This window comes from Periplaneta americana, chromosome 12 (genome assembly GCF_040183065.1).
Source record: "Periplaneta americana isolate PAMFEO1 chromosome 12, P.americana_PAMFEO1_priV1, whole genome shotgun sequence".
In the NCBI taxonomy this organism is placed as follows: Eukaryota; Metazoa; Arthropoda; class Insecta; order Blattodea; family Blattidae; genus Periplaneta; species Periplaneta americana.
In genome coordinates this window covers 12558328-13135043 of record NC_091128.1, presented here as the reverse complement: position 1 = coordinate 13135043, position 576716 = coordinate 12558328, and the positions used below count along the sequence as shown (strand labels likewise).

The window sequence follows — 576716 nt, the reverse complement described above, 5'->3', positions numbered from 1 at the left end:
AATGGGAACCTATTTCATCACGTGCCTTACTTCAAATGTTTTTTAATTTGTATGTATGTATGTATGTATGTATGTATGTATGTATGTATGTATGTATGTATGTATGTATGTTGTATGTATGTATGTATGTATGTATGTATGTATGTATGTATGTATGTATGTATGTATGTATGTATGTATATGCTTATTTATTTATTCTGGCGTAGTTAAGGCCTTCTCTTCCACATCACCACAAATACAAATAAAATAATAAAAAAATCAAACTATAAATAAAGTAAAACCAAACACACATATTACATATAACTTAGTCTACAATCACACAAACTTTAAATGAGTTAGTATTGTCTCAAAGTTCAGCAAAACAAAAACACACCCCTCGGCCTCAATAGGCCCACTTAGCATTGTATCACTGTTCTACAGATCTTACATTTTATGTCTGCCGGTCAGTGACTGTTAAATTATCTTACATTTTATCTGTGCCGGTCTGTGACTGTTAAATTTCAACTGGCTTATCTTAGTCATGGGAGTCAATGTATTAAAAAGCATTACAACCTTTCTGCCATTTCCTTTCCTCCCCCGCAAATGTGATATTGCACAGAAGCAGAGATAAAATAATTATAAGATCTGTACATTGATCTGAAGCTGTGCATTTCACGTAATTTCATATCTGTGTGTGCTTTCACTTGAATTTCAGAGACAGCTGACGATAAACAGGGAATTTCCTTGTTCCCGGTCTGAACCCATTGGGGTGTCATCGAGAGCCAAAATTTATCTCTCTATCGGTCATACCAAAGAATCAATATATACGTAGGCCTATATAATTTAATTTATATTGGAAGATTTTTTTACCCCTTGATCGCTGTACTCCTATTTTTTATGACTTGAGAAACTATAATTATCTCACAAATTCAGAACATATTATATTAATTCTTATTTTATACACATAATACAGATACAATATAAACTCGCAATAAGTCATTTTTTAACATAAAGACTAATATTCTGAGAGACGTATACCGGTCTTTTTTTTTTTTTTTTTTTGAAATTAAGAGATTATTTCCACAATCCATAACATACTACATTGACAATGTGATTATACAGTTAGAATTTCGCAGTAACACATTTTCGGAGATGCATAACAATATTTTGAGAGACTTTTTTTTTAGAAATAATGCAGTGTTATCTTCAGTCGCCTTACGTATATTCACATACTATACATTAGCAATATGACAAAAGTATCATTAAATTGCTTTTCAATGTGTGTAAAACCTTTTTTTCCTACTTCTTTGTATAAAAATATAATTGAGAATGTGAAGAACACGGGGTTTTTAAGTTAATGTCTGCAACTTTGTGTGATTGTCCTTGAGCTTAATTTTAATATGGCCATTAGAAATGCTATTCGCACTGAAATTGCTGTTACTTAAAATCAAAAGACATATTAGGGAGTATCATTGAATAATTTTGGTGGGTCAATATTAATTCGCAGTATTACTGTCAGTACGGTAATTCAATATTAAGTATTAAATTATAATATGGTAGCAATCCTTGTGGTTTGAAAGAATTGAAGAATTCAGTTGGATAAAACACAGCCTGCTTACTATTTACAACTGTATCGGGAAATTCATAATATGGTCCTGGACTACATGAATTATCCAGTTTTAGCCTTCATGATGTGTATCAACAATGTTATTTAATTTCGTGTTATAATTTCCATGGCCTTGTGAAAGTCGATATTGAATACAACAGACAATAAAAAAAAAAAAAAAAAGAATTGACTATAGAAGATTGCATTTTAATGTTATACATGAATGTTCGATCGTATTTATTTCTATGTTTTATGTTTTAATTAATTTAACGTCCATTTGCACAATTTTAATGTAGCCTATGTTTTTCTCCTGGTTATGAAGGTTAAATGTGCAAACTTTGGCACATATCAGTCAAAGTGTATAGATTTGTATAGAGAACATACATACACATACATACATACATACATACATACATACATACATACATACATACATACATACATACATACATACATACATACATACATACATACATACATACATCAGGGGCGAAGCTGAAGGGTAATCTGTGAGCCTTAGATTACCCGTTGGATTTTGAAGAAATAAGCGCATTTATATTTTCCTGTTTTCATTGGTACAGGTAAATGAAATCTCTGGTTTTCGGTCTAGTTACGGAAGGATTGACGCCAGCACGTAACTACATTGTGGCTACTCGCTGATACTGCTTCAAACCAGGCTCACGGCAGCAGCTAGAGATAGCATATGCGCATGTGCCAAGCGGAGTGCTTGCATACGTCACTAATGCTAGACAGCTCTGTGAAGAGCCTAGACTCAACAGCACCAATCTCAGAGTCTGCTTCTGCTACAAACGTCCCGAAATTCAGCTACAAATACCAAAATGAAGCCACACACATTCAGAGAGTAATAAACAGAATCCACGACCTGTGCTATAGTTACAATATATTATTATAATGTACCGAAGTACATATGATAATTCCATGCAGATATTCTGCGTTATCATACGATGAAAGAGTAATGGAACGGAGAAAAATTCATCGTATGATAACGCAGAATATCTGCATGGAATTATCATATGTACTTCGGTACATTATAATAATATATATATGATATGCGTAAATCACTTCGTGATTTAAGACGGCGCTTATTCCGTCGGATCCCGGCCAACTAGTCACTCATTACGAGTGCACCTCAGCACATATGTGGACTTCGGTCCTAGGTTCATAGATATCTATGACGTAGTGCAGAGGGCGGCCACTAGAGGGAACCCAAGGAGTTGGAACTTAAAACTGAGACGATTCTTCCGACGCCGGGGTGGAATCCGGTGTGGCTTAGTGGATAAAGCGTCAGCACGTAGAGCTGAAAACCCGGGTTCAAATCCCGGCGCCGGAGAGAATTTTTCTCCGTTCCATTACTCTTTCATCGTATAGTTACAATGTTGGAAGGCGGGTGTGTTGGAAATGTCATTCATTAATTTAGGGCCAGTTCATTTTTGTTGCATAGGCGACTCCCAATAAGGACACTGTCAGGTGTCGGCGAATTCATGAATTCAAGAATTGATGGTTAAACAATGGGCGCTATTCACATAACAGGAAAAGAAAACTGAAAATACCAAAGCTTTCCTTGCCATAAATAATGGTCGCTGTGTCCGGAATTCAGTCCTACTTTAAATTTTCTGTTATGTTTTCGTAATTTTTTTGCGGAAGCGAGAAACTTCTTATGGCTATTAGAGAGTGGGAAAATAAAATTTGATAGAAGAACGTGTTTACACATAAAATTGAGTATTCACAAATAGTCATTCGATCGAATCTCATTGGGCTACATTTTGCCATTGGACTACGTAGCTAAAAGATACGTTTACTGAATTCGGCCACGGTTGGCAACGCTGCAGTCTGTCAGTGTGTGAGAAATAATAGGGCAGTACTCATTTTTCGTCGGTCTGTTTTCGTAAAGTGCAGATGTGTTCATTATTATCATGTATCATCCATTATCCACTTACGTTTTTTATTCAAATAGTCACATGTGGGTTCGGTATTTCGGAACTACGAATATACTTATAGTATAGAATTCGAATTAGATTAACTACTAAAACGAATGTGAAATTGAAAATATATTTAACGGTTGGTAAAGAATACTACGTGAAAACGAACTTTTTCTAATGACACATTTCGACGCAGGAGCATGACTATTGGTTAGCAGCAGCGTCTTTAAATAACGACGCGGTGAAGCGAAGTGAGAGCGGTATTCCAATGCATGTTTGTGAGTTTAAAAATATGGATCACAAACGTTTATTCTGACCAAACAAAGCATTTGCCTGCAGATTTGTTGCTGAAATATTTTTTGAACAATGTCCTAGAAAAAATCTCTCAAGAAACAGTGTTGCTCATAAGACTGATTCTCACTTTCTCTGTATCTACTGCGTCGAGTGAACGAAGTATAAGTGCACTGAAGAGAGTTAAGACATTTTTAAGGAAACTCCATGTAAGATTCTATACTGAGCAATTTGAGTACTGGCTATTGAGAAGTGTTTGTTAAACAGTCTCTTCAGGGATGACATCTTCAAAGAACACATCATCGACACCCCGACTGGAGTTTATCTACAAAAAAAATATATATATGTATAAGGAATGAACTTTAGAATACCCAGTTGCATGAATGTAGCTTCGCCACTGACATACATACATACATACATACATACATACATACATACATACATACATACATACATACATACATACATACATACACACACATGCATACATACATACATACATACATACATACATACATACATACATACATACATACATACATACATACATACATACATACATACATACATACATACATACATACATACATACATACATACATACATACATACATACATACATACATACATACCCACATTCACTTTTATATTTTAAGATAAAGTCGCTCAAATTACGGTTTGAATAATAGATTCAAAATTCTGTAATGAAATAGAGTTTGAATATCAAATTCAAATAAATAGCAATGCAAAGAGATTATACTTTAATCGCTTACAATTTTTAAGAAAATTCCATTATCTAATAAAAACAAAATCGTAAATCGAGCTAACTCCAACAGTACAGAACGCAGTAACTTTGATTCCCCAAAGCTTATTGCATTAATTCACACACATTTATGTGATCTCCAAATAATATAGTTTATCTTTTGGATACTTTAAATTAAAATTTTTTCAGATTTTCTAAATAGGTCTACTGGTATGTTTCCTGCTCCATTACCACTGGATACTTTTACAATCTCACGATATGCTGGTGAGCATAGTAAGTTAATATCCATTGTTGGATGAGATGAGAGACATTAAAATATAAAGTTACAAATACTGTAATGATTACACTAGGGAACAAATGGAAACTTTTGTTTCTGCGGTATAAATATAAATATGGAACTTTTACTAATTTTGATGTGCTGAATTCAAAAAATTATTTTGTTTTGCCGTATCACATCAGGTTTTTTTTGGCAATTTAGCAAAACGGTATTTTGCCACAAAATAACATAAGTTACGGCATGTTCATTGAAATCATATAATTATTTTGTGTATCTGATTCGTTAACACATCCATCTATTTTTTTCTAAGTTGTATAACAATAAAAGAAACAGTTAAGAATTCACAGAAACATTAGGCCTATATACAAGAAAAACATCTTACTAAACGAAATTATAAGAGCAGAAAGCTTATCTTCGGAATGTATGTTAGACATCCTCGGTTTCTCTTTCGTACTGTGTGTGAAGTCCTCGAGTATTCTCTGGAAGAATCATTACGTGCAATACTCTAACAGTAATCAGCCATCATATTTACATCCCAGTGTCTCTGGTAGCATCGCTCTACCTCTTTTAGATCCTGTGGAACCACCTTGCTCTTCACTGAGGGCTCCTAATTCGCAGGAAAGTAATCTATATGAGCCATTAGCAAGTGAAGCTTTAGGTTCATGTTATAACCGAGCACTTTGAAATATCCAACATGTTTCCTACAATTTCTTTGTACCATGGATCCATCACGTTACAAAGAAATTTCTTCACAACTTCTTTGAATACGTTCCATGCACTTTCTTCTGTTTCGTTCATTGTACTGGTGAAATTGTGGTCCATCGTCAGCTTTCGAATTTGTGGCCCAGCAAATATTCCCTCCCTCATTTTAGCGCGTGATAAAAAAAAGTAAACTTCATACATAAGTACTGGAAGCAAGGAAGATTTTTGTCTCATGCCTTGACAAACTGCTTCATAACTCCCAGTTTTGTATGTATCAGAGGGAGTATAATTTTCTTACGAGCAACAAGACTTAACATTGTTAATATTTTTGTCTCCTGGCATTAGTTGCTTTCCTTCAGGCCAGTATACAATATTCCAATGTTTGTCCCTGGCCCTGCTGTCCCACTCGCACAGAAAGCATGGAAATTTTGTGCATCGTACCTGTTGTCCCAATAGTAAACCAACAAACTTCAGGTCACTGCATATTTGACACTCAAGTTCATGATATTTATTTTTTTCAAGAACCAACCTTAATGTTTCATATGATTCCGATAGGACTGTACAATGTGCAAGTGGTATGGATGCTAATTTATTACTGTTATGAAGCAATACTGCTTTAAGGTTTCTTTTCGAAGAATCAATAAAAGCCTCCTCCAACTTTTGGGCTCATATACCTCCTCTCCCAACTGTTTCAGTAGATCTTTCACATCTGTACAATATACGGTACCTTTAAATTATACTCGGGAGGAAATTAAACACAGAATAAATATGGGAAATGCCTGTTATTCGGTTGAGAAGCTTTTATCATCCAGTCTGTTGTCAAAAAATCTGAAAGTTAGAATCTATAAAACAGTTATATTACAGGTTGTTCTATATGGTTGTGAAACTTGGACTCTCACTCTGAGAGAGGGACACATAGGTTAAGGGTGTTTGAGAATAAGGTGCTTAGCAAAATATTTGGGGCTAAGAGGGATGAAGTTACAGGAGAATGGAGGAAGTTACATAACACAGAACTGCACGCATTGTATTCTTCACCTGACATAATTAGGAACATTAAATCCAGACGTTTGAGATGGGCAGGGCATGTAGCACGTATGGGCGAATCCAGAAATGCATATAGAGTTTTAGTTAGGAGGCCGGAGGGAAAAAGACCTTTGGGGAGGCCGAGACGTAGATGGGAAGATAATATTAAAATGGATTTGAGGGAAGTGGGATATGATGATAGAGACTGGATTAATCTTGCTTAGGACAGGGACCAATGGCGGGCTTATGTGAAGGCGGCAATGAACCTCCGGGTTCCTTAAGTAAGTACAATATAGCAGTCTATCTTCCTCTGTATAGTATTTCCGGAAAAGTTTTTCATGATTCCTGTACCACGAAAATGTAAGCCCAGGTACCAACATGTTCTTCTAATGCAGTCTAGAGCCTAGTAATTCACTTTTCTTTTTGGTGAGTCCTAATTCCCTTATCAAATCATTCAGCTTGGGTTGGTTAATTTTTTTCGGTGAATTGTCAAATTCATCTGGATCAGAAGACATTTCAGTATCTGCATTCGGAAAACTGCTTTCATATTCACTGTCACCCAAGTTTGTTGGTGGTGTAGGTACAGGTAAGTCGGGTCCATGAGGAACAGACCTCAAAGCTGATTGAAGATTTGGATACTTAATTGATTTCTTGTTTTCCTTGTTGTAACTAGTAACATTACACATACAAAAATAACAGTCATTATAGTGATTCCTCTGCTCACGCCATACCATTGGTGTAGCAAATGGTATTGCCTTCCGTTTTCCTGCATACCAGTAACGCAATCCTTCTACACAACTGTTACACGCACTATGAGGTGCAAATGATTTAACCATGTCAACAACTTTTACTTTGAAGTACGCAAAATATAACTTCTTTACAAACGAATCTATTTTACGTACTTTTCCAACATAGGCTATAACATCCACAAATATAGCAAAACTTCTGAGGATTTTGTACACACTGTCTCCTATGCAATCCTGATGTACTAGGCATATTCAGTTTTTAAAATCACGCTTTTGCACTACGATTCTAGGGACACCACTGTAACAAAATTCACACGTGTTCACAGAAGTAAGCCAACTGCTCAACTGACAAGATTTAAGAACTGTATAATTGTTAGGGTTTTCTGTAAACAACTTTCCGACAAGAATTAAGAACTGTATAATTGTTAGGGTTTTCTGTAAACAACTTTCCGGGAAAATGAGAAAGGGGATGGGATGATAGAGCATGGATGATGAAACATCATTATGAGATAAATATTGGAATAAAAATATTTAGTTGTGGATATTTAGTGCCATCAGCGAGGGGCGTATAATGAATACTGCGTGGTGATACATATCGAAAAAATGAAATTGCGACAAAACTAGACGTGATACATAAAAAACGAAATTATTTTCGAACTCAGGGCATCAGTTTCCATACCAATAACCAAGTTTCTTTTTTTAAGGCAGAACAGTTGTTCCCTAGTGTTATTTATTTTTTTATTTTATTGGGTTATTTTACGACGCTTTATCAACATCTAGGTTCCTAGTGTCATCAAAGCACTCATCGTACCTGATAGATTTTCACTATATAGTTAGGGGTTACATCTCCACCAGGACCTAGCAGTTTTATATACATATTGTAAATCAGGAAATTAACTACCAATCAATATGTTGAGATACAGGTTTCTTCCTCTTGCTGTAAAGCAATCACATTACCCGTAATATTTTGTAACTTACAAAATTACAGTTGTTATTTAGTCAACTGTCCGAAAACAGGTTTGAACCTCATAAGTAACACCAATAAGGCCATCACTCATGAAGCAGCTAAGCCAGTTCCTTTCTCCCCTAAATTACAGTATATGTGTAATTACTCATATTAGAGCCTAGATTTTTGGAAAAATGCCTTTAATTACTGGGTCGACATATAATGTTAAACATAGCTTTAAACGTGATTCGTGGCATTTACGAGTGATAGGGCTGATTATTGTTATTTTGCCTAATTTGCCTGTTTTTGCTCTTACTTATTTCTTGTAAGGAGCCCGGAGGTTCATTGCCGCTGGAGCTTGGCAAACAGCCTCTTACTCCCGCTCGTTCCCCTAGGCGAAACTAGCTGGCCGATAACGCCAGTTCTGAGAATCGTATTCTCGAGATTACCAGTCTCGGGAACGAGTAATACCGGGACTCAGCCTGTTTTCGCACGGCCGACTTATCGTTATGAAATGCGTACACTGACTGCCGGCTTAATTGCTGCTCATCACTGCAATTCGTGACTCTTTCTGGAATATTAATGTTCATAAAGTAATTTAAGAAGGCACAGCAGTGTGGTATGCAATAATACAGCACATTATGATTGTCGACATTCGTACAGAAGTCACACTATTTTAATGAACTATTTATTGCCTTTCCGGAGAAGCAAAATAATGCAGCACTTTCAGTCGTTACCTAATCCTAAGCTAGTCTAAAAAAATAACAAGTTATGGTTGGACCTATGATATTCTTTCTCGCTATCACCATTTCGTTGACATTCCATATTTAATCATTCGATAGTGTTTTGGATACGCTATAGTAATGGCTATCACACGACTGTATTATTATATAGCGCGTTCACATCTGGATGTTTCGTTGTTATGCAACGGCATCTTCATCAGCATGGGTAATTATTGCGCTGTGTAAGGACGAAATAAAATAATTAATACTTATTTATATTATTATAAAGGACCAAAGACTCTGACAAAAGATATTTTTGTTTCCCAACTGATAAAATACTGAATGCGAAATGGGAACACTTTTGCAAGAGTAAGGACAGAATTACGAAATAGAGTAGATCCTTTCACAAATTGATCATAATTACTTACAAATGCGTTTTAAGGAACCCGGAGGTTCATTGCCGCTCTCACATAAGCCCGCCATTGGTTCCTATCCTGAGCAAGATTAATCCAATCTCTACCATCATATCCATTTTTATATTATCTTCCCATCTATGTCTCTGCCTCTCCAAACATCTTTTCCCTCCGGCCATCCAACTAACACTCTATATGCATTTCTGGATTCGCCCATACGTGCTAGATGCTCTGCCCATCTCAAACCTCTGAATTTAATATTCCTAATTAGCCTATGTCAGGTGAGGAGTACAATGTGTGCAGTTCTACGTTGTACAACTTCCTCCATTCTCCATTCATCTTAGCCACAAATATCTTCCTAAGAACCTTATTCTCGAACACCCTTAACCTCTGTTCCTCTCTCAAAGTGAGAGTCCAAGTTTCACAACCATACAGAACAACCGGTAATATAACTGTTTTATAAATTCTAACTTTCAGGTTTTTTGAGAGCAGGCTGGATGACAAAAGCTTCTCAACCGAATAATAAAACGCATTTCCCATATTTAATCTGCATTTCCTCCCGAGTGTCATTTATATTTGCTTTATCATAATAACAGAGAATAAAAGATGGTTATTGTTATTATTATTGTTATTATTGTTATTATTATTATTATTATTATTATTTAATTAGTTACCTTACGACGCTTTATCAACTGCTGTAGTTATCTAGCGTCTGAATGAGATGATGATAATGCCAGCGAAATGAGTCCACAGTCCAGCACCGAAATTTATGCAGTATTTGCTCTCAATGAGTTGAGGCGAGAAACCTCAGCCAGGTAAAGGTTGGTTCACAATAAACCGGGAACGGAAACGACAACGAGAAATAATGTTAAAATAAATGCATTTAAATGTGAGCATTCACAATTAACGAGAAGATTGCCGGAGCGTGCGAACAGGAACATGAAAGTTAATTGTGAATGCTCACATTTAAATGCATTTATTTTAACAATATTTCCGTTAACGTTGTCGTGTTTCCGTTCCCAGTTTATTGTGGACCAGTCTTAACTTGTCCCAACCAAGATTCCAACTGGGACCCAATCGTTTCACAGTCAGGTGTACTAACTGTTACTCTACAGCGAAGGATTATTATTATTATTATTATTATTATTATTATTATTATTATTATTATTATTATAGTATTATGATCATTATATCATTATTATTATTATTATGAGTATCATTGTTATCATTATCATTATCGTAAACATTAGGATGATCAAGGTTATGACTATCAGGATTATTATTATAGTTATTATTTATTATTATTGTCTTGTAAGTATCATTAGGTACAACGTATTAGAAATCTTATTAATTCTTAATTTGTTATTCTCGTTCCTATAACATATAGGATAATTATTTTATTTTTTTTTATTCAATGCAGTGGCACTTGACTAGAGTCATTAGCCGTACAATGGCGATAAAAACTAAAAGGAAAGAAAACGAAATAAAGTGAACAATGTCCAAGGAAACTATGAAGGAGTGGATGTCAGCACTGCTGCATTCTGTCTCTGGCCTCCCAGTACCTTCCACAAAGCTGACAGATGAAAGAGCTGGACAAGTCTTAATGTGGTTTGAGTCCATGGTGTCGGAACATCCACAGAGCATGCAGTGGGGGCTGGATAATGCACCCAGGCGGTGGAGGTGATTAGCCAGACAGTCATGACCTACTGCGGTGTGGGACGTCGCAACAGCTTCTCTTGTGGGCCATTCGGGGAGAGTGGAGTTCAGTGCACCCTTCCAGTGTTTATCTTTAAGTTGTTCCTCCAAACTCTTATGGAAAGATTGTCTCACTCGACTTCTTATATTTGTAGATGCTCTATGGAATGGCAGCATTTTAGAATATGAAAGGGGGATAGTTGTTCCTTTCTTTGCTAGAAAGTTTGCCGCTTCATTCCCGGCAATACCACAGTGAGAAGGTATACATTGTGGATGTATAATTTTATTTAGTTTCTTGATGTCTTCTCTGCATTGTTGAATGTCATCATTAGCTGGTTGTAGTAAGTAGTTTCCAATTGCAGATATTGCTGCTTTTGAGTCACTGAGGAGGACAATGTTTGGAAATGGGAAGGACCTGAACAACAGTTGTTTCACAGCAGTACATATGGCTCTTACTTCTCCATCAAAAGGTGCATGGTTGTTGCCTAGAGTGAGATAGGTAGAGAACAGTTGGCAATGAATTCCGGCTCCAGTGGGCCCGTGGTTTTCTATTTGGGAGCCGTCAGTGTATACATGCAGCCATTTGTCTTGTGGGTAGCGGATATGTAATGTTTCTAAGGCAGAAAGACGGAGTACTTCACGACATTCTTCCTGTTTATTTTCTATTGCAATAAGATCTAGAGCATAGTTAATATGATATAACGCAAGTGGGTTGGTTGGTAGTATCAATTGCTCGGGTTTCCAGGATAGATCCAGATTATGCCTTTCAGTGATTACTTTTTGCAGGAAACCCTCTTGGGTTTTTAATCTGCGGTTGGTGTGTGAGGAGCAAGGGGAGTATTCAATATCAGAGAAACCAGTGAGTTTTTCATGAAGTTTTAACGCTGATTGTCTTATTTCTGATTTGATGTCCATGTTATTGGTATGGAGCAATAGTGAGTTTATTGGTGTTGATTTTACAGCACCAGTAATCAGTCTCATGGCTTGATTTTGGACACAGTCTAGCTTACTGATTGATCAGATGCAGTTATAAGGGCACCACAACAATATAGCATGATTGGTTTCACATATGTCTTATAAGTACAGTTATAGGATAATTACTGTATATATAGGCCTATATCATTTTATATTGTAACATGGCTGCAATACAATAAGGATTGTTCTATAACAATAATTTATAAATTGCACACCAATAGAAAGTGTAGTTTTCTATAGTATAGGCTGGTTCACAATAAACCGGGAACGGAAACGAGAACGAGAATGTAAATAATGTTAAATAAATGTACAGTATTTAAATGTGAGCATTCAGAATAGTTAATAAAAGATAGCCTAATTACTGTAAAGTGTAAACCATCTTGGACTATACAGTATAGTCTCATTTTCAACTACCTATATTAAAATACAATAATGGGTTTTCATGCGTTGAAGGGTTCCGTACAAATTTTACGGAACAAACGTTTGAGTCAAGAGTCCTTCGCCAACAGCTCCTTTGGTTAACTCGCCGTTATTCGAAAACCAGTAAAGATTTTGAGTGGCCATCACTCTTAAAAGTAATTTCCATTTTTTCTCAACATTTCTCTCGCTTTGACCCCCCATCTAACGTGAAAAACAAAAAAGTTTGCCACTTACCAGAGGTGAAGGTGTAAATGTCTAATCTGAACAGATCAATCTCCATCGAAGTTAATATTTTTTTCTCACTTTCCAAAAAAGATTTTCAGTTCAATTTTTTTTTTCTATGCTTTCCTTAGACATTGAGCTATCAATCCAAAAAATTACAGCGCGATTAAGTATTATAGGAGCTACGACATGATATATATTTAAAGGACTGGGAAATGTATAAGCCAATGCTTCCTATAGAACTGTATGGCTCGAGCGGTATTGCTTCCGTATCATTACTACAATCCCATCTAGACTTCGAATACTGTCGAGAGTGAGTAGTATCGGTAATATCGGAACTAAGAAAATCTCGTGTTCACTATCAATGAGGCATTTGGCTACGTTAGGTATGAGTGCACTGAGCGAGACTGTGGAGATTACACAAGTGAGAATGGGCAATAATAAGAGGCAGTCTGCCCGACTCTATTTGCCACTCTCACATAAGCCCGCAATCGGTCCCTATTTTAACAACAAACATTTTAATTTTCTTCATCGTAAATCCTTAGTTACTATTTTGATATATTTATTCTTCTCATGTGTGAGTTTAATGTTGACTATCCAACAGTTGTTACAACCTTTTATAGAACTTATTTCATTATGTAATTACCAGACATCGGATTCTAGGGCAAATGCCTATTTTGTTTCTTTAGGAGAAAAGTAAAAATAATTATTAATATTTGTGTTTCATGGAAATTGAAAGGTATTCAAAGAGTTTTATAGTGCCCTAAAATGCCCTAAAACGGTTATTAGAGCCTAATTTGTTAGTATTCGCCTAAAAATGCCTAACTCACTGTAAAGTTTCGCATTTTACTCTTACTTTTTATAATTTATACATGCATTCACTGCGAAATTTAAGGCATTTAAAAAGTGGAAATTTTGCTTCACACCGGCCATGAAACCATTGATAAAGGAAACAAAATGTTTTGAATCTCACGACACTCGCAATAGATTTCACCGAATTTAACATGTTTGGAGGCATAAATGCCGACAAAGAACCAACCTTAGTTTTGAAGCAGGCAACAATCACAACATGTGCTGCTACCGATTCAGAGATATACTATACTATAAAAATGACTGTTTTCGGTCTGAAACCGATTAGCTGTACTGCCCTTCAGAGTGTCATAAAATCACAATTTTTGGAGAAAGAGTGTTTTTGAAATATTTATGAAAAGTCGTAAAACTGCGAATTAGTAGGGTAAACCGTTACAAAATATTTAAAAGAATGGCCCTCCTAGTGTTAACACTACCAGGAAATGCAACAATAAGTGGAACTTTGTATTTTTGTCCAATTGAATCTCAATAACAACGGTTCATTTGAATGCTCGTTAACAGTTGCTCTTTCCCTCACCTTATTTGTGTTGAGAAGTTTTGAGCGGTAGGACGTTTTCCTGTGAAGTTTAACGCGATAATGCCGAAAAATATAAGTGCAAAATCTACATTGATCCGGCAATGGCTAACAGAATATTCAGAATTCACTTATGATGGAAAAATAATATTCTGCAAGATTTGTAGCAAACAGGTATGTAACAATAGTTGAAATATATAAATTCTATTAATTTTAATGAGTAGGCCTATAATATTTATACATTGACTGAGCTATTCTGAGGTATAATTCTTTTTAAGACCACTACACTTTAACCTTTTAAATTCCGATAGTTAAAGTATTTGCAGGTCATTAAAATTTTGATTGTTCGAACCTACTAACTTTGTGATAGAAATACGGCAATACAACAATTAGGATTTTATTTTAATTCAGTTTACTTTACATTTTTAAATTTCGCAAGAAAAGAAGTGCCACCTAAAGCAGCATGTGCAAGGAGCGGCTCATAAGGCTAAAGCTCAGCAGAAGAATCAACTGCAACAAACTTTACTAACACAGCCTACTTCATCCAATCTCAGCAGCAATTTCTATGCTGATTTAACCAGAGCGTTTGTTGCTGCTAACATTCCCTGGAATGCAATTGAAAATCCGGTTTTAAGACAGTTTTTACAAAAATACTGCAAACAAAATATCCCATCTGAGTCGACCCTAAGAAAAAATTACTTAGACAGAATATACAATGAAACTTTAGCTTCCATTCGGGAGGATATAGGTGATTCTTACATATGGGTCTCTGTGGATGAAACCTCAGAGCCTATGAATAGGTATATAGCAAATATGGTAGTAGGAAAACTTAGTCCTGATGGACCTTCGATTCCACACCTCGTATGTGTTAAGGAACTTTCGAAAGTGAATAGCCAAGCCATTGCTTATTTTGTAAATAAAGGCCTACAGTCTTTATACTCAGGTAATATAGACGATTCTAAAGTTCTGTTGTTTTGTACTGATGCTGCCTCATACATGGTTGCTGCAGCTCCACTTCTTAAAACATTTTATCCTAACCTCACGCATGTAACCTGTCTAGCACATGGCCTTCACAGGGTTTCTGAAACAATCCGGAATGAATTTCCTCTTGTCAATTCGTTTATTTCTAACACAAAAAAAATGTTTTTGTAAAGCCCCATCCAGGATTTCAATATTCAGAGAGAACTTTCCAGATATCCCACTCCCACCTTAGCCGGTTGTTACACGATGGGGAACCTGGATTCAGTCAGTGGTGTATTATTCTAAGTATTTTAAAGAAGTGGTCACAGTTATTGATAAATTACCTGAAACTGATAGTGCAGCGTGTATGAAAGCAGTGAAAGATTGTCTGAATGACTCACGAGTGAAAAACGATATTGCCTACATAACATCAAACTTTTCTTTCATACCTGCAAGCATTGAACAATTAGAACGTGAAAAACAATCTCTTTGTAGCCAAATAGCAATAGTAAAGGAAGCTCAAGTGAACATACATTCTGCTTTGGGCGAAACTGGGAAAAAAGTTAAAAATAAGTGGGACAACGTATTAAATAAGAATGTAGGATTTTCATTGTTGGAAAAAGTATGAAGAGTGATATCGGGGGAAAGTGTAAATGTAAGTAAGTATTGATGTTTCTATTGTACCTAATTTAAAATTTGCGCCTCTCACATCAGTTTCGGTTGAAAGAAGTTTTTCTGCTTTCAAAATGATTCTCAGTGACAAAAGGCAAATGTTAACTGTGGAGAATTTAGAAAAAATTCTGGTGGTGTACTGTGCAGATAATTATAATAAAGTCTGAGCATGGAACTGAATTTCAATAACTTAAAATGAGTAATCTTGATATCAATAATCATTATTTCATTAGTTTCAATATATTAAATTTGTGCAGCTCTGTTTATAAATATAATATAGTATTCTTTTTTAATGTTTAAACATACTTTTTTGTGCGTATTTTAGTGTATAACTAAAAATTTCAGTGAAAGAAATAAGTATGATACCTTGATGTGCCTAAAATGCCTATTTCCATTAAAATAGAGCCTAATTTTACAAATTTTGAGCTTATTTTAGGCGCCTAAAGCTGCAATTTTTAGTGCCTAAAATCCGATGTCTAGTAATTACTTAGTGGTTGGCATACATCCTGAAAAAGCGAGATTGTCCTGAATTTTAGCTTTAAGAAAGATGTCCCGCCTGAATTTTTTATTTCTTTCAAATGTTCTGAAATTTTTAACATTGCTCAAAATTCATACAGGTTTTACAAATTTAAAACTTCATTCCTTCTTTGATATCATTTTAAGATGGAACTTTTGCTGACTAGTTTTGCTACAGTCTCTTTAATAACGCAATCCTTAGATTTGACCTACACCTAGCTAGCTACACCTAGGAAGTCCTGTTCATTCATCTTTGAACAATATTATTATAATTATAAAATGTAACATCTTAATTTATGAGGTAATCATAAAATACAACACATCTCATGTCTTTAAAATAATGTTGTAACATTAAAATTGATTTTACAGAGGTGACATTAAACTAAACCTATCATCAGTCTATTGGCTATTCATTAACCCTTCAGAACTCGAGCCATAATTTGTACTTGCGCAGATTACATTTGTAATCCATATCTTTTAATAATAATAATAATAATAATAATAATAATAATAATAATAATAATAGAACGGCCCCAAGGTTCACTCAGCCTTCTATAAAATTGAGTACCGGGTCTTTCCCGGGGGTAAAAGGCGGTCAGAGCGTGGTGCCGACCACACCACCTCATTCTAGTGCCGAGGTCATGGAAAGCATGGGGCTCTACCTCCATGCCCCCCAAGTGCCTTCATGGCATGTTACGGGGATACCTTTACCTTTTTTAATAATATAATGTAGGGCCTAAGTAGTATTATTATTACTTTACTGATTCTATTATACTGTTCGTGATAACAGTGTATCTCTAGTTCAAATTTAATATTTAAATCAGTGATGTCAATATAATATGAGTGGTATTATGATCCAAAGAATTTAATTAAAAACTCTATTATTATTATTATTATTATTATTATTATTATTATTATTATTATTATCATTATTATAATATAGATTTAATTATTAGTTATTATAAACTACACTCTAGAATTATTATCTCCTACTCCTAAAATTTAAGTCACTATTGGGTTCAAGTACATGTCTGTTTCATATGATAAGAAGGCATCGTTCTGTATTATCAAATATCTTTACATGATAATTTATATAGCAAGATAAAATAACCACTGCAACAATAGAAAATACGTCTAAAAATATCTTATGAATGGTTTATAGGAATAAATCAAATTACAAATAAGGAAATCGAAAATATGCTCTTGTATTCTCTCCTGTTAAAAACACTAGCATTAGCACTCTCATGGATTACATTTGTAATTCACTCTAAAAGCATATATATTGCTACACAGAAGAAAATCATAATTACATCCAAACACTCCAGACATCAGAGCTAAACTGTAACAGGAAGGTACTGAAAATTTCACGCTATCAGAACTGAAAGTGGAGATACGATAACACAATAAACAACAGCAGAGTACAAATGTATGCTGCCGAGTACTGAGGGTTAAGGAAAAAATCCTTTCTACACTGATTTATGTCCAGGTAAACAAAAACAAAACTGAGTCAGTTTCAGTAATAAGTGTGACTGGTACACGAAACATTAATGTAAACAACGTGTAACTAGATAATTAATCCTTTTAATGTTATTTTGTTGTGCTATTAATACGACATTCCCAAATATTGTCATTAATTAGCCTATTAGTACGGTATATTCATTGGGAAATATGACAATGCAGACTTGTCGTGTGAAAATATTCTGAATTTTTGTGTCACTGACATGGAAACCTTACCAATAACCTTAAAATCTTCTCCCGTCCACCCGAATTCCATTACTCATTAGTAAAAAGAGCAAAGTTTATTGTCTCTAAATACTGGCTTACAGAAAATAACAAAAATCTTCGAAATAATAAAGTAATACTACAGTTGTGGTAGACGGAAGTCTGTCTGGACTAGCTTGCTTCAAACATGATTCAGTTACACAGTAGATGTAGAATGATGTTCTTCTGTCATAAAGACTGTTTTGTCTCATAGAAGGCATAGTTTAACATCAGAAAATATAAATGTGTACCTTATGGTAATATTCAGACAATGATAAGGTGTGTTACATGAATATCACTTATAAATTACTTTATGAAATAAATTGTGTTGTTTTTCTTTTCTAAATTTATAGTGCCTTTTCATGCTTTTAATTGCCTTTCTGTCTGCTCATTGTGCCATTTTTTTTAATTTACAGTGTCTCTTCAACTTACACATTTTAATTGCCTTTTTATCTGTCTGTTTTAAGTATTATAAATGCCTGAACATCCAGACTCTAGTAATGATATTTTTATAGTGTTTATTATGTTCTTATTATGTTCTTTTTGTGCAGAATCCCGCTCCAACTCTATGGGCGCAGTGTTTATGACTTGTGGTTTCTCAGCCATTAGCGAGCACGAAAGTAAAGATCTAGTCAGTCTGAAGACACCCCGTTCTAGAACACTTACGACTCCTATTACCACAAGAACTTCAAGCACTACCATCACTACTTCTACCAGTACTATTGCTTTAATAGCTGCAACTAACGTCACTGCTTCTACTTCGCGAATACGCAGATCTTCTGTACTTGGTGACTTAAACGAATCTGTAGGCCTACCAGTTGCTACCAACACATCCGCAAGCCCTACATCTGCCCCAACTCGTACTACGTCAATCTGTGACACCACAACAGAAGTGTCAATGCCACTTTCAAGTCAGAGGGGTAGTTTGGCTGAGAGTGAAGTGACTCAGGTACTCAGCAATGTTGCGGAAGGAATCGAAGAGGACGAGGTGACAGAAGCAAGCTTACCAGTAGGGCTACCGAGCACATCCCAGTCAGATGGAAATCTCTGCTCGAAAGCAAGGCGTGTTGTTTTAATGGAAAGTGAACAGCAGCAGCAGCAACAACAAGAGAAGAATTACCACCACCATCACCACCAACATCGCCATAATTATAGTTACCATGGTCAGCAGCAGTGTTGTGCGGGCTTTGGAGGAGGTGAGAGTGATGTTGGAGGAGGTAAACATCGTCTTCATAGCAACTCTTGTTCAATACTATGATCATATACATATTACATCGATTGTATTAGAACTGATTGAATTCATCTTCATCAATAGAAAGCAATGTCATTTATCTCTTTTTCTTTTTTTCCCCTCTTTTGTAATGCTGGACGTTCACAAAAGTTGTTGCAGATTTTAAGGATTTTTAAGAGAAACTTTACAATTACTGTAATATTAGTGACAGACTACAGTCACTACAATCACGATCATGGTTGTAGTGTGTACTGTACTCTACTCAATCGCGATCAGGAGCTTAATCCTATTCCCAGAAGTAAATAATTCTGCCAAAGAACAGCCCAGTGGACGAAAGTTACATTTTAATAATCTTTGGTTTCTGGACTGCATCTAATGTGCCATGACTGCGCTTTTAGAATTATGACATAATAAATAAATAAAATAATAGTAATTTATAGTAGGCTATAAGAGAGTAAAATTAGATTTTATGTGCGAGTGGAAAGTTTAGTGCTTGGAGCAAAGGCGAGGGTAATAATCTCCACAAGTGCATAAAATCTGTTTACTCTCGTGTGCTATACATTATTTTATCCATTAGTTTACCATTTTACTGGTATCTAAATTTCATAATTGGTAGGCCTATCTAAATTTAATTTTAAATTCTACGCCTTTTCTTTACAATGTGTTGTTTGTGAATAAGTTATAAATGAATGAATGTATGGAATTTATTGTTGCTAATGTGCTGGTGGTCATGAAGAGCGTGACTTAAAAAAATTTAATTCACTACTGTGGATAAGTTTGCTAAGGATGGTGAAAGAAAGGCCACTTTAGATAGCAGCTATGGATAAAATCAATAAATCTTTGGTTCGAACTACCTTAATATTTTTAAGTCAATTTAGGAATTCGTGATAGCTACGCTGTGGAATTTTGTTGCCTTTCCATTGTATTATATGGTTAAGAAACGAAAACGAAGTGAACGGCTATAAAGTGATATTTGGTTACCAGTACTATTAGAAGTAACTTGAAAAGAGTAAAAAGAAATCTATGAATAAATGGTGGACGAATTATTCATATATGGAGGGCAAGAGAAGACCACTGAAAGATTTTCCACTGCAATAAATCTTCGGGTTAAGTGATACAATTTGTAAAAGTTTAATTTTAATCTGTATTATGACGATATTTTTCAGGTAAGGTTCATTTTAAAAACATATTTTATTATACAATAGTCCTAATATAAAATAGTAATAGTATAAATTATATAGGTTATAAAATCTCTAACAAATTTTAAGAAATAAATTCCTTTATCAGGCTGCATGAAGTAACACCAAAAAAAGAAAAACAATTAAAAACATGGAAAGAAAATATGACCTTCAGCTGTTGTCCTGGAGGGAAACAAATTCGAAAGTATGAACCAATTCGGTAATTCAGCTGTTGCTGCGTGACCTGGAGTGTACATGCAGTTTCGGTAATCTCGATTAGCGACTGTAGTCTGTCACTAGTGTAACCACGCTGATAGTTTTCTTCTATTCTTCTTTATTCCATGACTACACGTGATATTACTGCATTCAAATCCTGTCGAGCAGGACGATGAATAAACTTTAGCATGACTTCGTAATATACATCAACGATACCGATACCGAAGATAAATTTATGAAAATATGGGAGAAAAAATATATAGGTATATATTAGAACTCTTTCCAATCAAGTAACATATTTCTTAAAATTCTATCTAGCGACAAAAATCAAACTGAAGGTAATGGAAATTACATCAGTGATTGCATTTACAATATTTCGTGTGAATGTTGTAGGGTGTAAATACGCCTAATAGAGAAAAATATACCATTCTTGGTAAGACTAAAAGATCATAAATGCAACATAAAGCAGTACCATATTACGTAAAACTAGTATGTCTCCATCCTTCAAATAAAATAATTTCAAAGAAAAGTTGTAGATTAGATTTTTTCCATTGCTGGCAATGGAAAAGAAAATCACACTGTTTGGAACATTGGCTTTACCTTCATCTTCATGTGAACAAAACATTGTGGTGAGAAGATATTCCTATCAGGTTGGGGTCGTTACAAACAGCTAAATCTGCTTAACTTTTCAATGATAGCAATGGGAAAAATTACTCTTCTGAACAATTCACACTTTCTTTCTCCCTCATTTAAACCTATAATCATTCCACCTCGTAGGAAATACAAATACGCTACATGCATGATCTGCTCAGATGGAACTATTAGCCAATTCTGTCTAAATGTAATGTTCTACTCATCATGATCTAGCCTAGTTACAACATTTCGAGAAAATCTCAGATTGAATAAATCCATCTCATTCTTTCTCGATCCGCTGTAGTCCAAGAGAGTAGGGTATTCAGTGAGAGTAAACACATATATCCGCAATGTGACAGCTCCAGAAAAATCCTTAGATAAAAGCAATTTCATCATAGTGTTATTTTTGTGTTCGGATGATTCTGAATGATTGTGAATGTTGTACAGCTTGTCCAAGTCAAGTCTGCGAGTGGGGATATCGGGATGGAATGTAGAGGCAAAACACAGTTGCCACATAGGTCACTTGATGCTCAGATTTCAATGTGTGCACATCGTTTAAAATACACTACGGAGCGCACGGATTTTTTGTCCTTGTCTTCAGATAAAGACAACAGTTACGCTGTCTCCCAGCCTCCCTCCCTCATGCAACTTTCTCTCCTACGCCCACGCTTGCCAATCAGAACGCCAAACCTCACTGTCAAGCAGAAGTACAAGTACAGTCAATATCAAAGCGTCTTAAATTGTTACCACTCTATGAATTGAAGCGCAGTAGGAAAACTTTGCTGTCATATGAGACTGTACTGGTCTCCTCTCGTTACCGCCGCCTTTCACTACAGAACTGCCTCCAACTTCCCCTCTCGGCTCGCAGACTTAACTTGGTCAAGCTGTAACACTCGGCATTCACAGAGTCATTTATTAAAGATGATGGCAGCCAATGCATGCCACATTCCAAGGATAATGTCGTCTCAGTTTTAATGTAGAAGTTTATTGTTACTGCAAGTCCCAGCTTGTCTGAGTTCTTCAAATCATCATGTCGTGGTCATTTTACAAAATTAATGAATATAATTGTTCTTTGCAAGGGGTATTTATATCGGGACAAAGCTGGAATGAATGCGAACATTATGATCAAAAGGCATAATACAGCCCATATTGTACCGAACACGAATCTTTATTTTGAGATCTAAATCATTAGCTACTTCTAACTGGTGACCAGTGACGTGTTCAGTCTTCTCTTTCACATATTCCATAACATTCGATTATTCAGATTTTACAGAAATCAGTACAGAATTGTTAAATTAATTTAAATTAATCGCGTTTAGCAATATGGACTATAAATTAGCCCTACCTATATTTAATCAGAACAATATTTTTATGTTTATTGTTCTTCTCTGAATGGAATTGATATAATGCTGCCATGTCTTAATATTCGTCTCAGCAATAGTGATCAGAGCGGCAAGTATACAAAACACAAACCACACTCTGAGCTCCGTTACCGCGATATGTCCCAAGAATATTTACAAAGGCAGGTCTGTCAAATGTCAGCTTTTATGGCTGACATCAGTGTTTTATTATGCTTGTCAGCGTATAAGCATATATGTCAGCACATATGTCAGCTTTTTTTAGAAATTAAAATAAGATACAATGTCAATCTTTTTTAGATTAATTCACTTATCTTCCTTCCCAAAGTTTTGACGCCAAGTCCTTGTTTTGAACAACAGAGGATACTACTGTCTCCAAATATTCAATTTGCATTGGTTGAAGTGGTGCACGTAATCATCGTTAGAGGGCAATAGAAAATGGAATTCGATATATATGTTGAATTTATGCAATTCAAATGTAAATAAAGACAACTTGCAGAGAATTTTGTTGATTATGAGGTAGTTTGAAACAATCTGTACAATGAACCTGATGTAAAAAAAAAATTTGAAAAAATGTGCAGGGTTGTACAAATTGTTTCAACTTTGCTCCATAGCAATGCAACAGAGGAAAGAGTACCTATTCAGTCTTATCCAACAAAATAAAACACAGTTTCGTTCCAGCATGAAAATGGACAGAATACTCTCTTCTCTTATATGTTGTAAAATGAATTGAGGACTGTTTTCACAAAACTCAACAAACGCCATTTTAAAATTTTTACAGGAAACATTCTTTTTAGTTTATTCTCAGACCTTTGATATAGTAATTCTGAAAAAAAAAAAAAAAAAAGAAAGAAAAAAAACGTTGTTTGTCTTTCAGAGATGCATTAATTAATATGAGGTGCAACTGTTCTTTTTTTTTTAATTTTTGCTGTTATTTATACTCGCTTTAATATCTTTGGTCATATCGCGAGTTAATCTTTTAGGTGAAATCCAAAGGCCTGTGTACTATTGTTGAGTACTGATTCTATTGTTGTGAACTAGATGGCGTCTGTAGATATTTACTGATTTGTAATGAATATGATTTTGGTGATGAATGAAGCTGGTGATATTCAGGGATGTTGTGGCCCAAATTTCCGGACATTTGCCTTACAGTTGAGGGAAAACCCTGAAAAACCTCAACCAGGAAATTCAATCTAACCGGGAATCGAACCCAGGCCCTCTGCGTAACAGACCAGGATGCTGACCCCTATACCACAGAGGTGGTCGCAAACTGCAACTGTTATTGTTATCTTATTTACTTGAAGGGGGGGGGGAACCATGATAAAAGTTAAGAATTTCACAAAACTCAACATATCCACTTTTTTAAATGCACATACCTTAAAATGTTTAATTATTTTTCATTCACAGCTGGTAAAATCCTCATCAAAATCATTAATGTGTATTTTAAAATAATGCTTAAATACTGCTGAATTAAAAAAAACAGTTAGTCTAATTGAACACTCTGAAACCTAATTTCAAGCCTTTATTTTTTCAAAATTTGTTATTGACTTACAGAATCTATTTTATTTGCATGAATTAAATATTTTTATTTATGCAATACATCACCCAAATCACTGAAAATCAAAATCGTGCAGAATAATCTCAGTGCAATGGTTCATCATAATCAATTCTATTGTCAGAATCTTTGGCACATTCCTTTTAAAGTTTTCCGAAATATCATTATGGAAGTAACTCATTAATTCCATTTTGAATCTTGCGTACACCACTTTTAATACTTGAATATAATTAATTGATGAACTCATTAACTTCCTCACATCATTATCTTTGTTTTTGCTGACGTGGTTTACCAGTGGAAGGTCAGGTGCTTTAGACTTTACAGAAGCACTTGTCTTTCTTGTGTAAACACTTGAACTTCTATTATTTTAAAATACGCATTAATGATTTTGATGAGGATTTTACCAGCTGCGAAGTTTTTTTGGTATGTAAGTCTCATCTCTGACCCTTTAAATGGTAATTTGGCTTTTACAATATTTTTTGTCATCGATTTTAAATCATAAGTATGCCAGTTTTTGTCCAAAACTTTTATGTCCCCAAACATTGTCACAATTTTATATTACTCTGATGGCAATGTGATGTATTCATGTGTTCTCAGCTCTTTCTCTATCAATCGAAATACGCGGTCTGGAAGCATATAGCTTTCCATGGATAGGAAAGAAATGTTTAATTTTTTTAAAAACTTCAGAGCTTTCCAGATAACCAACAAGCGTAACTGTCATTATGCAATTTTTATTCTGAGACTCACAAGCATCTGAAAATAATATATATATATATATATAATTTGTATAAACAAAAGCCACCCTAAATAAGGGTTCGATAGATCGGCCTACTAATCAATTCATAAACAATAATAAGTAAACAAAACAATTTTGTGACACTTGGAAAGAAAAAGAAAAAATTTTAAATTCTGGAACATTTTTTTTTAAATTACCTATGTAACCCTTCAATGTCGTAGTAACAATGTCTAACTGTAACAGCACATACTGGGAAATCTTCTTCATTTTCACCTATTATGAAATATGAAATGGACCCAGATCTTTCTAGTTTTTTGAAGTCCTTCTTTATTCTATGCCATTGAGATAGATCAACTTTCATATATCTTAGCAAAAAATTGTCCTGTTCAACTTTTGTACTATTTCTGTATAAATTGTCTCGAAAATTAATTAGATCATTTAAGCACAAAGAAGCATGTTTTCCCCACCCACTGTTCTCAATGATTACAGTTCAGTTTGGATGGATATCATTTTTAGGCGCAACTGTATATTTCTTACTCTTAGATTAACATACTCTGCCCCTACTCTTCGTGCCCCTTCAAGTAGCTTGAAGAAATTTGGAATACTCAGGGTTCTTATCCATTTTTATTACTACTCACAGAGTACATGCACTTACAACAACTTACAACAGCGGTCAGATTTATACTGAATTAATGCCGGAAACAAAAAAATATTATATAATATTTGAGCTTCCAAATGTGTCACTGTTGTCAAAATGCAAATGTATTACATTGCTGTAAAATATTGTAGCTTGTGAAACAGGATAAAAGTGTGAAATGTTGAGTTAGAGGATATGTTGAGCTTTGTGAAAATTTAAGAAATGGAGATCTTAAGTTTTGTGAAACCTCTGTACATTGAGGAACTCTTTTCAACGGAAAATGTTGAGTTTTGTGATATTATGAGTACTGCATCATTTTCCCCTCATTTCAATTGACCAGAATCCGTCAAAATCAGCAATTCGAAAAAAATGGCGTTTGTTGAGTTTTTGTTAAAACAGCCCTCAATTATCAGGGGAAATGTTATGATGAAGAATTTGATTAAATTCTTACAGAAAGCTAAGTATGTTACTGACAACTACAATAAAAGTAAATCTCACAAGTAAACTAACTTCTTTGAAATCATTACTTTAAATAGCAATTAAGTTCATGTTAGCCTTTTTTCATCCTTGTCAGCTTCTGTAGATACCGATATCAGCTTTTCCTAGATTTGAAACTTGACAGGCCTGTGAAGATGAGTCATTATAGTAGCTACAGTATCAAAGAATTGCCCTCGTTAATCTTCTGACTTGCAGTTGTCTGGACTCTGGACATGTCACATCATTCGCCATGGATATGAATCATGTATCAGTCAGAGATGACGATTTCTTGGAGCTGTGATTTTGGAACTAAACACAGTCAGAACCAGTGACAAACCTTTTATAGTGACAAAATCACAGATCTTCAAATCACACCCCATCACTATGCTATGGTGCCCGTTAACTATAACAAATTTATACGCAATTAAACTGGATAACAATAATAGCAATTATAATGCTGTGTATCTGTACATGGTAATGGAGAGAATAGAAATATTAACGTAGTGATCCTCTTCATTCTGATGACGACGATGAATCACCAACAGCATTACACTACAGGTACGATGCTGTCAGTCATGTCGTCCAGATCTCAGTAGCGGGTTCCTCAGCCTCTATAACAGGTACAGGAAACAGCCACTCTCAGAGAGTTTAGCTTCTCCCGCTACAGTTGCTGTTGTACGTAGGTACCGGTACTCATGCTGACAGTTCTGTTTACAAAACGAGTTCCCAGTCCCTGCTCTATAACATGCCGCACACAATTCTCACTTTGCCAATATGTAACACAATCAGTGTTTTCCCTTCCCTGTAGGATTTTTTAGGCCTGTAGTTAGTCCTTGGAGAAATACATCTTTACAGTTTTGTCTTGCCATATTTTAGATTTTGTGTGTGCTGCATTTGCCGAAGTTTCATCTAGGTAAATTTTTGTCCTTTACAAATCAGAAATAATTTCTTCACAACGAAACAATATTTCAGTGCTCTGGATTATAATAGATGGCTATTTCTAATCTGATTTTGAAATCTTAAATTGAGGTAAATAATAATCAGAGCTAGGAAGTTCGTACCAAAGCAGTAGATTTCAGTTGAGTACAGTGAGGAGTATAGATATCACCCACACTTCGTCCTGGTGCCGCTGGCTATAGATGATACACAGTATGTTTACAAACAATGCATAGTGGCATTCTGTGGATCTGTGTAGAGTCGTGAATAGTTTGAAGAATATTGTTAATTTATATTAATATTGTAGGTTCTGAACAAAGTGAGCTATTCTGTTATTATTGATTATTTACGTAATGTGAATATAATGCATGATTCCAATAAAGTAAACTCATCTGTTATTAAATAATTATGCAAACAGGAGTGTGTAACACGTTTTTTTCCCCCGATTATTCTTTGTTAAATGTTGACGTCTCGTGCTGCTATGCATTCAGTTGCGTTACAGTCCAAGTTCAAAATTGGAATTACGATACGAATTACCTAGCTACCATTACAATAGAAACAAAAAATTTTCTTGAAAACAATTATGGGTTTAATATTATGTGCCACATACGAGATACACTATTAGATTCACAAAGTAGTTGTTAACCTTATGCTTACGATATACTGTATCATATTTCAGATTTGCTCCAGTAATGTCTTGTGATGTAGAACGAATATTTTCAGAGTACAAATATTTTTTTTTTTCTGAACCTAATAGGAGTATTTCTTTTGATAAATTGAAAATGTTTATTGTTATTTGTTATAAAGAGGCTAGAATCATAATTGTATACTTTGTGTGTTATTTTTATATGCATAGGTAAATTAATTTAGATCGGGATTTACGAACTTTATTATTACAAATTATTGTTTTTTTTTATATTATTTTCTTGTTCTAAGGCTGTGGACGATTGGAGCACATGTTTGGTTACCACCCAGCTGCTTGTTAGTCATTCTGCTTCACTGACACCAAGAGACGCTCTATTACTTTTCACTGAGTAGAGATATAGTCCAAGCTTACACAACTTAAAGTTTTGGTACCAACTTCCTAGATCAATAGTTTGTAAAAATCGTTATTTTAGAAATAGGCAAATCAGGGTCGGTATTTACTGATTTCTCAATAATTGGAATTGAATTGTCGAAATAAAAATCTTTCGTTTGATAGCAGTTTTTTTTTTTTTTTATAAATTTGTCTATATGAGTCAAAATAATTGTATTCGGTCTTGGTTTCATTTTACTTGGTGATTTAAGCTCTCCTTTAATTTTATGCTCCTTAAGTATATCATTGACGAACGTTTTATAAACATTAAAAATCTTTTCTTTTTCATTCTTTCGGAATCATTCTCTCTTATCATGCTTAACAGGTGACATCTGGTACTTCCAACTTTAGAATGCTCTTCCAGTATAAAATGAACTATGCAAAAAAGTCTACGTGTCGCTAATGGAGGCGTTAAATTGGGCACAAGTTTAAGATTTTACCCTTCCAAATGCCCCCAGCGTTGCTCAGTCGGTTTGGCGCTTGCCTCCTGATTCGGAATTGCAATCGTTTGCAAGGAATAAGAACCATCGGATCCCGGCCACTTAGTTACTCATAACGAGTGCACCTCTGCACATGTGTGTGGACATGGTCCCACTGTCATACGTCTATGACGCAGTGCATGAGGGTAGGCCACTAGAGAGAACCCAAGAGGTGGAACATATAAACTGAGAGGATTCGATCCAGCATCAGGATGGGAATAAGGTGTGGCTTAATGATAGAGTCTAAGCACGTAGAGCTGAAAACCTGGGTTCAAATCCCAGTGCCGGAGAGAATTTTTCTCCATTCCACTCATCTTTCATCATATCATGACGGAGAATATCTGCACGGAAATATCATATGTACTTCGATACATCATAATAATATATTATTATTGTTAAATATTAAATATTACAATATTGCAGCCTGCATACATGGTCATTTAGGTACTACAGTCTACATGTTAATTCATCCATGTCTAAGATTTAAACGACAAACAATACATTAATATTATTAATATTTATTATTTATCTTGTCAAAATAGCTTCCAAATTTCCCTGCTCTCACTATCTTTGTTCTCTGATACATGTCGCCATTGTTGATCTTCAGCTAAGCTGTGGTGCACTAACCAGGACTTTATGTAAGGTAGAGCATTCCATGTAGAAAGTGGTGGTTCACTATGTTTGATGAACACTGCAGAAGAAACATTTTTTATTAAAAGTTTTGTACTTAACTTCGTAATTATAACGTTCATAGCACTAAATCCTCTTTCACATTCAGCCTTGCTGCATCGAATAGTGGTTACTGCATTCGACAAAGGGACTAATGAAACAGGAATCTTCTTTCCTCCTACGTCGAAATATTCTCGAAATTCATTTAAAATGGATCACACATCGTCAAAGCAGAATCTTGTGCACATTCTTCTTATATTTTCGTCGCCTTATTGTATATTTCCTTTTTTCATCTTCAGGCCATGTATCTGGATTTAAAATGTCAATATCTGTCAACATCTGCTTATAACTTTCAGTCTCATGATTGCCACCTTTACTTTTTTGACGTGAAGCAACAGTGGTAAAGCAACGCCTTTGAATATTATTAATAATACTCTAAAGGAACTGAAGTCTATCAATACTACTATTCTCCTATTATTCGTCAATGAAATTTCTAGATAATGCATGCTCCTTTGATACTTTCTCGACTTGTTTATTTTTCTCCTAGCTTTTGCTTCAGTGACTCTATGTACCGAATTGTTTCTTTAATTATTAATTTGTCCACACGACTTATTGTGCAAGTTGGCTCTTGAAGTTGTAGGGACAAGTTTTTCAGTTCTTTCGAAATATCATGCATTAATGCTATATTTAATATACATTAAATATGTACCAAACCTATATGCACATAGAATTATTCCAATTCAGAAACAACTAAGTAAACTAAAAAAACTCCAAACGGAAATAACATTTCGATGGATACCTAGTCATTGTGGTATACTGGTATACCTGGAAACGAGGAAGTTCGATAATATTGCAAAACAGGCAACATATTTGCAACCAAGACCTCTTCAAGTGACATCCCTATCCAATGCTTTTGCTTCAGTAAAGTCTCATTTTACAAATCTATGGATCACCAATTGGCTCTCTTCTGACAAAGGAAAAATTTTACAGTCTGTACAAAAGAAACCAAATGACCTGCAAATGTACAAAAACTTGCCCAGACATGTTCAAACTTTTTTAACAAGAGCCAGAACAGGTCACATTGTCACTCAATTTTACCTACACCGAATTCACATTTCTGATAATCCTACTTGTCTGTGGTGTAATAATCATCATGAAGATCTGGAACACATTCTTCTATACTGTCCATCCATAAACCACAAAAGAAGTAAATTAAAATCATCAGTACCAGTTGCAGAAGACACAGCCCTGCAGTATATATTGACTACACCCCAACTCTGGCTACTAGCAACAGGCATCTATAATGAACACCGATCAAAATACCTCTCATTTCTCGTGAAAAACAACTGAATAGACTACAGTGGACTATAGTGGACTTTATGTTGTCAGCAAACAGCTGGATACATTAAGAAGATTGATATTGGTGCATTAATGCTAGGTCCTTCAGGAACTCAATAGATTCCATGCGTTCGTATAGTCCTGTAAATTTTATTCTTTCATTAGTTGTTCATATAGGATTAAAAGCTAATTCTCTGAAATAGGTAATTAATGCTAAATATGCATTCCACAATGCAGACACAGATCTAAAACAGCTAGCAACCCAACGACAATCAAGGACTCTTCCAGTTTTAGTTAATTCAACACTCAGCCCTGAGGCTACCCTTTGCAACTCTGCTATATTTGTTGGCAATTGACTAAACAAGGCATAAATTATGTCAATGTAACTTTAAAAGTGATTAATGGCTTTCATATCTGATATAAAGTCATGAACAGCTACCTCCAAACGGTGATTAAGACAGTGCCAAATAATAATATTAGGTTGTTACAATTTATACTGAAGCAATTTCCCAATACCAGAGGATCTACCAACAAGGACACTTGCACCATCACATACAAAGCAAATCATATTTCTTTGAAGGTAACTTTCAGTGAAACCATATGAGAAAAGGCATTTAAGAAGTTCACTTGTAATTGTTTCAGCATTTTGATTTGGAAGACTAATTAATTCAAGAAATATAACTTCGTCTGTACCATGTATGAAAGTTTTAATATACACTATTAAAGCAGATTGCTTGCCCATGTTGTTGATTCTTCTATTAATACTGAAATTTTATGAGCAGCACATGTAAGTTCTGATATCAGTCTCTTTTTAAAATGTGATGCAATGTATTTGATTTTTTCAGTCGCACTGTAACAGGAATGAAGAGTTACTCCAACATCAAGTCCATTTTTCTTTTGGAATTGAATTAAATGTTCATGGTCGGAGAATGGTCGATCTTTTTAATTAAGTAATAAGCAGTGTTAATTTTTTGTCACACTAATATGATGCTCTTTTTGCTGCAATGTTAAGCTTTCTAACTGTGATTGCCTAGACTCAGTTAAAATTGACTCGCATTTGCTGTGTGCTGTAGATGCCTGATGGCCAAAAATTTTTGTTCTTAAAGATTTCAATTGCTATTTTTTTTTCTGTGCCATTGAATGTAATTGTGCAATTCACCCATTCATTACTAAGAGATAATCCTCGAGTTTTGTGAAGTCCTAGGTGTCCTACTGATGTACAAACACTACAACTTAAATAACCATTCTTTGCTATGAGCCACTTATGGTTGTTCATGCGTTCAAGCCACTGTTGATTTGACCATATAGTCGGATAATCTACACTGTTTGTAGAATCAATATTAATTGCTTTACATGGATCTGCATGTTCTTGTTGTTCTGCGGGAACTACAGATATACTCACAACATTGCATATATCATCTATCATTTCCAGTTTGTTTTAACATGACAAAGAAGGCACACACTCACACATTTTTCTTATTTGGTGGAAGAAATGTTGCACTACCTTCCGAAGTCATACTAGGATTTTGACACTTTTTAAATTTTGAGAAATAATTAGTTAATTTGTTTTCACTAATTCTCTTCATTTCGTATTGTTAATTAAATGCGATAAGTTACTTCACTTGACCTTTCCTATAAAAATGTTTTCACTGACACTGACACAATTTCACAGAGCACACGTGACACGTCTAACATCTTACTAATACTGTAACCGTTAGAAATACGAAATAATTCCTGTTCTGATCCTTCAAAACACTGGCCATCACTGCCTCGCCTATTGACATTGATGGCTTAATGGTACCACACCCACTCTTACTCGCTTTTCTTGGAAGTGCATGAACAATAGTGTTGTAAATTCCTTCAAGCTGCAAATGAGAAATCCTCACATAGACGCAGGTCATTGCCTTTTCCAGACGATAATTACAAGTGACAAGCTGCTATTTCTGGCTTTAAACTGGCCGTTATAATTCTCACAAATATACAGTTCTTTTTAACTTTCTGGTTTAAAAAAGTACCAAGGCGACGCTCTGGTACTCCCTGGCCCAACTGTATACAGAGTGGATCATAAGTAATGTCATTAATTTCTGGGGGTTAGATTTTCAGATATTTCAAACAAAAAACTGAAATACAATAATTTTGCTCGTCTTTGCTTCTTTTTCGAGAAAAAAATATTGTTTTATATGAAACACTTCATAGTGTGTTTTGGAAAAGCCATTGATCTAATTCCCAATATGCTCAGTCACTTTAAGAGAGCAGTGTATTACGATAATAAATTATTGAAATAATTTTAGTTTTTTGCTTTAAATCTGCAGAAATTTGATGCAAACAAATGTAAAATTTTAAAATTCTCTTTCATATCGAAAAGTTACATATTTTCTTCAGATCAAATTTCTGAGCATTTAAAGTACAAAATTTAAATTCTTTCAATCATTTATTACTATAATCTTAAATTGACTGAGCATATTGGGAGTTAAATTAATGGCTTTCCCAAAACACGCCCTGAATTGTTTCATATAAGACAATTTTTATCTCGAAAAGAAAGCAAAAATAAAGAAAACTGTATTCAAATATTTCGTTTGAAATATTTCAAAGAATAGCTCCCTGAAGTGAATGACATTATTATGGTTCATTCTGTATATGATTATATTTCAGACCTGTATAATTGAAGACCGAATATTCTAAATGTGCTAAGTGTCAATTTTTCAAATTTCATTTTATTCAATTTAAGGGAAGAACATCCATATGAGAATATCATACTAATTTGTCTTTGTCGTAGCTCAACTATAAGTGACTCATTTGTGTGCCAAAGATGGTGTTGTAGGTATTTCAACATACATTTCGCAGTGTGTTTATCATCAATAACTCAGAAAGTTGTTTTTGGCATATAGCACATTTAGAATACTAGATCCTCAATTATATTTTAAGCTTGTTTACTTCCAACACAACGCCAATTCTTGTCTAAATGTTTGTGTTGTTGTCCATGTCACTTTTAAACTCACTCATTCCATAGACCAGTAGATAAAAAAGTAGCCCAATCCTGACATAAAAATGGACTTAACGTGATTTGAAATCACACTCTTCAATTGTTAGCTTGGAATCCACTAAAGTTTTCGTTTCTTCATTGATAACTCTTCTCTCTTTCTTCTCAGTTGTCCGTGAATCATGTAATATTTTTGTAAAGACTCAATGAGTAGGTTATCTTTTTTCTCGCACATTGTTTTTCACATGAAGATGAAGAAACATGAAGGTTATGGTCGTACAATCATATAATTCTGAATGTACAGACGGGGTGCGAATTAACCGGGTTGGGGGGATTACCCCTCTCATAAATTCATATTAACATCCCTGCCAGGGATAACTTCTATCCCCCCTCACAAAATATACCGGTAATTGTTTTAATACTAATATACTTTATAAAGTATAAAGTAAGCGAAGAAAATAATATTGATGCATTATCATCACCGGCAAGCTGACAACAATCAATAACTTAGGAATTAAACATCTTATCTTAAGCCTGTTCATGGATATAATTATTATTATTATCAAGATGCAAGACAAGCAACTCAGTGCAATCAAGCGTTGAGCCATATCAAATGAGGATAATAATAATTTTATGTATGGTATTCTCTATCTAGGAATCTATCCTCCCCCATCAGAAATCTTAATTCGCACCCTGTGTACAGATACTGAATTAAAATTTGGAGCGAGTCTTGATGGGAGTCCATCTGTATGTAGGCAGCAATTTCGCACAACTGTCTACAAGTAGCATATATATACAGGGACTCTTGTTTATCTTGTTTACTGCACATGCACAATTTGTTGCAAGCGAAACTTAACAATAAGGGAGCTTCAGATTTTATTTCTGTAACTGTACTTACTGGTATATGTCAATAAATACTCCAGTACCAGTACCGATAATGGAAGAAGTACAATGTAAACTTCTTTCGAATAATCCACCATTAATATGTCCATTTCGAACGAGCGTGTACTTGAGTATTATTTGCATGCACATAATCAAATAACTGTTTTGCATGTTCGCTCCATGAAAGTCATGTTTTGAGCAACTGCACAAACTGTGAGTGAGTGGTTAGTGTTATTTTTCGAGTGTCCCTGTCCTCGACAAACTATACTGATACTCATTAAAGTTCCAAGTCGTTCTGGAAGTCGAATTGAAGAGAAAAATTTAAACCTAGGTTCTTTGTATGTATAAAGTTACTGGCACATTGCTTATAAAATAATTGACACTAGAAAAGTGTTCGAATTCTCTATTTAAAAAAAAAATCAGTGTTTACCAGCCATATATGAACTATTTATTGTATTCTAAATAATGCTGTTTCAATTGATAACCCATTAGTTCAGATCTCTCTTAATCATAACTTTTAATCTTTATAGCTATAAACTTTCCGAACTTTCTTCTCTAAGATCTTTCGATTAATATATCGATGGCTGAGAACCAACCAGACTGTTCTAAGTCCAACTTTTTATAAGAAAGAAATCTATGTTTTATTGTGTTCCAGTTCTTGTCTGTAGGGTAGATGCACCAACTGTGGCCACTTTTAGGATTATTTTTAAGTTTATTTTCTGAAATCAATAAATGGGATATAGTGTCCCATTTATTGATTTCAGAAAGTAAACTTAAAAATAATCCTAAATAATCTCCAACTTTCTTGAGGTATGTGTTAACTAATATGTTTACTATGAACTGTTTTATTAGCATAGCTCAAAAACAAATACATACACTTATACAAAAACTTTTATACATGTTTACAATTTTCACCATTTGTGGCCACATAAACCCCATTTTTGGCGACCCACTTGTACCATAAGTGGTCATTTTTGTTTTTGCCATAAAATTGTTACAATCTTCCATTTCTATAAATTTAACAAGATGCGGGATAAATTACTGTAATTTGAGTTTACAAATCAGCATATGTTTTGGAGCAGACAAATCTTAAATACAAATAGCATACTAAATTAAGCTTATTAAATAAACAGAAAAATCACTCCACATTCAAACCCTCAAAGCCTTCAGAGAAAATGAAGCATATTACACGCTCATCTTTTCCATGGAATTTGGGAAGAGATAAGACTCTTTCTATTTGTTCATTGTCAACTACTGATATGTCATCATTTACAGGCCATTTAAATTTATTTGCTCCAACTCGTCTAGCAAATTTCACAAGTCATCCATCAATATGCTTTTCTTGTATTAACCCTACAAATCTTCGGACACTTTTCTTGTGCCTAAATGCAACGAATACGCAATCATTTACTTCAGCCTCTTTGGCATCAACATTTTCATCACTGGATTCATCGCAAAGTTCAGATTCAGATGAAATAGCAATGTCACTTTCGGATGTGGTTATTTCATCTTCCACCTTCCTTTGATTTTTAGTTTTTGATCTTTTGGACACTTTCTGTTTATTTTCACCCATCTTATTGGTTTCATTCTCTTTCTGCTCGTTTTCAATTTGCTTGGCTTTAAAAATATCAACCCATTTGTCAGATGTAAGTGCTGATGGTACATATTCCCTTTTGCGTTTACTGGTGCTTGGAGTTGATTGGGACCCAGGCCACTCACTATGTCACGGACAGAGTTTGGAGATGTCACTTGTATTGCAGAAGAAGGAGATGTGTCTTTCATCTCTTGTGGCTGAGGACTTGGCATGACTGTAAAAGGAATTTCAGAGGTTTGAACTTCTCCAGGTGTGTCATTTTCAGTTTGAGTAGTCTCATCTTGTACATTCATCTCACATTCCTGAAGAGAGTTTTCATATGAAGATTTGCCTTGATCAAGTGATTCGGCATCATGCACACACAATCTCCATAAGTCAAAAAGTTTGGTAACAGCTAGATGTCCTTCCCAGTCTCTATGTCGAATTGCTGTTTCTTTAAATTGCTGCAACAATTCTGCTTCAATTTTACTCTCTAGATATTTCTAGTGACTTAGAGCATTTGTTTGAGAGGCTTGGTTACTGTTACATGGCTTTTTTACTTGTGCTGGGGATGGAACAATTCGCTTATAGTTCACATACTCAGATCCAAATGGATAAAGACCACAAGTTTTGAAACCAGACTAAACATTTTTTTGGAATTCCGGCTTGTCAAGAAGAGTTTTCAGAGCAGCTGGTAGAGTAAACTTTGTTATTTCCATTCCCTCATGTTCATTGCGCCATTTTCGTACCAAGTCTTTCCATGATGCTTAAGTGGAAAGAAAACAGCGACATCAAGTGGCTGCAACATGTGTGTTGTATTTGGTACTAATGCAATTAAAATGATTTGTTTATCTCTGCAAAAGTCACTAAGGTACTGTGTGAGATGTGATTATGTCCATCTAAGAATAGTACAATTGGTAATGTAATATTCTGGCTTATGAGAAAGGGAAAGAACACATTGGTGATGTATTCATAAAATGATTCACCTGTCATCCAACCCTTTGGCGTTTTCCCAATGGACCAGTTTGGTGGCGTATTCTTCACAACTGTCATATTCATTCTTTCATATTTATACAAAGCCAGAGGAGGTGCCAATACTCCAAATGCATTCACTGTGATAAGTGTTGTAATGTTCTCCTTATCACTAGTCTTTGACGTGTCATAGACATGTTTACCTTTGGGTACAAGAACTAAGCCTCCTGAGGGTGAAAGGTAGTACGAAGTTTCATCACAATTCCACACTCTCTGGGGATCATTTAATACTTCCCGTTCTTCAGGAGTAAGCAGATCAGTAATTTCCCTAAACCAATTCCGGATTTTTTCCTCTGTGATTAATGCCCGAGCCTTGTTGATATGGTCTGCTTGTTTTATACTTAGATCAGGATGTCTTCTCATAAATGCATCAAACCACTTACGTCCATGTCTGCAATTGATGAATGGTGTGTTTAGTTTACCATTTCGTACAATTTTTTCAACAAAATCCAGCAAGCTTTCTTTGTTTATTGGAAATCCAGACTTTGCACAACGTTTCAACCATTTTACCAGCAACTCTTCAGAAACATCTCCGAGAACTGCAGACTATCAAACTTTTCCAGATGATACAGGTGCACATTCTGATAGTTTGTTCCTTAATGTAGATCTGGGAACATTAAAGGTTGTGGCAGCTGTTGCAACTTTCATTCCATCTCTCACTGCATGCAGAGCACCTGATACTTTTGATAGCGAATATTGAAATAATTTTCTTTTGTATTTACGATTTTTCTTAGGACTCATGTCAAGTAAAAGTACTGTAAAAGAAAAATAAATTAAAGAAATTATATCTTGTCTCCATAGTGCACATAGTTTGTTTTAAAAACACAAAATATTAGGATTTTCCAACTGCAATAATAAATTACAAAAGTGGTCAGAAATGGTGCTTAAGTAATCCCTATTTGTGGTCATTATTGCGGTTATGTTTTCATAAAATACTGAATATTAGTAGATACCGTTATGCTTTGAGATGGATCACAACAACAATATCATGTAACTTTATAGAAACTAGTACAGATTTTATATTGTAATTCTTACCTGCAACTCTAAAGAAAATACATAAGCAAGAAGCACAACTTCAATATATTTATGAATTAGCATTTTGTAGAACAAAAACTGGAGCTGAATGGTAACCAATCACAATCAAGGTTGCACAGCAACACAATGGAACATATTATTATCGCCGCGCTCTCATGGTTAACATTCGGCAGGTCTTTGAGCAGCCTCGTGCATAACATTCGGCAGATCTCTGAAATTTAATTGCATTATTGTTTTCAATTTCTTATGTCGCCACTCCAATCACTCGCCTCAATTTCAATATTGCAACCAATAAGCTGTTTCCATTATTAAATGACACCTACTTGTTTAATCCACGTGGACTAAAACTGAGGTTGCAATGTCTTGTGCTAAGGATGAACATTAAGGTATGTGATTAAAAATTATTATTAAAGACTTATTATTAAGAGTTAAGTATGTCAACGTACTCGTATATGAAATAATAATAATAGCCATTTAACAATATAACAAACCAGTGGTTATTCTTATCGAGGAAGTAGACGTGACAATGTGACGCTTAGAGTGAAACCTACAGAGCAACAATCGGTCGGCAAAATTATGTTTTAAAAGCACACTGCACGTTATTGTATGATGCCGACATGTTAACCATGAGAGCACGGCGATAATAGCAAGATTCCCATTGGCAGAACTAAATTAGGCACTTAATATAACATTTTAAATTTGAAAATGGCCACTAATGGTGCACTGGCCACAAATGCTATGTCTACCCTATACACGAATCGACCAAAATTGTAAATATTCCTCTCCATAAGGTTGATATGAAGCTATTCCAAATTGTTTCATGAAGCTTTGAATGTCAGGAGCTTAAAATAGCCCTCCTGAAAAAATAAAAATAGTAAAATGGACTTGAAACAGTCTGGTTCTGGGCCATCGATATATGTTTCTTCCATTTCTCTTATTTAGGCCTATGCATACAGCCTCCTTCGGAAAATTTTAACATGTTTTATATGCAGTAGAGTTTTATTAGCCTATACCTAACCTCTGTACTGTGTATTGCCATTACTGTTTTTCTGTGCTTGATCCGTAAGGGGACACTATGGTGAAATAATGCTGAAAAATGAAGGAACTACCCTTTTTTTGTTCTAATTATATTCGAGATTGTTTTAAATGATCTAGCCATATACTAAAATATGGCCTAACATACGGTGTGTGGATGGGTTGAGAGATGTTTTTTTTAATCCTGTCTTCTCGGCTTTAAAATTTTAAGCAGTTTATTGAATAAAACATTCTTCTTGCACAACAGTTATTGTCAGATTGGTCTGAAACATCTCACAGAGGTCAATTAAATGTTGATCAGTCAAATTTAATTAGCATTTGTATGAAATATTAATATTAATTTCATTTGGGGCATATTCATATTGCATTTACATTAAAATATGTTGTAATGGTAAATTCATGAAATTAGAAAATTTGTAACACTCTGTTTAGACAGATCAAAAAGCTAATTAATTTTTATTCCCATAACTATTTTCAAGCTTTTGAGCAAATATAAACCACAAACATTGAAAACGTTGATGTAAGGAACTTTTTAGTGATATCAATATAAAATATACAGTGAAACTTCCCTTAATGGACACTTCCCAATAGTGGACTCCTCTCAATAGCGGACTTTTAAAATTCCCCTGCAAAATAACATTGGCCCTTATGATAAAATTCTCCCAAATAACGGATAATGTCAATAACGGATGCGGACACAGAAATGTATCTCCCAACAACAATTAAAACTTCCAAATAACGGACAGCGTGAAAAAAAAAAAAAAAAAAAAGACGGTTGTAAATCAAACTGAATTCTAACGGAATTCTTTGCAACAATAATTATCGTGGATTTGAACGTTCTTGTACTTTATTGAAGGTAAGCAGCACAGTTGTTAGTTGTGATACTGTACCTGAGCAGTCCGTACTTTCTTAGTTTGTCAAGTTGAGTGTTCGGAAGTACAGTCACATTAAAAATTCCACAAAAACGTAAACGTTTGTCACTAAAAGAGAAAGTGGATATTGTAAAGCATAGTGAGAAGGAGAAATTAAGTGTCCGTGAGCTGGCCACAAAGTTTAATGTGTGAAAAACTCAGGTTAGTGAAATTTTGAAAAACAAGGATGTTATTTTAAAATCATACACTGAGAATGCAAATGAGAACATAAAAAGAGTTTTTCCTAAAACTGAGGGGCTTGCCATTGACAATTTAACATATGAATGGTTCTGCCATGCTGGAGCAAATAAAATGCCTTTATCTGGGACCTTGATTAGAGAGAAAGCGTTAGAAATTGCAAAAGAGTTGGGTTATTCTAATTTTAAAGCTTCAGGTAGTTGGCTACACAAGTTTTGGTCACGACACATTATTTCCTACAAAAGTGTATGTGGTGAATCTGCTTCTGTTGATCCAGAAATTGCATCTGATTGGAAAAGTAAACTTACTAATATTTGTGAAGGGTTTGATGAGAAAGATATTTTCAACTGTGATGAAACAGGTCTTTTTTTTTTTTTTTTCGAGAATTGCCAGACAAAACAATGTGTTTGAAGAGTGAAAAATGCAGTGGTAGTAAAATTTCTAAAGAGAGATTAACAGTAATGCTATGTGTAAATATGATAGGTGAATTTGAAACACCATTAATTATCAGAAAGGCGCAGAGGCCAAGGTACTTGAAAGGAGTCGACGTAAACTGAATGGCTATATAGAGTGGCACTCAAATCACAGAGCTTGGATGGCTTGAAACCTGATGACTGAATGGGTTGGCAGATTAGACAGGAAGATGGGAAGACAGAAGAGAAATATCATTTTGTTTTTAGACAATGCTTCATCTCACCCTGATATTGCATTGGAAAACATAAAACTGGTCTTCTTTCCACCCAACACAACATCAGCCTGCCAACCACTTGATCAGGGCGTAATAAAGAATTTCAAGGTTCACTATCATCAGTGTGTTGTAAGACATCTGTTGGCTAATATGGAGACGGCAAAATCAGTGAGCCAGCTATCGGTCAGTATCAATGTCCTCGATGCTGTTCTATGGATATCATCCTCAATTAAGAAAATCATACCGGTACCTCAAACTGTTCGAAACTGCTTTCTTAAAGCTGATTTCCTTGCTATGAAACTTCCAACTCAAGCGACACTGACACCACAGAAAGTGACACCACTGAAAATGTAGCCCAACTGAATGAACTTTTGATGATTTATGGAGAAGAGGGATCAGATTACGTTACAATTGATGAAAATGCTTCAACAGAGGACCAGAGTACTAATGTTGCAGAACTCATAACTCCATGCAGCAATCAGCGACAGTGTACCCCAGTGACCATAGTGATGGAGAAGAAGGAGCAGAAGGGAAGAAGAGGAATGTTCATGGTTAATTTCAGTGAGGCTATGGAACATGCCCAACAGTTGAAGCAGTTTTTTCTTCAGAAGAATGATGCAGAGGGACACAGAATGACTTCTGAACTACTGATGCATATTGAAACTAAGATATCCAAAATTCACAATAAACAATCTAAGATATCCAAAATTCACAATAAACAATCAACAATTCTAGATTTCTTTGTGTAAGGTGAAGTGGTACAGTGACTAATGTTTATTTCATTTACAAAACATTTACTGGTACGATTTCTCTCTGGATGAATACTGTAAACAATCTCACTGTCTACTCTACTGGACTGTAAAATATAGTGTTGAATATGTATGAGAAATTTTAATGTACTGTATACAGTACATACTAACAATTTTCTACATAGCGGACACTTCTCAATAAAGGACATTTAATTTTTCCCCGGCGGTGTCTGCTATTGGGAAGTTTCACTGTATTTCAAAAATAAAATTTCAAAACCATTAGTTCTAATAGCACCAAAATTTGTACAGATGATAGCATTGTAGGCCTGTTTATACAGTTTAAATTCACAAATTTTGAATGAAAATTGTGGAAGTTTTAAAAATCATGTATACGTCCCTTAATCAATTATGTAATGATGCTGTATCAAGTACGAGGTTATCTATCGTCGGTGGAATTATTGTTAGCGAAATGTTCTTTGGCGAGATTAATTCGAGGATTTGCCATCTGAATACCTGACATTCACCTTATAGTTAGCCAAAAAGTCTAATCAAGTAATGGATTCAAGCGGGATTCAAATCCACATCATAGCAAAACCTCGATCTCGCATCCTACTTGTTAGTCTGTATTTGTTTACTGAATATATTAGCAGTTAACCCTCATATCAGATACCAGTCATGAAGACCGAGGAGTGGTAGAAGTAGGCCTATCAAGGAAATGAAAGAAAAGTAGTAATAAACTATGTTATTAAAAATACTGGATTTTACAAATGATTCACCGGGTTTTTAAAGAATGCTTTTCACAATCTATTACACATAAAATAATTAATGTTACATAAAAAAAATTATCCAAGTTTTAATTGTACACTACAAATTAATATAAGCTTAGGTCTACAATATCACTTTAGTCATCCAGCTGTATTGTTGTAACAGTAGCACTACAGATGATATGGTTTTTGTCATGATCATCATCACAAAATATTTCAAACAGTTGGTTGTGGAATGCTAAGTTCGCAGCTTGAATTTTTAGGCATTGAAAAGTAAAAAATCGAGAAAGAACACACTTCTTTTATACACCCACCTCTTTATCTATTAAGTTGATATATGTTTTTAATATCTTAATTATGTCAACTCGACCACCAGAGGAAGACCGTCTTTATTCCTTACATTGTCAATTCTCCATTAATTCAGTAGGCTACCTAAGAGACACAACTGCAATGTTTATGAGTGAATATGTCGCTGGTAAAATTTATGTTAAGGAAAATGTCACCAGTAACAATCAACATCTCTTCTTTCCAGATACCCTGAAAACCCAGCATATCTTCTCTGTGTTCGGACTCCCGGGAGTAGCCATTTTGTATGCATTGAGAGTAAACATGTCGGTTGCTATAGTAACCATCGTACTATATCGATTGCTATCCATCACTTATGTGCCGTTCTCATTTGCACTGCATATGTCTCGACATTATGAATTTTCTCACTTCATTCAAATTCACTCCCAAATTTGTTCATTTTAATTTGTAGACTGCTGATTTTTGCGTAATTGAGATTGTGGCCTGGTTCGTTATGAATCATTTGACACCACTGTGAATATTCTATCGCTTCACACTCTTGAGTTACACTGCCTTGGCTGCTGCACAACCCTCCAATTCATTCAACTTCCCTCCTAGGCCTATCACATATCGCGAGATGACGTCACCCATCACAACTCAAGATCACGTTGGATATATTGATCCAACATCTGTCAATTGGCATTTACTTCATGGGAACATATTGTGTAGTTTAGAAATTATAGGGGCTACAAAACTGGCCTGGAAATATGTCTGTCGACTTTCTGGGATGGTAGCCTAGTACTGGACCGAACCTACAGATGTATTCACACCAAAAAATGAACGTGAAGCTAATATAGTAACGAACGAACGATATTGCTGAATAGAAATGGAAATCCAGGCTATTCATTTATACTGGTATTGAATCGTCTCTCAGGGAACGAATTATTTTAGTGAATCATTATAACTCAATCGATTCTTTAAAATGAATCAGACGTCCCAGCTCTAGTTCACACCATCCCAGAATACTCTGATGGCCTGGCAGTTCTGTTTCGTAGTTGCATATTTCAAATACAAAATGCTTTCTGTTTCATAGTGCTGCCACCTTGTTTGTCACATGAAAGTTTGCACAAGAAATTTAATATACATCTTGATTACACAACTTTTAAAACGTATAATGTGTCTTTCACGTGTTAAATTTTATTACCTGTTAACATGTTTCGGTCTGCTATTAGCCATCTTCAGAACTGGCTGTTGCTGGTCTTGGCGCTTTTGGTTTTGTTTCCTGTGGGGTGTGTTTGTGTAGTGTAATGTGGAGTCAAAGAGTGTGTGTGTTCTGAAATTGAGTCGTGTGTTGAGAATTTCATTTGGATGTGTTTTTGTGTGTCTGTTTAAACACACTAGAACAATACGAAATATACAGACACAAAAACACATCCAAATGAAATTCTCAACACACGACTCAATTTCAGAACACACACACACTTTGACTCCACACTACACAAACACACCCCTACAGGAAACAAAACCAAAGGTGCCAAGACCAGCAACAGCCAGTTCTGAAGATGGCCAATAGTAGGCCGAAACATGTTAACAGGTAATAAAATGTAACACGTGAAAGACATATTATACATTTTCCAAAGAAGTTTAAAATTAGAAATGTTCTCTCTCGTTACGTGATTAGCACAAACGAGTGCAATGTATAGCTTGGAAATCATATGACTTTAAAACCTGATGAATCATTTGTATTTATGAGTCTATTGTCGTCAATGCAATTGGTGCAGTGGGTGATTTATATTAATTAAAAAAAAAATCTTAACATCACCTAAAAAAATAGATTGCAACTTGATTATGTTGATTGGAAATAATTAATAATTATACATCAATAATTGCTGTGACTCCTCCAAGTCGTGAATTTACATTTACTACATCAACGTTTTTGTTTCCACAGAACTTTTCGTTATGTTTTACAAAATAATAAGGATTGAATGTTGTTCTTTAAATTGATGAGAACCACGCAAAGATCTAGCTCCAGGTAATAACAGTAGTTACGTATATTTCTGTAGAGAATTTTATTTTATTAAATAATATGAAATAGAAAATAAACAAACTAAATTATATTTACCAAGGATTGTTTTCATACTCTTGTGAATAGCATAAAGAACCTACTTGTAATGGTTCAATATATTCATGATTATTTGACAATATTTATTGTGTAAAGATAAATCTAACTTAAATATAACTTCCTGTAAAATGGAAATAACCTATCATGTCTTCAGCATCACTGGTGTCCGAATTTCAAGACTTTAATAAATATAATAAATTGTAACCATTAAAACTATGAATCTTTTTGTTAACAATCTGTACAGTTTTCAACATGCAATAATTATGGTAATCACAAAATGTTGTGTCATTATTATAAGAACTTCAGTTATTTCTTAGATGTAAGAAAAATAGTGGTTACATGATATTATCTTTACACTTTACATCTTCTGTCAGATAAAATGCAGTTGTACAATTAATTTCTTAACAGAGCAATGGGACAGCAGTATTTCTGATAACTTGATATTATTAATATAAGAGTGTTATCAAAAGAATCGAAAATGTACGTAGGCCTACAGTACTTGATATTTTTAGCTTTTATTTGTTCATGTTAATGCCTGTGATTATCATTGTTATTACAGTAGTTGTACCAAATCTTCTAAACAAATGGTTGAATTATGTTGTTGTTGCTGTTGTTTGCTAATGATGTGAGCAGTTAACTGTATTTTATATTTTATCTTTGTAATGCATTGTAATTATTTCTTTATTATTCTGTTTACTGCTATCGAGGTTTTTACAAATCGAAATATATTTTTAATAGTTGTATATTATGCATTGCATATTTGACATTGACTGAATTAAAAGTACAGTACTAGTTTAGTACAAATATTCACTAATAAAATTTTCATGTTTTGATGAGGTTATATTTTATAATATTATCTAAATATAGCTTCAGCAAGGATTTGTGACTACTAACGTCAATTGATAGTTCTTTTCCCAGCAAGTTCACAGGTATAGGACAGTGATGTCAAATGCACAACAATTAAAAAATAATAAGACAGTTTTACTATTCCAGTTTCTATCGTGCAATGTTACATAATGATGACTATGAAAACATCGGTTCTCACAACTGATGAACCTTTTTATTTCTGATGGTTTGCTGTTTTGGTACTTATTCTCAGCTGATCATTTTAATATGCATATATCACTACAACTAGGCAAAGTCTTATGAAAAGTTACTACCAGTCAATCGGACATCAAAATGTTTATTATTTGCCAGTCGAGGTAAGTTTGCAGCCATTAGATTATTATGAGTTTGATAATTTAGAAGACTTTTAAGAAGTAAGTTTTTGCCCTCTAATAATATTACATCGGTACCCAAATGTATATACCGGTATTTCAATTTATACTTACCAGTATTACTTAGATTGCTGTTTCATCAAGAGTTCATGTGAAGAAAATGTGAAATTCATATTTAAAAAAAAACAATAAGTAGCCTACCAGTACTTAAGAACATGTTTACATTTACTATAAATGAAATTACAGGGTATACAATTGAACAGTTTCCAAAACCTTCTTAAAAGCAATTGAACAGTTCTCTCTCATGCTCATAGCTAATAGGGAAAAATATACTTATTTAAAAAGAAAATTTATTATAATTTTCTATATTCGTGAAATACCGATAGCCTATTAATAGTTTTTAATGAATGAGGATTCATATAACTCATCGTTAATGAATGAGGATTCATATGACTCATCACCTTGTTCAGGGTACCGGTATACCAAAGTATTTATATAGTTTGGATGCTTATAACTGAAATGTAAAGTAATGTCCTCACTTATACTGAGTAGTCTTTTATTTCTAGTTTCTCTGAAGATCTTGCTAAATTGTCTTCATCTTGAATTGAATTGAATTGAATTGAAAGAGAAGACGTGGGAGGAGAAATTTAAAAGATATGCAAAACAATTCCTTGCAAAGGGTTCGGGGCTGAAAGAAAGAAAGAAACAATATGTGACCTCCAAGTCTGTTGGCCACTTGTCTCACTCTGGATTACGCTGCTCCACTGAAGGAGTTCTAGAAAATTTTGAAGGGGAAAAGCCTAAAATGGACGTAACCTCTTAGGTACCACATATGCGAGGGGACGGAAATGTGATCAATGTGATCACAGGATAGGACGAGGAAGAAATGGCTGGTGTAAGTCTGCACATTAAAAGGAACTTTGTCATTTCGCAGTGCAGGTAGAGTCGAGACTCGTTTGTTTGCTGTTTTGTCTTCATCTTTTCTATTCGTGGTATTTAAACCATTATCCTTTGAGCATCCCATTACAGTGTGTGCCATAGCTCTGTTTACATTATTCATAGCAGTATATTAACTGAGGTGGCTGGAATTTGGTAGTCTGCATAAGGTGCAATTGTCAGAATCTAAAATTTTGAATCTATGCAAGTGCTTTGCTAGACAGTGTGTCCTGTCTTGAGTCAGAAAACTGCTACTGCTTCTTTTCGTGAGTTTTTTTTTTTTTTTTTTTTTTTTTTTTTTTTTTTTTTTTTTTTTTTTTTTTTCCCCCAGTCTATAATATTTTGTATATTTTTCCAAATTTTATCCCCTGTGCTATTGTTGCTGTTTGCTTTTTCGATTAGATATTGTTTTGATTGTTATTTTTAGTGAGGTTAAATATGGACTGCTGTTTTTCTTTGTTATATTGGTTCCCTTCTTTGCAAGATTATCAAGTTCATTTCCATCGTACATGTGAGGGAACCCACTGGAAATGTATTTTCTTATATTTATTAGCCTTAGGAAATACAGTGATTTCATGGCATCGTCAGAGTGAATACATAATAAATATGCGGTTACATACTCGTTAATACTCGCGTCCATAGCCAACCTCAAGTTGCAGGTGTCCACTGGGTGGTGCATGCATCCCAAAAAATACCCTTCCTAAATTGTACCACTACAAAATCTTTCTGCTTCACTGTAAGAGCTTCAAATGTTGATTTAGCCTGCTCAATCAATTACTTTGATTACCTGCTTGTATTATGGTTAAGGTGACCATATTTTTTAAATAAGAAAACGGAAGATTTTATATTTTTTTCTCAATGAAACAAGGGACAAAAGAGGTTGCTTAAAATTATTTCGTCATAAATACTAAGGTTTCGAAATAAATAAACAAATAAATAACTTGTAACTTATATCATATAGTAGCACTAAATTCACTCCAGTCAAACAATCCTGTAGAATTATTAGTGCAGGAGTCACTTCTCATTGATATTTTGCTGATGAATGGATCTTCTTCAGTAAATCACTTTACCACACATTTTATAAAAATTTACGTGTGATTAAAGTTCATCTTATAAAATCAACATAGCTTTCAAAGTCTGTACTGAAAGAACGTTCTTGTCATTTCCCTACAAACCATTCATACGAGAAAACACTCGTTCAGTAGGAGTGTTAGGTCCAGGTAAACAAAGAAGAAATTCCAATATGTTAAGAAAACTGGTACTATAGTTAATGACATTTTATGCTGATAAGTCATTGTCAGAAAAAAGGAACATTTTGGCGTAAAAAAATACGAGACAGAGACTAAGAAAATGGAATTGTCCTAGCTAATATGGGATGTCTAATCACCTTAATTATGGTACCGGTACTCATAGTCTTTTACTCATTATAATCAAGAGACCATAATCTGCTCTAGCAAAATGAAGGAAGTTCTGCAAGTTCAGCATGGTTTTGCTTATCTTTTATAGGCTAACAACTTTTTTTATTCGTGTGATGCTTAGGCCCTAGTATAACCTTTACACATTCTTACAGTCTTTTAGTATTGTACGAGGCGTGTTCTTAAAGTAAGTTCCGTTTTCAATTATAGTCATCGCATCTCTGCAATCGTTATTTTGTGCATGCGTTTTTCTTCTTCAGTCCCCAGGCAAGTTGTGCATGCAGTTTCAGAGCTTCAGTCCGTGTGTGTGGTTAGTTGTGATCAGTTGAAATGTTTAAAGTGATTGAGCACCCCGCGAATTGTGAGATGCGTTTCTTGAATGCGAGAAACATCAAACCAGCTGACATTCATCGTCAGCTTTGTGAGGTGTATGATGATGATGCCATTAGTGATGGAATGGTCAGGAGATGGGTTAGGAAGTTCAACGAGGGCCGCGTCTCTGTGCATGACGAGCAGCATACCGGTCGGACATCTTTGATCACTGGCGATTTGGTGTGTGCTGTCGATGAAAAAATTCATGAGGACAGGAGGTTCACAATTTCTTTGCTTTCCTTGAATTTTCCACAAATGTCGCCGAGTGTTCTCTACAAAATTGTGACAGATCGATTACGATATCGAAAATTGCGCTCATGATGGGTACCCAAAATGCTCACCGAGGAACACAAAACCAAACGAGCTTCCAGTGCATTGAGCTTTCTCACACGTTACAGTGAGCAAGGCGATGAGTTTCTTGACCATATCCTGACAGGTGACGAGACTTGGGTGTCTCACATGACACCAGAATCGAAGCTGCAGTCCATGGAATGGAGGCACACTGCATCGCCAAGGAGAAAGACATTCAAACAAACCATGTCAACACGCAAGATCATGTGCACTGTTTTTTGGGACCGAAAAGGAGTCCTGCTCACCAAATTCTTGCCTCGGGGTGAAACCATTAATAGAGAAACCTATTGTCAGACCTTGAAAAAGCTCCATTACGCAATTCAAAACAAGAGACCTGGGATGCTGACTGACGGAGTTGTGTTGCTTCATGACAACGCTCGGCCCACACAGCTTGTGACACCCAAAATCTCATCTCGAAATTTGGCTGGGAACAAATTGACCATCCCCCCTTCAGCCAGGATTTGGCTCCAAGTGACTTTCATCTCTTCCTGCACCTCAAGAAGTTCCTCGGTGATCAACGTTTTGATGGCGACGATGAAGTGAAAACAGCAGTGCGGGAATGGTTCGCATCACAGGCGGGCGAATTCTACAATGAGGGGATAGAAAGACTTGTGCCACGACTCGATAAATGCCTCAGTAATGGTGGAGATTATGTTGAGAAGTAATTGAAGTGTGGGGAATACAATGCAACAAAAATGGTTTGTAAATATCTTCCTGTTTACTTACTACAGCCTTTTGGAACTTACTTTAAGAACACACCTCGTACCTTCCACTTCTTACAGATAGCCAGATGTTACATTATACCGTACGACCTATAATACCCATAGATCCTTTTCCATGATGAAATGTGAAGCAATTGCTTTCTGCAGTTATTTAAAAAAACTCATAAAAGCAGATTCTATTGTATAAATCAGTTCTTAAACTGAGCAGCATACCCTCATTGAAGATCTTCACTTCTTTAAGGACTGGTTGTTTCCGTTTTAATATCGATATTAAACAGTACATTGCATGAAAGGTCACACTTCAAATTTCGTATAATCTAATTCATAACCTACACTTGGCAAAACTTAAGGTAATTGGTTCATAATCAAATCAGAATTCGTTAATGTAGTAATATTACTTTTTTAAACAACTAAAATATTGCAACAAACTACTCTATAATACATTCTTACCTAATGGGTTATTTTTAAAAACCTTTTCCATTCACTCCAATAGCACTCCTGAAACTGTGGTCGGAAAATAGAGATAGTGCCACTCGGTGACAAACCACTGAACTAGAGAAAGTAACGTCACTTTCTATTCTACCTGCTCTGGTTCAGCTGCAAATACAAACAACCGCTATTATGACTTATGAGAGTTTTGACAATGGTATAATATGATAATATGGTTCTCCATGGTAAGCATTTACATTATCCTGACCCTTTTGCATATGAACTTTCTCTTGGACTCTGGTCTAAAAACAGACAAAATATAATAACTCATGTCATCTATAGTATACAAAAATTAAAGATATTAATCATGCTGTTTGGTTTCCAACTTTCTCTTTTCATGTGACATCTTGAAATGCAGTATGCCTAGGCCTATTTCATCACTTAATAGCTTCCATAACATTTCAGTCCTTTTTTCGAGAACTAGCCTATGTGGTAAAGCCATTTGAACTTTATGGGCAGCTTTTGTTGAAAATTTAAGTACAATATATACATTTACTTTGTATGTCTGAATTAAATAAACAAATTTCCTCTGGAACTCTTTCTACTTTATTGTCTCTCTATTTCTTTTTGTGGTTAATCCATATATTTCATATATTACACTTCAGTTTCATTCCACATTCGGTACGTATTTTGAGAATTTTCTCCCTCTAACTCTTTCTGTCCTTTTCTTTTTCTACTTCCCTTTTAACATAACTTATTTAATACCAGTACAGCAATTCTCTAGATTATTTTTTTTAGACCTTTGAGGTATGATATTTCATAACTCAATGAGAGATTAACTCCTCTTACTTACTTATGACTTTTAAGGAACCCAGAGGTTCATTGCCGCCCTCACACAAGCCTGCCATCGGTCCCTATCCTGAGCAAGATTAATCCAGTCCCTACCATCATATCCCACCTCCCTCAAATCCATTTTAATATTATCCTCTCATCTACGTCTCAGCCTTCCAAAAGGTCTTATTCTCTCCGGCCTCCCAACTAACACTCTATATGCGTTTCTGGATTCGCTCATATGTGCCCTGCCCATCTTCAAAATCTGGATTTAATATTCCTAATTACCCTATGTCAAATGAAGAATAAAATGTATACAGTTCTGCATTGTGTAACTTTCTCCGTTCTCCTGTAACTTCATCCCTCTTAGCACCAAATATTTTCTTAAGCACCTTATTTTCAAACACCCTTAACCTCTGCTCCTCTCTCAAAGTGAGAGTTTCACAACCATACAGAACAACCGGTAATATATAATTGTGCATCTCCTTGCTTTAGTCTGCAGTGAATTGGAAAAGCATCTGACAGAAATTGGTCTACACAGACTCTGCTATACGTTTCACTGAGACACATTTTAATTAATCAAAATAGTTTCTTGGGAATACCAAATTCAATAAGATTATCATATAAAACTTCTCTCTTAACCGAGTCATATTCCTTTTTCAAATCTATGAATAACTGATGTACTGTGCTCTTATACTCCCGTTTTTCCTCCAATATCTGTCGAATACAAAAAATCTGATCAATAGTCGATCTATTACGCCTAAAACCACACTGATGATCTCCAGTAATTTCATATACATATGTCATATACATTAGTCTTCTCAAAAGAATATTGGACAAAATTTTGTGCGACATCAACAGAAGTGATATTTCTCGAAAGTTACTACAGTTAGTCTTGTCCCCCTTTTTAAAGATACGTACAATTATGGACTCCTTCCATTGTTCTGGTACAATTTCTTTTTCCCAAATAGTAAGTACAAGCTTATAAATTTCGCTAGATAATGTGCTTCCACCTTCTTGTATTAATTCTATTGGAATTTGATCGATCCCTAGAGACTTGTAATTTCCAGCTTTTCTATTGCCATTTCGACTTGAGAAAGTGTGGGTTCGGATAGAAATGGCGCAACAGTTTGTATTTGAATTTCGTCCTAATCATTTCTATTTGGCCTATGTACATTTATTATTTGCCCGTAATTGCTTTTCCATCTGTTCAGGATTGAATGAGAATCTGCAAGCAAGTCACCATTCTTATCCTTGACCACATTTATCCTTGCCTGATATCCATTCTGTAATTCCTTTATGCCCTTATATAAATCTCTAATGTTTTTATCACTATTTGTTTCTACCTCATTGAGTTTTTCCTTCAAGATTAACTCTTCTATGAAACAAAAATAGATCAACTTCTCTTTGCTTAACGTTTGCAAAATGTTATTAATTGCTGTAGAATATGGACTTTAGTTTATTTTAAAATCTACTTTGAATGTTTTTAATCGAATTTAATATTTCGTATCTGTGATTACTTTAAATATGTTCGTTAGCATTACTGTAATATAAATTATGTTCACTAATGTAAAACATATAGGAATATGTATGTTAGACCACATAACATAAATTTTAGTCTCATTTAAAATAAAAGTCTTGCTGGTTAGGTATGATATGAAATTTGAGAATATTCAGACCCTTTGCTTTTACCAAATAAAACAGATTCACTACTTTTTGTTATGATTAGATAAATCCTGAGTATTACCAATTGGTACTGGTATATATTTTAAAAATTACCGGTAATTTACTTGTTCATTCACTTACAAATTGTTGTTCAAAAGCTTTAACTTATAAGGTGCAATGCTGTCCAAAACTGAGAAAAAATTGAAAGGGAAAAACACTTAGGAAACACATGATGCCAGCCAGCTGAAGAGGAATGACTGTGAAGAGAATGTCATTAGAAGTTTAGAAGAAGATTTCCCCACCCCGCAGTTAACCACACTAATTTCCACGTTCGAAAATAACGAGAGAGATTAGAGATTGCATGCCAGAAAAAAATATAATATACCTGTCCGGTATATATAACACAATCTAAACTGGAAAAGCTCTGAAAACTGTCTTGGCTGACTTTTCATTATAATGGCTGTTTGTACCAATTTATAATTTAATTTCAAGTAACTGATGGTCTATCAGTTTTCAATATTTAGATACAATTAGTATAAAAATACAAGACTGTAAACATTGGCCACTTCGAAAGAAATTAGAAATTAGTACGTAATTACTCTCACTGGTAAAAGCAATTCCCAATTGACTGTATACAGTCAATTGTTGGTCACCTCTGACTCTTTCCTAGCCACTGTTGAAACAAGGAAAAAGAAAAAAATGCTTAAACAAATGCTTATTAACAATTATTCAGGCAACACTGCTTTTTTGTACTTTGGCCTTGAATGCTATATTTAAACGTTTTAGATTGTAAATCCTGCTAAGCTATCAGAAATTTTGTTATTTGGAAAAACAAGAGGGCAAGAAAACGTAAAGAATACTTAATCTGGTAATACCGTATTGTAACTTTTTTGATGTAAAAGACCAACTTTACTCCGCAATAATGCATCATTTTGGTATTTTAAGTTGAACATAAAGTATTACTGGAACTTCACTGCATTAAGATCATAATGGGACATCTGGTTCAATACTTACCAAGAAGAAGAAGAAGAAGAAGAAGAAGAAGAAGAGTTAAACATACGAAAGTCCCATATTGTGTGTTATCATTTATTTTGTTAATATAAGTCACTGCACGAGGAACTTCCACTAATTTTAATTTCGGTTTAGGCCTAAGTTTAGTACCAGTGTTTATTCAGTACCGGTACCTTACTGGTGGAATGAGAAAAAGTTACAGGTTTTTAAAATTAAATATTAAACTTCAAATTTTGGTATAACTTATCAATATGAAGTATGGCTACCGGTACCGTATCGAGAAATTCTAGTAATATTCCATCTCTTATATACCGGTAACAAACTAAAACAATGACATTGATCACTGTGTCTAATTTAAAATACCCTGTGATTACATAGTGTTTTCCATTTGCTCTACAATCCTGCAGAGTGAAATGGTTGCTGTGCAAACAGGCCCTTTCTCACTTCAAAACCTTCGCATTCAGTCATGCTGACATTTCACCAACAAGCTTCAGTTTTGTAATATCATTCCGCATAAGTTGTGCATAAGTTTACTAAAAAAATGGAGTTATAATAATAATAATAATAATAATAATAATAATAATAATAATAATAATAATAATAATTATTATTATTATTATTATTATTATTATTATTATTATTATTATTATTATAATGCCAGAGGAAAGTAGTATAAGTAGCTAAAAGTACATTTTGAGATACAAGCATTTAAAAGTTTAGGTAAATAAGCTATGTCAGATCGTGAGGTACCGGTAATGTGTTTTACTGAATTGAACTCATTTATAAATATTTTAAGCCTGCTGAATTCAACTAAATCAATAAGAATTCATTATTTAAATATTTACACTGATTTTAAGGACTTGTACTATTTTTAGCAGACAGATTTATCAACTTACACTATTTTGTCAAGTTAATTTTATTAATATTTTAAGCAAAATTACGTAATTATATGTAAATTATGAAAGTAAACACACACTTTTATGATTTTTATCACAATATTGATTTGAATACCAATAGCCATTTTATAGTGTGATTTTAATTTTTAAAGTCACTTCAGGATTAGTTTACATTAAAAAGAACATACTCGGAAATGAAGAAATGTTACGTCGTAATGTTGATTTGAATAACAATATTTACTTCGATATAATGTTAAATATTTCAGTCACTTCAGGATTAGTTGACATTAATAAGACCAGCTGCAAACATCGATAAATTAATAATTTAGTCACACCAGGATTAGTTTACATTAATAAGAAGAGACACAAAAATAACAATTTAATATTGATTTGAATAACAATTACCACTTTGCTGTGGCTATTTTTTTTCAATTCACTCCAGGATTAAATTGTACTATTAAAAACAGACAAAAGTCATAAAATAATCACCCAGTGATTATTTTTAACTTGAAAGTTAATTCTCATCTCCACTGTCAACAAGATCCGGATCTTCATCTGAAATATCATCAGACTGAAGAGCATGATAGAACTCACGAAACAAGAGAACAATGAGTGGTAGGAGATAGGAGATCTTTTTTCTCTTTTGAGATAGGAAGAAGTCTGTCATAGAGACGTGATGGTGATAGTTTGGGATTTAAATTTCCCTGATGAAAGAGATTCATGATCTTAAATTCTTATCTACATTCAATTTCATTCTGCTCAGTCCTTTTCTTTCTTTTTTTTTATAGGACTAATTCAGTAGATAAAAGTGTGCTTCAGCTCGACCACTTTGAATTTCTGAATTTCGTCTTCTTCCCCACTGTACTAATGAACTGATACCAATAATATGCAACTGAAATGTAAACCTTCATTTTCTTCTTGTGTTTTTCAATAATGATTATTCCACTGCTACATCACACTCCATAATATGGCTGTGTTCACGTACCATCAATTTATATAATCTATTTGATTCAAACTTTTCTTGCCTGTAATACATTGAGAAAAATGTCAGATACATGTGAATTTCGATTTTTTACCTCCACATGCACCAGAATAAAAAACATTTTTTCCTTATCTGAAAGAGATATTAACTCTTTGTGTAGACATGTGGCAATTTGATTACCTCCTCTTCCTCCTTTACCCTCATGCCACGTGTAGCATGTCACATCACTATTGCCACAGTTTTGCACTGTCAGGTTGTAAGTCCAGAAAGATCTCTTATAAAATGCCACGGGAAGAGTTTAGGTAAGGCATCAGAGACAATGTTGTAGAAATGTAACACATATAACTGAAATCAGTTGGCGTTCTTCATTGACACTGAAATGAAACGAGTTACTCTGAATGTCTTTTCTTTTCTTGTTAGGTACTTGAGTTCTGATTTGATGCATTTTAATTGGTTTAGAATTTACCATGGAAATAAAAAATGTAACTCCTTATTATATAATCTCCAAGAGACCAGTATTCATCAGATATATTTTGCCTTCCATCTTTATGAACTTTTCCCTACCCTTCATTCTGCAGGGTGTGAGTGTTTTAGGACCCCTTTGTCTCGTTACTTTATTATTTGCTGTAACATAAGATTGCCCTGTATTCTGATTCCTCTTCTTCTTCTGCTTGTAAGTTCTGAATTCATTTTTTGGTCTAACTAAGCTCCCATTATCTGACACTCTCTGTCTATACATACGTATCAAGTTTCTGTGTTATTCTCAGCTGAAGTATTACCAGTCTCGTATAAAAATATATATGAATATATATAAAACCCATCTGCGATTACCCTTTTTCTACCCTTTCCCTTTCAATGTTAATATTGCATACACAATAGTGAAATGCAGTACCATATTCAAAAACATAATTTTAAAAACTAAACGGACTTTCAAGTACAAGATACATACCAGTATCGTACACCAGTTTTCTATCCTTTCCCTTTCAATGTTAATATCGCATACACAATAGTGAAACAACCAGTGGCGTGTGGTGCTATTTCTCGATGGGGAACAGGTCAGAAACAACACTAATAATAATAATAATAATAATAATAATAATAATAATAATAATAATAATAATAATCTGTTAATGCATATAGAGTGTTAGTTGGGAGGCCAGAGGGAAAAAGGCCTTTGGGGAGGCCGAGACGTATAGGAAGGATAATATTAAAATGGATTTGAGGGAGGTGGGATATGATGATAGAGACTGGATTAATCTTGCACAGGATAGGGACCGATGATGGGCTTATGTGAGGGCGGCAATGAACCTGCGGGTTTCTTAAAAGCCATTTGTAAGTATAATAATAATAATAATAATAATAATAATAATAATAATAATTTAGCAACATTACCAATTCTTTTTTTTACTTCATTTAGGCCTACAACTTAATCAAAAAAAGAATATGTTAATGTGAAACAAATTAATGATATTATTATTATTATTATTATTATTATTATTATTATTATTATTGTTATTATTATTATTAGGCCTAAATATATAATACAGTTAACTAAAAATAAATAAACCTCAATTAAACCTACAATTTACTGCTTGACGAGCACCCAGTTAACCATTTCACAGAATTATAGTAACTAAGTTGAAAATGTCCTGTACAAGATTTTGTTTTAGTCTTAATAACCGCGCTTTTCTCAGCAACATTGATCGAACTAAAGGTACGATCACACGTCGCTACTTTTGCAGCGATGCAGTACAAAAACTGCGCAACTCTTGTACTGCGACGTGTGAACAACGGTGCAACCCGAAAAGTAGCGGCTGCCGAACCTGCTGCCCGCTACTTTTCCATGCTGCGCGCAACTTAAAAGTAGCGACGTGTGAACAGGGTTCTCAGGGTTGCAGCCGCAGCATTTTTTATATCGGTTTTGTTGAAACTTTTGCTGCGGTTGCAACCAGTGTTGCCACCCGAATGTGCCAATGATACTTTTATTGCTTGGATATATTTTAATGTGAAATGTGATGAAAATAAATTATTTATAACAGTTATTAAATACACAACACAGTCTGAGCATAATTGGTGACGATATAATTCATTTTTTAAATTTTCCGTAGCGTAGTTCCAAACAGGAGGGTTGCCAACATTGATTACGTGAATATACTGTTGGTTATCATAAGTATATAGGCGTTTTTAAAAGCTTTATAGTAAAAATAATGTCAATTTCTGAATACTAGTTAGGACAGAAAAGCAAATAATAGATAAGGAAGCTTTCGCATGAGTTACGTAATAATGCGAACATAACCACAAAATGTATATTGAGAAGTCAACACGGAGATGGAAACCTGCAGCATGACTGCGGCTGCAAAAGTAGCGCCTTGCGTGTGAACAGACTCGCAACCTCCAGTTGCAACTTTTGCAGCACTCGGATTGCGCAGCACGAAAAGTAGCGTGCAGCGCGCTACTTTTGGCTTACGTGTGAACACGACACGCAACTTTTGCAGCTGCAGTATAAAAGTAGCGCTGCAAAGTAACGACGTGTGACCGTACCTTAAACGCTCTCGACTTCAGACGATCGATAACACAACACTCACTGTCTTGGTTCGCGTCGCGCTCGGTCTCGTTGAAGTTGGAACAGGCAGCAGTCACCTGTTCCATTGTCATTATTTCGACAGATTTAACTCAGGCCGTGAATGCGTAAATCGTGCGGATTTTTTAAGAACTGTTGTATAATTTCACACACAATATTATGTCACACGAAAAACTCTGCGAACTTAATTGTTTTCCGAATTATCACTATATGAATAAACTAGCTTGATGAAACAGTATATTCCACACTCCTCAATACTCCGCGAGGGAAGAGGTAACTCCACAGCTTCCAGCGATACTCGGGTAAGTTCGTGTCCGCTCGAGCCTGCTTCGAAGAAAACATTGCTTGAGACTCCCACTCACATCATCACGCACAGCAGACGAGAAGGGCTCGAGTCGTTTTCACTTCACTGCAATAAACCTGCTAACGATTTCTGTTTTCGCTTTTTGAAAACTGCAAGTAGCCTATCCTTTGGAATGAAGTATATCTCACAATCTCAGTTAGTTAAGGGGGCAGGGAGGAAGGGAACAGCCTGTTCCCTCTGTTCCATGGAGGAACCTCCACTGGAAACTACGCAGTACCATCACAGTCTAGTATATACAGTCGCGAAGCTCAATACGTAGTAAATATGCAAACATTAGATAGTTGCTCACCACTAGGATCGCTCATATCGCCTAATTACAGGCAATGCAAAATAGTACCATCACAGTCTATTGTTTCTAGCACCCTCAAAATTCAAGCTTCGTGACTGTATATAGTGGACTGTGGTACCATATGCAAAAACATGATTTTAAAAACTAAACGGACTTTCAAATACAAACTATATACTAGTACCGTTTTCTTTTTATTATTATTATTATTATTATTATTATTATTATTATTATTATTATTGTTATTATTATTATTATTATTATTATTGTTAATTTTTTTAGTAGGGTTGGTAGCAGAACATCTAAGAAAAGTGAAAGTGAAAAATTAAAATTGTAAATGTTCAGCACATCACAGCCATTTCGCAGGTCCGCGGAAAATACTCGCGTTTTATAAAAACACTCGCAAAAATACGATAAATACAATATGGTGTTGCTACGATGTGGTGGTGATGTGCTGAACATTTAATGTTAAATTAACTTGACGTAACAGTAGAAGTGTACCGGTACCAAGTACATGTGCAGATGAATTGTCGGATGTTTAAAAAAATATGCCCGTGTGGTGTGATATTCAAAGCGAGTTTGTTGATGTTATGAATATTCTGTAACGGTACTCCCCTTCTTCATGACACAAGTCAGGATTTACGAGTTCTTAAATGAAATTCACATAATTCTTTAACAGGATGTTGCATTGCAATTTTCCTTTATTTATAGCCGTTTATTATTACTTTATTGAATATATCATTACCAGTATATTAAAATTATTAAATTTGCAGTTATTATTTAATATATCATTATAATAAAATTATTAAATTTGCAGCTATTAGTGGAGAGAACAGAATGCTCTTTTTTTTGTTATTTTATGATACTTTATCAAATGCTATGGTTATCTAGTGTCTGAATGATATGAAGATGATAATGCCAGCGAAATGAGTCCAGGGTCCATTACCGAAAGTTACCCAGCATTTGCTCTTAATGGGTTGAGGGAAAACTCTGGAAGAAACCTCAACCAGATAACTTATCCCAACCAGGATTTTAACCCAGGCCCGCTTGTTTCATGGTGAGGCGTGCTAACCATTACTCCACAGCGGTGGACGAACTGACTGTTAAAAAATTAGAATGACTCCATTGATTAGGACTTCCATTAAAGTAAGTAGTCTATAATTCCATAATCCAAAACCTTCAGGAAAGTAATATTAGGTCTATATTACATTTTATAGACAGACATTTTTGTACTGCTGTGACATCTGAGTGACTTGAGCTTTTTATAGTCCACATGTTTACAAATAAGAGTTAAAAGACAATACTACTCATTCCATGTCACATGACTGCTGAGCGCTGATGTCATAAACAAGACATGTAGGCGATTACAGAGTGCAGGGCACTGAGGGGATCAAAGAATTCCTGGAGAAGAATGACTCACTCTGGTAGTTCGTGGACTCAACCAGGGCCTGATTTAGACAGGAGCCCGTGGTGCCTCTGCTCAGGGCCTCATGATTCTAGGGGCTTCAAAATCCAGGAACAAGTTTTTTTTTAATAAATTATGCAAATGAAAAATAGGCAACAAAACTGTCAACCGAAAATCAGAATCGAGATAATAAGTAATTATTGTACCCAATGAATTATTATGTTAGAAAACGCATCAAAAATCACTTCATTGTTTTAAGTTTAGAGTCATAAGTTGATTGCAGAGTTTAATGTGTTCAACTTGTAAAAGTTGACTACCATATACAATTTATTCAAAGGCCCATTTAAATAATTAATAATTAATTTAGCAGCAAAAGTCAACAACATTGTCAGTTTCATTGTATTGAGTGTTAAACCAAGTGTCTAGTGCTTGTGCTCCTTGCAGTTTATCTCATTTTTGTTGACATAGGACCATTATCTGTATGTAATAGTAGTGTTAAAGTGTTTTTGTAGGAATGTCCATAATTAAAAATGAAATTCCCAAGCCAATGTGAGTTAGAAGCGAATAAAAGAAAACAGAAAGCTATTGAAATTCAACAGAAAAACTACGCTGATCATTGAGCAAGTATGTTCGTTCATATGTTACTAGGAGTAACTTCTTTACCCACAGACACCTTCAGTTTCAAAAAGTTAAAAATGTTTTAACACAGACTAATGAAGATTTTGGCATACAGAGAGAACAATCCACCACAGCTTCTAAATTGTGGAGAGCAAAGGTATCTTTTTTTCTTTTCTTTTTTTTTTTGTATAAGCCTAAGTTAGAAATTAGAAAAAATTAACATTTCTTTCAAACTCCTGAATTACTGCACTAGAGGAGACAAGGAATAGTACTGGTACTACAACCAATGCAATCAGATCTGACATATCTTGTGGCCACACACACTCACAGATACTTTATGGGACCACTTTATTTTTAATCCTTCTCCTCAAAATAGAGAATCAATAAAAACCTCTATGAAATAAACACGTGGTGAAAGTAGAAAGGGGTGACGGAATTTAAATAAAATAAGATAGGCCTAGTTATCATATTATATGAAAAGAGGGGGCCTCATAAAGAAAATTAAGCTCTGTGCCTCTGAAATTGTAAATCAGGCTCTGGACTCAACGCTGGTCAATTTACAAGGGACTGGTAGGACTTACTTACAGTAGTCAAGTCCTGTTTACACAACTATTTTATCTAAACCTCATGGCTTGTAACGTGTGTTGAAGCCAATATAAAATAAAATCCAAATCTATTTTTTAACCTGAATATACTATAAAATTAACTACCTCAAATTTTATTTTATTTTATTTTGTTGCGTTGTATGTAGCCTACTTACTTCGTTTCATTGTACAATTTGGGTGTTAAACGCGTTCATTCTTGTAGAATCTAATAATAATTATATTAATGCGACGTTTGAAATTTTCTTTATATATAAAAAATGCTGACATTTAAAGTCTTTTGTAAAATTTCATGAGTCATTTACATATAGTTCACATTTTCTTTTCCAAAATAATGCTTAACTTAAGAATTGCACATGGAACAATATTGACAGTAAATATTTAATTTACTTTTTATATTAAAATACACATTTGTTTCCACATAAAACATTACACAGGTACTGACTAGTTACAAAATACATTAATTTACAATAACATGTACAAACGAGGTGTAAACAATTCCAATACAATTTTAATTATACATAACTTTTTTCGTGTAAAAATAACAAGTATTACCACAGTCACTGTGCTTAAAGACAAGTATTGTGCGTTTCAAACGGTTTATGATTGTACAATAATCCACATAGCAATAGCTTCATGAAACAAACGTTACCAAAGCAACAGAAAGGAAACAATGGAATATATGTGAAGTATTGTGACATAAAATCATTTTATCCATGACCATAACGAAAAGCATGCCTTTACTAAATACTTTTGCGTTTTGTAAAGTAGGCTTTATTCAACATTACTTTATTCCACTAGTGAGATAAAGACTTTACCTCACAATTTGAACTTTGTCTCACAGTTCATTAGTATTTTCCTAGTACGTATAGTTTTCAAGAAGTTAATATATTAGGTACTAGATGTCACTACCTCTACTTCTTTATTACCATTTCTTAAATATACATACACTCAATCTCTTTTCTCTATCTACTACGTCGTAATTTGTGCGTTGTATCCATATCTAATATGTATTTTTTTTTTAATTTCATAATAATTTACTTTTTGGGATGCGAGGAGACTTGAACCTGCGAAGTTGGGTTTATAGGATTTTAAAACAACACGCGTTAGCCAACTGAGCTAACAGACACGACGGCAAATTATGTTTTAATATTCCTCTTAAGTTTACAGATGTAAAAGGAGAAATTATTTTAATCACACTATTCCCATGAACACTTCTAAATAATCCCTGAAACTTAAAAAAGACGAAAATACACGTTTAAAATGAAAAAATATCTATTAAAATTATATAATTAGTATTATAGCCTAATTTGTTTTTTATCCAATGCCTTAGATACCATTCTTCATCAATCATGGCCTCCTACATCATAACCTACCTAGTACACGTATCGATTCTAAGATCCATGCCATGATATGTGATTATATGAGGACTTATTTTCAACATATTTTCTTTTATAAAATATAATTTTTCGTTATGGTCATCAATAAAATTACATATGGTACTTGTGAGCATGATCTTTATTGCGCTCATGTAATTTAAGCACTTGGCTGATGCCTCGTGCTTAAATCTTTCCACTCGCGCAATAGAGATGCACTTACCTCACAAGTACCATAAATAACTATTATGAGTGAAAAGAGATTTTTATCTCATATGAACAGTATTAAAATAAAAGTTTCAGAGTTTTAAATAGTTTTTTTTTTTTTTTTTTTTTGGTTGAATACAGTAATACTATTAAGATTCACATCAATTCAGATATTATTACCTAAACTAGGAACTTAAACCCAAACTTCAAGAAATCATGTAAATATACGAGCAATTATAATACAGAAAAAAATATTTAGGCAACACATTAATTGTTCAGAATATCACGGAGCATTGATGATAGGAGCACTATTGTAGGGCCTAGGTAGTCTATGTAGAAAACCTGTTTTTTAACAGTGCCCATTATTTCCATAAGACTACTGTGTTGCGCTGTGTGGGATGTGTTGTTGTTTTGTTTTGTTGACTAGGTCTATATTGTTTTTTATTGTTGTCTGTTTTTCGAATTTTATATTGTTTCTAATGATTTTGTCCTTGTTTGCGGCTAGCATCTTTTGATATCACTAACTTATACACCAACATACCGATACAAAACACAATACATATACTAAAACAAATGCTTATAGACAACAACACACCACAAGAACACATCGAAGAAATCATCCAAATCACAGACATCATCACAAAGGAAAACTATTTCACTTACAACAACAAATATTCCACCCAAACAGAAGGATTGCCCATGGGATCACCCATTTCTAGCATACTAGCAGAGATATTTTTACACAATATAGGACAAACATACATACTCAACAATGACCACAACAAATATGCAGAAAACATAATATACTGGCACAGATACGTAGATGACATACTCATACTGTAGAAAGGAAACAAACGATAAATACACAAACTACACCAGTACATAAACAAAATACACCCAAAACTTCAATACACACTGGAACTTGAAAACAACAACGCCATCAATTTCCTAGACATCACCATAACAAAAGTTGACAACAAACATACTGTCAAAATATACAGAAAACCAACCACCATCACCACCACCACACACATACACAACACCTATAACCACCCCATACAACACAAACATGCTGCATTCAGGAGAATGGTACACAGATTACTCAAAATACCCATGAGCCAACAACACTACAATGAAGAAGTGAACACAATCAAATACATAGCACAAGAAAATGGTGATAATCCAAACATAATAGACAACATCATAAGAAAGACAAAACAAAAACGTAACAAACACAAAAACACAACACAAACACAAGGACACAAGAAATACATTTTATTACACTAACATACGAAAAAAAAGCACACATAAGATCGCATCTTCATTCAGAAAACAGAAATACAACATAGCTTACAGAACAGAAAATACTCTACAAAGACATCTCAACATACAAACAACACAAACAAATAAATACAACCACACAGGCGTATACAAACTCACATGTAATAGTTGCGACGAATTTTACATTGAACAGACAGGCAGATCATTCCAAACACGCTACAAAGAACACATTAAAGCAATAACCAGAGGACACAATACATCTACATATGCCGAACACATAACTAATGCTAACCATACATAAAATAACATAAATATAGACATGGAAATCCTACACATACAACCCAAAAACCAAAAACTCAACACATTAGAACAATATGAAATATACAGACACATTAAAACACACCGTAATGAAATTCTCAACACACAGATCAATTTCAGAACACACACACTATTTAACTCCACTTTTCAACACGCAAACGCACCCCTAAACAGGCAGCGATGTCGAGATAACGCCGAGATCTAGTAGGCTCTGATGATGGTGTACAGTATACACCGAAACAGTTGTAAGCCACATGTGCTTATATAATTAACACTAGTGAGTTTGCCATTTAATTAATCATTTATATTTAAGTGTTAAACGTAGTGTACTCAAGATTCAAGATGGATTAAAAAGTAAAAGAATAAGAAAGCCGAGAAAATAGGCCCCTGGTCAAAAGCACCGTGCGTATCCTCTTGCGTATCAAACAACCGTGTGATCTCTGCCAGGTGAAGTATGGTGCAAAAGTTAATAGTATTATTAATATTATTCACTCCTTTAACAGTGGTAGGATTTTGCTAGTTAATTTTATAATTTCGCACACTCATATGAACATAGTACCGGTAATATCAATGCTCCATGATATCTACAATATAATATTGGTAGTTGCCTTGCTTTCTGCTTCACTCTGTAAGAAATTGGTCGTGCAAATTGTACCCTTTATCTTACTGAATATATTAGAAGTTGTAAGACACGTCATTGAATTACAAGCTATTAAAAATATTACACACTTGGCATATCACATTGTATAATACAAAATACTATACTATAGCTTAAAGAATGTGGTAAGACAAAATATAATTTAAAGCATTTAGTATTAATACCTCTTAACACTATTAACTGCAGTTCATGATTTCAGATCGATTGATTGTTTGAAGTCTTTTGGCACAACATAAATTAAGCTTTCGATAGGAGACATCATTGCACATAGGCCAGTTTTACAAACATCTTTAGCATGACTTGTTAATTGTGGGCCGTCCCAAACCCCAACCTCAACCCCTAAGAGTGCCAGTGATAACTCAAAATTTTCTCGGGCTTCCAGCCAGGTCACAAGTTGGTGATCCACCGACGTTACGAGGATGTTCATCTTCCTCATCTTCAGGGTTAAATGATAACTAAGGGAATGAATGGATTGAAATTGAAATGAATTGAAAGAGGAGAATTGGGAGGACAAATTTAAAAGGCACGCAAATCGCGTCCTTGCAAGAGGTTCGGGGCTATAAGAAACTAAATATGTGAGCTCCAAGCCTGTTGGCCACTAGTCTCACTCCGGGTTACGCTGCTCCACGCAAGGAGTTCTAGAAAATTTTGAAGGGGAAAAACCGAAAATGGACATTACCTCTTAGGTACCATATACACGAGGGGACGAAAATGTGATCAAAGTGATCACAGGGCGGGACGAGGAAGAAATGGCTGGTGTAAATCTGAACATTGAAATGAACTCTGTCATATCGCAGTGCAGATAGAGTCGAGAAGACTCGCTGTTTGCCGTTAAGATGGCAGGTGTTATCTTGCACATTGAAATGGTCTTAGCCACTTTTCAGTGCAAGTGGATTCGTGAAGACTCTGTCATCTGTTGTTCGATGACAAGGCAGGTGAAGGCCGTCAGAAGAAGCGCCATGAAATCTAAATCTGCAATTTGAGAGGTTCCCTGTCCTTTCGCATTGCGACTAATTGAGTGACCTCGCACATTTAATAGGCAATTTATAGGTTCTGAACTAGGGCATTACGTCGTTTGCTAGAAAAGGTGGAATATATGGGGAAGGGCATATAGGTCCGTGGCCCATTTCTTTTAGGGCTCATCCCGACATTTGTCTTACGCCTTAGGAAAACCACGGAATATCTTAGGCAGGATGAGTTGTCTCATATAAGAGACTAGCAATTTGGCTATTAGGTAGGAGGTGATTGATTGTCATGAGCCTGGTTGAATCGTCTCAATTTAGAGACCAGCCATTTGGCTTTATGGTGACTCAATTACGAAGAGATGGCAGGGAGAGATGTAATTGTTAATTAATTTAGAGTAATTAAAGGGGTCATGGGGATGTGAGTGCAGGTCCGTGGCCCATTTCTTTCAGAGCTCATCCTGACATTTGTCTTAGCGTCTAAGGAAAACCACGGAAAAACCTTAGACAGGATGAGTTGTCTCAATTTCAGAGACAAGCCAGTTGGCTCTTAGGTAGAATGACTCTATGAATCGATGGGTATACTAGCCAATTGGCTCTATGATAGATCCATCGATCAACAAGTGGGGATAAAGTTAGGGAGTGATTTGTTTAGCCCAAGTTAAGACAAGGTCATGTCAGAGCGGTTGCACTATCCAAGGAGTCTCGTGGAGTTGAGACGTCGCTACGCCACAGTCCTCCTTTTCTCAACGCAGTATCAGGAGAAGTTCAATCAACTGCTGAACGATCCGACCTATAAAATTGTCAAGAAAGATCCCACTAGCTCAATAGAGAGACGCACTTACCAGCTAATTAAGAAATGCAGTCTCCGCGCCGAGAGTAAACGGTTAGTTTCACCGTCAGGCAGTATACCACCCAGGTTATATGGTCTACCTAAGATACATAAGCCGGAGGTTCCGCTAAGGCCTATAGTGGATGCTATTGGCAGTCCTACGTATCGCTTGGCCCGCTATCTCACCAACCTGCTGCAACCACTGGTGGGTGGGTGCGTACATCATGTGAAGAACTCTACACAATTTGTACAGATCCTCGACAACATCAAAGTGAAGTCGTCCGACCTTCTAGTCAGCTTCGATGTAGTGTCCGTCTTCACCAGGGTTCCGCTCTCTGAAACCATGCTACTGCTTTCCGATCAATTTCCACCGGACATCATTGAATTATTCCGCCACACTCTCACCTCCACATATTTTCTACAGAACAACACATACTATGAACAGATAGACGGAGTCGCCATGGGTTCTCCACTTTCACCAGCCATCGCCAACTACTATATGGAGCATGAAATACTAGCTACAGCGCCATTAAAGCCTACACATTTCTTTAGATACGTAGAGGATATGTTCGTCATCTGGCCTCATGGACAAGACACATTATCAGATTTTCTTAGGCATATAAACAGTCTATGACCCCAGACCCAGTTCACTATGGAGGTTGAAACGGATGGTAAAATCCCATTTCTGGACATCCTTATCTCCAGAAATAACAACGGATCTCTTGGCCATGCAGTATACCGTAAACCCACACACACCAACTCATATCTGAACGTGAATAGTTTCCATCACAAAGCGCAGCGGATGGGCATACTTAACACACTGGCCCATAGAGCAGTCTCTATATCGGACCCGGAGCAATTAGACACTGAATTTCAACACTTGAAACTCACCCTCCAGCAGAATGGATATTTAGCCTCTTTGAATAGAGCAAGACACAAGAAGAAGCCGCAGAACAGCAGTAGCCCATCACGGACTCACAAGAAGCGGAAAAATCAGCCACAGCCTGTCTACCATTCACAGGGAAAGATAAGCAGACTGCTCTACAAGCATGGAATAAAAACAATTCACAAACCTCCGCCGAAAATTAGGAATAAGGTCAGATCAGTAAAAGACGATCTAGGCCTCAGAGTACCAAGGATCTACTCTGAGGCCTTCACTCCTTGTGAATGTGAGGCTGCTTACATTGGACAGACGGGACACAGATCCTTTCAATGTGCAGATTTACGCCAGTCACTTCCTTCTCGTCCCATGATCACATTTCCGTCCCCTCGCGTATGTGGCACCTAAGAGGTTACGTCCATTTTCGGTTTTTCCTCTTCAAAATTTTCTTGAACTCCTTCAGTGGAGCAGCGTAACCCAGAGTGAGATTAGTGGCCAACAGGCTTGGAGCTCACATATTTAGTTTCTTACAGCCCTGAACCCTTTGCAAGGACGCGTTTTGCGTAACTTTTAAATTTGTCCTCCAAATTCTCCTCTTTCAATTCAATTCCCTTAGTTATCATTTAACCCTAAAGATGAGGAAGATGAACATCCTTGAAACGTCGGTGGATCACCAACTTATGGCCTCGCAGGAAGCCCGAGAAAATTTTGAGTTATGAATGTCAATTTTTGGAGACAATGAGATTTTGCGATGTGTGTTTAGAATTGCCAACTCTGGTGAATAAAATTTTCGGCGATTTTACACATGCACAGAATTTGCATGAATAGAAGTAAATTCGTATACCAAGAACAAGTTCGACTATGGGTACAATTCCTTTTTATTGAACTGTGTACGTACCAGTACTGGTGACATCTGATACAAGGTAACTTATGTTCCGGGCACTATGGGGAATTTAGAAAAAAACCTGAAAATGCCTTTGAATTATACGATGGGGTAGTAAAATATAGATATGGTCACTGGGAGAGCTGTAAGCCACCCAACCCGCCCAACACACGTACCTTACTTCTATACCGAAATCCTCCTGTAAATGAAGAAGACATTCTTATTTCGTCAAGTACTCGATGCCTGTGTTCGGCCGAAAGAAGGAGCATTTCCAGCGCTACTTTGCTGAACACATATTCAAAGCAAACTTCCCTAGGTCCTGCCAGTTGTGCGAGTTCTACAAAAGGGCGCCATTCCTCTATCCACCACCACTATAAATGGTAAGTATTACTATAAATCTAACCCAACCAAATTCTCATATAATACTAATAATACTACACACCTAATCTAACCTAACCTAACCTAACGTCATATATAATGCTACACACTTAACCTAACCCATATAATACTACACATCTAATCTAACTTAACCTAACGTTTCACGTAATGCTACACACCTAATCTAACCTAACCTAACCTTTCATATAATGCTATATACCTACTCTAACCTAACCTTTCATTTAATGCTACACACCTAAATCTAACCTAACATCACCTCATATATATATATATATATATATATATATATATATATATATATATATATATATAATATTATATAAGCCACCGGCGTGACTCATTCGGTTAAGGCGCTTGCTACTGGTCTGAAGTTGCGTTCGGGCGCCAGTTCGATCCCCGCTTGGGCTGATTACCTGGTTGGGTTTTTTCCAAGGTTTCCCCCAACCATAATGTGAATGCAAGGTAATCTATGGAGAATCCTCGGCTTCATCTCGCCAAATAAAATCTCGCTATCACCAATCTCATCGACGTTAAATAACCTAGTATTTGAGACAGCGTCGTTAAATAACCAACTAAAAAATATAATAGATATAATAATAATAACAACAATAATAATAATAATAATAATAATAATAATAATAATAATAATAATAATAATAATAATAATATATAAGAAATACAAGATATTTTGGGTGGGTTTACAGCAGCTTTCGCAGTAATGACATAGTGTCCCTGGAATGGTGTACTACAGTTTTGAGAGTATATTTATGTAATGAAATAAGTAAACTACAATCATTTTGTGCAGAGAACTTCCTTTTTGGTTCAAGGATAATTTGTTTAACATTCAACCATATTAAAATAATTTTATTAAAATACGGTCATTTCTGTTCAGGTAGCATAGGCTATATTTTAGTGCAAGGCTAATTCCTTTAATATGCATTATATATTGATATTGTATCCAATATATCAGTGGTCATCAGCACAGCACACCTCGTGCTAGCGTCTCTTACCCGCAGATAAGAGATGCACTAGCATGCATCCATGGCTGCTGGCGGGTATGCTTTCTCCCTCTTCCTTCTTCACAGCGGTGCATATTCCGATACACTTCTTACTCATTACCCGTTTCAGCGAGTACTGACGACCATTGCAATATATGATAATTTGTCCAGGGGAGCATTCTCTTTTGGTACAAGGATGATTTATGTAACACGTTTCTAAATTAGTCTTTTAAATACTGGTATATTCTTTAATAAATCATTGAAAAACAAATGTGAACATAGGATATGGATTGAGTACGAAATTATTATTATTTTTTATATTTTGCGCATCATTTTTACATAAATAACAACATATCGTGGGGTTTCTGCGAAAACCATATAACTCTATTTTTGTAAGTTTTGAGAAAAACTGAGTTGAAGTTTTATCAACAGTAATCTCACTAGAGGTTTTGATTTATCTAGAGAAAATCAAAACTCGAGTAGGATTTAATTGACTATTACACGATTAGAAGAAAGTATATAAAGATTATAAGTAACAAAGTACTCCAATACAATAAAATATTAATTGACTTACGAAAATAAACCTGTCTTCAAATGTATTATTGCACCATTACGCTATATGGCAGTTGTGCCAACTATGGAATCTTCATTGAACTCTGTAGACGGTTACTAGTCAAGAAGGCTTTGTTGATTCAGTTTCATTTTTATTAAGACAGTTGCATTCCACTTCAATTATCCGAATCCCAGTAATCAACGTCACTTGACAGATTATTTTCAATAAATCTTAATATTAAACAATCTCTGATACGTGACTATCCATAATATCATATAGCAGAAGCTATAACATAACCTAACTAATGTACTGTACACAAGTGTTAGAAAAGTTTTAATTAACGACGACGACATAAAAAATAAACATGAATAATTTTAAAAGGAATAATTATTGAATGTACAATTTTCAAATTTGAATGTGGTTGGTGGTTCAATTGATATTATATTGGATGTGTGCGTAATAGAAGTGGAACTCGTTGATTTAGGCCTACATGGTGTATTCAACTTATTCAGGATTTCAGAATGAATAATTTTAAAAGGAATAATTATTGAATGTACAATTTTCAAATTTGAATGTGGTTGGTAGTTCAATTGATGTTATATTGGACGTGTGCGTAATAGAAGTGGAACTCGTTGATTTAGGCCTACATGGTGTATTCAACCTATTCAGGATTTCCGAATGGTGCTCTTCATTTATTTGTAAATCGGATTTCAGAAGATGCATAGGTATGATCAATGATTTTTATTAATTCTTGTTCTTGAATGCCAATGCGAGTCATATTTGAAACTGCTGTGCATCGACTGGAGTGGTTTGTAATTTTGTATATATATTTTTTTTTTGACGTCCAGACCAGCGCAGTTTCAAATGTTGGCAAACAAAGAAACAAATGCTAGGGACGCGATAAAATTAAACAAATGCTAGGGACGCGATAAAATTGTGCGATAAGCAGCCATGATTGGTTGAAATACGTCCTTTCGTACCGTTTTATTGGTCAAAAGTAGTATGACGTAGTAAGAGTGTAATAGTCAATCTAAAAAAAATATATATATATATATATATGTACAGTACATGGCTATTATTTATTTGAAACAGACGTTTCTAACAACATTGTCTAATTGAAATATGGCATTCATGTAACATTTCTGAACACTCAACTACATTAGTTAGCAATTAATGAGAAGAATATGTAAACAATATGGACTTAGTGGATTTTCCCGGACAAATAATTGTGGGAGTTCTTACGGAAAAAAAACAATTAATACTCCTAGTCTGGATCATCACTACTACTATTTTGAGTTTCAGGTTCAGGTACCAGGTCCTTAATTGTTGCTCAGGTGGGTAGTTGTTCATACCAGCTGTGAATTTCTTCCGGTATAATAGTTCCACTTCTACAAAGTTTCAGCAAATTTCGTTCTTTTTTTTTTTGTACTTATACTTAGTTCTTTCAGGTCAACAATGAAATTTTAATTTTTTTACAACATAGAGAAATTGTTTATGTTCTTTCCGTGAATTTGCACAGGGTTGTTTCCGATCTCTGATAACGAATTTGAATGACATTATGTGCGTCACGAATCACACTGACAACTGAATTGCGGCGAGAGGTGACAGACCAGTAGTGAGTGATTTCATAATCAGAGTGCACTGTGTATCACAGTAGAAATATCCAAGAAAATCGAGCCTTTTTGGGAGGGGTCATAACAAACCTTTCCGACGCCAAGTATAGTTACATGAAAATCATAGAAGCCTGCAAAAAACGTGGTTTCATTATTTCCAAGAAAGGCGTCTTGTGTGTACCTAATAAGACTGGCAAAGCTCTGATGGGATTAATTCCATAGTGGAAAATGCAAACAAATCCACTCCCCGTCACAAGTCGCCACACCCCACGAGATGATACGAATAAATTCCATTCGAGCTTTACCAATCTTATTAAGTGCACAGAAGATACCTTTCTTGGAAATAACGAAACCTCATTGCAGGCTTCTTTTATTTTCATTTAACTATACTTGGCATTGGAAAGGGTCGTAATATACCCCTCCCAAAGAGGCTCGATTTTCTTGGGAATTTCTGCTGTGAGTCGCCGTGCACTCTGACTATGAGATCACTCACTTTTGGTCGGTCACCTCGCGCCACACTTCACCTGTCGTGTGACTCCTACGCGCATGATGCCATTCAAATTCGTTAACAGAAAATAACCCTGTATGCATGGAGTCAACCTCCATGAAATTATGCCCACTTTCCAAAATCTTGTGTTCTATGACTTCTAAGTGGGTAGCTTGAACTAGGTACAGTCTTAGAAAACGTTTTGTAGCACAGATACTTTATAACTGTCCCACAAAGGAAGCAATGAGCGTGATCAAATGTACAACGAAACAAAACTAATTTTATTAACTCAACTAGTCGTTCTCTTGTGAGTCAGGTCGCTCGTCTTCTGATCATGCACACTGCCTGCTTTCTGAGACTTACAAAGTGTCTGTGCGACAAAACTTATTAAAAGTGCTGCAATATGCTGGATTAGGTTTTGTCCTCCACAAGTATCAAAGAACATGGAAATCTGTTTGACTTTATGTGGAATAATATTGGTCTAAAAACGCTTGAGGCACCTTCCAATTTCTGTTAAAAAGCAAAACTTAATAATGCTAATTACCAATAGTGTTAATGGGCTTGCAGGATTCTCCCTGTATAAGAGGCTGTAAGTAACTGTGTAAAATTGCTGTGATTTTAAAGGTCTTTCCCTTTCAATAAAATGTCATTTTAGGACTTATTGAAAACTGATCAAGACTACAACTCCAAAACTATAGCTCACAGCAGTAAGTGGGTTTTCCCAGACGATGGAGCATAACATTTTACATATTCAGATAACAATAACTCCATTTTCAGCAAAATCGGAGTTACAGGGTTTTCGCAGAAACCCCACGATATAAAAACCAACATGCCACATAACATTATTTTAAGAAATACAGGAAACAAGCATGAATAATATTCACCATTCTTAATGATCATGAGATAGAAAAAAATGTATAGAATAGAAATTACATACAAATGTGCGTGTAATAAACAATAAGCAAAGCATATTCGATTAATCATTTGAAAACAACGCGAATATAGCGTGGATTGTGTAGGAAAAAAATGTCTTATGTTGCCCCCAATGCGCATCATTGTTAATTTATGAAAACAAATTAAAATTAACATGGCACATAAACACTATTTGAAGAAAGATAGGAGACATGAGTAATATTCATCGTTCTTAATGATCTTTGGATGGGCAATAACAATGAAATATTATGTATAAAATAGAAATTATATACAGGTGAGCCTATAAAAAACAGTAAGTAGAATCATATTTGATTAATGAACTTAAATTACTCCAGGTTTAGCGTAAGAGTGGCCTATATCTAACGACGTCTTCTAACAAATTACCTTCTAATATACTTATCAATACGGTTCGGATAAAGTAGCTGTATCAGGATAGGCATCCTTGGTCCGTGCGTTTTGTTTACAAACATTAACTAGGACTGTACTCTCCATTCGCTGATGTTTTAGCTAGGGGGTGGGGAGCGCTCTTCTAAGTAGGTAGTCAATGTTTGTAAACAAAATACATGGGCCAAGGATGCCTATCCTGATACAGCTACTTTATCTGAACTTATTTATCAATAACAAAACAAAGTAACATACATTTTATTAATTATTTCTCCATAATATACTTAGGTACTTTATTCTGATAGAATAAATTATTTCTACTAGGTATTTAATTTTATAGTAGATGTCTTTTCCACAAAATTGTGTTACTGTACCAATGCACGACTGTTAAATTTGAATTTATTTTTTTAATTTCTAAAATTATTTTAGTGAGTTTACAAATTACTGTAGCGTGTTAGAAGATAATTTTCACATTACAGATTCAATGTCAAATACCTGTATATATGTACAAGGTGGCCTAAAAGATCGGGAAATTTTGAAATGGAGATTTAAAGAAGAAAATAAATACTTTAAAGACATTTATTCATGTCTATTAATAGTACAGTGTATGCCATTGATGGATTTCATCCCGATAATTATGTCTTGAAGATGACATACAATAGGTGACGGCAGACATTTCTACAGTCTCTTATGCACATTTTGCACTACTCAACGTAACATTTCAACAGGAATTTCGGCTATTTCTTCTCGGATCTTCGGTTTCAGATCTTCGTCGTAGCAGGTCGACTACAGTACACTTTGCTCTTAAGGTGACCCCCAGAAGAGAAATCGCACACTGTTATGTCCAGGAATCTTGATGGCCATGAAGTGCCACCGTTTTTGGAAGTCACTTGGTTGACAATCAACTGTTGTACAGCTGCCATCGATATTCGTGCTGTGTATGATGCTGTATTGTCTTGCTGAAACCAGGTGATTTGTGGAAAATTCTGCAGTTTGTGAGCAACAGAGGTTTCCATCATGGCAACACAGCGAACAGAAATGACAGTGATTGCGCACCCATATCATCCTCAAAAAAGTAAGAGCCCATGACACCAGATGATGACACAGCGCACCACATGGTAACTTTGTTACTGTGTAGAGGACTCTAGTGTAGCTGACGAAGATTATCGGAGCCCAATAGCAAAAATTCTGTTTATTGACAAATCCATTAAGATGGAAGTGGGCTTTGTCCGACATTCACAGTTCATCAATGAAATTGTCATTCTCGTTGAGCTTTACCACAATATGTTCACAAAATTGTTGACACATTAGATAATCGTTGAGTTTGATTTGTTGGACTACCTGTAGCTTATATGGAAGGAACTTTGAATCCTGTGACAGTATTCTTTGAACACTCGATCTGTAGAGCAACTGCCTGACGTCGAACTGAACGCTCTGGGCTTCTGTTGATCACCACTCCAACATCCCATTATAACAATAACAAAACAACATTGCATTTGAAGGGTACAGAGAAAAAACGAACAGAGTCACAATTCTCATAAGGTTGACGACATCATTTAATTTAGTATATTATTGCAAAATTTATGTGTTTTTCTTATCAAAACTGGTGAAGGAGAATTATCACTATGTATACAATCATCCTTTCCTACTTTTTCATTAGAAACAGCAATAAATTTTGCAGTAATATACTGAATTAGATGATATCACCCTTAAGAAAATTGTGACTCCGTTTTTTCTCTGTACCCTTCATTTGCCATTCGTTGCTATTTATTAACCAGGGTTACCATTAAACATTTCAAAATTTCCCGATCTCTTGGGCCACCTTGTACTTTGTTGTGTAATATACTGTATATATTTCTACGTTATTAATTAATTGAAAACATATTCTTCGAATATAGGAGGGATTATGACTTCATTGTTATTTGAGATTTTATGAGCAGTGGACTACTTGATATATAAAATGTAATATTAAAGATATAGACTATTTCTAACTGCTTATGTAAACTTTGCATTTTAAAGACACACTGGTTAATCTTATCAAAACCACCATGATCTGTTAAAACTGAATTCTGTTGCCGCTAACGGCCAAAGAATTCGGTTTAAAATTATATTGGACAAATGAATGTTCAGGAATATTTTGTGCATGGTATAAGCACAATTTTATTTATAAAACCTATACAGTAACTCAGATTTTTATAGTGTTAAAAATTCACGAGCTGCCACTTTATCATTAGGTTCAGGCTATGTTATAACTAGAGACAGGATTTTTGTGTGTTACAAATCATAAAATATATCTGCATTCATGCAATATAAAATGACAGAATATGCACATTGAAGGAAAAAAAAACACCAAAAATATGTCCTATCAAAATTAAAGCTTATTTCAAATGGCACAATGTAGGGCAGGCTGGGCATCGGGAGCGGATCCAGACTCTAAACGGGGACGCTTAATATTCATCCGTCACTGAATCAATGCTACATGGTGTTCAGCGGGGAAGAAAGGGGATGAAGAGAAATTATATGGCTCCCCGTGAGAGAGTAGAATCCGCTCTTGCTGCCCAGCCCTATATGTAGGGCCTACTACTAACAGTCTTTCCAAATTTTCAGCAGTCAAGTAGTGCGTGTAGCTGTCAAAATCTTTTTTGTGCATAGAAAATGACCTTCCTACATCACAAGAATTGACAGGTACAAGTTTAAATGATGAAATTTGAGATGAAGTGAGGCCAAATTCTGTGTCTTCAACATTTTCACCACAAATTACTTGTTTTACCGAACACATAACTTCATAATCGGGACATTCATTAATGACTCTGTCCAGTTTGTCCTCAGCTTAAGTCTTCAATAATTCCAAGGGGGTCTACGAGTGGTTGGCACAAAGCCACCAACTTATTTATTCCGGTAGGCAAACTTTGTCCACTCTCCCATGAGATCATTTTATTTGGAGGTATTTCAACACTTTACTCTTCACAATTTACCACACAACACAAATACAGCAATTCACAAAGCAACTGTACCAGTAGATGTCCCACAGACCTATTATTTGTTCAAATTAAAGGCATGTAAAGGGAAGTATATTAGGGCTATTGTTGCCGGTACTAAGTATGGGAGGGATAATAATAATAATAATAATAATAATAATAATAATAATAATAATAATAATAATAATAATAATAATAATGGTACTGGTAATAATGATAATATTGATAATGACGATGATAGTGATGATAATGATGATAATAATAATAATAATAATAATAATAATAATAATAATAATAATAATAATAATAATAAAAATAATAATTTAGGCTCAGTGTAGGCTTGTATAGAACAAGAATTGAGGGTTTAGAATTCCAGTGTCATAGTACAATGAGGAGATCAGCTGATCAGGTCCAAGAGTTCTCAGGTAGGACATATTGGTAGCCATTTCACTTTTATTTTTCAGTAGACACACTTAAATATTGTACCCGTAAGCTCAGAAACTGGAAATTCTATGAGGCAATATTTATCAAATGAGTATTATGTAATTTAACATAAAATATGTATTAAAATTATAAAATTGGACGTAATATGCAAGATAAACAAACCTATAAATACACTTTATTAAACCTAAAATCTTAAAAACATATATTATACATGAATTTATCCCTATAAAGACAAGCTTATATAAAAACGTGCATTTGCATGCAAATCCTGTCTTTAGTTATAACTTGTAACTACGGCATAAATGTGGAATTAATTTAAATATTTTTATAAAAGAAAAACAAACATAACACAAATATTGTTATCTCTGCTTTAAAGTTTCGGATAAATGGAAGTACAGTGTTTCATTTTGCATAAAATAGGTATCGGTACCATTAACCAACTTAAGGTAGGTATCGTAATATACGGTATTGTATGTACAGGTCTTCGGGAATGAGTGGTAGGGTTTCTTGAAGTTTCTGGAAGTATATACTATGTGTATTATGTGTAAAGGATTGAAAGTGCTTTTATTCAATTCAGTAACTCAAAAAGATTGCGTTCATATGTTTTTATTTTCTGTTTTTATTATTGTGATTAAATTTTTTGCTGAAATAAGTGCATTAAAAATGAGTCAGGATATTAGCCAGTCATGGCGTCCATTTCGGTGAAGTGCGAACGTTAGCAGTGGATATAATCATTTTTCACTGATGAACTGTTGAGTTCTTTAAATTAATAAATAACCACTTCACTGTGTTAGAATTGTAAATAATTATGTTATTGTATTTGATTGATTAGCTTCGATGTTATTGTCATCCTATTCAGAATTCAGCGGATGATTAAAGTAACATCGAAACTAGTGAATCAGATAGAAATAACATCATTACAGGATAATTCAATAGCCTCGATTCACTTTCATGAAAGTGAGTGTAAAGTTTTTCTTTTACAGATAATATAAACCATGCTTATTAAAGAAGAGAGAATAACTATAATTTGTAGACCGTTGAAAGGGTTAGTCTATGCTCAGGTCCAGGCTGTGTTCTGTGGAAATTTCACAAACCTGAGCCATCAGGGCAAATATCAGGATCTTGATGAGCAGAACGTGATCCGTACTGGATGAAAGACGTTCAGGAAGACCAGCGACATCAGCAGAAACTGCACGCAACATACAGGATGCAATTGAACGAGTCTCAACACGAGATTCAGCAGAGAGCTTGGTGTATCCCAATGAACCGTTTGGAAAATCCTACGCTTTAAGCTTCACATCATATCTAGGTGCTGCATGCGCTTGAGGATGAAGACCATGCATCTCGCGAGGACATGTGTTACAGTCTCTATGAGGCTTAAAGCATACGGTTGATTGAGATACACCAAGCTCTCTGCTGAGTCTGCGTGTTGAGGCTGGAGAGCTATGTTGAATAGCGTCCTGTATTCTGTGCGCAGTTCCTCTGGTCTTTCTGAACGACTTTCATCCAGTACAGATCCCGTTCTGAGAAATTTGCTCATGGAGATCCTGATATTTGCTCCTGATGGACCAGGTTTGTGAAATTTTCGCAAAACACCGCCTGGACACTTTCAACTGTCCACAAATTATGGCTATTCTCTCTTCTTTAATAAGCATGGTTTATATTATCTGTAAAAGAAAAACGTTACAGTTTAGTTTCATGAAAATGAATCGGGACTTTTAATTACCCTGTATTCAAAATGTTAACACAATGAAGTGTTTATTTATTAATTTAAATAACTTAACAATTAATCAGCGATTATATAAGTGTTAAAAGAATTACTTGCTAGTAACTTCACATTAGTAACAGATATTTCTACATATACCAGTAACGTTATACTTACTGGTACATGATTATTCGTATTATTGACAGAAATACTTTCTATAGACCTATTGAAAGTGAGGTTAGTTTCCTAATCTGAATTAACATAGATGTTAAAATTTCAGATCATATTGGTTAAATAGGACGTCTCCACAGTCTACGTCTCTATATGAACGAAACAAAATCCAGGATAGTAGACGTGTTTTTGTGATTACAAGTTGTTCTGCGATGTTTACCATAAGAAAAAGCTGCATATGTCTTATGCTTAGCGAAATACTAATCCATGATTCCGGTACGACTTCCATGAGATCGGTAGCGTGGAAAAGAAAAACAGCAGGTAGATCTAGAACATTAGAAGAAAATGTGGAAAGAATCCAAGAAAAAGTATTGTGTTCGGAGTTGTGAGAAGTCCATTGCATGCTGTATCAACAATTAGGTCTTCCTAAATCAATTACGTATGACGTGCGGAAGAGATTCAAGTTATCATACATGTCTATAAAATCCAACTGGCAATCAAGTCACACGACAGGATGCGTAGGATTGAATTCGCTGTTAACATGCTAGAAAGAATTGACACGAACCAGGATTTTTAGATAAAATACTCTTCTCAGATGAGGTAACATTTCATATCAGCAGTTGTGTAAATTGGCATAATTGCTGTATTTGGGTCTCTGAATATCCACAAGTCAGACACGAACATATTCGAGAGTCTCCTAAGATCAACGTTTGGTGCGGCCTAATGCACAACCTAATTTTTGGGTTCTTTTTCTTTGCTGAAATCAACATGAACCACACTGCGTACCGGTATATGAACATGATAAAGAACTATCAATTTCCTCAAGTACAGCAAATGAAAGACGCCGAGTTTCAGATCATCTTTCAAAAAGAAGGAGCACCATCACACTTTGATGTCATTCTAATTTTTGTAAAAACCGGTACACTCTACTAATAACTACTGGTTTAATAATTATAATATAAAAATATTAAATGAGGTAATAATGAGGGACTACAAATAAATGAAAATTGCAATGTAACACGCTATTCAGAATTATGTTTAGACTAACTGACTTAAAAGCTCGTAAATGCTGACTTGCGTCACAAAGAAGGGGAGTACCATTACAGAAAATTCACAACACAGTCTATCTTTGAATATCTGAGTTAATCTGACCAATCTGACCACAACGACAAATTGTCTGAAACATCCGAAAATGGATCTGAAGGGTCTATGGAAAGAACATGCTAAGTCACTTTTCTTAAAATTTTCAGGAGAATATTTCTTAACTTTAATACACTCTTAAGGTATTAATGAATTACATCTCATTTAGTTTGTTATCATGTTATAATGTAGGCCTTTTGCCAATCTGATTTACTAGAAAAATAGCTCAATTTATAAGCTAGCAGATGGGATAAACAAATAGTGAACAAAAAGTGACTTAGCGTACGGTACCTATTCTTTCTGTGGATCCTTTATCTGCACATGCAATTACACCATCTAATGTTAGATAAGATTGATTTAACATATTTTAATATTCAGCACATTACAATTTCTCAGCACGTCATATTGTATTTTTGGTCCACAGAAAATACTCCTCTTTTACAAAAACAATCTTAAAAAATATGAGTGTTTTCGTAAAATACAAGTAATATTTTTCCTGGATCAAAAATACAATATGGTGTTGCTTCGAAGTGGCGATGGTGTATTGAACATTTACCAATTTAACTTTTCACTTTCTGAAACATCAACCATTGTGTATCATCTATTTTACTTTTGCTAGACGTACTGCTACCACCACTATTAAAAAAGATAGACTTCACACTTTAACGCTTCACAGCACTACCAGTACACTGACTGCTCTCTGCAAATCACATTCAAACGTAAGTACAACTTTAAATCATACCGGCCTAATGATTAATAATCCAATCAGTATTGTCAGGATTCTTAATGAAAAAAAATACCGGCTTAATAATTAATAATGCAATCAGTATTGTCAGGATTCTTAATGAAAAAATGATTTATTTAATTCAAATTGAATAAAAGATTGTAGAAGAAGCATTAAAAGAGGGAAACGAATAAGTATCTTAATGTGCTTAATATTGTTTTTGTAGTTGATAGTCCATTTATTTTTAGATAGGTTCTTTTTCTTAATAGTGCGTTTCATTGTTGTGTGGGCTGTGCGGTAATTCACATTGAAAAGAGAAAGGGTAGACAACTACCAGAGTAATCGTAGATGGGTTTCAAGTTCGTGAATGTCTCCACACTTGAATAGGAAACAATATAATAAAATAACAAATGTGATGGCTTCGAATTTTATTGTAGTTTATTTTTACATTATGTTTTCTGCAATATACAGTATGGTGAATTGGAACACCCACCATAAGAATTTTAATGCTAAAATTTATATTTTGTTACGTTAGCTCCTCTAATTATTATTGTAGAAGAAAATATCATTGAAGTTTTTTATGGAAAAAAAAGTTCTGCATCCAATCATATCATAAAAATAATTCTTGGCTGGGGATAAAAAAATCTAAAAAATAGTACAAAACACTCCCAACACAGAAACTGCAATAAATTTTTATGCGTGCTAGACTAGCTTGTTGGTAAAAACAACTGAATGCAAAGATATTGTTGTTTATGGTTCATTCCAGAGCCTTCTTCAGTTACAAGCCAGAGCATGGGTAGATTTGGCAACACTGTGTGGAGGCGGAGATTCTTAAATGATATTGATGTAATCACAGCCGACTACGGCCGACTTGATGCTCGCTTCGCTTCTCCTTTATCGGCCTTGACAATTAATTTAAACCCTGTGTTAAAGCTGTAATCGAGAATATATGAAATTCCCGCCAGATGGCACTGACTCCCAAGGTTCACTGAGAAATGTGTGTATGGTTTATTGTACGATTATACTTAGTAATACTGTGCTTCTTTCTACTGGTATGTGAATTTATTGTGATATGATTCAAAATGACGTATTGTTGTGTACCTTTGTGTACTTCGAATAGAAAAAAAGAGTGGAGGAACAATATCATTCCACGAATTTCCGAGTGACAGCAAAAAGTGATTATGTCTCGTGACCAGAATATTGTACGAAGTGGAAATATAAAAATTGGAGATTTATTCTTCGAAGACGTGGAAAAATTCAAATATTTAAATTTTATTTTAATAGGTTATTTTACGACGCTTTATCAACATCTTAGGTTATTTAGAGTTTGAATGAAATGAAGATGATAATTCCGATGACATGAATCCTGGGCCCAACATCGAAAGTTACCCAGCATTTGTTCATGTTGGGTTGAGGGAAATTCCCGGAAAAAACCTCAGCCAGGTAACTTGTCCCGACCGGGAATCGAACCCGGGCCACTGGTTTCGCGGCTAGACGCGCTAACCGTTACTCTATAGGTGTGGACAAAAATTCAAATACCTTGGAGCAACAATAACAAATATAAAGGACACTCGGGAGAAAATTAAATGCAGAATAAATATGGGAAATGCCTCTTATTATTCGGTTGAGAAGCTTTTGTCATCTAGTCTGCTCTCAAAAAATCGGAAAGTTAGAACTATAAAACAGTTATATTACCGGTTGTTCTTTATGGTTGTGAAACTTGCACTCTCACTTTGAGAGAGGAACAGAGGTTAAGATTCTTAGAAAAACATTTGGGGCTGAGAGGGATGAAATTAGAGGAGAATGGAGGAAATTACACAACGCAGAACTGCACGCATTGTATTCTTCACCTGACATAATTAGGAACATTAAATCCAGACGTTTGAGATGGACAGGGCATGTAGCAAGTATGGGCGAATTCAGAAATGTATATAGACTGTTAGTTGGGAGGCCAGGGGGAATAAGACCTTTGGGGGGCCGAGACGTAGATGGGAGGATAATATTAAAATGAATTTGAGGGAGGTGGGATATGATGATAGGGACTGGATTAATCTTGCACAGGATAGGGACAGATGGCGGGCTTATGTGAGGGCGGAAATAAACCTCCGGGTTCCTTAAAAGCCGTTAGTAAGTAAGTACCTGTAAGGGAAAGATGCGAAAATGGCTTTAAGTGATTTCACGCTAAGACTTTGTTCCAAAAGCAACTCCCCATCTTCAGTCATTTGTAGTTTATATTTCAGGGAAAGAAGATTATTCTAATAATGGGAAATTTAGACTATTAAAACCAATTGCTGTGTCAACAATATTCCCTCATTATTAGATCTAGGACTTTGATGACCTATAAATCATGAAAAAATGTCCTAAAAACAATGCATTTATGAACTAAAAATATTTCAAAAATGCCCTTAAAATGCTCTAAAAATTGATATTACAGAACAGATTTAGTAGGAATATTAATATTTTGACTAGTAATTAAATTAAATTCTAGTACCAACACTCAAGTTTATTTAATTTTACATAATTTTTCTAAGTAGTACACTTTAATTAATTATTTTACCTGATGTAGTTCCATTTAGTCCACCAGTCTTATCCAGATCTAGCAGGTGTAGAGGAGTCTTTATTGAAGGGGTGGTTGGACTGATTCATTGCGTGGGGGTGTACTACGTTAAAATGACAATATTTGTGTGGAAAAACGATGAAAATATTACACAAAATAATGGGTATTAATTGAAAAAATACGTAGAGACAATATCAAAGGAAATAAATAATATTTTACATTAATAATGGGGATTTATGGTCAAATGAAAATACCTAAGAAATGACCGAATAAAACAAAAAATGCTCTTATAAGTTGTAAGAGGTAAAAAATGCAAAAAAAATGTCCTAACAAGTATGTTTTAAAACATTCAGTTTATCACATAACATACAAATGCTAAAGCAGAAAAGTTTGTGGCTTACTAGAAAAAAGATGCAATTTCATCAAAATCCTAGCCCTACTCATTATCCTGGGTATAAAGTGACAGATATCAAAAGACCATGACGAACAGTTACTACACTTCGTGTCAGTCCAGCAAGTTACTGTGCATTTGGAATAGGGAACTATGTTGCTCATTTAAGAATAGCCCTTGGAAGAAATATTTAACCCTTCGTTGCTCGCGTTAAATTTCGTAACGCCAGTACTCACCTGGATTACAATGGTAATCCACATTTGTTTTTGTTTACAGACAAGGTTTAAACGTTGCAATTAGATTTAAATGTTAAGAAATATATTGTTTTCAGTTATTACAGTAATGAGAATGGATATGTTACGCATAACGGAACGTATTAATTATAAATATTAATAATGAAATATATTATAGTACACAAATTGCATTCAAGTGACATGTTTGCATAATATTTCCACACTGGACGTGTCTCTGAGTCATAATTTATTGTTGCACCATAGTTATGAGTTAGTTCACTATCATCATAATTATGTAGGATATCTAGCATTGTTGCTCACTCGATGTTTGAAGGTCACCTGAACTCTTGATGTAATCTCTCCCGCAGGAAACGCAAGTTCACTACTGCTGACCTTCTTACGTCATATTTGATAACTAAATACCTCACTCAGGGGTGTAGCAATGAAAAAATTCAGGGATGTAACAATCATTCTCATTTCACTTGTAATATTTTACAGAAGTTTTTGTGTGTTGTAAGAAGGATATTTTTATGTTTGCTGTTCACACTTTACACACGAGAGTCTAATCTACATCTGATTCAATTATCTGAGTAGACCTATGCATTTCTTCTACACAGTTCAAACAAATTACATTTGAATGAGTAGGAAAAATTCTCTTCAAGCACTGGAAACAAGATTGTCTTGTGCTCTTGTTTCTTGTTCTACCACACATGTAGCACCTACTGGCCGTGTTCCTTCTTCTTGACTTGTTTGTGGAATGCCTAAAAGTTGCTCTCCTCTTCTCTTTATTTCTCTTGAAATTGTCTGTTGGGTGATACGTTCGAAAATTAGTGGCTTCATTAGGTCCAGAGCAAGCGTTTTTAGGAAGTTTTTCCGTAGATTTTTTTTTTGTTTGTTTGCAGAATAAACAACAAGAGCATTGACACCTGCTATGGTTAGTAAGTCAAAGAAAATAGTCAGAGGCCAGCGGGGCGAATTTCTGCTTACATCATAGGCTGAGCATAACTGTTTCAGGACATCCACAGCACATTTAGTTCTATTATAGAATTATATTGTTTCAGGTTTCTGGCTTCCTCCCGTTTCCTCATCCATTTCCTTACCATAATGCATGGTTGATAATGCTAACACTGTTTTGTTTTTCTTTGGTACATACGAATTAATTGTGGAGCTTTCATTGAATCCAAACAATATATTGTTAACTTGCCTGTCTTGACTAGTTGTGAAATGGGGAGGGATTTCTCTTTTTTTTTTTCCAAGGTTCCTACAAGTGTAAGTTTATCATTTTCTAGAAGATCTAAACACAGAGGTATTCTCGTGAAACAGTTATCGGTGGTCACATTTCTTTTTGTTCCTTTGATGGAATGAACCAGCCTCACCACTCCATGTGCACTGTTACTTTGGTTAAATTGACAATCTGATTGAATACCAGCATAAATTTCCAAGTTATGAGTGTAATATGTTTTCACATCCACCATAGCAAAAATTTTGATCCCATATTTTGCTGGTTTAGTAGGTATATACACTTTCATGGGACATCGTCCTCTCAATGCAACCAACTGTTCGTCTACAGTATAGTTACATATTCGCTTGGAATGTAGCACCTTTGTGAGTTCTGAACAAATAACTCGAACACTTCACGTACAGCAGGCAGTTTATCAATTTCTTTCCTTTCCTGCCTGTTATGAATGTTATCAAAGCCTAGACATTGTAACAAAAATTGGAATCTATTGTAGGTCATAGTCAGGTAAGTTGACTCCATACCTGTGCCATTTTTATCCCATAGTTCTCTTACGTTCAGTCTTCCCGATTTCAAAGCGCCAGCAAGATACAAAATACCCAAGAGTGCTCGAATTTCAACGTCATTTGTCAATTTGCAATCTCTGTCACGTCCGTAATTATGCTTCACTTTTTCAATATAAATATTAGTACACCTTACTATTACATTGATTATTGCCTTATCAATAAAGCAGTCAAAACACTCTGTGTGTGTCCGCGCATTTTTTGCAGCTCTTTTAGGGCCCGGTAAATGAATCACTATATTTTGTGCTCTTCTTCTCCCTCGTTGAGCTACTGGCTCTTTCTGCCAAATTGTCGTGTTGTCTCTCCCCTTATAGCAGTTTCCATCATTTATAGACATTAGTCTTTCATCATCATCACCATTATCATCATCCTCTTCCTCATTGCCTTGTTCTGAGAATTAGAATCGTGAACTTCGTTCAAAAGATCTTCTCTGTTGCTTTCATCATACTTTCATTTTCAATGCCATTATCCAGATCTTCATCTAGCCACTTGAAATATTGCTTGTATTTTCCGTACCCATTGCAGCCAACTACAAAGACGATGGAACGATATCACACATTTTTTTTCATAAAGTTACTGCATTGTATCACTCAAAACAATATAAAAACAATTTCACTTATCTGATAACGCCAGTACTCGCGTATCACTTGATAAAACTCCGTATAACTTTGCAAAGCGTTGCGACAAATACGTACATCTAAACACCAGTAATGCCTCACTTAGACTGTGACGAGAAATTGCATTGACGCTCAAATACGCAGTGTTGCAGGTGGTGACGTAATAAAGGATTAAATATCAATGGATTACTATGCAACTCAGCAGGTATAGAATTGTAAGCTTTAAACCACCACCCCGTCTTGATTGACAATTACCGCATGGATAAATATATACTAATAGAATGCGAAACTGCGGTCAGCACCATCTGGCAGCAGGGGGCTCAAATATGATGATCAGCGCCCAACGTCGTAGGTGGTGAACATTAGAACTACATGTTGGGTACATTACCCAGAGTTCTCTATTTATCCATTCGAGATATTGCTCGAGGAGACAAGATGGCAGACAGAAACTTGCTAATAAGTGAACATAAAGTGATACTACGTGTGTGTATAAGCTGTGTATGTTAAACAGTGATGTTTATGGACGTTTTAAAAATAGTGTTGTTGAATGTATTGTAAAGTAATAGTAATATAATAAATTGAACTATCTAAGTAGTCCTTGCAGACTTTTCCATTGCGCTGTACAATAAATACCCAAAGAATACAATCCCAATTATCTAACCTTTTGTTTTATTTTTTGTCTCTTTCTGGTTATATTTTAATTGGGCAGTGTAAAATAGATCGTCTCTTTTATCTTCCTGTTAGCTCCGGTAAGAATTTTCAATAGAAGATGCTGTGAGGAATAAAAATGTAAATTGGGTTAGTTTTGAATATCAATGAGGGTGGGAGGGAATACTTTCTGCACAGTTTAACATTTTCGTCACCAGGTGTGCTGCTAAATGCATGGAGTAATTAGTTACTCTTTTCGCTACTTGGTGCGCTGCTAGATGTAATAACGCCCCTCTGCCGAACAGGTGGCAGCAAGATCAATTTCTACAACAGCGCCTCTAGTATGTGTTACGGGAAACTCGGTAAGTTTCGCATCCTGGTATATTATATTCATCCATGGTTACCACTTGTCGCTGGGCTCGTGCAAACGTATTATTATCCTGTTTGAAAGTGTCGATTGCCAATCTATCCGGTGTTGTAGTTTGTTTAAATAGTGCGTGTTTTTTGTATATACATAGTTTTTAGTTTAGTTTAGTTTAGTTTAGTTCATCTTCAAATAGCTGTGTAAGAATAAGTCAGTGTATTGCCTTCAATTAGTATGTTCTTTCTTGTCGTAATGAAACAATGGAGAAGTCGCCAGAATGCCTAAAAAAATTGCGAACCCGGGAAAGAATATTGAGTTCCAATGAAAGAACTAAGGTGTTAAACGTGTATTTGTACTATCAATGTAACTGAAGCTCCTAAACATACGGCGTTAATCACAAAAATTTTCTTACAAACTAGTGCTAACAATAAGAAAGGTGTTTAAATTGAAGGGGAAACTTTCAACACTCGTGAAAAAAGCCCAGGCATTCAAAAGACGAAAATGCAGAAATATGACTCAATGACTCAGGCTGCAATAAAGCGTCTTATGCATTCATTTTACAGGAAAAACACGCTGCCAAATAAAAAAAAATGTGAAAGCAGCCTTAGATAAAGACACAGACATGCCTAACGTATCAATTTCAACGTTACGAAGAATACTAAAGGATATGGGATTCGAGTTTACTAGAATGAAGAAGAATTCCATGCTATTTGATAGAGACAAAATAATCCGTCGCTTATCTGACGAAGTGACGTAAGCAACAAAACCAAAAATTTGGAGATACTTCGCCAGCACACTTCGTTGGACCATATCTATATTCTGACGAACTGGCGTACATCCATCTCTAATGGTTACTTGGCAGTGAACATCGTGTTATCGTCGTAAACGCCATTGCTCTTTCATTCTTTTTCAGACGAACTGGTGTATCGGACTCGCAAGTCGCTTACGTCTCTTCGTTAGGTATTACCATTTTTAAAATTGGTCGTTACGTCTATGTGTATTGCTAGGCTCCCTATAATCTATGGATTGCCACGTGATGCCAACAATAAACATTTATTTATAAATTCGAGCAAACAAATTATTTCAACATTATTAAGCTGTCTGGAGTATGAAATTGGCACAAAAAGAAACAGTCTCTGCAAAGCAATAGTGTATTATCAGTCTCATTAAAGCGGCATTGCATTATATCAAACATGGACGTAATAGTAAAATGGAGAGATGGACCTACTAATGTGGTATCATCTAATGAGATTAAAAGTATTGATTGTGACACATTGAAGGTAGGAGTTGAAATTAAAATGTACTGGTTACCGGAGAAAAAAATATTATTACAGGAAAGTGATTCAGGTGGATTATTCAAAAGAAAATTCTGCGAACGAAGAATCAGAATCGGAGTCTATGGATGCTCCTCTCAATATTTTGAAAAGCCACACACAAAACAATTTTGAAGCCGATGTAGAAGTTAAAACTGCTGATAGTACTATTACGAAGGAGCAGTGTTGTCATGAAGAAAATAAAAGACTCGTGCTGGACTTGCCAATTAGTGACTATGATGACAGTGACTGTGATCCACAATATTCTGAAAAGTGTCAGTTTCACAAATGCAAAAGTGAAGCTTCTGATATTTGCAAACTTTGTAAATGTTTACTATTTGTTAAGGGGAGAGGACGGTATTTTTTAAAACTTTTTTTCTATTTGGAGTAAAATATTAACATTTTGTATGTAGAGAAATCATACCTGTAGAAACTCAACCAAAAATAAATATTTAAAAAAAACTTATTAGGGGGCCCAGATTTGAAGAAAAAAATATACCCAATGCAGGATTTTACTAAAATCAATATATCTAAACCATTTTTAAAGGTAGATTCATCCCGTTTTTTGCAATGTACTTGCAAAAGTATGCTTTACAAACTGCCTCTAACAGAATTTTGATAATGGTCCCTACGTTTGTAAAATAAACAATTAAAATTTAATAACACTTTTCTGAATTCCTTTCTTGCAAACAAACGGACGTAGTTTTAAAATGAAATCAATTAACGAATTTCTGTTACAGAGAAAAGTTTCCTAATAGTCTAAAGAATGTGTGTTCTAAATTGCATGCATATATCTTTAATAGTTCAGAAATTATATCCATTTTTGTCTGGCAATGTAGCAAAAAAATGAAATTACCGTAAACCAATAAAAGGGAGCGAGTGATTTAAAAATCCATAGCGCAGGAATGGCGTCTCGACATCCGATAAGGGCACAAATACCCACCAAATGTTATGCAATGCATTCCACACATATATCAAAGAGTATTTTAAAGAAAAAAAAAGTGTTGAAAATTCAATTTACCGGAAACAACAATAAAAAGGTCGAGTGATTAATATTATGCTATGCATTCCACACATATCACAGAGAATTTTAAAGATTTTTTTTAATTTACTCATTTTTCACCAAAAAATACCATCCTCTCCCCTTAAGCATTCAAGTGACAATAATGAATGCACTTTCCATCGTCCAGAAGAATCTTCTGAAGAAGAACAACTTCAACAATCATCACGTAAAAAAGTGTTTAAGGTGAATAGGCCGAAATGAAAGACTTAAACTACAAGATAAGCTGCTTAGAGATTCTATTGTCGCTCATATAAATAAGTTTCCACGAATGGAATCCCATTATTGCCGCAAGTCCACGTCTCGTGAATACTTACACCCAGACCTGACACTATCTAAAATGCATGCTATGTATAATGAAGAAACCATCTCACAGCCCAAGGCTAGTTATCAGACTTATTACAGAGTTTTCGAATCAATGAACCTATTGTTCCACCATCCTAAGAAAGACCAGTGCAGTTTGTGTGCAACTTACCGTGATGCTGATGATGTAAAGAAAATTGAGTTGCAGGGTATGTACGATAAACATACAGAAGAAAAGAATGCTGTAAGAAATAAGAAAAACGATGCAAAAATGGCTGCCAAAGAAAATCCTATAGAATTTGCATCTGCGGTATTTGATCTTCAGCAAGTTATTCAACTGCAGTCTTGTATCGAAGGCGTTTGTCAGTGTATGTCAGGCTGTTTGCTGATGGTTGCAGTGGCCAGAATAAGAATACCACAGCAGTGACCATGCTTTTGTACATTGTAAGCAACTCTAAGAACTTACTGTCTATCAATTTGTGCTTCTTTGAACCTAACCATGGTCAAAACGAAGGTGATTCTGCACACAGCACTATCCCAACAGCTCTGGCTCAGGCAGAAGACATATTCATACCTTGCCAGCTGGTACCTATTGTGCGACTTGCTCGACGTGCTGCTCCGTATGAAGTACACTCTATGAGGGTAGAAGATTTCTTTGACTACAAAAGTATTTCAGAGAGCCTTCGGATCCGACCTCTGAGAGAATTTCAGTCTGGAAATAAGATTGATTGGACTACAGTCAGAGAAGTCAGAGTGACCAAAGACGACCCTAAGTGCGTTTTTGTAAAAAGCAGTCATTTGGACGAACATTATGAGCAGCTATCTCGGAAATAACGGAATATTTCTGAAATTTTGAAGCTTCCTCTGCCTCTTCTTAATGTCACCTCTCCAAAGATTTCGGTTGAGAAGTACAACGATTTGCAGCAGCTATGCAAAGGGTCAACACCAGTAAAAAGAGATGTTGTTTATAAAACGTTCTACAAGGAACTCCCACATTAATTCTAGGGTACAATTATTATTATTAACCCATGAACATTTTCAATACATATTTGTGTTTCTTAAAGTAGTTTGTAAACAAATAAATACATTATTCATTAATTTTATGTAATTTAAAAAATCTTGATTTTGCTTTATTAAAATAAGTTTATAATCCTCTTTATTTCCTAGGCTTTCAAATAATTATAATGTATAATAAAATAAAAAATAAATGAAATGAGTCAAAAAATAAATAAAGAATAATACAACTCAAAGCAATAGCATAAATTAGTATTATACGATCAGTCATGTGTATGGCGTAAGTGCCTTCCTATTATGAGTGAAATCTTTCGAACAGACGTATCTCCAATTAAGGCCTTCTTGGCCTATAAGGTATCAACATTTTAGAGTTTGCCATTAGTCCTTATTAAGAGAAACAATAAACGAACTGAATCAATGTATTATCTTTGACGTGTCAATTTATTACTTTGAGTTGTAGGTCCGCATATAAACACACTTTTCTTTCAACTGCTGTCCTGTAAAATTACACATTTTTCGCTTACGCCACTTCATCTTTTTAGCGACGAATTGTCTGGAGGCATAGGTACTTGAGAGCTATTAGAAGTCGCAACAAACACTAGGTACATTATTTACACAGGTGAGACCTGGATAAATGCAGGGTGTACGACTTCAAAGTCTTGGGTAGACACTACAATTGCCTCTGCTTCACAAGCCAGAAAAGAAGGTCTGACGACTGGTAATAAGATGCCCTCTGGCAGAGGTGGACGTATAATATTAGTCCATGCTGGTAATGAGAATAGTTTATTCCAGGAGCTCAATTAGCATATCACGGAAAGAAAGATGGCGACTACCATGATGAAATGACTAGTGTTATGTATGAGAAATATTTTGCGGACAAATTGCTTTCAAATCTTCCTGCGAATAGTGTTACTATGTTAGATAATGTGTCTGTACATTCGATAAAGGATAAAAAAAAATTCCCGTGAAGAGGAACAATAAAGCAGAAATTAGGTCGTGGCTCGTCTCTAAAGCAATTCCTGTTGATGAAGACATGCATTAGACATGACTACTGGAGATGGTGGAGTCTGTGCGGCCTCGATATGAACCCAAGTGCGTAACAGATGAAATGGCTCGAGCACATGGACATGAAGTATTGCGAATCCCACCATACCTCCAATTGAGTCAAGCCAAGTCAAATGAAGTGCGAAGCTGCTGGAATCAGGAATCAAGTAACGCAAGAGCAATGGACTAATTACGTGCGGCAAGTACAAGATGTAGAACAAGGCATGTGGGAAACGGATGGCCTCCTGGATTTAATCCACGACGATATAATCATCAACCTTGGCGAATCATCTGAAGAAAGTGACAGCGTGGATGAAGATTTAGAAGTCACTCCTCTTTCTGATTTGTGGTGAGTTTCACTAATTTTATGCTTTAATTCAATTAGTTAAATTGTGTGCGTGATGCAGAAGAAAACATAATTTTAGAATGGATAGTAGACATAAAGAGCCAGTACGCTCTGCCTTCCCCCACACCCCTGGACAATTACTATTACTGATTATTTGGCTGTAGCTGTGGTGTGAGGGTTCGTTGTCCCATAAAGCCTGCAGTAACTTGCTGGTCTGACACGGGGTATAAAACTGATCTCCCTCCAACCAAGAAACGCAAAACTTTTAGTAATATTGGTTTTTCACTATTTGAACAAGACGTTCCGAGTGGCTCAGCATCAGTTAATGACATTTCGTTCTTGCCAGTTGAAAATGACTATAAAGCGACGCAAACAGACGTTGTCAACTTTGAGGAGCTAAAAAGAAATATTAACAGATTGCATGTGAAAATGACACAACTTAATCAGATGTTACAAGAGAAGCAAGATGAGATAACAATAACAACCGACTAATTGAAAGAGATCCGTTACATAAAGAATTGGAAAATGTAAGGAAAGAGGCCGATGAAGGCGGTATTCATGCAAAAATTATTCTAGATGAGCTGCTTAATCATAGAAAGAGAATACCAAACAAGAATATATTAGAAAATTTGTGTTCAGAAATTGAGCCGTTACTATGTAGATGCCCTCTCTTGCAAATCCAATTCGTGATGAAGACTGCCAAAAACGGCTTGCTAATATCATTACTGTGAAATTTGTTAGGCCGCGTCTAGATAACATTGGAGCAGCTTTAACTGAAAAGCGGCTTATAATCGACTGAGTCGCAAAATCTTGAAACTATGATTCTTGGTTCTGCAATATCAAGTGGAATGTATCAGTGCAGTGAGTGAAATTATAAAACTTAGTAGAAGTTATTATAAATAATTACCCAAGTGATTACTTTGAAACATTGCAGTTTAGCCTAGAGGTGCTACCGAGTGAATGAACTACAAAATTACGCCTCTGTCATCATGTTACTTAAACTGAACAGGTTACTATGTGTTACCTTCCCTGCTTTTAAACTCTCGCTTTTAACATAACTAACAGAACTAAACATAATAATACTGTTCTTATTATTTTCTTATTTATATTGTAAGTGTTATTATTATTATTCTTTAATCATTTTAATTCAGACAGACAGCGCCTCGTGGTGGAATTGAGAAATTAACCAATTTCAGAATAAGATTACTGTTGTCAAGGCTGTATACAAAATAAAAAAAAAACGAAGGCAGCATCAAGTCGGCCGTGATGTAATTGTGCTTGCTCATTGCTTTCGTTGTTCGTAACGTTTTTTTTTTTCAATATAACTTTATGCACAAAGGTAAGATCAAGATTGAGAGTACTGAGAGTAGTGATGTAAATTATTTCGGATTCGAAAATAGTGTTTTATTGCAATCAATTAACTATACTTCAGAATACGGCGTAAGTAGGCTACTTACATACAAATACTGCCACTTAATTACAAAAAAAAATCATGTTTTTTTATTGATAGTACAAAGGTAAATAAATAAAAAAAATACTTAAAGAAATGTTACTTGTACGAAAAATAAATAAAATAACGACGTACTTTCGCAATAGCCTATTCCAATCAATTAACCATTATGTGGCTAGTAAATTGACAATGTTTTGCCGCTTTATGTTGTTTCATCGCTGACGTGAAAGGTCTAGGACATCATATACGTTTTAATTTCATGTGATTATCTGTCATGCTTTTCTATAAATATTTCAGATGCCCAGAAAGCCAGTTTCAGTTTGAACCTGGCCAGTCATCATAACAATACTGTTATCCTAAATTATTTGTTATAAACTTTTTAAAATATAATTTTAAATAAATATAACTACAGAAAACAAGCTAAGAATGTAAATTATGCAAATGAAATAAAAATGTTAGCAGAGGAAACTATTGACATATTATAATGAAGTATGAAGATGTAAATACAGTTAGGAGAAGTACCGTATAAAGATCTATGAAAAAAATTAAGAAACATACCTTCAACATAATACCACAGTCTAATACATACAGTCACGCAACTTCAACACTTTTTTTGCCAACATTCGCGACACTAGCGCCCAAGCGGCAGGCAAGGCACTGGTCATAAGGTTGATACAGTCTTGTTCAGCCAGCACGTGCTTTAAGAGAGGCGAGATGTTATAATAACGTTTTAATCATGTGTCGGAATAAAGGCGATGTGTGCAGTGCTCTAAACTGCAGTAACAACAAGTTTAAGTATCCGAATTTGTCGTTCTTCAGATTCCCTAAAGACCAAGAGATAATCATAACTCAGTCATAACCAATAATCCACGTTGTAGGTAGCCTACTTATTGTGTTATATAAAACATTTATTATTTATCAGTTACCTATTTGTATGTCAGGAGTTTAAATAAAAACAAAGTAAATACTTGTTACAATTTATTATTTTTTTGCAGAGATCATATGTGTAAATGTGTAATCATTCCGATTTTGGATAATCTATCTACAGTTTTTAATGCAAGTAATTCCATAATTTTTATTCGTGTTTTTTCTATATATTTATCAAAAGTTGAATGTTATATTGCATTCAAGTAGGGATCATGGTGTTAATTTTTTCAAGTTTTCATGGAGTATTGTAATCCTTTTGCAAAATATTCACTTCTTGAATAAATCCAGACTGTGTCGATAAGTTTCTGATGTGTTGGTGTAGATTCATGTGGAAGACGTATTAAGTTCTCAAGAAATAAAAAAGCCTTTTTAAATTTAATATAAAAAGCAATCTTTTCTGTAATAATTTCCATGACTGTTATTGGTGTTGATTTTACATTCCCAGTGATTATTTGAGCCGTTCAGTGCAGAAGTGGTGTAAGTCAAAATCAGGTTTTGAGGTTTAAAGTAAAAATTCTGTAAAATACAGCGCAAATGAGCAATTAATATATCCTTCGTGCTATTCACTGACTACTAATAGTTTAAATAAATTCAATATTAAGTGCTACTTTGCGCTGTATTTTACATAATGTTTACTTTAACCCTCATTACCCATTTTTGACTTACACCACTTCTGCTCTGAAAAAAAATTATTCCTACATTTTCTGAGTTAATTGAAGTTACAATTTTTTCAACAAAATTGTGTGTACATTTATTTGTTCTCACCTGGCCTACGTCATATTAACAGTAAGTGCATGTAAATTACGTATTATATAGGTAGGATAAGTTAAAATTAAGCTTATGTGTGAAGACTGGAAATGTAATGTAAAATGCTGTAAACTTGCCATAAAAATTTAAACCATAATATCAGCACTATTTGTGACTCAAAATAATAAAGAAAATACCGGTTCTTAAGAAATGAAAAATAATGAAGTTCATAAATCAATGTCTGTCATATTAAGATTTAAATCCTCCCCTTTTTTATTTTCAAGTTTACCTCAGCGGCCGAGTTTACCCCAATTTGTGATACATAGGAAATAGGGAGAGGAGTTCACCACTGTGATAATATGTAACAAAACACATAATTATCTATTAAGTACCTATGTGCCAATTAGCGTAAACTCAGTGAACTTTAAATCCTGTAAATACGAAGTGAAAAGAAACATGTTTATAACTAATTTATTACAAAAGAAATAATATTATCTAATAAACAAACCTTGAAAACCAATAAAGTGAGTACATGCTTCTAAAAATTATAGGTAATTCTGACGTATAGCAAGCATTTCGAATCTTCAATAAAATTGCAACACTTATGGGATCACAAAATAGCTGTTCAAAATGAACTTGAAAATCAACAGCGTAACTTTATTGATATAGCAGACGAGACCCAACAATTTGGCTAGAATTCTGATACATCACAAACCACAAGTAAGACTATAAAAATGTAGTTCATGCAATATTTAATATTCAGAAGAATTGCCAATCACTCTGTGATTATTAATAACCGTCGAATTTGTAAAAGACTACAGCCATATTTTCATTTACTGTGTTAATTTTATCGCCAACACGCACTTAGTTTATAATAGGCTACATCAACAATTAACATTTGGTATGACCACGAACATATTTCCATCGACAAACACTTATATTGTTACATTAATAAAGTGTAATAAATTAGAACGAAGAATAAGTGAAGGAATTGAAAGACATAGTTAAAAGCAGATATTAAGGTCACGGTTCATCTGTGTTTTAACCTGTAAATAGTTGTTGTTTTCTAATGCCAGGCATTTGACAATAAAGTCATTTGACTTCTTGCACTCCAATATTTTTCAAAGATATTGTCATGGTTAGCCACTGACGCACAGATTTTGAGATGATCTGAATCAATTTTTTGATTTGAGTTGCACAATGGACAGTTAGGAGACTGATATATTCCAATTCTATGCAGATGCTTGGCCAAACAGTCATGGCCTGTTGCCAATCTAAATGCAGCTACAGACGATTTGCGTGGTAAATCGGGAATCAACTGTGGATTATGAAGCAGAGAGTTCCATTTTTTCCCTTGAGATTGTGTTATCAAATTTTGTTTGTTGAAATAGTGTAAATAGTATAAGTAAGGGAATGCTGACCCAAATACAAAAATGTGAGGGGCCAACAGGACCGAATATAATGGCCCACAAGAAGACCAATTATTAAGTTATTCCATTACAATTATTCATTAGGGATAATGTCAAAAATAAGCTTTACAGTGAAATCATTTCGAATCTCGTCGTCCTCTAGGAAAGAATCAGACAATGATTGCAAGTGTTACCAGAGTGTGGACTGAAAATGAATATCGTTTTGACATGTATCGTGCGTCTGTTTTTGGTTCGCATAGCAAAACTTACTAATCTTGTTATGCATCTTTCTGACTTACTGAATTGAATAAAGGCACTTTAAATCCATTACACATAACACATACTTCACAGGAACCTCATGAAACTTTACCTTTCATTCTAGGAGATATTGTATCATTTGGGGCAAGCATAAAAACATTAACTTTATCGTTTAAATTTTGTTACAATATCCTGTCCTCTATTGCAGTTCCCTGGGTCATTAGTTAAACCTTAAATGGCAGTGAATTATGAATTATTTAAGAACATATTATGCAATCTGTGCCAGTGCTAGTCGCATTTTTAAAGACAAATTAAATTTTGTGTAGAGAGCATTCTCGTTTCAGTCACTTTATACATGTGGCAAGAGTGACCAACAAACACAGAAGGAAATTAATATGCTGCTACAAAGCAGTCTTTAAGCTTTATTTTCAAAATGATTTTCATTATGGTCAAAGTAGATAAAAGAAAAACGAGAGAAATTACCTTTCGAAGGAAATAGGGTACTGCAAGTACTGTTTAACAATAGAATGCAAGAAATAACAAGTTATATTTCGACTTATATGAATGCTTTCAATTTACAAATTTTAATAAAATATCAACTTGTGGAATCAAAGTAGTGTATATTTACCTTATGCTCAGTCCTATTGTTAGAAAAGAGTTAACCTATATATTCAGGAACCTCATTAAGCAACTAGCATTGTAAAATTAAAATGCCTGTAATTTACGTACCGTAATTTTGAATAAAGATATTCCAGTAAACTTTATAGAGTTTATTGAAAAAAATGTATGAAAACAAGCCGAAATAGCAATAAGATTGCATGAATATTTTCTTCTCAAAATCCTGGGGGGGGGGGGGGGGAAGAGTAAAGAAATTAAATTCTAGGTCATTCTTATCAAATTTCACTTCACAAGCTTTATCCTTCAAGAAAAGGCAACCACTTTAAATGGAACAGAGACTCAGCTATCTCGTTAGATCTTTTCTACCATGTTACATTGGCAATAACTTCATACTCTCCTGTACCAAAAATGTAAGCCAAGAGATGTGCGTACAATGAGTGGCAGGTCGCAGGTTTGAGTGATTTCAGAGATGTCCAGATTCTTTTGAGCTGAACAGGTGTGAGTTCGTGTGCCATGAGAAGATGATGGAACAGGCACGGGTGTTCGATATAATGAGGTTTGTCGTTACGAAATTGCTGTGTATTGATCATAGGAATCCCTAACTTCTCGTTACCAACCAAGCCTGTGACAAACACATCTTCTAAAGGAAGGAAAGGTGTAACTAAACAAGTTTTGTACACTTCTGACACAGCTCCTCGTGTTATTATATAACCAGTACCCGAGGCAAAAGTCGGGAATGTTGTACGTTCGTACAACCAGTATGGTAGGTACCATTTCGAGGATGTATCTCTGTAAGGCGGGGCTCCTTCCTGAATCCTCCCGATGATGAGTGGCTGTGAAGCCCTGAAACTGCTGTCCTCGAGGTGTTGCAGGAGTGCCTTCACGTTGATGAGCATGTCATCGTCAGTCTTGAGTATGAATGAAGCAGTATCACAGTGCTGCAGAGTCCACTTCAGCATGAATAAAGTCTTGAGCGTCAGATTATAATAATTGTCCACAAAGTCTTCCACGATGATGTCTCCGTATCTCTGAGCTTCTAACATCACTTCTGTCTGTAAAAGAAAGAGTTTTCTAATTTAATAATTCGAAAGCACAGGAAAAATGTATTTAAATTAAAAATTAAGGAAGCAACATCTGAAGACAATAAGCTGCATGCAGGATAATTTCTCATTGGGCTTTTAGCCTAATAGCTCATGTAGTTGAATATACAAGGCATCAGACTCATAGCTAAGAAGTAGCAACTGCTGCCATTCTCCACATTATCTTTGATAAATTGATTGATTGATTTTTTTACTTTCCATCGTGATTGATAATACTACTGGTTATGGGTCTTTTAATAATGTGCATATGGACCAAAAATACAAACTGTATTTATTTTTAAATGAAAAAAAAAGAAATAAGCACGAAAAATAAATCAGAAAAACTCTTTAAGCTTATGATGAGACAATAGTGCAATTTACATGGTATAAATCGTTTGATTTTAATCTATTTTTAATATAATTTTCATGGTTGCTGTTGCTTCTAAGTTAAAGTAATATTCGTAACCGTGCATTTGTGTAGGTTTGGCAGCAATATGAACATTTTGATATTTGGAGGAACTATATTATTTTGTAACTGACATGAAGGTTGGTACCACAATTTTTTAATGTTTTAAAAAATGGGATCAAAAATTATCATGTAAAATAATTATTTCTGGGAAATATAGTAAAAGGAAAAAATAATAGAGGATTTTTTCTATTCATATTAATTCATACTTTGTTAAGGATTCATCTCTTAAAAGATCTCTTATTGAACACCTTGCACTCTATGTAGAACCTATTATATGTCAAAGAATCCAATTTTCATAACTTCATAAAGTCATTCTAATTGTAAATATGGGTTATTGACATAATGTCCGGGTAACGAGCGTGAATCGTGAACTGAAATTACGCTCGAGAGTGGGTTCTAATCCAACTTCGGTTCATTACCAAATTAGGATTTTATCAAGTTTTCTCGAACTATAGGATGAATATCAGGCAATCCCATAGTGTCAACTACCATTTTTCGCTATCACAAATTCCACCGACGCTAGATAGTCGCGTATTTGATACTTCGTCTATAAATGATTTTGGTTATCAAACTGTCTCCATGAAACAAATGTTAGAAGCACAATGAAGCATATTTTTTAAAAATAAAGCATAAAAACATAATATTTAAAATAGAGCACAATTCTTGGAAAATGAACTGCCTGCTTCAATGCACTATTTATAACAATAACAATAATAATAATAATAATACTAATAATAATAATAATAATAATAATAATAATTTATATATATAATTTGAACTGGTAATGGAAATTACGGGAAAACGGCTGAACGGATTTTAATAAATGACCCCTCATTTTGAAGCTTGGAATTCAAAGTTTTTCGGAAAAATAGTAGTTTTCAGTGAAATGTCAATTTTTAAACATAATTTTCCTATTTTCCAAAATCCATCTGTCGTCAGTTTTGAGAACTAGCTAATAGCATTCACGGCCGACTTGATATTCCCTTCGCTTTTTTGTAAAGGAAAAGCGAATCGAGCATCAAGTCGGCCGTGTTGCATTTCAGAATAAAACAAATCAGATACTACAGTAAACAATATTACACGAAGGCCATGATCCGCGAGAATGCTCAAATTAAATTGGTTATTAAAAAATTAACTTACTAAAAATAATTTATAGGTTCGATTCTGTGGTGTGTAATTTTCTGGGTACAGCTGTGTATTGGATATTAAAAACTACAAAAACTTGAGGTGGATTGATGACATTATTACCATTAGAAATGAAATATTATTGTAGTTAATGCCATGATATGACTATTTTTCATTAATTATACACATTAATGCTATATTGATGATATGACAGTGAAACTTTTGGGGTTCTATAAGCAGATGTAGAGAATAACTTAAATTAGATTTTGATTTCTATATTTTACTGAGTGGCGGCTATATACCATATATAATATATGTTGCTGAAAGCTATAAAACTTACGTAAGATAATAATATTATTAAAAATCAAATATTTGTATAATTATTAATCAAGTGGGGTTGGGTCTTTTTCATATATGAAGGGTACACGGGAATAACGATCAAGGTACATTTTAGAAAGTTTCGAGAAAAACGAATTTTAAAGTTTAAGCACTTAATACTTTGTTACGTGTGTATTTAATAGAAATTGACGTAGTGGAATGTAAAGAACGATGATTTCTTATTACTAGCTAGACCACATAATAGTACTTCTTTTCCACTATAAGATAGCATTATTAACTCAATTTCGATTTTTGATGGAACTTGATCGTTTTTTCCGTGTACCCTTCATATTTAATGGCGGTGTGGTGTAGATATTTATATGCGTGATTCCCTTCCGTATTGACTCGAGAGAGAGTATCTTTCATTGTTATGGAAGCAAATAACTTTCCGAATGTCTGATATTCTTCATTGAAAATAAATCTGAAAAATGTTTATTTGAACGTCTAACGAACTTAGTTTGCAGCATTTGCTGCACAAGCCGCTAGTAATAATAATAATAATAATAATAATAATAATAATAATAATAATAATAATAATAATAATAATAATAATAATAATCCGTGGCGCTACAGCCCGTGAAGGGCCTAGACCGACCAGCAGGCTGCTGGCCTCAAGCCCACATGCCAAAGCAGAGGTGGACGATCATCCAACCAGAATGGAGGTATTTTGTGGTTAGCACGATGATCCCACCAGCCGTTAAACTCGTAGCTGGCTTTCGCAACCGGATTTCGCTACTTATCGTAGGTCTTCAAGTGCATCACGATGCTGGGTGGGCACCGGTTCCGTACACACTATTTATAACAATTGTAACCACAATTAATATTAAAATACATTAACAATGAGAAGTTAGTTTTTAACAATGGAAATTTCAAACTTAAGAATTTAAGTTATATTTTAAATTCTTAACTACAGTTATTTTTGTAGTTCTGTGAGGAAGAGGACAACAATTAAAATAACATTACAGAGTACAAGTTTAACGGTTTTATGGCCATTTCACACTCTGAATCAGAAGGGTTCACATCTATTTGATACCAGCATGCCGAAAACATCTGTAACTGTGATACAAAGGGTTCGCGAGTTTCCTACAGACAATTTTGTGACTGAAAAGGGGAAACTTTTGTGTTCAGAGTGTAGGCCTATTAATTTCGAAAAAATACATTGTGCAGAAACATGTGGAAAGTTTTAAGCATAGGCTACATCTCGGAAACAGAGTGATGGACAGGGTTCAACTTCAGGTGGTCCTAGCAGCAAACGTGCCAGTACGATACCTCAAGTATGGCAGCGTATGGAAAAATCCAAGGATAATATGAAATATCTTGTAGAAGCATTCACTTCTGCTGGTATTCCATTGCATGTCTTTCGTAACCAATGATTTCGTCAGTGGATAGCAACAGCTACATGTATGCAGCCAGCTCCCAGTGAAACCACTCTAAGGAGGTATCTTGCAAAGTGTGCTGAAGACGACTTTCAGAAACTAAGTCAAAATGTGAGGGAACTTCTTTCTATCTAGTACTTGATGAAACAACATATATAAAAATCGTAAGGTGGTGAACGTTCTTGTTGCTTCACTGGGTGTTGTGAATGAGAAACCCCGTCTTGTGAAAACAAAAATTGTTGATCACTGCAATGCCAATGTTATAGTAAATTTAATACTTGGTACACCAGATCTTATTGGTGTTCACAGAAGCAATTTTACTGTTTTAGAACGTTAACTGCATCACAAACAAGATGAAAGTGTTCCCTAAGACTACCCTTGCCACGCGCCAAACATGACGTTAAGTCAATATACTGTAGTCTATGAACAACTAACCTTATTTCCGTACGCCCTGGGCCAGAATACGGTCCCTACTAATTAGCAGTTCGGTGTGAGTGGTTTTCTATAAAAATATGTCAATAATATGGCGAGGTGTGTATATGGGGTTTTCTTAAATTACGTGCCCCTTACCTGAGATAAACATCATACCTCAAGGCTCTACCTCATCCTGTTCCTTATTGGCATTCTGAAAACCTGGTAACCCTGCTAAACTCTACCATGTTTTGTTTTGCTCCTCACTTACTGTGGAATGCGGTGGGTCCTTGCCGTCGTGGCCCAGAAAGAAGAGCAGCCTGGTGCGAAGCGGGGCTGCAACATAGCCCCAGGTGTCACGCACAGCCTGCCTCTGCGCCGCGTTGCCCGGAGCTGATGTGACTAGTAGCAGCAGACGCAGGCCGGGCTTGCAGTTTAGCGATGGGTGCAGCAGGCTGGTGCTCTCATCGGGCCGCAGGAATCGCCTCACGTCCCGGTTGTGTCGCAGCCATGAGAATCGGTCATCAGGTTGGTAGGCCACCCTCGTCACCGTGCCCCACACACTGAGGCACAGAAACGCTGCCACGACGAGAGCGCGTGCGACTGTTGAATGAGGAAATATGCCAGTTTATATTACCTAATAATTTTATATACAGAGTGATTCACGAAGATTGTGCCATACACTAGGATCTGATTTCTGACATTATTGTGATGAAAAATGTTCATATAAACATGTCATATTTTTTAAACTGAGTTACACCTTCTGAATGTTAAATATAAAGGTAGAAATTATGAAGGTTTAAGCATTTAAATGATTTACGACAATGCTAGTAAATGTGTTATAAATTCATTAAAGTGCACTCACATTATTATTCACCTGAAAAATCTATATTAAAGCCAGTTTTCAAAGACTCCCAGCTTATGCAGAAATACTTGAAGTCGCCCGAGTGTGAATTGCGCTCCGTTGTTCGGATGCTAGGTAAATATGTTGTACTGGTGTTGCATTATCTCTAACCCTGACTCTGATGCCACGAGACTTTGTGTCGCTGCTATCAGGTATACTGTATCACACACAGCTCCAGACGTCTAGAGGGAGAAGTTCACAATGATGCGTATTACGGAAGGAAGAACCGTGATTTTATCCAAAACTACAGTATTCAAAATCAGACACATGTATCTGTATATGAACTTTTTTCACACAATGATGTCAGAAGTTAGACCCTAGAGTATGGAACAATCTTTGTGAATCACCTTGTATATTACACTACATTTTCCAGTGGAAAGGGATTGGAGATATAAATCTACGAGGTACAATTGGTTATTATTTCTAAATTGTAATTAATTATTGAACATGTTTTAAACTCAAAAGAATAATTCTTTTCTAATCGTGCATTAAAAAAATAAGTAGTCAAATGCAGTTCTTCTATCCACATACTTTCAAGGTTTTTTACTTTTAAAATTTAAAATTCAGATCAGAGGAATTTCAAAAAGTATTAATTCTTTCAGATTCCAGATAGGCCAAAGAATCAATAATTAGTAAAACAGACAATGGGATAAGAGTATGCTGTCAATCAAGTGTTCTCAACCTGGTGCTCGCGAGCGCCATAGTGCTCTCGTCATGCGAGTAAAAATGTACTCTAGAGCACTAACGCTCCTGAGGTCCTTTTTGCAATTCAATCTTTGTTGTACGAGCTGGAACAAATAGTGCTTCTATTCATCCATTGTAGTCTAATATTTTGGTGACCTGATAGGTCTTCTCGTATTTCATGGTGTATAACCCTTTCAATTCAATGTGGACTTAATCAGAAAAATTAAGATTGTTCAAGAGAATTATACGACTGCTCGTGTGAAACTTGTATAGATCTCCAGTTCTCTTTGGTGCTGAAAATGAATACTGTATTTCTTTTAGAAAGAGAAATTCCTAGCCTCTGGGGCGCAGAAGATACATTAAATTCCAAGTACTGCGAAGTGTTTCAAATGTTTATGTTCAGGACGATCTGCAGTGCGAAAAACTTTCCCACTTATGAAGTAACTTATCTCAAAAACAAAGCAGTCCGTTTTTGTCGTGAGCTGACGTGTCCCAGTATTGCTCTGTCGACGGGAGGCAATACCGGAAATATAATGCAGCGAGCACGAGTTGAAGTTCAAGTTCATGTCATCGATGTAAAGCGAAAATAGTAAATGGATTGAAGTGCTGTTTATGTGGGAGTCTTTATTATATTGTATTGTATTGCATTTATTAACATTCCATGGTATTCATACATGCTTACAGCTAGAATATGGAACAAGTGAAAAAACTTATTACTAATATATTATAAAATCTTAATTTACAGTCACAGTCTAGATGAAATATATATAGACGAGATTTACAATATAGTCTACTAGTAAAACACAAAGTTTTAGTATCAATTTCATGAAATGTTATTGAATGTCATGAATTCACCTACAGAATAGAAGGCATGAGAAATTAGGTACTTCTTTAATTTGGCCCTAAATAATTTTATGTTTTGAGTTTCATTTTTTATATTGATAGGGAGGCTATTAAACATTTTTACTGCCATGTAACGCACTCATTTTTGATAGCACGATAGACTTCCGATGGAGAATGAAAGTCATTTTTTGACGTGTATTTATGCTATGAAGTGTTGAATTAGTTACAAAGTTTGTAATAGTTGTGCTAAACAGCAGAGTAATGTGATTTTTACTGACGATAGCAATATTAGGCCTAAGTGCTGTGCGATTGATAGTGAAGTGACAGATTTTAATACTGAAGGTGCGATCTATGTTGCCTTAAAGGAAATGGCGGATGATCAAAACAAAATTGATGTTCGTATAGAGTGTTAGTCGGGAGACCGGAGGGAAAAATACGCTTGGGGAGGCCGAGACGTAATAGTAAAATGGATTTGAGGGAGGTGGGATATGATGGTAGAGACTGAATTAATCTTGCAGAGGATAGGGACCGATGGGGAGCTTATGTGAGGGCGGCAATGAACCTGCGAGTTCCTTGAAAGCCATTTGTAAGTAAGTAATAGTTCAGTATCTTATTGAACAAGAGGACTGCGTAATTAAAGAAGTGCGTAAAAAAGTTAAAATTCTAACAGATCAGTTATAGTGGTGGAGGAAACAATTTAAATACCGATATATTGCAAACCTAATTTCGATAATCGATATATTCCAGAAAATATATCGATATGTCGAACGATTATCGATATATCGCTATTCAATAAGCAAATTTCATTTTCAAGTACACATTTACTGTAATTACAATAAATGTTACTTAAATTTTAATATTCCTTTTACCATTGAAATCAATATCATAATAGTAAAAAGCATGAATGTAATTGGATTGGTGCATAAGTTCGTAGCATAAATAAATACTTGGTTGCTATGGAAACATGGACGGCAGATGAATGAAAGTGCAGAAAAACGCTACGAACTTATGCACCAATCCAATAAAATTGTAACAATAAACAATACATTTTCAATACCATATTATGAAGTACGTCCTAACCTAAGTCAAAATTATGATTGAGATAAGGAGAGCTTAAATGATATAGCTAGTGGGAAAGAGTTAAGTGAACTCTATATGATTGAGTATTTGATATTGGAACACGATTCAATTATTCTAATTTTATATAGGGTTCAATCCAGGACACAGATATAATGCTCTTTTCTACCTAACAACGTAATCACTTTTGAACGTAAGTAAACAGAACTTGTAATTTTATTATTTTTAAATGTAAGTAAACCGTAGCCTAATTAGAATGTTACAAGTTTTAACAAACCTCACAGTTGATTTGAGACAATCCTTCTATAGCAGTTCCCATTGCAAGTTATTGTTACACTCCAACATTCCAAACAACGATGGTGATAATGATAGAGATAGAATTTTTATGCACTAAAATATGTAATAAGAAAACAGAATGTCAGTATTAGATTGTGCATATAAATCATAACGGTAAACAAATGTCACATCGCTATTAAATCCTTGTTTCTCTTTCCAGTTCAGAATGTAGGAATAAAAGTTTTGATATCTTTTTGAGGTCAGACGGTTCTCTTTCAGGATGGGAGTTGCTCCTGTCTTGGAAAACATTAATAACAATATTAAAACATACGTAAGTGTTCTGCCCATGGGTAGGTCTTTTACTGCAAACCTAGCATTCTCCAATCTTTACTATTTTCTGCCTTCCTCTTAGTCTCCAGTACGTAGATACACCTCCGTCTGTCTTACGGTCGCAAACGTTGCATTTTGAATTTGGTGCTGCATATTAAACAGTTTCAATTCGAAGTTCAGTGCAGCCAATTAGAGTAAGGTATTGATTGTACTGAATATTTCAAGATTGCACAATTATGCAACTGTCCACCTTCTCTCGGGAATTATCGGAGTTTTCTAGTGTGGATTTTGCTGGTGTTAATAATGGTACCGATCAATTTATGAGAAAACCGAAATATTATACGACATATTGAATCAAAATTTCGATATCGATATATCGAAACGAAAATATCGGTATTTCGTAAAAACCGATATATCGTTCCCATCTCTAATCAGCTAGCTTTGATAGCGTCCGTGATACAGTTTACTTGTACAAGGCCATTAATAAATGAGACTAAACAGCGTAGTCAGGAAATATATGATAACAGTGATAGTGATATTCTAACCTCCAAGTTAGGCTACGTGTGGACAACAAAAGTTCCAATTTTTCTAAGAAGCCGAAAAATGCCATTAGTACGGTAGTTAGTATTCCTCTTAGTTCGGACTCCATATTAATGCATGATATTGACATGGAACCTAGTAAAGATGACATAAAGGATAGTAAACCGAGTGGTAAACAAGAAAAATAGACAACTGTGGTAAAACGAGGTGCTAATCAAGTTGAACATCTGAAGCGAATTATCGTGAATGGAAAAAATATTAATAAAGACAGCAAATTATATACAGTACCCAAAAACCATTCCTTTTTGTGTCTAGGTTAGATCCTACCACGACGAGCAATATGCCTACTGATTTCGTAAAAGACATTTTTCCTGAAGTAATCTGTGAATCACTGAAAAGTAAATATCCTGAATATTACTCATCATTCAAAATGACTTTTAATATGGAGAACTTGGATAAGACGCTGAATCCTGACGTGTGGCCGGCAGGTGTTCTGGTTACTAGTCATTTTTTAAGAAGGCAGCTCTTAGAAAAGGACTCAATTTAGATGGTGTACTTAATAATGTACAGATTCATGAATCCACAGAACTACAAAATCAGGATACGTGTAATTCGACCAGCAAATAACAAACTAGACATTATTGATTATGTAAATACATATCAAGAAAGAAACGCCAGTAAGATGAATATTGGATATAATCATGTACCTTTGAAAATCTCTAACAATTCTGATAGTAGCCTAATAAAGTTAAAATTATCTCGAAATCTGGTTTGAATATTATTTTATATTGGAATGTTCAAAGTATTTCTAACAAAGTGGATTACATTTCACAATAAGCAGTTGATTTCAATGTACATGTACCGGTATTGTGTGTTGTTGAGCACTGATTATGTCCTTCGGAATTATCTTTACTTAATATTCCTGATTATTGTTCTGATTTTTTTTGTACACCCGGTAGGGTCAGCATGGGGCTGCCATGTATATTTGTAAAGAGTAATCTCCAAGCTTCTAAATTTGATATTTCTGCATTATCATCACAGTATGATTTTGAAGCTTGTTCAATTTTATAAATTTATTAAATATTTTATGCATTTGTTTTTATCGAAGGCCTGGCAATAGTTATTGTGGTTTTGAGAATTTTATAACTAAACTTTATGATCTTTTTAGTCTGATTTATAAATTTAATATGAACAAACAAATTGTTTTATTAGACGATTTCAATATAGATTTTCTTAAACATAGTAAAGAGCTGACTGAACTTTCAAATATTTTTTTATAGCTTTGGTGTTAGGTCCTTGATATATGAACCAACTCGTCCTGGAATTGATGGTCATAATGGATCTACTATTGGCAATATTGTTATTTATATAAGTAACAATAAATGTTTCGCTCATGTTGTTTCTACTATTCTATCTGATCATGATGCTATAAATTGTACAGTTGATGTAGATCAAAATATTTTAAGCCTAGTAATTTTATTTTAAATCTCAAACGTTATTTTAATGTATTTAGCATTACTTATTTTATTTATCTTTTAAGTGCAATTAATTGGTTGCCTTTCTATGTTTTAACAATCCTAATGATAACGTCAATTATTTCTTATAAATTATTTTAAGGTAATTATGGAGATTGACTACTGCGCGGATTTTTAAATAAGGACTCTTGATTATAGGGTAGTTTTATGAGAGGAAAACAGTGTTTTACTTTTTATTTGTCGGGAATGACGGGAACATTTTTTTTGTGTTTTTATTACTAATTTACTAGCCGTACCCGTGCGCTCTGCTGCACTTGTTAGAAATAAATATAAAGTAGTTACGTAATTAAAATAGGACATCTGGTCCAGGAAACATTCGTGTTTGATAGAAGGATAAATCGTGTAATATGTTACTTAATTTAAATTGTATTTAAATAATTCAAATGCCATCATTTTGGTCTAGAGACCACTCATTTGGTGCAATAACAACTCCTTTAATATGTTTCTTAATTGTTATTACATGCAAATAATTAAAATATGATCATTTGGTTTAGAGAACATCCGTTTTTGGTGCAAGGATAATTCGTTTAACATTTGTCTTAATTAGTCTTGAATGCATCCTTTAATAAATCACTCCAAATTAATAGAGTTGATTGTGTACAGAGATAATTTTTATGTTAACCTTACTGTGCATATTCTTTTTGTTAAGTTTATTTTATTCACACCTTAACATCTGTGGTCATGTCGCGTGTTTAGAATGTGTGGGTATATCAGTAGGCCGTTTTTACTCTTGTTGAGATCCTGTTTCTATTGTGTGTTGTAGATGGCTTGTGTTCAGGGAACTGATTATAGACTTTGATTAATGTTTTTGGTATTGGTAATTGAGACGGTAATGAATCATGGCATGTATCCTTCCAATCCGGCATTTGCTTTATGACTAAAGGAAATCATGAAAATCCCCAGTCAGATTGGTCGTCCACGGGGTTTGTACCCGGGACCTCCCGAATGCGTGTCTCAAAAGCTACCGTCTGAGCCAACTCGCTCGGTTGCATATCATTATTTACGCAAATAAAAATGAGGTACCCTACATAAATATTGTTTTAAGAAACACAGTAAACGAATATGGGTAAATTATGAGCGCAGGAAGGCTATTTCGTGACACCTTACAAAATAACTCAGCTCCAGTGAGCTCTGTGATAAAATGCTTATTTATTATGGGCTGTATGGTCCAGTAAAAATACTCATTTTTACGACAAAGCTCTTAACTATTATGTTCTGTGAACAAAAAGAAATTTAAGTGTATAAAATTAGAGTATTTTATGTGGACCAAATAAAGTTGTAATAATCAAGTTATATAATAATTCGACAGAATATCAAGTTTTCTGTGTGTAAAGATCTATTTTCATCTTACCTCAGTCATATGTAGCATTATATTCATCTAGAGAAACTACAAATTTCAAATAGTGAAGGAATTATCCAAATTAGCTCCTGAGATTACTTCATACAAACAGAAAACTATTCTCTGTATATTAATATTGATAAACGTCAAGGCTGCCTTAAAGAGACGGAGTCGTTTATTTTGATTTCATTATAGCCATCGACGTTGTTCCTGCAATAACTCCTATGTGACATCGATTTTCAGATTTTGGCTCTATTAAATGACTTAAATAGATATACAGCAAATAATACAATCTCCTATATGTAATTATATTTCTTTCTTTCGAAAATGTAAGAATTCACGATCTCCTATATACCACTGCCATAGAATGAATAAAGCTGTTTTTTCGTTCTACTGAAAATTTTTATATTTTGCACATAGGAGTTACGGAACAACGACGCTATAATCTGAAGCGACGGTGAAAATATATTGCATTGTTATTTTAAAACTCTTGTATATTCTTAAATATCAGTCCTATCAAAATTTTGCTTGGAATAAAACTTATCGGAAATCATTTTTAAAGAAACGTTTGTAATGTAACACTTTTCACAAAAATCAATAATAAACGAGATATTTCGATTTATTTAATTCAGACACCTTCATAACCATAACCCCCTTTTAGAATGTCATATAGCCTAAAATCTAAGTTAAGACGAACTTAATTTATATTCCAATTTTCATTGACATCCTTTCAGCCATTATCGCGTGAAAAGGTAACAAACTTCCAGACAGACATAAACAAAAATTTCAAAAAAGCTATTTTCGGTTTCATGATGATTAATTATACATGTTAACACCAATTATTTTTGGAAAATCTAAAATTACCAGAAAAATTTCGGTTACAGATTTATTATTAGTATAGATTATGATTTATATGGTTGAGTTGGGCGGGCTTTGTGGTGATTGGTGGCTCGGTTTGTGTGGGGATTGTTGTGACTGGCTGCTGGGTGGGGAGTTCGATTTGGCGATCGATTGCCGTTTTGAAGTACTTGTCGTTTGTCTCAACTTCGATCGAAGTGGGTCGTGTCTTGTGCGCGAAATGTAGAACGAGTGAGGTAGAGTTTATTAGATTGAGGAAAGAATTGCGCGAGTTCCTAATTAATCATGGTGTTATATGATAGTCGTACGTGTGGCATTTGTGGAGATATTTTGAAAAAAGATTGAAAGAGGAAGTATTTTAGGTGTCAAAGGAAGCTTAGTGGTTTGAATGGGGGGTTGTGATTGGTGGAGTTCGATTGATTGTTCGATTGCAGTATTCGAAGCTCTGTCTTTTTTTTTTTTTTTTTTTCGATGGCAGTGGATGGACGTCTGATGCAGTGGCAGCGTGGTTGTACATCTTATATATAAGTAGGGCTACGAAGGTTAGGTTTGGTTAAGTTAGTTTTTTGTTAACCTAGTCCTACCAAGAATAATCATGGTTTGTTATCTGATAGTTGTGCGTATGGGAATAGTGTGGATATTTTGAAAGCAGATTGGGAAACCCTGTATTCACCACTTCACGTCTAATTGGTAAGTTGCAGAGCTTACTATATTCGCTGGTAATTATGGATTTTGGACTATTTTTTCACACTTCCATTTTCGCCTTATTTTACCGCCGTAAAACGATAGAAATAGTTTCAGTTGTCGGAAATGACCTATTAATAACGTAAGATTGATAAATTGGCACTTACTAGTGCTAATTATTAAAGCACGTGTGGCTTACAGCTATTTCGGTGTATGCACCTTCGTTAGAGGCTACTGTATCATGGCATCATCTTGATATCGCTGCCTGTTGTAAGGGCGTGTTTGTGTGTGGTAATGTGGAGTCAAATAGTGAGTGTGTTCTGAAATTGATCTCTGTGTTGAGAATTTGATTAGAGTGTGTTGTAGTGTGTCTGTATATTTCACATTATTTTAGTGTGTTGAGTTCTTGGTTTTTGGGTTGGATGTGTTGTATTTCCATGTCTGTATTTCTGATATTGTATGTATGGTTAGCATTAGTTATGTGTTCGGCATATGTAGATGTATTGTGTCCTCTGGTTCTTGCTTTAATGTGTTCTTTGTAGCGTGTTTGGAATGATCTGACTGTCTGTCCAATGTAGAACTTGTCGCAACTATTACATGTGAGTTTGTATATGCCTGTGTGGTTATATTTATTTGCTTGTGTTATCTGTCTGTTGAGATGTCTTTGTAGTGTGTTTTCTGTTCTGTATGCTATGTTTCATTTCTGCTTTCTGAATGAAAATGCGATCGTATGTGTGATTTTGTTTGTGTCGTATTATGTGTGTGTTTGTTTGTTAAGTTTTTGTTTTGTCTTCCTTATGATGTTGTCTATTATGTTTGGATTGTAACCATTTTATTGTGCTGTGTATTTCATTGTGTTGACTTCTTCATTGTAGTGTTGTTGGCTCATGGGCATGTTGAGCAATCTGTGTACCATTGTCCTGAATGCAGCGTGTCTGTGTTGTATAGGGTGGTTATATGTGTTGTGTATGTGTGTGGTGGTGGTGGTTGGTTTTCTGTATATTTTGAAAGTGTGTTTGTTGTCAACTTTTGTTATGGTGAAGTCTAGGAAATTGATGGAGTTGTTGTTTTCAAGTTCCAGTGTGTATTGAAGTTTTGGGTGTATTTTGTTTATGTATTGGTGTAGTTTGTGTATTTATCATTTGTTTCCTTTCTATAGTATGAGTATGTCATCTACGTATCTGTGCCAGTATATTATGTTGTCCGCATATTTGTTGTAGTCATTGTTGAGTATGTATGTTTGTTCTATGTTGTGTAAAAATATCTCTGCTAGTATGCCAGAAATGGGTGATCCCATGGGCAATCCTTCGGTTTGGATGTAATATTTGTTGTTGTAAGTGAAACAGTTTTGCTTTGTGATGATGTCTGTAATTTGGATGATTTCTTCGTTGTGTTCTTGTGGTGTATATACTCATAGTATACAAAGGAAACAAACGACAAATACACAAACTATACCAAACGACAAATACACAAACTACACCAATACTTAAACAAAATTTACCCAGAACTTCAATACACACTGGAAATTGAAAGCAAAAACTCCATAAATAAATCAACAGAGAGGTGCAGACGGCTGTCACACACTGGTTCCGATCCAAAGTGGCAGACTTCTATGACACAGCGATACAAAAGTTGATCCCTCGATATGACAAATGTTAATGACCCATCAACGTAAAAACAACTTGTTGCGAAGAAACAAAAAAACACACTTAGGATCAAAAAGAGAGATTACTTGAAGAAAAAACTCAATAAGGAGAAAGAAATAGTAATAATAAAAACATTAGATATGCTATTTTCGTTAGTTGATTACCTGGTTGGATTTTCCGAGGTTTTCCCAAACAGTAAGGCGAATGTCAGGTAATCTATGGCAATTCCTCGGCCTCATTTTGCCATCATCTCGCTATCCAAATTCCATCGACGCTAAAAATCCTAGTAGTCGATACAGAGTATTAAATAACCAACTAAAAAAATCAACACTTCCAGTAAGAAAGCCGTATTTGAGTTAACTTAAGAGTTCTCACTCTAGAAGAACTACATTCGACTTTTGGCTTATGCTGTGGAATTTGTAGTTGAGAGATGGCCATAAGGCGGGTTTCCTACAACAAATTTATGTTTTTTTACACTGTGGCGTTTCCATAAAATTTACCCTTGCCACGAAAAAACTGTCCTGTTTACTTAAGGATAGATTAAATTTAAGGTCACTGTGCTTCCTTTCAGTGTGTAGATGTTTTATGCCATGTTAAGTCTCCGTCATGAATTGGCCCGGAGGTTTTATGTTGCAATCGACAAAATGGGATTAATCAAAATACACATTGTATTTCCTATGTGATACTCTCTGACCATTACCGATTTTTTTTGTGCTTGCTTAACCGATCATGGACCAACATACATTTTCTTTTTAATTATGAGTTGAAACTTTGTACTTTTGTTGTGGAATACACACAAATTAGTTGCATATTGCTGAAAAAAAGATTGGAGTCAATTACAGGACAGTCCTCGTTTGAGGACAGTGAATTCTAATGATACTTTTATGACAAATGCTGTCATGGTTTTGAATATACAGTTATTATAGTAGAACTAATGAGCAACATACTTATACAACAGCAATGCAATGTTTTAATTGTCTTTCGAGCAAGTTGACGTTACTGAATGTCCATTTTACTTATTTCGGAGATGAAATATAGAACAACACTGAACGCACGATGTAGCGTTACATTTCACACAATATGTGGTGCTTCGATTTACAGATTTCTCTCTGACAATTGGCATCTCTGTTAATCTCTCTTTCTTGTTTAGGAAGTGATGCATCGTATATCACATCCTTGATTGCAGACGCCACCTGAATTTTTTCTCTCACTTTTCGAGTTATTTCACATGATGAGATAGATGGTGCTTTCGACTTTATGAATGAAACTACAATGACTGTTCGAAAATTCAACAGGGAGAGTGAATTTAAAGGCATATCAAAAACGATAAGCTAGTACATTAAATAAGAATAAACAGAAAATGGCTCTATCGTGTCGAAAACGTTCAACTTAAATAAAATGTGACAAATAACTTATGTTAATTGTTCTAAAGACAAGCATAGACGGACCCTGTTTATGGGACAGTGAATGATTAGAATGAACCCTCTCCTAGAGGCACTATTTGTTCACTACAAGCATATCAAGGATTCTCGTGAGGATCGGCCAACACCACTTTCTACCTCGAATAGACTAGATAGTTCGATACAAACCCCCGTTTACGATATGGAAAACACTTCATTTCAGGAGAAATAGGGAGAGAGTATGCCATGCGATATACACTATAAAGTCTTCCTTAAAAAAAATCTTGCCACCCACGAATCAAAACTGAAATAACTTCCGTTCTTGTGTTAAGGCTATGTTTAAACCGTTGCTAGTTCCAAGGGAATCGACATATCCATCCAAAGATTTATATTTTCTACAGTTATACAAAACATAGTACAGTACAGAAATAGGGTTACCATGTGAACAAATTCTATAGGATGACATGGAATCTAAAATAAGGGAACATTGCTGAAAAAAGGAGGGTTTTTAAAAAAATTAAAGATAAAAACAATGACTCACCTTCAGTTTTTCACTAGTTGCTGGATCAGTATTACATCTGTACCCTACTTATCGGTGGTGCCCACTTTGTGCACAAGAGCTTGAAGAGACGAACTTATATTTTGTAACAAATAACTATGGAACTGTTCACAGGACATGTCCTTGAAATTATATTTCATGATGATGATGATACCTCTGACTGTATCCGTTAGCATGCGATTTCGCTCCTTTGTCCATTGAGCTGATATTAGGGAAAATACTCTCTCAACACTTTCATTGTGACTTAGGATAAATAAATAGAAATGACACATATTTTTAAGAGTTCTGAGAAAGTTTCAGTGCTCGCAGAACTATGAAATTAAAGAATTTGCATAATTGTTTATCTGAACTTAAATCTTTGTAAAAATTAACTTGATTGGCATAGCTTTGTACATTGCAGAATAAAATTGATAAAATAGCTTAGAATCATGAACAGTGACTTTTTAGAGTGTAAGAATTCAATGCATGTCAATAGGTCATCATATTTGATGTTTTTTATGTGCTCCAGCTTCAGTCATTGAAAGCAGTTAAATTATTTCATAGGTTTTCAACATTTATTCAGATGTTATATGCATAATATCGTACATTATTCAATATTCATATGAATTCCAGTTCAAATGCGAAATGCCGGACATTTGAATTTTTTTAATGCCTGCCGGACAGGATAAAATGATTAAAAAAGACCACATGTCCTCCTGTTGCCGGACGGATGATAACCCTATACAGAAAATAATTACAGGACTAATTAATGGCCAAGTGCTTTATATTATGTGACTGCAACATAGACCTTTACTCCTACGAATGTTTCTCCCTCTTTCAGCTAGCAGAATGCGATGTAGTGCTGGCACCAGGTGAGAATATTTTTAAACATAAAATACTAAATAATAGAAGTACAACTAGAGACCTATTCTACTATAAACACAACATCAAGCAAAATGTAACATATACCTTTATTAGGTTGTATGCTTCAGTTTACGAGTTGTAACAGTAGAGTCCGTGGCTCTACGCCAACGCGAATCGCCTGGGTTCGATCAAGTCTGATGGAATTTGTGGTGAACAAAACAGAGGTTGCAGATGATTTTTCTCGAGATACTTTCGTTGTCCTCTAGCATTCCCCTCATTTCATCTATCATCTGCAATGTTAACTATGGACTGGAGTGAATTCTTGGGACAGTTCGGGTTTCCGATGTTGATACAAGAAAGACTTGGGTTCCGTATCCAGGAGCTTATCAGTTTACTCGTCTGTGAATGGTATCGGGCTCTATCAAGGCTGAGGCAGGGTAGCATACCAGCTATCACGAATTCATGAATGCCACCCAGAACATCTGTCGAAATTCGACAATCATCGCATAGCCTATAGCACAATGAATGGGCTACAGTAACGTAAGATAAGCCAACACAAGTCACGCCAAGCCAACATTACCTACACAGTCACGTGCAGATGATTTATCAAAGGTAATAACTCCTGTTGCCACGGTACGGTATCACGTAATGTATAACGTATTATTGATTGTTAGTCACATGACGCTTGACAACTACTGATTCGACGCGAGTGAATGAGAGGAGGAACAAGTGAATGATTTCAAGCCAGACGTGACTATCTCACAATATAAAAAAATTAAGTTTCTAACGTTAATCACATCTTTTTATCTTAATCTACCTTACATTGTGGCAAAAGTGAATCACTATTTCCTTAATTACTGAAGGCTGCAGTTCTAAGATTGTTTGACAAGCTATGGATTTAATGTTCATAGCTGATCTCAAACCTCGAACATCTCCGAAAGTATTGCATATGGATTAATCATGTCTGGTATGAAACCATTCAATTAATGATACACGATCGCGTTATGTGAGTGTAATGGTTGTCAGTGTGCAAGACTGTGGTCAGATGCGAAGCACTCAGTAGAGGCTGTCTTCTCTTATGCTACATGTCTGTCAGTGAACACGTGTGTTGTGTTCTTTGTTTCTTTATTTCAAATTTAGTGGGTATCACTTTTTAAAATAACTCCTTTGTCTTCTCCCTCTTCTCATCCCTACTTTAATTTTTATGATATATCTCAGGACTTTACATTATCGTCACACACAATTGTAAAATGCATGAGAAGAGATTTATAACAGTGCCATAAAGTAATATTATTCTTCTGTCGATTTTACAAGCAACTGTTTGTCACTAACAAACGATATCACGTGGATGAAGGGTTGTAAACACATTAATTATTATAAAGGTGTAATTCTTTCGTGGTTTTGCAGACGGGTCATTGAAGGCTGCGACGCTTTACAACAGATTAGACATGTTTTTCAATTGTGAAAGACATAGATTTTTACATCATCTCAACATTGAGTAAAAAGGTCCGCCGTGTTAGCTCTGTAGTAGCGAGTCTGCCACCAGACTAGCCGCCCCGGGTTCGATTCCGATTCCCGGCGGGGTCAGAGATTTTCACATAAAATTTCTACCTCGGGAGTAGGATATATAGCGGTGCACAACTTCTAATCACTTAATTGTGCACCAATATGCCTGGGTTAAATCCCAAATCTCTCCGCAGTGCATATGAAGAGAAGGCATATGTCACTGTTGATAGTGATTCGTCCGTCGTATGAGGACCTTAAGCCTGGCTTGCAAACAGTTCTCAAATCATCACGAACTTGCTTTACGAACACATCTAATGAAGATTTGTTTGACATTATGGGTAGTATGTCTCAGAACTGAAGCTTTTCTATGTCTGTTTTCATAAAAAAAAAAGATTTGAGGTATAGGTATTTCAAAAGTCAGTTCAAACATTAAACCGCTATATATTATAATATTTGAGATAGGGAAAACAAAAACATCACAGTGTTGGCAAACAATAGGGTTTACAAAGCATTGGGAAGATTTCCGTCGTTCTCTTGTTCAACGTACAGTATTCTGTCTGCGACACCATGCACAACATTTTGCAGATAATATATTGGAATATTGGCAATTTATTGCGGGATGGTTTCTTTCAGTTGCAGTAGGGTTGCTGGATGTGTCAGGAAAACTCGTTTTTTAAGGTAACCCCACAACCAAAAGTCAGTCGGATTGAAATCTAGAGATCGCGGAGGCCACATTATTGGAAAGCGTCGTATAAATAGCTCAGACACTACATGAGCTATGAAATAGGGGGAAGAATGAGCTATGAAAAAGAGAGTTTGTTTCATGATGGTTAACATTATACACGAATCTACTAACACGAAAGTTCATCTATGTTTCCCCTCTATACCCATTGATGATATAGCCACGGGACATGATAAGGTCACAGGACAGGTCTTGTCTCCTCTACTACAGTATAGCTCACCTCAGAATTAGTTACGTGGCTCTCGGTAGAAATATCCTGAGTATTTCTGTGATCGGTCAGACCGCCGTACAGCATCTTAAGATCCCGCTTTGAGGACGACATTATCTACCGTGTCAAATAACAGTCACTTTCAAAAGGGGAAAAACATTATTATTTGAAATGGCAATTTTAGGAACATGATAAAAACAACAAGGACAAAGACGAGGACGACGACAAGAATCACAACATGAGCTGCGACAAGCACCGCAACGAAGATCACGATAAGAACCACAAAATGAACCACGATATGGATCACGATATTGAACAAGACCACAACGACCCTGACAAACAAAATAAGGATCACAATAAAGACAACAATCGTCGCGATAAGGACCATGACAAAGACAAGGATCACGTAAGGACCATGACAATGACAACAAGGATCAGCATAATGGCCCTGACAAAGACGACAAAGACCACGATAAGGAGTACGACAATAACCACGATAGGCCTAAGTATCACGACGTGAATCACTGTCCTTGTCGTGGTCCTTGTCATGATCCGTGTCTCGGTACTTGTGATCCTTATCGTGGTCCTTATCGTGATCGTTTCCGTAGATCTTATAATGATCCTTGTTGTCTTTGCCACGGACCTATCGTAGTCACTGTTGTCTTTGTCATGTTTCTTATCCTGGTCCTTGTTGTATTTGTTGTGGTTCTTATGATCCTTGTCACTGCAATGGCTCTTATCGTTCTTGTTGTCTTTATCATGATCCTTATCGTCGTATTAGTTGTCTTTGTTATGGTCGTGATAGTGGTCTTGGTCCTTATCGTGATTCATGTCGTGACTCTTATAGTGAACTTTTTCCTTATCGTGGTCCATTTCGTAATTATTATCGTGGCCCTTGTCTTTGTCCATGTTGCGTTTCTTATATTGGTCATTGTTTTCTTTGTCATGATCCTTACTGTTTTTGTCGTGGTCCTTGATGACATTGTGATAGTCCTTATCGTCTGCCTTGCTGCTTTTGTCATAGTCCTTATTAGGTATTTGTTGTCTTTATAATTTTCATTATCGTGATCTTGGTCCCTATCATGGTTATGGTCGTGATCCTTATCGTGACCTATGTCGTGGTCTTTATGGTGATCATTCTCGTGGTGCTTGTCGTGTTGCAATAAAGATTGTAGAACCATAGACGGAATCAAAGCGAATATCCTGAGAATCCTTTATAACATGAATTACTATACCAGCACATATAAATAATAATGCTTTAAACAATGCATGAGTTAACAAGTGAAAAAAAGCCAAAACAGAAAAACCTATAGATAAAATACTCATTTGAAAAACCAGAAACCATTGAAGCCGAATAACATTTCACTACTAATTAATTATTATTAATAATTATAAAACAATAACTAAAATAAGTAATTAGATCCTTCAAAATCGGGAAACAAAAAAATCTATAATACAATTTAATAAACCCTGATACACAAGGTACAATAAAAATCTACTTTTACAAATTAATAAAACAACCTATACATTAAAAATAAACTATAATTGAAAAAAATTAATTTCTTATCGCAATCCCGTTCCTTTTGATCTTTATAGTGGCCCTTTCATGATCATTCTCGTCGCGCTCGTCGTGACCCATATCATGAACCTTTTCGTGGTCCTTGTCTTTGTCCTGATCGTTGTTCTCGTCTTTGTTCTTGTTGTGGTCCTTGTCATTCTCATAGTTCTTATACCAATCGTGTTCCTTGTGATCTCTATCATAGTGCTCCTTGTAATCATCATTGTGATCCTTGTAGTGATCCCTATAAAAGTGCTTTTCCTGGCCCATATCGTCATCCTTATCGTGGTCCTTGTCTTTGCTTTGTCCTTGTCATGGAACTTGTTATCTTTGACGCAGTACTTATCGAAATCCTTTCGTGATTCTTTCGAGGTCCTTTCATGAGTCTTGTCATAGTCTTTTCGTAGTCCTTGACGTGATCTTTAGCGTGGTCCATGTTTAGGTCCTTATTGTGATTCTTATTTTGAAACTTTTCGTGTTTTGTGTCGTGATTCTTATCGTGATCTCTGTCGTAGTCCTTATCGTGCTTCTTGTCGTGGTCCATGTCGTGATCCTTATCGCTTTCCTTACCGTGGTTCATGTCGTGATCCTTATTGTGGCCCTTGTCGTTCATATCTTTGTCCTTTTCGTGGTCCTTATAAAGGTCGCTGATATCTTTATTGTGGTCCTTATCGTTGTCCTCGTCTCCCTAATAGTCCTTTTTGTCGTCCTGGTCCTGGTCTTAATCCTTATCGTGGTCCATGTCGTGGTATTTAGCGTAATCCTTGTCGTGATGTTTATCGTGTTACTTGTCGTATATTATCGTGCTACTCATCTTTGTCCTTATCGTGGTCCTTGTTATCTTTCTAATAGTCCTTTTCATGGTTCTGGTCCCTGTAATTCTTATGTAATCCATGTTGTGGTATTTATCGCAATCCTTGTCGTGATGTTTGTCATGTTTCTTATAATATGTTATCTTGGACCTGACTTTTGTCCTTTTTCGTGGTCCTTGCTATCTTTGTCGTAGTCCTTATAATGTTCCTTGCTGTCTTTGCTGTGGGTCTACATTTTTCATTTCAAAATTAATATTGTTCTCCCACTTTGGCAAATGACTTTCGTGTTATACGGTATATTTCAAACTTTAATAAAAGGTCAACGATCAAGTACGTAAAAAGAGACCTACACCAGAAATAGACAGATAAATGATAACATTTGGACTGGTGTGTACTTGGAATAGGATGAATATAGGCCTACGCATGCACGAGCAGATGTCTTCCTGGCTACTTCGATATCGCGTGAACCACGCTGTAGAACTTTAACTTTCGACGACCAAGAGTCATCTCATTCCTTTTTCGGAGAACTATACATCTTTTATCAGGCAGTACATCTCACTTTGACGGTATGTGTCAGAGGAAGAATAATTTGTATGCATCTGAAGTCTGACTAGTGTAATATGTAACTAGTCGGCGATGTATGCAATGGAGGGGGAAAGGAAATGACCATAAGTGGTGCCTTGTTGATATCACTTGTGAGGTACAGACCTGTCTACGGATAGTTGACTAAACAACAACAACAACAACAACAACAACAGCATGGTAGTTAGGCTTTATTTACTGTTCGTTAGAGGTTGAAAGTATTTTGGTTTGTATATTCTTTGACTCTCTTCAGTCTGCTTTGGAATCTACTAGAGCGGAAATAAATAGTAAATATTTTTGCTGTAAATTTTATGATTAATTAGGAATTACCGGTAACAAATAAACTGTTAATTCAATTTGGGAAAAATTAATTGGTATTAAACAACATGTCAAATACGTGTTTTAAATTATTATTATTATTATTATTATTATTATTATTATTATTATTATTATTTCTGAAAATTATGATTTATAAAACAGTTATGTTACCGGTTGTTCTGTATGGTTGTGAAACTTGGACTTTCACTTTGAGAGAGGAACGGAGATTAAGGGTATTTGAGAGTAAGGTTCTTAGGAAAATATCTGGGGCTAAGAGAGATGAAGTTCCAGGAGAATGGAGAAAGTTACACAACGCAGAACTGCACGCATTGTATTCTTCACCTCACTAGGAACAGTAAATCCAGACGTTTGAGATGGGCAGGGCATGTAGCGCGTGTGTGCGAATCCAGAAATGCATACAGAGTGTTAGTTGGGAAGCCGGAGGGAAAACGTCCTTTGGGGAGGCCGAGACGTAGATGGTAGGATAATATTAAAATGGATTTGAAGGAGGTGGGATATATCCTAATGATAGAGATTGGAGTAATCTTGCACAGGATAGGGACCGATGCAAGTATTACTTACTTATGGCTTTTAAGGAATCCGGAATTTCTTTGCTGCTGTCATATAAACTCGCCATCATATCCTACCTCCCTCAAATCCTTTTTAATATTATCCTCCCATCTACGTCTCGGCTTCGCCAAAGATCTTTTTTCTTCAGATCTTCCAATTAACACTCTATATCAGTGGTCCTAATCTTTTTTTTTTTTTCACTGAACACTATCGCATGTAGTGAGTTCCATCGGCACATTATCGCATACGAGTTGGCAAAAATGCGAGAGTGGACTAACATACGAGTTGGCAACAATGCAAGAGTCTCGGTCTAGCGCGCTCACAGCTATTTTCACCTGTCAGTTTTTTTGTAGACTTGCAGTCGTAAAGCCATTTTGTCCATATTCTGGCATATTTTGTGGTTGATTTTAGTTTCACGCGTGTTATTTACGTTATTGTGTCAATCTAACTTCAGTATGGATAAGTTTTTGATTAAAAGCAGAAAAGTTGAAGATGAGTTACTTTTAACAGTAACACAAGTGAGAATGAACCAATTCCAAGTGTAATTTTAGTGAAAGCAGCACAGGGGGCTAGATCCTACTGGAACAGTCCGTAACTACCAAGATAATACCGGTTTTTAGACTTTGGATTTACGTTCAGTGGACCTGAAAACCGTCCTGCACTAGAATGTGTGTGTGGAGAAAAACTAAGCAACGAATCCACGACCCTAGTAAATCGAGAAAACTTTTGAATACCAAACATAGTAACTTATCGGGAAAAGGAAAGAACTATTTTAGCCGATTGTTGCCATCGGAAGAAAAGCAAGAAAAAGCTACGGAACGAAGAGAAAATATTTCTGAAGAAGCGGAAGTAGGTAGTTATAAGGTTGTCGAAATAGTAGCGAAAAAATGCAGCCCCACACTAATTTTACCTGCCTGCAAAGAAATAGTGAAATCGATGTTAAGTGGCGGCGCCGAAGTATAATATCCTTGGTTCCAATATCAAACGATACTATTTCCCAGTGGATTGATGACAGATATCCAGTGCCACGCAGTATATGAAAAGTAAAGCGACCGTCGTGTATTTTCACTACAGCTCGATGAATCAATTGATGTAAGTATGAAATGTCAATTTACCGAATTATATCAGATTTGTTCATGATGATTCAATTATCGAACAATTCCCTTCATGTTCTGAATTACCCTCGTCATCCGGAGCAGATGAATACAGTGTAATTCGATATCCAGCATTTTGGAACAAAATGGGCTGGGCTTAAGACGCTAACAAACATAAAGAAACAAGAAGCGCGCGAGACTTCTCTCATTGTCAGTTGAACGAGAAATGCGTGTCTCTTTGAAATTATTTTATTCACATTCACCAACAATAAAGTCTCAGAAGTTTCGCGGCACACCTAGCTAATCTCGTGGCACAACCCGTTGAGAACTACTGCTGTATATGCATTTCTGGATTCACCCATACGTGCTAGATGCCCTGCCCATCTCAAAAGTCTGGATTTAATATTCCTAATTATGTCAGGTGAAGAATACAATGCGTGCAGTTCTACCTTGTGTAACTTTCTCTATTCTCCTGTAACTTCATCCCTCTTAGTCCCGAATATTTACCTGAGCACCTTATTCTCAAACACCCTTACCCTCTGTTCCTCTCTCAAAGTGAGAGTCCAAGTGTCACAACCGTGCATAACAACCGGTAATAAAACGTTCAGGTTTTTTGAGAGCAGACTGGATGACAAAAGCTTCTGAACCGAATAATAAAGGCATTTCCCATATTTATCCTGTGTTTAATTTCCTCCCGAGTGTCATTTATATTTATTTATATTTATTATTATTATTATTATTATTGTTATTAGCTTCAGAATTTATTTTTCACATAATAAAGCAATATTCTTATTACGTAGTCTATTGAGAGTAGGATGTTTTATAGTGCAGAACAGGCATGCCAGAAATCAGACTCTAAATATGCAGTTAGGTGCGTTTATCGCCGGTCTGTGCAGACTGCATCAATCAAGCGTTGCTATTACCAGTTCTTAGCTGGAGGGATGTACAACAATCTATTCTGCGCTTCTAGGGTCGGATTAAATACGTGGTACAGTCATTAAGTTCTGACACTGACGCCTGAAGGGTAGGCACCCACAAGAATCTGGATGTCTCAGAAGATGCCGCGTGATACGGCGTACACTTAAACAGATCGACATCCTGCCTCAATATAGTCGCCGTTGGCCGCTATGCACGTCTGCCAAAGTTGGTGTAGCTGCTGGAAGCACCGCTGAAAGATGTTGCAGGAAGATGCCGTACGGCTTCTCTTGTGGCAGTCATGACCTTTTCGGCCGCATAAAAATTACGCCCTCCTGGGATTGATTTCATGACGGGAAAGAGAAAAAAATCGCATGGTGCGAGATCAGGTGAGTACGGAGGGTGTGGCAAAACAGCGACCTGTTGCCTTGCAAGTTCCTCTTGGACAAGGATGGAGCGATGTGCAGGGGCGTTGTCGTGTAGCAACAGCCAATTCTTCCTATGCCAAAGCTCAGGACGCTTACGACGAATTGAATTGCTTAAACGGCCAAGAATCTCTTTGTAGAGGATCTTGTCTACAGTTGCACCTTGTGGGATGAATTCTATGTGAACAATTCCATTTGAATAAAAAAAAACTGTTAAAGCATCACCTTGCCTTTTGACCTGTCTTGTTGCGGATTTTTCTGTCGTGGAAATAATGGCGTTTTCCAGGTGGCGGATTGTCGCTTCAGTTGCGGATCGTAAAGGAAACACCATGTTTCGTCTCCAGTTATGATCGGTTATAGCAGTTTCACCTAATTTCTGACAGAACGTGACGTTTGCCCGTTGCTCAAACTGCAACATACTCGAGTTCCGACGCGCGCATTCAAATCACCGTCACAACAAAGACCGTTGTTATGCTTACATTGCATGCACTCAACTGTCTCTTGTTGGGTCGAGAGACTAACTGACAAGGTATCATACCATGGCGCCACCTGTGCGCTATAGTGCACCACAACACCACTATGCGCTCAGTATTAGAACTTAATGACTGTACCACGTAGACATTTGGACATTATAAACACACTTAGCAGAAAGAAGATAAAACACAGTTATTATCAGTGTCTGTACTTGACAATTGTAATACAAGAAACATTAGGTTTACTCAGTTATACTTCACAAAGTAGTGGTTTGTAAAGCATAATTTATTAATATGATTTTTATATAGTATTTGAAGAAACAAATATTGCAGTAATTTTGAAACAACAAAAAACGAACACGTATTTCACTTTACATAGTAGGAACTAATTATTTTAAAGTAATAGACCCTACGTTTTCATTGTTCGTCAAGCATGATTGTTTATTGGGGCCATTGGTACACAAATATTGACAAAAAAAAACCGGACACTTCTATATTTGCTTGTATTTTGTTGCCAATTATTTCAAAATGAAACAAAACTCATTTAAACAAAATAATGTTTCATTTAGCACCTTATACGACAACATTTAAAAAAAAAATCTCTGATGAGAAAATTTACAAAAATTACAAAGGGCGTATAACTATGGCATCGTTTGGTCTAACTGTTTTTTCATTTTATGGTGCCTTAAACATTAAAAACTCTTTTTAGTAACGAGTATTACCCCCTCTGGCTTGAATAACTGCATCCATACGTCTTGGCATGCTCTCAATTTGGTTAGCAATGTCTTCTTGAGGAATAAGTTCCCATTCTTCGCCAAGTGCTCGCCTCAACTTTGTAACGATTCAGGTCTCGGTCATCTATTCTTAACACGCCGCCCCAGCATGTCCCACACGTGTTCAATTGGGTTCATGTCTGGACTCCTTGCTGGCCATGGAAGAACATGGATTCCCACTTTTTGGAGATAATCTCCGACCGCATGCGCAATATGCGGCCGTGCATTATCATGCATTAAAACAAAATTATCGCCTACAAATTGGCCAAATGGCACAACATGATCAGCCAAACATTCATTTATATACCTATCAGCTGTTAGTCTTCCATTTTCAACAAAAACCAACTCTGTACGAGCATCCGTACACACTCCTGCCCAAACCATCACTCCACCACCTCCATATGGCACATTTTCGGAAATGCAACACTGTGAAAATCGTTCTCCCCTCCTTCTCCATACTCTTTCACGTCCATCAGGTGAGCACAGATTGAAACGGGACTCATCGGTGAACAGAACACAGCTCCACTGTCCATTTCTCCAATCCCTGTGATCATTTGCAAAACGCAATCGTTCAACTCGATGCATCCTGAGAAGTCTGGGACCAGTTGCAGGTCTACTTGATATCAGTCCACTTGCTTTCAACCTCCTTCTAACTGTTTTGGCCGAAATTGGGCGTCCATGCATGTTAACAAATTTCTGGACTACAATAGTACTGGCAGGTTGCTCTCCCTAAGAACTCTCAACACCATATACCTGTCTTCATTTGGATTTGTAGCTCTTGGACGACCCGAACCTGGTCTTCTGGTATATTCTAGGGTCTCTCTATACCGTTTTATGGCATCATGGGTTGTGCTTCTAGCCATATTCATAACATTTGCAATGTAACGTACACTACGTCCATCATCGTAAAGGGCTACAGCTCGAGCCACATCTTCAGGTCGCATCTTGTTTTAAGACAAATTTTACAACCCCACTTAAACTCAGAAAATGTAAAAATAAAGAAATAACGAATGATAACGATAATAAAGCACAAAATGTTTGAGACAAAATTGTTATAGCCGAGACTCCGAAAGCAAAATTGGAATATTTGGTTGTAATGGCTTGTTTATAAAACAAAAAAATAATCAACAATGTATACACGTCTCCATAACAACAGATGGCTACCATAATATTGTATGAGAAGATAATGTTTTGCAAAATACCAGCAAATATTAAAGTGTCCGGTTTTTATTTGTCCCTGAGTGTATTATACTCCCAATTAATTACATGCAGTAGGATATTGTGAAGTTTTTACACTGAAATCATTTCCTTGCTGTATGTCAATATAAATTAATATCAATATTAATAAATGATACAAATTAAGATTAGAATTTAAATTCACATATAGTTTATTTGGAAAACGTTGAGAGCAAGTATCGACAAGTTGGGAGCGTTACTGAAAGAAATTAAAAGTATAGTTCACAAGCTGTGAAGCGACGATATCCTCTTTATGTTAGGTTTAAAGATTTATTAATGTAAGTGTAATAATAATCCGTGGCGCTACAGCCCGTGAAGGGCCTAGACCGACCAGCAACCTGCTGGCCTCACGCCCACATGCCGAAGCAGAGGTGGACGATCATCCAACCAGAATGGAGGTATCGTGTGGTTAGCACGATGATCCCCCCAGCCCTTATAGCTGGCATTCGCAACCGCATTTCGCTACCTATCGTAGCTCTCCAAGTGCATCACGATGCTGGGTGGGCACCCGTCCCATACACTGGCCGAAATTTCATAAGAAAATTTCTTCTCCCATGAGGACTCGAACCAGCGCGCATTCCGTAACGCGAGTCCTAGGCAGATGCCTTAAACCACGACGCCACGGCGCGGGACTAATGTAAGTAGGCCTATGTTACATTAATATAGTGACGTGAGATGGAAAATTTGCCATTATACATACATACTGTACATATATATATATATATATATATATATATATATATATATATATATATAAATTTTACAGAGAATTTTTCCACCTTGCAAATAGTTGCTTTCTTTGCTACTTACAACCTACAGAGCCTCACATACCCGTATTTCCCTCATATTCTCATCACTTACCAGCTTATGAAATGGAAGTCGTAAGTCGTCTAACCATTGATGGCTGTGTTAGTACAGACTTCAAAACAACGCCATTGTCAAGTTCGTTTTGCCGTGAGAGTACCGTGGCAATGTAATATTTTGAGAACTTAACTAATCTGATCTAAACTGTCACAATACTATTACTCGACACGGGCTGATGAAAGCATTTCAGTTTAAAATAATTATTTTTGGCTGAGGAAAACATAACAATTTTATTATATGATTCGTAATTTCTCTTCTTGTTTATCTGTGAACTCCTCACTTTATTTATCATAACTCATTTACAGACACAGTCATATCAGCACCCGTACTGAAACTGTGTTACTTAAACAAAAGGTGATATGTTGGTGCAGGTACTGTATAGCCCTGTCGCGCTCCCCTCCATGACGATTCACTCCCTCCATGTAGGGGAATAGAAAGTGCACATCGTACAGAGCCAGATGGACAATGTGCAGGGTTTTGGCATGCCTGCTGTAGAATAATTGAGTCTTCTATAAATAATGAAACTGCTTTTAATCCAAATATATAATTTGTCAGAAAAAACGAAAAACTAGTGCAGTTAGACTCCAAACGGTGATTTTACTACTAAAGTTAAGGCAGATAAATTCCAGTTTGATTCCAACGAGCAGTTTATCACATTCGCTGCAAAATTCTGCACTGAAACAAAACTTAATGCCATATTTCATAATTTGGAGAAAGCGCAGTTTGATTCTAGGGGACTCAATTGTACAGCATATTTAAATAAATATGTGTTAATTTGAGAAAAATTCGTTTGAAACCGGGAATTGAATCCGAAACCTCTCAGTACGCACACCTGAGAGATCCTCGTGTTCTATTCCTGACAACCGGAACGAATTTTTCTCAAATGAATACATATTTACATAGATTATTCAATGAGGACGGCGAGACCTCATAATATTATATGAATATTTAGATAAAATAAATACAGTACATGTTACATCTACAGTGTGTTTCAAAAGTAACGCGTATTTTCTGTTACAGCTAAATTGAAATTTTTTTTTTTTTCGAAAAACGCTAGGTCACAACAAACAGTATATGTTAAAAGACACTTTCACAACAAAAAAAAAAAAAACATTCTTGCGAGTTGTGACGTTATCGGAAACATTTTTAAATGACACCCTGTAATGTTTTGTATACCATCTGAAAGATTTTACTATTTTCCATGGTTACACAAGCTATCAATTGTTTTATACAACAAATGTTGCTATGGTAACAAAATAAATAGTTAGATTCCCTGGTGTTATGGAAGCAGTTTACAGAAAATAGCGATGTCATTAAGCGAAAGTGAGAGAATTGAGATTTTAATGATTATTGAATACTGTGACACGAAATATACACAAGATAAAGTATGTGCACTTTACAATGAAACACATCCAGATCGACCTCCTATTTATCGATATAAGTACAGTGTGTTGAATACAAAATAAATTCAATGAAAATGGACATGTGAAAGATGTCCAAAGATCTGGTAGACCATCAATAATACTGAAGAATTGGAGCTAGACGTTTTGATAACGTGAAAGATAATGCACATTTTTCACTTACTGAATTACAATTTACATGTGATGTATTGAGAACAACCATTTGGAGACTGCTGCGTCGTAATAATTATCATCCTTATAAAGTGCAGCCTTTGCAGGAGCTAATGGAAGATGACGGAGACAGAAGATTGCAATTCTGTGAGGCAGTGACCAACCTCTGCGATAGAGACCCCAATTTTGTATCAAACTTGCTTTTCTCTGATGAATCTACATTTTGTCTGAATGGAGAAGTGAGAAGCTAATCCACGCTGGATGGTAGAAACTCACATGCAATTACCTTTTGGAGAGAAGGTAAATATATGGGCAGGAATTTTAGGACGCAGAGTTGTGGGCCCCTACCCTAGTTATTTGATAATACACTTAATGGAGGTCGGTATTTAGCATTTCTGCGTGAAGAGTTAATACCAGCCCTTGCCGTTCTTCACCCAAACCTCCAGGATTCAGACTTATCTAATGATTCCATCTGGTATCAGCAAGATGGGACTCCTCATATTGCTGCTCTTTTACGGCAATATCTGCTGAATTTTTAAGTTCCTACACGGTCAGTGTATAACCTTTCTTGGATATGTAAATCTCTATACATTGCTCGATTAACCTAAAGGTGATGTGTAAGTTCCTTCACGACAAAAAAAAAATCAGCAGTCAAAATTTTCCCTCCCACTTTATGCTGACTGGGGACTGCCAACAAAATACTCTGGTGTAGTTACAAATTTTGTCATAAGATGATTTCTTATATTTGCATTCGTCCACTTCTGTCAACGTCGCCTTTCAATGAGGAATTCTGTTCTTACATGAAACTGCTTTTTACATAATGAAATCGGGATATTCGGTCCTCTGAGTGGTCTTTATAAATTTTTTGGATGTATTTCAGTTTATTTTGTGTTTGTCTCTTCTGGACTGAATTCCAATTTGTGCACTACGTCTAATGCGTGCAATGTTCACCGTTGTAATTTAATTTTCATTTTCGTATTTGGTAACCTCTAAACGTAAGATTTTTTAAGGTCGTTCACATGAATTTCCACAGCTTTTCGTTTGCATGTATTACTTACAATTTGTCGATTGATTATGCTTTCTTCATTGTGGTTATGGTTGAACTCATACTTGATCAAATCACACATTTTTAATGTTTCACTTTCTGTATAAACTTTAGCTCGACATGTTTTATATAGGCCTACACAGCGTCAAGTATAAATATTAGACTTCGATATATGATGTCGAAATTGTTCACTAAATATAATGTTTATTTTCTTCACTTATAGATGATTATATCAATGGTGACTGCTGTGTTGCCTTGCTAGACTCTGATGATCAGATCACTGTTTGTTGTTTTGGAAAACTTTTGTCAGACTAACGGTCATTTAACCGAGTTACCAACTGTTTCTTGTTGTTCAATTGTTTGTTGTTGTTGAAATCTGTTCTCTCAGACCGACGGAGAACCATGTTAGCAACTTGTTCAACGAAAATTTACCGTGCAGGTTCTACTTTCTTTTGGCTGTGCAGGAACTTACACATTACCTTTTATAGAAACTTTGACTTGTGTAGGAACTTACACATCTATGTTGGTTTATCGCTTAAACGTGTAGGAACTTACATCCGCCCAATATCTGAATGAAGTATTTCCTATTAGATGAGCTGGAAGAAGAGGATTTGTAAAGTGACCTGCAAGATCGCCGGATCTTTCTCCTCTTAATTACTTTCAATGAAAAGTAAGATATTTGCTACGAAGCCTACTGATATTGATGAACTGAAAAGAAGAATACGAGTGGAGTGTAGAGAAATGTCACTAGCAGTCATTGAAAATGTTAAGCAGGAATTTGTTCTTCGTCTTTCACATTGCCAGATGCAAATGGGTAACATTTTTAGCATTTACTTCTGTAACACTAGTCCCGACGCTCTTACTTCCGGCAGCCAATCACGTTGTAAGTCGGCTACATTTAAACATGTGCGTCTTGTCATTAGCAGTTAATTTCGTTATGTACTTCCTAAGGCTCTATAGATACAGAGTATAATCGTCGGCCATTTTCGTTCTTTCCTTGTCGTTCGCAGGAAGCAGACGAGAATTTACAACAGTACAAATTTTAATTCCGCGCTCTTTTAGGTGTATTTGTTTAAAATTACCATAATACCTGAACCCTTATTCTCGGCATTTCATGCATCAAAAGTAGGCCTAATACCAAGTTATTGTAATATTAGTATATTTTCTATGTCTGTCTCAAAGTTTGCAAGTTCTATTTCAGGCATGGCTCCTCCGCTTTGTTTATGTGTTGGACTCGACGCGTTATTGCAAAATCTTTGTGCTTGCCGCTCACACAACAGTAAACTTCTCACTCTGTGTAAGGCCTGCTTAGTTCCACTGCAGACACATGCGAGGCAGAAGCTTACTGTATGTTTTTACCAGCCAATTAGTGCAAGTTCAATGTTATTGCTTAGTTTTCAGTTTGCAGTTAATATATCATTACTTTGTTATAGGTTTTAAAATGATTTTATGTATAATAAGGCATGTCGAAGAGAAGTAAAAAAACTATTGGCTCCCAAGGGAGAGAAATTTTTCTAAGTGTCAGGGAATATTTTGAAAAAGAATGTGACAATAAAGGACCCTTATTAAGGCCGGTTCACAATAAACCGAGAACGGAAATAATGTTAAAATACGTGTATTTAAATGTGAGTGTTCACAGCACTTAATTGTGAATGCTCATATTTGAATACATTTATTTTAACAATATTTCCGTTCTCGTTCTCGTTGCCGTTTTCATTCCCGGTTTATTATGAACCAACCTTTACCGGTAACACAGGTAGTTCAAAGAACGCCGATACCACTGGTGTGAATAAGTGTACAGTGTCGCAATTTACGAAAGAGAGATTTGGGCAATCTGGAAGTGAAAGCAATAAACTTCGAACTCCTGGAAAGCATCGCGAAAAGAAAAAACCCATCACGAACTTGGACAGTTTTAATGTTGATGCTATTCGTCGACATATTTATCAATACTATGCCCGGGGTGAAATTCCAACACGCGAAAGGTTAGCACATTCGCTGAACGAGGCAGGCCTATTCAGTGGAAAAGTGACGTCACTGTCAGTGGTTTTGAAAGCCCTAAATTTTAAATATAAGAAATTCAGTGGTCGTAAAGTTCTAATGGAACGACAAGATATTGTAATGTGGCGTTGTCGTTTCCTTCGTATTATGATTGGTGTAAATTTTGAAAATGTGATTTTCACGGACGAGACCTGGGTGAATGCTAACCATGGCGTGTCTCAGATATGGACAGACGATACTGTTGATTCCACCTTGCGACTTCCTGTAAGTAAGGGAGGGCGCATCATCGTGTGCCATGCGGGATCAGTCCATGGATTTGTAGAAGGTGCATTATGGGCTTTTCAGTCCCAGAAAACCAGTGACTATCACGAGGAGATGGATGCGGCCCACTATATCACCTGGTTTTCTGAAAAACTACTGCCCAATATTCCCCCCAGGCAAACGATTGTCATGGATAATGCCAGCTATCATTCCACCCAAAATGACAAGGCCCCAACGATGGCATCCAGAAAGGCGAATATAATTAATTCGCTACAACGTAAGCAAATTCCATGCATTGCAGCTCGTGAAACTTCACAAACCTGAGTTCCCCGCATACGAAATAGATACTCTCGCACAGCAAGCAGGACACACTGCAGTTCGCCTATCATTGCATGTATAACGCAATTGAAAATATATGGGGTTTACTTAAAGGCATAGTGGCGAAAAAAATACTCTTCCGCCTTTTATAACAGCTAAAGTTTTGCAGTTGACAGAAGAAGCTGTCAGAGAAGTGACACCGGAAAATTGGCGCGCAACTGTGGAACACAAAGAACGTTATGTTTGAGGCATGGGAGAAAGAAGGTGTAGCAGAACAGCACGTGGAGAACTTAACCATTACCCTCGGAGAGGAAGAGATAACCTCTGATAGCTCGGATGACGACGGTCCTGCACAAGCCGAGGTCGAAGATGATGACGATCTCGGAGTGCAGCCTCTGAAGTGGTGAGCGGTAAGAAATATAACTTCCTCCTTTTAATAAGCCTTGCTAATAATTTTAGCATTTCATTTTATCCATTAATGCGACACATGTTTCTATGAATTTCAGACTAGTCGGACGGTTGTTACAGCATTGTTAATTTTATTAATCTAATGTAGCATCTAGAAAACCTCCACACAGACACATATAGGACAGAACATTAACGAAGGGGAAGTAAGAGCGGCGCGGGTTTTTATAATAGAAATATTTAAAATAGATTTCAAAACTCACTATTAACTCGAAAACTTTAAACAATGGAAACATTTTTAAAACAAATTTCAAATCAGCGCGATGGTTTCCATCAGGGCCGTCCTGACGATTTGCGATGCCTGGGGCGGAAACGAAACGCGAGGCTTTCTAAATAAAGCAGAAATGTGAGTTCCAAGGGATAGAACAATAATAATAATAATAATAATAATAATAATAATAATAATAATAATAGAATCAAGGGTAACAATCGACTTAGGGTCGTGCAGCTGGATACTCCGGTAATTAAACCTTCAACAAACAATGCAACATTTGATCCACATACATTAACATTACAGTCAACAATTGATTTCGTTACGTATACAAAAGCTATCTCAACATTCACTTCGCTATTTATTTTTAAGTTTCTCACAGTAAAGATTATAACAAGAACGTAGTCAACAGATTGAATTTTTTTTCCCGGCAGCGGGGCCTGGGGAGACCGGCAGTGTTGCCAAGTCAGCGGTTTTGTAGCTAAATCTGATGTTTTCAGGACTATGGTCAGCTACAGAATTTTACAGTCAGCGGCTAGCTATTTATTTGGCGTTTTTTGATGATACTGGTAGAGGGAGACGATATTTTTAAGATTTTTTTCTGTAAAGATGTTATAATTGTTTTTATATGTACTTGGAGACAACAATATTAGTTAAATCATAAACCAGAGACTAATGTGGTATTATCACAATTTTTCATTGTGTGAGTATAAAATATCAATGTTTTATGTTAACTCGATTTCGTACAACCATGTCCATTTCCTGCCTCATCCATTGTTTTTGTACAAATAACGTATGCCACATTCGTTAAACTTTCAGTCTAATCATGCAGGTATTGTTTTTGTAAATGAATTGATATGTTTAATCATAAAGAGTAGATAATGAACTGAATTATTATTTGCATTTATGATAACTTACATTATGATTGATTGATTGATTCATTCATTCATGCATTCATAGTGTTCTGCCCATGAGCAGGTCTTTCACTACAAACCCAGCATTCTCCAGTCTTTCCTACTTTCTGCCTTCCTCTTTGTCTCCTCATATGACCCATGTCGTCTTATATTATATATTATTTAATTTATAACACCGCATTGTAGTTTAAGTAACACAGACATACTTAAAACTTAAAACCACTCTTTGTTGGGAGGCACGTCTCCAGCTCAGTGTGAAATCCGATTTCTAACCGATTGGTGTGATTGTGAATGTGATTGTTTCCGAAGTGTCCAGTATATTTTTCTTGATCTGCTTCATTCAGTTTTGAAGAAATATGCCGCGTAAAAGTCCACACGTACAAAAGTTTAGACATGTGTAAAAAAACATACTGTGTTGAAAGATTGAGTGGAAGAACCGGTGATAGTCGGAAAGCTCGATGTAATAAATGGTGTAAAGCCCGGTTCAGACGGTGCGTCTTTCTGTGATGGATTCCAAGGTGGCTGCGCGGATGGGTCGCCTGCAGGTCACTCACTGGAAGTAATGCGCTCTGGTGGCTCCGTGGATGGCTAGCTTGCTGGATTTCGAGGGTAGGTTCCTTGCTATTTTTCGCGATGGTTTGCAGGCTGGAAACCAAAGATGATCATATAACATCACCACTGAAACCATGTCGCCATGTTCGTTGTTTTCCAACTAAACCTGTTTTTTCTATATTCTTTAGTTTCTAAGAAACAACAATTAAATATCGGACTTTAGCTGTTTTGCACTTATGGCTTAATTACTTTATTACGACATTTGCTACTGTTGATGTAGGACTTTAGTTGTTTAGTTTCTTTTTGACCAAGAATGTTGGCAACAGATGAAACAGCAGATGATTTTTCCAATTTGAACTGTGAAAAGAGCCAGCTCCGTGTGAACAACTACCATCACCGTAGGCAACACGGGAGCCAGCCGGTCAGCACGCAGGCTACCCATCCGCGCACCCACCTTGGAATCCATCCAAGAAAGAAGCTCCGTCTGAATCAGGCTTAAGGTGATATTGAATGCAAAATATTCAGTTTCAATTGTCCATACGATTTTACATAGAACATAGAGCCTACGAAGTGATACACACTTTCCATAATTTAGTCTACGTTTTTATAAAATTCTCCTAACTGTATAGTTTGTATTTCAAATTTGGAAGTGATGCGTTAAGAAAAATCTAGAGTTTTTCAACTACAATTTAGCGATTTTTTAAGCTTGTGCAGCGGTAAATGGAATTCTGAGTTGGCAACACTGGTGACCGGCACACTTGCCCCGGCCAAGGGCCGCCTTTCTATGAGAATCCACAGTTCTAACCGATCTAGATTGTTGCTCTGGAAACTGAGGTCCGCCAGGCGAAACGCTCATAATGTTACTCCCAGTAACTGGGAAACTAGTACGGTACAGATTTCGAATAGCAATCACTTTTAAAAGTAATTCTTTATAAACATTTCTCTCGCTTTCACTCCCATCTATAGTTAAAAATAGAAAAACTTTTGAAGGTGTGTCAATGTCTATTTTCAACAGGTCATTTCTCAGTTAGTAATTTTTTCTCCATTCCCAAAAAAGATTTTGATTTCGAATTTTTTCTATGCTTTCCTTAGATATTTATCTATGAAACATAAAATTTAAAGTGCGATTGATTCACTATCGGTGCTACGATGTGATAATGTTTAACGGTGCGGAAAATAGCGTCGTCTGCTAACCGCAACTGGCACAGAATGAACTGAAATGGCGGACGATTATATGTACCTACTCTTTATAGAACCTACACTTCCTAGGACGTAAGCAAAGAGGCGGAGCCACGCCGGAAATAACAGCGACGTGACTATAATTATTTATTTTGTTACCATAACAACGTTTGTTGTATAATAAAATTTATAGCTTGTGTAACCATGGAGAATAATAAAATCTTTCAGATGTATACAGAAATATACAGGGTGTAATTTAGGAATGTATCCGATGGCCTCACAATTCGCAAAACAATAGTATCAAAAATGGTTTGTTGTGAAAAGGTGTCTTTTAAAATATACTGTTTGACGTGTCCGAAAGCGTTTTTCAAAAAACATTTCCTTTTAGCTGTACCAGAAAATATGCGTGACTTTTGAAATACACTGTATGTAAATTATAATCTACTGTCATATTACTATTTTGTTAAAGTGTCATGTAAATACATGTGCTGAAATTATAAAATATAATGTTGCAAATGAATGATTGTAACAAAATATACCAATTTTAAACAGAATGATTCTCCCCTCTGATTAAACTCAAGGACTGCATGTCTATCATTTCATCGGCTAGTACAATTAAAATGTTACGCTACTTGTTTAGTTATTTGCAAATGGCTTTTAGAGAACCCGGAAGTTCATTGCCGCTCTCACATAACCTGGCCGTCGCACAGTGGTTCATTTTCCCAATTTCTTGGCCAAAACCTCTAGAGATGTTTGAATTAATTTGAATGTGTCAAAGTCGAAACATATCGTAAAAGTAACTAGATTAAGAATTAAATATCGACTAAATTCACATAAATAGCTATAGTAACTGCTTTTTGGCGTGGATGATCATTTCATTGCTTCTTAGAATATTCAAAGTTATAGTCTATTTTATCTATATATGCATATATTATATCTTTAATATGTGTATAGTACAGTAATTCTTTCACTCACTAGCATCAAAGTGTGCGGAGATAAGGGAGTCATCTTCATCAGGGGCCTGAGTGGACACATCTAGATGTGTAGATGCATCTGGAGCTGACAGAAGTGACATTATATCTGCAGACAAATGCTTCAGTTTCTTTCTTGGGACTATCATTATTATTTATGAAGTATGGTCCAACAATGCCTGCAGATCAGTTTCAGCAGACTTTTCTGTTTTTTGAATGGCATTGGTATCGGGATAGCACGTCTTTTGTGCTTCTAGCACCGTTCTGTATTGCTGGAAAATGTAAGCGTTGGATTTTTAGCCTCGGACCTAATCTGGTTAGACTGGAATTTTGTTAATATTACTTCAACTAGTAAGGACAATGCTTTTACTCTAGATAAAGGTATACAACGCTCTGAACTTAATTTAAAAGCTTTGCTGAATTTTGACGTACTGGTTGGTGTTGAAAACTGTACATCTTTTATTGCAACAGCAGTATAAATCTCTCCTGCTTCACGAAGACTCATTTGTGTGGCATATGCGAGTTCTGAAGGACCTACGTTTTGTCTTAATCCCTGTGCTTTTCGTCTTTTATACCGTTCACCACTTTACTAAATTCTAGTAATGGACGCTCGACTCTCTGTTGCGTTTCAGTAATGCATATTGGAAAACTCATAGATTTTCAAGCCATTTCTTATTCTGTGGTAGGAATCTTCCAACTGTCCTACTTGACAGCTGCCATCTGGTTTTAAAATTATATATTAAATGTTTTAATACATTCTTTAGTTCATTGGATGATGTTGCAGGGGAATCGGTCATGATTCTAATGCGTTCTCTTAAATAATTATAATTTTCTTCAAAATTAAATGATGAATGTACTGTAGTATAGTAAAAAATTCACTCTAGTGAGGTTTATGTGATGACTTTCATACCGTGAAAGGAATTACAGAAATAATTAAAATTTTAATAAATAGATGAAAGATTAATATACTACACAAAAATTTTTGTGGCAACGTATTTCATAGGTAAACAAAATGAAATAATGCACAAGAAAGTTAAAGGTTTTACTTATTCTTCGACATTGGAACCAAGTCTCTCGATATATTTCTTCCATCGTGACACTTTTCAGTACACCTCGTTCATAAAACTCCGTTTTTTGGGCGCATAACCACCTGCGCACGGTTGATTTCACTTCTTCATCCGAAACGAAGCGTTGTCCTCCTAGGAATTTCTTCATTGTTCCGAAGAGGTGAAAGTCAGACGGTGCAAGGTCTGGACTGTAGGATGGGTGATTGCTGCCTTAATGATGCCTCTGACATCGGGTGGTGTTGCAGCGGTCACCGGTCGGGCGAACGCTCTTCGTCGGCGGACTTCTTCGAAGAATCTGCACCACCTGGAGATGTTGCTATGGTCCAGACAATCAAGCGCCACACACCTCCAATATTTCCCTGTGGATTTCACTCCAATGTTTTGTTTTTCGCAATAAAAATGACTGCACCTCGCTGCCCTTCACAAGTGAACGATCGTAGAAAACGCGTCATTTTTACTCAGTAGTTACAGCTCGTTTCGCCAGGGTGACATCCGATCGAATCATTGCTGTATGTAGTGCAAGATTTAAACTAACTATCTACCAAATTTGAACTTCCTAACCAAAATAGTATTCCGTTAGATAATTGTTGTGCGTTACCTTCCGATCTTCTCTTGTATTACAACGCAAAGACGTTATGCGCACTTCAAAACTAAATTCGAGCTAGTGGGCCCAGTGGCAGTTGGGGGCAGACTTATTGGTACATGAAAAGCACCCACATAGGTATGATTTGTAATGAGAAACTTGACAGGACCTCGGAGGACCGATAACTTTTAACTTCCGTGAATCCGCCGCTTTCACATTTTAACAACAATCAACATGATTATATTATTTAATATCTAAACGCCGTTAGTTAACTAAATAATTAATTAAAACTATGATAAAATATTCTACACACTTCCAGGAATCGAATCCATGCTTCAGTTTTTAGTTTCACACTTATACAACTTTTTTTATAATACTTCAAAAACGACCTTTCTTTCATCACGCAAACTTAGCAACTGCACTGTCCAAGAGAGACGCATTTTCAGCCACGTATTTACAAGCACAGGACTGGAGATGGGAGATAAGATATACGATGTCTACATGCCCTGTCCTTCCTCTTCAACTTAAGACAACAACCAACCCTCCCCTATATGTTTCAGTTTTGGGGTTTTGGCCAGGAATTCGGGAAAATGAACCACTGTGGCGTCGGTCCCTGTCCTGAGCAAGATTAATCCATCATATCCCACCTCTCTCAAATAAATATTAATATTATCCTTCCATCTACGTCTCGGCCTCCTCAAAGATCTTTTTTCTTCAGGTGTTCAACACTATATGCATTTCTGGATTCATCCGTACGTGTTACTGTACATGCCGTGCCCATCTCAAGCATCTGAATTTAATGTTTCTAATTAGGCCTACGAGTATGTTAGATGAAGAATACAATGCGTGCAGTTCCACATTGTGTAACTTTTTCCAGTTCCTTGTAACTTCGTCGTTCTTTACAAGGGAACCATCATGGGTCGTGGTGTTTGAATTTCATGAAAATGCATATTTAAGCTAATTCGGAAGTAATTTGGCTCATTTCACAAACTCCGTACTCACTTTACTTCAAAGAGTGGCTAAGATTCCGATCTCTAATTATTAGTATAGATTAAGTATTTCAGTGAGCTATAATAATGTAGAAACCTACTTGAACTTTATTTGGTCAACATAAAACAATTTTATACATTTCAATTACTTTTTGTCCGAAGGATATAATCGTATTTTTACGAGTTTTGTCGTCAAAGACAAGTATTTTCCCCGGACCAAAAATACAATACATAGCCTATGGAGAAAAGATTGGTATTTTATTGTTGAGCTCACTGGAGCCGTGCCATTTTGTAAAGTGTCACGAAATGACCTTCCTGTGTTCATCACTTACCCATATGTTTCCTGTGTTTCTTAAAATAATATTTATTTACCATGTTCATTTTCATTTGTTTTTATTTACGTAAAAATGATGCATAGTGAGCCAACACAAAAAAATTATCTTCGCACACAATCCACGCTATATTGAAATTAGTTTCGAGTGATTTATTAAAGGATCTATTCATGACTAATTTAGAAAAATGTTAAACGAATTATTCTTCCATCAAAAACGGATGTTCCCTGAACCAAATGATCCTATTTTAATTACAGTAGACTCTCGGTTATCCGGCCCAATGTGTCGGAAAGGCAGGCCGAATAGCAAAAAAGCCGGATAGGACGGAGTTCTATATATGCTCACTTCCTCTCCCGCCTATACCATTAAAACACACTTTTTATATCAAAACTCGCTCTTATTCATATTGTCTGACCTCTTAGTACAGGCCAGTAGGTGTACATACTGTACTTTATAAATGAAGGGTCCAGGGGAAGAACATGCTAAGTCACATTTTACTGTTTTTACAGGAGAGCAAGTTTAAAGTTTCAAGGTCCATTACATTCTATTGTCTCTGAGTTATCATTTTTCAAATATTTCTGTCTTAATCAAGTTTTTACTCTGTACAATTAAACCACTGAAATCTCTATTGCCTGAGGTATTACATGGCATCCAAAACAAAAAATTAATAAAATTGGACTTAGCACGTTTTTCCCCTGGACCCTTCAAATGTTTGTTATGTATTGTACTGCAGGTTTAAAAAAATATTACAGGAATAAGAAGCCCAAGCATAAAAATATTGTACACATTTTGAGATAAATGTTATAGTGTCTAAGATAGAAACATAAAATCATATACTTTACACTGTACAGTAAGAATACATACACTTCTAAAATAAATAAAACATTAACGTGAAATATAGGCTTAATTCTTATAAAAATTATTTCATCTTATTTTGATGTTCATTTAAATGATTACACAAAATGTGAAAAGGTAGCCGAGATGAAATAGTCAAAACTTACAGCTTTTATATATGTTGAATGAGTCTGACAAGCAACTGTGTATTTATTAAATGAGTAGTATCCGTCAATATGCTTATCAATGTTACAATATACAATAGTTAGAATATTTACAAGATTATTTCATAGTGATATAACATAAATCACATACAATTATGTCGCAACTTACACAGACATACTCTTTTGCGAATTCCTCTATCCACTTCTGCAGTTTCGTACTCTTGTTTTAGGGACCTTTATTATTTTGAACTTGTACATCATAAGATCATAAGCATTGCTAACCTGAAGTATACTGTAATTATTTAGGAATAAGGAACCTTTTAGAGTAACCACACGTGACGCCCCTTTTAAGCGCCCCTTTGAGGAATTTTAATTCACCACAAAATAAGGCTCCTTGTTATAACTAAAGTTGTGACATACAAAATGTCTCAGGAGGAATGTAAAATATTTTAGGATAATGTAGTTTGGGTTAACTTACGTCTATTTAACCTGATATACTTATGTCCGAAATGTAACGGTTAGAAAATTATTGATGGGCATAACTTACTTTTAAATGAAGAGAGGCATTAAAGACGTATTTCTAGGATTTAGGGCATTTTTATATGACACATTATTGAAAATGCTGCATCTTGTATGTTCCAATATGTGTATTTCATAACTGAGGATAAATTCAGTAAGAAAATAAAGTAATTATACAAGACAAATTACTAAGAGTGCCCTTCTTATGCATTCCATGAGTTGTAAATTCACAGCAGGCAATGCATTTCAATCTCAAAATCCATAAACAAAAAACATATCTGCATATTCACTATGCGAATAAACGAATTAGATATCAATTGAACGTATATTTAGTTTGTATTGCGCAGGCGTTGAGGTGCTCAGATGCTGTCGTGTAAAAGAGATCTGGCGTAACACGTCAAGTAGGCTACAGACATGGAACCACAAGACTTTTCAGTATTTCCCCCTTTAAATTTTTCCCAATCGTTAGACTTCGAACATAGGTATATCTGGTTAAATTGATGTAGGTTAACCCGAACTACATTATCCTAAAATATTTCACATTCCTCCCGAGACTCTGTAGGCATCAAAAAGTGAAAAATAAGCAGGCGAAAAGGCAGGAAAATGCTTGAAATAGGTATTTAGGCAGGAATTAAAATACAAAATGGGCTGTTATGGGCATTTATTACAATTCAATTATTATTGTCAAGTTACTGGGGCTTATACAGTAGGAATCGTGAAACAGCTGGATAGAGTAAATATTTTCAAACACACTCAGCGCGTTGCCAGGGAGGATGTAACATATGCAGCAAGTGCTTTTCAGTGCAGAATGTAAGTACAAGCGTGTCTCTACTTTAGATTCATTTTCTCGATAATTACATTTTTCGACACAAAGAACCTGATATATCAAGAACACTTTGATTTCATTCAAATTTTGTACACTTGTCCTTTGTAATATTGTCTAGAGGTTAGACCAAAATGGTTAAATGTTAATGAAAAATGAACAATTTACTAGTAAAAATACATTGAAAAATAAACAAAAATTTTTAATGCAAACTTTAAAAAATCTATAAATATAGTATGAAGTGAGCTGTGCTGCTCGTTGAGAACACATATTTAGATTATTATTTCATATTTAACGAAAAAATAGTAAATGGCTATTATTTTCTCAGTTTAGGTTAAATTATGTTTTCTGTAAGACACAATTTTTTTCTCTTGAAAAATTCAAAATTTCAAACATAGTCCATGATTACTAGATGTAGTATACAAGGTGGCCCACATAAAGTGTTACAAGCTATTATCTCTTAAGTGGATCAATATAATTAAATTCTGACTCTTCCTACAGCTTTCGGAGGAGAGGGCCTTCATGATAGTTTCATGGACAACATTTCAGCATGCCCCAACATGGGGTTCCGGGGGAGTATCTTCAGAATTTGAAATGGAAAGGTGATATAACTTTGAGATATTTTGATTGTCCGGAATAAATTAAGCAATTTTTGTTTAAAACATTTTTTCTATACTGAAATTATGAAATGGTATAGTATGCTTGAAACGAGACATAGCCGATACAGATAAATAATAATAAACCATGCTATAACTTTACATAATTTTAGTAATTGCTCAAAATAACCATAATTAACATCTAAACACATAGTAACCTTTTCTAAAATATTTTCAACTCCATTTATATAGGTATTATAACTTCAAAGGCACATCAACTCTCAAAATATGGGCTGGCTATGTTGATTGTTTAGTATGGCTCTTCTAGATTCATAAATATAACAGTTTATGATGTGGAAGTAAATAATATGTTAGTGCTAGGTGAGTGCAAAAGAAACTATAGAATTGCAGCGGTAGTGTTCAATGAAAGGTATGGGATGAAAATTTTTCATATGAAATTGAAACGACTGGAAACACGGCTGTGTAACAATGGAAGTGTAAAGAACAAGAATCACATGAAGCTGAGATCAAAAGTGAATGATGAAAATGCTATCAAGAGCCCATTCTTGCCGCTGTAGAAGTAAATCCACAAATAAGTCAACGTGAATTAGCCAAAGACAGTGGGATTAGCCGCACTTCAGTGCAGCGGATACTGAAGCATCACCATTACCACCCTTATAATTATGTGTAGCTATGCATCAACAGTCACACAAAGAGATTTTCACCTTCGAGCTGTTTTTGTGAGTGACAACGTAATGCTATTGGAGAGAAGGGTTCGTTCTTGACTAACATATTATTTTCAGATGAAGCAACATTCTCAAACAGTGGACATGTTAATAGGCATAATATGTATTGAATAATTTCAAGGAAAAATTGTTCCGGGGCTGGGTATCGATCCCGGGACCCTTCGCTTAGCGCGCGAACGCTCTTCCGACTGAGCTACCCCAAGAACTATACACGATACCGTCACAATTTTTCCCTTGTATCCACACGACTCAAATGAGCTGACAAGACGCCAGAACTCAACTATAGGTGCACACAAATACTTGTGTGACTTAAATTGTGGCTTTCTGTTAACGTGTGTTAAATTGTGACGGTGTCATGTATAGTTCTCGGGGTAGCTCAGTCGAAAGAGCGTTCGCGCGCTAAGCGAAGGATCCCGGGATCGATATCCGGCCCTGGAACAATTTTCCTTGAAATTATTCAAACCTGCTTTACAGGGAGGTACTACCTGAAAGCCAGATTTGTATAATACGTTCGTTACTGGAGGTACGTTAACAGGAAGCCACAATTTAAGTCACACAAGTATTTGTGTGCACTCATAGTTGAGTTCTGGCGTCTTGTCAGCTCATTTGAGTCGTGTGGATACAAGGGAAAAATTGTGACGGTGTCGTGTATAGTTCCTGGGGTAGCTCAGTCGGAAGAGCGTTCGCGCGCTAAGCGAAGGGTCCCGGGATCGATACCCGGCCCCGGGAGAATTGTGCATTTTCAGCATCGTTGGTCAGTGAATGTTTGGTGTGGAATCCTTGGTAACTTTGTCATCGGTCCTTACTTCTTTGAAGACACAGTTACTGCAGACTCATATTGCCATTTTCTTAACCTTGAATTACCTCCCCTCTTGGAAAACATTCCCTTCAATTTGAGAAGAGAAATGTGGTATCAGTAGGATGGCGCATCACCACATTTTGTAATATGTACACATGAACTATTAAATGAGAAATTTGGTGGCAGGTGGATTGGACGTGTTGGACCTGTCGCATGGCCACCTCGCTCACCCAATATAACACTATTGGACTGTTTTTTGGGGTATATAAAACAACAAGTCATGTTTACACAACCTACAACAAAAGAGGATATGACACGTCGAATAAGTGAAGCTTGTCGCACTATTAGCCCCTGTATGTTGTTAAAAGTTAGAGAAAAACTTTCCACAAGAATTACCAAGTGATTAGATGTTAACGGAGGCTACTTAGAGCACTTACTGATATAATGTAAAGTAAATACCTTGGTATAGGCCTACTTCTATGAAAACACTCTGTAACTGCTCAACAATTTATGAAAAAAAAAAAAAAAGTTTGAATAAAAGTTGCTTAGTTTGTTGAGAGGAACAAAAATATTTAAAAAATCCATGGTTCCATTTAAAAATTTGAAGATGCACCGCGGCCTCTCCCCTAAGGAGTTCCGGGAAAATATTGCCCATATCACAATTTGGAAGACCCCTTCCCCCAGTAAAACTTATCTATTCATTGAAGAGATATTAACTTTTAACATTTAATGTGGGCCACTCTGTATATCAAATTGAAGCTAAAATCATGTAGAATAAATGTGCAAAATTTGAAGTACATGACGTGGTAGTCAAGTTATTTAATATTTTGTAAAAGATGCAACCACTACTATATGAAACCCCTTAATCTTTGTAATGCCATTTGCAATGTACAATGCTGCTGTCGTCATGAAAACAATCTACAATATATTTTTCTAAATTCTCCATTGCAAAGAATGTTCTTTTATCACTAAGACTCTTCTGAAAAAAAAAAAATCTTTCAACCACACGAGACGTGAGTGGAGCATATTCGAAATAAGTACCCTGACATAGCTCCAGTTCCTGCACCTGTTTACCTAGTATAGCCACAATTTTCATTATTGTATCCCATCCAGGACTCTGTTTTAAGATCTTTTCAATATTTTCCATTAGCAGTAGCTCCAGTCTTTCGTTATATTTCCTTTGTGTGGACTGGATAGTGATTTGATATACGAGCACCTTCAGTGTTTTATATTTCATATTATTCGAAGGAATATTTTCTGAAATCATTGCAGCACACAATTCTGAACTGAATTTTTTCTGGATGCCATCGTCTGATGGAATATAAAAACGAAGGGTGTTTCGATTTTTGTTTTCTGTTGCTTTGGTGCTTTATTGTATTTTTTATGTAGTTGTTTTCACGTTTAACCTGAATAGAAAAATAATCCACGAATCTTGAATTCATATTCGAAGTATTGCTGATTAGATATCAAAATCTTATAACAAAATATGAAAACCTCACAAGTTACAATCTCTTTGTAACATTGGAAGAAGATAACTATGCAGTTTGTTGTCAAATTAGGATCATTTCCATCATCTGATAACCGTTTTTTTTTTTCAGCAATATGCTCCTAGACTATGCCCGCTTTGCCGTTGTATCGGCTTACGAGTAAATACTATTCTCGTAGTTCTGTGGTTTAATGTAGAACCTGTATCAGTCTCACATGTTTGGTTAAAATTACACAACACTCTCAATGACAACGAAAATATTGCAAAATGAAAGAGACTACAATGAACTGTTGTTTCAGTAACCTAATGTCTGCAAGAGAACAGTGATCCATATTCAAAAACTTAGCCACTGATTGTGACGCAATCAGTGTTAAAACAGCGCGATTTTCATTGCCACAGAAACGCTCTAAACATCCGCCACATTAGTTCACACAATGCTCCTTCATCAAATTAGGTAATTTTAGGCACTATAGAACTTCCATGTCTCAATCTTAAGGCCTTATAATGAATATTTAATTAAAGAGCCTTTAACTTTGAATAAAGGAACAAAATAGGCGAAAAGGGCAAAGAAACAGCTCTACTTTTAACGATGAACTATTTATTTCTGATTGAAGTTGCTGTTGCTATTAGATTAATAATAATAACAATAATAATAACAATAGCAACAACAATAATAATAACAACAACAACAACAACAACAACAATAATAATAATAATAATAATAATAATAATAATAATTGAACGTAGATCGGAATGCTTGACTGAAATAAAACAAATACAGTAATCAATAATACAGACACATAATTATTATGCTCATCTTTAATCTAATCTTGGATAATCTACGAGTACGTTATGCCATGCTTGTCCTTAGGCTTGACAAAGGTAGTTTAGATGGTACAGCATGGAAAAACTTATAACAGAATGAAAGCGTTTCACATGAAGGTTCGATTATCGCTGAAATAAAAGTCGAACTTTTCTCCGTATCATTATGATGTTCTGCGTCATTTGAAGTTGCGGCTCAACATACGAGTCTTACCGTGGCCTGCGAACTAACAAAAATATCGACCCACAAGAATAGGGCATATTACAAATGAACAAAAAGCATTGTATTCTTAGGGTAATGAATCTTATTGCGTAGTTCCACGGAGATATTAATGCTACATTGGCGCATGTGTTTGTCCTCAGAAACTGTCCGTCCGTCCGTCACATGTATAAAACGACCAGTATTTGTCACAGGGAGTCATTAGCTGAGTGGCTCTGTGGGGCGTGACTAGTGCTTGTATTGGTTTACCGTTTTTACAACATACTATACGCTATAGCGTATCTACCACATTAAACTTAATTTTGGAATCCTTTGTTAAAATCACAAATTACCGTCGTTTCTGGAAACTAATTTGTAATGTGATTCTACTGTCGGTGATTGGCGTTATGAAAGTTGAATGCCAATACTAAAGCAGACTGTTGTCAATTTTATCAACAATAAATATTTCATCGATTTAAAACTATTTCTGAATTTGAAATAAGGCGTTAATATAAGTAAGTTCATAGAATTGAAAAATTAATGAAATGAATAAACAATAATAGTACTTTAGAAGTTTCTAACAACAATTGATCTACTACACAAAACTTTTTGAACTACAGACCTTCAGAATGTCCTGTAAGCGTTGCTTATTTTAGGAGTATCAGTTCCTACTGAAATACTTAACCAGCGTGTGGGACAATCTACTAACGAATCCGACATCCCGACACCTTTGAGCGAATGACGATTAGGATATTTTTCTACATACAGACGATTAGCCCAAACTGTATACTGTATATTCCGCAGGTATATAGAGCCTAATAATTGATAGGTACTATGCTATCTCTCTATTTGAGATACCTACTTTCCGTGTACAAGATTAATTAGGTTCATTTAGAAACATCTCGACACGCTAAGGAAAAATGTTAATTTTCAGACAAATTCATGCAAATTTTATTCTACATTCTTTCCGTAATGTGTATGGACATGTTTTCCGTACATTTCTTTTATCTGGTGCCAATGTGATCATTTTGTATCGCTGTATTAAAAAAAAAATACAAATAGGTGTCGAAATGTCGACTTCTTCAATAATGGTGGAGATTTCAACATAGTATTACAAACTTAGTTAACAGTTTAAAACTCTACATCTAAACACACATTTTGCTCCTGAAATATTTCTAACTATTTAAAATACTGCTACTCGCGGTGGTCACATTTGAATTTTTCATTGACTCCATTTTCCACACTTTCTTTGTAAAACCATTTTTTGGCATTCTACAACATACTGAATACAACGTTCTCTAGCATTGTCATCGTAGTAATACCTACTATACGCAGCACAACAGGTTTTTTTTTTGTGGATTGTCCAGACTGATGAACTAGCTCCCTCCCACTACACGCCGAGCATTAGACGGCTTTCTTCAGTGAGAAGCCTAACTTCTCTTTGTTGTTTAGTTTCCTTCAGCTGTTTCTTATAGTTTTCAGACATTATTAATCTGATTCTTGCAGTATTCTCACTCTTTTGCCACCATATGAAGTGTTAGCAGCGGAACTGGTGACAGTTCTTCGAAGGAAGTCCCAGCAGGTGAGGAATTGGGCAAGCCTAAATGTCCTTGTGCAGATAATGTCTATGGTGTTTTTGGGGGAATGGTAATGTAGTCTTCAAAGCGAATTTCATATCAATTTTCGGCTAGAACCAGATCGTACTCAAAACATGTTAACGTGCTGTACGTATTCTCTTACATGTTAATTCATATATCCTTTAGAATTAAGGCGAAGAATATGCCGAACTAATTGATCTTCCATGTTTGTGTGCAGAGTTGTGCCTTTTCATATTTGTCCAATATCATTGAAAATTAAAATATAAAGTTTAATTAAGATTGGTTGAATGGAAAATGAGTATTTTCATACATGAAAACAGGAAAACAGACAGATGCACAAAGTGACACTAAAAACTCTCCTAAGACGAAAAACACAAACATTTTGATAGAGACAGCCCCCAGAAGAACCACAAGCAAAATCAGGGAGAACTCCGACACATGTCGAGATCTCCCCAAAACACAGTGCCGAAATCTTCCCGAGATACACTTTCATTCAAAAGATAACAGCACACTCGAAACAAAGATGATTGCTTGAGGGTAATCACTCTGGCGCCTTTACTAATCTGTAAAATGTAGCCTATATAAGGTAATTTGGGGGAAGACGCCAGTTGAGGGAACACACAAATTTGTTTGCAGTTATTCTATGTAACAGCAGTGGTCAGCGCGAACCTTCTAGTTTGAAGAGCGTTGACGGAGTAGAGACGTAGCGTGTGCATTTGTCTTACTTTTTCGCTTTTCATAACCATTATTTTGGATCTTGTAAGCATATAGCCCATTGAGTACATACTTTATAATATTCCGTTGCTTACAGTCAAGATTCATAGACTGATATTTTCTTTTAAATGGAATGTCTGCTACATACGTGAGTTGTGCATTCTGTTACGCACATGAGGCATGCAGCTACGGCAACAATATGCGGCAGTAGGCAAGAAAGTTGCAAGGGGAGGACGCAACATGGTTAAGAAATATTTAACCCGTAAATTATGTTGTGGAAAGGTTATTATTTGATAATATTTTATATTATATTATTTTATATATTCTCTGATACCTTACAAACGATATCAAAGGTTAAAAATGTAAATCACATTTCATTTCTATACAGACGATGACTCGAGACCACAAAAAAAATAAATAAATAAAAATAAAAATAAAAAAAAAACAGATCGGACATCTTAGTCACAATACAATTTAATTCCAGCTGCTGACGTTGTAGAGTATGGACGAAAAACCTTATGGGCTGCAGCGAGGATGTATGGCATTCCATACAGAACTCTGAAACGGCAGATGGAATATTAAAACCTTACTAAATGTCCACCAGGTCCTTCCACTAGCGGAGCATGTGGCAGTAGACCTGCATCAACAGTTCCTCTATCAGAACGGATAATGGAATTTCAACTCTCAAAACGATCAGCCCTATTCCTCAAGTAAGAAAACTTAAACCAGCTGGGCGTAAAAAACAAACAGCGGACGTCTTAAGTACAGCACGGAGAAGAGAAACTATGCGGGAAAAGGCCAGAAATACAAAGAAACCTTCCCAACCAAGGAAGAAAAAGAGATGTGGAAGTTCATCTTCTTCCTCTGGTGTTGATATTGGTCACGATGACAGTGAGAATAATTTTGGTGAGGATGATGATTTTTGAGTTGTTTGTAATGGACACTTTTACGTAAGAAAGATTCCAAATGTGACTGGATTCAGTGCATCACATGCAAGAAATGGTTGCACGAAGATTGTCGTGGTCATAATCTGCACTGTATGAAATGTGGTGCAGGCTCGTACTAACATTCAGAATTGTGTCCTAATTAATGAATTTTTGCAAAATAATAATGAAACAAATATGTAATTAATTTCATAAATATTTATCCATAGTTGTAATAAAATATGCATAATATTCCAATCTTTATTTTATGTATGCCATTTCCTGTGTTATTGTATCTTACCCCATACCAAGTGCCATCTTCCCCGTATATATAGGGAAGGAACGAATCATTATACAGAACCAATTGTAATTGAAAAATACGATAAATTTGTTTGTATTGCCTTATCACTTTAGGTTTGAGTTGTATAGTCAAGAAATGCCTTAGGTGTGGCGTTCTCCCCAGAATTACCTTAAAATAGTTTGTGAATTTATTAATATCACGCACATCCAGTCAAAGTACAACAAATTAAGATGGTATATTATATTTCATAACCTAAAAGGAAAGTGTAACTCGCATTCATTGTGTTTATTGCCTTCTGTGAACGTAAAACACAAGTTGAAGCCGCGAGATTCACTTACACAGAGATGACAAACATAGTCAACACAGATCTAATGTACCTCCAAGTTTTTACACTAGCAACAATACCGCAATGGCTACTTTAAAAGAGTCGAGATCTCCCAAATGTCGAGTTCTCCCAAAATGACCCCAATAGAAACTCCAGACACGATGCCCTTATTGAGAGCACAAGACAAATCAACACTCTGCTATAAGAGTGGCGCTAATCAGGTGGCCCGGATTCGATCCCTGGCCATGTCGGGATGTATTCATAGTGTACAAAGCCAACACGGCATTGCAGGTTTTCCTCTGAGTACTCCCATTTCCTTCTTTCATTCCACCAATACTCTATACTCCCTCATGGCAATTCATCAGCCGCCATAATCAGAAGCAAGAGTTTGGTGTAGTATGAGATTGTGATTCTGATGTACTGGAGGCTATAAGCAGGATTGCCAGATTGTTTTGAAAGAAATCAGCAATAATTTCTTCGAAATTCGCCTTTTAGAGGAAAAAAAAAATCAACAAACTTTTTAATTTCATTATCTTATATCTTATAGTAGAGACAGTATAACGCAAATGCAAAATTCTGTAAACGCTGCTTTCTCCTGCCCAGAGAAACGATTATCTGCTCTAGTCTTGCATTATTTCATCTAGCGGACAGCATGATAGAAAAATTTAAAAAGAATATGTTGTAGTATTATATTTTCCAAGAGGTCGTAGAAATTTAGAAAGACCTAAAAAAACGATGGATAGAGAACGTTAACTTAAATTAAATAGCGTTTAATTTCACGATCATCGCAACTGCCGAGGTTATATCATTGTCGCTCAGTGACCATAACAGACCACTAGGTCTAATACGTGGAATTTTGATGATGATGATGATGATGAGGCTGATGATGATGATATGCTGTAGTTTCATTTATCACAGCTAAAAGTAGCCATCGTGTCTTGTAAATATTTAAACACATAATAAAAATAATAAATACAGTAATTTACACAAGTGACGCAAGGGGATGGGGAAGACCCTTCGAATACACATGGAGGCGTGACACATTGGTTTAACACGACATTCAAGTGGATTTCAATTATCGCATAAGTTGTTACAAGGTTATCATTGATTTAGGAATTGAAAACCCATGCCATACCAAATATAAATTCAAAGGAAAAGGAATGAAAAGATATGATACTTAAAAATGACAAGGCCTTGACATTGTCCAAATTTCATTTGTCAAAAATTCGAAAATTATCTGGAGTAAAAATTATTTGCAAACAAGGCTCGGGAGCAGTCTAGCTCAATACGCGATCTTTCGCCCTATCTAGCTACTCTCGCTTGTGAGCAGTTGGGGCTCCGGGTTCTGGAATTTATCAAATACGCGTGCGTGGATGGCCCTGTGGCGGACTTGACTCCCATAATTTATGTCACGTAAGATGAGACCCGTTCAGTTCCTGGCAACATAAAGCAACGTTGCTAACCATACGGTAAATCATTGCATTATGTGACATTTTTAATCCTGACTCGATATGCGATAACACTTATAGAATAATGCGATAATTTTCATTAATAGTATCATTCATTATTCATTCTACTTCGCTTTTCCGTCAAGATTCTCAGGGAAGAGTCTGGATTCTTCCGCAGTCAGTAGTGAGCTTGCATCATAGTTTGATAATTTTATTATTAACTAGTCGTACCCGTGCGCTCCGCTGCACCCGTTAGAAATAAAAATATAAAGTAATTACATAATTAAAATAGGACAGCTGGTCCAGGGAACATTCGTGTTTGATAGAAGGATAAATCGTTAAATATGTCACTTAAATTGTATTTAAATAATTAAAATGCGATCATTTTGATCCAGAGATCACTCATTTAGTGCAATGATAATTCCTTTAACATGTTTCTTAATTGTTATTACATGCAAATAATTAAAATATGATCATTTGGTTCAGAGAACATCCGTTTTTTTTTGTGCAAGGATAATTCGTTTAACATTTTTCTAAATTAGTCTTGAATGCATCCTTTAATAAATCATTCCAAATTAATAGAGATGATTGTGTACGAAGATACTGTGCATATTATTTTGTTAAGTTTACTTTATTCACGCCTTAACATCTGTGGTCATGTCGCGTGTTTAGAATGTGTGGGTATATCAGTAGGCCGTTTTTACTCTTGTTGAGTTCCTGTTTCCATTGTGTGTTGTAGATGGCTTGTGTTCATTTAACTGACTATAGACTTTGATTAATGTTTTTGGTAATTGAGGCGGTGATGAATCATTGCATGTATTTTTCAATCCGGCATTTGCCTTGATGACTAAGGGAAACCATAAAAAATCCCAGTCAGATAGGTCGGCCACGTGGTTGGAACCCGGGACTTCCCGAATGCGTGTCTCAAACGCTACTGTCTGAGCCAACTCGCTCGGTTGTATATCATTGTTTATGCAAATAAAAATTAATGTACCATACATAAATATTATTTTAAGAAACACAGGAAACGAATATGGGTATATTATAAGCGCAGGAACGCCATTTCGTGACACCTTTTGAAATAACTCAGCTCCATTGAGCAGCTGTACTTTTGGTCAAGTAAAAATACTCATCTTTACGACAAAACTCTTAACTATTATGTTCTGTGAACAAAAAGAAATTTAAATGTATAAAATTAGAGTAGGCCTATTTTATGTGGACCAATTAAAGTTGCAATAATCAAGTTGTACAATATTACGACAGAATATCAAATTTTCTGTGCGTAAAGATCTATTTTCATCTTACCTCAGTTTTCATTATGTAACATTACATCCATCTAGAGAAACTACAAATTAATATATTAATAGTGATATACGTCAAGGCCGCCTCAAATAGACGGATGTGACATATCGATTTTCAGACTTTTGCTCTATTAAATAACGTAAATAGTTACTGTATTTAGCAAATAGGCTAATACAATCTACTATATGTAATTATATTTCTTTCTTTCGAAAATGTGAGAATTCACGATCTCCTATGTACCACTGCCATAGAATGAATGAATACATCTGTTTTTCTTCCTACTTAAAAATGTTATATTTTGTACATAGGAGTTACGGAACAACGACGCTATAATCTGAGGCGGCGGTGAAAATGTATTGTATTGTTATTTTAGAACTCTTATATATCCTTAAATATCAGTCTTATCAAAATTTTTCTTGGAATAAAACTTATCGGAAATCATTATTAAAGAAACTTTTTTATGTAATATTTTTCACAAAAATCAATAATAAGCGAAATATTTCGGTTTATTGAATTCAGGTACCCTTATAACCCCCCCCCCTTTCAATAAAGTATTTTGAATGCCATATAGCCTATAAACTAAGTTACAACGAACTTAATTTATATTCCAATTTTCATCGAAATCCGTTCAGCCATTATAGCGTGAAAAGGTAACAAACATCCAGACAGACAGACAGACAGACAGACAGACTGACATACAAACAAAAATTTCAAAAATGCGATTTCCGGTTTCAGAGTGGTTAATTATATATGTTAGGACCAATTATTTTTGGAAAATCGAAAATTACCAGAAAAATTTCGGCTACAGATTTATTATTAGTATAGATAACAATAGTCTGTTCGTAGTTGCCGTTGGTGCTTTTTCTATGCAAGAAGTGATTGAAAATTTATTTAGTAGGCCTAAACTTGTCATAGTCATTTCATTCAGTGTTCTGCCCAAGGGCAGGTCTTTCACTGCAAACCCAGCTTTCTGCAATCTTTCCTATTTTCTGCCTTCCTCTTTTTTTTTCTCATATGATCCATATAATATTAATGTCGTCTATCATCTGATATTATCTTCTAGCACGAACTCTTCTCCCGTTCACCATTCCTTCCAGTGTATCCTTCAGTAGGCAGTTTCTTCTCAGCCAGTGACCAAACCAATTCCTTTTCCTCTTCCTCATCAGTTTCAGCATAATTCCTTCTTCACCCATTCTTTCCAACACAGCTTCATTTGTTATTCTGTATGTCCATTTGACACGTTCCATTCTTCTTCATATACACATTTAAAATGCTTCTAGTCCCTGTTTCTGCCCCATACAATGTCACAATCCACACAAAGCACTTCACTAGTCTCGTCCTTAGTTCCTTTTCCAGAGGTCCGCAGAAGTTCTCATTTTTCTATTAAAAGCTTCCTTTGGCCATTGCTATATTTATTTTGACTAAATGACCCCTCAGTTTGAAGCTTGGAACACAAAGTTTTTCAGAAAAATAGTAGTTTACGTGAAATGTGAATTTTCCTAAGTCATTTTCCTATTTTTCAAAATCCATCCGTCGTCAGTTTTGAGAAATAATGACTTTTCAGGATAAACAAAACACAAACACACTACAATAAATAATATCACACGAAGGCTACGACCTGCAGGATTGCTGACATATTTAGAGTCCAGATGGCTCTGATTCTCTGACATCACAATGCCAATATGTCGATCTTCATTTGTGTAACTTTTTCAGAACGTTTCTGTAATATTGGTTATTAAAAACATCAAGACTTGCTAAAAAGAATTTACAGGTCAAATTCTCTGGTGTGTAATTATCTGGGTACAGCTGTCTGTCTATTGGATATTAAAAACTACAAAAATTAATGTTTTATAATGCCTAAGGAAAGACCAAAAGTATTAACTACTGATAAAATAAGAGGCCTGCAAAATGTTGTAGTGTCCGATCACTTTAGCAAGATCTCTTAGCAAGATAAAATGATTCTACCGTCTACAGTTCAAGGTAGTTCACGAAACATGCAGCAGCTATACCAAGACGCTATGTCTATTGTTGGAAAGCATGGAAAACCTGATATTTTCTTGCATGTAAAACCGATTGATCGTCCTGACATTGTTGCTTGCATTTTCGCATTGAAACTGATGAAGTGGAAATGTGTAGGTTCAATAAAAAGTATTTAGCACAAAGAAAGCCATTCAGAGGGATACGTTTCATTATTATGGAAGCAAATAACTTCCAAAATGTCTTATATTCTTAATTGGAATAAATTTGAAAAAAATTTAATTTGAACTTCTAATGATTTTAGTTTGCAGCATTTGCTGTACAAGCCACTAGTATATTTGAAATTAGAGATGAGAGTAGAGAAAAAAAAATAATGGAAAGATAGAAATATAGATGGCGGACTATATCCATATGGCATCTAGAATTACGACGAAAATGTTTTAATAAGTCTATATATTTTTTATAGTTCTATAAAGAAATTATTTAAGCAATGTCTGATTGCGATGTACTTATTGATGGTCGAGCCAGAGATGTTGCATGTAAGGCAGACGCTGAAAGACTGATGAGTTAGGTTTTAAATCATATTTTTACGAGCATGATGGTGAATTGGAGAAGGTCGCGTTCATTTGTCAGGCGAAAGTTGTCGATAAATGATTCTTACGTACCAATTTACAAGTTCACAAATAATAGATACACTTCTTTATTGTTCTCTAAATATCTTTCGCCTATTTTTCGCAGCAGTTCAATACTAGCATCTCTGGTACTTTTGTTTTCCTTCATGAAGCCATTTTAGAATACAATCGTCGACTCAACATTTGGAGGAGAATCTTTCGTCGAATGCAGTATCAGGCTGATATTCTTGAATTCATTACGTTTACTGGCATTATTTTTGTTCTGTATTTGTAGCAACATTGCGCTAAACATAGATGAAGTTTATTTTGATATTACTGTAAATTATTTTATATTATACACACACTGTGTCCATAAAATCATGGTGAGGTTTATATTTATTGTATTAAGTAATTCGAATTAAATATGATATAGATTTTTTTTGTTATTTCATGGCTTCCATTGTTACCTGTCGATCGTTTGTTATCCATTGTTATTGTTAGTAGTATTCAAATAACGAGGGAGAGGGCTGTAAAAATAAGGAAAGGATATAAAGAAGAGGAGAAGAAGATTAAAAAAGAATAAAGAAACGACAGCGAGAGGAAATAGAGGGCAAAGAGAGGAAGAAGAGAGAAAAGGAAGGGTGGAGAAAAGTGACACAGGGAGGAACGGGGAAAGGAAGGAAGGAGAGTGACAAAGGAGGGAGAGAGGAAAGAGGTTGGAGGGGAAAAAAGATGGGGAGAAAAGAGAGAGGGAGGAGAAAGGAAAGACACGAAAGATACAAAAATGAGAGACGAGAGATGAAAGAGATGGAGAAAGCAGAGAGAGAGGAGAGTGGAAAGACAGGAACGAGAGAGAAAAGGAAGGGAAGAGAGAGAAGAGGGGGAGGAGAAAGAACGGGGAAAAGAAAAGGACAAGGAAGCTTAGAAAGAAAACATTTCTATCTGTAGAAACTCGGTGAAGTCGGAAAGGGGATCCGAGGGAGGAGGGAGGGAAGCCCTGAAAGCCATTGAACATTATTTTTTTAGAGAGGATATACAAAGAATACAAAAATGAGGGAGGAAAGATGAAAGAGATGGGGAAAGCAGAGAGGGGGAGGAGAGTTGAAATACAGGAAGGAGGAAAGGAAACGCGGTGAGAGGAAAGAGATGGGGAGGACAGAGACGGAAAGGAGAGAGAAATGGGAGAGAATAGAAGAAAGAGAGAGGGAGGAAAGAGGCAAAGAGGGAGTGCAGATGAAGAAACGGGAGAAGTAGAGAGATAGAGATGTTGAAGAAATGGAAATAGGAAGGGGAAAGTAAAAGAGAAAGAAAGAGAGAGTTTGGGAGAGAAAATACAGGCTATAAGGAGGGAGAAAAGGGAGAGAAAAGAGGTAAAGGGTAGAGAAGAAAAAGGGTAGGATGGAGAGAGAGGGAGAGGAAAGAGAGGGAAGGAGACGAAGGGACGGGGAATAGTGCGTATGGTGTTGAAAAAGTAGAGGAGAGGAGAGGGAAGGTCGATGAAAAAAAGGGAGGAAACTGGAGAAAGAGGGGAGGAAAATGAAAGCGAGACAGTTGTGAGGATTGAGAGGGCGGGGAAGAAACGTTGAAATTCATGGAGTGCACAGTAAAAATTCGGAACTTATTTCATTTAGTGGTTGTTTAACATCTCTGTTGTTTTTCGTTAACAATTATAACGATTGAAAACATCGCCATAACTTCAGGGGTACACTATAATGTGTGTGCATATTATAGATAACACTTTTGAAGTGTGGGAGATCTGCAAACAAATAGATGCATTGTCAGTAGGCGTATCGGTGAGCAGGTTTCAGATCCAAATATAGACTACACTTTTCAACAGCCATCTTGCGCTAGAGATAAGAACCACCCACTTTTGCCAATTTGAATTTGCCGAGTTCTAAAATGACCATGGCCAGGATTGGTTACATATTTTTAAATAATTTCTTTTCCGTATCTTACATTTTCCCCATTTACGTTACACTTATTCAGTGAGCGAGAAATGCAAAGGTAATTTGAAAAATATTACTAACTTTCCCGGGTAATTGACTTATACCGTACTATCTACTGTGCTACAATAATTTTATAAGAAAATAATGTGTATGAGGTTTCATTCCAAATTGTAACCAACTTCAGGTTTGCTGGTATGGATGATTGAACTAATAAGACTCAAGTTGAGGGAGGTAATAAGAGGAAGCTCACAAAAGATTAAAGAACCGAGTAGCTTATTTATTTCCAGAACTCGTTTGCAAATATACCGTTTTATCTACACTACCTACGTGATCTATAGTTACATTTTTATTAACGTTGCATGTACGGGGTCTTCAAAAATATATTCCAGTTTCCATTAACTTTTATTTCCAAACAGCATAAGTTCGACTTTTATGCGTGTGTAAATGTGATCAATGAAAGAAAGTAGTGAAACTATAACGACTTGATAATAACTTCAGATCGTGGCATGTCACTTCTTTCTTTCGTTTCTCATTATAGACTTACTAAATTTATACAAGTTTTCAGCATCTTTTATAACATCAAAACAATAGTTTTGATGATGTCGTCAGTCTGTCTGCCTGTCTGTCGGTGTACAACGATCCACTTAAAGATTTAGCAGATGATTTTATTGTGATCTTTAATCTTACAATAAACACACAAATGAGAAATAACATTTTACTGAAGGAAACACGTAATAGAGGCTCTACACGTCTAGTTGTAAACTAACCGTTGCTTACGAGATTACACAAGCTGGCGCATAGCACGATCGAGAGTAGGTCTCTGTGAGTCATGACAATTTCTGCCGCTAGGTTCGCCTCGCTGCCCTAAGAAATGATGAATAGTACCATTACAAATCATTGTGTATCGTGTAAAGTGTTCGATTAATTGTGCATTACTGATTGAGTACGAATATTATAAATATGCCAAGCATATTACAGTGTTATTTGAAGTTTGTTCAGCTAAGTTATATTCGAAAATTATCTGTGTTTTGCTATGTGAAGAACTCAGTACCAACAGGTCGTATCTTTATAGCTTGCTTTTTAAATTACATATTGTCTGTCTTAGTTTTCCAATAAGCTGATTTTGTTTCCGAATTGTCCTAGTAATTTTTTTACGTTGTAATGTAATGGCTTTGGGAGTTTTTTTACTTTCCATTGAGCACTGTGTGGCTATAGTTTTTTATGTGCGTCATAGATTTCTTCAATTGAAACATTTGCTTCATTGAAAGCTGATGTACTCTGTTCAACATTGGGTTTATTTTTCTTAGCAGGATGGATGTTATTGACCACTTCTGTTATCCTTCTTTTGTTGTGTCTACTTATGTTTGAAACATTTTGTTTACGTTTTGGAAAAATCATCAAAGACGGATGGTACCACATTAGGAAGCAAACGTTTTAATGTTGTGCTAATGCTAAAATCAGCTTCTTTGAAATGTCTGCTGCAGACACGCGATTTCTTGTTTGGCGTCCAAAGAGTCCTTGGTTTGTCCCCTTCGCGAGAAATGGCTACACACCACTTCTTTCTTAGTCCTTCATCTTGTGGAAAATAATGAAACGAAAAATCACATTCTTTATTCTGGTTCGATTTGCACAATGGCACACAGCAGTAAACCATTTCAATCACACAAATTACAGGCTAACTTCCTAATTTAATAAATGATAATTCAAAATATATTTACACGCACTAAAATCAGTAGCGGCCGGTGATCCAAATCCTCGGTGAGGCCAGATGCAACTAGTTTAAGTGCCTCCGATAGAAAATGTTTATTTATGATATTATTAATTATTATTGTTGTTATATTATTGATATCATTATTACTGTGTTATTATTATTATTATTATTATTATTATTATTAGTAGTAGTAGTAGTAGTAACAGCAGCAGCAGCAGTAGTAGTAGTAGTAGTAGTAGTAGTAGTAGTAGTAGTAGTAGTAGTAGTAGTAGTAGTAGTAGTAGTAGTAGTAGTAGTAGTAGTAGTAGTAGTAGTAGTAGTCTATTATTATTATTACTAGTAATAAAAAATAATAATTTCACTCACCAAATAAGCTGTTATGCTGTGATTTTCAGTGACTGTTTCAGTATGATGAAGCAACCCATATTATGTGTTGAAATTTCCCTTTCTGTCTTTTCTTTTTATTTTTTTCTATGACAGCAACAAACAAGGCCAACAGAGAATTTTATTTTGCACCACATTACCACTTAACCATTTATGTTGCCCATACCAGGATGCAATAGAAACTCGCGTTTTAAGATTATCTGTCAGAAAAATTGTCGTAGGTATTTCGGTAGGCTCTCTCTTTATTTAAAACTTCCTTTCTTTCATTATTATTTCTTCTCGAAAAAGGACACTCTAACAATGAATTAACTACACCATCATTATTTCTGGCATTTGTTTCTGTTTATATTTCCCCGAAATACATAACAACATTGGCCCAGATTCACTACACGAAGTACAATAGTACAATACCCTCGCTTAAGTCATAAACTAAGATATAAGAGGAGAGAATAGTGTGGGTCTCTGCCTGCCAAAGAGCTGGAATGTTTGTTATTTATGGCCTATTTAGGAAGACAAGTCACCCTATTCCCACCTCACTCTACCCTTGAGGCCGGCCCATGGTTGAGAGGAGTGAAACCTGACCAGGCCAGACGAATTGTGCCTCAGCTACAACGTTTAAAGCGCAACGTCAAAAACCCGCGAAGACAAACGAAAATCCAGAAGCAGACCCGGCACGAGCGAACCTGGCCTCATGAACAAATTTTACTGCAAAACAGGTCTATATACATCACAAGCCAGACCCGCCACGTGTGATCCTGGTCTCATGAACAAATTTTACTGCAAAACAGGTATATATACATCACAAGCCAGACCCGGTAGGAGCGATCCTGGCCTCAGGAACAAATTTTACTGCAAAACAGGTCTGTCTACATCACAAAGTTTTCAAATGCTTCTACAGCGATATATGCTTCATTCAAATAACTAATACATTACGTAAAAACAAAATTTGATTTCAGTTAAGCCAAGTGACTGAGGCCCGGCCACTGACTAAAATACTACAGCGTTTACTATTACTATGCTCAATAGATTAATCAGTAGGCCTATAGAAATGTTTTCACCACTGCAAGAAAAAATCGCGCACTAATTATACTTCTCAGTTATTGTGACGTTCGTATTTTTTTTAAAAAGAGAGGGAAAAGCTAGGCCTTCTTGCAAATGCTTAATTATGAATTCAAGAAAATTAAAGATAATGCAGTACCTTAATTAGTTGCAATATCTTATTTAATAACAATATTAATAATATTAGGTGAAAAGGGTAGGCTATAGTGCGTATATGTAAGATGTCAAGTTAATTTATTTCCGGAAATATTTGGTGTATGAACTGAAGTACACAGCAGACAGTCCCTCAGTTTATATGTAATATGTTTTAATATCAAGAATGACAGCCTTTTATTGTAATATAATTGAGGAGTAGAAGTTTGGAAATTGCGTATATTGTCCATAAAATATTGTACGAAGCATTTAATAAGCAATGGTGAGTCCTTTAAATGTCCCAAATGTCAATGTCATTTAAGTGTTCTGCTATGAATATTTAGGGCAGAATAGCGCTCCGAGCGGCGGAATTGACATTACGAGGGAACCACTTCAGACTCGTTTTTCAAGCGCTATGCGCCAGCTTGTGTAATCTCGCAAGCAACGAAACTATGTTATTGTTAGACGTGTGTGAACCACTGAAACGAGGTGATAAAACTTTCAGAAATTCAGTTCATTATACACCATTAATCACTCATTAATATCAATTTTCGTAAATAGAAACTATTAACTATACCTTGTATATGTAATTATTTATGCAGTGTCCCCGGGCTAAAGGTATATACAAATAACAATATAATAATGCGAAAATTGTACATTACAATTTTGTAACGTAAAGCGTAATCAATAGAAAATCTCTCCGAAATTCGTTGTCACACTTGTAAGGTCATTGTTGCGTCACCTGCCGCAGAAACAAAGAAACGGAATGAGAACAAGTTATGCATCTGTCGTTTCCTTGTCACTCGAGTATCGAGATGAGAACGCCAAAGCGTAAAGTGCAGTGCGTCTTCTCGTATGCAGAGTTTGAACTGTTACACGTGGTCAGCGATGTTCACGAAGGGAATAGAATGTGGATCGCACACGAAAATCCATTTACCCATCGGGTAGAACTTTACGAGGGACTGCAAGCTTGATTTCAGAAACAAGAAAACATTCTAAAAAAGCATACATATGACCGAATAGACCGTAGATGAGGTGTGTCAGTCATTTGCTAAAAGCCCACGTAAGTCAATTAGACAGACTGGTAGGAAATTGAAAGTTTCTCGTTCAAACATTTCGTGACATTCTTCACAAGCATCTCCTTTTGCGTGTTTACAAACTGCAGCTACTATCTCACCTTAAACCGGACGACTGCGATAAGAGAGCTGATTTCGGTGCTGAGATGATTCGCCATATCGATGAAAACCACAATGCACTGCACTTTACGCTGTGCATCCACATTCTGACTGGCAAAAAAATACGACTGATTCATAAATCATAATCTGTTCTCATTCCGTGTCTGAATTTGCGCGGCAGGTGACGCAGCAATGACCTTGCAAGTGTGACAACAAATTCGGAGAGATTTTCTGTCGGTTGCGCTGTACGTTACAAAGAGAAAGAAATGCCAACTTGTTAGAATGCGTGTTAAATAATATAATTTAATTAATACTAGAAATAATAATAATAATAATAATAATAATAATAATAATAATAATAATAATAAATGTTCCATGGCACGACAACCAATGGAGGGCCACGAACGATAAATCGAATGCTGGTGTACGTTCACATGCCTCAACAATGGTAAAAATTGTCCAACCAGTATTGGGGTAATATGTGGTCAGCAAGATGATCCATCCATTATAGCTGGATTACGAAAATGGATTTTGTTACTCACTGTAGCTCCCAAAATTCTTTACTATGCTATGTGATTACCAGTCCCATAAACTTGTCGAAATTTTACGGTATAAAATTTCTTTTTCCGCAAGGACGCATTCCGTATCGCTTATCTGAAACATAAGGCCTTGTACCGCGCAGATACGGGGTACCCTTTTGAATGATATTTAAATAAAGTAACTAAAACTCTAGCATCATTCGCAACATGATAAAAGAAACAAAAAAGTATGTTCCATCTTGATGTACTTAGTTTTCAGTATTGTAACTTTTATACTCCAATGTGACTTTTATTTCTACCTTTAACCACATACCTGTCAACAATGTGTATTCCACTCAACACAGCAACACAGTAGTCGTTATTGCACACAGCGACAATGACAAATTCACGTATATTATTGAGAAGAACAAAAATGTACTCCTAATTTCAACTAATGTTCACAAAGCACTATGTGCAGAACAAAACTGTCACTTCACAGTTCGTTCGCCTTGGCTAGTTCTTCTAGCTTACTCACTTAAGTTTACTGTACGTCGAACCCAAGCCTTCCAGATACAGTTCATTACACATCGAACCCAAGCCTCCGGATACGTCGCACTCGCCTGGATACTGCCACAGTTCACTGCACATCGAACTCCGGTCTTCCCAGTCACAGTCTTCCTCACCTCGAAACCAGGTCTCGAAGGCTGGCTTCCTTGCTCGCTCAAAGACTCACGTGTAGACTGACTTCCGAAGACTGACTCACGGTGTTATTTATTTACTACGATCGTCTACAATGTTCTGCGTCGCCAAACTTCTGGACCTCCACAACAATCTATTTCCAGACGTTTCCTTAATTCCGCCCAGTCGCAGTCGCTTTTCTTCTCTCTCACTCCGCATCGCGGCTAGCGTCTCGTAGTTTTCCTTCCCCTTGCTCCGCGCCGCGCCCCAGCGCCCGCCGAAGCTCGAGTCTCGTCTCCCCGTGCCTTCCTTCCCGCGAGCCATTCCCCGACGCGGCCAGAATATTCCGGTCTGCCACCACAGTATGCAAATTAATGATTCTTAATTTTCTGCTCTAATTCAGACTTATAACATGTATGGGCTTTACATAATTCCAGTTTTTCTTCAGCGGTACAGCACACAAGACTTGCTGTTTAACTGTTACGGGGACGGATTATTTATAGGCAACGTGAATACTGAAAATCATAATAGAAAGATATTGTTGGTTTCATGAGGAAACTGATGAAGACTAGGGTTGCCATACCTCCCGTATTTGCTCCTAATTTTTAACAGACACCCGGCTCCCGTATTTTTCTTCACTTATTTTTGCATCATTTCATAATAATTGTAGATGTCACTAAAAACCTGTCTTTTTTCCGATGTCGCGTAGCTCCTAAACGAAGCTTCGGAGAATATGAGTTGTTTTATGAAAAATTATCCTCATTGCGAGATCTATCATTCCAGAGCTTGTCGCAGAGGCCTTGAAGCACCCTGTATTTTTATGGTATGCTTTCTTTAATGACAGCACATGGTGAAGTTTTTAGAATAAATAAACAGACTTGCTGTAAACATACGGAAATTATTTTCATTGATGAGTAGGTACAGACACCTTTGCTAAGAAATTAAGATTGTCATTGTTTTAGTAGCCCTATATGTCTCACAATTTATCTGAAGACTAGCAGCCTGGTAATTGGTTAATTTGTGTGAATGAAGATGATTACTTGCGGTTGACTTAAGAAAGCATGAAGAGGTCACGGACGAAGTCAATTGGTTGGTCTGTATGTCCACAGACGGAATTAAACTTGAATGCAGCTATTATTTCCAGTTTCTATGAAGAAGACTTTGAAAACAGTAGGTGTGTTACTGAGTTCTGAGATACAGACTTCATTATGTCATATTAAATTATTACTCACAAGTGTGAAATATAACCACAAGTCGCTTTTGCATGTAAAATGCATCTTGCATATAACTTTCGTGAACATGTACATTAGTGTCCATTGAAGATTTATCTTGATTTCGTCGACTTACTTCAAAACCCCGCAAGTTCAATTTTTCCCGAATGTCAAAATCTATATATATTTTTAAAATGCGATTGCTGATAACATCTCATAAGACTGCAAATGCTTCAATTTTATAAATAAAAAAATGCATAACGCTTGTTATAAATGATTTCACTTTAAGAAAAAAGCATTGAACATAATTGGAGAGCTGTTTTATGATCTATTTATAAGTATTTTCTTGAGAACTGGGAATTAATTATGTTCCTTTAATTCATTAAATGCAATTTTCTGCAGAACTAGATCGACTTCATGTGCTAAAATATTGTTACCCTCTAAAATTACCATATATTTAATTTGCGAATAACGAGATAACAGCTAATTTGATGAAATAGCCAACCGCTTTCTTGCTACAAACTCCTGTTGTGGAACTTAACAGACAAGTAGGGGTAGTACAGTTGGGGCCAAGATTTCACATTGTTAAAACAGGTAGAACATTGTCTGTGTTTATTATATAAAATGCACAAAATTTAACTATCAACAAAGCAATAAAGGCATTAGGTATGTAACTTCAGTTCTTGTTTGATTATAGACTGAAGTTAATAAAGGAAAACGTGTGCTGCCTATAATATTAAATCTATATTATAAACGCTTAACAGACAGTTAAAAACGGAAAACGTGTGCTGCACGTAACAGTAGAAGCACAGAGAGGCTAGCCACTCCGTCATGAGTGAGGTAGGCCTATTTTTAGTGCAGCAATTGAAGAGAAAGTTTAGGCTCAAAAACATTAGAATAGTTTAGTTGAAGGAATGAAGAAATTCCCGGAGAGTAACCGGTTTTGTTGAGCACTTGAGCGGACAGTAGGAATACAAAAGAGCAGTGTCGCGCTGAAGGATAATTTTGCGCTTATAAAGTGGTTATAACGAAAGCCAAAGCCTCGAAACAGAAAATTTAGACGTAGATAATCATTATATCATGCAAAGTCAATTATGAATGTGTTAATAGGAAATAAATTAGTTTTTAACTGTAATATTGAGATCTATTTATCAGCAGCCATAAAGAGAACTGAACCCAATGAATTCATTAATAATTCATAATTTAAGACATGATAATAAAGTTTCTAACCACAATTTTTCTACTGTCTTATCACTGGATAGCGTAATGCTTAATATTCACTAATTATTTGCATCGTTATAGTTATTGTAGTTTGAGTGAGTAAAAACATTTAGGGTAATTCCTGGGAAGATGGCCATGTGGGTATACGCTAATCGCTCTCATTTTTATCCTCTGTTTCTGTTTTTATCATAAGTTTGCCATCAGATGTTAATTAAACGAAGTGAGTGTTGCACCTGCGAAAAAGTAATGTTATTACTGTATTTCCGTGTTTTGTAGCCGTTCGTGATTTTGTGAGCAAGCAATAATTTTACACCGCCTGAAATAACAATAGAAAAATACTGGATTTCGTGAGAAAATTGTCTGGAACATTATTAAGGAGGTGAGGCATCTTTAAACATTCTATCTAAACTGTATTTGTTTTCTTCAATGCTGCCAGATTTTATTACGCTGTATAGCCATCTCCCTGGGCAGGGCATGTAGCACGTATGGGCGAATTCAGAAATGCATATAGTGTTAGTTGGGAGACCGGAGGGAATAAGACCTTTGGGGATGCCGAGACGTAGATGGGAGGATAATATTAAAATGGATTTGAGGGAGGTGGGATATGATGATAGAGATTGGATTAATCTTGTTCAGGATAGGGACCGATGGCGGGCTTATGTGAGCGCGGCAATGAACCTCCGGGTTCCTTAAAAGCCATCAGTATTATTGTAGTCGTCTCTCCCGTAACTAAGGGAGAGATGGCCAGCATTTTTCCGGGATAGATGGTATACAGTTGAGTAGTATTATTATGTTAAAATGTATCGTTTTTTCTAGATGCCGACAAAATATAAAGCAAAGGTCGGCAGCAACCGCGTCCTTGAAATGAAGTTGACTTTAACCACGCTTTTGAAGCCGTTAAATATGGCACTTCTATACGTCAAGCTTTCATTACATTTAATATTCTAAGAAAAGCCCTGGAAAGTAAAACGACATTTTACAAAGGGTGCAATGGGACCAAGTGACACATTGGAAATGACAATGAATTTAGGTTTGTTCGCCATATTAAAAATGCAGGAACATGGTTTTTCCTTTACAAGGACCGACGTCTATAGTCTCGCTTACAGTTTTCCTGAAGAGTTTGCCAATATTCTATGACTGACTGAGACAACACTTCCTAACCCGCAAACCAACTGGAAAAGATACTGTTACTTTGATCTTTTAGGATTTTGTTTCATTAGTATTTTCTTAAGGTCTTGCGCCGTGGCGTCGTGGTTTAAGGTATCTTGCCTAGGACTCGCGTTGTGGAATTCGCGCTGGTTCGAGTCCTCATGGGGAAAGATATTTTCTCATGAAATTTCTGCCAGTGTATGGGACCGATGCCCACTCAGCATTGTGATGCAGAAACTTTGAAAGCAAAAGTTCTACGGTTAGAAAATTGGCCAGTCAACAAAAGTAAACTGATCTCAGAATATACCACAAACTTCATTAAATTTGATAATAGTATAGATTTTAACAAGTTACAATGAAAAGAATAATTTGTATATCCATCATCTTGTATGAAAGTAACTGTAATATTTAGTTAACATAGCATGTATACCAAGTTAATATCAGTGCATGTAATATTACTCCATAGTAATGGAGCATGCAGGTTGAGTTAATAAAAAAATACCTGCATGCATACATACATACATACATACATACATACATACATACATACATACATACATACATACATACATTACAACCAACAAGTTATATTACTACAGAGTGGCTACAACGCCTTATGGTTGAGGACAATTGAACATTAGTCCGCCAAGTTTTGTTTGGTCAAAACAAAGGGGCGTGGCTCGAATGTTGTAGGAAATGACAGGGATGAAGTTGGTATTATTGTAAATTGAGTTACATATTAAGCCTATGTTAATAAGTAAAAAGTGAAAACACACAAAACTTCACGTTTTATAAAAATTTTATATTTTATTAGTTTCTCTAAATACACTCGAGATATTAAATGTGAAGTTATATTCATTGCAACCTAATCAAAGCATCTAAAGACAGATGAAGGTATTCGGCAAAAGAAAAATACTTAATTTTTGGCTTCGTCACAAATTTAATTACCTTACATCTAATCTAACCTAATATAAAACCATGTAATTCAGTGCTCAAAGTTATTTTAAGAGACGCAGCAGTATGTAACTAATAGGAATAAAGTGAAGGTGGTGACGAAATTTGTAAAAGATTCAGTAATTATTTAGAAAAATTAACTTCAAAATTGAATACAACACAGGAACTCATAGAAAACTGCAATTATTAAAACTACAAATAACCTCTTAGCACGTAAAATAATATTAAAGAATGAAACTAATACAAAGTTAGGCCCTACTCATAACTCACCACTTTTATTGAAACGACAACATACTTACGGTTAACATTGTTATCAGAAACAACAGTAGCCACAGCTTGCTACACTTTTTTTTCGCGTGATAGTCACATTTCGCGTGATAGACACATTTCAAAGAAAATGTATTGATTTTACACGTGTCTCGCAACTAGGCTGAGGCTTTTGGAGAATACATTTGACACAGTAATGACAAATTTTGTGTGATGTAAGTGCTGAATTTCCTCTTTGTTAATAGAAAGAGCCCTACGCATTAGGCTAATAAATAGAAAATTCAAGTACGCCCTATAAACACAAAATACTGAAGTTTTGACCGTACAATTGTTTAATGGCAGGCAGAGTAACTATCTCATGCCCCCATGTTCTAAATTGCTACCAGTGCACTCCATTAGAATCAGGTACCCAGCTTCGAAGCCTTTAGCCCTGTGAGCTTACAGTATAATTATTTCCCCTATTATTATACAGGGTTGTTATATAAGAAATTAGCAGGTTCTTTGTGATAGTAGAAGAGAAAGAGGGGGGAAGGGAAGTGGTCCGTGGCCCATTTCTTTAGGGCTCATCCCGACATTTGTCTTATTACTCAAGGGAAACCACGGAAAACCTTGAGCAGGATGAGGTGTCGTACTGACGACAAGCCAAATTTGGCCTCATTGGGATATTCATATATTCAGGAGGAAGGTTCAATTTTAATCATAATTAAAAATACACATACATAATCAACCAGATAAGTAGTTACAATAACATCTTCCTTGCATCCAATAACGTGATGTCCCTGAAACAGAGAATTATCATTATTAGTGCAGTGGTATACACATGGTTGTCTTCCGAGTCGTGTTGTTTAATGTTCAATTTGGTTTACGTCTTGTACGTTGTCGTTCCAAGCTAGAATGTGGAGTACACTTTTAGGGCGTTTATGTTTATCTAAAGCTGGGTTGTAGTTACCTAGTGAAGAAATTAATGGGTTTGTGCTGCTGTACGACTTGGTGTACGTGCAGAAGGCTTGACTAGAGATATATTCTTGAATTGTCCATATTTCTAGTTCTTTGTGAATTAATGCAACAGGTGTTACTCTAAGAAGTCCTGTAATGAATCTTAAAAGTTAGTTTTGGAAAATCTGTAATTTTTTAAGGACTGTAATAGGTGCATGTCCCCAAGCAGGACAAGCATATAATAATACCGACCTAATTAATGCTTTATACAGAATTAATGCTGTATGTATGTTTAAGTGTCTGCTTCTATTTAATACTGGGTAGAGCTCCACCATTCTAGCATTCGCAAGTCTGCGTTTTTGTAGTATATGTTCAGAAAAAGTGAGCCGTCTGTCTAGTGTTACTCCGAGATATTTAACTGAAGTTTTCCACTCGATTTGTGATCCATTTATAGCTAACTTCGTGTGATTTATACTCGGTCTATTGAATTTATTTCTTCTGCTAAATAAGATGGCTTGTGTTTTAGATATATTTAATTTGATTCTCCATCTGAGTAGCCATGGTTCAATGTCACGTAGGTGACCTTGTAGCCTGGTAATGGCGACAGTTGGCTTCCACGATGCCGTGAGAAATGCCGAATCGTCAGCGTATAGTGCTAAAATACTATTACTGAAATTTTGATTAAAAGACAGGTCATTAATATAGATTTGGAAAAGTAATCGGTGCCAGAATGCTGCGTACAACCTTATTATATATATATATATATATATATATATATATATATATATATATATATATATATATATATCACTTATGCTCTGTCCGTATTATTATGAAAATTCTCTGGAGCAATGATGCAACCTGTATTGAGAGGGTTTAATCAACCAGAAACGAATATTACGATTTACGGTACTTTTAATTTAAATCCAAGGGGGTGAGACGAATTTAGAATTTTTAAAGAATTAACCATTACTTCTTTATTTAGTTATAAATCAGCTTTTTACAAAACAATAGCGAAATGTTTAAATTAAATATTAATGCATCCGAAAAATATTATTATTATTGTTATTATTATATTATATTATTATAATAATATAATAAAATATAATAATAACAGTAATAATAATAATAACAATAATAATTTTACTTTATTTTACCTGGCAGAGTTAAGGTCTTCTGTTCCACTGACCCAAGTCTACAATTCATACAAATGCATAGCCTAAGAAATAATAATAATAATAATAATAATAATAATAATAATAATAATAATAATAATAATAATAATAATAATAATATTACTTTATTTTACCTGGGAGAGTTAAGGTTTTCTCTTCCACTGACTCAAGTCTACAATTAATACAAATGCATAATCTAAATAATAATAATAATAATAATAATAATAATAATAATAATAATAATAATAATAATAATAATAATAATAATAATAATAATAATAATGAAAGGGTTGTGAAATACTATTATTGAAACTATATCATACAAAAATATGGAATGAAGTATTCATTGAAATCTAGGGACATCTTATTATTAAAAGTTTTCCGTTGTTTCCGTTAGCAACATTATAACCAAATTACCACTCGACATAATTGTTTACATTACATTTACTCGCATCAAAAATGTCATTGTAGGGTAACATCACTAGTTCTGGATCTACCTAAGCATACAGGCCAATTGCGGAGATGGGAATGACAGAGAGTAACGAGTTTTACCTACAGTTTATTAATTGATATCTGTAAAATATTTCAAAGTCGTTTACATTTACAATAAATTCAATTCAGGGAATATTTTCCTCAAAAAAGTAAAAAGTAGTATTTGATCCACAACTAAACCCCCGGCACTAGTTGAGGATCAGTTAACGAAAAACATTTCCCTTTTATATTTTAATACAGAATAACACAAGGATCATATAAATGTAAGGCGTATGAAATTGTAACACTTCACAGATGAGGTAAGCAATGTATTCCGGAGCTAATTGAGGATAAAAATTCTGGATATTATTTCCATGATGACACACCTTCAAATTCTTAGTATGTAGGCTTTCACGGCCGGTTCTAGTTGAAACGGAGCTTCCGGGCTAAGATGCTGTGGTCTACTGGTGCACATGTTCCCAGACTACTACTGCGGCAGACATCTTCAGTGGTTAGGTATCCTAGGTCGAAGTCTTCTGCTAGGGGTACCTGTAGCAACTGATAACCTGACTGACTGAATGAGAGAGGGGAAATGGGAGGAGAGACTTTGAAGGTACGTAAAAACACGTCCTTGCAAGGGTGGAGTTAGGGGTTGTGAAAAACTGAATATGTGAGCTCCAAGCCTGTTGGCCATTTGTCTCACTTCGGGTTTCGCTGCCCCAGTGAAGGAGCGCCAGAATATTTCGAGGGGAAAGCCGAAAATGCACATAACTCATGAGCTACAACATCGGGGGGGTGGGGAGGGGGATAAGTTCAGCGACCTGATCCGGAGGAGATAGAAACGCGATGGTACCAACTAGGAGGATAGTGGCAGAAGTCTAGGCACGAAAATTTAATAGCCAATTTGGCTGTTTGAAGATTCGAACGCGTAGGAATTAATCATCTTAACGGTAATAGCCAATTGGCTCTTTGCTGATTTTTCTCAGATCAGGAGACCAGCCAATTGGCTCTTTGATAACTCCATTGATCTGTACAGGGGGACGATTGAATTCTGTTAGAGCCCGAGTTCGATGTGAATAATCATTAATTTTGAGCCGTCACCAATGTCTGGGGAAGTGAATGCAGGTCCGTGGCCCATTTCTTTTAGGGCTCATCCCGACGTTTGTCTTAGCGCCTTAGGAAACCCACGGAAAAACTTTAAGCTGGATGAGATGTGTTACTGAGAATGTCTGTTTCTCGGAACGGAAACGGCACGGTTTTCCAGCCGACCAAACAGGTCCGTAACATGTTGATATCGGTAAAGGACAAGAGAGGCAAGTTGGTTGCCGCAGGTGTATACAGCATTCCGTGCTCTTGCGGTGCCATATACATAGGCATTACACAACGTAGCGTCAAAAGTAGATTGGCGGAACACTAACGGAACAGCAGATTGGGACAATTGGATAAGTCTGTAGTGGCGGAACATGCGTTTCAGGATGGGAGGAATGACATACAGTTCCGGGAAACAAATATCGTCAGTAACACGTCCAATTACTTCCCCGTCTAATCCGGGAGGCGATTTAAATCCATAAACATACCAACAATTTCAACCATAGAGAAGAGGGTCTGAAACTCAACAACTGCTGGCATCCTGTCCTGAAACGGACTCGTACTAAACATGTGCGCAGCAACGGTACGACTGATGGAAACCGAAATCCAGCGAGTGCAGTCCGCCACAACAATGGAAAACACAACAACCAGTCCAAGGCCACCGCGATCCAGCGAGTACGGACCACCGCGACAACGGTACGCCACGGCCAGCACAAGGCCACCGAGATTCAGCATGTGCGGACCGCCGAGACAACGGTACGCCACGGCCAGCACAAGGCCACCGCGATCCAGCGAGTACGGACCGCCGAGACAACGGTACGCCACGGCCAGCACAAGGCCACCGAGATTCAGCATGTGCGGACCGCCGAGACTACGGTACGCCACGGCCAGCACAAGGCCACTGCGATCCAGCGAGTACGGACCGCCGAGACAACGGTACGCCACGGCCAACAAAAGGCCACCGCGATTCAGCGAGTACGGACCGCCGAGACAACTGTACGCCACGGCCAGTCCAAGGCCACCGAGATCCAACGGGTGCAACCGCCGCGACAACGGAACACTAAGGCCAATCTCCGGCTCTATAAATAAGGAAAGGCAACCAATCGGTTCAAGACCTCCTCGGCAGGGAGCCGGAAAATGGGATACGACCTACGAACACCCACGAGGTCGCCCATTTCATTCGTTGCCTTAGCCCTCATAAGGCTGCAGGAGCCGACGGTATCCAAGGAATTATATTGCAGCATCTCTCAAGGTCAGCTATGAAGCGCATAGCAGAGATAATTAATAACATCTTGGCTTCCGGTCACTATCCCATTCCCTGGAAAGAGGCACACGTAGTTCTCTTTCCAAAGCCCGGAAAGGATAAGACGAATCCAAGCAACTATAGGCCTATTAGTCTCCTCAGTTGTCTCAGCAAACTGGCGGAGCGGGTCATATATAGACGCCTCACTGAAGTAGTGTTACCGCAAATCAGGAACGAGCATTTCGGCTTCCACCCTGGTCGTTCCACTACACTCCAGGCACTCCGCATGACGGAGGACATTACCTAGGGCATGAGCACGAAGCGTGTCGTAGCTGCAGCTTACCTGGACATCTAGCGAGCATTCGACAAGGTTTGGCATGAAGGGCTCCTGGTTAAGCTACTGGGCATGGGAGTCCCAGATGGAATGGTACACCTCATTTCTAACTACCTCCGAGGCCGTACATTCAAGACCCGAGTAGGCACTAGTTTCTCCACCCCCCGTGAAATTCACGCAGGAGTCCCGCAGGGATCGATTATCGATCCCATACTTTTCAATATATTCATTAATGACCTCCCGTTTCGCTATATCCACGGCAGAAGTAGCCATCTGTATATCTATGCAGATGACACTGCCCTCTTGGAGATGGGCAAAACCTACAGATTAGCGTCCCGTAGATTGCAGTCGATCTTAGATCACCTCCAGCCGTGGTTCCACGATTGCAGAATCAAGGTCAATGTAGATAAATGTCAGTCTATACTATTTTCACTAAGAGCGAGGCTCGAAGACATACCACCTCCACCCACACTTTTCGGACAAGCAATGCAGTGGATGAACCAAATTAAATACTTCGGGATCATTATGGACTCTCATCTCACCTTCCGAGATCACATCCATTCCCTTCTTCGTAAGGTCAATGGATTGATAGTTAGACACTATCCCATTCTGGCGGCCTTCACTCTTGACAACCTGGGGGTAGGACTTACCATGTATAAGGCCCTCATTCGGTCTGTAATAACCTATGCCGCACCCGCATGGGTGTTCGCTGCAATGACCCATCTCCGGAAACTCCAAGTTATCCAGAACCAGGTGATTCGCATCATAACACATCTCCCGCGAGTCGCTTCGAGAGAGAAGTTCCACGATGAGCTAAACTTGCCAACCGTAGACGAGATCATTGCTCGATTGGCTAGAAACCTGTATGAGGCCGCTCGTGCCAGCCCAACCCGCTCATATCAGGCCTCGGCCGGTATGATCCTAGGTTACGGCGAAGACACCAGACAGGTCCACTAGCTATTCTCTTAAGACAGGAAAACAGGGAGGCAGGTGTCACTCCCAGATTTAGGTAGATTATTAATTCATGACAATCTAATAAGCAACCGCTGTGAAATGACCTGCTCTAACTCGGGCTATAAATACTTTCTATCCCTCTTACATGTCTACGGAGTGAAGAGTCAATGACTAGCTCCGGATCTGACAGAAACCATCAAAAATCCAATTGGCTAATACCGTTATGATGATTAAATAACTTGATCTAACATATCGTCCCCAATAATTCCGTTTTGCTGATCGATGGAGTTGTAACTGAGCCAATTGGCTAATCTAGATCCATCGAATCAAGTCATTTTACCTTAGAGCCAACTGGCTACTCTCTGAAATTGAGACATCTCATCCTGCCTAAGGTTTTTCCGTGGTTTTCCTAAGGCGTTAAGGCAAACGTCGGGATGAGCCCTAAAAGAAATGGGCCACGGACCTGCATTCACTTCCCCAGACATTGGTGACGGCTCAAAATTAATGATTATTCACATCGAACTCGGGCCCTAACAGAATTCAATCGTCCCCTTGTACAGATCAATGGAGTCATCAAATAGCCAATTGGCTGGTCTCCTGATCTGAGAAAAATCATCAAAGAGCGAATTGGCTATTGCAGTTAAGATTAATCCCTACGCGTTCGAATCTTCAAACAGCCAAACTGGCTATTACCGTTTCGTGCCTAGACTTCTCCTCGTAGTTAGTACCATCGCGTCTCTCCTCCGGATCATGTCGCTGTACTTATGCCCCCCCGTATGTTGTAGCTAATCAGTTACGTCCATTTTCGGCTTACCCTCTGGAAATTTCTAGCGCCCCTTCACTGGGGCGGCGAAACCCGAAGTGAGACAAATGGCCAAGAGGCTTGGAGCTCACATATTCAGTTTTTCACAGCCCCAACTCCCCCCTTGCAAGGACGTGTTTTCACGTACCTTTAAAGCTTCTACTCCCACTTCCACCCTAGTTCATTCATTCAGTCTAGAGACCACTTTTCAACCCGTGGAACAAAATTTAAACTTGCCCCATATCAGAGCTCTTGAGGAATGGGTTCGAGACCACCATACCAGGAATCCGGAAAATGGGATACGACCTACGAACACCCACGAGGTCGCCCATTTCATTCGTTGCCTCGGCCCTCATAAGGCTGCAGGAGCCGACGATATCCAAGGAATTATATTGCTGCATCTCCCAAGGTGAGCTATGAAGCGCATAGCAGAGATAATTAATAACATCTTGGCTTCCGGTCACTAACCCATTCCCTGGAAAGAGGCTCAAGTAGTTCTCTTTCCAAAGCCCGGAAAGGATAAGACGAATCCAAGCAACTACAGGCCTATTAGTCTCCTCAGTTGTCTCAGCAAACTGGCGGAGCGGGTCATACATAGACGCCTCACTGAAGTAGTGTTGCCCCAAATCAGGAACGAGCAATTCAGTTTCCACCCTGGTCGTTCCACTACACTACAGGCACTCCGCATGACGGAGGACATTACCTGGGCTATGAGCAGAAGCGTGTCGTAGCTGGAGCTTACCTGGACATCTAGCGAGCATTCGACAAGGTTTGGCATGAGGGACTCCTGGTTAAGGCAGATGGAATGGTATACCTCATTTGTAACTACCTCCGAGGCCGTACATTCAAGACCCGTGTAGGCACTAGTTTCTCCACCCCTCGTGAAATTCGAGTCCCGCAGGGATCCATTATCGGTCTTATACTTTTCAATATCTTCATTAATGACCTCCCGTTTCGCTATATCCACGGCAGAAGTAGCCATCTGTATATCTATGCAGATGACACTGCCCTCTTGGCGATGGGCAAAACCTATACGTCATCGTCCCGTAGATTGCAGTCGAACTTAGATCACCTCCAGCCGTGGTTCCACGATTGGAGAATCAAGGTCAATGTAGATAAATGTCAGGCCATACTCTTTTCACTAAGAGCGAGGCTCGAAGACTTACCATCACCACCACCAACACCACCCACACTTTTGCGACAAGCAATCCCGTAGATAAACCAAATTAAATGTTTAGGGATCATTATGGACTCTCATCTCACCTTCCAAGATCACATCCATTTCCTTCTTCGTAAGGTCAACGGGCTGATAGTTAAACACTATCTCATTCTGGCGGCCTTAACTCCTGACAACCTGGGGATAGGACTTACCATGTATAAGGCCCTCATAAGCTCTGTCATTACCTATGCCGCACCCGCACGGGTGTTTGCGGCAGTGTCCCATCTCAGTAAACTCCAAGTTATCCTGAACCAGGTGATTCGAATCATTACTCATCTCCCCCGAGTCGCCTCGAGAAGGAAGTTCCATGATGAACTAGATTGGCCTACCATAGAAGAGTTCATTGCTCAACTGGCTAGGAACCTGTATGCCGAAGCTCATGCTAACCCTAACCCGCTCATATCTGGCCTCATCCGTTATTATTTTAGGTTACGGGGTAGACACCAGACAGGTCCATTAGCTATACTCTTGAGATAGGAGGACAGGGAAGCTGGCGTAACTCCCAGGTTTTGGTAGTGACGTCTCAACTCCATGAGACTCCTTGGATAATGGAACCGCTTTCAAATGACGTTGTCTTAACTTGGGCTAAACAATATCACTCCCTAACAATATCCCCAATTGTTGATCGATGGAAATAACATAGAGCCAATTGGCTAGTATATGCCCGTCGATTTATAGTCATTCTACCTAAGAGCCAATGGGCTAGTCTCTGAAATTGAGAGAACTCATCCTGCCTAAGGTTTTTCCGTGGTTTTCCTAAGGCGCTAAGACAAATGTCGGGATGAGCCCTAAAAAAAATTGGCCACAGACATGCAATCATATTCCCATGACCCCGGCAATTGCTCTAAAATTTAATTAACATTTTACATCTATGCCCTCCCGCCTATCGTACCCTAATTGAGCCACCATAGAACCAAATGGCTGGTCTCTATTATGAGACGACTCAGCAAAACTCAAGGTATAAAGAAAATTGACCTCCTACCGAAAAGCCAATTGACTAGTCTCTTACAGTGAAACAACTCAGCCTACCTAAGGTATTTCCGTGGTTTTCCTTAGGCATTAGGACAAATGTCGGGATGAGCCCTAATAGAAATGGGCCACGGACCTATATGCTCTTCCCCATAAATCCCCCTTTCTAATGCCCTATTTCAGAATCTATAAATTACCTGTTATATGGGCGAGGTTACTCATCTAGTCGCATTGCGAAAAGACAGGGAACCTTTCAATTTGCAGATTTAGAACTCACGACATCTCTTCTGGCAGCCTTCACCTGCCTTGTCATCAAACAACAGACGACTGAGTCTCCTCGACTCCACTTCCACTGTGAAATGGCAAAGCCCCTTCCAATGTGCAAGATTACTCTGCCATCCTAAGGACAAAGAAAAGAATCTTCTCGGCTCCTTCTGCACTGCGAAATGACACAGATCCTTTCATTTTGCAGGTTTATACCAGTCATTTCCTCCTCGTCCCGTGATCACATATCCGTCCCGTCGCGTATGTTGTACCTAAGAGGTTACGTCCATTTTCGGCTTTTCCCCTTCAAAATTTTCTAGAGTTCCTTTAGTAGAGCAACGTAACCCTGAGTGAGACAAGTGGCCAACAGCCTTGGAGTTCACATATTTCGTTTCTTTCAGCCCCGAAACCACTTGCAAGGACGCGTTTTGCGTACCTTTTAATTTTCTTCTCTCACTTCACCTCTTTTAATTCAATTCAATTTAAGTCAGGTTATCAGTTGCTACTGGTACCCCTAGCAGAAGACTTCGACCTAGGATACCTAACCACTTAAGATGTCTGCCGCTGTAGTAGACGAAACGTCTTGGAACATGTGCACCAGTAGTCCACGGCATCTTAGCCCGGAAGCTCCGTTTCAACATCTTCAAATTATTAGGCCTAACGCAAACTGAAGGAAAATGCATTTTGCTTTATAGAGAGCAAAATTACATACATGTTTGAAATAGAATAATTTCGATGGAAAAATTGTTTCGGGGCCGGGCATCGAAACCGGGACCTTTGGTTTAACGTACCAACCCTCTACTAACTGAGCTACCCGGGAACTCTATCCGACACCGATCCAATTTTTCCCTCTATATCCACAGACCTCAAAGTGGGCTGACAACCGTCAAGCAACCAACATTGAGTGCACACTAAATCCGTGTGACTTAAATTGTGGTTATCTGTTAACGAACAGTGACGTGTGTTATGCAAATCAAGATTTCAGGTATAACTCCCTGTAAAGTTGATTTCAATACTTTCGAGGGAAAAATTGTTCCGGGGCCGGGCATCGAACGTACCAACGCTCTACCAACTGAGCTACCCGGGAACTCTACCCGACACCGATCCAATTTTTCTCTCTATATCCACAGACCTCAAAGTGGGCTGACAACCGTCAAGCAACCAACTTCGAGTGCTCTTAGTTAAAATAATACATATCTTCTGTTTTGTTGGTTCTATGTGTGCAGTTGTAAGCTGAACACACAGCTGGAATTGTTCCAGCATAAAAAATTTATTCTACACCAAACTGACAATGTTAACACGTGTTAAGCACAGCACATTCTGTTTTTCTATAACCAAACAAAAAATGGCGGTCCATAGTACCGCCAGCCTCCGCAGGGAGCTCAAAGATATACTGCCTCTCTTTAGTATTATAACTCGTTGATACAGACAGATATACAAATAAAACTTTCAAAACTCGACTTTATGGTGGTCTCAGGGTACTTAATTATACATATTAACACTAACAGCGAAAATTACCAGAAGAATTTAGGTTACAGTTTTATTATTAGTATAGATGTACAGTATATATGTTAAAATTAAATAATAATAATAACTACTACTATTATTATTATTATTATTATTATTATTATTATTATTATTATTATGTGGAAACACTTTTATCCGCCTCAAACAGGGCTGGGAACGACCTGGATAATTGAAAATCCGGATAATTCAGAAGTCATTAATGACATAAATAAGAGTTAACATACCTGCTATTTCACCTTACAATACATTATTTAGTGAAATGTAATGAAAGACAAATATAGATGCTACTATGAACGCTTGAGTGCATAATATACATGATAGGGTTACGTCCTTTTTTTTTTCATTGATTCGTCCGGATTTCGGATTGATTTTTGAGAAATCGGCAAATTTCCTACTTTTAGATGATCAGTATTATATTTCGTGTTCGTTTTTTCCTCGGTTTGCAAGATCACGGCCGACTTGATGTGCTCGCTTCGCTTCTCCTTTACCGGCCTTGACAATTCATTTTGATCCCTGTGTTAAAGCTGTAATCGAGAAAATATGAAATTCCCGCCAGATGGCACTGATTCCCAAGGTCCACTGAGGAATGTGTGTATGGTTTCTTTTACGATTATAATCAGTAATATTGCGCTTCTTTCTACTGATATTTGAGTTTATTGTGATATGATTCAAAATGACGTATTGTTGTGTACCATTATGTACTTCGAATAGAAAAAAGAGTGGAGGAGCAATATCATTCCACGAATTTCCGAGTGACAGAGAAAGATGATTATATTTCGTGACTATAATATTGTACGAAATGGAAATATAAAAAAAGGAGTTGTTTCCTTCGAAGAGGTGGAAAAATTCAAATATTTTATTTTATTTTAGTAGGTAATTTTACGACGCTTTATCAACATCTTAGGCTATTTAGCGTCTGAATGAGATGACGGTGATAATGCCGGTGAAGTGAGTCCAAGGTCCAACACCGAAAGTTACCCAGCATTTGCTCATATTGGGTTGAGGGGAAACCCCGGAAAATCCTCAATCAGGTAACTTGCCCGACCGGGAATCGAACCCGGGCCACCTGGTTTTGCGGATAGACGCGCTAACCGTTACTCCACAGGTGTGGACAAAAATTCAAATATCTTGGAGCAACAGTGACAAATATAAATGACATTCGGGAGAAAATTAAACGCAGAATAAATATGGGAATGCCTCTTATTATTCGGTTCAGAAGTTTTTGTCATCTAGTCTGCTGTCAAAAATGTGAAAGTTAGAATCTATAAAAACAGTTATATTACCGGTTGTTCTGTAGGATTGTGAAACTTGGACTCTCATTTTGAGAGAGGAACATACATTACGGGTGTTTCAGAATAAGATTCTTAGAAAAATATTTGGGGCTAAGAGCGGTGGAATTAGGGGAGAATGGAGGAAGTTACATAACGCAGAACTGCACGCGTTGTATTCTCACCTGACATAATTAGGAACATTAAATCCAGACGTTTGAGATGGACAGAGCATGTAGTATGTATGGGCGAATTCAGATATGCATATAGTGTGTTAGTTGGGAGGCCAGAGGAAATAAGACCTTTGGGGAGGCCGAGACGTAGATGGGAGGATAATATTAAAATTGATTTGAGGGCGGTGGGATATGATGATAGGGACTGGATTAATCTTGCTGAGCAAAGGGACCAATGGTGGGCTTATGTGAGGGCGGCAATAAACCTCCGTGTTCCTTAAAAGCCATAAGTAGGGTAAGTAAGGGAGAGATGCGAAAATGGCTTAAAGTGATTTCACGCCGAGACTTTGTTCCTAAAGCAACTCCCCATCTTCAGTCGTTTGTAGTTTACATTTCAGGGAAGAAGATTATTCTAATAATGGGAAATTTAGACTATTAAAACCAAATGCTGTGCCAACAATATTCCCTCATTATCCTGGGTATAAGTGACAGATATCAGAAGACCATGACGAACAGTTACTAAAACTGATCTCCCTCCACCCAAGAAACGCAAATCTTTTAGTAATATTGGTTTTTCACTATTTGAACAAGATGTTCCGAGTGGCTCAGCATCAGTTAATGACATTCCCTTCTTGCCAGTTGAAAAATGACCATAAAGCGACGCAAACAGACGTTGTCAACTTTGTGGAGCTAAAAAGAAATAATTAATAGATAGCATGTGAAAATTACACAACTTAACCAGGTGTTACAAGAGAAGCAAGATGAGATAACGAAAACAACCGAAAAGCTCCAACTAACTGAGAGATCCGTCACATATAGAACAAGAAAATGTATGGAAAGAGGCCGATGAAGGCAGTATTCATGCAAAATTGATTCTAGATCAGCTGCTTAATCATCGAAAGAGAATACCAAACAAGAATATATTAGAAAATTTGTGTTCAGAAATTGAGCCGTTACTGTGTAGATGCCCTCTCTTGCAATGCCAATTTGTGATGAAGACGGTCAAAACGGACTTGCTAATATTATTACTGTGAAATTTGTTAGGCCGCTTGTAGATAACATTGAAGCAGCTTTAACTGGAAAGCTTGTTCCTTCCAAGAATGCGGCTTATAATCCACTGAGTCGCAAAATCTTGATACTATGATTCTTGAATCTGCAATAACAAGTGGAATGTATCAGTGCAGTGAGTGAAATTATAAAACTCAGTACAATTTATGGTAAATAATTGCCCTAGTGATTACTTTGAAACATCGCAGTTTAGCCTAGGGGTGCTACTCAGCGAATGAACTACAAAATTACGCCTCTGTCAGCATGTTACTTAAAATGAACAGGTTACTATGTGGTACCTTCCCTGCTTTTAAACTCACGCTTTTACCATAATTAACAGAACTAAACATAATAATACTTATTATTTTCTTAGTTATTATTTATAAGTGTTATTACTACTCTTTAATCATTCATTTTAATTCATATTGAGTATTTATTCTGTGGACACCAGAGCTTGGCAGACAGCGCCTCGTGGTGGAATTGAGAAATTATCCAATTTCAAGAAAATATTACTATTGTCAAGGCCGTATACAAAAAAGCAAAGGAACATCAAGTCGGCCGTGGCAAGATTGAATAATTATCTAAAATGACACACAAGATGGCAGCACCAATGTTTCCTAGAGGATTTTAAGTAAATGAAGTATCGCATTGCCTTCGTCTTCGTCAGTCATGGTGGTTCATTTCATTTCATCGTGATTGAGAAAATGTGTTAAGTGAATTTTTCGGACTTCGTGATTACATTATAATGCAAATTTGTGCAAATTTACAGATAAAGTCGCTAAAAAATATCCTTCTTTTGAGAAAGGAAAGCATGATTTTGAGGCCGAATATAAAGTTTGTGATCCTGGAACTTTCGTCTGTATTGCTAATAAAGTTAAGTACAAGTGGTTGCACTTAGTTATGTTTATGTATATCTATATTAGTTTCGGATAGAGTAATTTAACTTCAGTTACCCGAAATAAAATATTTATTTTATTTTATCATTAGAAGGCTGGCAAGATTTGGAGCATTACATTAGCATGAAAAAACAGAAATAAATCTGCAAAATTGTAGTTCCAACTTACTTTCAATAAGACGTTTCTTCAGCAACAATCGACATCGGATCTTGCATATCGGGTGATAGTTGGAGAGGGAGCACTATTTCCATACAGTCAGGCATCATTTTAGTAACAGATCAATAAATTGTAAGCCGAAATTGAATCAAGAGATTTATTATGATTCTGATGTCGCCGAAAAAACTTTCGTCTGCGAGAACAAAATCTGAACGGTTTTTGAAAAATGTTATCGCTCCACATGGTGTTGAAGTGACTGCTGAGTCTTGGAGAGAAATTTATTGTTTTGCTGTGTCTACAGATGGAAGTAAACACGTGAGTGTAAAAATGCTTCCAATTCTTATACAGTATTTAAACTATAAAGCAGATAGCACAAGAACAAAAATCAACTCCTAATGAAACTCGAAAACCATAGCAAATTATATTTTGAGTGCACTGAAAAATTTAGAGTTCTATAGCAAGTGAATTGAATTTTAAGGAGACAATAAAAATACCAATTTTGGGAATGTAAATCTTAAAGCAGATGAAAAAAATATTTACGTCAGTTTGAAAAAAAAAACACCAAATTAAAATCTTGTCGGGGTTGGTTCTTCAGCTCACATTTTACACAGTACTATATAGCACAGAGCTGATAATTTGTCGATGTAGACTGTATTTTAATTGAATCACTAAATATGAAAAGGGAATAAGTCACAGTTTTGGCAAAATAGAGTTAAGACTGTAGTCATACTAATTTCGGTATGCTCTTTCATTCTGCATGAAAAGGAAACAGGTCCCGCATCTCCTTATTCTAGATTTCAACACTTTAATTTTCATGTTTACTTTGAAAAGGAGCTTAGTCCAAGACTTGTTCCCGTCTCATAAGGAATTCAAGTTTGTTGTTCCTGCCATCTAGAGGAAAATTATGTATCATGGCGTCAAACGATGAAAATAGTACTTCTTCAAGTCCTGCAAAACGAAGAAAGATGTTGCCTCACATTCCGATCCAAGAGATATATTACTTTAGACAACTCTGGTGTTTTGTGTTTGGTATAAAAATCTTAAAATAGGAAAATCCCAATTCTACTCATATCATGAGGGTCTTGGAAGGATAGGACCCAATGAGGTTTGCACTCTCTTGAATGACTACATTCAAAGCAATATTCCTATTAATGTGAAATGTCTGTATGTATTTACTGACAGTGCTCCAGAACAAAATCGCAATCACACAGTAGCTCGTTTTTTACTAACATTAGCTGCCACTGGAAGGTTCCGTAAAATAGTTCAGTATTATCCAGTACGTGGGCACTCTTTCTTACCCTGCGATAGGGATTTCGGTGTCATAAAGCGCAAGCTGCGAAGGGAAGACAGAGTGTACGTACCAATAGAGTACACTAAGCTCATAGCTGAATCTAGTGCTCTGGGAAATTTAGTCACTTACTTGGATTCGAACTTCACGACCAACTACAAAGTTTGGTGGCCACGATACTTTAAGAAGAATACATTTTAATAGAGTCCATTGGACGAAGCATCTCCACCCATAAAATGATAAATTTTAATATATTACATTATTTCATGTGTGTGTAATAAGAGCTCATATCCTGGCAGAATTGTGGTATATGAGAACATTAATGGTTTGATCTCTCACACATTTGAGCTCTTGTCAAGGAGAAATATTATTCCCAATCTGCCTGTAGAAAAGGCCTATGCAACACATTGTCCGATACATTTCGTTTAATATTTGTACAATATATTTCGTTAGATAAGAAAGGGTAACAAGTCCCCAAACAAACAATTTTTGGTTTATGTAATAAGCGAAAGCTTTCAATGTTTCTATGTGCTACATTCTACTATTGTTCATAAATCGGTATACAATAAAGCTTTTGATTTGAATAATGGAGATAACTATACATTTTGTTTAATATTTGTACAATATATTTCGTTAGATATGAAAGGGGAAAAAGTCCCCACACAATTTTTTTGTTTTTTTTGTTTATGTAATAACCGACAGCTTTCAATGTTTCTATGTGTTACACTCTACTGTTGTTCATAAATTGGTATTACAATAAAGCTTTTGATTTGAATAATGGAGATAATTTAATATTTTTTTACAATATATTTCGTTAGATATGAAAGGGGAACAAGTCCACACACAAAAATTGTTTCTATAGGACAGGTTAAATTGAGAAATATGCGATTTTTTACATAATATCTTGTGTGGTCATGATTGGTTCATAGAAATATTTTCGATGGAATTTGTTTATATTTCGTTGTGTGCAGAAGTTTTTTGTGTTTTTCTCAGAACTAACTGAAGGTGACTTATTCCCTTTTCGAATTTAGTGATTCAATTACATTTCTGTGTACAAACCTGGGACAGAGGAGTTGAAATCGTTCTTTGAATTTATTGATATTAATTATAAATAATTACTATGTTACTTAAAGACAAGGTGGTTCTCATTCAAGAAAAGATTTTGAAATATACCCTTAATTCAATTTCTTGAGAACAGATTAAGTGAAGTCTATCTTTGGTATTTACTTTCACTGATATCAGCGTTTCATTCCAGAATTAAAAAATAAGTTTAGAAAGAGAATGCAATTCCATATTTGGGATAATAGATATCAATTACGTTTATAGAAAATAGATTTGAAGGTTCCTTTGTTTGAGAGCGAAAGAAATTTAAGGCAGGCAAGAGGGGACGTATGAAAGCAGGAGGCTACAACAGAGGAAGCTATGTCACTGTACCAGTCATGTATGCAGTACTTGAGGAAATGAACTAAAAGTTCGATGAGTTTCAATGTTTAAGTGACTTAATATGAGATAGTTTGACTACAATGAAGTTGAAAAATGGTGCAGATATTTAGGCAGTAAAGGAATTGTTATTAACTATGTTAAATGTTTTGATCAATTCTGTAATTTAAAGCAGTTGGTGAATGAAAATTATGAACTTCATGACTTAAATTGCTATGGGAAGTGGTGTAAGTATTTCAAAGCAAGTAAATCTGTTGACTGTCGTTCAGAACTTCTCAAAATAGCTTAATATTTCTTTTGTGTACCATGGAATAACGCCTGTGTTGAGAGCATATTCTCTCTTATACCATGGACTGACGAAAGAAACAAATTAAAAATACAGACCATGAAAAAAAAAATAGTTTATTTAACGGTGCTCGCAACTGCCGAGGTTATATCAGCGTCGCCGGTGTGCCAGAATTTTGTCCCGCAGGAGTTCTTTATATGCCAGTAAATCTACTGACATGAACCTGTTACATTTAAGCTCACTTAAATGCCATCGACCTAGGCCGGGATCGAACCCGCAACCATGGGCACAGAAGGCCAGTAATATTCCGACTACGCTATCCAGACCGACTACAGGCTATAAAAGGTCACCTAATGTTACAGTATAATTAAGGAGTACTCTTTAATTTACTTTTGTAAGTACAAGGTGGAGCAATGTTCATTCGCCATTTTCATCAATCCATAACTTAAATGGTCATCAAAATTATTGCAATGTTTGGTTGCAAGGCAACATCCGCAAACAATGCCAATTAGTAAACAAAATGGAGCGCTGGTCAGCTGCACAACATGCTCCGCTGTAGAGACATGAAAAATGGTGATTCTACAGTATTGACGCAGCGAATATTTAGACATATTTCAACAATGGAAGGCATGGGCATGTTCCAACCGGCACACCATAAACAACTGGTACATAAGTTTCGAACTTCAGCATCTACAGAAGATAAAACGCATAGGGAAACCAAGGACTGTACGGACGCCGGAAAACCTCGATCGCGTAGGATTGATTTTCAACGAAGTTCTAAACGATAAGCACGCAGACATGCACAAACACTTCACTGGGTCGGATTTTGCACAAAGATCTGAATTTCCACCCATTCAAGCTTCAGATTATGCATAAATTTTCAGACCACGCTTGTGTCGTAAGGAGAATATTCAGTGAGCAATTTATTGAATTAATAACACAGCAGCCAGATCTCACTCGACGAATGATAATGTCTGATGAAGCACATTTTCTGTTATATGGCAACGTCAACAAACAGAACATGAGACACTGGAGTGATGTGAATCCTCTTCAGCTTCATCAGAAACCTCTCCACACTCAAAAAGTAACGGTTTGGTGTGGAGTCTCTGCATTCGGGATTATTGGTCTCTATTTTTTAAAGATAAAAATTGGAATACAGTTACTGTGCCTTCAGGCCATTATGTTGCAATGTTGAATGAGTACGTGTTTCCACAGATGCAAATTCTCAATTTTTACCTAGGATCTGTCTACTTTCAGCAAGACGGACCAACAGCGCAAACTGCACGCCACTCTATGACGTTGTTTCACGGCTGGGTGAGTGCATCGAAAAAAATGGGAGGCATTTGAAAGGGGTAATTTAAAAAAAAAACATTGTTTTATTGATATCATTATAAATAGCAATATGTGTCTCCTATGTAGCCTATCAATGTTTCGAATAAAATTCATGAACACCAGAAAAAAGCATTACAGGTCCCAAAATGGTAAATCAACATTGATCTACCTTGTATTTATTAAACAAGGCGTAATAAAATTATTAGAAAAAATTCGATCTGCACAAAAGCATTTGCAGCATAAAACGTGATGCTCTTCAAATGAATTTGTACTACTGAAGTTACGAGCTCAGATAACAATTAAATGTGTGGACCAAAGTTTAGCATTACTTCATAATTCTCTTCCAGTAAAAGTCCTCCTTTTTCTTTGTTCCTAATCATCTGGTCGCATGCCGAACGTGTCTATTTATCATAGACAAATATAATAAAATAGTTGATATAATTTGCAGAATCAGTCTGGATACACCCAAAATCCCGATTAACAAAATCCGTGTAAAAGGGCTTCCATCATATAGCCATCAAAGAAATAGTTAATATTTTTGTATGAAAACCTATGCAGTTTTTACTAACCGTCGTACGCTATTTACAGTCATTAAATTCGATTATCGTCTAAACTCTATTGATCCTCGTTTTATCCGTATTATATGTCGGTGTATTGCTGCTAAATAATTAATAATAATATACAGGGTGGCCCACTTAACTCGTTCACCTACGATAGCGTGTGAAATATTTCAGATATACACAAACCGACAATTGCAAGTTAAATTATATTGAAGGGGAAATCTGATACTCGTATATATATAATTTATTTCAAGAAATAGTCTGCCCAGGCATCCTGGGTTGCCAAAAACACAGAATAACACACATATAAGAATAGTAATGATGACAGTAAGATAGATGAGCCAAATTTAAATATGAACTAGGAGCTTAAGTTTAAGAAATAATAAATTTGTACATATATTTGTAACAATCACACACTAACGAATAGAAAAGGGGGGGTATTATGATATTCCGTATAAATGATTTTTCAGAATTGCCACAGACCCTTTAATGGTTGAAGTAATTATTTTTGGAATGATGTCATGGATTCCAAATGTTTTGATAGTGTTTACAGTTGATCGTGGGATGGTGCCCCTCGCTCCGATCATTAAACCATGTACTTCCCAGGTGCCTTCCATCTGATATTTTTCTCGAAAATACGGAATAGTAGGCTCATAAATTTGTTGTTTTTCTTTGTTGACCTCGGATGGTTGGGTCTGGCTCATCTCAAATCTAACAGTTGGGTCCAGTATAAAGCCTTTACTATTAGTCTTGTCTAGAGCCACGATGTCTGCTCTTCGAATTCCGCTGCCTTCAGACGCAACGCAGTGCACCTCTTCATGGACCTCGAAGGATTTGTTTCTAAGGGCTTGTGCTATTAGTTTTCGGATGTTATGATGGCGTGAATTTCTCAGGAGTTCTCCATGCTGACAGGATCCTAGGACGTGTGCTAAGGTTTCAATCTCGTTGCAGTATCTGCAACGGAAACCGTCCAAGGATCTCCTCTGAAGACTTCTCACTGGTGCTACGTTAGCATTCATCTTAATTGCGTCCCGCCATTCAGAGGAAGATAGACCCTCCTTAGAAAAAATCCATTTATTTCCGGGAGTATATTCTTGAAATAAAGTAACACCTTTTCCTTTATGTGGAAGCGCACACCATTTGTCGTACTCTTGTTTCCTAAGATTTTGTCGTAGTTTATGGACATTGATGTTACTTATATCCAGATCTTCAGGTGGAATTTTTAACTTCCTGGAACATACTTTCTTTTCTGCTGCTATGTTCCTTGTAGAAACGACAAGAGGATTCGAGGTTCTCAATAATGTGTTGCAAATATTGAGATGCTGTAAATATGCTTCCCATTGAGCTTTGAAAAGGCTGAGACCCTTATATTTACGTTCGGTGTACAACATCGCGTCGGGCGTGTCTCCTGGCAAACATAAAATTTCCTTCACCGAACTTTTAATTAACTTATCCACATCTTCGAGAAACCGGTCAGAAAGCTGGTGAAGGGGAGCATTTTGAAGAGGATAAACAAGTATAGGCCAAATATACATATTTAAAACATTGAGTTTTTGTTCTGGTTTCAGAAGATAAGTAGATGTTAAAGCTTGGATCTTATTATTTAAATTATTGATTACTTTGGCAATGTCAAACTTAATTTCATCAGAAAAATTAATCCCAAGGTATTTGATTCGTTCATCTCCATCAATACTATTAACAATTGATCCTCCAAGATTCAATGTCGTACTACTTAATTTTCCTTTCTCGATAACGATGGTTTGAGTTTTAGATTCATTTAGACTTAATCCGATCTGCTGTAATGACCGTTTTGTCATCGTAAATATTTCAGATGCAGCAATTGTACTTTTAGCAACAAGTGCAATATCATCCGCAAATCCTAATGTTACTACATTATTTAGATCCGATACAAGGTCATATCCAAATTCTTCAGCCACACTAGGCTCGGATAATTAATAAAAAATGTGGTCTATGCTGAGATTAAAAAGCATTGGGGAAAGAGGAGCGCCTTGCATAACCCCTTGTTTAAACGGTATGGGTTTTGTTTTATGGATTCCAACCTCTATCTGGGTTTCATTTCCACACTGTAAATTTATAATTAAATCCTGTAATTTTTGGGGAAGGGCAGAATTGTGAATGACAGATTCCAAATGCCGATGTCCAACAGTATCATAAGCTTTATGCACATCAAGAAACAAGATGGTGACATCTTCTTTTTCGATTTTGGCCTTACGAAGAACTGAATTTAATATAGAGGCATTAATCTGTGCACCAGCAGTAGATACAAATCCTCGTTGGTTTTCATTAAATTCTACGTATTGTTGCATTCTTGAACAAAGACACCTCTCCAAAACTCTTCGAATTACTGAACAAATGGTTATAGGTCGATAATTATTTGGGTCCTTTTTGTCTCCACCTTTATATATAAGAACAGTTCCAGCTTTCCGAAAAAAATTAGGCACCCAATTGTGTGATAACATTTTAGTTCCTATTAATGCTAAAATTACTGCAACTTTTTCACATTTAATAGTTCGCATCAATATTTTATCTGGTCCTGCAGAAGTGTCAATCGAAATACCTTGCATAGCTTTAAGAATTTCTTCCTTACTAACAGTATCCAGAAATTTGTTGTTAATATCATCTTTGTCAACTTCAGTAATATGGTTCGGATAATTATCCAAGTGATGGTGGTTTACATTATTAAATTTATTATTAAACGTAGTTTCAATCTCATTTACCGGAATACTTAAAGGACATTTCTTTGGTTCAAATATTCGACGAACTGCTTTCTTTCTTTGGTTATAATATAGGAATTGTGTCACCTGGTAATTGTATTTTTCTAGTCTGACTTGCTTTTCTCGTTTGGATTTCCTTTGCGGATTTGTGGTTTCAGTATAGTGTCTATTATTATTTTTGAAGTCACTACGTCTGCGTGCTAGATAATACCGCGTGGCGGGGTGTTTGGGGCCTGGGAGAAAATGATGAGCAGTACCAAGAAAATCTTTGAAATCTTCCGTATATTTTTGAAAGTTTTCCTCGTCCATATTACTCTGAAAAATTTGAATCCACTTATCCAAATTTTGTTGAAACCCATGAACATCATTTTTGTCTGAAACATTCTCACTCTCGAGATTAGGGAGTGGTATCTCCGTTATATCAAGGGAAACATTCTGATTATTAGAATTATAACTAGAACATAGATTAGTACGAAATTCTTCCGGATGAGCTTTAGCAATATGCTGCTTAACACCTTTGAAAAATTTATTACAATGAGGACAGATGTTAAGTGCAGTTGACCGTATACCATGAGCCACTTTCATGTGCTTATGAATACCCCTTTTATCATACAACTTTTTGCAATAAATACATCCAATTTTATTTTGTCGTAATGATGAATCATTATCATCAGGTTGATTAGTAGCACTAATATTAGAGTCAACTCTCTTTTTTTAAATGTGAACCAACTGTATTTTGTATTAAAAATGTTGCCTTAGCTCTGTCTAATAACAACTGGCTACTTTGCTGCCTGTTTGAATGTCACTGTTAACGGTAAACATAAGCAATGTCTGACCAAGGATCGAACAGAGGGAGGACAATTCTGGTTAGAGTTGTGCGTCAATTAAATCACAATCACAATGTGCTGTACATTTTAATAATATGGAAATATTGCAGATGATGAAATGAGACATAAAAGTAGTGTACAATAGAAAATAAACAATTATTATTCTCAAAAAATAAAACACAAAGTCTCCGGTATGCAATCAGATTTCTCACAGCAGACAGTTTACATTGATGTTCGCCATTTGCATCGCAACACTTCTGTGCACGCTCCATCACTGATCGAATGATTTCTGTCAGTGTTTCTAGTGTTATTTCAGCACATGCAGAGTAATACGGTCTTTCATGTTTTCAAATGTCTTTAGAAAAGAAATCTAACGAGATGAGGTCAGCCGAATGCGCTGCAAATCTTTGAACAGGACTACCTCGTACTATCCATCGCTTGGGTAAGATTCAAATAGTCAGTAAAGTAGCTAGTTGTTATTAGACAGAGCTCACGCAACATTTGCAATACAAAACATAGTTGGTTCCCATTTAAAAAAAGAGAGTTTGCTATAATATCTTCAAGATTATTTTATGTACAAAAAATACATTACGTGTATCAGATGTCCCCTTCGATGTAATTTAACTTGTAATAATTGTCGGTTTGTGTATATCTGAAATATTTCACACACTATCGGAGGTGAAACAGTTAAGAGGACCATTCTGTATATTTCGTCACAGCACTTCATTATATGTAATGGTGAACCTCACATTTGTTATATACGGCATCATCATTAATAACGATTACTATAACAATTCTTTGTAATACGCGCTTAACGATACTCTAATTATTTCTCTTACTTCTCCAGCTATCGTACTATTCAAAACTTATCCCACATTTCCTTTGCTATTCACTATTTATTCACTATAACTAATATTAGCCCTCTCAAAATGTCATCTCTTATACTGTATACTATATTTATATTCTTCTTTAATTACCAGTTCTGTCCTACATTTTCTATCGCTACTATTTACTGTAGAACCACACTTTAAGTTACTACTATGAAAATATAATACTTCAAATTGTAAAATTTTTCTCTTATTGCTCAATCTTTTCTCAATTTCACTTTATCCTTCTCGCTTTGCTTACTATTGTTCTTATCACTATTCACAAATTCATAGCTGTCTTTTATTTTCATTTTCCCGTTAACCCTGCAATTTACACACTTTACTATATTCTACTTTATCCATTTCAACTATTTGCTCAAGTACAGACCTTGGGCGTTACTGTCTCAATTGATGTACTGCATAGTACTACTTAACTCCCCACTCAACATTCCCCTGCAGAGACGGTTATGTATTGCACTGATGCGAGTAGACCCGAAGTCAAGCATTGCTGAGTGATGGATTGTACAAGGCATGCGTCATAGCGTCCGACTCTCGCTGGTCGCTTAAAATCCACCACTCATGCATAGTGCTTTACTAAGTGTTCGTTTTTAAAGCGGCGAAAAGAAAAGGACATGGGCGGGGGTATCTCTTTCCTTTTCTCTTCCCCTTTATGCCCTAGGATGCTCTAGTACTTCGCTTCAGTTGTCTAATATTTATCATTCACTACTTCCAAGTTATATATTTTCCCATTCTCACACGAATTTCTTTCCAGTTCCACTTAACCCCTCTTTCTATGCTTCATTTATACTTAACGCTATCAGTTGCTTTCATCGGTTTCTTTGTAGTTACAATAACACTAAAAATGTCTTATTCTTCACTTAGTTTACTAGACCTCGGATTTTAGGTAAAAACCTATTTTGTTCCTCATGATATATATAAAAGAAAAAATGTATATATACGAATTATGGAAATATATGTTCGAAAATGGTGGTCCTATACAACCTAAAAATACCTAATTTCACGTTAGAAACTATTTTTTACCTAATTTTACATTTTACAATTTCTACAGTTGGTAATATGGAAACGCTGTGTAATTCTGTACGCCAGTCGTGCCTTGACAACAATCGCAGCTAGTAATCTACACTGATGCAGCCCCGTACATGATTGCTACCGTTAAATTACTTAAAGTATTTTACCCTGCCTTGCTCCATATTACTTGTCTTGCCCATGCCATGAATCGCGTTGCTGAGACGATACGGCTTGAATATCCACAACTGAATAAGCTGGTTTCCACAATTAAAAAGGTTTTTATTAAAGCATCTGCGAGGATTCAGTTATTTCGAGAGCAACTTCCCAATGTGCCACTTCCACCAGAACCTATTCTTACCCCATGGGGAACCAGGTTACGGGCCGTGGAATATTACAGCAAGCATTTGGAGGACATTAAGAACTTTGTTTTTAAACTGGGGGAGGATATAGTGAGCATTACTTCAACTAAAAACTTCTGCAGGACCCAACAATTGCCCGGAATATTGCATTCATCAAATCACATTATGTATTTCTGGTCCCCATTATTAATGCTCTAGAGTCTTCAGGCAAACCGGTCTACACACAACTGGGATTGATAGAAGAGGTGACAGAAAAAATCAACTTGGTTCCTGGTTATGTTGGTGAAAAAGTTTCTGAAAAACTCAAATCAGTGCTTCAAAAAAACCCAGGACTGATAGTTCTCCGCACAGTTGCTGACATCTTGGCTGGCAAAACACCTGAACATGAATGTGCTATTCCCTTGCATCTAATACAACATTTAAATATGCTCTGATGTCATCAGTTGATGTGGAACGCTCATTTTCGGCATATAAGATGGTTTTATCTGAGAAGCGATGCAGTTTCTCAATGGAAAACTTAGAAAAGGTGTTAGTTGTTTACTCTGGCTCTAATTATAGACATGTACAATGAAATAATGTCAAATGTTTTGGCTAATTTGTAATGGGAAATGAAATAATGTCATTTTTGTTCACCTATTTTTGTAATTTTAGAACCTATTTTGATTTATGATAGAACCTATTTTAGGTACCTAATTTAAGATTTTTAGGATCTAAAAGTCCGAGGTCTACTGATCACACAGTTTCTTTTCCGCTGTTTACGCTTCCACATCTCTTTATCTGCTATTTTCTTCTATTTACACTCTCTCTCTTTACTCATAATATCAAATCATGAACGCACTTTTTCTTCAACTCTATCTTATTTTTCTACCACCCGTTATTCTGGACATCGCTCTCGTAGGCTGTTTAACAACCTCATTACATACTCTTTGAATTGCTCTATTAACTTTCGTATACCGAAAAGAGTAATCTATATTGGAACTGTTTGGAATGGTTCTCTTATCTGACTGTGAACCCTCCTCATTCTTCACTGACACAGATTCTTATATTTCTATTCTGTGCGTTTCTGCTAAGTTGGTGACTATTTCCTCACTTCTGACACTTCACTACCCTTTATACTATTTATCCTCTTGCCTTTACTCGCATAGACTTAAATAATTAATAATAGCATAACCTTGATCATCACTAGACAAGCATCCGAATGACTAACGCGACCCCATGGAACCACAGTTGTAAGAGTTGGAAATTTTATGATGAAAAGTATGGAAAGGCTTCCTGGATGTGCAGCTGATAATGCGGCTTTACAACTTAAAGATTGTAAGAGTACGTTACTTTAGCTGCTTAATGAGCCTACATACGAAGAGAACGAGGAGACTCTCCGTGATGTTGATAGCGTATTACAAATTTATAAATGAAGAATAAAAATGAGACATACATTGAATTACGAACGCAACAGCTAGCGAAACAAGAGCAATTATTGTTCTTTAAAAGCCCAGGAGGATGTGGTAAGATTTTATTCATGTGTTTTCAGTGATATTGGGGGGAGGGATGCGCGATCATACCGCACTGGCAGCTGCCTAGACTGGAATAATTGCGGTACTCCTGGATAGAGAAACTATACTCCATCGGTTATTTGGTCTTGTCAATGTCATTTTCGAACGGGAAATGAAAGGAGAAACATGAAAATGGCACGCGAAGATGAGTGGTTTTTTACTTGGTTATTGAACGACACTGTATCAACTGCAATGTTATTTAGAGCAGATAGTATTGATGATAGCGAGATGGTATTTGGCAAGATGGGCCCGAGAATTCGTCATAAATTATCTGCCATTCGCCTTACGGTTGGGGAAGATCTCGGGAAAAAACCTAATCAGGTAATCAGCCCAAACGGGAAACGAACCCACGCCCAGGCGCAACTCCGGGTCGGCAAGCAAGCGCCTCAGCCCACTGAGCTGCGCCGGTGGCTAAAACGCGTGGTGTCAAGGAAGTTTCGGGCTGAGGAAAACTGAATATGTGAGCTCCAAGCCTATCGATCCCTTGTCTCATTTCGAGTTTCGCCGTTCCACTGAAGAAAATTTAGAGAATTTTGAAGGGAAAACCGAAAATGGACGTAACCTAATGGCGAACATACGACGGGTGGGGGGAGAGCATGACAGAATAGCATCAGAACAAGATCGCCGAAAGATGAAAACTCTGCACATTAAGAGAGACTAACGCAGACCTCGTAAGGGCAGGCATCCGAGCCCCACACGGTGCGAATGACACTTGAGTAAACTCGCCCCAACCACCGAAGGCAATATGCGAAAACCAAAGCTGCTATTTCGAAGGCTTTAATTTGGAGAAATGCCAAAACTTTTTCCGGGAGGGAGATGTAAGTCCGTTGTCCATTTCTTTTAAATCTCAATCCCACATTTGCCTTAGGAAAACCACGGAAATATCACAAGCAGGATGAGTTGTTCCATACTGCCGTTCTTGTAGCACTTTCGTCAGTTTCTTGCATCAAGGCTAGTTCTAAAAGAGCTACAGTTTTACGTGATGCTTGTGTTGTTGTTGTTATTATTTTTATTATTATTATTATTATTATTATTATTATTATTATTATTATTATTATTATTATTGTTGTTGTTGTCGTTGTTGTTGAAGCCTCAACGGTCCCAGTTGCTGCAATAGATAATATGGACCGTTTCCTGCGAGATATTACGAAATGTAAAGGTCCACTCTCGGCTACTGTTCGTTGTGTGGAAAAGTAATACTTTTTGGTAGGGATTTCAGGCAGTTCTTACCAGTAGTGCCAATGGTGAGTAATGTTCAAATCCTGGAATCTTGCATTCATATCAGCAAAATTAGGAATTTCTCTTGAATTTACTTAAAACATGCGTGCCTATATGAATTAACGAACGTTTTCTGAGTGTTACTTCAATTGGAAAATGGAACACTTCAATATAATAACCATGGCGAAAATATAAATTTCGCAATAACTTTATATGCCAGGAAAATTGAATTGTCAACCAGATTTTCGGTATTCCTTTCAATCCTGATATTTTAGATTGATATTATGTGACGTCGTGCGTAAACCTCCTTCTGACTGTCATCGAATGGAAGAGAGTGGGCACGGGATGGCGGACAAGAGGGCCGACGCTTTATAGGAGTGATGTGAAGTTATAATAAAGAAAGGGAAAACTGTTTGAAATCAATGTTTAATACAAGCAAGAGAATGTTAGATATTTTCCCCTGGTTCTCGAGTTAAGGGAAACATCTGCCAGGGTAGAAATTTGTAATTCTTATACTTGTCCTCGAACTTCTATATGAATAAGGTTAAACTACGTATAGCTTTGGGACATAGTATTTACACGTTTCATGAACATTTAATCTTAAAAATTCTACTTATGATTGTTCAAACACTCTATTTCAAAGTTTTTTTTTACCTATTTTTGCATATTTCAAAGAACACAGAAAATTTTTATTTATTAATTTTTTTCCTGTGTGTGAAGTGCTATTTAAGAAAGTCCAAATTCCACGTTGTATGCACCAATTCAATGCCTACCCACTTCACCTGCGTGATTCGGGTTCCGCATATTGCGGGTAAATGGCAGGACTGTGACCTATTTTCAATTTGTATACCACTTCGACGCACCACGCTGTACATGATTTGCATCTGTGTAGAGTTATGTTGTATACCAAGGTGAGTTATGTGTAAGTGTACTGTATGTAATGGGTAGTTATGACGAAGATGAGGAAGGGAGAAGGAGAATCCGGTGCCGGCACATGGCGTACTTCTGTCGAATAGGAAGCCGTATCCGACGGATGATTCACTTTTAATAGTGACATATGTCAACAGTGGCATATGCCTTCTCTTCATAAGCACTGCGGAGAGATTTGGGATTTAATCCAAGCATAGAACAGAAGTTGTGCACCGCCACCTCTCCTAGTCCTGAGGTAGAAGTTTTACACGAAAATCTCTGACCCCGCCGGAAGTCCAGAGTAGTGGCAGTCGCGCTACCACAGACCTAATTCAGCAGACTCGTAAGAACTACAATACCGACTTTTCTCTTTTTCTATCTCTCTCTCTCTCTCTCTCTCTCTCTCTCTCTCTCTCTCTTAGTGGAGGAGAGCTTCTACAGAGACATTATTATGACGTGATGTCAGAAAACTGCCAGTGCCGAATCGGTGCGAACCGGCCGAATATCATCACTGGGCACCTCTGTAATGCTCTTTCCTGTCTAAAAGCGTGACTGTTGGTGAGGGTATTACACTATCTTTCTAACTAATGTTTCAATGAGTCTTCCGTGAGGTTGATGTTGCACATGCGCAGTAAGCAATAAAAATATCGTTAGTATAAGATAGCATTCACTGCAAGAGAGACAAGGACAACATTATGTTAGAAAGAGATAGTAATACGCTCAGGCGCTCAGCATTCGCGTCACGCTTTTAAAGCATTGAGTTGTGCCTCCAGTTTAGTATAGAGCTCATTGCTCATGGTCTACTGCTAGCGAGGTTTCTGGCGAGCGCGTAACCATTTATCCGGCACTTCTACAATACTAACAATAATTGTTCAATAATTTGAACTTACCATGCTCACAGTCGTTGCTGAAAATGGCCCCCAATCTTTCACCAATCTCCTCTAATTTTTCTTCTGTAAGAACAACGCGTTTTCTGTTTGATTTTCGATTGTTCACTGATCCTGTTTCTTTAAACCTTTTAAGAGTCTTCTAATTGTTTCCGCAGAAGGCATAGGCCTGTTTGGAAACTTTATTCGAAATTTACGTCTTGTTTTCGTACACGACCTTCTGTCTTTTATGTACATATTGTACATATACACATATTCACGCAATGAGAATTTGCTTTTACCTAAATACATAGTAATCTCTAAACTTTATACACTACCTTTCTACACTTGAAGAATCAAGACTTTTGTACCACGACTAGTGACTACAGCGAATGCCATATGAGACTGAAGATCTACTATGTCCGTGCATCGCAGACTACGCAGGAAAATGGCCGCCAGTAACCTGCTGTTTTCTCGCGTCACGTCATAATAATGTCTCTGTATTATTGATTGTTTGAATCTAACTAACTTTACTGATAACAATGGGCGCAACCAACATAAGGCAATGGGTTCAAGAATTTTCGAACTTTTCGACAGATGGAAAAATTATATTCTGCCAAGCATGTAACAAAGAGGTTAGTTATTTTGTTTTTTCACAGTAAGTTATTTCTTGACTTTATTTCAGAGTCACGGTTTTCTTTTCACCATTTAGAGGAATGCGTTAGGCCTAATATTAAAGTAAGCATATATCAAGCAGATGCTACTAAAGTTAAAACTTACTTCCAAATGGCTTTTAAGGAACCCGGCGGTTCATTGTCGCCCTCACATAAACCCGCTATCGGTTCCTTTCCTGAGCGAGATTAATAAAGTCCCAAGCAACATATGAAACATCCCTTAAATGCATTTTGTATTATCCTCCCATCTACGTCTCGGCCTCCCCAAAGATCTTTTTCCGTCCGGGCTCCCAACAAACACTCTACATGTATTTCTAGATTCGCCAATCGTGCTACATGTCCTGCCCATCTGGAACGTCTGGATTTAATATTCCTAATTAAAAATCAGATGAAGAATACAATGCATGCAGTTCTACGTTGTGTAACTTTCTCCATTCTCCCACAATTTCATCCCTCTTAGCCCCAAATATTTTCCTAAGCACCTTATTCTCGAACACCCTGAGCCTCTGTTCCTCTCTCAAAGTGAGAGTCCAAGTTTCACGACCATAAAGAACAATCGGTAATATATCCAACTTTCAGGTTTTTTTGAGAGCAGACTAGATGACAAAAGTTTCTCGGCTGAATAATAACAGGCATTTTACATATTTATTTTGCGTTTAATTTACTCCCGAGTGTCATTTATACTAATTTCAAAATACGTGATTTAATTATTATCAAATAGTTTGTTATCTGCACTCTATATAAGGTGATGATAATATGTGAATTAATGACTGCGGAATGAGCAATTCTGCTTCATTTGGTTGAGGGAAAATGTCGGAAAAAACCAACCAGGTAACTTGTCTCAAACAGGATTTGAACCCGGGACCGCTCGTTTCACGGTCAGGTATGCTAACCGTTACTCCACAGCGGTGGACCATTGTATCTTACAATAATAAATTAAACTTCAAAATAATTTAAATTACTTACAAATTGCCTGGTTAATAAAATTATGTTTCATAGAAGCAAAGTAGGGGAGAGTCGGGTAGTATCGGACATCGGGTAATATCGGACAGTGCGTTTCTTTCATCTACCACCATATGGTAGCACCTGAATGACATGGTGACGTTTCTCTATGCGACATCACAGAAACGTAACCATGTCAATCAGGTACTATCATCGTGTGGTAGATGAAAGAAACTCACTGTCCGATATTACCCGATGTCCGATACTACCCGACTTTCCCCTAAGTATTTTATTTTTAAGTTGTTTATATCATGTAGGGTTCAAGCCGTTCCTCTTTTTCTCTCTGTGCATTGCGACTCAATATGTAGGCCTAACATATGTGACAAATAGAAATCACAAATTTGTTACTTATATTGAAAAATGGAGCGTGAATCAAAAGTCTGGAGCCATATAAATATCTTCCATATGCTTGATTTTCGATTACTATAGGTGTTACCAGTATTTGCAAGACCAAATGCTCTACCAGTGACAAATCCGATTCTACCTCTCAGCTATCTCAAAAGCCGACATTTTGAATGCAACTTTGAAATTTTAAATGGAAATGGGCAGATGTATCTAATCGCTTTCAAGTTATTTAAAGATAACTGTCATAATGACACAAATATTAGTTACTGCATCTACAGATATTTTGTAACATGGTACAATACTAAAGAGGCTTTGGAAAAGCTATTTTTATACAATTCTGTAATTAACTTTTCCTGTTTTACTGTTTGGTTAACCTGTGACAGTTTCAATGCATTGTTGTGATTGTTTGAAGCTTTCCTATAACAAATTTATTGATTTTCGTGATAGCATTATCGAAAGAGAGAAGAATTGATATCTTTCATCATTCTGGTAGGTTAAGCCATAGAAATGTTGCAGCAGACTGGACGAACAGTTCCTTGGACATTGGATTGGTCGGCGTGGACCAGTAGAATGGCCAGCCAGGTCTCCAGATTTAACACCCTTGATTTTTATTTTGAGGTAACATGAGAAAATTGAGAATCTGGAGAGAAACTTTTGTAGCATTTCCGGGGTGACTATAGCACAGGCTTCAATGATACGGTTCTTTAAATGTTCTATATTCTCAATTTTCTCTTCATATATCAAGCTCTTTATGTAACATCAAAAGAAAAGGAAATCAAGGGTGTTAAATCTGGAGACCTGGCCAGTCACTTTACTGGTCCACGCCGACCAATCCAATGTCCAGGGAACTGTTAGTTCTGTCTGCTGCAACATCTCTGTGGCTTAACCCAGCAGAATGAATAATGATATCAATTCTTCTCTCTTTCGATAATCCCATCACGAAAATCAAGAAATTTGTTAGGCCTATAGGAAAGCTTGAAATAATCACAACAATGCATTGGAATTGTCACAGGTAAACCAAACAGTAAAGCAGGAAAAGTTAATTATCAGAATTGCATAAAGATACCTTTTCCAAAGCCTCCTTAGTACTGTGCCATGTTACAAAATATCTGTAGATGCAGTAACTAATATTTGTGTCATTATGACAGTTATCTTTAAATAACTTGAGAACGATTAGAGATATGTCGAAACGGATTGCACCATTGATCTTTTCAGAACACCTCACATGATTCTGAGTACCCACATAACCCCATTTCCATTTAAAATTTCAAAGTTGCATTCAAAATGGTGGCTTTTGAAATAGCTGAGGGCTAGAATCGAATGTGTCACTAGTAGAGAATTTGGTCTTACAAATACTGGTAACACATATAATAATCGAAAATCAAGCATTAGGAAGATATTTATATGGTTCCAGACTTTTGATTCATCCTGTATTTTATTACTACCATTATTACTATGTTAAACGTCTCTAAAACTAATATTTTAAAAGCCGAAAGCAGTAAAATGAATATGGCGCTTAAGCGGTAAGAAGAGGGAAATTGTTATGTGTGTTACGTTGGGAATACTGAATGTGGTATTTCACACTTACCGCGTATTGGTTTTGTGCGGAAAGTAAGTAAATACGCACGATCTCGCACAAAAACCTGGTCCTTGCATTTTTTATTGTGCCTTGTTATTTACTATACCATGCAGGCGTTGCTTAATCGTAAGTTTTAGTTGCCATGGTAATATTTTACACTGTATAATGTACAATCAGGACATAGTAAAAAATGCAAGGAAAAAGTTTTTGTTGTCACTTTAATTATAAATAAAAGGTCAGGGAATTTAATGTAAATCTTGTAAAGGGTAAGTCTGGAATATCGTTACCATATCCTTTCACGGACTAATGGGCATGAATTATGTTACAAGATTTAATTACCGCATTTCTACAATATTTAATTTATTAATCTTCTCACCATTCGTGAGCTGCGATAAGGGACAAAGAGTACTTAACTATATAAATGTTTACAAGTTCATTGAACCATTGATTTACTGATGAAATACACGGCGTACCTCTGAGGGACGTATATCTGTATAGTCTTTGTAAACCATAAATTCCATTTCAACTCACAAGAATGTAACACAGGAATTTCTAGCTCAGAAGGCCTACTGTTTCCATCATTTCGGCCTATAATATATCTGGTATTGATATAAAGTCTCCCATTATTCTTCCTTTGTATTCTGAATAATGATATTTGTTTCCGGCCGACATCAGCGTTCAACAGCTGAAACAAGTTCCCACATGACCTCCAGAGATTGTCGCTATAATTGAATAATTCGCACACTCAAGGCATGTCACAATGCAGCTTCGTCATATGGCCGCTTATCTGTGGGGCGTTATATATGGCCGCTTATCTGTGGGGCGTTATAGAATGCAATGTGAGATGAACAATTCGGAAGTGACGCAGCTCAGCAACTGATATACGATTCTGAGCAGAAACTTAGACTTTTTATCATACTACTTGCGATCACATACCAGATTCATACTACGGTAGTACCATTCACAGGAACTGCAAGGATAAATATATCATTAACATCAAGTAATTAAAATAACACAGAATTAGCTGAATAAAGGAATGAAGAAATGAAATAAATAAATAAATAAATAAATAAATAAATAAATAAATAAATAAATAAAATAAATAAATGAGCAGATAAAAAGTGTGTGAATAAATTTATAGGTAATATATCTATATGCGTATACGAGGAAATGTATATTATGCATGAAAAAATGATAAGTATCAATAAGTACTTCTGAACTAATGAAATATATAAACAAATTTTAATGAATAACGAAGGCATAACGAATAAAATGAATGAATGTATTATTTTAATTTTAATTCCCAAAGAAGCAACTCCTTCTGCCTCAATGACATGGGATACCAAACAATATAATGCAGAGCACACTTGAGCAATAACAATTGACAACAATGCATACATTCGTGTGTAAAAAAATGTGTATTAATATTATGAAATAAGTTAAACAGAAATGAAACATACAAGTACTTAATAAGTAAAGTGATGAAGTAATGGAAACAAGTATTGAAATAATCAAGAAACAATATAAAGAAGATAAATTAATAAACAAGAATTTTCGATTAGACAGAAATAGTTTTATACTAATTGCATATCAATATCTGTTTACTGTTAATTTCGCAGATGATCAGACGGTAATATTGTACATCATGTTAAAGAAATTGTAACAATATGCATAAGAATCATTGAGCCTTACAGTTAATTTATAAAAAATCAGAATTTGGCAATTAATAGCGTTGAAAAATAAAACTTTTTCTTGAATACAGAAGCAGAAACGAAGTACTGTATGTTGAATTTAAATATTCAGGTGCAATGATGAATAAAACCAAAGTTCTGGGAAAACAAGAAATAAAGTACAGAGTGGAACAAAGGAAAAACATATTTTATTTGAATTCAATGTGAAACAAACGATAAAGACCGAAACAAAAAATACTGGTTATACTGAAGAAGTAGTGCTTGTGGCAAGTAAAAGAAGCGTAGAGCGGTGCTACGGACCTGTATATATTGCGGCAGACAGCGACTGTTCCTCTACGTATATGAGCACAGGAGCACGTGAACACCTTAAAAACCAACAATAATCATACTTATTATTGTATTAATATTATTACATCTAATACTTTTCAATGTGCAATGAAGTTAGTACATTTTCCGGCTCGAGAAAATGTCCCGTTCGTGTGTCGTGTGTCTTTAAATCTCCAATGAACAGGTTGACAGAAGCTCGCACAATTTCTCTCTAGCAGGGAGGAATACCCTGAGGCGAGAATATTTTCTGGTTTGTTACAATAGTTATGCTCCCACAGGTCTAAAGTGCTAATGACAGAGAAAGAAAGATTCTCTATCTCTCTTGGGTCAGGCATCCTGTTCTTTTCTCCCTCTTTCCTCGTTTTCTCTCTTTACTCTTTCTTTTTAAAATACCGTTACGCGCGGGGGCTGATTTTGTTGTGTGTTTGTTCAGCAAAGTAAGGAAAATACAAGCTGTATTGGTGTATATTGAAACAGTAACACTTGACGTTTGGAGACGGACGTGTGAAATTGTGAGTGCCTTAAATTATTGTGGTTTCTTACAAAATTGTTTGTAGACCATAGTATAAGAGCGTTAAGCAGAATATAAATTTTAATTTAATTTTGTTAGAAGTTATATAATAGTGTATAATAGCCTGTGATTAATGATTTTTTAGTGATTACCAGGGAACGGATTTATATGGACTAAAAATATATGAAATATGTAAATATATATGTAGTTATTTTTACCAAAATATGGAATTAAATATGGATTTTTACCAAAATATGGAATTAAATATGGACTTAAAATTATAAAAAAATGACTATGTACGTTAAATATTGGTACATTTTAATCAAACTAAACAAAAAATATAATGGACGTACCTTATCTTCCAATGTAGTTTCAACAAAACACAATTTTTATTGTCTGTTACCATAACAATAGGTTACAAACATTTCTTTCAAGTGCTGAAAAGTGAATCTTCTTCTATTGTCTCTGAGGATAGATTTATACTGACTAAAAGAGCGTTCGACGTCACAAGAAGTAACTGGTACATAATTCAATTTCACAATGTCTGCTGGGGATAAGTCCAAGTTAATCTTCACTGTTGATTCACCACTCATCACAGCAACAACCTTTTGTAGTTCTTCATATCCAGGGTTTTTTGAAAGTACAGTGTCCGCCTTAGCTCTTACTGCATCTGCAACTTTACCTCTACCACGATTCAGTTGTTCCACAGTACTATTTATAATTTCAAAACTTTCAGATAGTGAAAGGTGCCTATTTTGGAGACTTTTGAGCGTTTTTATGATGCATGAAAATGTATGCTGAATGTGAGCTAAGTCATTCTTCACACTTATGTCACAGGTAACTGTTTTCGCAGTATCAATTGAGACTGCATCTTCAGAGTCCAATGCAAGGAGAACATTGTTAATAGAGTCTATATGTTGGGCATAATATTCAACTGCTTCTAGCCATGTACCCCATCTAGTTAAAATTGGCTTTGGTGGCAATGGAATTTCAGGGTACATTTCTTTCAACAGGTTAACTCTACTGGGAGCTTTGAGAAATACTTTTTTCACTGATGAAATCAACAAATCTACTTTAGGGAAATTGTCTCTGACCACTTCTGCCACACGATGAAATGCATGCGCCACACAAGTAAAATGAGTCAATTTAGGATATACAACAGATAATGCTTGTCCAGCTTTGACCATATAAGGGGCAGCATCGCTAATAAAGAATAACACATTATCGTACATAATACCCTTTGGCCACAGGATACCCATAGCTTCGTTGAACAGTTTAACTATAGTTTTGTTATTGCACTTTTCTAGAACATCACAATGTAAAAGAATTCGTTCAGAATATTGTTCACTTAACAAACCGATAACTACATTACCAACAAGTCTACCTTCTTTGTCGGTAGTCTCATCAATAGAAACCCAAATTGAACTATCTTTAATTTCATCTCTTATCTTCTGTATTGTCTCATCGTAGATGGATGGAGCATACGTCTTCCTAAGTGTTGACTCATCCGGGATTGTATGTTGAGTATATTTTTCAAGGAATTCCCTGAAGACCTTATTCTTTAGTTTGTAGAGAGGAATATCAGCAGAGATGAGAGAACGGCACAGGTCGATGTTAAACTCAGATCTTACATTCGATGTTGTTGGTTGTGTTAAAAACAATTGTCTCTGCTTGGAATTTAGTTGTTTGTTGGCCTGATGTTTACTAGTTGTAATGTGTTGTTGCACCAGGAACTTTTGTGTAGATGATACTGCACACTGACACAAATTACAAAATAATATTTTATTGTCAGTTGATAAACCATCTTCTTTAAATTCTGAAATGTAACTTGTTAGTTTTGATTTTAAATTGACTGAATGACGTACTTTTGGCATATTTACCGTCTTTATAGTATGATTTACAAAACTGAACCTATGTGTACTCTGACTGGCATTTAACTGTTGAGCTGCACAACTGAAGTCTGTTAAAAATTTTAAATTAAATTAATACAGTTTTGTAACTTACTTTCCCATTGTTGATAGGACTGCTAATTTTCAAATAACTCTGATGTTAAAGGGATTACTGAACATGTGTTTAAATCTCTATTGTTGAAATGTATTTTTAAAAGTTAATGGAATTTTGTTTTGTTTTATTGTTAAACCTAATATAATATGGACTGTTTTATATGAAATATGGAAAATATATGGAAATTAACGAAAATATGTACTAAACTCTAAAATATGGAAAAATATGGAAAATAAAAGTAGGATTTTTCAACCCTACACATTGTGAAACATAAAGATAATGCAAAATATAAATTATATTAGCTTTATAAGTAAATATGTATTTACATATAAATCCTTTCCCTGGTCATAATCAAGATTACTCTTTTAAAAATTATGTGCTCATGTAATTATTTTATTTTGTTATTTACCTCGCATATTGCCCCAAGGTGAGTGAAGTATATTTCATTAAATCGTATACCTATAGCCTAATACAATTTCATAACCTTTTATTATTTTCGGCTATTTTGTTTAGGAACGTCTTTGATGACCTTCAGCATCTAATGGCGTCTTTTTTTAACTATCTTCTAGTTAGTCCACAGTTCATTGTAAATAACTATTGATATCATTGATGTCTGTTACAATAACGTCTCATTTTGTTTTCCTAGCCAATTTGTAATTGTAAATAACTGTTAATTGATTTCATTGATGTCTATTCACAATAACTTCTCATTTTGTTTTATTAGTCCATTAACCGATTTGAATTTTTAATGGGTTATTTTACGACGCTGTATCAACATCTCAGTTTATTTAGCGTCTGAATGAAATGAAGGAGATAATGCCGGTGAAATGACTCTGGGGTCCAGCACCAATAGTTACCCAGTATTTGCTCATATTCAGTTGAGAAACAACCCCCGAAAAAAACTGAATCAGGTAAATTTCTCCGACCGGGCTTTGAACCTTGGTCACCTGGTTTCTCAGTTAGACGTGCTAACTTAAAACGCCGACTTGAAAAGCCTTTTCTTTTAATATATGAAAATAACCAGTTAACAGCTTAGTTTTGATCGGTTAACCTCCTTAAGGTTAAATTAATTGTAAAATAACCGTTTAACCGGTAACCGATTATTTTCGAATAACCTCCCATCCCTACTCTTAATTGTTTCGTGATAAAGAGTTATGCAAATTGTTCGCCGTGATATTAATTCGCTGCATATTCAAACATCATTTATTATCTGCGAATATACAGGCGTATCATACAAAACATGAGATCTTTTCGTGGCCCGTATCCGAGATTTCTGAGTATTAATGCATTTAGCTAGCTGAAAACATGCTTCATCTGGCCAATACCAATCAAACTCCCCATCATTAACTATCATTTCCATGAAGCGATGAAAATAATCCAGGCGAGCTTCGAAATCATATGATAAGGGCGTGGTCTTTGTACTCGTATGGATACATAGTCTACATATTTAATGGCAAACTCAATTCTTTATGAGCACTTTTAACAGATTGAGTCAACGGACGGATTTTTTGGACTCGTAACTACTGCTAGTCTGAGACATCTGTCATTCTTTCTTAAATCTATCATTTTTCTTCAGTCACCACTGAACGTCGAACACTTTTTGGTGCGTTGATGAGATTTTCAGTTGTTTTGAACTCGTCGCATAGACGTTTTATGCTCGACTTGTTCGAAATAAGTGTTTATGTGCCAAAAGTCTTCAGAGACCTTCAATGTGGCTGTTTACCTTCCACTCTTGATATCCAATTTCACAATGACTATTCTCTGCCACCAGCGGCGGCTCGTCCCTTTCTTGGATGGGTGTTCACAAAAAATATGAGTAATGAATACACTGATATATTCTCGCATAGCTAAATCACTCGTCAGAGATAAACGAGTCCTAATATGCATGGACCAGATCTACGCACATAAAAACAAAATTAAAACCAATAAAAAAGAGTAAAGTAAAATTAATTTATAGAACTCACCTTCACTGCTGTTATAGATGGTATTGAAGATCTGGATATATTTGTAGAGAAACTCCATCCGCCTAGTTTTGAGAGAAAATATAAATAATTTAATTATTGAAGTCTCTAATGTTGTTAACTAGTTTTTTTTTCCACTGCCAACATAGCCAATGCACTTAATTCTCTTCAGGGCCGAAAAACACCTCTCTGGTTCAGATGAGGTCATCGGTGTTGTGACAGTTATTTTCAGCAATTCACTCAGCAGATAGAGACTATCTTCATGTAAATTATTTTCTATTAAAATCTGTAGCATGGCTACTGCTCCATCAGCATTGTGAAAGTCACTTCTCCTACAAAGAACTTCCAGCTCAGTCCTAAGTTGAGACTTTACTAGAGAAGGGTACGTTCTGACGGCTTCTTCCAGTTCTTTATCAGGAAATGATTTTAAAAATGATGGAAAAAGTTGACATCCACTAACTTATATGAAACCAGTGGTTAGAGAAAGCAAAGTGGTCATTGGTTAGTGAAGGCAAAGTGGTCATTTATGTGAGAGGTGATGGCATCGCAAACCTCCTTTCCCTCGGAAGTTTGGTGCTCCTCTCTTCTTTTTCGCAGTGGAACGTGAAATGTTTCTTGAATTCTTTCTTCCATGGAATCAACACCAGCGTTTCTAACAGTTTCCACCATCAACTGAAATGATGTTAAACAGTGTTTGGCCTTAATGGCATCGATGATTCGTTGTTGCAACATCTTAAACAAAATATCCTCATGAGGCATGATGCGGTGAAAAAATTTTAGCCAGAATAAGAAATTTATATCTTCTAAATGTGCCAGAAGACCAGTCGAATCTCGCCGAGAAATGTGGTCACTATTTTGTATGTATGAAATTTTATCCGAACATTCTATTAGAGGCTCCTTGTTTTCGTATAGTGCACTTACTGTTCTTATATTGATTATCCAACGCGTTTAAGCAAGCCTGGGAAGTCGCTGTTGAACAATATCGTCAAGCACTTTCATTCTCAAAGAGTATCTAGAAAAAATGATTGAAACCCTGAAAGATTTGAAAAGAAAATCCTGACAGAACTGTTAATGGATGAAGCTTTCTGCAAGACTAGATTAAGGTGATGTGGGTAACAATGGATATAATATCCCTGGGGATACATAAGTCACCCTGGCTTTTTTTTTTATATTAGTTGAACGGCATGTCCCATTACAATAAAGGTAATACTACATGCCTTGCTACCTGTATGTTTGCAATATAACACATTATGTCTCGTTTCTGTCACTCTCTAGGCGTATGTAGATCTGTTATTCTGTTGTGAAAATTTGAGTCTTTCTTTATATGTAATGCCTAACCTTATCTATCCTAGGTTAAATTATCCTAAGTTTACTCGTCTAGATTTATAACATTGATATAATTTATGAATGTCTGCACATGTTCTTGCATTATTTTAAGCTTTGTGAAAGTCCACTTGCCAGTTTTCCTTAACATTTCCCGCTGGAACGCTAGTCTTTCTTTGTCCAATTTCGGGCACTCGAAAAGGAGGTGGTCGACGGTCTGTTCCTCTGCTCCACACGCACACGACGGGTTGTCCCTCAGCTTGAATCTATATAAGTTGTACGCCGTTAGCTGCACCACTCATCACTGCTGCACCATCACAACACTGCGCTATAAGCTTGTGTGGTTGGTTACCTATATGTTTTGTCAGTTCTCTGATGGCATTTTGGCCATCGGAATTTAAAAAAAAAAAAAACAGAATTGTTCTACTGGATGCCCACCAACTTCATAACGGTAAATTATTAGCATTTGCTGAAGTGTTGTGACGTCGGTCGTTTCGTCGGTCATTCCTGCCAAATAATTCGGTTTTTTATTTCCTCATAAATATAATCCTTACAGACATCTAACATGCAGTCTAGAATCTCATTTTGAACAGCTTTGAAAGTTCATTTAAACACTGTTGCACTATCAAGATGTTCCTTTATTCCTGCATCGATCGAACTAACAATATTGACAAGTCCCCTCAATGCCCCCGGATTATCTGAACTTTCACTTCCATCGTGACCTCTCAGATCTAGTTCAAACACTCCACAAAACTTAATATAATCAATTAATCTAGAAAGAATATGTCTGTTTTTCTCTACCTGTTCATTGTGCTTTCTAATGGATTGCCTGTAAGCACTATCTAATTGAGCTTGCATATTCGAACGTCCTAACAATTCAATGCATGAGTTTTTATGTACGTGTGTACTTTCATCCTTTTTTTGTCATTGAACTTATATAACTAATGTTCCTAAAACCTGTTTTTGTCCATGCGTTTGATTCCTTGCTGATTATCAGGCAGGGAAAACAAAACAGAACGTTTGTAGCAGAACATCCGCACAACCACTTATTTATATTTATTATACGTATATATATATATATATATATATATATATATATATATATATATATATTGAATTTTCTACGATATTCCAGTTTTTCACATTTTGTTACTTTCTCTATCGTTCATTCTGGCCGATTAGGACCTAATCTTTTAGCTGCTAATTTATCATCATAAGAGAGCGAGTCTTTGCTTAATAGAGACTGAACAGAGTTCATTGTTAAAGCAAACCTGTACATTCCTAATCAGTAATCACCAGGGAAAGGATTTATATGTAAATACATATTTACTTATAAAGCTAATATAATTTATATTTTGCATTATCTTTATGTTTCACAATGTGTAGGGTTGAAAAATCCTACTTTTATTTTCCATATTTTTCCATATTTTAGAGTTTAGTACATATTTTCGTTAATTTCCATATATTTTCCATATTTCATATAAAACAGTCCATATTATATTAGGTTTAACAATAAAACAAAACAAAATTCCATTAACTTTTAAAAATACATTTCAACAATAGAGATTTAAACACATGTTCAGTAATCCCTTTAACATCAGAGTTATTTGAAAATTAGCAGTCCTATCAACAATGGGAAAGTAAGTTACAAAACTGTATTAATTTAATTTAAAATTTTTAACAGACTTCAGTTGTGCAGCTCAACAGTTAAATGCCAGTCAGAGTACACATAGGTTCAGTTTTGTAAATCATACTATAAAGACGGTAAATATGCCAAAAGTACGTCATTCAGTCAATTTAAAATCAAAACTAACAAGTTACATTTCAGAATTTAAAGAAGATGGTTTATCAACTGACAATAAAATATTATTTTGTAATTTGTGTCAGTGTGCAGTATCATCTACACAAAAGTTCCTGGTGCAACAACACATTACAACTAGTAAACATCAGGCCAACAAACAACTAAATTCCAAGCAGAGACAATTGTTTTTAACACAACCAACAACATCGAATGTAAGATCTGAGTTTAACATCGACCTGTGCCGTTCTCTCATCTCTGCTGATATTCCTCTCTACAAACTAAAGAATAAGGTCTTCAGGGAATTCCTTGAAAAATATACTCAACATACAATCCCGGATGAGTCAACACTTAGGAAGACGTATGCTCCATCCATCTACGATGAGACAATACAGAAGATAAGAGATGAAATTAAAGATAGTTCAATTTGGGTTTCCATTGATGAGACTACCGACAAAGAAGGTAGACTTGTTGGTAATGTAGTTATCGGTTTGTTAAGTGAACAATATTCTGAACGAATTCTTTTACATTGTGATGTTCTAGAAAAGTGCAATAACAAAACTATAGTTAAACTGTTCAACGAAGCTATGGGTATCCTGTGGCCAAAGGGTATTATGTACGATAATGTGTTATTCTTTATTAGCGATGCTGCCCCTTATATGGTCAAAGCTGGACAAGCATTATCTGTTGTATATCCTAAATTGACTCATTTTACTTGTGTGGCGCATGCATTTCATCGTGTGGCAGAAGTGGTCAGAGACAATTTCCCTAAAGTAGATTTGTTGATTTCATCAGTGAAAAAAGTATTTCTCAAAGCTCCCAGTAGAGTTAACGTGTTGAAAGAAATGTACCCTGAAATTCCATTGCCACCAAAGCCAATTTTAACTAGATGGGGTACATGGCTAGAAGCAGTTGAATATTATGCCCAACATATAGACTCTATTAACAATGTTCTCCTTGCATTGGACTCTGAAGATGCAGTCTCAATTGATACTGCGAAAACAGTTACCTGTGACATAAGTGTGAAGAATGACTTAGCTCACATTCAGCATACATTTTCATGCATCATAAAAACGCTCAAAAGTCTCCAAAATAGGCACCTTTCACTATCTGAAAGTTTTGAAATTATAAATAGTACTGTGGAACAACTGAATCGTGGTAGAGGTAAAGTTGCAGATGCAGTAAGAGCTAAGGCGGACACTGTACTTTCAAAAAACCCTGGATATGAAGAACTACAAAAGGTTGTTGCTGTGATGAGTGGTGAATCAACAGTGAAGATTAACTTGGACTTATCCCCAGCAGACATTGTGAAATTGAATTATGTACCAGTTACTTCTTGTGACGTCGAACGCTCTTTTAGTCAGTATAAATCTATCCTCAGAGACAATAGAAGAAGATTCACTTTTCAGCACTTGAAAGAAATGTTTGTAACCTATTGTTATGGTAACAGACAATAAAAATTGTGTTTTGTTGAAACTACATTGGAAGATAAGGTACGTCCATTATATTTTTTGTTTAGTTTGATTAAAATGTACCAATATTTAACGTACATAGTCATTTTTTTATAATTTTAAGTCCATATTTAATTCCATATTTTGGTAAAAATCCATATTTAATTCCATATTTTGGTAAAAATAACTACATATATATTTACATATTTCATATATTTTTAGTCCATATAAATCCGTTCCCTGTTAATTAACTTATTATTCCCAGAACATGAACTTTACCAGCTTATTTTCTAATGGCTTTCGAAATGGGCTACGTCAGCAGTTGAAACTACAACAATTTCAATAGATACTCGCTGTCTTGTGAATGCAGGTGTGGCATGCGCAGTGGCTCATGTAGGGGACTTTGATTATTCCGTCGGTCCGGGTTTTTTGCCACTACTGTACATAAATATACCCTCATTAAAAAATTCGGAATTTCATCTCCCTATAATGATTGTGTAAAAACATTAGATTTAGCGGGAAACCGCGGATAATGAAACCGCGGATAATGTAAATTATGAGAATAATTTATAGGGTACTTAATCTACATCAACATTCTCTCAAATAGTTTTTTATCCGTCCCAAAAATAGCGTCACCTATTGAGAAATAGCGGAATTAATTCAATGTTTATCAATTTCTTATATCTTTGGTTCAGACTTATCCCATGGGTAGAAAGTTCGCTTACACTAGGCATGTCAATTGATTCCCACAGGAGCAAGCGCGCGCTTTAGAGCCCAGGAGAGCCTGAGCGCTTTACAGCGGAAAGGAAAGAGACAGACGAAAGATGTGGTATATGCCGCTTGGTCGAGCTATATTCAGGGATGGCCAGCACTGATTCAATAGATAAAGGGAAGAGGACTTATTAAAACTGTGTCCTCGTTAATTTTTAGATTTGCGTGAGAAGTATAAGTGCATTATAAGAATGTAAGTTTTAATTTTAATGCTCATTTTTCACAAGTTTGATTTTTTTATTGAAAAGAAATATTTTCTCAACTTTTCGTATAGAAAAGTGAAATTTTCAGGTATAGGCCTATTTATTTAGTAGCCTTACAGAATGTTTTTATAAATCTAATATACCGTATATACGTATTACTCAAAATAGTGTATTGAACATTTTGAAAATATTCGCATGGAAATTGTTTGTAAGGAAATGAATTAACAAAGCAACTACTGTTACATCATAAGCAAAAGATACGTGCCCATGTGTTGTAAAAATGTCAGCTCTATAGTTTCAGCAGATTTCGAGAAAATAATTTAATATTCTGATGATAGGAAGTTGCTCACAAATATCACCTTAAAACCATAGTGCAGTAAGAGTTTTGTTATGTAATATTAGTTACACTTAAAACAGATACAGTACCTAGGTAACTTTGTTTTGTACTGTAATATTGTATTGATTAGTTTATTGATTACTTTTGTAAGACTAAAGATACCATCAATACAAATTCCAACTTACCATGTCATACTCAATCTCTTCTTTGGAATATCACTTTCTTTATGAATGATGTGTTTCATCCACTTAATACAGTATAATATTATACTACTATGGAATTTAAGTGAATATTCCTTCTTAACTCTCTATTATGTTATTAAGATTTAAAACACAAGTGCAATATTAAGAAATCAGTGTTAGTACTTTTGTTTTACAGGCAATATAGATAATATCAAACAGAAAGAAGCCATATAAAAATAACGACATAAAATTTCACGTTCCGTTTGAAGTTTGTGCACCACTGTTTTCTTAATCCAACAGGTTGCTTATTCATATACACAACCCTTCCTCTTTCCATACTTAGCGCTTGCTGCCCGCGTACGACGTCACGGTCAGAAAAATGCGCTTGCTTTGACATCACTGGCTTACACGATCATAAAATCGTAGGTCAGATATCTTTGAACGTCAGTGTACTAGTTTCTCCAAGGAATCGGCTGTCATAAATATCTCTGGTGCATTGCTTTCCCTTTCCATAGTTAAATGCAAGGCCTATTCTACTTTCTTTACTACGAGATTGTTCTGGATATGCGAGCAAGTTAAAGGTGACGGCAGATGACGTGGCTGTTTCTGGTGGCAGTACCTTGTATTCTATTTTCCTTGACTTGCATTGCATGTGGTTTATGATTGTCTTAGAAAATTGTTCTGTTTAATTAATTTCCTAATAAAATTTATTTTTAATTCCTGATACATTTTGAATTTGCACGCATACAGTTATCGAGTGATTGTGTAATACAAGAGTATGTAATGTGTAAATGACAGCTATGCAGCAATTAGTTCATCCAGCGATCAGGATAAGAGGTGAGTTTTAATATCAGCACAATTATAAAACTTAGGAAAACCAATAAGCTAAGAAATTGCTTACACCGTATAATTTAAAAGATCGCAGGAAATTATATTAGTAAAATTATTGAACTTATCAAATAAATACGCTGAAAAATGACTTAAAAGGGGAAAAAAAAACACCATATTTAGGCGTAATTATAACATAATTTGAATAAACTTAATAAAGCCAGTAAGCTAAAAAATAAAAGCTTAATAAGGATAAATTTTTAGATAATTGATAATCACACCTACAGAATTTATTATAAAGCTTATCAAACCAATAAGTTAAAAAAACCATTAATGAGGTGAAATATTAGGAAACTTTATAGTTATATGCATAGCCTATAAAATTATTACAAAACAGAGGTAAAATAATAAGCTATCAAATATTGATGAAAAGGTAGCCCTAATCCTCTCCTATACCGCATTTGATTGTAATTCGGTAGGAAGAAAGAAGAAATAATGAGAAAGTAAATAACAACCGGAAACTAAGAGTAGGCAGTGCCTTAACGCATATTGTCCACGCTTGTTAGCAGCAGCGGGTTCTGTTGTAGAGGGGTTAGTCTGACACATCATCCCTGTGCGTGTGGCCACGCCGACAAAGGGGAGCGACGTGGAGGGAGTGCGCAATTCGAGAAAGGAAAATCCAGTGACTACAAGTTTAATGATGCATTAAGGCACTTCTTTGTTTCGTAATCGCCTCACACGCTATGAAACTTTAACTCGCTACAGACGCCATAAAGAGATATAGCAGCGCTTACACGATGTAATACAATCACAGTTTATTCCACGGTTGAACGACTAGGCCTATAGGTATAATGCTGTTCTACACGTAGCAGGTAACTCATCTGGCGAAGTACTGGCCTTCATTTCCAACGTGGAGGATAAATAGAACTGAAATGATAATATGCAAAGAGCAAAAAATTCCGAAAAAAAATCGTGATAAAAATATATTTCGCGTTTTATCGCTAATTACAGTAGTTGTAATTTCGTATAAATTGGAAAGGGAATTTTATGTGAAAAAATAACTCTATAATACGTATTAGGCATCAAAATAATGATAAAAGGTTTCATTGATATTCCGTCTTCTAGGGGCTACATTTTTTTCTTTAAGGTGCACATGCTCTTTATTTTTAAGCAATGTTTAGACCAGTCACCATTTAGGTAAGACGATTCTGGACGCGGTTCGTTGGCAGCAAGGGAGCGAGCAAAGGAGGGGAGGTTACGTGGTGGAGAAGTACTAGGAACAATACCACTAGAAGTACAGTTTTGGCTGATCTAAGAGCGAAGTGTAATCAGTATCTAATAAAATATGATAGTTTTATCTCACAATCAGTTAATATAACTACCACAAATTAATGAGTGCAGGATGTTCCAAACGTAGCTCATCGACACCTGCAGCTTTAATTCTGAGGGGAAAGAGGTTTATATTTACGTAAAATGCTTAATTTTTAACAAGAAAGTGTACCTCATTTTTACAGAAATTTCTCTTAAGCAAGATTTCCTGGGCTGGATAGACTTGTTAGTCTTATTCTAAGCAGTTTCCTCTTATGAAATGGAATAAGCCTCGCCTGAGAAATCATACTCGTATGTCAGATTTCAATCTTAAATGCGCAATGCGATTAGGCATTGAGAAACTATTGCATAACAAAATACCAAGAAAATCACAACTGCAAGGTAGTGGAAAATGAATATTTTAATAACTTTATGAGATAAATATTTTAATAACTTTATGAGTTTTCACAATGTGCGTATTTTCAAATATATATATATATATATATATATATATATATATATATAAAACTATAGCTAGATCCAATACCACGTATGTGATTTTTCATAACTTTTCAGAAGAGACATAAAACTGTTTATTACTTATACATTCTGTCTATTTGCATCACTGAAAAGCACAATAAACAGTAAAAATTATATATTTTATTTGTCTGAAGAGAATTTTTTAAACTATTAGATTCCGAGATATTTAAGTTTTTTTTAACATACGTGTTATTAGACCGTGAATAAGGAACTGATAGTGCTATTAATTGAAATGAAGCTGTTATTTTCTGACCATTTCATTAAGATTTCAGACATTAACTGGAGAATAAAAAGCTATTTTACAAACAAGAAGAAAATGATAATTACTTTAGTGAATAATGTGTCCTTTATTAGAGTGCCTTCTGCATGTCATGAATCTTCAGTAGCTCAAGGCCCTCTGTGTATTTGCACAAAATCTACAACTCAAGGGACTGGTTGTCTTAAGTCAAGAGAGTTATTTCTTATGTTTAAGAAAATTTCGAAAGAACGTAAGTTTTCTCTTGTTACTTACTCTTGGTGAAACAAACGAAACGAGCACGGACAGATGCTTAAACATTGTGGATATTATATTACGAGGAGACCATAATATTAGAGGCGAATTTCTAAGACTAATAAGCAGGGTTGGCAAAAAAAAAAGTTTTATTTTTTAAAATAAAAAAATACTTTTTATTTTTTCAAACTGTTTTTATACCAGTTTTAAACAATGCCATGAAATAGTGCATTTCTTAAATCTGTCGTCGTCGTTAACTAATGCTGAGTTCTTGGCAATAAAGCCATTTACTTTCTCACTCTCCAATATTTCTCACGCACAATTGGTTTAGAGCAGGCATGTTCACGGCGGCCATATTGCACTTTGGACACCAGGGCACATGGTGGGCGGGTGCTGGAAACCAGCTGTAAAAATGTAAACATTGTCGCGCATTCAAGCGTACCGTAACCAAGAAGTAACATCGCTGTCGGTTTGAAAAATGGATAGGTCTACTGACACGGTATTAATTGATTAATTAATTAATTCATTCATTTATTCATTCATGTACTTATTTATTGTAGTTACCTATTTAGTTGCCAGTATTTCTTTCTTTCTTATTTCATTTATTTCTTTCTTCCTGTCTTTTTATTTCTATATTTTTTCTTCCTTTCTTGTTACTTCTTTATTTCTTTCTATCTTTACTTCTTTGTTTCGTTCGCCCTTCCTGTCTTTATTTAGTCTACAATTTAATCTGGTAAAGATAAGGTCATCAGGCTTTCTCTTCCCTTCTATGAGGTGATTACACCTACAATATCAAGAATACAATTGAAATTAAATTAATATAAAATTTACAGTAAAGTTACAATAAAATCGAAATATTAAAATATTACCTGATAAATAAAGACTGCACAATTTGTTGTAAAATTTAAGGACAAAGAAATTATTCGGTGCTGAAGTACGAATTAAATGAAGAATAAATATCTACTTTAGATAAGAAATTATTACTGAAGATTGAAGTATTTTATCCTAGTGTAAGAGAACTATTTACAAAGGGAACAGAATCAGTACTGCGTAAATTTATTCGAGATTCACAATGAGAGGAACAGTTTCTCTCTGTTCAAACTGGCGAATGTGCGAAATACTGAATATTATGTGCACTGTATATTACAGTAAAAAGAATATAACGTTCAGTCACATCATAACACCAGGCATACTCAAGCTCAAACATAATTATAATAGTAGGCCTACTGTTAGAGATGAGCGTATGCAACTAATAGAAAATTTAAAGCAATCCGTCGTGAATGAGGTAAGTCGTTTTAGGAAAGTGAATTATTGTTTCCGACATTTCCCTGCTTATTAAGTAAAAACAGAAAACTAAACATATATGAGGAAATATAAAAAAGCAAAATCATGATAGGTTTCGTTGTGTAGATAATGTAAATATATTGTAAAAATAACTCTCTGGTTTGAAAAGACAAATTGAAATGAAGTAATTAAATATTATTGTCAAAGCATGAAAGAAAATGTATTAAGCAAAACATTTTGTTGTTTAGATAATGTAAATATATTATAAATACAACTCTCTAATTTTAGAAGACATAGTACTGAAATAAAGTGATAAAATAATCTTGTAAATCTCTGCCCGCCTGACCATCTATAACAGTGGTCGTCAGCACTCGCTGAAATGCGCAAAGGGTACGCGGTGCTGTCCCGTGTGCACTGTCGTGCAACAGGGAGAGATAGAGAGCATACCCAATAGCAGCTACGGAGTGCATCCTAGTGCACTGAGTTTTCCACGGGTAAGAGAGGCTAGCCCCAGCGTGCTCTGTGTTGACGACCCCTGATCTATAACTGTGGCTTAGAGCAAGGACGTACTCGATTTGACTGAAGATAGCCGAATGGTTTTCAGCAGCGCGAGGATGAGGAAAGCCTGCGAACGCACGATATTGAAAGATAGTTAGCTCTGCATCACTAAGCGTTTTTTTTTTTTTATTCAGGAATGAATTTATGGGACAGAAATGCGATGAGCGTTTTCCGTTAAAGGGAAAAATGCTTATTGGGATAATTAACATACTTCTTTGCGTCAAATAGATTTATTTACATATTACATTTTGGAGGAACAAACTGCCTTCGTAGAAAGCTGACAACGCATTCTCTTGACAAGAAGTTCATGAAAGTTTGCTTTAATTTTTTAGCCGTCATTAACCGAAGATAATTAGACAAGTGTCTATCCGACATTCAGCTACGAATATGATACTTTTTTAATTTCATTAATGCAAATACAGCTTCACAAACATAATGAAAACACATTTGCAACAAAAGCACTTAACGTAGGAAATCGTCGCGTTCTTGCAGTAGCTTTCCTAAATTCGTCAGTCGTTGAAGTCTTTTGCTTATATTCCAACGCAGTGTCGCAGTATTGTTCGATAAGTTTGGAAGCAAAATCTCCCGAACAATCCTGGGACAATGGATCTGCTGTTTAAGGGGAAGTGAATAGTAAGAAATTCTTTGTCATTCGACCAAAGTCAGGAAAACGTTGTTTAAATTTCTCAGACAGGCTGTGCAAATTACTAATAACATTTCCCTTTCTGACTGGATCCAAAGACGAATAAAATAATTGAAGTGTCGGGAAATTTTCTAAATTATTTGCATATAGCTACATACGGTACAAGGTGCTATGCATAGACATTTCGCTAGCCTGCGCTACGAGCGTGCTAAACTAGCACCGGCTAACGAGTGATTACTTGTACAGGATTCATATCACATCATATCGCTAACACTGGTTTACGAATACGAAAAACGTTAGTTCGCTGATCAACCACCGGAATCCCGCGCTAAGAATACGGCCCTTAAAGACTAAACTCTTCGACTCTTTAATGTAAATGTGGTACCAGGGAAACGGTTCTCTGCAGATTTACGTTAAGGTTATTTAATTTCATAGACATGTTGGACAGGAATCCAAGATCTTGCCACCAGACATCATCTTCCAATTCAGGTACATCGAATTTTTTCTCCTTTAAAAATATTTAAATTTCTTCTCTTAAGTCCGCAGATGTCGCCTATGTCTCGCATTTACATAGCTCGTGCTCTACTCGCTACAAGAACCGAAAACACCTCACTTTTCGGTACGCGGCACCCAGGAAAGCCTCAGTTCTGATTGTCACAGCCTCGAGCACCAAAAAGGTCTCAGTTCGGCACACCTGGCTTTGAGGATAGGCCTGGATATCGCTGAAGATAATTCTGATTCATTCCTTCCTGAAGCCTGACTGCACAATGGACAAAGTGATGAAGAAAAAATTCCAATTTTACTCATGTATTTCGACAAATAGTCATGCCCTGTGAGTAATCGGAAGGATGCAACTGCACTTCCTTTGGATACTCAGGAATTATATTTTGCTGTGTCACGTACTCGGTCTCCATTCCCATATAAGGTCCCTAAACCTTGGATTATGTTCGGAAAGCCTTGCTGGATGGTAGGAAATAGCTTACAATTATATTTGCCTTAACAGTAACAATTTATTAAACAAAGTAAAACAGATATCACTTAACTCATAAAACGAATGAATGACAAACCAATGATAAAAATATGGCAAAGTTCTGAACAATACATTCCTCACTGTAACATTTCCTCAAAACAGAATACAAATTACCATAGAAAAACGTACTCTACCAACTCTAGCATTCAGGATCAAGGGTAGTAGCAAAATTTACGTATTGCAAAAACCGACTGCTATAATATATATACCAAAGGGGAAAATACAGCCCACTCCCTACCGCCACCTTATAATCGAGTTTATCCACCAAAGCGTTCTCGTTAGCTTACGAGTGATCAGGCCACACTCAAATTTCTTGCAAGTGTACAAATAATCAACCTTATCCTTACTCGGGAACACTGAAACTTGTTGACTACCTAAAACAAACAGAGTACTGCACTTTACAAACCGTAACCATCCACCATAACTAGTACACTTAACAGCAAAAAGAATGGGCCGCTGACAATTCCTGAGTTCCAGATACATAACTTTGCGCATGCTTGTCTCTTCAAAGCCGTAGTTCACCAGGTAACACATAATTAAACCATTTAAATTTACTATATTTTGATTAAGAGTAAAATATGTTATAAAATCGAATGGAGGGTAGGTTCTAGATACAGCATGGCTTCTGAAGAGTAAAATAATAATAATAATAATAATAATAATAATAATAATAATAATAATAATAATAAAATTCACAAACAGAAAATCAACCGAAGTGAATACAAACAGGAAAGCCACGTATTATGCCGAAACAATATTAAGTCACAGTATCGTTGGTCTATTGAACGAGTTATTAGTAGTAGCTCAAGGTTCGAATCTCCCACAATCTTCTTTTTTTAATTACAAATTTGGCATCTTATATGTCTCGCAAAGCTATGTTTATGTCCTGACATCTCTTAGAAGAGTGGTCTTCAACACTCGCTGAAATGGGTGCATAAAGGGACTCTGCTCCGTTGTGCTCAAGGGATAAACAGGCAGCATAGCCGCCAGCAGCCACGATTGCACGCTAGGTGTGTGTCTTGTCCGCGGGTAAGGACGCTAGCATGAGCATGCACTATTTTGATGACCGCTGTCTTAGAATATGCTCAAAATCTGATAAATAATAAACATCTCTCTCTTTCTCTTCAAGCCATATACTTGTATGTTAATAAAACGCTCTGTCTCGACATTACGCTTGAAGATGAGAGACAGATAACAACTCCGTCAACAAGTTATTACCCTGGTTCGTGTAAGTTATCCTGCGTCGATGGCGGCCAGAGAGATTGGAGTCCCATTGTGAACTGCTAAGCTTTGGGCTAAATTTTTTATCGAGAATGGTGAAGTTGTGAATCGTCCTATTCCTGGTCAACCGCGCATCTTCACAAAGGAAGAGGACGCCATGTTATTGAGAGAAGTTGAGAACCACCCCTTTAGAACAGCTTTCCAACTCAAGATGGGGTCCAACTTCCCAGGTTCTCCACACACAGTGAGGAGACGTTTTAGAGAGCGTGGCATACGGTGTCGTCGAGCTGTGAGGAAAGAAAATTTGATGTTGGAGCATGCCGTGGACCGTCTAGCGTATGCTACTCTCCGACAGGACTTTGATTAGAGAAATGCCATTTTCTCCGATGAGGTAATTGTCTAAAGTAGCAACGATGGTCCTGTCCTAGTTTATCGTATAGATGGCTACCGATACGATGAACGCTTCGTGAGACGACTTAACAGGTCGGGTCGAGTGTTGGGGTGGATATCTACGATGGGGCAGGATTTCTGAAACGCATACACGGTCGGTTTACAGCAGAAGTCTACCAACACATTTTGGCAAATGTAATGATCCCTTCCGTCCTACAATTATATCCAGAAGGAACACTTTTTTTTCCAGCGGGATAATCACCCGGTACACACCGCCAACCAGATTCAATTATGGTTTATGAGAAGGCCTGGTCGACTGGCCCCAAAATCATCAGATATGAACCCGATTGAAAATTTTGTGGGCTACAGTCAAACGGATCCTACGCTCTAATTGGGCAGGACAACTACCGGTTTGGACAGCTGACGAATTGTGCGACAGGGTTCTAGATGCGTGGGAGAAGGTGGCCATGAATTTCGACCTGTTCCATAATCTTGTGGACTTCATGCCGCACAGAATGAGGGCAGTTGTTGACGCATGTAGTTTGTGGACGAGATACTAGTCCCCACTGCAGGCCTTTTTTGTATAGATTTTTTATTTAATTATTTATTTATGTTTCATATGCGTCCGGTTTTTGAGGATGTGAAACAAGTATTTTTGTTCACAGGCCAAGTCTCGCCTATTTATAGCCCACAGGTAATGAGTAATAATATTTTTACAATGCAGGCATTACGAAGTTTATGAACAATTGCCATTTCACATTTAAACTAATAAATTAATTAAAAACTGAAAAAAAAATAATAATTTTACCGTACGGGGAGGTGAACTCATAACTTCTAGTACGGATGTCAGACATCTACTACTGGGCCACACACAGCTCGTAAGATTGACTACACTGTAGACGAATGACTTTCAATGAAGAGATGACATAGTAATACCTTGAAGTGCAGTGCATTAACACGAGTGAACCGCGCGATAGAACTTAGCATTTCTGTCGACCAAGAGTCGGCCCATTCTCTTTGCCGTTAAGTGTACATCCAAATGCATGGACATGTAGAACTAGCAAATACACAAAATGGCGAAGTCACATCACAATACATTTAAATCAGCGACAGAGAGTGCTCCCCATATACGGACGAAAAGTAGAAATCAGCCCGACGAGCGTCGAACCTTGGTCGACTGTTACTATTATAACTCATGACGAATGGTGACTTCCACCAGGCTACACGGTCGAGGCTCGCCCGCCTCCCGGACCTGGTAGGCAAGCCAACTCCACTCACGATCGCCTAGCGATCTCCACTCTCGGCCGACAGCCGATGTTACCTCTAGACTAGTACAAATCGACTCTAAGGCAGGCCAGAAACATAGACCAAGGCCGACTTGATGCTCGCTTCGCTTCTCCTTTACCGGACTTGCCAAGTCATCTTGATCCCTCTGTTAAAGCTGTAATTGAGAATATATTAAATTCCCGCCAGATGGCACTAACTGCCAAGGATCGCTGAGGAATGTGTGATGTGATTCAAAATGACGTATTGTTTTGTATCATTGTGTACTTCGAATGGAAATAAAGTGGAGGAAGAATATCATTCCATGAATTTCCGAGTGACAGGGAAAGATGATTATGTCTCGTGACCAGAATATTGTACGAAATGGAAATATAAAAACTGGAGATTTATCCTTCGAAAAGATGGAAAAACTCAAATATCTTGGAGCAACAGTAACAAATATAAATGACACTCGGGAGAAAAGTAAACGCAGAGTAAATACGGTAAATGCCTCTTTATCATTCGGTTGAGAAGCTTTTGTCATCTAGTCTGCTGTCAAAGCATCTGAAAGTTAGAATTTATAAAACAGTTATATTACCGGTTGTTCTGTATGTGAAACTTGGACTCTCACTTTGAGAGAGGAACATAGGTTAAGGGTATTCGAGAATAAGATTCTTAGGGAAATATTTGGGGCTAAAAGGGATGAAGTTACAGGAGAATGGAGAAAGTTACACAAAGCAGAACTGCATGCATTGTATTCTTCACCTGACATAATTAGGATAATTAAATCCAAACTATGGAAATGGGCAGCGCATGTAGCACGTAGGGCGAATTTAGAAGTGCATATAGAGTGTTAGTTGGGACACAGGAGGGAAAATACCTTTGGGTAGTCCGAGACATAGATGGGAGGATAATATAAAAATGGATTTGAGGGATGTGGGATATGATGTAGAGACTGGATTAATCTTGCTGAGGCTATTGACCAATGGCGGGCTTATGTGAGGGTGGCAATGAATCTCAGGGTTCCTTAAAAGCAAGTAAGTAAGTAAGTAAGGAAAAGATTCGAAAAATGGGAAGGTGATTTCATGCCAAGACTTCCAAAAGCAAATTCCCAACTTCAGTCGTTTGTAGTTTACATTTCAGGGAAGAAGGTCATTCTAATAATGGGAAATTTAGACTATTAGGGTGCTATTCATAGACATTTCGTAGCACGCGCTACGAGCGTACTAAGCTAGCCCAGGCTATCCACTGGTTACTAGTACAGAATTCAAATTATATCCTATCGTTAACACTGGTTTATGAATACGAAAAACGCTGATCATCCACCGGAAGCTCGCGCTGAAAATGTCTATGAATACGGCCCTTAAAAGCAAACGCTGTGCCAACAATATTCCCTCATCATTCTAGGCATAAAGTGACAGATATCAAATGGCCATGACTTACAATTACTAAAACTGATATCCCTCAACCCAAGAAACGCAAATCTTTTACTAATATTGGTTTTTCACTATTTGAACAAGATGTTCCGAGTGGCTCAGCATCAGTTAATGACATTTCCTTCTTGCCAGTTGAAAATTACCATAAAGCGACGCAAACAGACTTTGTCAACTTTGACGATTTAAAATGAAATAAGTATTAACAGATTGCATGTGGAAATTACACAACTTAATCAGGTGTTACAAGAGAAGCAAGATGAGATAACAAAAACAACCGAAAAACTCCAACTAACTGAAGGAGATCCGTTACATAAAGAATTGGAAAACGTGAAGAAAGGGGTCGATAAACGCAGTATGCATGCAGAATTGATTCTAGATCAACTGCTTAATCATCGAAAGAGAATACCAAACATGAATATATTAGAAAATTTGTGTTCAGAAATTGAGCCGTTACTGTGTAGATGCCCTCTCTTGCAATGCCAATTTGTGATGAATACGGCCAAAAACGACTTGCTGATATCATTATTGTGAAATGTGTTATGCCACTTCTAGATAATATTGCAGCAGCTTTAACTGAAAAGCTTGTTCCTTCGAAGAATGCAGCTTATAATCTAATGAGTCGCAAAATCTTGAAACTATGATTCTTGAATCTGCAATATCAAGTGGAATATATCAGTGCAGTGAGTGAAATTATAAAACTCAGTACAAGTTATTGTGAATAATTACCCAAGTGATTACTTTGAAACATCGCAGTTTAGCCTAGATGTGCTACCCAGCGAATGAACTACGCAATTACGCCTCTGTCATCATGTTACTTAATACTGAACAGGTTACTATGTGTTATTTTCCCTGCTTTTAAAGCAGGGTGACTTGTTGCCTCTTTAGAAATGCAGGCCGACTGAGCCACGACGGTGACTTGTTGCCTCTTTAGAAATGCAGGCCGACTGAGCCACGACGGTGACTTGTTGCCTCTTTAGAAATGCAGGCCGACTGAGCCACGACGGTGACTTGTTGCCTCTTTAGAAATGCAAGCAACAAGTCACCGTCGTAGCTCAGTCGGCAGAGGCATACATACATACTTACATACATACATACATACATACATACATACATACATACACGCACATACGCACACATAGACACATACATTATGTTAATTGAAACTTAAATCTCACATTATTCCGTTTATGTGTACTGTTCACAGACGTGCGGTACACATTACAATGAAACCGTTGAAGGGTTGAAGAACGCGTAGTTTGGCGAGGACACTACTGCATCGTCCCCTCTGATTCACAAGCCACTGAACTTCAGAGAAATGCACGCAGCGACCGCATATGTGACCAACCAACCAGAGTGAAAACACTGGGGCAAGAAGAAATACTGTATAATGCAGCTATATACAGTACATCCCTTCATAAGCGATGGACCTCACCAAATGGGCCTTCGATATGCAGATACCACTCCTTACTCTTCCGATGATTCGAGTTCCATTAATGGAAGTAAACAAATTGCTCGCAGCTTTGAATCATGTGATAACTTATTCCAGCGGACCCGGTTTCGAATCCAGACGGAGAAGTAGAGATTTGTTACCCCACCCAGAAGGATCGAATGTGGTACACCACTACTGTAGAGTAGCGAGTAAAATTTTCCTTTTCCGCCCCGTAAAATCGGATTTAAACTCTGTGATTTCAAGTGGAATTTACGATGGGCAATTATTAGGCCTACGTTTCCCCTGCCATCGTCCTACTGTATCATCATCACTATCATCAACACATGAATGTGATGCAAATTTCATAAAGCAGAACTGAAAATGTTAAATGCAGCAAAGTGATTGCAATGCCAGGGGTCATGCCCATAGTAGGCGATTTGTTTTTGTTAATTAATAAAATGAACGTATCAACCGTTGGATCGGAAAAAAATCGATTTAATATGGTTCTACCCCATACTAACAAAAATACCAGAGAGTTACGCTACTTATGAAGGTCTCGTGTTGGATCGGAATCCTCAGAAGTGGACGAAAAGGCTCAATGCCGAAGACTATACAAGAAAAATATTTTTCTGAAAACAAAGAAATTAAGAGCGTTTCAATATAGTTTTATAATTAGTTTACAAATGGTATTAAACGACACATGCGTATGGAAAGGAAGACCTTGTAACGTCATATTACATAAATATCTGTTCATATTTTCAGAAAATGTATGCGCGTCAACATACTTCAATTTTATACACATTAACCCATTCCACCAAACTTCGTACACAATACACCTCGACTCCACAAGCCAGATTGTTTTAATCTGGAATCTTTCCATAAGAAAAGCTATGGAATTTCGCAGAGATACCGGTATCTATATAGCTGTTAGAGAGAGTTTGAGTCGGAAATTTCTATAAAGGTGAACTGACAACTTTATCGACAACATAGCAGACTAGGTGCACGACATATGAGACGTCTAGTAATAATGTTAAACTTGCGGTGGCTGAGTGGTCAGACCTACAGCCTGTCACGCAAGCGGCCCGGTATCGAGTCCCGGTCATGTCTGGGATTTTTCATTGAAAAATCCATAGTGACATTTGTGACAGACAAGGTCGCAGTTTAGTCATCTACATCATCCTGTCAACATTTCTCCATTTCGCTATCTTTGCATAACATTCTCCGATCGCAGGCTGGCGACGCACGGAGGGGGTTGCCTGTTCGAAACCTGGGCACGCAGCGAACCTTAGTGTAGTCAGCGGCTGTGGGTTTGGGAATGTACCTAGCTTAAGGGTTAGCGCAGTAGATCGTAATGGGTCGCAGTGCTGGGCCATAATGGCCCTTCCTGTAAGTTCGATTTCATTTCAGTCATTTGTTAGTAAAACATTATAAGTAATTTATCGGATAAATTTATTTTCATAATTCAGGACTGGACATAAAAAAACTGTAAGTACCAATATCTTCGAAAATTGGTTTTGTAAAAATAGTCCATTTTCCTGGCTCTATCCAGTGAGAGAAGAGATGACTTTCATTGTAATGTTATTTAGAACCTACCTTCTCCCACATGTCCGCAATATATGATATTACTTTAGGACAGACTCGGCTAATTTCATGATACTAAGGTTTTGATGCAAAAGCAAGGTTTAAATAAAAAAATAGTGTTTTAAATGTATGTAAATTATTAGGCTTGCCGAATTTCTCAAATACATTATTGTGAAAATACAACTTCACGAATGTGTACCATACAATGTTTTCTGTTCGATAGCCTCAAATTATTACTTCACCCACACTTTGCTTACTTCACACACTGGTGTTATTATTTCACGCGAACTATACTTACTTCACGCACTGATGTTGAAAAAGCTCACTTCACACATTGCTCTTCACGCACTATCGTAGAAAAATGTATACAATAATTACAATCGAGCAGTACAATTAAACAAAAAAATTAGCACTGTAGAATGATTGGCATAATTTCGTGATAATACAGGGGCATTTTCGTAATAGCCCTTATACTCAAAATATTTCATCATATTCAGTGAAATTTTTAATTCCTCAGTGAAATTCAAACCTACAACCCAAACAATTGAAGTTCTTTCTGTATTTTGAAATGTACTAACTTGTACAGATCCAGAAACAATTAGACTTATCATTCGACTTGTCTTTAATTGCAGATCTTCGTGTGGCTCCTGAAAATGAATCTGTTTTGTTGTCTACCGGAAATGTCATTCTCCCCTAGTGCTATTTTGGTCCCTTCTGGTCCTCGTAAAATTTACCAAGAAGAAGAAGAAGATGTTTATCTGCAGCAGTTTTTCTTTGTTTTAGATAAAAACAATTGCCTCTTTCATATCACTAATCTGTATTTCTATCCACATTTTACCCTACGATTATCTTCTGTCTGCAACCAGGAGGACAAGCACAATATATTATCAGAGATGCTCTGAATACACACATAAATATCTTACATTTCACGCATTTGATATTTTTCCAGCAGAGAATGTTTCTATACCATAAAAAAATTAAAGAAAGAAATGGCCTCGTGGAATGAAAAAAAAAACACTAAGAAAATAACTTCCCAAGATAAGGCTGTGTTACATAATGAGGCATTGATAAGTTCATGTTTTTTTACCAAGAAGTGTACAATGTCAGTACTTAGGCCCATCATTGAAAACAATTTGGAACACAAAACATAGAAAAAAACTATTTTTTTAACAAAGGAAATCGGATGGCGTATTTACTCAGAAATTCAAAACTACAGATCTCACAATTCTTCAAGTAGTTTCCAAAAAAATGCGCTCATGTCACTGAAAGAGCTCAGTGAACAAAATCTATTTTGTAATACATCTTCTGCCATTTATAGTACACAGTCATAATTAGGCTACATTTCTCACTGGTATAATTTCGTAATATATGTAAATAAAAATATCACGAAATTAGCCGTGTTACGAAATTTGCCAAGTTTGTCCTACTAGTTATACAACAAAGCCATGTTTTCTAAGGTTTTTCCCTTTGGCACTTAGAGCCGTTTTATGTCCAGTCTTCAGTTATTGTTTATTAATTTGAAACCTGACATTGATTGCGTTGAATTTAATATACTTAGAAAATTAATTTTGTAACATCAGTTATTTGAAGTGGAGAGTGTGAAATGGATAGGCAAAATTAGAAATGAAGTTGTGCTAGAAAGAGTGAGTGAACAAGGAATAATGCTGAAAATGATCAGGAAGAGGAAAACAAATTGGCTGCGTCAGTGTCTGAGAAGAAACTGCTTACTGGAAGGAATTGTTAACGAGAGAAAAATATGGAGCAGACTAAGATATAAGATGATAGACAACATTAAGATGTATGGATCGTATGCGGAAAGTAAGAGGAAGGCGGAACAAGGGGAAGATTGGAGAATGTTAGGTTTGTAGTGAATAACCTGCCATTGGGCAGAAAACTATGAAGTTGTTTCAAACAACATAATAAACTGTATACAGCCGCTTCTGTGGTTCAAGCGCTAGTGAGCTAGTCTTCCATACACTCGGCCCTTGTTCAATCTCTAGCCGGGTCGTGATGGAATTGTAGTGGACAAAGCAGTGCTGTGTGTTTTTAAGGTTACTTCGGTTTCCCTCTATCATTTCACCAACACTCTCCAACTTCCCCACATTTCATTCATTATCTGCAGTAGTTAAAAATAGGCTGGGATGAATCTTGGGGTGATACGGGTTTCCGATGCTGATATAGGGAGGATCACGAGCGCCGGGCCCTGGAGTTTATCTGGTACTACTCTGAGGATGTGACCTGACACTGTCAATGCTGAGACAGGATTGCCAATCTGTGTACATCGGATTCACGAATGCTATTGACGCGCCCCTTGTCACGTATATAGGGCGCATATTGGGCCAAAGCGTGCCCAAGTGTACGCAGCCCTCGTAATCAAGCTAAGCCACTTTGCTGTATATTTCGCTCAACATTTTCTTAGAATTTAGGCTGTTGTTCGAAAGGTCTTTCGCAGCTTCGTCTTTTATGTCACCCATACTAGTTCAATATTACTTAAACTTTTGTCTTATTAAAGTATAAAATGTATTTGATTTAATATTACAGCTTTCTTCTTCTTGTTGTGTGATCTTCATTTATACATTTTACATCTTGTATGTATACCTTTATCTATCTATTTTTTTTTATTTTTGTTTGTATTTTTAATTTGCCTTCATATGTATATTAAATATTCCTTTTATTCTTCATTTTATGGCATAAATAAGTGTACTCTTGTGCTCTCTATTGTAATCGGTGAAATCAATAGTATTATTTTTTCTAAGCTAATTCTTTTTATCTTTTCTCAGTGTCACAGAAGTTGATTTTTGCATATTTGGGCACAGAGGTAACTTGAATTGTTCATCAGTACAACGGAATTCTCCGGTAAATTAGCCAGATGCTGTTCGATCCACTTTGTAAAGTTTTCTAGGTTCAAATCGTCGTGGTAGCCACTAGTTTTCTGATTAGATCTATAAATCAATATGGCGCCTTTCACAAATTTTGCCTCAACCACCTCATGGACAATAATATTATAACCTACATCCTTTCGCAATCGGTAATGTAATGCCTGTCATACGAAGAGTGTTAACACGTACCTACAGTGTGTGCTGCATATGCAGGTGTCTTCAGTGTCCTGTACCCGAAGATTGCTCTTAGGTAGTTTACACCGTGTTGAGATTATTTTGATTATAGTAAAGCAGCGCATGTTATCGAGGAGCCTCGCGTGACTTTACCTTGATTAAAAGAGATGTATAACACATATATAAACACTCGTGAAAATTAATGCGTGAGGGTAAACATTCACTTGTGTCGTAATTACCAAGATTATACACTAGTTACATAAATTGCTATTATGTACTTCTTTTATTATTTAATATTGTTACATTTTGTTAGGTATACTTTGTCATTTTAGGCAGGCCACTCTGGTGCTAAGATTTGTAAATTATTATTATTATTATTATTATTATTATTATTATTATTATTATTTTACTGCTACTGCTGCTGCTGCCACCACTACCACTACCACTACTACTATTGGAAACAATGATATAATTTTACACAATACCAATGTGTACTACCCAACTTGTAATGTACCAGTAGCTATATACAAGACTAAAAATCAGATTATGTAAACCTATTAATTTCTTAGACTGACCTTTGAAACACAACCCTTGGCAGCATAGTGGTTGTTCGGAAGAACCACCATTTTCTTTCTTTCGAAATGTTACGGCACAGATATCCCACGAAGGAACCACCTCTTGAGTATACGTAGAGGTGCCATCTATGTTTTGAAATTGTGTGAAGAGTTAAAATGTTGAAAAAAAATTATCGAAGTTTTGTTATGATCCATGAAATGAAAAACATAAAAAATTAAATTGTGCTGAAAAGGGTTAAACACGTTGAACAGTACGAAAAGATTAATTTTTTGCTCCTACAGAATATATCAGTTACGGTAACAATTGTTATTAAAGGAGAAAATTTCGCTCCGGGGCCGGGGATCGAACAAGGGTCCTTTGTTCTAGTCACCAAGCGCTCTACCCACTGAGCTACGCCGAAGTTCAACCCAAACATTAGAGAAGAGGGATTCGATTCGGTGCTGTAGATTGAACTTCGGCGTAGTTCAGTGGTTTGAGCGCCAAGGACTCGGGTACGATCCCCGACATCGGAGCGAATTTTTCTCCTCTAGTAACAATTGTTGCATTGAACAGTAGTTTTCAAGGCCAAGATATTAACACAATAACAGGAAGAGATCAATCGACGGATTTATAAGAAAATTTGACTTCTGATCGACATCATCACTTGACAAAAAGAAATGCGATTCATTTCAGTATATTAAAGAGCACATGGAAAATTTAACGTGAAATGTGGTGCGAAAGATAATGAGTTTATTTTTGCTGACATGCAATCAAGTTATAAACAACAGCTTTTAGAGTATTTTTTGAAAAATCTCAAAACAATTAACGACAGCCACAGATGGATATTGACTTCGTTTTTAGAAAAATTAGAAAAAGAAAAAAATGTATTATAATTATGAAGAAAAGACTCATTGAAATATGTATAATGCTGAAGGAATGTTGAAACTATACTTTTTTCTTTCAGAGCGTAGATCAATTTTGGATCAAAAGAATGAAAGGATATCTTGAGCTTGCAAAATAAGTTATTAAATTTTTACGGGATTCGCAAGCTCGTATTTATGCAAAATAAGTTTCTAGTCCATGGTTGCTATAAAAACAAGAACGAGGAAACTTCTTGAAACTTAAAATCATATCAGTGTGTCTGTATTGAATGTACGGTTCATATTTGAGAAACTACGTCTAAAAAACAGGCTGATTTATGCCATTAATTATTTTTTACTTTATAGCTACTGAAATATTTTTTAAAGTTTTATGTTCACATTGTTTATGTTAATGTTTCTCGGGAGAACATAAATATATGGTCATAAGGTGTATTTTGTTTTATTTTGTAAATCATCTCGCGACCCCCCTCAGTCCTTTACACACTTTGGGAAGCACTGCTCTAATTCCTGTATAAACGTTACATGCTACCATAGGAATTTCCTCAAATCGTTCGTGATTTTTTCGTTGTAATTCTTTCGCGTTAACTTAACAGTAGCTGTCAACCATATAATTAGGACTCCTTCCTGATAGACGTTTATACGAGTAGTATTGCTTTGTAATCCTCATGAAGACAGAACAGCCTTTGTTTTAAAACCTAGGAAGAAGAATATGGTATTATTGGCTTTAGCATTACACTTATGAAATACGACTTCATCAGAATCCACAACCACGGCTGGAGGAGACCTTTGCTTCTGTTCTATGTCTGTACTCGGCATTCTTGTCCGGTTATTTCAAATGAGTTCAATAATTCAATCTCGCTGTAACAGGTTATAAAGAATGCATACGCTACAGCGTCTGGTGATTTATCGCACAAGAAAATCTATACGTTTATCGCCGGGCCACGTCAAAATAACTACTAAATAAATAAGAATACAATGTGGTATTGTCGATGTGTGCATGCATCATTTCAAGACCATTCATTCCATTTCTATTCATTTCAAATGGGACTTTCAAAATCTAATGTACAGTTTCTACCGAAAGTTTAAGGACACCCCATCAAACGTGATGTTTCACTCTTGTCCTTCTTATACACACGTGAAACCCTCTGATTCTTATAAAGGGATCAAATGCCTGTGAAAATCCTTATGTGAAACCCTCTGATGCTTATAAAGGGATCAAATGCCTGTGAAAATACTTATGTAAACCCTCCGATGCTTATAAAGGGATCAAATGCCTGTGAAAATCCTTATGTGAAACCCTCTGATGTTTATAAAGGGATCCAATGCCTGTGAAAATCCTTATGTGAAACCCTCTGATGTTTATAAAGGGGTCAAATGCCTGTGAAAAATGAAGTTATTTTTACTACAAACCCAATCACTCTATGTTCCAAACAATGAATTTTCTGTTATGAAAACGTACTGAAAAATTAAATTTTGTATAGGAAAAAAATTCATTACTCCAGAATAGGTTTACTTAGATCAGTTAATTTTGGAATAGTGATAGACATATATGAAAGGTTTCTTGTGCAATTACTGTATTACCGTTTTGTTTAAAAAATTTGTGACAGCTCGTGCATAGATTATAATCCACATATTTTTCCTTTTTCCTTTAGAAAAAATGTTAAATATCTAAATTCGCTTGTGTTTGAATTTCGCAGCAAATTGACCCGGGATCGCCACTGCCACTTACATCATAACATTTGGAGTTGGTAATACTGGTCAATCCGCTTATTTCCTCCATTTTTTGTAATCAGCTGTGGAGTTTGCTACAAGTGTGGGAAGGTTAGATTTCTTCCTTGAAAAATTGAAAACGAGTCGAAATTCAGAGAGTGTGGACGTGAAATGGCAGATTATTTGAATGTGGAAGAATGACTAGAGATAATATCTATCTCTATTCCAACTTCATGATTTTTCAGTAAGTTTTCATAACAAAAATATTGTTATGTAATCCACAGATTGAAACCTAAAGAGATTGGGCGTACAGCAAAAAAAAAAAAACTTCGTTTTTCACAGGCATTTGGTCCCTGTATAAACATCAAAGGGGTTTACATAAATATAAGGATAGGAGTGAAACATCTCTTTTGAATGGGTGTCCTTAAACTTTTGGTATAAGTTGTACTACATGCTCTTTTTCTTGAAGCTTCAATTTGTACAACATGATGGAGAACCATGACATTTTAAGGGGCATCAGAGTTCTTATCATGGTGTCTTTCGGAATAAAAGCTATAGACACACGGAAAGTAAAGAAACCTCGTTTCTGAAAGCGAGGACTCGAGATAAAATTCAACGGGATGGTTTAATGGGTTACTCAACGACTCTGTATCAACTGCGAGGTCATGTATTCTCTGTGGAGTTGATAATAGCGAGATTAGATCCAGGATTCACTTTGGAGTACCTGACACTTATCTTACAGTTGAAGATAACGCTCTATAAACCCAACCAGATAATCAGCCCAAGCAGGATCTGAAGAGATATTTGACAATGGTAGTGGGGAAATGTATTTGTGGTTTCTTGTCGGGTACCTTGCCCTATTTAACAAAACAATCTGGCTACTGGAAGTAATATTGTGATCGAACTTGAAAGTCTGAAACACAATCTTCAAGAAAAGCGCAACTGTCAATTTGTATCACAATAAGCAAGAGAAACTTGAATATGCAAATATTAGGCTAATTCTGTTTTTATAATGAAAGAATTTACAAAACTTTGTTACCGATATCTAGCCTATATTAGCTGTGGAAAAATAGTTTTAACGGAGTATAATCATTTAAAAACAATGAAGCGGTTGAAAACCAGCATTAATCATGGATGTACTGCTTGATGAAATGGTGCTTGCCAAAACACTTGGTATTCAAACTATGACAATTAGGAAAGCAAGAAACTGGATTCTGAAGGTAATTTCAAGGATCGAAATATTTCTGAACTTAACCTCAGTCGAGTTTTCGAGTACATGACGTTCTATCTACCTGGCTCTTCTTCTCATGTTGAAACGGTTAAACGCATCTGCACCAAATATGTTGCTTTAATTCAGAAATCCGGTTATCAAAAGGGAATAGAACATCTGTAAATCATTATTGTCTCGTGGATCATTTCTAAATGTGGTATGGATTACTACTATACTGAATTCATCTGTTGATAGATGGAAAAATGAGATTCAACTTCGATTCAACTGTCAAAAATGTATGCCTATCTTAATTTTTTACTTTCTCTGATTGGTTTATATAAACAAGCCAATATTGGAGCATTTCAAGGAGAAGAGATTTTGACTCCTGTATTTATTGTTATAGCAAAGTTGATTGCCATTTTGGAATGTGTCATAATCAGGGAACGGATTTATATGGACTAAAAATATATGAAATATGTAAATATATATGTAGTTATTTTTACCAAAATATGGAATTAAATATGGATTTTTACCAAAATATGGAATTAAATATGGACTTAAAATTATAAAAAAATGACTATGTACGTTAAATATTGGTACATTTTAATCAAACTAAACAAAAAATATAATGGACGTACCTTATCTTCCAATGTAGTTTCAACAAAACACAATTTTTATTGTCTGTTACCATAACAATAGGTTACAAACATTTCTTTCAAGTGCTGAAAAGTGAATCTTCTTCTATTGTCTCTGAGGATAGATTTATACTGACTAAAAGAGCGTTCGACGTCACAAGAAGTAACTGGTACATAATTCAATTTCACAATGTCTGCTGGGGATAAGTCCAAGTTAATCTTCACTGTTGATTCACCACTCATCACAGCAACAACCTTTTGTAGTTCTTCATATCCAGGGTTTTTTGAAAGTACAGTGTCCGCCTTAGCTCTTACTGCATCTGCAACTTTACCTCTACCACGATTCAGTTGTTCCACAGTACTATTTATAATTTCAAAACTTTCAGATAGTGAAAGGTGCCTATTTTGGAGACTTTTGAGCGTTTTTATGATGCATGAAAATGTATGCTGAATGTGAGCTAAGTCATTCTTCACACTTATGTCACAGGTAACTGTTTTCGCAGTATCAATTGAGACTGCATCTTCAGAGTCCAATGCAAGGAGAACATTGTTAATAGAGTCTATATGTTGGGCATAATATTCAACTGCTTCTAGCCATGTACCCCATCTAGTTAAAATTGGCTTTGGTGGCAATGGAATTTCAGGGTACATTTCTTTCAACACGTTAACTCTACTGGGAGCTTTGAGAAATACTTTTTTCACTGATGAAATCAACAAATCTACTTTAGGGAAATTGTCTCTGACCACTTCTGCCACACGATGAAATGCATGCGCCACACAAGTAAAATGAGTCAATTTAGGATATACAACAGATAATGCTTGTCCAGCTTTGACCATATAAGGGGCAGCATCGCTAATAAAGAATAACACATTATCGTACATAATACCCTTTGGCCACAGGATACCCATAGCTTCGTTGAACAGTTTAACTATAGTTTTGTTATTGCACTTTTCTAGAACATCACAATGTAAAAGAATTCGTTCAGAATATTGTTCACTTAACAAACCGATAACTACATTACCAACAAGTCTACCTTCTTTGTCGGGAGTCTCATCAATGGAAACCCAAATTGAACTATCTTTAATTTCATCTCTTATCTTCTGTATTGTCTCATCGTAGATGGATGGAGCATACGTCTTCCTAAGTGTTGACTCATCCGGGATTGTATGTTGAGTATATTTTTCAAGGAATTCCCTGAAGACCTTATTCTTTAGTTTGTAGAGAGGAATATCAGCAGAGATGAGAGAACGGCACAGGTCGATGTTAAACTCAGATCTTACATTCGATGTTGTTGGTTGTGTTAAAAACAATTGTCTCTGCTTGGAATTTAGTTGTTTGTTGGCCTGATGTTTACTAGTTGTAATGTGTTGTTGCACCAGGAACTTTTGTGTAGATGATACTGCACACTGACACAAATTACAAAATAATATTTTATTGTCAGTTGATAAACCATCTTCTTTAAATTCTGAAATGTAACTTGTTAGTTTTGATTTTAAATTGACTGAATGACGTACTTTTGGCATATTTACCGTCTTTATAGTATGATTTACAAAACTGAACCTATGTGTACTCTGACTGGCATTTAACTGTTGAGCTGCACAACTGAAGTCTGTTAAAAATTTTAAATTAAATTAATACAGTTTTGTAACTTACTTTCCCATTGTTGATAGGACTGCTAATTTTCAAATAACTCTGATGTTAAAGGGATTACTGAACATGTGTTTAAATCTCTATTGTTGAAATGTATTTTTAAAAGTTAATGGAATTTTGTTTTGTTTTATTGTTAAACCTAATATAATATGGACTGTTTTATATGAAATATGGAAAATATATGGAAATTAACGAAAATATGTACTAAACTCTAAAATATGGAAAAATATGGAAAATAAAAGTAGGATTTTTCAACCCTACACATTGTGAAACATAAAGATAATGCAAAATATAAATTATATTAGCTTTATAAGTAAATATGTATTTACATATAAATCCTTTCCCTGTTAATTAAGTAGTAAAATATCGCTGCAATCGAATAAATATTGGGAATAAATTTGAGTAAGGAACAAAAAACTTTCCGTCCCAGGCAAGATTCGAACCACGAAATTCTTCGTTACCAGTCTATCGCGTTGTCACTGTGCTACGGAATCACTTTAGAACCAACGTTCCTTGAGAGTCTGTCATACAACAAGTGATTTAAAAGGAGTCGCTTTAATTTAGAACTAATTTCACGTAACTTGAATTACTTGTGGAAACAAACGTTTCCGTTACAAATCTTAATTTAATTTAAGTATCAGTGGATTGAGAAACTCGCTACTAAATCACGTTATATGTTGCACCTTATCACAAATTTGTAGTCGATACAGAATGCTATGAACAGATTGTCCTCAAAATGGCCGCTGCTAGAGAAACACTTATCAGACTGACAGCTCTGCTAGATGACGGATATTCCATATCTCAGGCTGCAGATAGGCTAGAAATGGCAAAAACTACTGCGAAGAGGTGGGCTCGTCGATACTTCAAAACTGGTGGGGAGGGGGGGGGTTGAAATATGCCATGAATCTGGGTGTCCGAGAGTTTCAACGGGAAGAGAGGTCAGGGCATTGCTCCGAATTCGTGAGCGATATCCTTTTATGTCTGCAAGTCAATTACGAACTGCCTCTCGATTGAGGACTTAAGACGGTATGCAATCGCCATAATGCTGCGGGGATTAGGAACTATAGGGCTGCTCGTAAACAAATGTTACAGAGGAGCAAGCCATAGACCGCCTGGCATATGCTAACTGTCTAGATGGGGTCGCTTGGGGAAGAGTCATCTTCACCGACGAATCCCAGATCTCGACTAGTTATGCAGGACCTGTTCGTGTCTATCTCGAGGGTGGCCGACGTCACAGTCGTGCTTATGTGGCTCCAAACCCAAAGCAGGGGCGCATTAGCGTCAAGTTCTGGAGGTGGATGTCTGTAGACGGAGCAGGAATGCTACAGCGGATAGACGGGACTCCGCGCACGGACCAGTTTATTCATATTTTGCAGCACGTGTTTTACCCTTCCGCCCGTGAACGTTATCCAGATGGAACATTATTGTTCCTGCAGGATAATTACGCAGTACACAAATCGATGGGCGTTCAGATATGCTTGTCGGAGAGGCCAGAGATCGAAGAGATTGCTCTGCATCCCCTTTCACCTGATATGAACGTTGTCGAGAATGCGTGGGCCGACTAAAAGGAAGGACGCGCAAACTGATTGCAGACAGACCACCTCGGGAATAATAATTTTCTATAATTCATTTTCGTCTATTATATTTAAGCACACCCGGTATAGATTTCTGATAGTACCAGGACCACTATCACTATCTTCTGATTGTATTTTACGTCAGAACTAATTACAATGGCATCTGATTTCTTACTGTCCGTGCACTACCATAAATCACGATTGGCACAAGGAAGTACATTCTCACATGTCCGTGTTCTTTGTATGTATACTCAGTGCTGAACACTTTCCTTCTTTTCTTTCTGTTTCGCGGTAGGTACCCAAAACATTACAACCAACTTATTACATACGTAAGTAACAACAGTAATTAAGTTTAAACTATTGAAAGCATTGGAGAGACGGCCCCGAAGGAAACACTATCTCTATGAGATATTTGGAAATGAATGAATCCTTGTCCGCATCTTTTTTGAATAGCCACAAGTAGATTAAAAGTATTTATTTCAGTCACTGACATCACAACATATGTTTAAGGTGTTAAACCTTTACATTACATGTTTAAATGATGTATTTATTTTAGTTGGTTATTTAACGACGCTGTATCAACTACTAGGTTATTTAGCGTCGATGAGATTGGTGATAGCGAGATGATATTTGGCGAGATGAGGCCGAGGATTCGCCATAGACTACCTTGCATTCACATTACGGTTGGAGAAAACCTCGGAAAAAACCCAACCGGGTAATCAGCCCAAGCGGGGATCGAACCCGCGCCCGAACGCAACTTCAGACCGGCAGGCAAGCGCCTTAACCGACTGAGCCACGCCGGTGGCTTAAATGATGTATAAACGTTTTCGTTGGTGAGAGCCAACATCATCAGATACGAAGTACATTTCGGTAATATCAATAATCTCTACATAATTTCTACAAATACAATACATATTTAGTGACATGCAAACTGAACATTATTAAAATCAACATGGGTATGATACATTTTGACATTCTTATATAACCGCCCTTATTGTCAATTATTTAAAATACACGTGTAAGTTGCAAAGTATATATGTTTGCAAGTCTTCACTCATGCTGACATTACACTGTCCTCACACAACCATCACATAACCAACATCTAAAAGAGGCACGTCGGCATTAATTAATTCTGACACCTGACTTGAGCCTTATTATACAATTTATTACGATTATAGTATTGGATACTGATCCCACATCACCATATTGGAAGAACAGCATCATCGTCAAATTAAATGTATATTACTATTATATTACTATCAACATTAAACAACCCAATTTATAATATTAGCATTTATAAAACAATCATATTAATTTGAAATAACAATCAAGATAAAACATGAGACACACACCATGATACGTAAGTTTGAATGGTTAAAATATGTGCATTAATGGGTAACAGAAATATGAACACAATAAATGTATTCAAATACTGTAATTTGGAACTCTTCACATTCACAACATTTCTACCTTAGTTTTATACTTTATTATTTTTATTTTTTATTCTTTTACATCAAGTTACTTCATTATTCCATGTGTGAAGACTTGCAAACATATATTCTTTGCAACTTACACGTGTATTTTAAATAATTGACAATAAGGGCTGTTATATAAGAATGTCAAAATGTATCATAACCATGTTGATTTTGATAAGGTTCAGTTTGCATGTCACTAAATATGTATTGTATTTGTAGAAATTATGTAGAGATTATTGATATTACCGAAATGTACTTCGTATCTGATGATGTTAGCCCTGACCAACGAAAACGTTTATACATCTTTTAACATGTAATGTAAAGGTTTAACACCTTAAACGTATGTTGTGAAGTCAGTGACTGAAATAAATACTTTTAATATACAATACAGATTTCTCTGAGAAATAAAAAAATGAATTGCAAAAAAAAAAACACAAGTAGGCCTAATAGGCACTACGTGCTTTATTAACGTGTCGTAATAATGATTAGTCTATCAAAATTGAGCTGTCGCCTGGACCTGGAGACACAGGAGGACACTGTTTATAGAAATATGTATTGCGCTAATCAACTGTACAGCACTTGTATCACAGACGTTCTGCACGCAGAAATTACTTCGCATGCATAAGTGAAATATAATATTGGAGAAATATGTACGCCTAAGTTTATAAAAAATCAAATGAGTAAATTTTACCACATTTTTAAAATCCACTCTTTCTGACATTTTATTTTCCTCTTTGCCGACAGGATCGTAAATTTTACGTAGGCCTACAATCTTTAGGCTTGATCGCACGGTTGGAAACACTGGTACAGGTTAACTATACGAATTGCACAGTTCATCGTCGCAAACGTGGCTTCACTAGCGCAGGTCTGACGCCTGCATTATTACGCTACCAACTGCACAGTTTACGTAGTTCATACCAGAAGAAAAACACAATAATCGTGATCCACAAGAAAGGTCCTAGAGACGACATGAATAATTACCGACCTATTAGTTTGATGTCCACAATCTGCAAACATTTCTCAACAATAATCTTACGCAGAATAATCCTAACTCTGGAGAGAAGCCAACCAGTTGAGCAAGCAGGTTTTCGTTCTGGTTACTCTACAACGGATCATCGCAATTGATCGAAAAAGCAGAAGAATTTAACGTCAGCCTGTACCTAGCTTTCATCGGCTACTAAAAGGCATTTGACTCAATTGAACATACAGAATGTTTCCGGGCTAGTGTTACAAACTTTCAGGGATGATGGGGAAGGGCACATGTATCAATGTGAGATAAGGAACCCTGGTCCGGAAATGACCGAGTCGAAAGTGATACGCGAAAATAGTTGTGTGGAAATGAAATAATTTTATTCCTCTGTACATCTTATTTATGTGTATTTATCTGTACATCTTACACCTACTGTATTCCTCTGACGCTCTTTACTTTGCCTACTTAGAGGATCCCATTCAATGCGCTGTATTAGGGGTGGGGACAAGAAACTACACTAAAGCAATGCAGATAGCGTAATGTGTAACGGAATGGTCGGTCCTGATATGCACGTCTGTAGACAGCAGTGTATGTGTACAAGTTGCAGTGTCTATTCGATCATTCCTAGTGAAATGGACGAGTACACGAGAGTGGAATATGCAGACATGATTTTCGAATACGGTTGAGCCAATGGGAACAGTAGACAAGCTCACAGATTGTATTGGGAAAAGTACCCACGTAGGAGACATCCGGCCCATACCATCTTTCCACGACTGTTCCAAAGGTTAAGGGAAGGAAGGCACGTGGTACCTGAAATTACAATTCCATTTCCTCACAACTATTTTTGCTTATAACTTTCGATTCAGTCATTTCCCGACCAGGGTTCCTGATCTCAAATTGATACATGTGCCCTTCCCCATCATCCCTGAAAGTTTGTCACATAAGCCCGTAAATACCCTGTATATCCATCATGACAGCACTGAAACGACATGGTACAGAAACGAAATACATAAGAATCAGAGATATACGCCAACAGCTCACAAAAATTCAGACTAGACTAGGAAGGAAAAGAATTCAGACTTGAAAGAGGAGTCATACATTAAGACCCTATGTCCCCTAAAACGTTCAACAGCCTTCTCGAAGAAGTGTTCAAAAAGAGAAAACTCAAGACAGGATAATTGACGAAAAGAAACTCACAAATATACGGTTTGCAGAGGACATTGTATTTATTATATTACGAAAAGGATTTTTCCAAGGCTCACCTTTATTCCTATTAATTTTAATATGTCAATCAATTTATTCTAAAAGTACTTACGGAGAAAGAAGTCAGTGATAAATTTGGTTTTGAGGTTTCTGAAAATTTAGACAATCTAACTATGGCTGCCTTTGCTGATGATTTAGTAATAAGAGAAAAAGATATGGCAGCTGCCAGGATCTAGTATTAATGATGAAGGAGCTTTTAGAAGGTATTGGATTACACATTAATCCTAATAAATCAACTTCCATTAATATAGTAAAAGGAAAGTTACGTGAAGAGGAACTGATTCTTTATGAAGATTGTTCTGTAAGAGGGATCAAACAATATGAAACTATAAGATATTTGGTGTATCATTCAATGAGGAAATAAAATTTTGATCGGGAGGCATTTATGTTAAGTCTGAAAAATGATTTGTGAAATTTAGTATCCACCTCCATACTCCGCCCAGATCAAAAGCTCAACATTGTTAACCAGTATATATGGCCTAAATTGATCTACTCATTACAAATGGCTCCTCTCCATCAGTTACCAGGAACGTTCTTAGAAGATATTGACAAGTTAATACGTAGTTCTGTTAAACATATGCTTATGTTGCCATTTGATACACCTACTAGTACGTTATATGCAAGCAAAAAATACAGAGGTTTGGGACTAGTCAGAGCATCATGGGAAGCATTCTTGCAACACTGCAACATCTGCAACACTTTAATATTATATGAAAATCCTTATGTAAATAGTATGCGATCTTTGATATCTGAACTTAATTCTTCCTTTTTGGAATTAATTTTATGTGCATTTTCAGAAGAGTCCATATATATTGAAAGTTTATTGTTTCAGTCATTGACTTTACTGTTGTGTATGATTTAGGTGTTAACCTTTGCATTATAAGTTACAAGACGTATAAACGTTTTCGTTGATCAATGTCAACCTCTTCAGATACGAACAATCAATTTTGCAATATCATCACTCTCTACAAACTCTACACATACATTGCATGTTTAATGGCATACGGGGATAGAAACCTGTTAAAAATTAATATAATTATAATACACATTAATATTCTAATATTCTAATATGGGTGCCCCTAATGTCAATATTTAAAAGTGTACATATGATGTACAATAGATATGCGTTTGCAAGTCTTCACATGTGGGCTGGGATATTAATGAGATAATACTGTGAGGCTAAAAATAAAGTTAAAAATATAAAATTGAGCTGACTATATATTATATTATATTATATTATATTATATTATATTATATTATATTATATTATATTATATTATATTATATTATACTATATTATACATGTGAAGATTTGCAATTACAATGTCTTATTAAATGTTTTGTTCGTATCTCCGTATTTTAGTGGTGCACATCTTTCCAATATATATCATAGTGTATGCTTCACAGTCTGTCGTAAATGCTTATGCAGATTATTGTGATAATCTTTATGCCAATATATTGGGGTTTGGTTGTTTATTGTTGACTTGGTGGTGTGCGTTTGCTTTGTTGCTGTTCATTCACAAGATAAATAATCAAAATCCAATACTGTATATGTAGTGAATTATGTAGCAAGACGTGAGTCGGGTACCTAAAATCCTTGTTGTGGATGTGCTTTCTTTAGATGTTGATCGTGTACACTTTTAAATATCGACATTAGGGTCACCCATATTTGAATATTAGAATATTAATGTGTATTGTAATTATATTAATTTTTAACAGGTTTCTATCCCCGTATGCCATTAAACATGCAATGTATGTGTAGAGATTGTAGAGAGAAATGATATTGCAAAATTGATTGTTCGTATCTGAAGAGGTTGACACTGATCAACGAAAACGTTTATACGTCTTGTAACTTATAATGCAAAGGTTAACACCTAAAACAGACACAACAGTAAAGTCAATGACTGAAAAAATAAACTTTCAATAAGAGTACACGATCAACATCTAAAGAAAGCACATCCACAACAACGATTTTAGGTACCCGACTCACGTCTTGCTACATAATTCACTACATATACAGTATTGGATTTTGATTATTTATCTTGTGAAAGAACAGCAACAAAGCAAACGCACACCACCAAGTCAACAATAAACAACCAAACCCCAATATATTGGCATAAAGATTATCACAATAATCTGCATAAGCATTTACGACAGACTGTGAAGCATACACTATGATATATATTGGAAAGATGTGCACCACTAAAATACGGAGATATGAACAAAACATGTAATAAGACATTGTAATTGCAAATCTTCACATGTACAATATAATATAATATAACATAATATAATATAATATAATATAATACAATATAATACAATATAATATAATATAATACAATATAATATACAGTCAGCTCAATTTCATATTTTTAACTTTAATTTTTCCCTCACAATATTATCTCATTAATATCCCAGCCCACATTTGAAGACTTGCAAACGCATATCTATTGCACATCATATGTACACTTTTAAATATTGACATTAGGGGCACCCATATTAGAATATTAGAATAATAATGTGTATTATAATTATAATAATTTTTAACAGGTTTTTATCCCGTATACCATTAAACATGCAATGTATGTGTAGAGATTGTAGAGAGTAATGATATTGCAAAATTGATTGTTTGTATCTGAAGAGGTTGACACTGAATAATTTTCGAAGGATGTTGACACTGTTCAACGGAAACGTTTATACGTCTTGCAACTTATAATGTAAAGGTTAACACCTAAAACATACACAACAGTAAAGTCAATGACTGAAACAATAATCTTTCAATATTTAATTCTTCCTGTCAACATCTACTGTAAGTCTTCCTTGTCCAGTTGAACTTCGTAAATCTGTGGCTTGGAAATTAAGAGAGGAATTAAGAAATACAGAATGTGAATCTTGGAAAGTATTGCCTGGAAGAGGCAGAGGTGTAGAATTGTACAGCCAAGTACCTTAAGCCAATGCCTGGATTTTTAATAAGTCTGGACTATCTACATCTGCATGGGTAAACTGCCTTAAAATGAATGCCAATTTAGCAGCAGTTAGAGGAGTACCTGGTCGCTCTTTGGACTGATCCCGGTGCAGACATGGCTGCCCGGAGACTGAAACCCTTGCCCACGTCCAAGGTCAGTGTAAAAGAGGTTTACTCCTCCGAAATGCCAGACATCATTATGTTCGATCCTTAATAATTGCAACTGCTTTGAAAAAAAAGTCTTGGACAGTAAAAGAGGAAGTTCTTTGCCTTGCTACTAATGGTCCTCTAGACGTATTGAAATCATAGCGTATTCCCAGACTACCATGAAAGGTTATATAATTGATCCTACCATAAGGATTGAAACGGGGAGTAGCCAGCTGGAGGATGTCAATCAAGAAAATATCAACATTTATCTGCCAACAGTTGATTACTTCAAAGCAAACTACCAGCTTGAAAACATTGAGGTGATTGGTCTTCTTATTGGAGCTCGTGGTGTGATTCCCAAGTTCTTTGAAAGCTTCAGGAAGACTTTTGAATTAACACTGACACTTACTACTGACATCATAACTTCAGTTTTGAAACGCTCTTGCCAAATTGTGAGTCATCATTTTCACTCTGTTTAATTTCTATTTCTTCACTTTATAATTTATATATGTTTATTTTAATTTTCTATCAACAAATTTATGTAAACCTTTAATATTTTAAAATTCATGTAGGAGAGTATACTGAGTCCTTCTGGGCTACCTCCAATGGGAGGCAGTTAACTACACGTGCTTATACAGGGACATCATTTTATTTTTACTTCAATTTTTATTGTACCTAAGTTTTTTAATGTACTTCACTCCCACCCCTTCTACTAATGAGGTTCCAACTGTCCTCCAGACAGAATCAAGGCCGAATATAGTAAACAGCACTGAGTTAGTGAGTATAGTACGTTCCAGAAATATGTTCGCGTTTTCAAGTGTCGAAAAAGCTTTCAATTTTGAATAATATTTTCGCACAGGTACTGTCCGTTTGCCTACGTCGCATCCCGATTTCCCCCAACTGCTTCTGCACGCCCCTCTGTAAAAGCTGGGCAGTCTTTGCTCTTTTCTGAAAACATTAATTTCTGTTAGGAATTGGACGTTTACGTAACTGTCACGTGATTTCCCTCCTTTCTACGATCCTGCGGCATAACCACTTGGACAGACAGTAGATAGCATGTCTGAGTGATTTTATCTGTGCGGGTCGGGCAGAAGTGAAGATTGAATTTACAGTACGTGAGGTACTCTTTTATAGAGTAGGTACAGAATTATTTCAACATGAGTTACTAGTACGAAGGACGAAACTGGCAATTGGAATTAGATGCAATAGTCTATAGTGCGATAATATGCACAAAAGAACTGAAGCCTGTATCGAAATGAATGGCCACCATTTTCAAATATGTGTTTAAATATCCATATTATGGTTATTTTTCAATTTAACTTCATTCTCTAAATTGTATGCTAATGTGCTGTAGACAGTATATTATAAACTGCATAATGAATACGTTCGCATGGATAACTCAGTTCGTGAGTAAAAACACGTATTGTTAATACAGTACTGCATCTTGATTAAACAAAACCTAATGAAAATTATCGAACGCGATATTTCCTAGTTTACGTAAATGGCTGGAGTACTTTTCTTCCCTCTTATACCTAGTAAAGTGATTTGTTTGTGTTTTACGCCAGTATCATCGAACTCCAGTCGTGGAAGGGGCTAGCGAACGGTGTTTCCGGTTCTCTAAAAGTATAGCCAGGTTAATATTTAAAATGTTAGTAAAAATAAAATGATGTCCCTGTAGAAACAACATATGCTTATAGCAGCTCGACACTCTCAGCACAAGTTCGAACTATGTCCAATGTTAGCTGTGGTAAATGTAATAAAGAATGGAAACTTGTGTGACTTGTGTGATAGATGGTTTCATATTCGTTGTGGTAGTGGGTCAGTGAATGATAAAGATTCCCCGAATTGTGATTCTTGGTTATGTGTCGGTTGTAGTTAGTACGGAGCTCGGAAGAATGTCCTTGAGGAACCGTCACGTGAAGATGTAAGGGACGTGAATAGCCTAATGACAATTATAAGTGTGTTACAGCGGGACTTGGAATCTTTAAAATGTGAAAAAGAACATTTCAAGATCAGTCTTCAAAACATAATTAATCATCAGCCTCAAATCACAGATGGAAATAATAATAATAATAATAATAGTCATAATAATAATAATAATAGTCATAATAATAATAATAATAATAATAATAATAATAATAATAATAATAATAATAGTGGTGCGATTTCAAAAAATCAATGGTCAACAGTGGTTAGGAATGGAAATAACATCCGTAAAAGCAAGTTGGCAGCATCTTCAGACATGCGTTTATTTGAATCAAAAAACAGATTTAATGTACTGGTCAATTTGGAGGCTAATGAAAGTGATATTGAAAATAATAAAGGAACAGAACAATTTGAACATAAAGTAACTCCGCCTTCCCTTTCAAAAAAGAAACGGTTGAGAATACATCTGTTTAGTGACAGTAATGGGCAGCAAACATCAACTCATCTCTCAGCGATGTAGAAGTCTGTGGTATAGTAAAACCTGGAGCATAGATTGAATAAGTGTTAGAAGGATGTAGCCCAGAATCGGGACAGAGTGACTATGTGGTAATAATCGGGGGTGCCAATAATGTAGCCAACAATAATAGGAACAGAATAGAGACGGAACTTAAACGTAAACTTGCCTCAATGCATACCTCTAAAATTTTCATAACTAATATTCCACACAGGCATGATTTGGAACATTGGTCTTGTGTCAGCAATGAGGTTAACAGAGTGAACAATAGAATTGCCAGTATTTGTAAACATTTCAAAAATGTAAAAGTGATTGATGTCAACAGCTTTGATAGACAATTGTACACGAAGCACGGGGTTTCATTTAAATAACAGAGGAAAAATTAGATTAAACAACTTAATTTGGGAAGCTATTAGTAGAGAAGTCAACATCCAGACCAGTCAGATACCAACTGCACTTTCATGGCAGGGAAACTAAATGGCTTAACCGATTATATACAGAGGCATGAGTCGGGTCAATCTCAAAATTCCAGAGGTGAGAACAATGAAAATAATCACAATTATATTATAGAAAGATGTAAATCTACACTAACAATATATTATCAAAATGTTAGAAGACTAAACTCAAAATGTACAGAATTTTATTGCAATTCTATAAGTGAAAGCTATCATATCATATTGTTGACAGAAACTTGGCTCACGGACTCTGTTTATGCTTCGGAGCTATTTAGTGATAACCAGACATCGGATTCTAGGGCAAATGCCTATTTTGTTTCTTTAGGAGAAAAGTAAAAATAATTATTAATATTTGTGTTTCATGGAAATTTAAAGGTATTCAAAGAGTATTATAGTGCCCTAAAATGCCCTAAAACGGTTATTAGAGCCTAATTTGTTAATATTCGCCTAAAAATGCCTAACTCACTGTAAAGTTTCGTATTTTACTCTTACTTTTTATAATTTATACATGCATTCACTGCGAAATTTAAGGCATTTAAAAAGTGGAAATTTTGCTTCACACCGGCCATGAAACCATTGATAAAGGAAACAAAATATTTTGAATCTCACGACACTCGCAATAGATTTCACCGAATTTAACATGTTTGGAGGCATAAATGCCGACAAAGAACCAACCTTAATTTTGAAGCAGGCAAAAATCACAACATGTGCTGCTACCGATTCAGAGATATACTATACTATAAAAATGACTGTTTTCGGTCTGAAACCGATTAGCTGTACTGCCCTTCAGAATGTCATAAAATCACAATTTTTGGAGAAAGAGTGTTTTTGAAATATTTATGAAAAGTCGTAAAACTGCGAATTAGTAGGGTAAACCGTTACAAAATATTTAAAAGAATGGCCCTCCTAGTGTTAACACTACCAGGAAACGCAACATTAAGTGGAACTTTGTATTTTTGTCCAATTGAATCTCAATAACAACGGTTCATTTGAATGCTCATTAAGAGTTGCTCTTTCCCTCACCTTATTTGTGTTGAGAAGTTTTGAGCGGTAGGACGTTTTCCTGTGAAGTTTAACGCGATAATGCCGAAAAATATAAGTGCAAAATCTGCATTGATCCGGCAATGGCTAACAGAATATTCAGAATTCACTTATGATGGAAAAATAATATTCTGCAAGATTTGTAGCAAACAGGTATGTAACAATAGTTGAAACATATAAATTCTATTAATTTTAATGAGTAGGCCTATAATATTTATACATTGACTGAGCTATCCTGAGGTATAATTCTTTTTAAGACCACTACACTTTAACCTTTTAAATTCCGATAGTTAAAGTATTTGCAGGTCATTAAAATTTTGATTGTTCGAACCCACTAACTTTGTGATAGAAATACGGCAATACAACAATTAGGATTTTATTTTAATTCAGTTTACTTTACATTTTTAGATTTCGCAAGAAAAGAAGTGCCACCTAAAGCAGCATGTGCAAGGAGCGGCTCATAAGGCTAAAGCTCAGCAGAAAAATCAACTGCAACAAACTTTACTAACACAGCCTACTTCATCCAATCTCAGCAGCAATTTCTATGCTGATTTAACCAGAGCGTTTGTTGCTGCTAACATTCCCTGGAATTCAATTGAAAATCCGGTTTTAAGACAGTTTTTACAAAAATACTGCAAACAAAATATCCCATCTGAGTCGACCCTAAGAAAAAATTACTTAGACAGAATATACAATGAAACTTTAGCTTCCATTCGGGAGGATATAGGTGATTCTTACATATGGGTCTCTGTGGATGAAACCTCAGATCCTATGAATAGGTATATAGCAAATATGGTAGTAGGAAAACTTAGTCCTGATGGACCTTCGATTCCACACCTCGTATGTGTTAAGGAACTTTCGAAAGTGAATAGCCAAGCCATTGCTTATTTTGTAAATAAAGGCCTACAGTCTTTATACTCAGGTAATATAGACGATTCTAAAGTTCTGTTGTTTTGTACTGATGCTGCCTCATACATGGTTGCTGCAGCTCCACTTCTTAAAACATTTTATCCTAACCTCACGCATGTAACCTGTCTAGTACATGGCCTTCACAGGGTTTCTGAAACAATCCGGAATGAATTTCCTCTTGTCAATTCGTTTATTTCTAACACAAAGAAATGATTTTGTAAAGCCCCATCCAGGATTTCAATATTCAGAGAGAACTTTCCAGATATCCCACTCCCACCTCAGCCGGTTGTTACACGATGGGGAACCTGGATTCAGTCAGTGGTGTATTATTCTAAGTATTTTAAAGAAGTGGTCACAGTTATTGATAAATTACCTGAAACTGATAGTGCAGCGTGTGTGAAAGCAGTGAAAGATTGTCTGAATGACTCACGAGTGAAAAACGATATTGCCTACATAACATCAAACTTTTCTTTCATACCTGCAAGCATTGAACAATTAGAACGTGAAAAACAATCTCTTTGTAGCCAAATAGCAATAGTAAAGGAAGCTCAAGTGAACATACATTCTGCTTTGGGCGAAACTGGGAAAAAAGTTAAAAATAAGTGGGACAACGTATTAAATAAGAATGTAGGATTTTCATTGTTGGAAAAAGTATCAAGAGTGATATCGGGGGAAAGTGTAAATGTTCCAGTAAGTATTGATGTTTCTATTGTACCTAATTTAAAATTTGCGCCTCTCACATCAGTTTCGGTTGAAAGAAGTTTTTCTGCTTTCAGAATGATTCTCAGTGACAAAAGGCAAATGTTAACTGTGGAGAATTTAGAAAAAATTCTGGTGGTGTACTCTGCAGATAATTATAATAAAGTCTGAGCATGGAACTGAATTTCAATAACTTAAAATGAGTAATCTTGATATCAATAATCATTATTTCATTAGTTTCAATATATTAAATTTGTGCAGCTCTGTTTATAAATATAATATAGTATTCTTTTTTAATGTTTAAACATACTTTTTGTGCGTATTTTAGTGTATAACTAAAAATTTCAGTGAAAGAAATAAGTATGATACCTTGAAGTGCCTAAAATGCCTATTTTCATTAAAATAGAGCCTAATTTTACAAATTTTGAGCTTATTTTAGGCTCCTAAAACTGCAATTTTTAGTGCCTAAAAATCCGATGTCTAGTGATAACTATACAGTTTACAGAAATGATAGAATCGGAAAAAAGGAGGTGGTGTGATAATTGCAACAAGCAATGACATTAAGAGTGACGTGATTAAAATAATGTGATATTGAGAATGCCGTGATTCAGATTCTAGCTGTATCAATCATATATCAAAATAGGAAATACATTATGGTTAACATATATATGCCACCCAGTAGTAAACTAGAATCATATCTTTCTTTTTTCGAACGGATATCCAGTTTGAAAAATATTTATAATAGTAATATTTTGATACTTGGGGATTTTAATTTACCGAATGTTACTCCAGATTATGATCTTCTATCAGGAAGACCTTCCGAAGTAGCCTTGAGTAATATTTTAGCTTTGCTTAATTTATATTCAATCAATAACACATTAAATCACAATAATAGAACACTAGATTTAATTTTAACAAATAGGGGAGAGTCGGGTAGTATCGGACATCGGGTAATATCGGACAGTGAGTTTCTTTCATCTACCACAAGATGATAGTATCTGATTGACATGGTTACGTTTCTGTGATGTCGCATAGAGAAACGTAACCATGTCATTCAGGTACTACCATATGGTGGTAGATGAAAGAAACGCACTGTCCGATACTACCCGATGTCCGATACTACCCGACTTTCCCCTACACCTAACTCATGCACAACCTCCAGGGAGCACTATCCTCTTGTCAAAGAGGATAAACATCATCCAGCTTTAAACATTCATATTTCTATTGAGGCCAAATCTTTTCCTTGTAAAAAAAAAAAAAAAAAAAAAAAAAAAATCATCGTCCCTAATTTCAGAAAAGCTAATTTCGAAGTAATACACAGAAAACTTAATAATATAGATTGGGATATTTTGAGTAATAACTCAGACATTAACCATGCTTTGGAATGCTTTTACTCTCATGTGAACGAAGTCATAATGGATACGGTACTTAGTACAGTAATAAAAAATAATAAAAATTACCCGTCATGGCTCACGAATGAAATTATTAACAATTTAAAATTAAAATCATATTTTCGTAAAAGAAAATCTTTTTCGAATGAATATGAGATTACATTCAAGGAATTACGAAAACGTACCAAGAAATTGCTCACCAAAGCCTATAATACATATATTGCCAATTCAGAAGATGCCATCATCTTATGCGATTCCTGAAACTGTAAATTGTATTACTTCCTCCACACTATACTTTGATGAAATTTCAGAGGAGGAAATAACTGAAGCCATTAGACACCTGAAACCAAAAAAGAGCAGTGGTCCGGATGGGATACCTGCATATATAAGGAAAGGTTGTTATGAAGCACTAAAATACTCACTAAAAATATTATATAATCTTATCATTAAAACTGGTGAATTCCCTAAATTCTGGAAAGTAACCAAAATATGTCCTATTTTTAAACCTGGTGATATTAAAAAAACGAAAACTATAGGCCTGTAGCAGTAGTATTAGCTCCCGCTAAAATTTTCGAGCAAATAGTATACGTTAAAATCTGCAATCATGTTAAAAGTTATTTATCTAATCTCCAACATGAGTTTATACCGAATAGGTCGAATACAACAAATGTACTTAATTTTAGCAGTTGATTTCAAACTGCCTGGATAGCAGAACTCAAGTAGATGCAATCTATACAGACTTTTCAAAAGCTTTGGACAAACTAGATCATGACATATTACTGCATGAACTATAGAATTTGGCTTCTCTAACCATCTACTAAAACTTACCTGTTCATACCTATCAAACAGAGAACAATATGTTTCATTCCGACAGGTCAATTCAAAACAATTTAATGTAAACTCGGGTGTCCCACAGGGGTCTAATTTAGGTCCTCTCTTCTTCTTACTATTCATCAATGATCTACCAAAACATATACAACATTCCAATTGCTTATTATACGCAGATGATGTTAAATTATTTAAAGAAATTACAAATGAATCTGACTCAGCTGAGCTACAACAAGAAATTAATAGTATTTTTAGGTGGAGCATTGTTAACAAACTCAACTTTAATATTAAAAAATGCTCACACATTGCCTTCACTCATAATACTAACTCTCGGGATTACACGTATAGCATAAATAACACAAAATTAGAAAGGAACACTTCAGTAAATGATTTAGGAGTGGTAATCTCTCATGACCTATTCTTTTTAACACACATAAAAGCAAATGCGAATAAAGCCTTCAAACTGGTAGGTTTCATCTACAGGAACTCAAAAGATTTCAGGAATGTTGAAACTGTCCTAAAATATATATAATAGTTTAATACGAAGTAAATTAGAGTACGCATCTATAGTTTGGAACCCTCACTATCACACGCACTCGGTCATTCTAGAGAGAGTACAGAATAAAATACTAAAACTGCTAGGCCTATATATGAAAAAACATTCATGTTACAACATATTCCAATCTTATGAATCCTTGCTGGTTGAATTTGATGTACCATCTCTCAGTAGTCGCAGGATAAGAGCTTATTCAAAACCATATATGGGTTAATAGACAACCCTGATCTTCAACAGCTAATTAGTTTCAATATTGATAAATCAAATTTGAGAAAGCGATCTCTCTTTTATTTACAGACAACAAACACACTATCTCATAAAATGTCTCCACTTTTATTAATGCTTCGAACTTACATTCATCTATCAAATAAACAGGATTTAGATTTTTCGTTATCGTACAATATGTACAAGAAAAAGTTATGTAAAGCATTACTTGAAACAATTGTTCTGTATTGGTGAGTCTTTTGAATAAATTAATTGAGCCTGTTGGGCCTGCTGTGTAGTGCTGTATATTGAATTTATTAACATGGTGTTGTATTTGCTCTGCAATTTGCCAATTATAGCTACGCCTACATTTCGCATTTTTGGCTGTGATGTCTGTACTTGGCTCTTTTTGATTTTTTTTATTTGGTGTTTTTCATTAATATCTGTATCTGTCTTTTTATTTAGGTGATAGCCTATCTATTCGATTTCTTTTCTTCTCTTTTCCATTTTTAATTTTTAATTACACTTGTATCTATTTTACGTCTTTTTTTCGTGTTGTATGCAATATGTTTTTTTATCTGTACTGTCTATTGTAATTGGGGCTTTGCCCTGTTATGGACATAAATAGATAAATAAAAAATAAATAAACAAATATTTTTGGGCAGCTAGATTGGGGAAATTTCACTGAGCGACGCCTTAACACACTAATCGGAAAGTTTCATCCATCATTTTACCATGTTCTCGAGTCGCTGTAGGTTGCAACTGTAAAATTCATAAGTCATATGGAAAAATTGGAAGGTGGATAGTCGCCACCACGTAAAAGGATAGAAATATACATATCTCGATACAAGATTATCACGAATTGTAGAAATATATCAGGATTTTAAAGTCGATGAGAATGTCCCAGGTTACCTTCGAGCAATTGGGCATGGTGTCTCTGGACACTTTGGTTAAATTACTTATTTTGAATATATGCACTAACTTCGGGTAAAAATGTGTGTAAGAATTGATGAGCATTCAATAAATAATAGTGAAAGTAATATTATGTAGTATATTCAATATAGTGAAGAAACATAACCACTGTGCAAAGGTACGTATGACGAAATGCAATCTGTGACAAAACATGTCCATATGACGAAAGAGTCTATGACGGAATGGCCGTGACGAAACATACCGTTGGCGAAAGCACCAGTTGCGAATACGCCGGATCCCCCTAAATCAACACCTACCATGTCGATGGATTGGTCGTGCAACGGATGCAGACGTCACCTTCTGCATATGGCCACACCGTCCACCGGATTTTACAGTGTGTGATTTCTTTCTATGGGGATTCGTCAAGGACAAGTTTACATACAACCGCTTCCAGTGACGTTGGCCTAATTGAGAAGGCGCATTAACACAGCAATCTGGAACATCACACAAAACATGTTTGAGAGGTTTGGCAATAATGGGATCACCGCTTGAATTCTGCAGTATTACATGTGAGGCTTACATCGAGTGCATCTAAGGTCAGTATAAAACTTCAAATTCCCTCTTTCAAGTGGTGGTAAGATCATATATTTATGTTCAATATTGGCGAAAATATACCCTGCTGAAATCGTCCAATAATTTGTAACCGCGATGTCAATAAATCACTCTAGCGCCCCCAAAAAGAGTAAAATATCTATACAATGCAAAGAAACGCTCTCAGAGACGCACTGTACTCTTCACTTGAGCTATGTAGTGACTATCTTTAAATGCGCAACAACTGTAACAATATACATCTAAAAAGCACATTCTTCCTACAACCGCTTTTGTTAAAATTATGTAAGCTTACTATTCTTAGCGACATAAAAGAAGTCGCAGTTCTAACGAATTTTGAATTCGAAAACTAAGGTGTCACATAAAATGTATAGTTGCCATGGCTACCTGGCGCCAGAAATTTGTACCCCTAATTTTTGTAAGTAAAACGCATGTGGATACTGTACATCTAATTATAATTTGGAATTAATAAATGAAAAACATAAATGCCAGCACAAACTTAAAAAATAAAACGAAGTATGAGTGCGTGCTTTACGAGTCTATACACATTACAACCAATGACTGTAAGAATTTCAAGTGTTTCAAATGAAAAATGTGTTATAAAATACATGTTCATCTTTTCTAACAAAGGGCTTGCTTCCAAATTCTTCTATTGTAGCACTCATTCCCAATGACGTAGCTTTGTTTTGCTTTCGTATGTTCACTAACAGCAAACCTGATCTAAGTAGCCCGAGCTATACTCCACACATACCTATCTACACTGTTGCGGGTTGCTTGGAGGCTTTAGGTAACCAAACGCAAGACTCTATTTACATTTTTAATGCAGGTTATTTTACGACGCTGTATCAACATCTTAGGTTATTTAGCATTTGAATGAGATGAAAGTGATAATGCTGGTGAAATGAGTCCAGGGTCCACCCGACCAGAATTCGAACCCGGGCCACCTGGTTTCGCAGTCAGACGCGCTAACCGTTACTCCACAGGTGTGGATCTCTACTTACTAATAATACAGTAGTACTAATCTACCGTACCCAAACAGCGACACATTATTTTATGATACATTTGTTGTTAGCAGTCAGAATTTTGTGTTTACGCTCAACGAGATTTTAACTTTCATAAAAGTACTTCGGCTATTAACGTCCATGCTATAGAACAATAACATGCACTTATATGCTAATATAATGAAATGAAAGACAATAAATTACTTCAAAGTGACAATGCCAATTTTACTGTGACTAATAGCTTTGACAGGGCTACCTTATTGAATAATTCTGTCTGCACCTCGTGGCGTATTGGCTATGATGTGAGTTTTCGGTTTTAAATCTCCATGAGGATAAAAAAATGTTAATAATATAATTATAGTTTTTCTTTCGCTTACAAAGTTAAACAATTATTTAAAAAATTGAGTAATTAAAATTAGTTAATCCTTTTATGCACAATTTATTGTTATTTTCTTTATTTAATACTACACCGTTTACGTTTTCATAATATTAATATGTAGTAATTCCAGTTGTGAAAAATAAGACAAAGACTACTAGTTTCATTTAAAGGAATAGCAATGCTAACTAGCCTATGTAAATTATTAATGAATTTAAGTCTTTTTTATTTAAATCGAACCTTTTTTTTTAATTTTGTCCGTATTCTCATCCTGCTTTCATTATAGAGCAGAATACATAGCGATGCGTCAGTCATAATATGGATGACAATTATTATAAATCATTGTTGTGGTCTAAGGAACTGTTTCAATCTTATAATGTGCTTCCGATAGTTTTAAAAACTAGTGTACATCTCTTCCCACTCGACTACAAGTCGGTGACAGATGTTATTGGTGCGTATATTGAATGCACACCCAAAATAGCCTTTTCAGGAATACATCATTTTCCCAAAATGTATTCAAGAAACATACAATAATTTTATTCTGAGTGACACACATTCAAATTGCAAAAATGCAATAATAGACCCCGATTAAAAAAAGTCACTGTCAGGGACCCAACACTGAACACATTCCTAGCGGGCTACCATTCAGCTATGAAGGAGTTCGGATTGCATGCGTATAATGTTGAAGTTTACTGATATCTTATATTAATATTATGTCTAACGTCTTTATTTTTCGATCAACAAGCATTTACACACAGAATGTAGCTTCTCACATCCTAAATCTTGACTACTAGGTATATTATATTCTTGTTAAACCACAAAATCAGGGTCAGTTTTAATTATATTATTGTGATTTATATGCAAATTGAATTTATGCCAATAACTATACCCTTTCCTCTGATTGAGATTCTGGCTGATGTGTATCGTACATCAATTATCAGGCAATACATCTCATTTGATAATTGTCAGTAATCTGTATAGATCTGAAGTCTGACTAGTGAAATATATCAGCGATATATGCAACGGAGGAGGAAAGGAACTGGCCAACTTACCTCATTATTTCATGGCTTAGTTGCCTCATCAGTGATGCCTTATTGGTGTCACGTATGACGTTCCAAACCTGTCTCCGGACAGTTGACTGAAGAATAACTGTACCTTTTGACGATCAATCAAAAACACGGCCGGCCACTTTTTGTGCCGTGAGTGTACATTCCTAGCTTAGCACAAGTATTACGCAACTCTGTCCATGGAAACCGTTTCTATAACATAAGGATAACTCCCCTAGTATTACGCCATTTTTATTTCGAAACAAACATTTACTTCTGACATTTACTTTAAAATATTAATGAGCATATTCCAAGGTGACTCCACTGCACGCAACTTAGCTCAAACCTTAAGGAGCACAAAAACTTGGCAGCCTTATTCACCGTAAATAACGTGCAATATTGTAGACACTACAACTAGGGCAGGTCTGGTAACAGCTAGTCTTCGAACAAAATCAAATATGTTTTCATAAAATATATTATGAAAGAGCGAAAACTTACCCCTACAAACAAGGTCGACTATAATTTAAAACTGCACAAGGTAATACGTCGTTATTACCTTTATGCTAGCTGGGATGGACACGACATTTATTTATACGTTTTCAATTATTCATTCATTCCTTTTTGCCTGTCTCTCAATCAGTTCATGAATTCATTATTTTGTATTCATTCCCTTTCATTAATTCATGTTCGTTCTTTCCTTCAATTTTTTGGCTTATTTACTTATGTACTTATTTACCTATTTATCTATGAAGTTACTAACAACAATCTGTCACCTATGGATTAACATGCATTGGCGAAGCTTTGAGAGGTTTTTGAGGCTTAACCTACCCAAAAAATTTGAGTTATTATAACTACTAACAATATAAGTTCGTAATAACGATGTATCGTAATACTTGGTTTCACTCCGATCCCTGTTAGCAGTCATTCCACTGCGAGAGGCTTGTGGCACGAGCTTCGTAGCGACGCGCGACGGCCTCGCTCACAGGCAGCGGGACTCGCATGCTCAAGGGAAGGCCGGGGAGCAGGAGGTATCGATTCGCTACGACTCAGTAGTAAGGAAGCGGGGCTAGCCTCAACCGCGATATAATACGTCGCACTATGTTGATGATCTGTGAATGCGCTGCATTGTTGAGTGTGAGGTTAGTTAAAAGTGCATGCGTGTGTTACATACTAATTTTGTGTAAAATGGCTCATATTGAGAGAATATTGAGGTCATTATTTGCAGAATTAAAAGAGAAACCGTATCCAAGTTGGGCGTATGAAACAAAATGAGTTTACAAAGATAGGAGATCGACACTACATTTACATATTCAAAAAGCGGATGGAGGAAGAAAAAATAGAACATTTCAATTTTCATAGTATAAGAAATATCCTTGGGTAACAAGGTGCCCTGAGACAATAATTAGTTACGTTGTTATACCTGTATTCTGTTTGGGGGTGAAAGTAAGTGGTCATCATCATCATCATCATCATCTTGTGAAGTCTGTGTCACAAAAAATTTTGATAGAAATGCCGAGAAACATTTGCTGCATAAAAAGATATAAGGTAAGCGGATTTTTTGAGCCTACCCAGTATTTACATCTTAGCTTTGCCACTGTTAGCATGGTCATATAGGCCTATTACCTACACAAGCGATATTTAATATAGAATAGCCTATACTTATTATGGTTATAGGGTTGTTTCCAAACTCTGGAAACGAATTTTGAATGACGTCATACGAGTCAGGAGTCACACGACAGCTGAACTGTGGTCAGAGGTGACATAAGTAGTGAGTGATCTCATAGTCAGAGTGGACTGTGTCTCACAGCAGCAATGGCCAAGAAAATCGAGCCTTTTTCGGAGGGGTACATTGCGACCCTTTCCAATGCCAAGTAGAGTTTAGTGACAATAAAAGAAGCCTGCAAATACGTGGTTTCGTTAATTCCAAAAAAGGTAATTTCTGTGTACCTAATAAGACTGGCAAAGCTCGGATGGGAGTAATTCCAGAGAAAAAAAAGCAAGCAAATCCACTACCCGCCATAAGCCGGACCCCCTGAAATGATACAAATTAATGCAATCCAAGTTTTACTCGTACTAGTCTTATTAGGTACACAGAAGATGCTTTTCTTGGAAATAACGAAACCAAGTTTTTTGCAGTTTTTTACTCCTTCAGGGAAGAACTAAGATTGTATTTCTGTCAATGTTATTTTATTAACAATAAACAACAATAAACAACAATAAACTATTTATTTCACTAAACTGTATTTGGCATTGGAAAGGGTCGCAATGTACCCCTCTCAAAAAGGCTCGATTTTCTTGGGCATTGCTGCTGTGAGACACCGTGCACTCTAACTTTGAAATGACTCACTACTGGTCTGTCACCTCTCACCACAGTTCAGCAGTCGTGTGACTCGTAACGCGTATGACGTCATTCAAATTTTGTTTCCAGAAATCGGAAAGGATAGCTAAAAACTTGCGCCACAGCAATTTTATCTGTCATGAATTTCGCTGAATCCGTTGGAAGTCAAACTAGGCCCTTTCGGCGAGGATTCATCACCTGACGTAGCTAGGGTTAGGCCTTAGCTTAGGAGGAAATTAAAAAGATTTAGAAATGAGAACTTCTCGTTATGATTTGATGTAGCTATTACAACGTGTAGTCCTGCTTCCTTACATGTTTGAATTTGTCCGACCTATCACCAAAATCATGGAGCGTATTTTGTATTTATGAGTTCTTTAATTTGTAAAGTAACTGCGCACACAGAGTATCGGAAAATAGAAGTTATGAAGGTGGGAAACAAGACTTGGCTCATTTTGCTATCGATTATCACTTACATGGTCTTACAGATATTATAGTAGGCTATATAAATTTAATGTAAAGACAAGTTAGGTTAGGTATTTGTAAAGATAACTTTTGGCCTTCGCTCTGGCGATATACTGTAAGTCAAGGCAGTGTAGGCGGAAGCGGGGTTTAGATTCAACATCCCAGAAGTTTAAGGTTCGATTCTCGGATCCGCAAATCAACAGTGAGATTTCTATTATTTTACGTTTAAATTTCAAGTAAATGTCGAGCAGTTGGTTTTAATGCACTCAGGACTCCCTTTACAAACAAGAAAAACGCTATAAGCTGCCATTCTTTCTATGAGTAACAGTAACAGACCTAGGCTCTTGTATGTTTCTTGTAAGGGAATAGAGGCTTGTTTGCCAATTATAGTGCTTATACATTAATATACTGAGTACATTTCCATGCATACTGCCGCACTTCATCCATAGTTACTTACTTATGGCTTTCAAGGAACCCGGAGGTTCATTGCCGCCCTCACGTGAACATGCCATCGATCCCTATCCTCAGAAAGATTAATCCAGTCTCTACCATCACATCCCACTTCCCTCAAATCTATTTTAATATTATCCTCCCATCCATGTCTCGGCCTCCTCAAAGGTCTTTTTCCCTTCGGCTTTATGATCAATGGATTTCCTAAAATATGGTATGAAATGTTTTACATAAAACAATTTTTATCTCGAAAAGGAAAGAAAAACGAGCAAAATTGTATTACAATTTTTTCTTTGAAATATCTCAAAGAACAGCCCTCTGAAATTAATGACATTACGTATTGTTCACTATGTATACATACAGGTATAATAATTACAGAAATTGTGAGGTCCACATTACACGCATGAAATTTCTGTCATGAAATACATACATATAATTAAAGAAAGTGGTTGTTTCATATGATGAGAAGCTGATTCCATAGCTAGATTTATATTATTATGGACATTATTTTTTTTAATTATAGTTTATTTAACGATGCTCGCAACTGCAGAGGTCACATCAGCGTCGCCGGTATGCCGGAATTTTGTCCTGCAGGAGTCCCTTTACATCCCAGTAAATCCATTTACATGAGCCTGTCGCATTTAAACACACTTAAATATTATCAACCTGGGACGGGATCGAACCCGCAACTTCTAGCACAGAAGGCCAGTATTATACCCACTACGCTACCGAGGTTGACTATGGAGATTATGTTAACTGTATAAAAAAATAAATTAGTTAGATTTTTTAATAAATATTGTAGATATGAACATTTTATTTTTTTAATTGTGACAATAACTGAGGTGAACAAGAGTCTTGTCAGTATTCTCTTCCTTTCCTTCAACACTAAAAATTCATTTCAGCAGCACAATCAATTTCGCCTTCTCTTTTATCCCATTTCATTTACCTTAATAAAATAATTAATATGGTTGCCATCAAACAACCATGTAGCCTATACCGAATCCAGACAGTCGTCTAGATTACTACTTGTATCTGAAAGTACCGAAGCATACAGAAGTGTTACTGATGGTATTTAACGTTTCTTTCTGTCTGTGCATCATTATCATTATATCATCTCACTGTTTCTCAAGAGTATAATTATATTTCTTGGTTTAAATTTTCTGTTTTATTATTCGTCATATCACTTCACCTCGATTTTATTTATTTTTAAAAAGTTATAGCTTCTTTGTCGTACAGTACAAAAATTATTATTATTATTTCGATTATTATTGTTATTTATGACTATTTCATTTGTAGTCGAAGTAGAATGTAATAACAGTAGCAGCAACATTTGTTCCTGTTCATACACAAAGTTGTTTTCGATCTCTGGAAACAAATTTTGCATGACGTCATATGCGTCAGAAGTTATACGACAGCTGAACTGTGGTGAGAGGTGACAGACCAGTAGTGAGTCACTTCATCGTTGTAGTGCTCGGTGTCTCACTCAGCAATGGCCAAGAAAATCTCTTTTGCCGAGACTCTGGCATTAAGAGATGGCCTGCAGTATGGTGTGAAAGTAGGAAACTATATGAAACATCTTTTATTATCTCTGGAGCTGAAAATATACCCGTAGAGTTTTCGTTCTTCCCTGCTTGGCGTTGCATGCTTAACGAATTACATTGTCTCGCTCTGTACATGCACGTACTAGAGATGGGTAAAAAATAACACAACAGTTATTTTGGAACTGTTCCGGTCTCGGAACAAAAATGAACAGTAGGTCGGAACCTCCTGTTCCGAAATAACAGTGTTCCGACTCCCGAGCTGCTCACTTGCCCAGCTGTTGCGGGCTCGCAGTACCGCGTTGCACAAGGTATGTTCCGACTCCGAGATAACAGTCGGAACGTCGGAGCTTGTTCCGATGACCAACGACAGCTGCAGTTACACTGTTCTCGTTGTTCTTTATGTTGTACTTGGAACTTCGTTGGATGAAGTTGGTACTTGAAACTCTCACGTGGTTGGAGGGGGGCGCATGGAAATTGAAATCCTTGCGGTGGCGCGAACTTTCATATCAACATTTGTAAGACTGGCCAATCATCTGTAATGTTATAGTAAGTATTTAATAATCTGTAATATTCATTCCCGCTTTATGGTTTATTTCACCATTAGTTGACTAATTCTGTTTTATAAACATTCTACAAAGTCATAAAGTACGCATACTATTATTAATTCATTGATCAGCTGATTCTATACAAAGGTTAAAGTCGTAAATGGTAATGAGTGGTTTAGTTACAATGTCTGTATGTCGTTTGTTGAGGTTAAGTCTGACAAGCACAAGTTTTTGTGCTATCTTCTCTGTTATCAAAGAACGACAAAAATGTTGTAGCATTATTTGTTGGAAACTGCCCATATAAGTACTGATTTGGAGAGCGAGGTTTAATGCGAAGTTTAAATTACACTTTGGTAAAGATGCAATTCCAACATTTTACTAACCCACTGCGGGGTTTCCAGGTTTCAGTACTGCCAATATATATCTTTTTTATTTATGAAATTGTAATAATAATAATTATTATTATTATTATAACTGTGCATTAAGAAAAGTAAAAATAAAAATTAATAATTTGTTTTTTTTATTATGTAATAGAGAGAGCAGAAATTACATAACATATGTTTTAAATATTATGTTATTTTTTTTTAGTTGGCTACCATGTCTTTATAACTTTATGTACGAAAACAAAGTGTCGTATTCTGTCCTTGAAGTCAACAGCTGTGTAATTACTAACATTAAGCTTTTGAGTTCTGTCCACATGCACAGCGATTTTCCAAAATCGATTCGAATGTGCATTGCAGTGCCATCTATAGATAATAATGTGTACTATGTCATGCCTATGAATGCTCCAGTGTGAGCTGCATGGTGAAGAGGGAGGGTACTGTACCGTTCGTTTGAACGACTCAACGACTCCGACTCATCACCACTGGTGAATGTTATTTCGGAACTGTTATTTAGAACATAGTATTTTTTCGGAACCGGAACCGTCGGAACTGTTCCGGGAAAAGAACAACTTCGCCCATCACTAGCACGTACTACCTGTTCCACTTCATGTTACCTCTCGAAGTGATGTCGCTACCGTCTATGTTTACATCAGAACTACGGTGACTGCGGGCAGCAAGCGGAGTTGCGGGGGTAGGAAACATGTTGCAATGATATAGACAAGATGTAGGTTCACGCATACTATGCAGCAGTAGAATGGAAGCGATCATAGTATAACAGGATTCCCTGACGTCTGTAGTACCTGACAATGAACAGTATTACTGTAAGTTAATGTTATACAGTTAATAATTATAATAGTTCATAAATTATTTAGGTTCGGCCTATATAAGGTACTGTATTATCAGGGTAGGAATTTCTCTATGCTGTTCATAACTTTCCAGAAAAGTTCTCCGAATAGCGCACTTGTCGAAGTCATCTAGCTCTGTTACTTTTGTGCGTCTTGGGTTTTTACCGGGAGTTGATATTTGAATTCCTAGTTTTTCTGCTCTTTCACACTCTTTCCCAATTCATTTAATTGTTCTTTCGCTTACCCCAACGGCTTTTGCTGCTCTTTCTACTGCTTTTGCTAAAGGTAGAATGAGACCCGCCCTTTTTTCCTCTCTACAAAATTTCAATAGGTTATAAATTATCTTCCTGCTTTGAGAATTGTACACTTTCGGGGATGGTTTCTTCTTTGGAGGAGTTTCCATATTTTGTCACAATTGCAATCCTTCCCTGAAAATTCCACACAGTACAATAGGCTGTCTTATGGATTCGGTTATATAAAACCTGAACTGAACTTGATTGAATGCACAGAGTATTCAATGACACTACAACTAAATAAATTGCTAATGCAGTATTAGAATGCGTCAACGGCATGTAAACACGAAACGCTTCATTCAATACATAGCATATTAAAATATATTACAACTAAATGAATCACTAATGCAGTATTAAAATGCTTCAGTGGAGTATAAATGCGTACCGTTCGATTCAATGCACAGTATATTCAATGATAATACAACTAAATAATTCACTAATGCAGTATTAAATTGCTTCAACGGATTGTAGACACGTCCCTCACGCTGCTCTAGTCTACAGACTAATATTCTCTCGCGACTGTACAGTGTATGACGTAACGGATGGTTCACGAAGACGCCGCGGGTAACGTGAGCTGAAACGGGTTGTATATAGGGCCTAGTCGTTACGAAATTGTCGGTGTGCAAGTTTACAAGTTATTTCAAACTTCATTTTAAAAAGATTATTAATTAATGATATTCCTTTTTCATAATGATCACGAAATAATTTTGTTGACTGGGTAAATCACAATGTGAAAAATTTGCAGCTTTCTATAACTTACAGAACACCTAATATAGTTCGTGACCATATAATTATATAGTCGTATAAACAAACGCAAATTTTATGAGTAGTATCTTTATCTTACACATTGGGGGCACTCAGGACCAATAGGAATTTTCTCTATTTTCTTATCCTTCTGACCTAACTATGGACCTGGGTAGGCTACAATTAGCCTTTAATAGAAATAAGTGCCTACAAGGAATATATTTTATTTACGAACAAAGGCGGACAGCGCCCATTATCTCTAATTGGATAGCGCTACAATCTTAAATACTCCTAAACAAGAGTGCAGCGTTTGCCCACATTGGTAGTCGCAACTATGAAAGACTGTCTCGTCAATGTGATGTTTTAAGGTGGAAACACGGTGTTCTGCTGACATCACGTCACGAGATACTATGTGCTCATATAATAGGGTAAGGAAAGGTATTTTCGTGATATAGGTATATCCGTGATAATTTTTGCCAAAAACTTTCAGGAACATGCCTATTGTAGAAAATAGTTCTAGGCGTCTGCTAGTAATACTGCATTCTTTCACGGATGGCTAAACATGATTGATTCCATCTTAGTTTGACTGTGCTGGCCATGACAGAAAGTTGTATTGTGCGCTGCGTATTTTCTTAAGAATTTCGGTAGTTTTTGAACTGTTTGTAGTGTTGCAGTGATTACTGAGCACATATTTAAAGCAAGAAGTCCATACTTGTACTATACTGTAGTACTTGAGTTCCTCCAACTGTACATATATTTAGATTATATTACTGATATTAATGGGGTCAAGTAAAGCTTAGGATATGGATGCATTTTCTTAGCTTTCTTCTCGTTAAAGTGATAGCGGCTGAACAAGCCTCAGTATTTCGGCCCATAGCAAGGTTTCCGTACCTTTACAAGAAAAACTTATTTGAAGAAAATTATTAGCCATAGAACGTACTTTAATTCTGTTTTTTTTTTTATTAATTTAATACCTATCACGAAATTACCTATCCTATTTTGCTTTTAAGTCGAACAATGGATAAGAGAGAATTATATACAGGAAATACGGTGCAATCAAGTTACTGCAGCCGCCAAAATGGTGAGGGAGCAGAACGTATTTAGCTATAAACCTACGAAAAAAAAAAATGCATGTATCATGGAGTTCACTCAAAGATTTCATAAGCAGAAATGATGGTAATGGAAATGAGACTCCTAAATTCGGAAAGCTTTTTGCTCTTAAGTCTGATCTACAAGTACGACTTATATTAATTATACGAGGGTGGATCTGAAAGTAACGCAGAATAATTTAAAAAAAACTTTAATAGGTAAACAAAAATAAAAAAATACCCAAATGAACTCACACCTTTCAGTTACTTTTCTATATAGGCGCCAAGTTTCTCAACACATTTCTCCCATCGTGGTATCATTTTCAGTATACCCTGTTCATAGAAGTCCGATCGGTTGGAGTATAGCCATCTGCGGACAGTTGATTGCACTTCTGCATCAGTCGCAAAGCGATGGTCGCCCAGGAAATTCTTGATGGGACCAAACAGATGAATGTCCGATGGTGCAGGGTCTGAACTGTATGGTGAATGCTGGAGCACCTCCTAACCTAATGTGTTAATTTTCTCACGAACAGAAGCCGCAACATGGGGGAAAGCATTGCCATGAAGAAGTTTGACATCGTCAGCATTAATGTTACGGCGTTTGTCACGAAGGTCACGACGCAACTTTACCAACGTTTGAATGTAGGTGCGGCATTCACAGTGGTCTCGTGTTTAGCAAAGTCCACCAACAAAACACCATGCATTCCCATAACACTGTCACAAGCAGTTTCTTTGCAGATTGCGTCACTTTGAATATTTTCTTTGCTGGGGAAGCAACATGTTTCCACTCCATAGAGGCCTGCTTTGTTTCGGGCGTGTAGTGGTACGCGCAGGACTCATCACCAATGACAATTGCTTCCAGAAAGTCATGCCCTCTGCAGCGTAACGCCTTAAGTGGTCCAAGCATGTCATTATTCGCTGGCCCTCGTGGTCGTCTGTCAGGTTCTTAGGCACCCAGCGGGCACTGACTTTATGAAATTTCAATTTGTCATGCACTATATTGTACACCACACCGTATAAAATGTTGAACTGTTGAGATAAAGTTCGCAGTTGGATCCGCTAGTCGTTCAAACTTGCCGCCTCAATGTCCGTGACATTCCGCTGTGTTGCAGCTCCCGGAACGTGACGAATCACAAAGGTTCTCACGGCTGTCTGAGAAGAATGCGCACCACCTGGAGATATTGCTACAGTCCATACAGTCTTCCCCGCAAAGCCACACATGTCCCTGTGATTTTCACTCGGGTTATATCCTTAGCCTACAAAAATCTCACAAAACTTCGCTCCTCTTCGCAAGTTGACGATAGTAACGTGCGCTCCATCTTTGTTGCGTAGTTCACGCACACGCTTCTCTCGCTTCTGCACATGCAAAACAAATAGTGTCTTTAGTAAAAACTTCAAACAACATCTGGGTCAAATGTCAACATCCCAGCCGCAATACCAACGCAGAAAAAAATTATTGTTCCTTAGTTTCCGATCCACCCTCGTATTATACAAATGCAAAAGTTGGTATTTGGCTTGATGGTACCAATTTTGAAAGTAGCGTACCAGATGGCCAGGAGTGTCAGGCGAGAATATTTGTTGAATGCAGATAGCGAAACTGCCAGTAAATGATGGTGGCTTCATCTCAAACGAAGATATCTCTCAATAAGGGCTTCTAAAAATCTTGCTGCCAAGAACTCACTAAAGTCGTAAATGTGTTTATGTTTCATGTTTTGTTCTTTGTTTGATGTTTTTAATTTCATTAGCCCTAAGATGTTTTAAAGAATGTTGTATGGACGATCTCTTATTTTTACATCAGCAGTCCCTGAAAATATTCAAATTAATCAAAATAGGCGTATCTCTACATAACTGTTATGAATGTGTTAATGTTTCATATTTTAATATTTGTTACACGTGTTGTTCTTTATTGAGTCAAATATATGTCAAAGACAGTGGTGTAGAATATATTTTTTTTCATGAATAATCCTTTGAACTCTTAAAACTGATTAACTATTCTATATCATTGAAATACATCTATAGGTTTGCATAAATAAGAGGTCATCAAATAGTTTAGTATTTAAAAACACTGTTGTTAATTTATATAAATATACAGTCTGTCTAATATGAAATAACTATGTATTCCTTTCAGTTACTAAATTGCCTTACCACTATCACGAAATTACCTACCAAACACGTACATTTTCAATCCTATTTTCTACTAATAATTAGCATCTGTTATATATTTTGTTACAATAATGCCATAGAAATAGAACAATATAGTATCATTCCCAAAATGGGGAAAAACTAACCATAATATTAAAAATATCACGAAAATACGGCTGAAACACCACATAATGTCAGAAGCATCATTAAGGCGGCAATCGTCCACCTTACAGTCCAGGCCTCGCACCATTTGACTTTCACCTCTTCGAACCAATGAAGAAATTCACAGTAGAAGAAAGCTTAGGTCGGATGAAGAAGTGAAATCAGTCGTGCGCAGGTGGCTATACTCCCAAAAAAATGGAGTTTTATGAATGAGATGTACTGAATATAATATCACGATGGGAGAAATGTATCGAGAGACTTGGTTCCAATCTCGATGAATAGGTAAAACCCGTAGCTTTCTTGTGCATTATTTCATTTTGCTTACCTATGAAATACGTTACCACAAAAAAATTGTTGTGCGTTAGTTTTCCATTCACTCTCGTAGGCCTAGCCTATATTAGTCCTTCTTAAATTTATTAAAATTTGAATTATTTCTGTAATTCCTTTCAGAATATGAAAGTCATCACATAAACCTCACTAGGCGTGAATTGTTTACTATACTACAGGAACATTCATAATCTAATTTTGAAGAAAAGTTCGATTATTTAAGAGAACGCATTAGAATCATAACCGATTCCGCTGCAACATCATTCGATGTACTAAAGAATGTGTTAAAACATGTAATATATAATTTTAAAATCAGATGGCAACTGTCAAATACGACAGTTGAAAGATTCCTACCACAGAATAAGAAATGGCTTGAAAATCTACGAGTTTTTCAATATACGTTACTGAAACGCAAAAGAGAGTCGAGCGTCCATTACTAGAATTTAGTAAAGTGATGAACGATATAAGAGACGAAAAGCACAGGGATTAAGACAAAACGTAGGTCCTTCAGAACTCGCATATGCCACATATGAGAGACCGATACTACTGCTGCTACAGCAAGAAAAGATGTACAATTTTCAATACCAACCAGTATTTAAAAATGCAGGAAAGCTTATAAATTAAGTCGAGAGCGTTGTATACCTTTATCTGGAGCAAAAGCATTGCCCACTCTAGTTGAAGTTAAATTAATAAAATTCCATTATAACCAGATTAAGTCCGAGGTTAAAAAATCCAAACGCCCACATTTTCCATCAATACAGAACGGTGCTAGAAGCACAAAGACATGCTATCCCGATAACAACATCATTAAAATAACAGAAAGGTCTGCTAAAACTGATCTGCAGGCATTGTTAGACAATACTTCATAAAGAATATTGAAAGTCTGAAGAAAGAAACTGAAGCATATCTCGGCAGCTGTAATGCCACTTGTCAGCTCCAGATGCATCTACACATCTAGATGTGTCCACTCAGGTCCCTGATGAAGATGACTCCCTTACCTCCGCAGACTCTGATGCTAGCGATTGAATGAAGTACTGTACTGTACACATATTATATATATGTATGTATATATATATAAAATAGACTATAACTTTGAATGCTCTAAGAAGCAATGAAATGATCATCCACGCCAAGAAGCATTTACTGTAGCTATTTATGTGACTTTACTCGATATTGAATTCTTAATTATGTTACTTTTACGATTTGATTCGACTTTGTAAAGTTCAAATCAATTCAAACATCTCTAGAGGTTTTGGCCAAGAAACTGGGAAAATGAACCACTGTGCGCAGAGGAACCAGGACCTTCATCAAGTCCTGATTCTGAAATTTTGTCTCAGTTGCAGGAAAAATGTCAAAAGTCAGGTAAAAGTGAGAAAATCGCCATTTTGACGCTACTACCTAAAAGCTGGAGAGTAAATAATATAAAAATGAGTTTCCTTCAGCTTCCGAATACATTATTCGAAAAGCCAAAGTCCTGGCAAAAGAAAAGGGAATTTTGTATTCACCAAATCAGAAACCTGGAAAACCCTTGCCCGCGGCTGTTGCCGGTAAAGTTAATGAATTCTATTGTTTTGACGAGATAAGCAGAATGATGCCTGGTAAAATTTATTGTGTTACGATTAAAGAATCAGGGAGTAAATCACATAAGTAGAAATGAATTATATGCAGCGTTTAAAAATTCTAAATTTGCAGCTCTTAGACCAAGAAATTGTATTCTAGCTGGAGTTAGTAGAACTCATACTGTTTGTGTTTGTGTCACTCATCACAATGTAAAATTCATGGTGGAAGCAATTTATTAAAGATTCAGGTCTACGTGGATTTCTAGGAAAGCTTTCTATATACCTTCCAACTTAAGAACATTTCTAGGCCACTATGGTGTACAATCCTCCTCATATAAATTCCTTGTTGAGGAAATGTACAAAATGTCCTGGACCATTAAAAATAAGAGAGAGTTTAGAGAAATCTTTCGAACAAAACTTCACTGAATCAGTGACCTACAAGCAGTGGATGACGACTGACCGATCAACGCTTGAGACCATATTGAAACCCACAGACAAATTTCTCAACTGCCTCTTGGAGAAACTTGGTGATTTACTGACTCACTCATTCTTATCATCTGAACAAAGTAAGTTTCTACGTGATATGAAATCATTTCTACATCCATATCAGTTTGTTGTGTTATGCGAATTCGCTGAAAACTATTCTTTCTTAATCCAATATGAAATTCTGTCATATCACAGGACTAATGTGCAGACAACCATTCATACTTTCGTAATATATTACAACGAATCATCATCCGATGCAGTCTCTAATAAAATCTGGTAATAATTTCACACTGCCCGAAACATGACACTACAGCTGTACATCTGTTTAAAAAATATCCAATTGAGTTATTAAAACAAACATCTGTAAGTCACCAAAAAATTATGCATTTCTGCGATGGATCCTCTGCTTAGTATAAAAATAGAAAAAAATTCCCAAACCTCACATTACATAAGAACATTTTGGAATTCCGGCAGAATTGCATTATTTTTGCATATCGCATGCCAAAAGAGAAGGACACTTAAGGCGGGACACTTAAAAGGTTTGCGGCTTGTGCTAGTTTGCAGAGACCATCCGATAAACAAATAACTACACCTAGGAAATTGTACGACTGGACAAGGGATCATCTCCCAAACATTAATACCATTTATGTGAATGAAAAAAGATAAACTGAAGAGAAAAAAATGCTTGCTCTTCGATTTGCAAAATCCACCGCAGTGCCTGGAACACACAAGTTTCATACAGTCCTGCTGTTTAGGATGGGTATTATATTTGCTAAGCACTTTTAAAATGCAGCTGAAACAACGCAGCATCCTGTCTGGAAAGATGATCAGGCGATTTCATATCAACAATGGAAGGTAAGCATTTCTTACAGAACTTGAGGTTTAACAAAATCCATGTGGCAATAATTTATTTGAGGTAATAACTGAAAAAACATTCCAATTATGTACTACATGTTAAATTGCATAGCGACATTCAAGAATATGATCAAATGTAATGAAATACAAGGAATGTGTGGGACATAATTATCGCGACTTATAGGCTACGTTACGCGACTTTATATTACGCTTGCAGTGACATAATAATTTTATCTTTGTAACCTATAATGATCCCAAGTTGGAACTTATCAGTTCATTATATGACTAATTGTTTTACCATGTTTTTTTCCTTCAAATAGCAGGACCTGCATTTTTAAATATGAATACGTGAAAACTGTTTTACCATGTTTTTTTTAGTGTAATTGAATATTTGCAGAAAACAATATAAGGAATAAAAATTAACACTTATGAAGAATGTATCACCCAATTTTTGTAAATTTATCTGGAGACGTTGTTGAGACATATTATTTTAATTGCGGCGGTGTGCTTGCAGAAACATGATTTTTCTTCATGTTTGAAACGCCACTGACAGAAAACAAAAAGCACAGGTTGAAACTCGGCAGTTTTAATTAGCTTGGCAGGTAAAAGCAACCGTCAAATTTTGAAAGAAGCCTGGGTCGGTCGGGTTGAGCGCCTAGGTTATTTGGTATGGGATGGCCCGTTTATAAAAACAGCAAGTCTGCCATAAAGGAAACTTCATTAATGTCGCGTTCTAGGCGTCTTGAAGAAGTTCTTTATTCTGCAGCCAATAGGAAGAGCTTCAGACATGTACACTTGTTTACATGCGGAGTCATGTTATATGGAATGAAAATAGGATGTATTCCAGAGTTATATTCACTAAATACATTAACAGTATTTTTGTAAAAGCTCCGTAGATAGTCTATGGTACATTGCATGTCTGTGCAATAAAAGCAATACGTAATATTAAATATTAAATTTTAAACACTTAAAAAATAAAAAAAAAAATACAAAGGTAACGAATGTGAAGTATTGCCAAAATCTGTTCGACTATTCAGTTATTACCTAAGCTACACGAAGCGTGCCCTATTAATATGAACACACGAGTAGCATGATAAGCCCCAAGGACCTGAACCTCAAGTCCTTCCTACAGCAGCAACGAAAATCTCTACTACTTCACCCCAGTCATTGCAGATGATATATGAAATGAGAGGGTGGTGGGGAGTGGTGGTGGAATGATAGAGAGAAACGGGAGTACACCGCCTGGTCGAGGATCGAACCCGGACCTCCAGGATGGAAGACCAGCGAGCTAGAACTTGGGTCACAGATGCAGCGGCTCTAGGCAAGGAATGCTGTACTGACTTGTAATCAATTACACAACCTTCGAGAATTATAGCTTTGTGCACTTTCGTAAGACATATGATGTAAATTGTGTTATAATAAGTTCTTCACAAAATTAACCTATGGGAGATATTCTAAAATTTAATAATTACGTAATATGAATCATGTATCAGAATATAGGCCTGTGCACCTACGTGGGAAGATATTAACAATGAATGAGAGAACCCGTACTCCACGCAAAATAAATTAAACTTTCTTGGATGTTTGACATAGTGCATTACAATAGATAAAGATAGAACACAGGTATTAAAAAACGGGAGAATTACAATGCTACGGTTAAATGGTGAACTAAATAATTTAATTATCTCTCACACACAGCGAATAAAAACTTCAAAACCATAACAAATCATTGAAACATTAAGAACGAAAATATATCAAAAGGAACATTCTACTGAAATAATGAAACTTGACATAGAAATATAAAGCATAATGCGTAAAGGATAATGTGTGATAATGATCATGACGGTGGTGGTGGTGATTTTTTTTATCACAGTTATTTAACAACGCTGCAACAAATACTAGATTTCGTCGTCGGTGGATTATTGATTACTATGCTAGCCATTGGATCCAGCTGAGGTCGGCGAGTTTAAGGTCGATAAAATCCCTAACATGGCTTCCTCCGAGGAATTATTCTGACTTTTCTCTTCATTTTATTGAGTGTCCTAGTATTTTCGAAAAGTTAAGAAACTTTGATCTCTCCCAATTAAGATGTAAGTAAAATGTGAAAAAATTATGGAAATGATTCCTGAATATCATTTCAATTATAACGTCACCAAATACGAAATCATGTTATTTATAAAAGGTCTTAAGTTAATTTTTGGTCAAAGTGAGGTACATACTCAATATGTTTCTATAGGTGTAGATAAATCGTTTATTCATGATAGAACAGAGAAGTCAGGTAACAACAATGTTGTGAAATTAGCACCTACTTTTTGTGTTTATTTATGGAAGAGCAGTAGTCGCATGACTAATGTCCTTTCATAAATTAAGGAACTAAAGAATATAAAGCAACACTGGTTAATACATTTATTTGATGTGGGGAATGTGAGCAGTTGAATGTTACAATAAGGAAACCAAATATAAATGATTATTCTAAGCGGGTACCCTCTGCAGTTATCAATTCATGAAATAGGTAATAGGAAATTTTATGAAGATATTAAGGAAACTAAAGGGTTACCAAAAATAGTACAGTCTTGGATTTGCGTTTGATTATGTGCAAAATATTTCAATCCCATGTATACCAATGCAAGAACTTTATTACTTGCAATTTATTTATATTTAATATAAAAGCCGTCTATGTGCTTATCAAAGTACAAAATAGTAATTACTAATTAAATAATGTAGTTCATATAATATAACAAATCAATGATTAACGTTTTCGGCAATATTTGCCATCTTTAGGTCAACGGTATAACACAGGACTGTAAGACACAGTAATTCATAATTGGTTAGAAAATTCAATAAACAGTGTATACAAGTTATACGCAGGATATAATATATGGTTAAAATGTAACTTGTAGAATAGAATAAAATGAACAAATTATGTTGACTAGCAGCTTTGTATCAATGTGAAATTTGTACATTTTCTTCCGATGGAAGGTATTCACACATTGCGGGGGTCAGCTTTGGCAGAGTTTGTCTGTGAAAACGAATCCAGTTGTGTAAAGAGCTAATTCGGGTATAAGTTTCTGTTTGAAAACTTTCTGTATATAGTACAAGACTTAACGTGATGATGATGAGTGAGAAGGTTGCTGTATGCTTTCTGCTGGCTCGGCTATAACTTCTCGCATCGTGTTCACATTGTGCTTATAACGGGAGCTTATTATGCTGTGGAACGGAGTGTATATGAAATGCAAGGCGGATGCTCATCAATAGAGGCAAGAATTTTATGCTCTATAACATCTCAAAATATGCAAGCATTCATGCGCTATCAAACTATGAAACATGCACGACCAAGCCCAAAAAAAAAAAAAAAAATAAATCCACTTTCATTTCCCTTCAAATGTCCTATTTTACTTCACTTTTTTGTGCAAAGTTAACAACCAAACAACATTTCTAAATTGGTTCCTCTTAGGTTCCTACGCTTGTCAGTTAATATTGTAACTTTTAATTCAACATTAGTGTGGTTTTTATTTCCAAATTTAATCACACACGCGTCAACAATGGGTATTCTACTCAACACAGCAAAGCAGTAGTCGTTATTGTACTCCACAGAACGACAATGACTATTCACGTGGATTATTGAGAAGAACAACAATGTACTCCTAATCTCAACTAATGTTCACAAAGCACTATTTACAAAACAAAACTGTCAGTTCTCAGATTACAGTTCGTTCGCCTTGGTTAGTTCTTCTAGCTCAATCACTCAAGTTCACGGTACGTCGAACCCAAGTTTTCCAGAGACAGTCCACTGCATTTCGAACCCAAGACTTCTAGAGTCAGTTCACTGCACATCGAACCCAAGCCTTCCGAACACATTGCTTCCGCCTGGACGCTGCCCCAGTTACTCAAGTTCACCGCACTTCGAACCCAAGATTTCCGGACGCGTTGTCTTCGCCTGGACGCTGCCAAAGTTACTCACTCAAGTTCACTGCACCTCGAACCCAAGACTTCCGGACGCGTTGCTTCCGCCTGGTCGCTGCCATAGTTACTCACTCAAGTTCACTGCACTTCGAAACCAGATCCTCGCCCGGTCGCTGCCACTGTTGCGGTCCTCCTCACGTCGCACCCCGGTCTCGAAGGCTGGCTTCCTTGCTCGCTCGCTGCTGGTTCACAAACTGAACTAAACTGACTCGCGGCTCTCTCGTCCCTTTTCATTTATTAAATCACACGTTGTCGAATATACTGCGTCCCGAAGTTTCTACAACAATCGGTCACCAAACGTTTCTTTACTTCCGCCGCAGTCGGTTTCCTTCCCCCTCTCTGCCGCGGCCAAAAGCCCGCCGAAGCTTGCGTCTCTTCTCCCTGCCGTCTTCCTTCCTGCACGCCTCCTTTCTCCCCAGACGCGCGCGAAACTCTATGACGCGGCTAGAATGTTCCGGCCTGCCGTCACATTGCTCCCTCCTTAGGACTGTTCGTCCGGGATAGTCCCTTGGTAGGCCGCTAGACGGTCCAGATGCACCACCATCATCTTCCCTCGGGGTTGTCGCTGGATGCGATACACCACGTTGTTGATCCGGGTTACCACGCGGTAAGGTCCATCCCAGGCACGCTGCAGCTTCGATGAGTTTCTTTTGGTCCTGGTTGGTCCATACAGCCACACTAGTTCGCCCTCCTGGAATCCTGTAGAGTTGGCTAATCTGTCGTAACGCACTTTCATCCCGTCGTTGGTCATCTTGAGATGCTCTCTAGCCAGTTGAAGGACTCCATTCAACCTCTCTGTCAGTTCTGCGACGTTGTCAGTCGCTGGCTGGTCGACGCTGGGTGGCGTGCCAAACAGCAATCACAGGGCAGGCGCAGCTCTCTCCCGAAGACCATGTTTGCCAGTGTCATCCATGTTGTATCGTGGACCGAAGCACTTTAGTCCAAGAGGAACAGTGACACTCTGGCATCCCAGTCCCGCCGACAGTTGGACACTACCTTGCGTAGGTGCTCTTCTACGGTTTCGATGTAGCGTTCCAAAATGCCGTCGGACTGTGAGTGAATGGGAATGGTCCTGGTTTATGCACTCCCAGACGCTCGAACAATTCTCTCATCAGGTTGGATTCGAAGTTGCGCCCCTGATCACTATGCAGTTCCCGGGACACACCAAATCGGCAGATGAATTTGTCAAGCAGTGCGTCTGCCGCCGTCGAAACCTCTTGGTTGGGAATCGCCTACAACTCTGGTCATTTTGAGAAATAATCCATGGCTACTAGCAGGTAGCGGTTCCCTCGATCCTACGCCGGGTATGGTCCAGCAACGTCGATGGCTATTCTCTCAAAAGGAGCTCCCACGTTCTACTGCTGCATGGCTCCCCTGCTGCGTCTCTTTGGTCCGCGACTGGCTGCACATGTGTCGCACCTTCGGCACCATTGTTCCGTGTCAGTTCTCTGATGCAGCCAGTAGAATCTCTGCCTTAACTTGTCCAGCGTCTTGTTGGCTCCCAAGTGGCCTCCAGTCACTCCAGAATGAGTCTCCTCCAGAACTCCCTTCACCTTGCTCCTGGGCAGGACAAGTTGTTCTATTCGTGTCCTACCATCAGCCGACTCCCAAATCCTCTTCAGGATACCGTCCTTGAAATTGAAAGATTCCTACCGGCCCCAGTAGCTCTTGTAAGTGGTGCTACGGTTGTCGATATCGGCCCACACTAGTCTCTGACCAGACCCCACATTACGCAGTAGCTGTTCAATTTTGGGTCTTTCTTATGTCGTCGTTATCCCATCCTGTGCTCGGCTGGGCGGCGATTGTTTGGACTACGTGGGCGCCATCTCGCTCTTCTACTTTCAGGCAGTGTTTGCAGCCATCCGGGCTCTGGCGTCGTGATAGGCCATCAACGTTGGAATGTTTCTTCCCTTGGCGCTGTTCGGAGGTGAAGTTGTACTCCTGTAGACGTTGAAGCCAACGGGCAGTCTGCCCCTCCAGATTCTTGAAGCCCAATTGCCACGTGAGTGCAGAATGGTCTGTCCTCAGATGGAATTCCTGGCCATACAAATATTTGTGGAAATGCTTTAGGGCTTCCACAATGGTAAGTTCTCTACGGACGACGCAGTAGTTTCTTTCAATCTTGGAAGGTGTTCGGTTGAATTGGGCAACCACCCTCTCTTGGCCGTCCTGTTCCCGAGAGATTACTCCGCCGATGCCTACGTTGCTAGCGTCCGTGTCGAGCGTGAACTTTCTTCCAGGGATGGAGTATCCGAGTACAGAAGCAGTTCAGAACGCCTCTTTCAGCAATTTTTTAAAGATGACTCAACCTCATCCGTCCATTGAAATTCTATTTCTTCTCGGTCAGCTGGGTTAGAGGCTTAGCGAAGTTGGCGTACCCGGCTACGAACCTTCTGTAGTACGTGCAGAAGCCGGGAAAGCGGTCTCGGTCATCCTCTGACGGTCTGCAGCTTCTCCGGGTCCGTGGACACTCCGTTGGTCCCTAGTACATGCCGCAGGTAGCGACCTTCTTCTGGAACAGATGACATTTCTTCGCGTTCAACTTCAGCCTGGCTTGTCGCAATCTCTCGAACAATTTCTTCAGGTTCGACAGTTGTTCGCAGAAAGTCTTGCCGACCACGATGACGTTATCAAAGTACAGCAAACAGGTGTCGTATGTCACGCCTCTCATTACGGACTCCATTAGTCTCTGTAATGTAATTTAGCTTTTGCATAGACACAGAGTAAAACAGCTTAATGCCGACATCTACCTGTCATGTCAAAACACTTTAACTGCTAAAAAAACATTCCACCCGAAAATGATGTATAATAAGTCTCTGCAGAAGTTAAACTTCAAAATTTAGTAGGTCATACAGCAGTGAGAGTGATGCAACTATAGGGACCAATATTATCCATGACACATTGAAAAGACCTACAATTTGTAATATTATTTTCTAAATGGGGATTAGATGGAATCAACGGACAGTCACAATATAAACAAATAGCTGAACGAGAGTATTTTTCAGGCTGAGATATATTGTTCACGTCCTTGGTACCACTACAGCTTTACTTTATTGATGAAAAATCTGAAAAAAGTAGTGTTGTAGTAGAATCCTAAAACTTCTTCTACTCTATTTTGTCGATCAAAAAGAAACAAAAGATCTTATTAAAGAAGAAGCTTCCAAAATGGGTACACAAATAAAAGATCTCAGAAAAACTTCATGTAACAGCAAGGGATAGCAGGCACAAGTGACTCAACAATTAATCTTAATTACGGTATATGGCAAAGTGTGTGAGACTGTGACCTAAACTACTTCACAGAACTGTTGCTTTTGTGAAGTTAACCCGAAAATTATTAACCAACTGGAGGCTTTGGCTGCGTAACCTATAGATACATCAACATTTTGATTTGGTCTTTAGTCATTGCAAGCTTGGATTCGTTTTCTATCTCTTTGCTTCACATATCTTAGATGCTGGAAGTTAAAAAATGGCAAGTCAGAGTAAATCAAAATAAAGAAGCAGTTGAGAAACGGATGGATTTTAAAAGACCATCCCGTCCTAATTCCTTGTGTAGGTAGACTTGATGTAATATGTAATATTTCAAAATGAAAAAGTCAATATTCATAATTTTAAATTAATGCTATACATATGTAACGAAAATTTAATTTAAAAAGCAGGGTCGCGAACCACTGATTGAGAAACAAGGTCTAATGGGTAATATCATAAAGTCTTTTTATTTTTTTGTGACTTGCTTAAGTCAACGTAGTATCAGAACTGTAAACAGTGCATACCAGTTAGCATTAAATATTTTTGGCCGAGTTTTGAGGTGTTCGGTATCACTGTGCATCTCTCACACGAATGACATCTTTGCCTTCATTGACCACTTGGTTTCATCTAGGTTAGTGGATGTCAACTTGTTCTATTCATTTTTAAAATCATTTCCTGATAAAGAACTGGAAGAAGCCGTCAGAACGTACCCTTCTCTTGTAAAGTCTCAACTGAGGACTGAGCTGGAAGTCCTTTGTAAGAGAAGTGACTTTCACAATGCTGATGGAGCAGTAGCCATGCTACAGATTTTAATAGAAAATAATTTACATGAAGATACTTTCCATCTGCTAAGTGAATTGCATAAGACAACTGTCGCAACACCGATGACCTCATCTGAACCAGAGAGGTGTTTTTCGGCCCTGAATAGAATTAAGTGCATTGGCTATGTTGGCAGTGGAAAAAAAAATGTTAACAACATTAGAGACTTCAATAATAATGTTATTGATATTTTCTCTCTAAACTAGGCGGATGGAGTTTCTCTACAAATAAATCCAGATCTTCAAACCGTCTACAACAGCAGTGAAGGTGAGTTCTATAAATTAATTTTACTTTACACTTATTTCTGTACCTGAGAGCTAGAGTGGCGTAAGTCTATTTTTTTCGAAAATGATATTATTACACATTTGAAGTGATCTTATTATGATTCATGAGTGGCACAATGCAACAAATCTATAATAACAGTAATAAACGAAATAAACAAGATTATAATGATGCAAGTCCAACTCACTTTTGAACCAAATTGAAGTAAGTCCACTTACTACTATTTGGCTCTAATAATTTTTGTATGGAGCAAATGTATGTCCACATAAGGTATTTTAGCTATCAGTTTTGACATTAGTATATTGGCTGGAGCTGTTCAATTTTGCTATTTCCTTCTGATTAATTGTATTACACAAACACATGATCATTGTCAAGACCAGGATTCTTGATAAAGTATATTGGTTTTAATTTTGTTTTTCTATGCATAGATTTGGTGCATGCATATCAGAACTCGTTTATCTCTGACGTGTGACTTAGTTATACGAGAATATATCAGTGTATGCATTACTCATATTTTTTTGTTAACATCCATCCAAGAGCAGCACGAGCCGTCACTGGATGTAGTACTCTTCTGCGGTGTCAGTGATGTTATAGTTGTTTATGACTGTTACTATTTGTAATGTGTCCTTAATATTTGGTGAGTTCATGGTCTTCTTCTGTGAGGTGTGTGGCAAATTTTGATTATTGCAGTAATGTTTGAAATCTGAGATGCGCTCGTTGTATCTAATTTTAAAATTTCTGCGGGTTTGACCAATATATTTTAGGACAATTTTTTAAAATTCAGTTTATAAATATCTCCATTGAGTTAGGTTTCGGCATTGTTCAAACGGTTGGGTATTTCGTTATTTAGTTTATTGTTTGTTCTAAGAGTTATATGAATGTTGTGGTTCTTGAAAATGTTATTTAGCCTATTAATAATCTTTTCAAAATAGGCCATATCATGCCATGATCTTTTCGCTGGTATATTTTCAGGCGTTAATGTCGTAGATTTCTACATTGATAATTTATATTTTCTTTTGTTTACACGTTTTTTGATTAGTTGTTTTTAAAGCCATTTTCTGTTGCCAAATTTAGAATATCGTCGTTGTTCCTGCAATAATTCCCTATGTGCAAAATATAAAATTTTTCAGTAGGCAGAAAAAACACATTTATTCATTCTATGGAAACCGTACATAGGAGACTACGAATTCTTACATTTTCGAAACAAGGAAATATAATTACATATGGGAGATTTTATTATTTGCTGTATCATTATTTCAGTTATTTAATAGAGTAAAACCTGAAAATCGATACATATGTCACATAGGAGTTATTGCAGGAACAACGACGATATACTTATATCCTTTTTTGTAATTAGTTCTATTTGGAGGATTTATAATCATCAGGGAACGGATTTATATGGACTAAAAATATATGAAATATGTAAATATATATGTAGTTATTTTTACCAAAATATGGAATTAAATATGGATTTTTACCAAAATATGGAATTAAATATGGACTTAAAATTATAAAAAAATGACTATGTACGTTAAATATTGGTACATTTTAATCAAACTAAACAAAAAAAATATAATGGACGTACCTTATCTTCCAATGTAGTTTCAACAAAACACAATTTTTATTGTCTGTTACCATAACAATAGGTTACAAACATTTCTTTCAAGTGCTGAAAAGTGAATCTTCTTCTATTGTCTCTGAGGATAGATTTATACTGACTAAAAGAGCGTTCGACGTCACAAGAAGTAACTGGTACATAATTCAATTTCACAATGTCTGCTGGGGATAAGTCCAAGTTAATCTTCACTGTTGATTCACCACTCATCACAGCAACAACCTTTTGTAGTTCTTCATATCCAGGGTTTTTTGAAAGTACAGTGTCCACCTTAGCTCTTACTGCATCTGCAACTTTACCTCTACCACGATTCAGTTGTTCCACAGTACTATTTATAATTTCAAAACTTTCAGATAGTGAAAGGTGCCTATTTTGGAGACTTTTGAGCGTTTTTATGATGCATGAAAATGTATGCTGAATGTGAGCTAAGTCATTCTTCACACTTATGTCACAGGTAACTGTTTTCGCAGTATCAATTGAGACTGCATCTTCAGAGTCCAATGCAAGGAGAACATTGTTAATAGAGTCTATATGTTCGGCATAATATTCAACTGCTTCTAGCCATGTACCCCATCTAGTTAAAATTGGCTTTGGTGGCAATGGAATTTCAGGGTACATTTCTTTCAACACGTTAACTCTACTGGGAGCTTTGAGAAATACTTTTTTCACTGATGAAATCAACAAATCTACTTTAGGGAAATTGTCTCTGACCACTTCTGCCACACGATGAAATGCATGCGCCACACAAGTAAAATGAGTCAATTTAGGATATACAACAGATAATGCTTGTCCAGCTTTGACCATATAAGGGGCAGCATCGCTAATAAAGAATAACACATTATCGTACATAATACCCTTTGGCCACAGGATACCCATAGCTTCGTTGAACAGTTTAACTATAGTTTTGTTATTGCACTTTTCTAGAACATCACAATGTAAAAGAATTCGTTCAGAATATTGTTCACTTAACAAACCGATAACTACATTACCAACAAGTCTACCTTCTTTGTCGGGAGTCTCATCAATGGAAACCCAAATTGAACTATCTTTAATTTCATCTCTTATCTTCTGTATTGTCTCATCGTAGATGGATGGAGCATACGTCTTCCTAAGTGTTGACTCATCCGGGATTGTATGTTGAGTATATTTTTCAAGGAATTCCCTGAAGACCTTATTCTTTAGTTTGTAGAGAGGAATATCAGCAGAGATGAGAGAACGGCACAGGTCGATGTTAAACTCAGATCTTACATTCGATGTTGTTGGTTGTGTTAAAAACAATTGTCTCTGCTTGGAATTTAGTTGTTTGTTGGCCTGATGTTTACTAGTTGTAATGTGTTGTTGCACCAGGAACTTTTGTGTAGATGATACTGCACACTGACACAAATTACAAAATAATATTTTATTGTCAGTTGATAAACCATCTTCTTTAAATTCTGAAATGTAACTTGTTAGTTTTGATTTTAAATTGACTGAATGACGTACTTTTGGCATATTTACCGTCTTTATAGTATGATTTACAAAACTGAACCTATGTGTACTCTGACTGGCATTTAACTGTTGAGCTGCACAACTGAAGTCTGTTAAAAATTTTAAATTAAATTAATACAGTTTTGTAACTTACTTTCCCATTGTTGATAGGACTGCTAATTTTCAAATAACTCTGATGTTAAAGGGATTACTGAACATGTGTTTAAATCTCTATTGTTGAAATGTATTTTTAAAAGTTAATGGAATTTTGTTTTGTTTTATTGTTAAACCTAATATAATATGGACTGTTTTATATGAAATATGGAAAATATATGGAAATTAACGAAAATATGTACTAAACTCTAAAATATGGAAAAATATGGAAAATAAAAGTAGGATTTTTCAACCCTACACATTGTGAAACATAAAGATAATGCAAAATATAAATTATATTAGCTTTATAAGTAAATATGTATTTACATATAAATCCTTTCCCTGGTAATGACATATAGACCTAGAGGAAGAAGAACAATAGGAAGACCAAAAAAACGCTTGAATGAACAGATGTGAGATCGGAACAGGCGTAGACCTAATCTGTGAAAGCAGATGATGATGATGATGATGATGATGATGAAAAATAACAATAAATAGCAAATTCAAATGTCTTTATTCTTGTTGGGGCTTAAGTCAGCAATTATCTAAAAAAAAAAAATGGTTTCACGTTGACTGTCACGGAGGAAAGCAGTGTCCTTTCCAGAACATTTTCCTCCCTGCCATAGGACACCGGTGTCCGCTGCTACATGCTTGAATTTGCCATTGTCTCACTGCCACATGTCCGCTGGCTCAGCATTTTGTTGATGCATATGTGTCCGCTATGGCCCACCGTAACCTCATGCATGCAGCAATTTTTATGAATGTTTTATTTTGGTGCAAGACATAAGTCATATTAAATCTTCTTTATTTTCCTTCAAATGAATGTGGATATAAGAAACACATTTACATACACACAAGATATATTTGTGATTACTTTGATCAATTATTATAGACCGTTTTACATGGAAAGGGTACAGAAAAGTATTAAATCAATGATTACGAGGTAATAAATAATGTTCCCGGCCAAAGAGGTCACGGTTGTCCGCTACTTAAAATGTGTCATTTCCAGCGTGATTACTTTTTATTTTGAAAAAAAAAAAAAAACATATCATAATCATTTACAACCAGTTTACAAAATAGTGATTTTGGTCTGAGGGAGATATTTTTTAAATGTCGGTCTGGCAGTCAACTTTGATATTTTGCCATAAGTCCTTTCACAAATAACCGATTAATTAATGGTGGAGAAGAGAATGGGGACGAAGACGAGGAGGAGGAGGAGGAGGAGGAGGAGGAGGAGGAGGAGGAGGAACAGTAGCAGCGGGATTCTCGGGAATTCCTGATCACTGTAGACTACTTAAAATTCGATTTTTCTCCTCCCACTATGCCATCGTGCGTGACGCTAGCTCAGTTATAACACAAGACTAAGGCAATACACTTGCTAAGCTCGAGCAGTGCACTATAGAATTTTGTTGGAACATTATTTGGAGATCATAGCTAAATCTTTGAGTACGTAATGTAATTATTACTGCGCATGCGTGATGTAGAGAAATAACATTTCCTTCTTCTGAACCTGTGAATATAACTGTAATTTCGCGTTAGGGGCGTATCAGAAAAATAAAAAGAAGACTTGTAAAAAATACAATGACCCACATCTGTTATTAAATCAGACAACACACTTCTGCAACTTTTATCCAGTAACAAACCGAAGTCGAACCCTATGGGCACAGCGACTGCATTTATTATATCTCGTGTGAATGTGGTCTGGTGGACTAGCAGGCCACTAAGTGTAAGAATAAACACAAATGAAATATAAAATAGTGCCAGTGACATATTAATCGAGAGTAGCTCGACGCAGTTTTCAGAGTAGCCTTAAAAGAAACTGGCAAAATACTTTCCTCCTATAAATCGTAACATCGCAGGTTTACAATAAATTCAAAGAAGTTGTATAGTGCATATGAAGTTTTGAGATAACCCTGTCACAAAACGAAGTGTGTAATCTCCGAGCAAAAACAGGAAACGCTAGTAGCTTTTTCTATGTAATTCCCTCCTTCACAACTAGACGGTAGTCTGCAGAACTAGCAGAATGCCTATTTCTTACACGAATTTTAAACTGTATTTAACTACTCACATGCACTCCTGTTTGCGTCCCGTACACTGTCTTTTCTCACTCCAGGTATCTACTTTGTTTTATTTTCCAACTTTATTTCATTTTCATCATAAAGTGTTCTTGGGACCTTTATATGATACTAGATTCTTTTGTGTGTGTGTGTTTATATATACAGTCTGATACACGAGGGATTACCGCCACTTACGAAGCTTATTTCCGAAGACATTCTGAGCAAAATCTGTAATATAAATATGAGTCCTATTCTCAATATTTGCAGTTATACTAATTTGAAGATGTTAAAAATACCTATTTTTTTTTTTTTAGTTTTAAGAGTAAAAGAATGTTACAAATATAGAATTAACTATTCAGAAGTATATTTTCTGTAATTTACTGGTAGTTTAAAGCTAGAAATGTGTTGTTAATTCCTTAGTTGGTTTGTAGGCCTACAGATTTTTTTTTCAATTTTAAACAAAAATTTACATTATTCTTACATACTTATCACAATAAATGTTGCAGATCATACGACTTCTGGCAACTCCATTCTCTGCAGTTCAACTTTTCATCCTACTGTACAATCTTAAAGAGTTTACAAGACTGACGTGTTTGTAACAATTGACGTGATAAGTGCGTAAGAAAAATGTAATTTTATGGTTAAAAATTAAAAAAAAAAAAGTGTACGAAGCAACTGTGGAATTAACAACACATTTTTAGCTTCAGAATGCTAGCCAATGAAAGAAATGATACTCCTGAATAATTCATTCTCTAATTGTAACATTCTTCTACCTTGAAACTAAAGAAAAAGGGTACTTTTTACAACTTCAAATCAGCGTAACTCTGAAAATATTTAAAATCGTACATATGCTTATATAACATATTTTGCTCAAAATATCTTCGGGAATATGCTCCGTAAGTGGCGGTAACTCCTCGTGATTTACTCTGTATATATTCTTCACTCTACACTCAAAAAGAAAACTCACATTACCATAAATACCAAAGAAGAAAAACTTAAATGCAACCCCATCCCAGTCTGAAAAATCCGCTGCCAACTCTGGCATAGTTATTCTATATCTAACATAAACATAATCATAATCAATCTAGCACAGTGGTGAATGATGACCCAAAATATACGTGAAGCAATTTCCTAGTTTATAATCACCACCACCACCACCACCACCACCACCACCATCACCACTTCATTTGACCCTTACAGCAGGTGTTTTAGTTACAATAATGACTCACCTGTACCGCAGCATCATTTCTATGAGAAGTTGAACTACATCCAAAAACAGTGATCACCTCACCAAACAAATGCTGAGTAGACTATTTCACATGTTCCCCTGTAAACTAGATTCTATTGAAATGATTGCTAAATCTTCAAGTGTATTTTCTTGTATACTATTGGCTATTTCGCGCGTATGTCTATTTCTTCACAGTCGCAGTGCTCACGGGGATCGTACACGTTGGCCAACAGCATTAGCTGTGGAAAACTGAATGCTAATTTCTCATTACATAGTTTTAACAATTTAATGTTCGCAATGAAAACGGCTGGTTTACCGGACTTTTAATAAATTAAGCACGATATCATATTCTAATAATACAGCATTACTAGCACTGAAATACATAAAAGTAAGCTTTCTTTCCTGCACTGAGTAGTTATTAGAATACCGATATTAACATTCTAGCCCCATCAACTAGGTTGCTTTGTGGTGTAGAGGTAACATTCTTGACTGTTGCGCTGGAAACACGAGTTCATTTTCTGGCGTCGGCGCTATGCTCATTTTATAGAGTACATCTAGGTCAGAAAGCATGGTTAGACATAACGGCTCGGTTAGAAAAGCCAACGTACTATGGTAGGAACGATCAAATGTAGGAAATAGAAAACGGATGTAGGTAAATTCTCATTTTTAAATAGAACTATAAATGATTGAAATGACCTACCTGCAGCGGTCTTTGAGGGCTGTCCTTCCTTAAGGAGATTCAAGAATAACTTAAAAAGTTGTGTATAAAGTGCAATTTAAAATTAAAGTGACATTTCACATTTAATTTTTTAAGGTGACATGTATTTATTTAGCCTGACGAGTTACTTCCTTGGTTTGAATTGTAAATTATTTAAAAATAGCGTGTAAGAGGGCCTTAGACTAGAAATGTTTAGCTTAAATGTAGTTCTGTTTATAAGTATGCATAAGGGTGTAATTATTTGACTTATTTGAACTGTTGTATCAGTGAAGCGAGGTGAGTCAGTGAAGTGAAGTTATGGTTTTACAGTGCAGTGAATAGTTCCGATCAGTGATAATTTATAGCGTCAATGAAATGTGTTCTATAGTGTCAGTGAAATGTGTCCTAAAGTGTCAGTGAAATGCGTCGTAATGCCACTACAGTGAGTGAGATGAGAGTAAAGTGAAAGACTATTGAAACTTATGTAGGGCCTATAAATAATTATGTAGATTGTATTGTAAAATTAGGTATTTTATTTATGTTTTATTATTAATTGTAATTATTATGTTAAATTGTATTGTGTATTCTTATTGTGTTGTGTATAAAATTGTATTGTGTATTGTATAATTATATTGTGTATTGTAAATTTTATTGTGTATTGTTTATCATTTTATTTTGTATTGTTTATATTGTGTATACCACTGCCACCGGGTGCTTGCCCACTTGCAGTGTAAATAAATACATACATACAACATTGGCTTCTCTCCCACACTGTTTGACACAAGAAACTAAAACTGATATAACATTTTTTTTAGACTTTCTTAGATATTAGAATGGATATTAGCCCTCCTGCTAAGCCGAGGAGTGTTGTGAGGATAGTATTATTTCCTACCTGACACTAGCTTCAGTTGAAACTTGTCTACGGTTAAAGCTATCAGTATAGGCCATGATTCTCCTTCTCTTTCTCAATCTCTCTTTTGCCTTTGCCATATGGTACACACGCGGGGACACACTACTGCATCAGTTTCGGTAGCAATGTGAAAACGCAGATTTTAAATTGTCATATCTACTTGCGTTTGAAAATATTGTATAAAGGAGCTTTTGACAATGTTTTTAGTATTTAATGCTTCTATTTGGCAGCAATTATAGTGAAACAGAGCTTCAGTACCTTCATCCGAACGCTCGCCAGTGATCTAGCATAATCGGAAATGTGATCTCACATAAATGCATGCTATCTACTAAATTTCATATTATATTTTCATTAAAACAAAACAATTGTTTTTAAGAAATAAAATTGTTTGGACATTGAGAGTTTTCCGCCTAAGGATATGTCTTTCACTGCAAACCCAGCATTCTCCTATCTTTCCTCTTTGTACGTGATCCATGTATCTTAATGTCGGCTATATCTGATATCTTCTTCTGCCCCGAATTTTTCTCTCGTTCAGCATTCCTTCCAGTGCATCCTTCAGTAGGCAGTTTCTTCTCAGTCACTGACAGAACTAATTTTTTTCTCTTCCTGATCAGTTTCAGCATCATTCTTTCTTTACCTATTTTATCCAGCACAACTTCATTTCTCATCCTGTCTATCCATTTCACACGCTCCATTTTTCTCCAAATCCACATTTCAAATTCGTCTAGTCGCTTCTCTTCACTTCGTCGTAATGTCAATGTTTCTGCAACACACACAATACCACATTCCACACAAAGCACTTAACTAGTCTCTTCCTTAGTTCTTTTTCCAGAGGTCTGCAGAAGATGCTCTTTTAATAGAAAAATGATCAAAACACTGTGTCAAGTTAATATAGGGGTTCAAGTAAGTAACTGTCCTCGTAGGTCTCGCCGGCAAATAAACAATTTCAAGACTCACTGCAGGTAGTTCATTATTATTGCCTGCGAGGAGATCGGCTATCTCTGTAATCTCCATGATGTAATCCTGCTAAAATTAGTCTGCATTAACCAAATACAAGATATTAATCGTCCATACTACACACAGGAACATATTAAAGCACTACCTCGCCTCACAGCAGTGGAAAATGTAAAATCTAGATTATCTGTGGTTAAAGTTAGCTGATTTTCCATCATTCCCACCGAATGGGCTATCTTGGGTGCATTTACACATTTTAAACTAGAACACAAACGGAAATTTGAAAACTTTCTTGGTAAAAATCCATACAAAGAATTTGTGGGGTTCACCCTGAGTGCCTTGTGTTGCCTCCCGCATGCAAGTATCTCGTGTGAAAGCGTGTTTCCAAAGTACCATACTACGGAAACAACTTTAACGACTTTATAACAGACATAGATAATGACATACTCCTGAAGAAACAGTGGTTCAAGATTGCGGATGCTGGAACTACATTCAACAGATAAGATGTTGACATCGAAGGGCGTCGTCAGGAGGGACAAGTTAGGGCAAGTGCCCCTTTGACAAATTAATGGTGAAAAGATAATAGAAACAACAAAAATGGAGAATTTACGACAAAAAAATAAGTTTATAACTAAAAATCTGTTTGTTATTATATTGAAGGAAGTAAAGCATCCTGAGTGCTGGAATATACGATTGAATTCCCGAATATTCTGGAAAGTTGGTCCACAGACGAAGTATATAGAACCCTTCTAGAAGCGTGTATGACGTGTGTGATGCAGCCCTATTTAAGTTTCCTGATTGGCCGAGGAGTTGGTCAACGTTCTGCGTGTGTGCTGTCAGAAGTCAGCTGTTCTACCGATTTCCACTTCCTTTCAGATTTAGTGTGTGTATGTATTCTGTGATCATCTGCGTAGTTCTAGATTTTGTATACAGCATCAGGATATTTAATCAGCACACCTGAGGCACAGTCAGTCAGTGTGAATTATACAGGGACATCATTTTATTTTTACTTCAATTTTTATTGTTCCTGCGTTTCTAAATGTACTTGACTCCACCCCTTTCACTAATGTCCTTGCTAACGTCAGTCACACAAACTTACGGTCGCTGTTGCTAGCAGTGAAATAAACAGTACAGGGTACAGTGTGTTTCAGAAATATGTTGCATTTTCTATAGAAGAAAAAGCATATATTATTGAAGTTTATTTTCACACAAGTATGGTGTGTAGCATAACTGAATTTATCTGTGTGGACTGAGCACAAGTGAAGATTAGAGTTACCAAAAGTACGGTACTTAACAGCATTATTTAAACAAGAGTTTTGTTTTACTGTTCGTAGGTATGAAGGACTTTGATAGAAACTGGAATTACAATGTAACCGAATGTGAAAAACAGTTTTTTTCCTGATTATATCATTACGGAATACTTTCGTAGAAATGTCATTAATCTGATAGATAAATTTAGAGCAACAGAGTGTACAGAAAGGAAGAAAAGTGTAAGATGGCCAACAAAGGTGACAAAAGATGCTGTAGAAAGGATGCAGCGACGTCTTAATAAGTCGGTCAAGAAGTTAGCTGTAGAAATTGGGGTTTCTTACGGAAGTGCTCACAAAATCCTCAGGAATAAATTAGGTTAGTAATATGCTGAATAAAGTAGACATTACATAATTATATAACCGCCTGAAGAGTTGAGTTTGAAAAAAAATTGTTACTATTCTACTGTTTTCTGATAAAATACTGTAAAGTAATGACCAAACTGAAAATCGTAATACTATATTTCCCTGTAATATAAATGGATACACTACTTTTCTCTCCTCCTATAGCTAGTAAAATGATTTGTTTGCATATTGCACTAGCAACTCCAAACTCCTGTAATGGAAGGGGGTAACAGTGTTTCCGAGTATAGCCAGGTTAATGTTAAAAATGTTAGTAAAAATAAAGTGATGTCCCTGTACAATCAACCAGTGATCTCAGCTCAGTGTCAAGTGTTTAAGGTTCAAAACGCTATAAGAATTACCACGCAGTGACGCCGCCATGTTGTACAACACCGCCTCAGTCTGGGAGTTTTCGTTCAATTTCATCAATCGGCACTTCGCATATAAAACATGGATATTAAGAAATTCTTTGGTACGTACCTTTTTACCTTATATAATATAATAACAGGTACGGATCGAAGTTAACAAGCTATTGTGGTTAGTGAAACTAATCAGGAATAATGTTTTCATAATCGTCATGGAAAGTACTGGTCGTAATATGTTTGTTTTAACTTTTGCAATATATTGTTTGCAGTTAATTTGAAAGGGGAAAAACCAGATGGAAATGGGAGTGGTAACGACTAAGACGAATAAGATACCAATGTGTGAACAAAGACTAGAAGGCAATCCATCCTACTTCGAATAATGAGGGACCCAGATTCAGCTGTTAGACGAGTCAAGATATGGAACCAGACATCGAAACTGACGTTTCAGAAGAGGACAATGTCAGCTACGAACAAGACATTGGTAGATACGTTGGACGGTGATCTATGATTTCGACTGAGAAAAAGAAACAGGAAGATTGTTGGATTCAACCTAAGATCTATAATATTTCTGAAGATGCTACCCTCTTGAAGAGGAAATTCAGTCATCAATGATTGGAGACACATTCTCCATGGTTGGCATACTCCAGGCGCCTAAAGGGAGCATGTTGCAAGTATAGTATCTTATGTTCACCAAATCAAAGTGTAATCAGATGCGTTCTTGACTCTTCGATAATAAGATCTTTCACGAAATAAAAAGATGTGCATGAGGTTTGTAAATGATATACAAACATCCAGTGGCATAATACTGCTGTTCAAGCATCTGTAAGACTGTTCTACATAAGAAAATCATAGAAGAAAATAAAAAGTTAATATCTTCAATAATTTCATAAGTGACGTTTTCTGGTACGCACGATTTACAGGTTCGGGGTAAGCATCATGACAAGAGAGTGCTGAAAGATTTATGCCGTTTGCGAATAGATGCGAGAGACCAATCATTGAAAAAACATGTTCAACATGGGAACACAAATGTCGCATAACAATAAGTTCAGATTCAGAAACATTTCTATATGTGGTATTGTTATAAAGGAGAGCATCGTCATTAGGATGAAAGAAGCATACGCGTATAGCTTACTAGCAAATGAAATCGCTGGTATTTAGGGGGAAGGAGTAGTATTCCATAGGATTTCAGTATTTCGACAAAGAAGCCGATAAAATCAAAAAGGAATTTATTGACTTTGTTGACCTGGAAGCGCTTGACGCTAAAACCATTGCGAAAGCCATTGACGATTTTGTCACAAGCGAAGAATTGGATCCCAAGAAATGCGTGGGTTTGGGTTTTGATGGCTTTCTATGATGTCTGGCAAAGAAGGTGGGGTCCAAGGCATATTGCGAGAAAAGTTGGATATTGTCAAAGTCTAGCAGCACATTCGACGCATTGTGGAAATGGTTAGCCACCATCGCGAGAATGAAGAAAATGTCACCGATGAAGTGTTAAAAGAAGGCAATCAAATAGCCGAGCAACTGAGACTGGATCTGAATATACCCGGATTCTTGATAGGCAGCAGCATCGCAGCAACAAAGTCCTCCGAAGACCTTTAATATGTAACTCCGCACCCGGATTCTGATATTTATTATTAGGAATTACGGTTTCCTACTGACAATACACCTGCCTTTGCATTAACATATCTACATCCTTCGCACATGTTACTCATGACAATCATGAATTAAAGGAAAAGGCAGGTTCATTCTATAACTTTTACCATTTGGAGGGTCTAGAAGCAGAGTTGAAACTTTTATAGGCTACAAAATATGGAAGGACGAGAAATTGAGTAGTGAAGAACTAAAAGACTTTGTTATCTCCCAAGTCTTAAAGGAGACTGAACCTTTCTTACCGGCGACTAAAAAGGCTCTGCTGACACTGATCGCCCAGCCATGCACCCCCAGCACAGTAGAGCGCTCTTTCAGGATAAACTGCGAATGATCAAGACATTACTACGAAGTAGGACTACTATGGGAGAGGACCGATTAAACGGACTGGCTATGATTAGAGTACATATAATCTCTGTGGTTTTTACAACTACGATTACTTCATTCAAACAGTGGTTGAAAAATTTGCCATGAACACAAGAAAATCACTTTTTCAATAATTATCAGTTATTTGGAACTCTTCCGTATTGTGAATTTTTCGTTTCATATTGTATTATATTTGCTATTCTATTCTATTAATAAAATAAAAATTAATTAAATGTAAATTATTTCCTTATCAATATAAATATATCTAGTTTATTATGCTTGCTCCTTTCCCTGTAAGGTCTAAAAAATATAAGCTGCCTCCCCCAGCTTGGACGGTGGTGACAGCCCTGTTGACATCCATAATGAAAACTTTCTTAACAGCTCACCAGTAGAAGTGGAGATTAAGATGACATAGATGCCATGATGACCGAATTGTGAACTTTGTAAGTCGAAGGCAGTACATTCTATCTTCATATCAAGTAACATTCCGAAATTTTATTCTAAACTCAGAAAAATATTTTCGCTATGATTCTCTCAAAGTTTACCGTAGGGGAGAGAGAGGCAGGTTGGCTCTAATTTTACGTTTCATTTTTTTCTGTAATTTGCATCGCATTTTATGAAATCCTCAAGGATGGTTGTTCTACTTGGTTCTTTGGCTATGTGGAGAGCTGTATGAATTTAGATTTCGATACGATTTAAATTTGAAATTTTGTATTATTCTTAAACGTGCAAATTGAGTCAACTTACCCCGCCCTGGAGGCAGACTGACACGTGGTATGGGGCTACATGTTAAACAAGAGCAAACTGCTTATAAAATTAGATTTTTTAATTTAGAATTTATTTCTTTACACAGGAAAATGATTCAATATGGTAAACACACTTAAATATAATATAACCATGGAATTAAAAACTCAGATAAAAGAAGAACTGAATCCTAGAAAAACAAGGTAGAAAAATTAATTTTGACCTTGTAAATGACTATATATCATATAGCCTAGTCTTATTAAAAAGTATCTCAGAAGGAGGTTATGCAAAGAAATTTTCTGTTTCCATCTGTAAAATTTTATGTGCCATAATTTACACGGCAGGCATTGTATTCGCCCTTCACCTGGTGCACATTCTGAATAAGATTTAACACAATACAGGCAATATGTCTCTCTGCCTTCTTCGTTACTTTCCCTTCTTGAATAATTCCTTATCTTTCGACCGGTCTTAAGATTCCTTTTGTCACTACTACTTTCTCCTCTTGTATTTTTGTTGAACAAATTCATTATTCTTTTTCGATTTTCTCTCCTCTAATGCTTTTTAGCTGGAGAGTCAGTAAGTATCACAGTAAATAATTTTCCCCTTACGTCCTCAACCGTAGCGTAGGCTACTTGCAACACCGAGAGAGAGAGTCTGGTATGGGATATTAAAATCCTTGGCCACACTTCTGTTTTCGAACTTTACAGCACTAACAGCTCGTAGCATTATGTCAGGTGAAGTAGTTGCTGTCAGTTTTTTATAAGTCCTCATTTTCTCATTCACTGCAATGAACATTATATTTTTAATATTTATAATCAATTAAATTGAACTTATATAATAACAAATTGTATGGGTAAGTAAATTATGTGTTGTATAATTTATGTAATCATTTAAAGTAATACAGCGGGGTAGGTTAAACACCGTGCCAATCTGCCCCCTAACTGTGCCAGCTTGCCTCTAGTGTAGATATTTAATTTGGGTTGAAATTATGAATTAGAATAATGAATGATCGAAATGAAATTAATGCGAAACAGAGCCAATTAAATGTACTTTCCAACGATGTGTTTAAAGTTCACCTAATATTACACATGTACCCTGTAAAAAATAATCAGAAGATGGTGAAAATTTACTTATCTTGCTGCAAACACAACTTTATGGCTTCCTTCTTCTGCCGCTTGCCACAAAGGTCTGAAACTTTCATGAAACGTGCTTTATAAAGCAAGAATCATATTGTCTGCGTTGTGCTGCAATCCGTCGCTTAACTACCGAAATAATTTAATATTGGAGCACAAAAATTCGCTCCGGCGCCAGGGATCGAACCTGGGCCTTGGTTCTACGTACCAAGCGCTCTCACCATTGAGCTACCCCGAAGTTCAATCCACAGCGACGGATCGAACTCCCCTCCTCCAGTGTTATCGCCTTTGTGGCCTGACTCCAATTTGGCAAGTATGTTGACATTTTATTAAGTCAACTGCCATTATACAAGGAGAGCACTCAGTTCAGTGACTTGATGGCCGAGATTTCACAGTAATCTGTACAGAAATATGCACTGTTGCTAGAAAAATTTTCTTAAGGATATTATTTTATTGGTCCTACAGAATATGTATGTTATGATAACAGTTAATATTTAAGAAGAAAAATTGGCTTATTTTTCTCCTCCAATATTAATTGTTACCATGACAGATATGAGCCGTTCAGAGCAGAAGTGGTGTAAGTCGAGAATGGGTAATGAGATTTAAAGTGAACATTCTGTAAAATACAGCGCAAAGTAGCAATTATATTCAATTTATTTGAACTATTAGTAGTGAGTGGATAGCAAAAAGGACATATTAATTGCTACTTTGCGCTGTATTTTACAGAATATTTACTTTAAACCTCATTACCCAATTTTGACTTACACCACTTTTGCTCTGAACGGCTCATATATTCTGTAGGACCAATAAAATAATTTTATTAAGTTATTTTACGACGCTTTATCAACATCTCAGGTTATTTAGCGTCTGAATGAGATGAAGGTGATAATGCCGGTGAAATGAGTCCGGGGTCCAACACCGAAAGTTACCCAGCATTTGCTTTTATTGGGTTGAGGGAAAACCCCGGAAAAAACCTCAACCAAGTAACTTGCCCCGACCGGGAATCGAACCCGGGCCACCTGGTTTCGCGGCTAGACGCTCTAACCGTTACTCCACAGGTGTGGACTAATAAAATAATAATCTTTAGAAAATATCGAAATACTCGTAAAGCTGGTGTGAAAACGTGCCTCTGTAGCAAAACTTGCTTCCACCTTCCCTACGTGTCTAATACCACTTGTATATTGCAGAACTCTCTATTACAAATAAAACGAGAGGTCGCACAGCCGAGAAATTTCTGACAGAGGCCGCTCGTCATGACTAATTTTATATGCAACTCCGGCGTCGTCATTTCCGTAGAGGAGGGAGATGGGCGCGATCACACAAGTTGCATCGTACTAATAACATAGTATGGATGGCTTTTGAAAGAGGCACTAAGATCAAAATAAAAGGACCGTGATGATGATGATGATGATGATGATGATGATGAATACCGTTAGCCTTCGGCTCTGGCTTACAATGTTAGTTTGCATTTGGAATAATTATACTATTGTTTGCTTGACTTCGTATCCCGGAACGGGTGCGAAGAATGCTGTAGTCTCCAACAGAAACCAGGTGTATGAATTCTCTATTGATTTTAAGGAGAAGATTGGAAATTGAAAACTACAATATAAAATATCAGCTTTGTAACATTTTTCGGCTAACCTTCTGTGTAACAATTGATCGATGAGGTTTGATAAGTTCACTTTCTCCAAAATACTGGCCTCTGTGGACATCTATCTAGTGAGCTGAGACGATCGTCAACCATATTTGTGCGCAGATAATTTTTTACTCTTCTCAGTATAACGACAAGGCGCATTCCGCTGAGTAGTTGAACGCTAGAATAAACGAGAACATCCGGCGAGCAATGTCAATGTTTGGCTAATCTGCTGTAGTCAAATGTTGTCAACATCATTTATGAGTAAAATTGTGCGTGAGTTACAGTTACCTAAATTGACACCTTTTCATTTAATTTTTGTGCATGTTTAGACAATTTTGATAGGCACGTGCTTTTTAGACACATGCTTTTCATTCAACTACTTATGTAGTTTTACTGACATTTTGGGCCGACAAGTTATATAACAGATACATTTATTATGATCCGTCATTAATTGTATAAGGAACATTGAATAATAAATCACTTTAATGATATGTAGGCCTATCACATTAATCGGACGTGTATTTTCCCCTATTTGAGCATCATCAGGTCCCTCATTTTACGTTATAGGACTCATTTTGAACAAGTTCAATGTATTTGTCCAATTAATGTACCAAATATCATTAGAATGATTATTTAATTCTTCTTAGACAGTTAATGGTGGTTCATAATAAATTAATCTATTATATTCATGTAGTGCTAAAAATGAATACAATTTTTACCTACACTGAAAACAACATATCATAAACCACTATAAATCTCTATCAAAGCACATATCATAATTCATAACTAATATTGAAACCAGTTTTTCCCTGGACACGAGGTTGCCTACGCTTCAACCATACAGTGTGGGTGTCTCTTGAGCTCTGCACAGCGGTCAGATGTGAACAAGAGCAGGTTTCAGACATACAGACAGCGTATACTTTGGTGGAACATAAACGTTGCGCACTACCTGTTCGGAACATTTGGAGTGACATATAATGAATATAAAGTTGTTACTCTTGGTAGTCCTCTATGGAGTGTGCAATTTAACTAAAGCCTACATAAATAAGAATTACTTAATATAGCACTACAGGTTGGTAGAAATCGACTCGCTCACTAACTATCGCACTGGACACCTAGCACCACAGTTTAGCACTGTTGCTGTAACCAGACGGTACAGAAAACAATAAGGAATAAGGTTATGAGATCTATATAGAACAGGAGGGGTAACATTAGTAGCAAAAAACTAGCTAGATATAGAATAGAGACTTTGTGGGAGAAGAGGAGGTTAGGTTACATGGAACGGCATAACACAAATAGGAGATTACTTGTTGTATTATGGGAAAGGAAACGATAATCACCAGTAAGGAACAGGATTCTTTGTTCATAAAAGAATAAAATCAGCAGTAAAAAAGTCGAATATATCAGTGAAGGTTATCGTATTTAGTACTTAAGGGTAGGTGGTGCGATATCGTTCACGCCACTACAGAAGAGAAAGACGATCACATAAAGGATAGCTTCTATGAGGAATTGGAACACACTTTTGATCAGTAACCTAGATATCACATGAAAATTGCATTGGGAGATTTCAATGCTAAAGTAGAACGGGAGGATATTTTTAAACCGACTATTGGAAAAGAGAGCGTACACGTAACTAATAATGATAATGGATTTTGCTTAGTCAACTTTGCCACATCAAAAAATTTATTTGTCAAAAGTACAACATTCCCTCATAAGGATATAGCCTACATAAATAAACTTCGACTTCTCCAGATGGATTGACACATAACCAGATAGATCACATCTTGGTAGATAAAAGAAGACACACTAGTATAGTAGACATTCGAACATTCAGGGGGGCAGACTGCAATTCTGACCATTATTTGGTAATTGGAGAACTAAGAGAAAGACTATCAGTAGCCAAGCGAGTAGAGCAACAAGTTAACAATAAAAGATTCAATATTCCGAAATTAAAGGACGAGGAAATAAGCAAAATTACCATGTCGAAATTTCAAATAGGTTTGCCTTATTAGCAAGTTCCGACGAAGTTGAGGAAGAGTTAGATGTTAATAGCGTATGGGAAAATATCCCAGATAATATCAAAATTGCAGGTGAGCAGAGCATAGGTTATTATGAAACTAAGAAAAAGAAACCGCGTTTTGATGAAGATTGTTGCAAGGTAGTAGAAAGAAGGAAACAGGCAAAATTGAAATTCTTACAAGATCCAGTTGAGGTGAATAGAGATAATTATTTCAATAAAAGACGGGAAGCAAATCGTACACTTAGGAATAAAAAGAGAGATTACTTGAAGGAAAAATTGAATAAGGTACAAACAAATAGTAAAAAAATAAAAACATTAGAAATTTATATAAGGGCATAAAGGAATTCAAGAATGGATATCAGGCAAGGGTAAACGTGATCAAGGATGAGAATGGTGACTTGCTTCCAGACGCTCATTCAATCCTGCACAGATGGGAAAATTATTTTGGGTAACTACTAAATATACATAGGCCAAATAGAAATGATCGCGACGAAAATGAAATACAAACTGCAGAGCCATTTATACCCGAACTCACACTTTCTGAAGTCGAAATTGCGATAGAAAATCAATATCGATCAAATTCCAGCAGAATTAATACAAGTGGGTGGAAGCGCATTATCTAACGAAATGTATAAGCTTTTGCTTGCTATTCGGGAAAAGGAAATTGTACCAGAACAATGGAAGGAGTCCATAATTGTACCTATTTTTAAGAAGGGGGACAAAACCAACTGTGGTAACTTTCGAGGAATATCACTTTTGCTGACGTCGTACAACATTTTGTCCAGTATTCTTTCGAGAAGATTAACTCCATATATAGATGAAATTATTGGGGATCATCAATGTGGTTTTAGGTGTAATAGATCAACTATTGATCAGATATTTTTTATTCGACAGATAATGGAGAATAAATGGGAGTATAAGGGTACAATACATCAGTTATTCATGGATTTTAAAAAAGCATAGAACTCGGTTAAGGGAGAAGACTCATATAATATTCTTATTGAATTTGGTATTCCCTACAAACTAGTTCGATTAATTAAAATGCGTTTTAGTGAAACTTACAGCAGATTCCGTATAGCCCAGTTTCTATCTGATGCTTTTCCAATTCACTGCGGGCTAAATTAAGGAGATGCACTATCACCTTTACTTTTTAACTTCGCTATAGAGTATGCCACTAGGAAAGTCCAGGATAGCAGAGAGGGTTTGGATTGGAACGGGTGACATCAGCTGCTTGTCTATGCGGATGACGTGAATATGTTAGGAGAAAATCCACAAACGATTAGGGAGAATGCGGAAATTTTACTTGAAGCAAGTAAAGAAATAGGTTTGGAAGTAAATCCCGAAAAGACAAAGTATATGGTTATGTCTCGTGACGAGAATATTGTACGAATTGGAAACATAAAAATTGGAAATTTATCCTTTGAAAAGGTGGAAAAATTCAAATATCTTGGAGCAACAGTAGTAAACATAAATGATACCCGGAAGGAAATTAAACACAGAATAAATATGGGAAGCTTTATCGTCCAGTCTGCTATCAAAAAATCTGGAAGTTAGAATATATAAAACAGTTATATTACCGGTTGTACTGCATGGTTGTGAAACTTGGACTCTCACTTTCAGAGAGGAACATATGTTAAGGGTGTTTGAGAATAAGGTGCTTAGGAAAATATTTGGGACTAAGATGGATGAAGTTACAGGAGAATGGAGAAAGTTACACAACACAGAACTGCGCGAATTGTATTCTTCACATGACATAATTTGGAACACTAAATCCAGACGTTTTACGTGGGCAGGGATTTGGCACGTATGAGGGAATCCAAAAATGTGTATAGAGTGTTAGTTGGGAGGCCGGAGGGAAAAAGACCTTTCGGGTGGCCGAGAAGTAGATGGGAGGATAATATTAAAATGGATTTGAGGGGGGTGGGATATGATGGTAGAGACTGGATTAATCTCGCTAGGATAGGAACCAATGACGGGCTTATGTGAGGGCGGCAATGAACCTCCGGGTTCCTTAAAAGGCAGTAAGTAAGTAACTTCCAATGTGTCGAAAAAAATACAAAAGTTTATGCTATCGAGTATTGGAACACTTTCTATAGGTATAATCCAAAATATTGCGTTAATTCAACACATCAAGAGATGAATAATTATTTCCTCCTTCTTAAAAGCTTATTTATCATACAAGATTTTTCCACAGTCTAGTATATACAGTCGCGAAGCTCAATACGTAGTAAATATGCAAACATTAGATAGTTGCTCACCACTAGGATCGTTCATATCGCCTCATTACAGGCAATGCAAAATAGTACCGTCACAGTCTATTGTTTCTAGCACCCTCAAAACTCAAGCTTCGTGACTGTATATAGTAGACTGTGGTATCATCACAGCATCACAGTCTACTATATACAGTCGCGAAGCTCACTATGTAGTAAAAATGCAAACATGGGTAGTTGCCCACCACTAGGATCGCTACTATCGCCTCATCATCTCAGATCTCTCTCCTAGCAGCCAACAAGATATGTTACACTTTCGTTGTCGTGTTCTTTTGGAAAAATTAACACCTTCCTTCCATTATTGAAATATTAAATGCATAAAGTTAATTTATTATTTTAATGAAGTATATTAAATTCCACCATAAACTCGAAGATACCTGCAAGAAATAAGTTAATATAAGTTTTGTTTGTTCAAAACGAACTGAAATTTACTATAATAGCTTCACTCATTCAAGATTATAGCGATAATTAACTATGAAACCAGTAAATATTAATTTGCATTTCTCTTTACAACAATAATAATGGAAATATGAATTAATGGAGTAACTTACGTGTACCGGTACTTGTAGTGTAGGCTTACGTAGTTAACAAAGTGGGATGAGGTTAAGCAATAATAATCACACCAGAATTGGAAATAAAACGTGATCAATAAATTTTATTGTAACAGACTTTTTCTACGTCTCTAGTAAAGCAACAAATAAAAATAACAACAAAATTAACAGCTATAATTAAAAACATATCCTTTGAAGAAAAAAGTAGGCCTAAGTAATAATAATCCAACCAGAATTGAAAATAAAACGTGATCAATAAATTTCATGAAAACATACTTAATTTTTCTACATCTTTACTAAATAACACATAAAAATAATAACAAAATTAATAACTACAATTAAAAATATATCCTCTGAAAAAAAAAGTAGACCTAACCTTTATTTTTCTGGAAATTTAGCAGCCTAAGTGACAGAACTTTAACCGGTATCTAATGTCCTTTCGGTTAGACTGAAACGTTTCATTGTGAAATTTAAGGATGTAATGTATTCTAACAGTCACAAAGAAATTCAAATTAACAGTTTTGTTTCTGCACAGCATTCTTGTGGAAACCCAGGAACCTTTCTGAATCTTTCGGAAATCGGAAAAAGGATAACTCTGGCCTCTTTCTCTTACTGTTGCTACAATTTATAGCACTACAAACGTCTCCTCCTTGTCCCATATTATTATTCCAATTATTATATTTTAGCCATTAACATTTTCATTATAACCAATAACGAACATTTCACAATCATCAATGTGAAATACGCAACGAGCTAGCACTCGATAGAAATACGACACAGTCCAAAGTCGACCATGGACAATCTATTGTTTCTAGTTGCAAACCGCTTGGAGCGCTTTATCAAGAAATTTGCAAAAAAAAAAAAAACACCTCAAGCTTCGCGACTGTATATAGTAGACTGTGATTTTTCCGTTACAAAAAATTTGTCGTCATAGGTCAGTCATGTTAACATCAGCTCGCCATGAGTATGTCACCCACCGTATAAACAATCGAGACTGCGGACAGCTGTACTCTTCCCCTCTTTCGTCGCGAGAGGGGTGAATATGTGCACTGGTAGTACGAAACATTCGATTGCTTGCTCTACAGAATCTACTGGTAACAACGTGATGGTACGTCTTAGCGAGATCTTCTAGAGTTTTGTTTATGTATGTGTTATGTCTGGTTGATTACTTTATTTTAAAATGTATAATTTATTTTGCTGGAGTGATGGGAACAATTAATTAACTCTGTTTATATTTTGTTCATTATGCGATTATATTACGTCAGGATATCAGGGTAATTGTAAAGTGTATTAATTGGTATTCAAATCGCACTACGAGTGCTTGAATCTGCAATAGATGTTAATTAATCTTGGTTTTTCAAGCTTTCAAGCAGCAATCACGATGAAGAGGCACAATGTACTATAATGTGTAAAAAACATATTATCTGTAAGAAACGTAATGTACAACGACATTTCGATATATATAATTCACATGAATACAAGAACTTCGCAGAAGATGATAGGATGAAAATGATGACATTTGAACAAATATTAAACACAATTTTTGAAACTTTAAATAATCTAGATCTTATTAAAATATTGAAAATCTAACTAGAAGTTAAAACTATTTTCTTTTTTAATTTAAAAGCTTTACTGTGGTTATTATTTATATTTGCTTAAATTCCATCCCGCTCGTAAGTCTGCAGCAGAAGTAGTGTCCATATCGGAGCACTTATAGGTGTGAACAATTTTTTCACTAATGAAGCTCAACAAAATTAGGCGAAGACCACGCTTCAAAGATTCTCACAAAGAGTCCATTATGAGAATATATTCCAGCAACACTGACATTGGAAGAATTACTTATAGACAACATCACTAAACTTTACAAAATTGAAACTTTCACGAATAATGACAAACCCGGATGTTTGTGTATGTGTATGAAACAAGAGAGATTCGAATTATTTTAGTTTTATTTAAAAAAAATCGTCAATATTATGAACAAATTTTTAAAAGGTATCAGGATATAGCCAATTGCGTATTTATTCACTTTTTAATAAACATTCTTTCTAAATGAGGCTACATGTGAGAAACAGACTTCTGGGAACAAATAATTCTTGAAACGTCATCTTATAAGTGACTTTGAAGAGATATACAGAGTGGAAGTGGTATGCTGTGCAGATTGCAGAGGACAATATAATATATTGAAGTAAATAAAAACCCATTACGCGTTTTGTAATTAAGTGCCTCGTGAATTAGAGGCTCAGGCTGAAAGTCTATGTAGTCTGCTTACAACGCATCGCAGGCTTTCGGAAACACAGACGCACTCGGTGTGAATAGCAGCGTTCCGTTTCTGTCACCACCGCAGTAGGGTTGCTAGACTTCCTAATGGCAGAAAATAAGGATATGTGTTAATTTTGTTATTTAATTTGCAAGAAAACTGTCAATTTTATTGAAAACCTACAAAGGGATAAATCATTATCAATTTTTCTAATTATAGACCTAACACTAAAAATCAGAATCGTATGGATAGTACTTACAGAGTGAAACAGTGTTAACATTTTTAGTAGGCCTATTCAATTGAGACTAATATGGTAATATTATAATTTATTTTTATTGTACCTTATCCAAGGAATAAACTGTTGAAATTTGCAGAGTCATATTACTTCCATCTTTTATACACTGAAAAAAAATATATATTGTAACAGGCATATTAGTTTATTACGTTAAAAGTAATGATATGCAAATCAGTCAGTAAATTACCTGTAGAGAACTTCAGTTTACATATGTACGAAATAAGCCTATTTCCGAGTAGGCCTAAAACCCATATCTTCATTTTAAAGATTCTAACTAGGACAAATATACGGTCTATTGTTCCAGTACACCAATGTATGCAGTAACTTTTAATTATTGTCACTATTTCCTTTTCAAGTAGAACGTGTTTCAAATAAACGAACTTTTCTAAATACAATAAAATAAATAGGTCTATGTTGCATAATGAGAAAAAAAAAGAAAATACAAGAGTTGTAACATTACATATTGCCATTCGTGAAACAACATCAATCAAATTCAAGTTTTGAAAACTATGTCTTCACACTCAGAGAGCCTGCGGTGGAGATCAATCACGACACGTTCAACATCGCAGTAGGGATGGATTCGATTTCAACACGGATGTTATTCTTGAGCTCTTCAATGGTTTTTGGTCGACTTCCAGACACTTTGCTTTTCAGGGCCCCCACAGGAAATAATGACACGCAGTTGTCAGGGGACCTGGGGGGCCAATCGATGTCACCATTCCTGGAGATGACGCGGTTGTGGAAAATTTGACGCACTGTTTGCGAAGAAATTCTCGCTGAATATGACCTAGTCCTGTCTTGCTGCAACCAAGAATATAGTCTCTGTTTAGGGAATCTAGCAAGCTCCCTTACGAAGAATGTGTAAGCATATCTAACAGAGTTACCGTGGGACAGGACCATTTCTTCCGATATTAAAATAACCCCGATATTCCCTTCGAGCAGCGGCCGCACTATCAGCATTTTTATAAAAGCTTTAACAGCTATTGCTCCTTGAGATGCATTTCAATGATCCATGTTTCTGACGTAATATTGTAAAACAGATGACGGTGAAATGTTGTTTCTTAAAATTACGTAATATCGTTAAACAAATGACGGTCAAAATTATTGTTGGTAATGTGAAAAGGAACATTTTTCTCAGCAATTGAGACACCTTGTACTATTCGGATACCATCAAATAATGATATGGAGATAATAGAATAAAATAAAGTACAAATCGCAGAGGAAACCATATTTGGATATTATCTGTCACACAGTATGCTTATGAGCACATCTGAGAGATACTACGGGAATCGAACCCGAATTCCTCTTTTGAGAAGCAACTAGCTGTATGATTGGATAGATAAGAGATCTCACATCACCGATATTGCCTCATTTGGTGCAGTAGTTTATAATGAATATTCTTTACTTTATTCATCGTAAAGAGTTAACCAGAATTCTAGACCATTGCCTTAAATTTGTATGCAATGTAAAATTTAATTTCTCCTAAGAAACTCTTATTATGAAAACTCCAACGGAAATTGATTTGTACAGATTTCATGTTTCCTCTCAACCACATTCGAATAAAAGTGCATTATTTATTACGATTCTTGTGGTCGCCATACTATTATTCTTTTACATTAAAGAGTAATTTAAAAAAAAGTTGAATATACTTTATTCTATTCAATGGTCAATCTGTGTACAAAGTTCACAGCCGTAGATTATCGTACTTGGTTAGAATTCGAAGAATATACAAAAGATACCTGTGAAATAAGAAATAAAATATGCCAGAACAGAACCAAGGTTCAGTTTCTCTTCTTGAAATTCCTCGGTCGATTTCACTGTTATTTCACTATCGTCACATAGTAATCTCTTCTTGTACGTATAGCCTATGTAGATGTTAAATATAGGTTTATCAATTAGAATATTACATTTTAAATGCGGTACTAAGTCAATTAATGCGTTATTTTATCCATCTCGAAATATGTAAATCCAGTACATAATGTTGTATGTGCTGTAAAGTTTGCCCTTTCTTGACTTTGAAACATGGGGTTCACATCACACCGACTCATGATAGAATTTCCATTTGGTAAGGTGGATAGTATTCCTGTCGGCACATATGACGAAATGGAACATCACTTTTACGCCGGAAAAGCTAATATGTCGTACACAGGATACGAATCCGCGATCGTGATTATCATTTCACATTAAATTTTCATCTTACCGTCGTCTACAAGACGGTAATTGACACAAATTTCTTCCTACTTTTACTGATTTGTTTTCGGCTGAAACACACAATCACTGCTGCATTTATTGAATAATACGCATAGGACACAAGAGTTTCGAAATAATTCCATGTGACAACGTTATGTCTGTTGGGGCGCTTGTAAATACGGTACAGGCGATGTTACAATCAAGACTACGGCAGCAGTTCTCCAAGAGTTAACAAATACTACACGTTTCTTGTGTTTATATGACTGTTGGTAGCAAAATTGACTTGTAGCGGTATAGCGATATCGTGTTAAATCTGTGTTTGCTAGTGATGACTAGCAAGTAGTGATGGGCGAAGTTGTTCTTTTCCCGGAACAGTTCCGACGGTTCCGGTTCCGAAAAAAATACTATGTTCCAAATAACAGTTCCGAAATAACAGTCACCAGTGGTGATGAGTCGGAGTCGTTGAGTAGTTCAAACGAACGGTACAGTACCCTCCCTCTTCACCATGCAGCTCACACTGGAGCACTCATAGGCATGACATAGTACACATTCTTATCTATAGATGGCACTGCAATGCACATTCGAATCGATTTTGGAAAATTGCTGTGCATGCGGACAGAACCCTGGATCGTATCTAGGACAGAACTCAAAAGCTTAATGTTAGTAATTACACAGCTGTTGACTACAAGGACAGAATACGACACTTTGTTTTCGTACATAAAGTTATAAAGACATGGTAGCCAACTAAAAAAAAAAACATAACATTTAAAACATATGGTATATAATTGCTGTTCTCTCTATTACATAATAAAAAAAAAACAAATCATTAATTTTTATTTTTACTTTTCTTAATTCACAGTTATAATAATAATAATAATAATAATAATAATAATAATAATAATAATAATAATAATAAATATTACAATTTCATAAATAAAAAAGATATATATATATATATATATATATATTGGCAGTACTGAAACCTGGAAACCCCGCAGTGGGTTAGTAAAATGTTGGAATCGCATCTTTACCAAAGTGTAATTTAAACTTCGCATTAAACCTCGCTCTCCAAATCAGTACTTATATGGGCAGTTTCCAACAAATAATGCTACAACATTTTTGTCGTTCTTTAATAACAGAGAAGATAACACAAAAACTTGTGCTTGTCAGACTTAACCTCAACAAACGACATACAGACATTGTAACTAAACCACTCATTACCATTTACGACTTTAACCTTTGTATAGAATCAGCTGATCAATGAATTAATAATAGTATGCGTACTTTATGACTTTGTAGAATGTTTATAAAACAGAATTAGTCAACTAATGGTGAAATAAACCATAAAGCGGGAATGAATATTACAGATTATGAAATACTTACTATAACATTACAGATGATTGGCCAGTGTTACAAATGTTGATATGAAAGTTCGCGCCACCGCAAGGATTTCAATTTCCATGCGCCCCCCTCCAACCACGTTAGAGTTTCAAGTACCAACTTCATCCAACGAAGTTCCAAGTACAACATAAAGAGCAACGAGAACAGTGTAACCGCAGCTGTCATTGGTTCATCGGAACGAGCTCCGACGTTCCGACTGTTATCTCGGAGTCGGAACATACCTTGTGCAACGCGGTACTGCGAGCCCGCAACAGCTGGGCAAGTGAGCAGCTCGGAGTCGGAACACTGTTATTTCGGAACAGGAGGTTCCGACCTACTGTTCATTTTTGCAACAGTTCCGAGACCGGAACAGTTCCAAAATAACTGTTGTGTTATTTTTTACCCATCTCTACTAGCAAGTCAAGAACTTACTCCTCGAGCCAGGACGAATTAACGCATAGGCCACGGCAGGTATGTAAAGGACACTGTTGTTTATCAGAGTGCACTTTGCGAGCTTTGTTGTTTGAGTGGGCTTAACAGAAATCGTCAGTCAGGAGTTAACGTTGTATAGGGGATAAGTTGCTACAGCAATGTAAAGTTAATACTAGACTATGATTAGCCCTACCAGCATAATTTATTTAGGACATTTATGTTATTTCGACAGTCATGTTAAATATTTCTTTCGAGATATACTTAACGATAATTTGTAATTCAAATTAAGTTAATTCACATTACAACACAAATGATTTGAAATATTACTATAATATATTGTCAATGACACTGCTCGTTCGTGAGGATACTTCTGACACAAATGGACCGCGGGAACATGAGCGGAATTGATTAAATGGTTAAATGGCCAGTTTAATTTTCGTCGTTACTGAGGTCTTGTGCTAAACAAATGGACATATCATTAATCATTACGACATTAACTGCACTTCTTGGCAGTGTGGTTAACATGACGCAAAGCCACTATTTAAGACATCATCGTCTAGATCCTCAGAAAGAAGATAAATGTATCTATCCCAAGAATCGAACTCAAGGCCTGCTCGATTTTAATCCGTATACGATACAACTTGATGGCACACCTAACTAAATGGCTAGACCGCTAGAGCATTGGCTTTCCATGCCGGAGATTCCAGTCCATATCCGGGCAAGTCCAAGTGGTAACTGTAGTAGACAAAGAATGCCATTTTTTATTGATATCTTCATTAGCTATAGAGGTAACGCAGACCCACCTTCCATGGTACATCACGGACAACATAAGACGGCGTGATTACAGTTTCGTTGTGTTTTTACCTCTGGACGAGGACACTTCAGTGAATAACACTATAAGTATCCGCAGATGAAAAAGAATATAGCGCTACCACTTGGGACGCGTTCTTTGAGTAATAGTTTATAGTTTATATAAATCAATTTTGGCTACAGCCAGCAGTGACACGCATGTGGAAGCTACATATTGACGGTGCTCTTGAAAACATCTTTTACTTATGCTTAAACCAGCCTAAAATAACAAGGAACCATTTGAATACCAAACGAAAGCATGTTGGTATCTGTAATGTGGACACGACATCGTTAGAGTTGTAGCCGTGTGGGAATCACCGGCTGCAAGTTGACTAGGCCTCACTTCAAACTTTCATTACATTCAGAACAAGGATACCATTCAAACTTAAAAATATCGACCATTCCCAGAATAGACCGCGGAAATGAATAGCTCGACATTATCTGGGAACCGAAGTATCTTACTAACATACTTAATATAACACTTTGTATTTTTACTCTCTTAACAAGGTATCTGCATGTCGGTACTAGGTGAGCTGCAGACAATTGACCAGTGGTGTCACGAAATCAGAACGGCAACTTCTGATTTTGAACTTACTCGTTTCGCCGTTGTACTCTGCCTTAAAATACAGTATATACTGTAACTTTACGACTACTCAGCCTTCAGGCAGGGATGTAGAAAGTGTTACAGTAAGGGTTTTTGGTTGTAGGGAAAATCACAATTATACAAATAAGACAATTTAACTTACGTGATAAGTGCCTGAGATACGTCATGTACAAGAATAATGATTAGCGGTAAATAAATTATAATTAATTTATATACCACTGATATAAAAGACAAAGAAATAAAACCAAGCATTATATTTTTTATTATTTTACAACGCTTTATCAACTACTGTGGTTATTTAGCGTCTGAGTGTGATGGCAGAGAAATGAGTCCGGGTCCAATGCAGAAAAAAAAAAACATTATTTTAACATTTAAAAATTTGTGATATGCAATCATAATTTTATGATCATTTATTTATAAAATAACAGTATTTAACGTTAAACAATGTAGTATACTGTTCTAAGAGGAAATAGTGTGTACTTCATTTATACTGTCTCACAAGACATTGAAAGAAAGAAATAATGCCGGTACATCAACACATACAGAGTAGCCCAAAAAAAAATGAATACACTACTGTTTGTTCATCGATAACTTTGAAACAAATTGAGACAATATTATAATTTTAGGGGAAATTTTAGCTACACTACACATTAAGTCCCGGTAAATTGACGGGTTTGTACTGATGGATGTGCGGATTTTCGGGGGTCCGGTACATGCAATTGTGGCGGGTTAGGTTGCCATTCAGTTTGAATTGTGTCTGTCAGAACAGTCATGTTCCCTACAAACTCTCCATGTTTTCAATCCACTCACAGTACTCAATTCGTCGATCAAGGTTGCCCTCAGTCACTGCATGCAGCAGTCTTGGAATGTATGTACACCTTCCACTTTGCAGTCTTCAAAATTCGTTGTACTCTTGATCGACTGACTCCGGTTTCACGTGCACACTGTTTCACAGACTTTTTCGTGAACCTGTAAACTGTTACTGCTGCGGAGGTAGCTGCAGTTGGTTACAGGTCGCACATAATTAACAATATCACTGGTTCCGAATTTTTGCCGAATACGCGCAATTGTTAGAGTGTCGCCATCGTCGCCGTACCTCGCTCATGTTTCCAATTCGCCTTCCGTTGTTCCAACGACAACCTTGCATCCGCCATTTTGTTTTCACACTACACCTGCGCGCTTATCTGGTCACTGCCAACAAACAACATTAAGCAACATTTTCCCCGAAAATGAGAATTTTATCTCATTTGTTCCAAAGTCATTGATGAACAGTGTATACATTTCTTTAGGCTGCTCTGTACACAAACAAAATGAAAAAATGAAAAGGTAGGCCTAATTATTTTCTAAGCTTTCATTTCATTGCTCACTTATTGCATTTTACAATGTGTACAACGTCAAGACACATTTTATTAAATTAGAAGAGTTCATTTTTCTCACTTGAAGGGCCTTCTGTAGATGTTTGACATTTATTTTTAGATACAGGAACATCATTTTATTTTTACTTCAATTTTTATTGTACCTGAGTTTTTGAATGTACTTCACTCCCACCCCCTCTACTAGTAAACTTCCAACGTTCTCCACACAGAACCGAGGCCGCGTATGCAGTACTGAGTTAGTGAGTGTAGTACGTTCCAGAAATATGTTCGCGTTTTCCAGTGACGAAAGAGCTTTCAATATTGAATCATATTTTCGCACAGGTACTGTCGTCCGTTTCCCTACGTCGCATCCCGATTTCCTCCACCTGCTTCTGTTCGCCCCTCTGTAAAGTCTAGTACCTGGGCTGTCCTAACTCTTTTCTGAGAACATTAATTTCTGTTAGGAATTGGACGTCTACGTAATATTATACAACTGTTTAAATTAACTTAAATAAAAGGGCCTCGTTAACTAATTAACTATCATGTGATCCCCCCCTTTCTACGACCCTGCGACAAAACCACTTGAACGGAAAGTAGATAGCATTTCTGAGTAATTTTATCTTTTCGTGTCGCGCAGAAGTGAAGATTAAATTTACAGTACGTAAGGTACTCTTTTATAGAGTATGTATAGAATTATTTCAACATGAGTTACTCGTACGAAGGACGAAACTGGTAATTAGAATTAGGTACAATAGTCTGTAGTGTGATAATATGCACAAAAGAATTGAAGACTGTATCGAAATGAACGGCCAGCATTTTCAAAAATGTGTTTAAATATCCATATTATTATTATTTTTCAATTTAACTTCATTCTTTATATTGTACGCTAATGTGCTGTAACAGTACAATATACACTGCACAATTAAAACGTCCGAATGGACAGCTCCATTCGTGAATAAAAACACTAAGTGTTAATACAGTACTTTTATTTTTGATTAAACAAAAATCCAATGAAAATTATCAAACTCAAAATTGCGATATTTCCTACTTTACATAAATGGATGAACTACTTTTCTTCCCTCCTATACCTAGTAAAGTGATTTGTATTTACACCAGTATCATCCAACTCCAGTCTTCGAAGGGAAGCAAGCGGTGTTTCCTGTTCTAGACCTTTAATCCAAAGATATAACCAGGTTAATACTAAAAATGTTAGTAAAAATAAAATGATGTCCCTGTATAACATTCTGTATATCAGGTAATATTAGGTTAGCAGTTGCAATCCTTAAAATTGAAAGTAAATGATTATCAATGGATTCCTTAGCCTAGATTTGTTGCTTCATAAAAAAACCGTTCACAGTATACGTTCTGCAGAACAGACAACATTTATGAAAAAAAAAAAATAATAATTGAAGTATTGAGGGTACTGTATTGTGATGACTTCGATGCTCTTTACCGTTTAACATGAAGTCGAGTGAGACAATGCATTTGTACTCTCCTATCACGTTTAGCGTAGACTGCAGGTAGGAGAGGATATCAGGGAAGGTAAGGGTTGAACACATGCTATTGCTAGAACGAAATTGAAACAAAAATAGTACAGAATGACATCACTGTTGTAGGCCTACTAGTTTATTTCATCCAATCAACTCCAATGCCCTGTATAACATACTGTACTGTATAGTTCTTTGATTTGAAGTCTGTCAATCTCTTTCCATTCTATAAAGACTTATAGCCGGTTTCACCAATCTTCACTACGTTTTTAATGATTCATTAATTTATTTACTGATTCATTAAATTATTTTTAAAGCGTACCAAGCATCTTTATCCCTAACAAACCAGTAAAGATATCGTTAATATAGTGATAGAAATTTCCATCTTTAAATTTTTAATGATTCGCTAGTTGCAATACAAAATGGCGGAACGTTTCGACGTAGAATTGTCACATATGGAACTGCTCGAAAATCAAGAACCAGATGGAGACATTGTTAACCATTTAAGAAACGATAATTTTGAAAATTTGAATGAAACAAAATTTTAAAAAGTATGTCATGAAGATCGTGGTACTCAAAATGTTAGAACAAACTGATTATAGGTTAGAATATCAACAGAACAGCTGAGACAAAGCTGAAACTAGTCAACTAATACAATTTAGTTTTTATTTTAACACACGCAAGTGGTTATTATACGTAAATTCGTAAGGAATATTAGGAAATTAATACAAAAGGTACATTCAAACACAATAAAACTTAATTGGTATATTAATTTCCATTTTAATTAAATTTACGCACATTGAACATTTACTTTGAAAATAGTTATTTAACACAGCATATTACGCATCAAGTTTCTATTTTCTTTCAGCTCTGCAACTAGGCCTAAACTTCACAGTACAGTAAATTCATATGTCTTTAATTTTTTTCATTCAGGGTAATAGGTTTCAAGGATATTATCTATACCTAAATTATAGTTATTGTACATTTCATCCTCCCTGAAATGAGGTGACCACTGGAAATAGGACTGCAATAATTACAACAGCTATAATGACGAAAAGAATTTGTAGTGTGTTTCAAGAATAGTTCCAATATTTCAATTCTTGTTTATTCATTCATCCATCCGTCCATCCAAGTGACATATCATTTCAAGAAAATAGTAACAATAGGGGAGAGGGAGGCAGGTTGGCTCAAATTTTAAATTTCATATTTTTCTGTGATTTGGATAGCATTTTATGAAATTCTCAAAGATATTCTTTGGCTTTGTGGGGAGATATTTGTATTTACATTTCACCACGATTTAAAATTGAAATTTCGTATTATTTTGAAACATGCAGATCAAGCCAAAGTACGCCGTCCTGGAGGCAGATTGACACGTGGTATGGGGTTACATGTTAAATAAGAGCAAACTGCTTATAAAATTAGATTTTTTAATTTAGAATTTATTACTTTACACAGGCAAATGGTTCAATATGATAAACACACATAAATATAATATAACCATGGAATTAAACACTCAGATAAAAGAAGAACTGAATCTTAAAAAACAACGTAGAAAAGTTAATTTTGAACTTGTAAATGATTATATGTCATATAGTCTTATTAAAAAGTATCTGAGAAGGAGTTTATGCAAACAAATTTTCTGTTTCCACCTGTAAAATTTTATGTGCCATAATTTACACGCCAGGCATTGTATTCGATCTTCACCTGGTGCACATTCTGAATACAATTTAACACAATACATGCAATATGTCTCTTTGTCTTCTTCGTTACTTTCCCTTCTTGAATAATTCCTTATCTTTCGACTGGTCTTAAGATTCCTTTTGTCACTACTACTTTCTTCTCTTGTATTTTTGTTGAACAAATTCATTATTCTTTTTCGATTTTCTCTACTCTAATGCTTTTTAGCTGGAGAATCAGTAAGTATCACAGTAAACAATTTTCCCCTTATGTCCTCAACCGTAGCTTAGACTACTTACAATATCAAGTGAGAGTCTGGTATGGAATATTAAGATCCTTGCCACACTTCTGTTTTCGAACTTTACAGCACTCGTAGCATAATATCAGGTGAAGTAGTTGCTCTGTCATTTTTTTGTAAGTCCTCATTTTCTCATTCACTGCAATGAACATTTTTTTTTTATATTTGTAATCAATTAAATTGAACATATAAAATAACAAATTATTGTATAATTTATATACTCCTTTAAAGTAATGCAGGAGGGAGATTAAACACCGTGACAATCTGCCCCCTAACAACTGTGCCAACTTGCCTCAGGTCTAGATATTTAATTTGGGATAAAAATTACGAAGTAGAATATTGAATGATCGAAATGAAATTAACACGAAACAGAGTCAATTAATTGTACTTTCCAACTATGTATTTGCAGTTCACATAATATTAGACACACGTAATCTGTAAAAAATAATCACGAGATTGTGAAAATTTACTTATCTTGCTGTAAAAACAACTTTAAGACTTCCTTCTTTTACCGCTTGCCACAAAGTTGTGACGCGTCAGTGGAGTGTGCTATATAAAGCAGGGATCATATTGTCTGCGTGGAGCTGCAATCCATCGCTTAACTACCGAAATAAAACTATTGTGCCAATATGCCTCTGTGGCCAATTTGCCTCCACATCCCCTACGTATGGGAAAACTCGGATTGAACCAAATCAAACCTCTCTCATTAAAAACTCAAACATTATTCAATAATGAATATGATCACAGAATACACGGATCGTGACATAAAGCTACAATCTGGGATTGAGAGAGAATTTTCTAAGGAAGAAATGCATTTATGTCTTCAACTTAATATCATGGACATTCCTTTTGAACATTAATTTCAATAGCTGCGGTACTTTATTCGATTCGGACAAGATATTTGTACGAAAGAGACTAATTAACAAAGTTAGTTCGAAATTTTAAGATTATTCTCTGGAAGGTAAGCAGTAAATACCTTCAACTCAGTTTGGTGAGTGGTTATCTTACCCTAATAGTGTATTAATTTTAATAGCGACCTAAGATTACTGGCAGTGAGCAATATTTTTTTACGAATGATAAATTAAGTAGAACTAACTGATATTTGGGCTGAATGTTACATTTTGTAAATTCGTATCAAGGTAAGGATTTCATTACGAATTATTGAATGGTTACGAAAATTTAAACTAAAGCATAAACGGAAAGATTATTAAGAAGATTGTAAGATTATAAAACAACAGATCACGACAAGTATGAAGCTTTGGAGATAAATATCTGGAAGGGGGGGGGGAAAAGAAACTATAAACCTAATTCCTTTTTAAGCATTTAAGCAATGTGTGTGAAACATTGTCCTTTGGGTTATTTGCGTAAATATTTATTGCTTTTGCATTGATTTACTTTAAATGTAATGATTTTAAATAATGATGTTGTTGCATGCTAGTGACATGCTAGTCAACTCGAAACCTTTAAGAATATTCCACTTGAAAAGATATATTATGGGGATTTAGAGAATACATTTTCCAATATTCCTAATCTACGTATTTGATCAACAGTTATAAAAATACTATTTATTTGATCAATAGTTATAAAAAATAAAGTGGAAATGTTTTATATACCGATAGCTATTTTTCAGAGCGAGGCAAAAATGGAAGATTTTCAAGACATTCTTCCAAAATAAATAAACCAATGTACAGTTCATTTTCTACAGTAGAATATGATACGAATATTTATCTTTTCATTGTAACAACCATTGTAATAACCATTTTCTCATCCGTTCTAATATCACGTACCTTCCCTTTAATATACTGCGCTCTAAGTTCACTTCTTGCGTTCCAGCCACAACAACACTTTGCAAAATCAGTCAATACACACTAATTTATTCTGAACATGCACTGTTTAATCCGTAAGTACAAATGGTACCCTAACTGATTGCACTTAATTAAATTGTTTTATTTATTTATTTATTTATTTATTTATTTTATATTTATTTATTTATTTATTTATACTTTCTCTAGTCTCACAACTATCTCAGTACCAGCAAACTAACCGTTTTTTATTGCCCAGGAACAAATTAATTCGAACTACGTGTATTGACATCATTATAAGACTATAATGGAAGTATGAACGTTTTCGCCTCTTACGGCATCATCGGATACAATTTTCTTTGACTATACCTAAATTACATAGTGGAATCTATGTTTACTCTTAAAGTAAACCATCAAATTGATGTTATAAGTAATAATGAGCAATTTGATTATTTACTGTAAGAGTAAACAAAGTTTCCAGTATACAATTTAGACACCAATTTGATTGCTTACTATAAAAGCAAACAAAGATTCCACTATGTAATTTACACGTAGATATCGTAAAAGCAAAATGTGTCCTATAATGCCGAAAAAGGCGAAAACGTTCATACATTATTTTAATATTTAACATGCATTAGCAAATGTTTATATTAAATTGATAAGTCATAAGATTGAAAAATTAAAACATTATTTATTGTATTTTATAACTGACTTATCTGAAAACCAAAAATGAATTGTAAATAACTATATCGGAAGAATGAAGAAGAAGAAGAAGAAGAGAATTGTTGCTAAACTTATAGACGTGTTTCATTATAAAGTAAATTTTTTCGACTAAGAACACAGAATTAAATAAGCATAAAAACTTTGAAAAATGAGACAGACCTAAAACCCAAAACATGTATTATGCATTGATTTTCAAATATATGCTAATATGTACCATAACTAAGTAGACCGCTGACCACTGACGATGGCGGAAACAACGCCGAAACGGGACAGTATGGCAACACAAGCTAAATTAAGATAGCTAAAAAAAATGATATCTCATATATGCAAAAATGACCATTTGGGTTAAGTCCATTTAATTATAGACAGTTACTAATATTTTGTCCTGGAATAGAAAACATAGAAAAGTGGAAGACTGTGTAAAATTTGTCTATGTTGAAAAAAAAAAATTTTTAAACAGTTTTTTGATACATCTGAAAGTTTACAGGCACGAAGTTTTGTTTCTTAGCTATCGGTACCGGTATCCATTACCTTTTTTTAAAAACAATTTTAACACTTTTAAAGTTTCATATTTTTTAAGTTTTATATTTTAAAGTACCGGTACTAGTTATGTTTGAAATTAGGAAGTCTTGAAAAAGGTAGATAGTAAATCTGAGTAGTGTAGCATACTTCTATAAAACCACGCAGAATAAAGAATATATTTCCTCTCTGAATAGAAGCGACTCAGAGAGATAGTTTCGAGATCACTTTTGCGCCGCCGGTTTGTCGTTACTTTTGTATCGCATTGTAACTATAGACGAAACACAGATTCTTCATTACGATCCAGAAGCAAAAGAACAATCAAAAGATCTCAAACACTCTGGTTCTGTCTGCCTGGAAAAAATTCGCGTTCAAATATCGGCAGAAAAGTTCCTGGCATTAGATATTAAAAAAGGAGAAAACAATTATGGCTGACTACGTACTTAGAACAAGGCAAAATTGTGACGGGATCATATTATACTTCGGGAATAATTTATGAAAAAAAAAAAAAAAAAAAAACGACGTGATAAAATTTTGTATTCTACCAAGACAATGCACTCACTGAAAAGTCCCTCAATGCGTTGTATAAAATTGATGAATTTGGCTTCGAACTAATTTATCGTGCCCCACATTCGCCAAATTTAGCCCACTCAGAAATCATCTATTCCAAAACTATAAAAAAATAACATTGAAAGAAATTTTAATACAATGAATCAGCAACAAGTACTATATAATAGTAGTTTGTATACCAAGAACAATAAAATATTTTTAAAAATCTAAGACTTATTGCTTTATGATCGTTGCGCTAAGTGTACAGAGTTTTGATTGTGTTGAATTAATAAAAATTTATTTTGACTCACATTATCGCAAGTATTTTTTCAATGTTTGAATAAGAACTTATCAATACCGTCTCGTATAAGGAAAATGAAAGAAGTATTGTAAAAGCAGAGACCCGTTATCTTATCGTATATTCTGTGACGAATACCGTAAAATGAAACTTTTGTCAAGATACCTGAAATTTACACATGCCTTACATTTGACAAGACGGCATTGCAAACCAGAGTAGCATCTGAGAAGGGCAAAGACACATATTCAGGAAAGAATGATATTATCATCACATACCAGCTAATGCTGCTTGCCTGTACAAGGAGGAGAATAAGAAACTCTCAGAGTGTGATTGCACGAAAGCAGCATTACTTTCACGGTACAGCAATGTCTATCTACATCACTTGTTAGAAAATAATGCTGTTGTTTCATATAGGCTAAGCGACATATTTGAACGTTTAATCTCACCATGTACGATTGTCAAGTTCAAAATGAATAAATCTTTCTCATTCTGTGGCGTGAAAAATTTCGTAGAACTAAGTATCACAAAGTAGTGAATTATGTGTCATAATATAATTGAAAGAATAGAATGTTTCCACTGAAAAGTTCACTTCCTTATAATTGCTGTATTTACTCGAATCTAATGCGCACTTTTTTCAGCTGAATTTATTCCTCAATATCGGAGTGCGTATTACAATCGTAGGTTCACTAATTCGTATACAAACTCTAAAATTCTCTTTATCGTTCTGCTTTCTGCGTGCGCTTCAACTCTGTTCGGATTACCTCGTTGCTCGTCGTTCCTCGCTTCGCGCGCTTCCGTATTTGTCTAGGCATCTAGACATTGTCATCCCATTTTACACCAGTGGCAGGAAATCCTGCCATTTCAGTTTTCTGTTCACTGGATGGCTGCATGTATACATTTTGTTCTGTTTTTAACCTCTGCAACATTCTTAGGCCTAGGGAGGAAATTATGCAATATTAGTCCAGTTAGAGGGCTCACAAAGTTGTTGCCTCAGGTCGATTAGTTCGTAGTGAAAAGCTTGAGCACACCACGGCCAAAATTTGTAACTATTTATAAATTTCATGTAGAATTGTAAGCTTATTGCAAATTTTGTAAATACAATCTCAAAGGTATGACAAACAATGATATGAGGAAAGCTTTAAAAGAAGTATCAACAAGCATACCTACATACTGTTGGCAGTTCTTCCTGACACTGGCATATAGCACTATCACTTTTCGCATACCAGATGTTATATAAACATGATTAATGTTTCATTTTCCTCTATAATAGAATATTCGTCAGTGAAAATCTTATCTGATTAAGTTATTTCCGTGGTTACCCTCCACCCAATAAGAGTAGATACTGGGTAAGTTTCGGTGTTGGATCTCGGTCTCATTTCACCAGCATTACATTCAGAGACTACGTATATTATCAGGCAGTATTCCTCATGTAACGATGTATGTCAGAGAAGGAAAAAATTTGTTTGTATGCATCTGAAGTCTGATTAGTGTAATATGTAGCTAGTCAGCGATGTATGTAACAGTGAGAAAAAGGAACTGGCCACCCTACCCCATTATCTATTGGCTTAAGTGCCTCTCAAGTGGTGCCTTGTTGGTATCACTTGTGAGGTTCAGAGGACAAGATTGCTGATGCACCACTTCTTGATAATGGAACGTTGGAAAATAAAAAGGAGGGAGCAATGGAGAAGATTGTAGCTGGCAATGTACTGCTTGTAAGATGGTTTGACAATATAATCGTTACGGTTGCCAGTAATGCGTAAAGAATGGTGAAATAACAAGTGAAAAAGGGTGATTCTCCAAAGAGAAAAAATAAATTCAAGTCCCACAGCCCATGCCTATTGCTATTTACAACAAGTACAGTAGGGGTATATTATTTGCATGGGGGCTGAATGCAGCTGTTGTAAATTCATGGCGTTTATTTTGCAAGTGTGAAAACAAAATTTCACTTCTTCAGTTCCAACAAGATATCTGTCAGCAGCTTCTCATGCATTATGGCAATGAAAGAAAATGCCCAGGGCCAAGACTTCAAAATACTTGGCACTGCTTATGATAATGTCCGCTATGATGCTAGCAACCACTGGATCATAAAATCTGAAGAAGCTAATGCTCGGTGCAAGAAGTGCAAAGTTAGAATCACATATAAACAGGAGAAATGTAATATACTCCTAACTCTTCATCCTGAGTGCCACGAATGTTATCATGTAAAGTAAATTTAAGAGTTTTTACATTAAAAAGGATCAAGTTTGGTTAAATATATGTGTGAAATGACAGATTATTGGTCAAATAATAATTATCAATTGTTTATGTCTTGTATTCCTATGTGATTTTTTATTTCACAATAACCAATACAAAGTGTACGAAATGTGACAATGCATTATCCCAGTGACATGAAATCCTGCCAGGCTGAAAAAGGTCTCAAAACTTATGGAAACTCAAAATACTTTTTTTTATGCTTCCCTTGTACAAATGTACCAAATAAATGAAAATCAAATCATTTGGCGAAAAAAATTATTTCGGAATTAAGTGTTAAATAGGTTAATACCGCTAAAAACTTCAAAGAGAGTTTACTTGATGGAAGACAAGAAGAGAAGGGTGACGTATCAAGAAAGCTTCAAACGAAAGGTCATATTTATGCTGCAAATCATGGAAACAGGCAGGCTGCAAGAGTATCCGGTGCAGCAGAGAGCAACATTCGCTTAGGGCGCCAACGAAGAATAGCGATATTTGCTTCTAAACAAAGCGACGAGGAAGTTCACCGGCCCACGAAAAGGAAGAGATCCTGAGGTAGACGAAGAGGTATTGAAATTCATACAGAAAAGGACATAAGTTGTAGAAGGTACGGTATTTTTTATTATAAAAAGAGGCCAGTATTTTGTTTAACTGTTGTAAACTCATTGTTATATAAAGTAGTGCAATGTATAGTTCCGTCGCTCTTATTTCCGGCAGCCAATCACGTTGCAGGTCGGCTGCATTTAAACGTGTGCGTCTTGTCTTTCGCTGTTGATAAAGTTATGCACTTCCTAAGGCTAGGGCTAGATAAATACTTAATATAATCGCCCGCCATTTTGGCTCTTTCATTCCTCGTCTGGCAGTTCGGCAACAAGAGAACAAACATGGCGAACGATACTATCTACCTAGACTTTATAGAGTCTTTACTTCCTAAGGCGTAAGCAAAGAGAAGGAGTCACGCCGGAAATAAAGCGACGCGACTTTAGTTAAAAATAATAACATACGATAAATCCATTGTCATATTTTAGCGTATAGGCCTACCTAGGTATATTGTAATACTGGTAATAAAATAGAGTCCATAATTTTAATTCGTTACTGTATGCGGTAAAATTAAAAATTGCAGCTGCGTATTACATACGCCAGTAAACATTTTTTTTTTTTTTTCATTTCAGCTTTTAAAAACTGAAGCGCGGATTAGATTCCATGGCGCATTATTCGAGTAAATACGCCATTTCATAATAACCTCATGAACGGTTATACTTAAATTAAACAGTAAACGGAAGCAATTTTTCACCAATTGGTCCAAGATATTTTTTGAAAGAATTAATTCTTATGTCATACCTACTGTTTTATTAGTTTCGTCCACCATTACCACTGATAGTGGTAATAGTATATTACGATACAAGGTTGGAAAGTGCTTTTTACAAAATCGAGGAAGAGTTTGGAAAACGAGCAGAGTCTTTCAATTTCAGAGATTTTGTGATGCACTTTACAAACAAGTATTGTAAAAAAATTTTTGCACGATCATATTTTTAAAATTGTAAATACAATATATTTTGCATTGAAAATTTAGAGTAAATTATTCCAAAGCTTTCGCAAAATTGCACTGTAATGGTAACTAAGTAACAATAAGTGCAATGTAAAGGGCCTACTTCAGTATACTTTTATGTTATGAAGAATAGTTTTCCTAGAAATAAGTTTCTATGTGGGAATTCTAACTTTCAAGGTCTAACAACAATTTCTGTATATACAAAAAAAAAAAAAAAAAAAAAAACACGATCATACAAAGAAATGTCTTTCTGTACCATCAACTGAAATAGAAACATACAATATACAATAGATTAATATCTTCAGAATTCCATAATACAGTCAGCATCGTCTATAGCGGAGAGTGGCGTAGGCCTACTTAGAAAATTAGAATAAAATTTGCATAAATCGGTCACAAAATTAACATTTTCCTTAACGTAACGAGATGTCCCTAAACGAGCCTATGTTCTGTGAGCAATAATAGATCTACACTGTAATGTAGTGTGCAGTGGCTGAAAATAAAGACATCAGTTAATTTTTATTAAATTCCTTGTTAAAATGATCATAAATAGCTTAAAATCAATTAAAGTACAGTAACTCATATGTGCCTCAAATCTCCTCGCGGCGCCCCCTGTCCTCAACGGCCACACTCCGAAATCATCACAAATGTTTGATTTGGTGGACGAGTAGTAAATTGGCATCGTTGAACTTCGGCCATTTTACGAGTATATTTTTATCCCGAATTTAATAAATCTGTCTTTGTTGACATAAGCTAGTGGTGTTATTTCCGTTGTATGCACTGCTGAACTTCAAGTAAACTAAGTTCTGATAATGGTAGAGAATGAGACAACTCATATAGTTTTGAAACGCAGAGAATTATTATATTGATTTTAAGCGGGCAAGTTGCGTTTCCTGCATAGTGAAATCAGAACAAAGATCTCAGTCCATATGACTAGATCATTAATAATGCAGCGGGATCGTTGAAACTGTTAAAAAAAAACATTTGTCGCTTTTGGAATTCTGTACAAAGGATTAAGTTAGCTACAGCATTTTTATAATACAATTGAAGATTTATATTATAACGTTTGAACTAGTGCATAATGAGTCAAAATATCATTTTATTGTATAGAAAATTATAATATCCTAAATATTTATTCATTTAATTCAATTTACTCGTTTATTTATTTGTTTGTTTGTTTCTTTGTTTCTTAATTAATTAATTAATTTATTTATTTATTTATTTATTTATTTTCATTTATTTATCCTGCCATTCATTTACTCATTAATTGATTTTGGCTTTAGATTTTCTTCAGTTCCAAAAGTTTTCTGCTTGTAAAGATCATTTCCTGACTTCAATATCTTGGATCTCAGGTAGCTCAGTTAGCAGAGATGGTTTGTTTAGTCAACTGCCAGAAGACAGGTAGGATCCTACGAGTCACACCAACAAGATATCATTCATGAGGCAACTAGGCCAGGAGATAATAGGATAGGATAGCCAGTTCCTTTCCCCCTTCATCGCTGACTAGTTACATATTATAATAATCAAACTTCAGTTGTATACTCACAATTTATTGTTCTTCTTGTGACACATATCGTCAATTGCCATATACAGTCTGATAATAGATGTATACATTAGCCAGAATGTCAATCAGAATGTTAGTAGAGGTAACTTATTTATAATGGTAACAGTGCACAAAGCGAACATAGCAGTTATACATACTGTAAGTTTATAACGTGAGTTACTTATGTATAAAAATAGAACATTAGTAGATAATAAGTAAAAAGTCATACAGACAGTGCCGGATTTAGGCCTAGGGCGGCAATTTCCTGGAAGGTAGCATTTTCTCTCTCTCTTTCTCTTCCTTTTTACAGTGAAATTTGTTCTTAAAACACTTGTTGGTAAACCTTTTCTGAGTTTTGTTCTTAAAACACTTGTTGGTAAACATGTTCTGAACTTTGCTCTTAATACACTTGTTGGTAAACCTGTTCTGAACTTTGTTCTTGAAACACTTGTTGGTAAACCTGTTCTGAACTTTGTTCTTAATACACTTGTTGGTAAACCTGTTCTGAACTTTGTTCTTGAAACACTTGTTGGTAAACCTGTTCTGAACTTTGTTCTTGAAACACTTGTTGGTAAACCTGTTCTGAACTTTGTTCTTGAAACACTTGTTGGTAAACCTGTTCTGAACTTTGTTCTTGAAATACTTGTTGGTAAACCTGTTCTGAACTTTGTTCTTAAAACACTTGTTGGTAAACCTGTTCTGAACTTTGTTCTTAAAACACTTGTTGGTAAACCTGTTCTGAACTTTGTTCTTAATACACTCGTTGGTAAACCTGTTCTGAACTTTGTGCTTGAAACACTTGTTGGTAAACCTGTTCTGAACTTTGTTCTTAAAACACTTGTTGGTAAACCTGTTCTGAACTTTGTTCTTGAAACACTTGTTGGTAAACCTGTTCTGAACTTTGTTCTTGAAACACTTGTTGGTAAACCTGTTCTGAACTTTGTTCTTGAAACACTTGTTGGTAAACCTGTTCTGAACTTTGTTCTTAAAACACTTGTTGGTAAACCTGTTCTGAACTTTGTTCTTGAAACACTTGTTGGTAAACCTGTTCTGAACTTTGTTCTTGAAACACTTGTTGGTAAACCTGTTCTGAACTTTGTTCTTAAAACACTTGTTGGTAAACCTGTTCTGAACTTTGTTCTTAAAACACTTGTTGGTAAACCTGTTCTGAACTTTGTTCTTAAAACACTTGTTGGTAAACCTGTTCTGAACTTTGTTCTTAAAACACTTGTTGGTAAACCTGTTCTGAACTTTGTTCTTAAAACACTTGTTGGTAAACCTGTTCTGAACTTTGTTCTTAAAACACTTGTTGGTAAACCTGTTCTGAACTTTGTTCTTAAAACACTTGTTGGTAAACCTGTTCTGAACTTTGTTCTTAAAACACTTGTTGGTAAACCTGTTCTGAACTTTGTTCTTAAAACACTTGTTGGTAAACCTGTTCTGAACTTTGTTCTTTAACATCTTGTGTTAGTCGGATATTGTTTTGTTATCGAATTGTTGTGGTCATGGCGAGAGTAAAAGGAAAGTGTGCAGCTGCATAGTTATATTGTAATTCCGATATCACATTATTATACTATGAAACTGCTTAAATTTAACTGCTTGTATAAACAAGAATGCATTGCTGACAATCAAATTCGATGTGTGTTTATTATTTATCGCTATGAATAATAACCAGAACTCTCGGTTACATTCCCAATATTATAATAATTATATCGTCAATAATACTATTTAATCACTTTCCAGCATGTGCACTATACAGATTCCTCCAAAAATGTATAGGGATAATGATATTGTCAATTGATGTGAATTACGAGTATGTTGTAGTATGGTATTTCGCTCAACCAGCGTTGCCAACCGTGGCCGAATTCGGCTAAACTTAGCTTAATTTTTAGTCATGTAGCTCGTAGCCGAATGTCAAAATGTAGCCGAATTGAGATTCGATCGAGCGACCATGCGTAAACACTTTCTTTTAACAAATTTATTTTCTCATACTAATACCCAGCAGAATTTCCTCACTTCCCCATTAAAATACGAAAGCATACCGGTTGAAACTTTGTGTCACAGACTGAATTCTGAACAATGTGACCCATATTTATGGCAAGGGTAGCATTCCTATTTTCAGTTTTATTTTCCTGTTATGTGAATAGCACCTATTACCTAACTGACAATTTCTGTACTCGTGAATTTGCAGACACCCGTCAGGCGGTTTATTAGGGGTCGCCTACCCACCAAAAGTAAAACAAGTAACCTGACAGTTCCTCTGTTTGTGAACTTCCCGGCACACAGCAGAGTTTTTATTAGGGGTCGCCTACTCCGCAAAAGTAACCGTACTACGACTTCAAATAACAATGAAACTTAAGCCTCTTAGATTTTAAAAACTGGCTCTTCCCACGCATATCTATCCCACTGTCCACTTGTTGCGACACTTGGTGCAAAACATTGTAAACATCATAACATTGATCCTCGGTTCTATTTATTACTCAAGAATAAGGGCTATCTCTAAGTACTAAAATATCTCCAGATATAGGCTACCGCTATTTACGAATGGCCTTCTGATGACACAGTGTTTAGGCCTACAATGTTTTGCACAAAATGTCGCAACAATTTGGCAATGAGATAGATATGAGTGGGAAGGCCAGTTTTTAAAATGTGAGTCTTATGTTTCGTTATTAGCCTATTTATTTCCTTTTATGGCGTCTTCCCCCGTCGGTATACTGGAAATAAGGACAACAGTCTTACATGTGTCTGATTTCCAGTCAGTCGAGTTCCACTAAGATAGGACCTACTTAGTAAATGTAACTTTTGTGTGCAGTTTAGTGTAGTGTGTTGTGATTTCATCTTGAGTTCTGACAGTGAGTGCCAATCATCCACGAGGAAGAAAACCCTGCCGCATAGAAATTAATCCACGTAATAAGCTTGCTACGAACACACTGAATGGTCTCCTGTTATCACCGCATGCTAAGATCAATGACAAGTCAGAGTTATATCCTAAGGCAGGACCAAGTGACGAACAACAGGAAGAAGAAGAGGTTGATGGCTTCTTCAATGTGTGTTAGTGTTTACAAAATTTTGACTGTAAATATGTATAAATACGTAGACATGTATAAATACGTGGACACTGTGACATTTTTTTGTTTGTGTTAGCAAGTGTTATCAGAAGGATCAACTAGATTTCATTAGGTGAGTTAATAAATACTTTCCCCCTTTTTTTTTATTGTATTGCTGCATACTTTGTAGACTGAGTTGAGCTACGCTTTACCAAACTTACAGAAGTATGTTGATGCTTAGGTCTACGTATTGATTTTTCTGTTTGTAAGAAATAATGATTATTATAAATATTAACATTCATAACCCCATTAATAATAATAATAATAATAATAATAATAATAATAATAATAATAATAATAATAACAGTAATATTTAATTATATTATTTTTTCTTTCGAATTGTTTTTATTAAATTAATATAACGGGCAATGAAATTATCGTTAAACACAACGCATTGAACAACATATACCTACGCAAATTCTTCAAGTTTTGATCGTAGCTTAATTTTAGTCTTTATAGCTGAATTTCGGGACGTTTGTAGCCGACTCGCTCGTGTTCAGGTTGGCAACGCTGCGTTCAACAGATGTCTCTACTTTCATCACGATAGTGTGAAAACAAAATGGTTGGAGTATGCTTGACGTTCGAGCAGCGAAAATGCATTGTGAAGTGGTTTATGAGGTTTGATAATGCCGTTGAATGCAGCTTCAGTGGAGGAGGTAGTATGAAACAGAACCTCCAACCCTCCTAACAATTAAACGCATTATTGTCAAGTTTGAGGCGCATGGAACGATGTGATATTCACAAAGGAAAATCGGGAAGACCGCGTTCAGCTAAAAATCCTGTTTCGTCGGCTGTCGTGTTGGATAGGTTTGTTACTTCTCCACAAACGTCTGCTACGCAATGTGCACGTGAAGTGGGGATTAGGAGTACAAGTGTACGACGAATTCTGAAAGCTGCTAAGTGGAAAGTTCACAGCCCACAATTTATTACTGCACGCGATTAATGATGACGATCCTGATCGTCGAATGCAATTTTGCGAATGGTATTAGCGAATGGTAATTGAAGACGAACAATTTGTGACGAAGGTAGTGTGGTCTGATGAGGCCCAGTTTGAATTTAATGGAACAGTGAATCGGCATAATTGCGTCTATTGGGCACCGGAAAATCCGCATGTTCATGTGGATAAAACGGCCAATCTACCAGAAGTTCATGTGTGGTGTGGACTATCAGGGCCTTAGTAGGACCCTTTTTCTTAGATGGTACTGTCACTGGAGAAGTGTACCTCGAAATGTTATGCACATCAATTTTACCAGCTGTACGTGCGCTTTATGGCGCTGATGATAAAGTTTTCTACCAACAGGACGGGGCGCCACCACACTGCCATCTAGCCGAATGAGTTTTCCTGGATGACAGTCTACAGGGACATTGGATTGGACGACGAGGGTCCATTGAGTTCCCCCCACGGTCGCCAGATCTAACTCCTATAGATTTTTACTTGTGGGGAATTGTGAAAGATCAAGTCTATCAACGTAAGCCGCGCACGCTGGAGGACCTCGCCAGCAGATTACAGCGGCATGTGCAGCGATCTCCGTTGAAACATTGACCGACGTAGCTGCGGCGACCGCTCGTCGTTGCGTTATGTCTGGCCGCCAACGGCGAGCATTTTGAACAATCTAAAGTACCATGTGCTTAACTGAAGACAGAACTACATGTGTGATCAGTATTTAAATGTAAAGCAATGACACAATAAATAGTTTTCGTTCCTTAAAAATTGTATACTTTTTTGGCGGACTCTGTATAATTCGATATGAAAGATTTATACCACAAAGAGTTGGAGTTTATTTTTCAATTTACCTTATACTCCCATCGAAGTAAGAAATACTCGTAATAATTACACCGCCAACAAAACCAATGCTTATAAATAAATCACAGCTTGTCTGTCACAAATAAATTATGTTTCAACAATGAAAAAAATTGAATATATTTCTTTGCATCGAGTCTGATTTGCTTCGTCAGATTAACTTTGATGACATCTGTGAAGAAAGTGCGAAGGATATCTTTATAATTCTCAAGTAAGATGCGTATTTTGATTCTAGTAATTTACTGTTTTCTGAATTGTAACATTTCACTTAAAACTTATTTAAACTAAATAGGACCTATATAATAGCGGATCATAAATTGTTTTTGGGAGTTGGGGCGCACATTTTAGTACTGCCTAGGGGCGGGACTGTGCCTAAATCCGGTCCTGCAAACAGAAATATTATTTTAATAATTAATGTATTATTTCGTTATTATATCCCTTTCCATACGACTGTCCATTGGAGGTCGTGGTTTCTAGCAGCCCAGAATAAATACGAGCATACGCTTAAAGGTGGAATCACACTATTGCCACGGCATGTGTTCTCCTGTAAGATCATATAAATTGTCGTGTTGTGTGCACATTATCGCCACGCCATGTCACTTCACACTTACAATCTGTTCAGTCGCTCATTTATTCGGTAGCTTTTCTGTAGCAAAGACGGAAGGTGAATGGATTAGTAGTTCCACCAGTTCTTCGGAGTTTGAAGAAGACATCGAAAATGCGGCCGGGTATTATCATTTAGGAAAAAAGGTGTTGGAAGTGGGTGTATGACAAACTTGAAACCGGAGGAATTTGGTTAATTTCATATATTGTTTAAAGAACTGGAACAATGTTTTCATATGCACTTTAGAATGAATAAAGAAGAATTTGAATTTATTTACAATCTAATAAAAGAGAAAATATAGAAACAGAACTCTCAATTTCGAACACCATGAACACTGGAGGAAAATTAGTCGTATGTTTAAAGTGAATGCATGCTACAAAATTAATTAATAATAATACTCTTTAATTACCTCTGATTGAGGTTATGTCTGATATGTGCATCTACTGTATTATCAGGCGGTACATCTCACTTGACGATTGTGTCAGAGGAAGAATAATTGTTTGTATGCATCTGAAATCTGATTAGTGTAATATGTAACTAGTCGCCGGTGTATTCAATGGAGGGGGAAAGGAACTGCCACCCTACCCCATTATCTCCTGGCCTAGTTTTCTCATACGTAGCGTCTTGTTGGTATCACTTGTGAGGTTCAGACCTGTCTTTGGACAGTTGACTAAACTAAACAACTCTTTATTATAATATTTCAATGAAGTTTCACACCTACGTGAAGTGGCTTCTTGAATAATGTCCATTGTTGTACAACTGAACGCACCTTGATAATAGTTTGGCGATAATAATCATTGTCCATTATTGGCTCACAATTTGTGAGCGTACCTGTACTTATGTCTCGTGCTGTTAATGGGATGGTCCTGCAGTTCGTAGAAAGTCATCCTGTGGTGGAAATGTATAGCAACTTGATGGCGCAGATAAAGGACGCAACAATTTTATTGCAAGTGCTTCTATGTGTTTCATTGCCTTTTTCTTGCTCTGTCATTAAATGTTGCTCGTCGAAGTACATCGCAAAATTAAGATACATGTTTAACAATACAGATATTGAATAATTTCGAAGGAAAATTTCTTCCGGGGCCGGGTATCGAACCCGGGAACTTTGGTTAAACGTACCAACGCTCTACCAATTGAGCTACCCGGGAACTCTACACGACACCGATCCAATTTTTCCCTCTATAATCACAGACCTCAAAGTGGGCTGACAACCGTCAAGCAACCAACATTGAGTGCACACTAACTCTGTGTGACTTAAATTGTGGTTTTCTGTTAACGAACAGTGACGTGTATTATGCAAATCAAGTTTTCAAGTATAACTCCCTGTAAAGTTAATTTGAATAATTTCGAAGGAAAAATTGTTCCGGGGCCGTGTATCGAACCCGGGACCTTGGTTAAACGTACCAACGCTCTACCTACCCGGGAACTCTACACGGCACCGATCCAATTTGTATAATACAGTTATTGTTGTAGTCGTTAATAATATGTATGGTTAATATGCATTTTAATATGTATGGCGTCGCGGTCTAAAGCATCCTGCCTAGAACTCGCGTTACGGAATACGCGCTGGTTCAAGTACTCATGGGGGAAGAAATTTTCTCATGAAATTTCGGCCAGTGCATGGGACCGGTGCCCACCCAGCATCGTGATGCACTTGGGGAGCTACGATAGGTAGCGAAATCCCGTTGCGAATGCCAGCTATAATGGCTGGGGGGATCATCGTGCTAACCACACGATACCTCCATTCTGGTTGGATGATCGTCCACCTCTGCTTCGGCATGTGGGCGTGAGGCCAGCAGCCGGCTGGTCGGTCTAGCCCTTCATGGGCTGTAGCGCCACGGATTATTAATATGTTGGTCACATCTACACTGCTGTACCTACTATTATATTAATAATAATAATAATAATAATAATAATAATAATGATAATAACAATAATAATAATAATGGAAATAAAAAGATTAGTTCAATCGATGATTTAGTCTAATACTGGATAAATTAACATAATTATAGTATTCACTGCTCATATCTCTTCCTATTTCCTCCCATTCTTTGTTTCTCAAGTTCAAGTCTCTGTAATTAGAGGACTTAAAATTATACAAAAATTCATTTTGCCTTACTTTCTCAATGATGTATTACTCCATAATGAAACTGCACGTGCTCTCCACCATCCACCGATGTTCAGTGCAACAGAAAATCTAAACGTGATGGCACGAATGCTGCACTGGAGAGGACGTGGCGTCCGTGGCGGGGGAACAGTGTGATTCTAAGCAACTTAAATAGATGGAGAAAATCGTTGCCTACTTGTAATAATAAGACTCAGTCGCTGTTCGTTATGCTAAGTTAAGTATTACCTGCTCCCAGACAAAATATTTTAACCACGAAGAAGACGAGACATATGAACTAAATCGCGTGAAAAACGCTTTACTGTAGTTGGCCTAAAATAGATACCGGCAATAAACTCTGACATTCCCAGATATTGTAGTCTGACAATTGGACTTCTGTGTCTCATTATGAGAGTATGAGAACATCCGTAGGACATAATACTATTCATTACAGTCTATATACGGTACAGTGATTCTTAGGTTCGAATCTCTTCTTCCCATGTATTGCTAATTTAAAAGATTCAGTTTCCTGTTTCACATCATGATGAACATAATACAGCACTTTTATACTGGGTGTTCATTTCAAAGTGTGTCATGACGTCACTGTTGTTGGGTCACCGATTTGAAGCGAGTTTCAGTTTATATGTTAGAGAAGTTGCCTATTATTTAAGGCGTTCTTCAATCTGAACTTGAGAACGTGTACGGTATAACTTGAACGTCGTAGCAACACATGGCGGTCTGTACGGTCTGTGTGCTACCATAACCTCTTTCGAACTGTGTTTTGCGCCGGCAAGTCGTACGCAGGGTATTTGTTATCATCGGTTGCGTACGGTAACATTCCACAACACAAATCAAATGCTCCGTGTCCATGTTGACCGTCGAAGTTAATGTCAACAAATACGTAAGTAATCGTCTTAACCCTCTCCCCATATCCCGACAGTACGTATTTCCAAACAGTTCACATTCCTGCCACTACCGGCGTTACCCTACGTATCGACACGTACTCTTCAGAATGAACGCCGTACTTGCTAGCCAACTTCTCTGCCTCTTAGATTATACACCTGAGCTGCGGAAGTGTAGGAAGATTGAATTCTCTAGGCTCATCAGCTAGCCACATGACGGCATACAGCGAGCCAAGACACATTTTGAACTGAACACCCAGTAGAATCTGAGAATGTCTAGTTTGAAGATAGAATCATAAAAAAATTAATACAACATTTAAATCAAACTGCACTTTCTCCAAATTATGAAATTTGGGATTAAGTTATATTTAAGTTCAGAATTTTGCAGGGAATGTGATAAACTGCTCATTTGGAGTTAAACTGGAATTTATCTGCCTTAATCTTAGTAGTAATATCACAGTTTGAGTCTAACTGTATTGGTTTTCCGTCTTTTCCTACAAATAATATATTTTTTTAAATAAAGTGCAGTTTGATTCTAGTTGTATCATTTAGAATCGTTAGGACCGAAACTGTCTATTACAATGTTATGAATTCCTTAATAGGGGCATTCTCGTTTTTATACAAATTTTCTTCCTTCAGTCTCATTAGAATTGAAGGAAGGTGACATAGTCCTACTTCTGAAAGTGTTTTTTTTTTTTTTTTTTTTTTTTTTTGCGCAATGTCATTCGAAAGAAACTTTTTGAATTTAAATTCCATTTATTGTATTCACATATCTTATATTAACATCGAAGTCTTAAAATGCACAACAAGTCAAGAGTTATACGTTTTTTGTGATGAGATGACGCCGAAGATTCGCCATACATCACCTAACAATTGCATTACGGATGGAGAAAACCTCGAAAAGAATCCCAACCAGATAATCAGCCCGTGCGGGAATCGAAGCCAAGCCCGAGCGCAACTCCGGATCACCAAACAGTCGCCTCTGTCGACTGAGTTACGCCTACCAACTTATGTGACCTCTGCTATTGGTTGAATAGCAATTATCTTTCTGTCGGCATGTTTACATCGCCTGTCAGACATTATGGAACGCAGTATACATGCATTATGCTTGTCATTCGTTTTAACGTACTATCGTCCCACTCATTGGGTTAACGTGGGCATACACTTGGGTTTTGATTGTCGCTCGCCGCCGTGCCGCCAATAATGTATAAGTTAATTGAGTGATGATTGTTTGGAATCGCAAGACTTCTCGTGGTGCGGTGTTGCGATATCTATGCAATATTCTACTTTCGTATCTTCAAGAGATAAGTAATTTATCCTACATAAATGTACAGAACCCTCGTTAGGCTATAGACTTGTAATTCGACGTGTTACAAGTCAAGTGAATTAGTGTTAGTGCGTTCATCATACAAGTACATTATATTTATATTATTTATATTTGTGTTGTATTAATAGATCGCATTTTAACCGACTTAAGTACTAATGCGTATTTAAATAATTCATAACGCATATGCAGTACAGGCCTATAATAATATACAGAGCAGAGGTCTGCATCGGACATTTTCGCTCGAGCGCCAAGTAGTTCATAGCATAATCCGATAGGTAGCGCACATGCATGATAGGTAAAATTGTGGCGAGCGATAAATCCTCGAACGGTATAAGCCGAGCGTTAGACATTCGTTCTTCTTACAATGATGAACTATGTAGTAACATCATAGATATTTACCATTTCAAAACTTTCCAGTCTTTAACTAACGTCTCTATAGTACAACTACAAAACTTGCTTTAAAATGTAATATAAATATTGTAGGTAAATGTCCCCCCCCCCCCACACAGGAGTGATTTTGTCTTTACCATATCTGATAGATGTTATTGGATGTAAATGTAATTATTGTAAACGGAGAACACAATCACGATAATGCAAGAAATGTATAAAGTTTTCTAGTAATAACAGGGGCGGTTTTAGAAGGGAGTAGCAAGTTAGCGCTACCCCCAGAAATTTTATCAATATATAATGTGTGTAATAATCATTAATGACTGAAGCCTGGTTGAGACGGTGCGTGTTTCTGTGATGGATTCGAAGGTGGCTGCGCGGATGGGTCGCCTGCGGGTCACTCATTGGAAGTAATGCGATCTGGTGGCTCCGTGGATGGCTAGCTTGCTGGATTTCGAGGGTAGGTTCCTTGCTATTTGTCCTGCATGCTTTTGTGCTGGTTCAGTGTTACCAAAATAGTTGTTCTCCAACAAATCTTTTTTTTATGTATTTCTTAGTTTCTAAGGATATAATAATCAAATATAGAACTTTAGTTGTTTTAAACTTCTCGTTTAATTGCTTTGTTGCAATATTTACTATTGTTAATGTAAAATTTTAGTTGTTTTCCACTTATGGTTAGTTTCTTATTTATCATGAGTGTTATCTAGACTGTTCTGGGACCTTGGTAGCGAGAAAATAACAGTGTGGATCAACCTCGGGAAGGTCGCAGAAGCTACTATTTTAAGGGGAGAAGATGGTATTTTTGATGAAAAATTACTAAATTAAAAAAATATATATATTCTTTAAAATACTCTGTGATATGTGTGGATCGCCATTTTTAAACTTCCTGCATTATGGATTTTTAAATCACTCGTCTACTTTTATTGTTGTTTCCGGTAAATTAAATTTTCAAAAAATTGTTATTTTCTTTAAAATACCCTTTGATATGTGTGGAATACATTGCATAACATTTTGTGGGTATTTGTGCCATTATCGGATGTTGAGACGTCATTTTTAAACTTCCTGCGCTATGGATTTTTAAATCACACGCCCGCTTTTATTGGTTTCCAGTAACTTAATTTTTTTTGCTACATTGCCAGACAAAATGAATATAATTTCTGAACTATTAAAGATACATGCATGATATTTAGAACACACATTCTTTAGACTATTAGGAAACTTTTCTCTGTAACACAATTTTGTTAACTGATTTCATTTAAAAAATACGTGCGTTTGTTTGCAAGAAAGGAAATCAGAAAATTGTCATTAAATTTTAATTGTTTATTTTACCAACGTAAGGACTAATATCAAAATTCTGTTACAGACAGTTTGTAGAACATAATTTTGCAAATACATTGCAAAAACTGTTTGAATCTATCTTTAAAAACGGTTTAGATATATCGGTTTTATTACAATCCTGCATTGGGTATATTTTTTTCAAATTTGGGCCCCCAAGTAATTTTTTTTTTTAATATTTTTATTTAGTTGAGTTGCCACAGCTATGAGCTCTCTACATACAAAAAAATTAATAATTTACACCAAATATGAAAAAAGTTTTGAAAAATACCATCCTCTCTCCTTAAGAGAGCAAGTCGAAAATTTTGATTATGAATTCCTACGGTTGGACCAAAGATCAAGTCAGAACTTTAATTGAGGCGTACAGAGAAGAAACATGTTTATATGCTATACAAACAGCATTGTTAAGACATCTTGGCCCGTATTTCTACGCAGTAACCATTTTCGGCTCCACATTCTACTCTTTTTAATTTGATCCGTGTCCTCAGTGTTCAAAGCTAGCAAAACAGCAAAGGCTGCTAAACGTCTTCTTCGTACAGCTTCACATACAGCTTCCATATTTGATGTTTACAAATCGTACCGCGCCAGCATCTCCAACTTCCAAACTGGGATAGAGCCAAAGAGTTTGTAATACTTCAAACTCTTTGGATCCAGCATGCAAGGCAGCTCGCTCCGTGCGAACGAAAACCAGCACCGCAGCCACCACGGCACCCAGCCTGCTAGCCACCTTGGAATCTATCACAGAAACACGCACCGTCTGAACCAGGCTTTACCAATAGTCCTATATACTCTTCTAAACATAATAAGAAATACCCCTATTATCTGTAGAGCACTTGTATGTTCATCTGTACTAGCCTTGTTAACTCTGTGTCTGCTAAGGGACTTTGGGTGCTAGAGGAGCAGGTGAGGGGAGAAACTCTGGAGGCGTAGCCTTCGCTAGCAGACAGTTTATGACGTGTATACACCATAGACTTACTAAATAACCGCGTATACACACATCGTTTGACGCAAGGCTTCGCGCCTTGAAATCACTGCCTTCTTGATCATATTGATGTATAGTACGTTATACCGCGTTTTATGCTTCAGGTGTTGTGTGAGTTTTTGTCAACGAGTTAGAAAGAGAAAGATATAGAGTGGTCATTGCGCCGCCATGTTTGAAGAAAATTGAACGACCGTTGGTAATGAACTTATGCGCCCAAAACAAAGTGGGCGTGGTGATAACTGACATTAGAATCGTCAGCTGTCTTAATTTCGTTTGCATAAGTCAGTTAAACTGAAGTGGAAAAACCTAGTATTTCGTCAAATACGTGCATGGAACTTAATCTAAACTTATGTACGCTAAATTTAAAACACTTGAGCTATTCCTTGAAGGAATGCTTAAAAGAATAACCTAAGCAAAATTGTCATGTAGTATGACAAGAAGTCCTAGCAAGTATACTGAAGAAAATGTTAATATTCCTAGGTTCTTTTAAATGCGACCTGCAAGATTGCCTATAAAATGAACGAGTATGATTCGGATGATTTTATTAAATTGTTTTCCCAGTCTCTACATGTTGCAAAACTATTTACTATATCATAAGATACAGAATGAAAGTAGGCCCTATCTATAGTAAACAACCTTTACCTCCAAGCTTGTAACGTGGGTGAAATATGACAAAACACGCTTTCAGTTTTTTTGTTACAGTAGAGTATAATTATTATCGAAATGTGAACGTGAGACCAACAGCCGGCTGGTCTGTCTGAGCCTTTTAAGGGCTGTGGCACCACAGATAATTATTAGTGTATAATTGAGCACCCACGTACAATAATGGGGTAAGTAGTTACGAAATATATTCATACTTACCCCATTATTGCACGTGGGTGCTCAATTATGTTCTTTCATGTCCTTCCAGTCAAAATACTAACAACAATACGACCTATCCCAGAGTTTTGCGTTATTTTGAATGCGAGTGTCGAAATACAATTTTAATATTTGATTGCTATTACTAGGTTTGAAACGGAATTGCAGCGGTTTTATCCGTATTTAGTTTAACTTTATTACTAGTGAACCATTTATTTGATTAATCGTTTGTCTTCGAAATAGGCCTACTTCTTATAAGCTACAGCTCATCGTCTTCTTGTATAAGCAGTAAGGACAGAAGGAGCAGAAATAAAGGATGCCGGTGTCGAAATACAGTTTTAATAATGTATTGCTATTTGTTTTTCACTGGGTCTGAAACGGTATTGTATTGGTTTTATCCGTATTTAGTTTAAGTACATTACCAGTGAACCATTTATTTTGTTTATGCCGGGCGTTGTTACACATTTATGCATGAAAAAAAAATGCTGTTAATTAACAAATCTATGGACTTAACTTCATAAAATTTACATGAAATATGAGATATCAGTTGTCTTTTTCCTTTTGACATTGCAGTTATATGCAGCACACACAACAGGCATTTTTTTCCTTCGTTTTTTTTGTACTTCTTACCTCCGTTATACAACATTGTATGCAGACGAATTTTTACAAAGGTGGGCGCTTAGCTCAGATCTGCCGTGTTTCGCGGTGGCACCGCAAAGAGCGCTGTACAGGACAACATGGCCACTCTATAGTCTTCTCTTTCTAACTCGTTGGTTTTTGTTGTCTTGTTGAAAGTGTTAATTATAAGAGAGTAAGTAATTAATAGTGTACAAAAATGAATTCCATTAATAGTTTACAATCACAATCATTTTCATCTAGGTCATTAGAGGTGAAAATATAAATAAAAAGGCTTGGTAGACCAACCTGCTATTAAGATTTCGCAAATAATTTCTAAGAAGGGTAGGACTTTTAACAGAATTTTTAATGCTAATATGTTCGAAAAACGTGATTGGTTGTGCATCTGCAATGTAAAGAATGCTCTATTTTGTTTTCCGTGTATGTTATCTGGTGGTGAAGAAATGTGGACTAAAATAGGAATGATTGATGTGCATTTTCTAAATGAAAGGGTTAAGAAACAAGAGGCATCGTCAACCCACATAAAAATGTCCTTAGTTTAGCCTTCGTGGGAATTGTAAATATTGTTGCTCAGTTGGACGGTGCCTATTGAAGAAACATTGAGCGTGATAAATATCATCATTAATTGTATTAGATTCTGTGACTCCTTTGAATTAGCACTGAGAAGTCACGATGAAACGGTTTCGTCTTCTAATCTAGGCATATTTCGTGGTCTCATAAATTTCAGTGCTGAGCTAGACAACGCTCTAAAGACCCAACTAGAAAATTCAAGTTTTCAAGGGGACGTCAAAAATAATTCAAAACGAGCTTTCGGCGTTTATGCTAGAAGTCTGTCATGAGATTTCACGGCGGATAAAAACCGTGGACTTTCTAGCTGTTACTGCAGGTGAAACAAGCGACGTCTCCAACAAATTTCAGATGGTGGTTATTTACAGACATATCCAAACAACAAACCTGTTGAAAGATTCTGGGACTTCATTGTTCCTACTGGTCATGATGCAACATCTTTGGCTAAAAGCATAACACATGAGCTTGATCGTCATTTAGGAACTTGTCCCAAGAAACTGATCGCTCACACGTATTATGATGGTGCTTCAGTCATGAGTGGCTCATTATGTGGTGCTCAAGCATTGGTCTAGCAAACTTACACAGACGCAGCTTATGTTCATTATTATGCGCCAGCTTAATCTGATCATGCAGAATGCCGCATCAGCTAAAGAGTATAAAAGTACTGTCACCGACAATATGCAACCCCCTATATTTCAAGTTACCAACAGCCACTGAGTAATAATAATAATAATAATAATAATAATAATAATAATAATAATAATAATAATAATAATAATAATAATAATAATAACACTAGTCAACAGCATTTTTGTGCCGACAAACAGAATGCTGATTATTACCAAGTCTGATGCGCTGATTACGAATATGTAATCAGATTTTTTCCATCACGTCAGGTTTCCGAGCACTGCAACAATGTTGTATTTTATGAATAGCCATAAATACAGTGCTGGCGGGAAGTAACTAGCAGGGGCGCCGTCAGGATTTATGGGCCCCTGTGCAATATTGTGCTCGGGCCCCGTTGAAAAATAGTTAAAAATGACAAGTTACCAATTATTCTGACGATAAAAATTGTCTGCAAAATAAATAAAAGTTAACCCCATACACAGATATGAATCTAAAAATATACCGGTACACTTTTGTTACAATGGAAACTTTTAGCAAAACTTCACATTAGCACAATACATTGTATTCATCACGCTTCTTTTTCAGTAGGACCTACATAGCATGTTTCGTGACGAAACTTCCGTCTTTTCGGTGTCGTTTGTTTCTTTTCGTTTTCATAAAACACTATTCTTAAACATACTCGTATGTAATTTCTGACTTGCAGGCCAACATCAACAAACAACTCTCCTTGATTTCATTGATGCAAAATCATCAATTATATCATCAAAATTTAAAGACCTAGCAAAATCGCTCTCCAAACTAAGGAGGCCAAGGTTACTTAGTCTTTCTTGACACATTGTTACTCTGAATACATTTTTATTTCCTTCATTTTGTTTGAAGTTGGTCTGAAATTGACCGTTGCTAGTGAATGTGCAGAAAATGAACCAATCTCAAGCCCGACTGTTTAGGTTGTCAAAAATGAAGACAGTACATGCTTACAAGTGAATACTGATGGCTGTGGCTGTTTAGAAAAAAATTCTGATAACAGTAGCATTGAATCAGAACATGCAAACAATAGTAAAAATGGTGTGTTAATATGTGCAAGTGAAACAAATTTACACACACCAGTTCCTAACTCTGAGTCATGGCAAGTAACATGTGACATTGGAAAACTAAAAAGTGGCAGACAAATTGTGAGCAAAACATATGTGTATCTTATCTGTTGCCTTCCATACAAGATAAGACATGTCGGTGAGATGACCTTGAACTGTGCTTCTATTTATTACGAGCGTATCACGACCGATCTTATCTCACTCGAGCGTGCGACATTCGACCGAGTTCAAGCGAGCGATTTAACTCCAATGCAGCACTCTGATACAGAGTATATAAATTTTTCCTCCTGATTATCTCGAAAATTTCTTGTTTGCGAGATAGGTAATAACACATGTGACTTTTTCAACCAGTACGGATTTCAACGTCACTTTAATGTCAACTGATATTTTTTTTTACCGAGACACAAAATTTTCATTATACACTGTGTCCACACTAAAAGTATACAGAAATAACAGCGTATATCCTAACTTCTGCGTTGTATAGAGTAACTGAAAAAGTTTTTATTTCCACTAGTACATTTCAACATGAGCACCATTTATAGCACGACAGGTAACAACCTCTTGCCAGCTGTTCACAAACATATCAGTGTTACAAGGTCAACTGCTTTAATGATACGCTGTCTTAAATCAATGAAATTACGAACTTTCCTGCTGTACACAAAATGTGTAATAAATCTCCATGCAAAAAAAACGAAAGAAGTAAAATCAGGGGATCTAGATGGCCAGAAAGTTGGCCCACTCTTTCCAATCCAATTTCTTGGGAAGGTTACATTAAGAAATGTTTTAACATTTCGATGGAGGCGTGGTGGAGCACCATCCTGTTGAAATGTTAAACTTGGCGGAAATTAGGGAATAGGAAAGTTGTCCAGCATATCAAGGTACGTATATCCCGTCACTGTAGGCTCCATAAAAAAGAATGGGCCAATTACTCCATTTTTGTGCATTTCCTACCAGACATTGATTTTTGGCGAGACCCTTTCATGTTCAATCACTCTGTAGGGATTCTGAAAACCCCATATGAGGCAATTATGACGATTAACCTTCCCGCAAGGTTGCCCCATCACTGAATAGCAACAAATCAACATACCTGGGATTTTCATCGATACGCCGAATAATCTCGTCATAGAAATTAGCGACAATCATCTGATCTGAGTTGATGAAGGCGCACGCATACGGAGACGTTTGCGTAGAATCTTGTGAACTGTTGAACGAGGAATCTGCAGTTCCCTACTAGCCTGCCTAATTGATTTACGTGGGCTTCTAGCAAATGATTCACGCACCTGATCCAGTCTTTTCGGCCACATGCTTTTAGAATCTTTCCCCGTCTTTGAAATCAAGCTACCATTATCTCGTAGAGTTCTATCCCACTCGTAAATGGATTTGCGTGTAGGAGGATCCACAATTCCATTTCCTGTATATGCGCCGCTGAACAAGCGTAACTGAATTAATTCTGCAAACCAGAGCACGCATTGAACTTTATGCTGTACTGTCCACATCTCTATTGACAAGGAACTAGACTGATAAATGCAAATTTCATTCATGCAACAATAAGCTTGAAAGGAAATATTTCACACAACAATGGCCATGCAACAATAAGCTGGAAACAAAACATTACACACAACAATGACCATGGAAAAGGTATGAAACGAAATCTTGGAGAGTCTTTCTATTGATTGAGCTTAATCTTAAGAAATAATACAGTTGTGAAATTATAAGCTACAGTATTATTTGTATATACTCTTATTGTGAACACGATGTATTAAAGGTTTGTGAACGGGAGAAGAGCTCGGGGCAGAAGAAGATATACGATGATAAACGCCATTAAGATGTATGAATCATATAAGGAGACAAAAAGGAAGGCAGAAAATAGGGAAGATTGGAGAATGCTGGGTTTGCAGTGAAAGATCTGCCCTTGGGCAGAACACTAAATGAATGAATGAATTAAAGGTTTAATAGAAAACATGTTTCACATTAAAGTTTTTTTTTGCGTAAAATCAGAAATCATGAATAAAGTTAAGGTTCACAAACAAATTTATTATGTAGCTTAATGTTCTATGCAGTCAGAAGCGACTGAATAATTTAATTTTCCGAATGAAAGTCATTTTGTGAAATTAATTTTATGATATAATAATACATTATAATAGGCCTAATATTATAATATAAATTATTATGTAGTTTTAAACATGGTATGATATATAATAGGCCTATCAATTCAGCATGTGATAAAGTCCCCCCGTTTCACTGTTCCACAAACGTGACAACAGCTCTTCCTCATTTTCGAGTTTAGGGATGCAATTAAACTTTGCACTGTTTATGTTGACTGTTGGCGGTAAGCAATAGACGTTAGACAAACCGAATGTTATCCTAATGAATGGGATAATTTTACGTGCTTGTTTCTGTCTGAATGACAGAGTTAACAAAATCATAAACATGCAGATCTGCACAGTTATAGTCCCGTCGCTGTTATTTCCGGCAGCCAATCACGTTGCAAGTCGGTTATATTTAAAAGTGTTCGTCTTGTCTTTCTCTGTTGATGACGTTATGCACTTCCTATGGCTCTACAGAGACTGAGTATAATCGTCCGCCATTTTAATTATTTCATTGGCGTTCGCTGAAAGAACAACTTATTAATTTCGAAGTGAGCCATCCAAAATAGACATTGACATAATAAGCGACAAGCACTTTTATTTTTCAAGTTACGTAGATAGAGGGTCAAAGCGAGAAAGCATTTAGGAAAAAATGGAAATTACTTTTAAAAGTGGTTGCTATTCAAAATTTTTACTGGTTTGCGAGTTACGGAAAGTTAAAGAAATGCATTTTTTTTTGGCGGACTTTCATATGCAAAGTGACATCTCTTGTCTGTTGTTAGAACGTATGGTTAGAACTGAGAATTCTCATAGAAATTGTCACTCTGATTTCAAATTTGTTTTCAAAATATTTTCATTGCTAAAGATTTTCGATTTAACCGTGAGTTTTGAAATGTAAGTGAAATATTTCTAGTACATAAAATACATCTACGCTGAGAAACACTGGGATGACATAGTCCTTTGAAATTGAGAAAAATGAAAAGAATATCATAGTAGTCTTCAAATTTATTATGGGTATCGCTGTCACTATTATTATTATTATTATTATTATTATTATTATTATCATTATTATTATTAGCGGCAGACACATGTCAAGAGGATGGATCGCTCTAGATGGCCCAGGCAGATTTTGTCGTATGTCCCAAGAGTTCGAAGAAATTCAGGAAGCCCTAGGAAATACTGGCAAGAGACTATAACAGATCCACTGGGGTCTAACACGCGGCTGCTTGGGTAATCTGTTGGGCCACCGCACGTCCTGGTAAGTGCTTATTTCAAAGCCCAAGTTTCGTGATGTTTTAAAAGTAATAGGCATTCATATTTAAATATTAATACGAATACAAGACAAAGGACTTTGTTTAATTTTGGTATTAAGAAATTTCGTACTGAAGGTGTTTGTGACGCAACAACTAATGATGCAACCACCCAGGGCCTTCATACTGAAGCTGTTTGTGACGCAACAACTAACGATGCACCCACCCAGGGCCTTCGTACTGAAGTTGTTTGTGACGCAACAAGTAATGATGCATCCACCCAGGGCCTTCGTACTGAAGGTGTTTGTGACGCAACAACTAATGATGCATCCACCCAGAGCTTCTCGATTATCGGACTCTGAGACTTATCTGCTATAAACAAAAATAAATTAACTCACGTTGCCAAGGCCTACGCACGCTGGTGAAGTAGCATTGCAAACTAATGTGTCGTTTAGTTGTGTGATGTATCTGTGACAGTATACGGTCTGCAAAAGATGCAAATGTTGGTGTAGTGTGGTCTTTTGTAGTGGTAATTTGCTTATGGTCCTAAGAAAATTCGGCATGTGAATGATAATATAAATTTCATCAAGTTATCACCATGCGTTATCACAACATCCTTGTTGTAGGACCTACGTAAAACTATAACACTGTTACTGACGATTACAAAGTGACGGTAGCATTCTTGTAGTTCCTAGGAAAATATCTAAACTCACAGATGATGCGGTCATTTCATAATTTCTAAACGAGCCATTACATTTTTCACCCAAATGTAAACAAAAATTAAAGAACCAAAAGAAAGACGAAAAAAGAGACGAAAGATGAAGATGCTTTTAGTAAGTGGTTGGCAGATGACATGACTTCGATTTTTTACCACTTCAAAAGTAGCGTCCAAAGTATGAAAAGTGATGGGTTCACGGTAATAATATATTAGACTACGCTGCATTTTTTTCAAATAGGCAAAAATTTTCGTGAGTTTAAAAATATTATACCTGGAAGAACAATGCTCCATCTACATCAGCACAATAACAGTAGAGGCAGCAGCGATGTCGTCGTCATCGTCATCGTCGTCATCATCATCATCATCACTTTAGCAGCATTAGTAGACACCACTATCAGCAGCAGCATAAACAAGAGCAGTAACAAACACAGCAATAGGTAGGTCCATGGATGCAAGCTTTGCCATTTTGAATATATATATATATATATATATATATATATATATATATATATATATATACATACATACACACATGATAGCCTAGACTGATTTGAAAGATCTCACAAACAAAACGTTTTAGATAGAAATGTTTTAAATAAAAGTTAATTTCAAGGGGAATATCTAATTGCATTTTTTAAGTTATATTTGGAGGTCGTTTCGAATATCATTTGAAGGTTAATCTTATTTGTTTAAGGAAGCCTATAGTTTTTATTTTTCATTTTCGTTCCTCACACAAAAGTAAACAACGTTTGTATGAACAATTTTTCCATTTAGTGCGTAGTTTCACAGACATTTGAAAAGCAAACAAACAAACATAGAAACAAACAAAGAAACAAACAAAGAAACAAACAAAGAAATAAACAAATAAATAAATAAATAAAAGAAAAGTATATATTTATAAGAATCTAAATTATTATAAAACAAGCGAATAACATTCATTTAAAAAATAGGTACTCTAAGTGTTCTCCTTCTAATTCAATATACACTTTCAATTCTTTGAAAAATGAGTGATGTGTACGAAAAGTACTCGGTACTTCTCTATCAATATTCACACAAGCAGTACGCACTCCTTCATGTTTTCTGAGTCGCTGGTACATGTAGGGGAACTAGGCCTAAAATGACATACTTTAAGGAAATCTTGAAAAAAATATGTATTCTTACAAAATTTGTTTAGGCCACTTATATACAACTGATACTACAACATTAACACATACCGTATATTAAGATCAACAGAAAGTGAAAAATACTGACAATCTTTAACTGAAAGGTATGTTTGAAAATAAACAAACCATGTCATTTTACCCAAGTTACTAGGGTAAAATGACACACTTAAGTTAATTTTTACATAGTTAGGATACACTTGCACATTCATTGTGTGCCCACGAGAAACATTTCTTACACTGTAGCCATGTTTCTTCTGGTTTATATTGGCTGTAAAATTCATTGCAGTACAGACAAGGTGCATCGTTCTCAACATCACCATCGAAGTCATTCTCTTCATCTTGGTCTCCTTTGCTAAGATCAAACTGAAGCTGTGTTTTTCCTCTGTTTGCTGAACGCCTTTCTTCTACAGCTCTTCTTTCAGCTTCCTTTAATTTTAATTGGTTAAGAAAAGAGATACTCGATTTGGGACCCTTCATGTGTTCTCTTTCTTCTCGCCACAGATCTAGTGCCAGAGTGAATCGGGGAGATCTCTTGCTGTGTCACATGAGCTGAAGGCCTCGTTTGTGACGCTTAGTGCAGTTTGTGGTGATGGCTATATCATATGTTCTTTTGCATTTCTTGTTGTTGAACTGCTCTTCTGTGTTGCACCCTTTGGCCCGTCTGTAGGGACTGGATTCATTAGAGGTCTGTCTGTGGGCGCTGCAGGACTAAATAAGTGATCAGGAAATATGTCCGAATTGAGTGGACAAATTCCTGTTGAAGAAAATCCACCCAATGCATTGGTGATGGTTGTAGCTTTTCCATAGACTTCAGAAAATAAGTCCGGATTTTGAAACTGTGTAATCACCCATCCAGGATGGTTCTTCAGCCACTTTGTAACGGCCTGATCATATGTTTTCAAAGGCCCGAAGAAAGAGACATCAAGTGGCTGGAGTCGGTGGGTGCAGTGACGAGGGAAGGCTAACATGACGTGTAATCACTGTTGCCAACTTCTGTGCACTATAAAGCTGTAAATCCAAACTCATCTTACAATGTTTTCCACAAAAGCGCTTTTTAGTGAAGTAGGTGCAAGTAAACTTCAGACTCGCCAAGCCTAGCTCATTCATAAGAGGATAAATCAGAGTGAAAAAATTCAGTGCATATAAATATTGAAAATATATTTAGTTTAGAAAGTTTAGGGTTTTATATATTTTAAAGAAATCCCCATCTCACCTATTTTAAAATCAGTTAGCTTTACGAAAAATTCAGTCGAGCAATGAGAGAGATGCCACTATTTATTACATAATTTCACAGAAGTAATCACTAATCAGCCATTGTAAACAAATTTGACACCAATTTTGCAAATCGCTATCGCCCATAATATAAGGCTTCTGATTTCCAGTCACAAACATGCACTTCGGTAAAATGACACAGTATGTCATTTTAGCCAAGTAGGTGGTATGTCATTTTACCCGGAATGAAGAAGAATAAGAAGTAGTGTTAGAACGACTTAACCTTTTTATGAATTTGGATATTGTAATGCTTTTTATAGAGGGAAATACTCATGTTTTCAGTCATGAACATTATTTCACTAATATCTGAAGCTTAAAAGAACAAAAAATACATAACATACCTCAACAATATTATATCGTCTTGCACTTTTTCCTTTAGTTGCACCTGCTTCACCAAAAAGCGCCTTCGCTTGCTAAAACTTGGATGTAACCACTGTTTCCAGCTTCTGTGCACTTTAGAGCTGTAAATTCAAACTCAGCTTACAGTGTTTTCACAAAACACATAGTATGTCATTTTACCCAAGTATGTCATTTTAGGCATAACTCCCCTAATATGATTACCTATGTATATAGAAGTACATATAGGTGTATGTGTGCGTGTGCGTGTGTGTATGTGCGTGTGTGTGTGTAAAACACAAAACTTGGCCCATAATTGTCATGTATGTATGTATTTATTCACACTGCAATGGGTATACACCCGGTGGCAGTGGTAACTAATTACACACAATAATGACAATAATATACTTAAAATTAAAAATACAATTAATAATAATACTAATAATTAATACCAATAATAATAATAATAATAATAATAATAATAATAATAATAATAATAATAATAATAACAACAACAGGGAATATCCTAAATTAAATGAAACGTTCACTTAAAATAACATTTTAAATAAATCAAATTTGTATCTTAAACCTAAGTTCGAACTAAAACGCACGAGTATGATATGTTCATATCTGCACAAGTACCTTTGAACATTACACTCATTTCGCTGTCAACTCACTCACTGCACTGGAACTACAACACATTTCACTGATTCTATCCTGATTTCACTAACACTTCAAAAACATTTCACTGTTCAAATACTTTGCACTGCTACTATAAACTATAAAGCTTCACTGACAGGAACACGTTTCACTTACACAACACAATTCACTGACACAACGTAATTCTTCACTGATACAACACTTCAATAACAAAATATCATTTACACCCTTTAGATTCTGTGTATAATTACCGTCTATTAGTAAGTCCTTAAGTCTATTTCTAAATACATTTTTGGTTGTTGGTAAAGCCTTTAGTAAGTCTGCAGGTAAATCATTCCAGTCCCTGATAGTACGATTGAGAAAAGAAAACTTTCCAGTGTCCGTCCTCTATTTTTTTTTTTTTTACCTTGGGGATTTAGTGAAGTGATGGCAGGCAGAGTAACTATCTCATGCCCCCATGTTTAGATTGCTACCAGTCCACTTCATTAGAACCAGGTACCCAGCTTCGAAGCCGTTAGCCCTGTGAACTTACAATATATTTATGTTCCCCTATTATCATAATTCAAGGTTGTTATCTAAGAAATTAGCAAGTTCTTTGTGATAGTAGAAGAGAAAGAGTGGGCGAAGGGAAGTGGTCCGTGGCCCATTTCTTTTAGGGCTCATCCCGACATTTGTCTATTGCTCAAGGGAAACCACGGAAAAAACGTCCTCTGCCTTATTTCCCTCAATTTATATGAGTGGTCATTCCTTGAAGAGTAATTTGGCGGCTCCAACCTATTTTTTTATTTCTCTCCAGGCAAGCTCACCTCTGTATGTTTTGAACAGTGCGCATAATCGAATTCGCGTTCTCCTGTCCGTGAGTGTGTCCCATTTTAATGGTGAATTTTTCCGACAACACTTAGGAGCCCGTTTTTTTAATCTTTTCCGGTGTCTTAATATGTTCTAATCTGTAAGGATCCCTACATGCAGCACCATATTCCATTACTGGACGTACTAGTGATTTATATGCAATCTCTTTGGATTTATCAGAGCCTTTTCTTAGTACCCTCATCACAAAGTGTAACGCTCTCCATGCTTTTCCCGCTGTGTCTGTAACGTGTTCCCCCCACCCGAGATAGCTGCTAAATGTTATTCCGAGGTATTTACATTTGTTAACTTCCCCTAATGTATACGATGCGACTATTTTATTTCTTTTCCTTGTAAAGCTGATGGCTTTGCTCTTTAGAGAATTTATTTTCATTTTGTTGGCTATTGCCCAACCGTTTATTCTATTGAGGTCATTCTGAAGAAGAGTAGTATCTTCATAACTATTTATTTCCCTATATACCATACAATCATCCGCGAATAAGCGAACCCTAGACAAGATATTAACTGGCAGATCATTTACAAAAGCCAGGAATAGAAGAGGCCCCAAGACACTCCCCTGTGGGACTCCGGAAGTAATTTCAATTGGGTTCGATAATTCCTCCCCTACCCGTATTCTGTGAGAGCGACAAGTTAAAAATTCCTTGATCCACTGGAGCACTCTGAAGTCAATCCCCGTTGATTGTAGTTTAAGCAACTATATATCGTGTGGAACTACATCGAATGCGCGTGAAAAGTCAATAATCACTGCATCTACTTGGCTACTGGAATCTATTCTGTCTTCTAAATCCTGACATACCGTTACTAATTGACTCTCACATGAATAGCCCCCCCCCGAAATCCATGCTGACAGTTATGTAACCAATTTGAGTCATCCCAATGCTGCCTTAGATAAGCTGAAATCAAGTGTTCCATGTGTTTGCAAACCACAGAGGTGAGGCTGACCGGTCTGTAATTTTTTGTATCTGAGCGAGACCCTGACTTATAAATTGGCACCACTATTGCACCTTTCCAATCTCGCGGGACAGTACCATTGTTAATTGATATTTCAAATATACGCACTAGATAGGGAATCATGGCTTCCCCTCCGAATTTTAGTACGTCTCCGGCGATACCATCAGGTCCTACTGATTTATGAGTTTTCAATTTAGAGATCCTTCTCCTTACGTCCCCAGGCATGATAGAAAACTGACCCGTATTTTCCACAGAAGCTGAGTGTGGTACTATTGTCCTCTTCCCAAAAAGAGTGGCATAATAGGAATTTAATTTTTCTGCTTTTTCGCTGTCCTGTAAGATAAATTGATTGCGGTCATTTTTTAGGGGGAGGCTCGAATAGTTTTCCTTGCGTCGTCTCTTCACATATTTATAAAATTCCCCCCACCCGTTTTGTTCACCTTTGAAAAGTTTATTTAGGTAATTTTCCTGCGCTATCTTTTTCGCATTAAGCAGTTCTTTTGATAGTTGTGTGAATTTTGTTTGTTTTGCAAGGCTTTCCTTGAACTGTCTGTAGGATGTTAGGGTATGTACAAGACTGAGCCTGGTTGGTTACCGAGTTGGTCGCTCGTAACCTAGTTGGTCGATGGGCAGAAAGTCGGGATGTACAAGACGGAGCCTGGCTGGTTACCGTGTTGGTCGCTCTTAAGCTAGCTGCAGGCTGGGCAGAAAGTCTGAACGATCAGAACGAAGCTTGTTTGCGCCTGCCAGTCAATGTGGCTGAACTTAATCTCCTTTTTCAAAATTGTCTTTAAAAAATAATAATTTGTAAAAGTGCCAGGATGGATTGTTTTGGTCTTCAGGTTCTCCTAAACGTACCTTAGATGTTTGGCTATTTTCAGTATTAAAATAACTACGTAAATAATTCCACTTTTCTGGAAAGCATCATAATAAAATCCTTTCATCAGGTCCCATATAGTTCATTCTGATAGACACAGAGCATTGATAAAATAATATGTAAGCTTATTAATTGCCAAAAGGTGAATACCGGTAATTGTATTGTTTCTAAAATCGTCACTTTCTGTAAAATATCAATTATTCATTTACAATGTTACTTATTTTTGGTATGCATTTCACACAACCTCATTCTAGTACCGAGATGAAGAAAGTATGGGGCTCTACCTTCATACCCCCAAATGCCTTTATGGCATGTGAAGTGGCTAGCTTTACCTTTATTAGTAGGCATTTCAACTCTTACTTCATCTCACACTTTCACAATAAGATATGGGATTTGTTGGTCGGATTGAGCCTGATTCCAAAATTAATTGTAAACATTGATTATCCTACCGAAAAAATTGTTTTCAGAATTGAAGTCTTTAAAATATAGGCTACATCAAATTTATATCAATGCATTATTAAATTTTATAAGTTACCTAAAAATCAGACATATTTCAGATCATATACTCACAAAAACAAAATCAGAGGTATGGATACAATACATTTGTTGAAACTGAAGTGTTTAAAGAGCACTGCTTTCAACCATAGTACTAATATCTGTCCTAGATTTATAACAAATTATTAAAGAAATGCGCAAAACTATTTACCTTCAATAGTTTGAAATTTAAAAATGTATGTAAGCAATTTGTTATTAGTAATGATTCATTTTTAGATATTATATTGTAATTTATGCTTGTACATATTATGTATTGAATCCTCCCTTGAGCACGAGAACACTCTCTTGTAGGGAAGTGCTAGAAATTTTTAAATTTACTATTTCTCTATATTGTATTTTTATGGCAATAATAATAATAATAATAATAATAATAATAATAATAATAATAATAATATTATTATTATTATTATTATTATTATTATTATTATTTGAAATTATCTTTCACAATTCCTTATGCGCGTAGAAATTGAGAGCAGGAGGTGTTTAGGACGTGGGAAAGATCTACAAACTCGCAGGACGCATGCGCAGTAAAAGCATTTACTGTAGGTCGCTGGTAGCTGGAAAAATGAGGTGTTTCATGCTACCAGCTACCAACGGGCTAACAGACTTCGTAGCAGTCGATCGACCAGGTCTCTTCTTGCACGTCTCCATTGCTTAACGTTCGGGCATTCCTTCCGACTAGGTAACCATTCAGGCTACCAACTACAAACCAGGGTTCGTCTCTTTTTTTTTTAGTTGGTTATTTAACGACGCTATATCAACTTCTAGGTTATTTAGCGTCGATGAGATTGGTGATAGCGAGATGGTATTTGGCGAGATGAGGCCGAGGATTCGCCATAGATTACCTGGCATTAGCGTAACTTCAGACCGGCAGGCAAGCGCCTTAACCGACTGAGCCACGCCGGTAGCTGGCTCCATCTTGCACGTACCCTAAAGTAAATACTATAATCAACTTCAGTAGAAAGACGAAACTTTGCTTATGCAGCGAGATTTTCACAAAAGAAAAGTGGCTCTCCAAACGTTAAAAAAAAAAAAACAAAAAACAAATACTGTACATTAAATTAACAGTTACATTTCTCGGAATTATTGTTTTTTTTTAGAGGCATGTTTCGGATTATACAGACAGGTGAGTGGGAGAAACTACATTGTCTCTGTTGTAGAAACGATATGTTTTATGCAGTGTCAGACAATAGAATATTCCAGTGATACAGTAGAATAACTATTGAAGAATAATAGACAGAGGAAAAGTCACATGGCCCACAAAATTCGTAACAAAAAATGTGACTGTACTTGCATATAATGTGTTCCAGTGTTTAATTTCGGGTAAATAAGAGAGCGACTTCATTAATGCAACAAATCAAAGGCATCTCTTAAAAACATGAATGCGTGAACAATATGAAAGTGTTGGTAATAGTGGTGACTTTACTGTGTTTCATTGCGGACATTCTACAAATATGCTAGCTTCTAGAGCCACAACTGTATTGGCCAATATTTTGTTGATTAATTATTCTACAATGAAACAAGATAGTATTGCCAGTGCTTCAGGAACAAGAAGAAAATTGCAGACTTTCACATAAAAAGAGGTAACAGTGTGTTTTAAATGACATCTCACGAATAACTTTACTGCTTCTACTTCTTTAGAGAACTGCGCATTCCTGTCAGTTTTCTGCCTTACCTGTCGTTCTTCTGTACTGACAGTAGGAAGTCTTAGCAGTACGTAGGAATAATAGTAATAATAATAATAATAGTAGTAGTAGTAGTGAGTAGTAATAGTAGTAGATAAAATAATAATTATGTTGATTACTGTCTTGTTAATGTAATTTACTATTAACTAGAGTAAATAACGTCAAGCACTACAATTAATTATACCCAAGAGAAATGGCATGCTGAGCATGGCCTGTGTGTATGACGTAACGATTCTGCTATGCAGGCCCAATAATCGAGATGGCCCTCATCCATCCCAAGTCCACAGAGCGATCTCCAGGATAGGCGAAAAGAGGAAAAAAATACCAGCACATACAGGGAAAAGTCTGCTTTCACTCATAAGTACGTGGATAACTACTTAAAATTTGGTTCGCACAATCTCCTGACACTGACCAATTGCCACGATCTCAATGAAGCTGAAGGTATCGCATCTTTTTCGAGATCTCGACACAAAACACTCCGATTCAGTTAAAGCCCATCGAGTTCTTCAAGCATAAACGAAATTCACTACAAATGGAAAAGAAAATTATTTCCCAACTGTCAATCACTGGTACTCTATGTCTTAAGATTAAGTACGTCATACTTAATTATGAATACTTGTGTTAGTTAAATTTATGAACTTTAAAACAAATGGAAAGTTATTTATGAGGAGATTTATTAAGACCGGCCATCGTCTTATAGAAAAAGAATTTACCGAGCCGGGGTCTCTGAATTGTTGAGAACCTCTGTTGTAAACAATCTAAGGAAACTTTGAAAACTTTTGGTGCAAAGAGAATAAAAAATTATAGAAGGATACGGAAATATTAAGTCGTAACAATGAATTGAAGAAAGAGACTTATAAGGATTGGACAATGTACTTCATTATGTAACAAATGATGAATTGTTTGATATTCTTCATACAATACATTCGTCAGTAGGCCATGGAAGAAGAAACAGAATGGCATCAGAAGTGAAGAAAAAGTATCGCAACATCATGATTTACTTAGGTCTTTGTGTGCACTGCCAGAAGAAGTCAAGTAATTTAAAAAAGGACAGTAACCAAACCTATTCCGCATTCAGCTTTTAATCCCCGTGCGCAGGTCGATCTGGTCGATACAATGGCATTCAATTTATAGTGGTTTAAAAAGATCATTTGATTAAATTTGTTGTTTTAAAATCTCTAAAAAGTAAACGTGCAGAAGTAGCTATCAACCTGATTGATACTTACACAACTTTTGGAGCTCCTGTAATCTTGCACTCCGACAACGGATGAGAGTCCGTACTAACTGAAGTAAACGCTATGCGGAATGAAATAAAAATCGTCCACGGTAAACCAGAGTTAGGGTTCGGTGGAGAGGGCGAACCGGGACATTGAAGAAATGTTTTGTATACCTACGGACGGAGCAAAATCAGATCCCAGATTGCCCTATGGGACAGCAGTTCAGTTTAAGAAAAATCGTGCTCTCCATTCAGGTACAAATTTTTCATATTTTATTTTTAGGTAAATTTCCAGTAACAATTAGTTTGTGTCTAAATGGGTTTTACAAAGTGTGTTTTTCGTGTAAAGCCATTTTTTGTCATATTTATAGGAATTAGTCGATCGCCGTAAGAAGTAATGTTTTGATGTTCAACTAGAGTGTGGTTATTATCGGCTGGAATTCTTGATAACAAAATTACTAATGTACAGCTCTCATAAGACTTTCTATGGGCTGTGGACTGGTGACCTGACTTAAGGTTCTAGTCTTATTCCTGTCCGGCTGAACTACAAACGCACTGTACATAGAAAAGAGGATATTGAGATTTTGTTTAGTAATCCTACGCGAGGCTGAGCAACATCAGTCAGAAAACGAAGATGAAGGTCTAAATGAAACACGGAATGTCATAACATATAAACTATGCGATGAAATTTTTTAATGTTTGCCATTTTAATTTCATTACAAAAGATGCAAAATTATTTTGTATTACATTCAAGTTTCGCTATACTGATTTTAGTTCTGGATTGTTTCAGGCTCTCTGAATACTGCATACATCTCACTTTATTTTCACAGTACTCTCAATGATGACAAAGTGTAGAAAATCAATCAGGAACGTTAAAATTCTAGACAATGTTCGCAGAAAGAAACAGTTAAATGTTGAGAATATCATCAAGCAAATTTCCACCAGTTGGGAAAGGAACGACTGCATGTGTTCCCATACAAAATGTGAACCGTGCTTAAGGTTCTTCCTGAAATGTACTAGCAGTGATGAAATGTAAAAATAACTTTTAATTTACAATACAGTATAGCCTATAACAACTATGTCCGGGCCTAATTATTTTATAACAGGATTATCAGAGGTGTCGCTGCAAAACTAAATGTAGAATCAATAAGTGTGAGTGTCGTGTGCTCAACATATTATGCAGTTCGAAGTGTCATGGAATTTTGTGTTGTGAAAACAAGTATTACGCTCCCAAGTTAAATCTGGGTCCGGAAACAATGTGAATCACCGTTCCCTCTCCCTGAGGTCTTTGTAACCTTGAGTAAATACTAAGCTGATAAAGAGGTGTTTACTGTTCGTGCCAGCGAGCGGCATGAGAGAGTGGTGTGTATAGGAAGTGCTGAAAGTGTTGTACCCGTATAAATACTGTGAAAGTGCACCGTATTTCACACACACGCACGCACGCGCACACACACTACCGCACTCATTGCATTATTTCTTGTAACATGCCCTCACTCGCAGACGAAACAGTATGTTGTGTACTAACAACTAGTGCTATTAGAGCTACTAGCGCTCATCTCTTGCATTAACGGGACGCAAATCTTGGGGGCGTAATAAGAGTTACAATATAGGCCTACTGTTTATCATACTCGTAAAAGCAAGCGTAAAGGAAGATTGTCTTGTGAAAACAAATGTTAAAATATTCTGTTTAACATAAAAGGAAATAAATAGTATATTTTGAGTTGATGTGCTTATTTTCTATATTTATCAACATTGCCCAATTACAATTGACCATTGACGTCATTGTTCCGGCAATGTGTGATAATGTTTTAATTTCATCTGAAGCATACATGAATGCCCTGAGCTCTTTGGTTAGTTACTTAAATTGGCGAAACTAACAGAAAGTTCATCAGTTCTATTTAGTAAGAAGGCAAGTGACGAACGTGTGAGTATTGATTCCATTGGTATTCGCCACACCAAACACTCCTTAGTAACAGGCGACAAGCTTATGAGTTGATATAATTTAATGAAATCTTCCGCGAGCAAATGATGTTTTTACGGAGAGGGGAAATTTGGGATTTTTTTTGTAGGCCAAGTACAAAATGAACTTATGTTTTTAAACTATATTCTATATTTTAGCCCCGGGGAAAGTGTAATAAATTAAAAATGTATTATTAAACCATTAAATCTCACTCGAGTTGCACTGTTTCATCTAAAACGCAATAAAATCGACGTGCAGCGCGATGCGTTATATCGTGAAGGATAACAAACTTTAAATTTCCGCTGGGTTCACAAGTCGATGTCAGATGTCAAACGAAATGTGGTGCAATATTTTATTAACATCATTCACTGTTGTGTGAGATTATTGTTGTAGTCCGAAAATCGATTTTTGTTCAGCTAAAATGGAAAATTTTCACACTGTGGCGCATGATATCCCATAAAACAGTTTCTATGCAAAATTTAATTTTCAGTTCGATTTCATGTAGACAATTTTCGAAAGATAACACACTTATTGAATGTTTAAACATTTCAGCTTTGAGATTCGCTTTCCTATTCCTCAACAAAACGCCGAACAGTTGCCGGATCAGAGTACCGCGACTGAAAATGATTAGTTTCAGTTAATTGTGCATGTTTGCGTAAGAAAACAAAAATCAGAATCAGCACAATAATAACACTTAATGAAATACTTAAATTCTCTTGTTGAGTCTGTGTTAGTATCTTTATTGTACGGTATTTCTTGTTAAAACTGGAAAATTATTTTCAAAATTAAACTTAAAAAATACCTTTATGATACTTACTTACTGGCTTTTAAGAAACCCGGAGGTTCATTGCCACTCTCACATAAGCCCGCCATAGGTCCCTATCCTGAGCAAGATCAATCCAGTCTCCATCATCATATCAAACCTCCCTCAAATCCATTTTAATATTATCTTCCCATCTACGTCTCGGCCTCCCTAAAAGTCTTTTTCCTCCGGCCTCCCAATTAACATTCTATATGCATTTCTGGATTCGCCCATACGTGCTACATGCCCTGCCCATCTCAAACGTCTGGATTTAATGTTCCTAATTATGTCAGGTGAAGAATACAATGCGTGCAGTTCTGTGTTGTGTAACTTTCTCCATTCTCCTGTAACTTCATCCCTCTTAGCCCAAATATTTTCCTAAGCACCTTATTCTCAAACACCCTTAACCTATGTTCCTCTCTCAAAGTGAGAGTCCAAGTTTCACAACCATACAGAACAACCGGTAATATAACTGTTTTATAAATTCTAACTTTCAGATTTTTTGACAGCAGACTGGACGATAAAAGTTTCCCAACCGAATAATAACAGGCATTTCCCATATATATTCTGTGTTTAATTTCCTCCCGAGTATCATTTATATTTGTTACTGTTGCTCCCAGGTATTTGAATTTTTCCACGTCTTCAAGGGATAAATTTCCAATGTTTATATTTCTGTTTCGTACAATATTCTCGTCACGAGGGGTACACGCTAAAAATTAAAAGACTAAAAATTTGTGTTTTATTCCAAAGAATATACCTGGATTCATAAATTCCATGAGAGGAAGCCATGTAAGTCTTAATGCCAAGGAATAACCAGAACAAATTATTACAGAGAGCGCACAGTCGCGTGCACCGCGGCACAGAAAGTAATTCGCTACTTTTGGACATTTTCGCACGTTTCCACAAAAAAACAGGTGCCTTTACAGAAAACAAAATAGAATTTAATGGTTGAAGTTAGTTGAGAGTCCTTGTGAGTTGCTATACTAACAATCTTCGGTAAAAATTGAAAATTATTTTTAAAATGTATATTTACAGTCGTTATAAAATAATAATTCTACATAGAAAGGCGCCAATGAGAGATGCTAGAATCAACATATCTTCTATGACAACCCGTCGGAGGATCAAAGAGTTAGGGTTTTCATGTCGCACTCCAACCAAGAAACCATTCCTGAAACCATACATGGTGAAGAAACGTCTCTCTTGGGCAAAGCAGCATCAATGTTGGACTGTGGATGATTGGAAAAAAGTGAGTTGTTTGTCATTCACATGATTTCTTTGTTAGTCACAATTTTACTTTGTGCAAATGTGTTTTATGTACTGTTACTTTATTTTTTCAGGTGTGTTTTTCAGATCAATCTATCATACAGATACTTTCTGACAAATCTCTGTTTGTTAGAAGGTGTAAATGTGAAAAGTACAATAATGACTGGATTGTGAAGACTGTTAAACATGCTCTCAGCATCATGGTGTGGTCTGTGATTAGTGGTCATGGAACTGGTCACCTGTATTTTGTTCAATGAATGATGAGACAATATCAATACATAAAGGTTATGAAGGAACGGCTTCTTGCGTAAGTTCGTGAATGGTTTCCAGACGATTATTTTGGGTTCATGCACGACTCTGCTCCCTGTCACAAGGCAAATAAGGTGACAAAATTCCTGTCTGACAACAAAATTAGGATTCTGGATTGGCCTGCTAACTCTCCGGACCTTAATCAGATTGAAAATATTTGGGAGCTAATGAAGAGGAAATTTCATTCAGAAATTATTTTAAATAAACTATCTTTAATAGAAAAACTGATCAATGTGTGCCATCACAGCCAAGAAATTAAAAACAATTGTATCCAATGCATTTCTATTATGCCAAATAGAGTTAAAGCTGTAATTGCTGAAAAGGGATGTGTGATAAAATATTAGTTTTCTTGTTTATTTCATTCCATATTCATTATTACACAATGAAATATGTAATAATATTGTTTATAAAACACTATTTAGAGTAATAAAGCTTTTCCAGTTGAGAAAATCCGAATTGCTTGTGTTGTATGTGGATTTGAAGATGAAATTCCTACTTTTACCAAGTGTCCCTAATAATTTGATCACCCACTGTATATATATGTATATATATATATATATATATATATATATATCACATAAGTTATATAACAAAAGTGATCTGGATTATTTATACATCCTCGATGCGACATGGTAAATACATTCTTACTGAACTAAAAATTCTCAAGATTCTACTCTACTACTTATAAAGCTTCAAACTGATTTCGTTTCGTTTCCAGATGAAACATAGACTAATGAAATGTGAGAGGAACTAGACGAGTTGAGTTGAGTTGAGTCTCTCATCAAGGAGTGGCTGACATTTCTATCTACCACAATAAATATAATGCCAAGGCTGCACGTTTGAATTCATTTGGTTTTCATATCCTAACATACTAAACCACATATGTTAAAATATTACAGTTCGTTTAAACAATTACGCTATAAATTGTCGTAATACATTATAAGAAAATTAAAATAAGAAAAAATGGTACTGATAGGAACTTTCTGGCTTTGAATTTGATTTAAGCATGCTGAAATACTCTAAAAACATTAAACTTTGGAGGCAGTAAGACTAGTGTTATTAATTATTTTGATTTTAATAATAGTCCTTCAGTCGTAATAAACGTATAAGTTATTTCAGTAACACAAGTACAGTACAATGCTGCTTTGTACAATCTTGCTAACAATAATTGTATTACATTTGTTTATTACGTTCCACATCATAAGACGTTTCTAATCGAACATATGAGAAAGTAATAGATCTCATGGAAAAGTCGTTAATTTAATATTCTCCAATAAGTAGCGTAAAGTACGACTGAAGTATGTTAATTTTACAAAACCAAAAATAACCTAGATATCTCAAAAGATCAAAACTTGCATTAGCATAGATAACAACGAAGCTGAATTTGTAAGTCAAAGTTGCACGTAATATTTCTTGTTCCCCCTGAATTACGTATAAACCATATACAACTGTAACTGATGAGTAAATAGTAGATAAAAACTACTGGTGAAATATCATTTATTATTTTATATTATATTCTTTTTTGTGTATAAAAATTATAATTTCATGTCAATGCTTACTTTATAATACCACAAAAGTGTTCATTATTTATTTAAGACTAGAGCTTTGACGTATCAGAACATAAACTTAACTTCCTATAAAATCAATAAGCGATTATTAATAAAATTAAAAAATCATGAATCTGTCATGGTTGCAACAGAAATTAGAGCAATTTAAAAGAATCGCTACACTGAAAAAGACTTTATATAGTTACAGGATACATTGCTAACAGAACTGATTTATTTTACTGTAATTAGCTTAATTTTTATGAATGGCTCTATGTGGTAAAATTTTCAGAAATATGCTAGTGAAACTTTTAATGGTAATTTTTAAGTGTCAAATTAAACAACATTCGAAGATAGCCTACAGTATTTTTATTTTTACACGAATTTTCTGGAAAACAATATATCTCCCATTAAATAATCAGTGGTCACATTGTAAACTACCTATTTTCGTATGCACAGACCTATCTTACAAGGGATGCACTTGACTCGAACGCTTACAACAGCACAAAAATATGCTTTAATATAAGTCACTAGTTGCCTCATAAATGGTGCCTTCTTGGTGTCATTTGTGATATTCAGACCTGTCTTCGAACAGTTGACTAAACAACAACAACATTACAAAAACAGTGGTATGAGTCATTTTCATGCAAAACTGCGCATCTTACCACGAGAGACATTTGAATGATCCCTATTCAGTCTAGCAAGGGAACGGTCAACACTGGAAGGTTGCGTAGTATCTTCAAATTTTGCACACTGATAGGTCTTATTAGTACAAGATTTTGTGCCACAAAAATTTTCGAAAGTAATATGCAAGCTATTAAAACTATGTTCCGAATATCGCTCTGGATGTATGTGAATCTAATGGAGTTAAATAGGTGTATCATTACAAAGAACATATGGACTGATTTCATGGAATTAAATAAACTCACAGTACAATAAATTGGTAAGGTATGTTTAATTGCCTCACAAATTGAACGTAAAACAGTATATTTTACAATAAGTGCACAAATACATTATAAAGCCCACCGACACAGGTTCGTCTTTCTTTCTTTTTGTGAATTGTTCTTGCTGTGATAAAAGCACAAATTTTTATTGCACCACACACAGCAAATAAAACTGTTGTTGCAGTATCCTACATAGTACCATTTTAATCCGTAATATGTTTAATGGACTCACTTTTTATGTTCGAAAGCAGTGATTTAAAGTATTGTCCATAAGAACATCCGCTAGGAGGAATTAGGTTGTTAGTAATAATCAATTATAACTTCACGATTCTATGTGCTATATTTGTAATGTTATTTCTCTTGCAAAATAAATATAACAATTGTATAAATAAAATAAATACTTTCTTTAAAAAATATAATATAATTTTCACTTCATGTATCTACATACCTCAAAATTATTTTAATACTGTAGAACGTAGATGTTCTATTCACTTACTAATTTGGAAAATTGATAACTTTCTTTTATTTTAGGAATTGTGCATCGATTTAACCCTCTTCTTTTGAAACGCAAAAAGAAATAACTAACAAGTAAGCAGTATTTCCAATAGTAACTTGACGTTTTCTTTAATTGATTAATATAATTTAATTCAAGTTACTAATTGCTCATGAGTATTTACAACACGTATACATAAAACATTTTGGGACCGGTGCCCACCCAGCATCGTGATGCACTTGGGGAGCTACGATAGGTAGCGAAATTCGGTTGCGAATACCAGCTATAACGGCTGGGGGGATCATCGTGCTAACCACACGATACCTCCATTCTGGTTGGATGATCGTCCACCTCTGCTTCGGCATGTGGGCGTGAGGCCAGCAGCCGGCTGGTCGGTCTAGGCCCTTCACGGGCTGTAGCACCACGGATTATTATTATTATACATAAAACATTTAACATATTACAATCTACAGTTTTCATTGCACATTTCTTGCATGGTTCCAAAAGAAAACCAAAAAATTCCTAAAAAGTCTACCATTTTCTTCAAATCCTCAAAATTTCCCTCTTCTTTATAGAAGTTTCCTAGTTTGAGGAAATTTCCTCAAATCTGCCATCACTGCGGGCATATTTAGAATACTACAAAAGCAAATTAGAGCGTTCAATCTACGTGAATGCAGATCAGAAATGAAAGTGCATGTAGATCGTTGTGATGAATAAATGGATAAACCACGTGGGGTGAAGTGCTCAGAGTACTGTAAAGTATAATAAATTCAAACGTGCAAGAAAAGAGAGTGTATGCTATTTGGCATCGCGTAGTTAATGTGTGATTACTTCAAATAAATAAGAGCCCATTTTAAAATGTTATCGATGGTATACATTTTGCATCTTACAACCGGTGTACAATATCGGTCCAATTCAACCACTGAATATAATTGAATTATATCTTCGAGAACGTAACATGAAGAATTAAGTATTCATTTTCAGATATTTTACTTCGCTCCTTTGGTGATTTTATTATAGATTATACAAAGAAAGAGGATTTGTTTTCATTAATATGGGAATTATTATTTCTTAGTATATTCTATTTTTTTCGAAATAAATAAAATAATTAAGTTACCTTTGTTTTAATAAACGTTTAACATTGTGCATGTGTTTTACTGTTTACGAGAATAATCTTCATGTTACGTTCATACTGCCATAGAAATCGCAATATTATTTGTTAAGAGGAAGCAATCCTATGTCAAGAAAACGAATAATAAAGTTGGACCTTGATGCCATTATTGTCTTTTCTTGGATTTTGGATAAGTTTCTTCCAGTCGAATATTTTTTTATTGTTGAAAGAATTTTTTTCCCCTTATCAAAACTGACGAAGATATTTTGCAAGCACTCAGTGCACCTGTAGTAGGCTACAGTGATCAACAGTAATCCTTAAATCAGCGAATGAAAGAAGGGTGATTGTTCTAAATCAAAAATACAATATAAATGTATTAAAAATGAATGTTAGTGTTTTGTACGCTCCCTATATATATTTGACTCTTTTTATAAAACGGTCACTCCTCTGCTAGCAAGCTCTAATTCACGTGCAAGTGGTGACGGACCTGTTCAGAACACCAGTTATTGAAAAGTGTGCCAGAGAGATAGGTTAGGTATATTAAATTTAAGATTGCTTTATATTATTATTATTATTATTATTATTATTATTATTATTATTATTATTATTATTGTGCAATTACAAGGTGTAGCCTAACCTATAACAGGCCTATAGTGTATATATTTATTAGCAGGAATAGTATTAGAAATTCAAATTTGCACGAATATACATGGAAGTGAAGGAAACGAAAACATGCCGTTGTATTACAGGCTTAATATAAACTATATTTGATTAAGAGAAAAGCAACAATATAAAGTATTGCTGTATTTTAGCGTCGTCTGCTATACATGAGTTATTTTCGCAGATTTACAAGTGAGATAGTTCAAACAGGGAATGAAATCAGGATAGACAATATAGATGGAAACAACAGATTATTTTATAATTAATTATATTTTAATCATATAAGTTAAATAAGTAAGCTTTTATATAATTTTATCACGACATTGTTAGTAGCAAAAAAGCAAAGTAGTAGTAAAAAAGCAAATATTTACACACTGCCTAATATATTTCTGGTTTGTTTAACATCTTTATATTTGAAATTTCAATAATTAATGAGGTTTTTTATACGAATCCATAATCGTTTAAAAAAAATATGGTCTTCATTCTTGACTAATGAATATGTAAATACATTTCGTATAGAACAGTTGCTAGTAGTTACACGAGGTAAGTGTTTAAATTATTACAAGTGTAGGTGGAAGAGTAAGAGATGTAATAGAAATTGTGGCACAAAACGAAATTCTCTATGATAATGCTATAATGAGAGAAACTTGGACATTAACTTCGTTACCGCTGCAAATTCAAGAAAATCACCTGGCATTATAGTGGTTTGCACTTTAAATATCAATTACTTAATGAAAAATATCAGGTTGTGTGAATTTTTTTAACAATCCGTGCTATTTGCACACTTATAACAAGGTATCGACGGGAATAGGTGCGCATGTGAACAGTGTGGTTTCCGAGAAAGTGTCTTCGCCGAAAGTCATTCTTTGTTGAAATAGATCTTGGTATTATTATTACTATATTGTTGGTCACATGACGTCTCAATATTGAATTTGACATAAAACAAAAATTCTGGATGAGCGCACAACTGTGGATTGGTGCAATTTTCTGCGCGAAGAATATAAATCTTGACTAGAGGAATTTCCGGATGAAATAAGAAGCATTGACGTAAATGGCCAAACAAAGTATATGGTAGAAACAGACAAAAGTAAGTTCTTTTACTGAAACAATCGCGTGAATTGCCTAACAGAAGAAGGGAAACTTTGGAAAAAATAATTGCCGATCTGATTTTGCCAGGGAGCCACATAATGAATGGGCGTCATATGCAAAAACAGACCAAATTACAAATGGAACTTATACGCATTCTGTCATCATTCATGAACATTAGTTTGTGGATCCCGAAAATGCGACAGTTCACACAATGATGAAAATCTATGAATGCGTGTAAAACGTAAACTACTACGACAGTTCCGAAGAGTAGAGCAGTTTTTGAATCGTATTCACACGAATTTGTTCCGCAAGGTTTCGAGGACAATACATATTTTCAGCTGTTCTTCTCATGATTGCACATAATTACAGCATTTGATTCCCATAAGTTAAATTATTTTAGAATTAATGAGCTACAAAAGATTTACAAAGGTAATTTTAAATTATCGACCGAAGAGAAAAGGATGCATGGCAGACCTCAAAAGAGATGGACAGAAAACAAGACTGTAACAGGCCACATGGCCTAATACTTATCAGGATGATTATGCTGATTATGATTATTTTAGAATTAATACTAAAACACGAAATAAATAAGCAAATGTGTATTTGCGTTTGCAATACTTTCATAGCCGCACAATCATTATGAAGATCGCAACAAAACAAGAAATATAAGTATTAGTCATTGCGTAAATATTTGTGTTTATACGATATTCGCCGTGACAAAACTACTAAAACATTAATTACTTAATATGATTATCATAATTAATTAATAAAACAAATTCTGCAATCCTATATTGTCTATCGTGATTTCATTCGCTGTTTTAACAATGAGTAGTTGGCTGCATGAAAATAACTTGTCTATTGTTTCCGACACTAAAATATAGGATTAGGTGATCCTATACCCGACATAATTACTTAATTTTTTATTTCCGATTCAGATTACGATTATACTAAAATTATTTAAACTAATTTCTTTATTGACTATACGAACTCGTCACAGTGAAATTAGAATGGTTTCCAACACTGAACTATACGTGAATAATCGTTAGTCTTCGATTGCAAGAATAGAATTATTTAATTTAAAATATAAAATAAAATTTCTTAAGAGACTTCATGAAGTATTTACTTTAGCATAATTTTATTGTGTTTAAACATAATATTTGCAGATTATCATTATTATTTCCTTCGTTATCGCTATTAATAATATTATCGTTATCTTATCATATTCGCTACTCAAATCAGAAAGGCTGTACTAGTACTTTACAAGTGACTTCATACACTTTTCATCAGCCAGAATATTATCATTTACAGTATCTCGCTGCTGGTCGGAGATGTGAAGGGGGGGAACGTACAGCACATCACTAAAAGTATAAACTTCATGAATTGAATACAAGTGAATTTCTTACCGTATTTGATTGCTGATGGATTTCTCTTAATGCCTCCCCTGCACCGCAAACAGAACAGATTCCTGATGGAATACATGGACTGCATTAAACCACACACGTCGGCGTCATGCTTGCCACACGCACATCGCGTCCGACCCGTTCAGACGACAGATTAGCACTGAATGTGATTGTTGGCCGCCTCGCCTCGTAGGTGGCGCATTGGTCTTATCAGGCGCATATTCCGCGCAGATCTGATCGTTCAGCTGTTTCGACTTTCGAGCGCTCTGTCAGTTATGTATGAGATATCCTATGAAGCAAAGACACATGCTTTCGAATTGATAGCATGAAAGCAAGTTGTCTCTATTTATCAGTGGCGTATTCTGCAATAATGACATGGGTTATCGCTGGCATAAAAAACCAGATAGTCCCAAAAAACTATCACGTAAATATATCATTCTTAAATCTTGATTAAACAAGTCATCTATAAAACAACCAATACAATACATATCAATTCATTTGTTTTGTCGATACATGAACTTTACCCGTCTTTCCTTGCCAGTGATTTTTGAGAGAATTCCAAGAGAATACAACACTTCAAGTTCATTTTTGAAACGCATAAGGTCAAAATATAAGCTTTAAGGTTCTTGAAGTTCAGAAAATAAATTAACAGGATGGTTTGCATCATAACTATAAAATTCTTACATTTTAAAAAATGCACAAACTTCAAATGTTTCTGAGATTCAAATATTAACTTAGTTTGTGAGCCATAACGGTGTCCTAATTTCACCAAATATACGTCTTGAATACAAAACACAAATATCTTCATCATTACAGTTTCTCCCTTTAGACCTTGGCTCTTTTCCCTCTTTCAGATTATCAGCCATTACATTAAAATATTTTTGTATGGATTCTTATTTTTGTCCTTTTCTTAACTTTGCAGTTGATGATTCGGAGTAGGCCTTCCACTCTTTACATTTACAAGTTCGTCTTAATACTTAAGCTGGGAAAAGCGATTATCCAGTAACTCTTTCACTTTGTACGATTTAGACATTGAATTTTATCTAAGAAGAATCTAACTCCACACAGTATTAAACAAAAATATTAGAATACATTGTCCGATTGCCATTATAATAAACATTAACTGCTGTATACAGAAACAAAACTGCGCACGCTTCAACACTTCACAGCAATAACACGTGACCCGTGGTTTCTGCTTGGTTTGAGGATGGTTCTCGTTGCAACCTGTATGGAGTAATGGATTACATGGATATTATGTTTATACGCACATTCACACACTATGTCAGATATCTTTGTTACATTATTGTTCATTCTCCATTGCGCACTTTTGCTTAAAATTTTAAAAATAAATTTCACATAATTATTTCATTTTTCTATGTAATGTTAACGTCCACAATCGTTCCGTACGTTAGGAGAATCAGAGACTGCGTCGGGTTGAGGCCGAAATTAAAAAAACCGAAGCTTTGACGCACTATTCCCTGCTCTCCCCCCTGCCGCATGAATCCTTCTGTTGAGGAGCCGCGACATAACCATCCGACGCCTTCTTCTCGGAACTGAGCATAATCTGCGATTTGTATTGTGCGCGAAAATTTTTAAGTAGTTGCAGATGAAAAGTGTAGCCTATATAAAGTTCCAAATTATAAATAATTTTAGTTTTCCCTTACTCTTCAATTGGACGTGGGTTCGTGCGCTTCATGATAGCCTTGATAGCCCACAATATACGCCACTGCTATTTAGCTATTGCTTTACTGAACAAATATTCAAACTGCAGCGGTTTTAATGACATGCTACTATTCCCTTTCACTACCGTCCTATTTTATTTCAGGGATTTAGACGGAGGAATTATCTATAGGAAAATCCGCCTTGTTGGCTTACGACCAATCCAAAGTGGTGACATTGCCATGCAAACAAGCCTGTCTTCACTTCTCAGTTCCTGTGAATGTGGTGGATGTTAGAGTTGCCACCATTCTCAATTTCAGAGAAAGTGTTCCGCGTCCCTACATGACCCTTACAGGACGGTAAACTGACCCTACTTTCGTAATTTTTAACAATTAATTTCATTGTTATTATTTTTTCCTGAAAACTTTATTATTATTATTATTATTATTATTATTATTATTATTATTATTATATAGTAACCTTAGTGTTGAATTGTCATTGAACAGTATTAGAAATTAAAATTAGCGCGAAGACACATGAAAGTGAGGGAAATGGAAACATGTGGTGCTATCGCCGGCTCAATATAAACTGTATTTGATAAAAAGAAAAGCAATGATATCATATAATGCTGTATTTTAGAGTCGTCAGCCATAGATGAGTCATTGAAGCTTCAGCGTGTTCACAATGCTTGTGTCCGTTTCATTTTTAACAGCCGTCTCTCTACTCTGTTTCTTTCACAATACAAACAGCTGGTTCCTGGAATTCCTTGTCACAGGAAATCAGGAGTAGTCGGAGTCTAAACTCTTTCAAGTACACTCTACTGAGGAATGTTTTTATTCAAGAGAACTAGACTCTTGCGGAAGTTTCTAAATAATTTTAAACGATCAAGTTATTTCTTTTTCTCCTCTCTCTTTAGTTTTTTTTATTACCTTGATATTTTACTTAATCGTTTGAATCTGTATGCTATATAGTACGCTTTTGCTGTTCAACTTTTTATGTCTTCTAACCCAAATGTATTCTTCTATTAGTATATTAACTGTATGTTATATCGTAACTGAATTAATCGTCGAGTTTATCTCGACCTGTTTATGTCTTATAAATTGTATATATTCCTCTTGTGTTATGTAACTGATTTGATGATATGTAATTTTCAACTTTATTTTATACTGTATTCTCCTTATATTATTTAACTGGTCTTGACTCTTTGTAATTTTCTACTATGTAATATCTAATGTATCTTCCTTTGTGTTGTTTTGTATTCTATCACATAATTTTGTATTTCATGTATATTATTGAAACCTGGTTGAGTGGAAGAGACGGCCTTATGGCCTTAACTCTGCCAGCTAAAATAAAACTACTACTATTACTACTAGTATTTTAAAAAGTTGGAATTATATTAATTTGTATTAATTTGGCAACACTGCACTGCTACAGCAACAGTTTCAGCAATATTTAAAATTTAAATCAGACGCGTTCTTTTATCTTCCCTCTCATTATTCATCTCGTATATAAAGTTATTTGTAAATGTCTTAATTTACTGTTATAGTTGTGTTATGTAAAGGTAGTGATTTTATCAAACTGACTTAACAAAGACGTTAAAATTCGAATTCATTACTGAATAGGACGTCTATAAATAAAGTGAGAAGAAGACTAAGAATAAAATTGAAATGAGTGCAAGGTTGCCACCCGTCCCGATTTTGTAGGGATCGTACTACTTTATTACAATTGTCCCATGTCCCGACAAGACTTTTATTACCGAATTTTCTTAAGGTTGTATGTCAAATGTTAGATAATATTAGCATTTTCTCAATAACAATGACTTTAAAATGAAGTTGGCCACTCTGATAACTGTTTCAATTTAAAATACACGAAACGGAATGCAAGCAACAATGAGTTCGTGTTAGATTATGTCATACAAGTGCGTCTGTGAATGGGCAGTTCACGGCAGTTGTATTCATCAATTAGTGTCCTGCCCAAGTGGAAGCCTTTCACTGCAAACCCAGCTTTCTCCAATCTATCCTATATTTTGCCTTCTTCTTTGTTTCCTCATATGATGCATATTTATCTTAATGTCGTTTATTATCTGATATCTTATTCTACCCCGAACTCTTATCCCGTTCACTATTCCTTCCAGTGCATCCTTCAGTAGACAGTTTCTTCTCAGCCAGTGACCCAACCAATTCCTTTTCCTCTTCCTCATCATACGATGAAAGAGTAATGGAACGGAGAAAAATTCTCTCCGGCGCCGGGATTTGAACCCGGGTTTTCAGCTCTACGTGCTGATGTTTTATCCACTAAGCCACACCGGATATAACCCCGACGTCGGACAGAATTGTCTCTGATTGAGTTCCAATTCTTGGGTTCCCTCTAGTGGCCGCCCTCTGCACTACGTCATAGATGTCTATGAACATAGGACCGAAGTCCACACATGTGGAACTCAATCAGAGACAATTCTGTCCGACGTTGGGGTTGTATCCGGTGTGGCTTAGTGGATAAAGCATCAGCACGTAGAGCTGAAAACCCGGGTTCAAATCCCGGCGCCGGAGAGAATTTTTCTCCGTTCCATTACTCTTTCATCGTATGATGACGCAGAATATCTGCATGGAAATATCATATGTACTTCGGTACATTGAAAAAATATATCTTCCTCATCAGTTTCGGCATCATTCTTCCTTCATCCACTCTTTCCAATATATCTTCATTTCTTATTCTGTCTATCCAATTCACATTTCTTCATATCCAAATTTCAAATGCTTCTATTCGTTTCTCTTCACTTCATCGTAATGTCCATGTTTCTGTCTCATTTAATGCCATACTCCATACAAAGTACTTCACTAGTCTCTTCCTTATTCTTTTTTCAGAGGTCCGCAGAAAATATTCTTTTTTCTATTGAAAGCTTCCTTTTGACTTCCTGGCAGCATATTATGTTACTGCTTATAATACTCGCACACCCAATATTTGAAGCTGTTCAATTGCTCTACTGCCTCGTTTGAATTCGCAAGTTTACTTTCCTTATTTTTCTTCCGAAAACCATGGTCTTCGTCTTATTTGCATTTATTTTCATTCCATACTGCTCACAGCTGTCATTTAGCTCCATAGCATATCCCTTAGTATCGTCTCCTCTTCTGCTAACAATGCCATATCATCAGCAAATCTGATGCACTTTATTCCTTTTCTTTCTACTATCGCTCCTCCCATGTATTGGAAACAGTTCGTTATTAAGTCTTTCAAGTAGATGATGAACAGGATAGGTAATAAAGGGCATCCTTGTTGGACTCCTCTCCCAATTTCACTTCCACCTGACATTTCTTGTCCTGTCCTATCTTTTACTCGTTTGATATAAAGTTTACTGAACAACCTTCTCTCTTTATAACCCATACCTTTTTACTTTAGGATTCCCATGAGTTTATTCCAATCAACTCTGTCAAAGGTCTTTTGTAGGTCTACAAATACTACATATACTTCTTTATTCTTCTCTAGGCATCTTTCGCCGAATGTTCGTAACAAGGTAGTTGTATATTGTGAAGTTTAGTAAGAGGAAGACAATGTTTACTCATATACTGAAAGTGATTTTAGGGGTTTCTCGTGTCAAAAATGTTCTCTAAATTAAGAGAAAATAGCAGTGGAAGTGAGTGCAGTGATAGTTATCAGAGACAAAATTAAAAACGCAAAAACAAAAAAAAAAAAAAGATGGAAAGAATATGTACATTTCGTAATGAACAGTTAGAAGGTAACCAGTTCAAAAACTGGTTAGCTAAATGTGATGAAGACGAAGGCATGCAAAATGCATAGTGTGTCCTCCTTTGTTTTCAATAAAAACGAGGATATTGCGACAGTGACAAAGCATTTAAACTTTCTCTTGCAACAAGTTCTAAAACTAAATAAATTTATAATTTTTTAATACGAAACATTCTCCTATCGAAATCGAAGTTAAACTACTGAATTGTAGTTCGCATATCATAAAATTATGCATAACCATAGTTATCTTTCTACTGATTGTGGCATTAAGTAAGCGTGTGGAATTTTAAAAGATTCGAAGTTAAGTCCAAAACTTAATTTAGACGCAAAAAATGAGATATATGTCCAAAATTTGTTACCTCCTTTTTCGATAGAATTAGTAGAGAATGATTTAAAAGATGACAATTTTTTCTCTGATGACAATTTTTTCTCTATTTCGACAGATGTCTACAATACCTAAGGACAATATTAAGTGCTTTCCAGTCTGTATTATGCATTTTCCTGAGGTTAGAGAGTTAAAGAAAAATTGCTCAATTTTAATGATAATGCTGATGAAACAACTGACGATATTTTTTTTAGAAACTTCAATCTACGAGTATTTTAAATGAACACAATTTGAAAATTCCAGATATATGAAGTTTCGGTGCACACAATGCAGCAGTAAACTACGGAAAAGACCACTAATTTTTCAGAATTTCAGATCTTTAGAAAGTAGCATAATTCAGGAAAATTGTTACACTTAACATGGCGAAAAATGCTTGCAAATTGATAAAACTTGATATTAAGTGCTTAGTGCTAAAACTTTATAATGAGTTTTCATTTTTCTGTAAGAAAACTAATCAATTCAAAAAGTTTTTTTTAGTTTGTTGAACAATAATATTCAACAATTTTAAAACATATTCCAGTTCGGTGGTTTTCCCTGTTGCCAACTCTAGAGTGTATGCTTAAAAATTGGAAAACTATACAATTCTAGTTTCTCTCTTAAGGAGAAGAAAAAACAAATTCATTAATATGGACTTTTGTAAGAGGAGTGGACGAAGAAAGTGAATGGACACATTCCTTTTTTAAACGTATTTCATGCATAACTATATGAATTTTGTTACGATAACAATTTTACAGGTCGAAAATAAAACAGTTCAACCTACAAAGACCTTGAATCCAGATTAAAAGACAAATTTTATGGGTTTTAAGTAAATAAACATTTGAAGAAATTAAGTAAATCGAACCAGGAAATATTTTGAAGGGATGCTGCTAATATCTATCACAGGAACCTTGACTACTTACATAAATACTTCAGTTTCGGGAACTCCCTTTTTAAGAAATTCGCTATCTTGAATTAGAAAGTTGTAGTGACTCTTCATACCTTATAGTATTAAAAATTACCACAGTGTAGAATAAAACTGAAAAGCATCCTACATTATGGGAAATCAATGACAGTTTCGAGGAAAGTTTTGAAAAAAGTAAAAAGACTGACAGTAGTTAAAGATGTAGAAGAACGTGGAGTTAAACGGATGCAAGAATATAATCATATATATATATATATATATATATATATATATATATATATAAAACGAAGAGGACAAATAGTTAATTCTAAAGATAGTTGCCAAACATATGCATCAATATCGAGATGTAAAGAAGTCGAGTATGTACAAAAAATAAAATAAAAACAAAATTAACTCACTCTATTGAACATGGAAAAACTGAAGAACGAGGAAGACAGAAGAAAATTTAAGGTAAATTTTCAAAACAAAGCCGCTGCATTATAATCCACATCTGAGAATAGTAATTAGTACTGGACTCATTAAAAAATTTATACAGACAGCAGCAGAAGAAACAATAGGATACACAGAAGGTGTGAGAATTAAGAAACCTTGGGTCACAGGGAAAATGTTGGAGAAGATGAAGGAGAGGAGAAAATGGACAAACATCAACACAGAAGAAGGTGGAAGAAACTACAGAAAACTAAACAACGAATTAAGAAGAGCAACTGATAAAGCAAGGGAAGACTGGATGAAAGATAACTGTGAAGGGATAGAGGATCTAGAGAGAAAACCAAGGTATGAGCTAATGTACCTCGAAGTAAAATGTTTGGACTTCACAAATAAGAACAGAAGATCCATGTGGTTGATAGATGACGACAACGGATATGAAATAACAGACAAACAAGGAATACTAAACAGATAGACGAAATATGTAGAAGAGTTAGGAGACATAGGAGACAAGGAATCGTCCAGATGATGTAATTATAGAAGACGAAGAAGCCGTATCAAAAGACGATAAAGAATGATCAATTTTAAGTGAAGTAGTTGAAGTAGCGGTTAAGGAAATGAAGAATAGGAAAGCAACAGGACTTAGTAGAATCCTCATTGAATTAGTAAAATGTTTGAGTAAAGATAAGAAGAAAATTCTGTTGTGTGTATGTCATTTCTTTCGTGCTCGTGCGGATTCTTTAGGTCTTGTGTTTTCAAATTTTACTTGAAAATCGTCAACGCAGGTCCCTAGCAGCTATCTTCTCCTCATGTTTACACCGGATGCAGCCACCCTTCGGGCTGCAGTGCAGAGAGGAGGATGAGAATTCCGGCGCCTCTCAGACGAAGGTCCACATGTGCAAGCAAGCACGTGGATTGCTCTAAGAAACAGAGGTTTCGCGGGCTTTCTGACGTCATGGCGTCATAACGCTCAAACCCACGCCAAAGAGGGGGAGAAATGGCGCGAAGCCCGAGGTGTATATAAGGCGGGCCCAAAATGGCAGATCAGACTTCTTTCTTGGACGTGAAAGGAGCAAGGCGTGTCCTGAGGCCTTCTCATTGGCGCACCGGCGAAAGCAGCTACCGCGGACAACCAACCAGATTCGTCAGTGCTACAGCAGCAAGCGAGCGCAGCAGCCAAGCAGCTCTCGGCCAGGGAGGCTCGAGGCGCCGAGCATCGTACTTCTGTCGGCAAGGCGGCGGACACCTACGTGATCGGCACTTCTTAAAGAGCAGCCTATTGGTTCCCTTGCCGCACCGCCTCTCAGCGCGAAGAAAGCCGCGCAGCCTACGGAGGGCTGTGCGCACTAACTTCCTTAGGCCAGGCGGATCCCGGTCGGGGATTGGGTCCTCTCTCGAGGAGACCCCTAGCCGTCCTCGGCCCCTAGGCAGGCTTCCTGCTAGGGAGAGACTCTGTGCCTTCGTGCCGGAGTGACTGCCCAAAGGCAGGGCCTTCGGGCTAATTTGCTTTCCGCCCTCCACTCTTCTACTATTTCCCGGCCCTTCTGAGGGCTACGCAAATTTTCGTCCGGCCCTTATCAGGGCCAGCGAAATTAGCGAACCAAACCGACGGTCCCCGGCGGGCTCCGCAACGCTTGTTACGATCGGCTAACCGGGCTAGGCTTCGGCGACCGGTCGGGCGTAACTTCTGGGCTTCCACCCTTAGTGGGAAAGGGGCCTAGAAGGTTCTTGCACTGCGGACAGAGTGCCGCTTAGGTTTCGCCCCTGCAAGGATCGAATCTCTAATTCGAATGGCTCCAGTTACGAGCAACAAGGCCACGAGCCAACCTACTGCAGGTGGCGTAAAGCGGTTGCTAGTTTGCACTAGCCAGACAGGGCCCACCACCTCCTACTTGCGCGTGTCGCGTCCCGCCCAGATTACTCCTCCGCCCAGGCATCGGAACCTGCGATCGGCTGGGCCTATACGGACGCCGCCTGTCCCGGTCCCCGTTGCGGAGATCCTTGAGCTTCGTCCCCCTACCACCATCCCAGTCCCTTCAGGACTGCCGCGAAAGCCCACCCCTCCCAAAGTAGCTCCCAAGGTCACTGAGGTGACACGCATTGACTTGCCCGGTCCTAGCGGACTGAATAGCCGTAGTGTTACAGTTTTAGCTGATGAAGTGTCGCCGATTCCATTTGGGTCCGGCGCACTTCAGGTCATTAAGGCCAAAAATAAGAAGAAGGGCTCAGCTAAGACTGAGCAAGGCGGCATTTCTACCGCTAGTGAACTCACCAAGGAAGAGAGATCGGCTCTCTCTACTTTGGAGCAATTAGAGGCGGCGACTCTTCAAGTCGTGACCGAGGAGGCAGCACCCCCCGCCGAACCTGAGGCCCCACAGGAGACGGCTGCTGCCCCTGAGGTAGATCAGGCTGTTCCCCGCCCCCTTTCCCCAGCTCGTACTCACGTGTCGGAGAGTGAGGACGAGGAAGATGAAGTTGAGACTGCCCTCACTAAGCGACGTGGTGATATCCCATCCGTTATTATTACACCAGCCTTCACTGGCTCGCTGGGCCGACTGAACTTAGAGTTCAAGACCGAATACGAACCGTTGGGCTTATGCTCGTACAGGGCGCGCTGCGGGACGGCCGTGAAAACTGTTTGCGAAAGGGTCTACGCAAATCTTTGCAGGATCCTGACCGAACGGGGAGTAGCGTACATATTGCTGCGCCCCAAGAACGACAAGCCTCTGCGATTCGTTTTGAGAGGAATAGATATTCACACAGATGAGGACATCCAGGGCGACCTGGAATTCCAAAGCATAATTGTCCGGCGAGTGACGAGGATGCACTCATCAAGGACAAAGGCCAAACTCCCAATGGTCATTGTCGATGTGGAGAATTCCGCCGCAACCCGGGATAGGATGAAAGCCTTGCGGCAGTGCTGCCTGATGAGGGTAGCAGTTGAGGACTACGTTCCCAGAAAGCGCCCGCCTCAGTGCAGCAACTGCCAGTGGTACTACCACACGCAGGCTAGCTGCAAAGCGCAGCCTATGTGTGGAGCTTGCGCACGCCCCCCATAGGACTAAAGATTGTCGCAAGCCGCACGATGTCCCCGCTACATGCGCTCTCTGTAATGGCGCTCACACCGCCAATTACGGAGGGTGTCCCGTAGCACTACAGGTTAGAGATGCCACGGAAGGAACGAGCAGGGCTGCCCGACGGAGGAGGGCAGAGCTCGAGGAACAGCGGACGGTCCAATACGAGTGGCTCCGGCAGCAGCGGGTGGAGCGAGCTGCGAGGCAGCGGCAGCTGTTCCGAGAACAGCAGCCGCAGCCACAAGCTCGCGCCCCTGTGCAGGGTCCTCGTGCGGAGCGACGCACGGAACTCGGGCCGGTCCGCCAACAGCAGCAGCAAACGCAGCAGCAGCAGCAGGCGGACATCCCTTCGCTTTTGGATTTGCCCGTTGCCGCGCCTCTGTGGTCCACCGTGGCAGCGACAGCACCCCAAACTGCTGCCAATAATGTAGGACCCCTTTCCCACCGCCCTAAGCGCAACAGGGGCAGCAGAAAAGCCACCAAGGCTACCACGGTAGAGTCCATCTCCGCCCCTGTCCCACCTGCCAAGCAGGAAGCTATTGCAAGCACCTCGAAAGGCCCGACCGGTCAAGGCGCAATTGGGACCAAGTCCAGCACTTTGCCGAGGCGTTGCAGTTAGCAAACCCCAACCTCCCGCTCGCCCCAATCCTAGAAGGATTAACCAGAGTGATAGTTCTCCTTATGGAGAATCCTATGTCTGCCCTCCCGGAGATATTTAAGCTCCTAACCTCCCTTGTTTCTCTCAATGGCCAGACGAAGTGACGGAGTTGCTAGGAAGTGTACATGGAACGCCAGGGGCCTTAGACATGATAGACATGAGTTCAGGGCTTTCCTAGACGCTAATAATATAGACGTAGCATTTATAACAGAAACGTTCCTGACACCCCAAGTAAATTTAAGATGCGCGGGGTTTAAATTCTATAGACGAGACAGAGCGGGTAGTAGAGGCGGAGGTGTAGCGGTGTTCGTTCGTTCTTCGATCGGGCACTGTGAGTATCTCCTTCCCCAGCTAGCGGCATTAGAGGCAATGGCTATTAGAGCCTATAAAGGCTGACTCCCCTCCTGCTTATGGCTGCCTACAGTCCTCCGGGCACACTAAATGAACACGATTTAGATATAGTGACAAGTCTATCCGATAGATTCGTAGTCGCCGTCGTACCTCAACGCGAAGCACGCTAGCTGGAACTGTCAACGCCCCAATCGGCAGGGCGATAGGCTTTTTCTAAATTCTACAGGAAACTGATACGTTGTGATGGCCCCTAGGGAACCCACACACGTACCGGATGCTGCAAATCAACTGCCTGACATATCAGACATCGCTCTGGTGAAAGGTCTCACAACTAGATCGAGACTAACAACCCTGGATGATCTTCCGTCCGACCACCTACCGGTGATAATGGAGATCATGCACCCAGTTGAACTCTCCCCAACCGCTGTGAAATTCAACTACAAGGCGGCAGACTGGGTGTTCTTCCAAGACCAGGTAGCCGCTACGCTTCCACCACTCCACCCTGAAGTCACTCCAGCAGGGATAGATAGGTCAGTTAGCGACCTGACGGAGTGCATGAAGAAGGCAATGGTTGCTGCAATACCGAAACGGTCTTCACAACCAGGACGGATGCAGCTCCCAGCCTCTATTAGAGACCTAAAGATCGCCCGCAATAGATCCAGGACATTTTGGAAGCGTACTAGGTTAGATGAACACAGAGTATAGATGAACCGCTTGCGCAGGCGGATCAGTGAGGCGGTCCACGAAACGGTCGTGGATGCTTGGAAATCCAAGGTTGAGACGATGGATAGCAGAAACATGTCAGATGTCTGGCGTGTATCTCGAACTCTGTCCAATCCGTCTCAATCTATTCACCCATTAGTAGTCGGTCCTGAGGAGAAGGCTACCGCACTGGCAGACGTTCTAGAGGCCACTTTTCAACCCGTAGAACAAAATTTAAACTTGCCCCATATCAGAGCTGTTGAGGAATCGGTTCGAGACCTCCTCAGCAGGGAGCCGGAAAATGGGATTCGACCTACGAACACCCACGAGGTCGCCCATTTCATTCGTCGCCTCGGCCCTCATAAGGCCGCAGGAGCCGACGGTATCCAAGGAATTATATTGCAGCATCTCCCAAAGTCAGCTATGAAGCGCATAGCAGAGATAATAACATCTTGGCTTCCAGTCACTATCCCATTCCCTGGAAAGAGGCTCACGTATTTCTCTTTCCAAAGCCCGGAAAGGATAAGACGAATCCAAGCAACTATAGGCCTATTAGTCTCCTCAGTTGTCTCAGCAAACTGGCGGAGCGGGTCGTACATAGACGCCTCACTGAAGTAGTGTTGCCCCAAATCAGGAACGAGCAGTTCGGTTTCCATCCTGGTCGTTCCACTACACTCCAGGCACTCCGCATGACGGAGGACATCACCTGGGCTATGAGCACGAAGCGTGTCGTAGCTGCAGCTTACCTGGACATCGAGCGAGCATTCGACAAGGTTTGGCATGAGGGACTCCTCGTTAAGTTACTGGGCATGGGAGTCCCAGATGGAATGATACGCCTCATTTCTAACTACCTCCGAGGCCGTACATTCAAAACCCGTGTAGGCACTAGTTTCTCCACCCCCAGTGAAATTCTCGCAGGGAGTCCCACAGGGTTCCATTATCGGGCCCATACTTTTCAATATAGTCATTAATGTCCTCCCGTTCCGCTATATCCACGGCAGAAGTAGTCATCTGTATATCTAAGCAGACGACACTGCCCCCTTGGCGATGGGCAAAACCTATAGATTAGCGTCCCGTAGATTGCAGTCGATCTTAGATCACCTCCAGCCGTGGTTCTACGACTGGAGTATCAAGGTCAATGTAGAGAAATGTCAGGCCATACTCTTTTCACTAAGAGCGAGGCTCGAAGACCTACCACCACCACCCACACTTTTCGGATGAGAATTGCCGTGGATGAACCAAATTAAATATTTAGGGATCATTATGGACTCTCATCTCACCTTCCGAGATCACATCCAATCCCTTCTTCGTAAGGCCAACGGGCTGATAGACACTATCTCATTCTGGCGGCCTTAACTCCTGACAACCTGAGGGTAGGACTTACCATGTATAAGGCCCTCATTCGCTCTGTTATTACCTATGCCGCACACGCATGGGGGTTTGCGGCAGTGTTCCATCTCCGTAAACTCCAAGTTGTCCAATACCAGGTGATTCGACTCATTACCCATCTCCCCCGAGTCGCCTCGAGAAGAAAGTTCCATGATGAACTAGAGTTGCCAACCATAGACGAGTTCATTGCTCGACTGGCTAGGAACCTGTATGCGGAAGGTCGTGATAACCCCAACCCGCTCATATCTGGCCTCGGCAAGTATGATCCTAGGTTACGGCGTAGACACCAGACAGGTCCTTTAGCTATACTATTGAGACAGGAGGACAGGGAGGCTGGCGTTACTCCCAGGTTTTGGTAGCCACGATTCAACTCCATGTGACTCCTTGGATAGTGCAACCGCTTTAAAATGACCTTGTCTAAACTGGGCTAAACAAAATCCCTCCCTAACAATATTTACTTTTGTTGATCGATGGAACTATCATAGAGCCAATTGGCTAGTATATATCCATCGATTCATAGAGTCATTCAACCTAAGAACCAACTGGCTAGTCTCTGATATTGAGACAACTCATCCTGCCTAAGGTTTTTCCGTGGTTTTCCTAAGGCGCTAAGACAAATGTCGGGATGAGCCCTAAAAGAATTGGGCCACGGACCTGCACTCATATCCCCATTAATCTCCCTAATTACTTTAAATTAATTAACTAATTACATCCCTCCCCCCTCTTCGTAAATGAGCCATCATATAGCCAAATGGCTTGTCTCAAAATTGAGACGATTCAACAAGGCTCATGACAACAATCACTTCTTACATAATAGCCAAATTGGCTAGTCTCTTATACATGAGACATCTCATCTCGCCTAAGGTATTCCGTGGTTTTCCTCAGGCGTAAGACAAATGTCGGGATGAGCCTTATAAGAAATGGGCCACGGACCTATATGCACTTCCCCATATATATTTTCCTTTATTATAAACGACGTGTGCCCTAGTTCAGAACCTATAAATTGTCTATTAAATATACGAGGTCACTCAATTAGTCGCAATTTGAAAGGACAGGGACCTCTCAAATTGCAGATTTAGATTTCACGGCGCTTCTTCCGACGGCCTTCACATGCTTTATCATCGAACAACAGATGACGGCGTCTTGCCATCCTAACGGCAAACACCAGCCAACTCCTCCTCGCTCCGTTCCATGATCACTTGATCAAATCTCAGTCCCCCTCGCGTATGTGGTACCTAAGAGTTTATGTCCAATTTCGGCTTCCCCTTCAAAATTTTTTAGAGCTCCTTCAGAGGAGCAGCGTAACCCGGAGTGAGACCAGTGGCCAACAGGCTTGGAGCTCACATATTTAGTTTTGTACAGCCCCCAACCCCTTGCAAGGACGCGTTTTGCGTTCTTTTTAAATTTTCCTCCCAATTCTCCTTCGATTTTTCGATTTTTTTCGGGGCATAGGGACATTCGTGGGGGCAGCCACTATACTCCCTCTACCACCGAAAACATTTCTCCGATTCAGCGTGCTGTACTTCGTCGGACCGGGTTTTTACGGCCGGCACTTACCCACGCAACAGAAACGCATCGCCGGCTCTGTCTCCGCCTCCCCGCGCCGATCTCCCTAACCAAGCTATCCTAGTATCGCTCTTCTCGACTACCCCCCCTTTAATACCTTGTCTAGATTCCAAGTGCTCTAACCCTTTTAGAAAACATTGTCTTTTCTAACTTCGACTTCCCTCTCTGTTGTCGCCCATCGCCGGTCATTTGTCAGCGGAGCTCGTTAGCAGAAAGGTCTTTACTTCACCGTGCTCGAACCCTTTTAGAAAACGTTGTGTTTTCTATCCTTGAATTCCCTCTCTGTGGACGCCCATCGCCGGCCATTTGTCAGCGGAGCTCGTTAGCAGAGAGTAACCCCTCCGTCTCTCGTCGCTCCTCGAATCGCGGACCCTTTGTGGGCTGAGCTTCGATAGGCGAGAACCTCCACCACCCCTGCTTCCCGTCTCTCGGTTCTCCTACCCACCGTATTCGCACTTCGAGCAAACTCTCTCTTCAGTCTTCTCCAGGCACTCCCGTTTCTCCTCTGTACTCTTTTCTACATTGCTAGCCCGTTCCCTTTATACCAGCCCCTCTCTACTCTCTCTCCCTCGTCTTTTCTTCGTCTCTCCCCAGGCACTCCCGTTAACCCTCTCCAATATTCTCAGTCATGACAACAGCACGCCTTCAAGTTCTCTTCAGCCAGAGTCACAGGGACAAAAACGGCAATATTGTAGAGTTTCTCAAAGACACTCCCGTTTTCCCTGCCCACGAATAGGAGGAGGACACTGCTTATTTCAAATAAACTACTGTATCCGTATCAACGTATTCTCTTCCTACATCATGGTATAAACCCCCCCACGAAGTGCGTCACCACCTGTCCTTCACTCCCGTTTCCCCTTTCATCACCTGGACCACAGCAGCAGAACGTCAAAGCAGATCGAAGCACAACACCTATACCGTAACGTCACCCTTCCCCACACACTTCAGCTCCCCTTGTCACGTCACTCCCGTTTCCCCTCTCAACACCTAGGACAACAGTCTTCAGCAGAGGGACGTCTACGGAGGCCGGCGCATGACAATTCTATCATTATGCAACGAAATATATGAGAAAGGCGAATGGCCTGAAAATTTTACGGAGACAATGTTGCTTCCAATACCGAAAAAAATAATGCCAAGATATGTAAAGAGATCAGGACTATCAGTCTAATATCGCTCTCGGCGAAGATTCACTTGCGAATACGAATCGGTATTTATAATATAAAATGGAAGAACAGTTGGAAGAAGAGGAGTTTGGCTTCAGGAAGGGAAAAGGTGCTAGAGATTCAATTGGACTGCTACGGACAATCGGCGAAAGATACCTACAGAAGCATAAAGAAGTGTTTGTAGTATTTCAGGATCTAGAAGAGGCTTTTGACAGAGTGGATTGAAATAAATAGATTGACATCCTAAAGAAAATTGTTCAATAATCGTTATATGAAACAACGAATGAAAGTCGCGATAGGAGAAGAAATGTTAGAAGGAAGTGAAATTGGGAGAAGAGTACACCAAGGATATCCTTTATCACCTACCCTGTTCAACATCTACTTGGAGGATTTAGTAAAGAACTTTTTCAGAAGATGGGAGGAGTGATAGTAGGAGGAAGAAGAATAAAGTGCACAAGATTAGCTGATATTGAGTTGTTAGTAGAAGTGGAAATGATATAAAGGGGTATGCTACTGGAGGTAAATGACAGCTGTGAGTAGTATGGGATGAGGATAAATGCAAATAAGATGAAGGACGTGGTCTTAGGAAAAAAAAATACAGACGATAAACTTGCAGTAGAGCAAGTAGATAGCTTTAAATACTTAGGCTGTACTATAAGCATTAACATGAAATGTTGCCAGAAAGTCAAAAGGAGAATAGCAATGGCCAAGGAAGCTTGAAATAGAAAAAGGAGTATTTTCTGCGGACCTCTGGAAAAAGAACTAAGAAAGAGATTAGTGAACTGCTTTGTATGGGGTGTGGCATTGTATGAAGCAGAAACATGGACATTACGACGAAGTGAAGAGAAGCGAATAGAAGCCTTTGAAATGTGGATGTTGAGAAGAATGGAACGTGTGCGGACAGACAGAATAAGAAATGAAGCTGTGTTGGAAAGAGTGAATGAAGAAAGAATGATGCTGAAACTAATGAGGAGGAGGAAAAGGAATTGGTTGGGTCACTGTCTGAGAAGAGACTGCCTACTGAAGGATGCACTGGAAGGATTGGTGAGTGGGAGAAGTGTTCGGGGTAGAAAAATATATTAGATCATAGACGACATTAAGTTATATGGATCATATATGGAAACTAAGAGGAAAGCAGAAAATAGGAAAGAGTGGAGAAAGCTGGGTCTGCCCTTGGGCAGAAAACTAAATAAATTACTTCCATTACTCTATAATGAAGAAAGGGTAAAAAATTTCCGCTTTTAATTACTACTCCATTTTCATTCTGTCATTTTGTGTTTATGTGTGTGTGTGTGTGTGTTTTCCGGCTTCCTCTATCGAAGCAGGACAAACAGAATGAGAAGGTATGAATGAAAAAATAACGAAGAAAATTAACTCATTGAAATATGAAGCCGTAAAAACGAATATAATGTATAAAATATTTGAGGGTGATAGAGGCACGACATGCTGTTGTCCCATTAACGAAATAGTTTGTGGGAATTGCTTTCTCACTAAAATGAACAAATTTAGAGGACGATAGATATTTTTCATAATATTTATTTTTTGTCCGTATATGCAAGGCCAACCCTGATTGAAGTATTTTGTACTAGACGTGTGGTCACATTGGGTGCAAACAACCACTTCCAGTCTTGTCAAAATAATTTCCTCGGATGAAGATAATTTTGTGTCAGAATATAGTGTGCTGAAGTTTTAATGGTAGGCGCAGGAAAAATAAAGAGAAGATTGGGTGGGCGAATGTTTTAACGACAGTGAAGTTAGAGAATACAGACACATATTTCCCGATCTTCTTAAGTCGGCAGAATTATTATTTGATTATTTTAAAATAATACCAGAAAGCTTTTATTGCATACTTAAGGAAAACGCACCAAAACTATCACAACACGCAAACTTCTGAATTAGTGTAGGCTAACTCCGGAAGAGAATATTATTGTTACTTTGAGGTAAGGTTTTGTTTAATTCAATTTTATTACATAAATTGAAATTAGTTCTTAGCCTATACAGAATTGCAATAAGAAAAAAGTAGTCTAAGTCCGTTTTCCATAACTTAAGCTACAAACAAATCACGTCACACAGGCAAGTGAACAAGTGTGCTAGAAGAAAACAAATTTATTTGATCGGTGGTGACTAGTGAACAAGCGTGTGCACTGACGTTCAAAGATATCTGATCTACAATTTCCTGATAGTATATGTGAATTTTCTAACCGCGGGATAAGTCAGAATCAAAGGTATAACAATTTTCTTTCCGTTGGTGGCACTTGATATGTCTTCCTTTTTTCTTCATCAGTGATGGAGATAGTTGAACTGACTGTAGCAAGTGGAGGTTGATCACTGAGTTAATTCCTGCATGAGAGGATTGATGGGCGAGCGTAGCTTTTCCAGATAATATTTCCGTAATTTTCGAACGTAGTCACTAAATAAACTGATGTTGAGGTCACTGTACAATTTGGTATTTCGGATGTGGTAATCTGCTCCAGTGATAGTTCTGCATACTGCATGTTGGATACCGTCAAGTCTTCTAAGATGGCGGGGGTGGGCGTGAGAGCATATTTCACATGCATACATCATGAGTGATCTGATGGCGGATATGTACAGTTATAATATGGTTTTTATTAGTATTAAGCTCTTGAAGATGGGATATAAGAACATAAATAATTGAAAAGCTCTAGTTTTCACGCAATGAATATGATGTTTGAACATTAATCTCTTGTCAAGAAGGATTCCTAGATATTTTGCTGATGAACTAAAGGCAACGGCTTGATTTTAAATATGAAGTGGCTCATTTATATGGGGAAAATATCTCGATGACCACCTCTGATTTGGTGCTATTTATTTAAGCCGCCATCTCGTTAACCATTCCATTATTTTGTCGAGAGTTTCTTGCATATGTTTGCAGGCATACTGTATGTTAAAATGATACGTATATATGACTGTATCATCTGCATAGAGAGCATGTTGGCATTTTGAGTGCGAAGGGATATCTTGAACGTAAACTGAATATAGAATTGGACTTAATATGGAACATTGAAGTACTCCTGCATGAATTGGTTTGGAGGTGGAAATTTGTTTGCGATAACGAACTTGAAATGTTCGTCCTTCCAGAAAGTTTCCTATTAAGTGAATGTATACATGTGAATGTAACATACAGAAGTCCGTCATGCCAGATGGTATCGAATGCCTACTCTATATCTAAAAATATAGCAACGGTATGTTGTTGGGATAAGAAGTCTATATGAAGTGCGTCAGCCTGACCAATGGTTCCCGAGTGCTGTGTTCCAATTTGAATACAAATTGTTCATTTTGGGTTACATCTGGAGCAGTTAAGATTGGACGTTGTCTTGATAGCAGAAGTTTTTCCAGTATATTTCCTAGGAAGTCAAGTAAACTGATAGGCCTGTAGCTTGTAGGAAGTGTGGGGTCCTTTCCTGGCTTGTGGATTGCAATAATTATGGCTTCTTGCCATGCTTGTGGGAAGTAAATGAATTTGAAACAGGCATTGTTGATCTTCGTTAGGTGTATTATGGAGCGTCGAGGTAATTGCTTCAATGCTTGAGGAGGAATGTTGTCTGGACCAGCTGCTTTCTGGAGTGGAATTTTACGGATTATGTTTCGTATTCCTCGTGGAGTGGTAACTGGTATAGTATGTCTTGGAGGCTGTTGTAGTATGCTCTTCACAATTTGCGTGACATCCTCTGTGAATTTAGGTTGGGGTGGCTCTTCATGTGGTTCAAACGATGTTGGAACGAATCTGCAAGAATTTCAGCTTGTTTTCGAGATTCATATATTATTTTGTGGTTGGTATTTTGTATAGTGTGTTGTTTGAGGTATTTGCTTTGCCTAATAATATTTTTGTTAATTTCCAGAAATCTTGTTTAGTTGGTGGTGAATTTTCTATTTTTGTGGCGAAGCGTATATTTTGTATATTTGAAGTTTTCTTCGTATTGCTCTTTGATATCTGTAAAATGCTCTCTTGGCTTGTGAATCCCGAAATTCCTGTCATCTTTTTCTTGCTTTAGCTTTGGCTGTAAGGAGTGGTTTCTGGTCTGGAAATTCCTTAAGTGATAGAAGTATTGGTGATGTAGTAGTGACAGAATTGTAGATTGCGATAATCGTGTCCGTAAATAATTGTGATGCTTTATATATATCCGATGGTTAAAAAATACGAAAATTTACTGGTATTGACTCGTGGAGTTGTTTTGTATAGTCGACCCAATTTGTCGTATTCGCTATTACATTTTTAATTTCATATTTTGTGATCGTTTTTTTATTGTAATTAGGACTGGAATATGATCGGAATCTAATGCCATAAGACATTGCTGATTGGTTGGGATAGTATTGGTTTTATATAAACAGATGCCTAGAACATCTGGTTTATGTATTTGTGGCCAAGGATATCGAGTTGGCATTAATGGGCCTGCGATCGCATTATGATGTTTAAGAGAATGGTCCAATAGAAATTGGCCTTTTGGCGTAGTGATACGGGAATTCCAAGATGTATTCTTTGCGTTAAAATCACCATAGCTGAAAAAATTGTTATGGACGGAAACTAATGAGGTCATATCAGGTTCGTCCATTTGCAGATATGGTGGATGGTAAAGAGATGTCACTAATAATTCAGTATTATCGAAATTAATATAAACTCCAGTGGCTTCTAATATGTTGAATTGTGGTAATATTGCTCGTCTATGAGTTATATTGGATTTTATAATTATAGCGGTTCCTCCACCATTTCTCGGCGATCTGTACGATGGATTTTATAGTTGCAGATTTTAAATTTCGTATTTGGTTGTAAGTGTGTTTCGGTGATACATGCTATATCTATATCATATTTGTTTACTAATTGTAGTAGTTCGTAGGTTTGATTTTTAACTCCGTTTGCATTAAAATTTAGTAATAACAGATTTTTGTGTGTTATCATTGGTTTAAGGTCCATCGACAGTGGAGTTCACATTTGTGAATAGTGTAAATCCATCTAGTAGAATCATTATTTTAGACAAAGGATCAAGTGTCGTTTTGAGGCTTTTTATTATTATATTAATATAGGCTACTGTACGAATAATTCCCTGTATGTTTATTCCTCGTAGAAGGGCAATAATATCTTTTAATGAATCGGCAAGATATTCATAAATATATTGTGAATGTGCTGAAGATAAGCCGAAAGTGTTTTCGAAAGCTGACAGTTTCTGGAACTTGCTTGTCGCAATGTAGGAAAGTCATTTTGTGTTGGTAATGGTAGATGTATGTTTGCTGTTTAGTTTATGTTTTGTTTGTTTCTCAGTTTCTCTTGCGATATTCTCGTGGTTCTTGTTGAATGGGGCACTGCCAGGGTTGCCGGATGTCCCGATTTGGCGGGACATGACCCGATTTTCATATAGAAATCCCGAGTCCCGCTTCAATTCGAGGTGGGACGCAAAAAGTCCCTCCTTCAGAAAATTAACATCACTTGTAAACTTTTCTCATTGTCTAGTAACTATTTTATCTAGGTCTAAATAATTAAATTAAAATTAAATTAATTTTCTTAACAATGTAGGTTTGCACATTGGAAAAAACGAATATTTTGGCAAATGTAAGATTTGTCACATCGAATTCAGTGGTGAATATGATATTTCTAAACATTTAAAAAGAGACGTTCATCAGAAATGCCTGGTACAGAAAATGAAAAAAAGCTTGTTGAGAATGCTAAAATCCAGTTATAAATATGTATATAAACTCCGAAAATTATAGTGTATGTCAAATGGTGGGCTTGGAGCACTAAAATGCTAAGCCACAAAATAATATGAATTTAAATAGCAATAATTCTTAACCCATTGTAATCAATTCATATACATTGAAATTTAATGACATCTTTTGGAATTTGAGCTTTACAGTCAATAATAAACAGCTTGGGAAATCTATGAGTCAGAACAACTATTAAGTCATTAAGTTAATAATTTGGCATAACATATTATTGCCACAAGCCCTGCAGAAAGATGCAAGAGAAACGTGATGTACAAATACAAAATAATATTTATTTGGCTGTAAGTTAGCCAGGTAAATATTGTTTTATACTTGGAGACCTGTGCCTACAATATATTCTTTTAGGGTCATTCCATATCAAATCAACAAGGCACTCAACCCGACCGACTCAGATTTCTTTCAAAATTTGAAGGTTTGTTTTACCTGCCTCGCTAACTAAAACTGCCGAGTTTCATATGTCCTGTGCTTTTCGTTTTCTGTCAGTGGCGTTTCAAACATGAAGAAAACTCACATTTTTGTAAGCACGTCGCTTCAATTAAAATTATATATCTCAACAACGTCTCCAGATAAATTTACAAAAATTGGTTGATACATGCTTAATATGTGATAGTTTTTATTGATTACATTGTTTTCTGCATGTTTTCAATTACACTAAAAAAACATGGTGAAACAATTTTCATATATTCATATTTAAAAATGCGGGGGTTCTATTTTAATGAAAAAATACATAGTACGCCTCAATTAGTGATATAATGAACTGATAAGTTTCAACTTGGAATCATCATAGGTTACAAAGATAAGAATTATTATGTCACTGCAAGCGTAAGCTAACCGTATAAGTCGCGATAATTATGTCCCACACATTCTTTGCATTTAATTATATTTGATCATATTCTTGAATGTCGCTATGTAATATAACATTTAGTACATAATTCGAATTTTTTAAATTATTACCTGAAATAAATTATTGTTACATGGATTTTGTTAAACCTGAAGTTCTGTAAGAAATGTTACCTTTCATTGCTGAGATGAAATAGCCTGATCATCTTTCCAGATAGGATGCTGTGTTGTTTCAACTGCATTTTGAAACTGCTTAGCAAGTATAATACCCATCCTAAACAGCAGGACTGTATGAAACTTGTGTTCCAGGCACTGCGGTGGATTTTGCAAATCGAAGAGCAAGCTTTCTTTTTCTCTTCAGTATAGCATTTTTCAGTCACATAAACGGTATTAATGTTTGGGAGATGATCCCTTGTCCAGTCGTACAATTCCCTAGGTGTAGTTATTTGTTTATAGGATGGTCTCTGCAAACTAGCACAAGCCGCAAACCTTTTAAGTGTCCCACCTACAACGTCGCATGCTCTTTTGCCATGCGATATGCAAAAATAATGCAATTCTGTTGGAAATCCAAAATCTTCTTCATGTAATGTGAGGTTCAGGAAATTTTTTTCTATTTTTGTACTGAGCAGAGAATCCATCGGAGAAATACATAATTTTTGTTGTGAATTACAGATGTTTGTTTTAATGACTCCATTAGATATTTTTGAAACAGATGTACAGCTGTAGTGTCATATTTCGGGCAGTGTGAAATTATTACCAGATTTTTAATAGAGACTCTGTCGGATGACGATTCGTTATAATATATTACGGAAGTATGAATGATTGTCTGCACATTAGTCCTATGATATGACTGAATTTCATCTTGGATTACGAAATAATAGTTTTCAGCGAAGTCGCATAACACAACAAGCAGGCATGGCTGTAGAAATGATTTCATATCACGTAGAAACTTACTTTGTTCAGATGATAAGAATGAGTGAGTCAGTAAATCACAAAGTTTCTCCAAGAGACAGTCGAAAAATTTGTCTGTGGGTTTCATTATAATCTCAAGCGTTGATCGGTCAGTCGTCATCCACTGCTTGTAGGTCACTGATTCACTGAAGTTTTACACGAAACATTTCTCTAAACCCTCTCTTATTTTTAATGTTTCAGGACATCCTGTACATTTCCTGAACAAGCAATTTATATGAGGAGGATTGCACACCGTAGTAGGCAAGAAATGTTAAGTTGGAAGGTATAAAGAATAATTTTCTTGAAATCCACGTAGACCTGAAACTTTAATAAATTGTTTCCGGCATAAGTTTTACATTCTAATAAGGACACAAACACAGACAGTATAGTCCACTAACTCCAGTTAGAATACAATTTATTTGGTCAGGGTTAGAATTTTTAAACACTGCATATAATTAATTTCTGCTCATGTGATTTACTCCCTGATTCTTTAACCACAACAAATATTTCTTACCAGGCATCATTCTGCTTATCTCGTCAGAACAACAGAATTCTTTAACTTTATCGACAACAGCCGCGAGCAAGGGTTTTCCAGGTTTCGGATTTGGTGAACACAAAATTCCTTTTCCCTTTGCCAGGACTTTGACTTTCCGAATTATGTATTCGAAAGCTGAAAGAAACTCTTTTTTATATTATTTAAGCTCCAGCTTTTAGGTAGTAGTGTTATAATGGTGATTTTCTCACTTTTACCTGAATTTTGAAAAATTTCCTGCAACTGAGACAAAATTTCAGAATCAGAAAGGTCCTGGTTCCTCGGCATCTTTAATATCGAAGACTTTGTCGTTTACAATATTTTCAAATTTCTGTCTCTTATATTTCTCTTGTTGTAGTCTTTCTTGTTTAATAAGGAACACACCTTGGTCAAAAAGACTTGTATTTAATGAACTTACATTTGCTGTAGAGTCGACGTATTCTTCATTACTAGAGTCATTGTAAGGATTCTGCGTAATAGCAGCATATTATATTTTTATTCCTTTGCGACACAAAGCGCACACATTTTGTTCCTGTTTTAAATCTGGAAATACATTAAGCATCCACGATATAACACTTCTTAAATTTTTCCTCTAATTACAATGCCCTGATTTCTCGGAGGGTTTGCAGCAAACATAGGCCTATAACTTAAAACGCGACTCCATTACATCGCACAAAACTACCACATATTACGAAAACAAACGACACTGCACTTGAAACAGATTGCACGTTTTGTATAAATTGAAGACTGTATGAACTACCACTCATGACGGCCTGACAGATCGACGACACAGCTTATCAGAAAAGTACGAACTCGCGCGCATGCAGTGTTGGTGTAAGACGGGTTTAAGTGCTACAAACCAATACATTGATATTTTTTTTACTGATATTCCTGAAACGTTTCCAAAATGAAACTTACACCAAGGGGAGAATGCTCTTACCTCTATAACATATATTTTTCGCGAAATAATTTGTGCCCCGCATTTTTAGATATTCAGTGTTAAAATGTGATTCACGTGACCATTCAATAAAGAATTCGATACTTCGATGCAAACCTATTTTTATTGAAAAGTATGATCCCTTAGCTTTAAAATAAGCCCAAGTTTAAGATTCTACCTCAATTAGAAGAGAAGTTATGAATTATTTTTGTTGACATAGTATGCGACATTTTTACATTTTTTCTCGTATTGACAGAATTGCTGTATGGATATCGTGTATTATTGAGGGCTAAAATTTTACATAATTACTTAACTTAAGGTTCTTTACCATCCCACCAAATTTAATGAAAATCTGAGGTGGTCGGGTTGAAAAGTCCACTTTTTTGTGTTGATTTGACATGGAATGCCCCTTTATTAAAATTGCAAATTTGGGATTCATATTAGTCACTTCAACTGCATGTAGACGGATAATTTTTATTCCTTCTTCTTTGTTTTCACAAGACGAAAGTGCTGCACTGCCCATAACTGGCAATATGTGATCCTTGGCAATTGGTGCATTTAGTTGGGTATTTGATTTCTTTCGAAGGGCAGTCTACAAATAAATTATCGTTTCCACATTTTGCGTAATGAGTTTCTAGATTGCAACGTTTGGATGTGTGTCCAAATCCCTGGCATTTGTGACATTGTGTTACGTGAGGAGTTGGTCGGTAGGCTTCAATAGTTATCAAGTGGTGTCGTGTAATTGATAAATGGTTCTTGAAAATTCAGTGTTTGAAAGTGTTATAACCCAGATTGGAATTGGACGTCGCTGAGTGCATTCGTCTGGTGTATGTTATGGCATCGTCATTTGTCTGACATGTTCTATTGTGTAGTCTACTTTTTCTATTTAATCCTTTACAACAGCTCATTCAACAGATGCGGGGAGTCGTTTTAATGATACTTGTTAGAGTTTGTTTTCTCTTGGTTCATGGGAATAGAATTGAAGATTTTAATTTTGTAAGATATTATAGAGTGTGTCATAGTCAGTTCTGCATGAAATGTAGTATTTTATACCGTCCGATGCTAATTTTTATGGGTAAACTGAGCCTGCTTTGTATTTTCCTGTTTCGCTCAAAGAAGTTTCCATCTGGTAATTTTTTTAAGACTGTTGGTGGCATTCTAATTCTTTTAGTCGTATTATCTGTGGCAGTAGATTGCTTATTGTTGTCATCTATGGGTTCATAAATGTATTCTTGGTCCAATTTTTGTTCGAGAGGAGAGAAAGAATTACTTAATGCATCGTTTCCCAACTTGTGGTTTGGGGAACCCCCTGGGGGTTCGCAAAATATTTCAAGGAGTTCGCCAAAACTTTACCGTAATGGCGAGTTTCGAGGTTAGGCCTATTATTGTTTCCTTTATTTCTGCGGCATTGTCATAACAACAAGAACAACAACAATAATAATAATAATAATATATTATATGATATATTATATAATATATTATTATTATTATTATTATTATTATTATTATTATTATTATTATTATTACTATTATTATTATACTAAATTAAATTAACTCTATAAAGCTCCTTGTTACATATGTGTAACATCAGGAATACTGTGTATCGCATTATTTCCACAATAAACTAATATTTACCGCAAATGCCTGATTTACAGCTAGGCTATGTAACAACGTTAGGAATGCATTTGATTTCGCTACAATGGAAATTTAATCTGCCAGCTTCTTTGTGTTCTAACAATAGGCCTACTAACAACAGTACCGCGATCCGACTAAGGAACGGTTACATGGCGTTCAGACCTTTGATTTTAGTTGTTAATGTGGAATTTCAACAAATTTATATTTAATTTTGTATTTTCAACAATAGTCTACTTCTTTCTTTGTGGAAAATGCAGTAAGTTGTCAGCTGTGTAACAGAATCTTTTCCGTTCACATTAAAATGAATAACTGGTTGAAAAGTGGAAGTTTGAAAGAGAAACAGGGTTTAACAAAATCGCAAGTTAGTGTTGTGTCAACAGGTCATTCAGCTTCTATTAGTGATGTGTGTCAATCCGACAAAAGTGAACCGTGTGTAAAGAAAAGAAAGTACGATGCTAATTACATTAGGTTTGGATTTTCATATATATAGGTGACATGGACTGTCCAAGACCACAGTGTGTTGTTTGTAGCGACATTCTTGCTAACAGTAGTCTGAAACCTTCTCTACTTAAACGCCATTTAGGAACTAAACACCCCACCCACGTAAACAAATCTGCTGATTTTTTTACACGAAAAGTTAAGTGAAAAAATGATTTAACTACTTTTGCATCCGCTGCAATCAGTGACAATGAGAATGCTCTTGAAGCGTCTTATCGCGTTAGCTACATAATTGCTAAAACTGTAAAACCTCATTCAATAGCTGAAGATTTAGTGCGGCCATGTATAAATGATATAGTACAGTGCATGCTTGGAGAATCTTTCACAAAAAATCAATATGATACCATTGTCCGACAATACGATCAACCGCCAGATTAAAGACATGGCAAATTACGTCGAAAATGAAATTTTGGAAAGAGTTTCTGTCAATCCTTCTTTTGCGATTCAACATGACGAATCGACTGATGTTATCAATTTAGACATTTTGTTACTTTTCGTCCGTTATATTATTAATGGGGAGTCTGTAGAAGAGGAGTTACTATTCTGCAAACCCTTAAAAGAGAGAACTACGGGAGGAGATATATTTAAGTTAACCGACGAATACTTTCGCGAAAATTCAATAGACTGGACTCGCTGTGTAGGCATTTGTTCAGATGGTGTGAAATCTATAACAGGATGTTATGCTGGATTTGTTGCCAAAGTGAAATCGGTAGGGCCGAACGCTTCTTGGACACATTGTTGCATTCATAGACAGGCTCTTGTTTCTAAACCCTTGCCCCATGGATTGAAATGTGTGCTGGACGATGCAGTGAAATAATTTTATTAAGGCTCGCCCTACAAATTTCCACATCTTTGCAGTGCTTTGTGAGGAAATGGGAAGCATTTATAAGTGTTCATTGTCTCATAGTGAAGTTAGGTGGCTATCTCGAGGTAGAACTATTTTCAGACTTAAAGACGAAGTTTACGTTTTTCTCACCAGCCATGCCGTTCACCAAGCAAAGTGCATGGAAGATGAAATCTGACTTCAGACTTTAGCTTATTTGGCAGATATTTTCTAAAAAATTAACAGTTTAAACTTATCTCCCCAGGAGTCACATATAAACGTTTATATTGTGCAAGATCGTATCGAATAATTCATTAAAAAACTTAATTTTTGGGAAACGTGTTTCGATAGCAATCAAACCGAGTGTTTTTATACCCTTCACGACTTACTGTTGGAATATCATCTTTCTTTGGACGAAAATGTCAAGAACATGGTTAAAGAACATTTGAAGGGACTTGGAAAAACCTTTAGAGAATATTTCCCTGCTATGTCCAATAATAATTGCATTCGCTATCCCTTCGAAGAATCAACAATTTTAGAACCCACATTAAGCGTAGATGAAAAAGGGCAGCTTCTTGAAATTTCCACTGATTTTTAGTTACAGAAAAGTTATAAATTGGTTTTTGGTTGAGTTGAAAGGAGTTCCCAGTGTTAGCAAATAAAGCCAATGTACTCTTTTCATCCACATATTTTTGGGAAAAGTCGGTTTCTTTGTGCTAAAAGTGATTTCAGACTTTATTTAACGTCTGTGGTTCCTGACTTCAAAGCTCTGTGCCATGGAAAGCAGGCGCAACCTTCTCACTGAATTCCAAGGAAGAGGTGAGTAATTACATTGAAAACTTGTATTTATTATTGCAACTAGGCCTACACGTTGTATAACTTTTAAGCTGTAACTAAAGTAACTATAGGTTTTAACCGTTAAGAGTTATGTTAATTTAAAATTATTAAACCTTTTGCGTGGAATTAAATTTTATGCATGTCTACTGTATATATATTTAAAAGTCAGTGGTTCACCCAACTCAGATCGTTGTGGAAGGGGTTCGCGAGTCGAAAAAGATTGGGAACCGCTGACTTAATAGTATACTTTGGTGTATATTTGACTGCCAATGTTCGTTTCCCTCTTCGTTTAATTTTTGTTTCTATGTAATTTCTGTTTGTTTAGGTTCTCTCTTTAAAGAGGAAGCTGAAGAATTGTTTATTGTCGGTGTCGCTGTTGATGTGATACTTGTACTTACAGTTTTGTTGCTGTTTGTTACTGTTGTTGTTGACGATGTTTTGCGAAATTGAGACATAAATCTGAAGCTAAAGTCAACCACAATTTTCTAGCACCGTCATGGACTTCACGTGATTTCCCATCTTTACCTAAAGTTAATAACACTGATGATGAACATACTTCCAAATACATTCAATCACCATCCAGTTCTAATGTACCTTTAAGTGATTCTCTAACAGATATTTTTCCATTTTCAAACACTTAATCTTTCAAAACGCAGTAAAAGTTCATTCATTCATTATATTCCATAGATCTTACATGAACAATGAAGCTTTAAGATGTGGAACAAATCAAAATTTTACAATATTACAATTACAATTTTTTACAAATCTTTACACATTTTTACAATATTTTATACAATTTTTACAGTTTTACAATTTAGTAATTTTTTTACAATTTTCTTCAATTTTTGACAATATTTTGGCGATATGTAGTGAGATAAGGTGAGATCCGAGGATTCGCCAAAAGATTACCGGCATTTGACTTTTGGTTGGGAAAACCTCGGAAAAATCCAACCAGGTAATCAAATCAAAGGGGTGATATGAATTGATGCCGAGGACTCGCCATAGACCATCTGGCTTCAGACCCACGGCTGGGGAAAACCTCGGAAGAAATCAATGAGACCAAAGGGGGATCCAACCCAAGCCCGAACGCAGCTCTGGATCAGCAGCCCAGCGAGTCTGACGACTGAACTACATCGATGGCTCTACTAAAAGTATACAATACATAGCCAATCACATTATTAAATTTACAAACGCAAACGATCATTCTGTTGTGCTATATGTATAATACAAAACAAGTAGGTTAATTAAATTTAAGGCATAAACAATTCAATCAGTTGTGATATACAGAAATTGATAATACATATCTTGCAAACTACTTCTAATTACAAACACAAACAATTTATCAATGGAGCTATACAGATTACTATTCAATTTAAAGCATATACAATTCATCGGGCCCAACTATACAAACATATAAAATACAAAGTAAGCAGATTAATTAAATTTACAAGCATACTTTCATTACGCTATACAAATTTTAATATCATGTAAATTAATTCAATTTATAATCACAAACAATTCATCAGTTGAGCTATACAGACTACTATACAATTTACAGCATACACAATTCATTAATTGAGGTATACAGACTACCATTCAACTTACAGCATATACAATTCATCAGTAGAGCTATACAGACTAGTATTAATTTTAAATGCATATACAATTCATCAGCCAAACTATACAAACATATGCAATCAAATTAGTTCAATTTTCGTTAAGCTATACAAAATTGTACAATTCATATGAAGTAGATTAATTCATTTTATTAGCTTAAACAATTCATCAGTTGACCTATACAGTATACTATTCAATTTAAGCCAAACAAAAATATACAATACATAGTAAACAGATTAAGTCAATATAAAAACATATTTTAGTTGAGTTATATAAATTGTGCATGTCATTTTAAGTAGAATAATTCAATTCACAAGCATAAACAATTCATCAGTTTTGTAGAAGGTATGAGTATGTAGAAATTTGGTTAATTCGTTTCTAAACCTTTCCTCATGGTTCTTCAAATCTTTAAGATAATTAGGCAGTGGATTGAAGACTATTATACATGAATAGCGAACTCCTTTTTTAAAACAGCTTAGACTAACAGAGGGTAGATGAAGATCTGATTTATGTATTGTATTAAAATGATGAACGTCTTGATTAGTACTGAATTTATCTTGGTTCTTAATATACAGCATCATTAGGGAAAGAATATATTTACAAGGTAAGGTATCCTGTTAAGAGATCTTTCTGAAATGATCCGGAAACTACAAAATTTTGTAGGCGTCTTATTTTGTCAGTAATAATACCTGCTGGGTTTTTTCTTAAGAACTGTAATTTTTCCGCTCTTTCGAGCTAATACTGAAGAGAACGACGCATATCTGCACCACACCACCATTAAGTATATGAAAAAGACCCAACTACACTTGATTAATAACTATACAAATATTTGATTTTAATAACAATATTATAATCTTACGCAAGTTTTGTGGTTGTATATATAAAATAGTCGCCACTCAGTAAATTAGGCCTGTAGAAATGAAGATCTAATTTAAGATATTCTCTACATCTACTTATATAACCCCAAAACGTTTCACTTTCATATCATCAATATGCATTAATATGTATAATTAATGAAAAATAAGTCACATCATGGCATTAACTGTAACAGTATTTCATTTCTAATGGTAATAATGTCATCAAACCACCTCGAGGTTTCTAGATTTTAATATGCAATACACAGCCGTACTCATAAAATTGCACACCGCAGAATCAGAGCTGTAAATTATATTTGGTAAATCTTGAAATTTTTAATAACCAATTGAATTTGAACTGTAAATATGTCAGCGATTCTGCATCCTATTGTTTATTGTAGTGTGTGTTTTGTTTAATTCTGAAATCAATTAGTTTTGAAAACTGACGAAAGATGGATTTTGGAAAGTAGGAAAATTATGTAGGAAAATTAACACTTCACTGAAAGTTACTATATCCTTGGCTGCCAAGCTTCAAAATGACGGGTCATTCATTAAAAACCGTTCAGCCGTTTTCCCGTAATTTCCATTACCAGTTTAAATTATATATATATATATATAGATTATTATCATAACACATCGCACAATTAATTTTGTAGATTGTACTGAGAAACGATTTACTCTCATATAATTCACAACGCTGAACACAATTCACACCATTCCCATAATAATAATAATAATAATAATAATAATAATAATAATAATAATAATAATAATAATAATTTATTGATAAATGAATATTGCTTTCCAACAAGTGGATCTATCACAATATTCACAAATTCGTAACACAACAGTTCAGTTTACTATTCGTAGCACTTCATGAAGTGACCGGTCAGCTGAAACTAAACTTCCCATCTGACAAGCCGCACTTCATTTAAGACAAACTGTAACTGCTATTCCTCTAAGATTACGAGATGCTGAGGTCAGAGATCTCATACACATCCTGTGCGCGTATGGCATTATCATTCACTATAACATCATTCCAAATGCAACGATTCTCTATCAGCAAGGTGTTTCAGTACTCATATAAAACGTTGGGTTATTATATATTACTGCGAAGTGCAATAGTGTATACTTTAAACTGAACGCAGTGTACAACTTTTCCGTATTTTGCATTAATGCGTTTTACTTTTTATTTCAATGAAAATACTTGTATATATTGTTTTATTAATATAAATTGCTACATAAATTTTCGTTTAATACTTGTAAACCGCAATATTGCAAATTTTTTAAAACAAGAAACCATTAAGGAGGATTAGTTTTCTAACTGCGTACTAGTGTGCTAAGTTGCGAGATCCTTGCCCACGTGCATTTGTTGATACTAGGTGCCATTCTAAGAACGTGCCAAGTTTACAGTATTATTGCCACCTACTTATCTTTGAACAAACCACGAGAAAGTCCCATGTTTGTCATCCCAAGCAGACAATGTTCATGTTTATCGCTTTTCTGCGAACTGAATTGATATGTTGGTGACTTGTCTCATATCAACAATAGTGATTAGCGAGGTTTTCTTACTGAGAACAGAACACTCTCTGAGCTGTTATTGGGGTTTGAGGGCACGTGTATCAGTCCAAGAATGTTAAGCCGAGTTGACACGATACGAGTGCAATCGGACAGAGTACCCTCGTAAGAAGAGTGTTGCTTGAAGGGATGACATTTATCGCCGAAACTGGCATAGTTCAATGTGGCTGATAGATTTTTTTGGGAACTGTGACAACTTAAGATAATCATTTTCAATTATGGTACTGCATATCAGACTTGGTTATATTTGATTATATTTACATTAAGAATTATTAAATCTGCTTGAAGATTTCATTTATTCTATTTGTAATGGTCAATGATGGTTGCTTGACGGTTGTCAGCCCACTTTGAGGTCTGTGGATATAGAGAGAAAAATTGGATCGGTGTTGGGTAGATTTCCCGGGTAGCTCAGTTGGGAGAGCGTTGGTACGTTTAACCAAAGGTCCCGGGTTCGATACCCGGCCCAGAAACAATTTTTCCCTCGAAATTATAACAAATTAACTTTACAGGGAGTTATGCCTGAAAGCTTGATTTGCATATCTGATGATGTTGCAGGCGCGACGAAAACATTAATACAAACAGCAAAATATGTAATATAAAGGAACTACTCCTTAAATATTGTATGATAAGTCATTGACTGAATATTATCATTTAATTGAATTCACTATGACTTATCTGAAAACATTCCTCAAAATGAATTGTAAGTTATGCAAGCCAGTGAGACAAAAATCTCCAAACAATATCTTAACCTCAAAATAAATTACATATGACCAAAGCCAATATTTGGTTCAACCTAAAATGTCTTGAACAAAATACAATACCTAATTATGCTAAAATTAAAAATAAGAAACAAATCATTCTCAGTCAAACTAACCAAAACAAGAGCAGCAACGAACTGGGTAAAGAATGAAGTGAAATTCTTATGTAAGAAAAAGGAACGTATCAATACAAGATTAGATGAAACACATCTGTCAGCCAGTAAAACATTTGGACATATTTGACCTATCATAGATGCAATGGCCAACAATAAGTCAAAAGCTTAATGAGTCATAAATACAAAACGTTACAAAACAAACTAAGAACATTGGCAAATAACATAAAAACTCCAAACCAAAATAATAACAACACAAATGAAAACCAAATGAAGTTTATATACCTATCTACTATTCGATTTTCAGAGGAACATATCCAGATCCTCAATCTAGGATACAAGAACAACTTTCTCCAAACCAATCTCAACCATATAAGAGAGAACATAATAATTGAAACTGAAATTTTAATACAAAATACCTCACATGCAAATAAAGATTATTTAAGGTACAATGCTTCCAAAATTATTGATAAATATAAGACCAATCCCAAAACAAAAATTTTGATTTAAAATGCTAAAAGCAGAAAAGAAGTATAACAACATTAAAACGGAAACTACAACAAAACAATGTGATACAAATAAAATCAGCTAAGAGTAATGCAATAGTAATCATGACAAAAGAACAATAGAATGAAAGAACCAAATTTGTTAAAGAATTTTACAAGAAATTCTTAAACTAAATAATATATACACAATTAAAAACACAATGAATGTAGATGAATTGAAAAGTATAAAAATTAATAATCAAATAAAATTTATGTCATTAGACATTGACAATTTGTACATAAACATTCCTATTCATGAAACAATAGAAATCATTAAAACAAAATTACCTGAAATCAAAATTCTGGATTCAACAATAGAACAAAATAATTACTAAACTAATAACACTTAATACATCGCAAAACTACCTCACCTTCAACCAAGAAGTTTATAAACAGAATAATAGTTTAGCAATGGGTAGCCCCTTATCTGGTATACTGACAGAAATTTTCTTACAAATTAGGGAAGACAAACATATTAAAAACCTAAAAGAGAAACATAATATAATATATTATCGTAGATACGTGGATAATACTATCACATTGTGCAATAATAAAACAGACAGTGATTTCATTATAACTGCTTTTAATAAAATTCATAACAATTTAAAATTTACAGCTGAATTGGAATCAAACAATTCTATACCCTTCTTGGACATTTAAATAGACAAATTATCTTTTGACATTTATAGAAAGCCCAGCTATACTAATCATAGTATACCAGCTACTTCACAACATCCTCATTCACATAAATGAAGCATGTTTAACTACTTGATAAATACAGACTTACAGATACCCTTATCCAAAAAGAAATACAAGAAACAAATACAAAATATACTAGGAATTGCACAAGAAAATGGATATAATAGAACACTAATGAAGAAACTAATTCCAAAAAATAAAAAACACATAAAAAAGAAAACTTTTCTACATTAACTTAATCAATAAAAGAGAAAACCAGAACATGGTCCCTCCTAATATACAATAAACAAATTTCAAATAAACTAGCCAACATTTTTCCAAAAGAAAACATTAAAATAGCGCATAAAACTAATAATAAAATCAATACTAATATCAACAACCATGTACATAACTTTGACAGAAATAATAAAAATGGTGTATACATGTTACAATGTGAAATATGTAAAACTAAATACATAGGATAGACGAAACGGAATTTTAAAAAACACGATACAAAGAACATAATATATCGGACTTGAAATTCAATAGAACCAAATCAAAAACCGCTATCCACCTCACCCAAAATGGACATCAATTTGGTTCACAGAATAACACACTAACAATTATCAAAACCTATAATGAAAACAATTATGTAATTGCTGCTGAAGAATTTTACATTTCTAAATATTACAATAAAGATAAAACCTTAATCAATGAAAACTTACTCAACTTCCAAAACACCCTATACAACATATGAGCACTTAAATGTATCAATGCGCATACCCATAAACAAACCTCTCCAACTGCACAACACACAGTCGCTTTCCAGCTCGCATTCAACACACACACACACACACACACACACACCACACACACACACACACACCAACTGACTTCATGCAGTTGTCCAACAGTGGCGCCGAGATATCCCCAAAGAATGGTTTGCTACGTTCTGGCAGCTTCCGTATTTGCGTAGCAAACTTTTCCTTGCGGATATCCCGGCGCCACTGTTGGACAACTGCATGAAGTTCGTAATTGGTGGTGAACTTCTTACCCCACATGCCATCTTTCATTGAGTCGAATAGGGCATAGTCGCTAGGCGCCAGATCCGGCAAATATGGAGGATGTGGCAACACAGTAAACCCTAGTTCGCGAATGTTGGCAATGGTCTGGCGACTGGCATGTGGCCGCGCATTGTGTTGTTGGAGCAGAACACCACGTCCCTATTTTCCGTGGCGGCGTTGTTGAATGCGTCGGCGGAGTTGGTGGTGCAGTGAAGTGCAGTACAGGTCACTGTTGATGGTCGTTTGGGAGGGAGCCAATCCACCAGAAGTAGTCCTTCCTGGTCCCAGAACACAGTTGCCATTTGTTTCCGAACGAATAGTCCCGGCCGTGACTTCTTGGAACGAGGGCTCCCAGTATGTTTCCACTCCACAGACTGGCGTTTCTTTTCTGAACTCTCGTTGAAAAACCATGATTCGTCGACACTGACTAGACGCTCAAAGAATTCCTCTGGATCTGCACTGTACTGCTGCAACAACTGTTGGGATATCTCAACACGCGTCTGTTTCTGCGCAATGGTGAGGGTATGAGGAACACACCTTCTTCATCTTCAGATCGTCATGGATGATTGTGTGGAGGTTTCCCCGTGATAGACCTGTTGCCATCACTAGTTCATCATACGTGATTGGCCTGTTCTCCATTATCAGGTAATTGACACGAAGGGTATTGTTTGGTGTGCGTGCAGTTGCTGAACGCCCAGTGTTTTTGCGTTTTTCGGCACAGTCCCTGCCGTCTTTGAATTGTGATACTCAATGAAACACGGATCTGCGACTTGGTGCTACAAACCTCTTGTGGATGTCTGAAGCAGTCACTCCTTCCCTCCAGAGAAACCACACTGTCCACCTTTGCCTGTGCTTGTCTGCTTCCATGTCGTTTCCTCGATGTCCACGATTGTACCCGCAAGCTGGAACAATTGCTGCTCCAGTGATCTACCTATGGGAAGCAGAAACATCATCGGGTGACAGTAGACAGTACTATCGTCTATCTTCACGCATACATCGTCTCACATTTAAAATGCTACTTTGCAGGGTTATAGGGGAAATGCAAATCATTATTGAACGCCCCAAATAGATACCATTGAATTTTACTTCACAATTCCAAGACACAATAGTACTTACAAATTACCTCCATATAATAACGTAATTTTTTTTTGCCTATACTCAGAATATTTTACCATAATATTCAATTTCCTAAATTTGTTCCTGTAATGCTACTTATATAGAGGTTGCCGAAAAAATGTATACACACTTTGACAGGAGAGATCTATTAAATATATTTCAAAGTTGGACCGAAAAGCAACAGTAATGTGTAGTATAATGTCTTGTAAACAGATGAGACTCACTTGCTGCAATACAGGTCAATCTGCGAAAAAAAAATGGAGCCAAGATTATCGTTTGAACAGCGGAAAGCAAGTCTGAAGTGGTATTGGAGAACCGAGAATGTTGATGAAGTTCATCGGCAATGGAGGCGTGAGTACAGAACAGAACCACCAACGCCATTAACAATTGCACACATTCGTGACAAATTTAAGACTCATGGTATCGTATGCGTTGTTTACAAGGGCAGATCTGGTAGACGTCGCACATCAACAAGCCCCGCATCCTCAGCTATAGTTTTGGAACGTTTTGAACACTCTCCGCAGAAATCTACATGTGAGACTGGGATTAGCAGAAACAGCGTATGTCGTATTGTTAAAACAGAAAAGTTGAAAGTTTTCATCCCAAGACTTTTGCATGCATTATATGAAGATGGCCCTGATCGGAGAATGCTGTACTGTGAGTGGTTTCGGAACACGGTGCAAGAGGATGAGGCCTTCATAGGGAAAGTTGTTTGGTCCGATGAGGCACAATTTAAGTTGAATGGAACTATTAACCGGCATAACTGTGTCTACTGGCGTACAAACAATCCACATGTTTTTGTGGAAAAGGCTGTTAATTTACCTGGAATTTATGTTTGGTGTGGGTTGTCATCTAGGGGTATAATTGGGCCATTCCTTTTTGATGGAACAGTAACTGGCCAAGTGTACCTGAACATGTTACGCACATCCGCCTTACCAGCCATTCGTACACTCTATGGAATTTTACTTCCAACAGGATGGTGCACCACCACATTACCACCGAGATGTATGTGCGTACATTGATGACAATCTTCCAGGGTAATGGATAGGACGAAGAGGTCCGATTGAGTTTGCACCGCGTTCTCCGGATCTAACTCTGTTGGACTTTTACCTATGGGGGGGAATCTTAAGAATGTTGTATACCGTAGAAAACCAGCTACACTGGCAGCAGTTCGGGAAGAAATTGAAACAGCATGTGCTGCAATCGCTGAGAACACTTTCGCAAACGTTGCTCGAACAGTAGTTCAATGTACTCAGAAGTGTGTCGACGCCCATGGTGAGCATTTTGAGCAACTGTTGTAACTGTAAAAGTCTAAGATGATTAGTGCTCATCATTTTCTGTTTGTGTGAATTCAGTTTTGTTGTGTTAACATAGTTCTTTTTTTCTTTGCTTGTAGTGTGTATAAATTTTTTTGACACCCTTGGTATTAATAGGCTACTTTTTTAAACTCCAAATTTTATAACAACTATTTCAATTTGCTCAGTCTAATAACGATTAAATACAATATGTAGTACTTGCACTTAACTTTAAATTAATATATATATTTTTTTTTAGATAGCACTGCATTGTATTTCACAATTTCAAGGAACAATAGCATTTATAAAATTTCTTATATATAATAATTTAAGTTTATTTGCATATACCCATAATATTTTATTGTTAACTTACATAGATACTTATACAAAAAATTTCATTTTCAGTATCATAAACTTTTGATGATGCTCCATCAATACTACACTACCTCCTCTAAATGGAAGATAACCTTCAAATAATTATATTTTAAAGAATTACGTAAGCCCACTTGTAAACCATTTAATTAAACTCTATTTATGTAATTTAATATATCCATAGAAATTCGGCTAAGAATACTAAACTTCGGCCCATTATTTTAACATTGAAATACATACAAAATACTTATAAGAGTCTCATTTTCCAGCTTTGAAAACTTCTGAAGGTACTTCAGTATTACACCACAGCTTCCTAATAGAAGATAAAATTTAAACTACACACATATAAGTGTTTCAATTGTACATTTATTTTAATCAAATGTTTTTAATTAATTCAATATGCAGATAATATTTTATTTTATTTTAGATAACATTTTAACATCGCCCTGTTATTCCAAATATCAACTTTACCATACAGAAACATGAGAGCAACCACATACTGTATTCAGCCACAAAACAACACCACACAAAGCACTAATTAACGAACATAGATACAATATGTAATATAGTCTATACATTTCACATCATGTAAAACGAAAATTGTAAACGAGTTTTCACTTACACTAATAAAATTAACAACTCATACACATTTTGCATGATAAATCACAAACCATGATCAAAATAATTGTAAGAATGTAAGTGATAGCTCGTAGCACATATTTAATTTTTTTTTACTTTGTATCTTTTATCTTTTAGCTTTTAACCTTTGTTTGATTTATATTTGATAAACACTATGCTTATACATATTGTAACTTTTATTCTCCTTTAACCACCACACACTCGGCGACAATGTGACTTTTACCTCTAATAATTCGTCCTACAAAAATGGGTATTCCACTCAACACAGCAACCCAATAGTCGTTATTGCACTCCACCAGCGACAATGACAATACACGTGTAGTATTGAGAAGCATAAGAATGTACTCCTAATTTCAATTAACCCTAATCTGCCTGGTTTTCTGACATGTGGCGATTTTTGTAATTTCTTCAACATTTGTTCAAACTTACGTCCTTATTATGGAATTTAACTTTGTTTTGTTTAAAATCATCTACTTTCAAACATAAGGGGTGGTACCATACGGTACCGCTAGGCAGATATGGGTCCAAGATTTCTTTTCTTCAGATTTCATCATTTTAAGTCGTTATTTATTGGAATGACAGAAAAACTTCACTATATCATTCACTATCTTTTATTATTTTATTTCTTGTATGATAATAACAGGGCAATGGAGCTAGCTTTTACAAACAGCAAGGGTTCGCACCTCAATGCTCCTTGGTTTAGTTGCACTTTTAAGATTTGACATATCATTTTTCAAAACATTTTACGCAGAGTCCCACTTCACTCTTAATGCATTGTGTGAGTATACGAGGACAGCCAGCCAGTCCTCGCAGGTTATCAAAGTACGTACAGTCGGAAGGATAGGCTCTTCATATCATGTGGTAAGTTGTCGAGCATTTCAACGAGAGGTGCTGCACATTTACCATAATCAAATTCAAAGTTATCATTTGCACTTACCCTCTTCCCTTGGCATATTTTAAAAAATATCAGAAATGCCCATAAACAATGTTTAGGCATCATAATTGAAGCCGAACCTTTCCCCTGATGAAATGTTTGCAGGATGACATCTATAGGGAATCATACATTCATCAAAATTCATACATTATGCCAGAATGTAATTTTCCATAAATCTCTCCTTCATCAGATTTACCAGAGGTCGGAGCTTACACATTTTGTCTTGCCGATCTAAAATTTGAAATTATCGGCACAATGGACAAATCGCACGATTTTTTCAAATCGAACACACCACATGCAATTGTAAACTAATTCATTGCGTTTCCAGTGCATTTTACTAGTAGCATCTTCTGCTAGGTACAAAACTGTAGCCATTGAAGAGAAGAATTCCGATTAAGAACTTCATTTCTTCAGCTGTTATTTGTAAATCTTGTACATTTAGAAATAAAGCATAACGCTGGGTTTCTCTTACAAAATAAAATCAATAACATTACAGTCAAAGAATACTTCAAACAATTCTGTAGGCTATTTTCCTCTATAAAATGTGTAGTCAACTGCAGGAAAAATGCTACTGTTAGAAGGGGGATGATCATAATATTTTTATGAAGTTGGTTTTCGTGTGAGTTTGATTGTTTCCTTCTTGGTTACGCTTTCCTTCTGTATTTTGTGAGCACGAAATTGAACTACTTGTCCTCATCTCATCTTCATTCTTAGACTCAAACCTCTTTCGATTCTTCAAGTAAAAGTTTTCTTTATGTTTTCTTATTTCTTCTAACTTTCTTTATTTGTCACATCACTATCTTCATCACAGTTAGATAATTCATATGCCTTTCATCGTAATAAAATTGATTTCCTAAGAGATTATCAAGTAAACCGCCTGTATCTTCCTCTCTATAATCTTCATCAGAATTCACTGTGGCGTCTGGTGGTTCAATATAGATAGTACTTAGATTATTATACTGTCATCCTCTATGATTCTTACAGCTTCAGTAAGTATTATGTCCCAGGAACCATAATAAATGATCAATATGAATGCTATAAAGAGGAAAAACCGATTCCTTACAAAATGCTACGGCATCTGCCTAGTGGTACCATACGGTACCAGACTAACTCTACGTCATATATATTTGGCAGTTCATATATTTATAGTGAAAACATGAATTGAATGCTTTACTATAAGCCTTTTCCAATATGTGAAATCAGAATTTATACAAAATTATAATCCTAATTGAATGTATTCAAATATTTACTTCAAACCGATACAAAAATTGAGTGATTGAAGAACATGTGTATAATTACCGAACGCCACTAAGCATACCAAGCCAAATAACTTCAAAATATTGTTTTCCTAACAAGGACTGGAATGTCAGGGAGTAAATTAAACAATGAGAAATTGTGAAAATAATCATTGTTGCCAACACAGCGACTGGAAACTACTATATGTACCCGTGGTGCCATACGGTACCGCTAGGCAGAACAAAACTGCCTGTTCTCAGCTCACAGTTCGCTTGCCTTGGCTAGTTCTTCTAGTTCACTGTTCAAGTTCACTGCACGTCGAACTCAGGTCTCCGGATGCATCGCCCTCGCCTGGACACTGCCACAGTTACGGACTCACTCAAGTTCACTGCACGTCGAACTCAGGTCCTGCGGATGCATCGCACTCGCCTGAACACTGCCACAGTTACGGACTCACTCAAGTTCCCTGCACGTCGAACTCAGGTCCTCCTTCCTCGCTGCTGTCCAAGACAAGACTTGAAGACTGACTGAAGACTGACTGACTGACTGATCGTTCCGTCGGCAGTCACGGTGTTATTTATTACACCACAGGTTCTGGAGTCTTCGATTCGAGTGGCTTTCAGAATCTCCAAGAGAAATCTGCCTCGAGATGCTTCCTTTGCTCTCCCCGCTCCACGCCCTCACCGAAGTTCTCCTCCCCTTGCTTCTTTTCGTGTTATAGCTCCTACCGAAGCTCGAGTTTCCGTTTCCCTGCGCCTTTCTTCTCGCTAGATGCGCGCGCAACTCCCTGACGCGACCATAACGTTCCAGACGGGTGCCACAATATTGCAAATGGGGTTAACATATTGGATAATGCAAGAATGTATCTGTTGATGTCACAGCACGATGAAAACGTTAATACAGTACAAACAGCAAATATATGTCTGTAATATAAATGAACTGCTCCTTAAATATTGTATGACAAGTCGTAGACAGAAAATAATAAAACTATTTAATTGAACTTACTACGAATTACTGAAAAAAATTCTTAAAATGAATTGTAAATTTGGGTATACTAAGTTTTCTTATTTCCTCTGTGAATGGGATAAGAAAGAAAAGAAGCAGTCACAAAGAAACTTTCTTTAACCTCACACAAGAGGAAAAGCAACAAACCCAACTGCACTGTGAAGAGAAAACGGCGGCATAATGCATTTGACTAAATGTAAGTTGTTAATTATAACAATCGAATAGTTTATGTAAAATATACTTTTAATATTTGCCACAGGACATGTTTCACTTGATCACTTTTCCATATTAAATTTAATAACGCTAAATTCACTTTGTTAAAAGTGCCTGTGCATGTTGCGGAAAAATGGTACGTAACAGAGAAAATCTGAGCTCAGTTCTGCATTCAGCATGTCAAGAGACTATAAATGTAGCATAAATGTTTGGAAAAGTTTTTATGAACCTTAATTTTGCAGGGCTGTGTAATCAATTAATTAATTATTACAATTCTATTATAACAATGAATGAATTGTAAGAAATTCTAATTAATTTGGAAAGCGGTAAAACTCCAGAAATTTAATGATTAATGTTAAAATAGGTCAAATAAGTTTATTAGTTACTGAAAAATCAAATATTTTGAGTTGCGACACTTCAGAATCCAAGTTGCGAATTTTCTCTGTGGACGTTTACTGTCCCCGTCATCCTTCGAATTGAGTTGTATTTCGTTACAATCTTACTGCAGCGATAACAGGTTAGGTATTAATTCCTAATATTATCATAATATTAAGGAATTAAACTAAATTTTATCTACATGTAGGCCTATATCGTCGTTGATTTTACAAAAGTTCCTACATGACACTATAGATAATAATTTTTCAGGATATAAAGAATTACCGGTAATTTAAAACAATGAGCCTACATAAGAATATGAAGTAATTCCATACAAAACGTTGATGAATGTGGTGAACATAACTAACAAGATCGAGGCTATTGATTTCCTCTTCCTCCTGGAAAATTATTTTCTATACTGTTACATAGGAGAAGGCCTAATGGCCTTAACTACACCAGAACAAAAATAAATAAAAGAATAAATAAATAAACAAATAAATAAATATAAATATATATATATATACATAGACAGACAGACAGATAGATAGATAGATAGATAGATAGATAGATAGATAGATAGATAGATAGATAGATAGATAGATAGATAGATAGATAGATAGATAGATAGATAGATAGATAGATGGATAGATAGATGGATAGATAGATAGATAGATAGATAGATAGATAGATAGATAGATAGATAGATAGATAGATAGATAGATAGATAGATAGATAGATAGATAGATAGATAGATAGATAGATAGATAGATAGATAGATAGATAGATAGATAGATAGATAGATAGATAGATAGATAGATAGATAGATAGATTTTGTTTATTTTAGTAGGTTATTTTACGACGCTTTATCAACATCTCATGTTATTTAGCGTCTGAATGAGATGAACGTGATAATGCCAGTGAAATGAGTCCGGAGTCCTGCACCTAAAGTTACCCAGCATTCGCTTATATTGGTTTGAGGGAAAATTCCGGAAAAACCTCAACCAGGTAACTTGCCCCGACCGGAAATCGAACTCGGGCCACCTGGTTTCGTGGCCAGACGCGCTAACCGTTACTCCACAGGTGTAGACTAGGCAGGCATGCAGGCAGGCAGGCAGGCAGACAGGCAGGCAGGCAGGCAGGCAGGCAGGCAGGCAGGCAGGCAGGCAGGCAGGCAGGCAGGCAGTTTCATAAAATCAACAACGATTTGCCAGATATTCAATTTCATAATTAATTGTAACTCCGAAAATTTTAGTACTAATACAACTTTCGTACTTATTATTTTAATAAATAACGCAATGGATTGAAAATAATGTAAGTTACTGTAACCTGGAGGGAATAATTGATGAGCATTTGGCAGTTTAGAAATAGATTATAGGGTGTTTTTTCGTGAAATGTGCTAAAGAAATTGTAAGTTATTTCTTTTACATAAAAGGAAACCTCGGAAAGTTTTGAAAAACTGAATATTGACCAAAATAATTTTAAAGAATAGGCTAATATCGTAATGAACTATTGTAATAATCCTATGTTTTTAATTGTTGTATTTTGGTAACATTATTTTCGTAATTTAGGAATAGCCTATAGTTGGGACTAAAAGGAATGAAGTTACAGGGGAATGGAGAAAATTATACAACTCAGAACTGCACGAATTATATCCTTCATCTAACATAATTAGGAACATTAAATCCAGACGTTTGCGATAGGCAGGGCATTTAGCAAGATTCATTGAATCCAGAAATGCACGTAAAGTGTTAGTCGGAAGACGTCAGAGGAAAGGACCTTTGGGTAGGCCGATACGTAGATAGGAGGATAATTTTAAAATGGATTTGAGGGAAGTGGGATAGGATGGTAGGAACTGGGTTAATGTAGCTCAGGATAAACATCGATGGCGGACTTATGTGTGGGCGACAATGAGCCTTCGGGTTCTCTGAAGGCATTTGTAAAAAAAAATTAGATTATAATACATAATTTTGTATTTAACATTAATTATCCATATCAAGTTGTATGTTAAAAATCTATCGAACTTGTTCATTTTCGTCCATCAAAGCGTTTACGGGCTATTGCCTATAGAAAGAGACGACGCGGAGTACTTTAGACCAGAAGCATGTTAACTATTATTTATACTCGGTGCGAAAAATTGCATTCCAATTTAATACGCTTCTATTTTTCTCACTTTCCTCTTTATCTCTTGTCTCTCTTTTCATATTTCTTCGTTTTTGCCTTTCTTTTCGTTACTGCCTTCTGGACTCCAAATTTAAAATTGTCTTTGGTGTTTTCTCTTCCGATATAAACATAGCATGTCTTTACCATTTCAACGTTATCCCTTCTATCGCCACCAAAACATTATTTTTAACTTCTAAAATTTCTCGTTTAATTTTGTTCTAAATCTTGTCCCATCTTGATTTTTTCGGTGCCATTCCCCAAAAGTCCATCTCAGTGGCTGATAGTTTTCCTGCCTGTTGGAAACTGTCCGTGTCGCTACGCCATATAAAAGTTGCTCTTGACAAAGGCTTGGTTTCGTTATGTAATAGCTTCAGTAATACAAACATTTCTATATTTTTATCCAATTATTACGAGAGTACTTCAAGAAATTGAAATATATCTCTCTAGCCCGTTGAAAAAAAACTGGTGATTGTTTACAGTATATAAAAATATCACTAGAAGCCATTTTCATTCACTGTCTGAACTGAAAAGTATTGGAACGCACGTTAGTGGATATATCGAACGGTGGTGTCTTTGTTGTCTCATATCTGTTGCCATAAGCAACGCTTATGAATCGAAGGGGGAATTCCGGCAAACTAAGCAGCTGGTATTGTCCAACGTCAAGACTTGTTGATTGCTCGTCAATTTCCATGAAGCAAGAATAGCAGCGCTCCGATAGTTCGAAAAGTAGGATCTGACCTTCTCACGCAAGCCGTGAATTAGTGACTCACAGGACCTCGCCTACCTGCGACATAGCATTCACATGTCATCTCATGAAACATTGTGTGCAATGTAAGACCATATCTCATTCGGAGTTGAAGGATGAAGTCGTAATGGAGTACACAGCGGAAACACATTAAGACCGCTCAGCGTTCTATAGCTTAACGAATGTAGTTCATGGAATGGGTGATGTGTTATTAGCAAGCTGACGACTTTTAGGTACTAAAAATATAAAACAGGCAGCCCACAAGGCACTAAACATATAAAAATAGGCACTTAAAACAGATATTCTAAGCTTGTATGCTAAATTTTAATTAATGGCTTGGCATCACAAAAGAATAAATTGCAAATGGAGCCACATAAGAAACTGTAGACTAAAACTTAACATCCTAAATTAACTGTCTGCAGCTATGTTACAGTGTATTACAATATATTTTGTGCGAGATCGTGCGTATTTGCTTGCACAATGGATTTTTTGTAAGTAATTCATCACACAGATAATAACAATTTACGTTAGACAGCAGTTTGATCGTCGTCCACATCTTTCTCTATATCAGGATAAACTTCCTTAACCCCTGGTGCAGTCTGTAGACTGTGGTAGAATTGGTGGAACACTTCTGGTACTAGAGATATAAGTTCCAAAATGTCCTTTTTCTCTCCTTCGTTATTTTCAGTGGTGCAGTGTAGCACTTTTGAGGTCGAAGAACTGCATTTGTTCACCGTCTCCGAATGAAGCTTCATGATTTAAATTCTTCATCTTCGTTGAGACTGTTCTTCAACTTGATAGTGCCAAACTCCTTGGTGTATCTGAACCCTTTAGCGTTTAGCCAGTTGAAGGGCTCTCCATTTTCATCCTTTGTTTCGCAGTAGCAAAGTGTCCCTTAAAAATCCTGCAAAGTGCAAAAAGTCAGGATGTAGAATTTGTATAACTTCAAAATGTTTGCTCTTCCTTGCTGTGCGTACTAATTGATACCAATCGTGCGGATAATAAATGGGAATTTGAAGTTACTTCTTCTGTTTCTCAATAAGTGCATGGTCAACGTCGCACCCCATATGACCATGAACTTATGATTCACCATCTCAAGTTTATGCTTATCTTGGAGAACTGTCAAGAACATAGATACTACATGCGAGTTCTTGTTCTGTCCTGCGCATGTGTCGGAGTACAGTATAACATGCTTCACTTCCGGTAGAAGAGAAGTTATCTCTCGGTAAATACAAATGACAATTTTGTTCCCTCCTCTTCCTACTGCCCTTGATGACATATATAGCATTTTACATCTCTTTTACTTGTCTCATATATGGTGAGGTTAAATGTCCATAGTGTGCGTTTGTAAAATGTTACAGATGTAGTTAAGAAGGGAGTTGGGAGGCACTGTTGCAATGTGTGTAATCAACGTAACATGATTAAAGTATGTAGTGCTATTTGAAAAATTGATGACGTCACGTGTATCTTGTACCATAATGTAGTTACGTGCACCAAATCTCCACACTCATGTTAGCCCCTCGTTCTAACATAACGCTAAAAAACAAAAATTTGAATACCTATCCAAACAAAACAGTTATAATAGGTGCACAAGGTAAATAGGACAGCCTGTATTGGTCTTGATACAGGTTGAGGTACAGCTTCTTTGTAGAGCTGGTACATCTTTTGCAGATCAAGATAGGAAGGTAAGTGTTAATTTTCACTTTACGGCGGATGTAGTCTGAGTTATACAAAGGGAAGGATGTATATGTCTTCTATATATTTTTAAATATTAAGGTGCTTAGGAAAATATTTGGGGCTAAGCGGGATTAAGTTACAGGAGAATGGAGAAAGTTACACAACACAGAACTGCACGCATTGTATTCTTCACCTGACATAATTAGGAACATTAAATCCAGACGTTTGAGATGGGCAGGGCATGTAGCACGTATGGGCGAATCCAGAAATGCATATAGAGTGTTAGTTGGGAGACCGGAGGGAAAAAGACCTTTAGGGAGGCCGAGACGTAGATGGGAGGATAATATTAAAATGGATTTGAGGGAGGTGGGAAATGATGATAGAGACTGGATTAATCTTGCACAGGATAGGGACCGCTGGCGGGCTTATGTGAGGGCGGCAATGAACCTTCGGGTTCCTTAAAAGCCATTTGTAAGTAAGTAAGTAAGTAAGTAAATGAGTTTCCTATATTGATTGGTGAGTATATATATATATATATATATATATATATATATATATATATATATATAAAATTTATGTTTATTGTCTGTTTCTGTTACAGTGATGTCTGAGAAATTTACGGATTTTTTATGTTCAATTTCTGGTGTATAGTGTAATTTTGGTTGTATTTTGTAGATGTAGGTTTTCAATCTGTCCTTTGTTTCCTTTGTGTAGTATTAGAATGTCGTCTACGTATCTGTGCCAATAAGTTTATATGATTATGTCTGCGTGTAATTATTTATATAGGTTGTGTGTCTGTTCTGTGTTATATTTTATTATTTAAAGTTTACTCACCCTATTTTGTTGCTAGTTTGGCTCATGATGGCACTCAAAGTCTCTTTGCACTGGGATTGTGGTACATTTAAGGCTATGGGAAGGTACGCAATTTGTTGTACCTGCAGTCGGATCCGTGACGTACATACGATCTTGTCCATTATTTCATTTTATGAACGATAACGAATAGAACAGTGGAGGCAGAAAAATGCGAATTTGCTGATAACACCTGTTCTAACACCGCCTTTTTACACCACAAACTCCACTCAGATTGAGCTCGGTTCTAACTCAAGTCTCTGGCATGAAGCCGACTAATCAGCTATGTGGGTTGCATCATGTAGATTTGAGTCCCTCGGTGTTCTCGCAGCTCAGCAGGGGTGCCCACCAACTTACACCATGGGACACGTTAGGTTTGCTCGCTGCCCCGGATGAGGGGGTGGCTTACACTTGGAGGGAGGGTAAAGCTCGTGTCTTACAGACTACAATTTCTTCCAACGTACGGGTAGAGTAACAAGCGTGGTGCTTCGATTATAATAGTGGATTAAGTTAGAATGTGGAGAAACAGGACATTGTATTAATGAAATAATTATTATACAGTATAATTATTATATAAATTAATCACAGTTATTTATTTCCAAGCATCCTTTATGAACAGTATATATATGAGGAATGTTGAATCAAAAAGCGCTGAGTCCATCCGCAGACGAAATGCTGTTCGAAACGGATCCCCCCTATTTCTGTAGCGCTGAATCGATCTGTGAACTCCGTTTGTTTCAGAAAGCGCTCCTTCACAGTCTGAAATAGCTCCAAAATATGACGTTTGGTTCAGTTAGCGGTGAGTCCGTCGAAGTGTTAGGAACAAAGAACGCTTTTTAACATAGAAGAAAATAATCTAGTATATCCCGCTATGTATTTCTTTTGGGGATGCAATCTGAAACTTACGCATTCACATGGCAAAGGAACCTGATATCATTGGTTATCTTACGGTTTCGTGCACTTTTATTGCCACAATGACAGCTAAAAATAAGTTAAAAGAAAATCTGTTCAGTTAGAGATTTGCAGCGTTGTATGATAGGACACGTGGAGACAATCCAAATATTAATTAGTATGAAATTCGAAGTACCAATTGCAGGCTCTAGTAGGGACACAAGAAGAATGTTGAAGATTACAGAAACTAAGAGATATAAAGAGGTACAAGTAAGGTAAGTTAACTTGTATTCATACATTTTATAACATTTCTTACTCGAGATTCTATAATACTAACTTACTTACTTACTTACTTGCTTACTTACTTACTGGCTTTTAAGGAACCCGGAGGTTTATTGCCGCCCTCACATAAGCCCGCCATCGGTCCCTATCCTGAGCAATTTTAATCCATTCTCTATCATCATATCCCACCTCCCTTAAATCCATTTTTATATTATCTTCCCATCTACGTCTCGGCCTCCCTAGAGGTCTTTTTGCCTCCGGCCTCCCAACTAACACTCTATATGCATTTCTGGATTCGCCCATACGTGCTACATGCCCTGCCCATCTCAAACGTCTGGATTTAATGTTCCTAATTATTCTATAATACTAACTAATAACATATATTCGATATTAATTTAAATCTATTAAAATTTCTGTAAAGGAATATTAATACTTTATTTTATGCAGTTTTCTTGACTATCTTTTTTAAATTGTGTTTTAGAGAAAAAATTGACAAAAGGAACATTATTTTTGGTTGTAAATATAACATAAAATAGCTCCTCTAATGTTTCACTGAAGTTATCAAATAAAATGATGCTTAGCTAGTCCTTTCGTTTCAAATAATTATTTTAAATTTGGGTGGTTCAAAATGCACTAAGTCCAAAACATTTATGTCGATAGCAGTGATAATAAACAAAAAATGATGCTTTACTGTGCACTACAATTGGGTTTTACAAGTTTTAATTAAGGCCTGAAAGTTTGGAAGATACCAGTTTTTTCGCTTCTTCTGAGAAATAATTTATTATGGACTTAGCGCTTTTTGATTCAACACTCCTCATATGAAATAAACGACTCTTCCTTTTAAACTTACAAAGTGATAATAAATTAGTCTTTCAGCGTGATCCAACCTTTTTCAACTGAAGTTCAATCATGCTAAGTAATGGAAACTCTCAGCTGTTAAATAAATAATTTCAGAAGTTAATGCATACTGTCAGAAAATAGTGTAATAATTATAAGTTTTCGTCTCAGCTTAAACATTGTTAATGTTTTACTCACATATTAAATGATTCGGATATTGTCAAATTATTATTGTAGTAATAATATTATTAACAACTTTATTCAAAACCATAACATTAAGCCCATTACGAAGATTAGCTTATAAGCAGAAAACATATTTTATAACACTTCGAGTTGCGCGGTGATTGGCATTTTTCAAAGTGAAATTTACGTGTATATTTCTAAAAACTGTTTAGCTTATTTATAATTTGATTAATCTTAAAGCAGAATAAGCTTTGTTCTCGTAATACGTATAGTTGTAAAAAAAAAAAAAGTGACCGCACTCGAGAACAGCGAATATTTTCTAAGTCCACTTCGGGACACGGCGAAGTTACACGATGCATGTGCTTGTAGAAGAAGTTCCGGAACTATGGAAACATTCCATAACTCACTCTCGTAGACCAGTGGTAGAGTGCTTGTTTAATGATTAGAAAGTTGTGGGTTCGGGCTATTTTCAAGTTTTCATTTTATTTTTTAATCGTTCTTTAGCGATATAAATAATATTCAAATTATCATTTATATTATGTTATCGTTCTTGATCGATATCAAGTTATTTATATTTTGTTATCGTACTTTTAGCGATATAAATAATATTCAAGTTATAATTTTCTGTATTCTGTTATCGTTCTTTATAGATATAAATGATATTCAAGTCATCATTTGTATTCTGTTATCGTTGTTTAACGATATGGATAATATTCACGATTTTATATTTGCTTATCGTTCTTAGGGATATAAATAATATTGAAGTTATCATTTATATTCTGTTTTCGTTCTTAAGCGTTATAAATAATATTCAAGTTATTTATATTCTCTTATTGTTCTTTCGCGATATAAATAATCTGTATTTTATGTACACTTAGCGGCAAAAAGAATGCGCCGACTCTTGGTCGATGGAAATGCTAAGTTCTATAGCGCGGTTCACTCGTGTAAACGTAACCCACTGCAAGGCATTGCTGTGGTGTCTCTTCATTGAAAGTCATCCGTCTATAATGTAATAAACCTTACGAGCAGTGTGTGGCCCAATGGTAAGAAGTCTGACATCCGTACGAGGGGTTATGAGTTCGCTCCCGGTACGGTAAAATTATTATTTTTTTTTTATTTTAACTTTTACTTAATTTATTCGTTTATATATGAAATGGATTTGTTAACAAACTTTGTTACGCCTGCCTTTAAAAATGTTACTGCCCATCACCTGTGGGCTATTAATAGGTGAGACCTGGCCTGTATAAACAAAAATACTTGTTGCACACCCTAAAAAACCGGACGCATATCAAACACAAATAAATAATTAAATTAACAAAAACAAACAATTTTTTAATATATTAACAAAACTAGGCCTGTGGTGGGGACTAGTATCTCGTCCACAAACCACCTGCGTCAACAACTGCCCTCAATCTGCGCGGCATGGATTCCACAAGATTTTGGCCATCTCCTCCCACGCATCTAGAACTCTGTCCCACATTTCTTCAGGTGTCCGAACGGGTGGTTGTTCTGCTCAATTAGAGCGTAGGGTCCTTTTGACTGCAGCCCACAAATTTTGAATAGGATTCATATCTGGTGAATTTGGAGGCCAGTCGACTGGGTCGACATCACGTCTCCTCGTAAACTACCTTTGAATCCGGTTGGCGGTGTGTATCGGATGATTATCCTGCTGGAAGAAAAGTGTTCCTTGTGGATATCGTTTTCGGGCGGAAGGGATCATTACATTTGCCAAAATGTGTTCGTAGACTTCTGCCGTAAATCGCCCGTGGATGCGTTCCAGAGGTCCTGCCCCATCGTATGACATCCACCCCCAACACGCAACCCTCACGCAACCCAACCTGTTAATAATTCGTCTCACGAAGCGTTCATCGTATCGGTGGCCATTCATACAATAAACTGGGGCAATACTATCGTTGCTATTGCAGACAATTACCTCTTCGGAGAAAATGACATTTCTCCAATCGAAGTCCTGTCGGAGAGTAGCATACGCATATGCGAACCAGGGCAATGAGTTATTGTTTCTGTGCCATCTTGAAGCGTAATGACGAGACGGAACGTTGTATTAACAGATAGCAGTGATGCTTGAAAGAGAGAGGGAGGTTTATTATTTATTAGAGTTTGGGCACATTCTAAGAATTATTGCCACATAATTATAGCTTTGCGAGACACATATGATGGCAAATCTATACTAATAATAAATCTGTAGCCGAATTTTTCTGGTAATTTTCGATTTTCTGAAAATAATTGGTCCTAACATTTATAATTAACCACCCTGAAACCGAAAATCGCTTTTTTGAAATTTTTGTTTGTATGTCTGTCTGTATGTCGGTCTATATGTTTGTTACCTTTTCACGCGATAATGGATGAACGGATTTCGATGAAAATTGGAATATAAATTAAGTTCGTTGTAACATAGATTATAGGCTATATGGCATTCAAAATAAATTATTTGAAACGGGGGTTATAAGGGGGCCTGAATCAAATAAATCGAAATATCTCGCTTATTATTGATTTTTATGAAAAAAGTTACATAACAGAAACTTCTTTGAAAAGCATTTCCGATAAGTTTTATTCTTCGAATAATTTTGATAGGACGGATATTTAATGAGATAAATGAGTTTTAAAATTAAAATGACTGCCATCTAAGGCCGTGTAATGAAATAAACAAATGACTTCTCTATAAGGGGCCTTGGTCAACAACAATCGAAAGCTATGAATCAAAGCCTACAGAAAATGTTTCTGTGTTTGTATGAAGCAATATCGGAAGCTAAATTAACCGATTTGTATAATTAATTATTATTTCACCATTGGAAAGTGTAGTTTCTCTAGATGGACATAATGCTATAATGTTATTACAGTAACTTCTGAGTGAATTGAGGACAGGTAAGATTAAAATAGCTTCTTAGGCACAGAAAACTTGATAGGCTATTCTGTGTATTCGATTCCTGTATTTCTTAAAATAATGTTTATCTCAGAGAATTAACGAACAACGAGAGTGTAATGATTTAGTATGCAGTAATAATATGTTAGCTTAGCATTTCCTTATTTTATAATCCAAATTTTAACTATGCTCAATTGAATCGAGTTAAAATACATAAAATACATATGCATTAAATGCAATGCAAAAAATTTGGGTAATGAGCCAAGCAGATTATGTTGCCCTGTTGTAAAATAAAATTTGTTCCTTCTGAGATTCAAGAGCCCCCATAACAAATTGAAAACTTACTTATCGGGGTACATCCGTTATCAACACATTTCTTATATAATATAATATAATATAATATAATATAATATAATATAATATAATATAATATAATATAATATAATATAATATAATATAATATAATATAATATAATATAATATAATATAAGTTATTTAAGTTATTTGAATGGTTCAGAACCATAGTGGGCGAAGCGCCATTTACTGAATACGTAGAAAACAAGAGTTAAAATTAAGTTATTACCATAATTCAATAGAATCACATAACAAGTAAAATAAAGTATACACATTAAATGTAAATGATGTCAATGTTCATTGAACTATGGATGCATGTAATAACAATTAAGAAACATATTAAAGGAATTGTCATTGCTCCAAATGAGTGCTCTCTGGACCAAAATGATTCCATTTTAATTATTTAAATATAATTTAAATTAAGTAACATATTAAAAGATTTATCCTTCTATCAAACACGAATATTCCCTAGATCAAATGTCCTATTTTAATTATGTAATTACTTTATATTTATTTCTAACGGGTGCAGCGGAGCGCACGGGTACGGCTAGTCTGTAATAAAAAAAGAAGATTGGGAGAGATTCGAACCTTGAGCTACTACTACCAACTTGTTCAATAGACCAATGCCGTAACGACTTACGCTACTGTGACTGTTAATATCAGTTCGGCATAATACATGGTTTTCCAATTCATATTCGCTCCGGTTGATTTTGTATTTATCAAAATTGTATTATTATTTCACTCTTCAAGGGCCCTGATGTGTCTAGAATCAATCCGACATTCGATTGTATTACATATTTTAGACTCTTAAACAAAATACAGCAAATTTAAATGGTTTAATTTTGTGTTATCTGGTGAACTACGACTTTGACGAGACGAGCATGCGCAATGTATGTCTCTGGAACTTAGAAATTGTCGGCCGGCCCATTCTTTTTGCCGCGAAGTGTACCTAATACAAATAACTATTTCTCTTTGTGAAATAGGTTATTTTATTTAAATAATTAAATATATATTATATAATATCTTATATTAAATTAAACAAACCGATATTTATCATTTATATTATGTCATCGTTCTTTAGTGATACTGTATAAATAATATTCAAGTTATTTATATTGTTATCGTTCTTTAGCGACATAAATAATATTCAAGTTATAATTTTTATTCAAATAACGTTGTTTAGCGATATAAATAACATAAATTTAATATTAGATTTGGAACAATACAGTTGCATAATACTGATGTTAGTTTTCCTTTTTGTATTATTACATCTTGAACTACAATAAAATGAAAAGGAGTGAGAAGAAATTGAACCTGAGACGTTGACAACTAAATTCCGACGTTCTTCCGCTGAGCTACGAGGGCACAAGCGTGGAAACATTTGCGGAAAAATTGGCCCAATCCCCCTCCAAGATTTTCTGATGATTTGTAGAAGCTAGTCCAGGATGCGGGGGGCAAAGGCTAATTGGGATTTCCCGGTCTCTGATCAGGACAAACATTCTGATAGATCTAACATTTAACCCTTGCGGTGAATTTCGGTGAAGTCCGGAGGGACCAATTAGTCAAATCCACTCTCATCATCTGCACACTTGGGTGGGATTTACAGTAATAAGATGCGAAAGAAACAGTGGTGTGCGGAACGCAACGGGACGTTATTGCATATATCTTTCCCAAGAAAAACTGTAAACATGAACAAAGGAAGTTTTTAATAGGAAAGGAAGCATCTTCTGCTGACCTCTGGAAAAGGAACTAAGGAAGAGACTAGTGAAGTGCTTTATGTGGAGTGTGGCATTGTATGGGAAAGGAACATGGACATTACGACGAAATGAAGAGAAACGAATAGAAGCATTTGAAATGTGGATGTGAAGAAGAACGGAGCGTGTGAAGTGGACAGACAGAATAAGAAATGAAGTTGTGTTGGAAAATGTGCGTGAAAAAACAAAGATGCTGAAACTGATTAGAAAGAGAAAATGGAATTGGTTGGTTCTCTGGTTGACAAGAATAATAGACGACATTAGGATATGTGGATCATATGCGGAGACTAAGAGGAAGGCAGAAAATAGGAAAGATTGGAGAATGCTGGGTTTGCAACTAAAGACCTGCCCATGCGCAGAACACTTATGTATGTATGTATGTTCAGAATGCCTGGAATGTCGTGTCTAGGAATAGCCACTATTTGCAAAGACTAGTCGATTCCATGCCCACTCGACTGCAAGATGTGATCGAGATAAGGGGAAGATAGACTAAATATTGAATCGTGGCTTTTTGTTTTGTTTTTTGAACGCTTAATTGATTGAATGTTCTAAGGTTGACGCCACTAAGTTTGTTTTGTTTATGCCACAAACGATACTTTTGTTGAGAGTAAAATATTTTTTCTTTCCATTTGCAGCCACAGTGTCATAATGATAAAGTCATGTCATAATACATTAATGAACCAGATGTTAATTACTAAAATAATCGTAAAAGAGAATGGAACAATTATGTATATTTTGTCTTTCTCTCTCTTAAAACAAAAAATAACATGAAAAGCACGAGGTTGTATTCGAACGCAGGACCTTACGAATAAGAAACCAAGAACGCTACCATTGCGCGCTCAAGTAACACATAACTTACTGTAGAATCAGGAAACGTGGTCTAACAACATGTAACATCGCCTGTCTCCGAATTGTAGCGAAGATACCAGGGAACTTTGCTTCAAGAAAGCGGCCACCTTTTCTTTTGACAACTGTACATAGCCTACGTGAATTATAGGTTTTCCGAGTAGAAAGGCATATGATCGACATGTGAGGGAAACATGATGGACAAATCAACTTCGACTAATGAGGTTGTTGGATGCTTGCAGTATTATGACTGAAGTTAAGCATTTTTTATAACTCTCTCCCTTCTGCTATCAATGTCGCGCCTCTATTAAGAAGATTAGAGAAGCGGGGAAAATATTATTATTTGTGTTTTCCCATATTTATTATAAGACATTTATTCTTATTACTAATTCTGTCTTATCTGTTATTCCAAGTTAAAAAAAAAAACATATTTTAAATAACTTCAATTTTTATGTGGTATGTTTCTGAGAGTATTTCAGAAATGAGAATTGGGAAAAGTGGCGTATAAATAAAAAATAATAAATAAAAAACGTGTAACTCATCTAAGTTTTAATGGTAAAAACTTGGTGCCTTGAAAACATTACGTGTTGCCTAAGTTCGAAAGAAATATATGAGTAACGTGTAGGACTACATGTCACTAGGTTTGACTAAATATAAATATTAATATACCATTCTTCTTGCACCTTCCAAAACTATTTTATGGATTAGCCTCTCTTTATTTCAAAAGTAGGAAGGTTCATACTGAACTTCACACATGTAACTTTAGAGCGTTACTCAAGCTTCAATAATGCAGAAATCAACTCATTAAAACACTCGACTAATTCAGAATGAAATCAATAATAATAGTAATAATAATAATAATAGTAATAATAATAATAATAATAATAATAATAATAATAATAATAATATAATAATATGCATTTAATATCGCCATTAACTCATTCTTGAGCATATCAATAATACCCGCAAGTTCTGGCTTTCGTATTACCATACTTTACGCTGTGGAATAAATGTAATATCTTTGCAAATTAAATTTCTTGAGTGTATGCAAACTGAACACTAAGCCACACCATCACATTTGTTCCCATTAAACATTAGTAGACGATGATCTTCGTTTGTAGGCCTATATTTACTCTTTGTATATTCAGATTACACTAGTTTAAACTGTTGTTAGTTGTGCATGAGCGTTTAGATCTGTAGGGAGCGCTCTGTTGTTACCAGTCGGATACTGCAACTCCATGTCTACGTCAGCTTTGCTCCGAGAATGTACTCAGGCAGCAACTTGCTCTGCATTTCACTTGTTGGGCATGGCTGGATTAGGTGCAGTAAGCCTTAGCACAAACGACCAAAGTAAGTTATGAGAACGGGCGTAGTTGCTTCTGATTTATTATGATTAGACTTCGAAGTTGAGGCACATTTACTCTGAAGTTTAGTACACACAGAATAATACAGTGCTTACAAAGCAGCTGGCATGGTAGTCCTCTCACCTCATACACACGTTGTGTCAATTAGGTGGAGCAGGCCGAGAAAAGGGTATTAAAAGCTCGCCTGAAAGACAAACGTAAATATTATATTGGTCGTAATACTTTGTATTATCGTTTCTCGTGTGTAGAAACGTAATATTTTTCTTACGGGTGAAAGTTTTTCTTAAACAGTTATACAGGTCAGTACTATTTATAAAGATACCCACTTTGTAACAATTTTTATAATGATAATGATAGCGACAGAAATAAAGTAACTATAAAAAAAATTGGTCACAGAAATTGACTTGTCTGAAAATAATCATTACTACAAAAGAATATTTAGATAAAACATTTATAGAACAATATGTTGTATTTAATATAATATAGCCTCTTATGAATAAAACTCGTGTTCGCGGGGGACAACTGAGCATAGAGTAGCTTCATAATTCATTACCACGAAACGAAGATAATATTATACTTAAGATCAAAATAACATTGTATTTATTAAGAATTTAATATCAGTAAGAAGTTAGAATAAACGTTTTATAGGTTCACTTCATAACAAAACAGAATAAACTGTTAATCAAATGAATTAAAATGAATTATCGGTATCACAAATTCACAAGATATTTATTTAAGTTATACAATATGTTAAATATAATATATTAATACTAATTTAAATTACGTATTCTAAATATATCCTATTTCTAATTTGGATTTATACGTCATGATTTTTAATATAAATGTCGGTAGACCTTAATTCAAAATCATGTCATTATAAATTTATAGTCCATAAGTTGCGGCGCATTTTGCCTTTCCAAATGATGTAGGATACTTATTGCTACTTGTTAAGTTTTTCTTGTGGAAGGAATTTAATTATATATTTTAAAAAATGTGTGCCAAATAAATTCCGATTTTGACGTCGCAGTGACTTCACGTTGCCCAATTGTTCCAGCTTCGATGCTAAGTACGTACGAAACCACCAACCAGACCTAGACAGACAGCGCAATGAATAAATCCGATAGATGGAAAAAGTAAACAAGGTTTGGCCTCTTCCCCCCCACCCCACCTCCATCCAATACTCCGCTATCAATTAACCTGTATCTCCACGGCCAGCACCTGAATTTTGAAGTCTATTTATGATAGCCCATATTAATCAATCAATCAATCAATCAATCAATCAACCAACCAATCAATCAATCAGTCAATCATTCAAGTTCCTGAAGTGTATTTGTTGACAAATGCATATAATTCCTCAAATGGCTGTCCTCCAACCACTATCACGTTTTACTGAAGTTCTGTTTCCGCAGAGATCAAGCAATATTTTGCTTTTGACTCCTATTTTTTTTTTTTTTTTTTTTTTTTTTAGTAGCCTACGTCTGTATGTATAATATTGATCAATAAATCCATCTATCTACATATACAATTTTTTTTTTCTTTTTTTTTTTTTTTTTATTCATTAATTTTTTTTTTTTTTTTTTTTTTTTTTTTTTGAAATAATTTATTTACTTCTGCATAGTAATATGAAGTAAAAACCACACAAACAGAAATAATAGGTTACATTGTAGTGTCAGGCACATATCCGCTGTCTTAGTCTTCTTCCTCCACGATCTCTTCTGGCTTCTGCTCGGGCTGCTGTTCTTCCTCAGTGTCGAAGCTGGCGTCCGGCGTCCAATGTGAGCACTGCGTGATCTCCTCGTAGAAGGCGTCCCCCGGGCACTTGGTGCTGCTAGTTTTTCGTTTTCTTCATTGGTGTTATAAAAATATGTCTTCCTGTTAAATTTGACGTTTTTCCTTGAATATATGAAATGAAAAGAAGAGGCTGGTTTTCGTTTCTCGACTATCAGAAATGTAGTAATGTGCTACTATCTATTGACGAAAGTGTGAACTAACTGTGTGTTTGGTCATGATATCGGTTCGGTGATGTGATGCAATATTGAAGCGCCTTTAACGATTTTTATGGCTACTAGCGCACTTATACTGAATTTAAAGATGTTTGCAGTAATCTGAGGCGATTTCGAACAGTTCGTTTCGTTTTTTTTCTTTTTCACCTTTATAGTATTAGTATTAATATCACTATAAGAATAAAAGTAATTTTAAATGATCAATGTCTTTTTCATGAGTTTCTGGGAAATAAACAGAGTCGACACTCTCTCGCCAAAGTGTAAACAAATGAAGACTGGACATAAGAAAGGTAGTAAGTGTCAAAGAGACAAACCGTAGAAAATAGAGATTTCTTGTGCGATTAGTTAATAACATACCTTTTGCACATGTATAGCAGAAGCTAGGACCGAAATAAAATTACAGTAGGACTTACCATTTTTCTTAGTGGATTGAGCCAGATATATGGACTTATTTATTTATGTTCCGAATTATATTGTTTAATAAGAGTGGCATGAGACACATTTTATTTGTAAAGTATAATTGGTTTTTGTAGCTTAATATTGTAATCTTTTTTAGTGGAAATAATTTAAATAATTTACAATTTTGAGCACATATACAAAACTGTATAATATTACTATGTCGTAACATGAGTTACTTTGTGACTGTAAATCAAGTATGTGCCAACCACTGTTGCTAGAACTCATGTCGACATATAATTCACTGTTGTAGTCATAATTCTGCATTTTCTCCCAAGAACACGTTCTCTAGTGTTCTCCAATTAGTGCTGTTATCTAGCGAAAACAATGGAATATTATCAAATAGACTGTCGTAGTTGTAAAGTCAAAACTTCGTATGTAAAATAATATTATAGGTTTTCAGAAAAAATAGAAAACTTCTCAAAATCGTTAATATTTGCTTGTAATATTTTTTCTTATCTATTCACGAATGTTTGAAGGAATGGAAAAGAGAACAGATTAGTGATGTAAGTGATAATTCACTGAATTCAAAGGGAAAAAAGAATGAGAAAGATTTACGAGGTTTCACTTCTAGAATAATAATAATTTGAAATAATTTGAATAATTTACAATTATTTTGAGCACCAATACAAAACTATATAACATTACTCTGTCGTAACATGGGTTACTTTCTGACTGTAAATCAACTGTGCGCCGACCACTGTTGCTAGACTTCATGTCAGCATATTATTATTATTATTTTTTTTTAACAATTGGTGGCACTTGATATACCTGCATAAAAAAGTTGCAGGTCTCTTATGGACCCTTGCCTTTCGCTGTCGTATGGAGAAATATGATTAATGTGACACTGACGTTTTCATCTTCCTTTATTCTTCATCAGTGATTAGGTGAACTGACTGTAGAAAGTGGAGGTCAGCACATAATTCACTGTTGTAGTCATAATTATTCTGAATTTTCTCACAAGAACACGTTCTCTAGTGTTCTCCAATTGGTGCTGCTATCTAACGGAAAACAGTGGACTATTACAAAAAAGGCTGTCGTAGTAGTAAAGTCAAAAACTCGTATGTAAAGTATCATAGGTTTTCAGGAAAAACAAAAAACATCTCAAAATCGTTAATACTTGCTTGTAATATTTTTTGTTATCAATTCATGAATGTTTGAAGGAAAGGGAATAAGAACTGATTAGTGATATAAGTGATCATTCACTAAATTCAAATGGAAGAAAGAATGAGAAAGAGTTACAAGATTTCACTTCTAGAATGTAGAAATATTTTGAGATACAAGATTTAACAAATATTAAAATCTTGTTTTATTAATTAGTTTGTAATGCTTTCATGACAAGAACATTTACCTTTACAAATAAAAACAATGAGTTATGAAAACTTCCATTAATAATTATTATGTAAAGTTTTTATTCTAACACTAAAAAGTTTATCTTTCAAAATACAAAAAATCAAATTGAAATCTTAAACAGTCATAAAATGCATGCCAATATTTGTGAATAACTGGTATCAGTGCTTGCAACTGATTATATTTTTGTCCCCTTTGATTGCAATAGATGCATTATAAAATGTTTTAATGGAACCAACTACCGTCTTCATTTTCTTTGGTAAATCGGACCAATCATCATCAAAATTTAACTTATATTCAATTGCTGATCTGAGTTTTTGGTAACTTATTTACTATGTGGAAATGAGAGGTTTTGTTACACAACAGGTTACTAGAGTTGTAACTATTATTCATCCTATTTAAAAAAAAAACTGACTATTCTCCCAATGAGCACAGAAGACATAGAGTATAAAAAACAGCTTGGCTGTGAAGCCGCGCTTGTCGACAGTCGCTATCATGATGCTACCAAAACATTAGCTCCCACTTAGCACATGGGCAGTTAAATGTGGTGTTACATCGTCATTTTTATTCATTAATCAACTAATTTCTATATTCCTACATGTGCTGCATATGACTGCATAAACAGATTTATAAAGAAAAATTGAATTAATTTTCACAGCATGTGTGAAATGTAATTATTTAGCCTAGGTTAATTTTTTTCATTTATTAGTCTGATTAAGAGAAAGGTATATTGTATTGATATTGTTGCAATTGATTTTTGCAATTACGATACCACGATATCGAACTTAAGCTTTGCAGACTTAAACATTTACGAGCGAAGGTGACTTAACTTAACCGAAGTTCGAAGTTTCACTTTCGCGTGCTTTAAGAAAACCAGCATTGGGTGTATCGAGGTTTCTCTTCAACCGAATGGAATAAAAGTAGAAAGGAATAAAGGTGAAACTTCGGTATTTCCCCACGCTGCACAATTCCTCGGGCTCATATTACTTAAATAATCGCCTCAAATAACCCACTAACCTTAACATATATTCGGCTTAATGTCACTTAGCTATCCCCTTATTTAACCGATCTAACGCATAAAGAAACGTAAATAAGACGTCAGTCCCATGTGTGGTGTGAGACGATATCGAATATTGGCCAGAATAAATAATCATATTACAAAAATTAGGGAAAATATTGTTTTACAGAACTAAATCACTTAACAGTACTGTTGAACTATTATTAAACTGGAAACTACTAGCTATAATGTTAAAATAATAAATATCAGTCAATATGAAGTAATTGAAGGTGACGACATACTTCCGCCGAAACGATCCTCCTACCAATCCTCAATCGTACTATCAGGGACTGGAACGCTTTACCTGCAGACTTACTAAAGGATTTACCAAAACCAAAAATGCATTTAAAAATAGGCTTAAGGACCTTACTAATAGACGGTATTTATACACAGTACTTAAAGGGTGTAAATGATATGTTGTTATTGAAGTGTTTTATCAGTGAAGAAGTATGTAGTGTCAGTGAAGTGTGCTGTGTAAGTGAAACGTGTTCCTGTCAGTGAAGCTTTATAGGTTATAGTGGCAGAGCAAAGTATTTGAACAGTGAAATGTTTTTGAAGTGTTAGTGAAATCAGGATAGAATCAGTGAAATGTGTCGTAGTTCCAGTGCAGTGAGTGAGTTGACAGCGAAATGAGTGTAATGTTGAAAGGTACTTGTGCAGATATGAACATATCATACTCGTGGGTTTTAGTTCGAGTTAAAGTTAAGTTTTATTTAACGACGCTCGCAACTGCAGAGGTTATATCAGCGTCGCCGGATGTGCCGGAATTTTGTCCCGCAGGAGTTCTTTTACATGCCAGTAAATCTACTGACATGAGCCTGTCGCATTTAAGCACACTTAAATGCCATCGACCTGGCCCGGGATCGAACCCGCAACCTTGGGCATAGAAGGCCAGCGCTATACCAACTTGCCAACCAGGTCGACTTTTAGTTCGATCTTAGTTTTAAGATAAAAATTAGAATATTTCAAATGTTATTTTAAGTGATCGTTTCATTTAATTTAGTATATTCCCTGTTGTTGTTGTTGTTGTTGTTATTATTATCATTATTATTATTATTATTATTATTAGTATTATCATTAATTGTATTTTTAATTAATAAGTTTATTATTGTCATTATTGAGTGTAATTAGTTACCACTGCCACCGGGTATATACCCATTGCAGTGTGAATAAATACATACATACATACATACATACATACATACATACATACATACATACCAATACAGGTTTGTTATATGGTAGTTTACACTATGAAGAAATATAAGTGAAATAATAATTTACCGGTACCTAAATAAATATGTATTCATTACATGACATTTGGTTATAAATTCTTTGATTTTAGTTATTTATATATATTTTATTTTACATAGGTACTAATAAAAAAAACCTGCAACCACTATTTATTACAAATTATTTCTAATCACCAACAGCAATAATAATACAATAACTATGTTAACATTTCGTTTTTTCTTATTGTCAACTTCATTATGTACGGTACCCTACAAATGTAATAGCAAAACAATTTTAACAAAGACCTTGTCAGTTTTTATAATATGATTAAGTGGATTCCATTTTCCCTAAACAAAATAGAAAATCTATATTAAATACCGGCAAAAGGAAGAGAATGCTAATATGCATAAAGGAACCAGTTGCTTATTAACTCAAAGCAAATGGATCAACCTATGAAAGTGAATAATTGTAAGTTAACATTTTCATTAGACCAGTGGCAAAATAAGTCAATGTGTTCTTATTCAACCTGCCAAAGTATTAAATATCCTATTGCATTTTGAAAAACTGTTAATTTAAACACCTCGTATGTATGTGATTTATCGATGACAGTATTCCAATTTTTGCTAAACATATGTGCTTAGCGATTCTGTGTTACGAAACAAGAACTCCTCCAGGAAGTATGGGATTACTATTATGATAAGATCTTCTATAACTTAATAGCTACTTTGCAATGTTTTGGTAGCAACAAGATGGCATGAGGTCTATCAAAGCGGCTTCACTCCGTCCAATGGTATTAAGGTGCTATTGTCTACTCTGTCTTCTGTGCTCGTTGTATTCCCCCCGTGACAGTGTAGAAATGAATATTTGTGTTTATTTGCAAAAGTAACTAAGACGTAATTCACTTTCAGTGGTAAATTAAAGAAAACTCTCGAAAAGACTTATTTTTAGTTGTTGTTTGAACATTTGGAGCTTTATTAACGACAACTACAGAAAAAGTTCTCTATTGTTTCCTCATCATCAGTAATTTCATTCGACTGTCTTTTATTTGTAGGATTTGTGCATTTGTTTCAATAATTATACCTATCCTTCATTTTTCTACACCTCTTTGTTATTTTCTTGTCTTTTGATCCATTTGTTCTCCCTTTTGTGCTTCGTAAACTTTCTCCTCTACTCCCAGTGTTTTTTAGCTACTCCTTCTACTCCGCCGTCCCTTTTTGCCAATTTTTGTTTTACCCTCATAGCATTTTTCGAAGTATTTTCCAAAAACTGTTTTAAATGATATTCTAGTGTCCATCGCAATTTTCCGAAATTTTCTTCGAACACATTTTGCGTTCGTTCTTGAGTTTGAAACATTTTCGAAAGTGTCTAAAGTGTTTTTTGAATCATTTGTTTGGAAATAACTTTATTTCGTATCTTGAAATGGGTCATCATTTAAATATGATAAAGAGTAGTGATTATTTTCATTTGTGAGTTGGTAAACTGGCTACACCTCATATGTATTTTTGTTGGTCAACTATCCGAAGACAGGTCTGAACCTCACAAGGGATATCAAAACGCACCACTTATGAGGCAACTAGACAGGAGATAATGGAGTAGGGTAGTCAGTTTCTTTCCCGCTCCGTTGCATACATCGCCGACTAGTGAGATTTCAGATGCATGCAAACAATATTGTTCTTCCTCTAACACATAGTAGTAGTAGTAGTAGTAGTAGTAGTAGTAGTAGTAGTAGTAGTAGTAGTAGTAATAGTAGTAGTAGTAGTAGTAGTAGTAGTAGCAGTAGTAGTTTTATTTTGCCTGGCAGAGTTAAGGCCATAAGGCTTTCTCTTCCACTCAACCAGGTTTCAATAATATTACATGAAATACAAAATTATACGATAGATTACAAAACAACACAAAAGAAGATACCTTAGAAATTACACAAAATATAGTGGAAAATTACGAATAATCAATATCAGATACATATTATAAGGAGAATAACAAATAAAATGAAAAATTACATATAATCAAAATCAGTTACATAACATAAGGGGAATATATAGGCCTATACACAATTTATAAGCCAAACTGCTGGAGATAAATTCGAAGATGAATTCACTTGAGATATAGTATATTAATATACTAATAGGAAAATACATGTGGGTTACAAGACATAAAAAGTTGAAAAGCAAAATCGTACTATATGCAGATACAAATGATTAAGTAATATATCAAGATAATAAAAAAGGGGAAAAAAAAGAAAAGACAGGAAAGAAGAAAATAACAACTTGGTCATTTAAGGCTATTTAGAGACTTCCGCAAGAGTCTAGTTCTGTTCAATAAAACATTTCTAAGCAGAGTGCGCTTAAAAGATTTTAGACTCCGACTGCTCCTGATTTCCTGTGACAAGGAATTATAGGAACGGGCTGTGTGTATTGTGAAGGAAGCGGAGTAGAGAGATGTTTGATGATATGGAATTGATAGAACAAGGTTATGTTGTGAAATTGTATCACGGTTGTGGTGGGATGCTAAAAGTGTGAAGCGGGGAACTAAGTAGGCCTAAATAGGTGTGGAATTATTTAAAATCGGATACAGCACACAGAGTGAATGAACTGAAGCCAAGATAATTGTAAGAAATACTCGGAGACATGATCATAGCGACGGCTGTTAAAAATGAAACGGACACAAGTATTATGAACACGCTGAAGCCTCAATGAAAATTCAACACTAAGGTCCCCTTATAAAATGTCGCAATAGTCAAAGCAAGGCATCACCAGGATCTGTATCAAGATCTGTTTCAGTTTAGAAGGAAAGACATTTTTCAGTCTTTTCAGTGAATGCAAGATTGAGAAAGTTTTCTTACAGACATATTTTACCTGTGCATTCCAGCTGAGATTCGAGTCGAATTGGAAACCTAAGTTTTTAACGGCAGTACTGAATGGTATTGTAGTATTATTTTAAGTCACTGGCAAAAGTGTATTAATGCTGATGCAAGATAGTAATATTTGATGTCCTAGTAGAATTACTTGCGTTTTACCTGGATTAAAGTTTAGCCCGCATTTTCTAGCCCAGCTGCTGACTAACGTAAGATCATGGTTTAATTATGATAGGTTATCATTAAATGAGTTAGGTCGTGAATGTATATACACCTGAAGATCATCTGCATAGAAATGGTGCTGACAATGTTTAAGGCCAATAGAGATGTCGTTAATGTAAATAGCGAACATTAGAGGCCCTAGTACAGATCCTTGAGGGATTCCTACCTTCACGTCTCGCCATGAAGAAAACCAATTATTGTGACACACACATTGATGGCGATCGCGAAGGTAAGACTCCATCCACATGATTGCCGTGTCCGACAAATGCAACATTTTCAGCTTTGCAATAAGAATATTAATGTCGATAGTCTCAAATGCTCGAGAAGAGTCCAGTAGTGATAGTACGGTCACTTCGCGTCTGTCCATAGCTTCACGAGCTACTTTAGTGATCTTACGTAGGGCAGTAGAGATGGTATAATATGGTCTGAAACCAGACTGGATTTGGTAAAGAAGATTATACGAGTCCAGGTAGTCGGTGAGCTGCCTGTGGACTATACGTTCTAGTACTTTAGGTAATGTCGAAAGAATACTTATTGGTCTGTAGTCGGTAGGAGCGGTAGGCTGAGTGACTTTAGGGAGGGGTCGAACAAGAGCATATTTCCATTGTACAGGGTAGGAGGATGTGATAAGAGAAGCATTGAAGATATGTATAAGAGTTGGAAGAATAATGTCGATTATTTTATTAAGCAGTATTATGGTAATACCGTCGGTACTTTGTGCTTTTGTTTTGTTACGTTTTAAAGATTTAATTACGTCTGTAGGAGATACATCAGAAAAAAAATTCTCACGTATTGGCGGAGATCGGGATTTGAATTTGTTTATACCTTGTTGTTTTGTGACACTGTCATGGCAAATGGGTGGTGATGAAGTATAGTGGTCATTTAGTTCGTCTCGTCAAGTGAGATGTGCTGCCTGATAATAGATTTATTTATTTATGTATGTATTTATTTATTTATTTATTTATTTATTTACTCTTGTGTACTTAAGGCCACCAGACCTTGTCTTCCACACCACCAGAAATGAAATATAACTACAAGAAAAATTATACATCAGTGCAATTACTATACAGTAATAACGAGTGACAGAATGAATATAACATAAAAAAACAACTGAGCATAGAAACAGAAATTGAAAATAATAAGATTAGCCTAAGATATTAAATGATGCAAAAAAGAACAAACAAAAAGCAAAAACATATACAACAAATACAAACACAAAATAACAGTGACACTAAGCATCATTGTTATTAACTAAGAGACAATAAGCTGTTCCAGTATCCTGGCACAAGGACAAGAGAAAGGATTAATATAACAAAAGGTAATTATTGCCAAAATACTAAAGATAAAAACTTTACCTTAAATCTTGCAAATTGTCAGAAAGGGATTTCGTGAGCTAAAACAAACTTTTCCAGTTTACTTTTAAACTGTGCCAGTGTCCAGCAATCCCTGACGTCACTAGGTAACGTATTCCAGAGGCGAAGCAATCAGCGTACTTCGAATCTCACCGGACCGGGAACAACAATGACATCACGCTGCAGTGGCATAGGAACAAAACTGCTGGAAGGATCGATGGCTGTCATGGCGACTGTGTAAGTAGTTACCTGTGCTATGCTAGCAAAATTTTGCGAAATTTGCGTACTATCTCGTTCAAAGAAAAGAGATCATTAACAACTTATTTCTTGAACCGGTACAAACAATACAGAAGAACTAAAGCAGAACACACCGCCATGACACAACAGTGCACGATGTCATTCGTCTGCTAATTCCCGCCCTATACAAAAACAAATCAGATTCACTGATGCTGAATTATCTCATACGATTAGTCAAGACAAATCTTGAACAACATCGCCTGCAGTCACATCAGTCTTACTTATCATCTCTATCTGAAGCTGATAATACTCTTTGGTACGCTACAAAGCGTATTCTACTCGAGCCAACAGTCATCCCGACACTTCAGTTAGACTCTCAAATAGCCACAGACACATAGTCGAAATGTAACTTGCTTGCATCTCATTATCAACATGTATTCACCCCAAACGAGAATAAAAATGAACAGACTACCTCTGAATTAGAAAAAGAACTTATAGAAAATATTAATAAACCGACTGAGCCAGAGAAAATTTCCTATACTACTCCACAAGAATTGTCTCACTTCATTCAAAGGCTTCCAAACAAAAAATCTCCAGGCCATGATCTTATACCCAACATTGTACTAAAGAAGCTCACCAACAAAGCTCTTACTTACTTGACGATAATTTTCAATGCTGCCAATTTAATTGGGTACTTTCCTCGAGCCTGGAAGCTTGCTGAAATCATTGTTTTTCATAAGCCTAACAAACCTAAGCACTTGCCATCAAGTTATCGACCTATTAGCTTACTGCCCACGCTGTCGAAATTGTTTGAGAAGGTTATTCATTATCGCATTTGTAAATTTACGTTCTAAAACAAGATAATACCAGATTTTCAGTTTGGTTTTCGTCCAAAACATTCTACAACACACCAACTGCAAAGAGTCACTGAATCCATTATAAAAGGCTTTGAAGAAAAACAGTATACTGCCACTGTGTTTCTGGATATTGCCCAAGCATTTGATACTGTTTGGCATGATGGTCTAATGCTAAAATTATATAGAATTAGTTTTCCTGACTATCTCACACGCATCGTGAAAGGTCTTTTTTTATCTGAGCATCAGTTCTCAGTACGTATAGATGGCATTAAATCAACGCTTCGTCCAGTTTTAGCCGGAGTACCACAAGGATCTATACTATCACCACTTCTCTACAATATCTTCACATATGACATTCCATGTTTACAACCGTCACACATAGCTATGTATGCTGACGATACAGTTCTCTTTTATTCTCATAGTAACCTAAATACTGCAATCAGCACTCTTCAGACATCCTTACAAGAGCTGTCTAAATGGTTCTCTGACTGGAGATTACTACTCAGCATTACCAAGACAGAAGCTAAAATCTTCTCTTTAAGGCCTATTCATAATCCACCTCCTTTGGCTCTTCTAAATGAACAAGTTACATGGCTTTCTAGTCAAGAAACTGTCAAATATTTGGGAATATTATTAAACACGAAACTTACATGGAATGCCCATATAACTCGCATTGTTACACTAATCTCTTCTAGAATTCGAAAACTATACCCTTTGGTTAATAGACGTTCACAAATTGGATTGGACTGTTCAATGCTACTCTACACCTCGCTTGTACGACCTCTTTTAACTTATGCAGCGCCAGTGTGGGGGACAGCAAATAAGACACACATGCATCGCCTACAAGTTCTCCAGAACAAGGTTTTGCCTACTGCAACAAATGCCCCCTGGTTTGTAAGAAATCAACAACTGCATCAAGAATTGGGAATTCTTCCACCAGAACAGTACATCCATTCAATGTCAAAATCTTTCTTCAATAAACTTCCTGGTGTTCCTGGAGCTGTGACATATAACATTGGAGCAAGATCTTGTCAGCCATCTCGACTTAAAAGGAAACTCCCTGAAGACATCCTTCTTAGTGATACTGACGACTCTTCATAAATTTAACACAGAAAATCATCATATTTTTGTTCACATAATTCACAAAAATGTTTAATTAATTAATTTAAATTAATTAGCGGAGCCTTTAGAGCCAACCTCAGCATGATATTCTTCTGCATGTGATATTCCATCATTTAACAGTGGCCTGTATAGCAAGTTTGCTGGTCGACCAATATTAAACATAAAAAAAAAGATTCACTGATGGCGGCTGATGGAGACTGCCACCACCTCTGAAAGCTGATGGCACCGGTGCGACAACGGTGGAGCATCAATGACGTCATCGGTGGAATTCGGAACACTGTGATGCCATCGGATTGCTCACCGGTGAGATTCGGAATACGCTCAATGATACAGTATAGGAGGATAAGTATAGGGAAGTTCTGTGACGAGGAATAGAAAGTAGAGATTGATGCTGATTTCGTGAAGTAGTTAGAAACTGGAAGCGTGAAAACAAGAAATTTGGAGAATAATTATGTAAAATTTTGTATAGAAATGAAAGACCGTGTTCGATTTTTCTTTCCTTCAGACGAGCCCAAGAGAGTAGCTCAAGAGACGGTGTTATATGCTCAAATTTCCGAATATTGCAGACGAATCTTAAACGTACATTATGGACACGCTGCAATCTCTCGTTTAAGTTAGAACTTAAGTTTGTTAATAAGGAATCACAGTAATCGAGATGGGGCATCACGAGTATCTGCATAAGATTTTTTTTATGTTACTGGTATAAAGTTTTCTACGTGGTTCAAAGAGTGGAGCAGCTACAATATTTTCTTGCATGTATGGATAACTTGAATGTTCCAGTTAACATCATTTTCCAAGATTCCAAGATTTTTTACTCTTTTATTGTATTCAATAATAAATTTTACAATTAATGACGATGGTAGGCAAATTTCTGCAGGCTACAGTACTAAGAAGACGATGATGACCCGTCACTATTGCCTGAGATTTGTCTGGGTGCAGCCTCAATCCAAATTTATAAGCCCACATGGAAATTAAGTTCAAGTCTTCATTAAGCCTTTTTATTGTGTTTATCATTTCGTCAGGATGAAATTGGTTGTATATTTGTAAATCGTCTTCGAACATATGATGTCTACAATCTTTTTTTTTTTTTCAGTCAAGTTCTAGTTTTATCATAAGCAAAAGAGTCGACCTGAGTAGCATAGTAGATATAGCGCCTGTCCTTCTGTGCTCGAGATTGCGGGTTCGATGCCGTCCCAGGTCTATGACATTTAAGTGTGTTTAAATATGACATGCTCATGTCAGTAGATTTATTAGCTTGTAAAAGAACTCGGGCACCAATAATGTAAATTTTCGTTCATCGGAGGCTTGGCATATATCCTCATTGACATTTAAAAGTGCTGTAGTCCAATTCTGAATCCTGACTGATAATCGTCAAGTAAGCAATGTTCGGTCAGGTAGTTCGTCAGTTGTTTATGTACAATACATTCCAGAACTTTTGATAGAGCAAATAGGATACTGATGAGTCTATAGTCATTTGGACATGAAGGGTTTTTAATTTTGGAAAGTGGGCGAGTAAGAGCTCTTTTACTGAGAGTTGGATGGGATGAAGTAATAAGAGAAGCTTTAAATATATGAGTGTTTGTCGATATAATTACGGAGGTAACACTTACGCTGCCTACTCCTTCAGCTTTCGCTGTTATGCGTTTCATTGTTGTTTGTACTTCATTTTCTGTAACGTAAGAAAAATAGAATTTGTCTGTCGTCGAAGGTGGAGTCCTTAGCACGTCAACTATTGTTAATTGTTTCTCAATTTGGTCGAGGGTCAATGACTGTGATGTCATAAAGTGATCATTTAGAGTTTCAAGCGGAATTGTAATGTTGTCGCTTTGAGGTCTGGAATTTCATAGTCCTATAGTACGTAAGTTTGTCCACAGTTTGAAAGAGAAAGCGCCCTGATGTAAAATGTGGAAATTTCTTAGTTTAGCGTTCCTAATAGCTTATGTAATCTTGTTACGTAGATGTTTATAGTCATCATATGATATCAGTCTTATGAAGTCAGTAGGGAAGATGGAGGCAGGTTGGCTACAGAGGCACGTTGGCACACAAGTTTATTTCGGTGTTTATGCGATGGATTGCAGCGCCACGCAGACAATATGATCCCTGCTTTATAAAGCATGCTCCACGTAAATGTCAGAATTTTGTGGCAAGCGGTAGATGAAGGAAGCCATAAAGTTGTTTTTCCAGCAAGATAAGTAAATTTTCATCATCTCGTGATTATTTTTTACAAGGTACATTGTAATATTAGGTGAACTTTAAATACATTGTTGGAAAGTGCTATCAATTGGCTCTGTTTCGTATTAATTTCATTTCGATCATTCATTACTATAATTCGTAATTTTAACACAAATCAAATATCTGCACGAGAGGCAAGTTGGCACAGTTGTTAGGGGGCAGATTGGCACGGTATATAACCTACCCCGCTGTGTTACTTTAAATGATTATATAAATTATACAATACATAATTTACTTATTCATACAATTTATTTTTATATAAGTTCAATTTAATTGATTGTAAATATAAAACATATACTATGTTCATTGAGAAAATGAGGACTTTAAAAAACTGATAAAGTAACGACTTCTACAGATAATATGATGTTCCGAGCTGTCACTGCTGTAAAGTTACAAAACAGAAATGTGGCCAAGGGGCCAAGGATTTTAATATCTAATTCCAGACTCCCATTCGGTATTGTAGGTAAGCTACGGATGAGGGCATAAGGGGAAATTGTCTACTGCGATATTTACTGACTCTCCAGTTGAGAAAGTATTAGAGGAGAAGATATCGAAAAAGGATAATGAATTTGTTCAACAAAAATACAAGAGGAGACTTTAGTAGTGAGAAAAGGAATCTTAAGATCTGTTGAAAGACAAAGAATAATTCAAGAAGGGAAAATAACGAAGAAGACGGGGAGAAATATGGCCTGTGTTGTGTTAAATAGTATTCAGGATGTGCACCAGGTGCCTGGAGTGTAAGTTACTGTACATAAAAATTTTACAGATGGAAACAAAAACTTCGTATGCATATACTCTTTCTCAGCTGTTTGTAATATGACAATATGATATGTAGTCGTTTACAAGTTCAAAATTAATTTTTCTACCTTGCTTTTCTAGAATTCAGTTCTTCTTTATCTGAGTGTTTAACTCCATGGGTATATATTTTTGTGCGTTCATCAAATAAATCGTTTGCCTGTATAAAGAAATAAATTTTAAATTAAAGAAATCTAGTTTTATATGTAGTTTGCCTTTATTTAACATGTAGCCAATTCACCCCATTCCATGTGTCAATTTGCCTCTACGGCGGGGTAAGTTTATTTAATCTGCGCATTTCAAAACAATACAAAATTTCAAATTTAAATCGTGGTTAAATATAAATTAAAATATCTCTCCACATAGCCAAAGAATCACGTAGAACGACCATCTTTGAGGATTTCATAAAATGCAATATAAATTACGAAAAAAAAAAATGAAATGTAAAATTTGAGCCAACCTGCCTCCCTCTCCCCTCCTGTCTGTGCAGAGCATCACGCTCTTTCATCATAGCGCGTATGTCAAGAGGGAACCAGGGTGCCGGACGCTCCTTAACAGGCTTTGACTTCAGGCTTGTCATATAAATTAGTAATATGTGAATTCAGCCGGTATATTTTCTCATGAACTGAGTGTAAAGTTCATAAGGATTGCCAAGGAATTTTTGCTGCGTCTGACTGTAGTTGAGTCTTGTCGATACGTTTGAAGTCGCGGTATGACATCATCATCATATCCGTCACGTATTAGACCCTACCGGATATGTTACGGTCTCATGCCAGCGCTTGCTTGGTCTTCCCAATTTCCTCTTTCCTCGTGGTACATAAGAGTAAGAATATGTTTAGGCCATCTAGTGCCATCCATCCTTTCAACATGTTTTTTCCACTGAAGTCGATATTGTTGAACAAAATTAACTATAGGATCCGTTTTTAGTTCCTGCAATATGTCCACATTTTTACGATGTTCCAGCAAAGAGCATCCTGCTGTTCGTCGCATGAACCTCATTTCAGCTGTCGTCAGCCTTTGCTGTCGCGGTATGTAATACATTTTTATTTTAGTTTAGGTGATTCCAGGGAATATACCAAGTATATAATATCATGAGATGATATTCCCGGGGCTGCACACTGTCAATGCGTCAGTACCTTGTCCGTATTAATGGTAACAATCAGGTCTAGTAGCAATTCAGAAAACTGTTTGTGGTGAGTGGGCTCGAGAGGGAGGACTGCTAAATCAAGAACCTGAAACTTTGTCTGTAATTGTCTGGTGTGGACTGAAGATGGAACTAGTAAATTCGTATTGAAGTCGCCCAATATTACGGCATGTTCATAATGTGTAATAATATTCAATAGGGTTTATTCAATTTATATAATATCGTTGAATTTAGTTGGTTGGTAGATAATGATAATAATACATATTTGGAAATTAGCGTTAATTTCTACTAATAACATCTCCAGTCTTCCATCATGATCTCTCGGAGACACATATATAAATCTAGGATTTAAGTCTGACCTAACGTATACTGCAACACCGCCTCCCCTTATTTAAACCACCATTTCTTAATAATACATAACCGTCAGTGTGGATAAGATTTGTAGGAAATGGTTGGTTTTAGCCAAGATTCAGAAACAGCAAGAGAATGTAAATTTAGATCCGAGAAAATAGAATAAATTTAATCGTAATGAGCTGTTATACTCTGAGTGTTCTTGTGTGCTATCTAAAGAGAAGAAGGATGCTTTGCAAATGCTGCAGAACGGGAGTTTGAGGCCAGATGGTAGAGGAACTGGTTCTCATGCTTGTCTGATGTGAACAGGGAAAGATGAAATGCTAATAGATCTTAAGTATAAAAATAATTTAATAATAATAATAATAATAATAATAATAATAATAATAATAATAATAATAATAATAATACCGTAGTTTCCCCTAACTATGGTCTACATTTGTGACATTTTTCTTTGTACATTCAATACTATTCAACCAGATTAATTGAAATTTTGGCTTCGGACTCTTGTAAGTTTATATTAAATAAATATTGACATATATGTTTGAAATTATTTAATTACAAGTGTTAAAAAAATAATAAGGATTGGTACATAATTGTATTCTGAGTTGCCCAACTATGGTCCACTCATATATTCATGCTTTAAAGCATGAATGGACTATAGGTGGCGCTGTAATAATTCGTAAATCAATGCATTAAGTTTCTAATTTATGGATAGTAATATAATCTAGCACATAAATATTAGAAATAAATTAAAAGTACATGGATTCCTTTTATTAGTACACATTACATAAACACTCAATAAACAAGTGAAATCTGAAAGTCATTTTTCTGCAATACTGAACAACTGCACTCACCGGAAGAAAAAAAAAACCGGGCCACCTAAAGTTTCTCAATCTTTTATGAGGTGATAATCAGAAAACGCATTATGAAATGAAGAAACATTGCTTCCCAGATAAAAACTCTTTTTATTATCACTTGCGCTATTACTTTCAACGCCATACAATGGATATAATTAAACGTTGTAAAAACTTACAAAATATATCAATTTTCTTCCAAATGTTCAACTGATTTTGTGGCCACCCAGATGTTGGTAATAGCGGGTATTGGCTCCCCGTGACTGTATGACTGTTACCATTCGCCGATTCAACCCTTCGATCAGATTCTAGACGTCATTCTGGTCGATTCTATTCCATTCTTCACTTAGAAAATTTCGGAGCTGCTGTAAGTTGCTGTGAGGAGTTAGGCGACTTCTAATTTGCTTCCCTAGCAGTCCCCACACATTTTCAATAGAGTTTATATCAGGACTTCTTGCTGGCCATGCCATCCTATTCGAACCAACGTCGTGAAGGAACTCATCCACGATTCTTGTAGCATGAGGGCGTGCATTGTGAAGCATTAACAGGAAAGTTTCAACAATAAGTGGGGCATATGGTACCACATGTTAAATTAGACCTTCTTCGCTGTATCTTGGAGCAGTCGAAGCACCTCCATTAATGAAAACAAGATCTGTGTGAGCTTCATACGAAATGCCACCCATACCATTACTGATGTAAATTGGAAACCGACGCGTGAACTGAAGGAACATGAAGAAAAAGTTTCTCCTTCTTTTCTTCACGTCCATCTGTAAACTAAGTCTCGATTCATCTGTGAAGAGCACTCGTCGCTACTCCCCCAGGTTCCAATTAGCATGATTGTGAGCAAAACGTAATCGTACAACATGATGTTGCTGGAGTAATTCTGGGCCTTTGGCTCGTCTTCTGGAATCAGCCCACATTCATCCAGACGTCCTCTTACAGTTCTCTCACTCACGTTAACTTGTCTTATTTTCTGGAAAGATCTTCAGGTCTCAATAGATGTGGAATGGCGATTTCTTAATGTGTTTAGGACAATAAAATGATTGTCACGAGCCGAAGTTACTCGTTTTCTCCCTCAGCCGGGTCTCCTGGAAGAACCTCTTGTCTCTCTAAAGCGATGGTACACTCGTTGTACGGTCGATCAAGGAATCCCAAGATCTGCAGCCACTTAACGCTGACTATTCCCACCTTCTATCAATGCAACCACTTTTGCTGAATCGGTAGCACTTAGTGACATTTGTATACAATGAAGTACTCCAATACTGCCTCAAAAGAGCTTACCAATCTGTAAACATCTTTAGCTTAGCTCAAAATGATTCCGAGAAGTTTACACACAATATTACAAGAAGAGCGAATCTTCTTTTCAGATCATTGTTGGCTATTACGTATTCAGTTTTGCAGTGTTACGTATCACAAAATAAATGAATAACTAAATGAACCTCAGCACACCTACAATTATTTAAAAAAATCCTACAATTTTCAAAAATTTTAAAGAAAATTTAGTTGGCCTGTTTTTTTTTTTTCAGATGAGTGTATATTAAAGAACAAAAGTGCGGTATCAAAATAAACTAAAACATTGTTAGCAAAATATTATGCAAATAAATTCACTAATAATGTTTATTTATCGTACTTATAATTGCATTCATTAGGCTTATTTCGATCCTTTGAATCTCCACTTTTCTTGTAAGTCTGAAATTGAAAATAGATCTCTCTTTTTCGAGACGCGTTTGGGGTCTTCAATTTGTTTTATTATGTTTTCCTTTCTATACAATAACATGTCTTCCATTTCTCGCCACCTCAGTAATTGCCGCTTCTTACTATACATGAAACAACAGCTCAAACACTTCCAAAACTTTCCCTGGTCACAATTCTTCCTCATAAGTATCTACCATATAACTATGTGCCTTTAGCATTAATTTAACAGATTTCGCCTTCTTTTCCATATCTGACTCACTGTCTGTAAACATGGAGAGAACACCGGAAACATCATAATCTGTATCGAATTCAATTTCATCGCTCTCATAGTCACTTGCAGGGACGGTTGTTTTATCGGAGCGTCATTCGTGCTAGTACCATTGATGCTGGAGCAGCCTGTTTCTTTGTTTACTGGACTATAATGTTAAATGGTGTTTTAGAATATACTGAGATACCGTATTTGCAGAAGTGAATAATCACATTGGTCACATTTTATTGAAAAAAATATTTCAAAATGAAGTACAACTATGGTCGACAAAAAATTGTGGTACATGCGGGTAAACATTTTTCATGCATACTCCTTAACTTCTGCCAGTGTAATTATTACGCGAAAGTAAACACTATATAGCCAGGTTTAATTGTACAAATAATCATATATCTATAACGTTCCAGTTCTACAGAGGAGAGCTTAATAAAGCAGACAAACACAAATTGAATGATTTCGTGTCTCCACATATTCAATAGAACGATGCACACTAACCTTGTTAAGCATCCATATCATTGCCACGTATAATGGTAGATAGAAGCATCTATGGGGAACATAACTCCATCTGAGTGGCGCCTTAAATGGCAAACACAGAACTCTTGGGGGACTGAGTAGTACATAATGCGTTTTGGACCATAGTTGGATGCCTGGACCATAGAAATGATTAATTACGGTAATAATAATAATAATAATAATAATAATAATAATAATAATAATAGTAATAATAATTGTTTGGGATTTCAAGGTTGGCAACTCTGCCTCATATGTTAAGCCTGGTTCAGACGGTGCGTGTTTCTCTGATGGATTCCAAGGTGGCTGCGCGGATGGGTAGCCTGCGTGCTGACTGGCTGACTCCCGAGTTGCCTACGGTGATGGTAGTTGTTCACACGGAGCTGGCTCTTTTCACAGTTCAAATTGGAAAATCATCTGCTGTTTTCTCTGTTGCCAACACTCTTCGTCAAAAAGAAACTAAACCGTGAGTGGAAAACAACTAAAGTCCTACATTAAGAGTAGTAAATGTCGTAATAAAGTAATTAAGCCATAAGTACAAAATAGCTAAAGTCCGATATAATTGTTGTTTCTTAGAAACTAAAGAATATAAAAAAAACAGGTTTAGTTGGAAAGCAACGAACATGGCGATATGGTTTCAGAGGTGATATTATATGATCATCTTTGGTTTCTAGCCTGCAAACCATCACGAAAAATAGCAAGGAACCTACCCCCGAAATCGAGCAAGCTAGCCATCCACGGAGCCACCAGAGCGCATTACTTCCGGTGAGTGACCACGCAGGCGACCCATCCGCGGAGCCAACTTGGAATCCATCACAGAAACACGCACCGTCTGAACCAGGCTTAAGGCCGGTTACACACTATAACGAGAGATGTGTAATGTGAAATATGTGCCGAGAAATGCGCGAGCGAGGCGAGACAGCATTGTCCACACACAGCGCCGAGAAATGTGTAGTCGAACCAAGAGTGCAGAATAGAAAATAGTTGCCAGTGTCGCGCGGTAGCCATCTTAATTTAACCTATCATTTTATTTTCATGGCCTATTTGTGTTGTTTTAAATTTTTTGAGTAACAATTTGTTAAATTTAAATACGTCGATCCGGTGTGGTATATGGCAGAGGGAAATAAAGAGTCCAAGAACTTACCTGGAAATATCCTATCATGGGTATGTATGAGAGACTAAAGACATTATATACGTAAATATCCGGAGTTGTTATCGTCTGTAGTTTATTAATATTTAAATTTAACTTGTGTTACAGCTTTCGAAAGGATCCTGAGGTTGAAGCAATTCGGACACCTCGTGTTGTCGTTGCAGCACAATTTGTTCCAGTCACTTCAGGGAGGAGGATATGGATCGCACGACCTTATCATATATGTTTCAGAAAGGGGGCTGTGCAGTATATATTTGCACCCTGAAGAAGCAAAGGTTAGATGACCATTACACTGATAGTTAACCATAATAATATTGGTATATCTATACACTACTGTGTATAAAGTAGGCTCGTTATGTTATATGAATTATTGTTTTCAGGAAAGAAGGAGAGTAAAACGGAAGTTTGCTGAAATCTTTCTCTCCCTCTCTCTATTGTGACAGTTGTAGACGAAGTTGGGACCTCCATTATGTCATTGGAAGCTGATACTGAAAATGAAATTCGGGTTCTATCGAAGAAGAATAAGGAAGTTAAGGAAAGGATAGTTTTGTGTACAAAAAGAGAATAAGACATTGCAACAGTATAAATGGCGAGTGGTGAAATCAGTGGGTGACTTGAAAGATGTGTTGGAAACTGTGAAACAGAAAATATTGTTTGAATACTATTTTTGTGATATGTCACGTTCCATTTCAAAGACTTTTGTATCTCTTCTCAAGAGACATATGAAAGGTTAAATGATATATTCATATTCTTAGCATAATATGAATAAGATATTAATATACAAATAATTGTGTTTTTTTCTATGTTTATTATGTTGTTTTGAACCTTATAAATCATCCAATTTCTTAATAAAATATAGCAGTGGATGAAACCAAGAATCAACTAAAATGGTAAGTAGTTTACATAATTTCGTGGTGCAAAATATAAATTAATGAAATATAACTATTGTTTATTTTCTTTGAGAATTTAAATTTTGGTTGTTACTCCAATACCACGAAAAGAAAGAGATTTATATTGCATGAAACTGCAATAATTGTATTTGACAGACTCTTTGATGCGAAAGTGGCTCTGGAACTATGCGTTTTCAATTTTTTTTTCACGGCCTTCAGTAACTATGATAATGTGGTCATAACAGAGGAGGTGTTGGAGCTTCTTTCATTGCACCCAATTAGGCCTCTATAAAATATTTGGACAAATTATCAACATCAGACGCAATAGTTCCAGCACGGATTACTAGGCAAATGACTAGTTTTCATAGTATAGCATCTTGGACCTAACGAGTGTTATATTTGTAACAAGTGAGGGGGCTGCAACAATCCATTAAAATACAGAAAAATAAAATTTGTATAATTTTAATAAGTGTGGGCTACAATATCGCATTAGAATACACAAGTATTAAAAGATTTTTATCCTGAAAGTACAATATTTTGTGGCTGCAAACCAAAACCATGTTTTTATCATATTATACAACTCGTAGAAGCTAATGAAACAAAAAAAATTGTGCCTTTCTTTGGTGTAATTTTTCTGGAGAAATACCATTATTCCCTCACTATATTAAACTGCATGTAGGAAATTGTATTTCACTTTGTCGCGAAACGGAATGGTACTGTTCACTTTTTCATGACCACGAATAGCATTCTCTTCAGTCCAATAATGCAACCCTTTCATCACGAGTAGGCCTACAATGATGAAAACTGAATCCTTAATAAATTATCGTGTTGACTAGCAAGTAATACATACAGTAATATCTAATATAAAATCATATCTTTTCATTATTATTATGTGATCATGAAGTCATAATTTCATTCGTAGCCAATATTATGTTCATTAGCATTTCTAATTAGAAACCTAACCTAATTAATGTCTGATTAAATCGGTTATCTTCTTCCATATTTATTTTCTTCTTTTATTTGAAAACCTCCCCCGAATTTAGACATAACGAACAAAACTGTAAATTCATGTTTCAATAGAGAGGAAAATTATTTCAGGAGCATATTTTATTAGTGCTTTATTTACTATCACAATCATTTCACTAAAATGGGATAAACATTTATTCAGCCATTGAGTTAAATAATTTGTTATAAATAAATGCTTTAAAATTTCTATCTACACCACATATTTTAATAATGTGATGTTGCATTCCTTTTTCCGACGACGTCTTCAATTTAGTATTATTATAGTTATCGTATTGTGCATCATACTTATTTGTATGACACCAAAAAATTTCAATGGCCGATCTGACATATTAGAACAATTTTGCTGTTTTCTGAATTTAAAACAGCTGAAAAATGTTTTCCCGATAGCCTATCTATGTGCAATTATAATCGTTGACAGAGGTCGAATGTGTCTTGAAAAATTCGCTGGGCTAGCGATCAGAACGAGAAATGTGTTTACCTCGCGCAAGGTGAGCGAGAAACTCGTTGTAGTGTGTGATGTTCCATTTAAAACAATGCTTTCGATCTGACGCATTTCTCGGCGCACATTTCACATTACACATCTCTCGTTATAGTGTGTAACCGTCCTAAGTGTAGAACTTAAGGCAAGTTGTGTGAGAGCCATCTAGCGTTTTTTTTTTCAGTCAACTACTAGCAGAAGCGGGATCGGTAAGGTACGAGCCTATCGAAGCTACAATTAAGTATTTCCATCCAGCGGAATTTCTGTCACTTCAAAGTAGAATGCTGCAATCCAGTAATCCAGTACTTCCATCTGGCGGATATTTGAGTAACCTCTAGGTCTTGTCGTCGATGAAGGAAACATCTGAGAATCAAGTATTTCTATCAATCAGCTGTGCAGTGAAATTCAAACTACTGTCATCGACAAGATAGGAAAATAAATTACATGTGTGACTCAAAGGTACTTATACATCAGAGAGGCTTAGCCAAGGCGAATTTAATCAGACTTGAAACATTAATTCTTAGAAGGGTTGATGAAGTAATAATAATAATGATTTATTTAACCTGGCAGAGTTAAGGCCATACGGCCTTCTCTAACACTCAACCAGGAGTAAAGACTGCGTTACAAAATCACTACAAATTTACAAATTACACTACAATTTTACACACAAAACTGAATAAGATAATAATAATAATAATAATAATAATAATAATAATAATAATAATAATAATAATAATAATAATAAAATATAAACAACAAATAAGAAGAAATCAGACATAATATATAACATACAGAAAGAAAGAAAAACGCATAATAATATGTGAACAGCAGGTCAAAATAAATGAGGCATACAAAAAAAGACAATTATTCATAATAATAATAATAATAATAATGATAATAATAATAATAATAAATAAGAATAGTAATAATGATAATAATAATAATAATACTAATAGCAGTAATAAAATAGTGCAGTACAAAGTATGCAGTGAATACAATATTTCTGAGTACACACAATAAGGAAAATTAAGATTATATATAGCTCAACTTATCACATTAGAGATATAACATTATCGGAAAATATGAAAACAAAAATATAAAATAAGTTGAATATCATTAGAACATAAAAAAAATGTGAATACGTGGAAACATGCAATACAACACTTGTCATAATAGTAAGTTAGTTTGGCAACTCTTCATAAGATAATTTTCTAACTTGGATTTGAAAGAATTCAATGTTCGGCAGCCCTTGACTTCAGGAGGCAGAGAGTTCCAGTGACGAGAGGTAGCAACAGTGAAGGATGAGGAATACAGAGACGATGCGTGAAGTGGAATTTCTAGCGTGTTATCGCGTTGTGATCGAGTATTAATACATTATGATAGCGAGAGAGAGTATGAAATCGAGCGAATAAATAATAGGGGGATGAGTAACAGAACCGAGTTTGATGAAGGACAGCACACTATTGAAATATGAAGAAAATCAATGTCAATTAGATATGATAGGGGACGAAGAACATTCAGAGAACAGGATAGAATTGGAAGAGCGGTATGATAGGGTAAAAGCAAGTTTTTTTTAACAGTAATGGACAGCAAAAATAATTCTGCACAGGAGAGTAGTCAGCCTACATTTGAAGGGAGAATAAGGTTACCAATCATCAGTCTGCCCAGTTTCAATGGAAACTACGGGACTTGACCCAACTTTAAGGATACGTTTAGTAGTCTAATAATAAAAAAACAGTGATTTGGCTGAAGCTAAAAAAATGCATTATTTATTAACCGCACGAAAGGGAGAACCATATAAATTAATAGAAAATCTGACAATATGTGGTGTAAATTTTAGAATTGCTTGAGACATGGTTTAACAGAGATATAATAATGAAAAACTTATTGCGTCGAAATATGCGATGGCAATCTTGTCACTTCCAACAGTAAGCAAGGAGTCACATGGAGATTTACGGTCATTAGTGAGTCAAGGAAAGAGTTATATGAATGCGTTAGAAGCTCTATCTTTAGAGTTTCCAAGACATGAAATAATATTATTACAATCGAAGGGCTTGGGGCAATAACAAGACAAGCCATACTTTTGCTTAAATTGAGGTATTTGTATTAAAACGTTGAGGGAAATTTCCCATACAATCTGTGAAACAGTATCATGATTCCTCAACAGATGACGCCACCAGTCAAATTCTTCTATTGCCCAATAGATGATATTATTTTGTCAGTATATGTGAAAGAACATAACAAGCCCTAACAAGCTAGCGGAACCCACTAGATAAAGACTGATGTTTAGAAGGAAACTGTTTGATAATAATGCTGATCTTAATAATGAAAGTGAAAATGGAAGTTCACAATTCGATGACCATTATATGGACAAAGATTTCATTCATCAGAACCAGAGTCATCATCATCATGTAATGAGGTAAGTTTATTAATCCTATTAATTTGTGGCTTGTCACATTTTTGTACAAACAATTTTCAATTCTTATAAGAAGGAAAATAAACTGTGAAAAATTAATGTAAAAATCCATGGCGCTACACATCTGAAGAGCCAAGACAGACCAGCCGACTGCTGGCCTTACGTACACATACCGAAGGAGAGGTGGACGATCATCCAAGCAGTATGGAGGTATCGTGTGGTTAGCACGATGATCCCCAAGCCGTTATAGCTGGTTTACGAAACCGGATTTTCGCTACCTATCGTAGCTCCCCAAGTGCATCACAATGCTAAGTTGGCACCGGTCCCATACACTGGGCGAAATTTAATGAGAAAATTTCTTCCCCCATGGAGACTCGAACCAGCGCGTATTCCGTAACGCCAGTCCTAGGCAGGTTGCCTTAGACCTCGACGCCACGGAGCGGGACGAAAAATTAATGTAAGTAAATGAAAATAATGCAATTTATGTAGGCAGACATATTTTTGTACACTCTTCCGGTCTTAATTCCTGTTTCTAAACAAAACCTGAAGTAGAAGAACTCACAATGTTTACGGATAATTGTTGTGGACAAAATAAAAACAGGACAATTGTTGCCGATGGACATCAATTAATAAAAGAAAAGCGGCTAAAGAGCATTGAGCATTTTTTCCTCATATCTGGACATACCCATTTGCCTTCAGATAGAGACTTTGGATGTATTGAAAAATATGAAAAGAAATTTCAAGACATCTACTTTTCCAAAATGCGGATATACATTATAAGAACGGCACATAAAAAAATTCTTTTCATTTTACTTGCGGTATATGGAAAGGGAACATTTTCTTAATGTTGGTAACTTGTTACATAATATAACAAAAGCCAAAGTAACAAAATGTGTTGCACTGGTTGCTTGTTTCTACAGCTACAGCCTTCACATCTACCTGTGAAAATCTTACCAGTTTTTTCATTAAACATGTCCTGAATGGTGACTACAAAGAAGTACAGTTGAGCAGCGTTGGCAGACCATCACGAATAATGTTGAAAAGCATTCAGCAGCAGAAGTACCCAGACTCACCCAAGATCAAGCACAAGAAGTTAAGCGATGTTAAGCAACTTCTTCCACTTTTTCATGATTATTACACTGGTTTAATTCCTGACAACTTAGTGGAAGATGATGTCGAAGTGGAACTTATACAATGAAGCTTATATTGCGTAGTGTTTATTTTTCTAGGAATGGCGTACGAGTACAATCTCTCATTTTTCCTTTTTTATATTAGTTAGTAAGTTTTTATTCGTCAAAGTTAAATAACTAATGAGAGAAGATTGATCTACTGTTAGGAGCTGAACTATTCTTCTTTCAAATATTGCGACCAGAAGCAAGGGTGGACGTAAACATCTCGCTATCAATGCACAACACAAAACTAGGGTGGATGTTGTCCGGTAGGATTGAAGCAACAACAGCAGAGACTATTTCGACCATCGCAGTAATATAACTTCTTCCTTACAACAAGGACAACTTAGAACAACAACTAAAGCGTTTCTGGAAATTAGAAGATATTCAAGAAAGAACAAGAACAGAAGAGGAAGAATGTGAAAAACATTTTGTAGCAACAACAACAAGAGATCAAAGGGGAAGATTTGTGGTACGACTTCCTCCACGTTCAAATCATCAGCAGTTAGGAGAATCTTTTCAAGAGGCATATACTAGATTGCAACAGATGGAGCGACGTTTCCAAAGGCAACCGTTACTTCAACAAGAACATTGTAAATTCATCACAGACTTCAGTAGTTAGGACACATGAGAAAAACAGATATGAAGAAAGAGGAAAAAGACAAGAAAGTTTGTTATCTTCCACATTTTGCAGTTTTTAAGAACTCGGGAGAAGAGCGAATAATTCTGGAGTGGCGTCGCGTCAATTCTGCAGAAAACTCTGCAGACCTTGTTTCAAGTGATGCAGACTCAAGGATCATACAACATTCAGATTTATGGTGGCATGGACCGCATTGGCTGACTAATTCGTACAAGTGGTCATCCGCGTTACTGGAGAATTCTACTTTGGAAATAGCTGAATAACGAACCCTACTAAGCAGTGTAAATGACGTCATAGAGCAAGAGGATATTACACTCAGATTCTTTTCACTACACAGACTACAACGGTACTTACGTATTCTCTCACATTTGTTCACAATTGTAGAAGAGGAGCAAAGACGAGAATGGTACATTGACAAAGGAAGGATTGCGGTATACTTGGTCAAAGTGAAAGTGGCCGGCGTCTGAGAGACTAAGTTCGAATCGGCTATTTCCCTTATCACTCGGGACAGCCAGGCTTTGTTCAAAAGATTGCGTATATTCTTCTAATAGTTATAATGGGGAACAAACTATTATCACTAAAATTTTCCGAGAAAATAATTCATATAAGAGATTTAAAACACACAGGTCGTTCAGAATGTTTAAAGAGTGAATATTTTAACACAAACACTATATACTGTATAACAGGTTCGCAAGTGGAGTACGACCATTTCTTGTTACAATGCCATTCTGACTCCACTAAAATTCTTAGCTATTATCACTAAGATTTTCAGAGAAAATAATTCATATACGAGATTTAAAACACACAGGTCGTTCAGAATGTTTAAACAGTGAATATTTTAACACAAACACTATATACTGTATAACACGTTCATCAGTGGAGTACGACCATTGCTTGTTACAATGCCATTCTGACTCCACTAAAATTCTTAGCGTTGTTGGTAGAGCGTTAGCTAAGTATTCGTGAAGTTGTAAGTTCAAATCTTCATGGAGTTACGAAACATTTTTTGTTGCCTTTTAAATGCATCAGTGAAAATATAACAGATTTTTGTCATTTCTTTATCCTTAGAATACTTTTCGCCTTATTATTTTTTTTCGTGTTAATAGAAACCTTTGACGCTAGATGGAAGTAACACTAAAGACGACAATAGAAGCTTTCATAATAAAATTCTGTATAAATTATTTTATTAATCCCTGCTGCTTTGCACTCTATTGCCTAAGGAACATTCAGTAAATATACTGACGGTTAAATAATTGGCAATATTTAATTTGCAAGTTGTGCTATAGGGAATATGATTATTATACTAATCTAAATCAGTGATTATCAGGGCCTAAACGTAGTAGTTGTAAAGAAGAAGAAAAATTATAATTCTGATAACAAAATATATCCTGATTTCTTTGAATTATAAGGACAAATTATCACCAAGTTTGAAATTATCGGCAAGTAATATGAATTAACATAAGCAAAATTATTTGATTTTATTACACTAAAAGGAGTTGTAAAAAATAAAAGAAAAGACAAAACAAAAAATCACTACGGAGATTCGAACTCCAACTGTCTGCACAGAAGTAAAGTACCTTAACCACTGCTCCACGCCAAGCATGCTGTGAAGGTTAATTATTTTTATTAATCCCTGCTGCTTTACACTCTATCGCCTAAGGAACATTCAGTAAATATATTGACGGTTAAATAATTGGCAATTATTAATTTGCAAGTTGTGCTACAGGGAATATGATTATTATACTAATCTAATTCCGTTATCATCAGGGCCTAAATGTAATAATTGTAAACAAGAAGAAAAACCATAATTCGGATGGCAAAATATATTCTAATTTTTTGGAATTATAACGACAAATTTTCACCAAATTTTCATTATTTGATAATATTACACTAAAAGGAGTTGTAAAAAATAAAAGAAAGGACAAAAGAAAAAGTTCTCTATGGAGATTCGAAGCATGCTGTGGAGGTAGCCCAAATCAGCGCCTTATATTATGGAGTTAACTGAAGCGGCGCACCGAGGTTTACGGTATTGAACTGCGCGCTCATCCGAAGGAACTTAGACGTTTTTCACTGCTCAAGAGACCGGCCACTTTCATTTTGACCAAGTGTACACAATGATGGCATGCATCAAACAAGCACAGCTTCAAGAATACTGGACGGAAATGAAGGATTTAAGTACTCTTTCTACAGTGTCCATGAAGATTAAACTGAAGGATCTGAACCCATTCCTGGATTCTGAAAATATTCTCAGTGTGGGCGGAGGACTGAACAACTCTTCTAAGTTTTATGAACATAAGCATCAAATTATCCTTCCACCGAAGCAAAATATAACAAGGCTGATAGTAGAAGCAGAACATTTAAGACTACTACATGCGGGTTCACAACTTTTAACAGCATCTCTAAGGCAAAAATATTGGACTATAAACATTAAACTTGTGTTAAGACCCATTAATCATAAATGCCTACCATGCTTCAAACTAAAGATCAGCACATCCAAACAACTTATGTGACAGCTATCTATTCTATGGGTGACAGCTTCTCGACCGTTCATAAATTCTGGAGTGGATTATGCCGGACCTTCTTTTTTAAAACATGGTTCAATAAGAATCAAGGTCAAGGTTAAGTGCTATATAGCATTATTCATATGCCTCAGTACCAGGGCAATTCATTTGGAGCTCGTCAGAGACTTGATATCAGAAGCATTTATAGCCGCCATACGACGATTCACAGCTAGACGATGGAAATATAATAATAATAATAATAATTCCCAGATTCCCCCGAAATATGGAGAGTTGGGTGGAATGAAGTGCCAGTTTAATTCTTCCTTAGCAGAAAATTCTTCCAACTCCTTGGTCCTTTCTCTTGACTTCAATAATTGATGCAACTCTCGTAGTTCGTTCTTGACTCCTACGAAGATTGTACCGTCGTCACTGTATATATGTAATAACTATGTAACCAATTGTATTCAATTAGAATTAGAGTCTGGCTGGGCGGATGAGGAGGCCTACTGGCCTTAGCTCTGCCAGATTAAATAAATAAATAAATAAATAAATAAATAAATAAATAAATAAATAAATAAATAAATAAATAATAATAATAATAATAATAATAATAATAATAATAATAATAATAATTTATTTCAGCTGGCAGAGTTAAAGCCATAAGGCCTTCTCTTCCACTCAACTAGCAAAAAGTATACATACAGTACATATGCATGAACTTACAAAGAATTCAAGAATTTGATTTAGATGAGAGTTGCATGTATACAAGAGTTATTTACGAATTAAACAGAATATACTATGAACTATTAATTAAACACTGAATTACAAACTATGTAGCAGAATTAAGCTAAATACATAGAATGTTAATATATTTCAAATAATGTTAGATAATAGAAAGAGATTATTATGAGACAATTTTGAAAATACAGCACTATCAGGATGTCTAAAGAAAGAAGTAACAATGTAGTCAGGGATAGTTTATATCAGTATGATTCCAGTGAAATTCTTAGAAGGTTATCTTTTAAGCTGTTTTTAAAACTGTTTATTGTCTGGCAGCCCCTAATACTTTGTGACAAGGAATTCCATTGTCGCGAGGTAGATACTGTAAAAGATCATGAATCACAAGATGTTCTATGAAGAGGTATACTTAGCGTGCCACAGATAAGTGATCTGGTATTTACGTCGTGGTTAGAGTATAGATAAGAGAAACGAGACGAAAGGTAAGTTGGTGTTGAGGTAATAGTAATGGCACATAGAAATTAAAAGTGTACATTAAAATATCTCTAAAAATGTTAACAAATAAATTCCTATATCAAGCTGCAAGAAACAATAAAAAAAAGGAAAACAATGAACAAACATGAAAAGAAAATATGAACTTCATCTGTTATAAAGGAAGAAAATCAAACAGGATATAGTGCAATATTATGCTCCATTTTAAATATTATTTTTTATTTTTTTAATTATGCTTTATTGTGCTTCTAACATTTGTTTCATCGAGAGAGTTTGATAACCAAAATCATGAACATTTTTTACAAGTTGTTAAAAATGAAACAAGAGGCGTTTTTCAGAAACTATTAAGAGTAAAACTTCAGTGTTGTGACGAATGGACCCATCCGGTTTGCTTTCTTCCTAGACAACAATTGAAGTTCATATTTTCTTTTCATGTTTGTTCATTGTTTTCCTTTTCGTTTATTGTTTCTCGCAGCTTGATATAGGAATTTATTTGTTAACATTTTTAGAGATTTTATAATGTAAACTTTTAATTTATACGTACCATTACTTCTTATACTATTATGTACAGAGATTTTATAACCTATAACATTTATACTATTCTTATTTATATTATTTTTAATAAGCCATATTTTTAAAATGAACCCTAACATTAACGATATCGTCATAATAGACTCAAATTAAAAATCTAAAAATGGAAACAGATATTCGAAGACTTATTGAAATGAAATATCTTTCAGCGGCTATCTGTTGTCCTTCATACAAGAATGATTCGGCCGTCATTTTTTCATAGATTTCTTTATAATTTCTCATGTCAGCATTAAATTTCTCCCACACTTCTAATATTAACCAAATGTCATTTTCTAGCAATTGACTTCGCTTTTTTAATCATATAATATAATGAAAGAAGCAACAGAATTCCATAGCGGCAGATATCACGACTTCTTAAATAACAGAAAACTTCCAAATGTCAAGGTCATTTGAAACCAAATATTTTAAAATCTAAGTAACATTCGTCCACCAAGCCGTGCCTCAGCGCGATTATCTGGTTCTGGCAACAGGATTAAGCTCCTGACCGCGATCGGGACGTAGAAACACTATAACCATGATTGCGATTAGGTCGAAAATCGCGATTTGTATTACCATCTGTGACTCGCTAGCAGTGCCCAATCCATGTGACGTAAAATGAAGGACACACAGTTTTTTATCTGCTATCCTTAACATACATCTCCTTTTATTGTAATCGGTATTAAATTTAGAGATAATCAACAATTACAGTTTTTTATCTGCTATCCTTAACATATATCTCCTTTTATTGTAATCGGTATTAAATTTAGAGATAATCAACAATTACAAATAAACGTACAATAATTTCACATGTTCCACTTCCAGATAATTATATTACGACGGTAATGGAACGTTGTAATTTCTGATAATTACGTTCACAAGCTGTGTCATTATTTTATAAGTGCACGTTCTTCATAAAAATTAGGAAAGATCGAGAAATGCTGGGTTTGCAGTGAAAGATCTGTCATTCGGCAGAACACTATGTACAGTTGTCAAAAGAAAAAGTGGCCGCTCTCTAGATACAAAGTTCCCTTCGTGTATCTCCGCTACAATTCGGAGACAGGCGATGTTACATGCTGTTGGACCACGTGGCCTGATATCTACAGTCAGAATGAAGTTTTTTGCGTGTTAATCTTTAGCGTATTGGTAGCGTTTCGGCTAAGTATTCATAAGGTCATGCGTTCGGACACAACTTAATGCTTTTTTTTAGGTGAGAGAGAAAATATAAATGCTTGCTCCTCTTTCTTTTATGACTGTTTTAGTAATTAACATCAGGTTCATGAATGTATTATGCCATTACTTTATCATTATTTATTATGACATTATGGCTGCAAATGGAAAGAAAGATTCTATTCTCAACAAAAATATCTTTCGTGGCATAAACACAACAAACTTACAGGTGTCTGCCTTAAAAAATTAAAACAATTAAAAGTTAAAAAAACAAAACAAAAAAAAAACAAAAACAAAAAGCCACGTTTCAATGTTTGTCCATCTTCCTCCCATCTCGATCACATCTTGCAGTAGAGTGGGCATGTAATCAACTATTGTTTTCATATACCGACTCTCTCAGCCACAGCATCCCAGGCATCCTGGACGAGCGTCCACAAATCATCAGAACAGCTTAGAGGGGGGATATCCTATTTCCTCGCAAACCTGTCCCGAATCAATTGATATGAGTGGATTGGATGATTATCCTGTTGAAATTGAAGAATTCCAGCAGGATATAAGAACCTAGCATAAAAAACATATAGCGTTTCGGCAACCGTTGATATTTGTACTGGTTAAATTTCCCGCGAATACGATGATTGTGCCCACTCCACAACGAGAAAACCACCCCCAACACAACACAGATACTCTACCACTGCTGCCACGTATGGCAGCGTATCTGTGGTCGAATCGGGTACCAGGAGGACGATGTAGAAGAGTACGTCCTTCCTTCCCTTGTAGTAGTAAAGTGACTTCATGAGATAAGATTACCCTTTTCCAATCCCGATCACCATTTTCCACTGCAAAGACTAAACGCTTCTTAATATGCTCTTCCTTATGAACTTCCCTAGGAATGGCACGTCGACATCTCAAATTGACGGCCCTTAAACGATTTCTCACGGTCTGGTCGTGGCCAGGGAAATTAACAACTGCCTTCAAAGTAGCAGCGGTATGAAAGTGATTCCTTTCAACTTCTGTCATTAATCTGGCGTCCTGTTGTGGTGTTGAAATTTTTCTTCTACTACTCCCAGCTTTTCGACCAAAAATTGCCGAACGTTGATAATTTTGCACCCATCTCCGAGCTATCCTTTCTGAAACGTTGAAACGCTAATCTGCCTCGAATGCCGGTGAACCACAGCGCGTATTACACTTTCTTTCGTTCCTGCACCTCTTTGTGGAGCCATGTCAGTCAAACTTGCGGGCAGAAATGGCGTCATGGTTTCCTCAAAGACTTAGACTCTACCTAGGTCTTAAATTAACAGTAAAACATTCACTATACTAAAAATATATATTCTTCAATTAGGAAATAATAATATAAACACTTGTTAGATTCTTATTAATAACTATATCATTTTCAGACATAAAGTTCACAGAGTTAAAAAGAATATTAATTCATAATCTCGACCTCAGTGTCGTAATTTGTTTTCGAAAGAACTACATTGAACTGTATCCTCACAATACGTCCTTAATCATTGTTTTGGTTATAGTTGCAAATACTACTGCTGCTGTTGCGGGTGGTATTACACAAACAAATATTATTGTCATAAAAGTAAACTTTTTATATCATTATTAAATATTCAGAATATAATGTAAATGAATGTTCAGTTGTAGTGTTTGTGACAATGCGTTACGTTAATACCAAGTAAATGACATACCTCAGTCGGAAGAACGTAGAAACGTCGGACGTCGGGAAAATCGGAATTCAAATGTGAACGTATCAGGTTCAAATCCTCCTGACAATTTTTCAATTTATTATGTTACAGGATACTATAATATAATAATATAATAAAATAAGAAGAAAAAAGTAACACTAGTGTTAGGCAGCTGTATTGTTCCAAATCTAACATTGAATTTATATTATTTATATCGCTAAAAACGATAACAGAATACAAATGATAATTCGAATATTATTTATATCGTTGAAGAACGATAAGAGAATATAAATGATAATTTGAATATTATTTATATCGATAAAGAACGATAACAGAATATAAATGATAATTTGAATAATATTATATCCCTAAGAACGATAACAGAATATAAATGGTAACTTGTGTATTATTTATAACGATAAAGAACGATAACAGAATATAAATGATAGCCTGAATGTTATTTATATCGTTAAAGAACGATAACAGAATACAAATGATAACTTAAATATTATTTATATCGCTAAAAGAACGATAACAAAATATAAACAACTTGATATCGATAAAGAATGATAACATAATATAAATGATAATTTGAATAATATTATACCTCTAAAGACGATAGCAGAATATATGTGGTAACTTGAATATTATTTATATCGCTAAAGAACGATTACAAAATATGAAAGCTTGAATAAGGCCCGAACTTAGAACTTTGGAATCATTAAGTGAGGACTCTACCGCTGGTCTACGTGACACTCATATGGAACGATTTCATAGTTTCGGAACTGCTTCTACAAGCATATGCATCGTGTAACATCGCCGGACCCGAAGTGGACTTAGAAAATATTCGCTGTTCACGAGTGCGGCCACTTTTTTTTTCCGACAAATGTACAATCTTATTAAATATAATTAATAACTTCAAATATTATAACATTGATATAAAGTTCATAATTAGCAATACTGATATCAATATGTATATGTAACTTATGTCAGCTTTGTAATTGTATAGACTTTAGCCTTCAAATTTAGATTACTGTTATTATTAGTAAGGCTGTAACATCACGTAATTGAAACAGGATTACTTGAACAAAACATGAGACCTGAAGTTGCCCGAACAGGCGAAATTCAATCAAAGAGTGTCAGTTGTTATGCTTAGATTTAATGTTGCTTATATTCCACTTTTTTCCGTAAAAATCTATAAATTCCAAAACAGAAGATTGATATCCCAAAAAATCCTAAAACATTAGTCGAAAAAACATAATTTAATTATTTAAAGGCTAAATTTCGGAACTTGACCATTATTTATATCTACGTAAAGATTATGTTTTTGGTCCAACAGAATAATCTGTTATGGTTACCATTGGTTATTAATGATTCCCGGTGCTGGAGTGAATTTTTCTCCATTAATAATAATCATTATTTATATTTGATGATATAATTTCAAACACGATGTATACACTAGGGCAGTGATCATCAACTGATCTGCAATGTGCATCTCCCTAGATCGCTCACTTGCCCCGAACAACCGAGTGTGTGGTAACGGAGCAGAGATTCCGTGAAGTGGAGGTGTCTCTCTTTTTTAATGAGCAAGACATTGGGTATGATTTGAATGTATGAATGTAAATTTTATTTATATATTACATATGAAGAGTCCACTGCAAGAATGATGAATGTCACTTTCTTGTCGAAAATGAACCAAGACTGTAGACATATAGTATGTACATACAGAGTTATACGGCATTAACACTGATAGTCATTGTCCAGTAATGTTCGGAAAATCACAGTTAAGCTTTGAGCGCTAAGCATTTCAAACTTTCAATTGCTTCTCCTGAATAATGTATTCCAAATGACATGCATCATTCTTGCAGTGGACTCTTTCTAATTAGAAATAGACTAAGACATTAAATAACGGTAGCACAAACTTGTTACATATTCCTGGCACAATTTGAATTAAATACTAAATATTCAAATTAATAAAAAACTTGTATGTCAGTGATCATCAACTCGATGCCCTGTGACGTCATCTCACCCTACCCTGTTGCCCGTTGCACCGATGTTTCACTGCCACGGGCACAGCAGAGGCTTGCGGTGATGACTCCTTTCTTTTGATAATTGTTTTTCATATTGATCAAATTAAACTTATAGTAATGTGATTGTCTAATACTGATATTTGCGTGTATGTTATCAATTGATTGATAAGGGATGAAATGAACGCCAAGCAAAACTAAATGCTGCATTTTAGATTTCTACTTTTTCCTATCATTTTGATAGAGCATTAATAGGTAATTAGTGAAAATTCTGATCTTCAGTAATGCCAATTTTACGGGACTTTGGGCCCCTTTATTGTGTACTATTTGCTCAATATTATGCACTATGGTCTGGGCAGTGCATGCACTGAGGAAATTTTGTAGATTGTATTCAGATGAATTGCTTCTGTGATGAAATTTACTTCTTTTCATTAAGGAAAATAACTGTTTGCATAAGTATGTGAATCCGAACATGCACAGCATGGAAAAGTTAAAAAAAACATCAGCAGGTCGGAACACTCTGTTCCAAAACAACAGTAGGAATTCCTGACGGACTGTTCTTCATGGGAACCGGAGTACTGATTAACATCCTTCCACCCATCTTGTCTGGAACACTCTAGATACTTTCTCAGAGGCCATAAAAGTTCCAGGCAAAGTATTCTCCATGGATGTACAGTAGTTTCTTCACAGATCAAAATGAGGGGGAAAGTTCGAAATGAATTTTCAGGGCGTGTTTCAATATTAAATAATCATTCTGATTGGCTAATCATCTTCATTTATAGTATGTGTTATTAATATAGCGAAAGGAATAAATAAAATTTCAAATTGTAATATTGTGCGTATCATTATTATTCCAAAGTCATTGTTTTATTATATCCAGTGAAGAAGATATATATATATATATATATATATATATATATATAGCGTATTGCATTGTGTTATAAAATGTGTATATACTGTATTAACATAAAAATGCAAATGTAGCCCAACTAAACTCTATGTTTATCTATATTAATAATATCTGTACCTAGCCGAAATTATTCTGGTAATTTTCGATTTTACAAAAATAATTGGTCCTAACATATATAATTAACCATCCTGAAACCTAAAATCGCTTTTTTGAAAATTTTGTTTGTATGTCTGTCTGTATGTTTGTTACCTTTTCACGCTATAATGGCTGAACCGATTTCGATGAAAATTGGAATATAAATTAAGTGCGTTGTAACTTAGATTTTAGGCTATATGACATTCATAATACATTATTTAAAAGGGGGTCTGAATTAAATAAATCAAAATATATCCCTTATTATTGATTTTTGTGAAAAATGTTACATAACAAAACGTTCTTTAAAAATCATTTCCGATAAGTTTTATTCTTTGAAAAATTTTGATAGGACTGATATTTAATGAGATAAATGAGTTTCAAAATTAAAATAACTGCCGTCTAAGGCGGTGTAATGAAATAAACAAATGAATTCGTCTATAAGGGGCCTTGGTAAACAACAATCGAAAGCTATGAATCATAGCCTAAGGAGAATGTTTCTGTGTTTGTATGAAGTAATGTCGGAAGCTAAATTAACCGATTTGTGTAATTAATTATTATTTCACCATTGGAAAGTGTACTTTCTCTATATGGACATAATGCTATATGTTATTACAGTAACTTCGGAGTGAATTGAGGACAGGTAAGATTAAAATAGCTTCTTATGCACAAACAACTTGATAGGCTATTCTGTGTATTCGTTTCCTGTATTTCTTAAAATAATGTTTATCTCATAGAATTAACGAACCACAAGAGTGTATTGATTTAGTATGCAGTAATAATATGTCAGCTTAGCATTCCATTATTTTATAATCCAAATTTTAACAATGCTCAATTGAATCGTGTTAAATACATAAAATACATATGCATTAAATGCAACGCAAAAGAATTGTGTAATGAGCCAAGCAGGTTACGTTGCGCTGTTGTAAAATAAAATTTGTTCCTCCTGAGATTCAAGAGCTCCCATAACAAATTAAAAACTTACTTATCGGGGTACATCCGTTATCAACACATTTTTTATATAATATAATATAATATAATATAATATAATGTAATATAATATAATATAATATAATATAATATAATATAATATAATATAATATAATATAATATAATTTAAGTTATTTAAGTTATTTGAAGGGTTCAGAACCACAGTGGCCCAAGCGCCATTTACTGAATACGTAGAAAACAAGGGTTAAAATTAAGTTATTATCGTAATTCAATGGAAACATATAGCAAGTAAAATAAATTATACACATTAAATCTAAATGATATGTCAGTGTTCATTAAAGTATGGATGCATGTAATAAAAATTAAGAAACATGTTAAAGGAATTGTCATTGCACCAAATGAGTGGTCTCTGGACCAAAATGACCGCATTTTAATTATTTAAATACAATTTAAATTAAGTTACAAATTAAACGATTTATCCTTCTACCAAACACGAATCTTCCCTGGATCAAATGTCTTATTTTAATTATGTAATTACTTTATATTTATTTCTAACGGGTGCAGCGGAGCGCACGGGTACGGCTAGTTACCAATAAAATAATGAAGCTTTAATACAGATTAATATCACGTAGTAATATAATAATATCCTTTATTTTGCAAAAGGAATGATCAAGCCATTGAGATGTTTTATAGTTTGTATAAATTGCTGCACTTACACCTGAATAACAGCTGTTCTGGTTCGAATTCATTATGGTCTAAGATTTTTGGAAACTGAATTAGTTCCGAAACAATATACAGTAGAACCTCTATTATCCGTGGTAATAAATGGGGTGGAGTGAACGGTTAATCGAAAAATATTGGTTAATCCGCACCATAAAAAGTTTTCATAAACTAAGTACATAATATTTTCGTAATTTCACTCCACGGTCTTTTCTTTTATTACGGTAGGAGTGGATGAGAAGTTCAATAATATAAGTCTGTTTTTTATTTACAATTCATGTTTGATTTTCCGATAAGTCAGTTATTATAACATTATTTATTGTACTTATGACTGGTTTTCAACGACTGGTTTAAATGGCCAAGAAAACTCCTTATGACGACTGTCTGTGGAAAGATAGAAATAGTAGAGGTCTCATGTTATAGATTTACAAATTTTATACAGTTTATATTTTGCTTTTCATTAGCCTAAATCGCTTAGAGTTGTAATTCATATCTCGTATTGTGATGTGAGATGAACCACATTTTCTCTTTTCCCAATCCACCCAATTACTTATTATTTTTCCATTGTACAACATGTTTCCTTTTGACATTTGTAGAAGACATTTTGCCTAGAAGTTAAACAGTACGGCCACTAGAAGAGTAGGCCATAATGCGTAAGGGTAAGGTTTATAAAAAACACTTTGTAGAAAAAATTCGTACTAATATAATGTACAGTACTTCCTATTTTTTTTCTGCGAGCGAGAAAGACAGTCGGATAATCCACCAATCCGTTAATAGGGTGACGGATAATCGGGGTTTTATTGTTGATTATGACATTGTGTCAGACGTTTGTTGTTATTCCGGATCTGTTCTTTGGAACTATTACTTTCTTGGAACTGGAACACTCGGAAAAGTTCCGGAAAAAGAACGACCTTTCCCAACACTACGCTATGAAAATCTTGAAATTTGACTCCATACGTTCAAATCTTGAAATTTATTGTGAATGAAATTATTTCCGAAGCAGACGACGACAGTTGAGACATACTACTTCTTTTCAACATTGCAGCTAGCTTCTGCCAAGAGTCACTACTGAACGAGAAATGAGGGTTGCATAATGTCGGGGATGAAATAATGCCCTCTTGTCCTGCACGGGAGCAGTGTTGAGCATCCGTGCCCGCTTTCGGCCGAGTTGATGATCACTGCACTAGGACAATATAAAAATATTTACTACTTATATCGTTGTAGGAATAGAAATGGTAGGCCTATATACATGCAGAATGGATCGTATGCGAGCACTAAGTGGAAGGCGAAAAAGAGAAGATTGGAGAGTACTGTCTTTACAGTGAAAGACCTACCCTTGGGCAGAAATTATGAATGAAAGAAATAGACACAGTAAAGCATCGGACTGTAAATCTTGACACTTTAACTAAATATTAAGATTCTCCAACATACATGAAGCTAAAGAAAATTAAAATTTACCTATAAAATAGGAAACCTTAAAAAGCCCCGTCAGTATATATAGTATTTATATATAATTCAAAATATCATTCAGATCTACGTGCTTTTAAACTTCGAGGGTGAATGTAATCAGGAATAGGCTTTTGGGATACTAACTTATCCTGCAACTTAACAGCTCAATGTTTAAGAACTACATAAAGATTCTATAATCATGTCCGATAGGTATTACCAGATTAGTCGCCTACTCTGATATGTTCACTGTCTTGCTACTTCAAGCGTGCACTAATCATAAGTACCAGAACACGATGGAAGGCCCATAAGTCTCTTTCTTAACATTCAGAATTGTCCACAGGGATTTTCACAGCCCACATGTGTGTAAACATGTAGACTACGTTAAATTTAATTTTGTGTAATTGTAAATGTGTTATAAAAATCTAAAATATATATATAGGCCCACAAAGTATTGATATCAATATGGCCACTTGGACACAACCGTGCTATGAACGTATGTCGTTACTGGGTTATAAATTCAAGAAGGTTCTACCGCTTATTTTTTGTACATAAGTGATTCGTCTTTGGATAGCGTGCGTAAATTTCATTTTTGAATTGCCTGAATTGCATGTGATTTTTGTCCACTTGTTTGTGTCGCCAATTATTGTAACTTTTACTCAGTGACTGGAATCCCCAGTGACAGGAAAATATAGGCGACACAACTTGGAACTGATAGCCGGCTGCCAGCATTTCATGAACCTGTAAAGCGAGTCGTGAAGTCAGTTATTATAATCATATATGTATTATTTAGGCATGAACGTTTAACTCAGTAAAACAGATACATAAATTAACATCCTACTGACAAATGACTTTGTGCGGAAGGACTACATACAACACACAGACAGATATACAATCACACTCCAATTTGCATTTATGGTGATAGGTATAACACTAGGAGGCAGATGCACAAGAAAGTAAAGAATTACATTTGTGGTTTATTTATAAAAAAAAATAAGAATATGCAGAGAGCCAGATGGACAAATAGGAAAACAATCACACTGAAAAATGACTTTTGATAAATGAAAGTATATAAACAGCCAGATAGACAATTAGGTACACAATCACAATGAAGGATGACCTTTGATAAATGAGAGTATATTTGTAGACAGTCAGATGGATAAATAGCTTAACAATCACACTGAAGGATGACTTTTAATAAATGAAAGTTTATAGAGAGCCAGATGGACAAATAGGTAAACAATCACACTCAAGAATGTCTTCTAATAAATGAGAGTATACAGACAGCCAGATGGACAAATAGGTAAACAATCACATTGAAGAATGACCTTTGATAAATGAGACTATATAAACAGCCAGATGAACAAATAGGTAAACAATCACATTGAAGAATGACCTTTGATAAATGAGACTATATAGACAGCCAGATGAACAAATAGGTAAACCATCACATTGAAGAATGACCTTTGATAAATGAGACTATATAGACAGCCAGATGAACAAATAGGTAAACAATCACATTGAAGAATGACCTTTGATAAATGAGACTATATAGACAGCCAGATGAACAAATAGGTAAACAATCACATTGAAGAATTACCTTTGATAAATGAGACTATATAGACAGCCAGATGAACAAATAGGTAAACAATCACATTGAAGAATGACCTTTGATAAATGAGACTATATAGACAGCCAGACGAACAAATAGGTAAACAATCGCACTGTAGGACGACGTTTGATAAATCAGAGTATACAGGCATCCAGATGGACAGATAGGTAAAAAATCGCATTGAAGGATGAGTTTTGATAAATGAGAGTATAAAGGCATCCAGATGGATAAATAGGTAAAAAATCACACTTAAGAGGAACTTTTGATAAATGAAGGTACAGCCAGATGAACAAATGTGTTTTTTTTTTCAGGTAAACAAGCACACTGAAGAATGAATTTTGATAAATGAGAGTATACAGACAGACAGATACAGAAATAGGTAAACAATCATACAGAAGGATGACTTTTGATAGGCCTAAGTGAAAGTAAATAGACAGCCAGATAGACAAATAGGTAAACAATCACACAGAAGGATGACTTTTGATAAATGAGAATATACAGACAGCCAGATATATAAATATGTAAACAATCACAGTAAAGGATGAATTTAGTTAAATGAGAGTATACATACAGCCTGATAGACAATTAGGGAAACAATCACATTGAGGAAGACTTTCGATAAATGAGAGTATACAGACAGCCAAATACATAAATATGTAAACAATCACAGTAAAGGATGAATTTCGTTAAATGAGAGTGGACAGGGTGAACCGTAAATAATATAATTTATTCTGGTGGATATCTTTAGTGAAGAGCAACAAAAAAAATCAAATAACATTTTGCTACATGTTGGATAGTTTTCCAGTAACACATGTCTTTTAAAATACTTGTATTGTGCGATTGTGCAACGCTGTAATAAGTAGAGAGTGGACATTAGATTGTGTTGCTCTGAACAACATCTTCACCTGGCTTGTTTTCAATAGAGGAGTAAGAAAAAATAGAGATGATATAGCTTTTAATGTTTCTGTTTAAACTTTGTTAGAGAACGGAGGATGAACAATGCTCATTCTACTTTAAACATAATCTTGAAAAATTTAAAATAAACTCTTCAATTTAACTTTAATTAAATGTTTAGAAAGCACACAACATAAGACACTCGTATTTGAAACCAAATTTAAAAGATTAAGATATTTCTCTTCTTCGCCTGACATAATAATTAGGAACATTAAATCCAGACGTTTGAGACGGACAGGACATGTAGCACGTACGGGCGAATCCAGAAATGCATATAAAGTGTTAGGTGGGAGGCCGAGACGTAGATATGAGGATAATATTAAAATTAATTTGAGGGAGTGTGGATATTATGGCAGGGAGTGGATTAAACTTGCTCAGGATAGGAATCGATAGCGGGCTTATGTGAGGGTGGCATTGGACCTCCAGGTTGTCCAAAGGCATTTGTAAAAAAGTAAGAAATATTTGTACACTTCCATTTCAATTGAATATTCTGCAGAATGTAAACAATAGGTGTTACTTATTTCACGTTAGAAGAACAAAATTTTGAAACTGGAAAAAATAATATGATATGATTATTTTACGTTAAAAAACTAAATTAAAAAGATTATTGTTGTCTATAGCACGCGACACAGAAGGTTTTCTTGGGCAAAGAAATGGAGAAATGGTCTATTTTTCAGAGGGAAAGTAGTTTTGAAAGTGAAGAATTCATATACAAGTAGGACGTCAGATGACTTCAAAACATTTTTGAAAATAGCTAAAAATTAGAAAGAATTGATCGATGTAGGTAACCCGAAAGTTATTATGCAAGTCTACTTTTCAGATAAAGCTCTCTGTGAAGCAGACTTGAATAATTTAAGGGAAAAAATGTTCCGGGGCCGGATATCGATCCCGGGGCCTCTGGTTGAACGTATCAGCACTCTACCGACTGAGCTTGTGTGGAGATCTCGGGCAGCTCAGTCGGTAGAGCGCTGGTACGTTCAACCTGATGTTCGGGATTGATATCCGGCTCCGGAACAATTTTTCCCTTAAAACTAAAAGTTATTGTTTAACACGTGAAATAAAGAGGCAGAACACTTGAAAATGAACGCGAAACACTCATTTCACTTTACTTAGTATATGCAAGGCATACGGAAAGCCTAAACTAACCTAACTAACCTGTCGCAGATTCGTACATGCAAGGCATACGGAAAGCCTAACCTAACCTAACTAACCTGTCACAGATTCGTACATGCAAGGCATACGGAAAGCCTAAACTAACCTAACTAACCTGTCACAGATTTGTACATGCAAGGCATACGGAAAGCCTAAATTAACCTAACTAACCTGTCACAGATTCGTACATGCAAGGCATACGGAAAGCCTAAACTAACCTAACTAACCTGTCACAGATTCGTACATGCAAGGCATACGGAAAGCCTAAACTAACCTAACTAACCTGTCACAGATTCGTACATGCAAGGCATACGGAAAGCCTAACCTAACCTAACTAACCTGTCACAGATTCGTACATGCAAGGCATACGGAAAGCCTAAACTAACCTAACTAACCTGTCACAGATTTGTACATGCAAGGCATACGGAAAGCCTAAATTAACCTAACTAACCTGTCACAGATTCGTACATGCAAGGCATACGGAAAGCCTAAACTAACCTAACTAACCTGTCACAGATTCGTACATGCAAGGCATACGGAAAGCCTAAACTAACCTAACTAACCTGTCGCAGATTCCCGTACTGTAGAACTTATAGAAATGGAAATTGGAAGTTTATGTGTCGCGTGCCGTAACAAAGCAAATATTATTTTTAAACCCTTCGATTTAATTTTAATTGAATATTCAGTGAAGACAAGCAATAAGAAAAGTTTATTATTCGTTAAACAGATCTTCTTAATGATTAAAAAACTCCGTTTGTCCTATTACAAGCATTTTCTTCAGCCAATTAGAAATAATTTCCTCCCACTTTCATTTTTAAAGTAGGTAGTAACTGGTAAACTTACATAAAAGAAATCAAATTTTCCGTCGTCTTTAAAAGCGAAATCGAAATTGTATGTGTTATGTTTACATTTCTCGTTTTTTCATCCATATCTCACAAAAGCACACGTGAATTGTTCAGGTTACTTAAACCTACATATCTGCCCCTCTCCAGGTGTTAATCTTTACAGCGTTGTCAGAATGAATTACATTTTAAAATTATTCTGCAGAAAGAAAAGCTACATTTCTTAGGATCAAATGTCTGCACATTTGAAGGACAATAATGTATTATCATAATACACTGCTCTCTTCAATTAACTGAGCATATTGAAAATTAATTCAATATCTTTTCCAAAATATTCTGTCAAATGTTTAATATAAAACCATTTTTTTTTTTCCCGTAACGGAAGCAAAAGGGAGCAAAATAAATTTGTATTACACTTCTTTGCTTGGAATATCCCAAACAATTGAGCTACTTACGGTTCATTCTGTACGTACAGATAGGTAAACAATCATCTTGATGCAAGATTTGCGGGAAAGGCCTGTAAACAGTCAGTCAGATGGAGACGAAAGTGAACTATCACACTGAAAGATGGAATGCAATGGAATTTCGGGAGGGTGACTATGACCCAGCACGGCGACCTTTCATGATCTATTGCGCTAATCATTAACCTAAGCGCATTCCAAAACCCACAGCGATTGACTACACTAAGATTCGCTGCGTACCCAAGTTTCGACCAGGCAATCCCCCTCGCTCCTAAATCAGCCCCGTCTTTGCGTCGCCTGCCACCGTACGGGAAGTACTATGGAATGACGAAATGGATAAATGTTGACGGAATGATGTATGGGAATATGACTATATGAGGAAACGGGAAAACCCCGAGAAAACCCCAACTACGACCTTGTCCGCCACAAATGTCACTATGGATATTTCAATAAAAAATCCCAGACCTGACCGGGACTCGAATCCGAACCGCCTGATCACTCAGTCACAGTATGGGATACGCTGACAAGCAAACATTCTCATGGGGGCAGATAAAACCTTTTTTTTTCTATCAACATGTTAACAATGTCGAAGCAAGTACTTATACAGGGACATTATTTTATTTTTACTTCAATTTTTATTGTACCTGAGTTTTTGAATGTACTTCACTCCCACCCCTTCTACTAATGAAGTTCAACCCTCCTCCACACAGATCCCAGACCGCATATACGGTCATAGTAGCCATACGGTCATAGTAAACAGTACGTTCCAAAAGTATATTCGCGTTTTCCAGTGACGAAAGAGCTTTCAATATTGAATCATTTTCGCACAGGTACTGTCGTCTATTTGCCTACGTCGTATCCCGTTTTCCCCCATCAGCTTTTATTCGCCAGCTAATGGCTGGGTTGACTTAGCTATTTCCTGAGAACATTAATTTCTCTTAGGAATTGGACGTCTACGTAATATTATACAACTGTTTAAAATAACTTAAATAAAAGGGCCTCGTTAAGTGTTAACTGTCACGTGATTTCCTCCCATTCTACGACCCTGCGACATAACCACTTGGACGGACAGTAGATAGTATGTCTCAGTAATTTTATCTTTTCGCATCGGGCAGAAGTGAAGATTGAATTTACAGTACGTAAGGTACTCTTTTATAGAGCAGGTACAGAATTATTTCAACATGAGTTACTAGTACCGAAGGACGAAACTGGTAATTGGGATTAGGTACAATAGTTTATAGTGCGATAATATGCACAATAGAACTGAAGCCTGTATCGAAATGAATGGCCACCACTTTAAAAAATGTGTTTAAATATCCATGTTATGATTATTTTTCAATTTAACTTCATTCTCTATATTGTACGCTAATGTGCTGTAGACATTATAATACAGGCCTACACTGCACGATGAATACGTCCACATGGACAGCTCAGTTCGTGAGTAAAAACACTTATTGTTAATATTGTATTACTGTTTTTTGATTAAACAAAAACCTAATGAAAATGATCAAAATCAAAAGAGCGATATTTGCTAGTTTACGTAAATAGATGAACTTCTTTTCTTCCCTCCTATATCTAGTAAAGTGATTTCTTTGTACATTACGCCAGTATCATGGAACTCCAGATGTGTAAGGGGGCAGCAAACGGCGTTGATCCAGAGGTATAGCCAAATTAATAATAAAAATGTTAGTAAAAATAAAATGATGTCCCTTTACAAATTTTGGCCACTCAAACGTAAATACCAGGGCTGCAAAAAATAAGTTTCCCTAGGGCTGTTTATAGAAAAAAACACATAATTTCATTCTAAGATTTATTGAAACAGATACAGTAATTGTTGAGATATTTTTCAACATATTCCCCACCGGAATTGAGACATGTGTCATACCGTGGGATCAATTTTCATAGCCTTGTGTTCTGCTGTCTGGGTTCGGAACCAATGTGTAACAGCCGTCTGCATCTCTCTGTCGATCCCATGGTATAACAAATGTCTCAATTTCAGTGGGGAATATGTTTAAAAATAGCTCAAAAGTTTTTGTATCTGTTCCAATAATTCTTTTTCAGTGAAATTGTGTTTTTTTCTTTCAGGGAAACTTATTCTTACGGCTCTCGTAATTGCGTTCGAGTGGGCAAAATTTGCACAAGCACTTGTTTAGACATTATTAATATGGTGGAAGAAAAAATAACTTTTTTATCTGTCCCCATCAGAATGTTTGCTTGCGAAAAATGACTTTATGAGGAATCAGGGTACGAAGACATAGTCACATGGTCACATAGTGAAAAATTCTACTGTCAAACTTCTCGAAAGTAAGTAGGCATGCAATAAACAGTTAAGTAAATATTAGTTTTCACACTAGGCCTTCTGTTGGCTAATTTCAATTGGCTAATTGCTTTCTACTCGTATTCTGGACCACCGGGAGTTAAAACTGGTTAATTCTGCGATTAGAACGCCAGCATTTATAGCCGACAAAACCCTATTTCAATTCCCTGTCTGGGATACAACTTACATCTTCCAATTATTCAATATTTATGCTGATAATCGGATTTTAATTGTATCTAAAATTATTTATTATTATTTTCGAATTGAGCACATCGAAGTGATTTAATTCCTTCTCCCTTTTATGTTTTATCTAAATTGAGAGACTAATATTGGAATCCAACATTCGTGGCAGCGATGCAATTTGTTCCGTGACATCCTGTGTTGTTGAAAATATATTTTCAGCATACTCGTACAAAGCGGCCAATAGAAAAAGATTTATACCAAAAAATTTGGACATGTGATTCTTATACGGTCTATTGTAATCAGCATTCTTATTTTAAAAAGTGTCATATATTTCAGTTGACTGACCAGTGGAAAAATAAGTAGGTCTGTTTTTCATGACTAATTATTTCATTTTTGTGTAACGAGAGATCGTGTGTTATATTTATATTAAAACACCTAAAATAGGGCTATTTTCTTTAAACAGAAAGGCTAAAATGAACTAAAAAAGCTTATAAATTGGAAACCTAATCATTACATCCACTTGATTATGAACAAGGAAATATATTTTTTATATCATGATGCAATACTTTTGCAATGACCCTAATTTCAATACAAAAATGAAATCCTGTCATCGTCATCGGATTTTGCAATAGTGCTAAAGACTTGATGCTATGAAGGTCTCTTCAGATCTTTGTACGCAGACGATATGGGCATTGTTGTTCTTTAGTTAACTGTCCGAAGACAGGTTTGAACCTCATAAGTAACACCAATAAGTCGCCACTCATAAGGATATAATGGGATAGGGTGGCCAGTATACAAGCATTGAACATTGAATTAAGCAGAAATTGTGATAGAAAGAGAAGTATAAATGTTGAGAAAACACACGTTACACTCTTCATTTAATTTACAGTACTTCGAATACTCGACATATGGACAACTTTCTCTCGAAAAGAAGATTTTGTATTAACTACAAAGCAGAAGATAGGTTTTATCATTAATATGGTAGCCTTGGAATTAGACTTCCCTCCCTCACCAAAAGTGACTAGTCCATCGATAATCTACTTCAGGGAAGGGATGAAAAGTCTGTATGATTACCTGAGTGCTACGAGTGAATCCATATCCAATGAACCGTTCGTCGTACTCCGGAACCGAAGCAAGGGCTACGTAGAAGGGTTCGTAAAACACAGGGCAGCCGGTCACATTGTGGCTCACGTACACAGGGTTGTGTCCCTCTTTTATGTTTTCTTCCCATCTGCACAGAAGTATGTTGACATGAATCAGACGCCATTTGAAACAATACAAAGCAATATAGACCGAAGTATTGATTTTTTGTTCTTAGGAATAGCTTTACGGATATCAACTTTAAAAAAGAATTGACATAACAAAAGACAATACACAGTCCTCGTGGGAATAAATTATTTTTAATTAAAATAGGTTTTATTTCAGTGACTAAGACCAGGATTCAGGTCTCGAAACGCGATATTTAACGTCAATATTGCCCGTGGAATTAAAATCAATATTAATAAAAAGGGCGACATAAGGACATTGAAGGATCTTAAATTCTGCAATGTGATTTGTGTTCCTATTTTTTATAAATGCCTCGAATAATATAAACATCAGATGAAATATATTTCTTCAACTCAAGTCCTAAACTTTAATTTTTCTCCATCTATAAAAAATTATTATGGATAAAAGTGAGCGAGAAGGTAAGAGAATAATATCATATTTTTTGTAAATCAAAGACTTTTAAATAAAGAATTAAAGGGTAACATGACAAAGTGCTAAACGAATATTTTCTAGAATAATAATAAAGTAGGTTTTCCCAAGTCTGCTGCATGGACTTGAATTTCGGTTTAAATGAGAAATGTAAGAGTAGATGAAAAAAGGTGAATGGAATTACATTTACATGCATCTTGGAATACAGATAAATGAAATTTGGATGAAATTAAGTTATTAGAGAAGAATTAAATATCTTTAATTAAAGAAAAAAGGTTAAAGCAATAAGCATGTCTCAATTATAAGAGTGAATATCACTAAAATTTCATGCTTAGACTATAGTCCGGATCATCTTACTTAATATCCTAAGTGTGAAACCTAACAATTCTTTCCCCATTACTACATATGCAGGTGGACTAGAGTGATTTTCTAGCTCTCAGGTTGAATTTTCTTTTACCAACTTCTTTTAGAATTTTGAGTACCGTAATTTCCCATTCAATTTGTGCTTGTTTGTTTTATTAAGCTCTACACTCTGTAGAACTGGTACGTTATAGATATATGATTTTTTGTACAATTAAACCTGGCCATATAGTGTTTACTTTCACGTGATAATTACACTGGCAGAGGTCAAGGACTCTGCGTGAAAAATGTTTAACCTCAAGGCTAGAAGTCAGTCCTCAATTATGTACCACAATTTTCCGTGGACCATACTTGTATTTCATTTTGAAATATTTGTTTCAATAAAATGTGATCAAAGTGATTATTTACTTCTGCAAATACGGTATCTCAGTATATTCTAAAACACCATTTAACATTATAGTCCAGTAAACAAAGAAACATTCTGTTCCAGCATCAATAGTACTATCACGAATGATGGTCCGATAAAACAAAAACTTCAGGGTAGAAGGAAAACAACCGTCCCTGCAAGTGACTATGAGAGCGATGAAATTGAATTGGATACAGATTATGATGTTTCCGGTGCACTCTCCATATTTACAGACAGTGAGTCAGTTGTTGAAAAGAGACGAAATCTGTTAAAATAATGCTAAAGGCTCATAGTTATATGATAGATACTTATGAGGAGGAATTGGGGCCAGGGAAAGTTTTGGTAGTGAAGAACAATGGAGCTGCTGTTTCTTATATAGTAAGAAGCGGCAATTACTGAGGTGGTGAGAAATGGAAGACATTTTATTCTATAGAAAGGAAAACATAATGAAACAAATTGCAGACCCCAAATGCGCCTCGAAAAAGGGAGATCTATTTTCAATTTCAGAATTACAAGAAAAATGAAGATTCAAAGGATCGAAATAAGCCTAATGAATGTAGTTCTCAGTACGATAACTAAACATTATCAGTGAATTTATTTGCATAATATTTTGCAAAGAATGTGTTAGTTAATTTTGATACCGTACTTTTGTTCTTTAATATACACTCACTTGCAAAAAAACCGGGCCAACTACATTTTATTTAAAATTTTTGAAAATTGTAGCATTTTTTAAATAATTGTAGGTGTGTCGAAGTTCATTTAGTTATTCATTTATTTTGTGATACGTAACAATGTAATACTTAATACGTAATTGCCAACAATGATCTGAAAAGAAGATTCGTTCTTCTTGTAATATTGTGTGTAAACTTTTCGGACTCATTTCGAGCTAAGCTGAAGATGTCTACAGACTGGTAAGCTCTTTTGAGGCAGTATTGGAGTACTTTATTGTATAAAAATGCCACTAAGTCCTACCGATTCAGCAAAAGTGGTTGCATTGATAGAAGGTGGGAATAGTCAGCGTTATGTGGCTGCAGTTCTTGGGATTCCTCGATCGATCGTACAACGAGTGTACCATCGCTTTAGAGAGACAGGAGGTTATTCCAGGAGACCCGGTTCAGGGAGAAAACGAGTAACGTCGGCTCGTGACTCCATTTTATTATCCTAAACACATTAAGAAATCGCCATTTCGCAGCTATTCAGACCGGAAGAGCCTTTCAGAAAATAAGAAAAGTTAACGTGAGTGAGAGAACTGTAAGAGGACGTCTGGATGAATGTGGGCTGATTCCAGAAGACCAGCTAAAGGCCCAGATTGCTCCAGCAACATCATGTTGAACGATTACGCTTTGCTCACAGTCATGCTAATTGGAACCTGGGGGAGTGGCGACGAGTGCTCTTCACAGATGAATCGAGATTTAGTTTACAGATAGACGTGAAAGAGTGTGGAGAAGAGAAGGAGAACGTTTTTCTTCATGTACCTTCAGTTCACGTGACAGTTACCAAGGTGGATCAGTAATGGTATGGGTGGCATTTCATATGAAGCTCACACAGAATTTATTTTCATTGATGACTGCTCCAAGATACATCGAAGAACTTCTAATTTAACATGTGGTACCATATGCCCCACTTATTAGTGGAAAGTTCCTGTTAATGCATGACAGTGCTTGCCCTCATGCTACAAGAATCGTGGATGAGTTCCTTCACGACGTTGGCTTGAATAGGATAACATTGGCCAGCAAGAAGTCCTGATATAAACCCTATTGAACATGTATGGAAATTGCTAAGGAAGCAAGTTAGAAGTCGCCTAACTCCTCACAGCAACTTACAGCAGCTCCGAAATTTTCTAAGTAAAGAATGGAATAGAATCGACCAGACTGACATCCAGTATCTGATCGAAGGGTTGAATCGGCGAATGGTAACATTCATACAGTCACGGGGAGGCAATATCCGCTATTACCAACATCTGGGTGGCCACAAAATCAGTTGAACATTTGGAAGAAAATTGATATAATTTGTAAGTTTTTATACCTTTTAATCATATCCATTGATTGGCGTTGAAAATAATAGCGCAAATGATAATGAATAAGTTTTTTTTTTTCTGGGAAGCAATGTTGTCTTCATTTCATAAAGGATTTTCTGATTCTCACCTCATAAAAAATTGAGAAACTTTAGGTGACCCGGTTTTTTTGCCGGTGAGTGTAGTTGTTCTTTATTGCAGAAAAATGAATTTCAGGTTTCACTTGTTTATTAAGTGTTTATGTAATGTGTACTAATAAAAAGAATCCATGTACTTTTCATTTATTTTTAATATATCTGTGCTAGATTATGTTTCTATCCTTAAATTAGAAGCTCAATGTATTGATTTATGGATAAATACAGCTCCAGCTATAGTCCATTCATGCTTTAAGGCACGAATATGTGAGTGGACCATAGTTGGGAATCTCAGAATACAACTATGTACCATTATTTTTTAATACTTGTAATTAAATAATTTCAAACATATATGCCAATATTTATTTAATATACACTTACAAGCGTCCGAAGCCAAATTTTACTTAATCTGGATGAATAGTACTAAATATACAAAGAAAAATGTGACAAATGTGGACCATTGTTAGGGGAAACTACGGTAGTGACAAATACTACAACTGGCAGTTATTATCTATTGGTTGTTTGCAGCAAAAATTTCGGTTTTCAGTAAAGGAAACTGATGTAAATGCAACCAATTAAATATATTTTAGGTTAGGTCTCATGAATCGTAAACTGTTTAGTCAAAGCAATGAATTTCATGTTCCCAGACAAAATAGATTTCATTATTAGATAATACTGATCCTAATTATACCAACATAATGTGAGAGAAGTCCAGGAGGAAAATATGCTATTTCATAAATTATTGAAGAATTTAGCAAACATCTCGCAACATAAAGATGGGATGTGCTAAATAAGCAAGACATTGTTATTGTTAATACGTTATTATTATTATTATTATTATTATTATTATTATTATTATTATTATTATTATTATTTCAGTAAGTAGCATTGTGATTTTACCCTCTTTGGTGATATCTGGTATTGGTTGGCAACACTGATGAGACGGCCAAATTAGAATTTTAGGAACTGCAGTTACGTGATTCTCACTATATCTAGCAAATACAGATCAATACGTGAATGATATTTAGATGAACCTGGTTGTTATCCATTGAATGGAAAATAATTTGTAGCTTTTAAAGGAAAATATTCTTAATTTCTGAATATTGGTGACCATAGAGAAATATAAGACATTCATTTGCAGAATATATTTTGACATTTGAGAATGGTTTCTGAAAACACGAGTGAATAAAATATGAGAAATTAAGATGTGCAGAAATGAATTACAAATAAACTTAACTATGGACAGAAGATACAAATGAAGAGTCAAAACTGATTTTTTACTTACATTGAGTAATGTGTTGGTGTTTGCGCAGGTTTGAAAATTGACATATGAAATGGCCTTGCCTTATTCTTCTGGATCAGTTTTAACAGTTGCTCCTTGTTCTGCGGGAAGCTAACAGACTCATCCAGCTCGTACACTGGTATAACATAGGCTGTCCTACTTGTATCAGCACGTTCCTTCAGGAAATGTTCAAGTTTGTCCGCCATTCCTATGCTCGGTATTATATCCACATCCGTAAGCCACACGTATTTCGTTTGACAATTCCTTCTAGCGTGATTCCTCATCTGATTTTGAGGATATAGATACCTTTCCCTCCATCCCATCATTACAGGGTTCCTGAATTTTAGAAGCTCCGATAACACCTGTTCTGGGTGGCTGCAATTAAGTTGGTTGTTGGGAACAATTTTGGTGATATCACGTGTCGCTGGGTATTCAGAAGGATATGCTAAGTGGAAGCTAGTTCTGTCCCTGATCTCTGGGAAGCATTGTCTCAAGTACAAGATATACATCTCGGCAAGTATGAATTCTTGTCCGGTGACGAAGACAGACAATGAAATCGGTGCTGTCCAATGTTTTGAAACCTCAACCAGCGAGTAAATCTTGTCCAAAGAGCATTGTGTAGCTAGGCAGACACTATAGGAGTCTGTTAATTCTACAAATCTGTCTCCTGTGACAACGAAGTCGAAGAATTTGAAAAGTCTTTTTGTATCCCATCGTCCAAGTCTCAAGTTTATATCGAAAGTGGTGTTGAGCTGTAGTGGCATTGGCCGCATGGTGCTTGATGGAAGGTTGTTAATTGCGGGCAAGGATTCTTGTACGCCAAAGAGATTCTGTACCTCTTGTTGTTGTACTTCCCCTTCGTGCAGAAGATGAATAGTGTTTATTTTTTGTACGTAACATTCTGTGTAGTAGTAAATATTCCACATAGACAGCAGATAGTTGAGGATCGTGAGAATAAATATGCTTGCAAATCCACATTTCCATGTTGTACTCTGCAAAAAATGAACTTGTTGATAATTACACTGAACATGAATGTGCTTAATAAAATATATTAATATTGTTATTGTAAATTCAATATGAATTCAGACACGTAAATGTGCATTGTGTAATCATCGTCATCATCATCATCATCATCATCATTATTATTATTATTATTATTATTATTATTATTATTATTATTTCACATATTTAAAAATATATGTTTTAATACTGTCGCAATTACATGTTGGATACTTGAACACTGCTAGATAAAGGTTAGCAAAAGTCATTGACTGGGCTGCAGACGCTGAACTAACATGATTGTTTTGTGATTATTAATTTTGCAACTGAACATGTTAAGATTCCGAACTGAAGGTTAGACATTCACAAGTAGTGGAACTTCATATTGTTATGCAATTATCATGAATGAAAGCTGTCAAAAAATGGTTTCTCATTATAAATTATATGTGATTCACAATAATTTAATTCTGTATAATATTGCGAATGACATTGACATACACTATAATTTATTTATCTTGAACTACTATTTAGAACAAATATGCAAATATAAAATCATTTAGGGCCTACAATGCATCCAAACGAGAATAAATGGTTATATTTTCTCAATTGCACAAGTAAGGTATTCTTCAAAATCGGAAAAAATGTATTTATAACATCAAATGTTCATATGGATGATGTCTCGCCCACCTCATTGAATATTACACGACTAATATGAATTAGTCAATTTGTATTATTACTATTAAATACGAGAAAAATTCGTACCGGCACCGGGAATCGAACCCAGGACCTCTCAGCTCTGCGCGCTGAGCACTCTTACCAACGTGAGCCATGCCGGGACACGATCCCCGGTGCCGGTACGAATTTTTCTCTTATTTAATAGTAATAATACAAATTGACTAATTCATATTAGTTGTGTAATATTCAATGAGGTGGGCGAGACCTCATACATATAAATATTTGACGTATTATTTGTTAGCAGTTGTCATGAACTGATGTTGAATATGGCCATAAAGTCATTTAAATATGCGCTCCTGCATATATGACGTGTATCGTCTCAAATGCAGGTAGTAAGGCCGTTAAATAGCATTACGAGAGGGGTTCGGCCGGCGCCGTGGATCGTGTCCCGGCATGGCTCAGTTGGTAAGAGCGCTCAGCGCGCAGAGCTGAGAGGTCCTGGGTTCCATTCCCGGTGCCGGTACAAATTTTTCTTCTATTTAATAGTAGTGTATTTATAAATTGTATGAAAGTATATAATATGTAATTAAAATCATATCACATAATATCACATTCGTATGTAGCAATAATTCTAGATTTTATCATTTCAATAAATCTGCAATTAAAAGAGTTAATTATATCCTAGATCATATATACTAACAGATAGCTCTTTTATATAGGCTTTAGGGTTTGCAGTCGAGGCCGGCTTGATGTAGTTCAATAATCGTCAACAGATGGCACAACGACCAACACCATCACGAGACACGAACTCTGAACCGGTCTGGTCGGTCTAAATCGATTATTTCCTGCTTACGAGATTATCTCGTATGTACTGTCGACAACTGATGACCATGGATAAATATTATTGGCCTATATGACCTCGGCAAGTTCGGAACGAGGGAGCTAAATATAGTTGTCACGTGGGCGAAGCGAAGAGATAAGATAAAGTACGCCTTTGTATTGAATAGAATGCAATACAATCTCTCGGCGCAAAGCCAATGTACCTATATAGAATATAGAATATGTAGACCATGTTATAAAGTTATCGGTCGGCTAAATTATGATTCGTTATCTCTTCTGTTTTTATATATTTGTCGTGAATATTATTTATATTATCAACTGAGTGTATAACATAATTTATCCGTTAATTGATATTTTACTAAGATAAATCCAAAGAATAATGGGAAATAAGGGACCAAACACTGAAAAATAAATAAAATAAGAGAATTTGACGTTCATAATTATAATGTTGTCGGAGTTTCGTTATACTTTACTTTGAATTATTTTAACTTGCACCACAAAAACGTATGAAAATTAATGTTAACATTACCTATTTAGTTATGATAGTAGTATATTGGAAAATTTGTGCATATAGCCTGATTACAATATATAAGTAATACTATCCTAACCTAAGCAATAGTAGTCTTGTTTATTTCATACATGTTCGTATAATTATACAAAAACAAGAATAATTTAGTTTGCAGCCTGTGATGTCTCGTTTACAGTATTATATAATATACATATTACGATATTTACTAGGTACTTTAACAATATATAGTTAATAATATAAAATATACAGGCCTAATCCATTACCAAGAAATACCCCTTCCCTCACATTTTCAATACTGTTTACCTCAAAAGGCCTTCAAATCTTAAAAACTATTAGACACTGGATTAAAATAGTCATGTTGATGTATGCCTACAACATTAAATTTTTTTGTTACTATTCCTGATCCCATTTTAACAGTTTCAGGTATTGTAATTTGTAACAATACTAACAATACTGATGGGTCATTCCATAGTGACACACATAACATTTTCGAAGTAACTATGATCTTCACAGGATATTTAATTAAATACTTAAGAGTTTATGAAAGAGACATCACTGTCTTTTAACGTAAGCATTCCAAAATATAAACAGAAAATCTTAATGAAAAGGAATAATTAATCGTGTAAAAAAATATGAAATATTATATGGTGTGACGAACATTTTCTTGCCACTTAATTTATTACCTAAATGGAAAATGTTCATATTATTGTTCCAAATGACATAAATAGTTGTTTTCCAAAGAATTAAGACACTTGTGTAGTACATGTAACTGCTGACATACTTTAATCAAAATAACAGTGCCATTAACAAATAAAATATTACGAATTATATTGTGACACACGAACATTTCTGCCAAGTTGATTACTATTTTTTTCAGATGCATATCGAGATTTATACACAGTGCCTACAGTTCTTATTATACAAAGCAACACTTGATTACACTAAAATACACATTCAGATTTAAAATGTTCTTGGTTATTTACAACCATATGTGGTGATATCTCCTGTGTAATATCATGTGCTGAATATACCAATATAGGCTATCTATTTTTCCTCCCATTTGTAGTACTTTCCTTTCTTGAACATCACGGAAACTTTAAATTCATCACCACAAGCTTTTGTAACTTCCTCTGCTTATCTGACGTCTTTTTTTTAAATTGATTATTTAACGATATTGTATCAACTACTAGGATATTTAGCCTCGATGGGATTGGTGATAGTGAAATGATATTTGGCGAGATGAGGTTGAGGATTCGCCATAGATTACATGACATTCGCCTTACAATTGGGGAAAACCTCGGAAAAAACCTCAACCAGGTAACTTGCCCCAATCAGGATTTGAACCCGGGCCCACTCGTTTCACGGTCAGATGTGCCTACCATTACTCCACAGCAGTGGACCGAACATGGGTTATGTACATTAATTCTTTTGACTTTCAGTTAGCTTTCTTAAGAAAACGCATAAAGAAATGTAGTGTTTTCAGGCTATCCTTGTAATATTAGTGACTTATTTCAACCAGTTTGTTACTAAAATATATACAGTACCTAAGTGTTTACTTGTGGCACTGGTGATCCATTTAATTGGTATATGAGACGAATTTAATTTTGTGTTTTACAGAAGGATACATATTGATTTACTTTTGCTCACATTGATTTTAATTTTATTTGTTGTAGTCCAGTTTTCAATAACGTCAAGCTAGTTTTGCAAGGCGGTGATACAAGATTTATCACTAATTTTTTCTATATATATTATACAGTCATCCACGAATAACCTTGCCTGAGAAGTGGCATTTCTATTCAAATCCTACAATAATTTTCAGTAAATATTTTGCACCGAGAAGCTATTATACATTTAATTTTACTTCTGAGACCAGTGAAATATATGCCAATTTTATTAGAAAGGTGCATGTATAATTATCCAATAGCATGATGTTATCTGCAACAAAAACTAAAGGGCATGAAAGAAAAGAAGAAAACATTAATGCTGTGGTTCTTAGAGTTCCATTAGAGTTACACGTTCATTGTCCACTGAAAGTTGTATTTCTCTATTGAAGTGTAAAAGAGAAACTCTCATAAATTATGTCAGAAACAAAGAGAAAGGCACCACCCAAATATGTGGGATAATTAATTTAATAATGTTATTACCGGGACTTGAAAAAAGCAATCATATGTAATGGGTGGGAAAAAAAATACTTTTTAATCGCGCTTGTATAGTTCGACAATGCAGACTATTCAGAGTTTTGCCTGATAGGTGAGCTACCATAAATTCCTTGAAGTCCTAGTTATTATTGAAGGCAAATGTGTGTCTATTGTCAAGAGTCCATTTTATTTATACTTGTTAAGACATCATTCATAGACTAGTTACCGCTTTCAGTTTTGATACTACATACATTGAAATTAATCTATTATTATTCGTCCTATTTATACATTTATATTGAATGATTCGGTCTACCTTCATAACACATCTCATCAACAATACTCGATAAAGTTGAATTAGCTTCCATGCTGCGTTGTATTTATTTTGTCATGTTCCTATAGCAGGAATATTAAATAGGAATTCCTTAAAACAGATTTATATTCACTCCTATGCCTTTATATAGAATACCAGTACATATACTGTATTTCTTAAGATTTGGTTACTTTATAAACAGTATGTTAGTACAAGAACTCTTTTTTTCATATTTAATAATTCTGGCATGTGTCATTAAATATGCTTGAGACCTCTGTCTCTCTGAATTACTCTTTACTAACTGGAAACATATTCCAAATTTATATTTTAAAAAAGTATTAAAATATCCTCACAATTTAGAGCATAACAATTCCCGAAATAATCATCCTACATTAAATTATTAAGATAAAAATGATTCAATCTATCGCTTGTAACAATACCTTTATGGTCCTAATAAATTAAGAAATAATTTACATCCAACAGATTTATTTTAAAATGGCCTGCAGTTATTATTTTGAATTTTATTTTACCTTAATAAATTGAGTTAAGGTACAATAAAATTTCATCACGTTTCAAACAAAGTAATTCCATCTTTCCAACAGGGGGACAATAAATACTTAAAGTAATGCTAAACTCGAAAAACTTATTGATGCAACTTAATTTCATATTCTATACCACTAGCACCAAAAAAAAGTATCCTATTGTTCATACTGATTCAAGATGAATAGTTTCTTAGTGTTTGTCCATTCCACTTTTTTTATTGTCCTTCCCATTTCTATTTCTCTCATTTTTAGTAGGTACTTCACATGTAATATATGTTTTATTTTAATACATATAATGACCATGAAGATAAAATGGATTTGAGGGAGGTGGGGTATGATGATAGAGACTGGATTAATCTTGCACAGGATAGGGACCGATGGCGGGCTTATGTGAGGGCGGCAATGAACCTTCGGGTTCCTTAAAAGCCATTTGTAAGTAAGTAAGTAATGACCATGAAGATATTTGGATATGTCTTACAAAATTCTTGCTGAAGACCATTGTGGTAATATTCTGCCGCATCTGTAGTTTGTACATTTCGAAATTTTCGTGCTTCAGCCCAGAATTCAGGCGGGGGGAGGGGAGGTTGATGTGCCAATGTAGTTTTCCAGAATATAATAATATTCAAAACATTCTCTAATAGGAGGGGCCTCTGATATTAGCTCTGCAAAAAATCTGATACCGGTACTTCTGTTGCTGGTAAATAAGAAAGAACGAAATATAAAAATTTTTAACCACTTTCGAATTTCAGGTGCTTTGTGTCTCAGCTGCTGGTTTGATATACTGTTTGTTTCCTTTAATTTTCCAGAGCAAAAACTGTCCTAAGCGAAATTTACACTCTGTAATTTTAACACTGGGAACATTTATTTTGGCAGCATTGTGTGATGCTATTTCATAATATAACAAGAGCTTTGAAATGATTAACTGCTAACTACTTACCTGGGTGAAGCGGTTCCTGTGATTTCTGAAGTGAAAACCGTTCAATTTATAAGGAATTTTTTTGTGGAGATGCAGTTGATTGTATATGCAAGGTGTAAAAGTGCCTAAACTAACTGACCCCAGTGCTGTCATGGAGGCCACATGAGGCCATATATCGTATGGAACCTACAATTTTTTTTAATTAATCGTATGGGGAAATGAAAATTTTGTCTGTAAGGAGCCATACGGCATATGGTGCCTAAGTTTTGTACGTGGAGATCTATACAGATCTTAGATCATCTCTTCCTGTTCCTACTGTACCTATTTTGTTTGATGATCATAAACAAAAATTATCCACCCCTTCAGCACTGGAATCCAGAATTATATAAAATAATGGTTGAAAAACAAGAAGTGCTGCAAATATACACTCCAAGATTCATCGAGACAAGTGTGCATCTATGGTGGTGCTACATGGTGTATTCTTTAAATCAAACTTGTACAATTAAATTGTAAAACAAAACAATTTATTTACTTCTTCTTTAATATTAAAAAAAAATAATTAAATGGCAATTGGAGAGATAGAGAGAGGAGAGTAAAATATATTTCAAGGGAGAAAACAAGGGGTGGGGTGTATGGCCAAGAAAAAAATTACCATGACAGCACTGACCAAACCTAACCTGTTTACAGACTCGTGTATGCAAGGTGAATAAGCGGAGTATGAAGGAAACTACCTCAGCGCTAGTTTAACTCTTATAGATGAACTATATAAAGAATTTCAAGTGTCAATATTGTCTCAAAGGTTTCTGTGTAACAAACTTCATTTAGAAATGTCCATCTGCGATTATGTTAACTGCAGAAGAAGGAAGAAATATTGTCGTCATATGAAGTTACTCAAATTTCCAATTAAGGACAAGGAAAGGCTACAAAAATTATTTTTGATTTCACCCTTATAAATTGAACTATTTTCACTTCAGAAATCACCGTAACTACCTCAGCACTAGTTTCAGTAATTTAAGGACCAGTATAAAGTAAATTTGATTAAAGTGAGAAAGAAATTCGTAAGGGAGGCGGTCAGGAGGGATTGAGGTTCTCTACTAATTCGTTACAAACAACTATTATAGGCTATTTCATTTGACTAACGATGATTTGTAGAGAGCAAAATACCTACAGTAGGGTAAAGAATCTAAATCAGTACGTTTATGAGAACGGATATAAAAGTGTCAGGAAAATAACAGAATTACCGTATATTGCAATTAACTCTGCATTGGCAGAGAAACCGCTCAGGGTATCTTAAATCTGTTGAAAATTAGAAAATTGTGTAAAAAAATGCATTCAGAGCGAATTTTTCAGCCTGATAATATCTCGCCCACGTTATGGACATAATTCAATACCGTAAGACTGATATAAAACGAATACTAGAACAATTTGTTAAACAAAGACGATGTTCAGTAGTTATTTAACAACATACAGAGCAAATAAAAACACAAACGCATATTCTAGCAATAGTTCAGATGAAAAGAAAATGATTAGTATGACCGCTTATTTGTAAAAAGAACACTGCCAGCTGTGTAGCCTACATGAAGCAATATATCAGGTCTACGTTATGAACACGTTGAATTTAATGTGGACGATAAATGTACAGTTATTATTTATCTGCTTCAATATCGCATCATATAATACACCTGTAAAATGAAAACGTGTAGGGGGAGGGAGTTGTAATTCTTCCCCTTTCGGATAAATTTCAGAAGAGGGATACCTGCTTTTCCTTCATATTCAAATATTGTAATCTTGGTCACACAAAATAAATTAGTGCCTTTTCGTGAGCATCATGATGTGCATTCAACAAACGCAGACAAATCTGCTCTTTTTAGTATTTTGTGATAGTTGTTGCTAGGGAGGTATTGTATACTGAAAATTAAAAACAATTAGATATCGTACATCAAATGATGACAGATTATATATTGAACGCAAACAACATTATATCAGCCATGTACCAAAATGTCATCTATGTGTGTTGATGAATTTGGGTAAAACAAGCTTCTGTATGCTACAATTTAGCGACACATCAGTCTTATTGTAACATAACCTCACTTTACAATGAGAAAGAAATTTGGAGGTGGCATCACGTAAAAAAGTCTTCCCACAGTCGTATTACTCTATGTACTTTTCAGGTACTCTGCCATCTAGTGTTTGTTATCGCAAGCTCATTTCTCGACACTAGCGACGCATAGCGTCCGTTATTTTCCAGTTGCGTCCAAATTTAACATAAGCTTGAGCGATCTGTTTTATATATGATCTAGGATTATATGTAGCCTAGTGTTATTCTAATCATATTATAGTGTAATTCAGAAATGGCAGTATCTGCCCAGAAACCTACTTTCGTCTTCCTTGAGGAAGATTCTTCTTTGTGATATAGAATGGGGATGCATGGAGTGGTGTAAGTTAGTTGTCTTGCCTCTCTGGCTGTGTTATTACCCGACCATAATATATCAGTTACTTACATTTCTCATATTTCATTATACTAATATAATTTTAAAATTCTCAATTGTTACTCTTCTAATATTTATTTACTTTCATTAATATAACAAGCGAGAAACAAAATAAATCTTACAATTTGAAATTACGCTTTAGTTTTAGGGAACTATGTTTTCTGTCACAACTTTACAAAACTTCCCATCCCCCACTACCTTCTGACTGACCGTCTTCTGCTAGGAAAAGTGGTCTACAACCACTCCTAACCGTCAATTCCTCCCGGTTTACTTGTTTCGCCCAAACAAACAAGGCCAAGAGAAGCTTATTTTGCATCACATTACCCCTTACCATTTATGTTGCCCATACCAGGAAGCAATAGAAACTCGCGTTTTAAGATTATGTGTCAGAAAAATTATCAACGAATTCGTAGGTACCTCGGTAGTCTCTCTTTATTTAAAACTTCCTGTCTTTTAGTATTATTTCTTCTCGAAATAGGACACTCTAACAATGAATTAACTGCACCAGCATTATTTCTCTCGTTTGTTTCTGTTTATATTTTCCCGAAATACATAACAACATTGGCCCAGATTCACTATTGTACTACGAAGTACAATAGTAGAACATCCTCGCTTATGTCATAAACTGAGACATAAGGGGAGAGAATCTCTAGTGGATTTCTGCCTGCCAAAGAGCTGGAATTTTGTTATTTATGGCCTAGTTAGGAAGACAAGTCACCACTGCTATTCCCACCCCACTCTAACCTTGAGGCCGGCCCATGGATGGGAGGGGTGAAACCTGACCAGGCCAGCCGAATTGTGCCTCAGCTACAACATTTTAAGCGTAAACTCAAAGCCCGCGAAAGGACATGAAATGCATTAAGCCAAACCCGGCACGAACGATTCTGGCCTCAGGAACAAATTTTACTGCAAAACAGGTCTATATACATCACAAGCCAGACCCGGCACGAGTGATCCCGGCCTCAGGAACAAATGTTACTGCAAAACAGGTCTATATACATCAAAGTTTTCAAATGCTTCTACAGCGATATATGCTTCATTCAAATAACTAATACATTATATAAAAACACAAAATTTGATTTCAGTTAAGCAAGTGACTGAGGCCCGGCCTCACTTGCCTCAGTCAATCAGCCGCCACTGTTGAAAAGTAAAATAGGCAGCAAAGGCCTTTATGACTTTTTGGACGAATCTGACATTATGTGTATGACTGAAACATGGATGAGTGCTAATGGTAAGGTACAGTTTACGAACCATTGTAGTTTCAATGCATGCAGTAGATAGAGGGGGAAGAGAGGGCGTTGGCCGGGAGGTGTTAGTATATTCTATAAAACGCATGATTGGATGGAGGTTAGAGAAATAGATATTAATTTATAAGGTGTGATATGTCTAGTATAAGGAGTGGCGTTATACTAATGATAATTATTGGCTTATACAAACAGCCATCGTCATTGAAGTAGTGCAACCCGTCCTTCTATGAAGACCTGGAGTAGAGAATGATAGATTTGTGTGTAAGCTATCCCGATGCAACATTATTGTTAATTGGGGATTACAATTCGAGGATCCGAATAGAAAATATTTCTTTCAGAGATTAGGTGGACGGTGAAAAGGGAGTGAGAAAAGCGAATAGATGCAGTAAAGATAAGGTGGTTAGTGCAGAAGGCAGGGAACTACTTGCATTTTGTGATGTATCTAGCTTTGAGATATCACTGCTGTTAAAGAATGGTGGCCACACTTCTTTAAAAAATTTTAAATTGCCCTAATAATCAGATGAAGGAAAAGTTTTCACTTGCTAACTTCCGGCATTTGACCTATAAACAGATAACCTCAGGTTATGTCGTTTCTTCGGAGTGGATAGATGGATTGGATAGCAAGATATACAGACTTATTAAGGGAAGAGAAACACCATCTGCTCCTAGAAATATGGATACGACTCAAAAGTTCCTATACAACCCTAAGACGCTGCAAGACGTTAACAAAATAATTAAATATATTCCATCAGAATATCAGGAGTTTTATAATTACATTCTTGAGTGGCCCACAAGAAATCCTATCCAATCTGATGAGAAGATTAGTAGTTAAATTGTTAATTAAAATTATTTTTAATACAACAGCACAATTTATTAAATTCGTAAGATGTTTGACTGAAATTAAGTAATTTTCACACTGTTTTAACAATAACAATTTAACTAACAAAAATAGCAGATTAAACCTGTGTTTAATTGAGTTTCTTTGAAAATTACCCATGAGAATTGATAATTTATTGGAAAAAGGATAGAATCAAAAATATTTATCGAATGCGCTGAAACGACTTACCATACAGTAAAGGGAACTTAGTTCTAAAAGTTTGTAATGCATCACAAAGCTGTAGGAACAATATTGTAAGTGTTAATAAGTTTTTCTTAGTTTTCTGACAACGTAGGTGCATGGACATACTTCCCTTTTCCAATCAGTGATTCAACCAAGATGTAATTTTCAGGTTGTACATTTTCTTTGCATTTCGTAAAACTTTCAGCGCGCAGCCTTCTAGCACACACGTGCCTTCGGTCTCAAACAGTTCATTAGCTGGGGATCGCGAGTGCGTGCATGCCTCCGGAAAATAAATTGTTGCAAATCTATGCATGCAGATCCCACATTTCTAAATGCAGTTGCTTATAGATAATATATCAGGGAACTAGTCTATTTTTTATTTCAGATTTTTAACTTGGCTATTTAATGTAGTAATTTTGCTTTCAAAAAGAAATTATTAAAAACTAAGGCCAAAATTTAAATTTCTTTGGAACAGGCGTAAAGTAATAAAATGTGTTGCATTTAGTCTTTCAAATGCGCCAAACTACACATCTCAACTATAGTAGACACAGAATTCCAAAACATAAAATTTACTTTGTCATACGTTAAAAGTGTTGAAATTGTTAAAAGAGGTATGTACCTTCGACAGACGGCCCGTTTCGACGCTATGTGTCGTCGTCCTCAGTATCTCTTGAACCAGTGGTGATCATGACTCTGCGATGTGCAGTTGTCGATGGTACTCATGCAGGATTCCGTACAATGACACACAGATTAATTAATATACCAATGAACAATGACAACTACACTGAAGAATTAAACACAATAAAATATATAGCACAAGACAATGGATACAACCCTAACATAATAGACACACTAATAAAAAAGGCAAAACAAAAACAGACCAAACCAACACAAACAGCACGCGAGAATAAATACATAACATTAACATATCACAATACCAATACCCACAAAATTGCAACTTCATTCAGAAAACTAAAGTACAAAATTGCATACAAAACAAATAATACAACACAGAAATACTTAAATAACCACATTAAACATTCAAATAAATATAATTCAACTGGAGTTTACAAATTAAAATGTAATAGCCTAGTTGTCCACATTTTTACATAGGACAGACAGGAAGATCCTTTCATACAAGATATAATAAACATATTAAAGCTATAACCAAACCTTACATCACATAAAATTATGCAGATCACATTATCAACAATAATCATGACTACAATAATATAGAAACAGATATGGAAATTTTACACATCACACCAAAAAGTTCACAGTTAAACATCCTACGAAATATATAAGAATACAATAGCACACCCACAACATATAGTTAACACACAACTGCAGTTCGATACGCACACATTATTTGACGTCATAATAAATCATAACATACAAACAGCCAGCCCCCACCATAGGAGCAACACACCCCCATCCCTACCATCGACAACTGCACATCGCAGAGTCAAGATCACCACTGGTTCAAGAGATACTGAGGACGACGACACATAGCGTCGAAACGGGCCGTCTGTCGAAGGTACATACCTTTTTTTTTTAACAATTTCACCACTTTTAACGTATGGCAAAGTAAATTTTATGTTTTTAACAAAGTGTAAACGAGAACTTTAATCAATGACAGAGTTCCAAGTGACCTTATGTAATAATACGCGCATAATTTGCGTAAATTCAAATAGTCATAACTACACAAATAATTAAGAATTACGGAAATAAAACAATATGTATCCTTATTTGATGTCTGGAATTCATAAAAAAATCGATCATTTATGAGAGGGTCGTGTTTTGTTGCTCTGCGATTTGACGTAGAATGACTCAAATGCGTAAGAATTATCTACATTTTTTAGTTATGGTCTTAAATTGAAACGTGTTTAAATGAACTTAAACGTTTAAATTATGTTGTTGGAAAAAATACTGTAATTAGCTTATAATCTATAATAACCAACAATTTTACCTTAGCACCGCAGATATGATCCTTTTGGGTCACCATCTCTGGAAATGAGAAGCATTTGAGAGTTGTGGGCCTACAACTTTTAAATAATATGCGAAGAAACCTGTTTGCCTACCCGATAAGAAATAATTTATTTTATCTCTAAAGATAGGACGCGCAATAACAAACTATAGCCAAGGTTAAACTCGAAGTCAAAAATGAGAGCAAACGTACATCCGTTACCAAATGTTATCATGGAACCAAAACCAGTACTTCAATATAAACCTGTGTGTAAGAAGGTCGATAAGTATTTAAAAAAAAGTTGAAGTGAATTTTCATCCATTATAAAAACGGAATGAGCATTGTAAGTTTTATCCGTGATTTTTCATGATCCTGCTGCTGTGATTCATGCTGATAATGATTGTTAACCCTCCAGTACTCGTACGACATACATATTGTGCAATCCACTGTTGTTTATCACGTCATCACATCTCCGCTTTCAATGCTGATTGATAGCTTTAAATAGTTTAGCCCTGACGTCTGGAATGTTTGAATGTAATTGTGATTTTCTTCTTTGTAGCAATTCATATGTTTTTAGAATGGAATACTAATGTAATCCGTGTGAATGCTAATGACAGTGTTTTTAACAGGATAGTGTACAAGAACATTTTCGATTTCATTATTTCTAATTTGATTTATTCCTATAAGCTATTGATAAGACATTTTTACATGTATTTTCTACTGTTGGAGTGATTATTTTATCCTTCAGTATAAATGATTACATGGACATACATATTTCTTAATACAATTACATCTTCTCATATGAAACAGACATGTATTTCATTCTAATGGTGACTTAAATTTTTTGAGTAGGAGATAATAACGCTAGAGTGTAGTTTAAGATAACTAACTATTCAGTCTATATAATAATAACAGGGTTCTTAATGACATCCTTTGCATCATAATATCACTCATTATATTACATTCAGACCACTGATTCAAATATTAAATTTCAAACAGAGTTACACCGTTCTATCGCAAACTGGTATGTTGTAAAATTACATACATATTCAACCGCGCAAAATAAATAAGTGATTATTAAAAAAGAGAGATGGATTACATACGTAATCCGCGCGAGTACTGCTATCACAAATTATGGCGCTAGCATTTAAGTGTGATACATGTCTAAGTTACATTAACCATGGCGATGGTAAACATGGCAAAGGTTACCAAGGCAATGATTATGATGGCAACGGGAACCACGCCAATGATTAACATGACAACGGTAACCATTGCAACAGTGATCAAGGCAACGGCATCCATGACAACGGTTACTATAACAAGGGTTACCATGGCGAAGATTATCATGGCAGCAGTTGCTTGGCAAAGATAACCACGACATCGGTAAACTTGGCAACGGTAACCATGACAACGGTTACCTTGGCTGCGATTATGATGGCAACTGTAACCATGCCATTAGTTAACTTGGCAACGTTATCCATGACAACGGTAACCATGGTGATGATTACAATGTCAAAGGTAATCCTGGCAACGGCAACCATGGCAACAGTTGTCAATGCAGAGTCAATAATGGCAACGGTTACCATGTCGAAGTTAACCATGGCTAAGTTTACCGTGCTAACGATTACCATGGCAACGGTAACCATGGTAAAATGCGAACCATGCCGACGGTAAATAATTATGGCGACGGTTATCAAGGCGATGATTATCATGGCAACGGGAACCACGCCAATTGTACTGAAAGCATGGCAAAGATTACCATAGAAAATATAAACATAGCAATGATTATCATTGCAACAGTAACCATAGCAAATATTACCATGGCAACATTTACCGTGACAACGACTACCATAGCAATGGTCAACATGGCTAGGTAACCATGGCAACAATTATCATGGCAACATCTACCATGGCACGGGTAACCATGCCAACTGTAACATTAAAAGTAACCGTGGCAATGGTAGCCATGGCAACGATGACAACAGGAATCATGGCAAATAAGTTAACGGTTGTCATGGCAACAGCAACCACGGCAACGGTATCAGTGGTAACCGTAACCATGGCAACCCTAAACATAGCAACGATAACTATATCAACGATAAGCATAGCAACGGAAACCACGGAAGCGATGGTGAATATTACTATGTCGGACGTAATCTTAGCAACGACAACCATAAAAACGGTTGCCAAGGCAAATGGCAGCGTTTACCATGGTGAAGGTAACCATAGCAAACGGGAAGCATTGCAATGGTTGTCATGGCAACGGTAACCATGGCAACGGTAAAAAAGTAATAATCGTAACCATAGCAACCGTAATCTTGGCAACCGTAATCGCGGCTATAATAGATATGCCATTGTTAACCGTGAAAACGGTTCCTTTGTCGACGATATACATAACAAAATTCACCACGGCAACAGTAACCATGCCAACGTTAAACATATCAACCGTAACTATGGCAACGGTAACCATTATGCGATGATTATCATGACAATGAGAACCACGTCAATGATAAATATTACAACATTGATGAGCATGGCATCGAAAACCATGGCAACAATGGCTATGACAACGGTTACCATCACAAATTTTACTATGACAACGATTACGAAGCAACGGTTTTCATGGCAACTTTTAAAATGACACTGTTACCATGACCACGGTTACCATGGCCACGATAATCATGGTAAAAGTTACCATAGCAACGCTAACATGCCATCGATGAAATAAGAAACGGTAACAATGGCAACGGTAACCACGGAAATGGTAACCATGGCAACGGCTACCATGGCAACGATTATGATGCATCTGCAGGCAATGCTCTCTAATAATAATTGAATGTTTAAAGAATTCATCATAAGCAATGTTTACTGATGTTTGTTAGAACATGGAGTTCCAAGATTCTTTCTCAAGTAGTTGATTTGGATACCAAATATTTTCATCTTTAAAGGATCTTACTTTCTTGTATACAGCAGAACTGTTATAGTCATTTTATTCGTATTTTCTAGATGTAACTGCAATATTTCAGCATCATGATCAGAAAACCCTGTTGTTATTACATTAAAACTGTACTTCTACAAATCCTTGTGTAATATTAGACTACTTGATCGACAGACTGATGCTTCCTATTCTTATTGGGACATTTACTATTGCCTCTAAACCATGTGTTTAGTCCCGTCGCTCTAATTTCCGGCAGCCAATCACGTTGCAGATCGGCTACATTTAAACGTGTGCGTCTTGTGATTCGCTGATGAAGATGTTAAGCATTTCCTAAGGCTGGATAAATGCTTAATATATAATCGCCCGCCATTTTGGGTCTTTCGTTGGCGTTCGTAGAAAGCACACGAGGACGTTATTTAACGCTCAATTATTTGCTGAATTACAGTGCGTTTGATTTATTATCATAGGAGCTACGACATGATAATGTTTAACAGTGTGGCAAATAGATCCCTTGTCTGGTAGCTCGGCAACGAAAGAACTAAAATGGGGAACGATACTACCTTCCTAGACTTTATAGAGCTTTGACTTCCTAAGACGTAAGCAAAGAGGAGGAGTCACGCCGGGAATAACAGCGTCGCGACTATAGTTGTAATTTTTATTTATATCATTATTATTATTAGTATTATTATTACCAATATTATTATTATTATTATTATTATTATTGTTATTATTATTATTATTATTACTATTATTATTACTACAGTATTTTAAAAATTCTACATTTATATCACTCAAAATTATAATATTTTTATTCTATTTGGCAAAGTATGAATTATTATATCCAATTTATCAATAAGGATCTGGATATTACTGCTGACAGTCCTATATACAGGGTGTTTAAAAATACGGGGCATAATTTCAGGTATGTATTTCCCACATGTAGACAATCAAAATAGTTCATTACAACATATGTCCAGAAATGCTTCATTTCCGAGTTATGGCCTTCACAACATTGAAATTCACCGTCCCAGGCACGCTGCAGCTTCGGAGATTTTCCTTTGGTTCTGGTAGATCGATACAGCCACACCAGTTCGCCCTCCTGGAAACCTGCAGAATTGGCTAATCTGTCGTAACGCACTTTCATTCTGTCACTGGCCATCTTCAGGTGCTCTCTAGCCAGTTGTTGAACTCCATTCAAGTACTCGGTCAGTTCTCCCATGTAGTCAGTCGCTGGCTGGTCGGCGCTGGGTGCCGTGCCAAACAGCAGTCACAGGGCAGGCGCAGCTCTCTCCCGAAGACCATGTTTGCTGGTGTCATCCCTATTTTATCGTGGACCGAAACTCTGTAGGCCAAGACGAACAGTGGCACTCTGGCGTCCCAGTCTCTCTCATAGTTGGACATTTCCTTCCGCAGGTGCTTTTCCACGGTTTAGATGTAGCGTTCCACCATGCCATCGGAGTGTGGGTGGAGGGGAGTGGTCCTGGTTTTGTGCACCCCCAGACGCTCGAACAATTCTCTCATCAGGTTGGATTCGAAGTTGCGCCCCTGATCACTGTGCAGTTCCCGGGGCACCCCGAATCGGCAGATGAAGTTGTCAAGCAGTGCGTCAGCCACCGTGGAAGCCTCTTGGTTCGGAATTGAGTATACCTCTGGCCATTTATGTGAAGTAGTCCATGTCTATTAGCAGGTAGCGGTTCCCTCGATCCGTGGCCGGGAATGGTCCAGCAACATTGATGGCGATTCCTTCAAAAGGAGCTCCCACGTTGTACTGCTGTTTGCCTTCCGTGCTGCGTGTCCTAGTTCCGCGACTGCCTGCACATATGTCGCACCTTCGGCACCATTTTTCCATGTCGAATCTCTGATGCAGCCAGTAGAAAATCTGCCTTAAATTGTCTAGCGCCTTGTTGGCTCCCAGATGGCCTCCAGTCACCTTACTCTTGGGCAGGACAAGTTGTTCTATTCGGGTCCTAAGTTTGGCCGACTCCCAAATATTTTTCAGGATATCAACCTTGACAGTTAAGGATTCTCACTGGGCACAGTACCTCTTGTAAGTGGTGCTACGGTCGGCGATATCGGCCCACATTGGTCTCTGAACGGACTCCTCATCACACAGTAGCTGTACGAAGTTTGGGTCCTCCAAACGTTCCCACCTTATGGCGGCGTTATCCAATCCTTGGCTCTCCTGAGCCGCGATTGCTCGGACTGCGTGGGCGCCATTTCGGTCTTCTACTTTCAGGCAGTGTTTGTAGCCATTCGGGTACGATAGTCATGTTACGGTATCAGCGTTGGAATGTTATTTCCCTTGGCGGTGTTCACAGGTGAAGTTGTACTCCTGTAGCCATTGAACCCAACGGGCGGTCTGCCCCTTCAGATTCTTGAAGCCCAATAGCCAGGTGATTGCAGAATGGTCTGTCCTCAGATGGAATTCCTGGCCAAACAAATATTTGTGGAAATGCTTCAGGCTTCCACAATGGCAAGGAATTCTCTATGGGTGACGCAACTTTGGAGAGTGTTCGGCTGAAGTAGGCAATCACTCTCGCTTGCCCACCCTGTTCCTGAGAGAGTACTCCGCCGATGCCTACGTTGCTTGCTTCGGAGTCGACAGTGAACTTTCTTCCAGGGATAGGGTATCGCAGTACAGGAGCAATGCAGAGCCATTTTTTCAGTGATTGTAAGGATGACTCCGCCACATCCGTCCATTGGAATTGTTGTTTCTTCACGGTCAGTTGGGAAAGAGGCTTAGCAATGTTGGCGTTCCCAGCTACGAACTTTCTTTAATAAGTGCAGAGGCCGAGAAAACGGCGCAACTCCTGCTATTCCCTCGGTCTCGGCCATTCTCTAATAGTTGCTGTTTCTCCGGGTCCGTGGCCACCCCGTTGGTCCTTACTACGTTCCCCGTTAGCTGAATTTCTTCTGGAACAGATGACATTTCTTCGCGTTCAACTTCAACCGGGCTTGTCGCAGTCTCTCGAACACTTACTTCAGATTCGACAGTTGTTCACCGAAAGCCTTGCTGACCATCATGACGTCATAAAGGTATAGCAAACAGGGTTTCGTACGTCAGGCCTCTTATTACGGACTCCATTCGTCTCTGGAATGTAGCTGGAGCGTTACAGAGGCCGAACGGTATAACGGTGATTTGCCATAATCCTTGGCCTGTAGAGAATACCGTTTTCTCCTTGTCCTCAGGATGTAGCGCCACCTGCCAGTACCCTGACTTGAGATCCAAAGTTGAGAACCACTATGCTCCTGCCAGGGTGTCCAAAGTATCGTCAATTCGTGGCATGGGAAAGCAGAAATTATTGGTGACGTCATTCAGTTTTCTGTAATCCATGCAGAAACGCAGAACCACAATCTTCTTCTTCACTACCACAGGTGATGACCAAGAGCTGTCGGATTCCTCGATGAGCCCTCTTGCTTTCATGCCCTCCACCTAGTTGTGAATCTCCATCTGTGTAGCTAGAGTAACACTTCGAGGAGGTTGTTTAATTGGGAAAGTATTTCCTTTGTCGATGCGCTACTGAACTTCCTCCGTTCTCCCGTAGTCATTTTCAGACAGGCTGAACACTTCTTGAAACTCTGTCAGTAAATCGTGGACTTGTCTTCTTTCTCTTTAGCTTAAATTCTCCGGCAATTCTCGAGCCAGGGTTTGAGTGATGGGTCTAGTTCGCGACCTGCACGGGGACGATACTCGGCATCACCCAGTGACGTCATAGACACTACTGCCTCGACGCTACCTAGCACAGTTCCACTAGACACATCCTTGTCCCGATTGGTGATATTCAGGAACCCTCACCGGTGCCACTTACTGGTTTGGGGTTAGGAATCTGGCCACATAAACTCTATCTATCGGAGTTATTCGCGAATCATGTGAGGCGGTGGTACGATCATCCACTCCTCCTCTTTATCTTTCTTATATTGGCTGCTTTCGCCAGGTGGACGGCACATTGGAGGGATTTGGGTGTGCGCAGTGGAAGACTTTTAGAAATGGATAGTGTGAATTTGTAAAACAAATATAATTAACAATAACAAGTAACAACGTACATAAATGGAAAATGAAATAACAACAAATATAAAATAGGTGAATGAAAATAGCACAAACTAATCTGAAATGATATCCCCAGGATATGTAAATCATGCAAGTATCACAAGGCTGAGGCCAACACACTTATAAGTGATAAAACAATCTAATATGGCCGTCTCTCGACAATCAGTGACTAACCTATTAAGCATATGTTCATGAACCACTCTTTAAATATATATATATATATATATATATATATATATATATATATATATATATATATATATATTAACTATCTGAGTATGAATCTGAACACAACACCCAGCCAGCACATTAACTTAATACATGATCCATTCGACCATAGATACCACTCAATCTGAGTAACCAAACTGTAAATACATGTACACTCAATAAGAGAGAAACTCTACCCAGCATAAAGCATTACATGACTGATCACTATACATTACCCATTGCACATATTGCTCACATTAACTGTGCAAATTGCACTAACCCAAATCTCTGCACTTTACAAAATGAACACCCAACGGAGAGAGAGAGAGAGAGGGATGGAGACAGATACACGTAATAAGTAACGGACGATAATTCCAATCTCAACGAGCATATAACTAGCAACAAAACTCGACGCACATGATAACAAATAGCGGCGAAGGAAACCAATAATCAAATGGAACAGGGAAAACACTAAAATAATATGAGACCCTAACCGCTGCTCTATCACTCTAACCGTCTCGGAACATGAACTCACGTTTCAAATCATATGTCATTACAAAATCCCCAAATACAATTCACTTCAAACACATATATCTCACAAATATGTTACTCAAAGCAAATACTAAAACTTGCCCTCAAGACGTATCACTAGCAAGCGATGTTTCAAACTACGATCCACTAAAATCCCAAACACACACGACGCAATTTCACTACTCCACAGATCTATCTCCAACACGTACAATGCCCGAGTCACGTTGTCTATATCTGCCGCGTACCAAAATCCAAGTCTTGTTAAAAATGTTTCTGCCGCGTACGAGAGCTTGAATCTGAGCCAACTGTTTCGTGTATCTCCCGCTTACGAGAGCATAAGTCTTGTTAAGTGTATCTGCCGCGTACCGGAACCCAAGTGACGCTCCGTGTATCTCCATTAAAACAGGTAAACTCTCTCCCCCTCTATCCTCGTGAGACGTAATGAACCGGCCAATAGGGTTATTTGGAAAGAACAAATGAAAGGATTGATAGCGCTATCTATACTGTGACTTCTGAGAGCGCTCTGCCGGATGAAGAGACGTACTAGGTGAACGGCCGTGGTCGTGGGCACGGCTCAATCAGGAAGCAGGTTTCTCTTAGGCTGCCCATCCAGTCGTACCATCACCACCATCTCGCAGCTTGCTAGCATTATCCCCTGAATTTCCAAGGCCAGTCTGTTGGCCATTAGTTGGTTTTCGACGTCCCTCACGAACACTTCATCCTGACCAAAGCGGAGGATACAGCGCCGGACGTCCACCATCGCATCAAAGATCCGCATGGCGTCGAGTCCCAGGATGACGTCTTCAGTGATGTTGGCGAGGAACACCCACATTTGCAGTCTCCTCTTTCCCAAGATCAAATCCAGGAAAACCTGTTTTTCGATGGGAAAACTTTCGCCTGAAGCAGTACGAATCTCATATCGGCGTAGCGGCGTCCTCCCATGTAGGCCACGCACGACTTCCGGCCTGGCGATAGTGAGCGACACCCAGGTGTCTACCAGTACTCTCCATTGACGGCCTCTTATCCATCCGTCAGCAATAAGCCCAATCGTCGCATCTTCTGTTAACCTTCTTCAAGATCAGCCGAGGGGATGGTGATGACGACGCCGACGTGCTCCTCCCCGCATCGGCCCCTTTCAGTTTTCGTGTCTGTGACCAGATCGCTCACAGTCCCTCCTTAAGTGTACATGTTCGCTGCAGGACCAGCAGGTAGGCACTCCTCCTCTCCGTCGCTCGGGTGACTTCGGGTGACGTTCCTTGACGTCGGCCGCTGCGCCTCCCTTAATCGGAGACGTTCGCCATCAACTTAGCCGCCTCAATCCTGACGGCAGCGCCAGAGCCTTTTTGATTGCTTGATGCTCGGCCAAGAGTAGTTGATTTTTTTATCTCGGGGTCGTGGACTCCACAGCTGAAGGTGTAGGCCGCCTCTCCAGTGACGAAGTCAGGAGGTAGGCTCCTGAAAGGCTCATGAGCCAGTTGTTCCACCGCGAACGCAAATTCTTGTAGGGACTCCTCTCACTGTTGGACCCTCGTTTTCAGTTGGGTCCTAAATGCAGCCGTAAGTTGACGGTCACCATAACGTCCCTCCAAGGCCTCCATTATCTCAGCGGCTGTCCCCTTTTCTGGTTCGCTGTGAAGAACGTCCGACGCCTGTCCCTGAAGCGTGGCCAGCAGCTGAGTAGTGTTCTCTGCCGAGGTCCACCCATTATGCTCTGCGATAGCCTCGAACTGGCGTCGGAATATTTCCCAGGACGTCGTTCCGTCGAATTTCGGCGTCTTGACGTTCGATTGTCTGGCTGGAGGCGTTGATTCCACAGTACCACTATATGGGGTCCTTAATTCTGTTGCCGCTTCTTCCATAGCCCGTCGAACCTTTTCAGCAACTATCTGTTTCTCTTCTCTAGCCTGGCGATCCACTAACGCGAGTATGTTCTTGTTTTCTTCTGCATGTTGATCCAGCAACTCACTCGTCTGTTCTTGGCAATAGTCGAGAGCGCGAATTTTGCTGTCGAAATGGTCTATGTCCTGTCTCAGTTTGGCCATTGCTGTATTTACAGTTGCGAAATTCTCGTTTAGTTTGTCAAAATCGGCTTTAAGTTCATATTTTACGATGGTAACAATTCCAACCACATGCGTTGAAACGCTGGCAATTTGTGTAGTGACTTCATTTTTCACTTCGTTTATGTCGCTTTTCAAGTCACTAATGTGCATGTTCATGTCGTCTTTCACTTCACTTATACCGGTCTTCACCTCACTGATGTGTTTTTTCACTTCTACTTTTATTTCCGTGATGGCTTGCAGGATCTACTGTTTGTTTTCCATTATGTCTACAAATTCCCGCTTCTGACACCAAATATAAGTTTTATTAAATAATAACAATGTCACTGTTATTCAGAACAATAATGGCTTTTCATTTCTGAGTTTAAACACACTTATGAACAATGGGTAATTTAGTCAACACTGCAACAACGTAGTCGTTATTGCACTCCGCAGACGACAATGACCATTCACCTTTAATATTCAGAAGAATAACAATGTACTCCTAATTTCAACTAATGTTCACAAAGCACTATTTACAAATCAAAACTGTCAGTTTTCAGTTCATTCGCCTTGGCTAGTTCTTCTAGCTCACTCAAGTTCACGGTATGTCGAACCCTAGGCCTTCCAGATACAGTCAACTGCGCTTCGAACCGAAGACTTTCAGATACAGTACACTACCCTTCAAACCCAAGACTTCCGGATACACCGCACTCGCCTGGTCGCTGTCACTGTTGCGGTCCTCATCACGTCGAACCCCGGTCTCGAAGGGTGGCTTCCTTTTTCGCTCACTGCTCATCGAAGCTCGCCCTTTTCTGTCGGACACACGTTGGACTCCCGACGCGGCCAGGTCTTCCAACATGGCGCCACAATACTATTCCAGATAGGTTACAAGAACCTGGTGTTTAAATGTACTGGCAATAGTTCTGTACAAATAGCTGACAGGGGGTTTCAACTACAAGAGCAGTTTCAAAAATTTTGTTCCTAAGACTGATAGAATTTTGTTCACCATGTTATAATTTAAATCATCTTTCCCTGTATTCTTCTGTCTGAAATCTTTTAACTTTTATCATATTCATTAAAATACTTTTCATTAATTTTTTCTATCTTTAGCTGTGTTCGATATTAAAATTTTAATAATTGTAGTTTTCATTAATTTTGTTCCTGTCACATGAATACTTTTTTCACTGTGAGGTCAGTGTTTGTAAAGAATAATACGTTTTTTCTTGTTCATCTTGAAGTTAAAAAATCTCTACTTTCACTGAAATTACTATGTTTTATTATGGTAATTGCAAGGAATGTTTAATTAGAACACTTCGTTTTACTTATAGGTTCCTAATTTAGCTAAGGGTTTACTATGCCTCCACCTTCAAGGAAAAGGTAGATAGTAATTATTGAAGATTAAGCTACAAGAATTAGTATTACATGCCAGGAATGAGATAATAATGATAGTGCTACCCCAGGCCCAAGTACGAGGGTTAATAAAATTAAAACGAGGTATAATATTTTTCTCCGCGGAGGAAGTTTATTTCTCAAAGCAATGTCCACTAATTTTTAGGCACTTATTCCACCTGCATACTAGATTTTTGATATCTTGTTCATAAACGTGTTTTGGCTCCTGGTGACACAACTGCTGCACTGCCTCAATCACGTAACCGTCCGTCGCAAACCAGCAACCTCCCAGGTCACTTCTGAGCTTGCCGAAAATATGGAAGACGAAAGGTGACAATTCCGGGCAGTAAGGGCTATGTTCGAGCACCTACTAGCGCAGGTCCGAATGGTATCCATGGTGTGACAAGCTGTGTGTGGTCGCGTATTGTCGTATAACAATGACACCTTCATAGAAACGTCCAGATCGCTTGTTTTTGACGCCACGACGCAATTCAATAGGCATACGGAGGATTTCGGAGTCTCGAGCGAAGGTGACAGATTCTCCTCTCTCCATGAAGTGGCAAAATACTGGACCCTCTGAGCCAAAGAACAGCATGAGCATCACTTTGCCTGCGGCTGCGAAATTTCTGAACATTTTTGGGCGTGATGATGTGTCGTGTTTCCACTGCATGATGTATCGTTTGCTCTGCGGCTCGTAGTGCATGCACCATGTTTCATCCACTGTCACAATACGTTCCAAGAAAGCCTCCCCTTCCTGTTAACGCGTCAGATGTTGCAAACTCCGTCCCATTCGGTGTTGTTTCTGTTCACCTGTGAGACATTTACCACACTTTACGGTACTACAATCACTCGTGAACTATTGAGTATGCAGATCCATGACTAACATTCAGGTTCTCAGCCACTTCGCTCATTGTACATTTTCGATCTGCCCGGATGAGATTGACTGCTGCAACAACATTTTCTTCCGTTATGACTGTGTGGGACTGGCTAGGGCGCGGGTCGTCCTCCAGTGATGTTCGCTCTTGTTGGTATCGCTTTGTCCACTTATACACTCGAACATCTTCTTCATACGGCGATGAATTTCAATTTGTGAAACGGCGTCGTTGGCTAGAAACTACACCACACTACGCTGAGAGAACTTGGACGCTCCCATTCCTGTGAACGTCATCTTCATCTTGCTGATGCGCATCACTCCCTGCGCATGTACAGTTTCCCTGAAAAGGAATGAGACAATTGAATATTCCTAAGTCTCAGATGTAAAACACTGCGCATGATCAAAGACCAGAGCACTGATACACAAGATAACGAATATTGAGTTACTTAGATTCAAGCTATTTGGTTTGTTACTAGGATCGTTCCGGAATTCACTTCAAAAACTGCAAAAAAATATGATAATATTACGTATATAAGAGATAAATATATACGTAAATCGTGTGGTTAAATCGACAATGGACCTTCATGACTAGATCGACACTCCGCACAGAAAGTAAAGCTTTCGTGTCGTTGCAATAGCTCGGACGCTAAGATCTCTGCGTGTTGTGTAGAAGAGAGCGAGTTAGATTCTTAGTCTATATCAACGATTTTTTTTTCTAAATAACGTTGAAATAGAGTTTCACAAAGTCCTCAGATTAAGTGTTAATGATCACAGAATTTACAAAATTACAAGTTATAATATTATAAACGTTAATCTAATGAATGCATTTATGCACACATACAATGTAAATGCATATGTATATATATATATATATATATATATATATATATATATATATATATATATTAAAAACTAATAATTAAAATGAAATTAAAAATATATTCTTAAGCCACACAGACAAACGTTTACAAAGGTTTAGAGTCCTTAGGACATGTCATTTGTTGAGTGATTATTACAATATTTTATTAGTAGCTTTCCCATATGTGTAATAAATGCACTCGCACAAAACAATTTTTGTTAAAAGTGTGGCTTTAGATTATTTCATTCTCACCCCTTCAGTTGATTTTAACTATTTTATCTACGTGTTTAATTTAATGTGCATTCAATTTAATTCATGTTATCATTGAATGTATAAGCACTGTTGCTGTTACTGATTAATTACATATATTAATACTAACTATTAAATGCAGTATCTTTTGCAAAATCTTGAATGTTTAAGTTGTCAACAATATTTCTGTACTATATACTACAAGACGTTAAAAGAATTTGCAATAGATTTGGGATCCTCTATTTTATAATCACTAATTTGAATGAAAAAATATTTTCTTTCTTTGGATATCTACAAGTTTAACTTTAATAATATTCCGAATAGCTTTAATTGCATTATGTGAATTTTGTGCTTTTCTATTCAAATGTGTTATTTCCCTCTTTTATAAATTTTGATACATTACACTGTACTTCTTGTAGTATTTAAGGAAATGAGGATAGTTACATTGCAACTCATTACATATAGATTCTTCTTTTTAAGTCCCTGCATTATCTAAATGTTTTTACTTTTGAATTTTTTCACAACATTGAATGGAGAACATCCACTGAAGTGATTCTGAAATGAAGTGAAAAATACATTTACTCTTAATATCAGTAGTACCAGTAACATATACGTTTTTCCAAGATTCATTTTGTAGACATAAATGTAAATAATCACTAGATACAGCATTTACGACCCTTTTTTGTTTTTAAATTACTATTTTGAAATTGTTCAGTAACAGGATTTGTTCATCATGTTCATACAAGCCATTGATTATAGGTGCTGCCTAATAGGAATTCAGTCTAATTCAGTGTACAAAACTTTTATCAATGGCTGTGCTACTTCAGCTTGTATGCTCGTAGGAAAATGAGTCTATGACTGAGGTTTCCAGTTTCAAGGAGTGAATTTAATTTACTTTTACGGAAAAGTTCCGAGAGATAATTTCTGTTTATGTCACTACAGATCACAAATTCCATATGAGATTCCTAAAGTCTTTTCTTTACAAATTTAATGTTGGCTATATAAATATTAAGAAATATGAATGATTGTAGTTAGAAGTCTGATTTACATTATAAAAAGCAAGAAGTTACATTCCTCGGCAAGATTAGAACTTTTCGATGTTTGGTTTTGTCTTCCAACGCATAAGCAGGGACCTATTCAATGCTTATGTTAATAACCTACAATTTAGATGTAGCAATGTGGTGTCATAACTTGGGTTTTGTTTACTTAATGTAATTAGATTTAATTTCATTAGCTTCGCAACAATTGGACTTCCTGTTATATCCTGTTATTTAAATATTTAAGTTAGAGTTGATTTATTAACTCTTACTGTGCAAGATGACCCTTATTTCAATAATTCTATATCACGTTAAATAGTCATTGTCTACACTAAAGTATTATCATCATCCCTCATTTCTCATCTTAATGGCGAACCGACGTGATATGAGACAGCGAGTTACAGCTCTAGTTGAGGCTGGATATGGGGCTAGAACTGCTGGCCGTTTGGTCGGTGTTTCTGGAAGTACAGCCGAGAGGTGGGGTCATCGTTACCAAAATTCAGGGGAGGTCGAAAATCTCCCTATTTCTGGGCGTCCCCGGATTTCTTCATTGGAAGAGGATGCTCTCTTATTCGAGGAAGTTCGACAGGACCCCTTTCGGACTTCTAACGAAATAAGAACAGCATCTAACTTTCCCGGTTCTTCACAGACTGTGATCAGCAGGTTGAGGAACCGGGGTATTAGGAGCCGGAGGGCTGCGCAAATGGAAATATTGGAGGAAGCACAAGCTGTCGACCGTCTTGCCTTCGCCACCAATTGGGTGGATTTCGATTGGAGAAATGTAATTTTCTCCGACGAAACAACCATCTCGAGTGATTACGAAAGTCCTGTCCGTGTCTATCGTGAGGATGGTCTCCGACATGATCAGCGCTATGTGCACCGACGTGAAAGATCGGGGCGCTTTAGCATATTGTCACATTCTAGTATATACAGTTGCGAAGCTTAATACGTAGTAAATATGCAAACATTAGATTGTTGCTCACCACTAGGATCGCTAATATCGCCTCATTACAGGCAATGCAAAATAGTACCGTCACAGTCTATTGTTTCTAGCCCACTCAAACCTCAAGCTTCGTGACTGTATATAGTAGACTGTGATATCGTGTTGAGGTGGATGTCTTAGGATGGACCTGGCGTTATAGAACGCATCGATGGCCGGTTTAATACGGGAACTTACGAGCACATTCTTGAAAATATATTCCTTCCTTCCGCCCCTAGAACGTTTTCCCGAAATAACATTGCTGTTCCAACCGGATAACCATCCCGTGCACTATGCCCAAGCATTCAATGATAGTTTCAAAGTAGACCCGAGATCGAAATCATTAATTGGCCTCCGAAGTCACCTGATTTGAATGTCATCAAAAATTTATGGGTGGAATTAAAAAAGAGAAGGATAGCCACCTATGCTCACCGACGCCCTCGAAATCGAGACGAATTGTGGGATCAAGTTGCTGAAATCTGGGAAGATCTCGCCGGGGATTAGAATTTATTCCATAATCTCGTGACATCCATGCCGACCGACTTAGAGCTGTAATAGAAGCTGATGGCATGTGGACAAGATTTTAAGTTGACAGGTCTCTTTTTGTTTCTTGTGATTTTTGTTTGAGGAAAAATACTCTTAACTTCCAAGTAAGATTTTTTTTTTTGACGAGGTTCAGCCCACCCAGAAATTGGGCATAAATTATTCATATTTTTCGACAAATTAGATAGTCTAGGAACTCTGAAGAAATTAATTACACTTCAATAAAAAAAGGTTTCACCTGGGATCGAACATGAGACGTTTCGGTTAAGCAGTGGAACCGACACGCTACTATATGAGCTACCGAGACAAGACAGTGACAACAGCAGTTAGAGTGTAGATCCCATAGCAGGCATTTGCCATTCGGTACAGAGAAGCAATGATAGCTTGTGACCCTAGCTATGTTGTGAAACCGTGGCCTTAAATGTCTGTCTTCTTCGTGATTCTTATTTTGGTCCTTGTCCTTGTTGTGGTCCTCTTAACAATTCTTGCTGTATTTCTCATGTTATGTATCGTTACGTCGATATCGAGTGAACCGCGCTGTAGAACTTTAACTTCCGACGACCAAGAGTCGTCTCATTCCTTTTAAGGGTAACTGTACGTTGGCCAACTTTGGACTATACTGCATTCAATCAGTAGTATCAACTCCAAAACTTTCCCCTAGGGTGGCCTGTAACCTAATTATTGGCAGCCGATTTTTCGTTTTTATTTGACTGATCCTCGTAATACTTCAGATAATTTGAATGAAAATTCTGGACACACTTCTGGAAGTCCTACCCCAGGCTAAAGTAACATTTCACATGATTTTTCAGGATTCAAAGTCCAAGAAGGAACTACAGTAAGCGGTACACTTTTGGCCTGAGAAAACAAACACCTGCGATTTATGATGAGTGGAAAAAATATCGTGTAAAGAATACAGAAGAGGATTGCATAGAAACATAAAAGGAACAAAGACGGACGAAAAGACAAGAAAACAAGGTGACAATGAAACAGAAAAGTGTGCTACCAAATGAAGGAGGAAAGAACATTTTAAGAGTTAGTGCAATAGACTTTGAAAAGTCATAGTCCCCTCTTCCGAACTTTCAAATTTTACTACTGAATGCAATCAAGTTTCCTTGATAGCTCAAGGCCCTTCTGAAGAATCATCTGATCTTCTATTGATGTGTTGCTAGAATCCGAAGCAGAAAGTGATGACTGGGTTGTAGAGAAGTCAACTAGCTTTCATAACATTGCTTCAGTGAAGGTAAAAGTACATGATTATGTAATTCTACAACACGAATAATAATTCTTCCGGGTCTTGTTTTAAACACAAACGAAAGTAAGCCTATGTTAAAGTAGGTAGTGATAATGAGTAGCAGTGGTGGAAATGGCCATGAAAAAAGGACAAACTATGATATAACGCAAAGTATATCCTAGGGACAATCAGTCCTCCCAAATAAGACAATAAGAAACAAATATATAAAGTGAAATAAATGAAAAAAGTCGTGTCATATTGACTTGAATTCACTTCATTGATAATGTTGTTATTGTACCAGTAAGAACTATATTACGAATTTAGGACATTATGATATACAGTATTTCAAAGGAAAGTGTCATTTTTCAATATTGTTCTTATAACTCAACTCTTTCCATGTACTGTATAATTTAAATATTTTATTTATCAGTGGTAAATTAAATTAAGTCATATAGAAAAGTTTTGTGTTAAGTGTCAACTTTTGGAGCATGTATGTGTCAGCCATTGGGACGAAGCAATTTTTGATATGTCAGCTATTGGTGCAAGAAACATGCTTATTTGAATATATATATATATATATATATATATATATATATATATATATATATATATATTTGCTCTTCATATAGCCTTTGTTTGTGTGATTCTCCAATTTCCAGAAATAAGTACCAACTAATAAAAATAACTAAGTTGCCTGTAATGAAGCAAAATTCATAATTTGTTCCTTAAAGTGTCAGCCTTTGGTACACTTACACTTACTTCTATAGCCTATTTGTTTTTACAAATCTACATGAGCCTCCATGCTCTTTGTTTTTCCTTTTGAATTTTGATAAAAAAGTAAAATTGAGGAGCGATTTTGCAAAAGTCGAAAGATGCAGAAATTTTCGAAAGTGAGTTACATATGGATATCGTATCTTTTCTACCTCCGGAATCTATCTATGAAATCAGATTTACCAAAACTTGATTCATACCGTATGTAGAAACTACCAAACCTTCCAGGTTTTTCGCCGGAGACGTACTAAAATTGGGAGGGGAAGCCATGATTACCTATCTAGTGCGTATATTTGAAATATCAATTAACAATGGTACTGTCCCGCGTGATTGGAAAGATGCAATAGTGGTGCCAATTTATAAGTCAGGGTCTCACTCAGATACAAAAAATTACAGACCGGTCAGCCTCATCTCTGTGGCTTGCAAACAGATGAAACACTTGATTTCAGCTTATCTAAGGCAGCATTGGGATGGCTCAAATTGGTTACATAACTGTCAGCATGGATTTCTGGGGGGCTATTCATGTGAGAGTCAATTAGTAACGGTATGTCAGGATTTAGAAGACAGAATAGATTCCAATAGCCAAGTAGATGCAGTGATTATTGACTTTTCACGCGCATTCGATGTAGTCGCACATGATATAGTGTTGGTTAAACTACAATAAACGGGGATTGACTTCAAAGTGCTCCAGTGGATCAAGGAATTTTTAACTTGTCGCACTCAGAGAGTAGGGGTAGGGGAGGAATTATCGAACCCAATTGAAATTACTTCCGGGGTCCCGCAGGGGAGTGTCTTGGGGCCTCTTCTATTCCTGGCTTTTGTAAATGATCTGCCAGTTAATATCTTGTCTAGGGTTCGCTTATTCGCGGATGATTGTATGGTAGACAGGGAAATAAAAAGTCATGAAGATACTACTCTTCTCCAGAATGACCTCAATAGAATAAACGATTGGGTAATAACCAACAAAATGAAAATAAATTCTCTGAAGTGCAAAGCCATCAGCTTTACAAGGAAAAGAAATAAAATAGTCGCATCGTATACGTTAGGGTATGAAACCATTCAGGAAGTTAACAAATTTAAATACCTCGGAATAACATTTAGCAGCGTTCTCGGCTGGGCGGAACACGTTACAGACACAGCGGGAAAGGCATGGAGAGCGTTACACTTTGTGATGAGGGTACTAAGAAAAGGTTCTGATAAATCCAAAGAGATTGCATATAAATCACTAGTACGTCCAGAAATGGAATATGGTGCAGCATGTTGGGATCCTTACAGATTATAACATGTTAAGACACTGGAAAAGATTAAAAAAAACGGGCTCTGAAGTGTAGTCGGAAAAATTCACCATTAAAATGGGACACACTCACGGACAGGAGAACGCGAATTCGATTATGCGCACTGTTCAAAACATACAGAGGTGAGCCTGCCTGGAGAGAAATAAAAAATAGGTTGCAGCCGCCAAATTACTCTTCAAGGAACGACCACTCATATAAATTGAGGGAAAGAAGGCAGAGGACGGACACTGGAAAGTTTTCTTTTCTCAATCGTACTATCAGGGACTGGAATCCTTTACCTGCAGACTTACTAAAGGCTTTACCAACAACAAAAAATGCATTTAAAAATAGGCTTAAGGACCTTACTAATAGACGGTAATTATACACAGTATTTAAAGGGTGTAAATGATATGTTGTTATTGAAGTGTTGTATCAGTGAAGAATTATGTTGTGTCAGTGAAATGTGTTGTATCGGTGAAGAAGTATGTCGTGTCAGTGAAGTGTGCTGTGTAAGTTAAACGTGTTCCTGTGAGTGAAGCTTTATAGTTTATAGTGGCAGTGCAAAGAATTTGAACAGTGAAATGTTTTTGAGGTGTTAGTGAAATCAGGATAGAATCAGTGAAATGTGTCGTAGTCCCAGTGCAGTGAGTGAGTTGACAGCGAAATGAGTGTAATTTGAAAGGTACTTTTGCAGATATGAACATATACTCGTGGGTTTTAGTTCGATCTTAGTTTTAAGATACAAATTAGAATATTCCAAATGTTATTTTAAGTGATCGTTTCATTTAATTTAGTATATTCCCTGTTGTTGTTGTGGTTATTATTATTATTATTATTATTATTATTATTAATTATTAGTATTATTATTAATTGTATTTTTAATTAATAAGTTTATTATTGTCATTATTGAGTGTAATTAGTTACCACTGCCACCGGGTATATACCCATTGCAGTGTGAATAAATACATACAGATCCTGTCACTTAGTGTAATTTCAGTAAAACCTTGAGTTCTGCATCTATCGACTTTTGCAAAAACGCTCCTCAATTATTAAACTTAGAGGTCTAAATCATCTTGGTTTAACCAATGCTCAATAAAGCAATACATAAAAATCAAAAGATTCATGAATGAGCAATATTTCAAGATTGTCTTTCTTGTTACATAGACTTTGCACATGTTGAGGTAATACTTCAAATTTACTAATGTTTTTATTACTTTTATTAGAAATACCTGCACTATCACTGACAACCTGTACCTTACCTATTAAAAATTTATACTTAACTTTTGGTGAGGTCTTCTGTTCCATATCGATACTCGCAATGGTCCCACAGTGGTCACTGGAATTGGAGTTTCCTCTTTTTCATCATCAGTGCTGCAAGGTCCATCATCATCTTCGTTGGAACGTGTCGTCACTCCAATCTCTCCACTCAATGCAATTCCAGCACTTTTCGTCGATGAAAATTCCTTCTTTATAATGTCTGCTACTGTCTCACATAACTGATTTTTCCCCTTGCTGTTCACATGTAATCCATGTCTAGTGAAGTCATTTCTTTCTAACTGCACACTCACGGCACTAACATGCTCATATAACTTAAGTCTCTTGCGCAGTTCTTTACTGAATCCTTTCACCTCTTGGTTGACACATGACCACTCCACTAAATCATGTTTATGAGGAGTTTCCAAAAGTAATAAGTTCGTTTGTTTGTTATCTTGAATGAATTTACAATGCTGTTGAGTCCTTCCTCTGTAAAATTCTTTGTAATGTAATTGCTTTCTATACACAATACAAAGATATCATTATTTGTCATGTTAGTAATATCTGTGTCCACAACATCCTTAGACCTGCCGTTTGGCTTTACAAATCCATCAACTTTGAAGTTATTAGACATATTTTCCCTTATAAGCTGCGCGTAACCTCTAGCATGACTATTTCCTAATACTTGCACTTTACGTCGTCTTGGTTTAGGCCTACTCGAATTTATCGAAGTTCCAGGATTTCCTTCTTTACTTTCTTCTTTTGTGCTGGCCTGCGCGTTTACATACGGCAATACAAATATATTTACAATAACAGGCATTGATTGCTGCTTTACTTTCCTGCGATGTTTTACTGCTATCCACTCGTCTTCGTACTTACTTTGATTGTCGCTTGTAGGCCTAATTTCCGCATCACTGGTTCTCAATTAATTGTGTAAAATATTAACTACTTCATTCACAATAGTTCCTCTTTTGTTGTGAGAAGTTCTTCCTTCAGTTTACAACAACATTCGCACTTATTTCCTTCTATTACCTCAGAATTTCCGTAAAATATGGGGACAGTTGTAGACATTACAACCGTAGGGCAAACCCGGGTAAAGCAGATAAGCTCAGAATAAATAATGCCACTGGCTGTATTTTGGTGCTCCAGAAATAAAATCTTCATGACATTGGTTGTGACACATGTTGTCCACATATCTAAAAAAACAGCAATTCCTTTCCCGTACCTACACACAGTGATACGATTTGAGAAAGGAAATATAATTAATTAATCGCTTTGCCCGGGTACACGGGCAAAGTGAATATCCCTATAACATTTTCATATTTCTATTTAATTTTTATTCACTGTAAATAAAATTAAACCAACACATAAACACGACGTTAATGAGTCACATGAGTCGTTAAGAAATATTATTACAGCCCTTTACAGCACGTTAGATTAGTCCAAAATACAAATTTGAACAAGTCGACGTTTCACTGGCACTGAAGACTTGGATCTTCTGCTTTTGCTCCTGCCCATAAATTACTTTTCTCTTTTAACGTTTTTAATCTGTATAGATGTAAGAACTTCAGAGCGCTGACATTTTCTTCGTTTACCTCGTATCTTTCGATCATCCACTTTTGGCACTGGTCTAAATCAAAAGAACTGACTTGGGTACTCCTGCTGTCGATGTTGAGGGTTTTGTTGTAACCGGAACTGAAAATCTGAGTGTATTGATGTATTGAATATTTCTTAAATGTGTGAAGATGAAGACATCTCAGTGGTGGTTGATTCTGAGTGAACATTAACTTTTTCTTCAGCCGCTGAAGAAGTTGGCACCGCAGAATTTGTTACATATAATCCAGCTGTCGTTCTCTGATTTCTGTCTCAAGTGGGCGATCTGTAAGTTCATCTGGAGCACAATCTTCATCAACATACATATTATGGTTGTACGGCCAGATAGCAGAACCACTGATTGGTAGATTTTATTTCTTCAAGTACTTTCTTCATGACATCTTCAGATCATTTGGCTTGTTCCATCTCCATCTTGAAAAATCTTAAATCATCTAAAAACACATAATGACCTTTTTAAATAAAAATTAAGACCACTGGTGCTGATTTATAATTTAATTAGTGTGACTTAATGCCTCCACTATGTAAAATGATCTAACACGCTTTATTACAATAGAAAAAATACATACAAAAATACTGCTAATACTTATATAGTCAAATAAAGGTGGCAGGGCAAAGCGGATAAGTTAGCCACTTTGCCCTATTCACTTTGAACGCAGACGCTATTTCCTTTTCATCGAAAATTATACAAAGACAAACGTCAATGATCTTCTTCGTAAGTACGGCACTTTAGAAGTACCCTTATCGCCTATGTATTACTATCACATAACGAAGAGTTTCTGCAGTATTGTATGTTGTACATATGTTTCTCTTGCCTTGAAATATTTTAAGAAAACAGTCAATTTTCTTCAAACGCATGCTGACGTCTTCTCTCTCTGACGACAAGTCTGTTCTAGCAGAAAAATCTGCTTGAGATTCTTTCCCAGCATAGCAGAAAGCGCCGTCTGTTGGCGTTTCAAAGAAATAGACATTATTCTCTTTGCCTGGGTTATTCGTTTTTCCCGGGTCTCCCCTACTGGCCGCCATCTTGATATGATATCAAAATGTAATTGCAACAGCAGAATTAAAGAAAAAATAATTCTCTCACGATACTTTAACTGTAACACGCGCCTCACTGTCCTCCAAAACCAGCAGTCCGGCAATCCAAGACCGTTTTCAGTATCGCCCCGCTGAAGTCCTACTCCCCATGAGTAAAACCCGTGGTTCCTCTCTATGAAGCCTCGTCTCTCACTGAAGTCTCATCCCCGACTGACCTCTCAAGAGGCAGTGTCTGACTGCCGTGCCCTCTCACACTAAAGTCCCGTGTGCAACTCCCTGGCCCACCGAGTCATCCCACCTGGGATCAGCCAAGAGCCAAATCCGGACCAATGACAAACGGAAAGAAATTTTACATTTAACCACTCAAAAGACATTATGAAACGAACCAATAAACAACGGAATAAACCCGGAAATAAATTCTTTCTCCACATATGTATAAGAAGATAAAACAAAAAATTATATAACGAAGGTTAACATAAGACATCTAGCGGGAAAGAAAGAAAATAAGGAAACCAGTCAAGACGGATAGATAAAAAGAAATCAATACTACAGAAATGGAAGGAAAATACAGGATGGTGCAAAATAACGGCACAACAGTGTGATGGAAACAGGAACGACAGAAATTGTTACCAAGGCAAAAGTAACTTTACCAACGTTTATTATATTGAAGGTAATCATGGCTACTGTAACCATAAGACGCTAATCATCGTAACACTACCCATAGGACGCTCACCATGGCAACAATAATTGTGTAGTCATAGCAACGTTAATTGCAACCACAGCCATGACAACGGTAACCTTGCCAACGCTAAAGATAACAACGGTGTCCATGTGAACGGTAACCATGGCAATGGTAAAAATAAAACGCTTACAAAGATGATAATTTTCATGGCAACGTGACCACGCCAATGGCAAACAAGGCAAGTTAACCATAGAAATACTAACCGCGGAAACGGTAACAATAGTAACGGTAACATGGCTACGATATCCATTAGACCTATTACTATGACAACGGTTATTATGACAACGACTATCATTGTGCCCACACCTGTGGAGTAACGGTCAGCGCGTCTGGCCGCGAAACCAGGTGGTCCGGGTTCGAATCTCGGTCGAGGCAAGTTATCTGGTTAAGGATTTTTCCAGAGTGTTCCCTCAACCATTAAGAGAAAATGCTGGGTAACTTTCGATGTTGGACCTCGGACACATTTCACCGGCATTATCACTAGGGACCGGATGTGTATGTAATATCAAAGTGTGAAATATGTACATATGCCAAGGCAAATACAACATTGGCTACGTTTAACAAGGCAACGGTAACTATCGCATTGTTAAACTATGCAACGGTTACCAAATCGACCAGTATCATGACAACAGTCACCATTGCAACGATCACCTTGACAGCGGTAACCATGGCAAGCAGGGGCGGACGGAGGATTTTTTTTCGGAGAGAGATTTGAGGAGATAGTAAAAATGGAGTAATGAGAAATAAGTTTATATACTCACAATTTGTTTCCGAGTCACAAACATTTACAAGTTGGCCTGAGTAGCGTAGTCGGTATAGCCTTCTCTGCTGGAAGTTGCGGGTTCTACCCCAACCCAGCTCGATGGCATTTAAGTGTGTTTAAATGCGACAGGCCTCATATCAGTCGATTTACTGGCATGTAAAAGAAGTCCAGCGGGAAAAAATTCCGGCACACCAGTAACCTCGGCAATTGCGAGCGTTGTTAAATAAACCACAATTTTTAAATTTTAATATTTACAATGAATGCAATACAAAAACAATGACAGTGATATTTACAGAAGAAGGTGACGAGGCTTCTTAGACATTTCATCCAGTACTTCATAAGCTTTTATTTCTACATTTTTATGTATCATCATCATGATCAGTCCATTTAATCTGTCTGCTCCTCAAGTAAGTCTTCAAATACCGCAATGTTGAGAACGACCATTCTGGTGTTGCTGTAGTTACAGGCAACGTGCAGAAAAGTTTTAGCGCCTTGTGAGTGCAGGGGAAAATAATTTCATTGCACCTGTTCAAAGAAGATATAAAATCAGTAGGCATTAGGTGAAGATTTTTCTGATCAAGGAAATTTCTTCTCCACATCTTCAATTCATTGAAGAAAGACTCCGGTGATGCATCAACATCATTGGGCCACTGATCACTATAGCCTCAACTGCAGTTTCTAAATCTTCATCTGATGCTCGCACTGTGTTTTTAGGTAGCAAAGTTTGTATGGACTTTAGGATTCTCTTATGATTTAAAAACCTATCCTTGAGCTGACTAATAAAATAGTCTAAGAAGGGAAGGAGAATTGAAAGCCTAAAATACTGTTCAGGACTCTCTGTCTTGAAGTTAGAATGCTGTGTTTGTCTCCCTGTAGTTCTTGGAATTTCCAGCGTAATTCCAGTAAGTTGAGCAACACTTTTTGCCTCTAGGTTCACTGGCTGAAAATTTAAACGAAAATCTTCCAGTTCTCTTCCAAGATTCTCACATAGTTCAATGCATATCTTAAGGTCCATCTGTTCTGACTGTAGTAAACTGGCTAAACCATGTGACAGGCTAAAAACATGGCTAGCTACAATCATATACACCAAAAATATTGGTTTCTGTATGGCTTATATTACGATGTACTGAAGTACATAATATGATAATATTTCAGTGCAGAAATTCTGCGTCATCATATGGTGATGGAAGAGTGGAACAGAGAAAAATTCTCTCCGGCACCAGGATTTGAACCCGGGTTTTCAGCTCTACGTGCTGACACTTTATCCACTAAGCCACACCGGATGCCCATCCCGATGTCGGATCAAATCCTCTCACTTTAAGTTCCACTTCTCGGGTTCCCTCTAGTGGCCTACGCCCATGCATTGCGTCATAGAGATGTATGACAATGACAAAATGTCCATACATGTGCAGAGGTGCATATCATGATATGCGAAAAATAATCACTTTGTGATTTAAGATGGTGCTTATTCCGTCGGATCCTGGCCACTTAGTCACTCATAACGAGTTATATTATTAGTCCTCTTGCGTTGGATCTCTTGTAGTGTCAGAGAACAGTGCTACTCTCCAGTGGGCAGTGGATCAGAGTTGTGAAGCAGAGGCAAGAAAAATCCCAGATATAGAGATTTCTTTCAATGCAAAGATACATTTATTTAACATTTTAGCAAAGGGAATTTACGTGGAAAACCCTCTAATTCCTATGTACATTCACGAATTAAAATCAATATTATTTTTGTTTCTTGTTTCGTATTTTTCTCAAAATTTCGGGAGAGGATATATCCCCTTAATCCCCCCCCTGCGTCCGCCCCTGATGGCAAGGGTAGCAATGTCAACGGTTACCAAGGCAGGTTGACACGACATAACTTACCGTGACAACGTTGTCATTTAGAACGGTTACCATAGAAACAATTATACTGGTAACAGTTACCATCGCAATGGTAACCGTGCTATCGATAAACTTGGCAACGGTAACCGTGTCAATGGTAACCGTTGGTAACGATTACCAAGGCAGAAACAACATTGTCAACTTTTACTATGTTGAAGATAACCAAGGCAACGGTAGTCATGGCATAGGACGATAACCATGTCAACAGTTACCTTGGTAAGAGTTACTATGACAAGGTTTATTTCAAATTTCAAATTTATTTCAAATTTCAAATTTTCAAATTTTCATGGCAGCAATGGCAACGGAAAGAATGACAAGAGTTAACATGGCAATTGTTATCATGACAACGGCAACCAAGGCAACAGTTGACATGGTTATATTGGCAAGGGTAAGCATGCCAATGTTTATCATGATCGGTCACAACATCAACGGAAACGGTGTTAACAGTAACCATGGTAACGGCAACAATTGGAACCGTAACCATGACGACGGTAACCATTTCAGCGTTAAACATGGTAACGGTATGACGACGATAACCATAGCAGCTGTAATTATGACAACGTTAACAATAAAAACGTTAAACATGGCAATGGTTACCAAGGCGATGATTATCATGGCAACGGAAACCACGCCTACGGTAATCCTACCAGCGGTAACCATATCAATGCCAACCATGAGAACGTTAATCATGGCAATGTTAACCATGGCAATAGTGACCATGGCATCGGTAGCAATTACAAAAGTTACGTTGACAACTTTTACCGTGACAACGGTTGTCATGGCTAGGGGAAACCCGGGCAAAGCGGATAGGCCTAAGCTAAGAACAAACAATGCCACAGGCTATATTTTGGTGCTCTCGCAATAAAGTCTTCATGATATTGGTTGTGACACATGTTGTCCACACATATAAAAAACAGCAATTGGTTTCTCGTACCTACGGACAGTGATATTCGCTTTGCCCGTGTACCCGGGCAAAGCGAATAATTAACCCGGGCAAAGTGAATATCCCTATAACATTTTCACAATTCTATTTAATTGTTATTCACAGATAATTAAATTAAATCAACACATAAACACGATGCTAATGAGTTATATTAGACGATAGGATATGTTATTTACAGCCCATTACAGCACGTTAGATTAGTACAAAATACAAATTTGAACAAGTCGATGTTTCACTAGCACTGAAAACTTAGATTTCTTCTGAATTTGGTCCTAGCCATAAGTTACTTCTCTTTCAACGTTTTTAATCGGTATAGATGTAAGAACCCATGTATTGTGGGTCCCTATCACCACGGCATGGCGCGTCCTCAGGTTGCGGATAGAGGAGACGGCCTCCAGATATGGAGGGTAGCTGCGAATATATTGAATAAGCAGTCGTGAATAGACGATAAGGGGTGGTCCTCCAGCTTGGGGGTTGGGCGAAGGGCTAACAACCAATCACCGTAAAAAACAGCTTGTTACGAATCCCTACAATAACCCTCGGAATAGAACTGATTCTCTGGCACGACCACAGCAAAGGAATAAGGTTTTGAGATTTGGCACTTGGAACGTAACTACTCTTTATAGAACAGGAGGGGTAACATTAGTAGCAAAAGAACTAGCTAGATATAGAATAGACTTCGTGGGAGTACAAGAGGTTAGGTTAGATGGTAATGGCATATCACAAATAGGAGATTACTTGTTGTGTTATGGGGAAGGAAACAATAATCACCAATTAGGAACAGGATTCTTTGTTCATAAAAGAATAAAATCAGCAGTAAAAAAGGTCGAATTTATCAGTGACAGGTTATCATATTTAGTACTTAAGGGTAAATGGTGCGACATCATAGTTATAAATGCTCACGCCCCTACAGAAGAGAAAGACGACCATATATAGAATAGCTTCAATGAGGAATTGGAACATACTTTTGATCAGTTACCTAGATATTACATGAACATTTTATTGGGGGATTTCAACGTCAAAGTGGGACAGGGGGATATTTTTAAACCAACTATTGGAAAAGAAAGCCTACAAGCAACTAGTAGTGACAATGGAATTAGATTAGTCACCTTTGCAACATCGAAAAATTTAATTGTCAAAAGTACAACTTTCCCCCATAAGGATATACATAAATATACTTGGACTTCTCCAGATGGATTGACACATAGCCAAATAGATCATATCTTGATAGATAAACGGAGACATACTAGTATAGTAGATATTGGAACTTTCAGGCGTGTAGACTGTAATTCTGACCATTATTTAGTGATTGGAGAATTAAGAGAAAGATTATTAGTAGCCAAGCGAGTAGAGCAACAAGTGAATATTACTGAATTCCATATTTTGAAATTAAAGGACGAGGAAGCTAAGCAAAATTATCAGGTCGAAATTTCGAACAGGTTTGCCACTTTAGAAAATTCCGACGAAGTTGAGAAAGAATTAGATGTTAATAGCGTGTGGGAAAATATCAGAGATAGTATCAAAATTGCAGCTGAGCAGAGCATAGGTTATTATGAAACTAAGAAAAAGGAACCGTGGTTTGATGAAGATTGTTGCATGGTAGTAGAAAGAAGGAAACGGGCAAAATTGAAATTCTTACAGGATCCAGTTGAGGAGAAGAGAGATAATTATTTCAATGAAAGACTGGAAGCAAGTCGTACACTTAGGAATAAAAAGAGAGGTTACTTGAAGGAAAAACTGAATGAGGTAGAAAAAAATAGTAAGAATAAAAACATTCGAGATTTATATAAGGGTATAAAGGAATTTAAGAACGGATATCAGCCAAGAGTAAACGTGATCAAGGATGAGAATGGTGACTTGCTTGCAGACTCCCCATCAATCCTAAACAGATGGAAAAACTATTTTGCGCATCTGCTAAATGTACATAGGCCAAATAGAAATGATCGGGACGAAATTGAAATACAAACTGCTGAGCCATTTATACCCGAACCCACGCTTTCAGAAGTCGAAATTGCGATAGAAAATCTGAAAAAATACAAGTTTCCAGGTATCGATCAAATTGTAGCAGAATTAATACAAGAGGGTGGAAGTGCATTATATAGCGAAATTTATAAACTTGTACTTGCTATTTGGGAAAAGGAAATTGTGCCAGAACAATGGAAGGAGTCCATAATTGTACCTATTTTTAAAAAGGGGGACAAAACCAACTGCAGTAACTTCGAAAAATATGACTTCTGTTGACGTCGTACAAAATTTTGCCCAATATCCTTTTGAGAAGATTAACTCCGTACGTAGATGAAATTATTGGGGATCATCAATGCGGTTTTCGGCGTAATAGATCGACTATTGATCAGATTTTTTTGTATTCGACAGATAATGGAGAAAAAATGGGCGTATAGAGGTACAGTACATCAGTTATTCATAGACTTCAAAAAGGCATATGACTCGGTTAAGAGGGAAGTATTATATGATATTATTATTGAATTTGGTATTCCGAAGAAACTAGTTCGATTAATTAAAATATACTCTCAGTCAAACATACAGCAGAGTCTGTATAGGTCAGTTTCTATCTGATGCTTTTCCAATTCACTGCGGCTTAAGCTGGGAGATGCACTATCACCTTTACCTTTTAACTTCGCTTTAGAATATGCCATTAGGAAAGTTCAGGATAACAGGCAGGGTTTGGAATTGAACGGGTTACATCAGCTCCTTGTCTATGCGGATGAGGTGAATATGTTAGGAGAAAATACACAAACGATTAGGGAAAACACGGAAATTTTACTTGCAGCGAGTAAAGCGATAGGTTTGGAAGTAAATCCCGAAAAGACAAAGTATATGATTATGTCTCGTGATCAGAATATTGTACGAAAAGGAAATATAAAAATTGGAGATTTATCCTTTGAAGATGTGAAAAAATTCAAATATCTTGGAGCAACAGTAACAAACATCAATGACACTCGGGAGGAAATTAAACCCAGAATAAATATGGGAATTGCGTGTTATTATTCGGTTGAGAAGCTCTTATCATCCAGTCTGCTGTCCAAAAATCTGAAAGTTAGAATTTATTAAACAGTTATATTACCGGTTGTTCTGAATTGTTGTGAAACTTGGACTCTCACTCTGAGAGAGGAACATAGGTTAAGGGTGTTTGAGAATAAGGTGCTTAGGAAAATATTTGGGGCTAAGCGGGATGAAGTTACAGGAGAATGGAGAAAGTTACACAACACAGAACTGCACGCATTGTATTCTTCACCTGACATAATTAGGAACATTAAATCCAGACGTTTGAGATGGGCAGGGCATGTAGCACGTATGGTCGAATCCAGAAATGCATATAGAGTGTTAGTTGGAAGACCGGAGGGAAAAAGACCTTTAGGGAGGCCGAGACGTAGATGGGAGGATAATATAAAAATGGATTTGAGGGAGGTGGGATATGATTATAGAGACTGGATTAATCTATACAGGATAGGGACCGATGGCGGGCTTATGTGAGTGCGGCAATGAACCTTCGGGTTCCTTAAAAGCCATTTGTAAGTAAGTAAGTATAGATGTAGGAACATCAGAGCGCGGACTTTTTCTTCGTTGAACTCGTATCTTTCGAGCATCCACTTCTGGCTCTGGTCTAAATCAAAAGAACTGACTTGGATTCTCCTTCTGACGATGTTGATGGTTTTGGTGTAACCGGAACTGAAAATCTGAGTGTAATTGATGTATTGAGTATTGTTTCAAACTCTGAAGATAACGACATCACAGAGGTGGTTGATTCTGAATGAGCATTAACAGTTACTTCAGCCACTGAAGAAACTGGCACAGCAGAATTTGTTAAATCTGAGTAAGCTATCGTGTCGCTGATTTCTATCTCAAGTGGGCGATCTGTAAGTTGATCTGGAGCAAAATCTTCATCAACAAACACGTTATGGTTGTATGGTCAGATGGCAGAACCAATGATTGGAAGATTTTATTTCTTCAAGTGCTTTCTTCATGACTTCTTTAGATAATTTGGCTTGTTCCGACTTCCTCTTGAAAAATTAAACCATCTGAACACACAATACGAACTTTTTAAGAAAAAATTTAGATCAGTGTTACGGATTTATAATTTAATTAGTGTGACAATGCCTCCACTATGTAAAATGATCTAACACGCTTTATTACAATAGACAAATACATACAAAAATACAGCTAACACTTATATAGTCAAATAAATGTGGCAGGGCAAAAGGGATAAATTATCCACTATGCCCTATTCATTTTGCCTGCAGACGCCATTTCGCTTCTCATTTAAGGTTATACAAACATAAACGTCAATAATCTTCTTCGTAAGTACGGCACTTTAGAAGTAGTCGTATCGCCTATATATTACTATCACATAACAAAAAGTTTCTGCAGTATTATGTGCTGTACATTTGTTTCTCTTACCTTGAAATATTTTGAGAAAACTGTCAATTTTCTTGAAACACATGCTGACTTCTTCTCTCACTAGCTAGAAAGACGACAAGTCAGTTCCAGTAGCAAAATCTGGTTGGGATGCTTCCCCAACATAGCAGAAAGCTCAACCTGTTGGCGTTTCTAAGAAATATGCATTATTCTCTTTGCCCGGGTTATTCGTTTTGCCGGGTCACCCCTATAATTACGATGACAATAGTTACCATGGCTACGCAACAATGCCAACGTTAAAAGTAGCAACGATAAGCACTGCAGCGGTCACCTTAAGAACCGTAACCATCGGAAACGTAACCATGATAACAATGGCAATTTTTGTCAAATCGATGATTATCATGGGAACGGTAACCAATTCATCTCTTACCATGATGACGGTAACCATATTATCAGTAACCATTACAACAGTTAAGAAGTCTATATTTGTCATGACAATGGTACCCACGCCAACAGTAAATATGTTGAAATGTGTACGACAGCTCAACTGGTTCTACAATCTACTACAGCACTCTGATTCTTGGCTATTCGCCATCTTGAAGACAGCGCCATCTTTTCCTTGTGCAAATTCCCTATTCTCCTTGCTATTCGCCAGCATTAATTGTGGGTAATGCAGTGAGGGGGACCAGAGGTTTTTTCGTAACAACCGTGAGACAGACGATTAACTCAGGAAACTCGCACGGGACAGGAAACGTCGTCTATTTGAGTCACTCAGGAAACTAGCACGAGACAGGCCACGTCGTCTCCTTGGGACTCGCAACGTCGTCTCTTTGGGAACAGAAAACTCGCGCTGGACAGGCATCGCCGTCTCTTTGAGTCACGCACGAAACAGCACGGAACAGCTAATTTCGTCTCTTTGGGACTCAGGAAACTCGCACGGGACAGTCAACGTCGTCTCTTTGGGTCACTCAGGATACTCGCACGGGACATGTGTGATTGGAAAACTTAGGAAAATTGTTGATATACATAATTTTAGTCTGATACACTTACTGAGTTTTCGTGTATAGTCAAGGTTTGATAATTGATAGATTGTTTGGATTTTCAAAAGTGGGTTTCGTTTATGACAGGATTGTTACTGGATTTGGAATTATGTAGACCTACGGCATACTAAATCAGGGTTGCGATTTTTATTAAGTACCAGAGACATTAAAGTTGATAATGAGTCTGGTTATTAGTCGTCGAATGATCTGGAAGCTGTATTGAGGGAAAATTGTATGTCGGAATAGTTAATTTTTCGGACAATTTTAGAAGGTTTCGCTGTTTATAGTAATTTACATCGTGTGTGAAGTTATGCGAATCCTTAGGCGAAATTCCATGTCCCATGTGGATTTATTGAAATGTTCTACAATATTGGTAATCGGGTACAAGAGATTGTAAATCGTTACGGAAGTATGCTTAGCCTTGCTACAGTTAGATGGGGTTACGTTGCTTAGAATACGCGTGTACTATTATTCTATTCCCTCTCTCTGTGTCGGATATTGATCTTTGTGAAATATTGTACAGGAGTGTGCATATCATACGAATGGCCATAATCGAAATAGTTGAACTCTATGATTCTACCTGATGATAGTAACAAATTTTATGTTATTTTATGGAAAGGTCTGTTTTCTATGAAAATACATTGTGTCATGGTATTGTGTAAATCATCGAGGAAACTGAATGGACGTGAAGTACGCCGACAAGATTCAATTGATGAGACATACATATATGACTGTATTGGATGAGAGTTAGTTCCAAGGTTAGTTTTTATGAATTTATTACATGTCACCTTATTGCAAGAACACATTGAAGATAGAATCACTTTGTAGGAACATTGTTGGTAGTAAAGCTAGCCACTACGTGCAGCTTTAATTCTTATTATATTTTAACAATTTTTTCATTGTATCACGAGCATCTTGTTTATCATATATCAATTCATTTGTATATTATTATCTTATTTATTGTTCAGTCAATTATATTACTATCTTGTTATAAAATTGGTACTTGTTATTTAATCGCTTCCACTGCGCTAACCACCAATCAAGTATGTCTTCGACATCTGTTGCGGCAGCCGCAAAGGTAGACCCCTTCGATTCTGTGCAATGGCAACGGTAAGAGTAACAATGGCAACGGTAACCTTACGAGCTGTGTGTCGCCCACTGGTAAGAGATCTGACATCCGTGCCACAGGTTGTAAGGTAAAGTTATTTTTTTAATTTAGTTTTTAATTAATGTATTAATTTAAATGTGAAAAGGCATTTGTTAGTAAACTTCATTATGCCTGCCTTTTAAAAATATTATTGCTCACCATCTGTGGGCTATTAATAGGCGAGACCTGTCCTTTATAAACAAAAATACTTTGTTTCACATACTAAAAAATCCGGATGCATATCAAACAAATAAATAATTAAATAAACAAAACCAAACAATTTGTTAATATATTAACAGAAAAAGGGATATGGTGTGGACTAGTATCTCGTCCACAAACCTCGTCCACCTGCATCAACAATTGCTCTCATTCTATGCGGCATGGAGTCCACAAGATTATAGAACAGCTCTAAATTCATGGCCACCTTCTGCCAAGCATCTAGAACTCTGTCCCACAATTCGTCAGCAGTCGGAACAGGTGGTTGTACTGCTCAATTGGTTGTAACCCACAAATTTTCAATCGAATTCATATCAGGTCGACATCAGGCCTCCTCGTAAATCATCTTTGAATCTGGTTCACGGTGTGTACCGGGTGATTATCCTGCTGGAAAAAAAAGTGTTTCTTTTGGATATCGTTCTCGGGCGGAAGGGATCATTACATTTGCCAAAATGTGTTCGTAGACTTCTGCCGTAAACCGACCATGGATGCGTTCCAGAAGTCCTGCCCCATCGTATGACATCCACCCCAACACGCGACGCTCACACGACCCGACCTGTTAAGTCGTCTCACGAGAGTTCATCGTATCGGTGGCCATCCATACGATAAAGTATGCTACTGGAGACAATTATCTCGTCATAGAAAATTACATTTCTCTAACCAAAGTCCTGTCGGAGAATATCATACGCTAAACTGTCCACTGCATGCTCCATCGTCAAATGTTCTTTCCTCACAGCTCGATGGCACTGTATGCCACGCTCTCTAAAACGACTCCTCATGGTGTGTGGGGAACCTGGGAAGTTGAACGCCATCTTGAGTTGGGAGGCTGTTCTAAAAGGGTGGTTCTCAACTTCTCTCAATAACATGGCGTCCTATTCCCTTGTAAAGATGCGCGGTTGACCAGGAATCTGACGATTCACAACTTCACCATTACCGATAAAAAAATTTAGCCCAAAGCTTAGGTGTAGACAATGGGACTCCAATCTTTCTGCGCCATGGACGCAGAATAACCTACGCGAACCAGGGCAATGACTTGTTGACAGAGTTGTTGTCTCTCTGCCATCTTCAAGCGTAATGACAAGACAGAACGTTTTATTAACAGACAAGAGTATTGTTTGGGAGAAATGGAAGGTTTATTACTTATTAGAGTTTGGACATATTCTAAGAGATGTCGCTACATAAGTATAGCTTTGCGAGACATATATGATTGAAAATTTGTAATTAAAAAGAGAAGATTATGGGAGATCCGAACCTCGAGCTACTACTATTAACTCGTTCAATAGACCAGTGCCGTAACGATTTACGTTACTTATGCTGTTCTTATCATATGGGTATAACATGTAGTTATCCTGTTCATATTCGCTTCGGTTGATTTTGTATTTATCAATCTTATTATTATTTCACTTCTCAGAGGCCTTGATGTATCTACAGATGAATGAACCCTCCATTCGGTTTTATAACAAATTTTAGACTTTGAAACAAAATACAAGTTTAAATGGTTTAATTGTTTTACCTGGTGAACTACAGCATTAACGAGACGAGCACACGCAATTTTATGTATCTGGAACTCAGAAATTGTCGACGGCCCATTCTTTTTGCCGTAAGGCCTAAGTGTATATCTGTTATCAGGCAGTACATGTCACTTGACAATATGTGTCAGAGGAAGAACAATTGCTTGTATATTATGTCACTTTAAATGTACGAAGATCGATAAATCTTAGTATTTACCAGTACAACCTAACATTTACCGTTATTGTGCGGTAAAACCCCGAAATATCTGATTAAATATACACATTTTGAACTTTTACCAAGAGATGTTGGTAAATTTCAGGGTTTACCGATGCGAGCTGATAAAAGCTAGCTCGAAGAATCCCGCCTACGTTGTGCAAGTTCAGACATTTTTGCAAGCCTCATTCTTTGTTCGCACTCTGCTCAACGCCGCATAGGTTCAGTTTGTGTCCACTATCGTGCGCGTGCGTACGTTAATCTTTGCGAATCATTGTAGTTGGTGTTAGTTTTTTCTCCGCTTTTTAGTGCATCAGAATGAGTTGTGTCATGTGTAACAGCTTTTATTAACTTTTAAGTGAATCGGTGAATAAAGAAGGACAACAATTTTTATTTAACTAATGAACAATATAATACTCTGTTAATTGAAGTGAAAGATGCAAAAACCTTTTCCAATAAAGAATCTGTTCACTACAGACGTTTGAAGCGCTATGATGTTCTGAACATAGGAGGTAAAGAGAAACTCAAAGCATCAGTGACTGCTGGAAAACAAGAAATTCTTTATTACGTTTGTTTTGATGAAATGTTTAACTTAATACAGGAGACTAACATTGCTATAGATCATGGCGGACGAACTCGGATGATTATGGAGCTGAATCGCAAATATAGGAATGTGACTGTTGAATCAATTCTATACTTATTTGAGGTTATGTGAACCATGTCAGAAGAAACAAATACATTGAAAAATGGTGTTGTAGTGAAACCCATTCTACACAATGAAATAAATTCACAATGTCAAATTGATTTTAATCGATATGCAGGCCAAGCCAGACAATAAGTCGAAGTTTATACTGGTATACCAGGATCATTTGACAATTTTGTACTTTTCCTAGGACTATGTTCGAAAGGGGCTAATGAAGATGCATTTCATCTTTTGGATATTTTCACCACTTTTGGCACACCTAATATCCTCCATTCTTATAATGGTAGAGAGTTCTGTAACCTAATCATCCAAAGTTTATGTGGCATGTAGAATGATATATAGATAGTCCATGGAAAACCGAGCCACAATCAGTCTCAGGGATCAGTCGAACGTGCAAACCAAGACATCGAAAATACGTTATCAACTTGGATGGAAACAAATGAAATTTCAAAATGGTCTGAAGGCTTGAGGTTCGTGCAAGCAATGAAGAATAGGGCTTATCATGAAGGTATCAGGTGTTCACCATTTGAAGCTATGTTTGGTGTTCCAATGAAAATGAGAATTGCCAGCTCAGTTGTTCCACGTGATTTAGTAAACAATGTAAACACTGAAGAAAATTTGGAAAAAATGTTAAACACTGGAACGACTGACTCAGAAGAAAGGGAAGATAATGGTCAAGGAATTGATGATGTGAAAGAAGTAAAGCAGCTAGAAAGTACAGTTGAAGCAGGGAACAAAGCTGCAGGTGGTCAGCAAGAAAATGCAGTTGGAGCAGATGAAGAATCAGCAGGGACACAGCATTTGACATTAGTTGAAACTGAGACAGCGGACCCACCGTCGCCTCCTGATGGCTGTGACGAGACGCTGAGAACTTCCTACAGGGTCGAAAAAGTGAAGAGGCTGCCAAAGAAGTTCTTGAAATGCAAGCGAAGAAAATGAAAGCAGCCACTTGTAACAATTCAGGTGGACAGAATGTGAGAATCAAAGTACCGGATGTAGATCGGGCAAAAATTGACGCGAAATCAATAATAGCAATGGTATTAAATATTCAAGATGAAGACTTTTATCAGCTTGATACCGAAGCTGGCAAACTGAAGTCATTGTACACTATGAACCAATTTACATTGTGCAAAGAAAATTTTATCAGCATCGAAGAAGTAGGAAAAGACGAAATTAGTGTACGGGAAGTGATTGGCAAACTATCATTCGTTGGAGAACAAGGATTCAAAAAGTGTAATTGTTTAAAAAAGTGTTCAACAAAAAAATGTTTGTGCAAATTATCTTCCATGTTGTGTAATTCTAAATTTCATAACAGCCAACCTTGTTGTAACAAGAATTAATATTCATAATATTTGTCTTACTTTATTTGTGGACCTAGACTGTTGGACGGAATGTAAAGGCTTTGTTAATTTTTGTATGGAATACTATAGATGACGGTGGTTAATATTACAATAATATTCAAAATTCTAATATGGAATATTCTTCATTATAATCACACTGCAATGTAAGAATATTTAAATAACTTCAATTTAAAATAAATACAAATTATTTCAGTCATTGCTGAGGTGATTTTTATTCATATTTTTTTTAAAATAGATCTTAAAACAACAATAAAAAGATGAATCGGAAATAGATATGAAAAAGTGCGAAGATCGGAAATCTTAGTAAAGATATTCTTATTAGATTAATACAATTTTACCACAGCTGATCGGTAAATCCTCAGATTTACCAACATCTTTTGGTAAAAGTTCAAAATGTATACATCTAATAAGATATTTCGGGGTTTTACAGCACTATAACGGTAAATGTTAGGTTAGACCGGTAAATTCTAAGATTTACTGGTTTTCGTACATTTACAGTAACACATACATCTCGTGTCTGATTCGTAAACTATGTTACTAAACTCAGCGAATTTCGAACTGGCGGATTAAGGTCATGTACAAACCACACACGAGTCACTGAACTGAAAACTATGAACTGAAGCACTGGTAATCTCGTCTGTTCCAGCTGATTTTAGTTGAGGAGAATGGTCCAGGAATGGGGTAAGCACTCGTGGCAAATGCAGTCTATTGCTTGACCTTGATCCTCACTACAGTCAGCGATGTTTACAATGTAGGAAGAAAGGACTAGTCAACCGTACCCCATTATCTCATTACTTAGTTGCCACATAAGTGATCCCATAAATAATTTATTCCAGGTAACTTTATTTGCAGATCATATAAGTGTCGGTATCTCTAAGAAACAATACGATCCCTTTGTAAACACTTCTAATACCGCACTAAATCTAATGAATGAATGGTTTAGTGCAAATATACTAGCACTTAATGTTGACAAAATCAGTTTAATGTAATATACAGGGACATCATTTTATTTTTACTAACATGTTTAATATTAACTTGCCTATACCTCTGGATCAACTCCGTTTGCTACCCCCTTCAACGATTGGAGTTCGATGATACTGGCGTAATATACAAACAAATCACTTTACTAGGTATAGGAGGGAAGAAAAGTAATTCATCCATTTACGTGAACTAGATAATACAGCGCTTATGAGTTTGACCATTTTCATTAGGGTTTTGTTTAATCAAAATACAGTACTGTATTAACAATGAGTGTTTTTACTCACGAACTGAGCTGTCCATGTGGACGTATTCATTATGCAGTGTATATTATACTGTCTACAGCACATTAGCGTACGATATAGAGAATGAAGTTAAATTGAAAAATAATCATAATATGGATATTTAAACACATTTTCTTAAATGGTGGATGTTCATCTCGATACATTTTTCAGTTCTTTTGTGCATGTTATCGCACTATAGACTATTGTACCTAATTTCAAGTACCAGTTTCGTCCTTCGTACTAGTAACTCATGTTGAAATAATTCTGTATCTACTTTGTAAAAGAGTACCTTACGTACTGTAAATTCAGTCTTCACTTCTGCCCGATCTGAAAGGATAAAATTACACAGACATGCTATCTACTGTCCGTCCAAGGGGTTTTGTCGTAGGGTCGTAGAAAGGGGTAAATCACGTGACAGTTAATTACATAACGAGGCACTTTCTTTTAAATTATTTTAAATAGTTGTATAATATTACGTAGACGTCCAATTCCTAACAGAAATTAATGTTTTCAGAAAAGAGCTAAGACAGCCCAGCCACTAGCTGGCGAATAAAAGCTGGTGGGTGAAACCGGGGATGCGACGTAGGCAAATGGACGACAGTACCTGTCCGAAAATGATTCAATATTGAAAGCCTTTTCGTCACTGGAAAACGCGAACATATTTTTGGAATGTACTGTTTACTGTGACAGTAAGGCTACTATGAATGTATAGGCTTCTTGGATCTGTGTGGACGACGGTTTAACTTCATTAGTAGAAGGGGTGGGAATGAAGTACATTAAGAAACTCAGTTACAATGAAAATTGAAGTAAAAATAAAATGATGTCCCTGTAATATTCAGTACATAAGTTAATAGTGCTCACTTGTCCTACAATATAAGATTAATTAATGGAACCGATCTCAAAGAATCTATGAGCACAAAGTTTCTTACTTTAGACTTGGATAATCACTTGGGCTGGAAAACACACATACAATAAGTTCCTCCTAAATTGAGCTTTGCCTGTTAAGCATTAAGATTCATATCTTCTGTTTATAATATAACAATCCTTAAAATATACTTTTCATACTTTCATTATGTAATATATTCTGGGGGGACTCACCTGAAGCTAAACATATATTTGTTTTACAAAAGAAAGGCACACGGTAATAGGCATGTATGCATAAATGGGCATCATATATAATATGTTCCAAAATTTAGAAATATTGATATTACCATGAAATTAAAATTTGCTTAAACAAGCCAATTGGTTATCCAAATTTTGTTTTATACCGATTTTAATGTTTTGTAAATTCAACAAATATATAAATATATATTATGAAAATATTATCATAAAATCGTCTGAAATATAAATAACAACATATTTATCCTACCAGAAGAAATTTGACATGTCCTTTAGCTGAACCTAAATGTTACACAGCCATTGAGATACATCATAGTTCGTAAGGACAAGGTTATACAACTCTGTTTTCATAATAAATCCTGTCCACACCTGTGGAGTAACGGTCAGCGCGTCTGGCCGCGAAATCAGTTGGCCCGGGTTCGAATCCCGGTCGGAGCAAGATACCTGGTTGAGGTTTTTTCCGAAGTTTTCCCTCAGCCCAATAGGAGCAAATGCTGGGTAACTTTCGGTGCTGGATCCGGACTCATTTCACCGGCATTATCACCTTCATATCATTCAGACGCTAAATAACCTAGATGTTGATACAGCGTCGTAAAATAACCCAATAATAAATCCTGACCTAGGTTATTTGAGTTTAATAAATAAAAAGAAAATAACAAATTATTTGAATAATTTCGAGGAAAAATTGTTCCGGAGCCGGGTATCGAGCCCGGGACCTTTGGTTTAAAGTACCAACGCTCTACCACTGAGCTACTCGGGAACTCTAACCGACACCGATCCAATTTTTCCCTCTATATCCACATACCTCAAAGTGGGCTGACAACCGTCAAGCAACCAACTTCGAGTGCACACTAACTCCGTGTGACTTAAATTGTGGTTTTCTGTTAACGAACAGTGACGTGTATTATGCAAATCAAGATTTCAGGTATAACTCCCTGTAAAGTTGGGATCTTTGGTTTAACGTACCAACGCTCTACCACTGAGCTACTCGGGAACTCTAACCGTCTGTTAACGAACAGTGACGTGTATTATGCAAATCAAGATTTCAGGTATAACTCCCTGTAAAGTTGTAAGTTCGGTTAGAGTTCCCGAGTAGCTCAGTGGTAGAGCGTTGGTACGTTAAACCAAAGGTCCCGGGTTCGATACCCGGCTCCGGAACAATTTTTCCCTCGAAATTATTCAAATCAACTTTACAGGGAGTTATACCTGAAATCTTGATTTGCAACAATTTATTTATTCCCTTTTCCTATTTTCTTTTTCCAAATTTCAATATGCTACTGTATTTATTCATTCCAACTTCCATAATATTCTTGACTTGATTTTCTATTTTCATCTTCGTAATTATCCCTGTTTTGTAATAATTGTATTAATTTTGTAATGTCATTGAAACTTTGTTATGTCTCTTAGTACAAAATAGTTATTTATGTGAAGCGTTCCCGAACAAGAGCTTGCTCAAACGGGAGTGTTTTACGTAAATAATATGTATTTATTTATTGTTTATTTTGTGTTTCAATAAATATTAAAAATAAAATACCATGTGAGTACATTCTTTCCATGATGGTGTTTGATATGAAGAACGAAGATACATTTAGTATTAATGAAAACATCTATAATTTTAATACAAAACACAAATCAGACTTTCATTTACCATCTGTTAATCTAAGCTGTTATTAAAAAGGAGTTAACTCTTTGTGTATTACGGTCTTCATTGTACTGGCCTAATTATCTTGAAGCTTTAAAGGACCATGAGAAAAAAGTTCAGAACAGAATTAACCAAATTTATACATAGACTATTCATACTTTCTACCAAAGTAATACACTGCTTATCCTTTTAATTTTATTTAACCGTAGAATGGATACAAGGGTGACAATTCACTCCACAAAAACTTATATTTTGTTGCCATATTCTTAGATAGCAGATTTTTTCCGGGGTTTTCTGTCAACCCAATATGAGCAAATGCTGGGTAACTTTCGGTGCTGGTCTCCGGACTCATTTCACAGGCATTATCACCTTCATCCCATTCAGACGCTAAATAACCTAAAATGTTGATGAAGCGTCGTAAAATAACCTACTAAAAATCTTTGAATGGCTTTCACAGGTATTCCTAGTTTCCACTCCTCAGTGGGCTATGACTTTCAAAGCAGTACACACGTTTCATAATGTCGTGGGATGGTTAGTAAGCCCAGGTACACAGGCAAGTTTGTAAGTTTTTATAGCCGTTTCTTTCATTGTGTTAGTGATGGCTGTAAGAGATGAGGATATAAACTGTGGTGCATTGGTGGCCGCTCTTTATGTGCCGCAGTGCTACTGCACACAGTTAATTTTCTGTCCCTTGCACAATCTTATTTATTATTTCCTTTCATTCGTTTTAAGCGTTTCAATGTACGAAGAATCTGGAACTGATATTGTCTGGCTTGTGCGTCGTCTGCAAGTCCCAGTCGGTATAGTAGCCTCGTTTAATTATTAGGCAGCGGAAATTATTTTAAGATTTGTAGGTCTTTATTGCATGCACCGATAATAAAATGAAAATGCGACGTTGTCACGTCTTGTTTGTTGCTGCTATATATTAATATAACATGAATATGGGCTAGGCTTAATTGCTCAAAGCATGAGTTAATTTGAGTTAATTTGAAGATTATTTATATTATGTAGATTATTTATTTTAAATTAATTATTATTTAAAAAAAGAATTAAATAGAATAAATGAATAATAAAATAAAGTAATATAAGTAAAAATTATGTAATTTTATTTTAAATGTAAATAATTAATTAAAATAGGCGTACTTACTTTTTAATATCTATTCATCATCCGTGTCACTTTCTCTTAAATCCACAATGAAACGTTCCCCATCTCCTGTTGTGTCTTGTTGTATCCAGTACCGTTCTCCGACCTTGATTGTGTGGTCAACACAGGACGACCAGAGGTTAGAATTTATGTTTTCAACTCCTTCTCTTAAATGCTCACACACACACTAGCACTGAGGGTTGGGGTTGTATTGTTTTTCCTCACATGGGACTTAAGGCGAGCCCATACTAGCTCTATCGGGTTAAGAACACAATGATAAGGGGGGAGACGAAGAACTTCATGTCCATAAGAGGTAGCTAATTCGTCCACTATGTATGTTTTATTAATATTGGCTTTCCTAATTGTTTGCATCATGGCTGCTTTATTAGGAATAGGATGAGGCACTGGAATTTTGTGATATTGCATAAAATTTATGATGTCTTTTACAGATGATCTAAGAGTGGGAAATTTGACAGCTTACCTGGAGTGATAACTCGCATTATCCATAACAATAACACATTTTTTGTCTCTTGGTAAATTTTGGAGTAATCTAGTTTTGAACCAATTTTCGAAAACTTCACCTGTTATTTCATCGTGACTATCCGCTTTAGAATCTTGTATGTTTCTTGCAGATAAATAAAGACAATTGGGAACCCATCCCTTTCTTCCCCCAGCATGAAGCACCATGATACGCTTCTCTCTTGAAGATGGAGATTTCAAAATACAATTGCATGTGCAATCATCCCATCCTTTCCGAACAACATCGTGTGTATCGTACCATGTTTCATCAAGAAATACAATTTGGGATCCTTCAGACCGCAGTTTATTTAGGCGTTGCAAATAATTATAACGCCATGCCACAATTCTTGCGGATTCCATAATAGCTTGTTTCCTTTTCAGGATACGAAAACGAAACCCAAGTTTTTTAACCAATTCTCTTAAGGTTGTTTCTGCATAAGGAAAACCGGAAAGTTTGACTTTTTGTAATAATTCTTTTATTGTTAAGGTTTGGCCCTTATTGTAAGAACTTTATATTTCACGGCGAATGTAATCACACGTAAAACCATCTACTTTATTAAATTTTGTGACTTTGTGTCCACGCTTTTTAGGTGTCTTAGGTCCCTTTTTTACAATTTTTCTTACAGTATTTCTATTTAATTTAAGAATTTTATATGTCTCCGAAATTTTTCCTTGACCTAAATTGTTTTTCTGAACATACGTGTGAGCACTGCACACAAACGTTTGACACTGCTTACATAATTTTGGTCTAGCTTTTGAATTTGAATTGTTATTTAACTCTGATATATTTATTATTATTATTATTATTATTATTATTATTATTATTATTATTATTATTATTATCACAGTCCACAGCGATCAGCGGATCAGTATAAACGTGTGCGGAGGGAGCTCGGCAGTGGAGAAATATTGTAGTAGGGGCATTGACACCGACATCGCGTAGCAGAGTAATAATGGCGAGTATCGAAGAAAATAGTCAAGCAGTAGTGAAACTGGAAGCAAATATTGAAGAGATCTACAAGAAGTTGGAAACGCTACAGAAGGAAAACGACCTAATGAAAAGTAAGGTGAAATATCTAGAAGAATATCAGAGAAGAAGGAACTTAATATTTTTGGAATCGAGGAAAGGAAGAAGGAACAGGCATTGGAAACATACGAGACTGTAATGAAAGTGTGCTAGGATTGGTTCAGGATTGATGTGAGTGATGGACAAATAAAAGAAGCATACAGAGTCGGGAAAAATGGAAATATACCTATACTAGTTAAATTCTCAAGTATAATGGCAAAAGAAAAAATTTTGAGCAAAAATAAGTACTTAAGAAACTCAAATATTAGACTGGAACATGATTTTGAATATACAGTAAGATGCAGGAGAAGAATATTGATTCCTTTTATGAAGGCTGCAAGAAAAAATGATCATTTCGCTAGATTATACGGGGACAAATTAAAGATAAATGGGCAGATGTTTGATGTGGAATTCTGCTTAGAAAATTTGAACCATAAAGAGCTAGGGACAATGAAAGAAGAAATAAGGAACATTATAGTGAAACATACGATGGGAGAACTATTTGAAAAATTAGAAGGTGGAGAGGTCATCACACAGGAAAGAATAGCAAGCGATGGAATGAACCAGTCAGCGAGTGACATGAACCAGGAAGAGAGGCCAGCGACCAGAGGAATGCATAGCTCAGCAACAGCAGCGGACGAGGATGGCAACAAGCAATTAAAGAAGAAACAAGAGACTTGCACTACAATTATAATGACGACATCAGGTAGACAGGGGTAACAGAAGGACGGCATACAGGAGCTGAGAACAGCAAAAAGAGTTCAGTGAATCCAGCTGGAAGAACGAATATGGGTCAGCAATTACAGAAGGGATCGAGAGATGAAGAAGATACCAAGATAAGAAGACAAGATTCTACAAGAACTGGAAGGGATGAAGCAACATTAGGGACACCGAATAGAGGTTTGTCAGTGGGAAAAAATAAGGGACAGAAAACTTATATCTTAAGAGGTTGGTGCTTGAGTGGCATGAGTGACAAAACGTAAGAAAGTGATAAAATGAAAGAGTGATAGTGACAGAAAAGACGGTAAGGCAAGGGAATAATGGTGAAAAAGAATAAGATGTAATAAGTAAGTAGTGATACAAATATAATAAAGAAATTGAGAATGGAAAGGTAATGAAACGGTAGGAACTACTTCATCTGAAAAATATACAGATTAGATTAATGGGAATTAGTGGTTAGTGCATGTTAGTGATTCAAGTGAATAAATAAGTTAACAACTATGGAAGAGTTCAACAAATATAAGCAATGTTCGGAGCAATTAATAAGAGATCAAGAGAAGTCATTGTTTAGATATTTAAGAATAAGATAGATAACTAGGAAAGGAAAGGGCAAATATAAGAAGAAGGGAGGGAAACAGAGGTGAGGGACGTGATAGAAAAGTGATCAGGGTCATTTATATGTAATAGCCGGAGGTTTAGAAAAAGCGTAAGCTGAAATTCATGCATCCAAGGGAGTGATGGCACTGTATACAGAAATGTGAAGAGCCATCACGACCGATGTAAGCTGGTGGAATAAATATATCATATCATATTATTATTACCATCGTCGTTATTGACGTTCATGGGTATCGGTTCCGACACTTCACTCGCTTCCCACGGCCTCCACATTTTTATTATACACTGAACTGTAATATAATTAATTTTCACTGTGAATTAGAACAAGACACACTGCTAAAATTTGCAACTCTGGTTTATACACTCCGCGTGGAGTATTGGAGCGGCCTTCAAAAGACTTGACGACAATGGACAGCGCAACATAATTAAAATTATTGAAACTACAAAGCTTCCGTCCTCTTTGATACCGCTAGCCTACTAATTGAACGTGGCCACTATAATGTGTGCTGAATTCCTTATCGCAATGAACAGCAGTGAAATGCAGCGAATCTTGCACATGCGCACAGAGCTTAAATTCTCTTGATGTATGATGTAATGAACGGTTTTCTATTATAAAGATTATGACCTGCAAGAGCAAACAGTGAGTTGGAGTGACTCGTTCGCATTGGCGTTTTATAAAACCTACAACCAATCAGGAGTGAGTGACTATAATAAAATCAGTCTCATGATTAACATTCGGCAGGTCTTTGAGCGGGCCGCTTGCGTAACATTCGTGAGGTCTTTGAAATTATATTTTATTATTGTTTTCAATTTCTTGTGTCTCCGCTCCAATCACTCGCCACAATTTCATTGTTACAACCAATAAGCTGTTCCATTATAAAATGACACCTACTTGTCTAATCCCGTGGATTAAAACCGACGTTTCAATGTCTTGCGAAATAAGTAATTAGTTTGCTACAGGTTTTACATGAATGACTAGTGTCCCGATGTGAAATGCGAACATGTGGAGGCCATGGGAAATAAATAGTGCGTCAAGTAGTGTTAATGTCTCAAATGGTGCACAAACAGTCTCAGGGAATTATATGTAACGTATATGGATATACTAATAATTCTCTGCCAAAAAAGGGACCAATAGTTGAAACTGCAAAGGCGGTGGGACTGAGTAAGCAAAGTGTCAGTAAAATAGTCAGAAGAAAGCTTAAAACACCTCAGAAGAAGCGCAACAAAATGCAGAAATTTAGAAAATTCGATAATTTTACTTGCGTTATACTGTAGTTCGTAGCGAAGTTTAAAACATTTTTTAAAAAGGGACAATCGCCAACCGTGGCTGAATTACTAACCGAGCTGCAAAAAAAGTGCCAATTTCCGTACAAAGAAGTCAGTCTTCGGGAAATTTTATTAAATCTTGGTTTCTGTTTCCGCATGCTCAACAAAGGCGTAAAATTGTGGAGTTTTCAGAATAGTAGCATGGCGATACCGATATTTGTATAAACTGAGTAGTCTTAGGTCTGCTGAATATCAAATAGTTTCTTAGACGAACCTTGGTATGACACACTCTACGTGGTAAGAAAGGGTTGGGACGATGGGAATTGTTCGTGTTGTCTTCCAGCGCCCGTGTCTCGGGGTAAGATAATTATGATACTTCATGCTGGAAGTAAGGATGGATGGGTTCCTAATTACTTGTATCAATCATCAAAAAATTGGTGACTCTTTACCTGATTCTTGTGATGAAATGAATTCAGCAAAATTTGAGAACTGGTTTCAGAATAAATTACTACTGAATCTGCCTGACAGAAACTGTGTTATTGTTTTAGACAATGCGAACTATCATAGCAGACTAAAATAAATGATCCCTACCATGTTTACTAAAAAAGATAACATACTAAGATTTATGAATGAGCATAACCTGGATATTCCGAATCCAGTCCCCAAAAAGCAGTATTATTAGAGATTATTAAGGAAGCAACATAAAGAGGGAATTTGTTGCTGATGACACTGCAAGAGCCCATGGTCATGAATTACACAGATTGCCCCCTTACCATTGTACTCTGAACCCTAATGAATTAGTTTGGGCAAAAGCGAAGAAACAAGAATAAAAAAAATAATCTGACCCGTGCAGAAGTGACACTGTGTGTACAGTTTTGCGGCAATGTACAGAAGACATTCTACCAGCTTTGTGGGGAAAATGTGGTAACAAAACCATAGAAATTGAAAGAGCATACAGTCCACACCTGTGGAGTAACGGTTAGCATGTCTGGCCGCGAAACCAGGTGGCCCGGGTTCGATTCCCGGTCGGGGCAAGTTACCTGGTTGAGGTTTTTTCCGGGGTTTTCCCTCAACCCAAAATGAGCAAATGCTGGGTAACTTTCGGTGCTGGACCCCGGACTCATTTCACCGGCATTATCACCTTCATCTCATTCAGACGCTAAATAATCTAAGCTGTTGATAAAGCGTAGTAAAATAACCTACTAAAATAAAATAAAAAAAAGAGCATACATGTTGACGGATACTGAAACTGACAGCAGTAATTACATTCATATATATGAGGTTAGAGCGCAGAGCTGAGACGTCCCGGGTTCGATTCCTGGTCCCGGAACGAATTTTTCTCAAATTATTAGGTATATACATGTTGACTACTAACATAAAATAGTAGTCGTGATTATTCAATGAGAATGGCGGGACCTCATATATATAAATATAGGTATAGATATCAATGTTAGCAGTATTCAAAAACTGTTGCTAAAATATAGCCATAAAGTCATTTAAATACGCGCTCCTGCATACATGATTTATACGTCTAAAATGCAGGTAGTAGGCCATTGACAATACAATGAAGAGAATTCGGCTGGCGCCGTGGATCGTGTCCCGGTATAGCTCAGTCGGAAAGAGCGCTCAGCGCGCAGAGCTGAGAGTCCCGGGTTCGATTCCTGGCGCCGGAACGAATGTTTATCAAAGTATTAGGTATTATGACAGCAGTAGGCTCATCATACAAGTGGGCGAAACCATATATTGTATGTACAAAAATACATATGAAGTCAGTGGACGATTTGCTTTTTTTTTTTTACATTTTCTTCTAAGCTATTAGAAGAGAAAATTAAAATAAAAGAATTAGTCAGAAGGCAAACGGACAGAACAATAGCGTTTACTGTAGACGATTTCACAACACAATATACGACACATATAGCTGGATTTGTTGTTGTGAAATCAGAAATGCTATCTTCGGCTTCCCTTGTCTTCTGTTTGGAAATAACAATGCATATGGTTGGTCTAAGACAGGAATGAAAGATCTTGGACATCTTATAGTCCAGAGCAGAAAACATAAAGACAATAGAACACATCCTACATAATGTGCTGAACCTCATTCCTCTGGGAAGTGTGGATATTGCAACGCAATTAAGCAGCGCTTACCAAGATGCTATAAGAACACACAATGAAAACGTTGAAAAGAACAGACATGTACTTTCAATTATTATAGAATGCATTAAGTTCAGTGGCGCCTCTGAATTCGCGTTAAGAGGACACGATCAGAGAGAAATGTCCGAGAATCGGGGAGTTTTCTTGGGACTAGTTGATTTTGTGAGTAGTTTAGACAATGCAGTGAAAGAACACATGGAACCAAATCAAGTTTTCAAGGGGATCTCGAAAACGATCAAAAAAAATTGTTAGATTCGACGTTAAAAATCTGTCTCGAAAAGATTATTGAAGAAATGAGAAATGCTGAATTTGTAGCTGTAATGGCAGACGAAAAGACTGATATTTCAAACCAATTACAGATGGTGTTAATTTTTCGGTACGAAAAAAGAGGTATTCCATATGAAAGATTTTGGCTATTTCTGCCAGCATGTTAAAAGTGATGGATGAGCTTTTCAAATACGAGCCTAAAAAAGAATATCGCTCAAACTTATGACGGGCCTCTGTAATGAGTGGTGGAAGTAATTACTTTCAAGCAAGGACAAAACCTTTCTATCCTAATGCCCACTATATTCACTGCTATCATTCATCATTCAGCAGTTGAAGCGTGTAGTCGTGTCGGAATAACTCCGTAAGGTGTTGACGCTGACACGACAAAGCAAGGTTGTTACCCGTAGGTTGCCGTTTTCTTAAGTACGATTGTGAGTTATCTTTTGCGAGAGTAATATTAACCTGTGTAGTGTAGTTAATAAATAGAGTTTGTACAAGGCATTGATGAGTGTGATTATATTCAGTTGTGAAATTTATAGATCAAGTGTAGCGAATTTTACGTGTCAAGATGAGTGTTGACCTAAGGACCAATCGACAGATTTAATGTAAAAAGGTTGAAAACAGAAACAACTCAAGTGGCAACAAGTGATCCTCAATTGTTATGGAAATGTGAACTGTATTAGCGGTGTTGCTCATAATTGGTGGAGTAGAAATAAATCCAGGCCCCAGAACAGGAGAAGAGTCATCAAGTACGATGGCTACAGAGGAAGACATTCAGCTAGTGATGAGCAGTATAAGCAAGGAGATAAATGAGAAGTTAAACAAGATTCAGCTAACGGTAGAAGGGCACATGGAAAATATAGACAAACTAAATAAAGAAGTAAGTTCTCTGCAAACTAGAGTGAACAGCCTCGAATGAATTGCATAGAGAAGGGAGACTAGATACGTACAATGTAGTAGCGAACATATGTAGCGAATTCTTCGGACTGAACGTGAATGAAGGTAGGATCGAAGAAGTCTTTAGAGTGGGAAGGGGGAGAAATCGTCCGATCGTAGCCAGGTTTACGAGTTTATACACGAAGGAATTCATTCTGGAAAAAAACAAGAAATTTGAACGAGTCACGGATTAGAGTGGAGCATGATTACAGCCCAGAAGTTAGAGAGCAGAGAAGACTACTCGTCCCATTTCTCAAAGAAACAAGGGCAAATGGGCAGTTTGCAGTCCTAGTAAAGGATAAACTGAAGATAAACGGGAACTTAGTAGACCTAGAATACTGCCAGAAAAATATAAACATCTTGGAAATAGGGGCAGCAAGAAGAAACGGGTCAAGATCCTTACCGGAGAAGAATGCGGAAAACAGGATAACAGCTGATTCAGGAGAAGTGTAACCGGCAGAATTTGCAGAGAGAGCAGGGCAACGTATGGAATAGGAGCACCCATGAGTCAGCGTTAACCGGACAGCTGGCAGCTGGAATTCATGACTCGACGCAGGGAAGAAGAGATGAAGAAGGGCTACGATCTTCGGAGCGCCGTGGAGGAACAGCGAGAGATATGTCAAATGAAGTGGCGGTATCCTCACCCAATGGCAGCTTGATGACCTTAACATCAGGAAGGGAAAACAAGAGCTACAATCTCCGTGCATGACTGGAGATGGAAACACAAGCAAAGGTATGAAAAAATAGGTAGTTAACCTGGGCAATGAGATAATAAATTGCGGATTTATTAACATTGAAGGGGTCCTGAACAAAATAAAAAATAAAGATCTGATAAGGTTGTTAAGTGATCATGATATACTAGGCTTAGCGGAAACATGGTTAAAGGAAAATGAAAAGTTAGAATTACAAGACTTTATATGTATTAGTAAAACTATACGAAAACAGGGAAAGGGGAGAAGGAATCAGGGGGGAATTGCCGTTATAATTAGAAAGGAACTAGAAAGCAGGATAATAGAAATTAATTCTAAACTACACGAAAAAATATTGATTGGAATATTAGATTTTAAAAGGAAAGTGAAATTCATAATTGGCTGCACATACGTGCACCCAAGGAATTCTAAATATGTGAACAAAAGTTTTTGCAATATGCTAAAATTGGACGTGAATAAATTAAGAGAGGACTACGAAGTGGAGGAAATATTATTAATGGGGGATTTCAACGCAAGGACAGCAAGGAGGATATTGAAAGCATAAGTCTTTGGGACGAGGATAATGAGAAAATTAGGAATAGTACAGATAAAGTAATTAATGAAGACGGAAAGAAGCTAACAAGATTTTGTGAAGAAGAGAATTTTGACTTGTTAAACGGGAAATATGGGGAGGACTATGAAGGGAATTTCACGTTCGTTTGTTCGAATGGGCGAAGTGTGATTGATTATATGTTAACAGCAGGAGAGCTGAAATATAAGGTAAGTAACTTTAAAATCGAAGACCGATCGTTAAGCAATCATATGGCTTTAAGTATCGAACTGAAAGTAGAAGCACCTATTAGGGACTCACGAGATGGGGGAAAGAGATCAAATATGGACGGGAAATGAAAGGGAACAAAAGAATCGTGTGGAGAGAAGAGGAAAAAGCTAGCTTTAATAATTTGTTAGAGGACAAAATGAGCATATTACTACAAATGGGAATGCAGGAAGCAATTGATAATAATTTTGATAAAGCAGTCAAACTACTCTACCACAGTATCGAAAGAGCTAGTAGAAGTATGATGCATAGCTTAAATGGGCAAAGGAAGATTGAAAAGGGGAGTTGGTACGATTTGGAATGTATAGAAACCAAGAAGCGATATAAGCAGGCATGTAGGAAGTGGAGAGGGAGTAACAGTAGAGATGATAAAGAAGCTTTTCTAAATCGGAAAAAAGAATATAAAGACCTACTCTTAGTAAAAAAGAAAACTTTCGCAAAGAATGAGCTTAACAAGCTGAATGTATTAATTAGCAATAATAACATATCAGCAGCAAGAAAGGAAATTAAACGGGTGGCGAAGTGGGAGAAAAAGACAAATGAAATTGGGGAAGATGATTGGCTGAGATATTTCAATAAATTAATGAGAAAATGTATGGGTGCTGAGAGTCCATATACTGTGGTGCGGGCATAAATGAGAGGTACAATGAAATACTCGATGAGGATTTTAAATTAGAGGAACTTAGAGACTTTATATTTAAATTAAAAAATAAGAAATCTGCGGGAGTAGATGGAATTCCCATTCAGTACTGGAAAGAAGTTAGTAGGAAGGAGAGTTGGTTAAAAATATTAGTGAAAAGGTTTAACGGAATGAGAAAAATGTTCAGGATCCCGGACTCGTGGACTTCTGCAATACTTGTGTCAATTTACAAAGGGAAAGGGGACGAGTAAGATACAAATAACTATAGGGGCATATCACTCTTATCGTGCTTAGGAAAAATTTATACAGGTCTGCTAACAAGAAGGTTAAGATCATGGATGGAGAGATATGATATCATCTCCAACTTTCAGAGCGGATTCAGGGAAAAGAGAAGAACAAGTGATAACATTTTAATCATTAAAACCATAATTGATAAATATCTAAATTCTAAAAGAGGCTGTATGTACTGGTGCTTCTCTGATTTAGATTGTGGTACAAAATGGAAAAAATTGATATCAGTTCCTTATTTTTAGAAAATATAAAATCAGTGTATAGAGATGTGGGTTTTAGGATTAGGCTAGCAGATGGAAATCTGTCCAAAGTGATCGAACAAACGAGAGGAGTGAGACAAGGTTGTAACCTGAGCCCTTATTTAACATATTTATTAATGCTATTTTAGATAATGTAGCAAATGTGAATTCTCATTGCCCAGTGTTAGATAACATACCTATTCCGGGACTACTTTTTGCAGAGACTGCGCTATTGGAGCGTTTTCGGTCAACGGGCTTCAAAAGGCTATTAACGAAATTATTTATAATAGCTTCTGTAAAACGTGGAATCTGAAAATAAACGAAAAGAAATCAAAAGTCCTAATCTGCAAAAAGGGCAACGTGCATAGTAAGAAAGAGAAATGGTAAGTGAATAAAGCTCAAATTGATTGTGTTTCCAGATTAAAGTACCTAGGAGTGATAATAGACAGTAGGGGAAATTGGAAGTTGCAAAATGAATTGGCACGGAATAAAGGTAAAAATGCACTCCAAGCAGTAGACAGATGCCTCAATAAATGGCGGAATATTAGGGTGAAGAATTTAATCAACATCTATAATGCTCTAGTAGAATCACAAATATTATATAATATTGAGATCTGGGGTAGTACGTTATCCAGCAGAAACATCGATAAAGTAAGAGCCAAAATGTGTAAAAAAATTTCCAGGAATACCGGAGAATGCTTCTAACCTGGCAGCGTTACTAGAGATGGGAACCGATTCGAGTGTGGGAATTATTCTAGAAAGAAAAACCAAATATTTAGATAATATTGTGTGTAGGAATGATTCAGCAGTTATGAAAACATGTATCTTTTGTATGAAAGCCGCTAATTGGAAATCGAAGTGGCTGAAGGAGCTGGAAAGTGAAATAAACAGATTAGGTCTAAATTGGCTATGGAGAGAACTAGGGCCTATAGACACGAAAACTATTGGAAGAATAATAAAAGAGAGGGCAAATGAAATTTCGAGACAAGATATTTTTAGTAATATTAAAGACCTTGGATCACTAAAATACTATAGAGAGGTGAAGCAGTTTTAGGAGTTAGACGAAATTCAAGGGAAGAGAGAACAGGAATGGCATGGTGGAGATTAGGTATCTGGAGACTCAAGAATAAGAGAGGGAACGTAGAGGAGGATAAATGTCTTTTCTGTGGACTAGCTGAAGAACCAATGCATATTGCGTTAAAGTGTCAGGCAACGAATGATTTGAGAAACAGTTGGGTAGATAAAAAATTTCTACAAATAAACGCTATAGTAGCTTATAAAAAATGAATGGTTACCTAAACGCAAGCAATCTGCATAAATTAGGAAAATTTCTGTTTAGAGTTAAAATTAGATGGGAAGAGAAAGTCAAAGCTCTAACGGAGATGGAATTATAAATGTTGAGTAGTCGCACGATAAGAAGCTACGAAGAGTATCAATGAAGTAATAGAATAATTCTTAAGAGAGTAGGAGTTTTAAATAAAAAAGGTATACGTATTAGTCGATTATTATTATTATTATTATTATTATTATTATTATTATTATTATTATTGTAAACAGAAGATACTTATAAGTGCAAATGCATTAATTTTTTGTTATATTTGTATTGAGAGTGATGGCGGATTAAGAACTGGAATACATCTAATCCGCCATGACGTGAACAATGATTGACGAAAATAATATAAATAAATAAATAAATAAATAAATAAATAAATAAATAAATATTCACTGCAATGCCCATTAACTCAATTTAGTGATGGAAAGACCTGCTTCGCAAAATAAAGCAGCCAGAGTGTTTTTCTGCAGCTTATCAAGTTTCCCAACCTTCTTTGCTAGATCTCCATAACGGTTATCCGCATTAGAATCAGTGGATGTACGTAGGATTCCTAGTGGTTCTGCAACTAGGTGGAATTCTAAATCTAGAACAATGAACGCAGTGTATGAGGATTAGGACAGCCTAGTGGAATGCTTTTTGGATTTAGAGGACTCGATCATCTGCCAAGACTGTTCAGGAAGCTTGTGGACTAAGCCTCTATTTGGAGGATGAAGAATTATTTTTCTTACTGTCATTTTTCCATAGAATAATGCCACATGTAGATGTTTTGTATAGTCAATTACAGCAAGGACGACTGATTCTATGACAGTAAAAAATACTACAGCACATTTTTATCCAGACTATTAGTGGGGTAAGGGAATCCACAAACAATTTGACAGTGAAGTGACGTCAGGTAGTAAGCGACGGAAGCGGACATGTCGAAGTGCTGATGCCAAGGAGGCATGTGACCGAATCCTGAAACAGACTTGTGATCGTTTCCAGTTCTTGGATAATTTAGAAGCAGCGAAGCTTCTAAATTCTCTCAACTTTAATGAATTTTCAAGACAGTTTCCAGGAAAAGAACTCGAAACTGCTGTTCAAAATTATGATACGTCCGTAAAGAACAGGTTACAGACAGAACTTAGCGTTCTTTACGAAAGATCCGATTACAGGCGAATTGATGGGGCTGTTCCACTACTCAAGCTCATCATGAAAAATAATTTACAGGAAACATTTTGCGAAATAACAAAACTTCTCAGAAATATAATACGACGCCTATGACAACTTCGGAACCGGAAATATATTTTTCGTCTCTGAAGAGGATTAAAACATTTTTACGGAATACGATTTCTCAGGACCGCCTTACTGCCCTAGCTGTGCTGTCAATAGAAAAGAAACTGGTTGCCATCATGTAGGGGTTCAACTCCAAAGTAATTGACAGCTTCTGCAGCAATAAAGAGCGCCGCATGAACTTTACACTACGTCACTAGGTGAATAGGTCGACCATATATTAACAACTTTTTTTTAATGAATTTCCTGTATTGTGGCACACTCTCATTTTCAGCCACGAGCCGCCACTGCTGTGGTGTACATATCGGGCCATGGACTCAAACAAATGAAGCACGCTAGATTTGCATTATGTCCCGAAGCTAAAGACAGGAAAACAAAATTATCTCGTGTGAAGTGCAACAAACTGGCATGCTCACAACACAGGAGAGGTATCTGCGTTGAATCTGCAAAATGACGGTGTTCTTATCCTGCAAGCCTCAAAATAATAGTAATATTATTGCCAAATAATGCAATATTGTTAGGAACATGTCCCTCCTAAAAATAATGTACTCAATTTGTAAGCAGACTGTAATATGTTGTTATACTCTATATCCCAACAATTTATTATAAAATTTTAAAACTCAAATGTGAGAAATAATTGTTACCATGAAACTCTATGTTTTAAATATAAAAATAATTACGTAATTTTATAATTGATTGGTTATCATCAATTTTCAAGCATTGACATTTCCATTATAGTTATTAAATTAAGAAATTCTGTAATCCTCACATAACATATCCATAAGGAATATAATAAAAAATAAAATGAATTGTACACAATAGGCCCGAAAGAATATGCGGGGTGAATAATAACCCCAGGTATATAACCAAAGCTGTCCAGGGTTAATGTGCTTGCTATGTGCATTACTTTATAGAGCCGCCGCGTAGTTCAGTAGGCAGATACCCTTGTCTGTTGATCCAGAGCTGCGCTTGGGCTTGGGTTCGATTCCCGCTTCGGCTGATTATCTGGTTAGGTGTTTCCGAGATTTTCCCAAACCTTAAGACAATGACAGGTAATTATAATCTATGGTGAATCCTCGGCATCATCTCGCCCAATACCATCTCGCTATCACCAATTCCATCGACACTAAATAACCCAGTAGTTAATAAAGCGTCGTTAAATAACTAAGAAAAATAAAAACATTTTATTCCACTAGTAGAGGTTTTCTAAACGTACTATATGTCAGCATTTACTCTACTATTCTTTTCTTTGAGTTTCACTGCATTCACTTCCACTTCACATTGTTATGCGTAATGTCCGCCTACTCCATTTACATTCTCTTACTCATTCTCATGCACATTTTTAGTTTTACTTCACTATTAATTTACCCTTTTCATAGTCTTGTGTTATTAGGACTCTTTTACGGTTTTTTTCGTCCCTCGACATAATATAGGCCTATAGTCTATGGGCCTATAAGGTGACAAAACATACACTGCAGAGAGTTTTGTAGGGGTACTTCCGTCTCCCTCTTTCATTCCCCCAACACTCTTCACTTCCCACTTCATCTGTCATTTGTAATAGTAAAAGTAGGTTGGGATGATTTCTAAGGTAGCACGGGTTTCCGATGCTGATCTAGGTTCTAATTGTAAGGACTTAGTAGTAGTAGTAGTAGTATTTATTTATTTAACCTGGTAGAGATAAGGCCGTCAGCCCTTCTCTGCCCCTCTACCAGGAAATTCCAACTATAATACGAAGAACAAAATTACAATTAGTATTACATTTACAATTACAATTACAAGTAAAATTACAATTAGTATTAAATTTACAATTACAATTACAATAAAAATCAAAGTAGAAAAGATTACCTCACTAATTAAAGGTAGATAATTTATCATAGAAAAACAAAGATTATTTTATATTTACTGAATTACAAATTAAACCTAGAATAACAAAAATGTATAGTGATGAAACTACTGTATATTGAAATATTTTGTGCTAGATTAAGGAAAATATTTACGAAAAATCAATTACTGACCAAGTGCCTAGTAAGTTTGCGTTTGAATTCAATTTTATTTCGACAATCTCTGATGCTAGCAGGAAGCGAATTCCAGAGTCTTGGCAGGGCTATTGTGAAAGAGGATGAGTATGAGGAGGTGCGATGAGATGGTATTGTTAGTATTGTTTCATGACGAGAGCGTGTGTTCAGATTATGGTGGGAAGAAAGGTAAGTGAAGCGAGAGGACAGGTACGAAGGAATGGAAGAGTACAAGATTTCGAAGAGAAAGAGGAGTGAATGTAAATTTATTTTCTTATCTAGTTTAAGCCAATCTATAGCTTCAAGAGATGGGTTAATATGATCATATTTACGAACATTGCTTACAAAACGTACACACAAATTATGAGCACGTTGAAGTTTCGTTTTGTTGTCGCTGGAGAGGTCAGTCAGTAAAATGCCAGCATAGTCAAAATAGAGAACTACAAGTGTCTGCACAAGGGACTTTTTTAAGCAAGACGGGAGATGAACATTTATCCTTTTTAGCACATGAATAATAGAATATACTTTTCTGCAGGTTCCTGTGATTTGCAGGTCCCAGTTGAGATTATTATCCATGTCAATGCCAAGATTTTTTACTGAAGAACTGAAAGGGATGTGCACTGTACTTATTTTAAGGGGGGAAATGTCAAGGTCTTTTACAGCGTCGGTTTGCCGTTTGTGTCTTAATATAATTGCTCCTGTCTTTCTAGGATTGATTTTAAGATGGAGTTTCTTTGTCCATGTCACAATCGAGTCAATGTCTTCGTTCAATTTATCTATAGCGTCATTTACTCGGTCTAAGCGGGAAGAGATGTAGCATTGAAAGTCGTCAGCATACAAGTGATAGTTACAATGCCTTACAAGAGATGTAATATCATTGACATGTATTTTGAACAACAATGGTCCGAGCATTCCTAGTCCTCTAGGAAGCCAAGTCGACTCAGCGTCGCCATTAGGGGGTACAAAGTACCAATTCTAACATTGGCAAACCCAGTGTGTTTACCCTCTAATGACGATCAATAGGATCCGGACTTTGTCAGGCCGCCTAACGGTTTGACCTTGGTAGTCACTAATGACTTTGGACTTTGATAAGGGATTTTGTAAAGTAAAGCTATATCAGTGGTCTCGAGCTCAGTAGAAGGGATATTTTTTGTACGTCTAAATGGAGTAATGTAAGCTGAGACGAGACCATCTTTGGTGGAAATAAAAGACTTCGCAACAGCTACGCTTGTGTTCCTCATTGAGTAGAGACGAAGAACTTAACTGGGGGCTCAGCCGGGATAGGCAAGTCGTCCTTCGAGAATAATCAGTGACTGACTCGATTTCTTCACCAATAAGGAAGTCTTAAGTCGTCCGACAATTAAACGTCAGGACTCAGAGTGGTTGGTGACCAGCGACAACTTTTTCACCATTAAGAAGCCTTCGCTGCCCACCGAATCGCCAGCTGCCTATCAACTCTATTCAGCGGGACCTGGACGCACCACCGAGCACCACGAACCAGAGGATGCTGCTGCTGCTGATCATCTTTTCTGAACTGTGAATGTAAACAAAAAGTATACTTCATCTATCAGTGAGAAGTGATATACTTTTGTGGTTGTTCAGTGCCAAGTGTAGCCTCCGAAGTTTTCCTTATTTTCACCGTCTTACACTCTTGTAAACCCAAGTTCATGATAATTTGGTTAATTTCATTATTCAAGGTTTCTGTTTATCTTCTATTTCTTATTTTAAATTTTGTTAGCTATACATTACATTTTAGATTATCACGTTCCCAGACAAAACTATTTTCATTTCTTCTGCAGTAGAGATTCGAGAATGTCTGAAACAGAATTGCTTTCTATGTTTGAGTATGCCCATATTCAGCTATTGCCTGATTTTGAAGGCACGCCCTCCTACAATTTAGATTACTTTATCGCCCGAAGTGACTCCTTTCTAACTAATTTTAAGAGGGCCGCAGCGGTTCCCAATGCAAATTTGATTAACGATTTCTCATTCAACGTAATGAAATCTAAGTTGAAAGGGGAAGCCCGTTGCATCTTAGACATAGAGGCAAATGCCAGCTACGATAGCTTTAAAGAAAAACTAATTAGAAAATATGATGATGTTAAAGATGAAAGGATTTTGCTGAAAGACATTGCCAATTGTTACCAAAACCATGGTGAATCTTATACTGAATACTATGAACGTCTAAACTCCCTTATACTCCGGTACAAAAGCCTTTGCAAGATAAATTATAGGGAGATAGTTTTAGATTTAAAATTGAGAGAGATAAAAGAGCTCAGTCTGAACACATTTAGAGCAAGTATCTTTGAACCGTATCGTGTATACTTGCGCTATGCACAGATTGGTGACCTGGGTCACGCACTTAGGATCTGCCGTTCTTACGCCAATGACAGGGCTTATGAAAATTATATGGACCAATTAAGGGAAACGCATAAACAGCCACGCCCAACCGTAAACAATTATATTAGGCTCCATTCTAACAGATCCAGAAATCCAACTTACAACCCTTTTGTTTTTTCTAATGTTCCACAATCCTTAACTTACTACCGACCTGCTACGAACCAACCACCCATATACAGAACAATGGCTCAACTCCCATTCAGCAATCAGGCTCGAACCACTCAACCACAAATTTCCTCTGTGCCTCCAAACCACAACATGACCAGGAATACCCAGCTCGGTGCAATTCCACGGAACGCTCCCACGCATCCGAATTTCGGTCCGCCGGAACAAAAAACTCCAACACTATCAAGACGTCCCTATCCTAGCCCTGGAAATATAGGAAGGCGCTTCTCTCAGACCAAAACCAGCTTTCCGAAACCAATGTCGGGCGTTTCAACGATAAGAGGCAATTTGAATTCCCATTTCGAAACAGAGGAAAATCTGATTCAGAACAAACTTACCCAATCGATGGAGTCTGCGACTCAATGGATTACTTCTTGGAACAACCTGAGGGCAATGATGACGAGAACAACCATTGGGATTTTAAATTGGCCCCGTCATCACCAGCGAAGACCTGAATAGCATTTACAATGCCCCACAGTTACCCTTCATCACTGTGTTTGGCTTAAAAATCCTTATAAACAGCGGTGCCTGTAACTCCATAATGGGATAGCGTACTCTCTTTTTACCGACTATATGTTTAAAGAACCATTTTGTGTTCAATCGGTTCACGCGCAAACGATGGGAAGTGACAATGTGCAATTCCCCATCTTTGCAGAATATAATTTGGATTGTCCAGTAGATTTCAGAGTAATGCAATGGCATAAATATTTCGATGCGTTAATTTGTGCTGCCGGTTTCATAAAGTTAGTAGCTGGGTTCGACTATGGAAAAAGTGTAATTACCTTGGGGAACAAAGAAATACCATTTTTCCTTCACTCCCCTCACAAACAAAGAGATTTACAAAGTTCGCAAGATCCGGAATTTATCTCTATCCCAGTTAATATCAAACGAGGGGATGTGTATGTCCCTCAGTTTGAACATGAAGGTTTATATTTTACGGACTCGATTTTACATGCTGAAAATTATCAGGTACTCTACCCCACAGAGACTGCATTGGAATTAGACTTTGAGAAGCCAATATTGGTAGAGCCTCTTGAGAGCATGACCATTAATAACCTAGAAATAAACTCTCTCTCAGATTCGAATATAAAACAATACCTCCATACTCAACACCTGAATGATCTAGAGCAGGAAAAACTTTTCAAAGTTTGTTCCCAGTATTCTGACGTGTTCTATTACCCAGGTTGCGACCTGTCATTTTCTAACACAGTAAAACATTACATCAGAACTACTGACGAAGAACCTGTATACCGCAAAAACTATAGGTAACCACCCCAACTGAAGGACATAATAAGTAAGGAAGTAGAGAAATTTCTAGATCAGGGCATAATAACCCACAGTGAGTCACCCTATTGTAATCCGGTTTGGATAATCCCAAATAAGCCAGACCCGTCGGGCGAAAAGCGTTGGAGGTTAGTAATTGACTTCAGACAATTAAATCAGAAAACCATAGAAGACAAATACCCTAATCCGAGAATCGAAGAAATTATCGACAATTTAGGACGATGTCAATATTTCAGCACCTTGGACTTAGCACAGGGGTTTCATCAGATAGAAATGAATCCAAAGTCTATAGAGAAAACAGCTTTCACTGTAGACGACCGCCATTTGATGTTGAAGAGAATGCCCTTCGGTCTCAAGAACGCCCCCACCACTTTACAACGGCTTATGGATACTAATGTATTACGATCCTTTTTGTACAAGTTTTGTTTCGTATATGTTGATGACGTAATCATTTTAGGAACTCATTAGAGGAACATATCCAAAACCTATCCATAGTACTTCATAAATTTAGGGAGGTAAATCTCAAGGTCCAGTTAGATAAGACCGCCTTTCTTCATAAAGAAGTATCGTTTCTGGAACATATAGTGAAACCAGACGGAATCAAACCGAATCCGGAAAAAATTAAAGCGGTTAGGGAATATCCCATTCCTAAAATTACAAAAGAGATTAAACAGTTCCTTGGATTAGCGAGATACTACCGCAAATTTATTAAAGATTTTGCCAAGATAGCCCAGCCTATGACCCGCTGCTTAAAGAGAGGTTCTAGAATTCACATTCACCACCCTGATTATAAAAATGCATTCGAGACACTTAAAAGTCTCCTGGTCAATGCCCCTATCTTAGCCTATCCCAATTTTGAAGATCCATTCACATTGACTACCGACAGTTCAAATTTCGCTATCGGAAGTGTATTATCAAAAGGACACCCCATCGCCTACTATTCCAGGTCTTTAAATCCTTCCGAGAGGAAATACTCAACTATCGAACGAGAACTACTCTCAGTAGTAGATAGTTGCAAGTATTTTAAACCTTACTTATGGGGTAGATATTTCCATGTCGAATGTGACAATAGGCCATTGCAATGGCTTTTCACCTTGAAAGATCCTAGTTCTAGGCGGTATCGTTGGAAGGTTAAGATCGAAGAATTCGACTTCTAATTCAATATGTAACCGGAAAAACGAACTATGTGGCTGACGCCTTGTCCCGCATAGAAGTAAATGCGAATGATGATTCAGACTCCATCAGATCTTCCGCCGGGGATGACGAATACTTATAGGAGGTGGACGATCAAACTATTCATTCTAATCAAGAATACCCTATTTTTACTTTGAAGACCTCAGAAAGAAATTTGAACCAGTACCGCAACCAGTTAATTGTCAAATATTGAAACTCATGTAAGCTAGTTGAGAAAAAAATGTTCAATAAGAATGTGAGGCATGTAATGATAGTCACTGAGGACAACTTAGCCCAAGATTTAGAAACCCTCTTACTTAGGATAATTGTCCCCTCAAATAAGTACGCGGTGTATTTTGACGATTGGGCCATAGAGATTCCTTTCATTAGATGTTGCCAGAAACTATTTACCTCGGAGCTTGTGATGATTCGAGCTACGAAATTTCTGGAGGACGTAGAAAATCTCGAGAAACAAAGACAGTTAATTGCACAATACCATGCTATTAACCACAATGGAATTGTAGAGACCATAGAACACCTGCACACGAAGTATTACTGGCCCTATTTGAGAGAGCAAGTCAGGAGTATTATAAATCAGTGCAGCCTTTGCCAGAGAAACAAATACGAAAGACATCCCAACCAGGTAGAAAGTCAAGGTCCAATTAATGTACCTCACCCCTTTGCTCAAATACATATAAATACGTGTGAATTAAATACATATAGATACCTTTCATTTTGAGCAAACCCGTCTGCTGACAATCTGTGACGTATTCTCAAAATATGGACAGGCTTATATTTTACCTACTTCAGCTGTACTTTTCTCATCATGGTCTGGCCAAGAAAATGACCCATGATCAGGGCGGAGAATTCGAAAATAATATAATCAAGGACTACTGTAAAGGGCTGAACATTGAATATCACGCCACTAAGCCATTGAATTCTTCCTCGAATTCTCCGGTCGAAAGGTTCAATTCTATGTTGCTCGAGAGGCTACGTATAATACGTGACTCAGACAAGTTTACTCCCTTGGCGCAGCTAATTACGACAGTTATCATAAACTACAACTCTTCAATACATTCCGCAACGAGAAAACCGACCTTCAATGTACTCTACGGCCCATACTATGACGCATTGGACCACATCTTCACTCCCTCCATTCCAATACACGAATACATCCAGAGACAAAGCGATCAGTTTCGCATATTACGAGGAAAACACCCCGAAACCAATACCTCTACCTTTAACCACCCTTATAAAGTTGGCGAGACTGTTTATGTCACAAACCCCTCACTAGGAACAAAAAGTAAAAAGTCTTGTATAATGAGGGAACGGTTACCAAGATAGAAGGTAACAAAATCCATTGCAAAATGGAAAACGGAAGAATACACATAAGAAATTTTAGAGACGTAAAACCTAAGGGGAAAATATCTTCTCTTTCAGGATCCTCTCAGGACGAGGCTCAATCAACGTCCAAAGAAAAGAAACGCGAGGGTTTTATGCTGACGCTCTAGGACCAGCCGTTATAATCAATAACTACCACAAGTTTTTGTTTCACCTTAACCTCACCAGTTTAAGTCACTCATTCGATAATATTCAGAGTACCATTGCTTCCCTCCTTAGACAATCCAACAATACGTTTCCGTATCTTTTCCACGAGTTGACGGATGCTTTACAGAATACGAAGGTACACCTAAATAAATTATTGCCCTCTAAAAACAGAAGTAAAAGAGGATTAGTTAACGGCTTGGGGAATGTAATCTAATTTATCTCAGGCAATTTAGTTCAGGATGATTTGGATACTATACAAAAACAACTAGACTCTTTAAAAAGGAGTCGTACTGAGGAAATACGACATGTTAATAGGTTAATATCCTTCAGTAATTCCATCGTCCAGAAATTCTATGATGAAATAAACCGAGTAAATTTGAACATGGGTATAGTAAAGATTATGTTAGAAAAAGAAATGTTTGAAATAAGCATATTGGAACATCTCCAATACGTGTCAATGGGTTTACAGAAACTATACAAGGTGATACAGACAATAGAAAACACTATGAGTTTCTCATTCCATGATACAACCAATGTCGACTTATTTTCTCCATCTGATTTGGAAAATATTGTGAATCACATACGCTCCATTTATCCTGAGAAATCAATAATACATACAGACCCCTATCATCTGTATGAAAACCTTAAATTTAGTAAAACTCAGGTAGTCAGTCATAGTGGAGAATAGTTTAGTGGTAATCCTATCAATACCTGTAACAAATAATAAACATTTACCAACTATACACAGTATAGCCTGTTCCCACAACCGACAACGTCATACTTGTCCCTTCCGAACGTTACTACCTACAAGGTTCCATTCCCGTATGGTCCAGTGTATCTTGTGCCAAAGGCATCCAATACTATATATGTATTGATCATAGCAGGCACGCAACCACCTGCAATCTAACTAAGTCCAGTGGATGTGACTTCGCATTCGTCAAAAATAACGCACGGATATTTCAACTACTAAACAACGAACACATCCTTTTCTTCAGCACTAACACAGAGATGTTAGTAAAAACGTGCCCAGGGACACAGAACATCCTGCAGATCTCAGGACCACATTTTGTATACACTAATGAGACCTGTCCTATCACAACCGTGGGTATTACCTTGGAACTAAAACCAACTAACCTTATACATCAAATCCCTCTCTTCCATCTAAGTTTCGAACCTTACATAACTCATCAGGTGAAATTCCATAATTCTCATGTGGATGTAAATAAACTGAAATGGGACCTACAACCCATTGTTCCCAATAAAACTATCCTTAAAGACTTTAACCCTATCAATGTTATTATTATAAGTGTAATATTTATCATAATATTAATGCACAAGAAACAGTTGTATTCATTTTATTTGTTTTCCAAGCATTCATTTTTTAAGCCAAGCGGTTCGACGTGTCCTGAGGACAGCACTGCTCAGCTCAGGGGGAAGGAGTTATGTTCTGAGGACAGCAGTACTCAGCTCAGGGGGAAGGAGTTATGTCCTGAGGACAGCAATGCTCAACTCAGGGGGCAGGAGTTATGTTCTGAGGACAGCAGTGCTCAGCTCAGGGGGAAGGAGTTATGTCCTGAGGACAGCAATGCTCAGCTCAGAGGGCAGGAGTTATGTTCTGAGGACAGCAGTGCTCAGCTCAGGGGGCAGGAGTTATGTTCTGAGGACAGCAGTGCTCAGCTAAGGGGGAAGGAGTTATGTTCTGAGGACAGCACTGCTCAGCTCAGGGGGAAGGAGTTATGTCCTGAGGACAGCAGTGCTCAGCTCAGGGGGAAGGAGTTATGTTCTGAGGACAGCAGTGCTCAGCTCAGGGGGAAGGAGTTATGTCCTGAGGACAGCAGTGCTCAGCTCAGGGGGAAGGAGTTATGTTCTGAGGACAGCAGTGCTCAGCTCAGGGGGAAGGAGTTATGTCCTGAGGACAGCAATGCTCAGCTCAGGGGGAAGGAGTTATGTCCTGAGGACAGCACTGCTCAGCTCAGGGGGGAGGAGTTATGTCCTGAGGACAGCACTGCTCAGCTCAGGGGGGAGGAGTTATGTCCTGAGGACAGCAATGCTCAGCTCAGGGGGAAGGAGTTATGTCCTGAGGACAGCAATGCTCAGCTCAGGGGGCAGGAGTTATGTCCTGAGGACAGCAATGCTCAGCTCAGGGGGCAGGAGTTATGTCCTGAGGACAGCAATGCTCAGCTCAGGGGGAAGGAGTTATGTCCTGAGGACAGTAATGCTCAGCTCAGGGGGCAGGAGTTATGTCCTGAGGACAGCAATGCTCAGCTCAGGGGGCAGGAGTTATGTCCTGAGGACAGCAATGCTCAGCTCAGGGGGAAGGAGTTATGTCCTGAGGACAGCAATGCTCAGCTCAGGGGGCAGGAGTTATGTCCAGAGGACAGCAATGCTCAGCTCAGGGGGAAGGAGTTATGTTCCTCATCCTCATCAAAGGATGGACCTCGCATTCCTAGTCCTCTAGGAAGCCAAGTCGACTCAGCGTCGCCATTAGGGATTACAAAGTACCAATTCTAACATTGGCAAACCCAGTGTGTTTACCCTCTAATGACGATCAATAGGGTCCGGACTTTGTCAGGCCGCCTAACGGTTTGACCTTGGTAGTCACTAATGACTTTGGACTTTGATAAGGAATTTTGTAATGTAAAGCTATATCAGTGGTCTCCAGCTCAGCAGGAGGGATATTTTTTGTACGTCTAAATGGAGTAATGTAAGCTGAGACGAGACCATCTTTGGTGAAAATAAAAGACTTCGCAACAGCTACGCTTGTGTTCTGCATTGAGTAGAGACGAAGAACGTAACTCGAGTACCGACCCCTGTGGTATACCTGATGTTATGTTAAGCCAGGAGGAGCTTCGATTCCCGGATACAACGCATTGTTCTCTTTCCCGTAAATAGGATTCGAACCAACTCACAGTCTCTGACAAATACAGACTTCTCAATTTATGGGTGAGCAGGTCAAAATTTACAGAGTTGAAAGCTTTGCTAAGGTCAAGAAGTGTTAGTATTGTTACTTTATTAGAGTCGATTGCTTCACGAATGTCTTCGGTCACTTTAAGTAGAGCAGTGCTTGTGTTGTGTCCAGCTTTGAAACCCGACTGATACTTGTCGAACAATTGGAGCTCGTTCATGTATTTAGTAATTTGTCTGTGTACGATTCTTTCCAATACTTTTGAAATGGCTGGCAGGATACTTATTGGTCTATAGTCGTACGAGTCGGTGGGAACTTTGACTTTTGGAAGAGGAAGAACGAAAGCTTGCTTCCATATTTTAGGGAAAGTTGAAATGATTAAGGAGCTATTGAATATATGTGCAATTGTTGGTATTACTATGTCTTGTATTTTCTGTATGAGTAATATGCTAATGTTGTCCGGCCCTTGAGCTTTCGTCTTGATGCGGCGGATGGCTTTCATTACGTCAATAGGAGTGACGTCGGTAAAATAGAATTTGTCTCGAGTTGGGGGAACTGAGTCAGGCAAAACTGTGTCTCGTTTCCTTGTGTTGTTTAAGGTCGGGTCCTTTACAAAGTGTTCGTTCAAGTGGTCAAGTGGGATGGGAATGTCTGCTTGTTCACTAGCCCTTCCAAGTCCAATAACTTTCAGATTTTTCCATAATTCGGAAGGGATTGTGTTGGGTTCTATAAGTTTCTAGGGGTATTTCAGTTTAGCGTTTCTTATTAGTTGAGTCGTTCTATTTCTTAGGTGTTTATAGGAGTTAAAATATTCGTCGTTTTTATTGCTGCTGTATTTCCTATAGGCTAAGTCGCGTTCTGACATAAGGCTACGTATTTCAGTCGTTATCCAAGGGGCTGGGTTCCTTCTGGTACGTTTGATCTTTAATGGTGCGTGTTTGTCATAAAGTTGAAGTATTAATGTATTGAATAAGTCTATTTTCTCGTCTACAGTTCGTAATGTACAGATCATGTGCCATGGAAGTTGTGCAGCGTCTTCTTTCAGTGCAATAGCACCTATTCTTTTAATATCCCTGTAAGTAATTACTCTGGGAGTCAATTTAGGACACTGCAGATTATATGATAGATAAATGATATCATGCCCAGATAGTCCTGGTGCAGGCAACTGTCCATGCGTCAGTATTTTGTCAACATTGTTAGTAATTATCAAGTCCAGTAATGTGTCTGTACCTTCCGTATGATGTGTGGGAGCTAGGGGTAGGATTACCATATCAAGGCACTGAAAGAATGATTGAAGTCTTTTAGTCGTACTAGAATGTGAGTCAAGTAAGTTTGAATTAAAGTCACCCATGATTATAACGTTCTCATATTGCGGCGTTACGTTTAGTAAGGAGGTTTCGAAATCATCTACGACACATATATGTGGGGGTTTATATACGACGCACACTAGACATTTTGTAAATAAGACGCAAATTTCAATGAACATGAACTCGGGTTTGGTAGAGTACTGGCTTGGAGAATGATGAATAATTTTAGGTCGCAAATCGGATCTAATATAACCAGCCACCCCTCCGCCTCTCTTGCCCTCTCTGTCATTATGACAAAACGTATAGCCAGGAAGGTTTACGAGAGTGGAAGGAAGATTAGGATGTAACCAAGATTCGGAGATAAGAATTACGTGAATGTCTAAAGGTGAGAAGATAGAAGAAAATTCGTCAAAATGACACAACAGACTTTGAGCATTCACGTGAACAACATTAAGTGACAAAGGAGAGAAAGAAAGCGCAGCCTTGAGTATGTCTGCGGTACAGGGCAGTGGGCAGGTAGGGTTGCTATTGTTCGTGTTAATAGAGGGGAGCGGTCTCCGTACACTGACCTCAGAGACTGTCGGGTGAACATGCTGCTTTTGGTTCTCAATGGTACCAACCTAAAAGCAGTTGAAGTTTAGTAATTTAGAATATCATATAACTTAGAAGAGCACAAAAAATTATAAATTATTATTAACATTAATTATTAAAATATTAAAAAATGAAAGTAACTAAGAAATAAGTAATGTTAATGGGGTTATGATATAATGAAAAGACCTGGTTGGCAAGTTGGTATAGCGCTGGCCTTCTATGCCCAAGGTTGCGGGTTCGATCCCGGGCCAGGTCGATGGCATTTAAGTGTGCTTAAATGCGACAGGCTCATGTCAGTAGATTTACTGGCATGTAAAAGAACTCCTGCGGGACAAAATTCCGGCACATCCGGCGACGCTGATATAACCTCTGCAGTTGCGAGCGTCGTTAAATAAAACATAACATTATAATGAAAATAGTAAAATAAAAGTAAAATACGAATAACAATACTACTAATAGAATAAACAAAAACGTTAATAGTTAGCTATAAAGTAATGACTAATGGTATCGCTTATGACCCTAGCTCCATTACGTTATTTAGTCTTCTCTTTACATTGCCCTCCTTAACAATAACAGAACCATCTAGTGTCCAAACAATAGTCGCACCATATTTACTAATAGCTTCACGCAACAGTTTATGTCTGGTACTGGTGAGATCCTCCCTCACGGTTATTTGACTGCCTTTAAAAGTCTTTTATTGCGGAAGACCTCACTCCCCTTTCTATAGGAAACAAATTTCACGATGATGGCCCTGGGACGATCATCCGTCTTTTTCCCCACACGGTGGCTCCTGTCTATGTCACTCACCTGCAGAGAAACTCCTGTTTTCTCTGCCACCTGGATGGCAATGACATCAGTGTCTTCATTTTCTACCTCCGGGACACCAAATATGCGGAGACACTGTCGTCGTTGATATTGTTCCATATCGTCTAACCTGCACTTGAGATGTCGAATCTTCTTATCCCGGTCGTCCAGTGCAAGCTTCAGCTCGTTCACTAGGCCTCTACTTTCCTCTAGCGCCGTGCTGAGCTCCTCTACTGCTGCAGTCACCGATTCTTGTATTAAGTTGGCAAAAGTTGCCAACATGGTGGAGTCTTGAAGCGTCTGCTGGACTACGCGTTTCACAACATCCTCAATGTCATCCTTAACTTCCTTTTTCGGACCCATCTTGCAACTTTATACACGATAATGTCAAGAAGATGATTACTTATTACTTGCACACAGTATTGCAGAATATTAGCTACTTACACCTACGAAAACAACTGGTTTGGTCACGAGCGATATGCACCACGTGTAACTACTATCCGCCATTACTCTCTCTCATTAGAGCTCCGGACGCACAGTGGGACGGATTGCGATTCTAGCCGGAACAAAATCTAATATTGATAAATTCCTTTCGAATCGTTGAAAATAGCAAAATGAAGGTAAATTATTATAACTTTTGATGAAACATTTGTATGAGAATTATTATTTAAGTATAGAATGCCTATTTATTAAAAAAGAATCGTACAGTAATAGAAATTGCATACAACTAATGCAAATAAAAAATTAAACTAAACAGAAATTATTTTACAGACTACTATGAAGAGAAAAGTAATATATGTAGTAAATTCTATGACTCATGTTTAGAAATCTGAAGCGTCTGTTGTATCTCCAGAAGTGTCGGACCAGCTAGCGCTACTGTTGTTGAGCAGTGCTGTTGTTGGCACTCGCAGATAGTACTTGTAGCAGTTTAACTACCTCAACTTACATTTTTGATTTTCTTGTATTTGGATGTCGATTGGTCTGGGATATGCTGGGCTCAGAAGATACTAACAACATGTATAGGACATCTAAGGTTCTCTCAAGAGAACACTTCCTAGCGTGGTCTAACCTGTACTTTTGTAAATGTTTGTGTTTTGCGTCTTGAGCATCTTCAGATAACATCCCTACGGGAAGTATCGCAGTTTCTGCAATTTTTCCTCCATGTATCAGTATTTTATGCTCGCTGGATAGCATGTAGTACCATGGATATAACTATTGTACACATAAATGGGCTGTATCATTGGTGTACTTCTCAAACGCCTCAATATACTGTACATTGAATATCCACATGAAATGGTGCATAAAATTACAGAAAATCTGTGAATGAGGTCTTACTAATGCCCGTAATATTGGCTGTAATTTGTGACTTTTCAAAAAACCGACGTGCTATATTGCCATCATTTGATGTCCCAGGGCCACCAGATTTCGGTTTGTCAATAAGAAAACCTAATTGAGAGCGAAATCTAGAAATAATCTCCTGTTTTCTAGCTTCAAAAATATCTTTGTTGTTGCCTCTGACCTTCCAAGAACAATGTTTTTTTAAGAAAATAATCCTTTTTTCGGTGACACTGCACCCAACGACTGTTAAAATTACTTCGAATAGTTTTCAAAATAATGTGAATGCACTTCTCACTATTAGAATCACATGTTTCAATACATAATTTGTTAAAAACATATCTCTATAGTTCATCTAAGTCGCCACGTTTATTGACAAGTATTGGAAATAGATCACGGCGCGAAATCACCGGTAGCGGTTACGAGTTTCAAAAAAATTAACCACATGCAGAGCGGTCAATAGGAGCAAATGAAACTAGGTTAGTCTTAAAGTGCATACCTAAACCTACATTCTGATATAAAAATAAATGTGACTCTGTGTGACTCTCCTATTATAAGTCAACGTTTACTTTAATAAATGGTTTTAAAAAATCGCATTTCCCGCTGTTAAGTTAACATGCCGTTTCTAAAAATTCAAAGTTATTATGATCATAAAATTTATATAATGATTATCTACCAACATTGTTCTTCATTTTCCATTTTAGAATCACAAAATGTTTCACTCCTAGACCACAGAAAACAAGCTTGCTTCTTACACTATTTCAGCGTGACTGAGCAATAAAACTGGTTACGGAGGGGAATCCTCGTCAACATCATTGTGTGACGTCCGTATGTTTAGCGTCAAAGCTTCTCTCTCACAGATAAGCATTCTGTGATTCATTAGCAACAACTTGAGATAGGACAGGCATAAAAATGAGAACATGTGAAAATTGATTTTGTTCCGGCTAGAATCGCAATCCGTCCTACTGTGGGACGCGTCAATAGACGATGGGACCTTATCTGCTGAGTTCAGCGTCGGATTTACGAATGCCAACCGGGCCATCCGTCGGACTTCGACAATCATGGCGTATAGTGCGTACAATGGGCTCAAACGGTCTAAATGAAAAAATCCATCCCGGTTCCAGACCTTACAAGTTATGAAATAAGATGGCAGAAGATAATATGAACGGTTAAGAAGGATTGAAGTATAGGCCTTATTAATAAAATTGTTGCATATTTGTAAGAATCTTAAGCTACACAAGCAAAATATATTGAAACAACAGAGCCCATCTCAGACGACAGTGTAATTCCGCACCAAAATTTACTACAGTACAAAGTAACTCTCTGCAAGTGAGTGTGCATTTCACTTTTTCCACACGTAGTGAAACTAACAAGTACATTATTACTTAAATAGAAGAAGGATAGCCTACAAAAGGATAGTATAAAAAAATGGCATGTTGGTAATCAGAATTTTGAGAGATTTTCGCTAGGTCATTCAAGGTTGTTTCACACAACTTTTCACAGAATTATTCATAGTTGTTTCTCAATCTGCAATGCAATGATATTAGAAAATGAAGAGAAATGTAAACATATCGCTAATGATTTTATTGTGGATAGTTGTGAATGTGACATAGAAATTTAAATAACCTTCATAAAATACTGACATCAAGAGGCTTTCTGGAAAACATCTATGGCACGTAATTACGTCGACATTGTGTTATTAATTCGAGTATGATTTTTACATAATTGATATGTCTTTGGATACCGTGCGTAAACTTCATTTTTGAATTGCTTGAAGTGCACATGATTTTTGTTCACTTGCATGTATCGCAAATTATTGTAACTCTTTCTCAGTGATTGGAATCCCCAGTGACAGGAGAATATCGGTGTCAAAACTTGAAATTGATAGCCGGCTGCCAGCATTTCATGAGCCTGTAAACCAAACAGAGAAGCACGTTACCTTTATTATGTGTAATAAATAAATTATGGGACATATTTATTGTGCCTATTTTCTACATAAATGAAAAAATGAGTACAGAATATCAACAAAATCACTTTACTGAATTGTATTCAGACAGACATATGGACGAATAGACGTCATTTTAGGATGAAATGTTCAACGAAGAAAAATAGACAATTAAATTAATTATCCCACTGAAAAATGACTTTGTGAGGAAAGACAATCCACAACATACATACATACATACACACAGGTATAAATAAAATCACACTTCGAAATAATTTGTGAAAAAAAAGAGTGCACATGGACACGTAATTGCATAACCACAAGGAAAAAGGATTTTATTAGAAAATAATAATACGCACATATACAGACAGACGATTCGACAAAATATGTAAAGAAAGAAACAAACAGATAGCTGACTTTATGGGACAAGGACAAAACGCACGTATACAGACAAACAGTAGAACAAAATAGGTAAACAAAAATGAGTAAATATGGGAGACCTACGCAAGCACACAGGCAGGGAGTAGGACAAAACAGTTAAAAAAGAATCAACTTAATAGGTGACTTTATAAGTAATATCACTTTTTAATTACATTTTGTTCTATGGTTTCATTATTTTCTGAATAGGTAGACACACAGTGTTTGTATACAATTCAAAAGCATTGTTGTGCCAACTCGGAACTCCGTCTAGTATGCCTTCATGGAAAATTCAGAACATGTATATTAACTCATTTCTTCTACAGTTTCCACAGTGAAGTCGAGATACTCGAACATTGTTCCCAAATGGAGTTATTGTATTTACCAAGCTTGTGATGATTCTGGGTGAAATGAACATCAGACAAATGTAGAGAAGCCAACATTCACGGTTAGCCACAAAGCAATTGGCTGCGGTCGTCATGGACAACTCAAAATTATGACGAAGCACCTTCCTAATCCCCACATTCGGCGCGACTCCCCTTGTGTGCCCCATTCCCGCGCCTCGGCTGCACGGCGAATCACTCACCTCGAGTTTTCCGCGTATCAGGGCAAAGACGACTAATTATTTGTGGCAGTAGGTTGGAAACGACGAGAAGATTCGTTGTGTCCTACAATCACATTCGTCTTTAATTTCCGAGATAGTTTACCCCCGTGTTGCTCCAGCTTTTCCATTTGGCTGTTCAACGAGCCCTTACGAAGGAAGCAGCACAGATAACCGAATATATACCATGTTAATAAATTCTGTGCTGAAGGGGGATACTGTGTTGGTAGTACCTCAGTAAAACAGAATGGAATTTATAGCATGCATTTTGTATAGCCTATATTCCTACAAGTAAAGGAGAAAAAATAAAGAATACCTACGGACAGCGAAAAAGAAAACATTCGAAATAATGTGGCTGATACCTGTCCTGGACAAAATAAGAACATAACGATCAAGTCGCTATTCCATGCCCTTACTGAGTCTGGAGCTTTTGACAAAAATATTCACAAGTTTCTTGTGCCTGGACATAGTACAATTTTCCTTATGATGCTGGCTTTGAACAGACAGAAAATATTAAGAGAAAAACATTTCAATGTTTAACTCATATGGTTGGTGTGAAATTACTAAAAAGGCTACGGTACATATCGTACGCCTTTCACCGTTGTAAAAATGTGTAAGAAGGAATTGAGAGATTTTCCACTTGTCACTGATTTGATTAAAAAATCACACCTCTCAAAAACGGGCTCGAAAATACTATAGCCTATAGAGTAGTGACAATGATAAAGATTTCTTCTTCTCATGAACACCAGTTCTACTTCAAAGTGGATTATAATCATCAAGTACCATGGGAAGGAGCCAGTTTGCTTAACGATATTCTGAAACGTGTTGGAAAGCGTTCCTAAGCAAGGGAGATCTCAAATGTGAAGCTCAGAGATCTTATGAAACCTTTGTAGTTCACGTCTCAGAAGGAAAAGATGTGTTTTCATAATCTGCAAACAATTGTAAACGATCCTTATGTTGGTGTTGGCGTATATAGATAACAAGACGTTATTGAATTATCTGAGTCACTAAAACTATTCTTTTCTTAACATATTGGTAACAAAAAAAAAATCAGAACTAACAATGATGTTTTCTGTTTACTGCAGTGGAAGCTCTTAAGTTCGACAGAAAACAAGTTCGACATCGTATAGTTCGACTGCTTACATAAGAGAATTGGACACGCCCCTATATGGGCACTAAGAAATGGGTTTGCCATTTGAATGGGAATAGGTTCTGTGTCTTGTAGTGAAACCTTTGTTAAAGGAAAACAGAATATTTTATTGACTAGGACATCCATATTTAATCACTGGTTTTAAATTAATAATAATAATAATAATAATAATAATATTTATTAATACTATACACTTGAGCTACATTAGGCATTGCAGCCCGAAAGAGCAGAAGCTCGTGCTCGGGCGCAGTTCAGATCAGTTATACAAAATATATCACAAAATTACGAGAGTTCATTGAGCACAATCACATTAATAAATGGTAAAATACATACAGCATGTAATATGTCTATATACAAATAGAAAATAAAGAAGTACATGAATATTAGAGTAACAATTTTTAACTCAATTAGCTTAAACAATTAAATAATTAATCTGATTTGTTTCTTAAATCTATGTGTGTTAAGTGTACTTAGCTCAGGGTAAGCTCTAATTAATGTATTATATATTTTGGGTCCAAAATTTCTGCTGTGTTTTAATCCAGCAGTTGTGTGGCATTTCGGAGTATTTAGAAAGAAACTGTAGTTTTGTCTCGTCTGGTATTCATGAGGATCAAATTTAAATTTATTGTGGTTTTTATGGAAGTAAATCAGCAATTTTTGTTTATAAATTTGTTCCAGATTTGATACGCCAAATTCCTGAAAAATTAATTTTGTTGGGTAATCAAAAGGTTTATATAGACAAATTTTGATAATTCTTTTTTGGAGCAGATTTAAAGGACGGAGAGTCGATTTTGCCATTCCTCCCCAACCTAAAATACCATACTGAATTATTGATTGAAACAGAGCTAAGTACACAGTACGCAGAACATAAACAGGTAAATAAGAGCGTAGAATGGAAAATTTGTGGATTGTTTTACGCAATCTGTTACACAGAAAGGAGATATGCTTGTCCCATTTTAAATGTTGGTCAATAATAATGCCTAAATATTTAACTTGTGAGGATATACTCAAAGCGTTACATGAGCAAGTAGGTAGGTTACAATCATGTATAGTTATACTTATATTATTATTTATTTCTAGTTGCTCAAGGCCATGTGATGTTAATGAAAATGGTATTAATTTTGTTTTAGAAACGTTCAAAGAAAGTAAGTGAGCATCCAGCCATTCTTTAATAATATTAATACCACTGTTAGAATTTTGATAAGTTTCATTCCAACTCGAACCGCTAAATATAACCACAGTATCATCAGCATAAGAATACAGAGTACCAGAATATTTCTCAATGTCAATTTTAAGTAAATCGTTGATATATATTAAAAACAAAACAGGACCTAAAATCGTCCCCTGAGGTACACCTATGTCAATATTACGTGATTTACTAAGGTGATCATTTATTTTAGTTGCTTGAGTTCTGTTACTTAAGTAAGATTTAAATAATTTTAAAGCAATTCCATTAATTCCTAATCTATCCATTTTATTCAAAAGTATACTGTGATTGACCGTATCGAAAGCTTTTTGTAAGTCTAGAAAAATTCCTAGACATTTATTTCCTACATCTAATTCTTGAATTATTTTTGAGGTAACTGCCATAATAGCATCATCAGTGCACAAATTTTTTCTGAAACCAAATTGATTATCATTTAGTAGTTTATTTTTTTCTAAAAATGTTATTAACCGTGTTTTTATACATTTTTCAAATACCTTAGAGAGACTAGGTAATAGTGAAATGGGTCTGTAATTATTAAGATTATTTTTGTCACCAGACTTGTGAATTGGTATCACCACAGCATGTTTTAGGGCTGAGGGAAATACACCTTGAGATATGCACAAATTAAATATAAAGGCTAGTGGTTTAGAAATAGCTTCGATAATAAGTTTCAGGGTATTTGTTGTAATACCATCAATACCCGGAGACACATTATTTTTTAAACTGTTTACAATATTAATGATTTCACATTCGTTTACAGGAAACATAAACATAGATGATATACTTTTATTATAAAGCTTATAGTGATGAGTACCAAATACTTTCTTTTTTATATTAGATACGATGTCATTACTTACATTAGTAAAATGATCGTTAAATTCATTTGCGATAGTTTCCTTGTTTTCAATTGTTATTCCATTTCGACTTATAATTGTCTTTAATATACTATTTTTATTACATTGGGTGTCAGTAGCTTCGTTTATGGTCTTCCAAAATTGCTTTGGATTATTTTTATTTTTGTTAAATTTTTCAGAATAATATTTGATTCTCTGATTTCTTATTACATTAGTGAGAATATTTCTATATTTTTTGTAGTAATTTAATAAAACATTGTTTTGTGGGTCTCGTTTAACTTGCTTAGCTAACTTATCCCTAGATCGTATTGATTTAACAATACCTGTGGTAATCCAAGGTTTAATTTTTTTGTACTTACTTGAGAATTTGAGAGGGACATGATTAAAATATTTACAAATTAGGTTACAGAGTATTTTATAAAAATTATCGAAACATGTATCTGCGTCTTCATTGTAGAATATAGATTCCCAATTAATATTATTAATATTTGATATTAGGCTTTTATGGTTTATAATTAGCTTATAATTGTCCGAAGGTTCAGTGGCTTCTCTGCTAATACTTTTATTACTGATTGACAACAATGCAAAAGTCATATAATGATCTGTTATTGCGCTTGCATATACTCCAGGTATAAAATGTAAGTTATTTCCCGTTTTTAGGAAAATATGGTCAAGACATGAATTGGATGATGGACGAGTAATGGAGTTTAAGTATTTCACGTATCCATATTCATGCATGATATTTAAATACGTGTTGCCAAAATTATCTAATCTATTTTCTAAAATTTGAATGTTTATGTCACCCAGAATAACATGGTTGTTTAAATCTTTGTATATTGACAAGAAGCTTTCAAAATTTTTCAGAAATTCATTTTTGCATAGTTTTGGAGATCTGTAAATTGCAGTTAGGTTAACAAGAGTATCATTAATAAGTGTTAATTGAAAATGTATAGCGTTGCAATGGGAAATGTCAATATCACTTAAAGACACAACGATGTTTTCCTTAAAATATACAACGATACCATCACATTTATTATACTTATTACTTTTAACAAATTTTTTATAACCATTAATATCATAGCCAGAGTCATGATCAAGCCAGGTTTCAGTTAGAACTATAATATCAAAGTAAAAGGAAAAATTATTAAGTAAAACACAGAGTTCGGAAAAATTTTTGTTGATGCTACGAATGTTTAAGTGAAATATTTTAAGATCTGATAGAATATTGGTAATATACTCATTGCAGTGAAGTAAATCGTTAAAAACCATTGTGTTATTATTGTTATTAAATTTGCACTGATGGATTTCATTTAATATAGTATTACTAGCCATTTTTAAGTCAATTATATTGTATAATTAAACGTGGTTACCGACACAATAGTATTTACAAATTATTTACATCGTCAACATTAGTAATTTTACTCACGGGGCTGGCTTCATCTTTTCTTGCAAATATCTTACCGTCTCTTGTCCATACAAATTTATAATTCTTCAGTCGTGCTGCATCCCTTGTCTTATTCAAAAGGTCTCTGGTCACTGCTGTCAGTTGGTCACCTGCTGTGATTCTTCCTTCCGGAAGTTCCCTGTTGACTTTCTTTGTCGCAATCCCAGGGCCGCTGTCGTCTTTCTTGGCCTCGTTCCTGAACAGCTGGAGCCATTCATCACGACTTCTCCTCTTTGTGAAGCGGATGACAATAGGACGCGTCTTTCCTGGCCTGGATGGTATACGATGTGCTATGCTTACATCATGTTGCACCAATTCACTACCGCCTATGACTTCCGATATTTGGTCAATAACTTCATAAGTTGATTGTTCATCGACCTCCGGAACTCCAAATAGCATTATATTGTCTCTGCGTGTGTACTGCTGCAGATCACTCACTTCCTGCTTAAGATGGTCATTTTCTTTCACTAGCCTCTTCATCTCCTCCTGCGTGGAGTTGAGTTCATGTCTTGTGTGCGCCAGTTCCTCTCTAAGACTATCGAACTTAGACGACATGAATTCAACTGATTTTCTTAGTTCATTCACCTCCATCTGCACTGAAGATTTAAGATCCTCAAACATAAGTTTGAGGGTGGAAATAATCTGACTGTCCTGATCCTTCCCACTCCCTCCTTCACAGTTTGCACCCTTGTTTCTACCCATTGTTAAGACTGTAGTAACTCGCACCACGGAGCACACAAAAAACCCGACTGCACTCTCCGAGCTTCTGAACTGAAATTAATGAACTGTTCTTTTTCTACTTGAGACAGAGACTCTCCGCCTTCAGCATGTTTCAGGATATTTAATGTTTCTTTTAACGTACAATATTTATTCCTCCCACTACAGTAGGCAGACTGTATTGTGCCGTTTGTGAGACTGTCGAAACCCACATTGTGGTACTAAAAGCGCATACACAAGTCTCGGGGCGGGCAGGAAATGCAAGTACAGTACTGTATTCGTTTATTGATAACTAAGCTCCGTATTTCAGCTACCTATAAACTGGAATGAAGTTGCTTGACTCGAAATATATGTGACGTCATAGCACAAGTACAGGTATATTCGTATACAAAACAGTTACGTATCCTCTTCCCCTTGCCTCTAGAAAGTCAAAATCGGGACGCAGTCATAGTGAGAAGTCTTATCGATCACTCCTCTTACTAGTCATATTATTTAAATAACTACATCTTTGTGGATGATTGAAAGTTCATTGCAGAGGTAAAATGCTTTAGGTAAGACGCTCAAGTGTGTAATATTAAAGGCAGAATTAAAGATATTTGAACTAATATTTTCACTGTAAATATAGACAACATTATATATACTTGTAAATTGTATAAAATAAACGTAAAAGTGACAAAAAACAGTTCACTGAAAGATACTGCAGTACCAACAGACATAGAAAGTGTGTTGAACGTAATGCAAAAAACCAGTAGCGTCAAAATCTGAAAATTATGAAGATATTAACTCGACGTTTAGCATGGATTTGTGTAGCGTACCATGATGTTCAGTGCCAACATCCCTACTAATAAATTGAATAATCTATATTTTAGGGAATTCCCAGAATAGTACATAGAAAATTAGTAGGTTTTCAGTGATGTGCGACATGCAATATCCTAAAGAAACATGAAAAAAATATCAGATAATAGGAATATCTTGTACTACATCATGCATCAATACCGCCATGTGCTATTGAAAGATTATCTTGTAATACAAAATCATTTCAAGTAACATCCGCATAAATGTTCAAGTTACGTAACTTACGAATGAACGTTATTACTCACTGCAAAGATCACGATGAAAATAAACATCATGCCTCAAGCATGTGTTTACTAGTACAGCTCCAGAATGTCTGGAGTTGACTGTACTCCACGAACACTCAGCGACAACCTGTTTATTTATATCCTTATCTGCTTCCATTACCTGTGTTCGATGTACTATATACCCAATGTGTCTTTAACTTCAGTCTTTAGGTAGTCGGAATACGGAGCCTATTGATAACCAATAAGAATTTGTATTCATTTCACGTGCCACATCCACTGCTCTTATTGGACTGAACTTTGAATTCTGTTCAGTCGAACGTAGGACAGTCCACTGTACATTGAAATTGGAATTACATACATTTCAAATAATAAGACATGCACTTATAATTTGTATTCAAGTATTAGGATATCCTCTCAGAAACTTTATATAGAATAGCAGCACATTGTGTCCGATAATTTGTAAATATCAAGCTTATGTAACGAGGTGCCTAATATATAGTATGTGTATATGTGTATGTGTGTCAGTATTATTTGAAATATTTTAAACAAAAATGTTGATTATAATTTTGCTGGTTTTTTGTATGAAATGTTTCATAGTGTATATTGGGAAAGCTACTGAATTAATTCCCAATATAATATTCAGTCCATTTAAGAAAGCAGTGTATTAAGATAATAAAACTGAAAGAATTTTAGTTTTGTTTTTTAAATGTGCAGAAATTTGATCCTAAAAAATGTAACTTTTCGTTCAGAGGAAGAAATTTACAAAGTTACATGTGTTCGGATCAAATTTGTGCACATTTATATAACAAAACTGAATTTCTTTAAATCATCCATGAGCATAATACACTGCTCTCTGAGATTGAGCATAGTAGGAATTCAATCAATGTTTTTCCCAAAACAAGCTAAGAAATGTCTCAATAGTCCCCTGAAATTCATGACATATTACTTACAATTCACTCTTTGTATATATAGATGTATCAGAAGACGAAAAAGGATATTCAATTTTCAAGAAAGAAGTTGAACTAGCGATTAGGAAAATGAAAAATGGGAAAGAGAGAGGGCTTGATGGAATGCCCACTGAATTAGTGAAATATTTGGATGAAGACAAGAAGGAAATTCTA

The 576716-nt window shown here is 36.2% G+C and overlaps 3 protein-coding genes and 2 non-coding genes across 5 annotated transcripts in view; 2 read left to right on the top strand and 3 right to left on the bottom strand.

The window, feature by feature from the left end:
• Nucleotides 1-19533, top strand: part of Gyc88E (Guanylyl cyclase at 88E) — an 810833-nt gene extending 791300 nt beyond the window's left edge. The window contains exon 16 of the mRNA XM_069840815.1: nucleotides 18565-19533. Coding sequence (XP_069696916.1) covers nucleotides 18565-19271 — 707 coding nt within the window. The 3' untranslated portion in view covers nucleotides 19272-19533. The remainder of the gene's footprint in view (nucleotides 1-18564) is intronic.
• Nucleotides 19534-95631: 76098 nt separating this feature from the next.
• On the bottom strand, nucleotides 95632-368216 carry LOC138710180 (beta-1,3-galactosyltransferase 1-like). Its single transcript, XM_069840814.1, has 3 exons — nucleotides 368049-368216; nucleotides 103603-103934; nucleotides 95632-99545 (listed from the first exon to the last, which is right to left on the bottom strand). Exons 1-3 carry the CDS (start codon nucleotides 368131-368133, stop codon nucleotides 98856-98858), a joined length of 1107 nt encoding a protein of 368 aa, XP_069696915.1. The 5' UTR covers nucleotides 368134-368216; the 3' UTR covers nucleotides 95632-98855.
• On the top strand, nucleotides 145720-145792 carry TRNAS-GCU (transfer RNA serine (anticodon GCU)). Its single transcript has one exon. It is a non-coding gene; the product is annotated as a tRNA-Ser (tRNA).
• A 97791-nt stretch (nucleotides 368217-466007) lies between the features above and the next one.
• LOC138709940 (beta-1,4-glucuronyltransferase 1-like) lies at nucleotides 466008-482999 on the bottom strand. The gene is made up of 4 exons (XM_069840628.1): nucleotides 482991-482999; nucleotides 481174-482162; nucleotides 476354-476510; nucleotides 466008-468499 (listed from the first exon to the last, which is right to left on the bottom strand). The coding sequence occupies exons 1-4, from the start codon at nucleotides 482997-482999 to the stop codon at nucleotides 468290-468292; spliced, it is 1365 nt and encodes a 454-aa protein (XP_069696729.1). The 3' UTR covers nucleotides 466008-468289.
• A 52721-nt stretch (nucleotides 483000-535720) lies between these two features.
• TRNAK-UUU (transfer RNA lysine (anticodon UUU)) lies at nucleotides 535721-535792 on the bottom strand. Its single transcript has one exon. It is a non-coding gene; the product is annotated as a tRNA-Lys (tRNA).
• Between the last annotated feature and the right edge of the window lie 40924 nt (nucleotides 535793-576716).

What these genes read in the sequence shown, in the direction of transcription:
- LOC138710180 (XM_069840814.1), bottom strand. Translation starts at nt 368,133, where the DNA reads ATGCAGTCCATGTATTCCATCAGGAATCTGTTCTGTTTGCGGTGCAGG. An exon ending in TCCATCAGCAATCAAATACG is followed by an intron (nt 103,935 to 368,048) that starts GTAAGAAATTCA and finishes CTCATTCAACAG; the next exon opens with TCGCACGCGCTCTCGTCGTG. An exon ending in AGGACCCACCGCATTCCACA is followed by an intron (nt 99,546 to 103,602) that starts GTAAGTGAGGAG and finishes TTTCTTTTACAG; the next exon opens with ACAGAAGTGATGTTAGAAGC.
- LOC138709940 (XM_069840628.1), bottom strand. An exon ending in ACACCAACACATTACTCAAT is followed by an intron (nt 476,511 to 481,173) that starts GTAAGTAAAAAA and finishes ACTTCTGTGCAG; the next exon opens with ATGGGAAGAAAACATAAAAG. An exon ending in GATTCACTCGTAGCACTCAG is followed by an intron (nt 468,500 to 476,353) that starts GTAATCATACAG and finishes CTCGCTTTACAG; the next exon opens with GTTCATGAAATGCTGGCAGC.